The following is a 576,716-nucleotide window of genomic DNA, read 5'->3' on the forward strand; positions in this document are numbered from 1 at the left end:
TCCAGGTGGATGTGTAAGCTCCTTTCTGGGAGGTACCTACCGGTGGGCTGTGGCGAGGCTGAGGGGAAGTGCAAAGGTGTGGTCCCCCCACCCACGCGGGGCTCTGGATGTGTGGCAAATGGGCAGCCCGCTCCGCAGGCCGAAGCTCCTGCGCAAGAAAATAGGTCGCTTTCACAGGAAGACTGGGGGTGCCTTTCAGTCTGCTGTCCGCGCAGTGCCCCAGCGTGGGGGTGGGGGCGGGTGCCAAGAGCTGTCTCTCGGTTGCTGTAATCCCTCGGAACCCAAGACACAAGCTCCCCTGGCCTCCAGAACCGGGTGCCTAAAGAGCATCCCCGCGCAGCACCTGCCAAAGCCCGGGCACCAGACACGAGAGCAAGGGCAGCAGGTGGATGCGGAAGCTCCTCCCGGGGCCGCCGGCGACCGACCCGGTGGACCGCAGCCGGAGAAGACGGAGCCTGCTGGTTGGAATAAGCAGAGGGGAGTCTCCAGATGGCGCCTGCTGGGAAAAGGACAAAAAGGAAGGTGGAGGCGCCTGCCAGCCGGACCAGGGCGAAGGGGGAGCCTGTGAATGGCGCTGGCAGGGAAAAAGAGAAAAGAAAAGAAGATGCCCCAGCCAGCAGGCCTTTAGATGTGTGTTCAGTGAGGTCCCCGCCCCCCCACGGGAAGCCTGGGCGCCACATGGGCCTCAGGGGTGTGAGCACCATTGGTTTTGAAAGCCTGATGTTTTGGGGCCCATCTTTAAGGTGCAGCTCTTAGAAGCTGGGCCACCAGATGTGGGGCTTCGCCCTCAACTCCTCAGGGAGCAGCTCCAGGTTTTGAGCTCTCTCCCCGCCGCGGGCCGCCGCGTGGGGTGGAGTTTGCGGAGGGATTGTGGCTCAGCCTCTCCTGCCTGCTTCCACGCGGGCCACCCCCCTCGGCCAGATGCGCAGGGGTGGCTCAGACAGCCTCTAGGTTTGGTCCGGGGTAGCTGTTCCATATGCATCGGCGGGCTTGGGGGCGCCTGTGGGAGGAGGTGCGCCCGGGACGCCCCTGTCGCCACCTGGGAGGAGTGGATTTATAACCAGCGCAAATGATTTTCTGTTCATCTGTCCGTGCAATTCAAATACCTCGAAACTTAAATCCACTGTTCAAGAACTTTTTTCACAATGCAATCAAGGGAACTAGATTTGAAAGTTCAAAGATTATGAAAACATTTAGATAGGTATGTTATTGGGAGAATCATTTTATAGTGCGTTACAGGAATCTAAGGTGTTTTGGTGTCGGTCTCGGACATTTGGTGATTTACAGAGATGATTGCATTTTATCACTTTTGGAACCATTTTCTGCGGGCGAAGGTTGGAAGTGGAGAGGGAAAATTTGATCCTTGTTTCGCTTTTTTAATGGCCATCGTCACAGCACCCAAGCTTGTATTCAAGATAGGCACTCACACGGACATCTTTGTGGAGGACAGATTCTTGTATTGCCCTGAAAATTTATTCCATAGAGCAAATAACAACAATACTAGTTTTCTGAAAGCTTTCTTAAATCAATCCGTTCGTGTTCTCTAAAGCAATGCTTCACCGTTAGAGATGTCTGCAAACCGCTGGGGTCTTGAGGACATATGTTTTGAATGTCAACAAGAAGAGAGAGAACAAAAAGGAAAAAAATAGCTACTAATCTCTTGAGCAGTTTGCTTTCTGGGAAAAGTTAACAGCTGCGTAAGTTTTATGGTCCTTAAGTCTGCACGCTCAGGGGCCTCACATTCCCCCTGTTCACCTGAATTTGCATGCCCACAGCTCAGCGGAGCTATGGGATTTTGTCATTCACAGCAAACACGGAAAAGATTCTCCCACCCTCTTGGTGAAAGAGCTTTGGTATTTAGATCCATAAGGTATACAGACAATCATTTTTGAAAAGGATGCCTGTGTAACATGTTGATGGGGAAGCTAAAGGCAGAGCTGTCTACACAACACTCAAATGCAGAATTAAGGAGGGTGGCGCGGGCGAGCTCCGCCGTCTCCTGGTGGGCACTTTTCATTCATTTCACTACGGCACACGGTGCATTTGCCTTCTCTTTGTTAAGAATCCAGTGCCGAACATGGAGAACCAGTATTAGGGCCAGTGACAGGCCACATATGTGGAATGTGAGGACTTTTGCAGATTTTATAGATTTGGTGCAGTTCCACAGCAAACTATAAAATTATTATTGCAGCCCAGAAGGTTGTAAAAGTTAAAACACAAATATCAGAATTATGGCGCCTAGCAGGGCGTGCAGGCGGCGATTAAGTCAGCATGTACATCACCAGCACTTAGCATTCCCGTGGTTCGTCGGGGCAGGTATTTTTATCAGCTCTTTGCAATCGTAATTCCTTGAAATAGACTGATAATTTTATTTTATGAAAGAGAATGAGATCTGTACTTTTCAGATAAAGAACTTGGTATATCCTATGAGTTCTGCCTCATTGGTCATATTACTTCTTTTGGTTTTTTTTTTTTTTTTTGTTCTTCACTTTATTTTTGAACTTGGGATCTATATATATTGATAACAGTGAGTTAGAAACCAGTTTCTGCCATATGTCTATTTTTGTTCTAAACATTTTAAGAGTCTTTTAGTTGGTATGTTAAAATTTATAAATGTCATATCTTTATTAGCTTACCAATATAACATAATCCAACGCTCTTATAACGTAAAATGCTTTAAATACTATGGTGCCTAAAGTGATATTGCCAAATCTGCTTCCCTCCTGTGTAAGTTTGATTAGTTAAAATGTATCTGGCCCTTAATTCATTGCCTTCTATTTCTGCTTTCTGTATGTTTCCAGTAAGCAGCATCTTGTTGTGTTGTGTTGTTGTTGGATTCTTTTTTTTCCAGCAAAGAAAGAATTTATTTTTAGGAAATGGTCTACTGCCAGAGACAGGGGTGAACTAATGCTCAAAGACCTGGCTACCCTTTGGCTTCCAGGAGATGGGCTGTGTAGGAGATAAAGGATTTTGTTTTCATTCAACTTAAGATGCTGCAAACATAGAAAAATTCAGGCCTTTCCTGCCCAGTGCCAATTTATTTTAAGCTATTTAGACTCACAGTCCTCTGTTGTGTCTCCTCCAGGGTGACATTATGGATAGAGGCCTGGGGGCAGTGCTGAGAGATTTAGGAATGGAGCCAGAATATTTCCGAGCTGCACCTAGAGCCTTAATGGTGATTAGAAAGAGGCCAGGTCCTTCCTCGTTCTGTCTGCAAGGTTATCACACACACTTCAAGTTCTTGAAGGTTCACACTCTTATGCTTTTATACTCACTTCATACATTCACATCTCACATGCTCTCACATATTTAATATCTTCTAGTTCCATAGCATTTAAAACTTAGTGATTAAGGGTGACAGAGGCTTCCTGTGTAACCTGCTGAGCAATGTTAAGTGACTGCAGGCATTCAAACCCCTCAAGATGCCAGATTGGGAGAGAAGGTGGGTGTGATTGTGAGGCTTATTCTTTGTGAATGTCATGCGTACCTGGGTTGTCATTTTTTCAGTACAGGAGTTGGTGCACTAATGTGCCCAGAACAAGATGAGCACTTATTTTTTCCTCACTTATATCACCAGTAAGCCGGACTGCATCTTTATCATCTGTTCAATGGATAAAATGTTTTATTCCTGTGTTAGAAATCAAACTCTGTACATTTTAGGTTACACATTAAAAAATAATATTCATAAGGCTCAAGGAGGTACCTGTTCCTCTCAACTGTTGAAAATAATTTCAGCAACGATAGGAAGAACCATTGAATGTGCCACCCCAACCATGCCCTTGGGATACATTATCAGTAGTTCTTACAGTCTAGAACAGACATGATTTCTAGTTGATGATGAGGAAACTGAGGCTCAGGTAGCTAATGGACATCAGAGCACGTGTTTGGCTGAGTGTTTGGTTTGGAAGTCCTCAGTTGTTCGAAGAGGGTCCCCTTCAAGTGATGGATGAGGTCAGAGCATGGCATGGGCTAAGGCATCTTCCTTATTGGGGAAGGAAGCCTCTTACAAAGCCAGAGAGGAGAAAAGGCAAGGGCTCCCGCACTCCCATTTTCCCATGGAGACAATACTAGGGTTGAGGGGCTTGGCTGACCAGTAGCATGGATTTGTGTTCTCTGGGGCCCCCTGCCTTCCTAATAGGGCGAGCTTGAGAGGAATCTTGTAGATGGGGAGTGATCAGAACCCCTGAGCCCCAAGTAGTCTGGGTGTGGGTGTCAGCTGTTTATGAGACTTGCCTGGGAACAGTCAAATGCACGTGGAGATCTTGGGGCAGGTGGGATGTTCCTTTGGGGAAGGAGGGTCTTGGCCACTGTGGGAGACTGAGCCTCTCCTGCAGTGGGGACACCGAGGGGAGAGCAGTCTCAGCCATCACTCCCCTAGGTGGGTCAGAGACGCCTAGGGACACTTTGCTTAGTGCTTCACTCTCTTTTTACAATACCGCACTGTTGTCATGTTGTTTGGCAAGTTTGTTTTTAAATACCTCAGGAGGAGAATGTGCATTTTGTGGAAGAAATGACCAACTCGTATAAAGCCCTCCATTTGTAATAACATCCTTGCCAGATTGGAGTTAACAGGCCTCCAAGGAAAGGTTATTTAGAATAGAGCCAGACAAAGTGCTAAATAATATACTGTCCGGCATAACCTACTGCCCTCTAGGGAGGGAGCCGAAGGACTCAATGTGGGCTTTCCATCTTCAGGTTTAATAACCTGATGTCAGGATCAAACCACAGAGCACGCGCGCTGCCTCCGCATGCTCCCTGCAGTTGAGGGTCCTTTTCCGTGGTCCCCTTTGCTGCTGTGTTGCCAGTGCAAGGAGCTTAAAGAGTCCAGACACGAAAATCTTTCTAACGGTACTGTGCAATGAGGGGAAGAGGGCCGCTCCAACGGAGCGCGGTTGGATTTGGGCTGCAGAGATCAGGGATGAGCACCGTGGAAGGAGCTTCGGATGTTTGTTTAACTGGAATCTTTACATACACTTGTGATACATCATTTGGAGTATCAGTGTGGCTCTCTGTGGGGTGGGGAAAAGGAGTAGTAAAATGAGTGCTTTAGTGCAACATCCTAGGTACTTTCAAGATTTACTATATGGTGAATGTCTTCATGGTCCTTCCCTCTTTCCTGGAAGAGGTGCAATTTCAAGTGCACCAAGGCATTCAAAATTAGGCTGCAAACAGCATCGCCAGTGATTTCCTAGGAGGGAAAAGCTTGTATTTAGCTGAGGGGGAATTTCTGTAGGTCAGGGAGCTATGTTCTGGGGTGGAACTTGGGAGGAAATATATTGTCTTGCAGGTACTGGATATAAAACCAAACTGATCTTTGGCCTCAGTGAACAACTAGTTTCATTTATATGTATCTGTGAGTCTGATGCTCATATGAGTAGTTTGGGGCAGAGACAGAGGGAATTTTTCTGCAAGTGGCCCTAGCCAGCCTCACTCTGACAAGTTTAATAATTTATACCTTTTATTCTTTTTGTCTGTTATTTTAAGGAAATACTTGAATGTGCATTTTGAATCATCAGATACTGCAGTTAGTTAGGGGGTGTTCAGAAGCACATAGACTTCTCCAGGGCTCCAGCTTTTGGGAGGAAAAGTCACTGAATGATCTTCATTCATACCAGAAGGTCCATGTGACCCTTACTCAGTGGTATGAATGAAGGTCTTTTGCCCTTTGCCCTTTATTAGGGAAGTAGGAAATAAAAATTAGGCTCATTTTCTATGTGAAAGGAAAGATTTTTCCAGCTTATTCCGTTTTGGCTGCCTCATTCTGAGGCTCATTCTGATATTCCAATATGTACTTAAACACTGACACCTTTCTATGAGTTTTATAAATGGCTGCTGAATGAATGATAGTTCCAGCTGCCCCAGGGTCAACTACTGAGCAGATTTAAAATTAATCTTCTGGTCTCATCATCAGTTAGTAAAACCAAAGGCTCGTGAAGAAGTGCAATTACAGTGTGATCTATTTTTGCTTTCTCTATTGATGTTTTACATCGATTATTTTTTAGAACAGTTTTATATTTTATATTTACAGGAACATTGTGAACTTAGACTACAAAGTTTGCATATGCTTCTCACGAAGTCCCTTATCAATAACATCATACATTATTATATTAATTATTATGGTGCAAGTATTACAGTTAATGAACTAATATTGATGCATTATTATTAACACAAGTTCATATTTTATTTAAATTTACTTAGTTTTCACTGAGTGTTATTTTCCTGTTCCAGGATCTGATTCAGATGGTATATTACATTTAATGGTCATGTCTTCTTAGGCTTCTCCTGGTTGTGATAGTTTTTCAGGCTCTCTTTGCTATGGATGACCTTAACCTTGACCATTTCGAGGAATACCAATCAGGCATCGTGTAGGATGCCCCTCTCCTGTAATTTTTCTATTGTTTTTCTCATGATCGGACCGGAGTTATAGGCTTTGGGGAGGAGAACCGCAGAGGTAAAATGACATGGTCATCACATCACATCGAGAGTACAGTGCCTACTATCAACATGACTTGTCACTGTTGATGTTGACCTTGATAGTCTGGCTAAGGTAGCATTTGTCAGGTAAACTCAGTCTCTTTTTTTCCTTTCCATAGTGTACTCTTTGGAAGAAAGTCTCCTTGCACAGCCCAAACTTAAGGAGTAATGGGCTATGCCCTTCCTTCTTGAGGGTAGAGTATCCATATAAATTATTAGGAATTTTTTTTTTGCACAGAGAATCGGTCTCTTTCTCCATTTAATTATTTATTCAATCATTTATTTATATTAGCGTGGATTCATTATTTTATACTTTGGGTTATAATCCAATATTTGTTTTATTTATTTTTTTGCTCAAGTTACCCTAGCTTTGATGACTGGGCATTCTTATGTCCCTTTGACATACCCACATCAATTTTAATTTGAGCATTTCCTTAATCTCTTTGCCTATAAGATGATCATGGATCATGCCCCGGCCCTAAAATCAACCACTTCTCTAAGGAGCCCTGATTCCTTTTACTTGAGAATGTTATTAGGAATCTGAGGGCTAGATATACTTATGGCTATTGTGTTATCATTGCTTCTCGGCACTCTCAGCTGACAGAGCAAGGGGATGTATGTGTGTATACAAAACCAGTATAACCACAAACCTCTAAATATTTCTACATATGATCATATATGTCAATATTAAGCTAAACATGAGTTCATACTGATGCCTCCAACTCTAATCCATTACTATATGAATTCTTCTAGCCTCTTTCCAGGCCTGTCTATTCATTCCCACTCCAATAGAGAGAAACCCCTGGTTTCCACCATCCATGATTTAATTGTTCGATTGCATAGAGTGATTAAAATTGTTGACCTGCACCCCTGTGGGAAACAACCTTATTGACTAGAGTATGGTGCTAACGTGAAGTTCCATTTGCCTTTATTCTTGTAGAATCTACTTATTTCTCAAAATACGTAGGTGAGCACCTTTCCCCACCCTCATCCTTTTCAGTAAGGTTGTTCCATCCATCTGTCATACGCTTAGATTCTCTTATCACAGGCTGCCCTCTACTAAGGGATTTCCTAACCTGCTACATTATTTGAAACATTTACATATATTAAGGTTTGATCTTTGTTCTGTAAAGTCTTATGGGTTCTGACAAGTGCAAAATATCACGTATCTACCATTACAGTATCATACAGAATAGTTTCACTGAGCTAAAAGATTCTCTGTGATTCACCTGTTCAACCCTTCAAACCCCCTGGTAACCATTGATATTTTTACTGTTGCTATAGCTTTGCTTTTTTCATATCTGAGAAAAAGTATCTAAAATATACAGTGTCATATAATTGAAATCATATAGTATGTAGTCTTTTTCCATTTAGCAATATAGATTTAATGCTTGTATATATCTTTGATGGTGTTAACAGCTCATTTCTTTTTATTATGGAATAACATTTCCTTATGTTGTTATACCTTGTATAGATGAGTGTTTATTAATTCACATATTGAAGGACATCTTCATTTCTTCCAGGTTTTGGAAATTATGAATAAAGATGTCTTAACATTCACATGCAGATTTTTTTCTGAGGGCTTAATTTTTCAAACCAGTTGGGTAAATTCCTAGGAATGTGATAGCTGGATCACATGGTATGACTACATTTGACTTTGTAAGAAACTACCAAAGCTGTTTTCCAAAGTGGCTGTACCATTTTGCACTTCACGAGCAATGAATGAGTGAGGGTACTTGTTGCTGTGCATTCTTGCCAGCAACTGGTATTGTAAGTGTTTCAAAAACCTTTACCCATTATGATAGGTAGGCAGTTGTATTTTATTGCTGTTTTAATTTGCAATTTTCTAAGGACGAGCTATGTTAACCATCTTTTCATATTCATATTTGACATTTGTATACTTTTTCTGTGGGGGGGGAGAAGTGTCTGTTCAGATCTTTTTTACATTTTTAATTTTTAAAAACTATTAACACATCACTATTTTTTTTTTAAGATTTTATTTATTTTTTTAGAGAGGGGAAAGGAGGGAGAAGGAGAGGGAGAGAAACTTCAATGTGTGGTTGTGTCTTGCATGCCCCCTATAGGGACCTGGCCCACAACGCAGGCATGTGCTCTGACTGGGAATCGAACTGGCAACCCCTTTGTTTGCATGCTGCCACACAATGCACCGAGTCACATCAGCCACGGCTCTTTTTCACATTTTTTAACTGACTTGTTTATTTTACTATTGTTGAATTTTAAGCAGTCTTTGCATATTTTACATAAAAATCCTTTTCCAAATATGTTTTGAAAATATTTTCTCCCAGTTTGTGGCTTGTCTGTAATATTTTTTTTCAGTGTATTTTCATACTCTACTGGGACCCTTGGAGAGGAAAAGAAATTAATTATAAGAATTAATAGGGTCTCTACATGGGGACGCTCAATATCCTCTCTCTAGGAATTGTTTTTTCATTAGTTTTCCAAGAGCATTGTCCCCTGCCACCCCACCATAATGTGAGAAAGAAATTATGAGAAGCTATCAGGATGCAAATAAGTACAGAGAAAGTGCATTTTAGAAAGTTTGATTCTCTGATATAGATAAGGCAGGCATCGGCATTCACATTTTGCTATCCACTTTGATAGGAAAGTTCCCGGATGAGGAACCTGGAGCTCAGGAAAGCTACATGACTTGCCCAGGGCCACACAGTCAGCGAGGGATTTGACTAGACCCCTAACTTCCATCTCCTGATCCCAAATTCTCGTACCTGCTTCACACTAAAGTCACGTCTTGCTCCCCAGAAGACCGTTAATGTTTTTGTCTGAAGTTCGAACGCAGTGATAATCAATTCATTTAAGATTATTTGATGTATTTGAGCCCTGAGTCTATCAAATGGGATGAGTTAAGTTGTAGCATAAGCCTTTAACTCGGCCTTTGCTTCTTTGGTGTTTTGTAGCTACAGTGGATCCTTCATATTCTATCATCTGATTCTTCTAGAAGATCCTTTATTTTTTTAAAGATTTTATGTATTTATTTTTAGAGCGAGGGGAAGGGAAGAAGAAAGAGGAGAAGAGAAACATTGATGTGAGAGAGAAACATCGATCGGATGCCTCGCATATGTGCCCCACCAAAGACTGAACCTGCAACCCAGGTCTGTGCCCTGACTGGGGACAGAGAAGGGGATAGAACCTGTGACCGTTCACTTTGTGGGACGACGCCCAGCCAGCTGAGTCACACCAGTCAGGGCTAGGAGATCCTTTACTGTGCTCAACTTTTTAGTGGAGGTAGTCCTTGGAATTTGCTATTATTTTCTTTACGAGTTTTGGAGGAAGATATCTGTTATTGGACCAATTTGAAAGTTGAAATTTCCTTGAGTGAAGAATTTCAGAACCTTGGTGATGTTGAATTTGGTACCAATATTTCAGTGTTGTGGAGACTGTCCTATGCATTGTAGGATGTTTCGCCGCATTCCAGGGCTCTGCCCACTAGATGCCAGTAGCATCCTTCCCAGTTGTCACAATGAAAAATGTCTCCAGATATTGCTCAATGTCCCCTGGGGGGAGGGAACCCTTCTGTCAAAACCACTGCTCTAGCGTTTCAACTGTTTAATGACTAATGATTTAAGCAGCAGATCATATTAGGTTAACATCGAGTTAATATAAACTGTATAAGTAAATAGAATAGTTTTTCCGTAATTTCATCACCTTATTTGTATAGTAATTTGATACAGTGAAAGATACTTAAAATTTTATTTCCAAGTTGACAATAAAATGAAAAGAATAAGGCTAAACTAGGCAAGGGCTAGAAAAGATTAAATAGAGGTTGACTGCAGGTTAACCATATTTATTGGAAAAATGAAACAACTCTTTGATTCAAGAAAAAGTTCCTCACGGGAACATCATTTTTCTTTTGTCTTTCACTGTAGAATCATGAAATGCGATGGTCTTAACGCCATACAGATTCTGCAGGTAAAGTGCCAGGAGGGAAAGAACGGTGAAGCGTTACCGATGGAGGCATGTTGCCTTTTTACATGGTCTGTTAGCCTGAGTGCTGTAATATATATGGCTAATTATAGAAAATCTATAGTTAATTATAGCATAGAAATAATCTAGGCCTTACACATAATAACGCATGGCAACTGACTTGAAAAATTATCCTTCTGAACTAGGGAGTGATTCTAGGACCAAGGCTAGGAAAATTCATGATGAGCCTGGAGCATGTTTGTGGTCCCAGAAAGTAAGGGGAGAAAAAGCAATAGGACATGTTCAAAGAACACAGAAGCCCCCTTGTAAGAGCTCCCAATGGCCAAAGCTGGGACCACCCAAGCAATAAACGAAATAATAAATACGACTGCGTTACAACCCCCTAAAATAAAATACATTCTCATGAGTTCATATCGATATAAATAAACGATTGAATGAATGCTTACGTGGTGGAGAAGTAGCACGTCTTCCTTACAGACTTCCAAGTGGTAAATACAGGAGGAACGAGGACAATGGGAAAAGGCCGCTGGAGCACTAGTTACAACTGCCGCAGGTGGGATTCATGGGTGGATGTTAAAAGTAGCAGCTGAAATATTAAGGAGCAAGAGGATATTTGCTCAAATATTCATTAACTACTGTGGTGAATTGAACACGTGTCTATAAAGCCCCTGCCTGTGAGATGGGCTGGGTTTAGTGACGGGCTTGTGATGACTAGCAGACAGGGGAGGGGAAACAGTAACTTTACAGTGAAAAGCCCTGGTGTACGGAAACTAACCAAGTGACGAACTTGGCAACATCATGTGCCCCCGGTATGAGGCGATGAGAAGGGTAATTCATCTCTGCGGTGTCGTCCCCCCAAGTCCACTATGAGAAAGCATCAGCAAACTCAGACTGAGGAACATTCCACAAAATAGCTGACTGCTACTCCACCAAAGAGTCAAGGTCACGAGCAAAAAGGAAAGAGAGAGAAACTGTCACAGATTGGAAGAGACTAAGGAGACAGGCGACGAAATGCAATGTGGTATTCTGGACTGGACCTTGAACAGAGGAAGAGCATTGTTAGAAAGACTAAGGAAACCCAAATACAGCTAATAGCATTGTATCAGTGCTATTTTTCTCAGTTTTGATAAATGTACCATGATTATATAAAATGCTAACGTGAGTGAACTCTTTATGGCATCTTTACAAATTCCTGTAAATCTATTATTTCAATGATAAATAGAAATTTTAAAATCCATTTTTTTCTTCAGGTAGTTATTGGATGCTTACTATGTGTTCAGAGAACTTAAGAATCTAACTTACTTTGGTGAACAGAAAACATTAACCAGCAAAATGGAGCATGTACATTCCCCAGAACCCAGCAATTTCATCCTTTAAATACTTAACTCCCCCGCAACCCCACTGCCAAACTCTTATACACATTCACAGGAATACCTACAAAAATGTTCATAGCTACACTGTTTGTAATAGTAAAATCCTAGGGAAGAAAGAAACCTCTGTGTTCATTGACAATATGATGGATAAATTATTGTATTTTCACACAATAGAATAGTACAATGTAAAAGTGTAAACTAAAGAGTTATAGCTGCAAATACAAAAAAAATACAAAAAAATATGGATCTCAAATACCAATTTTAGATTGCAAAAAGTGGATAGAAAAATACCTAAAATTTGATTCAATTACTATAAATGTCCGGACCAAATTACATTGAATAATATATTGTATGGAAAATAAAAAAATTATAAAAATTGTTTTCTCTGGATGAGCAGAGTGGCGTACAAATTTTTCTAATTATGGGATGGTACCAAGAGGCTTATTTTAATGTTAATTCTTTAAAATATATACATATATATTAAATATACTTTAAATATATGAAATACTGAGTAATCATAAAGTAGCGTTTACTTGCATTTATTCTATTACCCTGTTCCCTCTTATCTTTTGACCTCCTCCCTGCTATTACTGTGCCCTTTGCTCCCTCAGTTACAGCCACCCTGGCCACCAGGCCCATCGATAAACCTAAAAGCCTTACCCTTTCCCACGGCCTTTGCTCTAGCTCTTCCATCTGGGTTCAAGTCTTTGCCTACCCCGAACACCATATATAATACTGCACACTACTCTGCCCTTCATTGTCTTTTCCCCGTTAGAACGTAAGTTTCATAGGACAAGGATTTTTGTGTCTTGTTCATTTTTGTTGATTTTGGTATCCTCCCCACCAGACGCGCTTCTGACACATATAATAGATTATTAATACATATTGAATAAATGAATGTGCAAGAGAGATATAGTTTAATAGGGAAATATGGTCTTTATGGTCACACAGACCTGGGTTTACATCCTGTTTCTGTTTCTTAATAGCTATGCAAGTTTGGCAGGTTATTTTCTCTTTGAGCCTAAGTTTTCTCTTCTGTAAAATCAAGACGTTGTGGAATGATTAAATGAGACATTATGGAAAGCACTTGGCATAATACCTCACATATAGTAGGCACTAAATGACTGTAAATTCCTGTCCTTATGATCAAAGTATTGATCTATGGGGCTACAAAAAATGAATCAGACATAAACTCTGGCCTTGTTGAGCTTACGGATTGGAAAAAGAATAAAAATGAACTGCATAAATAACAACAGTACAAGGTAGAAAACGTGTCCTGTAAAAAGTGCTGTGGTGTGTCAGGGAGGGGGATGAAACTCAGGGATGGCACGAAGCCGGCTTTCGAAATAGGTATGTTCATAGGAACAGACGGACCCCAGAGCCAGCAGACAGAAGGAAAGAAGGAAGGTCGGGGCAGAGATAAAGGAAAGAGGACAGAAAAGCCATGGAGAGAAATGAATCAAACCAAAAGCTGGTTTTTCAAAAAGATTAACAAAAGCAACAAACTTGTAGTTAGACTGATTAAGAACAACAGTGGGAAGACTCAAATTACTAAAATCTAAAATGAAAGTAGGGACATTACTATCTATTCTACAGAATTAAAAGGATTATAGAAGAGTATTATAAACAATTATATACCAACAAATTGATAACTTAGATAAAGTTGACAAATTCCTAGATACTCAAAACCTATAAATACAAGTCCCAAAGAAATAGAAAACTTCAATAGACCTAAAACTATTAAGGACTTTGAGTCAATAATCCAAAACCTCCTGACAAAGAAAAGTCCTGGATCTGATGGCTTCTTTGATGAATTCTAGAAAATATTTGAAGAATAATTAATACTAATCTTTTTTAATGTCCTCCAAAAAATTGAAGAGGAAAGAACACTTTTAAACTCATTCTCTGAGATCATCATTACCTGATACCAGAGCCAGATAAAGACACTACAATAAAACTACAGACCAATACTCCTGATGGATATTGATGCTCACAAGAGCTTAATGAAAGACTAGCAAACTGAATTCAGAAGCATATTAAAAGAAATATATATACATATACACATAATGGCCAAGTGTGATTTTATTTCTGAAATGCAAGGATAGTTCAATGTACTTCTCCATGATAAAAACTGTGAAGAAACCTGGAATAGAAGAAAAATGGGCCAGTATAATAACAGACATATATGAAAAACCCACAGCTAATACCCTGGTCAAATGTGAAAGATTGAAAGCTTTTCCTGTAAGATTAAGACTAAGAGAAGGATGTCCATGTTTAGCACTACTGTTCAATGTTTAATGGAAGCTCAAGTCAGAATAATGAGGCAAGAAAAAGAAATAAAAACCATCCAATTGAAAAAGAAGTAAAAATTTATCTCTGTTTGCAGATATGACCTTATATAAAGAAAAGCCTAACAATTACACAAAAACTGTTGAATTAATAAACAAATTCAGCAAAGTAATAAGATACAAAATAAACATGCAAAAATCAGTTGTATTTCTATACACTAACAATGAACAATTTGAAAAGTAAATCAAGAAAATAATTCCATTTACAATAGCATTAAAAAGAACAAAATACTTAGGAATTAACTTAATCATAGAAGTAAAAGACTTGTACACTACAAACTATAAAACATTGTTGAAAGAAATTAAACAAGACACAAATAAAATGGAAAGACATCTTGTATTCACTTATTGGAAGACAGTATTTTTAAAACGTCAGTATTACCTATAGTGGTCTACAAATTTAATGCCATTTCTATCAAAATCCCAATGAGTTTTTGCAGAAATAGAAAAATCTGATAAGAAATTAATATCTAGGGTATGTGGAGAGCTCCTAAAACAACAACAACAACACACAAACAACTCAATTCAAAAATAGGTGAAAGACTTGAATAGGCATTTCTCCAAAGAAGATGAGCAAATAGTAATAAATACATGAAAATACGCTCAATATCACTGATTATTAAGGGAATAAAAAATCAAAACCACAATGAAATACAACTTCACATCCTTTAAAATGCCTATTACCCAAAGATAATTGTTAGTGATAATACAGAGAAATTGGAACCCTTGTACACTGCTAGTGGGAATGTAAAATGGGGCAGCTGCCTTGGAAAACAGCATGGAGGTCCTTCAAAAAATTGATAATAGAATTACTATATCATCTTGCAATTTTGCTGCTGGGTATATTGGCAGTAGGTACTTGAAGAGATATCTGTACACTCATGTCCATAGCAGCATTCTTCTCAATAGCTAAAATGTGGAAGCAACCAAGTGTCTATAGATGGCTGAATGGATAAACAAAATATGATATATGCATACAGTGAAATACCATTCAGACTTTTTAAAATGGGAATAAAATTTTGATACATACTACAGCATGGGTGAAGCTTGAAGATGTGCTAAGGAAGCCAATCACAAAAGGACAGGAGTAAGGGCAGGAGGCGATCGTGAACAATAATAACAGTATTAAGCCAGTGGATTTGTGGTGGGTGGTGTTGGAAAGTTATTGGAGCAGGTATACTAGAGCAAGTGTGCTGGGAAGAACTACAGGGAGAGGGGGATGTTCAACTTAGTACCTTCGGGGTATTGTACCAATTGTTCTATGGCAAGGTCCAAGGCATGCCCATGAAAGGGGGCCTTCCCGTGTGGCAGAGCAAAGAGAGCTTCGAGTGAGGAGGGGAAGGATTTGAGAGTTCACTGCTGGGGGTGGGAGGATTTCCATGTGGAAGCTGAAGTCACAGAAAGTGGTAACAAGAGTTGGGGCAAAGGAAAAAGAGAACAAGGTGCTAAATTTCTTGGTGGATGAAGGAGAGAACATGGGAGGTCTGAAGAAGAAGACAGGTGGAAGAGCAGAGGGCACATGCTTCCAAGGAGCTGGGGCTCCTAAAGGAGAAGGAGGGAGAGACAGTTTGGATGCATCAGTGGGAGCAAGGATGGTAGCTATCCCAGTGGTAGGCTGTTACTTATTCGGTGTGTGGGAGGAAAACACCTGTTTCCATTGAGGAGGAAGCTGGGAAAGTAGTCTTTACTGATGGCAAAGAGGATTTAGGGAGGTGATAGAGAGTAGTACAGGGATGAGTTAAAAAACCTGCCAAGAGTTTTGAAAACCCAACTATTCGCAAGTAAACAGACTAATGCAGAGAGAGCACAAAACGGCTTTGGTAAGTGCGTCTGGTGGCACTCCCTCCCCAGTACCCATCTCCATCCAGCCTTTCTTAAACTCTGAGCTCCCACCCTCCTCAGTTTTCATCAGGCTGCTGGCTGCCCAGCCAGGGACTACACGTCCCAGCTGCCCTTACACAAGGGCGTCGCCATGTTTCCAAGCCCCCAGCAAGGCAATGCCCTTAAAGGAGATGTTTTGTGCCCACGTTTTCTCATTTCCTCATCCCACAGGATGGGATGCGGATGTTGGGAGACAGTTTTGACTGAGAATTCCCTCAGGGACATCTGAGCCTCTGAATGACGTCATGGAGCAGGCACTCTTGCCCACCTCCTGAAAGTGACGTGAAAGAGAAGTAAGTTCTCTCCTGTCTGGGTCCTAAATACTATGCTGTGGGACCAAATTGTGGTTCTGAACTTATGCTGTTTGCATGCCAGTCTTATCATGCTTCTTTCATAGGATCACCTAAATCACCATTTAGAAACCTGAAGTTTTCCTGGACCCAGTTAAGATATATTTTCAAAATGTGGACAGGGCTGTATAATTAAGTTCAGTTTTTTGGTGGAGTCGTTACTACCCGAGGGATTCGTCAACAATGAAGTTTAGCAATGAATCCACATTTGAATGGAAAAAAAAAGGAAAAAAAAAGAAGACTGAAAAGTATCACATCATTCTCTTCTCGTTTTCGAGGCACATGCCAGCTGCTGTTTGGGCCAGGTCACCTTCTGCTTCTCTTTGGGAGAAGGGCATTTCAGCATTTCCCTGACTTGGAGGTGAATCCCGCAGTTTCCATTTTGCTGCCAGCACATGGAGTGAACGGGACATCTAACATCACTGCTTCCTCTCCCTGGCAGGAGCTTGGATTCCCTTCACTCACCTGCAGGCTGAACAGGTCACCCTTCCCATCCTTCTGCCGCTTACATGAATCACAGGTCAAGTGCTGGGTCTCACTGTGGCAGTTTGGCAGTCTCTTTTTATTGAGTTGTGTGAACAGTGTGGACTTAGGACTGTAGAAAGCAATAATGCAAAGTGTCTCGGTTCTTTAATGGAATGGCATTAGTCATATTTCTGGCTTTGAAAATGCTGTTGGGGACGAAACATCTTCCTTTGTTTCAAATACAACACATTTTCTGCAATTCAATTAGCAACACCTCTTCCACAATTCCCATTTTTAGAAATACGTCCATTTGCTTTGTTGCTTTGAGAAGTGACATTATCTCTGTCTAGCAACGTCTGTGGTTCTTAGCAACGTTAATTATATAGCTTTGCTAACAAGTTAATGGTGAATGCATTCTATGAGCTTCTATTTTCTCCCTGCAGTGCAGTTTTTTTCCTTAACCATTTTTGTGCAGGCGGGGTTGACGTTTGAGCGCAGTGGCGTGCATGCACATTCAGGGGAGCAGTGGGTAGTATTGTGGGCACGCGGATCTGAGAGTTTCACCTTGTGAGGATTCTGCTTCTGGGCCACGGGCACATTGAAAAGCCTGGGCTGGATCTGAGAGGATGTGGAGTGTCCACTAAAGAGAGAGAGCAAATCTGCCCTTTTCACAGCTTTGTCCAGAGCAGGTGCCACCCACTCTGCCTGGAATTCTCTCCCTCCTCTCGACTTATATTACTTTTTAAAAAATGTTTTCCCCCTCCATTTCTTTTTGTAAAAACACAGCTTAGGGAGATATAATTGACACACAATACAATTCATCCATTTGAAGTGTATGCCTCAACAGATTTTAATGTTTGTACAGCTATGTGCAACCATGCCCATAATCTATTTTAGAATGTGTTAGTTACCTGGTGAAGAAACCCTGAACCCTGTAGCTGTCCTCCTCCATTCCCCGGACCCCAGAGCTGAGTGCCCACAGGTCGGCTTTGGTCTCCGTAGAGTTCTCTGTTCTGGACTTTGACATGAATGGAATCAGGTAGTCTGTGGCCTTTTGTGATTGGCTTCTTTAACTCAGCACAATGTTTCACCATCATGTAACATGTCCCAGCACTTCATTTTTTTTTAATGACTGAATAAGTTGCCATTATATAGCTAGGCCGTATTTTGTTTATCCATTCATCGGCTGGCGAACATCGGGGTTCCCTCCATCTTTTGGCTACGGGGAACAAGGTCTCTCTGAGCATGGATGTGCCAATGTCTCTGAGATTTCTGGCTTCAGTTCATTTGTATGCATGGATAATTAGGACATTTTTATTTTAAAATTTTAGTAGCCACATTTAAATATTCAAAAATTCAAAACAGAAACAGAATTTTATAATATATGAAAAATATTAATATTTCACACGTCACCAATTAAAAGTTTAAAGATATTTGCACTCTTTTTTTTCATCCTAAGTCTTTGATCTTAGTACAGGGTGTATTTTGTACTTCTAGCGCATCTCGGTTCGAACTAGCCCATTTCAAAGGGTCGAGGTACGTAAGTGGTTGGTGGCTGCCGTACCGGACAGCACAAGTCTAATCACTGAGGTGCCTGGGATTCAGGAAGAACTGACTGTATTGTGACACCTGCTTCTGAACTCCAGATTGTTCTCTCTCTCTCTCTCTCTCTCTCTTTCTTTCCTTTTTCTCTCTCCTTCCTTCCTTCCTTCCTTCCTTCCTTCCTTCCTTCCTTCCTTCCTTCCTTCCTCCCTTCCTTCTTCTCTTTCTCTCTCTCTTGCATTTCCTTGAGAAACACACACACACGCACGCACGCACGCACGCACGCAAGCACGCGCACATACACACACCCCGCCCCAGCAAAGCCTCCAACCTCCAGATCTATCTGACTTGATTCTGTAAGAAGGGCTTTGTGATCTGGTGCTTGATGTTACTATGAACGAAGTTCAACTTAGTTTTCTCCTAAGAAACTTTTGAATCTGAAATACAAAATGTGATCCAGTGAAATACTTTTGCATGCATATGGTCAGGCACTTTGCAAATCATGACAGTGAGTAACTGACACCTTGCTGTTGTAACTTTTGTTAGCTCTAATGGCTGTCTGATTTATAGCTGGTGACAATGCCTTTGTAGGATGGGCCCGGCCAGATGGGTGGGGGTTGATGTGAGAGGGTTATCATGACAATTCCAGCACATGTTTTAATGTGGCATGTTGTGCATTTAGAATGCCTGACACCGTATGACATTAGGGATATATAAGAAGAAAAGAGAGCTTCCAAGACAACTATTGCAATGTGATAGTTATTAATATAATGTTGTTCCTTTTAATTTGAATTATTTATTCAAACACATAGTTGATGGAGGATGTGGCCCTAACTGATGCTTTGATCTATGCCCATCCTGTGTCTACATCTTGATATGCGTCTTATGCTAAGTGAAGTCTTTTAGAAACAGTCTTCTAGAACAACAGATGATGATAAAACTCCTGGCTTTGCTACTGGCTTGGGCGAGTTTATTCAGACTCTCTGGGTCTCCACATTCTCATCTGCAACAAAAAGGGTTGAAATGAGGTTAAATGTCTATGAGAGTATCTAGCATGGTGGCAGACGCTCAGTAGGCTGTTTTTTGTTTTCTCAGAAGCCAAGGTGCTAGTGCACAGTCTCATCCATCTCTGTTTAGAGGTAGAGTTAGGGGGTCACTGCGAGGGTTTTTAGTACAGCAAGGAAAGTGCCGTGGAGATAGAGACATCTTTACATTCTTTTATACACCGTTGGGGTCCAGCTGGATTTGAAATTTACCGGGCAAAATTTTGTGAACTATCCTAATCATGTTAACAGCATACAAGCATGTGACCTTGTGCTTCTGATGTGGGCGTGGGCAGGCTTTGGACGCTGGGCCTCCCAGCTCATAGTTGTGCATCTGTGCCACTGCAGACTGGCTGTGACCCGTCACCACCTTCTGCTCCCACTGAAACCATTTTCAGTGACACTGGGGTGGGACAGGACAGCTTTGATTCTGAATCACTGCAAAAACAACTTTTATGTGTTGAGCTGCATGGAAATTTTATTTTATGGTTGAGAAACGGTAAATAACAAGGCAATTTAGCAGTGAAAAGAGACATATGAAAATGATAAATTTAGCTGTGTATCTCTCTGACCTAATATAATAACATTTCAGTTTCAGAAGCCTAATTATCCTCAGAGAAACTCTACTTTGCTTACACAACTCAGTTAAGACGAATTAAAACAGCCCCTTGGGTATACCCAAGAGAGAACAACATTATTAACCACCGTTTATTAATTGCTTTTTTAAGTTAAGAAAAATGGTAAAGGAAATTTAAGATTTTAAATACCAATTAAAATAGAATAGATTTTAACATTCACATACTAATTCACCTTTTTAAATTGTGGGACTTTTTTGTACATTAAGTAAGTTGTCTGGAGGTTTTAAAATATCTTTAAACAAGAGTTTTTTTTTCAAGTTTATTTTTCAAAGAAACTTTGCTGGCAGGTGAGAAATAAAGTTCATTTACTTGGGGGTATGTATGAATACTGAATGTTAAGTGTTTATTTTGGAAAGATAAAAATGGCATATTGCATGAACTGCTGTTCAGTTCAATATTTTAAACATGTTGTTAAAACATTCAAACGTACTGTGATTTTCAAAGTTATAACAAAATTATTTCATGCCCATATAACTTTCCTTATACAATATTGATATACACATTGTATATATTATAAGCTATGATATATATGATGTAGTATCTTATGTGTAACCAGAAACATTATTTTACAGGAACTGTTTTTCCAATCAGAATGCCATGTTTTGCTGAGATGTTATATAAACTCTACCTTTGACTAACATTTACCTTTAAGAAATTATACATTCCTTTGGACAAACACATGTGGACAGAATTATCCTTTTTTTCCCCACTGAGTTGAGTTAGTTGAAAGCATTTAGGTTTTTTTTTTCTTTCTTTCTTTCTTAAATGCAGATTGATTTTATTTTTTTAAATGTCAAAGTTAATTATAAAATATTTATCTTTTTAAATTTTATTTAAATTTATTTTTTCAAATACATTTGAAAGCATTTAGTTTTTTAAAGCAACATAGATATTTTAGCATTAATTTTATTTTGATTTCGACAAGTTTGGGTTTTGTCTGTTCTTTACTTTGAAGTTGGGATTAAGCCTCAGGAATGGCCCTGTCTAATTGGAAAAGTTGTCACAAGCAAATGTGTCAGCAAGAATGAAAAAAAGAACAACAGAGAGTATTTGGGGAGGATGCTTAGTCAACTGTGCATTGCAATCTAGGGAATATTTGAATAGTGTAACCATGGTAGACAAGAGCCTGGATCACATCTAGTTATACCTGACAATGAGCTGATAACCACAGTCAAAAAAAAAAAAAAAAAAAAAAAAGAGAAAGAAAGAGCCAAGTACATTAGAGAGTCATGTATCATATCTGCTCTACCTGCCTGGCTGGAACATGCTAATGTTTCAGTCACTGCAGTTTCAGGTAAATACCGTTAGAGGATGTTGTCCCAGGCTCTTTCCTTCCTGCTTTAATGGATGGAGCTGGCCTGCCCACTCACACTCTTGCAGTGACCTTGGAAGAGCTCACCCTGGGCACTCGGCTCTGTCTTGGGCATATTCCCCACGTTGTCTTCCCACTTGCCTTCATGGCCCAATGTCTCCCTTCCCTGAACCGTCTGCCACCTGGATTCCAGCATGGAGTTAAGCATACAGATTTAGGTCACTTTTAATATTTAGCATCAGCTATGTCCTGGGCACTGTGTGAGGCTCTGGATATACGAAAACACCCAGGCCCTGGGGCTCCTACTTTCATGGGGTTGGGGAGGCGAGAGGCATGTGAACAACTAGGTATAAACTAAAATGTTATGAGTTACGTATCAGACAAAGAGGAGGCAGCCGGAGTAGCAGAGAGCTCTCTCTGTCTGCAACACAGCAAGTTGTCAGGAGGAGATATTTGAAAGTTGGGTAAGTGTTCATTAGGTGGGCCAGGGGAAGGGACTTCTGGGAAGAGGCTTGTGTAGAAATAAGAGGTTGGAGAGCACCTGGCCTCTTTGGGAATCAGCAAGTGTTTTGTTTGTAAGGCTGGAAGCCAGGTGCGGGTGGGGGCCCTTTGGGATGCACTGGCGACATGTAGACACGGGCCGTGGGAATGAGGCCAAGGTTTCCAGATTTTATCCTGTGAGTACCAGCAACGATGCCGGTGATGTGATGAGGTCATAACAACCAACAAAGAACACAGTTTTGGAAAGTTCCCTTTGTTGAATAGCAAATCAAAGAAGGGAGAGACTAAAGTATCTATAAAAATTTTCTGTCTGAGAATTGTATGTGATTTTTTCAAGAGCGGTGTGAGTGGAGCAGGGAAGGCAAATCCAAGTCCTTGTGGGTTCAGCCGTGAGTTGGAAGGGAGGGGTAGAAACCATTACATGTAGACAAAATGGCCAGAAGTTTAGCTGTGAAGTTTAGTGAGTGATGGCTAAAGCAACGTCCCTCGGCCCCAGCCTGACCGCCATATTTGGCCATGTAATTCTTGTAGGGGCTGTCCTGTGCATTGTGGGATGTCTTGCAGCATCTCTGGCCTCTACTCACTGGATGCCAGCAACCAGTTGTTCCCCAGTTATGTCTCCAGGCATTGCGAAATGTCCTCTTGCAAGGCAGGGGGCTGGAGAGCAGTTACAAAATCAGCCTGTTTGAGAACCACTGGTAAATGGGGAGACACGGGGCTGAGAAAGCGTATTTTTCTTTTTGTAGTTTGGAGAGATATCATCATCCCTAAGAATGAAGAAGAAGAAGAAACAGTGGGATAGGATGAAAATAGAGGAAAGAGGTGGAGAACAGTGCATGTGGGGGTAGAGGCGAGGGAAGTTTGCATCTGGTGAAGGTCATGGGTCATGTTCTAATTTTGTGGTTCTTCCTCAACCCTCTGTGCACAGGGTATAGGTAGGTGTTAACTTTCACTCTGTGCGGTCAGAAGCCTCATTTTCAAAGTCTTCCCAGTCTAGCCAAGCCACCTTTGGTTACTGCTATGTCCTGGGCCCTGCCGCTGATCTGCAAACTCCTGCTTTATCTGCTCGGGCAGGGTGACAGTTGTACTAGACTGGGAATGGTGGTGGCTGGGGAATGGCTCCTGTGGGTAGGGGATCCCTCGGGGCAGGGGCGAGGGAAGGGGATGGAGAGATCGAGTGGGGAATAGCACCGTACAAAGCAGGGAAATGCTGAAAGGAGACTTGCCGCCGGAGGTTATGTTGGGTTATACTAGTTCGGGCTACAGTAAGCTCTCCAGTGAATGAACGTCTGTCCATTGCTTCCTGGTACATTGTGCTGTGCCAGCTGCTGGCAGAAACATTCTAATAGCTATAGCTGAGAACGGCTCTTAGAATCAAAATATAAAGTCCTCTGTTATCCTTATGCTTAGCAAGATTTTTGCCTGTATTTTTGTTTGTGCTTGAAATGGTAAGAGAGAAGAAGGGTTTCAGTGTGCTCTTGAGAAAAGATGAGACAGGGAGGATTAAGTTTTCCCATCCAGTATTTATATTCTCTTCCTATATAGAGTAAGTTAAAGTTTCTATTTGGACACTAATCATATTTAATGCCTATAGCATTTCATTGTGGTTAAGCTGGCCAGATTTATCTCTAATTGTCGCTTTGAAGCATTAGGTTTTAAAATAGCCAGTTTTTCTCTGTAAGTGACCTAAAATTGTTTTTTATTTATATTTTATAACATATTAAATTGTTAATAGAGGGCTTGTTAAAAAGGTTTGTTTGGCTGGAGAGATGTTTTCATTTTTTCCTTTAGTGTTTAAACGATGATCATGTATCTACAGTAGCTGAAGTTCCCACTGAGTTTTGGCTGGGTGTGGAGGCTATGTAACATTGCCATCCTAAGGGTTAATAAAAACACTAAACAACTTGCCTCTGGGAAATATCAGTTCAACAGACACTGGCTTATTCACTTTCCTGCTGGACATGGTAAGTTTCTATGCCACAGAATGAAAACAGATGAGCAACTCCGGCCCGGGGTACAGGCCTGGTGCGGACTGCGAGCAGCCCCCGTGAAGCCCGGAGGTTACGGGGTGGGGAGCAGGCCCTGCGGCCAGCAGGGGGCTGGCAAGCGGGGGAGAGCGTCCGCCACGGAACCATGGAGGCCTCAGCAAACAGCCAGAATTGAGGGGGGAAAACATTTTACGTGGTGAAAAATCTAACCAGCCAAATAATCGAAGAACATGTAAATTGTCTATAGAGAGAGATTTCCACAGGAGACCAATGCAACAAGTACTTTTTTTGGGGATACAATTTCATTGAAGCAGGAAGATCACTCATGATTTTTCCAACTCTCCTTATCTCTTTTAAGCACTGTCCTGTGAATTAAAGTGGTATAAATACAAAAGCCAGAATCCTATAGATTTCTATCCCTACTTATGTCCTTTGACTAAATATAAAATAACTCAAATTTTAAATTCCAGTCTGCTTTCTAAGTCATACTCTACTCCCTAATTTCTTTACTAATCTCTTACTTCATTAATATTTACCAACTTTTCTGAATTTAGGTATCTAAATTTGTGCTTCTGTGTATTTTTCTGAATTTCCTTCAGATCTTAATTTTCTTTGGTTCCCATGTAAAATATATGAACTATAATTTTTCTGTCCCCCCCCGCCCAAAGGCTCACATGTGCCTAAGCAGAAATAAAGTGGTTCTCAGCGCTCATTCCTTTTTAACTTGGCATTTCTGGTCAGAAATGGTCACGTGGAATTCATTCCCAGGCCCTTGTGTTTACCCTTCCCTTCCCCCTCTTCCCCCCTCCCCACTCTCTTCCCTTTCACAAACACTTATTGGGCACCTACAGCACACTCGAGGCAGAGTGTCTGGTGCTGATAAAGGGAGCTCTGAGCCCAGCTTTGTGGAGCTTGACGCTCTCTATTTAGTGGGGAATGAAAATGTCAGTAGGGCCCCGTAACATATGGCTAGTATTTCACTTAATGCTCTTTGGTTTCAAACATTTGAAAATAGCCCTGAAGGGAAGGGGAGTGTTTTGGAAAGATTGGTGATAGTGACAGGAGGGAGGCTCAGAGAATCATCCTGGGGCTGGAACACCAGCCTTGGAAATACAGAGTCTCAAAGGACCTCAGGAAGCAGGACCCATTCCATTTGTCTCTGAGCAGGAAGAGGCAGGTCAGCACCCTGTTCTTATGATTAACATTAGTAGCCCACGTTGTGTCCGTCCTTGTGTCACTGAGTCAGGAGTCCGAGCCGTGAGGGAGAGGACGTGCCCACCTCGGCGTGGTCACACGCCCGCCCGCCTGCGGGAGCTGGAAGAGAAACCTGTTTTGATTCTAGTGTAAGGCTGGTTTCTGGATTTATCTTCCAAGGAGCTAACCCAATAAATGAGGGAACTGAAATCAGGGCCCTTGTTCGGGAGAACAACAGGGACTACCCTCTCCCACCTCCAACAAAAACAATAGAGAGACAAATATGTGCTATGATTAGTATGAATTTGCAAGAGAAATAAGTCAATATATGATGACGATCTCAAACGATATCTTTATTTCAACTATATCTGCCTCGGAAAGGATTTCAGAGGCTTACGGCAGAAGATAGAAATAAAATAAAATCATTAAAATGGGAGAGTAGAAAGAATCAAATATTATTGCAGAGTTCTAAGAATTTTGTGCCTTGTTAATAGCTTTGTGGCAGCAGCTCTTGGAAATTGGCCTGAAATAGTAGGTGCTCAATAAATATTTACTGAGCAAATTGTGGTCGAGAAAATGGAGAACGGTGATTCCTTTATATAATTTCCTTCCATTATGCTTGGCTGCCTGGGAGGGAGCAGCTAAAGTGGTCCCAGGGAGACCCAGGGTTAGAGGCTGACAAGAATCAAGAATCAGGGATTTAAACGGCTGAGTTGGGCAGCACTGATAGTATTGATTTTCAACATGCAACACTTAGCGTCTGGATCCTGGGGGGAGTTTCAGAATGAGGTTCTGAGCCGGGAAGCCCTGGTGGGTGGCTCCTAACTTGCAAGTTAAACAAACTTCAGCAAGTTATTAACCTCTTTCTATCTCATTAAAACTGGGATACACTTAGCTCACAATGTGATTATTAAAGTCAAATGAGATAATGAATTTGAAAGCACTTTGAAGACATCAAGGTAAAAATATTGTTATTCATAAAATCACCCAAAGGGAACATCTGTATTTGCTTTAGAAGAATAATTTTAAATGTGGACCCCAATCACAAATTTAAGAGCTGCCCTTCTTATAGAAGAAAGAAAGTTTTATATTTTGTTTTAATCAGAATTAGCTTCAGGCAACCTTTCTTTCAAGCAGCTCTGTGGGGATAAAATTGGACACAAACATATTTCATATGAAAAAGGATTGGGTTGAATTAATTAGCACAAATTTGGTGAGTTTGTTGACAGAGTGTGGACCACAGCAAAGCTGATGAATTGATTTATGGCTTACATGAACACGTTCAATTTCTTATTAAAAATGTACAGGGGTGGCCAACAGTAGGTTTACAGTAATGAGTATGTGAAACACAGAGTTTATTCTTGTATTGTTATTTATTAATTCTTGTATTATTTTCCATACGAACAGCCGTAAACCTACTTTTACCCACCCTTGCATTCTATAGCCCAGTGAAAAAATACTGTTTCCTGTGATGTTTGTCAAACATCTTTTCTATGCTTTGTGGTTGTCATGGAGTCCTAGCACACGGGGCCTAGCCTCAGGCTTAAAGGTTATTTGATTGCTTTCCTGGAAGATGAAACAAGAACAAAAAGAAAAGGAAAAGAAACAAAACAGTAATAATAACAACAATTAAACATGCCACACATCTCTCCTTCTTGAATGAGAGCAAACATAGAGAAAAACTGTAATGGTAAGAAACAGTAGAGCATGTGCAGTTTTAAACCTAAAGCAATTCTTCTCTGGTTGATCTCTAACAGTTCATTGTCTTAAATTGCCAGAATAGAGTTTTCAACTTTCTCTCTTTTATCTTGGTGAGAAGGACTATGACCCACATGCCATTTGAATTTTTAAAGTAATTATGGTCAATACATACCTAATATAATGATTTCCTTTTTAGTTTTCCCATCAAGTAGTGTTGCAACATGTCATCTTCTTTTCATTTAACCCAAAACCTATTCAAATTATAGAGGCTTCTAATTCCAATGTCCCACTTGTCTGGTTCTTTCATACCTTTTATAGTGAAAGCTCTAGCACTACAGAAAACACTTTTAAATGCTTAGAGCCTAACATTGTTTAATAAATCTTTTTAATGCAATGTGGATTTAAATGGTGAAAGAAGAAAACTTTGTGGACTTACTCTTCTCATTTCTTTTAAACATCAATTTGCTATTTCTTTGGAGAGTAATTTTCCATCTTATTCAATTTAGTAATTAATATTAAGTCCCTCCAGGACAGAAAGGACTTTCAAGGCATTATAGAGGACAATAAATATGTTGGAGACACAGCTTTACTTTCCAGTAGCTTTTGGACTAATCAGTGAAAAGAAGTTTTATATTTGAAACAAGGGCTAGACTTGGTATAGACTGTAAGTCTATAGGAACTCATAGTAGGGAGTACATTTAAAGTCCTTGACAATGACCTTTGCCAAACTCGTTGACCCCATGCCAGAATTTTGTAAAGACTGTATTAATTGAAGAGATATATCAGATCAATGATAAATTTTTCCTTAGTAGATTGATACTTACAAGATATTTAAAATAAAATAGCCCTGGGTAGAATTTTTCAGATGGGAAGTTTCTTTGAGAACATGTAGTCTAATGCTTTAATTTGAAGATAAAAATGAAGGCACAAACAAGATTCATAACTACCCCAAGGTCACACAGTACATCAAAGGCATTAAAGCAAAGCTCTTTAGTTTCCCCTTTGTGTTCAGAAAGATGTTCAATTCCCAGTCAGGGCACATGCCTGGGTTTTGAGCCAGGTCCCCAGTTGGGGCATGCAAGAGGCAACCGATTAATGTTTCTCTACCTTTCTTTTTCTCTCCCTTCCCCTTGCTCTAGAATGAATAAAGAAAATCTTAAAAAAAGAAAGATGTTAGTGATATTTCTCTAGAAATAAATGAGAAAGGGGTGTTGGTGGGATTCTCTGCTCCCTGAGGCAACAGGAAAATCCCACAGCCTTTGTGAGGTTCCACTCTGGTGATACATTCAAGTTTTCTCATCAAATATCGTTGTAACATGTAGTTTCTTTTTATTTCATCCATGGCATACTGAAAATATTGAGATCTTTTCAGGATTAGGGGTATATATTATGGGATCCTACATATAATATGGATAACACAAATGTGTTGATGTCGAGTAGGTGGCAGGATGTAGAGACTCCTTCTGTGATGTATTTCTTCCGGCTTTTAGGTGACTTCACTGGTGTCCTTGAGAATGTGTCAGCTCAGCGGAACAAGCATTAATGGAGCATCAACTATCTGCAGTGCATGCGGCTGACCAGGGCCTCAGGGCGGTCAAGGACAGCTAAGGATTGTTCTGGGCTCTTAGTAGCTCACATTTGCCTTTCTTGGGAGCAGTGCCTGTTATCTTACCGTTGTTCTCAATCCAATGGGCTATTGCATTTGGTAGCAGAAGTGGATTGATAGCCACAAGTGGGGACAGTGTGCCAGACTTCTTTGACTCTCTCTCTTCTTCACCCACCTTTTGCATGTGTGATCTGCAAGCACTCCACAGCCTCTGCATGCCCTGGGCATCTCTGGTGCTAGGTTCCTGTGGGCACCTTCCTGGCACCTGCACATCCACACATCTGGAAGTACAAGGGCATGATCCATCTGTTAGAGCAGTGGTTCTCAACAACGACTAACATCAGAATTACTTGGAGATGATGGAAAAATATAGATTCCTGGGTCCCACATGAAGATATTTGGATTTAATTGCTCTGCTTTCTAGCCTGAATCTGAAGTTTAAAAAGCACCCCATGTGTTTCTGATACTTAGCCATGGGGGAGAATCATTGCACAGTTAGGGCTACTTGACCAATGGTGGACAGAACTGGTAGGTAAATACATCTCCCGGTGGAAAAGTTTCAGCACATTCTCCACAAACAGCTTGTAGGACAGAAACTCCTCAGTGTCCCAGCAGGATGGGGTGTTAACTACCCACAGGGGTGATCAGTTAATTTACACACATTCGACATGATTTTTTCCTTTACTGCCTATTTCATTCTTCCAAGACCCTCACTCCTATTCCCAGGGATTAATTAAAAAAAAAACAAACACAAAACTTCCATCCTGACTGGGTGGCTCTGCTGTTGCAGTATCATCCCATACACCCAAAACCTGTGGGTTCAATCCCCGATCAAGGCAGATACCTAGGTTGTGAGTTTGGTCCCCAGTCGGGCATGTCTGGGAGGCAACTGGTCTGTGTTTCTCTCTCACATCTATGATTCTCTCCTTCTCTCACCCTTCCTCTCTCTCTCAAATCACTAAATTTACCTTCAGGTGGGGATTAAAACATGGTAAAAATAAAGAAATAAACTTCCTGCACCCAGGCCCTCATCTCAGGCTCTAGTTTTGGGAAGGGACCCGGTGTCACACAGGCAGAAAAGCATAAAGCTTGCATCGGACCCCCATGTGCTGCCCCCGTGGGATCCCCTGCAGGAAGCAGGTGTCTGTCCTACACGGTAGCAGATGTGAAAGAGCCCTCCATGCCTCACCTCAGGATGCATTTCCTAACCTAGGTTTAAACTCCTCCAAGGCAGGTATTCTGCAGCAATTGATGAATAATGTCATCACTTCTAAATTTATGTTCTGTCGTTTCGAGTCTTAGTCCTTTCAGGTCATCTGTAGTGCTCTGTCCTAAGCATTTCCTTCACTGATGGACCCTTTTCAGTGTGTTTGTTGGCTCTAATGGGGATTGGAGACCACAGTCCTACTAATGTTCCTGGTTTTAAACTTGCCAATTCACACCCCTTCTTTCACTCTGTCACCCCCCGTTACACCTTCCCGCAGCCTTTCCTTCTGTTTTTCAGTCTATAAATTACTGGAATGACTGTCAGGCGCCCCCCGCGGTGGTGGCAGAACAGGGGGCTCCGTGTAGGCTCCCGGGAACTCTACGGGAAGAGCGCTGCCGTCGCCTTGGGGGCATCATGGACCCTTCTCCTCATGTAGCCTGGGGGAGCTACGACAAGTATATATACAATTATTTACATTTCAATACATTAATACATTTATGGTCGTGATGGAAAAAAAAGGTTAGAATTTCTACAGAGTGTGCTGTTGAAACAGTGTTTGTAAGAACTAAATACATTACAAGAGAGTTTATAAGTTATGCAGATTTCTGAAGATGCACGTGCTTAAAGTGCTTTTTTTATGTCAACTTTACTGAGGTGTGATTTACATCTATTCAAATACACCCATTTTAAAGGTATAGCTCAATGAGTTTTGACAGAGGCATATACCTGGGTAACCAGGACACAATCAACGTATAGAACATTTCCTGTCCCTCCAAAAGTTTCCCATATTCCTTTGGAACTAATCCCCTTTTCCCCGGCCCCAGGCAACCACTGACTTGTTTTATGTCAGTATCAACTGGTTTTGCTTATTCTAAACTTTAATATATTTGGACTTACACACTATGACTCTTTTGTGTTTGGCTTCTTTTGCTCAGCATACATAAGGTTTTGAGATTCATCCAAGCTATTTTATTTGATTGTTTCTTTTATTGCCGAGTAGCAGATGTACAACTCACCTGCTGGTGTACATTTGGGTTGTCTCCATTTACTAGCTGTTATGAATATAGCTGATCTGAACATTCTTGTACTGGTCTGTGAGTAGAGATGTTTTTAGTTTCTTGTGTAAATAAGTAAGAAATGGAGTTGTTGGATCGTATGGTATTTTTAACTTCACAAGGAACTATCAAACTGTTCTTCAAAGTACATTAGTTCTCCCATTTTGCTCTGTCATTTGTTCCACATCCTCTCTGAAACTTGATATTTTTAGTCTTTATAATTTCAAGTATTCTTATCAGTGTGAAGTTGCATCTCATCATGGTTTAAATATAAATTTCCCTGATGATTCATGATACAGAGAATCATTTATATGGTGATTGGCCTTTTGGATATCCGTTCTGGTGTAGTGTCTGTTCAAGTCTTTGGCCCAAGTTTTATTTATTGTCTGTAAGTAATTTGTACCACCTAAATTGTTGAATTTATTGTCATAAAGTAGTTCATACTATTCCCTTACTAACTCTTTAAATAGCATCAGTGACTATGTCCCACATTTTATTCCTGATTTGATCACTTGTGCTCTCCTTCTCTTTTTTTCTTGATTGATCTGACTAATGGTTTGCAATTTTATTTACCTTTTTAAAAAACCAGCTTTTGGTTTCATTGATTTTCTTTATTGTTTTGTTTTCTAGATTATTGTTTTATTTCCTTTATCTTTATTTTTCCTTTTTCTCACTTACTTTGGGTTTAATTTCTTTTTTTAAGTTTTTTTCTTAAAGATGGTAGCTTAGATAGTTGATTTTAGACCTTTCTTTTATAAGTATCTGAAAATATACATATTGTGTCAAGCATTGTTTTGTTACATTCCCCAAATTTTAGTATGTTGTGATTTCATTATCATTAGGTTATAATATTTTCTAGCTTTCTTATAATTTTTTTTCTGCCTCATGGATTGTTTAGAAATGTGTTGCTTTTTTCCAAATGTTTAGAAAATTTTAAATAATTAAAAAAAATTTTAATTTAATTCCAGTCAGAGAATTGACTGCATGATCCCAAATTCTTTTAAATTTATTGATATTTAAGTACCAGCATATGGTTCATCTTGGTGACTGTACCATGTGTAATTGAAAAAAAATGGGTATTGTGCTGACAATTGGTTGTTATTTTATAACATTATGAGTTTTCATTAGTATTCCTGATTTCAGTGTACTTCTATGAAAGAAGTATCAGAATCTCAATTTTTCCTTTCAATTCTATTAGTTTTTACTTCATGTGTTTTGAAGCTGTATTATTATATACATATTCAGGATTGTTAAATCTTTTTGCTGAATTGACCCTTTGTCATGAAATTTCCTTTTTTTTGCAACTGATATCTCTTATGCTAAAATCAATATAACATAATAATATAATTCCCATTTTATTGTTAGTGTTTATATTGTATATATTATTCATTCTATTTCATATTTAAAGTGACTTTTTTGAAGAGATCATATCATAGGATCTTGATTTTTATCTAATCTGATCATTTCTATTTTTAATTGGAGTGCTTAGCTCATTTACATTTAATATAATTATCAAGAAAGTTGGCTTTAAAGTCCACTATTTGCTATTTGTTTCCTATTTACTCATCTATCCTTGGTTGTTTTATTTCTCTTTTCTTCTTGAGTTGTTTGGTATTATATTTTATAGCAACTATTGGCTTATTAGTTGTAACTTTTTAAAGTGATTGTCCAAGGGTTTACAATGTGTATCTTTAACTTTTCATAGTTTATTATACCACCCTACAAATTTTGTAAAGTAATATTATGCCACTTCACAAATTATCTAAAAACCTAGAACAATATATAGGCAGTCCTTAATTTTTATGGTCCTGATATGCATGAATTTCAGTTATCATGGATTTGTCAGATAACACCATTTCCCCAACAACACAGTTCAAATTTCAGTTATCACAGTTGATTTACTCTGAGTAATTGTATAAAGTACAAACTTTGATGCAAATCTTTAGAACACAAATCAGTACATAATTAGCAGATGTGCATCCTGACTGTTTTTAGATGTGCACATTGTTGATTCACAGTCTGTTGGTGGTTAGTCACAGTGCATCTGTTATTTCTTTGATACTTAAGCAGCCAGTGTGTAGTGGTATCTACTCTTCGTCTCCCAGTGATAAGCCCATGTGATTTAAATTTTAAAGAAATACTGCTGTTGGCTAATGCTTCAAGTTGCCTTTATTCATTTGGAGACTTGCAAGAAAATATAATAACTTGCTTTTTACTAACATATACATAGTCTTTAATCCACCTAATGGACCAAGGAATCATTTGAACTTCTAAAGTCTACTATTTTAGATTGACTTTTCCACAGGCTGTGGATGCTACAACAGAGGATCATACAATTTCTTTTGTTGTGCATGGAAGAAATACTTTGTAAACAATGCAATTGAAAACATTCAGGCATTGTGGCAGGAAGAAACAATAACTAATAGCATGTCATGTGGCAGAAATTTTTATTGAATTGTGAAAATAATATGCAGAATTCAAATAGGATGTAAATGGAGTTATTGGAACAATAACTGACTATGGAAATGTTGACCACCATCATTTGGGAGAAAGTCAGTGGAAATGGATTTATTGTCAGAAATGAGGAAAGAGGTTGTTGCAAAAAGAATAAAGATGTGCCTAAAGAATTGATGTCAGCTAAAACTTTACATTAAAGGAAATCTTGAAGGCATTTCAAAATATTAAAAGTACAAAAATTGAAATGTTGGAAGCTGATGTAGACTTATTTTTATAAGTCTGACAATTTTCAAATGCATTGGAAAGATGCTTGCTTCATGTTGTAAGTTCTCCTTTGAGAAGAAGATGGCAAGCACTTTCAAACTACTGTTAAGTTTTCTTTACAAAGAAATACAACACTTCAATTCTTAATGTTTCTACCGTTTTAAATTATAGTGGACTAAATAAATGTTAGTTTTACTATTTTTTCATTTTTCTATATATTTATAGGAGGTCTGCCAAGAAGGTATCCAGCCATGTCATATGAAAAATAGAGGCATTTATTAAAGAAGATACAAGATACAAGAAACATGGTACACAGGACAATGACATCTCAGTCCCCTTCAAAGAAGGCACCTTAGGACCTCACAGAGTTCTCCCCATCGCCATCAGCTGTCCTGTTGTAGATTTCCTGAATCTCACCAGTAGTCTGAAGTATCTTCCCTTTCAAAGGTGATTTTGGTTTTGGGAAAAGCCAGAAGTTGCAGGGTGCCAGATCGGGGCTGTAGAGGGGCTGAGCCACTTGGGTGATTTGATGTTTTGCTAAAAAACTGCACAAGATACGATGAGTGAGCAGGAGCATTGTCATGATGAAGCTTCCAATCACCAGTTGCTCATCACTGTGTCCTTCTGAATCATCTGAATAGTTTCCATGGAGTAATGTTCAAGCTTGATGCAAAATTTGATGTAGATTTGTTGCTCTACTTCTCAGTCATTTTGAAAGTGACAACCACACAGTACTCACACTCACTCAATGGCATTTACCGCCCCCACTGACTAGTACCGTGAAGTCATCGTTGTTCACACCTGCACATTCCAGTCTGCTCTCATTGGCTGCCAGGTTATATTGATGCTGCACAAACCGTTCTTGTTATATTAACAATGGTTGAACTTTTTCCATACAGACCATGTGTAACCAACATTATGAGAGTTTTACATGTTTTGACAACATTTTTAAAGGTCACACAGCAATTGTAATCTTTCTCATTGATTGAAAGATCATTTTGCACACTTTAGCTCTCACAGTCATTTTAACCGTCTTGCAAGACCTTACAAAACGAGGACTTCCTGTGCTTCCAACTCTGTTGTTATTTCTTGTGCTTGTCTTTGCCTGTTTGTACTGCTATAACAAAATACCACAGACTAGACAGTTTATAAATAGCAGAAATTTATTGCTAGCTGTTCTGGTGTCCAAGGTTAGGGTACCGCCTTGGTTGGGCGAGGGCCCTGTTCTGGGTTGCAGACTTCTCATTGTATCCTCAGAGGCTGGAAGGGGTTAGGGAGAAATGTGGGCTCCCTTACAATCGTAAACCCATTCATGAGGGCTGGGCCCTCATGACTCAAATACTTCCCGAAAGCCCACTGCCTAATACCATCATTTTTGAGTTAGGATTTCAACATTTGAATTTTGGGAAAACACAAACAATTAGACCACAGCAGTCCTATTGTCCCAACATCTTACATCAATGTTTTATTTTCATAATAACTATTATTATTCTTGCCTAAAATAACCAATTATCTTTTGAAGAAATTAAAAAAATGAGAAAAATAATTTGATAATTATCTACATATTTACCATTTCTGAGGTTCTCTATTGTCTAGCATAGATTCAAGTTTCCATCTGGTATTTTCTTTCAACTTGAAGACATTCTTTAACATCTCTTCCAATGTGCATCTGTTAGTGATGAATTTCCTCAGCTTTTTAGTTGCCTGAAAAAACTTTATTGAACCTTCATTTTTGGATGCAAATTTTATTGTTTATAGAATTCTAATTTGACAGCTTTCTTTAGTGCAAGGTTTTCCTTTAAATATATTGTTTTATTTTCTTATCTTTCACTGTTTCTGATGATAGGTCTGTAGATCTATATCTGTCTACACCTATATCTATATATGACCACCTCAAAGAAACTACTGTCCTTGTTTCACACACCATTGATTAGCTTGGCCAGATTTTAAATTTTACTAACCTGAAATTATTTGCACATTTTACTTGTGGCTGGATTATTTTGCTCTATATTCCCTTGTGAGAGTTAATGTATTTTGCTGAATGTAAAAAATTTTTCATATTTATTACTGTAGTACAAATATCCTTATGCATATTTATCATTATATTGTTGATGGATTGTTCAGTTGCTTACATTTTTTTACTCACTTCAAATAATGTGGCCATTAACATTCTAGTTCATGACTTTGGGTATACATATATTAATTTCTATTGTGTATACTGTTAGAATGGAAATTGCTCAATCACAAGGTATGAAAAAGTTCAGTTTTAGTATCAACAAAAAGTATTCCAAAATGGTTGCACCAATTAGATTTTCACTAGCATTATATGAGTGTTCCAGTTATCCTACCTCCTTGAAAACACGGTCATTTTAAAGTATTTGTTATTTTCGTGGATGTATAGGGTTATCCTAGTGATTTTTTTTGTATTTCTCTGAAGACTAATGAGATTGAATCTAGTCTTCTGAGTGCATGCACTTTTCTTAACTTTAAACCCCTAGACCCCCTAGACCACATCTGGCCTCATTTTAGTAACCCTGGGTCACTCTGGTAATATTTTTGAAAGTTTAAACCAGATATTAATGTCTCCATCACTGTTCATAGTACTGAACTTTTTCTCTCTTCTTCCTTTCTATTTCTTGAAGGCTATATCTAAATTCTTATATGACTTCATATATTTTCCTGCCCAGGGACAGCAGGCAGGAGAGCAAGTGGGCAGTTGATGAAAATGGGTGAGGGCATCCTGGCAGACAAGGGAGGCAGGGCAGCTGTTTCATTTTCTTGCCACCAGTGACTCGGGGCTGCTGTCCACATGGGCTCCGGCCCCTGGAAATGCAGGGGGCAGCTCACTGGTCTCTGGTGGATGGCCTTCAGAGCGTCACACAGGCGAGCGCTCCAAGCTCCATCCCTCTCCCCAGGAACAGGCAGCTCTGTCTATACGCCCTCCATGAAAGTCCAGTGACCCTTGTTGAAGCCTGTTGATGAGTGGAAGTCAGCCACTTGTGTCTAGAGGTCTTCTGTGGCTGTTCAAAGCCCACTAATGACCCGAGAATCTCTGACACACCAACCTTTACTCTTTGGGACCCAGGTGTGACCCAAATTTTTTTGAGGGTGCTGGCCTTACCCTCCCCACCTCTCATACAATCACACAAATTAAAGAGAAGGTAAGAGGGCCCTTCTCCAGCTTTCTGAATGCTCTCTTTCTAACTCTCTGTCCCTTATTATAGCTTTTTGTGGTGGGTAAAAGTCTAAACCAATTCAGTCTGGCTCTGACATAGTGCGGAGAAGTCCGGCACTAGAAATATAGCTCTCTCTGAACGTGGCAGTTAAAAGATTATTTCTTTTGATCTGATCTATAAATCGTCTCCCTGATATTGCGCTACTCTAGCTCAGCCCCAAGACTGGGGAGTGAGGGGGGCCAGAGAGTGCTTTGCCCCCCGATGTGAACTTGGGCTCACTTTTGGGCTTTCAAAGCCTTTTTCCATCTCCAAATTTTTCCACTTCGACTTCTAGTGCCAAGTGCCTGATTTCTGTATGTTCCCAGTTTATATTGCCCAGGAATAGAATCCCACGGGTTCATCTTGTCCCCGTTTGTGCAAAACTTTTAATGTTAGCTCACCTCTCAGGCTGCTGGTGGCTCTGTGGATTGGCCTGTGTTCTATTCTGTTGCGCCTGAAGTGGGGGAAGGAGCCAGCTGGTAACCCATGAAGAAATGAGAACAGGCGAGTCCAGCTGCATTTCTGAGGCCTCGGAATCCTGCTATTGCTCTGACCTGCCATCTATCGCATGTGTCTTGTGTGTCGTATTTGCAGTCACAGTGATGGATGGGCACTGTCTTTTGCATTTTGTGACCAAGAGCATGAGAATGCAAAATCCTGGGGCTAGGAATGCAGTGTGTGAGACCAGGACTGGGTGTTCGTGTGAAACTAAGAAAAAGACAGCCAAGGAAACTGCACCTTGGTGCTTTTATTTTGTTTCAGTGTATGTTGGCCCAGATGATCCAAACAGATGGGAACGCGGCGTGGGGATGGGAGGAGGCAATATTTCTGCTCCTTGGCCTCCTGGAGATGTAAGCCTTCCATTGAGAGAGCTGACATCTCACGGTCCTCCTCCCTGTTTGCTCTCATGGTGAGGTCAGGCAGAGTTTACCAGACAGGTTCACGGGGATAATACCTATATTCTTGAATAAGCTTATATCCCAGTTGCTGGCAAATTATAACTTTCAAATTTAGCAGCTGTTGAAGAACTCTTTTATGGTCTTGCTAATGGTAAACTTTTCATAGCACTGTCAGGGATTTCTTGTATTGCTTTTTATCTTTTGATTATTGATGGGCATCCTAGGTATTTAGAACCATGTTATATGCTTTTTTCCCCCTAAAATTTCTCGATAAGAATTTTAAAGTTGACATTATTATGATCATAAGTATAAACAGGTATATAAAGAAGTTGCCATGAGTTATAGCAAGGCTGCTATTATTCATGATATGTAACCAAATGAGGATGCAATTAATACTCGCATAAAGAAGTGAAATACTGTCAGCCCAGAATCTACAAATTTTAGGAAGGTGTTTGGAGCAGTGAATTTCTGTGAGTGGAATGGTTAATCATTTTCTTTCATCTTGGGGGAAAGATCAGGCTCATTTTCAGCATGATCCTCCTCCAGCATTATCCTCCGAAGGTCTTCGTGATAAGGCAGCAGTGACAGTTGCTAATAGGCCTTATGTCTACTGAGTTGTTAGCATTTTATCTTCACGCGCTGATAAAATAAGCTCCTAGAATACTTAATAGCGTGCAAAAGCCTCCAGCTGCCAAGTGCTAGATTCAACTATTTATTAGGACCACCATGAGTGTTGGACTTTGTAGTGCAGCACATAAGCATATTAAAATTGAAATTAGGGATCCAGTCGGACTCCATACAGAGTGGAAGAATGCCAGTATTTGGGGAACCTTGGACATGGTGTGCTTCATTCAATTTTGTGAAAAAGAAATGAGACTCGGGGAAAGGGAAGGAGTCAGCTAAGGTTATTCAGCAGGGCTGAGGCAGAAACACAATGCAACCTCAGTTCTCCTGCTTCTCAGTGCCAGGATTTTTTCCATGATACTGGGTTATTTTGTTGCCAGTTCCTTTATTTTGCTTTCTATCCTATGTATTTTGGCATTGCAACCTTATTAAGATTCTGTCCTTCACCCCAGATGTTTAAATCTCTTACCATTATTGTCTCTATAAAGAAACAAATGCCAGTTGTTATTGCAAGAAACACGGCGCTGCTCCTCCTGTGTGTGTGTCTCCTGTGTGTGTTCTCACGTTGCTGTCACACCCACGACGATGCAGGCACCAGGTATGCAGGTTTCCTTTCCTCCCACACCGAGCAGCGTGGCGACACCAGCGGTGCATCCTCTAGTTTCACTCAATGCTAATGCTCTCTACCTGGCGTCAGGTCCCGCACATTAAGGTCTCAGTCCCGCAAGCCTGCCCGACCCCGGCCCTTTTAGATGCCAATCGCAAGTCTGAATTGTTGTTACCTGTGCTTCTGATCAGTCAGCTGCAAATGCCAGTCCCTTCAGGTGCCATTGTTTGCTAGAACAGCTCGTGGAACTCAGGGAACCACTTCCATTTACCCGTTTATGGTATAACACAGGATACGATAAACACGGATGAACAGCTAGATGAAGAGAGATGCAGGTCGGGTCTGGGGGGCAGCCTGAGCTCGAGAGCTTCTGCCCCATAGAGCTGGGGTGTGTCACCCTCTGGGTATGTGGGTGTGTTCACCAACCTGGAAGCTGTCCAAACCACAAACTATTGGGATTTTTGTGGAAGCTTCCTCACAGAGGAACGGCCAACTGTTAACTCCATGTCCAGCCCCTCTCCGTTATGAGGAGAATGGTGGGGTAGGGGTGGGGATGAAAATTCTAGTCTCTCCTCTAACCTTGGTTTGATCTTTCTGGTGACCAGCCCTGTCCAGGAGGCCACCAACAGTCATCTCATTAGAACAAAAGACACTGTCACCACCCAGGAAATTCTAAGGGACCAGAGAGCCCTGGGTCAGAGTTGGGGTCAAAGACAACACAGCAGAACAAAAGCTGCTCCCAGCGCTCTTATTGCTGAGGGAATGACAGAGCTGTTAGGAGCTCTACGCCAGGAACTGGGGGCAGAGGTTTATTTATTTTTATTACTTCACATTTATTATAAGCAATTATTCTATTGTTTTGCATAGCTTTTTAGTTTAGTATGAAGTAGTGACAAAAGTCATGGGCCTTGGGGTCATCATAGTTGCTCAGGTCTTTCAGGGCACACCAGAAGGAGGCTAAATGACAGCTATGTGGCGGGCGAACAGAAATGACTCTCTGATGGACTGTTGCGTGTCTGATATTATTGAACAGATCCATCAATCTTCTTTTGTTTTTCTTCTTGAAAGGGATGGATTTTAGGTCTTACCATATTTATATTTTAAATTTTATTTTGAAATAATTACAGATTCACAAAAACTTGCAATAAAAAAATGTGCAGGGAAGTCTTGTGTATTCCTGACTCATTTCCGGCCCATGGTGACAACTTACATGATCACAGTATAATATCAAAACCCAGAAAATGGCACTAGTACCATCCACAGAGCTTATTCAGATCTCAAGAGTTTTAAATGCTCTCATTTGCATGTGCATGTGTGTATATGTAGTATAGTTCTATATAATTTTATCACATGAGTACATTTGTGTCAATACCACCAAATCAAGGTCAAGAACTGTACCACCATCATGGAAGCCACACTTACTCCCTTCCCCTGTAGCTCTTACCCGTGGCTGTTGCTATCTCTTCTCCCCATCTCTCAAATTTTATTTCAAGAATTCAAATAATTTGAATCATGCAGTGTTTTATGTTCTTTAAAGAGAACGAACAGGTCACAGAGATTTTTGTTAGCTCTGCAAAATATTTTTAATAATCATTAGTTTTAAGTCCTGTCTTGAAAAATGTGCTTTGTTTTTTCCCCCATATTTTCTGGTATCAGGATAGAAAATCAGTAATATACAAAAAAAATTCTATTTTTTCCTCTTGAAACATTTGTTGTTCCATTTTTCTCTTCCTCCTTGTTTTTCATTACACAGAAAGTATCTTCATGCTCTTTACTTCTTCTAAGAGAGCTTAGTAATATAGTCTTTAATAAACACCTGGATGGTGCGGCTCAGTAGACTGAGTGCCGGCCTGCGAACCAAAGTCAGTTGCTGGTTTGATTCCCAGTCTAGGCATATGCCTGGGTCATGGGCCAGGTCCCCAGTAGAGGGCATGAGAGAGGCAACCACACATTAATATTTCTCTCCCTCTCTCCTTTCCTTTCTCTCTGTCTAAAAATAAATAAATAAAATCTTAAAAACAACTCCAATTAACTCCTTAAAAATAATTTGATGTTATGTGATATCTGTTCCTTTCTGGTCTTTATAATAGTTTCTCAAAATGGAAATCGATAGTTACATGTCAAAATACAAAATGAGCTTTCTCCACCAATGCATCATCCCAGAGAAAGTACCCCCTTTTCCAAGATTCTATGACTATTCTTTATATTGACTCCCTTTTTAATCAAATTCTGCATTTTTTTTACAAGTGTCTGTAATGAGGGTAATGAAATGTGACCCCAGGTGATTGTTTACCAATTGCAATTGATGCTAGTGATGGCTGCTGGGAAGTCACCTATGTAGCTACTGTGCTGTTGTTAGGGCCTTGCCAGCTTTGTTGAGTGACAAGGGATTGCCTAAGTACTAAATGTAAATTTATTGATGCATATAGGAAGCCATTTGTACTAATATAATTAAGAGACCCTACCTAACCCTGATGAAAAATTACTTGAAAGTAACAGAGGACAGAGTCCTTATTTTAAAGTAAATGAACTATTGGGAGTAATTACGATTAGTCCAACCATAATTGGATTTAATGAGACTGAATAGAAATCAATTAGACATAATTGAAAGTTAAGCAAAAGTCAATTAAATTCTTATAATCTTAACTTTATAAAAGTTATTGAATTAAATTACCAGGATTAATTAGCAAAGGAAATAAAGCCTTGAAGTATATTTCCAGGAAATTGTTTATTTATTTTTTTTTTTTAGAGGAAAGGTATTGCTTCACTTAAAGATTAGAGTTCAGTGAAACTCATTTTAATCAGTTTTGAAGACTTAGTAGTTTGATAATTTCAAGTGAAGTGATTATGCAAATTTATACCTTTTTCTACAAAGTGCTGAAGTCGTTTAAAGAATGAAGTAGAATATATTTGATAGAATAAAAGAGCATATTCATAAATCTCAGCGAATTCAGGTAACCTGGGATAACGATATGGTTGCTCTGATTGGATGTGCACTTCAGGGACTGGTTTTGTTGTAGAGAATTACAGTCAAACTGCGGTAGAAGTGGTGAGACTGAAGTTGAGTCACCACTTCGCTCCTTATAGACTCGCTCTGGGAGCCAGTCCACGATCCTACGGCACTGCCGTCACCCCCAGCCGCCCTCGCGCCAAAGGCTGGAGCCAGCTTTTATTCAGTAACATAAGTGGAGTTCCTTGAGGCTGGTCACCTAGGAACTCAATGCTGATAAACTGGTTACCAAAACAACCTCCTCACAATGTTGCCGAGGTCAACCAGAGTGTTGTGATTTCTGCTTCCTCTGTGATGGTTCAGTGACCTTCAAAGGCCCCTGAGCATGTACTGACTTCAAAATGTGATGGAATAAGATTGGAGTCTTGATTTAGTGCTGAATTGTAATTCTCTCATGTTGACCAAAATGTTAATTCTGCAATGACAGCCTTGGAGGAAAGAACCATAGTAGTGAAATGGGTGAGGAACTAAATCTATATGAGATGCAGAGATGCAACATAGCTTTATACACACGATCCTTTAAATATATTGTCTAAAATAGAACCAGTTCCATACACATTGCATAGTGCATTCTTTGCTGAAGCATATTTTCTCCAGTTATTTTTGGTAAGTGCTTATTTAATCAGGTTAAAGTCAATGGAATCATGACATTATCAGTGCAGTGGGTAACTCCACTAATGATGCGGTGAGATTTCTGTGCGAAGAAATGAACTGAGAGGTGTCAACCCAGACTTCAGAGAGTAAAGAACATACGATTTTAAGTAAGAACTATCTCCTACTTTCATCCTATACTTACCGGTCTAACAAGCCCAGCTGCACCCTGCCATGAATCCTACATAACATGCTGCCGTTTCTGACTAAATAGGCCTGTGGAGATCCTCTGCATCTCAGGAAAAGGAGGAGATTCCTCAGGTCCATGACAAGGGCTTCTACTGGTTCTGTGCTGGTGTGTGGATGAGTTTTTCTGTGTACCTATCAGTGCTTGGCTGAACGTGATGAATTTTTCAAGAACTGGTTCAAAGTCAAATGATTCAAATATCTATCCCTGAACTCCAGGCTTTTCAGGAATTCTGTTATCCCTTTGTGTCAGGGGATGCTTAAAGTTAGAGCCTTAATTAGATAATGTATCTACCATTCTAAAGCAATCCTACATTCTGTAGGCAATTTCTGCATGACCTGAAGTGACCAAAAGCCTCAGTAGAGCAAAAGAAGAGAAATTTTCCCATGGGTGGTTTATTTGATTCATTACTTCTCTTTATTTCTGTAGTTCAATCCATTCTTTCTTTTGCAGGAACTACTTCTCTTCCCTCAGTCCAACCATAAATCTCTAACCCTTGCTTTAAGGGTGGGCGCATGAGCTGACCTTGGACAAAGACAAAAATGCCACACCCCTGGCTACAGGATATGTCTGAGTGAGTAGGTGACTTAGTTGGACCAAACACAAGAAGCAGCAAATGAAGAGAACCACTTCCTCTCAGCTTAGAAAGATGCCAGCAGAGAGCCTCTGGATATATGTTTCCTGCTTTGGGCAAGAATTGGGCTTCAGGTGGGAGAGGATAAAGCCAATCCACTGAGGGAGTCGGAATGAAAGACCTAGAAATACAAAGTCCTAGCCCCCTTTCAGGCCCTGGCCCTGGCTGGAGGTCCAGCTTTGCCCCCGATCTTCTTGAAGTTTGGTTGGGGGAGCTGCTGATTCCTTTTTTGAGAGAGCTGATTTGACTTGGGTTTCTATTTATTCCCACCAAGTGTCCTGATTCCTTATCCTCTTCATCAAAAAAGTATTTTCTAAGTATATCATTACTCACTGATACAGTTTTGGTGCCAAACAAAGATATCATCGCTGTATTTTAGTATTTTAGTGGTTTACATTCTAAGAGTTGTGAATCTGGCCATCTTTCTCTAGAACTGCTAAACTCAATAAATCTTTAATATCTCACTTTTTAAGTATATAGCTAAAAATTCAGTTAATAAATGAAAGCCATCTATCTTTCCAGGAGATTCAGACCTATTCCAATTGCGTGCTAGGCTTTTGTGTGCAGACCTCTTGGTGTCAAGGTTAAATTGTTCCCTTCTCTAGCACACAGGAAAATGGATGCATAAAAACTTCCAGTGTAATATTTATCCTTCCAGGTCCCTGGGCATTAAAGATTTGGTTATCTTTTCACTCAACTGACAATTGATCCATTGTTTGCATTAGATAATCTGGCTTTGTTCAAGCACAATGCTGTTTGTGTTTTTAATTCCAAATCTTACCTCATTATGAAAAACTTTCTACCTTTTCCTCTGGGAAAATGGTAATACTGCTTGTTTATATAGAAAGTAAAGTTAAGGAGTCAGTGTGGGCATTTTGGCTTGCTTTCACAGCAAAAAAAAAAAAAAAAAAAAGAGTAGTATAGTACTATATTCATATGTTAAAGTTTCTTTTTTACTTTTCCTGTCTTAATGTTGTATTGTGCCTTTAGCAATAAGCTGATACTTCATCCAGGTTGCTTCATGCTTTGGCCATCAAGTACTGACAGTAATGTCTTTAATGAATGTTTTGTTTCTTTTGATTAATTTGTCTCTACTTCCCTTGTTTTAAAGCCCAGCCAGTAGTGAGCTGCCATATTTTAAGTGAATATTTGGAATAACAATGAAGTTTCCCACTGTGGTGTTTCCTTGGCTTAAATCAAGACTTGTCTAAAGTCCTACGGAATCTGGATAGACTGGTGGGATTTTGGCAGACCTGTCAATCACCCTTCAGTGATTGCAGGGGCTGAGTAGACTCACACTGTCCACTGAGACCTGATCAAGTGGCTACCTGACACTGTCACAGGTATTGCAACCAGATGACCACGAGCAGCCACAGATACTTAGCTGTTATTGTGTTCTAATGTGTTTCAATGAGCTGGAACTATTTCTTTGCTTCATAGAATTTTTTCTCTGAGTTGTATTGTTGACTTATGTTGTTGAATTTTATAGAAACGGTCCAGAGAAATTCACCTTTATGTATCTTGCAATGTTGATGAGGATGCTTTTTTACATTCCACAGTGACTTTTTGATAAGGAACTATGGACAAATTGCTTTCTGGACTGACTATAGAACATAAAACCAATTTTTTTACTCATCTCCTATAACTACAGGTTGGGGCAAAAGTAGTTTTACAGTTGTGAGTACCCAAACAGAGAGTTTATTCTTGTATTATTATTTATTAATTATTGTATTATTTTCCATATGAACAATTGTAAACCTACTTTTGCTCCTCTCTGTATAGCAGGTTAGTAGGCATGCATGATGTGATGAATCTTAAATTTGACTTTTTTCTTTCCTTTTCCCTTACACTTCCTCATTTTTCTTTGCTTAAAAAAGATTTTATCTTGTGATTTTTATACGAATTTTAATAAAACTTCTTTTACAAAATAAAAAAAGATATAAGTAAACTAGAATAGGCATTTCTTACAAAGTGGTGCCTAATCTAGCCCAAACGCATATGTTAGTACACCCTTCTATTAGATGTAGCCCAAAGCAGGAAGCACAAAGCCCTGCACACAGTCATAGCTGATGTCTCTAAGTGCCTGTGTTACTATCTCAGGCCAATGGCTTCTAGAGATTCCCTGAGCTCTTATTTCAAAGTCCAATCTTAGGTTACATACTATTTGAACAAGCTTTAATATATGATTTCTAAGATGATAGGAGATAGAATTTGAGAAAATTAGAAACAGAGAAAAATTCTGCTACATGGACCCACTAACAACAATGAAGGGGGAGAAAAACATGAAATAGGTAAAAAAGCTAAGCCATGCAGATAACCAAATGCTTAAACAGGTCTTTTTATATCTATTGTGTATACTTATGAGAGCTAATATATTTAATCTAATTTTATAATGATGACTGACTCAATTATCTAGCGTTTTTGGCTGTCTAGACTTCTCATATTCCAAAGACTTTAGGTAATTGAGTTTTATAATTATATAAATTATTACATTGCTTTTAAACCTCTAAGTTGTGTGAATTGTGATCCAAATCAAAGAGCCACACATGGAATATTCAATGTGTGAACCTCTCAATGATCAAATAGATTAGAAAATCTATGACTATAGGCTTAATACCTTCTAGTTTCCCTGGAAAAGTACCATACAATGGTATACGAGTGATTGAATAGATGTGTCTCCAGGGCCTACATAGCCCGCCTCTACCCCAGCATGCAACAACACTTCATTTAAAATTTACACTGTAGCTGTGTGTATTGTATTATCTATAATTGTGTTTCTACTTGGGTTAACGTTAGATTTTTTCAAGTTGCAAGAAGCGTATGCACATTGTAAAGTCAATTCATGTCGATTATGTATGCATAAATATTTACTGATAGGAAACATTAAATCCATTTTTTTCCATTGGGTTTTGTAACTGGTAAACTCCTGAACTTAATCTTGGAAAGCATCCAGTTAGCTTCTCAGGGGAGCACAGGGCTCTTCCTCTAATCTCTCGTCTCAGTATTGATCAAGGACAATCAAGTCTGTTTCCCCAAAACAAGGACTAGTGTTCCAGTTTTGTGATACGCCTGCACCCTCCTCTGGCTGCCTGGCAGCCTGGCCCTCAGCTACTGCTGGACGGGAGGAGGCCAGGGGTAGCCTTTTTTGGAGAAAAAGTATTCCAGTTCTCTCCTTGCTTTCTCTTTCTCTGGCCTGGGTGTTGCGTGTAACTAAGATTCGGATTTGCTGTCAAGAGCATGGCATCCATTCAGGCCTCTACACAAGGCTGACAACGTTCTCAAGATGGTTCCGCCTGTGGGGTTTGGAGTGAAAATCTCACTCAGCTAGTAAAAAATGTTGTTTTTCATTTTATTTAATTTTAATTTTTTTGCAATTGTTCCCTGTAGGTATATTTTTCTAGAGAACTTCTTAGGAAAAGATGGAGACTGGGCCAGAGAAAAGGATCTATTTGACCTATATAATCTTTATTTTTTTATTTCAAATTTTGATTTATTGTAGAAGGAAATTAGCGCACATGGTTTAATATTTAAAATTAACAAGTATACGTGGGAAGCTTTTCATCTTAACCTCACGTTTGCCCCCCACCTCGCTGCACTGGCCCATGTCACTAGGCTATTATTATTAGCACCTTGTGCAGCCTTCAAGTACTTGTGCATATCCTTCCATTCTCAGGTGTTATGTAAAAGAGAGTATATCAAATATGCTGTCTTAAACCTTGCTTTTTCTCTAAACAATATTCCATATCAATCAGTACATAGAGTTTATGCAGTCTTTTTCATGACCACCTAACATTCCATTGAATTGATACACTATGATTTACTTAAAAAGTTTCCTACTGAAACATAGCAAGGTGAATTTCCAATCCTTTGCCAACAATGCTTCAATGCATACAGTTAAACGTGCATTATTTTGTACACATTCAAGTACTTATATCTGTTGCATAAACCTAAAAGTGAAATTGCTTTTTCAAAGATTATATGTATTTGTAGCTTTGATAGATGCTCTTTGCCCTCCATGGAGATAGTAAAATTTTACATTCCACAGCCCCACAGTGTTGTATGTTATAAAAGTTTAAGTTTTCCCCAATGAAAAAGGCAGAAATGATATTTCAGGGTAATTTAATTTGCATTTTTTATTTCATAACTGAAGTTGACATCTGTCAAAGAATCATTTGAATTTTTCTGAGCACTATCTGTTTATATCTTTGGACCTTTTGTTTATTGTTGTTAATTTTCCCTTATTGATTTCTAAGAACTTCCTACATATGGAGAGATTAACCTTTAATCTGTGATATAATTACAAATGTAGTCTCCCAATTTCTCGTAAATCTTTTCATTTTTCTTATCATTTTTTTTGTCATATAGAATTTTTTGTCTTTTCATAGCAAGTTGCTAATGTGTCATGGATTCTGGGTTTTCAGAAATCATTAGAAAAGCTCTACTACTTCAGTTTTTAAAGATATTCCTCCACATTATTTTATGCTACTTTTATTTTTATTTATATTTACATTTTTTTCTCATTTGGAATTTTTTTTCTGGTATGCAGTGTGAAAAATGAATCTAACTTAGTTTTCTTAACATATTAACCTAGTAGTCAAAACCCCATTTATTGACATATCCCATCTTTTCCCCATGATCTGCCATGCCATATTAATCTCCTTCACTTGGAAGGCTGGTGACTGAGGCGGGAGATGCTGGCAATCTGCCTCCTCTGCGCTGACATCAGAGCTCCCATTTCCTTGGCCTCAATATGAGTAGATATTCTGCATTATTTGAGGAGAGAACGGGAGAAAGTTCTTGCTCCAATCACACAGACTCCTGCTGTTCTCATAGGCACTTAGGAGGTTTTCTTGAGTAAATGCTTATTGATTTGCTTTATGCCCTTAGGTTAATTTCCAGAGACTTTAAATGTTTGAGTTTTACAATTTCTACTAGTTAAATGGTTGTTGCCCTGGGAAGGGAAGTACGTGCACATTCCGCACACAGCTGTACTGGCTGGCGGTCTAATCACATTCTCTCTTGTGTCCTTCAGCAATGGTTGAATGATTTATTTATATATACGTTATATATATATATAACACTTGTTATATCACATTTACATTTATTGATATAACAGTTCTGCTTGGCCTTTCTTCTGTCTTCTGTTAGATTTTATGTGTTTATACATTTTTAGAAGTTTTTCACTATGCTCTGATTGGTTTGTGAACAATTTTTCTAGTAGCTATGTTTGGATAATCGCTCAGCATTTACCTGTTAAATGATAACTTTATATAATATTTTAAAATTATCCATTAGTTTACACAGTCTTTGATTACTTTCCTATTTTGCTCAGTGTTAAAATGAGCCTTTTTCTTCTTGCTCCTTCCCCCCTCTTTCTTACCACTGGAATTTGAGCGAGAACATCAATGTTTTAGTATTTAGTGTTTGCCATTTTATTGTTAATGCTTATACTTCTAAAATTTGGTTTATGGCTTTGAATGACATGGTCTGACTGGCACCTATTACAAATACGTTCAATGGGCTAGATTTCATCAGGACTGCTGCCTGTGTTGGAGCCCATCATGCCTGCACAGCTCTGCGCGCGGCTGCTCATGCCCGAGTCAGGCGACCAACCGCCTCACAGCTGTGAGTTGTACCGACTGCATCGCTCTACTGTCTTCATTGACTCTATGTGCCATGTTCTTCAAGTTTTTGTTAGTTTTGTTAGTTTAGTTTTGTTGACATTTATACCCATTTTATTTCCCTGATTGTTGTGTTTATTTTTGTGTAGTCACAGCTCTTTCTCCTACTTATCATTGCCATATTCATCTCTCAGCTGGCTGAAGTTCATTTCCTAGTAGTTTTCCCAAGAAGGAAAATAGGCTGTGAGTTACTGTACATTTAAAACTGCCTGAAGTCTATATGTGAAGACTAATTTGGCTGGGTATAAAAACTTTGGTTCTTAGTTTCTCTTTTAGAATATCTTATAACTGTTATTTCACTGTGTTTTGTCATGGAATATTGCTGTGGAGAAAATATGGGGCCAGCCAGGTACAGTCTCTTTTTCTGTGAGAGACTTAGTCCTTTTTCCTGATAGACTAAATGATTTTTGTTTTAATATTTCTTTGAAAGCTTTCTAGGATATGCTTACAGTTTCCCTTTTGAGGGATCTAATTTTATTTTTGAAAAGTTTTCTTGAATTAGTTCTTAAAATAATCATGCTCTTGCCATGCTTTCATTTTCTCCTTTCAATGCTCCCTTATGGGGGTTATATTTGAGGTTGTTAATGGGAAAAAATAAAGGGGATAAACATTGCAAAGAGAGTCACTTACAATAGAGTGAGAAGCTCTTAGGGAAGTGGGGCCTCTGCACACCTTGTGCCTCGGTTCTCACAGCCGCTGTCAAGGAACTAAACCCGTTGCCAAACTCAGCTCAACACTGAACCATAAACATACTGGGACAACTGTTACATGGACGCATAGACACTTGACCTCCTCCTCGTATTGATAGTTTTCTCCCCCTTATTTGCATATTGGCACTAACCAATCCCTGCTGACCTAGCCAGCAACACTTTATTTGTATGAAGAACTACATTTTGCAGTTTTTGCCTTCATGGACCCCAGAGCATAGACTGGGTTGCGACCTGCCTATCTGTGTCTCTGGGATGACAATCCTTTTGCTCAAATAGATGCGCCTGGTTCTTTATTACAGGCTGAACCTATTGTCTGGTAAACAAGATCGTTTTTGCTTATCCTCTTTTCCTATCATTTTCTCTATAATCATTTTTAACTCTTCCTTTATTTTAATTTTATTTTACTTTAAAAATTTCTATCTTCTATGTTTCTTAGTGTGTTTTCTACAGTGTCTTTTCATCTCTGTATTTCTTCCATGTTTACCTTCATTTCTGTGGTGGTTTTGGTTCTTCTTTCCAGTATTACGCCAGTATACATTTTTATTTTATTTTTCCTTCATCACTTCTCCCCTGAATCCTTGTATTTCTTCTTCATGGTCTTTTACTTTTGATGTGACAGTTGCACTAAGTTTTTTATGCCATGGCAAAATACTTGGATAAAATTTTCATCTTGTTTTTGGCAATGATTTTTGTTACGAACTTTCTAATCTGTAGGTAAGTTTTGTTTTGTTTTTCCTGTAATTTTTCCTTCCAATGTTTTTCTGTATATCAGTAATTATTCATTAGTTGAATTTTTTTGAATCAGTGGTTTGTGGGAAATTCCCATGGAGAACAGGGGAGGGGCTAAAGTTATTTTTCAGGCTTACCAGCCCAAAGCTCCTCTTCTCTGTTACTGTAGAAAGAGACCACTGCTGCAAATATGGCTAATTGGTGTGATTTTGGGTGTAGCCCCTCTTTCTCAGAATCAAACTGAGAACAGGAAGACTTGGTGACATTCTATTCATCTCAGTTCCTAAAGCCATCATTGCAAACAATATATAATTTTTGTACTTCAAAATGAGTCTTTGGTCTTCAGGAAGTATAATTTTTACCAGCACTTTCTGAAATCATCCACCATTGTGCATAGTTACCATTCTTTTTTCCCCTTTCCTTTCAGTTGAGTTGCTTATCTAGCTGTTTTGAGTCTCTACACAGATTTTTGGAGTCTATAGTTTCTCTGTTTTTTCCTAGTTTTGCTTAAAATGGAATTTATATTAAAAAAATTCTTTTCTGTGTTTTTAGTGTCATTTTCAGAAGGGATGTAAGAGATGCTGTTTAAGCAACTATGGTCATATTATTGGCATGTCACTTAATAGTACGCTAGTTACTTATCTCTAACAGAACTCAGACTTTTCTATGGCTTGGGAATAATTTAATATGTTTGTCAATGCTTACTACATTTTCTGCTTTTACATAGGTGGAGTCTGGGAACAGAGTTGTTAACAGGCATTATTTACACTCTCCAATGATAGCTGGGAAAAATCGGAACTACTAGAACCACAGGATTCGTGGATGCCCTGTGATTTCCTCATGCTCAATCTTCAGAAAAGAGTGGAGAGTACTCAGCTCCTCTCATTGAAAGTGGAGGTAATTTTGAGAAAAACTGGCCAGAGATTATTTATTTAATTGACCTTTAATATCATGTGCCATAACCATGGACTGATATAAATGAAAATACAAAAATGAAAAGTGGTAGGCAACATAAGGAGGAAAAAATTACTTCCTTTGTGAGGATATTAGGAAAGGTTCCCCAGAAGAGGTATTATTTGAAGGTTGCATAGTGTGTGTTGATTTCAAGGGAATCAGTGAGTTTTTCTTAAAGAAAGGTTATTTAAAGAGATAGCATGTTACCTGACCTTAATTGCCAAGTTCTTGAGTCTCAGTGTCAAAGAAATGAACCCTGAGCTCAGTACAATAGCAAGCAGATAGGATATATTGAAAAGAGCTTGTGCACAAGGGAGTTGAGTAGAAAAGAGAAGTTGAGGTCCCCAAGGGGTGCTTGCCGATGGCTGAGACAGTGGCCTTGGGGTGGGTGTAGGGCTTGGGAATGAGGATGAGGTCAGTTGTCCCATAACAGTCATCTGGTGGCGGTTGATCCTGGTGTAGTCACAAGATGTTTTCCATGGTCAGTAGGCCTGTAAGATAATACTTGCACAAACATTATGGTTACCATTTAATTGACAAAGAAACTTTTTTGCAGATGATGATGTTAAGAAAGATGTTATCATACATTCTTTTCTTTAAGGATGTGGTTAGGTTAATTTTAACTACAGGATTTTACTGAAAGCAAGGAGTCCAAGTCAGGCCTCTAAGATGGAGTTCTTTCCATCAAGATGGAGTCCAGATGTTACTCTGATACTGTCTCAAACAGGGCCCTTTAACAATATGCAGAACAGATAACATGCAGTCAATTATCCTATAGAATGTCACCCTCTGCACAGGGTGGGAAAGCATCAAGTAACATTCTAGCTTTAGCTTTTCTGTTTAATAGAAAATTATCAGAGTAGTATTTTCACTAGTTATCAGTATCTTAAGGTAAATATTCATGCATACTGCACCTTTTAAAAACCGGAATTAAAAAATAGATTTAATGATTGCCATTCAGCTAGAATGCCAATGTCAGAAAAAAAAGATGGAAATGAATAAGAGTTTACATTACCAAGAAAAGGCTTCAGGGTATAACCTGGTCACACTTTTAAATGACAGACAGACAGACAGACAGACAGACAGACACACACACACACACGGATATTTAAGTAGAGCAGACTCATGCATGATCCTTTATTTGGAGTAAATGAAATGAGTCTGGACTAATGATTTATGTGGTGATCACTCCATTTGTGTTGGGAGCCAATTAGAAAGAGTCTATTGGCATTTTCCTTGTGCCAACCAGCATTACAGCACAACGCAGGGAGCACAAAGGCTGAAAAGGTCACATCGTCATGTCTTGAAAGCTTGAGTGGTTACCAAGTCCGCAGGCCTCATGATGCGCAAAGATCCTTACTTGCTCTGTTCCTTGTTTTCAAAATCCTTAATCAGGTTCTCAGCAATAAGAATGCTTTTCCCTTTGGTTACCAAACAATGAGGCAGTTAAGTCACCTGACAATAGCATCGGCCAACATTAAGTTAAAAGTGGCATTGGGATGAGGGGAGAGTGGACAGAACTGCCGCTTCCTTTGACTGGCCTGTTATTTTTTCTTCTTCTTCCACATTCATTTCTAGACAGTCGCTCTTCATTGCTTGTGTGCTCATCTGTGTAGGTTTAAAATGCCTTAGTGGTAGCAGAGGATAATTAGCCCGGAAACTCAATCTTTAAATATTATTAATGAGCTGAGCTGAGTTCCCCTTTCTTTTTTAACTGACCCCAAGAGCATTAATGAAAAGTATCTAAATATGAATACAGGTGTAGTAATAAAGGAGCATCATCGGTCGCCCTTACCTTAATTGGTGTCACCTTAGCTTTTAGTCAGGTAATAGCATGGCACTGCCACCTGCAATCATTCAAGGCTACTTTACTCACTAATTAACTCACTCAAAAAATTAAATGACCTTTCAAAAGAGAGTGAAATAGAATCTGGAAAGAACCATTAAAATATACACACACACGTTTGTGAAATAACATTGGCAGAATATTTTGTCATAGAATATCAGAGTTTTGAGGGACTTCAGGGGTTCATTTTATGCAGCTTCTGCCCATGAACGCTTTGAAATGCCCTGTTGGTGCATAGACTTTTCTAAGACCCTACTAACAGGAGGTATTTCCCTTTGTCTGATATCCCGAGCTCTTCCACCTAGTATTATTAATTCTTAAATTCTCTATACGCAAAATACCCTGTGGAGCTAGTGTTATGACTAGGAAGGGTACTTCACTCTTTCAGATAAAGGTGACATTTATTCAACCAACATTTGTTGTGGGTACATTGAACTCTGTGATGATGCTTTTGTCATGCAGAGAAATATAAAACGTGATTCTGCTGCCCCTGAAGAGTTTGTATTCTGGGATTTAGGAAAAGACATGCAAAGAATAGCTTCATAAGAAAGTTGACTATTACATCATACATAAACACATTTGCTAGGAATGATCAGTGACCATACACAATCAACACAAGTAGATGTAAATTCAAGCCAGTGGGTTTCTCTTGTTCCTTAAGAAAATTTTCCACATTAAGGAAGGCTTCAAAATGACTATTACTTAGGAGACATGCAGGTCATTTTCATCTAGGAGACATTCAGAAGAGTTCACTGCCGTTATGGTATACGTTCATTGAAATGCTTTAACAATGTTTGTGATTTGGGGAGTTATTTGTCATATCAGAAATAGGTCCAAGCTAGCATTATTGGCTTTTCACTTTAATGAGCATGAAGCAAAATTTATTAGTATCAGCGCCTCCCCCAAGCAGTACTCCAAAGCACGTTTTCCAGTAGTGAATGTGGATCCTTCTCCTCTCCCCAAGTGTACATCTCCAAATGAGGAGAGAGTCTGTCTAGGGGCCCATGAAGGTAAGCTGATGGTGGGTGCAATTCAGTTTTCCTGAAACAGCTTGACTTGTGAGCATTTTTCTAACATATACTTGAGATTTCCATAACCATTTCACTAGAATTTATGGTACACATTATAACTGATATTTCCATGATTGTGTTTGACCACTTACTGGCTCACATCCTCCTGTCTCTCCATATAAACTCTCTACTATAGCAACTAATACCAATTATTATTATAATTGCTTATATTAGTTTATCTCTTATTATTTGTTAGGAGGAAGTGTGCTATGGATTTTATGTACCTTTGTTTCATTTTGTCGTTGCCACCACACTACAAATTTTATTCTTATTCCCATTCTACAGAACTATTTGAGGCAGAGAGGTAAGTTTCCTGATAGAAGGCAGAGGTGTGATTCGGACTCAAATCTGTTGGACTCCAGAGCCATGACTGACAGTGGCATTTGTTCAGGTGGAACATACTTAGTAATCTTCTATTTCTTTATTTACTTACGTAGGTTCCTCCATGCCAAATGCACTGTACTGCCCCCTGAACTTTGTATCCACACATACTGATTTGTGTGCCTATCCTACTTTGATGAGATCAATAGGAGATATTCCAGAGCTACAGAAGTAGACCTGCGCTATAGAGTATTAATAAATGTCTAAGTCTAGTCCCCTCTTTTTATGTTTAGTATAATCTTAAAACTTAAAATTTTGTATTGAAAGAGTGAAGGATTATACAGATGCTCTTTCCTTTCTGACTGATGAGCTTAATTTCACTGGGAGCACCTTGGGACTCCTTGGATGAAAGGAACCATAGCATCAAAAGCTACATGTATTGGGATTTGGAGTCAATATATTCAGGTTGTTATCAAAAGTGATTCATGGACATTGGTTAGGGAATAAGCACACATTTTTTTTACATTGAATAATTTTCCAGTTATAATTTGCTTCTGTAGGATTAATGCAAAAAAGAGTGCTGAGATCTATATTTACTTTAATCTAGAGTATTTTTGATCTGAAATTTATTGAGTATATATATTGATATGGGAATGGTCCTTCATATTCCACTTAGTATCAGAGAATATAAGTGCTTTTAAGAACGCGTTGCAGCTATTCTGTTAGTACTGATGTAGACTGTGTCAAGGATGAAGGCCATCTCTTACGTGACATTGTAGGGCACATCTGCCAGCAAATTCATGACCCAATAATTGACTTTATTAAAGTGCTGAGTTGGACTGGAAGTCAGGAGACCCACTTAAGCTCTTTCTCTGTTATCCATTAGTTAAAGGCCTCGGAGGGTGCTGCAGCCACCCTACTTTCTTCACCTATAAAAACAGCGTGCTGTGTGTGATGATTTTTAAGCCATTTTCCAGCAATTAAATTTTAGACTTGCATGAGGTATCTTGTTCTTCTGTTCACTAGATTATTTCTCTTTATAAAATGGATCTGGATGGCTTTTCTAATTTCCCATTGACCTGAAGGGGGTTAGAATGTGCCACCCTGCCCTGACGAGTGTGGCTCAGTTGATTGTGCATTGCCCCACAAAGTGAAAGGTTGTGTGTTCGGTTCCTGGTCAGGGCACATGCAAGAGGCAACTGAATCAATGTTTCTCTCTTGCATTGATGTTTCTTTCCCTCTCTTTCTCTATCTCTTCCTCTCTCTCAAAAAATACATTTTTTTTTTTAAAAAAAGAATGTGCTGCCCCAAAATATGTCACTTTGGCCTAGGGATTATTTGAAGGTGAAGGCAATGAAAGATCAACTGATATAGAGAGGAGCCTACCTAGGGCTTCCCTTATCTGATTAAATGGAAAAAATTCTGAGAAATGATGACTGTCATAAATCTCTTCTCTGGGGGGAATGAAGGTGGGTATTTTATGGCTATGAAGAAGATGCAAAGTTGGTACTAAGATATGCACAAATAAACCTTACTAAGATAACCCTGCTTTCTATTAGTTTTTCTGTATATTTTTCTTCCCACAATTTACTGCCCTTGGAAGCCTAAACCTCCTTTTTTTTTGTCTAGTCATTTCTCCACAGTTTATCATCCTTTGTTAAACTTAATATAGAAGCTGCAGAGTCTAACCATTTTTTTAGGTTTTTACTACTTTTCTGTGTAGTCTCTGTGCACGTAAAATGAAAAACATCAATTAAATCTGTGCCTTTTTCTTCTCTAAACTTGTCTTGTGTCAGTTTAATTCACAGGCCCCAAAGACTAGATGAAGGTAGGGAAAAGTTTTTTCCTACCCTACAGAATGCTGAGGGTGAAAATATTTGTTTGATTTACAAAAATGTTGATTTTGATTCTTTTTCTTCTTCTCTGCTCCTGCAATTTGAAGGCTCTGCAGTCCAAAGAACTCCCAAGTTTATAAGCGTCCTGACACGTCTAGTCCTGGCATGCAGCCAGCACTTTAGGATTTGAATACTTACATGCTACTCATACTATCATAAAGAAGGTAGGGTGGCAATTATATTGTCTCCTAGCATGGAGATTATATATACATATGGCATGACATGGCTCGTTGCTAGTTTCATATCACATCTCTCTTCTGGTTTAATGTTTGTACATGAGGTCACACAGTCAATTCTAGACACATTACAAACCAGCCTGTATCTATATTACTAAATGATTCATAAGGAGCCAGAATTCTTTTAAGTCACTTTGGGATACTACTTTAGGCTTCCTGAGGACACATAATTATTACTGTTACAGTGGAGAAACATTTGGCTAGGGATCAGAAAGTTTACATTTTAATTCAAGCTCTGGCACTAATTTGCGGTGTGACTTTAGGAGGATCACTTAACGTCTCTGAACCACAATGTCCTGAGCTCCAAAACCACAACTTGGAAGTAGATGTTTTCTTAGAGCTACCCTAAATATGAAGTTGGCTCTGTGCTCTAAGGCCATGATTTAGTTCATTCCTCTGGAACTAACATACTTTTAGGCAGTAATTTAGAATAAAATTCAATTTTTTATAATATCTTTAGGTAACTAGAGGAGAGAATTTTATTTCAGCATTGTTGTTCCTCACATTGAAATATATCTCAGGCCACATCATAAATCTTGAAGCATTTTAAAATATATTGAGCCTAAAGTAATACAATTAACCAATAATAAAGACAGTATTCCTGTCTCAGAATAGACTAGATATCTATTTCTAGAACCAAGTAGATAGATATTTGTAAGCATTTTTGCATTTGGACCAAGATACCTGTGAAGGTAGAAATTTAGTTTATGTAAAAACTGTTCACTTCTGTCTACAAATGTAGATACATATGAATTTTAGTTCATTTTTAATTTTAATTTTTTAAAAGATTTTTTAATGTATTTATTTTTAGAGAGAGGGGAAGGGAGGGAGAAAGCAAGGGAGAGAAACATCAATATGTGGTTGCCTCTTGCACGCTCCCCACTGGGGACTGGCTCACAACCCAGGCATGTGCCCTGACTGGGAATCAAACTGATGACCTTTTGGTTCACAGGCTGGTGCTCAATTCACTGAGTCACACCAGCCAGGGCTATGTTTAATTTTTTATTGTTCTATGACAGTTGTCCCCATTCCCTCCACTACTCCCCCCTGCCCTAACTACCACCTACCTCCCACATTCAATCCCCCTTTGTCTTTGTCCATGGGTCCTTTACACAAGTTCCTTGACTTGACCCTTCCCCTTCTTTCCCCCATTATCTGCTTCTCCCCTCTTCCCTCACCTCTTAATTTTAGTCTGTTTTTTTTTAGTATGTAAAATGCTCTGGGCTTATTCGTCCCTCCCTCTAGATTTAGAAAGAAGAGAAGCCTTATATATACTGAATATGAAGGAGCCTCAGGGAAGTCACATCTCATCTATCAGATTCCTGAGAGCTTTGTAATGCAAATCAAACTACTACTTTCTTCCCACCAACAACTTAATTTAAACCAGAATTGATTGACTAGAATGTTTGCTAATCAGTTTGAAATAAAACTAGGCTGGGGGCCAATGGAAGTTTGCCAGAACCTCCCTTCCAAAGACAAGGTTGACAGCTGGTCTCATTTGGGAAATGCTTTTGCCCATTATCTTATCATTTGGTCCATTTTATATGGTCCCTGTCTCAAATTTCAATAGCTATTTTGAAGTCACTCCAGAGAAAAGAAACTACACACAACTTATAGACACTGATAGAACAATACTTTGAAAATTAGGTTACCTGTTGTAAATTTAATCCCTTCCCACTCACCCCCTTCCCCTTCTTTTTATGAGTTGCTAGGTATATTGACAGTTATGAATTACTGCCAAGCTCTAGTTTTTGGATGTAGCTAATGTGACATTTGCTAGTGAAGCAGGGAAAACAACTTTGATTTGGCCATCAGAACATGTGGCTTCTTTGTGTCACTCTTCAAAGTCTTTGTGTCATTCTTAAAAATTTAAAAATAAAGGTAAATAAGTGTGCCCAAACCAAGATGTTATAAAGTCATCCAGGTAGCAAAATCATAGGATGCATTCATTGCAGAGGCTGAAATTTCAAAACTTGTAGAGACTAAGAGGGTCACATAAATGTGTGGTTTAGACAAAGATATAGGACAATATCTTAGGACAGGGAATGGTAGAGATCGTGGAAGACTAAAAGTGTATCCTTCTCCTAAAATTGTCAAGTTCAGATATGAAAAACAAATACATTTCCCATCAAATATTTATAACAAGAGCTCTGGTAAAAACAATCAGCTTTCAATAAATTAGCATTTAAAGAACTATATTAATTCTTGTTTCAGAGGTATCTCTGCATTCAGTGTTTTTTTTCCAAGATAGGCAGTAAGAACTGGAGGAGAGAGGGCTGACATTTATTGAGTGTCTAAGTATCAGGCATGCACTGGGCATTTAAACACACATGATTGCATAAGTCCTCACATTGACCATTTGCAGTGGGCAGTATTAGTCCCATTTCATTGATGACAAATTCCCATTTCAGAGAGTTTAGGTAACTTACAAAAGGTAAGTGGAAAAGAAGGATTTGATTACAAACCCCATGTTCTCTTTTCTAGTCTAACTCTATAACCTTGATCAAGCTATTTAACTTTGCTGTGACTCATGTTTAAAAAGAGCACACTAATATTTTCTTCACAGGAATAATTTAAGAATTTAAAAAGTTAATAGTTGTGAAGATGTCTCACAGAGTTATGATCTCTTAATATATTTGTTGAATATGAAAGTCTGACAATGACTCTGTTGAGCAGCCAGCAACATAGCAGCTGTTTGAATTGTTTGTGCTCTGCAGGTTTGAGCAAGGCACCTCAGTTTTTTTTATCCGGGTTCCATTGTGGGTTATAGCCAATTAAGCTGGCTAGAATTGGGGGTATAGCCTGTGGCCACGCACTGACTGAGGGATGCTAACACAAAATGATTATTGCAACAGTGAGAGTAATAACGATGAACTAAGGAATAACAGTATATTATTCAGAATTCTCCAGAAAAACAGGACCAACAGTGTGCATCTGTGTGTTTGTGTGTGTTTATTGTAAGAAATCAACTCACTTGACTATGGAGGTTGACAAGTCCCAGGATATAATGTCAGCAAGTTGAAGGTTCAAGAGAGTCCATGGTGTAGTGAAAGTTTGAGTCTGAGCACTTGAGATTTAGGAGAGCTGGTGGTGTAAGCTACAGTCCAAAGGCCGGCAGGCTTGAGACCCAAGAAGAGTCCATGTTTTAGTTTAAGTCCTAATAAAGGAAAGACTGATATTCCAGCTGAAGTAGTCAGGCAGGAGGACTTCCCTGTCACCAGCAAGAAAGTCAGCCTTTTTTGTTCTATTCAGGTCTTTAGCTGATTGGAAGAGGCTCATCCACATCAGGAAGTGCTTTGGTTCAAATATTTATCTCATCCAAAACCACTCTCACAGAACAGTCAGAATAATATTTAACCAAATATTTGGGCACCTCATGGCCCAGACAAATTGACACACAATATTACCTACCACACAGTAATTGGGATAAGTATTACAGAATTAGGGAGTGATCTGATGTTATAAAGAAAGCAAGTATGTTGAATGAGCATGTGAGCTTTTAAAGGAGTAAACATGTACATAGTGAAGAATGTTCTAAGCTGAAGAGGAATCAATAATAGGTTCATCCACAGTAACTTCCCCACAGGAAACCTTGGGAGCTACTCAGGGATTGGACTCTCTGGGAGCCTTCAACCACTGACTGATGGGAAGTCTGAATGTAATCCGCACTGATTGATAAAAATTTCAGGTATTTTTTTCAAAAAAACTAGTGAGCTAGCTCATACACTGCTGGATACATGCAAAGAGCCCTTGAAAATAGTCATCCTCTCAGGTAACATGTGACACAGTACATACTGAAGCCCTCACTTTGTACTCAGTTGGAGCAAGTTGGAGTCTGTTCACTAAAAATTGATCTTTAAATCATCAATTTCATATATTCTCACAATCCCATCTCTCTCTCACCTCATGATTCCTACCCCACCTAAGTTCAGCCCTTGTAACTCCAGATCTCCCTAGAGCTGAATGTGGCTGGGAAAAACCCATGATCAACCTGTGTGCCCTCCCTTTGAATTCATGACCACTAACCAGGGCTGGCTACGTGACCTGCAGGGTCCAGAGCAAAATTAAACTGTGGTGCCCCTTGTACAAAGCCAGGAAGAAGTGTCATTGCATATACTAAAATATAAAGCCCTTTCCCTTTAAAAATGTTTATTTGTTATAAACCATAATACAGGGTAACAGTGAGACATGAGTAATAACGTAAATTTACAAAATGCAAAAAAGTTAATATTTTTGGTGTCATAATTTAGTGTAATACATTAAATAATATTTAATTAATGTGATACCTTGATTGATCATAAGATTTTTCTGGCTTGCCTTTCTGCAGGGCCACCTATATTAGATAATGGAAATTTATTCTTTTATATACTTCATTTTCAATCAATATCATTAAAAGCAACTTCTGGAAAATGCAAGATTGCAAAAATTTTTGGTCAATTTTAATTTTGAGGAGGATCTTTTTGATGATGCACATGTTGCTGAACTTTTGAGTTTTTACAGTAGAGGCTGTGACAAGATTAGCATACTTTTTAAAACCTGTTATGGTTTTATTTTTGTTGACATGCTAATTAATAGAGAAAAGATGAAACATGACCTGCTGAGAATTGCTTCTCATATAACAAGAAGGAATTTCCTAGAAACAGTTTTTGAGAAATCTATTATATGGCTTGCAATCATCTTGAACAATCAAAACACTTCTTATCTACTATTGGAAATAAACAATAAGCCATATTTAGGTGCACATAGGTGCAGATACAAATGAAGAAGCAAGGAACCAAGGGTTTCCAGAAAAGCTTTCTAAAGCTCCCTGTACTTGATCATTGTCTTTGAGTCCCACTGTGGCAGCATCTCCCGATATGGTCCCGGGGGTCCCTGATTCCTAGTGCTCATAGCCTTGTATGATGAGTGTATTACGTTATCAATATATTATTTTAAAATATAACTCCTAGTACTTCTGAGCTGGTGATTCTTGCTGTGCTCCACGCAAACTCTTCTAAAAAGATTTAACTTCATAAAATCATTTTCAAGCAAGACTGAATTTCATTTAGATGTAAATTTATAGAATGGCATTTTACTATTTCCACTGATACTTCATGTAGCTTGTGGAGATTTTACAAGGAACTGGGAAGTGGCATTGTATCCCAATTTTGATATAATTCAAAATATGTGTGCATTCTCTTGCTGTATCTTCACTTATAAGAAATGCTGTTCTCTTTATTAATAATCAGTTCATCTGAAGCATCATATAAAAATAATATTCTTTTTTGCTGAGTGCGATGATTTTTAATTTAATTTCCGTTTTTAAGCCTGTGGCTATTTGCTTTGCAATGTTGCAGCAGCTTTTTTTTTTTTTTTTTGAAGATTTTATTTATTTATTTTTAGAGAAGGGAAGGGTGGGAAAAAGAGAGGGAGAGAAACATCAATGTGTGGTTGCATCTTGTGTGCCCCTTACTGGTAACCTGGCCTGCAACCCAGGCATGTGCCTTACACTGGGAATTGAACTGGCAACACTTGTTCTCAGGCTGGTGCTCAGTCCACTGATCCATACCAGCTAGGGCTGCAGCAGCTTTTAAAACTGGAGATTCTTATTTTTTTTTTTTAAAGAATTCTAGTAACTCCTTATAAAGGTTTGTGGCAATATCCACATGCATGTTTTTATTTTATAACAATTTATTGTCAAAGTTCGCTGCCTGAGGGCCAGCAGCTCCCATCCAGAGCTCAGGCCAGGGCTAACACTTGTGTAGAGGCTGCAGGGCAGGCTCTGGGGACAGACGGGCAAGAGGCTTCCCACTTTGGTTTTAGGAACTCTTTTCCTGTTCCCTCTGTGGCTGCAGTGGCCTGCCAGGCTTGAGACGTGTGACCGGCCAGCTGCCGTGTGACCGTGCTGCCCTCCTCTGCCCCCAGGCTCGATTCCGGGCTCGATTGCGAAGGCTGCAGCACCTCTGTGAGCAGCTGCCTGACGCATCTCCTTCGCCCGTGGAAGCGCTCCCTTGTCCCACCAGACTTCACTTAGAAAACATGACTTCAAAGATAAGATTATCAAGAATTTCAAGATGGAGACAGCAATGCATTAAGATCATCATGAGGCCCTCCTGAGTGCAGGGCCCTCTGTGTGGCAGTAGAGGCCACATGTCAATGACGATGGCCTGTCACTCACCCCTGCTGAGCTCTTAGTGCGCCTGACAGCCTGCTACGTTTCCTGGCTCATTCATGCTTGTCCAAGACTGTCTTGCATTCTCCTTCTTAAGCCTCCAGCATTTCCTCTCCCATCCTCCCTCCCAGTCGATGACGTTGGGCCATATTTCACTGAACAACAACAGAAGTCAGGAATGAATTGACAGCTTGTATAAACTGCTCCTTCCTCATCAATCCGCCTGTCTATTTCTGTGTGTACATGGCCTGCGTTCTCTCCTGTTACTCCATGTGTTCCATGTGAGCGCTAAATCCCAACATGTCTCTTTCATTCCAGCCGTGCTCCTGCCTGCCTCCTGCAGTGTTGAGTTTTCCCTCTGTACTACCGAGCTGCTACCAACATACTTCTTGGCATTTCTCCCATGTATGCATAACCTTTACCAGTCTTACATTACCCTCCAGCTAGTGCTGCATGTTTATTCTTCAGAGTGATGTTTTTTGAAAGAGTTTTTACCTTTTCTGTCTCCACTGTCTCCCTTTGCTTTCCTCCTCAGACCCACATTTTGCCTCCATCATTTCAAAGAAATTGCTCATCTCAAGAATACTAGCAACTCCCGTGTTGTTAAATCCAATGGTCAATTCTGAGTCCTCTGACTTAACCATTACAAGCACTTATGCAACTGGTCATTTTCCCTGAAACACTTTCTCACTCAGCTTTCTGACACTTTGCTCCTTCCTTGGTGGCTGCGCCTACTGTCTCTGCTTTGCTGGCCTCTTCTCTTCGTCTTGACCCCCGCTCACTGCAACACGTTAGAGTTCACTCCTCTGACACCTTCTCTATGTGCATGCACTCACTCAGGGCTCCACAGACTCATAGCTCTCAGCATCGTTCCTACACTAATGATTCCCAGCTTCAGATTTTTAGTCTAGACACTGTCCTTGAAATTCAGACCTGTGTGACCAACTCTGTTGGGGCCAGCCCTTGCTCTCCTCTTTCCTTTTCCCCCATGCCCTGCATTCAGTCTGTCGGCAAATTCTGTGGGGCCAGCTTCCAACCCGATCCATTTTCTGACCGTTTGTCACTGATGGTGGAAGGCCCCCCAAATGGCCAAGGAAGCCCCAGTCTGATTGAAGGGCCCAGGTCCTTGTCACCACAGAAAAAGGATCTGAGGTTGACACAGAAAGATTCAGTAAAGCACAGTGATTTTATTAAAGCAAAAGTACACACTCAAGAAGGGCGTGGTGGTAAACCCCAAGAACAAGACACCCCGGTGGGCTCTGGGTAGAAGGTTTTTGTTAAACATAGGCAAGGGGAGGGTATAAGGTGGTCCTCAGCTTCTGATGCTGGTAAGGTGACTGTTGACGCACTAGTCCTTGCCCCTCTTCTCAGGATAACGAGTTCTTTTTCGGTTCTCCTGGAACTGTCATGGTGACTTGTAGGGCAGGGGGTGGGAGGCAGAATGGTTCCAAAACTGCAATGCAAATTTATTATAATGACATTAAAATGGATCTATTGGTCACTCGTAGGCCAATAGGCCTGCCAAATCTGTTGAGACCAGTTTTTGTTTGCCTCAACTCCAGGAAATTGGGAGGGGGAAGTAGGGGGAACAGGTGGTCAGCACGAGTCACATCTGCATTGTCCCAGCCAGGAGAGAAAAGGGGCGGGGCAGAGTCTGAGGCCTTTGTTCCCTGTTCTAGCTTTCCTCCCTCCTCATGACTGCTACTCTCTGGTTGGTGCAAGTCCCTGTCATCTTGTACTTGGACTATTGCAATAGTCTCTTAACTGACCTTCTATTTGTACTTCTTGCAACATACTCCTTGCCGTCTATTTTTCATATCAGGGTCCTGTTCAAAGGTGGGTCTGGTAATGTCAGTCCTTTGTACAAAGCCTTCAATGGCTTCCCACCACACTCAGTCACAACCAAAGACCCTACAATACCATTTAAGGCCCACATCATCTTGTTGTTTCCCCATCCCCTTCCCCCTCCTTCACCACCTATATTCTTCCTTGTTCACCTCTCTATGTTCCTTGCTACTCTTCAACCTTGTTAGGTTATGCTCCTTCCTCTGGGCCTCTGCGTGGAAGATTATTTTCCCAGGCATCCTGTGGATTGCTCCCTGACTTCTTTATTTCTTGCTCAAATGGCTTCTTCCCACTGAGACCTTCCCGAATCGCTGTGTTTAAAATGACAAACTGGCACTTTCTCTCTCTGCACTGCTTTATTTTTCTTCATAAAGTCAGGCATTTTTGTTTATTTACTGCTTTATGCTTAGAACCTAGAAGTGCTTGACACATACTAGGCATTCAGTAGATTTGTTAATTGAGTGAATAAATAGCACTTGTGAATCCAAGTGAAACGAAATCTGTATCTCCAGGTCTTGGTGATGAACAAACCCCGTTAAAAAACATCAGACTTATGTGGGTCTTGGTAACTTGTTTTACCAAGGAGATCTCACATTGTAAAAGGTACTCGTTCAATCTGACAATGAACTGGGTAGCATGTCATGATATAACCAAATGGGACGGAAGAATAAAGACAGCTCTCATTGTGATGTCAATACTCAGGGTCCACCTAGGATAAGACTGCAGGAGCCAGCGGACCCTGGAGCACCTGGAATGCATATGGCCCTGAACAGAGCTTTTCTGTAGGACACTAGATCAACTCCCATAGAACTGAGATGCTGTCGTGGTGAAGAAATAGCTTATATGCTCCATGCAATGCTTGAAGGAATAACGAGGGCTTTAGGCTAGAAAACTATCCACTTGTTTCCAGCAGAGCATGAAATCACCCTATTAACTTTTACCAGGTTACTTACATAAAGGGGCCCATTAATAAAAATCATGCATCCTTGTTACTGCAAGGGAAAAACTGTCATTTTCCTGTTCCTGCCTACTTCTGCGGGGTCATTTCCTGGGGTGCTACATTGTATTCAGTGTGGGTTGGCCAGGAGGCTGAGATTGGATGGCTTTGAAGTGGGTATTCTCATACTGAGGCTTTCTTCTAAGTATGTATCATAGACTCTTTGTTCTCTGGCTAAGCTGTGTCTCACCTGGAGAAAAGGGAATGTGAATATTGTCATGTACATCACATTTGTCATGTGTTCATTTTGCGGAGTGATATCATACCTTGTTTTTTTTTGCTTTCCTGGGATAGGATTTGTTTTATTGATGTTTCATTTTTTCTATCAGGTTCTGCTTGCTTTTTGGCTGAGTTACACCCACTCAGTGATTTTATTCTAATTTTTGCCCTCCTGCTCAGTCAGTGAAAGCTTTCTGACACCCATTTTGGTACTAGAAAATGCGAATGTCCGTTTAACGTCTGACACTCAATTTTCAAACTGGGGATTTTGTCCAGGACTTCTAAAAAGCTGCTCATGTAGACATTAATTGCAATAAAAAAAAATTAGTGGTCAGCTAAGAAGGTTGCCTTGACATAATAACCCAAAATGGCCTCATGGATAAACAAAAATCCTAAAAATATCACAGTAATTTAAAAATGAGAAACCATTCCACAAACACTGGTGTTACCCAAACATTTGGGCCAAAATCCATATTTTTCATTTTTCTGTATTGTGCGACATAGACAACCCTCATATTTTTAAAACGTTGTACTTGAATTTTAGGACCTCAAATTTCAGTTAAGTAAGCATTTTTAGTTTCTGACTCAGAACATAAGAGGTTCATCACCATTGTTTGTAATACGAAATGAACTTAAATATTTAACGAAGCAAACAGTGAAGTAAAGTATGATACATTCATACAATGAAATATTATACAGCATTTAACACTATGTTGAAAGGGATTTTTAATAACATGTCAAATACTTATAATAGTAAGGGAAAGTAACAGGCCGGTAATTGTATTTCATACATGATCACAACTATATGATAGTTGTGACAATAAAAAATGCTGGCATAAAATAAATCCAAATGTTGAGGTCTGCCACTGTGTGGTAAGATTGACTGCTTTTTTTCCCCTTTCAGTATTTTTGTTGACACACAGAACATTCTTGCCATAGGTCAGAAGAGTTTTAAAGATTATCTCGGAGGAGAGGTCAATGTCTCCGAGGTGAGCCGGGAGGCGGCTCGCAGCGGTGAGTGGAACAGGTGCGACATGAGTCTCCCGGGGGAGCGAGGAGGCCTGCGGGAGGCGGCGGGCCCCCGGAACGGGCCGAGGCTCCTCAGCGCCAGCCAACTGTGGCGTTACAGGCCTTGGGTTACTTATCTTACTAGTTATTTTCAAATTTCAAGACAAACTGGAGATCCAGATTTTTACATTTATAAAATCTTTCTACATTTAACTGTTGGCAATCAATTCTTTTTCCTCCTCCTCCAGGGTCAGGTCCGAGCCAGGAGGTCCAGTCCAGTGGTTCTTAAGCTTCTTGGTTTTACAGCTGCTTTACATGCTTTAAAAATTATTGAGGACCCTAAAGAGCTTTTGTTTACATAGGGTATAAGTTTTAAAAAGACCATAAAAAAGAAATATATAGATAAATTTATTTATAAAGAAGTATATATATTTCTGTTATAATTTAAAATGCAGCATTTTAGAACTCTTAATTTGAAATAACAATAACCAACCTATGAAAACAAACACTTACTGAAAATTATTTTAATTAAAAACTTTAATTTATTTAAATAGAAATTATTTACTTTTAAAAGTTTATTTTATTTTATTCTCTATTTAAACATTATTTATTAAACATTTTTATTCTAAAACCAAAAAAATGAGAAAAGGATTGTTTTGCACTTTTGCAAACCTTAATGCCTGCCTTCCTCGCTGTCGGGAGCCTCCTGCTATTGCATTCCTTCTGCTGTGCTTCTCCTTGCCACCAAGCCTCTAGAAAACCCCACTACTTGCGAGAGAACAAGAGTTAAAATGGCAAATGACTTCGTAGTGTTATTATAGCAGTAGTTTTGACCTCCTATAATCCCTGTCAGGCTCTCAGGGTGTCCAGGTCTCCCTGGTCCGCAGGTGAAGAGCGGATGGCCTGGTCCCCTCTGAGCTAACTGTAAAGCTAGACCAGCTGCAACATGCGCTTGAGCATCTGCCCTCCCCAAACCCTCATCTCTTCCATTAGTCTGTCCCAAACAATTGATTCTTTTGAGTTAAGGCATTATTTTCTATCAAAGTGCAAATTCTAGTGGGAGAGATCATATATTAAGCTGTTAACAGCTATCAGTTCCTTCGGTGGAACAAATTTAATTCATTTCAACTTGAGAGCCCATGAAGACAGAATGAAAAAGGAGAAGGCCCAGCAGCAGGGTACGGAGAGACCCCCGTCTTCCATGGAGCATCGACTTTTTCTCTTGGCCAGCAGGGCCTGCCCTGGGAACAGCCAGGTTTCCGGGTAGCTCTTGGCTCACAGCTCTGGAAAGCTGCCATTTCCTAACCTGTTTTAATTGTTTATCCTCAAGAGCTATCCCTGTGGCTGCTAACATCCAGTTTGGCACTTACTGAGCTAAGAAATGCAAAGAGTTACAACGACTAATAAAAAGCCAAGCTAAACAAAACTCACTCATTTCTATGAAAAAGATAATCACACAGGAAGCTCTATTAATCTGTCTTTATCTTATTTTATCTTTCCAATCTCTTAAAACCTACAAATGCCTTATATTACCTAAACTCCTTGTATTTTTTCTTAAATAAGTTTTTTCTCTCATTAAGATTTACCTATCTTTAGGGACATGCACGGCCATTTCTTTATTCCTCAGAAACTAACCATTCCATTTGAGCATCTGGGCAGAGACATCCTTGGAAATTAAATTCTAGTCATTGTAAATAGGGCAAAGAGGACCTGTAGTTTCAGGTAAAACATGACAATTTGGCTTACCGGTTGTTTTTGCAGATGGAGTTACGCATAGTCATATACTTAATTAGTGGGGGAAAAAACCCAATAAACTTAAACAACTGAATAGTTGTGTCTTTGCATTGTAAGTGTTGATTTCTTCCCATGGAGGGGGAAGAGGTGATTCTCCTTTGCGGGGTGCATCTGAGGGGATTGCCGGGTCTTTGAATTGTGAGGGATCAGCTGAGATGAGGTTGATCAGGCTGAGATTGGGCTACTCTAGGGGCGAAATGAATTTTTAGTTTTGGTGAAATGCCTGAGTTTGATCAGGAGGAGTAATTCATGCCAGGGGGTGGGGGGTGGGGGGGGGAAGGGTAGGGGCAATGCAAGAGCTCAAGAATAGACTGAGAAGTTAGGAGTAGGAGCAGGGAAATTGGAGGCAAAATTACTTAGGGTGCAGGTTATGAATAAAGATGAGAGTGATGGTCAAGTGCAGAGTAGTGGGGCTGCTGGGAGTAAAGGTCTGGAGTGAGAGTAGCCAAGGAAGTTGGGCGCCAACAAACATGGCAGCCTCTGGTGCCTGGGAGAACCAGCTGTTGTGGGTGGTAAATTTGTTTTGAGTCAGGTACATAAAATCTTTTCCATATTATCATGTTCAAACAGATGTTTATTGGCTGATGACTGGACTATTCAATTTTTATTTTTCAGTTACAAAATAAAAATTTTGTAAAAATGCCCCTTGGCATGGAACATAAGCCGAAAATACATGGCATGTCAGGCAAAATGATACCAATGAAATTACTAGACTGGGGTCTGTTTTTGATTTTTAAGAAAAATCTACCAATGCTTTGTCAGTTGCTAACACTAGTTTATGGCTTAATCACTTGCGTATATAGTTTCTCCCCCAGCATTATAGGCTGGGCATTTCCTCCCAGCGTCATTTGCACAAGCCCCAATTTGCTTCAGCAGCCTCCGCCTTCCAAGCGCTGCTGCTTCGGAGGAGCCTCAGCTGCTGGGGGTCAGAGCAGCTGCTGTCGACGAGACCCTGGCCTGGGCAACCTGGGGCTGAGGACGTACTAGGTCTAATGGAGACTTTCCTTCTCATGTAATGAGTTGAGTAATCTTACTAAACAGAGAGTTGGTGAAGAAAATGCACAGCTGCCCAAACATTTTGGAACAAGCACTAATGAATTTTCTCTTTGCAAAACTCTCCGTAGACTGCTTCCTGTTAATAGGACATGAGTCCTTTTCTGTAAGGCAGTGCTTGCCTTCCATGAGCATGTATTTCTCTCTCTGTCTGGGCCCTCCAGCCTCATTTCTTCTCTTTTAGACAAGACTTGTCACCTCCTGCCAGAGGGCATGCCTATACTCTCCCCTCTGCCAGAAATTTCTACCCACGTGCTCAGTCTGGACCTCTCACTCACACATCCTTTTTTTCCAGAACCCTGCCCTGACCCTGTAAACTGTCCTGTAAACCCTTAAAGTCCTCTGTTCCTTTCCAACATAGCAAGGGGGGGGCTATATCACGTGACCTAGTTATCACGATTGTACGTGTCCTGCTTCTACCCGGCCAGGCTGAGGGCAGGGTCTGTTTTTGCTCAGCGCTCCATCCTCAGTGTCTGCTGTGGTGTCTGACACATAGTGGGTGTTCAGGACACACTAATGTATCAGTGATTGAATGAGAAACCAGCCTTTACTGAGTGCCTACTGGGTTCTAGACCAGTGGTTTTCAACCTTTCTCATCTCACAGCGCACATAAACTAATCACTAAAATTCTGCAGGACACCAAAAAATATACTTTTTGCCAATCTGACAAAAAAATAGGTATAATTTTGATTGATTTGCAAAATAGAATAATAGTAACTATCTACCTCTTTTACCCCAAAGTGACTTTTTAAAAAGTCAGATGCCTATGGTTGTATATAACGATGTCTGGTACCAAGAGTTAATGAATCAGATGCAACCTTATTATGAAACATGACCAATAAGATGCAACTCTATTATAGGACCTTATTTTATGATTCAAGCTAGGGCATTCACCCCAGAGGGCTATTGTGTTCTGTAGTCATTTTTTAATTTGATAATCTAAGGGAAAAGAGGTCAGTGCCACTGACTAAATAGTCAGGTATTGCATGTCTTAAAATTCTTGTGGCACATGGGCTAAAAATTGCTGTTATAAATACCGAGTGGTGAGAATACACCAATAAGATGTTTACCACCTTCAAAGAGCTAGACCTCACATGTAAGAAGATAAACTACTACACAGCACACATGGTCAGAACTGCTATAGAGATGTAAACACTAAAAATGAAGAAACCAACAAACACCGCTGTCAAACAATTGAACAGAAACAGTGTGGGAACACAGAGTATGGAGCAACTAATTCTGCTGGGGAATATTGGCAGAGGCAGGGCAAGAAGAGCCAGGCCTTGCTCTGGCGGTTCCGAGCTTGGATTCTAGTTCTGGTCCTTGCCGAGCCTCTCTGATTCTGCTGCCCGTCTCTAAAATAGGAGTAATAGTCCTAATACTTACTGGGCAGGGAATTATGAGACCTGCCTAAAACCTACCTAACCTTGTTGCCAGTTGCAGTTACTCTGCCCTTAAGTCCTGGCTGAGATGTGTGTCTTTCTCTGTTCTCTGCAAGTGCAAAGTCCAAAGTCCTTCCCCAAATATCTACAGGTTTGCATGGGCTATGTTCTCATGGTCATCTGACTTCTTCCTCCACTGAGTACTTGCTCTGCCAGCTCTTTGCTCTGTTCTTTCAGGGCTGACCTCTGCTCAGGTCCACTCAGATTTGGAACTCACCCCTTTCCTTGAATTCCACACAAAGGCACTGCTCTAGGCCTTTGGGTGGGCAGCAAACCTTGCCAGAGTTTTGATAAAAGAGAGGAGTTAAATAGTGGAACAACTCAAAGAAATTGTGGTGGCTTGTTAGGTAATCTAATCTTAAATCTTAGTACATTCTGTGATATTGTGGATATACCTCCTCTCATGCTTCTTAGCTCTGTCCTTTTAGGAGCAAAAACCAAACAAATACCCAACAGCACCACCAATGAAAAGTTTTCCTCTTCTTTCTTTCCACCTCTTCCCTATCCTGTCACTTATTTATAATCAACAGAATGCAGAGGAAGTGATGCTGAGTAACTGGGAGGCTAGATCAGGAAAGGCAACACAGTTTCTGCTTCACTTACTGAGCACTCTCTTTGGAAACCCTGAGCCACTGTGTAAAAAACCTGAATGTCCTGAGACCTCCATGCTATAGGGAAGCATGAGGACTCTCAACTCGAAAGCCCCCACTGAGATTCCAGCCAACAACCAGCATCAACCTTTGGACATGTACATAATGATATTTCAAGATATACTACTATCTCAGCCATTGAGTCACCTCCAGCCTTGAGTGTTTGTATCTGAGGGCCCAGAATGTTGGAGCAGAATCAGGCCATTCCTGCTTTTCCCTGTCCCAGTTCCTGACCAACAAAATCTGTGGTTGATTTAAGCTTTGGAGTTTGGGGGTTATTTGTTACGCAGCCATAGTGACTGTAACAATGGTTACGTAACATTTGACCTAGATCTTGAGAGATGGATAGAGTTTTTTGCCAGGAAAAGTTGTTTGGAAAAGGTTTACCTTTATAGAAGACTAAGGAAATCAGTGTGTAGGGGAGGGGAAGGTTGTGCAAGAGAATCAGGAAATGAGAAATGAGGCAATGAGAAAATGTGCTATATGGTTTCGTGAAAACCATAATGTATTTGGTCATTAACATAGGTAATTTTCTTCCAGACCATTGGCTTTGAAAATATATATATTTTAAATTGAAGAGCCTTATGCCACAGAATTTCTAGAGGCTTTCTGAGATTTCACTTGGACATAAAACATGACTTTTGAATGTTATAAATTTCTTGCAATTCTTCATAAGTGAGCATTATTCTGCAAACTCAGCTGAAATGGTACTTGTCATAAACAACAAGTTATGGTTTAACTGATGAGTAATTTTCATTTGATTGCTAGTTAAAAAAAAACAACTGTAATTCCTCATCAGTACTCACATCCAGTTTTATCGTGATTTTTTGGGGGTGGGGTATGGAGTGACAATATAATTGAGAAGTATTCTTATCAGAGTGTCCTGGATACTAAAAACACATTTTGTATATAATTTGACATGGAGGTATTGCTTTAATCAACTTTTGAGCTGTATCACTACATTTATTAAAGCAGAAGGCCCAAATATTCAATTTTTTTTTTGTTCATGAAAAACTGGCTGTAATGAATGAGGCAAAATATATTTGTTCTCTATTTACCTCAGCATGCAAAAAAGCAGTAGGTCATTAGCTTGGCTGGTGGTAAACAAGTGGTCATCTGACTCCTGTAGGGGGAGCCGAATCCTCCGAGCAAGTGGCCTGTGAAGATGGCATTTGGCTAGAAACGCCTGGCTGAGTGTGAAGCTGCAGTATCATTAAATGAATGCGTATGATGCATAGCGTAATTATACTAGCATGGTAGGAAAACATCACCCTTTTGTCAAACGGTGTGCCGACTACATCAGAATTCACGACATCATCTATCTCTGGGCTACTGTGTGAGTTTTATAATTCTGGAAGGGTTGCAAGTGAAGTTTTGATTAATTTTTGGTGGTTTTATTTGGTTATTGAAGTGTAGCTTGATTGGGTGTGTGTGTTTTCCCCTTTTTCTTTTAAGCTCTGACAATCTTGATTAAATTTCCCCTTGAGGAGTGGGAAGAAAACAGCAAAATAACTGTCACAACTTCTTTGAGATGAATGGCTTTCAGCAGTTTGCACACATCATCCCTGGTAACCACTCTGGAAGATTAGTGGAGGCAACAACACTGTGAGGATCATGGTCCCTGCTAGCTGTAGATTTTGAAAAAATTGATTGCAAGAGTTTTCTCCCAAGGCTCAGATGCAGGGTTTATTTCTGTCTCCCTCACATTGCTTCTCATCTCATAATGACACAACTGTCATGCTACCGACATAGTTGGATTCTGTGTTCAGTATTTAAATTGCATGGGGGAGGGGTTCAGTTTTCTGACGCTGCTCTACATTTCTGCTGTAAGAAACTAAAACCAATTCTGGATTAGATAAGGCTTTCTGTTGAACAAGCATGGAAAAGAGAGCTATTTATGGCCGATACCCACGTGGACCATGCGGAATAGATTTTTCACTACTATGGCTTGTACCCACGTTGCAGAATGTGAGAAATACAGTTTCACTCACAGTTGCCTAAGAGAAGTCTATGCGGTCTTCGAACGACCGATTTGCCCAGACATCTTTTGCAAATTACTTTTAATCCTATATGTTTACATTTGTGTTCTTTCTAATTATAAAGTCCAGCCTGGAGTTAGTCCTTAGGGGACATTTTCATGGATGAGCATTGATTCATTCCACAGTTTTCAGGATTTGTTTCCTAAGCACTTGTTGAGCGCCAAGTATGTCCAGGGTTAAGGACTCAAGGAAGCACAAGACTTGCTCCCAAGGGTTTCACAATCTAGTGCTGCAGAAAAATTAAAATCCGGGATCCAAGAGCAGGGAGGAAACAACAGTGTGAGGCCCCAGGGGTGACTCAGGACGTGACGTCCTCGTAGCTGAGAGCGTACTTACTGGAATACATACGTGAAAGTTCTTCATGGAGCAATACAATCTTCAGGATTGAAAGACATTTTTATTTTAGCCTATTAGCCATCTATCTTCTTTGTGCTTACAAACATGACTGACTGTGGAATATGAGTGGGAACATACAGGAAAAAATACAGAAGAGACCTTGCTATGTTATTTTAAAATGACCACACGACACACAGAAACACACAAGGTAAAGTTTAATTTTTAAGTTATATTTAAAATTTAAATGGCATAATTTCTACTAAACCAAGGGGTAGGAAGACCTTTTTCAGGAGGATATTTTTTATCTTTAGGTCAGAGAACAAGAATGTGAAGCAGTAAAGTTAAATTATACGGAATTGCGCTAATGAGACTACTAGTCTGACAGATACACGCCACACAAATAAACACACACACACGCACGTGCATGTATGCAAACAGGCACACATATAGTTTCCTAGGGCTGCACTAACAAAATACCATAAACTTGGTGGCTTAAAACAACAGAAGTTTATTCTCTTGCAGTTCTAAAAGCTAGAAGTCTGCAATGCAGGTGTTAGTGGGGCCCTTCTCAGTATGAAGCCTCTAGAGACAAATCTCTTCCAGCTGTTGGTGGCTTGGGCATTCTGGGTTTGTGATTGTATGACTTCAGTTTCTGCCTCCATCTAGCTTTTGGTCTTACAACAATGTTTCTTGCAATCTAGATTATTAGACATGGGTAAATAACCGTAGCATTTAATTTTATTAATTATTTATATTATATAACATACACCATATATTATTCTCATAATTATTTTAATTAATATATTAATTACACTATTATAATGGTGAAAGGACACACTATACAAGCAAATATTAAAGCCATTAAAATCATGGTTTGGAAGAATATTTAATGACACTAAAAATGTTCATCATATACGTTAACTTGAAATAAAAATGCAAAACTGAATGTGCAATATGATCTCAATTTTATAAAATGAATCTGTCTATATTTAAATATATATATTCAAAAACTAGAAACAAGCCATCAAAATTATTGCCAGAAATAACCTCAAGTGGTAGAATTATAGGTGATTTAAATTTTCTTTTATCATTTACTGACCCTTCCAAATTATTTTTATAATAAATAAGTTCTTAAAAAGCAAATGATTATTTGGTCATTTGATCCTATGGTGGGAAATGCGAACAGCTACCAATGACAATTTCATCTCTGAGTAAGTTACCTCCCTTAAGGATATTCTGCATTTGATATGATTGTGAGTGAGATCTGTCAGGAGTTTAAATACTAGAATCATGGATTTTTGCAGCTGGATAAGAGCACCAAGAGCTTTTGGTCCAACTTCATTCACAGACGAGGGAAATGATCCACAAAGGGACTGCCTTTCTTGACCAAAACAAATATCACAGCCCCTGAGATGCCTCTGTGTTGGCGTTCATGAAAACCTGACTATTTGTCATCTCTTGTTGTGTAACAATCACGACAACTTAGTTGCTTAAAACAACACATATTTCTCATCTCACAGTCTCTGTGGTCAGGAACCTGGCCACAGCTTGGCGGTAAGCCCTCTGCTTTGCTCTCTCAATAGGCTTCAGTCAAGGTGCTAACCAAGGCTGAGGTCTTATCTGAAGACTCTTTTGGGGAAAGGTATGCTGCCAACTGCATATGGTTTTTGGCAGGGCTCAGTTACGTCTGAGCTATTGGACTGAGGGCCTCACTTCTGAGCTGACTATTGGCTGGACTCTACTTTTAGCTCCTTACCCTGTGAGCCCCTCCAGTGTGGCTTCTGGCTTCCTTAAAGCCAGCGAGAGAGGAAGTTGACTGGTGAGGTAGAAGCCACAGTCTCAAGTAGCCTAATCACTGAAGTGACATCTCACCACCGTTGACATATTACATCAGAGAGACACAAGTCACTATGCCCACCGACAATCAAGGGAAGAGATTACACGAAGGTGTGGATACCAGGAGATAGATGGGGAACATCAGCGGCATCTTAAAGTCTGGCTACCACACTGGGTCTCTAACAACTTATAAAATTATGGGCAGCCCTGGCCAGGTGGTTTGTTTGGTTGGAGTGTCATCCCGTACACCAAAAAGTTGCAAGTTCCATCCCTGGTCAGGGCATGTATGGGAAGCAACTGATCGATGTTTCGCTCTCTCTCTCTCCGCCCCCCAAACCCTTCCTTACTCTCTAAAATCGATAAACATACCCTTAGGTGAGGATTAAAAAAAAAAGGCAAATTATAGGCAGACGCCATGTTTGTTAGTAACATATATATTAGGAAATGAAAGCATGTCAGCCAGAATCTTAGCCTCTCTGTGCATGGTCTGTGCTTAGTACATAGTATGTAATACCTCCAGATAGGCTTGCTTGCTCAATTTCTCATTCACTTAACACATATTTAGCTTGAAATAACTGGGTGTCAGGTACCTTTTTAGGTGGGAGGATATATCGATGAACAAAAAGTTCTTCCCTTCATGGAGGGAGGCAGTGTATTGCATTAACAAGTACATATACAGCCTATCTGATATGGAGAATAAACAGAGCAGAGAAAGGTGAACAAGAAATGGTATAAGGTGAGCGAAGGGGAGGAGGTTCCTATTTAGATGGAATGGTCAGTGAGGACCTCATGAAGGGGAAATCTGAGCAGAAACTAAAGGAAATACAGGAACCAGTCCTGAGAATGTCTAGAGAAAGAGAGAGAGCTTGTGAGGGCCATGGGGACGTGCGTCCCATAGCTTTGATGGCCTGTTAGGGGTGCAGGTGACCAATGGCCAGCTTCTGCTCTGAGGACCCAGGCTTACAGTATCCCAGGCAGAGGTCACAGAAGTGCAAGGGCCCTGAGGAGGTGGCCATTTTTGAGGAATGTCAAGGAGGAACGTGAAGTGAAGGAGGGGAAAAAGTGGTAAGAGATGAGGTAGAAACGCATCCAAAGTCCTTGCAGAAGAAAAGTGGTTGACTTGGTGAATATGAAATTGTTTTCAAAGAAAGGGATCAAAAGTGTTAAACAATGACATGTGTGTCCATTACAGAATGTAAGGGAAGGGCATTACAAACCCAGCATCTGATAATCTTCTCATTAGCAGCGTTCAGCATCTGTCTGGGTAGTAAATGTAAGTAGCCAAGTTCTGGGCCATTAAAATTTCGATGTAAACCATTAAGTCAACTTATGGGCCTTAGTTCAAAGGCGTTTGCCACTGTATCTGTGAGAGTAGCAGCGGTGGAGTGTATTTATGCAAATCTAATAGATTTGTAACAAATAATCCTGCTTAATAAGCTAGACCATTTGATCATTTACTTGAGAGTAATCATAAAATACCTTTTTCTAAAACTATTTTAGAATGCTAATCATTGAACCATAATAGCACTTCACATAAGCACACAGCAAGCACTACGTTTATTTTGTTATTAGTGATGAGGATCAAGAACATTGTTCTTGAAAGGTATCTGTCGGCCCTGGTCTGTGTGGCTCAATTGGTTGGGCATCGTTGGGCAAACGGAAGGGTCACAAGTACGATTCCCAATCGGGGTACATGCCTAGGTTGCGGGTTTGGTTCCTGGTCAGGGTGCATACACAAGGCAACCAATCAGTGTTTCTCTCTCACATCAATGTTTCTCTCCTTCTCTTTCTCCCTCTCTTCCCCTTTCTTTGAAGTCAATGTGCATGTCCTTGGGTGAGGATTGAAAAAAAAAAATGTGTCAATCAGCCACTCAAAGGAACTGCCAAATGATATTGAATATTTGAGATGAAGAGGCTGGAAACTTTCTTTTTGGAGGTTTGAAACTTAAATCCCTTTATCTTGAGGCTATAACCTTGACCTATCCTGGACTTCACAACACTTTCCGTGAGGCACTTATATATTATTACTTCCTGTCTTTTGCCTCCATAACCTGTGACAGGTCCTCTGCTTAGCTTCTGAGAAGCGAAAGACTGGAAAATCCTTTTAAACTTCAGAAACAAATTTCATTGGCATTTTCCTGTTTCACCAACGAACCATAGGACTTTCAAGGACTTCCACTCCCCACCCTCCTCACGTTAAAATTCTGAACAGAAACTCAGTTCACGCAAAAAATTAGATCCAATTACCGGATAGTCTGTAATAATTAAAAACTTGCTTGCATGGATCGTTGGTCTGCTCCGTGCTCCTCCTTCCTCTGCCACCTTGAGCAGAGAGCTATTTCTGGCTCCCGAGAGGTGGAAATATGAAGCTTGACAACACTCTGTTAGTGGCATCGCTGAGACTCAGACTGCAGTTGACCCTTGAGAAACATGTTTGAACAGCACAGGGGCACTTATACATGAATTTTTTTCCTATAAATGCTGCCCATGTATTTTCTCAGATGATTTCTTGAGGTCATTTTCTTTTCTCTAGCTTCCTTTATTCTGAGCATACAGTATACAATACATATAACACAAAAGATGTGTTAATTTGACTGTTCATGTTATCTCTAAGGCTTCCAGTCAACAGCAGGCTATCTGGAGTTAAATTTTGGTGCAGTCAAAAAGTTACATGGGGGTTTTCGAATTTGAGGGGGTTGGCGCCCCTCACTCCAGTCTTGCTCAAGGGCCGACTGTACATCTGTCTTAGAAACTCCACATGTTTGCTCTGTCCCAAGCCATGTTTCCCGGCTTTGCCCCATTTCAGAAGGATAAGAATGACATGGAAAAGATTTCAAGTTTGTGAACCTGGCGTGCGGACATATTAGGGAAGGGTGTAAGTTTTGTGGCCAAAGGAGAGATGCTGTCTGCTCTTCCACAGTAAGAATAAGCTGCCCAGACAGCAGTGAAATTCTTTTCTGGCTGGACAGTTGGCACATTCTAGATATTCTGCCTGGAATACTGTTTCTCCCTCTTTATCTTAATAGTTCCAATTCTTGCTTCAAATTGTATCTAACACACCCCTCCCCCGGAAGCCCTCCCTTCCCTCCGCCTGGCCCAGGGCTATGTGCCAGCCCTGGTCCTGCCAGCGGCCTCTCCCTCCCTGGGTGTATCAAGGTTGCGTGCTTCCTCCTGTTCACGTGAATATTTGACGAAGGTCTGCTCCCACCCCCACCTTTCACTGCTGCTTACACTGCATAGCTATTATAACGATTACCATTATAACTTACGCTCTGTAACTATGGCAGCACAGTGCTGAGGTCAGCCACTGAGTCTGGGTTTGCCCACCAGGATGGCTTCAGGAGTAACTTTTGTATATATATCCATTATGGCACAGTGGCCGACACAGAGAAGGGAGGAAGTGCTCGGTGAACATCTGGCGACCCAGGTGGTGCCGGAGGAGATGTTTTAGGAGGCCTGCTCTAGCCCTCGCTGCGTGGGAGACCAGCCTCGGGAGCAGCCCTAGGTTCCTCATAGTTCTGCTCTTCCATCTCTAAAGGACTCAGCGAGTGGGCTCATCATGCTCTGAAAATCATGCTTCCCGAAGAGTTAGGCGACATGTAATCTGTTCTTAGTTCTTTTGTTAAGGACCTTTCAGACTTTAGGCAAGTCACTTAATGTCTTTACGTCTCTTCCTATGTAAAATGGGATGGGCAATACCCGCTCTATTTACCTTACCAAAGTCTCCTTTTATACAAAGGATACTAAAGGTCCAGATCATATGAGTGTGATCCAGATATTAACGGGTAAAAAGGGGTCGGGAATGAGCAGTTCCTCATTCCCATACACAGTGGATTCCTGGAAACACATTTGAAAGTTGAAAAGTAGACCGTTATAAGGGTTACATTTCTAGAGAACTAAAAAGGTATTTTAACCCCGCTACTAATGGTGCAGTATATGCTGTCTGTCTTTGATCCAGATATCTCATGCAGGGGGTAAGACCTGCACATGTGTCCAGCACAGGAGGCCCCCGGCTCCTCCTGCTCCTTTGCCCCAGCTACCAAGCGTTTACTAACCCTTTGCAAGCTCTGGGTAGCTGGAAACGGGTGTGGGAAGAGTGGTTCTATTTTTTTCCACCTGTTGAAGATTGCAAAAATGACTGCAGAATTTGCCATGTAATTTTATAGAGCCCTCCCAGTTGGACTTTAGGTTTAGCCATGTGTAGTAGCCAAGGGTTTCCAGAGAAATATATGTGGGGGGGGAGAGAGAGAGAGAGAGAGAAAGAGAGAAAGAGAGAGAGAGAGAGAGGGAGAGAGAGAGAGAGTTTGGTCATAAGGAGTCAGATCACGTGACTCTAAAGGCAGCTAAGTCTCAAGATCTGCAGTCAGCAAGCTGAGGCCCAGGAGAGCTGGTGGCGTAGTCCTGGTCTGAATACCAGGTTTGACATCGGGAAGAGCTGAAGTTTCAGTTCAAGTCTGGAAGGCAGAGAAAAAACAAACAAACAAACAAACAAACAAGCAAAAAAACAAAAAAAACCCAATGTCCCAGCTGGAAGGCAATCAGGCAGGAGGACCTCCCCTTACTCATGGGAGGGCCAGCTAATTTATTTTATTTTATTTTATTTTATTTTAATTTTTTATTGTTGACACTATTACAGATGCCTCCCATTCCCCCCCCCCCCATCCTTGCCCCTTGTCCCTCTCCACCCACTCCGTTCCCCCTCCCCACCCCAGCCTTTACCACATTGTTGTCTGTACCCTTGGGCTAATCCTTTCCAGCCTCCCAGCATTTTTGTTCTCTTCAGGCCTTCAACTGATTGCATGAAGCCCATCCACGTCAGGGAGGGTCAGCTGCTTTACTCAGTCTTCCAATTTAAATGTTAATCTCATTCAGAAAACCTTCACAAACACACCCAGAATAATTTTGACCAAATATCTGGGTACCTTGTTCCTCAATCAAGTTGACACGTAGAACTAACCATCAGAACACGTGATTTGCTTTGAGCAGTGGGATGTTAGTGAATGGGATGCAAACAGTGCCTTGAAAGACCCTTGGCATTGTGGGCTAGGGTGCCTTTTGAGCCTTTGCTTTGCTGTGAGAACATTCCCAGTCTAGTGGGCTAGCTGACAAGAGACACACGCAGTAGGGCGAAGTCATTCCAGTCTGAGGCTGCCCTAGGGTCAGCTGGCAGCCAGCTGACCCCCGGGCCAGCCAAGATGAGTTGAGCCTCTTAGCACAGACCGACCACCCCCCCCACCCTGCCCCCAGCCTCAGCAAGGAAACATCGTGACATGCCACTGAGGTTCTGGGCTTGTTTATTACAGAGCATTTTTTGGCAATCAGTAACTGATACATTGTAAAAGCATGACCATGACATGCATGCATGGTCTTGACAAGACTCTCCAACTGACTGCCTGTTCAATGTGCCACCCGATTACAAACTCCCACGTCTGTGTTTAGCTTCCTACCCAACAGGGACACCGCCCCCTAACCACTCGCCACCACCGCAGTCTTAAAGGCTGCTGCCCATGCCTCCTTCACTCCTCCTGGCTGACCGCAGGGCTCTGCGTGCTGGGGTGGCCCCCTTTTCCTGGGAGCTGTAGGTAATCAACTCTTTTTTCAAAGACAGTTGTCTCTTCATTTGTCACCTTACCACATCTGATCAAAACAAAACCCAGGTACAAATCTTGAAACAGGGCATGCGACCTTGTCACATAATGAGAAGGAGGATGGAAGGTTTGCGGACCGCCCGACTGGCTAACACCCTTGGTTAGCACTGGGCTCCAGGCCCCTGTCTCATCTTGCCTCACGTTTGCTTCAACCTCTGACCTTAGTTTGCCACTCCTGGCATGACAAGGCTTATGGTTACACTGGGAGAAGTGGCCCCCTCTGCCATATTGCTATCTTGACTTTCTCTTGTAAACTGAAAGCACTATATTTATTAACTTTTCGTCTGGGAAGTGGGAAGGAGGCGTCATATGATTTCTCGGTCTCATGGCTATCTAATGCTACATAGGTCTACAGGCCTCATACTGGCATCTTCACAAAACCACAGGGCCAAGCACTTAACATTTCCTCTTAATACAAAAGAAGAACTATTCAGACTCCCAGTGTCCAATGACCAGAAGGCCATGGTTTTTTTCATATTGGTTGAGATAACACTGGTAAATACTGAATATAGATTGAAACACGAATTCATGATGCAAGAGTATGGCATTTCTCGAAGTTTAAAGCCAGGCTGAGAAATCTCCACAATTGATTTTGAGTTTGGGGGACACCAGGAAAAAAAAATCCTCACAGGCTTATTCCAGAACCCCCATCGCAGTAGAGATCTCTGCACCCTTCAGGACACACATTCCCAAAAGCAGAGCGGTGAACGCCCAGCTGCCTGCCCACAGAAGCGAGCGCTCTCAGATACTTGGCGGCCCTCCCTGTGTGTGCAGCAGCCCCTTCCAGCCTGGCGGGTTTTGCACGTTGCACGCACACGTGCATCCTCCTGTTACAAACTCCACTAGGGGCGAGTTGGGCCGTGCAATGCTTTCTCTTCCCGACTCTTGCAGTTTGGCTTCTGCCGTTCAAGAGTCCCCCACAGCCCCAGCATCTGGTTTCCTTCTGTGAGGCATCTGCCCTGCTGGAAGAACAGGAGGCCGGGGAATGAATAGACAGAATTGGATCCAGAGGGCCCTAATTCTTAGGGGAAAAGCAACGTGACCTTGGCCTGGTGGATCTGTTCATGAGAGGCTGAATGTAGGGACCCTGCTGCTTTCTGTAAGAAGTTTGGACAAACAGTGATGATGCTGTTGGAAGAAAAGCTTCTGAACACTGTGAAAATCCATACTGTAAACAAAAGAAGCCTTTTGTGTGCTTTGAATGCCCCCTACAAAGTGTACTCAATAAATAACTCCATGCTGTTCTGCTCACCAAAAAATGAAATGAGTGGAATTTTTAATACCGTTGCTGAGCGTTCCTATGAGAGTTGATGTATATTTTCTCCTACGTTCAAAGCCATTTTCCTCTAATTGTTTATAATTTTTTCCCTGTTGTTAGTATCTTTGAGACACGCACTGGCAGATTGCTTTCCCGAGAGGGAATAGAAAAGAACAAAATTTCATGATTTAATCTGTAAAAGGATAAGAAAAAGTCAAAACATCTTAATTCAGTGGTTGCTTTCTCTAGTTCATATGTATTAAATTAATATCTAAATAATGTCCAGAAGTATGGACATTTACAAATTTGGATTACAGATCGTAAACATATTTCAAAAAGTGTTGTTATTAATGCTCTTAGAAACACTTGATGTGAAATTTCTCGTCTTCTGTAGGGGAGAGTTCCCAAATTACCCAAGAAACCAAAAATAGTGCATAGCATGACTGATGAGGAATATATAAGGACTTTTTTTGTGTGTGTCAGAAGAACTTACCGTTTATTGAGTGATTTTAGGTTGGTTTGCATCCCTTCCCAAACTCATATGTCGAAGCCTTGCCCCTCACTGTGATGGCGTTTGGATGTGGGGGCTTTGGGAGGTAACCGAATCTAGAAGAAGCCTTGAGGATGCTGCCCTCATACTGGGCTTGATGCCTTTATGATATCTCATGAGAAAGACATGAGATATCCCTCCGCCCATACGCACAAAGAGGATCGTGTGAGCATACGGGCAGATGGCAGCTGTCCTCGGGCTGGAAGAGGTGCCTCAGCAAGAGCCAGATCTGCCAGCACCTTGATCTTGGACTTCCCAGCCTCCGGAACTGGGAGCAATACAAGTCTGTTGTTTAAGCCCCTGAGTTCATGGCATTTTGTTAGAGCAGCCTGAGCTGCCTAACAAGGTCCTCACCTGGAGATAGCGCCCCCTGGCTTCATTACAACCCTTCCTCTGTAAGGGAAGTGTCGGCTTAGCCTCAACCCTGCAGAAAAAAAGTCTAGTGGGATCTGAAACCTGGGCCATCTCCCTCAGCGTCCTACAATTTCCAAAGCAGTCATCTATTCTCTGGGCCTGTGTTAGATATTTGTTCTCTCTGATATATATTAAGAAACAGGTTTGTTGTTGTTGTTTTTTTTTAGATCACTTTTGATTTCACGAATGTAAAAGATAATATTTAAAGGAATAAAGTGAAAGGAAAAGTTCTTTATACAGATACTTTCCTCTGACGCCTCAAAAATTGTGGGATAATTAGATGGATTACGTTTTGATCTGCTTTTTGTACAAGTATCCTCAGCCTTGAAAGTAAGTTGGTTTCTAGAAAACCCTCATTTAACCCTAATGATAGAACCTCAGAGGGTACACACGCATCCGAAGGCCTGAGGGGAACCCCTGACGACAGCTGTCCGGCCCTCAGCACTCAGTGCTCAGCTGTGCTATTAGCCATGTGTTTCTGAGTTTGCATGAGAACCATGCACCTTCCCAAACAACGTTTGCCTTCCTGAGTTCGATCCAAGCTAACAGGCACTTGTCAAATCTTGTGGTTTGTTTCTGCTACGGAGTAGCCAGGATCCTCCCATACTTTGCGTACCCACTCACAGCTTTCCTCATTTCCAGTTTCCTTCTCAGCGGTCTGACTGCCTCCAAGGTGGCTTCTCTTCTTAAAAAACATCTGCTTCTAAATTTGTCCCGCTTCATCAGGGGACTATGGCAGCCTCTCAATGCTTCCTGCATCCAGACCCCAGTTCTGGTGTGCCAGGTGGCCTTGTTCCCTTTGTCCTCCTAGACTGCAGATCATGCATGACCTGTTCCTTAGATTCCTTTGTTTAAGGTGGGGCCGTGTGATGGTGGGACACGTATTGGCTTGGGAGGCAGGACAATTGGTTTCTAGTCTCAACTTGGAAAAATATCAGGGTGTATGGCTTGGGGAAAGTGACTGAAGCTCTGGGTTAGGGGCTATTTCTAGGAATTATCATGAAAAGATTTTAGATCAGTCAGCAAAAGTGATGCATTCTGAGCATGAATACTAAAGGAGAAGTGGAATCGTAGAGCCTCAAAGCTTCTCTCTCCCAGGATATTTTAGTGCCCTTTTAGGAAGGGAGTATTAGAGTCACATAGCCTCTGATCTGGCTGCCGGCGGCAGTGGTTGTCGGTGGTTGCCACGTGGATTCTCTATGCAATCCAGATATGACCGGGGATTTCCCTGTTCTATGATCTAGATTAGAGAGACGTAACACGCATGCCGCGTCCTGTAGGAGCTTAGTGTTTGGTTTGTGTCACTTTCTTATGGGTGCTAATGTAACAGAGTGGTCAGGCCACATCGCTGGAGAAGGCAGGGCATGGGCAGAAAGCCCTGAGGCAAAATTGAACCTTAAAAGCAGCTTGCCCTCCCTGTGAAGAGGGGGCCACCAGAGGAGAGAGATTGCCCCAGGAGGCAGCTTGGGACTCAGCAGAGGGGAGCTTGTACAGAGCACGTGAGAGCTGGGGGGGCTGAACGGACTCTCCACCCCCCACCCCTGGTGTGACTGGAGATTTTGCCCTCTTACCTGACATGGCAGCAGGGAAGAGGGACAAAGGCAAACAAGGCCAGCGTGGCCCTCCTTGGTTAAAAAGCTGGATACTTCCACTGGCTTCCGGTGCGCATGGGATTTTGGGAGAGGACTTTTGAACCGAGGTGGACAGAAGCCTCTCCCTTGCGTTGCCCTGCAGGGGCAGGGGTGGCAGATGCCCGGACTGCTTGGGGCTTAGGCCCTGCACGGTTGGATGTGGCTCCTGGAGGCCAGGTCCTGGCTGGGATGCCAGCCGTGTCTCTTCCTAAGAGCAGTGCGTGGCGGCCAAGAGCTGCACTCAGAGGCCCGAGCTGGGGAGTCCGTTGTGGGTAGAGTTTCCCTGGCGTGACTGTCTGAAGTGACCTGGCTGCGCACCCCAGGCCCTGAGAGAGAGAAGCGGCTATGAGGTGATGGTGACTAAAGTACCCGAGAGACAGGGAACCTGGAGCTAGAGAGACAGAGACCTGTTTGAGCAACAACCGTGGGCTGCAGATAAGCAATGATGGGGAGCTTCTGGACGTGGATTCGGACCTTTATCTTCCTAGGGGTGGCTGGTTTTCTGTGCTTTGCTGGAGAAGTTGGCTCAGTCAGCTTGAGGCAGGAATGCTTCCAGCCCCCTGAAGTCAGGAACCCTGATAATAAAAACCTACTTTCTTCCCCTCAAATTTTCGTGTTATGTGTATACATGGTGATAAGCAGCCAGACCCCATGCTGCTTGGTTATACTAACTCTGTTCCACATGTCACTAACCCAGATATAAAAGTCCACCTCTCCTTTGATTTCCACATAAAACCACATTCATCCAAGGCAAGATGTATGGAGATTTGCAGGAGACCTAAGGCGTGATTACATTGCAGAAATACAAACAGCTTCTAGGTGAATATTAGATGTTCTCGTCTTAAATGTTTCTTCCCCCGTAACCCTACCCCCGCAGGCTATATGCTCTCTCTCTGAGACAGAACTTGATAAAGGGGCTATTTTTCTCCATAAATGGAACTCATAAAATAGATGTTGAGATCTTTTAAAATACAATTTGAGAACCATTTCTTTTAGAAAACTCATTTGTTCATTTACTCTTTCATTCATTCATTTTAGGCTTCTTTAGCTTGGTGTCTACAGGAGGACTTATGAAAACAATTCAGTATTGCTACCTTCTACCCGTCCCCCACAAAACACACAAATGAAGGAATTCCCTAAATAACTGTGTGGGGTACTACTAATACCAGCATAATCCTCTGGAGACAGAAAGTGGTTGGTCCATGAGGAAGAGCCAGACCACACAAACCAAGTCCTACAGTTGTATAAAATTCCAACATCTTGTAAAACTTTGCATTTTCCAAAGTTTTTTCCAATAAACATTATTGAAACCTATAAACGAAGAAAAGGACATACAGAGGAGCCTCTAAAACCTGGGGAGAGAGCCTCTGTATCCAGTGAGGCATTTTCTAGGTAGAATCCTGGCACCTGGAATATTGCTTGCAATGTGATTTTTGGAACAGCCTAGACAAGTTAGTGACTAGACTATAAACTAGGACGCACACACAAATAACAGACCCCTTTTACCATTTACATGTTTGTCTGTTTATTTAGCAAACCCTTTGCAATTCTGGACACCACCTCTGATGCGTTCCCCCCTTCCCCACTCATCCAAGCAACATTCAGACACCAGCTGGGTGGTCTCCGATTCAACTGAACTCTGGCCCTGTCTATGGAGGGATAGCATCCAATCCCACGGGTTAACTGTCCTTCTCTCGCTCCTTGGTCTTCCCGGTCTGTGAAGAGCTCAGCCTCTCTTCTGTTCTGGCTGGTTCTTGTCGATGCTGTCTCCCTGTCCTCCACTCTGCCCCCGCCTAGGATTTCAGTGAAGAAATCTTCCCTCTGCAGCCCTGAGAGGACTTTCCTTGTGCTCTCTGCTACTCTCCATCAATCCTTCTTCTGTTTTCTACATAGCACTTTTGGCCCAGTTTTTACTTATTATTGATCTCTTCAATGCTCATTTTTTTCCCCCTTTTTGTTTTGTTTCTCTCATTAGAAAATAAGAAATAAGAGGGCAGGCTGACTCTGGTTTATTCACTAATGTCTCTCCGACATCCTGTCTGGTAGGCAATTAAAGAATATGAATAAAAATATTCAATGCTATGGATTACAAACCATTTAGTTGTTTCTTTATGTAGTTATGCCGTTTTATCACAGAACTGGCATAGGTTGTGTGTGTATGGGTGTGTCGTGTGCTCAGGTTATATTGCCTTTTCATGGCATTGTCCATGGGATGAATGCTTTGGTCAGTGTATTGCTCAGAGTTCTCCAGAGAAATGGAACCATGAGGGTGTTCTGAGAGATTCTGGTAGTTAAAGCAATAGGAGAGTGAGCACAGGTTGGCCGTGGAGCAGCAGATATTAAAGGCTGTGGAGCCCTGATCCTCTGCCTTTGCGCCCTCTGAAAAGTGAAGGCAAGCGGAGGCAGTAACAGCAAGGTTCTCAGCCGCTGTTCAGGGCCCTCTTCACTTGCTTTTCAACCTGCTCCGGTTATGCTCCGGTTGCTCCTGATGCTCCTGGATTCACCTGCTTTTGCAGTAACATCCCTCCCTTTGGACTTGGTGCTGGTCTTTGTTTTATTCCTTTGGCTTTGGTGCAGCCTTAGCTAACCAGACGTGACTTGGATGCAGCCACCCTGGCTTTGTCTACTCCCCTGCCCTAGTTCTAGCTCTCGGCTGGGCCTGCTCAGCATCCTCCGCGATGCAGTCTGGGACAGCTCCTCTTTGGGTGCCTGCCAGGGTGTGTGTCTCTACCGAACACTGTGCTCTGGAAGCTGAAAGGAAGGCTGAATGAGCTTCTCGTCTGAATACATGCTCTTCTGGGGTGAGCTGTTCTTTTTCCATGTTGTGCTTAACATAGAGAAGGGAAATGCCCATATTGTGCCAGGCACTGTGGTAAGTGCTTTCTACAGATCCCCTGAGCTGCCTTCCCTCTTCTGAGAGCAATATTGGATTTTCATACCTACAAAGCCATTACTCAGTATGATACTAAGCACCCAGAGAGGCAATATTTGGAGTCAGTGAGAAGAGCAGTTTTGCAATTGTCTTAGGAGATAAATTAGCTACAGTGCGAGAGATCAATTTGCATGTGCTTCATTCTCCTTCCTGTTACAGGCTTTCACTAGCTTGATTTCACAAAGGTGTTGAATTAAGGAAATAAGCCTAAGGCACAAATTGCTATTGAAAAGTTTTGTTTCACTGAACATAATATTCTCAAGGTCCGTAAAGGGTACAGGGGACTGAGTATATGGTGACGGGAGATGATTTGACTTTAGTTGGTGGGGACACAGTGAGCCATACAGGTCATGTATCATAGAAATGTGCACTTGAAACCTACATGATCCTATTACCCAATGTCACCCCAGTGAAGTTAATAAAAAAAATTTTTGTTCTGTTGAGTATTTTGGAGTTTGGATGCTTAACAAGAGTTTATAAAATTGTGTGAAATTTCTTTTTCATTTTGTTTACATTGCCTAGTTTTTTTTTTTTTTCCTTTTTCATTCGGTTTTATTTTCAACCCTGAAGTTCAGACCAGGCCAGCCAGCTCTGTCTTTAACTGGAGTTTCCAGGAACCAGTGACTCCGTGATGGAAGTCTGTCTGTCCTGCCCCGGAGACCCCACCATGCATAATGGAACCTCCTCAGGGTCCGGAACTCCCCTCTACCTCAGCCCTGGACCTTGTTCAGAGTAAAGGGAATAGAGCAGACAGCCAGAGAAAGTGGAGAAACTGCAGGTCTGGACCCACCCACACTGGAAACCGTCCGAGGGAGGTGGGTGGCCTTGGGAGGGAATGGAAAGGAAGAATCGGAAAGAGCCTCCTGGGAATGCTCGAGGCTCCAGGGATTGGAGCTGAGTCTGAGCCAGACTCCTTTGAGCTAATTATGTAAACAGAAATGTTTTCCTGGAGGAAAGGCCGGAGGACCAGTTTGGTTTTCTGCTTGTCAAGTGGATTTGGACCATTGCTGTTCCTTTCTATTGTAAACAGTTTTATTTTTTTCTTCAAATGCTGATACGGCACTTAGATTTTTAATTCTTGTGTCTATTTAGGAAAGAAAAGGATAAGTAAATCCATGTACTAAACATTCTACAAGGATTGCAATGTTTATTTCACTTAAGTTTTAACTCTTTTTTTTTTTAATGGGAATTGATCAGAAACTGAATTTCAGTGACAGCCCCTTCTTGAACCGTCCCTTGCTCTCTTCAGGGCCTGTGGTTTCCTGCCTTCAGTTCATACTGATCTGCCCAAAGTTTAACTCTTTGTTTCCCCTTTAAATGCCCCCACCCCACCTAACTTCTTTCAGTGATGCCACTCTTCTCTGATACCCAGATTCAAACATTCAAGCTACTTTTGATTCGTTTTTGCTGTATGTCTACCATGTCTGTGTGTTATCAAATCTTGTTAATTTATCCTTATGCCCCGCCTGTGGTTTCTATCTCACCAGTACTACTTGGTACCTCGCTTCTGGCTGATCATTGCCCCCCCTCCACCATAACTGCACGTGCTTTGGTGTTCTCTCACGTATTTTAGCAATGGTCCCACACAGCTTTCTTACACAATAAACAGCATTTTCCTCGCTTTACAGACCAGTAAACTGAGACACAAGGGATTTAATGGACTTGTTCAGATTCACACAGACGATAAGGATTGAAACTAGGACTAGTTCCCTGTGTTAAAAGCTAACTGAGGCATAATAAGATCTGTAAGAGTTTATTTTAGCAAAAATCAATTTGAATTGTGTGGCATGCAATCTAGCAGATAGAAAGGAGCTCCGAGATGCCGCACAAAATGAACGTTGTAGGCGGAAGGGAGCAGGAGCAAGGAAGTTACACTGGACAAAAAAGCTGTTATTGCAAGGTTGCTTTCTTTAGGGGCATGGTAAGGGTCTGTCACAGAGACGACCTAACTAGTGCTGATCTAGCAATTTCTTTTCACTGAATTGATTGGGATGACATTGGTTAATAAAGTTCCCTAGCTTTCAGGGGTACAGTTCTGTGATGCATCATCTGTATATTGTATTATATGTTCACCACCCCAAGTTAAGTCTCTTTCCATCACATTTATCCCCCTTTTCCCTCTACTACCTCCCTCCTCACCCCCTGATAATCACCACACTTTTGTCTATGAGGTTGTTTTTTGCTTGTTTTTTGTTTGCTATTTCTTTCCCTTGCTTAATCACTTCACCTTTCTCACCCAGTACCTCCCCGCTCTGACCGCTGTCAGTCTGTTCTCTGTATCCGTGAGTCTGTTTCTATTTTGTCTGTTAATTTATTTTGTTCATTATATTCCACATATAAGTGAAATCATATGGTATTTGTGTTTCTCTGACTGGCTTGTTTCACTTAGCATAATGCTCTCCAGGTCCATCCACGCTGTCACAAAAGGTAAGCTTTCCTTCTTTTTTATGACTAATATTTCATCGAGTAAATGTACCACAGCTTTTTCATCCACTCATTTACTGATGGGCACTTGGGCTTCTTCCAAATCTTGGCCCTTTTAAATAATGCTGCAATGAACATAAGGTTGCATATATTTTTTCAAATTAGTGTTTTAGGTTTCTTTGGAAATATTTCTGGAAGTGGAATCACTGGGTCATAAGGCAGATCCATTTTTAATTTTTTGAGGTAACTCCATACAGCTTTTCATAGTGACTGCACCGATTTGCACTCCCACCAATAATGCACAAGTGTTCCCTTTTCTCCATATTCTCGCCAGCACTTGTTTTTGATTTATTGCTACATAATTTCTGATTGACTGGATTAAGATTATATTTATGGGAGAACTGAAACTGTAATTAAGTCTTGATTTGGTGCTGTGGGGATTAGCACAAAGGACTCCATTTTGGAACTGTTGTCTTGTTTTTAATACCAATTCTTGTGAAAGTGGCCTGCTGGTTACTATGCATACCCTTCATAGTCTTCTCTGTACATAGCCAGGGACTATGAACAAATATTTTTGTCTTAGAGGGAAAAGTGAAAGCTCCTTAGTTGGCATTAAATATCCTCTTCAATCATTATAATTTACTTATATGTTCTTCTCTTTATTATTTCCTTGATATTCTGCTTTAGCCAGACCAGTCTAACCCTTTGACCTTGAATTGCCCTTCTTCCTCCTGCTCAATCCCACATTTCTCATGCAGCTTTCCTGTCTGCTCATTTGGACCATATGATGCTTTGTAACATGTATGGCAGAGCTTCACTGGATGCTAATTTGTTCCTTCTTCTTAGAAATGTGCAAAGACTCTGTTTTTCAGCCTCCTGATGGTTATGTAGAAAGCATATGACTATGTTCTGGCCAATGGTATGTAGGTGGAATTGATATATGCCACTTCCAGGGCTGACAATAAAATACCACTTTCTTTTCCTTCTGTGGTGACCTAGGAAATCCTGTGTTTCAAAGGACATTGTGATAACTTTGAAGTTTTAACTTCCAGAAGTTATAGCAGTTCCAGATAGCATAGCCATAACATGGAAGCAGCTTAGCTCTCTGAGCTACTACCTGGGAGAGAGCCACTGAAGAGACCATGACTTTGCAAAAAAGGACATGTACTGTCATTGTGTTAAGTCACTGAGATTTGCAGATTGTTCGTTACAGCAGCTTGTGAGCATTGACCTGACTTGCTATTGTGCTTTGGTTTTGACACTCACAATGCATCACTGCATTGCTTCCTTGCTAATTAGCACCTAATTCCCTGGTCTTGTTTTTCCACATGCCTGCTTTGATTGATATATGTATATCTTGCTATCCCCACCCAGATTTTAGAGTTGAGGCCAGGGATGCCATTTTACCCCCTTTTTCTGCACTTGCCATTTATTTTCTCCTTCCCTTGCCGCCCATTTAATCTTAATTGAGATTCTACCAGGAGGAAGATTTTGGTGATTACAGAAATTTAATAAAATCTGATTTGGGGTCTCAAGAAAGTAACTGTTCGGGAAGGCTCTTGAAGTCTAGTTGCTTACAATATGAACTTTTTACTTCCCAATAAAACATAACCCAGTTTTCTAGGCATAACAGATACTTAGTGACTAGTCATTGAATGCATGCAGCAACTTCGCAGTTTCTCAAGATTGGTCTCGAGTGACATTGTCGGGATGCTGAGTCAGGGACAAAATTTACTTTATGCTCCAACAGCCCCAGATGGTTACTGGTTGGGCAGAGTGGTTAAACTTCTACAGCCCTGCTGACTACCACACAGAGAAACGACGGGTCATCCCGATTAAAGGGTGAACACAAGGAGGATTGCACAGTATTTGCACAGCAAAGGACCATTCTGGGGCTCCTGGCTTTGTGATCTGGGAGCTCCCAGTTCTCTGGCTTGCAGCTGGTGTATATTCCCTTGTTTTTATCAACTGCCAGTTGTATTTTTCCACAGCAACATGTGATTCTGCACTAGGCAACTATTTTAGTTTGCAGACTTTAGCTCTGGACTGATTTTTTTATCATTGTGATGTCAGCCTCCATTTCTACACTGATGATACAGCTATATCTGCCTTTGATTTGGGGCATCTTTTGTCTTTCTTGGTCTGGCAGGCATTAAATCATTAATGTTTCAAAATCACATACAGCTGAAATTTTGTAAAACAAAATTGCTAGTGACGAGCTCCTTCAAATTACAGACACAGCCCACTTCTCTCTCTCTTTGGCCTTTGCTGACCTCCAAATTCACTTCAAACAGGTATCAAGGTGGTTACCTTTGATTGATCATTGTTTTTCCTGATCTCATACGTATGGAAACCTGTCTTGTATCATGGAAACCTTGCTAGAATGTAGGTATTTCTCCACATCACTGATGCAGGAAGCTTTTTCAGTCATGATTTATATCTTTCAGATTAAATTACTGGGACACATGGCCCTTTCTGAAGGCTGGCTATCTGCACAGCAAAAATAGTCCTGACTTTGCTACTTTGCTTCTGACACTCACCATACATCATTGCACGGCTGGCTTGCTAATTAGCAGCTGCGTCTTTGCTTTTCTTGTTCCACTGTGGGGACTCCTGCACAACTGTCTTTAAGTCAAGCCCCCGTCTTACCTTAGCGGGCACCCTAACTGCTGAAAGCAGCCTGTCTTTCGCTGAGGAGGCTGCTGAAAACCCCCCAGCCATATCAGAGTGGCTCCTTTATTGCATTTAGGAGGGTCTACCCCCCCAAAAAAAATATGAGCAAGAAGCAAACTATTATGATTTTCATTTATACTAGCTGACAGGCACAATGTTGTCCTTTAATTATCCCATGTAATTCTTACTGCAACGGTGTGAGCCAAAGTTAGATGGTTGCCAGTGAAAGTGGGTTCTTGCAGTATCATGATAAGGGAATTTCAAAGGGCACATGGGTGGGAGAAGTTTAAGCTTCGTGGCAAGATTTATTGAGGTGAAGGTATATAATACGCCCTCAGGGACCTAGAGGGCGGGAAGGCTCCAGGGGGAATTGCCCTGGGGTCCCTGATAAGCCTCCCTGTGTTTTCTTGGTTACTCGAAGGAGCAGGCTTCCTTTGGAACTACCCAACCTGATTCCTGGGGCTTCCCCGAGTCTCTGTGGCGCCCTCTCCCTAGCCAATCCCTGTCCTGAATCTTTCAGGGTCCCTATTCTTACCCACTCTTATTATTTTCCCAGGCTAGACTCCACCCCTTTGTGTCACCATTTTGGCTCCTGCTGCACAGGCCCCGAAGTTCTGCCGCATCCTCTGGTTTGGGGTGTGCGGGCCTCAAAGTCAAAGGAATTCCCCCTTTACTGGTTCTTCCTGTGCCCCCGCCCCCTGTCTGCAGGAAGGGACAGGTTGTTGCCTGGGGAGATTCTTTCTGCCCACTGGGGGATTAAGTCTGTTCCTTGAAGGATGCCGTGGTGACCCGGGGACACTGTAAATTCTATAGCTTCCTAGTAAATCAAGCCAAATGTCTGATTCGGCTCCTTAGTTTATTAAGCTTAGTGTCTGAATCCATTTGCTTCCTTCCTTAACTAACTAGCTGCCTATGCTAACAAGATGAGAAAACGGATTAACAAGTAAGAAATTAAATAACTTGTTCAAATCTATGCAGCAGATCAGGATAGAGACATGTCTGACTCGGAAATGTTGGCTTGGGTCACTATAAGAAAATTCTAATGGAAATACCGACGTGAATTCTAATACTAACACAATACTCATTGAAATGGCGGAGAGAATACTGGAAACAACTTATAACAAGGAAAATGCAGATGTAACTTACGATGTGATATCTAAGATTTGGGAAGCTCTTCCTGAGAGTATCTTATTTATGTTGGCTATAAGATTTGCATGAATATAAGTGTATTGTTACATTATTTATTGTTACACAGAGCATGATGCATAATGCAGTGGGTTTGGTCCTAATAAATCCGTGAGGCTATGCCAAGTCTGTGATTGGCAGTGGGTAGTCAGCAGTGTGAACACTGCGCTAAAAAGGGAGAAAGAATGAGAGAGTGAGACAGAGAGAGGGAGAGAGAGAAGGAGGGAGGCAGGGGAGAAAGGAGGGGGATGGGAGAGGAAGAAGGAGGGTGGGGGGGAAGTGGCCACTCTTTTTTTTGCCCTCTTACCTTGCTAGAGGGCATGCAGAATAGGGAAGTGGAAATGTCCTTGAGAGAACACCAAGAGTGGAAAAAACAGAGCCCCCACTGAGGATGGGTTTAAAAAGTATCACAGCTTAGTGCCAGCCACATGGCTTACTTGGTTGGAGTGTTGTTCTGTGTGCTAAAAGGCTGCTGGTTTGATTCTAGGTCACACATGCCTAGATTGTGGGTTCGGTTCCGGGTTGGGGCTTGGAGCGCATATAGGAGGTGCCAAAAGATGTTTCTCTCTCATATCAATGTCTCTCTTTTTCCCTTCTTTTCTCTCTTAAAAAAAATATGTCACAGTTCTGTACGGGAAATAACACTTCTGAATGGCTGTCCCTTAATGTTATCTACCATTTAAAAACTTTTGTGTCAGGATAATTGACACGATCCTTCCTAGTAACCACACTCACCAGCCTCCCAGATCAATTGCTAATTGGGAGCCCTTGGTTAAGTCATTCAAAGTCTTTATGTTTATGCGTTTCTCCCGTTTTATTGGAATACTATGTAAGGTATGATATATGTAAGGTGATTATATTGAGACACATACACACGTACAGTATTAAATATAAAAAGCCCCTAACTCCATAAGTGAAAAACACTTTAGTGGAATACAAAATTTCTCAGTTACAGAGTTTAGGTGTCTGTAACATGTGGGCTGAACATATTTTTCTGATTGCATCTTAAATCTCAATACTGATGCTTTTTCTTTCAACCATTTTTGATTGCCATTTTAAAAACTACACTACATTACATACTTTTCCATCTTAGTAAACAAGAGAATCCAAACTTTTCTTGATGTTTCAGGTCCACCATTTTCATTCATTCTCCTGTAGGTTCGAGGTGGATTTTTGGCTGTGCCTGCCTTAACGGCTCCATTAAATGACTATGGATTGATTTCATTTACCTCTTTCCCTTCAAATAGAATTTAGCATGAGCAGCTGTGTGGCTTCTTGGGCCTTTCAGTAGGACTTTTTTAGCCACCAAAGTAACTACGGACTCACAGGGTGAAACACGCTTACCTTGTCTCCTTGTGCTTCATTCTCTAGGGTTGCTCTCTTTATTCGTGTCCCTTGTTCCTGGGCAGCCTTCTCAGGCCCCTCTCATTTTGGTGACAGGGTCTTCGCAGTACTGTGTCACTTGCTGCATTTCCCTCTGACTTCTCTCTCGGCTATTTTTCTTCTTCTCTCTGTATTATTTAAACATGTTTTTGGGCCTCATTTTGTTTCTCACTTTGTCCTCAGGACTTCTCTCTTGAGCCCATATATATGCTTTTATTTTTATACTTTTATTTATGTTTGTCTTTGATAAAGCATGTCTTCTAGAGCTGCAATCAATATCATTGTCTTACACAGTGCATTCTCTTTCTTCATTTATGGATGAAATGCTAGCCCACTGGAATTTCCTTCAGTTCACAGGCTGCCTGCAGGACCTGGCTGAGTAGCAGCCCACGTGGAGGGTGGGAGGCGCAGGGTCTTTTTGATCTTCCCATGTCCTCACTGTCTTTATACAATAGAGAAGAATTTTTCTTGCACCAAGAGTTTGAGAGAGAACTAACTCTCCGTCTCTCTCTCTCTCTTTCTCTCTCTGTCTCTTCCTCTCCTTCTCAGCACACATACAGACATATATATGTAAAAGTGTAAGTACACATATAATATGTACGTATTTGTTTTTTTTACCTCTGGTCCCTTCACTCTTTTCCTGTTTCACTTTGGCTAGAACCCCCTTTCCTCATTGACCTGAACTGATGTGAACTGTGCTAGTGGCAATATGAGTGCATTGCCTTAGAAATTTCTGTTATGGGAGCTTGTGAAGTATCTATTTCTCAGAGGCAAAGATAGGCCATTTGCTATTATGGGAGCTTTTACAATTTAAATCGTAAATTGCTGTGCTCAGTTGGGGAGTAGTCGATTTAACCGTTAATAGAGGCATATCAATCTCACATTACAGTTTACATATTACATCTTTTAGAATCCGGACTAGATTACAAGGCAGGCTTTCAACAACTGGATTGAGTCACCTGTGGAGATGCTCAAGAATGTTTTTGAGGCTGCGACATCTATAATCTACTCACAGTCTCCCTGTGAATTGCCCTGAGAAAGCCTTTCTGTGTGTGACTTTATTCTCAGAGATGCTGACCACAAAGAGTACTTTTTCTGTTGAGTTAATTCCCCGTAGTGAGCCCTTGCAGGTCCTTCTGAGTCTGGAGAGAACTCTGTCTCTGTCCCGGATTTTTTTTTATGCTGATATTTTACAGAGGAAGCAGGTAGAGTCTTCTACTCCATTATTGAAGTGACCGTGAAAGAATGGACTACCACACCCTGGTACTGTTCTCGTTCACTCCGCCCTTCACTGAGGGTTTCTGGGCACAAACAAGAAGGAAGGGCGCCGGGACCGGCTGATGCAGCAGGCCCTCGCCTTGTGCGCGAGACTCTGATTGTTTCCTTGTGTTCTCTTTGCCTTGGGAAACATCTCTCAGGGCCCTGGTCTGTCTCCACCACCTGGCTTTCTCTGGAGTGACCCATATTGTTAGTGTAGAGATCATGCATTTTAAATCTTCACTTTTATTGCCAAGTCATTAAAAGTGTGTCTGTGCGTGTGTTGGGGGTTGGGGGCGTGCAGGGGACGGGGGAGAAGGGAGCCCAGGCACCAGACGCACAGAGCTGGCTGTTCATTTAGGACTCAAAGAACGTTTGGGGTAAGGAGATAGTTTTTTTCCCCCAAACAAATATTTGATTGCAGTTTTTTTTTAATACCCTCTCTTCTTCTCGTTGAAGCATCACATAAAGCTTCGGCAGTTCTGCTCAGCAAGGGAACATGAATCTAAGCAGCACGTCTTACAGCCACAGCTAGAGCTTGGAGGAAGAAAAAATAAAAATTAAGTTATGATAGAGGTTAGCTGGAGTGTGCTTCTAATTTATCAGTACTTAATCAAACTAAATATCAGATTAACAAATGAACAATGTTGAAGATATTTTAATATGTCACAAGAGCAATGGTGGCTAGAGGTACTGGTGGTATCTTGTAAGTGCCAGTCAGCCCTTCACGTTATTGGTTGGCCAGAGAATTGATTTTCATCGGTTTTATGGAACTAACACCAGTGCTGAGGTAGGAAGGCACCATACAGAGACTATCCCTATGCAGGACTGGACCAAATCTTCTGGTCTGTGCGACAGACCTCTTCCAGAGTGACCATATGCTCAGAACCTGATTCAGGTTTCTAAGGCAATCGTTGAGGCTGATTATTTCCTTTAACTTCCTCCGTCTGTCGTTTGGCTAAGTTGATACAGGGAAGCAGCGGTCCTTTGGCTCTTCTTCGGTTCAGACACTAAGGCTTATTCTTTTAAGGTCTGAGTTTTAATCTCTTTACCCATTAAACATGGGTATCCTTTTCATATTTAAAAATTAAAACTACAAGTGTGATTTACCCAATTATGTAAACATGGGAACCTCAATTGGTAATTAAATCCTTCAAATTTAGGAATTTCAGAACTGAAAGGGAACTTGAAGAGTTTCTCTAAGCTGCTTAGCTGCTTATTTTAAAGGTAAAAAAATATAGTTAACACACAGCACTAAATATTCTGTTGTCAGTGATTTACATACATATATTAACTTACTGATTTCTTTTAACTTAATGAGGTAGTTGTTTATCCCCATTTTACAGAGAGAAGCTTAGCCCTGAAGGGATCGTTTCACTTCCATGTTCAAAGAACTAGCCACTAACAGAACCCGAATGCAAACTCGGACAGTTTAGCTCCGGAGGTCACGTTCTGAATGTTCTCTGCTGCGTTGGAGGAAACCGAAACATAGGGAAAAGAAAAGGTTTGCCACAGTCACACCCTATTTGGTGGCAGCAATTGCATCATATACCAGAAATGTATCAAGAGCAAAATAACACACACACACACACACACACACACACACACACACACACACACACACACATGGATATACCGGTTCTTTTCTTTTCTTTTTTTTCTTAGGTAAAGACTTACCACATTTGATTCTTACTTCAGTAGGTATCTTGTACACAGATTCTATTGGAACAAACTCTCTCTCGGTAACTCTGCTGGTCTTTCTGGCTTCTGTTAGCAACAAAATAACAGGGATAAATGCTCTACTTCTGTTTTGAAAGGACAGAGGATAAGGAATCCAGAGGTCCAAGTTTGGTGGGCATCGTGAACCTCCGTGGTTGCTCTTCCCATCAGAAACGTGCGCTTTCTTTCCCTGAACTTCCTAAATCAGAAACACAGGGCGCATCCCGGGAGGAGCTGACCTGCACACTACTTACAGATGATTTACACAAAATTACTTTAAAGTCCTTCAGTAACCGCCTATTTTGCAGTTCTGTTACAAATTATTTTTTTTTCAGAGATCCTATATTCCTCCAGAACTTTAATTTTAAAGAAGACCTTCACTTTTATTGTGGATTATTAAATTAATGCCTGTTGAATTACAGAGGAGTTGGAAAATATAAAACGCAAGGGAAAACTGCATTACTATCTTTAACATTTTGGTCTATTTCTTCTAGAATGTTTTGTTTTGCATTTTTAAAAACAGAATTGGAATCATAATATACATACAACTTGTATTTTTTTACCTTAACATTGTATTGTGAAAAAGTTCATGTCATTAAATATGTATGCATCAAAACCATCATTTTAAATGACCACACAGTATTTCATCACTGGATGGGCTAAAATTGATAAACTCAATCTCCCATTTTTCTTGAACATCGGATCAAGTTGCTTTCAGTTTTTGCTATTTCGAAAGCTGTGTCTTGACCTGAGTTTGTTTAGGCTAGATTTTTAAAAGGAAGTATTTTGAGTCTGAGTCATACAGATTTTCAGTCTTGAAACCTATTACCAAGGCTTTTCATGGGGTGATTTTGCCAAGATACAGTGCTAGCGGCAGTCTGTGAGAATGAATACTTTTGCCAAATAGGTGGGAGGGAGGAACTCGTTTAAATACCCTCACACAGCTGCCAATCATCCCAGCTTGTTTCTTCCATGCTCTCCTTTTGTTCCTTATGCTGTTGTTAGTGTCTTCCTTGACAACTTGTACTTGGTGTACAAAAAAGATATTACCACACCAAGTTTATGACCAGTGGGGAAGAGAAAATTATTTGCATGTCATATGTAAATATTTTTATCTGTGTATATATCTCTATATATACAATTGTATATATGTAATACACATATAAATGTATAAAAATATAAATAGCTATCACACATACTATAAATATATATTTATCAATCTCAATATATTAATTTTTAATATAACAATATCATGTATTGACATGTTTTCTTATTACATTAATTATAAACTATGTAATAAAATGATAAAATATTAATAAAGGTAACAACTATTAAGAACAATAATAATTGTGTATATACATATATAAATGCATGCATTGTTCATGTAATATAAATATATATTTAGTAATCTCCACATTCCTTCCTATATTGCAGCACACATACATGCAGATACATGATAGCCCATGACATATGTTACATTTCAAAGGAAATAGAACAGACAGGTGCCACAGGGCAGGGGAGCACATTGAGGGCTGCAGGGAGGAGCAGTTTTAACCAAGCATGTGGACTTGATGCTGTGGAAGGAGAACGTCCCAGCAGTGGGTCCTCGGGGACGTCCCTCACCGAGAAGTTCAGCAAAGATGTTAGGAGTGCTTTTTTTCCTCAGCAAAAGCCTCTTCCCCATGGGTCATGTGGAGCAATGAACACAGCGTATCTAGAGACAGTAGGCTAGTTTGGAATAGAGGGCTGATGTGGGTCAATAGCGGCAAAATTTTGGAGATACTTGCATGTGATCTATAAAGTGCTGTACGTTCTGACGGGTTAAATAAATTTTGATCTTTGGCGGTAGAGAGCCATTGAAAGCTTGACTGAGGGAAACTGACCTGCACCAAGTATTTGCACGAATGAGTATTACATTAGAAAGAGTCAACTGAGCGAGGCGAGACTTGAGGAGGGGACGCGGAGTGCGCGGCTGCAGCCTTGGTCTGGCCGCTGGCCCGTCTGGCTGCAGCGAGACCGAGGTGTCAGGGGCGGTGGTGCGAAGCATCCCGCAGGAGGTGTGGGCAGCTGATGGGGCCCTGGGATTCAGGTCGGCGAAGGGTCAGAGATCACGCCACTTCAGATAACTCTGTAATTGGTAGAAATGGGACAGTGGAGAAGGAAAGTAGGTTTTGAGGAAAATGAATGCTCTGTGTTGTGTGAGCAACGGAAAGAAGCTGGTGAAAGCATATCACTGTGTTTTAAGTTGCTAATACCTCTTACAAAATCTGCCAGGGACAGGGATTTGAGATGGTAAGACACATTGTTATTACTGGATTTCAGGTCTCCGTGTTCCTCCTTTCCCTATTAATCCTGAAGTAAAGTCTCTGTTCAGATTTTCAGAGAAGGCTGCATTCTCTCAGGACATTATTTAGAATCTGCAGCGCTATTTCTGCACTTGGAGCAAAACGATTCCTTCTTACCTTGTCTTTCTTTTTCTTTCTTCTTCCTTTTTTAAAAAAAGCAGTACTGATTAACACAATACTGGTTAACTAATACCTACAATATTCCGCTTGGAATTCTCTTAATAGCGTAATATTAAAATCAGAATGTACTTTAAAGGAGCATGTGTTCTACTCTGGTCTCGAGGTCCTAAATGTTAATAATATTTGGATGTTAATACCTTTAGTCAAAATAAAAGGGTTTGAGCCATTTCAGTTTCTTTCTTTTTTTTCCTTTTCAAGCATTTATTTATTTATTTATTTTTTAAATACATTTGCCTCTGCCTCCCCCCCAATAGTTTTCCTCTTATCTGTGTTGGTGACATGGGTTGAGAAATTCTGGTCGTTACTAGATAAGCAATTTTTAACCATTGTGCCACAAGAATTTTTAAAACATGCAATACCTATTTAGTCAGGGGCACTGACCTCTTTTGCCTTAGACTGTTAAATAAAAAAATGACAGCAACCAACACAACAATAGCCATCTGGTGTGAGGGAACCAAACAAAATTATGCCTACTTTTTTTTTGTCAGAGAGGCAAAAAAATATATTTTCTGGGGTGCTGCAGAATTTTAGTAATCAGTTTGTGTGTGCCATGAAATGAAAAAGGATGAAAACCGCTGTTCTAGATTAAGATAACAGCCGCCTATAATTTGGGAGGAGACACCCAATGGAATTTGCATCAAAGTAAGCCTGTTGCTTCTAGAGAAGAACGATGCTTTCTGGAGGCTCCGTGTAATGTTAGAGAGACTCTGGCCAAGGTCTCAGCATTCGCTGTGGGTTATAGTTTCTTTGGTTCCTCCTGCCTGTGGCTGAATGCAGCTGGCTTAAATAACAAACCCATGCACCTGGTCTCACAGTTGATTATGAAGTTGTGTCTATAGATAGGATATTTGGGTTTTATTTGCTAGAATAAAACCTCCAGTGACAGAAGTGTAAAACGGATTTACTTTAATTGCTATAGCCCTCTTAAAAGAACAAGGAAATGATAAAGTAAAAAGAATATTTTAATTGCAGGTTATCGCTGTACAAAGTTGGAAATTCATGCTGCTGGAAATGCCAATGTCCGTGCCCTGAAAAACACAGAGCAGTGGCAGAAAATCAGCATTTGGGGCAATATTTTAGTTTAAATATTTTCCAACTTAAAAGCAGGATTACACAACACACTGTAATTTCTTAGTTTAGAGCTTATTGAGATATAATTTGTGTATGGTAAAAGTCACATTTCTGAAATGAGTAGGTTGATGAGTTTTGCTAAGTGTGTTGGTACTTTACCACCACCACCCCTCGTGCGATACGGCACGTTTTCATCACCTCCCAAATTTTCCCCGTGCGTCTTGGCAGTCAATCCACTGCCTTGATATGCAGCTGGGCAACCATAGATCTGCTTCCTGTTTTTTGTTTTTGTCTTGCTCTGGCTGGCGTGTAAGTGGAATCATACAGTGTGCAGACTTCTGTGCTTGTTTTCTTTCACGTAGCATGATATCTTTGATATTCATTTGTGTTGTTGGCTGTATTAGTAGATCATTCCCTTTTAGGCTGAGTAGAGCTCGATTGCATGAACATACCACAATTTTTCTATTCACCAGGTGCTGGGAATTTTTATCCACCCCCGGCTTGGCTACTTTGTATAAATCTGCTATAATATTTGTAAGCAAGTGTTTCTGTGTGCCTATGTTTTCAGTTCTCTTGGGTAAATACCATGAGTGTGATTGCTGGTCTTATGGTAACTATATTCTAAACTTTATAAGAAACTTACACAGTTTTCCAAAGTGGTCATACTATTTTGGTACTCCTACCAGCAATTTATGAGATTTCCAGTTGCTCCTCATTCTCATCAGCATTTGGTATTTTCAACATATTGCAAATGTAATTAATATTCTATTCCCTTTTCAGATACTATAAATAGTGCTGTAGGTCCTGTCCAGGTATAGGGAGGTGTTGTGGCCATTCCAAATCTTCTCTAGTTCAACCTTCATTTCAGTTTTGAAGGAGAGGCTAAGGTTATGCAAATGATAACTTGCTTCTGCTTAGAACTAAGACATTACCGTTACTATCAGAAATTTCTTCCTTTCTTTGGTTAAACCAGTATTTATTGATTGCCTGTTATGTGGCAAATACATACAATGCATGATCCCTACCTTCCAGGAATCTAAGGTCCCATGGGGGATATGGACCAATAAACAGAAAATTGCCCCATAATGTGGTCAATACTAAATCTCAGAGGAGAATGGCCAATCAGTGTAACATATAAACCTCTAGCTTTCGATAATATTTCCTGTATCTAAAGTTAACACCACCTTGGAATGGCAGGGGAATTGTTCAGGTTCATGTAGTTAAGAGGTTTCCCCCACTTCTCTGGTGTCTTTTCTGCAGCAATTCTCTGGTTCCAACTGGGAGTTGGACAATTCAGTTCAATTCTGACGCCAACCCCTATTGGTGACAGACCCCCAGAATAACAACTCAGTCCCCTAGGCTGCCTCCCTTTCAGGCCTGGCCGCAAATGGGGTGCTCAGGCTCCCCACATTTCTGGGCCACTGACTGCAAATACGAGGGTGCCCGTGACTTCTTCCCTGGTGTGGTAATTGGCTAGGACAACTTGGAGAATTCAGGAAAATGTGTTGTTTATTGTGGTTTATTAGAAAGGATAAAACTCTGGAACAGCCAAATGGAGGAGGTGGGGCAAGGTAAGGAGGGGGGTGTGCAGGGCTTGTACACCGTTCCAGGCATGCCCAGTTCCTAGGACCTCCATGTGTCCAACCAACCCACTTCTCCGAGCCCAGCCGCTTAGGGGAGTTTATGGAAATTGTATTTTGTAAGCATGATGGATTACATCCTTGGCCATTGGTGACTGAATTTAACCCTCAGCTCCTCTCCCCTCTCCAGAGATCAATACCTAGGGGCCCACCATGAGTTACTCCATAGCCACCTCACTATCCTAAACTCAGGTGTGGTTGAAGGGGGTCATTATGAATAACAAAAGACAGGCCCGTTATTCAGGAAATTTCAAGGGCTTCAGGAGCTCTGAGCCAAGAACTGGGAAGGAGCTAAAATATAGTTTTTAGTTGTATCACTGTGGTCCAGCTAATTTGATGCAAGACTTATAGGCATTGGACCAGAACCCATTTCACTGTAGGATGGTATATCTCTACTATAGTAAATGAGTGGGTTTCTAGCTTGACCGCCAATTCTCTAAGTTCACACACACACTGGTGGTGTTTATAAAGGATTTGCGTATGTGTTGTCTCATCTGACCATGGCGCAGACAGACAGCCTCTCTCTAGGCTTCCATATGCCCACTAACCTTCATTATAGTTCATGCTATAGTAATGTTACTGTAGTTATAGATCATTCTTCTGTTTACATGTTTTTATACTGAAATTTACATGTTTGTCTGAGGTATTTTCAGCCTGATACTGAATCACATTTATGTTTTTATACTTAACATTTAGTATCAGTCTCTACCTTAAAAATATATATTAAATGAAAGAACAAATGCACCAATTTTTCCAATCTCTAAAGCAGAACTCATGATTTATGCTTTATGTTACCACAGATTAAAATAGTTTAAATGATATGAAGGGCTTCAGTGCAGAGAGACAAAGTTTACATGACCATTGCAAAGCAAAAGTTTAAGAGGTTTGTTCAGATAATTTCCATTTGAACCATCTAAATTTTCCACTTCAGTTAGATGAGAAAACTAATTGAAAAGAAAGACAATGTTCATCAGGGACAATATTAAAAAAAGAAAATTAGGGAGAGTCATGGGTGTTTGTATTCTACATTACACAGCAATTTGTAATTTGAGGGCAAACCTCTTGGATCTATGGATACTCTCTGGAAGCTCTGTTCTCAGCATTACTATTTGGATACTTGTATTTATGTGTAACAGCCAGAAACAATACTCATCAGACTTATTGGCCAATGGGTATTAGGATAGTCTGTGATAATGTAGCAGTTCTACTCTATTTGATGCTGTGTAATTGATGGAGTTCACCTAGCGCACTCAGTGGGTTCATCATAGGCCAACCTGCTTCCCGACGTAGTTTTGAGTAGAATGCAGTGTGACTATTTACTATGGCATTTTACCTGCCCCGTCCCTTTATTTCCTGGCAACATGTGCTTTCAGATTTTGCCAGAGGTTTGTCAGGACTTATTTTCAGATTTTTTTAACTTTAAGAGCCTTTGTTTAGATGATTTATTTGCTTACCTGTGCTCTTGTTTGCTTGTGATTCGTACTTATTAAGAACTTAAATGGATTTTCAGGGATTTATTTTTCAAGCCCACTAACAATTAATTACCTTGGTGGTTTTCTTTCCTCTTCTTTAAATTTAGATAACATTTCCCCTTAGTGTTGGTTTATTTTGCACTCAATCATCCTATAGAGAAAAAATACTTGTTTGCCAAGTTAAATGTTTTCATTTTTTATTTTTCATTGATATGATGCTTTGCTTGCACTGCTTAAATTGAGGGTTGAAATTCAGGAAAGAAACTAAATTATTCCAGTTTAACAGGCAGAGTGATGGCTTTGCAACTACACATATGAGGCCACAGTTGAGAGAGCATGGGAAACATTTGAAGCATTAAAACTTAGACAACTGTAACACTTTATCACTTATGATATTTCAGTTGGTATTTACATGCTACTCCCAATGGGCCACTCATCTGTTTTGCCATATGGAAAGTTTATAAATGTTAGAGTATAGAACGAGAGCAAAATGGGAACAAGAAACAACTCTGGGGTGGTTCAGGTCCTCAAAAGCAGCCGGCTCTTTTGCTGAGAGAAACAGCTGTTGCTTTATGGGAAGGTAAACACAAATTATTTTTCTTCTTGTCCCTTTGGGATCTGGTAAAAATATGAGAGAATAAACATCCCTACCATCCATTTTATTTTTTGTCATTTTCTAAAGGTGACACAATTCCACGATAAAGAGTTAACTGACAGAATCGATTATGTCAAAGCATCTAAGTGGAAGATTTTTGTTTATTTCTTAGTTTAAAAAGAAGAGAAGAAGAAACTCAGGTATTCAAAACCAATTTCAGAACCCAAGTTTACATTTCTCCTCCATACATTGAAGCTGACATCGCACTGAAAACTATTTTAAAAGAAAATAAACTGAAGATGGAAATACATTTCTGAAACACAGAACAATGAATTTATATATGAATTTATTAGAAAGCTAAGTATCCAATTCAAACCCATCCAAAATGAATCAAAATATTGGGTTAAATGTGGGAAAAATATTTTATTTACAATTTAAAGGTGCTGAGATCGGATCAATAAGCAGCAACACTGACATAGCTTTCTTGAAAGGGACAAAGGTCCAAACATGACATAATATGTTTCACAGGAAAATACTTTCCTCTGTTAAGAAAGGTGATTTTCCAAAGCCTCTGGGAATTTTTAAAAAATACGAATTATATAAAGTGTCTGATGATCACCGAAATAAAGTGAAGAATTATACTTAACATTTAGAAGGATTGACATTTTTTTCTATCAACGGTGATCCTAGTTTCTTTAATAGGTTTTCTTTTAACCAATCCCACCCATTTTCATGGATTTATAATTTTTTTCAGACTCTGGCCCTGAGACTATTTCACCGCTGTTTACCAATGTTTATTTAACACATGCTTTTGATCATTGTGTCAAGCATGTGTTTGGAAGTGGGGATTTGTAGATCAGAGGGCTGGGTCACTATGGGACAGGGAGTTCGTTAGGAAGACGAGACGAAGTTCAGTTGCAGTTTTACTGTATTGGGCGTTACGAGGAATCTAAGTAGAGATCCCACTTGATTCCATTTCTCCCTAGAGATACAAAATCTTTACTTAGAACCAAACAAAAACTCAAACCTCCTTCCTAACCCAGAAAGACAAAGTTATTCATGATGTGAATGAAATTAAGCTCAGTGGGAAAATGCCGTTGGTGACTTATTTTTTTTTTTATTTTTATTTTTTACAAAACTTTTAGGTTCACAATAAAGTTGAAATGAAAGTATATTGATTTGCCATGTATCCTCTGCCTCGATCCTTGCAAAGCCTGCCCTGTTAAGCAACATCAGTCTATTTCTTAGTTTAAAAAGAAAGGAAGGATGGTACATGGTTATTTTTTGTTGTTGTTTGTTTGTTTTCACTAGGGATGAATCTACATTGACCCATTAGAATCACCCAGAGTCTGTAGTTTATCTTAGGATTCACTTTTGGTGTTGTTCATTCTGTGAATGTGGACGAATGAATAATGTCATCTATCCATCCTGATACACAGCGTGGTTTCACTGCCTGTGTTCTCTATTCATCTCCTTTCCCTCCTACTCCCCAGCAACCACTGGTCTTTTTATTGTCTCCATAGTTTGCCTTTTCTAGAATATTATACGGTTGGAATCCCATAGCATTTGCCTTCTTGATTGTCTTCTTTCAGTTTTTAATATTCATTTAAGCTTCCTCCACGTCTATTCATGGCTTGATAGCTCATTTCTTTTTAGTGCTGAATGATGTTCTATTGCATGGATGTACCACAGTTTATCCATTTGTCTACTGAAGGACATATTGGTTGCTTCCAAGTTTTGTCATTTTCAGTAAAGCTGCTATAAAGATCCATGCGCAGATATTGGTGTGGACAGAAGTGGCAGTTCCTGGATTGCACAGTAAAAATATGTCTAGTTTTGTAAGAAACTCACAAACTATCTTCCAAAATGTATCATTTTGCATTCCCACAGTAATGAATGAGAGTTCTTGTTGCTCCACATACTCACTAGTATTTGGTGTTGCCATTCTAATAGGTGTTTAATGGTGTCCTGCTTTAATCTGTGTTTCCAGATGACATTGATGTGAAGTATCTTTTATATACTTGTTGACCGTCTGTGTATCTTCTCTGATGAGGAGTCTGTTAAGTTCTTCCACCCAGTTTTTAATGGGTTGTTGTTTCCTTATTGTTGAGTTTTAAGTGTTCTTTGTATCTTTTAGGGAATAGTCATTTATCAGATTACTTTTTCGGTTTATTTATCAGAAAAATGCAATATGGTTAGTACCTTTTCCCACATATCTTTTTCTGACCTAATATTTTGTCTCCTGCTTCTCGAGACATTAAGAGCTGAATATAATGTTGAAAATCTTAGTAGAGTGACTTATATTCCTGCAAGGATTGTGGAAAAATTTTTCTATGAACCTGTTTAAGGGCAAACATCCATCCCCTGAGAGTTTCAAGGACCATGGTACAGTTCAGTGTTTTCTGTCTTCAAAGACATTTACAAAGGCTTACATTCCTCCATAAGTAAACTGATTTAAAGCCCCAAATGCAAATTAACATCTATTGCTTTGGTTTGGTCAGTCAATAAAAAAATACTTTTAATGTAGAAATACATTTTTTTGAACACGGGAGGAAGAGTTTCCTGTTATATTTATGTGAATAAAAGACACTAACACATGTGTGTGCGCATGCACATTTATACTATTGACTAGGATCGGAAGACCAAGTTCTTGTTATTTTTTTTTTTGGCCTCTGTTTACTTTTGATGGTTTTTGTTGCGATGAGGTATTGGATGACAGTTTTATATAATCTAGAAAAGATTTTCAATCCCTTTAATCTTCTAATCAACTGGGAACTTCACAAGGAAAAAGAAACAAGATTAAGTGCTATTTGATCTTCAACTCTAAGTCAGTTTTATGGAAATATTTACTTTAAAATTGTCATTTAAAATAGGGCTCTAATTCTTAGTGTATTTTTCAGCATATTTATACTTTTATTAATAGATAACGCCTACTGTCTGCTTTTGGCTCTTTGTACAAGTTCATGCAATGTTCGTTTTCTCAGTGCACGCTGGTAGAGCATTCAGGAGGTGATCGGTGTATGAGAGACCATCTTCAGGAGTCTGTCTACCACTAAACCCTCCGGCATTTTTCTTTACTAAAGTGGAGGGAATACCCCTCAGAAGGGGCACAGCGAACATAAAAGTTTTATTACACACCTGCCACCATTTGACCCTGGGGCAGGTCCAATTGACAAAGGAGCTGCTGGATATGAAACATTCTTATTACAATGTCATGGCAACATTACTGAAATTATTAACTATCCAAGTAGGATGATGGATGTTACAAGGTGGCGATGTCCTTGGCAGAACATATTGCTTAATTATCTCCTTTTAGTGCAAGTATATAGTCACGTTCCTATGATCAAGTACTCTTCCAAATGAATATGAAATGAATTCATAAGGCGAGAATATTTAAAGATCTTATCCAATAAAAGAGCTGATTAAATGTCAGATCTTCATTAGGGGTTCTTTAATCAAAGTTCCTTTTGTGGTTTTATGACAGATTATTCCATTTTGGCACTTGAAATGAAGACCCCTAGGTCTGAAAGGAACTGTTCTGTCACTTGAGCAAAAGGGTAATTTAATGATTTTTAAAAGTAGAATTTATGGTCTAGTGGGGAGGACTCATGAATAGAATCCGAAAAGCCTTTAATTTTCATGCTAGAATGAATGCCTCATTTTTGAGTCCCGGTGACTTAGTTCCCCCTATATGTTAGAAACAGAATTCCATAAAATAGTATGAATACTGATAATGTCATAGATAGTAACACGTGTCAGGTGCCCTCAAGATTCTTAATGGTGCGGAGGGACTTAAATAATTCCAAAAAAAGTACATGCCTTCAAGCAAGTCACTTAATGTAATTGTTGCGATTAGTTAATATTTGAGAAGTTTCTCAGATTGAATGGACAGGACAATAGAATCTTATTCGGGCCTGCAGCAAAACAGACTTCAGTAGAGGTTTCCTGTTTTTCCCAGATGAGAAGTATGTTACAGAGTAAAGAAAACCTCAGCCACAGGGAGCTGCCCTGGCATCTCCAAGCAGCGCGTCTAAATGCAGCACAGCTTTGCCACAGAGTGAGCTGACTCAGTAAAAGAACAAACCTAAATTCTTTTTGGTGATAGTGAAATTAAATATAATTTATTTTCTATTTGTTTTTTAAAGCTGGTTGTAGGAATGCTAGACTAAAGTTGGTTAATCAAATAAGTTGGTTATCAAAAACCAAATCATGTGTCAGTCAGTTCCATACTTTGGAAAATCATATGCTTCCAAAACTAAAGTCAAGTATTTGACTTATCTGAAAAGTTTTTGTGTGAGAGATTATAGCATTAAAACCATAATAGTGGGTTTGTATATGGGAGAAGTAGTCTCACAGAAAACTTTCTTTTTTGTCTATTGATCTGTGTTGTTAAAAATTGGTCAAAGAAGACGATTTAAGTGATACAACAAACTTCAATGCTTCATGAAGTGGACAGTCTTTAGAGAACGGAAAGAAATGGGGCAGAAGGCAAGAAGCTTTTATAGGAAAAAGAATAAAGACCAGGAAGAGAAAAATAAAAACTTTGTTTGTAAGGGCCACAGAGCCAACCTATTTTGGGGCGAGGAGACCCGGAGCTGCCCTGGTGTTTGGGAGCTGGCAGACCAGACACGCTGTGTTTCTGGGCTTGGGGAGCATTTCCAGGGACATGGACGTTATTTAAGATTCAGTTTGCTGCTGCGACGCCCTGGACAGGGGCGGCTTCATCTTGGGCCTAGAAATTTATTTCAACAATGTCAATGACAACTCTCTGTAGACGGCACGCCTATTGTGTGGACATCAGTGTTGCTATTGCCTATTACTTAAGACAGATGATAAGCAAACAATTACTTAAGACAGCATAATAAAATTCTGGATCATCAAGGCCAATGATTTGTGCTTAACTGAGTATGTTAATTAAATTTTAGTTCTTCTGAAACTGGTAGTCCATATATGATATATATTTATTAATGAAGATTTTTTTATTAATGGGGATATCCCAATTCTGGAAACTTATACAGATTTTGGTGCTTTCAAAGGTCCTCTGAAGTCAAATAAATTGTTAATCTTGAAGAGATTATAAAATATAAAAATTTTAAAGGACAAATGTTATATAAGAACCTAAAATGTAAAGTAGTGATCAACTGGACCTCATTTGAGTGTACACTAGTCATTAAACCATTTTTTAATGGGATACTGTTCCCATAGATTAAATATGGCCAATATTGCAAATGAGAACGTCTCATAGGTTTTCCTTGTAAACTAGGTGAAGAAATATGGACTAGCAAATAACACATTTTTAGGAGTTTGTGCCCATTTGAACAGTTGCATTCAGGATGTGTTGATGCATTGGTATCGGTCTTATGGAGCTGTCCAGTAGCATGGGAAAGGGATAAATCACCAGCCACATTCCACTCAATGTATTCATTTTTAGCAACGGTTTGACTATTGAAGATACTCAATACATATGTGTTGAAGCAATAAGTCATGATTTATATAAAATATAGAGGATATGCTTTTAGATAATAAGAATAAAAAAAGTAGATAATAGAATTCAGGATAATACTTTCAGGTTAGAATAAGAGGGTGAGATAAACCTGGTAAAACTTCATAGGGATAGAAGCAAAGTTGTTGTGACTATAGTTTAAAAAAATAATGCAAATGTTGGGTAGTAGCATGGCAGAAGTTCCTGTGAATCAGGCTGAGAGGATGAAGACAGCATGTGACTCAGCTCCTAAAGTTACTAACTTATAGGGACCAGGACTTACTTGTATTTTAATCGTTAGAAACTAAGCTGGTACCTAGGACATAAATGACACTCATCAGAGCTTGTTGAGCCCTGGCTGGTGTGGCTCAGTTGGTTGTTCTGCAAAGGAAGAGGTTGCTGGTTCGATTCCTGGTCAGGGCACATGCCTAGGTTGCAGGTTCGGTCCCTGAGAGGCAACTGATTGATGTTTCTCTTTCACAGCAATATTTCCTTCCCTCTCTTTATTTCTCCCTTCTCCTCTCATAAAATAAAATAAAATAGAATAGAATGGAATGAAATAAATAAAATAAGATAGAATAAATTTAAAAAAGTGAGTTGAATGTAGCAGACTGTTTTCCAAGGATGATCATGACAGTAACTTCCATCCCACCTGCTCTTCTGTAATGGGACCCCATCCCATCATGCTGTCAAGAAATGGGTCTCTCTCTCCACCCCCTTCAATATGAACAAGTTTGGTGACTAACAAAATAAATACATCCCATAAAATAAATAAGGCCAAATGGCCACTATGCCAGCTCTAGGCCTATCCTTTAAATACCTTCACAGTTTCAGCTTCCTACTTCTTTTTGGTTCACAGGCCAGCACTCAATCCACTGAGCCACATCAGCCAGGGCTAAATGCCTTGGTTTTTATTCTTTTTGACTCTATGTTCTATTTTTCATATCTGCAAGTGAAAGCCATTGCTGTTACCACTGTGTTACGATGAGGGTCAATATTTTAAAGCCTTTAGATTCTTTGAACCACTTAAGGTATTGGGACAGGTAGGAACTCATGCTCCATTAACCAAGGTGGAGAACCCAGATTGCTGAATTTTTTAGGAGGTGCTGTTAATGACACTTTAAAAAGTAATGGGTTCTAATGATTTTAGCATGAGCTATGTTAGTCAATGCTTTGTTTTTTTTCTCTAACCCTAAATGGCTTTCAAAGGCTACTTTGGTTTGCATTTAAAAGCATAGTTACATAAGTTGTTAACCAAATATTTTTGTAAGTGAATATTTTCTTGTTGTTGAAATAATCATCGTCACACACGCACAAACTGGCTTTTTTAGCTGACAGCGTTCCCTGTAACTTGTGTATAACTTTTGGAACTACATGTACTTTCATAGGTATGTATTAACATGCTCAAGGAATTATCTGAGACAAATTTTATAGCTAAGGTATAAAAAAGGTAATGTTTTTATGTGTAATATTGCTTTGACATTGATTCTCCATTCAATATTTTAAAGATTAAAAGATGATAATTCATGTTGCAAATTAAGAAAAGCTAAACAAATTTACATAACAATGTAATTTAAAATGACTTATTTCAGTAATAAAACAAGTTTAATATAGACTTTCTCTTCTATAATATAGCCTCATTTGAGAACTCATCTCTTCTGCATTACTACACTGGCTGGATGAACTACTGATGAAGATATTGGGAAAGGTCTTTTGAAATCCACCGGTAATTTTTTTTCAGTTTTATGTCAAGAGTCAACTTCCATTCCCTTCCAATAATTATATTCCACTTCAAAGGTCAGAACTATATAGATTCTTCTGTGAAAGGAGGACATATCTCAAGAATGGCTTTTGACTTTGATGTTTAAGTGGTTCCTCACCCCATCTGAGTGCCACCATTAGCTTAAATAGTGTTTGTTGGAGCCATGAATAGACTCAAATGGCTCTAATATCAATAAGATATAGAAAGTAATAATAAATATTAGCCCAAATAGCTTCAGGAAAATGAATAATTTTTTAAGAGATGAAAGATAAAAAGCCTGCAATGCTTCTCCAGTGGGTTCAGTTTTCCCAGACCGATTTGAAACTATAGATGTTTAGTATGTTGCCAAGTTAATACATGAATAATTAGTGCTCTATCAGTATCCATGAATGTTATTAGTATGCTCTCCTAGAATAACATGATTCATGGTTCTTCCAGTGTTTTAATATTCATAGGACTAATATTTAACATAATTTCTAAAAATATTATAAAACTCAAAAGGACAATTTTGTAAACTTTAATGTTTTTAGAAGAGAGTAGAATAAACTGAAAAGGACTCACCATTTTCCATTTAGTGCCAAGCACCTAGTATGTATCTTATCCTTTGATTTTTTTTTTGCCATCTTGTTGCATTCTTGCTAGAAGGTTGTGTCTTTAGCTCCTAGCATAATGCTTGTCCATCTAACCATGTAGATTGATAACATTTGTATATAGAATTAATGAGAAAAATAATTCACTGGCTATGCAATCCTGTTAGAATATCTACAATATATCTGAACTGAAGCAAGGAATTTTTCAAAAACTATAGGGCCTACATTTGGTATAAGTACAAAACTAGTGCTTTTTTGTTTTAAAGAAGCCCTTAGTCATCACAAACATTATATATTATAAAGGTGGAAATAAACAATGATAAGAAGATGGCAAACCAGCTGTCAGGAATATTGAAAGCCTCTTCCTGTGATCCTGTGATATAGCTCGAAGACTGTATTTTGTTCACATCTTCTGGAGTGATATTAGAAGCACAGATACAGAGCATTTCTGGCCAAACAACCATGACATACAATGTAGATTTGGAACGAACGCTATTAAGATAGCATGTTTTCCATTCTCTAGGGGCAGCTGACCATGTGTATCATCTCTTCTATTTTATCATCGAGAATGACTGGGTGTGATGGGACCAACAATGGGGATGAGCATTGATCTGTTTCAGCAATGAATTAGCTCAGAGTTGCGAGGCCTGAGAAATGACTTCAGACTTTTCCTTTTAAAAAGATATCTCATTTTCTCAGTTCAGAGATGAGGGGAAAAAGTGGGAACTGAGAGAAGCAAGGTATAATCGTGAGTAATCTGAATGAAGTCTAAGGGAGAATTTTTGTGTTTTCTCCTACTCTGCATCTAACAGGAGATGGCCCTATGTGAAAGTTTGTGTTTTCCGATGAGTGAGAATTAGGGCAAGAATATAATTTGGTCCTTTAGAAGATGACTAGAAAATTATCTCTGTCATTATATTTTTCCAATTGCCTTCTGCCCAACCCAATACAACTAAAGAGAATATTGCTGTCATAAAATACTAGAGTGAACACAGCCCTGGAATTCTAGTCTCATAACTATTTTCAGGTGGAGGTATAAAAATGATATTTCAAAATGTTAAAAATAATCAATGTGAGTAAAAATTGGACTTTGACTATTTGACTGCAGTGTTATTACTTCCTCTTGGTGGTGTGTTTCCAATTTGAAGGGCTGTGGGGGAAAGACAGACTGCCAATATTGACTCCATTTGTTTAGAAGATCTAATGGTTTTATTTTCAGGCTTAATGCCCTTGAGATTCCTTAATAATTTCAAATTCCATCAGAAATGCCCCTACCTACCTTCAAAACCATGTCTAATGGATTCATTTGTTTTGATTTGTAGAGTGGCAGAGTAAATAAAATTAATATTTATCACAAATATTGCAAAACACCTTCATTAGAGCAATTACTAAGAATGGTTTTAATGGATAGTTTGGGCAGTCATGGGCTCTATTTCCCCTCCGGCACTGTTCGAACCAGGGTGGCTGACGGCGCAAAGGCTCAGTTATGAGCCTTTTGTTATGGCTCAATTTTTAGCAAACCTATTCATGTAGCACGGGGCTATGAGTGCAGTGTAGGATGATGAATGATCAAAACGGATGACCAAAAGGATGTTTAAACATTAAAGATGTGGGGCAAGTATTATAAACACTGAAGGCTACTAAAAGCAGTGTATAATAAAAAATGTTCTGGAGACAGAGAAAAACACATTGAAAGGCAAATGAAGAGAACTAAAGTGACAAAATAGTGAGCAAACTAGCAAAACTTAAAACTTAGGCATGACTGTGTGTTAATAAATCTCTTCTCCATTTTGAAAAATAACTAAATGTCTATGTGCGTCACATTATATTAGATTAAAAGTTCTTAGAGGTTAGGGACTAGGTTTTTTAAAGCTATATACACTGATATATTTTATCATTCACTTACAGTGCAGAATATTATATTGATTATATCGTGTTACATACACATGTGTCATGAACATTATCATAGATCTGATTAAACTCTCCAATAAAATATTGTCTAATAAAAATGTTGCATTTCTTCCTTTTGAATTTCATTCAGGAAGAAAGTGTCAATACACCTGCTGAATAGACCAGCTTCTTAGAAGACCAAGATTTCCCTTGAAATAGTAAGTTTCAATTTTCCTTTTACAAGTTCCCTTTGTGTCTAGATCGCGGGGTGTTTTTCTTCCTTCATTATCATGGGTAGCAGCGCCTCAAGTCCGATGTCATAGACGTCTCTTTGAACCAGAGACACTTTATCAAGGTCACAAGGGCGTAACGCTGGATTTTCACTCAGTGCATTTTTTTTTTTCTGGATCATTTTACCTTTTTCATCCAGGCCCCCAACCCCTTCCCCTCTGATAGCTGTCAGTCACTTCTCTATCTATGACTCTGTTTCTATTTTTTTTTTTGTATTTGTTATGTTCTTGAATGTTGTACGATTGGCCAAAAAGTTTGTTCAGTTTATTTCCATAAAGTAAAAGACACATTTTTCATTTTTACTGATAACTTTATTGATTTGGGTATTTTGAATATGTCGGCTATTTCCTGCCTGGTATAACATTGATTATTCTCAGTGAATGTCTCAATTTGATCGCTATCAACTTCATCCGGTCTACCCAACCATGGAGAATTGTCCAGAGAGAAATCTCCAGTACAGAACTTCACAAACCACTTTTGACGCGTTCGATCAGTCACAGCACCTTCTCTATACACTGCACAAATCTTTTTTGGGTTTCAGTTGTGTTTTTACCTTTCTTGAAATAATAAAGCACGATATGCCAATAATGTGTACTTTCTTCCGTCTTCAATATTAAAATGGTTATACAAAAATTCACCAATTTTGATGTTTTTAAAAAAATATACGCTGATATGACAGCTGTCACAATACAATCTAACAAAATTGTTTGAAGTTAAAGGCACCTAAGCACCTACTAGAGCCATCATAAGGAAAAAACCAAAAGAACTTTTTGGCCAACCCAGTAAATGACAAGCTGAATCATCATCTAATTTCTTTCTTTCCTTTTCTTCCTTCCTTCCTTCCTTCCCTCCTTCCTTCCTTCCTTCTCTCCTTCCTTTCCTCCTTTCCATCTTTCTTTCCTTCTTTCTTCCTTCCTTCCTTCCTTCCTTCCTTCCTTCCTTCCTTCCTTCCTTCCTTCCTTCCTTCCTTTCTTTCTTTCTTTCTTTCTTTCTTTCTTTCTTTCTTTCTTTCTTTCTTTCTTTCTTTCTTTCTTTCTTTCCCTTCCTCCATTCCTTCCTTCCTTCCTTCCTTCCTTCCTTCCTTCCTTCCTTTCTTCCTTCCTTTCTTCCTTCCTTCCTTTCTTTCGTGCAAGTCAGGAAATGGCTCTGCAGAGATAAGTTGAGTCATCCATTAAAGGGTCACTGAAACCTGTCTCCTTTTATCTTTCAAAATGAAGCTCATCTTCATTACTGTGCTTTTTCTATGAGGTACATGAAATCATCAAATTGTTACAAGAGGATGCATGCCCCGGGCAACCCACGAAGCATCATCAGTGTGTAGCAGCAGCATTACCCGAAGAATAAATGTGATGGCTACCTCATAATACTGGGGAGAGAGCATCTAATTGGTGCACTCCCGAGCTGTTAGGAGATCTGTGGCTTCATGCACTGAGTTGTTCAAATAGACAGTAAACATACATTTGTTTTTCAACAGACACTTCAGCAACTCTTTTCCCAGATACAGTTGAAAAGGTTAGGCCGTATTTTGATGCCACAACGCTTTAAACTTTATAAGCTTCCTTTAGCATGCTGACTTTCCTTTGGGTGTAGGCTGACTGATTTCTCAGTGAATCTCCTGGTCAGACTGCGGGTTGTCAAACTGAATGCACTTTATGTGGCTTGCAGTGTTATCCACAGGAATCCACCAGTGATGCTTAGAGGTGTCATTTGAGCAGAGGGAAGGTAGCATATTGGCATTTATTCCCCCTAGAAACACCTTAGGAGAGAAGTTGTTAGTAATTTTGAAACATTGTTTGCATCTTCATGCATGATTTTTAACATATCCTTCCCGAAATGCCCCACAAAAACAATAGAGTAAAAAGAGGGAGACATCTATAGCTTCCATTATGAAGCTACAGTTGATTTCAGTTAACACTTTGTTCCTGCAGTAAAGGAAAACAGCAGTTGTCTAATCAGAGCATTCACAGTTAACTCACTATAGGGGGCCAGGGATAAAAGTGTGAGGTACTCTGCGCCAAGCTGCACTCTTCCAGACGGCCCTGCCTTCGGGGTTGAGAGCAGGGCAGCTTTCTTGACAATGGTTTGTCCTAAGTGGGTGCAGAAGTAAGGCCACACACAGCTCATGCTGGGCTGCACTGTCTTGAGGGGACAGATTCTCACCCTTTCAAAGTCCCTGCTTAGCACTAGCTGTTTGCCCTAACCTGCTCCCCACAAGCCATTTTTAGTCTTGGTAACTTACCGTAACTTTCTCCAGACACGGAATCCACGGTGGCTCCCTGGAGCAACCCAACTTGCTTGCCAAATATCCCCAGAAATAACCAGACTTTATCTGAGTCCTGGAGTACACTGGCATGATGCCAGGAGGTAGGCACTCCAGGGGCAAGGCTGGTGGTTTACAGTGTGCTCAGTTACAGACACAACTAGTGAGGTGGCCACTGTTTTCTTTAGTGCATGTAGAGACACCTACAGCATTTGAATTTTTTCCAAACCCAGAGCCTAAAGGAAACTGAGTTACTCAGAAGTTGGTAGTAGATAACAAAAAGCGATTTGTGAGCTAGTCATTAAACATTCAGAAGCTTCTGGAGACGATGAATGAGTTCCAGTGTGAACAGAGTTAGCTCTGATCACTGAAGATGGGTGTTCTATAGTGTAAGGACAACCCTCTTGACAAGGACAAATCAGCATCTTTTAGAGGAGAAGGAGGCGGGACGTCCCAATCCAGCAAAGCCCACTTCTTGTGTCCTTGGCTTGTTTCAGTTGACAGAGCCTTCATTGTGCTCAGCCCTAGCAGCAGTCTAAGCCCTCCACTGCCTTCTTCCCATTGAATGCCTTCTTCTTTTTGTAAGTTGGGTTTCTAAACTGCTGCACTCATTCTTTCCTCCCAGCGTTTTATTCCTTAGCTTGGGAGTTAACTATGTAATTATTGGCATTTATTCCCCCTAGAAACACCTTAGGAGAGAAGTTGTTAGTATTTCTGAAATATTGTTTGCCCAATAATTTGCCCTTAGACTCCTGGGAGGAGTGGTTCACTTGGGGTCCATGCCCCACTGATGGGTTCATGGATAGGGCTGTACTTTTAGGTAGTTAATTCTCTCTATATTTTTTAACACACTTATAAACATGGTTGTAAGAAAGATTCAATAAGCCTCCCTAGACCACCAAAGGTATTCATATTCATAGTCCAGAAAAGACCGGGTCCCCTTCCTCACCATGAGACTGCTGCTCCATGCTTCAGCAACTCCGTGTCCTCCCATCTGGCAACCAGTTTTCATTCCTCAGTTTCCTTATTGACATAGGCCTGTAGCCGAAATGCTAAATGCCCGTTCTTTGATTTTGTTTTTAACTGTGTTTATATTCCTGTTTACAGCAATAGTACCAAGTCCTTGCACACAGGGTCGTAGCTAATTCATCTTTATCTTCTGGTCATTGTTTGGCAGGGACTCAGTGCTCAGTCAAAATCTGATGGACATTTTAATGGTTCATCGTCTCATAGGACTACAAGAGCCAGCTCTTCCTTTCTTCCTGGGAGAGGATCTGCAGCCTTGGTGCTGCTGGCCCCACCTTGAGCCACATTGTGCTGCTGGGTGTCCCTGAGGGCTGCTGGAGAGCCTCAGCCAGGCTGACAAGATAGAGAAAGGAAAATGGCATAGAAGGAAAGAAAAAATTAAAAGAGAAATAGGAAAGAGGAGGGAAGCAAAAAAGAGGGAAATTGTGGAGTGGAGGAGTCCCGGCTTCCTGCCTTGGGGACATTAGATAAGTTGCCTCTATCAGTCACACACTGGTGGCTCCTATTTCAGAGACCTTCCCTCATTGTTCATGCCTGTGTTTCAATGTCACGTATTCTGTAAGAGCCTTAAAAAAAAAATCCTGTGGGCCTCTAGGGATTTCTACAGAATGCCAGCTGAAAAGATGAGGCATGTACTCTCCTGTATTTAGAAAACCTGCAACGTAAATGTTGTTAACAGTATGGTGTGGTTCATGCCATCTTCTCCCTCTCTGTGATGCCCCCTCATGCCAGTGTAGAGGGATTGTGAAATCCATTGTCAAGTACGTCTGGGATTGGTTTTACCTAGAGGCTGGATGACAATGACATAAGCTGGACATTGAAAAAAACTGGTCTTGCCCCCTTAATATTGGTAGTCTTCACTCCATTCTGATATTATGCCAATCATACTATATTATGATTGGTGATTCCTCTGGGTCTCTCAGAGTCATCTGCTAAATGCATAAATACAATTGCAAGACTTGAAGTGATAGCCTCCATTGGCTGCTCTTGCTGCACTCTCTAACACCTGAGGCTCCTCAGGCATGTCCTGTAGAATATTCAGCTTTTGTTAGGGGCCTGGTGGGGGGAGGCTGAGAGAATAGGAATGATGCAGATGAGAACAACTCAAAGCCTAATGTTGAAAAGCTCTCGGAAACCAAGTGGTACTCTGTGTCATTGTGAGAGATAAGGGATGAGGCATTGGAAAAGGAGAGAAAGCACTGGAGGAACATTTCCCTGATTTCTTGCATAAAATGTGGGTAGTGCTGAGCTCTATGGCTTTGAAAACTATACACATCTCTTTTTAAGCTAAATTAGAAGGGAGATAGAAGGCAGTTTGTTTTATATGACAGTAGGGGTTGTAGGTAATCATGGAATCCAAAGGGCCTTCTGATTTTTAAAAGGAAACGATTGCTTTTAATCTGGACAAGGTGTAACTGTAGACTCTGAACATGGAAAACAGAGGTCTGAATTTCAGCTTAGCTCAGTGCGTCCATGTTTCAACTGTGCGCGACAGGCTAGTGAGCGTAAGGTATTAGAAAAAGGAGGTGACATTTCCACAGTCCCGTCCCTTCGATTTGTAAAAGTCCCATTATTACCAGGAGTACTTCTCCATGTGGTCAGGTCTTCCTGCTCCATGAACCTCAACAGAAGATGATGAATTGTCCCTAAAGACTGTTCTACTTGGTCATTTATCAATGTTTTGCAATCCTGAGTTAGTGTTTTCCTTCCATTTCTCTATCCCAGGGTTTCTCAACCTTGGCTCTATTGACATTTTCCAGGCTGAAATGGTTGTGGGGAACTTTCCTGTATATTGTAAGATGTTTTAGAAGCAACCCTAACCTGGACCTTCTAGATGACAGTAGCATCCTCCCCAGTTGTGACAACCAAAATATCTCCAGACCTTGACAAAGACCTCATGCTGCGGGTGGTGGAGGGGGCACAGGCTCATTCTCAGTTGACACCCACTGCTCTACTCTTTTCATGGCAATTTATGCAAGTCTCTCTTCTGCTGTGTTTACTGATAAGGTACTTACTAGCTGTTCATTTATACATTTAAGATATAGTCATTGCATAGCTATTTTACACATTCAAGTCAATGAATACTAGTCCAGCTGTACGCTAGACTCTACAAAATATCCCACAATCTTTTTAGTTTTATCAGGCAATTCTCTCTGTAACAAAATTCTGGAAGAGTCCATGTTCCTTATTTGCTCTGAAATCTGATTTATTAGAATAGCTGTTAAAATAAGTGCAGTTATTGGTTAGGGCTGGACTTACAAAGGGCCCAGGTTTATCAGGGGTTGGAGAAAGCACGCACAAATCCATTGCATGGTCAATGAGGCTTACTGCCGCCTTGAGCCTCTGTGTCCAGATATCAAGAGACTGGAATGAAGACTCAAAATACTGCAAAGTGTCTGCCAGGACATTGTCTCCGAGTTGCTTGGAGATGAGCAAAATGATATTGCTTTTTGCTGGCACCACAGATGCTGGTACTCTGAGTCCATATGCAAAACGATTATGAATTTTTGTAATGAGCTAAGGCAGCTGAGACTTGGTGGGTGGATTGTTCAGAAGTGTGGCTGGATCCACTATCAGGGCGTTTCAAAAGACAAGGCCCTAGGACATGGCATTTAAAATCAGCAGGCCCAGCAAGTCAACCACACCTCTTAAACTGAAGCCTGCAGAGAGAAAATAAAAATGAGAATGAATTAGTCTTTTGGGGTCTAATCTCCAAGTTGAAACACATAGAAATTAGAGCAAGTTGCAACTTTCTAAATTATTTTCTTATGCATCATGCTGTGCTTTAGTCTATATTTTTAGTGCTTCCTCCTATTAACTTCATTCTCTCTCCTGCTATTTCTAATACCTCTCCAATGATGTATTTTCAACAAGAATTCAATTACCTGGAGAGGCAGATATGCTAAATGGCAATTTGAGAATTATTATTTTTTTCCCAAGTTGACTTTAAAGCTAACTCATGATTCTAGCTCAGGTGCTGCCAGGAGAGAATCACTGTCAACAAGCTGTTAAAAATGAACCCTAGTAATGAGGGAGAAGAGATGGAACATCGGTAAATCCCCTTGTTCTTACCGATTGCCTCATTTAATTGGCACTGTTTTATTGAATTTTTAATAGAATGAAATGAGATTTTAATGTAATCTCATTGAATTCAGACCTAATTCAATGTATTAATGTATTATGAATCTTTCCTCATTAATTCATTTTGTATAAAGTTATGCAGGGAAGTTTCTCAAAATTCCAGTTATTTGTAAACTTTTAAAATTCCTTTCTAAGGAGTTTTGTTATTTGTAATAATGCAAAAAGCAAAGTGAAATCATTTAATAGTATTTTGTTTATAGTTGCCCTAATTAAGGTGCTGTGAGTTGTAAGATAGTCTCTTTCTGTATTTGCTAAATTTTCATAAACTTGGAGATGGAGCTTTAATTATATTAACTTTTAAACTGATAGAACAATGGCAATAACTGTAGAGTCCTGTGATGTGCCTAATAAGGGAAAAAGTGAGGGACAGGTTTTTTTTAATGATGTTATCAGGAATGGGTCTTATTACAAAGCATATACTTAATCGGAGACACACAACATAACTTTTTTTAAGGAGAAAACTTTTTTTAAGGAAACTATAGGTTTCCCTGAAAAAATATGCTGAGGATGCTCTTTCTTTCTATTAACTGTTTTCTGATTATTTGATTCCAGTGTATTTAGGGAATCATTATCAGACTTCTCAAATAGAGCACGTAATTAACTTCTGTTGTGTAAGGTCCCCTCTATTTTAACAAGAGGATAATAAAAATAGAAAGACATTTTGAGCTGCCCAGAAGACAAATTACCAAAAAAATCTACTAATTTATTGACATCTGTGAATAGAAGAGCTTTTGGTAAAATTCAGAATGTTTCATGTGTCTATAATTTTATAAAGGGTTTATGCTTTTAAAATTATATAAGTAATATATATTTATTATTGAAATGTTATAAGCATAAAGAAATAAATAAAAATCACTTGTAATTTTAAACCCAGAGAATCACTGTTAATATTTTGTCATATAATAACACAGATATTTCTCTTTGTGTGTTTCATATTAGATGGGAGAAAATCTGTTCATAATATTTTGTAATGATTTTTTTATTCAACAATATATTACTTGTCAACAACAATATAACTAAAAACATCCTTTGTTGGTGGCTGCACAGAATGTAAAATGTATTTAATCAATCTGTGGTGATAGTTATTTAGTTTATTTTACATATCTTTGCTACTATTAATAATACTGTGAGGAACACTCTGCACATAAAATTTTGTGTACTTCTTCACTCTGATCTTATAATAAATTTCTAGAGTGAAAGTGAATTCGCATTTCTTAAAAATGACTTAGAGAGCTTCAGAATCTCACAGACAGCTCATTTCAACTCTTCCTGCTCTGTTCAGTCAATGGAATAGTATTTCAATAGGTACTTACTGGGTGGATGGCCAAAAGAAAAAAAAAAAAAAATAAATAAATAAAGGAGAAGAGAATGTATTATTCTTTTACTCCTGAATCCAGAGCAGAAGCCTCTCATAGGTCTTGACATTTCTCCTAGCATGGATGTTACCTATGGAGGGGCTGGTGTCACTGGTTGTCTGGGGTCTTGGCTAAGCTGCATTCTCTTTGTTATCCCTGTTTATGGAAGAGAAAGAAGAATACTGTTTGATCTTAGCACATCCTGGCGGCACTGTGGCCTTTGTACTCAGATTACTTATAGGGCTAACCCTGCTGTGTTAATTTCTCGTATGGCACACGTGACCACTAACTTGATGGTGTAAAACAAGGGCAAATTATTCTCTTCCAGTTCTGGAGGCCAGAAGCCTGTCTGATATCAAAGTGTTGGCAGGACCGTCCTTCCTCTAAAGGCTCCAGAGGAGAATTCGTCCGTGCCTCTTCCAGCTCCTGGGGGTTCCAGGCTTCCTTGGTTTCCTTGGTTTGTGGCTGCATCCCTCTCATCTCCACCTCTGTGGTCACATTGCTTCCTCCTCTTCTCTGTGAGTATCTTATAAGGATACTGTCATTGGATTTAGAACCACCCACATAATCCAGAATGATCTCTTCTCAAGATCCTTACCTTAATTACATCTTCAAAGATTTCCCCCCCTCCCCAACACTCCAAATAAGATCACATTCTCTCGCTTTGAGGATCAGGACATGGACATTTCTCTTGGGGGATGCCATGGTGTTGACTCCTGTCTCGCTATGACAGTTCTTGATGGCATTTTCTTCCAACATGAGGCTGTTTTATTTACATCGAGAATCTGTTGTCTAATCTTTCATTCATTATCTTAACTGGACCTCCTGGATAACTTGTTGTAGCTTCTACCTCAGCACTTGCTGCTTCACCTTGTGCTTTTATGTTGTGGAGACAGTCTCTGTCCTTAAACTTCACGAACCAACCTCTGCTAGCTTCAGACTTTTCTTCCGCAGCTTCCTTATCCCTCTCAGCCTTCATAGCATTGAAGAGCATTAGGGCTGTGCTCTGGGTTAGGCTTTCGCTTAAGGGAATGTTGTGGCTGGTTTGATCTTCTATCTAGACCACCAATGCTTTCTCCATATCAACAGCAAAGCTGTTTCACTTTCTTATTACTTAAGTGTTTGCTGGAGTAACACTTAATTTCCTTCAAGAACTTTTCCTTTGAATTCACAACTTGGCTAGCTGGTACCGGAGTCCTAGCTTTCAGCCTATTTGGGTTTTTGATGTGCTATCCTTACTAAGCTTACTCATTTCTAAGTTTTTATTTAAGGTGAGAGGCATGTGACTCTTCTTTTACTTGAGCATTTAGAGGCCATTGTAGAGTTATTAATTGGCCTATTTTCAATAGTGTTGTGTCTCAGAGAAGAGGTGAGCCCAAGGAACGGAAGGGAGAGAGCGCGAGGAACAGCTGGTTTGTGGAGCAGTCAGGGTACATTGATCGATTAAGTTCACCATCCTATATGTGCCTCCCCAAATTGCAATAGCAACATCAAAGATCACTGACCGAGATCACCATAACAAATATAACAATAATGGAAACATTTAAAATATTGTGAGAATTACCAAAATGTGACACAGAAACAGGAAGTGGGCAAATGCAGTTGGAAAAAATGGCACAAATAGGCTACTTTGACTCAGGGTTGCCACAAAACTGCCATTTATAACAAATGCTGTATCTGCAAAGTATGCTAAAGCAAAGAACAATAAGATGAAATATGCCTTTATATCACATTCTACCACCTCCTTAGAGTCACCCAATCAAAGAGCATCAGATGTAATAGGAAAGTATAGCTGGCTTTCTCAAGTGGACGCATCCACTCTTCAAAGACCCCACACAAAAAGTTTGCCTGTGGACCCTCCGATTCATGTGGAGGATTTGCATAATGGAAGTTTGCTAATTTTGTGTTTTAGGTTTTATTTTTATCCCTTGCTTAAATTCAGAAGAAATCTAAACTTTGAGTAGTGGTAAAAAGCTTGAAAAAAAATGCAGCAATGTGGTACTAACATGCAGTCTAGTGCATACCTTTTTTTAACATCAAAAGAATGTTGCAACTGTGTTTGAGAAGCTGCGGCAGTCAGGCAGCATCTGACTTCACGTAACAGAAACCCTACTGCGGGGAGTGGTAAACAATGAAAATGGATGGGCTACATAGCAAGAAAACAGGAGTAGGCAGGCGCTGGGGTGGCTAAATCAGTGATGCCCCGGGCCCCAGGCCTCGTCCATTGAGCTTATCTCCTCATCCCTTCAAGGTGACTGCGGTTGCATCAAGCACCCCGTCCTCACTCTGCAGCCTCCAAATAACTGGGAAGGAGGGCATACCCCTTCAGGGAGTGAATGAAACTTTGTAGAGACTGCTTGGCACATGTCCTTGGGTGGAAGGAGCTGTGTCACGAGCTGTTGCGAGCTTCCTCCTGAGCAGGTCAGCGGGGAGGGCATGCATCTGCCGTTGCCTGGACTGGTCAGGCGCAGCACCCTTCCCGGGGGAAGGTGGAAGCCTTCCCTTATGATCTAGGTCTGCTGATGGCTACCTCACGTCGTGGAGAAAACAACGTGTGTGTGCGCGCGTTCGCGTGCCGTGTCTGTGCATGTGCTCTGTGTGTGTGTTTACATGATGTGGGGGTGTTAGGCAATCAGTGCTGCTCTGTGTGGAGGTTGCCTTTCACATCAGCTGGAGAAACAGGGTGACTGTCTGGAAAACACGCCGCTGGTCATCCTGTGTCATTGGTGGCCCTTTGCTCATGATAGTTTCTTTGACCTGAGAAGTAAGAGGTCAGGAGTAGACCAGAAATAGAGCCCCCTAGGCCAGGTCACTCCTATCAGGAAGGGCTGCACCCACTGATGGGCTGAGAAATGTGTAACAATTAGCTCTCTGGAAATAAAGGCCCTACTTTTTAATATTTTACAATTTGTGTCATGTAAATACTCCAGCCATGACCCATTTCAAGTTATCAACGCGACGTCCTTGAAAGTGGAGAGGGGAAGACACATGCAGGCTTGGCTTCCATGAGCTGGTACGAGCCAGCATCAGCACACCACTGCTGCACCTGGACTTGGTGAGGACAGCTGGCTTTTCCTGGGGACGTGGCCGAGCACACCCTTGTTAACACTGTTAACACTTTGGGGACTGTCCTGTGCATTGTGAGATATTCAGGAGCCTCTCTGGTCCCCACCCGCTAGATGCTGATAGTAGGTTGTGACAGCTAAAATATCTTCAGACATTACCAAATGCCCCCTGTTGTCAAAATTGCCTCCAGATGAGAGCTGCTGGCCTAAAGCAAGGGGCAGCTGGCCCAGTAGGAAGGCTGTGCAGTTGTTCTAAAGGCCTCGCTCACATGTGAGGGCAAAGAGAGGGCCTGGTGTTTGCTATGAGTCTGACAAAAGTCCATCAAGCAATGGTTTATGCATTGCCACTGAGTTCACATTTTTCTGAAGATAGGTTTATACTTCTTTTCTAGTTGATATGTAACAGGTGGAGTTCCTGCATTCTGTTTACTCTCCGAGGCAGGATTTTAAATGGTAGTTGAAACATTTTAAACTATTGATTTTCCAGAACTGGGTTTGCTCTACTAGAAACTATGCATTGATCCGTCCTTTTCCAAGTACGTCAAACAATTGGCTGAATTAACTTACAAATGCAGGAAAGCCTTATGTTATTTTCTGGATGAGCACTAAACACTAAAATTAGAGAAAGGTTAGAAGAAAAATATTTTATAGATCTTGGTTAGGGGCCTTACATGTTGACCAAGATATAAACAGGGTGAATGCTTTGCTGCTCACTCTTTTTATGACTTGGTGGAATCGTATGGAAATGTTATGATGGGGAAAGAAAACACACACACACACACACACACACACACACACACACACACTCACTCACTCACTTTGCGGGAACATGGACTTCATAGTCCCAGCTAGAACAGAGACTTCTCCAGACAGAGTTGCTCGAACACTTGACTATCTTTACACTTGTGCCACTGGAGCCACCTTTAGGGGATTGAGTGTGGATGCGTGTGCCCTGGCCGAAGCACTGGGCGTGTCCTGGCTGTGCCATGTCACAGTCACCTGCCCCTGCTCCTCTCAGTCGTACATCTTTGGACAGGACCAGTGCTATTCAAAAAGTGGTCTGGGGGCTGTTACCAGGTAGTAAATCCAGAAACTGAACATTTAGAAACTTGTAAAGGGAGCGGGGGAGGGAGGAGAAGGAGGATAAGGCTATAAGGGGACTAAATGGTAATGGAAAATATACAATAAAAAATTTACTTGTAAATTTTACCATAAAAAGATACTTGTAAAGGCATCTGATGTTGCAGTAGTATATAAAGAGGCCGTCTGTTTTAGTAATTCATTTTTATTGTAGTTTATAAAGTGTTGGTCTACAAGTGGTTAGGAAAACAAAAAAAACACCAACCAATGGACTCTGAAATCTGGTTCTTTTCCACAGGATAATTTGAGACATTCAAGACTAGATTGCTTATCCTAAATATGGCCTATTTCCATATTTATATTATACCCTATTTTCAGTATGTAAAATATCTTTTCATACTTCTGGCTCATGTCACATGGAAGCTTCAGTGAGAGAGATGTTAAACTTCATGGTCCTTTTTTCCTTAATTTTAAATCTTCACCTGAGGGCATGATATGTTTATTGACGAGAGAGAGAGAGAGAGAGAGAGAAAACATCAATGTGAGAGGGGAACATGGGTTGGTTGCCTCCTGTACCCACCCCAATCAGGGACTGAACCTGCAATCTTCCGATGTATGGGACGAACACCCCAACCAACTGAACCAGATAGCCAGGGCAAACTTCATGGTTCTTCTGAGGGAGGTGATAAAAAAATCAGAGAAGGCTGAGTGGCCAGCAGGAGTGAGGCGAGGCTTCATACTGAAGCTTCACTGGCCTGGGAACCCTGCTGCCCAGCTGGAGGGCTGCATACTCAGGTTCCTTGTGTCCATCCTGGACCATCTGTGATTCCCACTGGAACTAGTGTGTAACGCACTCACCAGAGCCCACTGGAAAATACTTGGATTTTTAGTATCCCACTGTGGAACTTACTTCTCCTAGACTCCGAGACCTGTCCTACTGTAACATCTAGCTTAAGTGCTAAGAGGTACACTAAATACATTTCTATGGTTCTTGCTCTATTCGCAAGGCTCTGAGACTCTACTTACATTTCATAATGGTAAAGAAATGAAAAAGAAAGCATTTGTTCTTTTTAATGTAAAAAAAAAGCCCAAATTGAAATATGCCCACAAGTCCTGTACAAAGATGACATAGTTGTGAAGATCGTTTTTTCACAACTGAGTCTCATGAGGGAAAGTTTCTTCTGTACCTAGCTTCTCTTGCTATAGACTCAATGTGCATGCATGCCCCAAATTCATGTTTAAACCTAGTGCTTAATGTGAGGGTATTTGGAGGTGGTATAGCCTTTGGAATTTGGGGGCTTTGGGGAGATGAATGGGATTAGTGCCCTTATAAAAGAAATCCTACAGGGCTCCCTTGACCCTTCTGTCATGTGAAGACACAGTGAGAAGATGGCTGTCTATGAACTAGGAACTGGACCTTCACCAGACACCAAACCTGCCAGCACCCTGGTCTTGACCTTCCCAGCCTCCAGAAGTGTGAGAAAGACATTTCTGTTGTTTATGAGCCACTCATTCTGTGGTATTCTGTTATAGCAGCATGAACAGACTATGGCAAATGTCAATTCCACTGTCTGGAACTGTATCGGTGGAGGATAAGGATGTGAGAGACTTTGCTAGGCTGGATAGTGAGTGCAAAACCTGTTTCCCTTGTCGAGCAACTGAGATCACCATGGAGAGGTCAGAGTGAGTGTTAGGTTGGTTAGTGGGCAATTTCACATTCAACTTCCTCTTAATATCATTTCAGACATTCTGAGTACATAGTAGAAGGAATTATACCATTTTTGACTAGTTCTATTCCAGGGGCTTTCTTTTCTGTTAATTTAAAATAAATACGACATATTTGTTTTCGCCAAATGCACCTCTGATTGGAACTTTCTAGGAACTAATTGTAGAGAGGAAAAAGAGTGTCAATAATCCTAAAGTTTGTGTTATTCTGGGTGATAATGTCCATACATTTATTTAAACTACAAAATATGTTTGTGCAGTCTTGTTTCATCTGCAACAGAACAGATTCCTGGATCTTTTTTGAGTCCAGTCTCTCACTTTTTACTTTTCTTTATTTTTTTTTACCTCCAATTCTTCCTTTTTAAAGGACATCTTCACTCAGTTATCACTGAAGGAGAACTTTGTTTCCACATTGTCCTTTTCCCCAACTTTTTCAAGATTACTGGTACTGACACAAAATGCAAACTGTGACCATTTTTGTCTTATTTCTCTGCTTTGCCACTGATGGGTGGTTTGTCATCAAGTTCTATTGTTCCTTCTTATTTTCAGATATGTTTCTTTTTACCGATTCCTTATCCAGGTGTGTGGGAAATGAGGCAATAACTGAATTTCTGGCTCCTCTTCCTCAGTCTGTCCCTCACATAGCAACAAGGATCATTTTCTTCAGTTCTTCACCTGTGCTCCTCTCCATCACAAAACATTAATTCCCATTTGGATCAAATTAACCACACCTTATGAACTGCAAGGCCCACCATGATAATCATTGTCTCATTAGAGATGATCTAAATCAAGTACTTTTAATGAATAAACAAAAACATTTGAAATTCACTTTTTGTTATAAATACTATTTTGATTTAGACTCTATGACTTATACTCACGTGAATATCTTCCAATAAGTTTGACTTACTTGGGTGCAGTCAGAGCGTCGATGGATTGTTGTTGTTGTTGTTTGTGTGTGTGTTTCACAGCTCTGCAGTGGGCTCTGAGAGATTGTGTTGGTAATCTTACCTCACAGAGAAGTGGAGGCTGAACAATCAGTCACCTTTGGCAAGTGGCTGATGCTGAGCCCTGAGCCAGGTGGAGGATCTGGGGACTGAGCTCAAGCGCAGGAGTAGAGTCGGGCGGTCACATCTTGAGAGTGGAAATGAGGAATAGCCAACAATATGTGGTTAAAGGTGGGCCAGGGGTCAGGATCAAAGAAAAAGATAAAAATCAAGCATCGTATCTCATGAGGCCAGGTGCTGAAAAGGAAACTAATTTGAAGCAGTGAGAGTGTAATTAAAGATAGCTGGGTGGGGAGAGCAGGGTGGAGAGAGAAATAGAAAATGAAAACTGGAGATTTCCTGACATGCTAGGTCAGGACTAAGCAGGGATCTTTTTACAGTGTAACTGGATCTTGACAATGGGCAAGGAGAGAAAGGGCACCCCGCCAGTTCAGAGGACAGATGACCAGGAATTTTAGGACTTTTGTGGTAACACTAGTAGCTGACTTTTAATGAATATATATGTGCCAGGCCCTGGGCAGATGTTCATTAAAGGCCTTACTGATGCTGGGAGATACAATTAAGAAACCACTGACTTCTTTAATGTAAATTTAATGGGTTTTTAGTAGTAATTACAATGCTAACAGAAATATTAATATTTATTTAGCTTTCACTTTGTGCTAGCACATTCAGGCTCACATCCATTGCAGTAGACTGGGAAACATGACCATACCATTTGTCTGTTTTCCTTTCGAGATGTGTAATCTGTTTTCCCACCCCTTGGCTAACAGAATGTGGTAGAAGTGTTCAAGCTTCAAGAGGCCTTGCACGTTGCCTTCTCTTTCTGGGAACATGGCAGCCTCCCTGTGAGGAAGCCAGTCTATCCTGTCTGAGGAAGAAAGAACTACATGGAGAGAGAGGCAGAGTTGTCCCAGCTGAGCACAGCCCCAGCCAAGCCTCTAACTCAATTCTAACCCAGTGTGAGTCTACACACAGGGCCCACAAAAGAACCACTCAGCTCTGGCTGCCATGGCCCAGTGGGTTGAGAAAGAAATAGAGGCATCCCTCCTTTTCGTGTGCTTTGCTTTATTGAGATTTGCAGATACTATTTTTTTTCGAACAGACTGAGGGTTTGTGGCAACCTGTATGGAGCAAGTTTTTTTCAACAGGCTCAGAAGATGGTTAGCAATTTTTAGCAAAAGTATTTTTAAATAAAAGTGTGTACATTGGTTTTTAGACATAATGCTATTACACATTTAATAGATTATAGTGGAGTGTAAACATAACTTTTATATACATGGGGAACCAAAGAATTTATGACATGCTTTAGTGCAATATTTGCTCTCTTGTGGTGGTCTGGAACTGAACCCACAACTTCTCCAAGGTATGCCTACAGTACCTTTAATAAAAAATATATATGCATCAGAATAGGCAACACAATATTGAAGGAGAAGAACAAAGTTGGATGATAGACACTATGCAACCTAAAGACTTGCTATGAAGCTACAGTAATCAAAGCAGTATGTTACTTGTGAAAGAATAGACAAATAGATCCATGAAACAGAACAGAGTTTCCAGAAAGAGACTCATATACATACAGTCAATTGATCCTTGACAAAGGAGCAAAGGCAAAGGCAGCCTTTCCAACAAATGGTGCTGGAACAATTGGACATCCACACGAGAAGAGTGAACCTAGGCACAGATTTTACACCCTTCCTGAAAGTTAACTCAAAATGGAGTATAGACCTAAATGAAAAATAAGAAAATAGAAAACTCCTTGAAGATAACTCAGGAGACAAACTAGATGATATTGGGTATGGTGATGATTTTTTAGGTACAACACCAAAGACATGATTTATGAAAAACATAATTGATAAGCTGGACTTCATTAAAATTAAAAGCTTCTGCCCTATAAAAGTAAATCTCAAGAGAATGGGAAGACAAGACACAGGCTGGGAAAAATATCTGCAAACGCTGCATTTATAAAAGGGACATTTATCTAAAATGTACAAAGAACTCTTAAAACTCAAAAATAAGAAAAAAAAACACAATTAAAAAAATGTGCCAAAGACCTTAACAGATAGGTCACCAGAGAAAATATCCAGATGGCAAACAATCATACAAAAAGATGCTCCACACCTTAGGTTGTCAGGAAATGCAAACTAAAACAACAATGAGATATCATTACACAGTGTTCAAAAATTTGAACACTGACAACACCAAATGCTGACAAGGATGTGGACAAGTGGGAAATCTCATTCATCGCTGGTAGGAATGCCAAATTGTAGTCACTTTGGAAGACACCTTGGTGGTTGCTCATAGAACTAAACATACTCTTACCATGTGGTCCAGCCATTGTGCTCCTTGGTATTTTCCCAGAGCAGTCAAAGACTTATGTTCACACAAAAACATGTACATTGATGTTTATAGCAGCTTTTCTCGTAATTCCCCAAACTTGGAAGCAACCAAGATCTCCTTCAGTAGCTGAAAAAATAAACTGTGGCACATCCACACAATGGCATACTGTTTAGCACTTAAAAGAAATAAGCTATCAAGGCATGAAAAAATATGGGAGAACCTCACATGCATATTTCTAAGTGAAAGAAGTCAACCTGGAAGGCTACATAAAAAGACCAGCAGTTGCCAGAGGAGGTGGGAGGGAGTGGTCAATAGTCAGAGCACAGAGGTTTTTTAAGGGAGGTCAAAATACTCTGTATGATATTATAATGGTGGGTGTATATCATTATACATTTGTCTAAATCCATAGAATTTACTGTGCCAAGAGTAAACTCTAATGTTAACTATGGACTGTAGGTGACTATGATGTGTCAATGTAGGTTTAATAATTGTAACAAATGTACCACTTTGGTGGGGATGTTGAAAATGGGAGAGGCTACGCAGGAGTACATAGAATATCTCCATCCCGTCCTCTCAGTTCTGCTGTGGACCTGAAACCGGTCCAAAAAAACAAAATAAGAAAAACATATATTGTGCAAACACATTTGTTTTTGCACAATATATATTTTTATATCTCTGCCCACCATCATCTACAAAGCAGCTCAGGACTGTCTTTCTAAATGGGGTTGGGGAGGTGGGGGGAATGGAAACAATATGAAATCCAGAACATATTTATTCCAGAACGTAGCATTTGTGAGAATTGCAATGATGAATTGATTTGTTTTCTGGGGAGTCTTTCTTCTCACTGATGCTGGCAGACCTTATTCAGCCAGCCCTTCCATCCTCTCAGGCCCTGGATGAACAGTGCCGCCGCTGGGCTGGCCCCTTTTCTATGCATACTGTTCTGAGACTATCTCTTTTCTGTCCAGGGAATTTTTTTTGTAACCTCAGAGGCTGTATTTCTATGTTATTAAAAATAAAAAAGTTGATATAATATAATATGACCACCCCAACTTTATTCTGTATCTGTGCAGTACAACCTTTATCCATAATTGTTTCTCAATTCAGCACTCCTCAATGGCATTATTTATGACTTGAGTTGTCTGTAAATAATTAATCTCATTTATATGTTGAATTTATCTCTAGTCTATGCATTTCTTGTATGCCCTTTTACAGCAATTTGAAAGTGAGTGTTAAAATATAGAATCTTCTAGGTAATCTAAATTTACTAGCCACCTGGTTTCACTCTATCAGGTCACACTGTGTATTTATTTATTTTTTTACCCACAAACCCAGAGAAATTTGCCTGACCTGAGGTGGATAAGCGGTGGTGAAGGGTCAGCGCTTGTTGAAGGCTTTCATATGTGTTTCCATGAACTTTATATAAATTATTTTATGTAATCCTCACAGTATCCTGCAAGGAAGACATAAGTAGTCTCATTATACAAATGAAAAGAAGTAATTTACCCCCAAGTTACATTCTAGAACTGTGCTGATGGTTGCCCAATATTGTCAATGTACTCAGTGTTATGGAATTGTACACTTACTTATGGTTAATTTTACATTATATATATATTTACCATAATAAGAAATTTGGGTATTTGTATAATTTCATTTTTTACATTTAAATCTCTGACACATGTAGATTTTATTATTGTGCATGGTTTGAGGGGCTGATCTAATTGTACCCTTTTCTAAACATCTGTCCAGTTGCCCCAGTGCCATTTAGTAGAAAGATCATTTGTTCAAATGATATGAGTACCGCCATTAGAGTATACTAGGTTTTAGTAGTTGGGTCTATTTCTTGACTCTCTATTTATCCCGTTGTTTTTCTCATACACCAGTTTCACAATGAATTTAGAAGACTTATAGTATATTTTAGTATCAGCTAGATCAATTTGCCATTCTGATATCTTCTATATTCTTCCTGAGTTTAACCAACAAAATTCAATACAAATATACAAGATCTATTCATTTTTTGGGGTCTTTTCTGTTCTTGGTTTTGTATTGTAATCTTTTTTTTTTTAAATCCCCAAACATGAGTTTGAGGATATTTAATTCATTTTAGAGTTTTGTATTAGTTTTGTATATGTGTGTTTTTAATGGGAAGGCAGTTATCAGCAGAAATGGTTTAATTTACCTTTTGCATTTTTTTAATGGTGGTTTTATATGGATGTGGCTGTTTTTCTTTCATTCTTTTCTTTTTCTTTTTCTTTTTGCATTTAGAAGTTTTACTTCAATATGCTCTTTTGTGTCACTTCTGCCCTCTCCTGTGCAGCTTTCTTAATGAACAGTTTTGAGGGCACAGGGAGGGCTTGGTGTTCCTTCTTTCTCTTTTGTTTCTGCAGGATACTCAGTTTTCCTTTACATTCTTCCATCTTTCAACTGTCTCATTTCTAAAGTGAGCCACCTCTTCTCTATGCATCTGATTGTCCTCCTCAATGCCACGCTAGATTGCCACTTTTGGTCCTGCAAATTTGCAATCTCCTTTCCTGTCACTAATGCTGTGACGTATCTGTATTTTGGCACTTTATATTGGACTTCCTCCTTCTGAGGGTGACATTGTCTGTGCTTTCTCTAGGGCCAGCACTTTGTTCTTTTCTTTTGTCATGAAGGCTGTAGCATCGGGTGGGCAGTGGGGCCTCTGGGGGAATTAGATCGTAGTGATTGGTTCCTTGCTTAGGTCAAAGGCATCGGTTATGTATGGTTGTATTTGCTCTGTTTGTGGGTTTCGTGATTTTTTTTATGGGGGATGAAGGGGAAGGTTGTGTAGGAGATTGGTAATTAGGAAGCTGCCATTAAAAAAAAATCCAGACTTTCAATTTCCATTTATTTTTGATCTTGAGGTGACTTTATGGTAATGATAAGACATTGTTGAATGGGTATTGAGGGAAGAGTTAGGGAAACTTGTGAGCTATTATTGGGAAAATAATTCTTCTCCAACCTCTTCTTCCTGCTCCGAATCTCTACTCTCTGAGGCTTATTTGAATCCAATATTGAAGTTCCAGGCATGTACAGGTGTCTTAGCACTCAGAACCTACTGAATCTATCTCTACAATACGGCTTGAGGGTCCCATTCTCCTGATAAGGTTTCTAACTTATTTCCAAGAAAGGACGATAGTAACATGTTATTGATATTTTTTCATATTTTTACAACACTGGAGCAAGTCAGTCAAGCCTCAGTGGAAGGTCTACTGCTTATGCGCATATTCAAAGCACAGTTTTAAAGTCTTAACTCTTTTTTAGTCAGCTTATTTCCATAGGAACTTTTTTCAGATATGCTCTATAAATGTACAGGGTTTTTTTTGATCCTACGTTTTTCCTTACCTCTAACTTAATTAAGGCCTTTGGGTCTGTATTCTCCTTGATATTGGCATCTCCTTAGTTGCCATGAACATTTTCTATTCTGTGGTGACTGAGTTGGCATTTTAAATCCTGTTTGGCAGGAAGATGGTTTCATGTTTAGGTCCAAGATGAAAATGACTCTCTCTACAGTATTTCTTTCGTTTAAGAACTAAGGACGAGGATCCACTTCCTGGTCAATATTTTGGGGCTACATAAGTAGTACATGAAAACGCACACACACACACAAAACAAAAAAGTATAATATAATTGATTTTGATGACTGACTCTGGAGCCAGACTAATTGAGCTCCAATCTCAGCTTTAGCAGTAACTACCTCTTTGACCTTGGGCAACTTATTTAACCTCTCTGTGTCTTGCTGTCGACCATTGCAATAATGAAGACCATTATTACAATGATCTGATAAATTGTTAGAAAGAATTCGGTGAGTTAGTATTGGTAAAGTGCTTGAAACAGTGCCCTGCACATGTGAGCCCTGTGTAAGTGCTGGTTAAAAATAAACTATAATAAAACAATGAAGTGAAATTAAATATAATTAAAGATGTATAACCAGTTGGGTGGGTGGTAGTAGGAGAGTGAAGGCAAAGGTCAACGGTCAGAGACTCCTTCCATCTCCAGAGCTGTTTAGTGACATGACATGGTGGTGACTTGGATTGACTAACATATTTAAAGTTCCCACACTTGAGAAAAAATATACAAAAAGAAATCTGTTTCTACTCAAATTTCGCATAAAGAGAACCATGATGAGGAGGAATTACTTATCTTGGCTCATTAAAATATCACATTTTTATAATAATTTTTAAAAATATGGACATTAAATAGCTAATTTCTTAATGTTATACCAGCACAGAGACATTATTAAAACATAATTTAAGCTTTTATAGATAAACTTAAATACACGAATAGGTATGGAGTTTAACAATGAAGAAGATAGTGAGTCTATTTGCATTTGAAAGCGATGTGGACCTTTCTGCCATTGGGTGACTGGAGGGATCTCTGTCTGGGTCGCAGGTCATCTCTAGGGTCATGGGCCATAAGGAGTGTCTGTGTGCAAGTGCATTGTGGGAGGAGAAGGTCCATCAGATGATCAAGAGAGACTGTGTCCCAGCAAAGGTTAAGAATCACTGGTACAGAAATAGGTCATCTCAGTTGCATCTAAAAATGACCCATTTTGTATGAAAAAGGAAAAGAATCAGGAAAATTAAATACCTACTAATTATCCCTAAAATACTCTCTATTCTTTATTTGCTTTTGTTTATTTTCTATATTACTAGTATGGCATTACATTATTGTTTTTTAAATTTGGAAACCAGTTATATTCACTGCCATACTACCAATACTTGATTTTTAATTGATTTAAAGGGCAATAAATTTTTTAAAAAATTTAATGAATTATGTGTTCAGGTAGATTACATTATTTAAGGATTTCATTTCAGGGTAACAAATGGAGTATCAGATTTTTAAAAAAGGGGGCCTTGACCTAAGAGGACAGGGAACCACTGCTGCACTGTATGCAGACGATTTTAATTGGGGAAAAGCTAATACTTTGCAAACTCTCCCCAGAGACCTTACTGATTTTAGGGCAGGAAAAAATGTTCCATATAGACTCTATGTTTGCAGGAGGGGTTGCAGCTCAGTTTAGAGAAAAAACAAAGTTCTATAATAAAAGAAGAAAAAAATAGAATCTGGATCTTATGTTCTCTCCATCTCCGTCCCTTATCTTTCTATCGCCATCTTTTTTTTAAAGATTTCATTTATTTATTTTTTTAGAAAAGGGAAGGGAGAGGCAAAGAGATGGAGAGAAACATCATTGTGTGAGGGAGAAAGAGTTGTCTCTCATATGCCCCCAACTGGGGACCTGACCCGCAACCCAGGCATGGGCCCTGACTGGGAATTGAACCCGTGGCCTTTTGGTTCGCAGAGCAGCAGTCCACTGAGCCACACCAATCAGAACTCTATCTCCATCTTTATCTGTATGTGTGTGTTCTTGTCTTTCTTTATATCTTATAAAGAACAATGTTTGCACAGAGCAGGCATATAATAAATTTGTTCATTGATTCACATTCTGCACAATCACCAATTCTCTTGTCCTGTCCCCCTGATAACAGAGTTCAATAGGACTAACAATGGTAAGAATAATAAGTGAATCTAAGTTTAATCCCCTTTTGTTTAAACTTATATCTCTGTCTTTAATTAAGTGTCACTCATTCCATTCTTGCTAATGAATCAGGAGGTAATCTAAATGTATAGCTGTGCAGGTAGCCTCCTATTAAAGCATCAACTGAAAACCGAAGGGGAGAGCATGATCCAGCTTCCCGTTGGTCCCTTGATGACGCTTTGCCTAATGAGAAGGGTGTCTGAAATATAGAGACTGAACGAAGCCTTCTCCTTTCTGGGCATACCTCTTAACTCTGGATTGCTTCCTAGCTTTCTTCACACAGTTTATTTGTGTTTTTTTTGCAATTTCTTTTAAAATTATTTTTATTTTTTACATTTTATTGTATTTTTTCTATTCCCATTTACCCCCCCATCCCCTCTTCCCCCTTCACTGCCCCCTCCCCTCCACGGTCACCTCGCTGTTGTCCATGTCCATGGGTACTCTTTCTTTTTTGGTTGATTCCCTCCACTCACCCCCAACCACTACCCCTACCCCAAGCAGTTAGCCTGCTCTATATGTATGAGTCTGTCTTTATTTTGTTTGTTAGTTCAGTTTGTTTTTTATATTCCACATGTGAGTGAAATCCTATGGTAATTGTCTTTCTCCAACTGGCTTCTTTTACTTAGCATAATGTTCTCCAGGTCCATCCACGTTGTTGTAAAGGGTAAAAGTCTCTCCTTTTTTATGGCCAAGTAGCATTCCATTGTGTAAATGTACTATAGTTATTTTATCCACTCATCTGCTGATAATCCACATGTTCTAGGGGTAACATGTCTTAGAACAACGGATTACATTGAGGGATGGGTGGGGTGGCGGCTGGGGAAAGGACAGAGGGAAGAGGGTAAAATCACAAGGGAAGCTTTTACAAAACATTCATGGATCAACCCGCTGAACATCCCTCCTCATCCTCTTGAGATCTGGTTCAGCAAGGCAGGCTGGATCCGAGAGTGCTCGCTTTGAGAACCCCTCTCGGTGACTTCTATGCCACGGTAGACTTCCATCCCAGGACACATGCACACGCACACACACACACATTCATGTAGTAAGGACAACTTCCACACTGGTACAGGTAAGTCTTTTTTTTTTTTTTTTTGATAGGACCTTGCTTTTTTAAAAGAAGAGGTAACTTTTTATTCCTTTGAATTGCTTGGAACGTCCCCATTTAAAACTACTTCAAGTAAACAGAGAGCTTTGGAGTCATGATGCAAAACATTAAGTGTTAATATTTCACTTAATGTTGAAGGCTTCTGTGTGCCAGGAACCATGCGGGGCGATGGGGCACACAGAGATGGAGGACAGCTTCCTGCCTCGCAGAGACTCCTGGACCAGGTATGCAGAGACACCTGGATATCACAGAACCTGGGAATTGAATGTTGAATTAAACAGAAGTTTTGGCATGTGTTTGTCACATGTGTTGCTTCACTGAGACTTCCAAATGGTATTTTTAGTCCCCTCCGGAAGAATCTACATGTATTTCATGAAAACACTATCAGTCAAGCCCGACACCCTAACGCGTAACGTCCGTGCCCAGGGTGGCAAACCGACGCGCTGGAGTAAGCTCTAGTTCTGTCCCATTGCTCCAAGCACCACTGCAGATAGGAACGCTTAGCCACACTACTGATAACAATGCCTTTTTTAGAGATACACAATTACTGGTAGCCTCCAAGGGCAACACTTTTTTTCAGATATGTCGTTGAGTCTAGGGCTCAGAGACATTGAAGTATGGGGTAAAAACTACAAAGGTGATGTTTTGTGGTTATATGCATCCTGAATGAAATAATTGCCTATTTGGGCCCATTGTGATCGTTAATATGTATTTCCGCTCTAAAAACACTTATTAATTGCTCATGCTTTGCTGTCATTGGTGGAGTAATAAACCATAAAGTCCGGTGGAACAGTGGCTCGCATTGCCCCTGAGAGGAGCGGGCAAGGGGCAGCTGCTCTGGGCTGGTGCGGACCAGCCTGCCCTGTTGATGTCCCAGTGTAGGAGTTCAAGGCCTTTCGGTGCCTATTTTCAAATGAAAATATTTTACATGCTATTTTTTTCCTCGGCTTAATGATTTAAACCACTTTGAATATGTTAATATCCGCAAGCATAATCAATGAAGGCCAAAACGTGCCTGTGAAAAAGGTGTTGGTATTTGAGGCCTTCCTCAGCCAGAGCGGTCTGCTTGTTACCGTCAGGCCTGGTGAGGCCGATGCACGGAGAACAGCGGAGTCAGTCCGCGGTTTGGGCTTGTGCCGTGGAAGGACACAGAGGCACCAGATGGGCCACGTGGTTCTGTACCCACAGGGTTCTGGGCCAAACTGTCAGTTGGGTGAAATTAGTCAGACTTTTTCCACTGGCTGGGTCTTAGCCCGGTAGCTCTATGCAGTGCACATCCAAAGTGTCATTTTGACAGACAACGTAGCATACGTTTATAGTAAGAAACTGTCCCACTCTCGATCTGTCATTGGTTTCCTCGGTGATTTGGGAAAGCTACATATCTCTGGATATCAGTTTCAACTCCTGTGCAGTGTGGATATTAGGAAATCCTAAGGGATGCAGGTATGCTAGGTACCTAAACAAGTGATGCATGGCAACAAACAGCATCATCTTTTAATGCATTTCCTACAAATACCCAAAGCTTTTCCTGCTCCAGGGTCTTGGACTTTTCTCTAGGGCCTGGGATTCTGTCTCCTTATCAGACTATACAGCTGTGTGCATGGCTGACTCTTTCCTCTCATTCAGCTCTCATCTCAAGCGGCATCTGGTAGGAGAGGGTTTCTCAGCCACCCCTGGCTCAGTCTGCAGTCCCTACCATGTTACTTTTTGTATTTTCTCCTTCCACCACCTGAAATCATGATGATTATATATTTGCTTACTGTTGATTGTCTCTCTTCTCCTAGCAGAATATAAGGTGCTTGACGGACATAAGAATCTTGTCTGTTTTTCTCACTACCGTATGCCCAATCCTTAGAGAGGTACTGGGGAATAGGATGTACTCCATGAGTGTTTTTTGAATGAATGAATAAATGGATCTAACTGAGATTTTGATCTTAATAACCACTTTGAAATTTTTACATATTTCAAATTGTAATATTATTCTTTACTTTTCCCCCAGTTTCAGAAAAAAAAAATGCTACAGATAGTATGCCCAATTTAGAACACTTCGGGCAAGAATAATAAACATGCCCCACCTCTCTCTGTGGATGTTCCCTCAGTTTCAGCAGAAAAGATACAGCCAAGAACATAAAGGAGAAGAAACAAAAGAAAAAAATATCCATGTGTAGTTAATATTTACCAGTGTAGTAAATGTTTCCAACAGAAAAAGGAAAGACAAAGTTAGTTTAATTGGATCCATCTCTTTGAGTTCCCTTTCTCTATTTTTCTCTGAAGAAAAAAAGTGGGAGAGGGGACCTAGCCAAATGATGATTTAAATTTAGTCAAATATTTTTTGGGGTGCCAAGCCAAGAGGTTGCTGAAGTTTATTTCTCTTTCTTCACCGAGGTGAATTTCCAGCTCAGACACATGAACCGTAATGGTAGAGCAATCAGTTCTAAAGAAAAAAAAATACATTTGGTGTCTGCCTCTGTTAGCTGGAAAAATAATTGAAAGCATGAGTGTTTTGTAGTTTCTTTAAAACTTCAAAAGTGTACATAATCACAGAAAGGAGAAAGCCATCTGTTTGTTGTTAGGGTCATGTTCTATTTTCCTGCTCATACTCTCCATATAGTCAGCAAACTTAGCTTTTTATAAAAAATTAATTATTATTTATGCTAGGTTTAGATTAGTGACGGATTTATTCATTTCCCCCCTTTCCATTAGGAGTGGTAGAATGGCGTTAGATAATAGATTAAAACCATTTGGCAATTAATCACAGTCACTTACCCTTAGAAATTGCTCATTGGCCAAAATAATCAGGAGAAACACTACTCAGAAAGGAAAGAATCCATCTTCTGTATATCTAATAACATGTTGGCAGGTGCGTGATGTTTGGTAACAATTACTTTTGTTCTACAGTGAATAAGGGGTGCATTGTCAAGGGGAATTGATAGGCCGTTTGCTATCAGCACCCCTCTGCCTTAGCATCAGCTGAATCCCTGACGTTCAGTGGGAGAGGCATAGTGTGGACAATGCAGAAAATCGGAACTTGAACCATAGACCTCGGAAGTGTAGACATTTGCCCACGGTAACACAGCTACTTAGTGACAGAACTGGGCCTGGAATCCAGTCCTCCTGATTGTGGGGCAGCGCCCTGGAGCTTCAGTATCATTCTTTGCTAGAATACATGCAGCTCCTATTAACCCATGTGCAGCTTCACTTGCAAACTCCACAAACATGTACTTAGAGCAGACTAGGCTATTGTGTGAGCCCCATAGTTTCCATAGAGCATTTATTCCATAGGTTACTGGATTAGTTGCTTTATTGGGTTGGCCAAAAAATTCATTCAGGCTTTCTCTCATAAGATGGCTCTAGTAGCGCTTAGTTGTCTTTAACTTCATTGGAAAACAATTTGTTAGATTGTATTGTGACAACTGTCATATCAACATGCGTTTAAAAAAGATCAAAATTGGTAAATTTTTGTGTAATGATTTTAATAGTGAGGATGGAAGAAAATACACAACATTTTTGCCATATTATGCTTTATTATTTCAAGAAAGGTAAAAACTCAACTGAAACACACAAAAAGATTTGTGCAGTGACTGATTGAACATGTCAGAAGTAGTGTGCAGAGTTCCGTGCTTGAGATTTCTTGCTGGATGATGATGTTCTATAGTCACATAGACCAGTTGAAGTTGATAGTGATCAAGCCGAGACATTAATTGAGAACAATCAATGTTATACACGGCAGGAGACAGCTAACATACTCACAATGTCCAAATCAATAACGTTATTGGTGAAAATGAAGAAATGTTTTTTATTTTATGGAAAAAAAAAGACTTTTTGGCCAACCCAATACTATACGGAAGTTATATCAAGCTCAGTAGACTATTCTTCATCATTTGTGAACTTAAGCCAGCGTGTATCCATTGTTTGCCATGGGAGAATCCATAATTAGATACAAGGGATACAAAGGAAGGATAAGCTCCTGCATTTAAAGAACCTGCAGGCTTGTAATACAGGAAGAATGGACAGAATGATGCTGATTACAAAGCAACTTTTCTCTAGGGCATTGTTTGTTTGTTTTTTCCTCCTCCCACTTCATAGGCTGTTCTTTCTTAGTCTGCTTCTTCTCCTCCCTCTACTGGTTTCTTAAGGGTTGGGGTTCCTAAGTTCCCTGCTCTGTTCTCTCCCTAGATTGTCTCATCCAGTCCTGCTGCTTCTATTGTCATGCAGAGCAGGGCTTTACTAACCTAGGGCCCATGGGTAGGTGTCGGGGGCCAGTAACTCCCCTGAAATTATATGCAAAATTGCTATGTATGCCCACTGCTTTTTCAGATTTGCAAAGACGACCCAAGCTCAATGCCCTGTGATGTCGAGTCCTCCCGAGGTCTGTATCTTCCCTGAGCACCAAGCCTTGGAGATCTCACAGCTGCTTGAAGTTTAGAAGGTGTAATGCTTATCACAGTTTCTCACCCTCTCTCAATTCCTCCCCGCGCCTAGGTTTTGTTTCTCCTTGGTGTTTTCTGTCATCGTGAATGACATTATCATCCACCAGGTTGTCTGAGCCAGCTACCAAGGGCTTTCTGGATTCTTCCCTCTCCCACACTCCACACACCCCACCTACCTCCCGAGGGCCCTTTCTCCTGAACATCTCTCAGATCCTTCCCTTCCGCCCCGGCGCCTGCCACTGCCGCTCCCAGCTGTCCTCAGCCTTTATTTGGTTTCGCAGCTTCCTGCTGGGCCTTCCGCCAGTTTGCCTTCAATACATTCTCTATGTAGAGGCCAGAGTTGCATTTTAAAAATAAATAACAGGCTTAGATCTGTGAGTGGATCCATGAGAGCCGCAGGTCAGCACCGCAATGATTGCGTGGCCCCGTGTAAATCCTTCCACTCCCTCCAGGATCCTCGCTCACTCTGGTCACTCATCTCTTTGCCACGCACATCCTACACTTCCTCAAACTGGCCACGCTCTCTCTCACCTCCTCTCCTTGAAGTTTGCTTCTAATCCTCTTCTGCCAGCCTTCCCCCACCCTATTCCCCACTCCACCTATGCCCCACCCTGTCCCCCAACCTAGTCATTCACCAAGAGAACTGCCATTCATCCTTCAGTTCTTACTTTCTGGTGGAGGGCTGATTCACCCTTCTTGAATGGGTAGGCTCTCCCTGCTATGTGCTCCCACAGCATCTGCCCTTTCGAGATTTCCAGTGTTTACTATGCTGAGGGTATTGGTTTGCTCCTCCTCCAAGGACTGTGAGCCTAAGGGAGGGCAAGGCTCACATCTGTCAGGTTTACCGCTGTCCTTCTAGTGTCCAGGATAAGGCGCAGCGCTCAGCAGGTGCTCTGTACGCAGTGAATGGATGAAAATATGGTTTGTGTCGAAAAGACAGTGAAGCGCAGTTAGGGGTCTGGGAGGAAGCCTCACCACAGGTTACAACCATCACGCAGGATGCAGGGCTTGAACTTGGTCCTGAAAGAAACTGCAGAAAACACGGGATGAAAAAAAACAGTATTAAAATTTGGGGAAAGTGTTTGAGTTGACCAAGACATGGAAAGGCAAAGACGTGACCAGCGGCTGGAGGAGCGATCAGAGCGTGTGGCTCATGGCGGGGTTTATGTCTAGTGTTAGCGGGGGTGGGCGACATTGCAGACGGCAGGCAAGAGCAGGCGATGAACGGCTGTAACTCGCAGGGTGAAGAGGGAGCCCGCTGAAGGAGCTGGAGCCGGGGAGCGGCGTGGCCCACGTGGTACAGCATCGGGGAGTGGCCGTGCTTTTAAACCTCCAGTCATTAGGGAGTACCCTTGGGGTTATTTCCTCCCACACTTAAATACCAGTTTTACTACCTATTACTTCATATTTTTCCTTAAGTGACTTTTCTATTTAAACGGTCTATTTTATTTATTTTTTAAGAGTGCCTTTTATTTTTTTAATTATATTTTATTGATTATGCTATTACAGTTGTCCTGATATTTTGCCCGTTGTCCCCCTCCACCCAGCAGCCCCCACTCCCCGGGGCAATCCCCCCTCCTTCACTATTCAAACCCATGGGTCTTGGTTATAAGTGGTTGGGCTACTCCTGCGTGGTCTATTTTAAAAGGAAATTACATCACTGCTGCCCATGAAAAACAAATACCATTTGTCATTAGTTGAAATAAACACAAAAAAATTGAATACAATGAAAAAATGTCAAATTCTAGGTTGATACTCTTTTCTGCCCAAGTTTCTAAGTCTGAGGTCTGTTTGTTCTCTGTTATAAACACAGATAAACAAGTATTTGAAAAGCAATACAGATTCTTAACAAAACAAATCTTCTTCATGTAACCATAGCAATAGAAAGAATATTAAAAAGGGACTACATTTCTCACCATATGATTAGATATTATTTGGTTTCATATCTGGATGCCATATAACATCATCTCCTCTTCTATCAGTCAGTATTACTTGCCCTCTGTAGGTAATAGTAATAGGAAGCAGGGACCTGCAAACTTTCTCTGTAATGATTTTAAGCTTTGTGGACCATACAGACTCAGTCACAAATATTTAACTCTGTTGTAGCATGAAAGGCAAACAAAATCAAATAGGTGTGACTGTGTCCCCATAAAACTTCATTTCTGAAAATAGGCAGGAGATGTGTCCTGTGGGATGTAATTTGCTGACCCTTGGTCTCTATCGATGGTTCATAAGTTTATACTGTGATAAGGATTGCTTGTATTGCGCATTGAATTGTGTCACCCTCAGAAAAAAGATGCGTTGAAATCCTAGTGTCCAGTATCTCAGAATGCGACTTTATTTGGAAATAAGGTCTTTACAGAGGCAATCAAGTTAAGATGAGGTCCTTTGGGTGGGCCTTCGTATGACTGGCGTCCTTATAAAAAGGGGGAATTTGGGCACAGAGACACACGCGCCCAGAGGGAAGATGGTGTGAAGACACAGGAAGAAGACGATCATCTATGAGCCAAGGAATGTCTGCGGCTACCAGAGGCTGGGAAGGAGGACTGGACAGATCTTTCTCCAGTGTCTTTCAGAGGGATCACAGCTCTGCCAACACCTCGTCTCAGACTTCTGGTCTCCAGAGCGGTGGGACCGTAAATTTTGGTGGGTGAAGCTCTCCAGTTTGTGCTTCTTTATTGCAGCTGCCGTAGGAAACAGACACAACCTATGTGTGCACTTAATGTAAATTTGGAGACCTCACCCAAGACCTAATAAAGGAGAATATGTTTGGGGACCTGGAGTATGCTTTAAAATTAAAATAAACGTGTCACAAGTGCCACAGTGGATTCTGCCCACAGTTGCTTTGGAAACAACCCGTCTTCCTAGGGGAGCGGAGTGGGGCGAGGTTGGGCCCAGGCTGCCTCAGGGGAGGCAGCTACAATAATCCGCATGTGAGGTGGTGGGGATTGGGGCAGTTGCAACAGAGAGGAAGGGGCTTTGGTGTGATCCTGAGAGGCACTCAGTAATGCTATGTTTGGAGAATTGTCATTGGAGGTGAAACAGATGCACACATCCATCCCAGAGGAAGTTCACTGTGGGCAATGAAGCATGGGCGCGAGGTCTGGCTTAGGGACAGATGTTTTAAGATTATGCCCATATTTAACATGAACATCAACAAGAGCTCAGAGGGAAAAAGGACAGAGAGATGGCTGAAGATTGTGGCTGCATGCCGTAGTTAGATGGCGAAAGGAAGAGAGAGAGCTAGTGAAGCAGTCTGAGTAGGGATGGCCTTATAGGAGGGATGTGAAATCATTATTAGAGCAGAGTTTTATGAGTGAACATGCAATTAGAATCAACCTTAAAGAGAGATGGAAGGAAGGGAAGATAAGGAAGCACCTAGATTTGGGATTCATGATGCTTTGCTAGCTTTGAGAAGCCCCTTTCAGTAGCATGTGGGGCAAAGTCAGATTTGCAAACATTAAAAGTTTTCCTGTAAAAGGAAAGGGGAAATAAGAATGTTACCAAATAAACTTTTTTTCCTAATATGGGAGATCTGTGCCTGTTTAAAGGTACAGCCCTTAGGAGGAGGGGCTGGGAAGGAGTCTATGGTTCTTGTTGTTCCTCTGTTCCCAGTTTGTTTTCTCATGTAGATTAACAGCCCACCTTCCTTTCCTCCTTTCTTTCCCCTCTCCCTCGCTCCCTCCTTTCCTCCCTCCCTCCCTCCTTTCCGCTCTACCTCTCAGTAAGGTCTGTTTATTAAATACTGTTCTAGTGGTTGGGAGCCTGCCATTTCTTTAGAAAATCTTCTAATCTTGACTCTTACAGCCAAGGCAATAATAAGACAGGCTTGCATTTGTCTGAAAACATCTTCTACAGGCTCTGATGTACTTAAGAATTATAATTTAGTGAAAATGTTATTAGTATTAGTTTCTGTTTCTATCAGTTTATCTTTCTATATACCTATTAATATATATTTCATCTCTTTCTAAAGAATGATATGAGGTGGTTGTTATATAATTACAAATTGTGAGTGAATAGTTATGAACAATTATATATTTCTCAGAATAGTCTAAAAATGTAAAGTAGAGAATGAGAAATGAAGCACTTTGGTCATGAAAATGCACAGCAAGAGATTCCAGTATAAAACCATTTTTGACCAAGAGGAGAATGACTCAAAGGCTCTGCTCTGGACTGAGTGGATGAGAGCATCTAATTCTACCAGCTGAGGGTATGGCAGGGCCAGCTGGAGCTTAGACCAGAGGAGATGAGGGATGTAGGACAGGCCCGAGTGCTTGGTCCTGTCATTGACGACTGGCTCTAGACGTAGAATACATGCTATGGAAGGAAAAAGTCTTCGGTTAACTTTTTCAGCATCTACTCCAATTATTGACACAAAGCAAAAAAAAAAAAAAAAAAAAAAAAAAAGCTTGATGGCTAAAATAGTAGTACAAAATAGGTACGATCAAAGAGGACAGAGGATACAAAGAGCCTGAACACTAAGAATTCACCAGTGGCCTGCAGGGGAGCATGTGGAATTTAATGCCACTTGGGGGCAATAAAAATGATATGTCCCACCATCTTAAAGGTTGGGGACTTCTAATAGAATAAGCATTTGATTAATGAAACAGCATGTACTATAAAGAACAAGGGATCATAAAAAGCTGGGTTTTAACAGCCTAAGTATCTCTTGCAGCTTGAAGTCTTTTATCACCTTGTAAATCACCCCTGGGGAGAAATAACCAAAGTGAGACAAGGCAGATTTCCATTACCAGCCTGTCTATCTTGGGACCTTGCCTCGAGTTCCTCTTATTATCTTTGCTAACACTCCCTGGTACCTTGCCTTTGTTATGGGGAAGGGAGGGTGGGGTCAGTATGGCATCCTGCTTTTAGTAAATATCTGAGAACTGAGATGCCTTTCCCTTGATGTCTCTATTTTGCAATCAAGCATGCCTATGTTGGTAGAAATGAACAGACATGGGTATTAGCCAGCGAGGCCCCCCAAATCTATTGGCTTGTAGTGACAAACATTTATGTCTTCCAGGTTGGTGTATGGCTTGGTGGCAGAGGACTTCAGCTCTGTTCCATATGGTTTTTGTTTTTTTTTCAATTTCCGGAGCCCAGATAGAAAAGCAGTGCCAAGGAAAGGAGCACAGGAAGGTGAGTCTAAGCACAGTTGCACACTGGGAGCCTCTGAGTATCTGGTATACTTTCAGTCTGTTCAGGTGCCATTGGCCAGAGCAAGTCTCATGGTTAAGCTCTAAGTCAGTGGAGGGAGGAAGTGTGTTCACACACAGCAAATCCTGGCCAGGATGAGGAGGGATGGATGAATTGGGATCTAATCCTGCTATTGGTTATACTATGGATTATTCAGGTAGGTTGGTCACATGCACACCTAACTCGAGAGCCTGGATACTAATTGAGGATCTCTGAGATCAAAGTGGGTATTCTAGTCCGGGGAGATAGATGCTCTGTATATGGATATGGATATTTCACTCCAGTGTCAGGAAAGGACCCTCATTTTAGAACTTTAATCCAGATGTACAACTTTGGCCTCAATGAATTCTTGGCAACATAGTGATTGACACTAGGAACCATGCTAAGCAGATTTTACACACAAGTTCATTTAGTTCTCACAATAGTCATGCAAAGTTGTTGTTATTATCCCTGTTTTTGGTGTGAAGGAACTGAAGCTTAGATGCTAAGTTGAACAAAAGGTCTTCATGCTGGGAGATCCAGAGCTGGGGTTTGAACCAACGTCTGACTGCAAATTACTGTGCCATGTTGGGAGAAGGTCTCAGGCTTAAGCATAGTGAGAAACCGTAACACAAAATAAACTTGTAAATTTTTGTCTCATGCTCCTATCTTTTGTAGGAACAATTCCACTTCAAGAGATTTATCTTAAGGAAGATACATTAGATATAAAAAATATTCAAAGAGTGAACACTAATATAAACTATGGACTTTGAGTGATAACGATATGTGAATGTAGGTTCATGGATTGGACTGAATGTCTCACTGCAGTGTGGGATAGTGACAGCAGGGGGCGCTGTGCATGTGTGGGCTCCAAGAGCCTGCGGGACTGTACTTTCTGCTCAATATTGCTGTGAACCTAAAGGTGCTAAAAAAAAAAATAATGTTTATTAATTTAAAAGAGTAGGAGAATGTCATTGTTCACAGAAGAAAAGAAAAAGATATTTGCGTAAGGATGTTCATGGAAGTGTTATTTGTAATGGAGGAAAATTGGAAATAATCTAAAGAATTAGGCATAAGCTATTTGTTAGGTCATTTGACACGTGTAGGCAGCTATACCATTGCGATGTAGAAGAATGTTTAATGGCATTGAAAGTGTGCACAGTGAGAGGAGGGGCCTATAAAACAGTACATATAGCATGACCTCAAGTTTGTAGAAAGAATATTCAAATATGAAGAGCGAATAATTTTGGGTGATATGGCTTTAGGTGACTCACCTTCATACACCCACCAAATTTGTCAAATGAACATAATTTTTTTTGTAAGTAGGGACTGTCCCCTCTTACCAGCCCACACTTCCCCTAGTTGGCCTTGCCGCCCGACTCCGGCTGGGAGAACTACCTTTTCAAGATAACGGCCCTGTGGATGCTACAGGGCAGGTGGGCCCTCAGTGCCGCGGCCTTCTCTTGGCCCCAGGTTGGGGTACAGAGGTCATACATGAGGAAGAGGAAAATGGCCTTTCTGGAATCATCCTTGTGCTCGAATGGTGACCACATTGTGCTTTCTTCATAGATTAGACAGACTTTATTACTGTCATTTCTTATTGATGTAAAACACACATAATATACAACTTGCTCTCCTAGCCATTCAGTGCTATTGCGCATGTACATTCATATTTTTGTGCAACCATCACCAAACACACTTTATTTTAAAGCTTATTGTTTATACTGCTTAGAGAAGTAGTACATATCCCTAGTAGCAAATTTAGAAAACAGAAATTTTTAATGATAAAAATAATCAATAGTCCCATCTCTTAGACATATAATTTTTAAATTTGAATTTATATTCTGTGTGTATAGATATGTACATATACATAGCTATATATACACATACATATCTATGTATATGCATGCACACACATGATGTACATAGATTAAGTGTAGTGAGTGGATACTTTTATGGCACCTTCCACTCCCTTGCCCCCTGTTTTAGATGAAAACCTAGCCAAGGCAACAAGAACATAATTATACATTAGAATACTGTGGTACATAGCATAACACTTATAATTGCTTTTGGCTTCAAATTGAAAAACACTGGGTTTGGGATTATGTAGCCAGTCTGTATATCAAAAAATGTTAACAAAAAATAAAAAGCAAAAACAAAACAATAAGCACAACACCAAAATCCAAAACATGATGCCTCATTTATGTTTGTGGGAAAAGGAGATATTCTTCTCAGAAGTAAGTTCTTCTTAAGGCAGAATAGACAAGAAACAAGAACTATAACTATTGACTATTTGTCAGTTAAACATTTCTCCAGCAGAAAAACAGAGCCCCAGGCTCTGTAACAATAATTGTACTTGTGAGAGTTAACGTTTACTGAGTGTGCAATGTGGATATCAAGCATTTTCCTACCCCAGGCATGTGTGGGAGCCATTTTGCAACAACTAACTTCTGCGTTTTTTTAAATCTATTTTGTTCAAGTTGCTTGGAAATATTAGATTGTTCTACATCTGGTGTTTCTTTTTCTATTAAAACAGGATTGTAAAGCTTAATCTATTGGGTTTATTTTTAAAAACCCATGGTCTATTGGATGATCGTAAAGTCATTTAGTCTTTATTATTATAATTTTTCCTTCTGTAGAACAAGTAATGCTGAGTTTATTTTTACCTTGGGATTCAAATTACTTTCAACGAGCAATTTAGGGCACCATTAGAGTGAAGCAAGAATATATCTTAGAGGGAGTAGATAATAACTGATCTCCGGAATGCTTGCTAACAGCTATTAACTTTTTAATGCAATGCTAAAAGCTTCGCCAAACTAATAAGCCACTGAATTTATGTAAATATTCTAGGGACTGATCTATTACAAGTCTTGAGGATACAAAGCTATCACTTTATTTAAACCTTTAAAGTTTTGGGAAAATGTTGTCCTATTATCCAAATAGTTTAGCTCTATATACATAAACTACATATAGAAGAAAACAAATGAATTTGACAAAGATTTTAGAATTGGGGTTCTGAGAGACACATTTTATATGAATCAAAGTAGGAGCCATCAGATCCAAACAGATAATGCAATTTTGTTGGCTCTTTGCAAAAACGTTGAATACGATAAAAAAAATCATCATTTAAGGAATCATAAAATTTGAGAACAAGAATTGTCCTCAATTTACAGATGAGACACCAGAGTCTCAGAGAGATGAAGTGCTTTGTTGAAAGTCACACAATGGATTTTGTTCCATTGAATTTCGCACTTTAACACATTGCCTTTTGATATTCACTAAGAAGTCATTTGAAGGAGAGATTTTGAACTTTTGTGGAAAGCTCACTGCTTTTTAATACCCACCATTACTGAAAATACCTTTATATGGAGAATCTACATTAACTCTCATGGAAATGAAATTGCAAGTCTTTATAATGTTTCATTAAGGAGTTAATTGCTTCCTGTGCTCACCTTGCACAGGTAAGCTCTCTACAATTAATGAGGGGGTGGGTGGGGAGAGAAAAATATTAAGAACAAGCATTATTCTCAAGGGAAAGTGAGAGGATCTGTTGCTGTTATCTGAAGTAAAATGGATAGTAACTGTATTCACATATGAAGAATAGCATAGAAAGAAAATAGCTTCATTTGCTGATGGATAACGGCTCTTCCCTAACCTGTATGGTCCCAATTCTAACTGACTGCGTACCAAATAATCAATGTGCAGTATCATTAACCACCTCACTTTTTAAACTTAGAAGGAAGGTGAAAGCCATGACTTCAGCTCTCATCACATTTCTCCTCATTCTTCTTGTCTTCGATAATGAAAAAGTGTGCAGCTTCAGAAAAAGAAATGTCCAACTCCAGTAGTTGAAAATCACTGACTATTTTTCAGCTATCAGGTTTCATCTTCCCAATAGAGAACACATGAGTGATATGGATGTGACTCATACGTAATGCCCTCTTTTTTCCTGTTATGTAAACATTCCAAAAAGGGAAACAACATTAAAAATTGAACCCAGCGAAGATACATCATTATGAATTATGATTCAGCGGCAAAGTCACTGCAGGAGAAAGAGGACCTGTCTCTCTTACCTTGATGGCACTTGCGATAAAACACAAGAGGATGTGGCACCGCTCTCCTTGATAAATTGAGCACTAGAAAAGCCATGAATGTGAAATTATCTAGCACATGATAAATCTGCTGTAATAAATAAAAACCCAATAGTCAGAAGAAGCTGGAACAGTGCAAAATAAACTTTGCCTCAAACCCTGCCTCTCCAGCTTGGGGCAGGATCTGGGCTCTCTGAGGACTGCATGATTAGGTTCTTGAGTTCATGATTAGCACCACAAAACCCCTTGCCTGGGAATGGAAAGTCATGGACCACACATATTTCACCTTTGAAAATATGCCCAAAGGATTCATCCAGGTAAATGTAGAGTTAGTTGAAAATTTATTGTTACTTTCAGATTAACAGGGTGGTCTGGTCTTCCAGTTGACATTCTGAGAGTCTATTATATGCGGTAGGCACAGTGTGAGTCTTTCAGGCTTGCTTTCAACATGCTTCTGCCAAGCCTGCTTTGGTCTCCAGACAAAAATGGATATCATATTTTAAAATAATTGGCACAATTCTAGATATCATCAGAAAACTGTAATACCTTCCTTCATAAATGAGCTTATCTGCAAAGATATATTAAACCACCCCAAGATTAGCCATTTAATATATTTTTATGACATCAAATGCAGAATTTAAATTTATTTTTACTAATTTTGGGACAAACTCTAGGATTCAGAAGTGTATTTATAATATTTTATCATTGCTGAAAACGTAACTCTCCTGTAGACTGAGTCAAGCGAGAGTTAAATCAAGTGATCCTCCATTTGTTAAAGAAGGATTTCCAGTGCTCAGGAGGATGTTGAATAGACAGATCCATACCGAGTTGCCTCGCACTTACCTGTGGCTTCCCTAATATCGAGTCACTAAGAGTGGCAAAACCTGTAGGTAAAGCACGCCAGATATGAGAAAAGGGTCATAAAAGTTCAGCAAATAAGTGGAAGAAAGAAAGCACTGACATGATTTTATTTATTTATTTTTAAAGATTTTATTTATTTACTTTTAGAGAGGGCAAGGGAGGAGAAAGAGAGGGAGAGAAACATCAGTACGTGGTTGCCTCTTGAGCGCCCCCTATTGGGGACCTGGCCCACAACCCAGGCATGTGCCTTGACTGGGAATTCAACTGGCGACCCTTTAATTTGCAGGCTAGCGCTCAATCCGCTGAGCCACACCAGCCAGGGCAGCACTAGCATGATTTTAAAGATAAACTCTATTATTTGTTTAAAATCTTGCTCTGAATCATTAGAGTCAATATAGTTACAAAAAGGAAAGTGCTATTTTTTTCATAGCTTGATGAATTTCAAATGCCCTTCCCATGAGTGTCTTTTACTCCCTCCTCGTTTTCTATTGCCTTTAACCTTTGGTGATAAACCACAGCCGGAGAGAACACACTTAGTCATTTATTTCCATCCCTTCTCCTCCTCACCCCTGCTGTGTTTGGGTTTTGCTGAATATGAGGCTCTGGATAAGACAAGGCGAACATATAAGGAAGTTGGCCTCTTTTGGCTTTATTTCTAATTATCTATGGGGTTAGGGAACCAGGGAGGAATCCAGGAAGCAAATAGACAAAGGGGATTCCCTTTGTCTCTTCCCCAAGACTAGAAAAGTCTCATTGAATCGGGTAGAGTGGGCTACTGCTGGAACGGGAGAGGAGGCTTACTTTTTGTCTCCCACACATAGCTCTGGGTTGTCTGCAAAACCTAAGAACGCTTTGTGGGATTGAAGAACAGAAAGGACCTCCGTGTGGGGAGAGCCATGAAGAGGTGATGGAAAGGAGATGGTTGCAGAATGAGTCTGGGCAGACAAGCATTGACAGAGTCAGGAAGTTTCCCATGATATCCGTGGCGCAGAAATGCAGGATCAGATCCCAAGTCTCCATCTGTGACACAGAAGTAGTCAAAAGACCTATCCACCAGAAGGAGAAACATGGACAGAAATGTGTGGCCTGTGGTGACAAGCACATGTGGGCAGGGATGGAGTTCTCCACCATGATGACAAACATCTCATCTGATGCTGGGCTGGTCAGATGATATCCAGGACCACATGCTTCTCCACATGCATATCATGGCTCCCTGGAACTTAGATGTAATTTCTAGAAGAGAGAGGGAAGCAAATGGGCTAATACTAAATTTTCCCCAATCCAATGGAATTAGAAGCACACACAAAAAAAGAATTTAAAAATGAAAAATAACTTCTACATTAGTTTGCAGACTGAGTTTACATTTACTACATTTTTTGGACTTTAAATAAAAAGCATAATTCCTTAAGGATCTGTCAATCCATGTATCTGATTGCTTGTACTGGAGGCCGCATGGGACATTGGGAAGAGGTTAGATACAGGAAGCAAAAAAGAATATCTAGTCCCTCTTCTGTGACTGTACTCTTGGCCTCAGTTTTCTTAAGTGCGAAATGAAGGGCTTGGGTGGGATGATCTCCAAGGACCCCTCCAGCTCTGATGATGTGATGCTGTGTGTAGGCTCTCCTAGTAGCCAGGTTGTTGGTCAGTGCTACCAGATTCGATGTTGCGTATAAAACACTTGTCTTGTAGCTTGATATGTAGATGGTCAAGGAATATTAATTTCTGTCACTTCCCCTGCTCCATGCCATTTTCTAATGATCACTTTCAAATTCAAAAGTGAATTCCTAAGATCTAATTCACATAAAGGGCCATTATTTTCTCTAAGTTCCAAGTTCAGGTCCTGTTCTGGAAGAGCCACGCAGTGGGCTGATTTGTCAGCGTATTTGTTTCCAGGACTCCTCTTCTGCAGTTCTTCTGTCTGTGCTCTGAACAGGAGTGGTGGCCAAGGGCTTGGCTGGTGGCTGAGAAAGTCTGCCTTCTCCCTGGTGGTACATGAAGAGAAGGTTAATCATGGACTTGGCATGGTACTTGGGTGAATTCCTGGCCAGGCGGAGAGAGCTCTCCCATTGAGACCAACCCAGCTCTCCTGATATTGGGTTCCTCGTTCTGGCGCCCCGGCCGCTGCATCAGTGTACCACGTCAACAGGAGCTACGAAATAGCTGCCGCCGTATCTCCTGGGAGTTCACAGAGACATAGAGAAATGCAGAGTTGTCTTAGAATCTGAACATCTCTGTAAATCTGTGTTTGCAGGTGCTGTTGCATAGATCGTATATCAACAAGAGATGCGTGATTTTTCACTTTGGCTTTGAATTCAGCTATTTCCCCTCAGGCTGCCTCTGTCTGTGTATCTGAACCTTTCCCCCTTATAAGGCTTCCGCTGACCACTCCCCAAGGAGACACCGATTTAAATAGGCTGTACCTTTTTACAGCTAGCGGACGGGGGAGCAATTTTTTTTTTTTTAATGCCTGTCCCACTATCTAATCACTTCTTGTCTCACTGTTCTCCTTATCCCTGCATCTTCCACCTGGTTCTGAAGGCAAAGGACTGCTCATTAGCCCCTTTATCACCCTATTGATAACTCAGCTCTGCTCTTTTATCCATGTGCAGGGTTCTGTCCCTGTGCCTGAGTTAGAGTGGATATGAGCTCTCAGAGATAGTGTTTTGGTTTGGCTCTTCTTTCACTCAAAATTCCTTAGCTAGGATCCTCAGTTAATTTTTCTCCGTGTGGTCTGCAGATCACCTGCATCGTAATAAGCCTCAGGTGCCTGCTACCTACAAATTTGGAAGGTCCCACTCCAGATCTTGTGATTCAGGGTTTCTAGTGGAAGTCCCTAGAACCTGCACTTCTAACAAGCTCCCTAATGTGTATTTTGCACACAAAGTTGAAGAGGCACCACATATTCATCCCTTTCTGCTCTGAAATCTCCCTGCTGGGAGCCGCCTCAGCTTACTGGTGTTTCTCTTCATAGGAGAGCCTTTTATTTTTCACATGCCTCATGTCAGTAGGCACATATCAGCAAGGAAGCACGGATGCACATTTTTATGCTTTTAGCTAATGCACCCAACCACGACCATAGACTGGACACGTGAGAGCATGTAGTTTCTTCCAGTTCTCATCAAAGCACATCCATATGCTTCCATCCAAGAGTACTCTGTGCACCCGTAACATTCCCTGTGTCTTTTCACTTGTTACTTGCTAACAACTAACAGCCCTCATGAGGAAATGATTGTCAACAAGGACTGGGAGTACCACACACTTGAGCCTTTTTGGGAGGATGGACTGTTGTGTAGGCTGGGTCACTCTGCCATTTACTTGCTAAGTATTTTTTGCTGATGATCTGAGTCACTCCATCTTGTTCTGTTCTCTCTTTGCATTTCCTAGTCACGCCATGTTGCACTTGATGAATCCCAATGCCATTGTTGTTTATAGTTGCCCCCTCAACCCCCCATGTGACAATTACCTGAGTCTCCTGCTATTGTTTGTCCTGGATACATGTCCCAGCCAGTGAGGCATCTCTGGTTCTGAGCTGGTGGATTTAGAATTCTACAACGTTATCAGGAATAGCCTTTAGGTACCGCCAGGCCCATGGCACCTTGGGGGCAGTTGGGGAAATCCTCGTCTCAGAACATCATTTTAAAAATCACAAGCTAATGTATGTATGATTATAAAAGAAATGAATTATGTTCAATGTATTTATCATAGTCCTTTGAAGAATGTTGTGATACAGCAATGTGTGTGCACCTTTACTAAGGCATTAAATAACGAAATAGCTGTGAGTTCAATGATTCCTGTAAACTTGAAGAGCTGGCGACCATGAATATTTTGAGATACCTGTAATAATGGTACAGTAATATGAAAATATCTATAATTAATATTGAAAAAACCATAAGTATTGCTAATAGTACTATTGTTTACCATTTATGCTCATCATTGGAGGAAGTGCTATAAATTTTAGTTATTTTAGAGAAAACAAAGATGCCTTTCCTCATTTATGTTCATGGTTCCCCAAATGAATGTTAAAAACCCCTGGTCTAGTTCAATATCCCAATTTTACCAGGAAACAAAGGCTTGAGGTGTAAAATGAATTAGCAATATCACACAGTTAGCTCATGGTTGGCCATATGGGATTCAATCTTGGATCCTCTAAATCCATTTCTTTTTTTTCCATGCTCTAGTGCTTCTGTTTGCTGAACTGCAGGATGGCCTTTATTGGTGATTCTGCTTCATGATTCTCCTTTAGTTCTGTTTTCTCTGTGTTATATTTGATTCCAGCAATTCCATACAATTCTCCTTCTCAGAGGTGCTTTAATTTTTTCTGAATATTAGTGCTGTGTAAATGCCGTGCTGAGAGATTTTCTTCCCTAAGATACAATGGAAAATTGCCTAATATTTTTTCATTGTTATTAATCAAAGCGCATGCTCTAAGTTATGTAAAGGGAGTTAAACAGAATCGTGACCACTAGTTGGTGTGAAGATTGTTTTCCTTTTGAACAGCGTGGATTTAGAGTTTACTAGATTATACCTTACAGTTTGAACAAGATGTGACATTTAGAGAGAGACCGAGAGAGATTAACCAGATTAATAAGGCCATATGAGAAGAGGAATTGTTTCATCTTGTCTGAGTGAGTCATTGGGAGACTGGGAGAGAAGTAGAGTATACTTTGCATGACAGAAATGCTCACTTGGGAGAAATGTGGGCTGATATTTGAATTGTGCAAATAAGGATGAATGTGAGCAGACAATTTTTATCATTGTTTCTTGGACCAGATTTCCTTTTCTTTGATCCCTGGGACTTAAAAAATATTGACCATCAGCCCACTGTCTGCCTCAAAGACTGCAAAGCATCAACAAGACTACTGTAGGAAGGGACACTGTTGCTGCCCTACCATTCAATTATTATAGTAACATGGTTCAATAATTATTTGTTGGTTGATTAATATGATATTGACTCTTGAGAAGAAATAAGCAAATGTATTGACACATGAAATGGTAACTACGATACTAGGGCTGTGCTCCTGGCAGGCTTTAAGTTTTCACATTTATCTTGATTGTGAATTGATAATGGTCTTCTCTTGGGATTTTTTCAGTTTCAATATACTTGATTGCATTGGGGGGATAAACTAACTGTATTTCATGCATTCTGATCTACAAAATTTTTCTTATATTTTAGTTTTTCTGAAATTAAGATGCATCTTACAATTGATTATAGCTTAATATTAATTGTAGTGTTTTTTCTTAATTTTCCTCTGTGTTACCTACAATAATGATGTATCTGACTGTCTTTAGTATATCAGATTAGATGAAATGCAATGATATTCAACACTTTTGATGTGGCTTTGTGCTGGAGTCTATGACAGGCATGATCTTGAACTCTCCTTTTATCTTTGTTGTAAGCCCCTTACACAGATGGAGAAAATGGAGGTGGAGATAAGTGAAATAACTCACCTATTTTCATACATTTAGAAAATTGTGGAATCTAATTCTCTGATGGCAGATGCTACATATTAAATGGTTTCAGATGTCTGTGTTCTCCTGCCTCCCTGTATTTGAACCAGATCCCCTTTATGCCTCAAACATGTTTTAACCCTCCTTCTGCACCTCCCACTCCCCTTTGAAATTTGGATAGATGCCACCTCCTTCAGGAACCCATCTCTATATGCATATATTTGAAATGGGGGCCTATTCTAAATGTTTCCTCTGCACACTGGTCTAATCTCTAAATTGCATTTCAGTTTTTAATTTCTTTCCTATCTACTGCAAGTTGGACACTCCTGCATGCTTCAACAATTGACAGAGGGTTTGGTATGGATTCAACTTTCAATATATATTTGTTGACTGACTTAACGATTTAACAGTAGTTGACTGTTCTGGTTCACCCAATCCCCTGCTTTTTTCCAGTTTTTATTACTTTGGCTGAATTTCTAAGTATTTCATTCCCTGCTTCTATTAAGCCACTCTTTTGTTCAGTTCCTTATCACATTTCATGATCCCCACTAAATTTTGCTCCTCCATCCTCTAGCAATTTCCATGTAAACATCCCTTTATATCATTTCCACAAAAACATCCCTTTATGGCTACATTATACACAACTCCATTTTTCAAAAACTGTATTGGATTTTTTATATAATTAAAGACTACTGGACAGAATCAAGTCATATGTAACTACTTGGCCTCATATCTTGTTCTGTTTTTTTTTTTTTTCCTTTCGTATTCATTATCAGCTTCTCAGCAGAAAAGCAAAGCATTCTTTCAGGATATTACCAAAAGAGATCATTCAAAAGTGAACTTACATTTCCAAAAGAAGTATTTTATAAATAAGTTATATTTCTTAATTAAGAATAAAATGGAAAATATAGCCAGAGATAGGAACTGATTTTTTAGAGATTGTAGGTTATATAAGAGAGGTGGAAGACGGTATGGGTGAATAGATCACGTGCAGATAGTAGGTGATGAGGACAATGAAGACCAGGTGAGCCTTGGCTCTCTGGGGGCTTTGAATAAAATATAGATTCCAGTTTGTGGGTCCCAATACAAGGCTCATTGATTCAAGGCAAGAAGCTGTATGGAAAACTGCTTAATTCTTGAGACATGTAAACATTTCCACTTGTTCCGATTTTAAGAGTGGATCTCTAAAACATAATTCAACAAATACAACAGCTAGACTTGAATTGTATATCATACAGGGTGATGAAAAGAATGAAGGAGAAGAACAGATATGAAAAGAGCAAAAGAAATGGGAAGAAAGAGGAAAAAAAGGGGAAGAAAAGGAGAGAAGAGGAAGAAGTAAGGACCAATGAACAGAGAGATACAAAGATAGAAAAAGAGAAAAAGAAAGGTGCAGGAAGAATGATGAGAAATTGGTGCAAGAATTGACTGCATGGTCCATGTATAAAGCGTTAGAAAGTGGCCTCAGGTGTTGACTTGGCCCATGGCCTTCATTCCATTATGTATCTTACCACTATGCTTTAAAATGATTAATCTTTGGCCTGTATTCATAGATAATTCACTGCTCTCTAGTTTTTAACATTAAGAGATGTTGCACTGAATGGGATGTCATAAGAATTCCACAAAATATGAATTACTCATGGGCAGCAGTGTTAGTGATGAGAGCAATATTAATTTGAGGTCAACAGAAATCAAAGGCAGGGTTAGGTCTATTCATGTACTAAAGGTTTCTTATTTAGACTCTAGATTTGGAGTTCATTGATCATTTGGAAAAGAAGCCATCTATAAATCCAATACCTATCTGAAAAGCATAAGCGAAATAGCATTCCTACAGATTACTGCCAGTAAAATGCTGAATTAACATCGAGAGAATTAATGTTCCTTCAAAAGTGCACTGTTCATCCTTCACAGTCTTAAGGATTAGACCCAAATAGGTTATTTCAACTGTGTGACTGCTGGTCATGTAACTTGAATTATGGTTCATTGCTAAGTCACTGTCCCTGCAGAATATTCTGACAGCAGACTTTGGAGTGACAGGCTGACTTTAAGCCATCTATCATGCTATTGGGCCCAATTTTCCTTTCTGATTTTTTTGGCTTAAGGGAACTGTGTGGCACTTGCTGTCCCTGGGAGATTACTAGAGGTGGATAATCAATCTAGTTATCCCCGAGATCTGAGGGTCTGCCATTTATGTGTTTGAAATATTCTATTTTCTGGACTTCATGATTTGGTAGAGTAAGAATAAGGAACATGAATTAGATGTACACTAATAAGTAATAACTTTTTGTGCTGTTATGTTTATTTTATGAACATTAGATAAATAAATTCTAAATATATCTATATACACTTATATATATACTAAAATATATATTTATATATTCTCAACATATATTTATATATATTCTAAATACATATACTTCTTCTATGTATATTCTTATGTAATTTAAATGCTCTATTCTATACTCAGCTTCCAAGGAGAGGTAATGCGATGATAGGCTTTTGGAGTTGCCCAGATAAAAAAATGTAAGACAAGTGAACTGCTCACTAGGAAGCAGAGAACTGCAATTTGAACTGGGAGTATCTGGATTCAAAGCTGATATTCTAAAGCTCTTTACCATTCCACCTTTTTACTCATATACTTATCTACTTTGGAAACAGATACTGGAGGTTCTGCAGTCTATGGAAAAGATTAGAAATAATATATATGAAGGATTTAGAATTATGACTAGCACATAGGGGGCATTCAACATGCAGTAGTTTCCCTTGCAATAATTGTTACCTTATTTTTTCCCAGAATGTAGCTGGGGGCAAAAAAACTCCTGAATGATTAAGTATATCCCAGAAAATTGATGGCTGAAAGCTTATGAAGCTATTTTAGCTTCATTTATTCACAAGCCTAATACATTTTCTTATCTAGTTTCTAGGTCCACTGATGAGAAATAGCAAATGAGGGCAGAAAAGAGAGATTGTTATAGAAAAGGCTAGCGATAAATGAATGCAGGGACTGATAGGCGAAAGCCTGAAAATGATAAAAATTGTAAAATTAGGCACATAAATGAAAGCATAACAAACCAAAAAAAAGAAAATCAACTTCCTGGGGTCTTTTAGTTTAAGAGTAAAGTAATATTATTGATCCGATGGCCTGGAGGACCACTCTGTTATAACAGTGTGCGTTGCTCAGTCATCTATGACTTTCCTTGTATTGGGTTATGCTAGTAATAAATTATTTCTGCTTTTGTCTGTGTGCAAAACTGTATTTTACTTTAATTTCTAAAAGATATTTTCACTGGATAGAGAATCTTAGGTTGATTTTTTTTCTTTCAGTACTTTAAGGATTTTACTCCACTGTCCATTGCAGTTTCCAATGAGAGATCTGCTGTCACTTCTATCTTTGTTTCTTTGTACCTCGTAGATAGTTTTGTTATTTATTTTTTTGCCTGGTTTTCATGTTTAGTGACAGCTTTCACAATATCTAATTTTTTTAGGTTACAAATTGCAGTTTTCATTTCTGGAAGTTCATTTGGGGTCTTTTTAATATTTCATCTTTTAAACTCAGAAATCAATGATAACTGTGTTAATATTCTTTTCTGGTAATTCTACCATCTGTATAACTTCTGCGTCAGTTTCAATTGATTGATATTTCTGTGCATTATGAGCTGTATTTTTCTGCTTCTTTACACACTGGTAAATTTTGATCGAATAGCAGACATAATTTTGTCTTTGGGGGTACTGAATATTTTTGTATTTTCATGCTCTTAAGTTTTGTCTTGGGACATAGTTACATTATTTGGAAATAGTTACTACTTTGAGGTCTTGCTTTCAAGATTTGTTAGGTGAGAGGAGAGCAGCAGTTAGTCTGAAGCTAATTGACTCCTAATAATGAGGCAAGACCCTTTAAGTCCTTTACCTAACAATTCATGAATTATGAGTTTTCTATTCTGGCGGTAGGAAAAAGCAACGTTTTCATCCTTGTGGGATATTGTTCCTTGCAGTATATTGTTCCCTTTAATTCTTTTGTTTATTTTCTTACATGAATGCATGAATCAGTATTCTGCTAAATACTCTAGGGAAATGTGATTGTTAATTTTATGAACCCATTTGGCTGGACAAGGGGTGCCCAGACATTTGGATAAACATTATTCTGTGTGCATTTGTGAAGATGTTTCTGGATGAGATTAACATTTGACTCAGTAGAGTAAAGCAGATTGCCCACATGGCGGTGGGCCTTACCCAGTCAGTCGAAGTCCTAAATAGAACAAAAAGGCTGACCCTCCCTTGAGTAAGAGAGAATTCTTACCACCATCAGATTTTCCTGGGTCTTGAGCCTCCCAGCATTTGGACTGGAATTACCTGTTTTTCTGGTCCTCAGTCCTTTGACTTGCATTGAACTATAGCCTTGGCTCTCCTGGGTCTCTAGCTTGCTGAGTGTAGATCCTGGAACTTTCCAGCCTCTACAATCATGTGGAACAGTTTGTTATAATAAACCTATGTATGCTGTATGTATGAATCTCCTAATGGTTCTGTTTCTCCGGAGAGCACTGGTTAATACGGGGGAGTCGTCTCCCTTTGATTCTCTCTCCACCGTCACTTTAGACACCTTGTTCTCCCCGCACTCTCAGCTCAATGCCCTCAGCTCAGGGAGTCTGCTGAGCTGCATCTGAGTGTACCCTCCCTGCATCACACCCTGGAAACTCTCTCCTGTTAGTAATATGAGCAATTGAAGGGCTCACCTAATTTGTTTCTCATCCCGCAAAGTTTTTTATACTTGTTAGCTGATTCAGTGCCCTGAAAATGATTGTTTTATGTGTTTCTTCTGTGTTTTGATTGTTTCAGGTGGAAAAGTAAATCTGCTTTAACTTATCTAAAAGTATAAATCTTTTAGGGGTCATTAATGAAAGTCTAAAATACTTTCTATCAAATACAGTATTAAATATAAATATAAAATAGCATAGTACAATTTACAAAAGATTTTCATCCTTGAAGTCTTAGCACAGAAAATGGTAAAATCTCAAATATATGGAAATCTTTGCTGTATAGAATACCTTACTTATTCTGAAAGAGTTTTGGAGGCAGAGACTGACTATGGAGAAAACACAATTATGGTATTTGGGAAGTTACTATGTAGGTGCCTCTTGGGGAAATGCTTTCTGCTGAAAAACAACAACAAAACAAAACAAAACAAAATAATGACAAAACAGAATTCAATGGAATGGCTGGAGGCAAGGAAGTATGGCCAGAAAATGTGCTGCATGGGTGGGCCCAGCCTATGTCAATATGTGTGAATTGTCCTTCAGCCTTTAACTCTTAGGGCAGAAAACTCCTAGGACATTCATTTACAGGCATTTGCTTCTTGAAGTGTATATAGAGCTACCATGTAGCTTAGTATTTTTTATTTTTTACCTTTTAAAATGAAGCTTTAGAGATAACTGTTGTCGACTTGTACTCAGTGACTGTCACAGATTCCAGAATGGTTATATCTGTGCCCTTTCTTCCAAAGCTTGTATGGAGATCATTAGTACTCATGTAAGTATAACTAAAGTCAGACAATAGTCTCGTTATTTCTTGAATCTAGTTAATGGAGGAACCAGTATCCATAATCGGGTGGAAGAAGAGAAAATGATTGATAGCTCTAACAGTCATCTTCAGGTGTTACTGAGAAATACTTCCATGGTGTGTTGTGGGCATTGTGAGCCACGCTAGCTATGTCTACCTGACTTTATTACAGTCAACTAAATAGTGAACAATTCTGTTGTTTCTCATGATGTAAAGTATCTGATATTACCAGAATTTTAGATATAATTCCAATCCTTTTGTTTCTAGGATAATGGGTACAATGTTTCTGCTATTATATAAACAAATTAATGTTAAATTATGAATATATATTCATAAAGACTACTCTTGGGGAAGAGTTTTTATGTATTTAACATAAGAGACAATTAGTTTTTCCAATGGATTTGGAATTTTGTGTGGACAGGGACTGAATCTTTCTTCCTTTCTGTAATCCAGTGATTGAAAATAAATATATAGGTACAGTAGTTCCCTCCTTATCAATGGGGGATACCTTCCAAGACTTCCAGCAGATGCCTGAAGCCATGAATACACCCAAACCCTATATATGCTATGTTTTTTCCTATACATACATACCTATGATAAACTTTAATTCATAAATTAGGCGTAGTGGAAGATCAACAACAATAATAAAACAGAACAATTATAACAATATACTGTAGTAAATGTGAATGCAGTGTTTTTCTCCCTCTCTCAAAACGTCTGCTAATGGATCTGATAACCAAGGTGGCTACGCGGTGACTAACAGGCAGAGAGTGTACACAATGTGGGTGTGCGGGACAGAGGGGCGGTTCACGCCCGGGGCGAGATGGAGCTGGATGGTGTGAGATTTTCATCACGATATTAAAAACTGCGTGCAGTTTAAAACGTATGAATTGTTTCTTTCTAGAATTTTCCACTTAATATTTTTTGACTCAGTTGACAGTGGGTAACTGAAACTGAAAAATGAAACTGTTCCTAAAGGAGGACTACTGTGCAGTGAGCAAATATATTAATGGATTATAGGCACATCAAAGCAGTGTCTTAATGCTTGTACTGTTTGTTGTGAGAAAATCACACCTAATAATTATTAAGGAGCATGGCTAGGCACATAATTTGCAAGGCCCAGTGAAAACTGAAAATGTAGGTCATTTTGTTCAAAAATTATTTAGAATTTCAAGACAGTGAGGGTAGAGCATTAAACCAAATGCTGGGCTCAGTATGACCGTACCTATCACATGCCATGAAGCCAGCTCTGTTAAGGACAAGTGGAAATAAAGGCCAATTTCAGGTGCAAAGAACAAAAACAAAACAAACACCACCACACATGTTTGTAAGTTGTTCAGAATTGGAGAATCCAGTATTTCTTAAAAAAAAAATATTGGTTTGAAAAGAGTGATTACTATATCTTATATACCATTGGTCTGATAAAATTTTCTATACTCTATTCTATCATTATGAAAAGTTAGTAGTTGAAATCGTAGACTTCTAAGATCAAAAAACAGAAGTGCGTATTGTGATGACAAGTATTGAGCTTTCTATTTGGAAAAATGTTGAAGTAATATTTTACTGCTGATTAAATATGCCATGGATATTTGAGCATCTTGAATTGGTTGCATGACTTCTATATTTCCGTTTTGTGTACTATCAAAGTAAAGCAAAATGTAAAGCCTTAAGCTTAAATTAAATACCAAGGCTAAGACTACTGATTTGAACATATGAAACTAGGCTCCTTGAGCTAGCCCATGTGAAAGATATTTACTTTGGAGGAGCTGAATAATTTTCTGGGAACGCCTCTTTTCTCTGTTGGATATGTTTGGTTCAAAAACCACTCATATTATGGATTATTGTGCTGTGAAATAAAATCTCTTAAAACTAGAGTAAGACTATCTACAAAGTTGTCAAGATGCATTTCGGGCTAACCTCTGTCTTCCATTTTTTTCCTTCTCTTCAAAGATTTTACATGGGATCATAAAAATCACATTCAGACTGAAAGGCTATATGATAAGTTTGACGTGGGGTGCTTGTTAAAAAGTGCAATTTCTGAAGTTTCATCCAGATCTAATTCTTGAAACGCTGATGGTGGGGGCCTAGAATCTGCATTTTATGCTTTCCAGATGTTCCGTATGCACACTAGAGTTTGAAAACCACAACTTTCGAGTTTTAACCACCATTTAGAGGAACTTTGAATGGATACAGCCATAGTACCATAATATTATTAATAGAGTCTGCTTTTAATATCTAACCACTAAAATACATTGCTGTATGACCTGAGATATACAGATGAGTTACCTTGCCGACGAGAGAAGGAAAGCCCCACCTCTCACTGGGTCATGTTGGAAGTTCACCTGGGGAATGTGGTGACTTTCAGCCGAGCCTAAATGCCAGGCAAAATGTGCGTGTTCCCACCCCCTCTTTGCTGACACCATTTCACTGAGTTGAGGCTAATCTTTATGCAGGAACAACGTATCACTGCTCCCTGAATGTCTATAGAAAGACGTGGGTTACAGAGTCAAGAGCTGCAGGCTTCTCTAGGTTCCTCATCCAAACCATCAGTGACAGAGAGCCGCAGCAGGCAGAGCTCGCCACTGATTTAATTTGATCTTTCCAGAGAGGATTAAAAATATTGTTCTCGCCCCAGTTGGAATATTGCCGCTAAGTTTCAATATGTCAGCGGCCCTTTTTTCATTTTCTCAGTGCCAGTGCCGGCTAGGATGGTAAGTGACAACATTGCAGGATTTGCATTATCTTCCTTAGCTTGCACATTTGTCAACCGAGTCAGAGAAAAAGAAGTGATTTGAAGGAGAACTTCCAGAGACTATAAGAAGGGCTCCTGGCCCGTGGGCTGAGGGATTAAGAATGAGCTGGAAACACCCAAAGGGATGAGCAAAGCTTATGGTCTACCCGCACCTCACTTCAGCCTGGGGTTTGGTGTGCTATGGAGGGGTGCCACCGCTTTGCCTGGACGTTGGAGGCCCCAGTTAGGAGTTTCCTGTGTCCAAAAATAGGGCTTTACATAGCAGTCAGTGTTTGCCTAATTTAAAGATGATTTAATGCCGATCATATCATGTTGGTAAAAATACTTTGTGCATCTTGAAGTGTTTGCAGACATGTTATTTTATTTAATTCTTGCCAAAATCCCATTAAGTATGCAAAACAGATATGATTACCTCTCCTTTATGGATGAGGAAATAAGCTAATAATTAGTGAAGCCAGCACTGAGTTCCACATTTTTGAATTTTAAGATAAAAAAAAAATCTTATCTCTGGAAAGAAAACATTGTACAATATGCCTGGTTTCAAAAAAAGGTGATCTTTTTTTACGTCATTTTATATCACTCAGTGTGCTGTGAAGCTACGTGCAGCTCAGAGAAACAAGACGGCATCACCCCTTCCCAGTCTAGGGGCTAGGGGGTGATGTTTTTCCAGAAGTTACAATGTGTTTTGGTTATGAGTGTGTTCTGGGGTCCAACATTCATTGTTCTCATTTGTTACAGAATACGCGATCAGAATTCGAATAGCCCTTTTTGCTCTAAGATGCAAAATGATATGCTCTTCGAATTTGGAAAATTCAACCTGCTTGATTTGATTGGCTAGTGTCCCAGCCTTTTTCTGTGATAGCTCTGTGACATGCGGGGTTTGAGGATAGACCTGGGTCCTTTCCCTGTCCAGAGCATAAAAGGATGACAGTGTAGGATTCTGTGGTCAGACTACTCTGGCATTACCATTCTAATCCTTCATGCTTGTCACTGCAACGATAATAGGAGTTGAAAATGCTGCAGTGTGAATCTATTCTTATGACAAAGACGGTAATGAGAATGGGAAAAGCTGCAGAGTGAACCCATTCTCATTATGTTCTGAAGCTAAATTTTCTGCCTTCAGCATGAATTGTATTGCCTGGCCTCTTTAATCAAGACTGTTTCATTTAAAGGAATATCATAACTAGCAGAAAACAAAAATTCCCCTTCTGACAAACCGTTTCCTCATTCAGTTAACCAAATTGGAATAAAAAACCCCACTGTTTTAGAAGGTTCATTATAAATGGTGTCTCTGTGTATGTGTGGTGATTGTTGCTAATAGCATAAACAATAAAATAAAAAAAATTTAACTACTTCAGAATATTTGAAGCAAAAAAAAAAAAACAAAAAAACGTGCTCACATTGTCTTCCCCTTAGTGCTGTATTTACAAAGGGCCTGGACTATGTGCTCTTTGTCCAGCTTATTTTGCTATATGGTCATCATGCTTCCAGTTATGATTAGTAGGAAAGAATTTAATTAAATATTAAAACAAAAATATTTTATTAGCTCTGTTTTTGTTAAGACTGCTTTACGTATTTTAGATTTTTTTTTGTTTCTTCTTGAAATAATACTCCCAGCAATAGGAAAGCGTATTACCTTATTTATTTTACTCTCATTGTTATTTGAGAAAGTGGACTGGCCCAATGTGCTTGTAAATTAGTTGGTGCCCTTTTGAAACTACTGGCATGGCTATGTTTTTCCATTTTGAATGGGATAAAGTGTGATAAAGCAACTAATGAAACCCAATGTGCAAGGCCAGACCAAAGGTAATTCTGTCTGTCCCGCAACCTCAGAGGCTGGCTCCTTGCCATGCTTTTCTGGGCAGATAATGGAGTTCAGAGCAGAGAGGCCTTTGAAGTTCCTTCGGATATGATGATCACAAAGGATTGCAAGGTGAGATCACTGCTATTTCAGATACTGCAGATACCGATGTTATGAAAGGAATACTCAGTCCATGCATGGCTAAAAAAAGAAAACCTAAAGCTTAACTGGCAGGCTTGGAAATTCCATTCCCTGCCTTTTCGAACATGTTTTCCAAAATTGGAATATTTCTACTGACTAATTTCCATGGCTTTTTCTTCTCAAACTACCCTCCAATGAATGTGCACTCCTAGTGTATCCTTTCTGAACAGTTAACGTCTGGGTTGGTTCATGGCACGTTCAGCTGTCTGGGTAACAGCTTCAGTGTGAGTGTTCATTGAGGGTGCTAGGCATTGGGGGAGCTGAAGGCTGGAGCACAGACGGGCAGATTTAAGTCAGAGAGCACAAGGGAGAGGGGCAGGGCATTGAGCAGAGGATGAATAAGAAGCAAGTGTGTATTTAGAGACGTATGAGAGCTATGGGAGGAGAGGACTCTATTTGCATAAATTGCAGAGGAGCAGGGAGCTGATGGCAGAAGGTGGGAAGAGTGTGATATTTGGGTGAAAATTAACAACTTAGAATTGACTTATCTCCTATCTGCAGAGGAGGGTTCTCCTTTTGCCACAGTGATGAGAGTTCATTGGATACATGGTTCTTGAGCAAACCTGTTCACATGGTGGGATTTTGTGAGTTTTCCTGATTATTGATCTCTAAGGTTCTAAAAGCCAAAAGAGACAGCAGTCTCAGTGGAATCAATGTTTCTATTACAGATAAAAATCTCAGAAGGAGGGCCCGCATAGATTAATCTGTGTACAACCTAACCTAGACTTAAGGATCTTTTGGCGATAATACTGGGATTATGTCTCAAATTTATTTCTCTTTCTTTGTTCTATTTGGCTTTCTATTTACTCTCTCATATTTTATCCCTTCTTCAAATGAAATTGGAATAACCTACTAAATGAAATTAGTAAGTTATAAATTTAGAATCGAGAAATATTAAGAAATATTAAACTTTTCAACTGCTACAATTTAGAATGAAATTAAATTACCACATGATTAATTTGTCCACTCCTGAAAAAAATTGCTTTAAAACCTCCAAATCCTATAAATTATTATCAAATCCATATCCCGATTATTAACAGTTATCAATCCATCTCCTGTCCACTAAATCCTCTAGATATCTAGTTTTTATTCAATGGGGGCAAGATAAAGAGAAAAAAAGATTGTTAGGCAGAGAAGAAAGAAATGAAGGGAACAGTAATTACTCCAATAAATTCACATCTTTTCACTCTATATGTCACCTAAATTAGTAGGGAACTAGGAGTATACTAATATGACTGCAATAACATGGCATCCTGCACTTTAATCCAAACTTAAATTATACATGCTTTCCTACTGTCACTAATTTAAACTAGTTCAAGATAGAGAGGCTGGAGCTCAGCAACTTTCTGTGGTTTTTAAATCTTGGGAGCCCTTATTCCGATTTAATATAACAGCCTTAATTCATCTTCAGTGTTCTTACTCAACCAGTGGAAAACAAGTACTCATCTGGAAAGCTTAGAAAAGATAGAATTTGAGATATGCCTAGGCTTTTTTTTAATTGAAAAATTGGAGAAGTTATTGCTTACATTAATAAATTTATATTTAATTCATACTAATTCACATTAAATTAACAGAAGAGTAATAAATTGATCAATTTGTCCTAGTAGCATTAAAAAATCTTGCTACTCTATTTATTCAGTTTCCAGTCCCAGTTTGAAAGTAGACAAAGAGCATTTCCTTCCCCCCTTTTTAATATTTGGCTATAGTGACTTTCAAGGTTTTAAGTTTATTGGCATAATTTAATGGAAAAATTTATGCTTCAAAGCATTCATTTTTCTTCCCAAGCTTTGTGGTTTTCAATTTCTCAACTGCTGGGTGGCTTTTAGTTTACATGCAGAACATAATCTTCCCAACTTTTTGATTCCCTTAATAAAATATTCAATGGAAAATGAAGTCAAAGTTTGAGTGAACCAAGGATATGATCTCATCCTTATCCTTGTCTTTGTGGTTGTTGAAATGCAGCTGTTTTTGCAAGTATTTATCTAAGTAATAAGCTTAAGCATAAATTTTTTTTTAACTAACTTGTTTCAAAAGTTATTGAGCCCAAGTACAAATAAAATAATATTTAAAACAATAAAGGCTCCTGAACACAACAGCACTAATGCCATTGTAATTGGCATTACATACTTCTTCCCCCAACTCCTTCCCATCCCTCCACTCCCCATCCTGGAAAAGAAGTCTGGGAAAGTAGCTTAAATGCTGTTAACATATATCACCCAATAGGTTATTTCTGAATTGGCATGAAGGACTGTTAATGGATTTAAATGCAAAATTCTATATTCTGTTGGTGTGAAAAGTGTTGAGTATAGGATTAGAAAGCAATTTTGGAGTTAATCTCAAGGGACTGCACGAGGCCACAGTTTGGTTCCTGGAAGCTGTCCCCACAGAGCACCTGTTCTTTGGTCCGGGAAGAACCCAACACCTCAGAATCCTCCCTGAGAAACCGGGAGGCCCAGGACCACATGCACCCTAAGTGCCTCTCTCTTCTGTGAACGTCCTAGGCAGACCTGTTTAGATCTAGGTGCATCGGAGCCACCGCTCAAGCAAGTAATAATTCTTAGAAGCCCTGGAGTTTTCTTATTAATCAGGTAGTCATGACACTGGGCCAGGTATTCAGTAGCGTATTCAGTATGAAAATTAACCTAGAATTATTGTATACTCAGTGACACAGCTTGTTGCGTAAGGTGGCGTTTGTGACTGATAAAGTACAAGAGAGAATGTGGATTTGGGCAGGAGTCTGGTTGATGCAGCACCTGTATGTCTGTTGCATGACATGATATGCTGTCAAGCTGGAAGTATCCTTAAGTTTTCAGACTTTATCTTAAAGATGAGAAAGCTGAGGCCCAGGAATCATTAGGTGGCTGACACAGTTATTTCGTGGCAGAATCAGTATTAAAACCCAATTCAAGTTATCAAATGTCCTGCGTCAGATCAAAAGTTTTTTTGATAACTCAAACATTATGAAGACTCTAGTGGAAATGAAAATTAGGTTTCCACTTTGAAACTTGGACCACGTTAGCAGGGGATACTCTAAAGGAGTTTTCTATGCTGTCCTTTGCCTGTCAGCGTCACCTTAGATTTAACTGGATTGTGTCCCAAAATAGCTACATTTCTCCCAGAGGCTAATTTTGTCTGAAGCATAATGTAGGCCATGGTTCCATCCAGTTTGAGGCATGCTGGTTGTAAGTAGCTATATTTATGATATAGCAGCTGAAAGGAGAAGGTCATTAAAATAAAAGCATCCCCCAAGCAGAACACTATTTCATTTGATTTACAATTGTGGAAGCTGAAAACAAAAATAACTGAAAGCTTCCTCTAATCTTCCTTTTACAAAGCCCAAGAAAATAAAATTTTTTTTTCTTCCGTGATTTCTCAGTAATAACTCTGAATGCGGATGCAATTTTGGAACATCTCTAACTACTCCAAGTGTAATGTCCCTCTCTTTGGCCATCATCCTTCACGTCAGCCTTCTTTTACCCCCTGTCCTTTCCCCATTGAAGCGAGTGAGACAAGGATCTGTATATATTCCACGCTTGTACCAAGACACCTGTGCCTTTCAATTTTCTTTTTCCCCGACTGAATGTTGTTATGTACGAGCACGCAGAGAGAGGAAAGAAAAAAAAATTCCACCCTTGTTTTTTTGTTGCTGCTTCTGACTCTAGTGAGACGTGAAGTCATTCTCAAATTCTCCTCCTTGGAAGGACTGTCGGGGGCTGGTTAAGAACATTCCCTCGGGAGGGGCCCTGGGTGCTCGTGGCCAAGGCCCGGGCCGGGTGGGGGGGCTCTGAGAGTGCGCATGCCCTCGGAGGGGGGGACTGTTGCTGGAGGTGGTGGTGTGGCGCTCACGCCCCTCATCAGGGCGCTCTCAGGGACTGGGGGGTTCATATTTCTCCATTGGTTTCTTTCTGATGTTGAATCCTTGTTGTTGAATCTTCGAAGGCTGACTGGAAAAATGCAAATATATTGAGCATTCACATGTGAGAGGAGAGAGTCCTTGGCAACCAAGGAGGAGGTCCAGAATTCCAGTTTTTTCCTCTTGTTCTGGAAACTGCTGAGGATACACTATCGTTGCTCATGATGCCACAGGACATGCAGACAGGAAAAGAACACCCTTGTCCTCCCTTCCTTTTGCTCTTCAATCTTGTGCCTGGACTCAGGCAAAAGCCAGAAGTTTCTGAGCCAGCAGAGCCTGGGAAACGTAGCTGGCAGGAGTCACCTGCTGGAATACCGAGCAGAGCGAGGGAAGGGAGAGGCACAAATGGAATCTGAGGAAACGGGCCAGGACTTGGGGGGGTCATCTTGGCCTCGTAGAGAATCAGGGTGAGAAGATTGTCCAGGGTGAGTGTCAGGCAGGAAAGACAAACGCCAAGGGATCTGAAGGTTCATGGCCATTCAGAGTGCAGAGTTGGGGCACTGTTCTGGGGTCAGAGCTGACAACCCCCGGCCGCTTTCTATTGAGGGTTCATCCGGAGGAAAGGATCTTTTTCACAGGGTGGCCTTCTCATTTCACCTTGGAAGCCATACCGGCATTTTTAGTAGAAATACCTCAGCTGACTCATCGGAGAGTTAGTGCCTGAGCGCAGCCAGCCCTGTCCTCCGTTTCTGTCTGGGGTCTGTTTGGAATGCCTGCCCTCGCCAGGGCCAAGGTGATCGGCGTGCAGCAGAAAGCTGTGACGGGATCCTGTGGGAAAGTTAAAAAAATAAGCAACCAACAATTATATTAACTATGTAAGAATGAAAAATTAGAGCAGATGTTCCTTGGCGAATGTTTATTTTCTGTGGAGAAATAAACTCAGTTCATATTTTCAGACTGCCCTCTGGACAATAAGATAGTGAATTTGGAGTCAGGTAATGACTAAGGAATTTGGATTATTTATTTCAAAGCACAAAACTCTTTAAGGGCCAGAATGTAATGAAATTTGCGATGTGTGCATAAAACAAGCTACTGTATTTTGCCTTGTATAATGTGCTCCCATGTATAATGTGCACACACATTTTTGGCCAAAACTTTCAGGAAAAAAAAAAATCTTTCACTTCAATTTTTTAATTCAATTTTTTAAAATTTATATTCAGCTACTTGTTTTTTTGTATTAAAAGGACTTTTAGCATTTATTTTTGAATATACAGATATTGGTACTTCCTTCTAGAGTTACACTTTTAATGCATAAGCATTAATAAAAGAATTAAAAAGCATTTATATAGATATAGAATTAGTACTATCCATGTATAATGCGCACCCTTGTTTTGCCCTCAAAAATGTGGGCAAAAAAGTGTGCATTATACACGGTAAAATACAGGTATTCTGAAAGTCATGGTCTGCACACAACTCTGTAACTTCACACTGTGGAGAGTTGACTAAAGGGATTTGCACAATGCCTTCAACATGGACTTCAGGCTTCTCACCTGGTCTCCACTCAGCAGCCAATCTTGAGGCCCCAGCCCGAGGTGCCACAGACACCTGGTCACTCACCTGACCAGAAACGCTGAGGACTTCTGAGGTGGTAATGAAGAGCTGGCGCGCAAAACATTTTCTCACAGTGAGTTTGGTTTTGAGTCCATTTCTTGCTTAACAGGTTCTTGTGTTTCAGACAGATGTAACCTTTTCCTTTTGCTTCCTGACTGAGGATACTGTGAGGTGTTCCAGCTAACTTCTGTAGATCCGTCATTGGTATTTTCACTAGCTTTGTTTTTAAACATCTACATATTGCTGTCTCCATTCAATCCATCATTTGACACTGGAAAAGGTCAAGGTTCTCTCATCAGGAAACTTTGGAGAAATCCTTGGCTATGATTTATCTTATGTGATACGCTCTGATAGAGATTCTCAGGAAGCAAGGCCCATTAGTTCCTTGTAAGGTCATTCCCCCGATGACTAGTGCAAAATGAGTACCAATTGCACGTGCTTGAGTTTGAAGCATTTTCTTGGATGATTTAAAGGGAGTCAAGGGAATGATTGGTTTCTGTGCGGTGATTCATGTGGGTTTGACAGGTGATGTAAGGGAGAAAGTCTTCTTTCGTAGGTGCTAGGAAATCAATGATAGCACTTGAGTTCAAATCTGCTCCTCCAGTATTTGGTATAAAGATACTCATGCACCCAAATGTTTAATATTTTATTATCTTAGTATAATAATAACAACCTGTGGTTGTTTAAAAACCCTTGGGTGTATTATAAATGTTTTTTCTTTAAACTTCTTGGGAATATTAATTATTACTGACACTAAGAATTAAAGGAAGCCTATATATATGTTTTTTAACATTACAATATTTGAAAATAATATTCAGAGAATTTTAGAACAGTTTTGTCTACATTCTTCAACACTGGATTATATTTAGTAGATAGCCAGGAAGTTTGCAGGAGAAAGCAGTACTAAAAAATCAAATAATTTGTTTTCATATCTGGGAAAACATTTTGAAGGAGACCAGTTTTGGTTATTTGATTTCTCTATAAAAGAGACAAAGTTAGATATTATGCAAGAAGCACTTATGAGACCCATTCAATCGTAAAATTTTAATATTTTCCCATTTTATAATCTCAACTACCTAAAATGTCAAGTATATACTTTTTGTTCTCTCTAAATTTATCCTCACCCCAAATATTAATTTCAACTGAGGTCATTTGCTCAAGAAAAATGTATTTCATTTTTTCTATGTATAAGGTCTTATGTGGATTGCTGGGAATATAACGCTGAACAAAATAGCAAGTGCTACCCTCAGAGCTCCCAAGTGTAGTGAGTCTCCTGGCATTAATTTCTTCAACAGGATGGAAATACTTAGCTCCCGTAGAGAAGAAACTTGCTAAGGGGTAGAAGGTAATTGCATAAGATCAAGTTCAGGTATGTGTGGGAGACCTGAGATCATCCCTGCTCTGGCCCTGTGCCCTGAGTGGTTTTTCCAGTTGCATATATAGATTTGTCCTGTTTCCCACACAGTCTCTCCCCAAGGCCTGCTTTAAGCAAGGTGTGAGGTTGTTAGGCTGTTTTGCTCTTGACTCTTTATCTCTAGTCTATCAAAAGGTCACCAACAGAAGCCCTTAACCTAGAACCTGGGCCTTAGTCTCAGGGCCTATGCTGTCAGTGTTCACAGGATGCAGAGCTTACACTGAAGGCCAGGGGAAGAAATGGAAGGAAATCGGATTGCCGCTCGGCCTGATGAGGGCTAGTGACCGCGCGTGGCCCGTGTCTTTGGGATGCTCATGTGGTCCTCACTCATGCTTAGGAGCATGGTTGTCCCTCTTTACTATGGAAGGTGAGTCTAGACACCATTAGTTATTACCTTTTGTATTTACAGTATCTGGGTTAGTGTTTCTGTCTTTGCCATGACGATGACTGGAAAGAATAGTCAGGACCTGTTAACCAATAATGCTTGGAGGTCACATTTTCAAAATGTTTTAAAAAATTAACTAATAATAAGGATATGTTGCTATAAAGTATGTTAGAAATATGGTTTGGCTTATGAATTATAGGAGAGAAATGTATTCTTAATTTTTCCCAGATAATTACAATTTATGTTTTTATTTATGTTTGCTGAACTAAATATAAGGAAAGAAGTTTCATATTGTCTGATAATTTCAATAAATTGAATTAGATTTTGAAATAGCCTCAGTAGTACCACATTTGTTGGTTCATTGATAATTTTCTCCGAAACTAATCATTCTGACTACCTTCCTCTGAAGGAAGGAATTTGGCTCTTTTTTTCATTTCTCCTCTCTCTTGAAAGTAAAATGGTGTAGGGAATCAGGACAGAATAAGTGTTTGGAAGCTTGCATTTTGGTCTGGCCTCCAGTATTTACTCACAGAATATCTCCAAATCTCTTTGATTTAAATTTCCCCATTGACAAGACGGAGCTAATAATACAAACTCATGCACCTCAGAGTCTCGATTGGGAGAATTGACATAAACAGATTTTTAGAATCACAAAGTATGATATAAATATAAGGTATGATTTTTAGTCTGTGGCCTAATATAAAGTCATACATACTTGTGGGAAGATATCCATACGGTGCAAAAAGGTGCACCATGTCCGTCTTCTCTGTCTGCTATTTCCCAGTCTTCATCTCCTCTTGTCACTTCCCAGAAGCAACTGCTGTTCCTGGTGAGTATTGGATACCTTCTGTGGACACTGACATAGCAAGCGTGTTTACAAGGCCGAGAGCCTCCTTCCTAGGAGAATACTTGGTTATTTTTAGCGGGAGAGTTCTCAGTGTATGATACAGCTCAAGATCAAAGGAATGCAGCTTCATCATTTTTCTCGTTTCAAATAGAAAAAGAGTAGAAATCCATATGCCAAGCCAGTGTTTTTTCAGGTAGAAGTTGAAGTTCATGAAGCACCACCTGAAAGGATGGAAATGCTCCATGAGAATATGGCCTTTCAACAACAGACACGATTTCACACCACACAGTATTATTTCTTGTAAAAGCTTTGCTCCCTTTCTCATCTCTAGATCACTGGATGACAGGTCTGGCAGTAACAAATAGCAGGTGGGATGACATGTATTTGTGGATTTTAGGTTATAGTTTGGCTTTCACATATTGTCATGTCTCTTTTTCCAGACTTGCCTTTCTTTCGTAGGCCCAACACCTCTGCTTCACATAATGATTAGATTCAAGACCTGCAATTCAGCCAAGATGTGGGCCCAGGTCAGCCTACTCCTGTTATCACAGCTGGGCTGCAGTCCCAGGCCGCTGGTTCCAGAACAGCTCGCATATTCATCTCGGCCATGCCATCCTGGGCAACGTCCAACCCTCCTCACATTCTTTTCCAAGCAGCTGGTCTCTGATGTTTCTTTTCTTTTCTTTCTTTCTTTCTTTTATTAGTCCAGGGCCCATGAGGGGTGTATCATATGTCTTCCAGATCTCTTAACCTTTAATTTGTCTACATTTGCCTTTGAGGTCAGTTCTAAGTGGGGTGATACTAAAAGCTAAAAAAAATAGTCAAATATGAAGCGGCGAGGATGAGGGACATGGACAAGGGAGATCTGAAAGGGCAACTTCGCCAGCCTGTTTTCACCTGTCCTTAGGTAGAAGTAGGTCATATTCATCATTACTACTCATAAAATTCTACTTTGAAAAATGAACAAAGCATCTGTTTAAAATGTTCATGTCTCCCAAGGTTGATAGATACACTTGCTAAGGATTTGGGCCATTTTAAAATAGTTCAACCTAGGGGGAAAAAATTAAGTTTTATTGATAGGTAGTCAGAGAGAATGAGAATCAGATCCATTATTTCAACACAAATGATGAGGAATTAAAGACACTGTAGACCTCCAAGTGGACTTAGAATTCTTAGGTTTGCAGATATTGACTGAAGATACTGTTTTGCTAAAGTATTATGTCGCTTTTCTTGAGGGTTGCTCTGAAATAATCATATAGTAAGAGAATATAAATATAGTAAGGAATTAATAAACACAAAATAGCATTGAGAGACTAAGGTCTTGAGTGAAGCAAGTAATTTTTCTGTTTATAAAAATCAACAAAATAGCACCATGATTGCAAAAACATTTAACATATCTTAATTTAATGGGTACAGTATGGTTGACTTCCATTTATTAACAATCACCAGAGAATTTTTAGACTCTTTCTGTAGTTTCAAAAATTTGACAAATTAATTTTGCTTGTTATGTTCAGAGTCCATTTTTTCCCCTTCTCTGGTCAAATAGTCACATGTTCATTGACGTAGTGATTTCATAACTGTGAGATGATGACTCTTCTCCACTTGTCTGGTTCCATCTTGGTATCAAAAACAGAACAACTCAGACTGTCGAGACGAATAACATTGCTTCGGTTGAGTAGCAATTTCTCAACCCATTTTTCTAATAGACAAGGTTGTGTTGCTTTTGTCTACTGCCATGATTCAGGCTCTCTTGCACACAGATGCTGGTGTGCTTTTTTGAGGAAGAGGATTATTGTACTTAAGCACTTTTTATCCATTCTCAAAGCTATATTGCAAATACTTTTACTCGTGTTCATCCTAATCCATTCAATGCTACCTCTTTGTTCTTCCCAACTTCCATCAAGTTTTGGTCTTCAAATGATCTCAATCACAGTAACTAAAATTGTGCCCATATTTCAAATGATACTGTTGCAGATGCATGAAGTGTTTAGAAAAACATATTCAAGCTTATTAGAAAATTGTGGAAGACAAAGGAAAATAATGACAATGATAAAATATAACTTTTATTTAGGGCTTACCCTCTGTCAGGCATACAGTATCCCCTTTAATTATTTTCAGCTATCCAGTATGGTGGCTGACATGTTCATCTTGGTTTTAAAGAGGGAGTAGGTAACTTTTCAGGGTTGCACAGATAATAAGTGGGTAGCCAGGACCAAAGGACACCAAATTTAGCCACAGTGTTATGTTATACTCACTTGTAAATTGAGGGATATCAAATTGTGGATAAAAGATGGAGATATTATTTGTAAATAGCTGCTACCAACTGTGCTAGGTTGAATGTCCTTGCATTTAATAGTTCAGTAAGGTTACATAATGATTTAATTTGTTTAGAATTGTCTTATTTTGTTACTTAAAGTTCAATTCTAATTATTTTCTTATTAAAGTATAAAATACATGCAGGCAACTACGTTAAATGGCAGGTCATAGATTTTCACATATACACAAAATAAGTAACCACCATCTAGATTAAGATATAGAGCATTTTCAGCACCACTGTTAGATCGCTTCCCAGTCAATAGCTCTCCCTCTGAGGTAATTACTGTTCCGAATTCAATAATCATCAGTTACTTTTGCCAGATCTTGAACATGATGTAAACAGAATCACAGAGTGTATGTCCTGTAGAGCCTCGCTGCTTTTGTACTGCATAAATCCTGTGAATCATCTGTGCTGTGTGAAATAGTAGTTAGTTCTTTTATACGCTATCTTTTGAGGATACAATTACCGATTTATTCATTCTCCTGTCAACGGGCATTTCTGTTGGGCTGATTTTTGGCTATTATGAATAAAGCTGCTATAAGCATTTTTGTAGGTGGTGTTTTCTGGTAGATATATACATTCCTTTTTAATGGGTATGTATTCAGGAACGGAATTCCTGTGGGTCATGATGTAGTGTATGTTAACGTAGTATATGTTGCCAACAGTTTTCCAAAAGGGTCAAACCAAGTGTATACCCACAAGGAACTAATTAGGGTTTCAATTGTTTCACATTTGTAGCTATACTTTGTATTAAGAATCCTTCTCATTTTAGGTATTCTGGAGGGTGGTTAGTGATATCTCATTGAAGCTTTAATTTGCATTTCTCTTATGAGTGATGAAGATGACTTCTGTTTGTATACTTATTTATTATTCTAATATCAGATTTGCTCAAATAGATATTATATGCTTAAGTTTTCTGCACATTTAAAAATTGATTTGTTTGTTTAGCTTATTGATTTGTAAGGGTTCTTTATATGCCATAGATACGAGTTCTTTCTCAGGTGTGTGTATTGGGAATATTTTCTTCAAGTCTGTGGCTAGCCTTTTCTTTCTTTCAGTGTCTTATGTGATTAGAAGTTTCTAATTTTAATGCAGTTCATTTTATTAATTTTTTATGTGCAGTGTTTTTTTGTTCCTAATTAAAAAATTTTTTGTCCTACTCAAGGTCACAAATGTTATTTTCCCTATTATTTCCTCTAAAACGGAGATTCCCAAACTTTCTTGATCTATGAAACTTTTAAAATGTTTGCATTTTTTTCCCCAGAGAGTTGCTAAGCCAAAAGAAAGACCTAGCAATTCTGTTTATTAATTATGTAGGTCCAAACAATTTAATGTTTTATGAGTACAACTAGAATGGAAATGTTAGGTGTGTATTTATCTGAAAAAGCAGCTTAAACAGATGACTATTGATGCATGATTTTTGCTTTATTATACAAAAGAAAGCATATTAAGCCTTGGAAGTCTGAGATGATTGAACTTTAACCAAAAGTGATTTTCTCATTGGATGCTTTTAAGACCACCTACCTAAATAAAGACTAGCATTATGAGGTCAGCAGTAGACCAGGAATTCACTTTTATGTACCCGGAGTTACCTGTTTCTTTGATCTAGGAAATGAAATTAGAGGTAGCATTCGAAATAAATGGGAGGTAGGGGAAGACAGAAGAGGGATACTAAGTTTACTTGATTTAGCTTGTTATCTTCCAAAGTCAGGAGAAATTTCCAAAAAAAAAAAAAGTATATTTCTTTTGATTTGATTGTATTAAAACTTGCTGGGGGAATCTGGCAATATAAAAAAATTTCAGAGTACCTACCATTTTTATTAGATGTATCAGTAATTCTTCCCAGGTTGTTTAGTACTTTTAAAATATTTTGATTATTTATTTGTATCCAATTTTAATTTAGTGATTATGGCACAATAAGGTTGACATATACTTTATTCAATTGGAGAAACTCATCAAAATTTTTACTTTTTTTTTTAAATTTCATATACACTATAAAAATCTATAATTTTTTATTAGTCAATCTGACCAGAATATGGTTTAAACTATAATCAGTTGAAGGCTTCATTTTCTTTGTTAAGATGTTGGAAAGTATGAATCTATATTTATCTCAATGTATAATTAATTGGGTTTTGCTCTTTGATGCAAATATAGGCTGTGTTCTTTTCATATGATAAGGCCTACAAATTAATCGACACCTTTATTTTATCACATAGAGCAAGGTGGGCCATATCAAAATTTATAAGGTAAGTCAAACACTTTTTTTAGATACTAAACTAAAGTTGATGAAGAGTCTTTGCCTTGGAATCAGAGAGAAAAGTGCAAGTTACAATCAATGAAATTTTCTTTAAATTTTGTTGTTTTTTAATTTGATGATTTAAAGATAATGTTAACCTACACAGACTTTAGGCTTTTTTGTTTTCTAAATGGATCCCCTTAACTACATTTTAAATTATAGATAATATTTATCCATCTATGCTGCAGATTATTTGGGTCAGCATGGCACATAGCCATGATAATTAAAATAGTTGTGTATGAAGGCTTTCAAATGGGTACCCTCGCTTCAGCTTTTCAGTTAGAAAGTGCTTTAGCATTTCATATATGGGAGGCCCTTGCCACTTTTATGGAAGATTTTTAACTCCAAAGGACTAATTTAAATGACTTAATAAATTATGTGTAGAGAGGAATCATTACTTTTAATGACTAAATATAAGGAATTCAACTGAATAACTATTGAATGTAGAAATTAGAAGTTCGAATGCAAAACTGATGAATAAAACTTTGAGTTTACTTCCAAAATGAAAGACAGAATTTCATCCTATGCAGGCAGATTTGTGAATCCATGTGTGTTACTGGAATTATTTCTCCTTTTCCACTTAATCCCATGACTATAATTAAAACAATTTTTTCAGCTTCACTGAGATGTAATTGATACATAATGTATAAGTTTAAAGTATACAATGTGATTATTTCATATAATATCGATTGTGAAGTGATTGCTACAATATGGTTAGTGCATCAATCATCTCTCATAATGACCATTTTTTGGGTTAGAACTTCTAAACTCTACTCTTTTTGTAACTTTCAAATACACAATATAGTATAATTATTACATAGTTAACTGTAGTCAAACTGTGTATGAGGTCCCCAGAATTTACTCATCTTATAGCTGGAAATGTACACTGTTCCACCACCTACACTTACATCATCTGCCTTCCCACCTCGTGCAACCAACAATCTACTGTTTGTTTCTATGACTTTGATGTTTTTAGATTCCACATATAAGTGAAATTTTTAAAGTACTTGTTTTCCTATTTCTGACTTGTTTCACTTAGCATAAGGCCTCAAGTTTTATTTATGTTGTTGCTAATTGCAGGATTGCCTTACTTTTTATGGCTGAATAACATTTCTTTCAAAATCTATACCACTTTTTCTTTATTCATTTATCTGCTGATAGACATTTAGGTTGTTTCCATGTCTTGGCTATTATAATGATGCAATGAACATGGGTATGCAAATATTTCTTTATATAGTGCTTTTCATTTCATTCAGATACATATTCAGTACTGGAGCCACTAGATCACAAGGTAGTTCCATTTTTAATTTTTTGAAGAAACTTCCTACTGTTTTCCATAGCAGCTGTACCAATCTGCATTCCCACCAACAGTATACAAGAGTTTCCCTTTCTCCACATCCTTGATAGCATATGTGATCCCTTGTCTTTTTGATAATAGCTTTTCCAACAGGTGTGATTTGTATATTTCTTATGATTGGTGATGTTGAGCACTTTTTTCATGTATCTGTTAGCCATTTGTATATCTTCGAAGAAAAATGTCTATTCAGGTCCTTTGCCCACTTTTTAATTGATGTTTTTGAGTTTATTATTTCCTTGTATATTTTGAATATTAACTCTTTATCATATATGTGGTTTGTAAATATTTTCTCCTATCTAGTAGGTAGAATTTTCATTTTGTTGATTGTTTCTTTTGCTGTACAGAAAAGCTTTACCTTGATTAGGTTCCACTTTTTTATTTTTTATTTTGTTTTTGAATTTGCTATGTTTATATCTGAAAAAATCATTGTGAAAACTAATGTCAAGATGCTTTTTCCTTGTTTTCTTCTAGAATTCTTATGGTTTCAGATCTTACATTTAAGCCTCCAATTCATTTTGAGTTGATTTTTTTAGTGGTGTTAAGACAGGGTTCCAGTTTCATTCCTTGCATGTGAATATGCACTTTTCCCCAACACAATTTATTGAATAGACTATCTTTTCCTCACTGAGTAGTCTTGACTCTCTTGTCAAATGTTAGTTGATCATGTATATGTGGGTTTATTCCTGGGCTCTTGATTGGTTTGTTTTCCCTGTTTTTATGCCGGTACCATGCTGTTTTCCTTACTATTGTTTTGTAATATAGTTTGAAAGAAGAAAGTATGATGTCTCCAGCTTTCTTCTTTCTTAAGATTGGTTTGGTTATTTGGGGTCTTTCATCATTTCATATAAATTTCAGGATTGTTGGTTCTTTTTCTGTGAAAAGTGCTATTGGAACTTTGATAGAGATTTCATTGAATTTGTAGATGGCTCTGTGTGGATATTTTAACAATAGTAATTGTTTTGATTCATGAACATGGGATATCTTTCCATTTTTCTGTGTCTTCTTTAGTAATTTTCATCAATATCTTATAGTTTTCAATGAATATATCCTTTACCTCCTTGGTTAAATTTATTACAAAATATTTAATTGTTTCTGATGATATTGTATTTGAGATTGTTTTTTTGAATTTTCTTTTCAGACATTTCATTGTTAGTGTATATGAACACAACGGGTTTTTGTATGTTGATTTTGTGTGCTGCAACTTTACTGAATTCATTTATCAGTTGTAACAGTTTTGAGGGGGTTCTTTAACATTTTCTGTATATAAGATTGTGTCATCTGTAAACAAGGACAATTTTATTTTTCCTTTCTGATTTGGATGACTTTAATTTTGTTTTCTTGCCTGGTTGTTCTGGCTAGGACTTCCAGTGGTCTGTTGAACAGAAGTGGTAAGAGTGGGCACTTTTGTCTTGTTTCTGATCTTAGAAGAAAAGCTTTCAACCTTTTACCGTTGAACATAATTTTAGGAATGGGCGTGTAGAACATTGCTTTTATTTTGTTGAGATATGTTTATCTTATATCCTGGTTGTGAGAGTTTCTATTATGAATGGATGTAAATTTTGTAAAATGCTTTTCTGTATCTGTTGAGACAATCACATAATTTTTTTCTTTCTATTAATGTGCTATATTAAATGACTGATTTTCATATTCTTTTAAGTATTCTTTTTTTTCAGATTTTATTTATTTATTTTTAGAGAGAGAAGGAAAAGGAGGGAGAAAGACAGAGAGAAACATCAATGGGTGATTTCCTCTCATGTGCCCCCTGCTGGGGACCTGGCCCACAACCCAGGCTTTGCCCTGACTGAGAATTGAACCAGCGGCCCTTTGGTTTGCAGGCCTGTACTCAGTCCACTGAGCCATACCAGCCGGGGCGATTTTTATATATTTAACCATCATTGCATCCCAGAGATAAATCCCACTTGATCATGATATATAATCTTTTTAATGTGCTGTTGAATTCAGTTTTTTAGTATTTTTGTTGAGAATTTTTTCACCTATATTCATCAGGGAATATAGTTTCTATTTTCTTGTGGTGTCTTTGTCTGGCTTTGGTGTCAGAGTAATGCTGGCTTTATAACATGACTTTGGTTGTGTTCCTCATTGTTCGCCTTTTTTGAACATTTTGAGAAGGATTATTCATTAATTTTTTAAAAGATATTTGGTAGAATTCACCAGTGAAATGATTCAGTGCTAAATTTTCTTTGCTGGGAGGTTTTTGATTACTAATTCAATCTCCTTACTCATTGTTTGTTCCCATTTTCTGTTTTCATGATTAGGTCCTGTTAGAGTCTATGGTTCTAGGAATTTACCCATTTCTTCTAGGTTATCCACGTTGCTAGCACATAATTATTCATAGTAGTCTAATAAGATTCTTTGTATTTCTGTGGTATCACTTATAATATCTCCTCAGTCATTTATGATTTGATTTTTGAGTCTTCTCTTTTTTTTTCTTTCTTAGTCTACTTAAGGATTTGTCAAGTTTGTTTATATTTTCAAAGAAACAACTCTTAGTTTTGTTAATCTTTTTTTGTTTTCCTGTACTTTATTTTGTTCTGATCTTTATTATTACTTTCAATGTACAATTTTGAATATAGTTTCTTCTTCATTTCTTTGTACATGGAAGTGTAACATTAGATTGGTTTTTAAGATCTTTTATTCTTTTTATATATATACACACACACACGTATATATGCACAGCTATAAACTTTCCTCATAGAACTGCTTTTGTGACATTTCATAAGTTTTTGTATATTGTGTTTTCATTTTCATTTTTTTCAATATATGTTTTTGATTTCTTCCTTGATTCATTACTTATTCATGAGTGTGTCAATTTCCACATATGATAAATTTTCCATATTTCCTCCTGTAATTGATTTCTAGTTTCATACCATATTGTCAAAGAAGATACTTGATTAAGCTTAAGTATTTCTTCTAGCTTTTGATTTAAAGTGAGAGACAAGACACTCTTTTACCCGAACACTTAGAGGCCATTGTAACATTATCAGTTGACCTAATTTCAATATTGTGGCGTCCCAGAGAATAGGACAGTGGACCAGTCAGAGCACACACAATATTTAGCAATTAAGTTTGCACCTTTATGGGCATGGTTAATAGTGTCCCAAGCAATTACAGTAGTGACATCAAATATCACTGATCACAGATCACCATAACAAATATAACAAAAAATGTGAAATATTGGAGAATTGCCAAAATGTGACACACAGACAGGAAGTGGGTGAATGCTGTTGGGAAAACGGCGCCATCTCCAACTTGCTCAATGCAGGGTTGCCATACACCTTCGATTTGCAACAAATGCAGTATTGGAGGAGGGCAACAAAGGGCAGTGCAATAAAATGAGGTGCGGCTCTAATCCCCTGACATTTAGATGAGAACTGGTTGCTCCCCTTTATCTTCGCTTTTGTAAACTCACATCTATACTACCTTTCAAAGATCATTAGATAATTCTACTTGATTAGTAAAATTTTCCAAGCTGCACACACAACTTTCTAAAATGTATTTAATGTTAGGCTTTGAGAACAAAGATGTCCATATGTGGTTTACAGATTCCCTTGGAAAGCAAATCAAAGAGAAAGGAACCAGGAAAAATGAAAAATTTTCCTGCCCTGAGCCTGATGTTGATTATTTGGGCCCTTTACAACTTGGCATTTTGATTTTCCTAGGGATTAAATATTAGGATGTTTACCTACCTAGAGGTCATCTGGACCCACACCTTCAGAAAATGAAGTTAGGAACGAGGTGGACAGTGAAGAACCAGCTGACTGAAGTCCCAGTGCGCCTGCTAGGAAGAGCCAGCATTGAATGCTTGCACTGCGACATGTGTGTATCACAAGAAGTTGTGGTTTGAAGGAATTTCCAGTGCAGCCTAACTGTTCTGCTTTCCTTTCTCTCCCTCTTGTCCAGGTGACAGAGACTCAGGGGAAAGGGTCGGCAGAACTGGTTTGCTAGAACTCACATTGCGGAGACCCAACACATCCTTTAGGGCTGTGAGAACTTGTCAAATCAAATAATGATGGAGTTAGAAAGAACCTTAGAGTGCACTTATTCCAACCCTGCAATTTTAGATTTAAAGTCACCACCACCAACAAATAATTAAGGTCCAGAAATTTTCATTGGTTGATCCAAATCTCATAGCAAAATACTGTGGACACACCACTTACCCTCTCAAAGTCTCAGATTGCTCATTTGTTAAAAAGATACATAGGGCAATTGGAAAAAAATTTGTTTTAAAATACCTTGTTTAATATTTGATGTATATGAAGCTCCTAGTGAATGTGGGCTTGCATTATTCTTCTTAAAATTGTATTTTGGGGTTTAATGTTATTAATAGTAATCATGTTTATCATTGGTCCAGCTGAAAGCAGAACCCTGGTCTTCCAACTCTGGGTTCAGTTTTTTCCCACCCCTTTGCCCTTCCTGAACACCCTGCAGCCTCCTTTGAGATGTACATGTATGTTTGAAAGTAGGATCATGCTTGGCTGGAAAGGTGAATTCAAAGAGAAAGGGAAGTGTCGTTGGTACCAGCCTGAATGCTAACCGGAGCTTCAGAAATCCTGGATCCAGAGCCTTGTCACACGTGTGAGATCTAGGCTCATTTAAGTTATGATCAAAGTTCTGCCTGGTTCATGCTGAGAGATAGTTTTTTTTTCCCTCCCATGTGCCCCTTGCTTTTGCTTTGCTCAGCTTTAAAACATTTGTTCTATTTGCATGAATGTATTCAACAGGCAGATTGTTCCCCGCCTGAGAATTCTTCCCATGAATGCAAATAACATTGCTTAATCTCTCACAGCTGGTTCAAGAGGTATGCCTGATGAATCACCTAGAAGAGATTAAAAAAAAAAAGGATAAAGAGAAGAAAAACAAATGCAGAACATAGTACAACCCTTGAGCAGCCCATTAACTATTTAACTTATGCAAAATATGCACTGCATGAAGAACTGTTTGAGACAGAAGCCACAGGGCTTTGTCTTGGGCAACAGAGAGACAAGTCAGAGCTTTGATGCTTTGGAAATGCACGAAAGTTAGGATCAGTTGAGATTTCCATGCCAATCTTGTGAAACTAACGGGTCAAAAAAAAATCTTATTAAAACCATGAATGCTCTGGATAAATTTATACCCTTGCCCTGCTGGAGAGGGAAGGCATTTTTCTGTCTTTTCAAGATATAAGGACTTAAGTCTCTTTCTTTTGTTCCTCCCTAATTCTTCCTATGGAAATTTGGTACTTATAAAGACTACTAGCATGCCTCTATTTTCTTTACCAATAAAGACAGCTACTTGTGTGAGGTTTGTTGCTCTTTTCACTCTGAGAGGTGTTAGGAAATTGCCAGAGGCTGCAAGCATGGGAAAACAGGCACAGAAGGGTGGGTTCGACACTTCAGCTGAGTTTGCAGAGCTAGGTAATGTATTTGCACACAGAACTGAAGTGAAGAAGGTGCACATCTGTTCTCAGGGGACTTTCCTTCCAGCAGATAACTAACTATTCATCCAGGAGAGGAGACCAGCAGCGGAGAGGAAGCAAATTGCAGAACAGCTTTTTTATCATATGTGAAATGATCAAGCAGTTCTGTGTGTCTGTCTTTCAAAGGGTATCATGTCGGCATATGGTCCTCCTCTGCCAGGGAGTTCTGTATGTGGAAAGAAGTGAGTTTTATGGGAGAGAAAAGGGTTGGCTTTCACACCGTCTGAGCGATGGTGAAGATGGCAATGCTGAAAAGACGGAGTGGGACTCAGACAGGATGCGGAAGGCGCACACTCTCTGTGAAGCTGTGGGGTTGGGAGGTGCTGAATCCGCTCATTCATTCCTTCATCCATTTAGTGAATATTTATCCTAATCCCATTCCTCCCCTGATTAAAACCCCTCTGGTTTTGTTTGTTTGTTTGTTTGTTTTTAACCTAGAGTGTAAAACAAATTTCTCTTCTAGATTCTCATGGCTTCCATGATATGGCCCCAGCGTCCCCCCTCAACTTCATCTAATACCATCTCTCCTTTACTGCTACTGTGCAGGCACATTGTTTTCCTTTCTGAACCAACCCTTTTCCTCTGGTTGGAAATGCTCCATCCTCCCCCCTCCCCGCGCAATGGCTGATTACATCTCATCTTTCTGGTCTCAGCTTAAATCTCCGAGGCAGGGAACCCCCTCCCCCACCCCACTCTGTCTAAAGCATGAATATCCCCTGCCCCATTGTTTTCCTCTATTTCAGAGCTCCATTCATTCGCAGTTCTCATTATCACGTGTATCTGTTTCGTTTGTTGGTGTATTTGTTGTGTACTTCTACCTCTAGACCACAAAGTCCAGGAGAGCAGTCTGTCCACCTTGTTCCTCGAATCAGCTGCTCCTCTGACATGCCTGGCCCTGAATAAAGGCTCAGTAAGGAATGGTGCTGGAAGGTTGCAGCGCCGAGGGAGGTGAGTCACGGCGGAAGATGCTAATCAAGGAAATCCACTTATTCTTAGCAGCAACCTGTGGCTTTCATTTCTAAGCTTTTTCAGGGACAGAGCCCTCAGGAGGAGCAGCAGCCGGAGAGCATGAGGCCTGGAATCAGGAGAGCAGTAATACGCATACATCAGGGTCCCCAAACTCTAGGGGGAGGTTGCTCCTAGATCCCGATCTGTACGCCTTTGTGCTCATGAGAACGTTTTGCCAACACGTTCTAGTGCATGTGCAGCCTGTTAGGGTAAGGTGCTGGCAGATTATCCTCGTTGCGCCAGAAGAAAGCCAGAAAGTGCTGGTGCTGTTAGTCATGGAAGTACGTTGAAGTGTGAATGTTCTGGGTCCTGGACCCTGGCACCTCACTGAGCCGAGACTAGTGGCTGCGTCACCATCAACACCCCTCTGGCGGGCTGCCCTAGCAATGTTGCAGCGGAGCCACCGAGTGCCCTGCAGGGCGTGGGTCTTCCAGGAATCCTAGCTACGGTGCCCCCAGGGTGCACTAGGGAAGCAAGGGCGCTGATACCAGGCGGCTCCTCCCTCCCACCTGCCCGGTGGATGGAGCCTCTGCTGCTCAGTGGGGTTTCTCTCCATCCTTCAGCATTTCATGGCTGAGCCTAGGCCGTTCAGCTTGACAGTGTGCCACTCAGGCGGCTGAGGAACTTGGCAGTTCTTCCAGAGTTCAAGGAGAGAGATGCACATCAGTTTCTAAGAATCTTACGGTTTCCAAGGTAGGAATGCAAAGTAAACTCTGTGATTGTGTTCGCTTTGCCTTTTTTGTAGATGAGTGTGAATTTAGACAGGAGTTGGGGGTAGACCCCCATAGTCACTGCCCTCTGGGTTCCCCTTTTCTGTCTTCTAACCTCTTCCATTCCTGACATAGAGCTAGGACCCGAGCTGAGATTGGTAATCCCAAGGCCTCACTCTGAGTTCAGAAGCGAGGCGCTGGGTGAATGACATAGAATTCAGTGTCGCCGCAGTAAACCTACCGTGGGATAAAGAAAGAGTGTGGGTGCCTTGGGACGAGAGGGGCCTCTGCTCTTGGAGGCCTGTCCTGTGGGTTTGGGACTCAGCATCTTTGCCGAGAGGCCAGCTGGTGGCCGCGGGGGAGCGAGTTTCTCGAGGAGGCGTGAGAACGCCCTCCCCTGGGGGCGCTGCGAAGGTGTGCGGAGGGCCAGGGGCATATAAAGCGTTGGATTTAAAAGCGGAACCTTAACAAAAGTTCCTTTTCATGAAGAATTAACAGTGTTTCCCACCTGGTCGTTTCTCCCACGACAGGGAAAACTGGTGTTTGTTGGAAAAGGAGAGCCTGTAAGAGCCGAGCTCATCAAACACAGACACGGCACAGCGCCTGCGCGACAGTGAATGGAGCCCCAGGCTCTTCATAAAGCGTCTCAGGCTACTTTTACATCAGAGTAATTTCTGGAAAGTGCATCTCTAGTGGGTAGGGACTAATAAGCCTAAGGACATGAAATCATGTGCACTGTTTAAAGAGCTTTGTAAACAAACAGGTGTTCCACGGGGTTCTCAGTAACTTTTTTCTATCCACCTGTTAAAACAGTTGTTGATGGCGGAGTCTCCAGGTATGAAGCAATAAAGCAGAAATTCAGATGATAATTAGATATGGTGAACAGAAGCCCTGAAGGTTTAGCATTGCCTGATGTATAGTAAGTGCTTAGTAAATGTTAAGTAGTTGTTATTGGTGGTGGTGCTTTTACTGGAAGGTTTATTGGCGCTACAACCGAGGCCCTACCTTCTCTCTGAGAGTTGGGTTTCTTCCTGGCCGTTCTTCTTGAAAGAGGTGAAGTCCTTCTCCTTGGCGAAGCCTGTCACCGGCTGGGGCGCACTGTGTCCCTTTAGTGTGTCCTTTTCACAGAAACACTTTGCCGGGGGTGGGGGTGTCCCCTGGGAAGCCTTTCCTTCTTTTTCCTCAGTTCTTTAGAGTGGATGGCTTGTAGGCTTGTAGAGTAGAGCTATGTAGGCATCTTAAATGTCATTTAAACTAATTGCCTTTTTTATGAATTGTCTGGGGTAACAATGCCTGATATCTCCGGACTAATTAGGGAGAAAGTTCTATCAGTGTTTTATAAACTTAAACAGACAAAATGAATTAGATTAGTTTTGCTAACTAAATTAACCTTCAAGAATCAGTAGATTTATATTAATGTTCAGCTAATTCACCTTTGATCAGGACATGAACTTTGAAGAATGTCTCTGGGCAGCTGGATTTTATGAGATGAGGTGAAAAGTAGCACAAATTTTCCATTTCTGTAAAGATTCTTATAATTATTTTATAATTATATTTAGAAATGTCCAAAGTAATATAGAAATTGCTGATTATTATACCTCTTTTATCTGTTCAAAAGACTTTAGCTTACTAGGATGAACCAAACACAGGAATCCTCTATAGCTGAGGAATACCTTTTTAAAAATGGGTTTACATTTCCCTGAGTTGTTGATTGTAGCTGCTTTTTCCTTTACTTGGTAATTAAATACAAGGCAAAAGTAGAGCTGTAATGTGGTCATTCATTTTCTAATTTGTAGAAATTCAGTATTTTTCTTAACCATTTATATATAGATTGCTTTATAAGGTGACTGTACGGCCTGTTTCCTGGTGACAGTCCCGGCATACCTGGAGTATCCTGATGTATGCCTCTCATCCAGGTGAGCCATGCCTTGTACTTACTTCACTTTCGAAAGTGTCCTGGTTTGGACAGCAGCGTTTTTCATCACAGTATTTATCCGTCATTGGCAGATACAATTCTAAACATGTATCACACCAGCAATGACATCAAAAACAGTACTCATGGGGTAATGAGAAGAAAACTCTTTTGGACCATAAATAAAGATAGTATTAAGGTGAGTTGGGGGAGGCTCCTGGGAGACCAGTTTGTCTGCATTGGTGGTGTGAGTTATGAAGTGGAAGCAATTAGTTTGGATTACGAAGGTCTAGTCATGAACATGAAATAGTTGAAAATCACGGAGAGTCTAAATTGGTAGAGCAAGAAGTGAGGAGTTACTGAAGCTTTCTGAGCAGATATGTGGCAGATCGAACACCGTTGTGAGAAAGTTACTTTGGCAACACTATATGGAAAAGGTTGAAGTGGTCAATGATACCACTCCTAGACCAGAACCTCTAACAGTGGAGTCCATTAGGTACTCTAAAAGGAGGTCTTAGAGCAATAAGTAAGCAAATATCTGGTACATCTGCAAGGGAGTCATCATTATGAAAGGACTGGGAAGAGACAGATAATGGTTCCAAAAGCAGTAATACAGAACCTGAGTAAAAACGAGATTGGAACATGAGACCAGCGTAATCTGGTAATTCCTTGGTCCTACTAGCATATTACTTCAGTGGCCTTATTATTGCTCTCATGACTATAGATAAGCTTGTGCTTTGAACACTTAACTTAGAATCTAAATAAATGATTCCTTCTCATATCTTTATTGATGGATTATATAGGGCCATATTTGAGACATACTGGCACTTAAGTGTTAAAAGAGCTGTGAATGCTTTAAAGTGGAAATCACATTGACTTTCACTTCATAAAGGTGTTCAATTATCTTTGGAATTAAGAAAAAATAAATAAAATTATTAATTAGATCTCTGTGGAATTATTAAAGATTCACTTAATATGCTCGAGAGAAAACTTAATCTTTTGAGCACAACATCAAGGAACGCCACAGTGCGGTTCTTTCACAATTATACCGTGATGCCTTTGACAGAAGCTGTATACCCAGATCAACATTACTTTGATTTCTTACATTAAGAAATTATTTGCTACTTATGCATGATACCAAAACCAGGGACGATAAGGCTGATGCAACTACCCATATCAAATGGCAGTTTCCATGGCATTCCGCCACTTATTTTAAATTGGTAACTAGATCAATGTTCATAATTCACCAATGTGTTTATCACTTATTTTCTTTCTTCTTTAAGTACCTCGTCTTTTATCTTCACCACCTTAGAGCCAAATAGTAGTAAATCTTTTGGAAAGTGGAAATCAAAGATTATGTTGAAGGGGAGAGAAGGAAGTGCCAACTTTTGTGACTTATATAAACATCTAAAACTCCCAGCTGACATTTCAGGAACTTGATATATATATATACAGCAAAAGTGAGGGGCAAATACATCATAATTACTGCAGGGTAATATGTCTAATGTAGACAGAAAAATCTTATCTAATATATGGGTAATCAGTTATACAGTCATAAATGAATCCATTGTCTTATTTATCATGTGATGAAATAGTCTTGGTTTAGTATTCATCCAATATTTATTAATAGTAAATTCAAATTCCTTGCAATTAATAAAATTATATATAATTATGTGTCATTTTAATCAATGAAAATATGATATCCTTCAAACATAAATCTCATTTAAAATAGCTTAATAAATTACAAACTTTACTTTTTATCTCTCAGAAGATTCTATTTGTAAGCAGTTTACATGCATAATTATGGTGTCACGGTTGGTGAACTGAGAAATCTAAAGAAAAAATATTTAAGCGTTTATACCCAAAAGTAAACATATTAACTGCTGCAGAACTTTCAAAATGGCAAACTGAGGATCTCCATAAACCTGCCCCAATATAAAAGCAATGAAAATGGTGGCAAAAATTGTCAACATCAGCTTTTTCAGAAATTTGGACATTAACCTAAAGCTTGCAATGTGATGTGCTTTTACTCAGGAAACACTGTGGAAGTTTGGTGAGAATCCCATTTTTGTGGCATTGTAATCTGATCCTGTCCTCTTCTCCCCAGCTTTGCAGTCACCTTGAAAACCAGCAGCCTGGCAGGGAGCTGAAGGGTCACACTGGGTTTGGAGTTTCTCAAAAAGCTTCATTCCCAAAGGACTGTCACTATTTGACCTGTCTGGCATCTCCCTGCAAAGCTTCATTTGCTGGCTTCTCTCATTATTTGACCTGACTCCAAGCTCCCTCTGTGGGAAAAGACTTATCCGCAAGGCACTTGTGAAAAAACAATCAGCAAAATTGCTTAACTTGCAGCTGCAGAGTCTGTGATACCACTTGGCACAAACAAGAGCCTGGTCAAAATCTTAAAAAAATATCTGGGGACTGAGATGCCCACAGGGACATTTGTAAAGTTCTGTTATGTTCCCAGGGGAGTTGAAGGCCTTGGGCATGTACAGAACTGTGTGTATGTGTTTGAGACCTGAGAGGACCCAAATCTTTTGCCTCTGGCTGAACTTGAGGCCCTGTACAAGCAGAATGTTTAGACTAAGATATAGTTTTAAACCTTGTTGCATGCATGTTTCAGCACACGCATAGAGACTTCTGAAATGTCTGGGAGACTTAGTAGTTCAAGGATATCTCTGAAAAATAATGAGGTCATTCAGCAGAGACCTCAGGTGCCTCACATTACAGGAAATACGGACTATACAGAATTAGTCCTGGAAAGTCACTAAACAAACAGCAGCAGCAGTAAGAACAATAAAATAGCAGCAACAATAAACCTGGGCAGGGATCTCTGCTTTATATATTTTCCACATTATATTTGCCAAAATATCCAGTTTTCAACAACAAAACAACATAACTATCAGCCATTAAAAAAGGCCATAAACAGGGAAAAAAAGGCAATGAATAGAAACCGTCCCTGAAAAGTCATAATGTTGGACTTACAGGAAGAAGACTTTATATAGCTATTATAAATATGTTTAAAGAATTCAAGAAAACCTTGTCCAAAAGATTAAAAGTAAATATGATAAATAGGTGTCAACTAGGAAAGACTATAAAGAAATTATTTAAAAGAAATTTGAGTTGAAAAGCTAAATAATTGAAATTAAAAATGTATTAGAGTTGCTCAGTAGTTGATGTAAAATAGAAGAAGGAGGAAAAACTGGAAAATAACTGAAAATATCTGGTCTGAGGAAGAGAGAGAAAAAAGAAGAGAGAAAAATAAACAGAACTTCAGAGACCTATGGAACTTTATCAAGCATACGAAAATAGGCATAATGAATATTTCAGAAGAAGAGGAGGAAGAAAAAGGAACTGAAAGAATATTTAAAGAATTAAAAACCAGAAATGTACTAAATTTAATGAAAAATTAATCTGTATACTCAAATAGCTTAATGAGCCCTGAGTAGGACAAACTCAGGAAGTCCGTGCATAAACACATCATAGTTAAATTATAGAAAGCCAAAGATACAGAAAAAATTTAAAAACATCAGGAGCGATTCATTATGTGCAAGGATCTTTAATGAGAATAATACCTGACTTCTCATCAGAAACCATGGAGAATAGAAAACAATAGGATGGCATACTCAAAACGCTGAAAGGAAAAACAACTGCCAGCCAAGACTACTGTATTCAGCAAAACAACCCTGGAAAAATGAAAGCAAATTGCCCCGACCAGGTAGCTCAGTTGGTTAGAGCATCATTTTGATTCACCAAGTTTGTGGATTTGTTCCCTGGTGAGGGCACATACAAGGATCAACCAATGAGTGCATAAGTAAGTGGAATAGCAAATTGATCTCTCTCCCCTCCCTCTCCTTTCCTCTTCCCCGCTCTTTCTAAAATCAATAAATAGAAAAAAATGAAGGAGAATTTAAGACATTCTCAGGTAAACAAGCACTGAGAGAATCCACTGGAATCAGACTTGTCTGACAAGATATAATACAGATGTTATTTCAGACAAATGAAAAGAATCTAGATGGCTACTTGAATTCACACAAAGGAATACTGCCCAAGAAAAAAAAAAGAGAGAATCAACTTAATGAAATCAGAAGTGTAAGAGAAGATATGACCACCAACCTTACAGCCATATACGCGTTTATAAGGGAATACTCTGCCAACATATTATATAGCTTAGAAACAAATGAAAAAAAATTCCTAGAAAGATATAAACTGCTGAAACTAACTCAAAAAGAAATGAAAAATCTAAATAGATACATAACAAGTAAAGTGATTTAGTTAATAATTTAAAAACTTGTCCTGAAGAAACGCTCGGGTCCAGATGGCTTCAATAAAGTTTAGAAAACATTTAAAAAGAAAGGAAAAAGGACTCATGGGTATGGACAACAGGGTGGTGATCGCTGATGGGAGGGGGGTCTAAGGGGACTATATGGGAATGAAGAAAATACAATAAAGCTTAAATTAAAGAAAAAGAAAAAAGAATGAATACCCCAAACTTTACAAGCTCTTCCACAAAAAAGAAGAGGAGAGGAACATCCGAACTAACTCTATAAGGCCAGAATTTCCCTGATAGTAAAACTGACAAAATATCATGAGAAAAGAAAGCAAAGACCTCTTTTTCCTTTTTCTATCAACATTTCATTTTGAACATTTAAAGATATAAAGATAATTTAAAAATTATACAATGCATACCTATGTATCTACCAGCTAGAGTCTATAATTGTAAACATTTTGCTATATTTATTTGATCATCTATCTATCTCCAATTCAGTTTTATTTTTTCCGGCTTCTGAAATGACACATTGTGAAATGTCCCGAAGTCTTCAACTTGCTTTAAAACGTACTAAAATTAAGATAGTTAATGGTGGGTAGACCTTTTGAATTAAGGTGCAAAAACTTCAACAAACTGCTAGCAAACCAGCACCGTATCAAATGGATTTTACGCCGTGATCAAAGGCAATTTATCCCAGGAATTCTAGGCTGGCTTAATTTTAAAAAATCAGTTATAATACACCCTATTTATAGAAAAAAAATGACAAAAACTACATGATTATCCCAATAGATGAAAAAGGAACCTTTGACAAAAGCCAAAACCCTTTCATAATAAAAATACTCAACAGCTAGGAATAAAAAGAAGCTTTCCCAACCTGATAGAGGGCATTTATGAAAAACATGCCACTAACACCAAACATGCAGTGAAAGATTGGATGCTTTTACCCCAAGATCATGGCAAGATGAGAGTATCTGTTTTTGCCATTTCCTTTTAACATTTTATCAGAAATTTTAGAAACATTTAGTTCAGAACATTTAGAAAATACACAAATAAGCAATCGAGTCATCACATTAGAAAGGAAAAATTAAAACTATCGTTAATTATAAATGACAGAATCTTGTATATAGAAAACTCTAAGGAATCCACGAAAAAGTTATTAGACCTAGTATGAGTACAGTGATATTGCATGATAACATCACCGATAAAATAAACAAATTGAATTTTTATATGCTACTAATGAATTTCAAATTTCAACAATTTGAAAATGAAATAATGAAAATAAATTCATTTATATTAGCATTAAAAGGACAAAAATAATAATAAATTTAATAAAGAGGCACAGTGATTTTCTATTGAAAACTAAAAAGTTGTTATTAAAAAATGAAAGAAGTTCTAAGTAAATGGAAAGACATTCCAAATTCATGGATTGGAGAACAATTTTATTTAAATGAACATACTCCCCAAAGTATGTTCATTTCTGATTTAGGAATCAGAAAGCTGATCTTTAAATTCATGTGTATATGAAAGATGACTCAATGAAAACAATCTTAAAAAAATGACAAAAATTTTGATTACTCACATTTTCTGATTTTGAAACTCACTACAGTCTACATTATTTAGGATAGTATGGTGCTGGCATAAAGAAATAGCTGAAGAGAATAGAATAGAGAATACAGAAATGCTTCTTTATATTTGTGGTGGATTGATTTTTGACAAGGGTTTTAAGACAGTTGGAAAAGGGTAATCATTTTAATGAAGGATGTAGGAGCAACCAGATATCCACATGCAAACAGATAAAATTGGACCCTAACTTACACCATACAAAAAAGAAAAAAAAATCAGAGACCTGAACTTAAGAGCTAAATCTATGAAGTTTGCGGGAGAAAACAAAAGAGTACATTTTATTTGATTTTGAGTTAGGCAGTAGTTTCTTACCTATGACACCACAAGCACAAGAAAGAAATGAAAGGTGACATAAATTGGGCATTAGTTTGGCACTTGGGGATGTAGTAATTGAACAAATAATTCAATTAAAAATGAGAAAATATTCAGTAAATATTTTTCATAAGAAGGAACGCAAATCACAAATAAGTACATGTAAAGATGCTCAGTGTCATTAGTCATTAGTGAAAAGCAAATTAAAATTACAATCGGATATCACCTCATATCTAACAGGATGGTATGGCCAAAAACATACAATAGATATTGGTGAGGATTTGGAGAAACTGAAATCCTCATACATTGCTAATGGGAATGCAAAATGGTATAGCCACTCTGAAAAGCAGTTTAACAGTTTCTCAAAATGTTAAGCACAGTTAGCATATGTTCCAGCAATTCTACTCCTAGGGATAGACTGAAGAGTAATGAAAACATATATTCACATAAAGATTTGTATATGAATAGTCATAGCATCATTATTCATAATAGAAAGTGGCAGTAACTCAAATATCTATTAACTGATGAATGGATAAATGTGATCTATACATGCAGTGGAATATTGTTTGTCAGTATGAAAGAATAAAATATTGATATATGCTACGATATGTAGGAACCCTGAAAAGATTATACTAAGGGATAGAAACCAGATACAAAGTATGATTTCACTCGTATAAAATGTGCAGAATGAACAAATTTATGAAGACAGAAAGTAGATTAGAGGTTGCCTGGAGCCCTAGGTGGAGGGTGGAGAATTGGGGAAAATAGTGACCAAGGACAAATATGGCTTTCTTTTGGTGGGTGATGAAAATGTTCTAGAATGATTGTGGTGTTGATGGTTGTACAACTCTGTGAGTGTATTAAGAGCCACTGAATTGTATGTTTCTCTAGTGCTGCCAACTAGTGAGGTTCCAAACCCAGGGATAAGGACTTGGGGACATGAACCACTCACTTCTGGTGCCAAAGGAAATCTAGGCCATTCTCTCCTCAGTGAGATATAGCCAAGTTGAAATTGAACACTGGCCAGAGAAAAACCTGAACACCCCCTGCTCAGACATTGGGAATGAACACAGGCCATCAGTGTCAATTCTGCATGAAGCCAGCAAGGTTTTAAATGAGTTGTTTTTATGGCATGGGAAGGGTATCACGATAATTTTATTTAGAAAAGTTTACTGGCCTTTTGGTGTTCGAAGCTTCCTCTTGGTTTCTAATTGTGGGGCACTGCCGCTCTGCTTGAATACAGATCATTTGAAAGGCAGCAATGAAGTGGGTTTAGAGAAGACAGAAGATGTGAAATTAGGAGGTCCAGCATTCTCGATTCCCATATCATTGGAGCATAGAATAAAATGATTGTTTTTCCATAGTATTTTTCAACAACCTGGATTAAATCTGGCCCCCGCTCGTAACCCCCAGAACATATTCAAGTGTCTGTTCCCTTTCGCTCCTTGAAATAAAAGTTTAATCAAGGTCCATTTAGAGAGAGCATGAAGCTCATACTCACATACCAGGTAAACTCATCCCTCTTGCAACTAGGACTTTGAGCTCCCTGCAGCTTCTCCAGCTGTGCAGTATCAAGGCTGATGTCTCGCACTCCCATGCCTGCCCACTCCCTCAGTCTCCAGCCTTTCCTCCAAACTGAGAATGAGATTGCTGCTCTCCAAGGAGAACAGTGTGTAAAATCACCCCTGCCAGTTTCCTTTTGAAGTCTGCGGAGAGTCAAGGATAGGAAAGCCCGTTCTGCTGCTTCCTAGTTGGCACGGCCATCAGCCACTCCTCTGTAGAGTAGGGTGTTCATTAGAGTCTTAGTTTTATTTTTGGACTTTACCTGCATCTCCAAGAACCAGGAAAATTCCCACTCGGCTCCTTGTTTTGTAGGGTAGGCCTGTTTACAACAGTTTAGAATGTATGATGTTCATAATGCCGTCATGTGAAAGAAACCTTTGTAAACATCAGAGGCTGCTTACATAATTTCTTTGATTCTTCTTAGAAGAAAGAGAAAGGAGCAGTGCAAATACCAGTTTATCTTTCTGATGTTATCTGATGAAAGTTTTGATAGGGAAAAAGATAAAAAATTTTACTAAATTGAAAGTTGTGAGGGTTATCTCTCATTTCATTTATGCATTTTAGTTCCAGGTGAACCACCAAGTCTCATATTGTTGTATTATATTGTCAATATTTTTATGTTTTGCTTTCCCAACTATTTATGGGCTATTTGAAAGTCCATGTATTATGCTTCTGTGAAATTCCCATAATGCTGTGCACATAGTGGGTGCTCAGTATACAATTTTTCTTATTGTCTTTTTCTTCATACTTATGAAGTAAAGGTACGGTACCAAGTCCCTACTGTATGATTTTCAAAATGTTTTGTATTATTACAAAGAAATAATAATTCTTCAGACTATTAAAATACTAATATTAGAATACACAAGGTGTGTCCAGAAAGTATCCAGCCACACAACATGAAAAATAGAGACATTTATTGAAGAAGGTACAATAAACATTGTACATAGGACAGTGATGCCTCAGTCCCCTTCAAAGTTATGACTTTCTTGAGGAAATCTAGTCCATTGGTAGCTGTTTGATTCATGTCTTTAGCAACTGCAGTATGATGTTCCTTCTGCCCTGGTAGCAGATGCTGCAGAAAAAATTTTGCCACAACATGTTTCATGCTAAGATCCTGCATCAAAACCTTAGACAGTAGTTTTTGGAATCCCCAGATCAACTTCCAGTTCTCTCACTGTCAGTTGCGGATCTTTGTTGATTGCAGCCTGTACAAGTTCAACGTTCCCGGGTGTTCTGCTTGTTGCAGGCCTTCCAGAATGGAGATCACTTCCAAAAGGTTCTAGACCATCTTTGAAGCATTTGTGCCACACTTTATTTGCACTGACTCATTGCGCCGTCCCTGAAAGCCTTCTGAATCATCAGAAGAGTTTCTGCCAAGGAATGTTCAAGCTTAACACAAAATTCGATGCAGATTCACTGCTCTACTCAGTCATTTTGAATGTGACGTACACATGCTCACTCAATGGTGTCAATCACCCCCACTAACTAGTACAGTGAAGTTGTCATTGTTCACACATGCACATTCCAGTCCATTCTCCTTGGCTCTCAGGTTCCATCGATGTTACACAAACAGTTCTTGTTATGTTAATCATGGCTGGACATTTTCTGGACAGAACTTGTATAGCAGAGACTTCTTACAGCTGTAAAAGCTAAAATAAGCTCTTATGGCATCTGCCAACAATCCATTTTGGATTCAGTCTACTACCTGAACTTTCCTGTTCTCATTAGACACTTGAACTTGGTTTATGTGAATGAGATTAAATATATTAGCCAGTTGTATGGAATGTAGATACGGAGGAGCTTCCTTTGGCCCAAGCTTCCAGTTGCAATTCAACCTACACATTGTATGAGTAACAGAGTTGGGCAGGAGGATGATGAAAAATCACTAAGTCACCGTAAGTAATTTAATTATAAATAGAGTTTTTATGAGAGGTGTTAATGTGTGCTACCTCAGCGAACCTGGCAATAAAGGTTTCACAAGCTACAGTGACATCTGGAACCAAATCACATGTAGAAATTATGCAGCGGCAATAAAAGCCACTTAATTAGCATTGCAAATAATGTTCCAGCATTTATGAGATGCCTGCAAATTTGCATACAGATACATAATTACATAATTTGCAGCTGTGTGTTTGTTCTGTAAGACCTTGTCACTTTGTTAGCAGAATATGTAAATCAGGTATTAATTCTCTTTATCTTTCTCATTCTCAGCCTTCTAAAGATGTGTGGCGAGTCACTGTGATTTGGTGCAGCTCTTTATCTGGATTTCATCACCTTGTCTCAGCCTGGTTCTAGAGAAAAACATATCTCATGACTTATATAGCAAGAGAAATATTTTGAATGATTTGTAAATACCATTTGCTAATGAGTGAATATCATTTATTAGCTAACTTTGGCTTTCCCTATTCATCTTTGAAATTCTTTACTTGCTCTGTCACCCTAGAAATATGGCCTAATTCTGTCCTACTGGTTTAAAAAGGCTAATTATATATTTACTCTTATCTGTATCTTTCAGATAGTAGCAACTATTTTATATTCTAAATTAATACAGTTCACTGAAATGCAAGAATCTAATCAAAATGGAATAGTACCTAGTAAGAGTAATAGATACAGAAAGCTAAGCAGATCTGACAGCTAAACACAGAATTGAAAATAGGTGTACCCAACTTCATTTATTATCAATCCTTGTAAAGGAAAGGCTAGTTGAACTAATTTAATAACTTTCATTAGTGCAATTTCAGGCCGTAGGCTCATAAAATTTTTATATTTTGCATCTAGAAGTTTTGAAATGAAAATCTTATTATGGGTTTGTGATTTGCTACCAGCTTGTAATCAGATTAAAAAATGTAGTTGAGCGCGCTGTGATGGATTGAGATGGTCTGAGCTTAGGCATGATAAGTACAATATATCTCAGGGAAGTCCAGGGTATCTTCTAAGAGACAGGAGACTGTTTTACATCCTTGGTATTGGAGCAAGAATTATTTCAGGTCATCAGATTAAACATGGAAATAAATGGTCTTTAAGAAAAAGCGCTTGAATAGGATGGGATTTGAAAATATAAACTACATTGCTCATTCATCCAGTTATCTATTTATTTAACATTTGTTGAAATAGGTTCTAAAGAAGAGGAAGACCTGACTAGGTAATTAAACTGGGGACTGAGGATAAGGATGACAAGTATATTAAGTCTCATCTACAAACCTCACAAGTTAGTATTCTTAGTCACAGTCAAATATGTTTTCTGGATGCTCATCTTTAGGAAGCGATGGGTTGGCTGTAGTTCAATTTTAATAAAATAGACATTGTCTGATCTTTACAGGAGTTTTAATCAAAGGTAAAATCCTTGTGTAAAACATAGCTAAATTAAATATAAATATACAATGTGAAACTACAGGCATGTATATTGGAGGAGGACTTCATATTAAAACAGAGTTCAGGGAAGAAACATCTCCATATCCTTTGTTATTAGGTTTCCTGATAGGTTTCTTCTCTCTTCATGATAATAGCCACTGATTTAATGCCTTTGATCATTTAGGAGAGCAAATATCTTGCATGTGGTTGAACTGACGAAGAACCTAAGGGACTCTCTCTAGCTTATCTTTCTTCTCTCCTACTCAACCTTTTAGAGAAGATAATTTTACAGGGTGGGGCAAAAGTAGGCTTACAGTTGTTCCTATGGAAAATATACAATAATTGATAAATAATAATACAACAATAAACTGTGCTTCGTGAACTCATGACTGTAAACCTCCTTTTGCCCCACTTGGCATGGTAAGTTTCAAGAACCCCCTGTGTTCTAGATGCTGCCTCTATGCGTGTGAGCGATCCTGCTCAGGTCGGCTCTGCGCCTCCGCTTCACGAGGGATGGGGGCGGGTACCAGAGCGCCAGGCTTTGTGAACTTGGGGATAGAAATTACGTAATGTGAAAAGATGAACCATTGTTTACATATGACTTCTGTATAAAAAGTGATCTTGTAGAGGCATAGTTGTGGTTTGCTTTTTGAGTGGTAGCTGCTTGATTCTCTCTCCACAGGATATTTTTATTCTTTTACAAATTATTTTAGCCAAGATAGTGAGCATCTGGTTGTTAACTTTATTCTCTTTTAAAACTACCTTTGCAAGGAATATATAATTTGGTTGATAATGGAGTAAATAAAATAGAAAAGTTCCTGCCACAGCTTGCCTTAAATTTTTGATCATTAGACTCTTCAGTGAACCCCAAACTCAATAACATTTATCAGAAAAAAAAATCTCACTCTGGACACTTGATCTGGTTACACAGTGTACACTCTGAAGGTTGGTTCATTGATTCTAGTAGCGTTGCCATGGCAGCACTTTCATAGTGACTGTTCTTTGAAGTGAAAAAAGGTGACCACACACAGTGATGGTGAAATTTTTCCATTATGTGCTTGTGTGCTTAGCTCTTCTCCCCTTTTCCCCCCCCTGAATTTAGCTCATGATAGTTTTTAGAGATTTACAGATTATAATATTGCACACATGCCTTGGCCCAAGAAACCGGTGGTTCATTTTCTCAGTGTGGCCCTGAACATTTGCACGGAAGCAGCTGTGACAAGTTCAGGGCGTTACCCCCGTGGCAGGCGAGCATGCTGTTTTTCATTGGTTCCATCTCTAGAATCCCATGGATTCCACTCCAGAAATGAAATAAGAGTTATTCTAGTCGCTCCCCCATTCCCATTGTGCCACTTTGTTCTTTAAGTTTCTCTTACTATTTCATAGAAAAGCTGAATGATTAGTATAACTAGATCTGACAGTCACGCAAGCAGGAGCGTGAAATTGGGAGGCAGCTCAGAATTTTCCTCAGCTGCCCCTCCCAACATCCCCCCCGGGGTCCACTTTGGCAACAGCTAGTCTAGAGGCTGAAGACTTGCCCTCTGTTTCTGTTACGTGTGAGTGAGCCGCATCTTTCTCTGTGTGGAATGAGCTGCACTTGTTTGAATTGGGTAGAATGATTTATCTGGTCTGTCGCTTTAAAGATGCTTATGAAATAAAAAAATCACTGCCCTTTTTTCTTTAATATCAGAAATAGTGAGTGAGATAAACATTTTTTTTTCCTAATAGCAATGTGAGATAAATAAAGAAATGCTTAAAGGATAATTTGGAAATTTTCAGCTTAGGTAAAATAGACATAGACGTGAGTAAAATTGTACCTAAAATTACAAAGATCATAACAGTAACTAAGATTTTTCACTCTCGCCTTTATCAAGTGACTGGGCAGTTATCTCCTGACTCTGACACTTCTCCATAGAAAGAGGTAGAAAGTGTTCTTCTAAGTCAGAACAACAAATAACTTCTTTTTTCTCACCTATTACAAAAGAACCAGTTCTTGAATTTCATGTCTTCTATTATTAAGTTACACAATGAAGAAATCAGGTCCAAAATTTGTAGAAGTCGGGCTTATCCCAAGAAAATAAGTATATTATTAATTCATTTGATTTTGTGATGGCAAGAATAGCACATCAATACATTCTAATGATTTGTATAGTATTTCAGAGAGATCTTATTTCATGTTTCAGCTCTGGCACTTTCATTGGAGGCAGTAAAAAATATCTCTTGCTTATAGAAAATAGTCTTAAAAACATGCTATCACACTAAAAATGACCAGTTTTCATGTTAAGATATGTAGTATAAAGAAGAAAAATGTTAATCTGCCAGAACTGCCTGAAAAACAGAAATCACTCTATGTTTTTCCACACAGGATGTTATTTAATCAGGGAATTAAATGCCTGAAAACTTTATGAGGTGCTGAGAAAGTGAAGGACAGGCTACCCATGTGAACTATCAGGGGCATTGTAAGCTTTTGGAGAATCAGGGCTCAGAGGCGCAGCAAGGAGATGCCAACGACCGTATTTTCCTCCAGCACTTAGGAAGGTCGTTTTCAGGAGAACAGTTGCATCCACCACAAAAACCTCACGTGTGCCACATGCCCATGTCTGCCCGCCATGCCCAGAGGCACATTAATATGGCGTCTGCCCTTCCCCATTCCAAAGCCTTCATGAGAACCTCTCACAGGCAGCTCTGCTGGCTGCGGACGCTGGTGCAGGCAGTTCCCAGGCTTCCAAACTGGGCAGCTGCCCCGGGGCAGGGCAGTGCTGGGTGGAGAAGTCACCCACCCACTGGGGAGAAGTCACAAGGGGAGAAGTCACAGTGTGGTTTGTTATGAGTACTCTTGAGTCTTCTAATGAGGTCAAGTATCTCTCAGTCTGAAGGATCTGGCATTGCTTACAGAAGGAAATGGCATAATTAAAGAAAGCAATAACCTTACACCCTGCATGGTACCACACTCCTAGTGTAATTTAGTCCGAATGGGAAGGCCCACCTACCGTTGTCCCCAGGGTGGCTCTCATCTGCCTCTCGCGTCACCCGTAGAAGACCTCGTTCTGTACAACTGCCTTTCACGGGATCCTCCCCATTCTGATTCCGTTTCCCATCATACTCATTGCACTTACTATACAGGTGTACACTTTCGGTTCTGGTTCCTCATAATTTCTTCCTTCCTTTTTTCACTGCCACCTGCTGGTTTTCTTATTCGTATCACTTCTCACCATGGGAATGGGCTCAACAGCAGGGAGATAGTGAAGGTATTTGCATCTCAAAAAGGCCTGTGAAATCATATTTAATCCATTCCTGGATGGAGGCAGATTACTTTAATTGAACACTTGATGAGTTTAGCGCTTTTCCTTCTCAGTTGTAGGTTGTTCCTGTCTCAGCCAAGTGTAGGAAAGAGTGAGGGCTAACGGGGGATAAAACGTCTTCCGTTTTGCCTATCAATTTTCATTTCACACTGAGGTGTCACATGCAACATTTGTCTTACAGGTCTTTGAAGTCCTCTGCTTCTATAGTCTTCCTCTCTGCTCTATTGTCACCACTCATGCTTATGCTCTGGCCTTTGCTGTCACCGGGAATAGCCTACCGTATTTTGTCGTGTATAACGTGCACTTTTTGCCCCAGTGTTTGAGGGAAAAATGAAGATGCACCCTATACATGGAGAGTGCCTGAAACACTTTGTATCTGTTCTTGTGTTTTGTGATTATTTGTTACACAAAATTTCTTATACGATAATTGGTTAAAAAACAAATGCTAAACTTCCTTTATTAAACCAAAAACAAGTGTCTAAGTATAAAAAATTGAATTAAAGTCAAAGTTTCTTTTCCTCTGAAAGTTTAGGCCAAAAACATGGGTGCACATTATACATGGCAAACTATGGTAATATCTGAAATGTTTTCTGACGTTTTTTCCCCACTGATTTCTATTGCCTGTAGTCCCTTCCTCACCAAGTTGTGCTCTGATCTACTCTGGACCTTCAGTGGCCTCACCCCTCCCTGCCTTCTAATGTATTAATATTATTTACTTCCCTCTTGATTCTTCACAAATGCTGTTACACCTATGTCATGAATTATCTTAAAATTTAGTGACTGACAAGAGAAATTCAATTTCTAAATGAATAAATAAGACTCACTTCTTGTTTTCTCTACTTTTATTCCTGGGATGCTGGGGGAATAATCATATCACTTTACTGACTGACTAAATATAAATGATAACTTCTATCTTCAACCAGGCCCTTTGTGAGTTATTAATTCTTTTTTATTATCCCTAGTTGGATAGTGTCTGTGCCCAGTTTCCTATAAAATAGTGTATGAGGCCTACATTAGGGTCTACACTTCACTATGAATGCAATCACAGGAATGCAAAACATAGGGAAAAGGTGAGTGAGGCAGGGACAAAGGGACTAAAGATACACCGGCGTTGTTACTGAGCTGGCCACAGCCATATCTCACACAATAAATATCATCAGAAAAACCATCCGTCCAGAGAGCGGAAGGTACCCGAGTTTACCTGCTAGTAACTGTCTTCCATTGGTCAAGTCTCACCCCATGGGACATCATGTCCCTCACATTTTTGGGTTCCACATATAAGGACATTGAGAAAACCTTGTGGCATCTTGCACTTGAGCATCATCAAAAGCTCTGGTGAGGGAGGAAAGAGGTGCATGGCATTGGTACTATGTGGGTGCCAGCAGGGTTATCTCATGCGTGACATAGGGGACCTCGTGCCGCTCCCACAGTGGGCCCCTCAGGCCTGTATCAGCAGAAGCAACCTGGTTCTGGGGTTGAGGGGCCACACAAGCTCTTACCAGGGACTCTCTGGCCAGAACACAATAAAGTTCCCATTTCTGGGCTGGCACATGAATCAGTCTGTCACTTTTCTTTCCCACAGAAGTTGTCTCGAGTTATTACTATTATCAATTCAGAGGGAAGTCTAGTCCATGTTCTAGTATGAGTGGCGTATTTATAATGTTTTGATATTGTGATTTTTTTTTATTTTCAAGGGCAGAATATTTTATACTTATATTTTATGTTGTGCCTTCATGTAAATGTGAGTGTTATGTCAAAACAACCCAAACAATAGGTTTGGTCAATGTTATTATATTAATTTTGATATTGACACAGAAACTCAGAAAAGTTGAAAGTCTTATCAAAGGTCATGGAGCTAAAGTGTTTTGGTAAAAAGAACTTTTTATCGAGAATCAAAAGACTTGATTTTTAATTCAAGCACCATATCTTACTTTCATGTTATCTTTTTTTTTTTTTTAAACCCAAGGGCACCAATATGCAGGCCAATCTGGAGTGATGGACTCAGCAAACCTTTGACTTTTGCAGTGGGCTTATAATAAACATCCCACCAAGATTTTATGGAAGTCTGTGTGTCTGCACAGATAAGATTAGGAGAGAAAGGGAGTGAGAAAAATGTGAATTACTTGGCTTATGACTTTTATGAGTTAGAAGCAAAGGCAAGCCAGTTTTCTCTATTTATTTTGAAAATGTCCATTGGTTCAAATTAAAGAGAATCTGGTTCCCTTAAAACAAAGCAAAACAAAACATATAAAGAAAGTTCTTCTCTCATCTTCTCTCTTTCAATAGTGAAAATAATTTTAATTTTTAATTTGCAATAGTCCATGATATTGAAAATATTATTATATAAATAAATCTTAGTGAGTGATAACTTGGAGGTTAAAATGTATAAATTAAGGTTAAAGTCCAGGATTCTTTTTCCCTCAAGAATGTGGTCTTATGAAAAATTTCAAAACTAAACAGGCTTTCTTAGAGTTATAAAGAACTGTAATCAGAAATAGCAGAATCTGGTAAACCTATCCTGTGATTGTAAACACTGCTGGTCTTAATGATGTACAAATATAAAAAAATAAATAAACAGAGCACCATGAAAATGTTAGCCTCTTTCTCTCACCAGGAGATGATGTAGTTTTTATGTCTTAAAAATACACACATTGTTCCTTCCTCATGCAAATAGTCATTTAATAACAGAATTATCTCTGAATGTCCAAAATAGATTGGATTAGTTGTCATTGCTTAAATTGGATACTGCAAACCCTCTATCCTGTTTGTCCTTTGATTTCCTCATCAGTTCTCTGAATTGACATTACAACTTAACTGGTGGTGACCTTCCACAATCAAACATAAATGTTAGTTGCTTTAAGCATTTCTTAAAAATAATTTTCTGGAATACTTCTATTTTTCTACCCCTCCAAAAAACAGAAGCAGCACAAAATAGCCCACGCTTCTTGCCAACATCAAACATGGATGTAAATTAAACTGTTTAAGTTGGAAGCAGATTCAATATTTTTTTTCGTGATCAGGAAGAGATAATTAGCACATCTACAAAAAGCATGTAATTTTTATTATCTGTGAAGATTGGCACAATGAATACATCATTACCTGCACAAATAAGAAAGTAGAATGCTGCAATTCATTTTCTGAACTGCTATGAGTGGGGAAGAAAAGCCATTCAACCATATCTTTTTCTTTATAATTAGTATTGCTGAAGCAATTTTAAAGGCAGAACCAAAAGCAGATAAAAATGTAGACTGGTAACAAGCTGGGAAGAGTTTATTATAAAAAAAAGCCTGTAATTATTTAAAGAACATACTGAATGGAAGATGTGGGCTTTGGAAGCGTGGAACGCTGAGCAAAATAGCGAGCCCCAGAACAACTCATGCTGTAGTAATAAATAAGAGAAGGAATATAAAGCAAAGAATTAGGCTCCTTTAGAAAAACCAAGCTGCAGAAAAGGAATACATTTACAGCTTGACAATGAAATATGCAAAATGCGTCTTTACATTGTTGATAAAGTTTGCAAGGCTGAGCTTGATAATTGAGCAGAAATCAGGACCATTGGGATATAGTTTTTGATCTTGTGCCATTGTTTATATTCATATCGAGTCTTGGTTTTGTCGGACGTAAAATTAAAACACAGTCCGTGGCATTCTCTAGTTTGCCCGTGGGCCATGTTCCAAGATTGTCTGGATTCTAAAATCTAAATAAAATTAATTGCGTAGAGCTACTCCGGCTGTGTTCCGACCTGCAGTGCCAGGCACACCGAAGCGCCCCCTTCCTACGCAGCAAATGGTGCCCATGGCCAGAGGCAGGAGCGCCCGCAGCGTGTCCAGGGGAGCGGTGATGGAGGCTTCTGGAAGTTAGGAACTGAGCGTAGTGGGCAGATGGGATTTTCTTCCCATTAAAACTCTCAGGGCGTTTCTCTCAGTTCTGGGTCAACTCTGTGTTTTCCTCCCACTTCTCTAAAGGGCCACAGGCCTGGCTTGCCGGCTCCGCATTTAACCGCTGCCATCTTCAGCTTTCAGCCATGGCCCCTCTGCTCTGTGACCTGCTGGAGAAAGGACATTGTGAGCCTCCCATCCTTCTTCTGTTCCTGAAGAAGCCCAAGGCTCTTCTGAGGTTTTGTAGCAATTGTTACCCATAACAGCATTTATTCTTTGGTTGAGAGGTTTTTGAAGATATGTTATGTTCTAGGCATGTGATTAGACACTAGCAACATAAAGATTAAAAAGCATGATCTCTGTCTGGAAATTAGTGCCAGACAACAGGTGATTGAAATAATGTGACAGTCACCTCACATATATTAGGATGGCTGCTATCAAAAAAACACACAAAAATTAATTGTTGATAAGGATGTGGAAAAGCTGGAGCACTTGGGTGTTGCTGTTGGGAATGTAAAATGTGCATTCATTTATGTAATGGTTCATCAAAAAATTAAAAATGGAATTGTCACATTGGTGGTATGGACTCTTCTGGTCTGGAGATTTAGTTGATTTAGTTGTGGGGTTCCTGTATGTGGAGATAAAAGCATGTCTGACAGTATATTTATTTATTTCTCAAATATTTTTAAGTGCTTTCATGAAGCTTTTGTGTGATGAAGACAATGAACAGGTAAATAGACAGAGTGGGAATTTCGGATAGAAAGAAGTGCTAAGGAAAATTATAGCACAATAATGTGGGAGAGACTCATCGAGAGAGAAGGCTTTGAGGGATTTTTTAAGGAGGACACCTTAGAGCTGAGATGGGCACAAGTCAGTTTTGTAAAAAAAACACACAAAATCTTTGATGAAACATTTTAGGAAACAGTAATTGCAATTTACAGCTACAGAAACCTGCCCGTTGCCACGGACTAGGATATTGCATTACATAGTATTTCAAGAAAAACAGAAAAAAAAAATTGCTCATTTGTATGCAAGCCTAGAATCTGCCAGCATGTGACACGCTGGGCACATGCATCTGGGGCAAGATTTACAGTTTTATGAAGGAGGAATATTCTGTTTTAGAGGAATGATCCCTCACTTTTATATAGCACTTCAGAGATTATAAAGATAATTTACATTCACGAGGTTATGTTTTGGTAGATACTGGTTTTAGCCCAAAGATGATTATATTGCAAATGAAAGAAAATCCAACTCAAGTTAATAGAAATTTATGTAATTTTACAAGAATCTGAGAATTTCTAATTTCAGGGAGAGTGGATTCAGAGGCTAAATAATACCACCAAGAAATAGTTTCTCCCTCTCTCCCCCTCGCTCCCTCCTCCTGTCCTCTCTACTGTATTTCCTCTGCGTCGTAGCAAGCTTGGTTACCAGTACTTAGACTACCAGCCCTCCCCACTTTGTAATCCTAGCTTGGAGATGGAAAGGAAACACTTCTTCCCTGAGAGCTGCAGCAAAGGTCCAAGGTGTGACTCATTGGTCTCTGCAGCCAAGAGCACGATGAACTCCTGCTGGTGGGGAGTGAAAGTCAGCCCCATCCAACCCAACAGGAAAGAATGGGGTGCTGAGTGGGCTGCGCAGCAGGTGTCCCCATGAAATTCTAACTACCTTTTTCACATAGGAGGTTGAGAAGCCTGTCGATGTTACACAGAAACCCTGTTTCAGACTGTACAAACAAGGTGGTTTCCATTAGAATATTTCATATCTTCTATATGAAACAAAGGACAGATTCCCAAGAGAATTCAACTGAAGAGTGGAAAGAGCACGTGATGAATCGTATCATTAGTGAACATCCACTTTACCAAGGGTACTTCATTTTGGTGGAGTCAGAAAGCAACCCTGCACTTCCCGCCTGGCTTGCTGATGAGATGTCAGCAGCAATTCGACACAACCTTTTTTCACATAGGCTTGCTTTCGTCTTCCCTGACACATGGAGGGTGTTATTTTATTTTTGAGAGTGGGTGCTATTGACTGAGGAGTTCAGAGCCAGGACAACCATGTGCCACATGGAGGACTTGGACGCTATGGGCCAAAAATAGCCAAATCCTTTGTTTCTCGTAGAGACTGTCCACTCCATCAGATCCATCAGATTTTCTTCCTTTTAAAAGATAAATAATTTACACAACAAACTTTGAGTGAAATCTCAAGGTAAATTTAGGACTGAAGATGCAGCACCAACTATTTTGTGAAAATGGCACATGTGTGTATCAGAGCCCATATAGAAATGATTCCATTTGGAATATATTTGACCATCTATAGTTTTCAAGTCAGACCTTCATTAAGCAGAGAAAAATCCAAATGCAGTGTTGCATATGTGCAGGAGAAATGAGAACCAGTTATGCTTTCTCCATAACATTAAACTATTTTTCTAGGTGTTAAATATATTTTAGGGGCTATTAGAAAACAAACAAATAAAACGTACAACTCCAAAGGTTTTGTTTATTTCTACCACCTGTAGGTTATATCAGATTTTATTTTCCCTCTGAGTGGTTACCCTAAGTGATAAGGGTGCAGCAACCTTCCCTAAAATTTTCATTTCTTCTAGGAAATGCTAATCTGCTCTGATAGACTCAAATTTCTGAGCTAGGGAACTTATCTAATGGAAGTTCTCATTGTAGATAAAGAATTTCACAGATCTGAGGGTACCTCTTCTAGAAATTTCGGTAGGAGGAATTGATGTGTTCTGATTCAGGTAAATAAAAATAAGATTAAGGACAAATTTAGGCTTGCAAAACAACCTTGGTCTCTGCCTAAAGCTCTGCTGGATTCTGAAAAAAATTTCACATACTTGCATATCTATTCCAGAAGACTCGTCCACCTTTACATTTTTTTTTGTTTGTTTGTTTTTAAAGTCCTAAACTTTGTTTGGTAAGTGCTCCTCCTCCACCTTTGCAAACCTTCAGATCATTAGACTGAGTCAGGTGATCATGTTAAAACTTGTTGAGAACCGGGGTTTCCGCTTTGTTTGCCCTCTGGTCCCTAAGAGCCACCTTCATTGTATGAAGCTGCAATAGTTCTCCTCAACCCTACAGGGCTACTGGCAAATATCTTGTATTTGGATTGAAGTGCCCAGATCTAACATTTCCTGTTTGTTCATAGGCAGAATCGCATTCCTTGTCTGTTTTCTCAGGGCCAGCATCTCTGTACTGATCACTGATGGGCCTGTGCTTCTCTGTTCCAGGTACCCAGATGCAGACTCCAGAGCTTACCCAACTCCTTTCCTGATGTAATCTGTTAACCTGAATGCTGAGTGCCTGCTAATTTTTTCAGCTTCATTCCAAGCATTTCAAATGAGAAAGCCAGGCTTTGCAAAGGGCCTCTTTCTGTTCTTACCACTCACACTGTTCCCCATAGTTACCACATAGAAATACAAACTAATATAGATCAGAGAATGAGAGCCCGTATGTATCATTTCAGTGTTCGTAACCCTCTTGGAACGCAGAGACTCCTTGGGAAAGCCTTCTATGTGCCCGTCCTGCACATGGGTAAACTGGGGAAGATCTGTTTTGCAAACTGTTTCTCAGAATCAAGGCTGGAGATAGTCCCTGGTGCAGCTTGTTGTCAGTAAATCTATCTATCTATCTACCTATCTATCTTCTATCTGCCCTCTCCATTTGCCTATCATCTAGCCTTCTAAATAATCTGTCACTAACATCATGTCTGGATTTGGGGGCGTTATGCTTTTACAACCATAACCTATAGCTCAGAGTTCTTGCTGGTGCTATTGGGCATGAAACATCGGATTATTTTTTCAGGCAGGATACAGGACATTATTATGGTTTCCTAGCTTTTTAGGCTGAGGTATTTTTAATTTCTATCTTCCATCATTATTCGCTATTAAAAAATGTGGAAATTTCTACTTCAAAATTGAAGCTTCCAGGCACCTACTGAGTTTAATATGCTTGGGGAGAACTTTTCGGGTCAAAAGTGAATCATGAAATTTACCAAGTCATTAAAGAAATAAGGCGGTTAAATTAGTTTTGAAAGGACTGAGATCTATTGAACTGTTTAGTTGTTGGAATACATTCTTTTTGATGATGATTACATATTAGGCTTTAAAAATTTATTGTAATAATTTATGTTGTCAGAAAAAACATAGAAGGCTCAGCAGGTCTAGGAAGCAAATATTATGCATTTTAAAAGTACTCAAGTAAAGCAATTGCCTGATGGGCTTTGAGTCATATCTATATAAAAGAATATATATTTTAAAGCATCTCCAGGTATAATTTGCACTCCAGGTAGTAACGATGCTCCAGGGACATTGAGCATCTCTATTCTTAGGTTCACATCACCAGAAATAACTGTTTCTGAAACTGCTTAGAGTTCCCCAAATTAAGAACTCAGGTAAGAAATTTAAAAAGCCAAAGAAAGAAAGATTAAAAATTTTGCAGAAAGCAATGGAAGAGACCTATCCATTTTCAGATTTGAGGGCCTCAAATCCTCGGACTGAATTCGGCAAGGCCGGGCCGGGCGGGTGGTGGCTGTCCCGCCTCCTGTCTCGCAGGGTGCGCATTTTGGCTTGAATTCCAGGGTCCTGGTTCTCACCTGCTTGTTCTTTACTGTCTAGTTCAGAGCTGTGTCCTAAAGACAGAGGCCATGGTTCCCACTGATGTTCAGAAAAGCCCCTAGAACCTCATAGGATTCATGAAACCAGATCCAGTATTTCTTATGCTAATGCTCCCAGGCTTGTGGTATTTCTCACAAGCCAAGAAGGAATTTTTCCCTGAGGAAAGGGGTTCCTGGGCGGCCTCCCCGGTCAACCTGGTTTGCTAATCACTGCGCATGGCCACCCGGCTTTCCAGCCTGAGTCAGAGCGATAATCAGGCAGAAGTCAAACTTGGGCTAAGCCTCAACCAATCACTTTTTCCTATACTCTTAATTAATACCTGTCAAGAGTCTGGGAAGAATTTGCTCCTGAGCATAAGGAATTGTTTGAATGTAAATTTGTATTTAAAATTTTAATACATTTTCCCATGGAGAAAAATATGGAAGCTGGGCCTCAAATAAACGACAAGCCAAATCATCTACTTGATTGTTATAATTATCACTAATAAAGCAGTTTATTTTCTTTAAATTTGTGGGAGAGATTATATATGTATAATGATTTTAATATTTTTACAGATAAAATATGTTTTTATTTTCATAATAATAGTTAACACTTATATAATAAATACCTCATGTTACCAGGAATTGTCTTAGGACACTTATTTATTCCTATTACCAGGGATTATCTTAGAATTACCAGGAATTGTCTTATCTTAAAGTCCCCCATTCAGGCCACTCTTCAGGAAGAGTTGGGATTCAAACCCAGTTAGTCTATTGACAATCTAGCACATCATAATTAAAATAGTCTTAGTTACTTAATCATAATAGAAAACAGTTATTCGGGATTGCTCTGTAATAGACACTACCCAAAGTACTTATATTGAGGCATTTAATCCTCAAAGGGAATCTATAAGGTATCCATTTTTATTGTTGCTCTCATTTTACAGGCAAGAGAATGAGGCACAGAGAACCTTTCCCAAGGTTGCAGTTAGTAAAATAGATGATCCAGGATTTCAACCCAGGCAGAGTCTCTGTTCTTAACTGATGTTATACTGGCTTGTTGTTAACACGACCATTGAAGTAGTGCTGATACCTTAATTATTAAAATGGTAGCATTTAATGTGTTCATTAACTATATGTGCCAGGCTCTGAGTTCAGTTTTTAGCAAACTTTATCCCAACTAATTATTTTTAAAACCTTCAAATTAGGTATTTGAAACCCATCTTGGAGATGAAGAAGAAGAAATTAGGGAGCTTCAATCTTTCCCATGTCTCAAAGCTATTACATGAAAAAAATGGAATTCCTTTTGTTCTCTGGTTTTAGGCCTCTGTTGTTTTCCTACGTCCCACGTCGTCTCTTGAACTACTGTTTGTATGTGTCCTGTTACAGTGACAGCTACTGTGGGCTCTGTACGAAGAATACTGTATTGGCAATGTTAAATGCTCAGAAAAACATACGGTAGGTAGTCCACTAATCCACAAAGGGGCAAAACTAAACTAACACAGCTTTTCAGAAGGGAGATTACAAAGCACTAATTTCTGACTGCAGTATGGCATCGAGAGAAACAAAAATCAGCTAGATAACTAAGGTATTAAAAAGTAAACAAGAAACTAAATCACTAGAAGTTATAGTTGACACCACCAATTTTATGTTTGTTAAGCTATTTTCAAAATGAGCACACTTACGTATACTTATGTATGTCATATATATTATCTGTATACATACATTTTTGGTACACATTCAAAATTTGTCATTGATAAGTGGCTCCTTTAATTAATTTTCACTTTAAAAAATAGTAAGCAGACTCATATCTTGCTGGTTTAGAAGCTTACTTGTAACAGAATTATTTTGTGCTCTGTGGTAAAATAGACCTTCTTCGCTTAACGACATCCATAGGACATGAGTTTCTTTTTCGTTTTTCCCATGTGTTATGAGTTGCTCGCCTGTGCACGTGTGACTGTGCATACATATGAGACGGGGGGTAATGCCGCTTATCTCGAGGGATAACATGATCTTTACCGGTGGCTTAAATGGCATCACCACTTCATCAATCATCTTTTATTTTTCCAGCTGCCCTGTCCTGAAAGCCGCTGAGTCCAATATTTTCAAGTACTGTTGTTTTAAACTTGGCGGTCTTTTAAAAACAACTGAATTAATTTCTGATATGTAATAAATAGAAGACAGATAGCTCATGAGATGGTGAGGAAAATAAGAGAGTTTGGCCATCTTTTTTTTTAAATCGAGTCTCTTGATAAGGACTCAAAAATGATGCATATGGGATGATGACAACTTTCATTATATTATTTATTAATTTCAGTGGAGTTTGTGTCTAAGGTCATGTTCTCTTATCAGCACCTGCTGACCATTAGATTCCTGAGTTCAGAAGTGCATAAATCCTCAGACTTTGGTGGTTTTGTACATGCTCTTAGGAATAAAATGTAACCAGCTTATGTATGTTCATAAATATAATCTCTTTCAATATGTGACCTTAATTTATATTATTACTTTTATTTGAAACATTTAATAAGTGTGTCTAAGTTGCTTTAAGATACATATATTTAATATTTAAATATTTACTGATGTCTATGACTAAATCACTAACCTTTATTATTTCTATCACTTTCTCTGCTGTCATTGCTTCTTTGCCTCCCCAGTGTCTTCAAGGGAATAATAGACCATCTTGAGCACCACATTTTGCAATTAGAGTTTTTCTTAGGGTGATGTTTTCTAAAAGAACTTTCTCTCTTGAAATCAGTCTTTTGTGATCATTACTATTTAAAAACTGATGATCAAATGTAACTTGCCAAGATGATTGTCATTGTCAAGTAACTGTCAAAACAAAATTTTACTTCCAAATTGGAAAAATACAGTAATCATGGTTTGGTGAACATTTGCATTGTCCTGATATTTTTCATGTTTATGCAGGGATATTTCAAGGAAAGAAAGAAACCATTTCTCTCTGAAAACAAAAAAAAAAAGAAATTAAGATGACTAAGAGCACAACTTTAATTCTAAGTCTTACCAAAAAAAAAGTGTCCTGTTGCAATGTCTGCTTTTAATTCTCCACACACTGCCTTTCCAAATCACTATACTTTATAATTCAATGATACAACATTGATGAACTGTTAAGGTTCAATGACACAACTTTAGTGTATTATCTAGGCCTTGCATTAGACTTGGTGTCCTTAAATTTTGTCTCTTTCATGAAGCAGATCCTACACTGAGATCATTGAGGAATAGAGGGCAGCAGAAAGTAAAATAAGTTACTTTTATAATAATTTGCACTATTTCAAGATTAAATATCAAAGGTTTAATTAGGTAGGAGTAAAAGATAGTCTATCCCAGTTATCTATTGTAAACTACCCAAAACTTTGTGGCCAAAAACTATAATGATCATCTATATTGGTCATGAATTTGCAATATGAGCAGCGCTTGGTAGAGTCAGTTTCTCTTTGTTCTGCATGTCATCTCTAGGGACAGCTTGCCTGGGAACTAGAGATTCTCTTCCTAGATGGCTCACTGACATGGCGGGCAAGCTGGGATTTTTCTTACTCTATGGTGGCTGGGTTCAGAGAGAGTTTTCTTAGAAGCAGAAAGTAGAAGCTGAGCACTCTTTGTGGCCTGATTCATTATCAATTGCACACTGTTCTATGAATCAAGGGAATAGCTTGGATTCAAGGGGAATGAAGTGGGATGCATACCTTGAAAGGAGAGAGTCATCAAACAGAAAAATGCAGTCTGGGGCAAAGTAAGAAGAGGTACTAGTTTTGCATAATCTAGTTGAATTATGGAGCTCATTAGTCAGGATGAAATAGAAATTCGTGTAAGAAGGGTATAGTAACAGATATCATACCTATACACAAATTTGGATGTGATTGAAGGTATGTCTCCAAGCTTTTTAGAAAGATGCAATGTAGGAGACAAGTCTACATATTCCATTACATCCCTTAGTGACACTTCTCAGACAGGATATAAAATTTGCATGACCATGGACCTGAAGGCATTTCTACTAAGATTAATCCCATTCTTAGGTTTGGGGGACATTTTATTGTTCATAGAGTATTATGTGTTCTTTATTGTCATCATGGTTTTTACTCCTGCACCTTTTCTCTAAGCACTCAGGCTTTGGAATTCATAATCAGGTCCTCAATTGTCAAATTTGTTTTATATAATGAATTGCTTATACTACATGTTTGAATGTTGATATACAATTTAGTTTCTAAATTACAACATTCTGGGAAATCTCAAAAAAAAAAGGCACTAAATTTTAAAGCGTTCTGGCCTTCTGAAATCTTTTATGAGCTTTATTTCAGCAAAAAGAACCATTTAAACCTTGAACCCAGCACGTTTGTATTCTTTGAAAATGTTCCCAAAGTCTATATCAATATATTATGTGTACATTTGAAATGAGGTTACACACTTCATAAACCTATGTTCTGTATTAAACTTTATCTGGGGAAGTCTGTATCAGTTTTTTAGGGTGTAAAGTGATGGAAAAAATGAATCTTGTTTGAACTGATGTTAGCTTGCCTATGAAATGGCCTCTTGGGGCATGAAGGAGAGTGGCTGGAAATTTGTGTTTGCAAAGTAGGCTGGAATCTGTTTAAAATTACCTTCAGATAAGAGGAATGAGCTAGGTAATGAGATGATTTCAATAGTATGAAACATTTGTTTTTAATGTAGAAGTCGTTGGACATAAGAATTGTCTGCCTCTCATTTTTTTCCCCCTCCCTGACAAGGGATTTCCTGCCCTTACAATATCCTTTCTAAATTTTGATTGAATTGTTTGCCAACGCAACCCAGAAATCTTGTTAGTCTATGGCGAGAAAATTTGTATTAACTTTCCTAGTGCTAACATTCCCATTGTTGACCTAGGATTAAAAAACCAAGAAGGGTTCAGCCGTGGAAACAGACATGAAAATGACTGACACCCATGTTAAGAGGGTGAACTCATAGAATAAATGCTAGGAAATAAATTGCAGGTAGAGTTTGAATACATTACTTGATTATCATTATGAACATCATAGTTTTCTTTTTCTTTTCTTTTTATTTATTAATTTTGAGAGGAGGGGAGAGAGTGAGAGAGGGAGAGAGAGACATAGATTTTTTTTGACATATTTATGCACTCTTTGGTTGATTCTTATACATGCCCTGAGTGGGGATTGAATCCGCAACCTTGACATACAGGGACAATGTGCTAACCTCCTGAGCTACCCAGCCAAGCCTAGTTTTCTTTTACATTCTAGTTTTAAAAAGTTCTATATTGTAATTTCATTAAAAACAAATACAGGTAACACTGTTAGCCCACTGTAAGTGTACTTTTCTTTCCAGCATGTACATTAAGGGAATCACTAATCTCTGAAAGAAATTGGGGAGCTAGATGAAATAGGTGAAGAGAATAAGCAAAAACAAAACAAAACAAAACACAACAAAATATAGAGACAGGCAATATGTTGATTACCAGAGGGAGAGGGGGGTGGGACGAGGGAGAAGAGGGTATAGAAGAGAGACACGGTGACAGAAGGGGACTTGGCTTTGGATGGTGAACACACAATACAATATATAGACGATATATTATAGAATTGTACACATGAAACCTATAGAGATGTATATAATTTTATTAACCAGTGTTACCCCAATCAATTCAATAAAAATTTAAAAAAAAAACATTGATTTTAGGACCTGTAACTTTTTGTGTCTTTCTTGTATGCTATTTTTTGATGTCTCCCTGAAATATTATTTCTATTCCATTTAGAATCTGGGTAAATTAAACAGAAAAAACCCACATGCCTCTGTCACCACAGGCATATTTTAAAAATATTTTTTTAAGTATAATTGGCAGCTTCATTTGCAATCACTTTTCATTTTTCTTTTCTCTGAATAATAAATTCAGAAATTGGATAATAAATAAGATTTCTTCTTGAATACTATTTGCATATAATATTTCCTAATGTTCATGGTGATTTTATGTTGAAAAAATGTCACTAGCAAAGGAAAAATAGTCCAACTACCAATACTAGTCTTTGTAAATCCTCCAGTTGATAGCTTGTGAGCCTTCTGAGAAGAATCTGAGTGGCATGATCTGGTACTGTGGACACTACTCTCACCTTGAGCTAGCCCAGAAAGGAAACCTTTCATTCTGCTCTCCTGGGTTGGAGTGCTTTTATCCCAGGTACAACTCAAGCTCACCCTAAAGGATCTTGCCAGAATTGACAATTCTCAGTCAAAATCTTACCATTATCATGATCTTTCCATACCAATATGGATATTTCTGGTACTATTTTGTTTTCAGTACGGGAGAGAGGGAAAAGAAGAAAAAGAGAAGGAAGAGGAAGAGAAGGAGGAGAAGGAGAAGAATAAGAAAGAGTAAGAGAAGGAGAGGAAGGGGGAGAGGAGAAGGAAGACAGGATAGAAGAGGAAAAAGAAGAGAAGTGGACGAGGGAAGGATAGAAGGAAGAATATGTCTGAGTTGAAAAGAATACAAGAACAATTGCATTTTTTGATATTTTTTAAAAGGGCCCAGAAGTAAAAGAAACCATAGCCAAACGAAGGGGCATATAGAGCAATTTTACTTTAAATATTAAACTCTTTAAATTTGACATTACAAAGCTTACCTTTGCCAATGTGAATCTCTGGGACAGGGTGGATTTTTAGGCTGTATATTGCCAGCTTTCTTGGTACTCTGAGCACTCAAGGCAAAATACAGTTAGGATGTGGCATTCATTGTTTGGCTTGTATTGCTCCTTGGTGTTTCTTTAGGGGTCAGACCTCTAAGTTTTAAAAGATAGTTCCTTTTTAAGGAATTTAGGCTTTTAAGAGTTCCAAAGGAGATGGAATATATAATTGACATTGAAGGTCTCAGGACCTTTTTTTCTTCTTTGAATGTTCAGCTTTCTATAAAATGACGTGGGTGCTAAAGCTTTGTACGTACATCAATGTCTGATTAGTTGTGCCTTTATTTTGAAGTCTGTGTGAACTTTCTCCCCACTTCATCTTTTCTAGTTAATTCTAGCCTCTTTTCTCCATGCCTAAGGTATACGCCAAGGTCAAAGATGGAAACTTGAAAGATGTTTTAATGATAAGGACCTAATGTGGCAGGTCCTGGCTAAACTTTTCATAAAGCTACCATTCAGTACCCTTGATTTTTTCCTCCTTTTTTCTTTCCTAGCGCAGTATTATCATCTGCCAAGTATATTTTTACATACATATTTTCTCAAATGGATTCACTGGATTGGATTCTATTGATTGCCTTCCTAGCAATAAAAAAATGAAACCTTTTTGATTATCATAAATTGATTTTTCTCTTGCTTCTCAAGAAGGAGACTAATTTGGTTTAAATCATTCAAGGCTGCTGAAATTGTACTCATCTATCTACTCTTTTTGGCTTACATTTAAAAATTACAAGAATATTTTTGATAATCATAAATGTTTGGACAATATACCATCATATATCCTTTTTAAAGTCCCAGTGCTCAGCTTGGTTACTTCTTGGGTGTAAAAAATGCCACACATAATATGTTTTGTGTGTATTTTTTGAAAGTGGCTTTTACAGCCTGTCATCTCAGTGTATGATCATGTTGTTTAGCTAACTCACTTCAAAGTATATAAAAGGAATTCAAGAACATCCAAAGAGATACAATAAAAGTCATTATGGAAGAAATGATAATGACACATTTTGTAAAGGAAAAACTTGTCAGATTATATCTTAGCTTAAAAATATGAAAACATTATTTTTTTTTTATCAAACTCACAATCAGTAAGTTGAGAAAATACAATGAACATTTTTTTTCCATATAGGAGGCTACTTTTTCCTTAAGTATTTTGCAAGAGAATTTATTTTTCAAAAATATCTGCACAGATTAAATAGCTCAATTGCTGGCTTCCAGAGCAGGAAATCATTTAGAAAAATGTGGTAAGAGGACTAATGTTATCAAAGTTGGAAACAACGAAAAGATCAACACAAAGAAAATGGTTAAAGAAACGATGGTATAACCAAAAATATAGAAGCAAGGTAGCCATTAGAAATCCTATTTTCAAAAAACATAATGGCGATGGGAAATGCCACTGAAAAGGTCATGGCATTTTATTTTATTATTATTTTTTAATCCTCACCCACAGATGTTTTTATTGATTTTAGAGGGAGAAAGGCAGGTGGGGTGGGGGGAGATTGAGTGTCTCCCGTATGCACCCTGACAGGGGATTGAACCCAAAACCTCTTGGTGTACTTGATGATACTCCAGCCATATGCATAAGGAGTGAAAGAACAGGTACCACAATGTTTATAGTGATTGTATCTTTATAATGGTATTACTAGTGGGTTTTCTCTCTTCTGTTGAGCACTTTTCTTTGTTTTTCTAGTATAGGTGTATTTTTTCTCTTAATAATCAGGAAAATAATACGACCTGAAATAGGGAAAAATAGCAAGAGAAGAAGCCTGGCTCTCCCAATCTTTAGTTAGTTGGACAGCCTTCCATAATGGCTACTCAGTGATTTTGGGCTTTGGTTGGTGAGATTTCCTAGAAGGTGCCTGGAATAGGGGAGTAACTGTTCACACTTCACTTTGGAAATTGACTGTGCTACATCTGTCTCCTCCAAAGAGGGGTCCTCGTCTCTTGCCTTTGTGGGCCCCTTCCTCACATTTATTGAGTAAATGTCTAAAAGCTACATTTGCTTTGTGAAGTTATATGCTCAAGTATTGTTTTTCTCTACTGGTATTTTGTAGTCTATTTTGCTCTCTGTAGTTTGAGCAGGACAAAACAAGTGATTTTTATATATGACTTACAAATCTGACTGTATCTGCTACTAGAAACATATTTGCTAATTTCTTTATCTGTGGTAGAACATTTCCCATATTATAATTTTGTAACTATACTTGTTTTAGTAATTTGTAACTATGGAATTAATTTCATAGTACTTGTACTTCTATTAGTGGTATTTTTATCTTAAACCCTATTTTTTTTTACTGTGAAATCAAAAGTGTCATCTTTACTAAAAGTAATTGACATATTTAGCTAGCAGATAGGAAAGATACAGAGGTGAGGGAGAGAAAAAAGGTTGAGAGTTCTTTAATTTCTGATGTTACAACACGTTAACAGCTCTTAAGGTTATTGAACCTTATGTAAAATAAGCATATGAATTATTTCTACCATTGACTACTGAAAATATTTTACAGGTTTCAGAGATTTTCCTGTGACTATAAATATGGGTAAGAGTGTCTGTGTACTAATTGTTGAAGAGCATTTGCCACCATATGTAGTAACCTGTTGTATAATTAAAAAATATATACCTAGGGGTGCTATTCTTAATTATGATTGAAAGATTTTGATGTTATTTTCTTATTAATCAATAGTTTTATCAATTTCATAAATATCTACTTAGTATCTATTCTGTTGTAGGCACTATACTAATTCCTAAGAAACTGGTTATTTTGTCAATATTTTAGTAGCTGGCAAACTCTTTCCATCCCCATTCTTAGGACTCACTACTTATATTTGGAATACTGAACAGTTAGGAATATATAATGACATATTTGTTTGACCCTCACAACAAACCCTAAATAGAGAGATACCAGATCAGATAAGGTACCTGCACATGGAATGCTTTGCCCACGGAATAGATTTCAGAAACTTTTACTGAGTGCAGCCAAGGCTCCAATACTAAGTGACTTCTCTTACATGATATGTTGCTTAACTTTGATTAACAATCTACTGTCTGATGTTAATGACATCGGCAGCCTGAGGCAAACAAGGTCAGGTAGACCAGGCTTTGAGACAGTCCTTGTTTTGACATTTCCACTTGTAGCGATACTTCATTTATTCTTAGACACTCTTCTACCTTCACATTCTCATACACTGGAGGGGTCTGATGTGTCATGTGAGCGAACGCACTCTGCACAGATGTTTGAACCAATGGCTGGGGTCCTGGAGTCTGTTGCCTGTCACTGCCACAGAAGGAACCTGTGCAGATTCAGATCCCTGGAACAGACAGAGCTGGCATTCCAGGAGTCAGGCGTGACTTTACAGGTAACAGTCCAATGATGGATAGTTGGGTGAAATAGCTGCAGGACATAAAGCTTAGGCAGGGAGAGAGAGAGAGAGAGAAAGGTAGGGAGGGAGGAAGGAAGGAGGGAAGGAGGGAAGGAGGGAAGGAGGGAAGGAGGGAAGAGAAGAAAGAAGAAAGAAAAGGAAGGAAGGAAGAAAGATGTAATCGGTGGTAGCAGATGTAGTTAACACTACATAAGTCTTTTAGATAACTAACAATACTTTTATATAAAGCTTGCAAATATAAAAACAATAACAACATAAATACCACTCTTTACATTTAATGTTATATACAGCTTATAAATAGATCCATATAGCATTGTAATTTAATTCTTAAAATCTCTATAATGTATACGATAATAGACCTTATTTTGGTAGTGAGGAATCTGAGAGCTAGGAGATTAAGGAATCTCCTTAGGACCACACAGCTCGTGGCGACAGAGCCAAGACGTGGAGTTGGCTGCTCAGCCTTTCTTGCGTCACCAGCCCGGTGACACTGTGCATTCCTGAATGCATGCTGGCCCAGGGGAGGGCTGTGTGGAGGAAGGATGCCTCTGAAAAGGTGTACTTTAGCGAACACAACTTGCAAAAAAAAAGTTTCACAGGGGAGTTATCAACCAGCCTTGGTTTACTATATTAATAAAGAACTAATCAAGCCTTTTGATGAACTCCTAGTAAATAAAGAAAGGAAGAGTAAAGGAAAGCACCAAACTCACTGATGTGACTAATATCTACTGCACTATTTGGCTATCTATGTGTCTGAATGGTAATTTGAGAGCCTCTTCCATTTAGGAAATGATTTAGCACACAGTTCATTTAAATAGAATGGAGAATTTTAAATGTGTTTTGATTTTTACAGAACTATTCAGGAACAGACTAATTGGACAAAACAATAGACATCTGTAAACATTGGTAAGACAAAGTTGATTACATAGAAACAATGATCGGGCATTCTCAAGAGAACATATGCACAGATGTACCCTTTTTATTTCTGTACTCAAGGTTAGAAATTCATGTGCCTAGGTCTTATTTCACTCTAGTTATGGGTGAAATTTATTTGTACTTCAAGCCTTCTGCTTGGTCTGAGAATGAACGAGGCAGATTGCCTACTTCTGAATGAATCATAAATGAGTCCTGTACATTTTTCTTGGTGTGAAGAGCATCAGCTACCAAATATACTTAGTTTGGCTTGGAAGCAAGGAATAATGCAAAGGTACGCTGATAACGAAACATATTGATATTGTCCTGGATCTCAATATTGGGCCCAATCTGAAAAGATTTTCCCAATGAAAAGAATAAAAAGGCAAATCCCAATTAGCTATAGTGACATTCAGTGTCCCTAATGGGAGATGATGGTACAAGGTGGAAGCTTTGCTGGGATGGAGAGAGATGCAGCTGGTTTGCTCCTATCTCTAATCCCATTGAGACCCACATTTCAAAAGGGCAAAAATTATAGGCAACTTCTCTCAAAGAAGACAGAGTGCGAGGTTTTTTCACTTATGTAGTGATAAAGTATCTTCATCCTTTCTCTTTTCAACTTTAGTGGATAGTTGGGAAAGATTCAAACTTGTTCGTTTGCTCATGTCACCCACCAAGGAAATGCTATTTTCATGAATAAAGCACAATTTAAATATGATGGAGTCTTCCACTTTTAGCTATGATAGAGTAGCAAATAACACACCAATGGTCCTTCTGAGAACAGCTATAAAAGCTGAATAAATTATAAAAATCCATCTCTTTGAAGGCACCAGCGTGCCTCTGAGACAGCCAGACTTTGAGGAACAAGGATTCAGACAAAAGAGAGCTCTTTGAACCTGAAGGGCACATTCTGTGTGCTTCCTCTCCCCCTCAGGTCATTTGCTGACCAGAGCGGGAGGGGTGAGCTGAGAAGGGAGGGTGGGGAGGTAGGGAGGGTGACATGTCAGGAAGAGGGTTCCTGCTGAGAGGTAGAGAAGTCACTAAGGCATTAGGCAACCTCCTGGAAATGAATCGAAATGACATAAAAATTAAAGTCTGAGGCTGCCAAGACATTAGAAATACAGATACCAGGAACCCGGGGAGAAAAGATCCCAGCGAAGTTTGACACTTGTTTATTCCATTGAGGCACTTTTCTGAATTCTTGACATGTGTAGGGCAGGAAAATAACAAGCCAATAATAAAGCAGCTGAAGGTGGGACACAGTTTTTACAGTCTCAAGGTGGTGAGGAACCTAAAGTCTTAATTCAGAAACTTCCAAGGAAGAAGAACCATAGGTAGCACCCAGGTTCTCATTTGGGACTTCTAGCAGAGCCCTGTAAAAAGACTAAGACTCTATCCCAAGACAGCATGGCCTGTCTATGATGAAGTTGATGTATGGTCTCTTCTATGTATTTTATGTCCTATGATTCGGAATGTCCATAGATTATTATTATTTCTCTGTTTAGTCATATGTAAAATTAGAATAAATATTTTGCTTTGGATTTGATGAGGATATGAATATATACATATATTTTTTTTTCAAAATTGACCGAGATCTCCAACTTCTGAATTCTCCAAAAGCAGGAGGCCATCTGAGAGGTTAAGTATAGAAGAATTATCGCAGGTCAAATTTATTAGACAAAATGATAATGCTCATCATCTGTGTTCAATAATAGCTTAGGCTGATATTTTAAAAACAAAACTAAACACAATAAAACAAACCACTTTTATTATCATCAGAATAGGGGTGATCTATCAAGGACCTTTCAAATGCAGAGTTTGTTTCTCTTAGTCTTATTTCTTATGGTTTATGAGAAGGAAATAGCTACATCTCCTCTTCCTTGCACCTTCTTAAATGTGCCTGTTCTCTACAGTCTCTTCTCTAGGAACCTGTCCTGCACCCCGTTCCTTCTGTCTTGTCCGTTGTGTTTCCTACCCTTGGTTCCCTTGCAGGGGGTGAGCACTGGGATCAGCCAGCACCTGTGCCTGACGGGCTAGTTTGTAGCTGAGTGAGGACACACCGATCCTCTTCCAACAAATATGTGCCCTTTGTTATGTCTGTGTGGATCGTGGGCTGTAAGAGTAAATCATCTGCCTCTGCAGACCCTGCTTCCATTTTGGGAAGTTCAGTAAGATTGAATAAGTTGTGTTTTCATAAGGATGGATTAATCTGATTTGAATGTGTGGTCAGTTATAGAAACCACATGAAAAATAGCAAAATGCTTGGAGACAAAGTCCTCTGTGTTTGAAACAACCCAGGAACTATAATTAAACAAAGTAGAAAATAATGCCACCCCCACCCCAAGAAAATTGCTCATATTTCAAGGTTGACCAGAGCTGGCTTGAAATGATTCAGTAGGTTTAATAGAAGTTATGGGCTATTTCCTCTACTGAATTAGCTTATTTTTTCTCTATATAGAGAATCATTACTTATGGTCAGAGAGTGTTATCACAATGTCAAACAGTAAGTGTGGATGGACATGGGCTGTACGTCTTGGGTTTGCACACAAAGAGCTCTGATGTGTCACTGACTCCTTAGCCCTCGGAGGGTCTCACTCGGGGCTCTCATGTGATGCTTCTCAGAGGACAGTCCGTGTGGCATGGGATGGGATGTGTATTCCAGGGCTGTCTCCGGCCGCAGATAGAAGGAATAACATCAGCTTCTCTGTTCCACTGGGTCATGCTGAATGCTGTTAGAGAGTGTCCTGCCCACAGGGATGCAGGGCTCGTGGAGGTGTTTGAGAACCTTCAGAAACTTGTGGTGTATTCCAAATGGCATTCTTTTGCGTGTGGAGGGACTGGGTGCCCTTTAAGGGTGAAGCACGAACTCTGTCTTTCCATGAATCGGGTAATTGCATCTATTTGTGGCTGGTGTTCACTCTTAATGAGTGGAGTCTAGGCTCTGTTCAACATGGCTGCTCTCACAGCGCATACGTATGCTCTAATTCAGAAACCCTGTATTATTTTAGAGGGCCTATGTATTATTTTAAGTAGTTGATATACAAATATTTGGCTCTATTATTATTAGATATTTGTTTTCGTTAGTACATTTGCTTTCTTTACGATGAATAAATATTATTTTTTATTCCTTTTGCTCGCCATTTTACCTTAGTAATAATACATTTTTAATCTATTTTATTGGATATTTTAAATATCATAACATGCATTGTGACTATTTGCAATCTAATGCTAATTATTGCTTTTACCACCCCCTTGATAGTGATAGAAACTTAAAACTTATTTTCATATATCCATATCTTTTGCTTCTTAATTTTCTGTGTTAAACATCATAAGACATTGTTATCATTGTTTTGTGCAGTCAATATTCATTTGTATCCATTCACGTATTTACTCTTTCCATTCTTTTTTCTCCCTTCTTGAATTTCAATGTTTTTTGGGGGCTCATGTTCTTTTAGATTGAACTGCTCACTCAGTTTTTTATTATTGTTGTTGTGGTTGTTCAGGTTAACCACAGATGAATTCTTTCTAGAGGGGGGTATGTATATCATATATAGTCTGTCCAAAAGGTATCCAGCCATGTAATCATGTAATATGAAAAATAGAGACATTTATTGAAGAAGATACAAGATACAAGAAACATTGTTCGCAGGACAACCCCGTCTCAGTTCCCCTCAGAGTGGACACCTTGGGTCCTCACACAGGTCTCCCAATCACCATCAGCTGCCCTGTCATGTTTTCCTGAATCTCATCGATGGTCTGAAATCTTTTCCCTTTCAAAGGTGATTTTAGTTGTGGGGAAAGCCAGAAGTTGCAAAGCACCAAATCTGGGCAGTAGCGGGGCTGAGTCACCTGGGTGATTGGATGTTTCACCAAAAAACTAAGCTGGGGTGCATCAGTGGGCATGTTGTCATGAAGAAGTTGCCAGTCACCGGTAGCCTGTAGCTGCAGCCTTCTGAGTCATCTGAATTATTACTGTGGAGGAATGCTCAAGCTTCACAAAAAATTTGATTTAGATTTGTTGTTCTACTTGCTCAGTCATTTTGAATGTGATGGCCACACAGTACACATGCTCACTCAGCAGCATCTACCGCCCCCACTGATGAGTACCGGGAAGTCTTCGCTGTTCACGCATGCGCATTCCAGTCCACTCTTCTTGGCTGCCAGGTTACATGGATGTCGTGCAAACTGTGCTCGTTACATTAACAGTGGTTGGACTTTTTCCAGACAGACCTTGTTTATAGTCTGAAAGCATTTTTATTTCACTTTCATTGAATACTATTTAGGCAGGGATTTTTTACAAAGTATTTCAAAGATTCTCTTCTCTTCTGAATTCTATTAACTTCTGTTTGGGAGGCAGCTGCAATCTTAAGTTTCTCTCCATTTAGAGCAATACATCTTTTCTCTCTTGCTGTTTAAAATTCCCTCTCCCCTCTCTCTTTTTAGTCATTTTAGTGGGGACTGTCTAGGTGTTTCTTTTGAATTTATCCTGTTTCTTGTTGAATCTATGAGTTATCTTTCTTTCAGTTAAAAAAATTCTTGGCCAATATCTACTTAAATATTAACTTTTTTCTCATTCTCTTTCCTTCCTCTGACAATTTTTGAAGATTTTTATCTGCCTTTTATTCTTGATTTTATAATCTTTATTTCCTTTTTTTGTGTTTTAGATTAGGTTTTAATGACCTCTCTTCCAGTTTGATAATTCAGTCTTCTGTATCAAATGTACACATCCATTTATTAAGGTTTTAAAATTAGAGTGGGTTTCAATTCTAGAATTCATATTGTATTATTTGTGAACCACAGAGTCAGGAGAAATTCTTCACCTTTTTATTTATTTCCATCATTTTTCAGAAAATCCTGAACATAATCACAATTGTTTTAGATTTCTCATTTTCTAAGCTCAGTATCTTATGAATCTGTGGTTCTGTTTCTATTGTCTGTTTTTCTTTGATTGGATTTTGAGTTAGAAAAGCCCATTCCTTGCTTTTCCTAGTACTTTTTATATTGAATACCACTCACAGTGCATAGAATAATTACAGTGGATCCATGTGACACTGTCACCCTCCCGGGTCCATTTCTCTTTCCCCTACCAGGCAACGTGGGCTAAAGTAGAGGCAAGAAAAACAGATTCATTCAGATGCTTACTCGTCATAGAATCAGCAGGATTTGATGAGGGTCATGATGAGTTAGTGTCTGAGAGCAAGCGAATGTGAGGAGCCGAAGCTGATGGCCAGCGTTCTGGTTCAGGCAGCTCGGTAGTGTGCGGAGCTGTTGCCTGAGCTGGGGATCACTGAAGAAGACGCTTGTCTGAAAGGTGGTTTGAGCAAAAGTTCGCTCTTGCGCATGTGGATTGAAGGTGTCACTGCTCTCCAAGCAGAGGCAGCTTTCCATTTTCTGTGCAAGGCTGCCTCCAGTTGTACTCAGCTTTCCAAAGTCTCTTAATTACAATCTTGCTTTTGCGAAAGGGTAAAGAGTATACCAATTAAAAGTTACTGTGTTTTACGAAGTATGTTTTCTTCAGTTAGTGCAATCTGGCTTCATGCCCTCATTTTAACAATTATGGAGAAATCTGTTAATTGCGACCATCTGCACCATCAGCAGCGAAGCATGCTAACTGTTGTTTGATTTAAAATGGGGGTCTTATTGTCCACATCTACGTTCTTAGTTTGCAGTTCTTAATTTTGCCTTACCTGTTGTTGAAAGCTATGTCTGTGCGCAGCAGGTTTGGTACCGCTATCCATGGGTACAGCAAGCTTATGCTGGGGCATCCAGTTTCTTTGATGTACAAACTTGTATTACAATCATGAAATACACCCTTACGGCATCCAAGTAACTTGGAGGCTTTCTCTTAGTCATTTTTCTCTGCAGGAATAACAATTAAAACACTCCCTGGATTTCAGCAAACAACACATTTAATGCATAAATAACTCTCCACCTCATGCTGACTCCTATGTGTAGATAGACTATTGCTTATTGTTTTAGGCACTTTATTGAAGAAAATAGAGCTCAACTCATTAACAGCAGTAGTATTCTTCTGTCAACAGTGAAAAATAAAGTTTAAAAATATCAGTATTCTTAATACTGAACATGTTTCAAATGCTGAATTTCTCAGTGTTCAGCCTGATCCTGAACTATTTTCTTTATGGGCAGAACTTGGATTGAGGCCATTTATCCTTGGAAAATATACAATGGAGTTTTGTTTTTCTAAAAAAGCTAGTATTTCTATTTTTAAAAATTTCTTTTGCACTTTCCGTTTTCTTTCCCTCTTTTCCTCCTTCCATCCTTCATTTCCTTCCTTCTTTCTTTCCTCCTTCCTTCCTTCCTTCCTTCCTTCCTTCCTTCCTTCCTTCCTTCCTTCCTTCTTTCTTTCTTTCTCTTCTTTCTTTCATTTTTTGATCATGAGAGAAGAAATCCTGCCTGCTTCTCATTTTCAAGCTATCTCTTTTTTTCTATTTTTATCTCTAACTGTAAGACCTAATCTTGTCAGAATTTTTAAAAACCTTAAATATTATGTCCAAAATAAAAACAACAACAACAACAACAACAACACAACAGTTCTGGGCACACTGCATGAGAAAGCCAAATCTCTTTATTTACTGTTCTATCCCCAGCCCCTAGAAGTGCCTAGCACACAGTAGGCATTCAGTATTTGGATGAATGAGTAAATAGAGAAATGATTCTAGTAGCCCCTGCTTGCTTGTTAATGAGGAAGAATGGCGCATTCAGGTAGACCTGCAAGATCTGGGCCATCCAGCTCCACCAGCTCAAGTCCAGTCTATTTTTTCTTGAGTTGTTTTCAATAGACAGGAGATGAGTCTTTCTGTATGTTTAGGGCAAAAAGGTTGTGTAGCATAAAAAGAGTGACGCAGGAAGTTACAGGCTAGTTCACGGTAGCATTGTTCTGTTTCCTTTTTATTGCACATATTATCTACTCAAGGAAAAGAAACATGTGTGAGCCATTGTCTGCATGGAAAATATGCTTTTGAATCCCACTCTTGTCAGGTTACAGGCTTTCCTGGGATCAGCCAGAGTCTCTGGGGTAGAGAATCCGTTTTGGGCAGCTAGGGTGAACATTTTTCTGTCAACTTCATTTAATATGTATTAAATTTTCAGTGAGCTGTCAGCTGAGAAGTATTGCTTGGGATCACAAGGTGTGTGATAAAAAAAAAAATCTAAAATGTGGCCCAGTGCCCTTGACTGGGTTAATGGCCCAGACTCTCTCTTCCTTGTCAGGGAAGGCGCTCCCAGAGATCAGCAAAAACTCAAAGAGCAAACCTGACAAGGAACGGAGGGCACGGTCAGAGGGAACATGGAAATGCTTAGAGGAGAAATTACATTACTGTTAAGCAGAGCAATCTGGGCGCTGGGAAAGGCTAGGAAACAAATGCACTTTGAAAAATGGGGAGTTTTGATTTAGGCTGTATGCTATGGTTTGTAAATGATGCTTCCTTGATCACATTATTAAAGGAAATAATGACTAAGAACAAAAGTGTTCCAACATGATCAAGTTAGGTCCCACTGGACCTTAAACCCTTAACTGTTAGCAAGTTAGTTTACTTAATATTCCTTATTACAGACAACAGTAAATGATGGGCTCTATTCCATTTTAATCAAAATTGAATGAAGACAAAACAATGTTTTTCTCTTTTGTTCCTTCTCCAATTAAGCAGGAGGTATAGTAAATCTAATTCTAACATGTACTAACAATATTACTAATGCTTTATACTGAGGACTTTGTGTGTGACAGGCACTGTTCTCAGGCCATTACCTTCGTGACCTGAACCTCACTGTGACCCTTGAGGTAGGTACTACTATTCTGACCGTGTTACAGATGAGAAAACAGGGGCGGGGAGAACCAGTTATTTGTCTAAGGGCCTAGAGCTGTGCAAGGCAGAGTAGAGGTTCCAGCCGTCGCCCTCGCTGAGCAAGCTCTGCTCTGTGGCTGCCCTGTTACTTTTGGGGTGGGGGTTGGCTGTTGGCTTAAAACAATGATTGTGAGTCACCAATAAATACAAATACATTTGAGCAGCTTCCGGTCATCAGTCAAAAGACATGCTACTATCTTTGTAGGAAAAAAATGGCCTCCCAGCTGACACAGTATCAGTGAATAGCATAAAAAGCTTTAGAACGCTAAGATTTCTGCTTGTTTCTAGAACATGCACCTGTCAGATCTAAAGTCTATTGGTAACTAGGGTCTATAAAAAATTCATTAATTTTGCCACTGTTGATACTTCAGGGCTCAGCTTAAAGGATTATTTATTCAACTGCAGGCTCTTTATTACTAAGTCATTAATTGGAAATATTTATATGTTAATCTGTGTTTGTTCTTGAAGCTAATTATAATTGTTTGCTATCTTGACTCATTTTCTGAAGGATACAAATTTAGGCTTTAACAAAACAGTTTCTCTAAAAAATGTGTCCCTATACAACCCTAGAATTGCCTAGGCTGTTAGAACTCTTCTTGTGAGACACAATTTGCCAGCCTGACTCCTGTCTAGCCTTTTCTTCCCATCCCCCAGTCACACAAAGGCTTTGCAGCCAACCTTTGCTTGGGGCTGAAAATCAGAAGATTCTGGGCTTTGAATGGCTGAGGCTTTTCCCCATGGCCACGTTCCTTAGTGTTTTATGATTTCGGATTTGGTCCTGCCTCAATTCTACCACTTGTTGATAGTGCAAGGACAGCCTCTGCCTCTTTCCTTACCAGAGCCTCATCTCTGCAATAGAATACTTTGTTCCCAGCAGACCGGGTGGCATCCGTGAAGGCTGAGATGCAGACAGACAATCTCTGCGTGGCCCTGATGAGCAGGGTTGTGTGAGCTCGGAAGGAACGGTGCAATGATGTTCAAAGGATTGGAAACCACATGACTTCAGTAGTAGATGGTTCTATTGTTACAGGAATACATTGTAACAAAACTTCAATGTAGTCTTTCCTCAGTTAATAAATATTTATTACTAATTAGGCACTTTATTGCTGTGAAATGAACATATAAGGTTGATGGATAATTTCCAAACTAATATAGTCCAGAGTGTCTGGACCCCCATATTTGAACATTTTTAGACTGAAATATGTCTTACAATTATGGTGGACCTTTCATTTGGTACTTTATTTTTCCTTATCAAGTTGTTATCCGCAAATTCTAACCATTTGAAATTTGAAAGAGAAGGAGAAGGAGGATGAAGAAATTATGTAGAGATTCACACATCTCTATGAGCTGGTTAATCTGGACTGGTGGCCACATGAAGGAAGACACCCTAGCCGAGGGCCAGGCGTGCTTTCACCGTCCAGCAGTAGGGCTCCGACATCTCTGCCCTGCTTTGAATGAGTTGAGGGGGAAAAAAAGAGTGAACTCAGAGAGTTTCTTTTCTAGAGCCCAGATTATTATTCGCTCCAGCTTCTGTGGGAAAGATAGTAAGGCGTGGAGAGAGAAAAGCAATGTTTCTCCCACACTTTTCTCCACTGGGAGTGGGGCAGAAGGGTTCCCCCTTCTTGAGAAATATAAAGAAGTGGGAAATCATTATCTCTACTATTAGGCTTGAAGAAAAGTGGTAGAACATACAAAATATTGCCTGTCATGAAGCCAAATCAGAGTAAACAGAAAGGGAAAAATGATTTTCTAAAACACCTTCAAGCCAAAATGTAGAGTTTAGAAACATTGAAAGAGCCACAGGGTCTTCCTCCCATAGGTTAGGAAAAAATATCTAAACATTATATCTCTCTTTGCCAACTCATGTTGGCAGCCAATTCAATGCATTCAGGAATCAAGTAATTAACATTTTTAAATGTCCAAGCATATACTAAAACATGCTTAAAGGACACTTTGGGAAAAGAATAAAACTAGGACATATATTCAAAGCATATTGTATACTTAATGGATGGAACTTTCTGTGACAGCTTCCTCTAAAAGTCCACATCTAGGGTGTCAGGCATGGGTTACTGAAATTATTCTTGAAGCAGTGTGGCTATTCAGCCGAAGGGACAATCTAGGAATTCAAAGAGCCTGCAGTCTTGGCTACTTTTAGAAATGCAAATCCCCTAAAGCTTCTGAAAAGTTGGCTCCACATTTTCATTCCTATATTTTTATTCCAAGAATTGACCTCCTGAAGTTAAGTACCAGTAATATGGAGTTCCCAGAAAGAGAAGGGGGTTGAAGTCAAACACCCAGGGTGAGAATGATAGTTCACCCTTAATGCATGTCTTGCAAAGAGAACAAAATAATCTTAGATTTGATACCCACGTTCCATGTCTGTTGTTCATGTATTCATTTTTGTATTCAATAATTTTTATATTGGTGAGAAATATTCTTTTGATGACATAAATCCTTATAATAGGAAACAGGTTGACTTTTTGTTATTATGTAATAATGATGTTTAAAAATGACATTCTTTTTAGTCTATTGAGAAAATGTCTATAAGAATTTCCACAGAGAAAACACGAAAATTTAGAATGTCCTTTAGGGGTTGGTTTAGAGAATGAACTGGAATTGTGTTAAGCTAAATCTGTTTTTTGACTCTTTTTTTTTTTTTAACTAGATGTTGTTAAGAAACTTTAAACTTTCAGGGAACCACATATTCCCACCAAGGTTGATCACATTCAAAGTGGTACATTGAATGTTTTAAAAAATTAAGTAAACCCATATTACTACCCTAAGGCATAGTGCGCATCTTCAAGGAACTTACCCAAGTAAGGCAGTAAATTATACACATGAAGTTATGAGCTGTTTTCGTGACCTTGTTAAAAATACCTTCAACTTTCTCATCCTCCGACCTCTCCTCTGAGAAATGAGAGGGTTGGACTGCATGATATTCAATATTTGCTTTGGCTCTATATTTCAAATTTGAGAATAGTTTCTGAGCAAATGGGTAAAATAATGAAAAGACAAGATGTATATTTATAGGCTAAGACTATGAGGAATTGTGTTGATCTCAGTCTTGGAGACAAGGAAGAAGGGCTGTGATACCTTTTGGGTAAACAGGGTTACCTTCCAAATTGTTCTGTGACCAGTTGTCACAAGCAATACTCTAATCTTATGGGTATCAGTGCTGTAGTCTTTCCTATAAGTCAGCCTCCAGCATTTGTCATGGATTGGAGGTGCTGGGCCACCTATATGGCCACCAGCCCTACAGCCAACACTGGCACCCAGGAAAAACACTGAGTCAACTCAGGTAACTATGCAATTCACTCAGCTTTTATTAATGCAGTTTCAATCCAATAATAACAATAATAATCACTCAGAAACAATCAGTAATAACATCACATAAGAGAAAGGAGGAAAAACCATCCTGAGTCCCAAGAGTCCAGATCAGGCCTGGGTCTGGGAGGCAAGCCTGCCTTGGCTGTCGCAGCTCCTTTTAGCTGTTCCAGCTGTCTGTTTGAAGGCCTGTGCTTTCATACTCTTGTCTGATGCAGTGTTGTATCAGCCTCTGATAACACACATTATTTTGTGCCACCTTGATAAGCACATGTTGATTATGTCACTCTACTGCTCATGCCCTGAGAGGATGGTGTTACCCTTCAGATAGGCATATGCTGTTTGCCACATTGTACTGAGCAAACTCAAGGGGTGGAATCATCCCTCTGAGTCATTGCTGTACTTCGCATGCTCTAAACATGGCTTCCTAGTTGACAGGACTGACGCCATCTTAGTTCAGTCCTGCTCTCCTCCCCAGTTTCACCCATTAATCTGTTGCATCTCTGAGGATTTACACATTTTCTGAAACCCAAAGAGGCCACTGGCTCTCCATTATCTACAGTCTGAGTTTCAATTTTACAGAATGTCTACCACGCATGGATTCTGACCCAGAAACCTTGAATACTAAATATCTTGTGCTTCGTCAGCTCCAGGACCTGCTTACACATTACTTGCCATTTACTCTTTCTCCGCTGTTTCCTGTTTCTCTCTCCCTGTTCCTCTTCCTCACTATACCTTCTGCCCCTTGCCTATCTCAGCATTTATAGAAACAGTTCATGTTTTTAGGCACTTTTCCTTCATGATCCCAGATCAATGCCATCTCTAGTGTGTGTGTTAAGAGTTGAGGTGGAAAATGCTGGAAGAGGTCTTGAGTGACCATTTACTAGGGTTATTTTCAGAATGGGTCTCTTTGGACCTCTTCAGGGGTCATGGGTGTGTGTGTGTGTGTGTGTGTGTGTGTGTGTGTGTGTGTGTGGTGTGCAGGGGATCAATTACAAGTCCTAGAGGAGAATGTGGTACCCTACGCCCCTACCTTATTTTAATCAGTTCAGTTCACTAGACTCCTGTGTGTGATTTCAGTTGAAAAAAGGCTCAGCTGCTGTAAGAATTGTTTAAAAACTAGACAGCACACCACCCAAATTGACTAGAGTGACTGGAATTCTCTTGGCTTACAGACTACTTAAGATAAATATTTTAAACATAGTTTCTGATGAGTAACTCAGAGAACTATAAGCATTGTGTTCCTTCTTTAAGAACTATTGTCCTAAAATTAAAAAAAAAATTATGTTGAATCCCTTCCTTAGGAAGTTAATAGACAATCTACCCAACTTTCAATAGCATAAAATACAGCAAATCCAAAGTTCAGAAAGTGTTTTCCAAGGAAGGCAGTTAAGATGCCAGAGAGAAGCAGGAAAGGGGTGTTTTGTGTTGGCTACAAATCACAGTTCCGCTTTATCTTCCATACCTTAAATGCTCAAGCTATAAAATCAGGTTATGTCCTTGCTCGTTCCTTCAGCTTCCATAGATCAGAACTTATATTCACATATTTTCTTTGCATCCACGACCACTTCAAGGTTCTTCTCCCTTCCCGGGCTTCGTCCGGTGTCGTTTGGGCCCTGTTAGTAGAAAACCCATACCTTTCAGTGTATTATATTTACCACTTCTGTTTCTGTAACGTGGGAGTAATGGCCATCCTTCTAGATCTTGAATTCATAGCCTCATAAGAAATAAAAGTTGCCAAAACTTCAAGGTCAAATAAGTAATTACCTAGATGCCTTGAGAGAATTATAAGGCAAAGTACACAGAAAAGAGGCAGTGTTTAAATGTTGGATAGATTTAATTCAGAACAGATAAGATTTCAGAATGGATTTCTTGTATTACTTCAATAGGCTGAAAAGAAGATAAAAAGGATGGAGAGTAAATTACTTAAGGATTAGAAACAAGATGAAAATCAGCAAGCAGATATGAATATACATTATTCTCAGTAATAGCTGAACTTCCAAGTTCTATAGTATTTGCTTAATTTATGTTAATTTCAAGTCATTATAAGATAGGTTTGACAGCTTTATTTACCTTTAAATTTCCAGTTCAAATCCACTTGGGTTTGAGAAAACAAATTAAACATAGATTGCCGTCTCTGCCCTGGGATTTAAAGAAATGGCTTAAATAAGCACCTAACCAGTTAACTAAAGAGAATTATTTATGGAAGAATAAATTTTGAGAGATACTTGAAGATGTGTATTTTTAAACTTTATATCCCAATTCTACAGTAATCTATATCTTTAAATTAATACCCATATATGCATGTTTATACTAAATTTTAGCAAATTATAATAAGCAATGAATTCATAGTTTCAAACTATAGAGACCATTTTTTTCCCATCCCAGTTGTTGATGACTTAATAAATAAATAACAGAGCCTCAGTGAGAGTAGGGGTTTGAGTTGACACATTATAACCAACAAAAATAAAAGAAGAATTATGTAAAAGACAAACAATTTATACAATCTGAAGAGAAACCAGAGTATAAAAAATAAGAATTGTGAACACAATTTTTCAATGGCCTGGAAGACTGAGTTCAAGTTAGACTTTTGGTTGGAAACAAAAGGTAAACATAAGAAGAACTGGTTAAAATGGTACTCAATGTCCAACTTGCCTGGAAATTGAGTTTTAACTGTAGGTGGACACAACCAATTTTGCTACTTTCAAATTAGCCAGCATCAGGTGATGATTAGTAATTGAGCAAGAAAGGTCATTCCTATTTCTACCTTACCTTGTGATGCAATAATTTCCAAGCCATCTGTTCTTTGGTGTATTTATCTGAAAACAATGAAGAACTCTGAGATTTATGCTGAAGTCTTAAACTCCACCCAGAGCTCACCCAAAAGCCTTCAGAGTACATCAGACAATCATCAGCTACCCCAGGGCTAAAACAGACCGGAAACACCCAGGAAGGAATCACTTCGGGTGGTGGTACGCCTCCCATGCACGGCCGGCTTTGTTCTTCTGTATTTAATCCTTCACTATTTCCTCAACAGGAAATTCTTACCCATCATAAATTCCTGGCAGAAGCACACTATTCATGATAATGCCATTAGAATTTTAATCCTAAATAAAAATCAAACCAATTTAGAGACTATATACTCTGCTAAAATACTAAAGCATGATGAAGGATGAAGTTTCTTATTTTTCCCAAGGGCCAAAAAAAGAAAAAAAAACCCACAGGAAAAGGCAAGTTCAGACAACTGAAACTTCTCTCTGGAGCTAATTTTGTTCATTTTCTCATGTTTTACGGTCAGCAGTTCAGACTGGAGATTGACAAACACCACTTACCCCAAGGCCGTCGGCTGTTTCAGCTGGAGCAGAGGCTGCTGAGAGATCTCGGATTCGGTTGTACTTTGAATCCACATGTGAGCAATGTTAAGGTGCCAGGAGGGAGTGCAGCTGTGAGCAAGCCCAGTTGTGCTGGTGCATCCGGCAGACTCAACAAGCTGTGTTTTTATGATGGGGCCTGGGTTTAATTTTCTTAGTTTGACAAAATCAGACCGACTCCGGCAGAGCAATCTGTCCATTTGACACATTTGGGCTTGAGCAAGGGAATTGGCAGCTTTAGTTTCAGCAAGAAGAGATCTTATATCAAAATGTGTAGCATTAGGGGAAAAAGGACTTGCAGGTCCAGGCTGGATCAGAGAATGTACTTGTTTAAGGTCAGTTCTCAGCTCCCTCTTCTTCATCTGTTAGTGGGGAAAGGGCCTATTGGGAATACAGAAAAATGAGTTGGGGTGCGTCATAAGCTGCCCCAAATCTAGAAATTCTCTATTAACATCCATCATTTCTTCCCTCTGCGAATCTTGGAAGTCACACGGCCTTAAGAAGGAGTATTGTCAGCCTTTGGACAGGGATAATTACTTATATAAATTTATTTTATGAAGTGCTTTACCAGAAAGTGTACAGATATATAAAATACAAATTGTGGGTGGATGGTTTTTAATTTTGGAAATGAGTTTGAAGAGTCAACACTTCTGTTTATCCCGATTCATTTTCTCACTGTGCCGGGGCTCTGTCGGGCTACGCAGTGCAACTCATCAATGTTCTCACAATGAGCAGGAGAACAAATGCATCGCCCGAACAGGTGACGTCGCCCACAGGTGTTTACGAGCTTTGAGCGAGCATGACTGTGCTCACGTAGGGATGTTTAAAGGGAATGGTGCTCACCAGCCCCTCAAAACCTGGAATCTGGGAAATAAAAGAAACTGAAACCAAAACAAGAGCAACTCTGTTCTGTCACCCCTAATAAAAGTTTCTAGTTATTCTATATCCATAATATCAAGATATAAATTATTCACGGTTAATGTCCCTTTTCATATGATCCGCTTTTGCCTCTTTCAAAACCCCACATGTCACAGGTGAGGTGGTGTTTCGGAAAGCCGTAAAATGAGACAATAACAGTAGCCAGCTGACCTCACTGGAGGAGGTCCAGAGTACCAGAGGACCATGCACTTTGGTTAAACATCAAGGCGGCTCTTACACGGACGAGGATTGTCATGAGCGAGTAGGGCAAGTTGGATGGTGCCACCTTCTTGTGCCAGCCATGGACATAGGCTGCAGGGCCCCCAGAACTTCCTCACTCTCATTAGGCTGGTTTCAGCTTGTGTCTTCGCTGGTGTTTCAATCAGAGGATTTGAACACATAACATAATTTAAAGATCATTTCTGTTCTTAAAATGACTCAGGAAGCGGATCATGGTTAGGAGCTTTCAAGCACAGTATATAATCTTCCTCCCTCTTCTGGTTTTATTTGTTTGTCCTTGTTTTTAAGTCACTCCCTGGGTATTTTAAGAGGCACAGTGCTAGGAACTTGGGTCTTGATCAAAGACGTCTCTGGGAAGGTACTTTATGCTTTACTTGTCCTTTGTAAGCAATAATTTCCAAATGTTTAGTAACATATCAATAGGGTAGCCTCATAAAGCTCACAGCTAAGAGCAGATTAAAAACTGATTTCTCAGAAAGAACAAAAGAGCTGCCAAACCCGAGAGGCTTCATAAGAATCATGGGGATTAAGAGCTGAAATGGGCCTTGGAAATGATACGTCAGTTGATAAACCAGGGGCCGAAAGTGGTGCAATGAATGCCTGGGATCAAACAGATAAATCGCAGAAGCATCTTTTTATCCTAGCCTGGTACTCTTAACAAGTCTCTAGGCAAGTGGTGTGGGGCGGGGGGAGAAAAAGTGAAGTGAGCCAATTAAAGAAGCAGGAAAGAACGTTCGATACAGTGTCAGATGCCATCTCTTTTAACTTGTGCTTCTCTATGGAGTCATTTGCAAGTTTGATACACTGGTGTGTGTATGTGTATGTGTGTGTGTGTGTTCATACTACAGTATATTTCTCATGGCAGGTTCCTGGGAACTTCCTTTTAGGATGTTATCAATCAATTAATTACTTCCTTTTTTGAACCTGTCTCAGGTTTCTTAATCCTGTGCATATTATGTTATGGGAGACTCTGGAATATCATCCTGAGATGAGTCAGTTGTACCTTTCTTTGTGCATATTAAAATTGTATTGTCTCCTGAGATTATTATTTTTTTCCTATTTGAAACTGGCCTCTGATTCTTTGGTCCCCTTTTTAGCTATAGAACGCACTCAAATTGTCTTCAATTTTTTTTCTCGAACAACTCCTTGAAGTGCCCTGAAAGCCGCTCCCAGGTCTTACCAGCGTGGATCTGGGCACCCTGGCAGCGTGGATTCTGTGGGCTGGCCCACCGGGCGCAGCCAGGCAGACACCCCCATGGAGACTGGGAAGAAGCAGAGACAGCAGCCACAGTGGGGGAGGGCCGGCTCTTGCAGCCGCATGCTGCAGATGCTTGGATCTCCCAGGATGCTCTGGTGGAGGCTGAAGCGGCTGGCAATATCCCTGACTGGCAATCAAAATCGGTTTCCTTTTCCTTCCAGGGACCCTGTGAGCTACCTAGCACCCTATAACACCGCAATTTCAGCTTATATTAGTCTGCTTGCGTGGCCATTACAACACGCCAGAGACTGGGCGACTTAATCTACAGAAAGTTATTTTCTCACAGTTTTGGAGGCTGGGAAGTCCCAGATCAAGGTCTGGCAGGGTTGGTTCCTGGCGAGGTCTGTCTTTCTGGCTTGCAGGGAACCTTCCTTTTGCTGCCTCACATGGCAGAGAGAGAGAGAGAGGGCAAACTCTGGAGTCTCTTCTCCCACAGGCACTGAACCTACCAGATCAGGGCCTTTCTGACACGGCCTTAGTCACTTCTATAAAAGCCTCATCTCCAAACGCAGTCACACTGAAAGTTAGGGCTTCAACATTAGGATACTGGGGTCACACAACGAAGCCCATAGCACTGTTTAAACTATTAGAATGGAATTTGGTTTCGGCAGTGGAGAACCTTGACCCAAGAACTGGATGCTATTGTATAATCTCCTCACTAAATTGAACTTGATTCTTTTCTATCCATGTTAAGTCTACTCATAACCCTGAATAGTAAGATTAGAAACAAAATAAAAGTTGAGAATTTCTGTTTTCTCTCCTTTTTGAGTTTATATACAATTTAAAAGTTTTAATAAAGTGTATTGGGATACAATTTGCATACAATAAAATTAAAGCAATGCACTTATTTTAAACATATAGTGTAATAAGTTTGACCAATGAATATACCCCTATAACCACCATAAACACATTAGATATGGAACATTTTTATCATTCCAAAACATTTTCTCAATGATAAGTTAGTTTATAAACTTAAGTTATAGATTGGACCATACCCCACGCAGTCTACCCCTCATTTAATTTCTATCACTGTAGTACAGGTTTGTCTTTTCTAGTTGCTCTGTTGCTGCATCAGCACTTGCTATAGTCAGTCTTATGCTTTCAGCCATTCTAGTGGGCATGTGGTGATATCCTACTGTGGTTTAAATTTGCATTTTCTTGTTGGCTAATGATGTTGATGATCTTAAACACTGTTTATTTCATATGTTTCCTGTAGCTGCATATATAACCTAATATCTTCTTTTTTTTACTTTTATTTTTTATATTTATCCCCTCATCTGGCCTTAACATATATTTGGCGACACTCATAGTCTTCTTTCATATACGTTCTCATTCCTGTGTAAGTCTTGCACTTATTATTCATAACGTTTTCAATTTGAGCTTATTAGAAAGATTCTTGCTATGCCACACTGATTCCTGAAACTGCCTGTTCATTTTCTTCCTCACGCTGTCGTTTACAAGAGGAGGTAGAATTTCCCTTGAAATGATCTCCTTGCCTTGTAGAATCATCACAGAAGCTGTTACTTCTTTCTAATTTTTTGATATTTGCCTTGTAAGCTTATAAACTTAAGGTATAAGTTAAATGCTTATAAGTTTACATTTATTCAATTATTTACAACAAAAAAAAAGCTTTGCATTTATTCAGGACCAGGCATCATTCCAAACAAAGGCAATACTACAGTGTACAGACAAACACACTGTGTTGGGGGAATATGCTAGATGCTCTGTGACTTTCTACATAGTTTCTACTTTTTAAAAATTTAAAAAATTTTTTATTTTATATTTTTAAATTGCAATTTAATTAGCTTGTTTGATTTAACATTTATTGAGCACATGCCTGTGCAAGACAGAGCAGGGAAACAAAATGAATAAACAAATTTAATAAATGTGTAGTTTTTCTGTGGGGAGGTAGTTACTGGTAGAGTAAAAGTCACGTACCAGAACTGTCACTGGGTGCTGGAGACACCTTTGCCAGGAAACCAAGACATGGTCCTGGTCTTCAGGCAGTGCTGAAGTGAAGGTAGGCATTATTAAAACAATCAGATAGACATTGAAATTTCAATTTTAGAGTCTAAACTTGGGTTTAGACTTTGAGAAAGGGTACCATGAGGATGTGTAACAGGAAGATCCCATGCAAGGGGTGGCACATGGTGTTCAGGGAAGACCTGGAAGAGGAAGTAACATTTGAGATAATTAAACCTAAGAAGGAATTAACCCGATGAAGACAAGGGAGAGTAGGTTAAGGCCTTCATCCAGAGGGAACACAACATGTTTGCGAAGCTGGAGAAGGTCAGTGTGGCTGGAGCTGGAAATCAAAACACACGCCGACTTCCGTCCTGCTCTTCCATGCACGGTGGCGGTTGCACGTTTGCCTCCAGTTCTCTACTGAAATCATTCCTGCCAAGGTCAATGGTGACCCTCTCACTGTGAAATCCGTGGGTGCCTTCCATTCTTCTTACTACTTGGACTCTTTCTAATCCTAACCACTCCCCCCGTCATGAAACTTCTACCTTGATTTCCAGATGCCCCATTGATAGTTCTACTTCCCAGTCTACTCATCTTCTGTGGGACATGTGAGCCTCCCGGGCTTTGGCCACGGGCAGTCTTCAATCTTTTCAGTGCCCTGCCTGCCCTCCTGTGGTCATGGGTGATGTCCTCACACGTGATGTCCATCCAACAGGAACATGCTGTTCTTTGCTTCAGTTACTGCAGTGGTGGAAATGGGTCTTCTCAATTTTAGAGCTGGTCGTGTATCCATGTTTCAGTTAGGTCAATATGTGTTTCCTCCTATTTTATGTTTCTGACCTATGTAGACCTTGCTAATCGAAGCTTTATCGTTATTGTTTACTTATAATGTATCTAGGCACTGTACTAGGTGCTGTGGAACAAGACACTGAAGTTTTCTGCTGTAATTGTTCTTCTGGGTCCAGCTCACAGTTCTCTTTGTCCAGGAAACCTTTCCTGAACCAGGTGCAAGTCTTATGAGGCCTCAAAGTACGATGTGCTTTCTCCTTGCATATTTTATGCCATATTGTAAGCTTTAGTTTACCTTTTAATCTTCCTTTCCAGATTGTGAGCCTCCTCCCTTATAAGTCACCACTGCCTGATTCAGTGTCCGGCACTGGGCAGGTACCTAATACACATACTCACATGCACACACACGTTAGTCTATCATCTTTATTCATAGATTCCATATTTGCAAATTTGCCCAATCATTAAACTTTATTTGTGATATCCAAATCAATCATCATTGTACTTTTGCAGTCATTCACAGACACGTGCAGAGTGGCAAAAAATTTGAGTTGCCTGATATGCACACTCTCAGCTGAGGTTGACTAAGGAGATACACTGCCTCCTTCTTTTGGGTCTCACATTGTAAACACGTGTCCTTTTTACAGTTGTTGGAGGTAGGGGCTTCCATATAGGAATTTGTGGGGAACACAATTCAGTCCATAGCAGACACCAGTGTCATAAGGGACAGAAGGGAACAATTTGCAATACTCTGTTATTAGGTACTTGAAGTGGTAAAGTGCTATTTAAAGGTACATTTACACAATGGAATACTATGCAATAGTAAAAAAAGAAAGAACTCTTATCTTTTGTGACAGCATGGATGGACCTGGAGACTATTATGCTAAGTGAAATAATCCAGTCCGTGAAACACAAGTACCATCCGATCATCCTCATATGCAGAATCTAACCAACAAAATAAACTGATGAGCAAAATAGAATCAGAGACATAAACCATGGCACAGACTGACAGCTGTAAGAGGAGAGGGGAGAGGTGGGGACTGGCTGAAAGGGGTTAAAGGATCAGGCAAAGAACAAAAATGCGTGACCCATGGTCACGGACAATAGCATGGGGACTGACTGTGGAATTGGGGGGGCTGGGCGGAGGGGGGCACAAGGGGAAACTGGGACAACTGTAATAGCATACACAATAAAATATAATTTAAATAATGCATGAAAGGTGAAATGGCCTCAATTAAAATATATGTTACATATGCTAAGGAATCTATTAACATTTTAAAAAAGAAATGGCTTTTCATTTTGGACTTTAGTGTTCAAACAAATACAGTTTCGTTTAACTCTGTCTCCACATGTGACTAAATGTACTCTCGCTTGTATTTTTTTATCTTTTTAAATTAAACAATTGCATTTAATATTACTTTGATTAGTTTCAGGTATAAAGCATAGTGGTTAGATAATCATAAATTTTACACAGTGGAATTTACTAAAATTTTTAAGGATATAATTGATATGCTAGGAGAAGAGATAAAACATAATCATATATAAAGCTCAGTTTAAACAAGAGAAGGCTGAAAAAAAGAAAGGAAACAAAAGAAACAAGGAATAACATACCAGGAATAGAACATTTACAAACATGATAGATGTTAATCCAATTTCATCAATAATCACTTTAAATCTGAATGTCTTTTTGACTAATAAAGAAAGATTATCGTAGTGAATAAAAATATGATACAACTATATGTTGTCTACTTGGATCATATTTTAAATATAAAGACCCAAATAGGTTAAAAGTCAAAAAAAAAAAAAAGCCAGGAAAATGTACCATGCCAACACATGCTATTTCTACGGCAGGAGTAAGGAAGTGAAGTCAGATTTATATGCTGTTGGTTTTATAATGTGAAAATTCAAAGAGAATCAAGCATGCACCAACGCTGTAATGCCAAAAGGAATAGAATAACTGCCAGTTTTAGCATTAATTAACAGTTTGGGGGATAGCAACTTCTTAAGTGCAATTAAAAGCCAAACATCAAAATACATTAGATTAATTCTTCCGAGAGTTACTGACAATTCACATTCAGGGATAAACGGAAGAATAAAAAAAGACTAATGTGACAAGCAGAGAAAAAATAATCCTAAAGTTGACTGCTTAATTTGCTCCTTCTTTCACTCTTTTAAAGGTGGCTGCATTAGTTGGGAGGTCTTCCCCTTCAGAATTATTGACTACTTTTGGATGTGAAAAGTGGAATCACCCCATAGCATTAGCAATCACAAAGGCCTTCGTTCTGAGTCTCAGGGAAGCTGGTGAGCACTCTCGCACCTGGCACGCTGTTGTTCTTTCTGGCGACACTCTGCTGATTGGTACGTGAGAGTGCAACCCACAGATTACTCCTCTCTTTGTCTTGCCAAGATGCGATGTTAAAAATATGAGGTTGCTAAGTGCTTTTGTGGAACAAGGCAAAGCACGCTATTTTTAAAATTTTCCCTGAGAAAAAAACAAAAGAGCACGCCCTGTGCCATCTCTCCATTTATAATTTTACTAATGCATATTGTGCTAAAAATGCATACCTTGCTAAAGTATATTTTATTAAAATGACTCCTTTTAGAGGAAGCGACACACATGTTTTTCACCTTGTCTTTAATACATAATTCCCTTGAGGTGACATTTTAAAGAAGTGGAGAATGTGTTAAATGACAGACTACATTTGGGAAACGGTCTGGTTAGTCAGGCCACAGGAACATTGGGCCATGCACAGGGAGATCGAGTGTGTGGGACAGTTGACTCTTTTGACCTGTTTATACATGTTTAGTTGGACGTGACTTTATGTGTTGCATGAGAACATCAAGGAACACTTGAGATATACAACACACCTTGGTAATTTCTGTACATGTATTGTAATGCAAAAGGATTCAGAAGGCACTCTGAACCCTTGTGCTCTCTGAGTAAATAACTACAAGGGCATCAAGAAAGTTGGCCTCTTGCTACGGACTTCCTCATCCCTGGAGTGGGGAGAATCTGGCAGAAATATTTGGGCATAAGTTAAATATATACACACATGCACATACACACAAGTGTGTGTATGTTTTGAACATAGTGAAATGTCTTACATTATTGATGTTAGCCTTCTTGCTGCAGAATACCTGAATTCTGGTTTCTTTTTCTGTGTTGTTGACACACAGCGCTCGGTAAACACAGCCTGCACTCTAAACAACCAACAATAGCCAGAGAAGTTTCTCTTCACTCCGGTCTTCTAGGGAAAATGTAAGCAAACAGACACGCTGGCATCCTGCGTGGTGCCTTTTATTGCAAAAATGTGCCGGCAGACTTCTGCAGGCAGCCCTGTTTCACCCCGTGTCTGGGCGAGGGACCGATAGATAACATTTTCTAGGGTCTCAAGAGCCAAAACCATTATATGAAAACAATGTATTATTCAAAGGGTGATTTTACGTGAGAGCAGCATCTGTACATTTGCAAACACTGACAGAAGTTAAAAGCGAGTGAGAAGGGAGGAGGACGGAGTCTACCGGCAATTAGGATCGCGCATGCTCAGAACGGGCAAGCCCAACTGAGGTCCCGTCGGAGGTGAAGGTTGCTAAGTCCAGAATGAGAATCCAGTGTTACTGTCCTGCCTTGCACTTGAGGCGTGGGCATTCTGGTTGTCAGAGAAGCAGTTACTTATGTCACAGAACTCTTTAACCTCGCCGTTTGTTTAATCATTTCTTCATGAAACTGTGCTGGTTTTGCCCACTGAGAATCTCAAAGGCCACAATAGGAGAGTGTCCTTTATCATTCGACAGAAGCATGACAAAAGTTTGAGTATATTTTATATTTAATTTGCCTTTAAATATTAAACCACAAATACAAGATAAGCCTTGGCCATCTTGTAGTACCAGAAAGTAAAGAGGTTCTCAAGAGACAAAGCAAAACAAAACAAAACAAAACAAAACAGAACAAGAGAGTGAGTGCATGTCAAAGGGACACAAGAGCCAACTGAAAGGGCACCCAATGGCCAAGGCTGGAACAACCCGAGTGACAAAAGAGAGAGATGATGTACTATCTTTTGGATATAACCCAAAGCATAAAATGAAGAATCCTATGTCCATACTGACATAAGTAAATGATTAAGAATAAATAAATGGGGGAAAAGGTACAGAAGAATTCCAAATAATATTGGTAGTTATTTTTCTTCATAGAAGGCAAAGCTTCATTCTCCCCACTCCACCCCTTCCTCACATGGGTTAAACACTGTGACTTGATTCCACAGAACAGAGTAGTGAGAGGAGAACAATAGCAATGCTAGAGTGGGAGAACCGAGCAAAAACTACCTTAAACACGTGATGGACGTTAACATCCCCAGGGATGTCATTGTGGGTGTCGTGCACCCATTGCTTTATCAGGAGTCAGACTTACTATTTCTGTGAACAATGTGACTGCTATGCCCCTAAATATCCTACAGGTAAAAAGACACATTTCTAGAAAGGAAGTCTTTCCACTGGGAAGCACTAACATGGCGAACGCCAGGTGTGAAACAAATTTCACATATTGGACTTGAGGATGCCTCAGAGCGACGGTGCTGTTCCTGTGGTTTGTAGTTAAGGTGGGTGGTCTTATCTGGTGCTATTGGTGACACTTACACGAAGCATCTCTGACCTTCAGCCGAATATACATTTATACTATTTTGCTTCCCTAATGCTAAGCTGATCTTGTTGATAACCAGTCAGGATTTAACCACTGATCCAGATCATTTTGCTTTTCTTGTATTTTCCTTGTTGTAACTGAAAGTACATAAAGTTTGCAGGGAAACAATATACTTTGTAGAAGTTTATTTTAATTAAAAAATTGTGGAAGTGCTTATCATAATCCTTTACTACTGCTCAGCTCAAAGATGGACTATGTAGGCTTTATGAACCAGCCTGAGGAAGGTCCTGTGAAATTAGGATTTGTCTTAAAAGCATGTGAATGACTCAGGGCAGAATTTGAGGATTATCATAGTATTTGGTAAGGAAGTGGTGGGTGGCTTAAAGTATGGCTAGCAAGCAGTCCGTAGAGAATATCCATCATTCAATTTCTCTGTGAGTAAAACTTATGGAACTGTGGAAATAAAGAGGCCAGTTAAATACCTAGAAACAAGTGTGAAATACTCAAGGCAAAAAGAGAATCCATTTTTTGACAGCATATTTGTAACTATAAAGCACTACAGATAGCCTCACAGCTGCTTTAGAGGTATCATTGGTGCTTTATTGATTATGTGTGAAACCTCTGTGGGCTCATCATGTGCTCAGCTCTGCCTACTGCTTCGATTAGAACGAATTATGAAAGACTATATGGAAAATACAACATATTTTTTTGCTAGTGGAAAGACTTTGGTTACCTAAAGTAATCAATTTGTAGCTACTAAAAATGGCCAGAAATTGCTATGAGAATTTTTTTTATATGGGAAATTAAGACATTGAAGGCTATACATTTTTAGAGTAATAAATATACTTCTTTTTAACTTAAGTAATTATCAAGTGATGCTATCACTGGGGAAATGCAAATAAATATAATGCCGTGAGTCATGCTCATACTAATTTGCTTAGCTCATGAAACTTAAACCAAGTCTTTTTAAGGATGTCTCCTTAATTTATTATTTGTGATAATGTTAGCTTTTAAATCTATGGAACGCCTGGTTTTTCTATAGGTATTTTTAGCCAAAGCACCTTTATTTTCAAAGATGAAGCCTCTCTAATTCAGCTTTAAGGCAACAATCGGCTCTCGGGTTGAAAAGAAAACAACCACCAAAAAACTCACTATAAAGTGATTTAGGCTGATAGGAAAAAGATAAGTCATGCCTGTTATTTTAAGAGTACACCTTTGAAGTGTATATGCTGGACCCATGACCAAACAATGTTCTCCTGTGGAATATTATGAAACGAAATAAAACTTACTGGTGACCTTTCTCTTTTTATTTTCCCGCTCATAAGGCACACATTGTCCACCAGTGACATTTATCGTGTGCCCACTATTCTCCGAGTGCTTCTATCGAAACCTATGTTGGAATGACCTGAAAAGAGCATAGACAAGTTTTGCCTCCAAGGTATATAATTCTATTTTTTAATTTTTTTTTTTGCTATAGGTCCATTATTTATGTAATGCCCATTTCTCTATCTGCTTAATCTTTCTGAAAATTGAGAACAAACTTTCCTAACTTTAGTACTATTGACATTTTGGGCCAGATAATCCTTTGTTTCGGTAGACTGTCTTGCACATTGTAAGATGAGCCTGTGCGATGGTTAATTCTGTGTGTCACGTCAACTGGTCCATGGTGCCCAGATATTTGGTCAAATATTATCCTGGATGTTTCAATGAGTGTGTTTTATGGATGAGATTAACCTTAAATCAGTAGACTTTTAAGGAAAGCACATTGCTCTTCATAATGTGGACTGGCCTCAACCAATCAATTGAAGGCCTGAATAGAATAAAGAATGATCTCCCTTAAGCAAAAATATATATTTTTTTCATCAAATTGCCTTTGAGCTTGAAATGCAACTCTTCCCTGAGTCCCCAGAGTGCCAACCTACCCCATCAAATTTTAGACTTACCAAGCCCCTACAATTGTGAGAACCGATTTCTTAAAATAAACCTCTCTTACTCTCTATGTGTATACATACCCTGTTGGTTCTGCCTCTGTGGAGAACACTGAAAAATACAGAAGTTGGTACCAAGAACTGAAGTGGTGCTATAACAAATATCTAAAAATTTGGAAGTAGCTTTAAAAGTGAGTGATGCTTAGAGGCTAAAAACTTTTGAGATGCATGTTAGAAAACATAGATTGTATCTAAATGATTGTTGGTGGAGATATGGACACTGAAGGTGTTTCTGGTGAGACCTCAGATGGAAATGAGGAGCATAGCATTTGACATCGGAGGAGAGGTGATCCTTGTTATAAGCTGGCAAAGAGTCTGGCTGAACCGTGTCCTCATGTTTTGTGAAAGGTTGAATTTGTGACTGGAGAACTAAGATATGTAGCTGAGGCTATTTCTAAGTAAAGCATTGATAATATGATTTGATAATCCTGGAGCCTACGGTCTAACGGAATTTTCCCTGATAGATTTTAGACTTGATTGGGGACCCTGACCCCTGGCTTCTTTCTTATTTCTCCCTTTTGGAATGAGAATGTCTGTTCTATGCTTGCTTCAACAGTATCGTTTTGCAAGCACATTGCTTGTCTGATTTCATGGGATCATAGCTGGAGAGGAATTTCTGCCTCAGAGTGAATCATATTTTGAGTGTCACTCACACCTGATTTAGATGACATTTGCATGAGATTTGAGACTTAGAGCTGATGCTTTCTTGGGTTATGACTTTGGGGCTGTTGGAATAGGGGTGAATACACGTTAACTATGAGAAGGTCATGGATTCTTGGGCTCTAGAGGGTGAAGTGATATGGCCTGAATCATGTCCCCATCTAAATTCATGTTGAAGCCTGACCACAGAATGTGACTGCATTTGGAGATAAAGCCTTTAATGAGGTACTGGAAATTAGGTTAAAATGAGGTCATTTGGGTGGGCCCTCATCCTACCCGACTGGTATCCTTCTAAGAAAAGGAGGTTAGAACACACAGAAGGGAACTGGGGGTGTGCACTCCCAAGAGAATAGGCCCTGTGAGAACACAGCAAGAACGCCTCCATCTGCAAGCCAAGGAGAGAGGCTGCAGGAGGAGCCACACCCCGCTGGCCCTTTTATCTTCAACTGCCAGCCTCCAGAACTGTGAGAAAACAAATGTCTGTTCATTAAGCCACCCAGTGAGTGGTATTTTGTTACGGCAGCCCTAGCAAGTGAGAGCAGCCAACATCTCTGGCATCTCCCCCCTAGAGCCTGGTAGCGTCTCTCCCCCTGCACCCCATTCCACCTCCTGGTCATGACGAACAAAAAATGTCTTCAGATGTTGTGAAATATTGTTGGGGGCACAAGATCACCCTGGGTGGAGAACCGTTGCTTTAACCATACACAACAACAAAAAATGATAATATGATGCTTCCTTTCTGAAACTCTGTGTTTGGGCACAGGTGACGCTATCTTTTACATGTCTCTTCCAAACCCTCTAACTGTCCCTGGTAATGGTTAGATGCAGGCCTTCTCGAAGGGTCTTTCTGCTGCCTTCTTTTCTCTTTATATAATAGTTTTGTCCTTAATATTCTCATCCGTGTTTAAAGGGCTGCTCCCCCCAAAATTGCTGAAGTTCACATATAATTTCACTTGTCCTGGCCTCTTCCCTGATCCCCAAATCTGAATTCCCACTGGCCAATTTTCCAAATAGTTCTTCTTGAACTCCACCCCGAACATTCTACCGCTATGACAAACTCAATGTATCGAAAACTGGATACACGACTTTCTCCAAACTGTTCCTTGCATTCCCTATTCAGTTACACTGTGCACTTCACCTCAAGAACCACTTTTGGGTACCTCAAGATTTTGTCATTTAACATAAAGTCACTCAAACAGATTTGATGTAATATGATAAGCACAGTGACAAAAATATGCAGGTCCTCTATGAGATTTCAGAGGAGGAAACTTTCAAATAGCTTGGGATGTCAGGAAGGGTCTCCTGGAGGAGATGAAGCATGAGCTGAGTCTACAAGGGGAGGCTCTAGTGAGGTAAGGAGGAGACCATGCAAAGGTGTGTTAGGCTGGTAAAATATTACATATAGTAATAGATAGAGAGGAACAACAGAAAATACCTAATTTGATTTTTGCTAATTTATGTCAGGCAAAGGTGAACATGCCCTGAACATCCACAGTTTGGAACAATGTGCATTCATAATGCTTGGACATAAAGAAATTTTATCAGCATCAAACTCTACTGGTTACTTTAATGAAATTCAGCTCCAAGATGATTCAGTCTTCATGTTACAGGAGAAAGCAGAATTCCTGCTGCTTGTGGGCATTTTAGAAGGTTTATTTCCCTGCGACTCTCAAGGAAGCTGTAGGGTTTTTTTCTTTTTAAAATGGTCAGTAGATGTATGAAAAGAGTCTCAATGGCACTAATTATTGGAGAAATACAAATTGAACCACAATGAGGTATCACCTCACCTCTGTCAGAATGGCTATCATCAATAAATCAACAAACAACAAGTACTGGCGAGCACAGGGAAAAAAGAGAACACTAGTGCACTGTTGGTGGGAAGGCAGACAGGTGCAGCCACTGTGGAAAACAGTATAGAGGGTCCTCAAAAATAGAACTGTCTTATGACCAAAGAGTTCTACTTCTGGATATTTTGCTGAAGAAATCCAAAACACTAATCCCAAAAGATAGACGCACCCCTATGTTCATTGGAGCATTATTTACAATAGCCAAGATATGGAAGCAACCCAAGTGCCCAACAATAGAAGAGTGAATAAAAAAGTGGTGGTACATCCCTGGCTGGTGTGGCTCCATGGAATGAGTGCCAGTCTGTGAACCAAAGTGTCGCTGGTTTGATTCCCAGTCAAGCACAGGCCTGGGTTGCAGGCCAGGTCCCCAGTAAGGAGCATGCGAGAGGCAATCACACATTGACATTTTTCTCTTCCTCTTTTTCCTTCCCTTTCCCTCTGCCTAAAAATAAATAAATAAAAAAAATCTTAAAAAAACAAAACAAAACAAAACAAAACAACACAACAACAAAAAAGTGGTGGTAAGTATATACAATGGAATATCATTCAGCCCCAAAAAGAATAAAACCTTACCATTTCTGACAACATAGCTGGGCCCAGGGGGTATTATGCTAAGTAAAATAAGTCAGACAGAGAAATACACATACCGTACGATTTTACTTATATGTGGAATCTAAAGAACAAAATAAATGAAGAAACAAAACAGAAGGAGACTCACAGATACAGAGAAGAAACGGATGGTTGCCGGATGGAAGGGGGTTTGGGGACCTGTGTGAAAAAGGTGAAAGGATTGAGAAGTGCAGATTGGCAGGTACAAAACAGTCCAGGGGATGTAAAGTACAGCGTAGGGAATACAGTCAATGATATTGTGATAACTATGTTCGGTGCCAGGTGGGTACTGGAATTATTGGGTCACTTTGTAAATTATATAAACCTTTAACCGCTGTATTATACACAGGAAATGAATATAACATAATATTGAACATCAGCTGTAATTGGAAAATAAAATGAAATAAATAAACTTGAACATCACCTTAGACACTTGGAGGCAGAGGTCTCATTCTTTCCCATTTCTTCCTTCTGCAGGAGAAAAGGGAACTGAAGGTCAAATTTGCTACTGGGGTACGTGTAATATGAAGGCATGCGTGAAATACCTGAATTTTTGTTGCCTGTTTAGGTATTGGTGGTAGCTTGATTTTTTTTATAGGTATATCTGAAGTGCAGAACTTTATGTTAGTAAGAAAAAAGAATCTAAAGCAAGCATTTTCATAAATGCCATCTTTAATAACTTTTTTATTAATGTGCATTCCAATTGTTTTGAAGAATAGACATGAGCTCATAAGGGAAAGTACAAAGGGAAGAGTGGGTCAATTCTGAAGTCATGAATCGTGACAAGTGAAATTAGATGGAGAAAGGAAATCAATCCCGCCAAATGAAAAGGGCAAAGGAGGAGTTAAAGTAAATGAATCATTATCCACAAGAATTCAATTTCTCCACATTTGTGTGCTAAAATTTGAAAAAGTCCTCAATGCACTACTGGTAATGAAATATTATCAACAGATTTCTAACCAAGTTCAGAAATGAGCCGTTACTGCTTTGCTTTGCTTTGCTGGGAGAGAGGAACGGAAAGGTTCTGAGGGAGAATCTCTTCTAGAACTTAACTTTTTCTTGTCATTTACGGTCAAGGATCTCTGAAGTGGGGTGCAGTTCAGGTGGGTTTGTCAACTTTACTTAGGTGTCTCAAACACCAGGCTGTGCAGCGTAGGAGCACAGCTCGGATTTGAACGAAGAGACGGCACCGGAGTCTGCGCACGGGCTCTGAGGGGCGGCGCTGCCTTGGGGTCAGACACCCGTTCCTGGAGCCCCGTCCCCTTCCATGCACCGAGGCTGCCGATCAACTTAACTTTCTAGTTTGTTCTATTAAAATTCTAGGAGGTAGGAGATGACACTGTTAATTTCTCTATTGACTACATGGAAGAATACCCACATTTCCTTAAAACGTGTAATATTTCGGTTTTAAGATGTTACCTACCAGAAATTGGAGGAAACATTAAATAAAGGGGAGGGTCCAGGAACCTTACCAAAGCTGACTGCCAGGGTGAAGTTTACTCCAGCTTTTGGGAATCTGTTTAGGATTCAAAGATATTGGGGTTTGTGATAAAGTTCTATCTGTATTAACCAGGCTTCTCCAGAGAAACAAAACCAAAGGGATGTGTGTAGATGGGCTCATATGTCCTACGGTCTAGATGGCAAGTCAGCCAGCTGGAGACCCAGGAAGACCCGAGGTTCCAGTTACAGCCAGAACCAGAAAGCAGCTGACATCCTAGTTTGCAGGTCATTAGGGCTGAGAATCCTCCTTTACTCAGGCACTGGGCAGCCCTTAGTTCTCTTCCGGCCTTCAGCCTATTGGATGAATCCCACCCACATTGGGGGGTGGGGGGCAGTCTGCTTTACTCAGTCTACCAATTCAAGTGTTAATCTCATTCAGAAACACCCTCACAGAAACGCCCAGAATAATGTTAGGCCAAATATCTGGGCACCCCATGGCCCGTTAACTCAAAAAATTATTCATCACACTATCTAAAGAGTCAGAGCTGTCATGTTTTGTGTTTTCACTTATTTTATAGTGTATGTGGTTTAAATTTGACAGGGAGTTTAATGTGCTGGTTCTTAGATTCTTCTGGAACCCAGGATTGGCTACTTACCCTCTGAAATGCCTAATGCCATTACTCGTATGTGTTCTGAGATGAATAATGAAAACTCTCCAGATTATTTAACTGTGAAGAAAGAGTATAGCTGGTGGTTGGAAGGGAACAAGTGGTAGAGTGAGGATCTTTTATTAAATTGAAGTAATTAATTAATTAACTTTTTAAAAATGAAAGTGATTTCAGTGTGCTTAACACCAATGTATAAATATATATAGTTACAAGAATGGATTGATATAAAAGAGAGAAAAAATAATCCATAGTCTATAGCAGGAGTCAATAAATGTTTTCTGTGAATATTTCAAGCTTTGTAGGCTCTGCGGTCCCTGCGACAGTTATTAGCTCGGCCACTGCGGCTCTGAAGCAAGCTCAAATGACACAGAAATGAATGAACATGGCTATTTTTCAATAAAACATTTCTGTATAGACACAAATTGAACTCTTATGTTATTTCCACATGTTATGAAATACCATTTTTAAAAAATTTTTTCTAAACATGTAAAAATGTAAACACCATTATTAGTTCCGCACCATACAAAAGCAGGTGAGGACCTGTCCTCTGTTCTGGAAGATTCCTGAGGCAGTGGGTGGGGTTGGAATGTTCAAAAGAAAGGTGGGGTGCGTGAGTCTTAAATTTAGGAGAAATATTCAAATTCTGGCTTTACTATTTAGTAGCTCTTTGGGAAAGTCACTTAGCTATTCTGTTGTTTAATTTTAAATGTCTTTCTTTTTCTAATCAACTTAAATGATTGGATAATTTTTATAGCTAATCATTTCTTACACAGACTATCAATATATGACTGTAGGAAAAAAATTCCTAAAACAACCTAACTCTAATTATTTAATAAATGATGGTATTATAAATTTACTGGCAACAATTTATATAAATTCATTTAGTTCTTGTCTCCTTTTGCAACATTTGTCCTCCTTTTGTTTTCTCATTAATTCCCAGGCCAAGTGAGATAGAATATTACATGGTATCTTGGTTATTTTTTAAAAAATAATTTCTTCCAGAACAAATCTAATTGTTGGTTAATAAATGGTACTTTGGGATTTATATGCACAAATACTTTTTCTTTTATATGGAGCTATATGTATCATTAAAAAAACAAAAAGAAAATGTAAACTAGTTCAATAAATACAGAAGCATGTCTGGGAGACTGATGTTATAGCTTTAGTCATTCGTTTCGCATTGACATCACTCTGCACTTGTCATTATCTTTGGTTCTTTCATTTTCACTTCCTCTTGAAAATTCTGTTAAGTATGTATTTTTAGATTCTTTTATAAAGATAACATTTTGTGTGCAGTATCAGTGTTACTCCGCAATCATAGATATGTAGATAACATCATGGAGAAAGCAGTAACACTAATAACGGCCTTAGACTGCCCACAAACTTTTGGATTGTTACGTGAAAAATAAACTTCTATCTTACTAGAGTCATTTATTTGGAGTCTATTTATTATAGAGTTAACCTGTACTCTAACGCTCACTGTGCCAACCATACTTGCTATCCCATAAGTTTCCCTTTTCTTGGAAGACACAGGTCGCATCCATTTATTTACACATTATCAGCAGTCACGTGCCTCACAAAACTAAGTTATTTACTACTCGGCCTTTTTCAGAGGAAAAAACTCTCACCCCTGCTATAAGTCATCGTATCCCATTGTAGTCCTGAGCAGAAATAGGTAAGGCTTATATTTTAGCAACATCTTTCTGGCTGCTATGTGGACATAAACTAAAGGGGGAAAGACAGAAGCAGGCAGTGCACTAAAAAGCCTACAGTGAAAAGATGACTAAGAAGAATTGGCAGGGTTGTGGTCAAATGCAAGATATGTGTGTTTTGGAGGTGGAGTTCACTGGGTTTTAGATTGCTTAGATGTGAGAAAGTTCAGATATGGCTCCAAATATTTTTTGGCTTTAGCAACCGACAAAACCAATCAATAAATAGTTGTTGATTGAATTATTTTTAATGCAGATAGTAGGAGAAATAAATGGTTTTGGTGTACTGTATAGTTTCATTTTACATATTTTCTAATGATCAATATTCTAGTAATGAGTATATAAATGAATATTTCCATAGAAGTTCTGAGAAAAGCAACATTTTTTTTTTATTAGAGAAATACATTTTGTTGTTATTGTTGTTGAGTAGGCATTTGCTGGCACTGAATATTCATTTGTTGAAGCATTCACTGAAAATGGTCTAGTTGTGTATCCGGACAAGCTACCGTTAGGGCTTCTTGGCATGTCAGCACTCAGTCTATACGAAGTCCCTCTAGGTCTGGTGGCCTGTTGTCACGTTATTAGATGGGACGCCATGAGCAGTTTAGCTGGATGTCTTTCCTAGGAGTGATGTATCAGTTCTTTCCCTGGATAGCCATCCTGGACATGGCTGCTTAATCACAGTAATGAAATCTTCTCCTTTGTACCTGAATCATCTATCGTGTTCAGAAGGGCCCAGGAGAGGGGGAGAGTTTTCCAAAAGTAACTGCAAATGAAGCTCAGTAGGGAGATGCTCCCTGGGAACCTTGGAGATGGCGCACGTGAGCATCCCAGGAGAATGAAACCGGCAGGCTGCACGTACATCTGCAGCCCATGCAGTCCAGATATGGGAGAATTTAATACAGAAAAAGAAAACTCATGTAACAGACCACCATCTCCTACTGAAAAACACCTTTCTGAGGAATGTGTGCTTGTAGCTGTCACTTCCAAAGTGTGTGACCTGGCTGGCTCCTCTCAGGAAATGGGAACCTTCTCAATACCTAGAAACATTACTGTGATTAGTGACAACACTTTGCTTAGTTGAAGCAAAGTTCCCAGCAGACAGCTTCCTGGTCTTGCTTTGGAAAATCTGTTCACAAACTTTGTTCCAGCTGAATCCCACTAAAGCAACCAGGTACCATTGAGAGGCGCTCAGCTGGCACACTGCTCTCTAATAGAGCTCTGACTCCTCTGACACCAGGGCTGCATGAGAACTTTTAATTTAAAAAAAAAAAAATTAATTTTTTTTTTTTTGTCAAGGGCTTATTTGATCACCTTAGAGAGGAGCAGAGGTACAGACAAGAACTGGGCAGGCAGGGACCAAGTTTCCTGGGGACAATGGATAATGAGAAGTGCTTTGGGAGGACATAGGAGGCGGGAAGCACAGGCGGGCCAGCTGGAGAGCCTGGTCTCAGAGGGCTGGGCAGAGCTGGAGCCCTGTGGTTTTCATTACATGAATTGCTGTTGCCTTTGAAATTTTGTCACCAAAAATGTACAATAAGCACGGTTCAGTACAGTTTTTGGAATTAAATGAAAAAATGGACTTGCTGGTGTGTAACTGCAGCACAGTTGGTGAAATGAATAGCTCAGAGAGCTACATATTCTCCCGATGGCTGTATGGCTGCCCCAAACTGGTCCCCAGTGCGGGGAACAGGGGGGCTCCCGCCTCGAGAGTGCTGAAGGTAAGAGTCACCCCGAACCGCAGCCCTCACTGAGCACCAATATTGGATGCAGTGATTGAGCCTTGACAATTTTTCAAGCATGGGAACGGCTTCCCTTTGCAGCTGCATGGCAGGCTTTTGTATTTACGAGCACTTGGTGAGTGCGGCAGCAGGTTTATTATTTGTTGGTTTTCTCCAGCATTGCACAGTAAAAATTGCTTTCGGAGAGTATTTAAAAGTGGGGCTGGCTATTGTGTAGCAAACCAAACCTATCCGCTGGTATATTTCACTCTCTTGATTGAAAACTGGCTCCATGGTTTGGCACGGCAGAAAGACTGGAAAAAGCACAGGTCTCAGAGGTCACTCATCCTTCTGCTCCCTCTCTCTCCACTGGGTGGCTGCTTGTATCATTGTCCCTGTTTCTTACCATGGATCCAACAATTCCATGTTGGCCCCAAACATCGGTTCATCACCAGGTGCCCCTCCACTCGCCCAGGAACCCTTATCCTGATAGCTGCCTCCACGCAGGCACTGAAGAAGCCGCTTCCTCAATGCCCAGGGTGGGGACAGTCCCTTAGATCACAACTTTTGAAAAGGAAACTTCCTGCATAGGGAGAGTTCAGGAACCCCTTTCCTGCTAGAAGAAGACTAAGACACAAGAGGGTGTCAAGTGAGAAACGGGCATTCACCGGGACACCCCGTGCATCAGTTTTCAGGGCCATTTGATATAATTAGTCTTGATGTCCCACGTTTTGTGCTGTGAGTTAGGACAGAGGAGAGCCGTAACTGTTCATCTCTTTGACAGCGCTGAATAAACCTTCTTTGCTGTCACGCAGAGAAACTGTTATGTTTTACTGCTATAGAGGAGCTCGGAGTGTGCAGGATGAAATGTCAAGAGTCGTTAAACCAAATCAGCCCCCAAAGAAAGAGCAGTTAGTGATGATAGAACTGCTCTCTCCAGTGGCATCTCTAATTAATCAGAACTGAAACTTTGGGGGACTCGGCTTGCGGGTGTGTCTGAGGTGGATGTGTGGCCATCTCCTCAGAATCTTTTCCTACTTTGTCTTGTTTCAAAGAGACAACTCAAGCTTCAGATGGGTTCAAAATCCTTGGGTCTCCGATCCTGCGGAGGATTCAGGATTTAAAGCGTTCCTCTCACTTGCGAGGAACCTGGGAACATTTTTCTGCTGCTGGAAGTGTTAACTTTTGCAGAACATTTAAATTAAACACAAATATCCTCCCACCTGTCTCTATGGAATAAGCTCTCCAGACAACCTTTATTTTTCCCCAGAAACGTATTCCTTTTTTCAATGCAAGTGTAAGCACCCTATGCCCGTAACATTGCTTTCACTTCTGTTGAGTTCTACTTGGTAGCATTTGCACAAAACTAATTTCTTTTCTAGTGAATTGATTTGAAATCCACTTTTTGATAATGTAAACAGTCTTCCTTGTTAACGTTTTGGCCTTCCCTCCATGGTTTCATCTCAATTACTTTACCTTTTATACATTTATTCAAAATGAAACAAGATTATTGAGAAAATAGCAAAATGGTAAATAATACTTTCTTTGGTAATAGCAAATGCTTAGGAGAGATTTTTCCATGTTTTAGAGTCTAAATTTTAACTTAATTGTCTGTGACCTTAAATCGTAAGGTATGAGTGCATTATATTGTTTGCTTTTCATTTGGGCAATGCTATATACATTTCCTTGGTAAATTCTGTAATTTCTGTTATTATTTTAAAGTCCACTGTGATATCAGCATCTAATAGAGTTTTATCCAATCAATAATGAAGTTTTTTGTACCATTAACCCAAGTGGATGCAATATTCTTAAAGTCATGCAGCAGGGACTTTATTTTCTAGGCTGTTGAGTTAATTCTTAGCACCTTCTACACACTGTGGAATAACAGGCCTTCAATAAACATCATGATAAATTAACCAATTACAACCATTTGCCTGGAATGATTGTCTGTCTGTACATTTTATGACTTAATTTAGGTCCATTAAAATGCTGGTTTTTCACTTTTTTTTTTGTATTTTATACTAAAAGACTAAGAATATAGAAGGAAAATTGTTGTTGGCTTCGGTCTTATAATCTTATTTGATAACATAAAATTGCTGTAAGGATTCAGTTAATATATGTAAAGTATCTATTAGAGAACCAGGGATAAGATAGGGTTTAAAATAAATGGTAGCTCTTATTATTAAAAGGTTAAAAAACAAACAAACAAAAAAAACACTAAGAATATTCTCTTGCGGATCAGGGAAGCACTACATTTTATTTCACATGGCAGATTGAATGTACCCCTTTTCCCCCCTGGGCTATATTGCTGTACTTTTGTCTTAAGAAGCTCTAATAACATAATATAAAGCTTAGGACCTGAGAGTATATATCATAAGAAGCCAAAAATCCCTTTTTGTTCTGACAAATCTTAGCTCAGGGAAACCCTATGTGTCTTTGTTTACCAATTGTCTCCAACAGGATCCGAATCCTAACTCTTCTACTTAGGGTCGGGGGGATCTGGTCATTCTCAAACTCTTCTCTAACAGATCTCTTTACCCACATTTATAACAAATGAATAAACAAGAAAAACAAACCAACAAAAACTGATAGACACAGCCAACAGTATGATAGTTACCAGAGGGAGGGGGAGAAGCACAGTAGTGAAGGGTAAAGAAGGTCAAACACACGGTGACGGAAGACGATCTGCCTTTGGGGGGTGGGCACACAATGCAATATACAGATGATGTATCATAGAATTGTGCGTACACTTGAAACCTATATAATCTTATTAACCAATGTCACTACAATAAATTTAATAATAATAATTATAAAAAGTATTCTAGACTCTCTTTTTTTGGAAATAGGCTTCCTCTACCTTACAAGTTCCTCTAAAAATGAATCTTATCCTCTTATAGTTATGGTTCTTAAATTGTCTAATCATTTATATATGTACCTCCATTTCTTGCTTCCTCTTTCCCCCTTATCCAACATTAACATGACCTCCCCAATCACTCCACTAACTTGCTACCACTAATGTCTGTCACAGTATTAAATCTAAAGGCCTTTTTCTGTCTTTGTTTTAGTAGATCTCTCAGTATCATTCAATACAATTAACTGCTTCCTCCTTGAAACATTTTGTTCTCTCCACTTTCAGGACACACCACTTTTATTTACTTGTTTGTTTGTTTGTTTATTTGTTTATTTATTTTCTGCTAATTAGACCATCTCATTTGTGGTCCTTTGTAAGCTACTCTTTTTTTATTTCACTCCTAAATATTGGACAACTTTAGGACTTAACATTGGGATTTCTGCACACTTATGCTCACTGTGTAGAGATTAATTCTTCATACATGTTTAAAGATGCTTTCGGAGATAACATAGAATGTCCTCTTTTTTATCAAGAGTTTGGAAGTGAATTTAAACTCTTCTATCTCCAATACCTTAGCCAATTTGATATTCTGCTTCTGCTGTAATGATAATTTCCACAATGATAAAAATAGACTTGCTTTCAGGAGAATCTAATTGGAATATCTGGTTGGATCTAAATGTTTAGGCATAAATCTTCATTATCTTATATTCATGCATTTGATTTTTGTGATCCTGAATGTGAGACATCATATTTATTCATGTGATATTTTGTCATAGTACTTACAGTTCAGCATTCTAATGTATGGAGATTATTTTGAATCTGGAATGTGTCATTCAACATAGTCCTGTCTGTCTACATCTGGTGATGTGCACGTTTGAAAAGCATGATTTTGGCCTTGCTGGAATTAAGGAGAACTTGCTAATGGGGGAAGGCTGGGAGAGAGCACTTGGTGTTTTGCCAAAGGTCCTACATCGGTTGACATGAGATACTCAGCCCTCCCCAGAGAAGGTCATTCAGGATGATAAGTAAAAACAGGACTCTTGTTGCCATGTCTACTTATCACAGCCAGCAAACAATAAACATTTATAGGGTAGCTGTTACCTAACAGGTGTTTCTCTCAGTGAGTTTATATGTACTAAATCAATCCTCACCTATACATAGGTATCATAATTAATAATTATACCCATTTTATAGATAAAGAACCTAAAGCATAGAGATGTTAAGTAATTGGCTGAGTTGGGATTTGACCTCAGTTTGGCTCTAGACTTTGTATTTGTAACTAACATGGTCCATTGCATAGTTACCACAGACCATCTAGAAGTCATAGTTTTTCTTTTGAAAAATAAAGCCTAGATATTATTCTCCAGGAACAAATCACGTTGTTTATTCAACTGGGGTAATAAAGTCAGCTAATTTAAACTAAAAACTTTGTGGGGAAAAAATTTACTATTTGGAAGAAGGTATACCTTCAAAGGCCACCAAGCTCATTTATTTACCTGTATACATTTTTAGAGTGAAACTATTTTTTCAATGAGCAATTATGAAGTCTCTCTTAAATGTAAAGCTTCTCTTAAATTCGGTTTAATTTTGTTTTCTGACACATTATTTACCCTGGGTCTCAGTGGACAGGCCTTAGCTGCGCTCTGCACCAGCCAGGTGTTCTGCCTGGAGGGCAGGCGGTCTCGGGGGAAGAAGCAGCGGCAGGGCGCCTCTGAGGCATCTTCTAACAGGGACGGGGCACTGGAACGCTGCGGGTCCCAGGGCGCTTGCTCAGGGGTGAGGTTTTATAATCCCGCCATCTCCTGCTGATGTTACTTAGTGTGCTGGACTGTCCTGGAAGCTGTGTTAACTCTTTCAGAGACCGGGCGCTGTTCAGTGTTCTGAGACCGGAGGTTCCTAACAGGCGCGCTTGAAGCCTGAACTGATTTTTACTTCCAGATGTGCCCTATGGCTGAAAGGAGGTTTAGATCCCTAGAGGAGTGACTCAGTGACTGTTAATGGATGATGATGATGATGATGATGATGATGATGATGATGATGATGGTACCTGACTGTTGTCCTTCATAATTAATATAAATGACTTTTTCATTCCTGACTCCACTAAAATGTCTTAAATATTTGACTGACTCTGAACAAATATAAATGGTGTGTTTTTATTAATTTTAGTATATTCTAGTTTTCTTTGTCTTGGTTTTAAGTATTTATTAGTATGTGTGACATTAGTAAACTAGTTTTGATATTATAAACTGTGTTTTCAAAAATGTCTTCATATATGTATATACATAACTTGATTACATTTTAGCTACAAAAAACATTTTTTCTAAGGAAAACCAAGGATACATTTATAAAAAGTTTGAAAAACACAGATTAAAAAAAGAAAAAGGTGAAAATACCTCTCCCACACCATTTAAACCTACATACTGTTAACATTTTAGTATATATCCTTCTATGACTTATGTCAATTGTCTCTTATTTTTATATTTTACAAAACATGGGTCATATTAACTTTTGGTCACAGCATGTAAACTTTTTAACAGATCAAGAATCTCTGCATCACTCTACAGTACATATTATGCAACATTATTTTTAATTGATGTATATATGTTATTGCCATGATTTATTTAATTATTGCTTTATCAGCAGACATTTCAATCCTTTCAGTTTTTTTTTGAACTGTTATCACAATAAATAGGTTCATGGATAAATATCTTGGAATATACTTGGTTCTAAGAAGGAAAGTTGTTAGTTCAAACTTTTTGCTAAAGTTTGCCAAACTTTTTGCCAGATTGCCATATAGAAGAATTATTCAAGTTACACTTTTGTGTAATGTTTTGACTGAGTTTTACAATTTCTAGTACTCACCTAAAAAGATAGTAATGTACCTTAAGACATAACAGGAAGAACAGGAAATGGGGTTCCCTGGGTTTCCAGACACTTGTTATACTTTTGACAACCAGGCTTGTCATCATGCGTTTGTGGTATGTGCTAATGACAGACTCCAAAAGCCAGCAGGAAACAAACCTAAGAGAGGAACATTATTGCCTTCTTTTCAAAAAGACAATAAAAATACTTTCCCAATGATGAATAGACTTTACATAGCATTATTTTCCATTTTCTTATATTTGACATGCATTGATGAAAATATTACTACTAATAATAATACTTCTTGGTCATTTACTGTGTGTCAGGTACTACCCTAAATGCATTATATATTTCATCTCATACTCTGAAGGCTAATTTGATATAGATTTATTGAAACATCCAGTTCATGTTTTAAATTAACTAGACCACAGTAATAAAATGAAGTTTGTCTGGTTTGCTTATCAAAACACTGGCTCTTGTTTCCCTGAAATGCTAGTTCTGACTTTCGGAAAGTATGGAAGCTCCTTGACCATGAAGCAGAGATAACACTTTTACTCCTACGTTCAGTTTTCCATGGTTTGTTTCCTTGACTTACTTGGTTCTAAATGTTTTCAAATAATTACCATATAGATGTGACTTTGTGCCTCTTATTTAATAATTTAAAATCTAAACAGTTGAAGAGAGACTAAGTGTATATTTCATATTTTAGGTACAGCCTTGAAGTTTAATAATTCAGTAAAACTCAGCACATTGCGTTCAGTCAATTCTTTAAACTTAGTTTCTCAATTTTTAAAAATAAGTGAAGAAAACCATAATGCTTTAAAGATTAAAGAGAAAAAAAGCATTTGGATGCTTCTTATATAATAGTTAGTAAAATTCCACAATTCTTCCCAATGGAGAAAAACTCTTAATTACCTTTTATTTAATCAGGAAGAAGTTTCTTTCTTCATATGATAAAGGGTATCTATCAGTTTCTTGTAAACCTTCTTGGCTTCCTTTCTGAGCATATCCTGACCTTGGCTAAGCCCAGCTCTGTCTCCTCTATGTCCACCCTAGAGCAGCTGAACAAAGCTGAAGAAAATCAAGCAACTACGCCCACCAAACCTTTCCTCTTTTCACTGCAAATCTACCGGGCAACACATCTGTACCTATATTTACTCTCTTCTTCCAATTCCTACAGACGGAATCTCTGTTCTCTCACATAGGACAAACTCTGTGTTCCTTACCTCACCGCTGTTCCAAGGACTTCGCTCCTGCCATGACTAACCCTCACTCTTACACCATCCCTATGGCCTTAATTGTCATTTATTATATACGCAATAGCATCTTCCATCTTAGAGAGACAGCTTTGACCTCACTTTCCTTTCTAGCTACTACCCAATAGCTCCACTCCTCAGCATAGTGGAATTCCTCTATAGAGATCTTTATAGTTACTGTCTCCGCTTCCTCTCCTCACTTTTCCTTACCAACGCATTTCATTCATGACTCTAGTAGCATCCATATTGTGAAATCCAATGGTCACTTCTCATTTTAATCACCTCCTATTCATCCCGTTAACAGGAAGGGGTTCCCGTCCTAGGGTTATGGGAATGGCTGAACATCACACGCAGCGCCAGGTGGATGAGACTGTCAGCAGCTAATTCATCGTGTATATTCACGGCCAGGGGGAGGACGATGCTGTCGAGCCTATATCGCCACACAGTGGCTGTGCTGGGGAACGGAGTGACAAGCAGGGACAATGGGAGGCAGTCTTCGTAGGATCAAGGGGGTGAGGTGCCTCTGGTTCCCACAGGAGGATGTGATTGGCTTGCTGAAGAATTTCATGGGTTGGCAGGGAACTGAAACCTGCTACTCAGGGCTAAGCAGGAGCTGCCCCTCATTTTTCAGTCAAGAGGGCTAATGGCTGGGGGACACTGGCCACAGGGCCAGAGGCCGTTAGGCCAGTTGAGGCCCTCCCCATGTCACCAGATATCAAGGTAGCACATGATACTGGGCTCTTAGTTTTAGGCCTGAAACCACACTGCTCTTTACTGATTTTACTCAGTTTCTCAGATGCAATCCACACATGTGAGGGCCACTGTTTTCATATAACGCTTCTCATGTTGCTGTCCAAAGATCCTGGTTTTACTTTGCACTCAGTGGCTATGTCTTCTTCCAATCCTTTGCTGGGTTTTAGGATCCTAAGTGTTGGAGATCTTCAACACTGGAGTTTCCAAACTGCGTTTATTTACTAACTCTTCTTAGGGAATCACATTTAGTTGATGGCTTCACACAACGTCTATATAATGATGATGTCCCCAATTCTATTTCCAGCCCTGTTGTCACTTCAAAGTCCCCTACTTGTAACTCTAATCTTCTAACTTGGGTCTACAGTTGGAAGTCCTGAGGCATCTCATGTTTCCTGTGGACAAATATTTTTATATTTTTTCCCTCTGGTATTTTCCTCCGTAAGGCTTTCCCATCTCAGAAAATACCATTAAAACACAGCTAGTTGTTCAGATCGAAATCCTTTATTTTTTATTTTTATCTTTTATTTTTCACTTTTCTCCATCCATCTCCCAATCTCTCAGTAAGTCCTGTCAACTCTAATGTTAAAACATAACTGATACCTATTTATTTCTCTCTATCTGAACCACCACTATCCAAGTCTAAAGCCATGTAGACTTACTAACTAATCTCCTATCTTCTACTCTTATTCAACTATTTTTTGCTTAGATGATTTTTATAAAATATAAAATAATTAATACTATCCCTTTTTTCATCAACTCCTCCCAGCTCTTGGACTAAAGCCAAATCGTCTGAAAAAGCAATCACGCAGACCTGGACACTATATGCAGTCGATCTCACCAGGCAGCGCCCTCCTGTTCCCTTACTGTCCACGACAATGAGCTCCTCTGTTCCTCACAGTGATCAGCTTGTCTCTCCCTTGTCTTTTCACTAGACACTTTTATTGCCTGGAGCGTTAACGTCTCTGGTCTCTTCTGGATCTCTGCTTATACATCACCGTAACAGAGAAGCCGTTTCTGACTATCAGTCTGTAAAAACCACTGAGCCAAGTTGAATTTTCACTCTATTTTAATTATCTGAATAGCTTTTTCCACTTGCTGATATTTTCCATGCTTGTTTAATTTACTTAGTTATATTATCAATTAGTTTATTGTTACCCAAAATTCTTAAAATAATTTTATATTTTGAAATCAGAATGTCTTATAACTACTTTTGAAAAATAGTCTATGTAGCATTCTATTTTTTTAGCATGCTATAATAAATAATAGTAAATCTTAAAATTAATACATCTTTAATTCAATGATTACAATATTTATCTCATTGATTTATTTTGTAATTGCAACTTCGTAATTCCACAAGAGCAGGGATCTTGTTTGGCTGATTGTATCAGCAGAACCTAGAACAATGCTTGTACTGAAGTTTGTTTTGAGTGAATATGTGAAAGAAACCAACAGCAAACCATTAACATGGTCTATTTAAATTTAGTGGAGATAAGAATGCTGGCAAGCAGCATTATATATAACCATATTCAGAAGGTCCTAAGCAATATGATACAAAAATTTAATGATTAGGAAGAACAAATTGACATTATTTGCAGAAAAATGACTGCTTTTCTAAAAATGAGGAAAAAGAATATTAATACTTTACTTAATCGGAGGAATAATAGTTTATTGAGTATATAAAAAATGCACTCAAATAAATTTTTAAAAATGGAATGACATACATTGAAAAACTAAATGGTTGCAAAGTTATTGTGTAACAGCAATGGAAGTAGAAATCATAAGAAATTAACTGAACTAAAAAAGTATAGATTATATGAATAAACCCATAAAACCTTGTTGAGAGTAATATGACTTCACTAAATGGAACAAAAGAAAGTTCAGCAGAACTAAGAGATCTTTTTTTCCCCAAATTATTCAATAAGATAAATGCAATGTAATAAAAAAGGTGTGTTTTAAAAATGTAACTGATTCCTGCAGGAAAAAAATAAATGAAAAGTTTAGAGATAGGTCCGATATACAGGAAAAAATTAAATATTAGTTACCCCCTCCTTTTCTCCTTTTAATAGTTTTACTTGACCATTTAATTTGATTATATTTTTGCTTTTTAACATATCAATTACATTTTTCTAAAGAAATTTAGTGATTTCCCCAGTTACAAAATACATTTTAACTAATCTAAGTTCACCTTCAGAAAACACTATAGTACCTCACATGTAATGCCTGTGCCTTGTAACATTATTCTCATTTTTACCCCACCCCCATCTATTGAGACATTGTTGTCACTCCTTTCACTTTTCTATATATTGTAATCCAATACGCTGATATTATTATTGTTTTAAACAATTATATTTTAGATTAAGGATATGAAAACTAAAAGATTATATCTTATCTTCACTTATTCTTTGTTTGATGCTTTTCTTTCTTAATGAAGATTCAGATTTCTGACCTATATCATTTTTCCTTCTTCCTGAAAAACTCCTTTTAACAGTTCTTGCTGGCAACGAATACCTTTGGTTTTTATTTGCCTGACAGAGTCTTCGTTTTTCCTTCACTTTTCAAGAAAAGTACACCAGACATAGAATTTTAGGTTGATGGCATTTTTCTTTCAACATTTAAAATATTTAATTCCACTATATTCCTGCTTGCATGTTTTCTGGTGGGAAGTGTTTGTAATTATTGTCCTTGTTCCTCTACAGGTAAGGTGTTTTTTACCCTTATATCTTCTACCTTCTTTCAATATTTTCTCTTTTTCTTTACTTTTCTGCAGTTTGACTATGATTTTTCTTGATATAGATATTTTGAAATTTATCTGCTTGGTATTCTCTGAGTTACCCGATTCTACGGTTTGGTGTCTATCGTTAATTTTGGAGTAATCTGGGTTAATATTTTTTCTGTGTCATTCTCTCTCTTCTGAGATTACAGTTACACAGATGTTGCACTTTTGATATTGTCCTATAATTTTTGGATATCCTATTATGATTTCATCATTCTCTACTTTCCATTTCAGCTTGAGAAGTTCCTATTTACCAATCTTGAAGTTTACAAATTCCTTCCTTGGCCATTTTGAATCTACTAATAAGCCTATCAAAGGCATTCTTCATTTTTATTATTGTATTTTTTGATTTCTAGAATTTTATTTGATTCTTTTTTATAGTTGCCATCTCTGCTAACATTATCCATTTTTCATTTTTTTCTATTTTTTACTTTACAACCCTTAACATATTAATCTCAGTTAAATTAATTTCTCTAATCACTCCAAAATCTGTATCACATCTGAGTCCAGCTCTGCGTATTGCTTTATCTCTTCAGTATTTTTCTTTACATGCCTCACAATCTTTTTTTGTTATTGTTGTTGATAACCAGACATGTTGTGCCAGGTTAAATGGGCTTTTAGTGTAAGGGTATATGCTACCCTGGCTAAGCGTTGGACTATATGTTTGTTGTAGGTATATGTACAAGAGGCTTCAAACTTTTCTAGTACCCTTGCTGTTGTTCCCCTCTTGATTTTGGGTATATTTACTATGTACTTCTCACAGAAATTCCAGATCTTACACTCTTTCACCTTTAATCCACTGTTATCATACTGAAGCCCTCTTGATTGATGGGAGATATAGATGAATGGAATGTTCTATCATCTTTGGTCTTAAGTTGTGTGTTGTCCCTGACTTGTGACCTTCATCAGTGGGGTATCTTTTATTCCCTCTGCTCTCTACCCTACCCTCTGACTGCTTTTCCAATCATTTTTGTACAACTTTGACCTCCCTTGACTGTGGTTATGATTCTGTTTTTATTTTTGTTTGTTTTCTCTTAGATGAGATGGACTAGGTGGGGAAGGCTAGCATGGAGAATAATTTTTTTCTCCCCGTTGAGATAAGGTTTCAGAATTCAGCTATGGCAAAGGCCATTTGTCTGGAAAGTAAGCATCGTTATGGACAAGGCTGCGGCACCTTTTGTGATTTTCACTGTTTTTATCTATCAAAGCTCTGAGGAGATCTTTCTCACATCCTTGCCATGAGAATCAGTTAGGGTTCCTGAACAGAAAGTCTATGAATATCTGTGTAGGGCCCTAAGACTATGGCCTGAGGAGATTCTTTCTCTCATGATAATCCACACTCAGCCTCCAATAACGCATTAAAATCACCGTTCAAGTGTTCCTACCAGTTGAGGGCTCCAACAGTTCCGGCTCTAGGCGATCAGGTCTTGGTTGCTGTGTCTTTCTAATGTGCCTCTGTTCCCAGCTTATCGCGTGTTGGTTCGTCCTACAAATTCAGACCCCTTGATGGATCCAAGGAAGTCACTAATTTGCAATTTGCCTGGGTTTTTCTAGTTGTATAATGAGAGTGCCAACATACTAGTTGTTTAACACACTGAAGCTGAAACTATGGACATAAATTTTTGAATTTCATGAGAGAAGAGATGGTTTATGAAATTTGTGTTGTTAGGATAGTTATCTGAGGAAAAAAAATCTTTATATCCCTTTCTTACACATAATACCCAAACAAATTACAAATGAACTAGAGTATAGTATATAAAATTAGGTCATTAAGTACTAGAAATAAACTTAACATGATATAAACATTTTAAAATTACAATTGAGACAGGCATTTCTAAATGTGTCACCACATCCAGACACAGGCTGAAACTATATATGATTAGATTCACAGATTTCACTACACATACATAAAAAAAAGTTTCCCCTTCCATAGCGAACTAAAAACAAACAAGCAGGGGAAAAATTTCCACCTTAAACAATGTTAAAAGGCAAATACTGAGAAAAAAATATTTAAATCAATATATCAGTGGACATTTTACTATTCTTATCTGATAAAGGAAAACATTGTACAAATAAATGAGAAATTGATAACCACTTATTTGTGCAAAAATAGAATATGGGTAAAAATAAACATACAAATGGCTGATAACCATTTGAACACTCATTTAGAAAAAAATGAAATTAATAAAATTTTCATCTCTCTGTTTGGCATGAGTGAAAATGTTACCACCAACCTGGTCAAGGCTGGGCTAACGTGCCTCTAAACTGGTAAGAATTCATAGATGACAATCCGTCAATGTGTATCAAAACCCTTGAAGGATGCAAATCTTTTGAATTACCAATTATTTTAGAATTTTTCCGAATAAATAACTTGAAAAACATGCTATAAAATATTTGTCACCATCCAGTTTTTAACATCTAAACCGAAACAATTGAAAGTGGAATGGCTTGCTAACTTGTATGTATATAGTATAATGAGTAGAGTGTTAAGCTTTCATTAAAAGTGATTGTGTAGGGTTTTAATTCTTGACTGGAAAAGTGTTCATCATTTTTTTAAGTGTAAAAAATATACATATAGGAGGCCTGGCCAATGTGGCTCAGCTGGTTGAAGTGTTGTCCCATAAAATGAAAGGTCATAGGTTTGATTCCTGGTCAGGGCACATACCTATGTTGTGGGTTTGATCTGGTCAGGGCATGTGCAGGAGGCAACTGATCAGTGTTTCTCTCTCACATCTATGTTCCCCCCTCCCACTCTTTCTATTTCTCCCCCTCATTTCCTCTCTCTCTGAAATAAAAAAAAATACATCTAGGAAATATTAAACAAAAATGGGGAACTATGGTTATCTCTAAATAATACAATAATATAAAAGCATTGGATGCTTTTTGTGATAGAGATGCCTGTAATTATATCCCTGATGAAGAGATCTGTCTAATTCAAAGGCTTTGACGAATGGATGGGAGGTTCTTACAGGTGGTTATGAACCCATGGCCAGAGCCAGTTGGAAGAGGGCTGGACAAATGATTCCAGTGAAGTCAAATGGATTTTTTGTCTTTTGACAGATTATTTTAGAAGTTTTGAATTGGAATCAAGTAGAGTGATCAGATCATTTAGGTTTAAGGACTGAAGCTATTATATTGGGCTAGAATAATGAGCCACATAGCATTAGATGGGTGGGCCAAGGAATCACTATAATGATTAAAAATCATGGTGTATTAACTCAGACAGTATAAAAGATCACACCAGAAAGAGAAAGAGTAAGAATGAGAGCAAAAACAGGACACATTTTATGCCTGACTTTCAAGTCCTCAGTGCATTTCTTAGGAGACACAACTATATTTCTGCAATTAGAGTCTAACTGTATTTTTGTTAATAAATTTTCTTTCCTCTGGCATGATTTTGCCTGGATTTCTACACTTTGCAAACAAGTGATTATAGGACATTTGTAAAATAAGAATAAAAAATCACTTTCATAAATGCATTCTCTTTGACCTAACAATTCCACACATGAGAATTTATCCTAAGAATTACCTCCCCATCTGATGACAAAAAGACTAAAACATAAATCTGTTCTCATTAACACCTGTGTGAAGTATTTCAGGTATTGGCAAACTTTCTCTGTAAAGAATCGTATAGTAAATATTTTAGGTTTTATGGACCGTAAGGTCTCTGTCACAACTACTTGAAAGCAGCTAGACAGTTGTATATCAATGAATGTGTTTCTCTGTTCTAATAAAACTTTATTTTCAAAAACAGGTGGTGGACCAGATTTGACCACCACCCACATTTTCCTAGCCCTAGTCTAAAGAATAAAATCTTATTTTGATTGCATTTACTTTTCCATCTCATATTCTACACTTCCATCCCCAGTTCCTCCATTGTAGACTCTTAGACCCCCAGTTCATTTACACTGACTTATACTTCCATGGTTTGCAATGAAAAAGACAGTATTATCTTTCTTTCTTTGAAAGAGCTTTTTCCTTCTGACCCTTTGGCAAATACTTATTCACCCTTCAAAACTAAGATGTGGTGGCAATTGCTCTGAGAACAGTTTTCCTGCCCGCTCACATTCTCCTGTACCTCCCTACCGTATACAGACTCCTAGTTACTGTAGTGTTCACACTGCACTGCATTCCTCCCTCTTACATCCAGCTCTCTTCCTGGATTCTGAGATACTTAAACACAGGGTCCCGACAGTAAGCCCTTAATAAATCTTTAGAGAATTTAATAGAATTGCATATGAGAGTGGGCCTTTAGAAACTTTCTTAATGGATGTCGGTGGCTGAGTGGGATAGACTGAGGACCTCAGCAGAAGCAAAGGGCTTATTAAACAGTTCTCATGAGACCTCACCTGATAGATCTATAGGCAAAAGAGAGCTTTAAACTCAGGGTCACAGGGACCACAAATTAATATTCAGGGAAGGTGGTCACAAAAAGGAGTCTCTGCAGTCTCCAGGCATTCCGGCTAGGACTCTAAGAGAGCTTGCATGTTTTTATGTTAGAGTTCTTTTTGTTTTCATTTTGGGTTTAGGCAAGGAGGAGCTTGTGAAGAAATTAGAAGTATGAAGAAAAGAAATATGACTCTCTTTCCTTTATTGTTTTCTTTAATTGCTACTTGTTTCATTGTAATATATAGTATTTGAGGTCATCTTGCTGATAAGTTAATAAAGCAAAATAGTCTATGATGAATAATGGTAGCAATACTGAGTCATCAGTAGAGAGCTCTGCCAACTGTTACTCTTAGCAGAGACTGCCTCAAATTGCTAACACAGTATTTCTACTGTCTTTATATAAGAGAAAATAAGGGAATTTCTGCAGATAGGTTTATATGAGATAAGGTCATCTTAGCACACATCAAACATTTTTTTTTATAACTGGTGAAAGATGAACACACGCTGCTGTGAAAATGTCTAATCATCTGCTACATTTTCTGGTTTTTTACCTGCTTGCTGAGTATAAGATTCTCTTGTTTCCTTCTTCTCCAGTTTTCTGTGTTATTATCCACTTCTAGATAATCTCAGCTTCAAGGGGCTTTGGGATATGGCAATAGTAAAGGCACAAACCCAAACTGAAAGCCTGCTTTCACTGCCCATGTAACCATTTTCAATCCCCACTAGACTTTAACTCCATTTGGAGCATCTAAATTGAACAATGACAAGGTTTCTGAAATAGACACTTGAGTTGAAGAGACTGGAAAAGAAAGAACGAAAGAAATGGTAGAACAAGTTGTATGGAACCATCGATTTCTTTAGCCCCTGGGCAAAGATTGACACAATCTGTTTAATCGGGGTCTGCGAGAAAATGCTGTCATGGATTGATCTCTCCCTTTCCCTCTCTTACACACAGACACGCTCAAAACTTCGAACAACTTCTCTAAACTACAGCCTGCCACTGGGAAAATAGCAGGAGCCCAGTTAAAAGATAAAGCAGCTGACCTTAGGATTTTGTTTCCCCACGCCTAACATAGTGCCTGGGACATGGGAGGGAAATAATATATTGTTAAGCGAATGAATCCATTTTACATTTCTGTCACTTTCAACACCAGATTGAACTTTTGACTCAAACTGAGTGAATGAACCTGAGGCCCAGATCACCACAGAGTGATGACTTCATGAACGTTCCACTTGAACTGGCCGTTAAATAGCATTTAGACTTTTTTTTTTTTAAATAGAGGCCAGTACTGATTTTATCTTTTATACTGATAACAATTCCTTTCAAAGGAAGAGAATTTCACTCAGGTTTTATGCTGATTGGAGTGGGTTGAATTATGGTAAATGCTTGCCTTTGGTGACTTCATCAAAACAAGAAGTGCAAAGAAGGAGGACGGTATGGGATGCTGATTAGGACCAGCAATTTAATAAAGAAAAGGTCTTAGGAAGTCAGGAAGTGAGAATGTCGACGACATGTCTGTGAACTTGTTTTGAAGTAGAAGTTAAGTATCTTGTATCTGGTTATGCAATAAGGGTTTTGGATTACAGGCAATATGATCCTTTATAAATTGTATTGAGTGTAAGTCATTCATAATAGTTACTTGTTAAATATATATGTGATACATTTAAGTAATAAGCTTGTATTTCTTTAAACACACACACATTGTGGTTCTGAATAAGAAATCAAGAAAATGGTGATGCTTTCCACAGGCATGAGAAAGTTAAAGAAGGGAATTTGGGGTTTTCCTATCTTGACTAGAACAAACTTAATAGTTAGGTATAAAAAATAATGAGCCAAGAAGAATTTCACAATTTCGATGGGTCAGTTGAAAAGATAATAAAAATAACAACAACTAACATGAATGGAATAATTGTCAATGTTAATTGAGACTAAATATGTTCCAGGTAATATTTCAAGTGCTTTCCACAAATTATTTCATTCATTGATGAGTAAGGATAATGGAATGAGAGAATTAAGATAATAAGGATCATGATTTAAGAGACCAGTGGAAGGCTCTCACAAAAAGTCATCATTATTTCAAACTCCTTGTGTCTAAAACGCACCGTCTTCCCTCTAAACAATGCTTTCTTTTATATTCACTCAAGTTCGGTCCTGACTATCCATTTCCTCCCTCATTATCCACACCTGTGAGGGGTGTCCGACCCGTCTGTGGGCCACATGGGGCCCAGGATGGCTATGAACGTGGCCCAAAAAAGAATTGTAAATTCACTTAAAACCTTTTTTTTTTGCTCATTAGTGTTTGTTAGTGTTTGTGTTAGTGAATGTGTGGCCCAAGACAACTCTTCTTCTTCCCATGTGGCCCAGAGACGCAGAAATGCTGGACAGCCCTGCTAGAGTTGTTTTTGACCTCACTCTTTTGTTGTTCTTTTAGCATCTGATTAATTTACTCAGTCTGTTACTTTCACCTTTACAAAGTTCACCCTTGCAAATCACAGTGGAAATTTCCAGAAACTGTTTTATTTTTGAGAGAGGAGGGAGAAAATGTACAATGTTGACTTTCTGCCATAGGATAGTCATGCTCTAGGCTTTTATGCACTTTCTTCCTTGTAATGATCCTCCATAAGGGAGATTGTGTTTTTTTTTTCACTTCACTTTAAACATAAATGTATCTCTGCTCACATAGGTTATTAAACTGGCCAAGATCACACAGCTCTTAAATGACAGATCCAGGATTAACTCCAGGTTCTATGTAATTTCTACTGAATAATGCAGCCTTATCTATATTCTAGACTATCAAAATGATTGATTATACAGTTATGCAACTAAATTCATTGGCAAGTTTTGAATTACTAATTCAATAATGACACGAATCCATTTTCAAAACAAAATTACAAATGGTTTTAAAATTTACTGATCTGTGTTAGACTAGGGTTGCCAGATAAAACCCAGGACACCCTGTAATCTGGATTTCAGTTAAGCAATGGACATGCTTTTGGAATAAGTATGTCCCATGCAATATGTGGGATAGTCTAAAAAACTTATTACCGATTTATCTGAAATTCCATTACAGTCTGTCCCAAATATTGCATACTTGTACTAAAAATTCATTAGTTGTCTGTCTGAAATACAAATGTGATTGGGTGTCCTGCATTTTTAATTGCTGACTTTGGTCACTTTATACTAGGCACACATGTCTCATCGTGTGGGTATGGCTTCAACTGCAGGCAGAATTCAGTAGCCATCGCTACTCGATGTCATCAGCACCCACTCTCACACCCTTAGGGGGCTATTTTAGACATTTCATTTAATGCTTACCATTATCCTATGAGGTAGTTGCTGTTAGTACCTTTATAGGACTGATGAGGAAAGTGAGGAGAACTCATAATCATTGAAACAATTAAAACAAAGAATTTAGGATTTGATAGATCTTAAATCATACATGGATATTCAGGAGACAGACCCATGAAAAGCACGCCTTTGAAATATTGATCATGTATTTTTAAATGCTTTCATAAAGTATAAAACAGCTGGCACTGTGCAGCATGCGTGAAGGCATGAGAAGTTTTAATAGCCGAAAACTTAAGGGAGTCTATAGGTGAAAATTATTGCTATATATGTATCCAGAAGAGTTTTATTATTTTTCTTTGCACTGCAGAAGAAAGCTTCTTGTCATTAATATAAGCTACCTCTGAAGGCTATTTTTGACATCGCCAAGACATAGACACTTAGGGGTTGTAATTTATCATTTTGAATGAAACCTCTTCTTGTACTTTTCAAGTACCCTGTCCTTTGACTTTATACCTTTAATCTTGCAAGTTTTGATGATGTTTTATAGGATTTGGAAATATTCCAGTGTTGTTAGATGATAAACATATATATCTCTCTCTGGTTTCAAATTCCCCCAAATTTTCCTTTTAACTAGGTTTTACATTATTAATTATTTTAATTTTCACTTTATTTTTTGTACTTTGCAGGTTTTGGTTTCTACTTCTTTGGTGAAGTAAAATATAGTAGTTTTTTAATTTTGATCTTTTCATTCTTAAGTTGTTTCAGTTTCTCTAGCAGTAAAATTGTGCTTATTAGACATTTTAAAGGCTAAACTTCTATCGTGTTATTGTATTTTACTTATGTTTTTAAGAGTTGCTTGCAAAAATATTGTTTCTCCTTACCAAAAGTTATTTTAATGGTTAACACACTCCCTTAATTTTGTTTCATGGACATTTATTTTCCTGTAGATATGCATCATTGATTTTTTTTATGCATATACATAGAATAATAGGCTTAACAGACAGGCGTTGGAAAGCAACTTTTTAAGGGATGTATTTATCTGCGTATTAAATATGACTGAATAAGCACTTAGCTATTTTCAATACAGTTGACTTTCAAGGCCTCTTTTAGAAGGGCACCCACTCTTCAAATCCGTTCTTATCTCTGTGACTCTCATGTAGATTACAATGCAAGCGAAGTCTTTTTAGTGTATTTAGTAATGAAAACATTGACTAAAGAACTTTACCCTGCCACCCACTTGGCAAGTTGTTCTATTTGAAGCGTATGCCCAAGGTTCAGATGTTCATTTCATTCCAAGCCCACTCATTCCTCTAGTTTACCTTTGTTTAAAGAGCCAAGAGTGTCTTTTTCCTTCCTGCTTTACTGCCTCACATTGTTCAGTAACTTGGAGTAATTACTCCTGTGGAGTAAATAGAGCTTTTTGCCCTAGTGAAAATTGGAAGATTTCTTCTTTTTCTAGTGATACCATCTAGTAAATCGGAACAAAATGCTTTCATTCCTCCTGTAAGAGAGCAAAGTGTTTCCTTTAATAAATACTCTGGGATGAGAGGAAACTAAAATAATCATAGAGAAGAATAAATTTCAAATGAAAACTTGGTTTGATTATTTGAGGAGAAAAGTGAAACTGACATCTGGGAAATATCATTTGGTGAGAAATAAATGGGTCTGCACATAGATATGAATTTAGTGCCTACTCCAATGAACTAGGTAGAATGCTGGTTCAGTTCATCTCAAATTATATAAATGGTCACAATCTGAAACAGAGATCTTTAGAATGCTGAGTAGAGATGGTTAGGAAAATAACAATTTGTTAAAAGCAACATGATGTTATATAATGTGTGAGAAATCTCTTCCACAGTGGTTAAGATCTTGGGCTCTGGGATTAAACATTATTGAGTTACAATCTTGACTTCATTTCTTATCAGCCTGTGGCAAACTGCTTCAATTTTCTAAACCTCAGTTTTATTTAATGTATGAATGGTAACATATAACATATAGATCTAGTGCAAGAAAGAGTGCCCTTGGTAGAAATGTTGTAAAACATGTCTGGAATATAGAAAGCAGCAGGGATGGAATCAATATAAGAAAACAAAATAGTTTTGCAAAAAAAGAAAGAAAGAAAATACATGAGAATACTGTTTTACATGAATAAAAAGCAAGAGCATATCAAAAACTCATTAAATTTTGAGTGAAAAAATAAAGACTTGAAGAGAAAACTGGGAAATCAGGTAGATAAATTAAAGATGCCCTGGACTAGTGTGGACATGCAGACAGGCGCTCCCCTGCTTTGCGCTAACCTTTAAGGAGACTGCTGTGATGCTCTGCGGATTTAAAACCCTGTGCTGCCCTGGAAAACAAGGGAACTATGTGCTTAGAGAGAGCTCCTAAAGTAAGTTCAGGGAATAGTGAGAGAAGCAGAGCATACTGAATGGATGATAAGAGTCTTTGCTACCATTCTATCATATCGTTTGCAGAGAAGGATGGAAATAAAAAAAAATCAGAGCCTGATTATTGATCGGGAAAGAGTGAAGAGCTGGTGACGAGAATGCAAACATTTGGGAAGATCCAAATGAGTCAGCATAACCAGAATTCCTGAGCCTGACCATGCCTCTTTTATCTGCAGAAGACTTCTCTCCTGCTCTATCTGACAAAACTGTTGAATATCCCATGACAACCTGGCAGGAGGAAGCCACTCTGCAAGAAGAAGCAGTTTCTCCTATTTGCTATTCCCCCATACTTCATTGCCTCCAAATCCTAGCATGCCTTAAGGAGTCAATTATGTAGCAAACCTGGAAAACAGCTGGTATAACAGCAGGAAGGCAAAGATTTTGCTAATCTTTACTATCAAAATTCTGGGAAATATATGTGGGAATGTATCTTAGGATCTGCATCCTCCTTAGATCAGGCAAAGAGAAGCACAGCTTTTGTCTGGGCTGGACTTACCACAGGGCCGCCCTCAGCAGAGATTCTAGGTCCCATTCGGCTTCGCGGGCAGCCGGAAGGGCTGTGACCTGTGCAGACTGGATGCCAATGGATACCTAAGGCGAACGAAGGTGAGGTGATGTGCATGCCTTGGTATTATAGGATTTTGACAATGAAGAAATACAGCAATATTGAAGTGAGCTAATCACATGTGACCCCCTCATCAGCTCCTTCTCTGTGTCCCTAAGAGCAACCTTTAGTACAGCAGTGAATAGAGCACTGGTGTTGGAATGAGTGATAGACAGTGATAGGAATTCACTGTAGATCATGGTTCATCGTAGGTATGAAGACACAGACATGGATCAGTCCAGGAGAAGGGGAACAATTTTTAAACACTGAGTTTGAAGTTCAAGGCTCCTGTCGCTCCCTCTTTTCCTCTCTCATGTTCCAATCATCTTGTCAACCTGAAATTCTGTCCTCTGAAGCTAGAAGTCAAAAATGAAGCTTTCTACCGCCCTGAGCTCTCTAGTTTGGAGAATGCCAACATGACACAGATGTGCGAACCTCACCAGTGTAATTGTCTGGTAAGGGTAGCCTTATTTCTTGTTTTGGCCTTATTTTTTTGTTGGCAACCAGTTCCCTCAAATAGTTGTTTTTAAAAAAATATGGGGTACATAGGTTTTATGATGGTAATCTACAGGAAACTTATTCTAAGTGTTCTAGCTACTATTGTTATATTAAAAATTGACCCAAAATTTAGCAGTTTACAGAAGCAATTTTATTTGGCTCACAAAATGTGTCACATTCTTAGTGAAGAATGAAGACAAAGCATAGCAGTAATTAATGACTTGTCTCTGTACCATGACGACTGAGCCCTGGAAAAGGCTTGATTCCTGAGATTAATTTGATGACTGCAGCCTAGAATCATCCGGAAGCACTTTTACCCACAAGAATTGTGATTGATTCCTGCTGTTGTTTGGACCTCCGCCAGGGCTGTCGAGAGTAATACCTATGTGTGTCTCCTCCAATGTGGCCCTGGTCTTTCTAACAACAAGGTGGTGTTCTCAGAGTAATCAGACCTTATGTCTGATTTTAAACTGAGTTTTTTTTTTTAAACTGGAAGATGAATTCATTTTATGACCTAGACCAAGAAGTCACCAGTGACACTTCTATAACATTCTACTGCTGCCATGTTCTCCCTACTCTCAGGATTTTGTTTTTTTTTAAATAGATTTTAATGAGATATAATTGACACATGAGAAACTTTCCATACTTAAAGTATACAAGGTGATTTATTTTGACATATATGTATATGAATATAGGTAACAAATGATAAATCTAATATTAGTTACATTAAATGTAAACTGTAATTGAAAAAATAAAAAAATGTGAAATTATAAAAAGCAATAGGTGTAGGGCTATTCAGATATCTCATTCTTTCTTTTTTCTTTCCTGAGATAACCGACAAACTTGTGCACATTGAAGACATACAATGATGGTTTAGGCACATATATATCCTTCACCTCACATAATTACCATCTTTTGTTGTCATTATTGTGGCATGAGAAATTTCCTCTCTCAACAACTTTCAGATATGCAACGTAGTACTGTTAACTGTAGTCACCATACTGCGCACTAGATTCCCGGGACTAACTCATCTTAAACTGGACATTTGTATCTTTGACGAGCCCTCTTCACTGCCCTCATCCCCCAGCCCCTGATGATCACTTTTCTGCTCTCTGTTCCTATGAGCAGTGCTTTTTTATACCCACAGAACCCACATACGAGAGGTATATCCCATTTCCTCTATCCATCCATCTGTGAATAAACACTCAGGTTGTTTCCATGTCTTGGATATTGTGCATAATGCTGCACTAGACCTGGGTGTGCAGCTCTGTCTTTGAGATCCTATTTTCATTTCCTTTAGATACACACCCAGAAGTAGGGTTACTGGATCATATAGTATTACTATTTTCCATGTTTTGAGGACCCATCATACTGTTTTTATAGTGGCTGTACCAATTTATATTCCTATCAATAGCACATAAATCATCTCTTGTTCATTGCAAACTTGCTGGACTCATTGATTAGTTCTAACAGTTCTTAGTGGATTCCTTGGGATTTCCTATATAAAAAAATCATGCCGTCTGAAAATATAGAGTTCCTGTTTCCTCTACAATCAAGACACCTTTTATTTTCCCTGTCTAATGTCCTAGTGAGAAACGCTGAGAGTGTATAGACTGGAATAAAAGCAGTCAAAGTGGACATACTTGTCTTTTTCCTGATCTTCAGCTTAAAGCATCTGGTCTTTCACCATTAAGTATGACATTAGCTATGTGGATTACAATTTTAATATCTATTTCTCCAAATTCTATTATTTGTGCCAGAGTAAAATTTAAATGCCGCTTATTTTCTTCTTATTATGGGTGGTATGTGTTTGTTTCTTTTAATGTGTCCTAATTTTTGTTTGGATGCTAGACATTGTGAATGTTACCTTTTGGGGCACTGGATAATTTTTTTAAAAAATTGTCTTGAGCTTTGTTCTATGATAGTTCATTTTTACAGAAAGTATATGATCTTTTTAGGTCACATTTTGGCTCTACCTCTGTCAACTGATATAAACAGAATATAATAGAGAACTTTATTGACTTACATATTATTAAAGATTCTCAGATGGACACTGTTGTAGATTAATATAGACCCTAAGAACTACTTTTAATTCATTTAATTTCTTTAAAACAAAAATATGGTATGAATAATTAAATGCAAATATGATATTTATTTCTAATTATATATAGGTCTACAACATATAAAAAATATTTTCTGTAAATCACCCAAATTTTAAAATAAATATTTTTTTTAACTTTTAAGGCAAAATTTACTCTGTCATAAACTTGTAAGGATAACACCATATTATAAATGAAAAATAAGCAAACAAAAGCAATCTGAATATGTTCTCATTGGCCATTTCTTATCTATTTTGGAAAAATTTGAATTAGAAGTAACGAATTACTTCAAGATATAGGAAGGACTCATGGACAAAACCAAAGGGGAAGAGCTGAGGGAGGGAAGGAGGGAGGGGGCAAGGGAAAGTGGTGGGGGGTAGGCAGAGACAAATGTATTTGAAAAAATAAAATAAAATTAAAAAAAGAAAAAAAAAAGTGACCCTATGTTGTGCAAGATTTAGTCAGTATAAAACTTTTATTTTTCTGCTTTCTCACGTGTTACATTGGAATGTTAATAGTGACAAACAGTAGGAGGATGTGCTAATGACTTGTAAACCACTGTGTGAATACCAAACAACAAAAGTGATTCTCAATTTCATATTTTTGAGAAACATAAATTCTTCCACTCCCCTAATCAGGAGTTAACCAAATAGATGCATTACAAACAAACCCTTGTTTAATTGTGAGAGCAAGCCTACCTTTGAAAACAGATTTATTAGACATGTTCTGACAGATGATGAACTCATATTATACATATGAGATAAAGCCTTCTGTGTATCACAGCTAATGTTAAAGCAAAAAGAAAGCAATCTGAACTGTTCTTTTTGTAAAAAGAAGTACTATTCTTTATTTATTTTGTTTTTCTTTAAGTGACAAATGCCTATTTCCCACAAAAGAAACCCACTTTAACTTTTTTTTTCTTTAAAAATGTGACATAATATTCAGAAATACTTCAGTGTGATTTGGGCAAATGCATAAAGCGAGGAACATTTTGTTTCTCACCACTTACTCTGAATGCATGCGGGATGAGTTCCTTCTGTTTCTTATAAGCTGGGAAATAGCACTGCAGGGCTTGCTGTGAAGGATGTCAAGTGACTCACCGCAAGCCTGTTTGTACAAAATGATGGCTGTGGTCCCCCGTAGGAGTTGCTTAGCTGACAAGATGAAAATAGGCTCAAACATAGAAAGATGCTGGATCCTGGAGACCATAATGCAATACGCAGTGTAACTTGCATGCCTCCATTAGACTACTGGCTAATTTGTCTTTTATCCTGAACCTTGGAATCTTTATGATGGGAATTTGGGAGAGTATGTGAACAAGAAAGTGTTTTTTGTGCTGTGTGTGTGATTATGGTAATAATCTACTTTAAACTTGATCCATGTCTGTCTTCTAAAATATGCTGTCTATAGCTTACTCGTATAGCAGGAGATGTCTGTGAATGGAATGGTGTGTACGACTTGGTGATGTGGATTGCCTGATAATGCATAATTCAATGATAATGTGACTATCTGAGCACCCAGACCAAGCATTATCACACATATTCTAAGTAGTCAGTTGTCCTTATAACCATTCCAATGATTTCTCTGCATCTTATTTTTTTCTTCAGTTAGGTTACATCACAAAAGTTGGTTCTATAAAAGAAAGAATAACTGTAACATAGACATAAATCTATAACAAGAACAAAGAACACGTCTACGTACTTGTGGCTAATGAACCTAGCATTGGCAGACAGACCAACGTGATGCAGGGACATGAACATTAGTTGCCTTCTAAGTTTGTGTTTTCCCCACCAAGAAATAGGCAATTAGAGAAATGCCCAATTAACTTACGTAATGCTCCAACTCTTCTGATTAAACTTCCTCTTACTCCCTTTTAAAAATATTCCTACATGAAGAATTCTTTTCATGTTCTGGATTTAGCATTATTAACTTAGTGGGTAAATTTGTAGCCAAAAATGAAAAAGCACAAGAAAAATTATCTGTGTATTAGATCCTGAAGGTATCCAATTTTAATCCCAGGCTCCTAATAAAACCTGTAATAGAAAAACTGAGCTATACCATAAATTTCTTGTAGAATTCATCATCTAAATAAGATTTTTTTCTGCATTTGCTTCATTTCTGTGCTGAATGTTTTGGTTCAGAGAGAGATTGTGTCTACTGTAATAGATTTATAGCAGAGTAATATGAATTGATTCTCTAGTGATGTCTGTTATCTTTGACTTTAGATTTATGTGTTAGTTCCAATTTTTTGAAGTAATATTTTTCCTCCTATGAGACATATGATCATCGCTAAACCATCATTGACATCTAGAGACACCGACAATCTCTCATAGGAACAGTGAGGGGCTCCAGATTCCTGATGAAACACTCTTTTCTGTGAAGTAATAACCACACGCTAGAGCCAAATCTTTCTTTTTTCAGCCTAGATTTCTGCCACTGAGATAAAGTAGAAAGCATGGTGAATCTATTTCTAATAATTAAAGGGGGTAATGAGTCTGTTGCTAACCAGCATAGTTCTAGAATAAAGCAAGAGCCAAATAAAGCACCAACTGAAATTATAATTATGATGAAATCCCCCTCAAAAAGAAGATGGGCTGGATCATGTCCAGGCAATGTTTGGACACATGAAGGTTTTAAAAATGCCCAAATTCTACCACAGAGATTTGAACTCTTCAAACAGTCATGTTTGATTTGCAACTTGGCAGCTTTGAACCCAAAGGTATGTTACCTTTCAGGTGCAAGTTACAGATGAAAATTCCAGTTTCAGAAAGAAGATGTGCTTTTATAGTAAACAGATGCTTCTGCTCAATGGAGAATTGCTGGGGACTCTTTTATCACCATGCTGATGCTGTGACACATTAAGTAGAGCTTGTCTCCTTTCCATCTGGTCTGGACAACTGCTGGAGGCAGAGCCCATTTAGAAAGTGGCACATGCCACGCTGCTGCTCCTCAGTGTCTCATAAATAAAGCACCCAATCATGGCTTCCTTTGGCTTCACTAAACCCCCTGTCTGAGGATTGGGTTGTTGTTCTCCTAGGCAATTGCCCACAGAGTATGGCTTTTAAGGAACTTGTTTTTGGATATGAAGCTTTGAAGATGAACTTGGGGATCACAGGAAAATTGTGAAGAGCATACTGGGTTTGTATTTGTTTAATTATATTTTATCTCAGTGTCTATGCTTAATAAAAAGCCCTTCCTTGAGAAGTATAGTGCCTCGTTGTCTCAATAGAACTCTGCTGGCTTGCTTTCCTCTCCCCTCAGGCACATTTATCCTAGAGTTTTCATCTTTAAAATAAGCAATTTTGGTAGAATGATCTGTGCTCTGTGTATACCATTTAACTCATTTACTTATCGCTGTATTACTTTTGTGATTCACAGATAAAAGAGGAACATTAAAAGCAAGGTCCTATTTACTAGAGTTCTCTGTTTTCTCAGCAGGGAGTTTGATTCTCCATCAAATGAGATACTGGTGAAACAAACAAAAGAATATATCTTTTTTTATACATATCAAAGTATTTTGTTTAACTTCTAATAGTTTGCAAATCCTGACTTAGCGTTTTGCTCTGAATCAAATGTCTTGCTGTAATAAGTTTGGTGGATGGGGATTTTTCTTTTTTTTGGCCTGGACCTGGATTATGTTCAAATCATTGTATAGATTAAATGACATTTAGTACATGCAATTTGTCTGTGAAATCCTTAATGTCAAGAAATTCTGACTTTTCTTGGCAGAACATTCTCATCTGTCATGATGTCACTGGCTGATAAAACACATAAAACCACTAAGTTTAATCATGTCTGTGGTTTTCCAATATATTTGGTAGCAAAAAGATTCCAGTCCCTGTGCACTTTCAAAGCTCACAGTATGTAGCAGGCAAAGACAGTATATATATCCTTCATGGGGAAAACATTGAGAAACTCTTGAAGCGTGCTGGTGTCTAACTTGCTCAGAAATTATATAGTGTGTGCTATCTTGAGTAGCCTTAAAGGTCACTTATGATATTTTTTCCATCATTCCCACCATATATAACTGTCAAGATGCAAATATGGGTTTAGGAAAGAACCACATTTTAGTGTAGACAAGTGTTTGATTCTTTCCAGAAATTATAAGCCTATAAAATTTATTATCAAAAAATTAAACTAGTATATTTAAATCAATAAAGCAGAAAAAGTGTTTAACATTGTTATAGCCTTTGAATTCTGAATAGGACAAATAAACCATGTGTGTGAGATACTAGATATGAAAATGAAAAGGTCTTTGGGAGTTGTGGTGAACCCAGGTAGATGGAACTTCGAAGGACTGACATTTCATCATTTACTCTTTAACAACTGAGAGATCTAAGCATGTTTTTAATAGACTGCTTTTAGGAATGATGATCTTTGCTTCATTATTCTCTGAAGCACAGTTGATGAAATTGGCATTACATCCTACCTCCCAGAATTAGTTTCTTCCTATGTTTAATAGTTTCATCATGATTTAGTTTAAGTAAGATGCAAATCTCTGGAAGGTTTTTAAGACTTTAAATACTTCCATTAGTACAACTTCTGCATTTGTATTTCATAATAGTATAGCAGTTTTTGAGAAATTACTAAAAATTATACTTCTTGCTATTTTTTAATGTGTTTACATGATATTTACTTATCTCCTTTGACTATTCTTCTTACATTTTTAAAGTTTGAAATGATAGCTGAAGAACTTTGGGAAATAAGTAGAATTTTAATCTCTTTTCAAATTTAAGCATCTGCTAGAGATTCTAATTTAGCAACTATTACATTGATGTTGAATATCAAAATTTGTCTATTTGGGCATGAATTTTGATTTTTTATAAAATGATAGATTTGTGGCTAAAGATAGAGATACATTCTATTGAAGCGGAGGGGTCCTGTCCTGCAGAGTCGCTCTGGGTCAACACTTCTTGGTCTGCCAGGGAAAGAGGGTGGCAATTTCCTCTAGTGGAGAATGCCCCAAGCCCCTCTGCACAATGGCTTTTATTGAAAGGGTTACCAGAGGGGGCTAGGTAGTAGGAATGTACAGGTGATCTCATTACATCAGTATGTTAATGTTTACAGAGAATAGATGATGTTTGAAGAAGACAAAGGGCAAGAACACACCAATTTGCATGGGTCTGAGATGAGTAAACATAAGAGCGCCAATGGTTTAGGGTCAGGGTCTATGAATAATGTAAATTTCCTTCCAAGCTGTGAGTCGGTTATCATAGCCTTAGGAAAAACAAAGCATGCTTTAAGGAAAGTAACTTATTTCTAGGCCTGATTTCCCCTGGGAACTGGCCGATCCAGTTTAGGGCTGCCTCTAGTATTGTTTCAAGCTTGAACCAGGCAGGCGGAGCAGAGCAGACAAGAGATAAGGAGACTTTTTTCAGATAGAATGATGACTCTGGCCATATCAAAGCTGAGGGGTGAGGGTCTTTTGCCCCCCTCTGTGTCCCCCAAGTCCTTTGCTGATGGCCCCTATGTGACTGTGCCTGTCTTAGGTTGCCCCTGCCATTGAGGGGTCTTATCTGTCATTGACTAACCATCTTCTGGGGCCAAGCAGGGTGATGTGAGGGAGGCAGGGGCTGAACCCCTGCCAGGGAGACAGGTTTTGTTTCCTCAGTGACCTATTTTCCCAAGGCCTCCTTGCTTAGCTCCAGCCTTGGGGCCCTCTCACGTGTAGGCGAGGCTGCAGTTCCTGAAACCAGATGGGACAGTTCCCAACATTCTATTGTGAAGAATTGACTTCATAGCAACTTATGCCTGCTTTACAGGACAGAGAACAATTGGTAGGGCAGTGATTAGTAATTTTCAGGAGGAAACTTCCTTGAGTTTAGTTTCAGAATACACAAGGAAGCACTGAATCTTAAAAGGAAATGATCATGATATATTAGGTAACACTAATATGTGCTGAGATGAAAGTCATAATGATATGTCAGCAGAAAGACATGATCATTTTCAAAAGAATGTGATCTAAAGGGAACATGGGATGGCAGATAAAAATCCAAGTAGAACTACAATGGGCAGGTTCTGATGGAGAGACAGTGATGAGAGAAACTGAAGTTGTATTGTTGGGACATGATTCTAGATGTTGCCTAGCTAGGTGGAGAAGCTCAATTCTTTTCTAACATAGTTTACAAAACAGAGAGAATATTGTGCTGCTGACCACCTTCAGACATTCAGACCCTCCTGAAAATCTTATTGTGCTACAACTGAGCTCACAAGTAATGTTTGCCTTCCTTTGTGACAATTTTATTCCTTGGTTAGTGAAAACAATTAAGGACGCTCCTTTTCCATACTTAATTTATGCTAGTATAGCCTTTTCAGATTGGCTTCTTTCACTTAGAAATATATATTTCAGATGCCTCCATGTGTTTGCATGACTTGATAGCTCATTCCTTTCTAGTGCTGAATAATATTCCAATATTTGTATATACCGCAGTTTATTTATCCAATTACCTACTGAAGGGCGTCTTGTTTGCTTCCATGTTTTAGCAATTATGAATAAAGCTGCAATAAAGATTCATGTGCAGATTTTTATGCATACTTAAGCTTTCAACTCATTTAATTAAATAACAAGGAGCATCCTTGCTGGATTATAAGGTAAGAGTATGTTCAGTTTTTTTTTTATGAAACTGTCACATTGTTTTCCAAAGTCAGTGTACTGTTTTGCATTCCCAAGACTAATGAATTATAGTTCCTTCTTCTCTATGAACTCATCAGCACTTTGTGTTCTTAGTGTTCTGGATTTTGACCATTCTGCTTGTTGGAGGTGCTTGTATGTGGTTTTTGTACCCACTGGCAAAGTGGGAACGTAGGCCTCATTTTGAAGGTCATTTTCAAATTCAGGAGGTGTCCTCTCTTTTCCAGATCAGTGTTAGTTGGCTTTCCCCACCCTGGGATTTGTAGATTAAGACCGTAGTGTTCTTTTACTTGCCTCTTCTCCCACCACAAACAGTCTGATCTTACCCGCGTCGTGATACTGATGCTAAGTCAGTGACATCCACCAGTGCTCTGGGACTTTGGGGAGTTTCCTTCATCTATGTTGGAATCTCACTTGTGCTGTTTTGTGTTTGCTTGTTTTTATGTGCTCTGAAGCGTTTAAAATTTTTTTTGGTTTTAAGAAGTGTTTTGGAGATATTCAGAACCTTTATTATTGTCATGATGTTGCTAGAACTTCTGAAAGTGGCTGTTTAAATTATTTTATGAAATATTAAGGTGGTTCTTTTTGTCAAATGTTTTCTTTCAAGAGAAAGTGCTTCTGATCTATTTTTTTTTTTTTTGTGCTCTTCCAATGACAGGTCACTTAGGTATCTGGGTATGCTTAGCTAGCCTCAGGGATTCAGTCAATATTGTCACTCCAAATTGGTAATTTGGAAATTGTATTGTCATTTGTGTCTGAACTCTGTAAGCCAGATTTCTAAGTACTCTGTTTATAATGTTGAAATTTTCCATTTTAAACATTTTATAAAAAGTAGGAAAACATTTTAAATAGTAGACAAACTTTTAATGGGCTTTTATATTCCCTGGTAAAATTCTTTTTATAAAAAAAATTTGGCATGGTTCCAAGTTGTACTTGCTTTGGAGAATACAGATTTATTGTTATTCGTGAAAATTCCAGAGATAAATTAGAAAAGTCTTCCCAATGTGTTAGGATACTTACTGTTGTATTGCCAGGGCGCAACCTACATCACACATAACTGAAACAAGACAGACTGCCCTGTAAGGATTGTAGGGTAAAATTTTTTCTTCTAACTTTTATTTTAAATGTTTGTTTTCATTTTATTAAAATGTAGTTAACATGCAACATTATATTAGTTTCAGGTGTAGAACATAATGACTTGACATTTATTTACTTTATGAAGTGATCACTACTTATTGAATAAACTATCTTTAGCCCAGTGTATGTGCTTGCTTCCTTTGTTGAATATTAAGTGACTATAAAAGCATCATTTTATTTCTGAGTTCTCTATTCGGTTGCATTGATCTATGTGTCTGTTTTCATGCCAGTACCAGGCTGTTTTGATTACTATGGTGTTGCAGTATAGTTTGATATTAGGTAGTGTGATTCCTCCAACTTTGTTCTTCTTTCTCAGGATCACTGTTGCTATGTGGGGCCCTTTGTGAATCCATACAAATTTTTAAAATATTTGTTCTAGTTCCGTGAAATAAGTCATCGAAATATTGACAGGAATTGCATTGAATCTGAAAGTTTTACCCTTTGCAAGAGTATGCATGGATCTGGAGAACATTATGCTAAGTGAAATAAGCCAGTCAGAAAAAGACAAACACCATACAATTTCACTCACATGCGGAATCTAATGAACAAACTAAATTAATAAGCAAAATAGAGACAGACTCAGAGAGCAGGATGACAGCTAAGGGGGGTAGATAGGAAATGGAGGGATTGAGCAAAAAAGAAAAAGAAAATGGACAAAGACAACAGTGTGGTGATTGCTGGGGGGAGAGCAGTATAAGGGGACTAAATGGTAACAGAAAAAGCACAATAAAATTGTTAAAAATAAAAACATGTGGTGCAAAGACAATGTGAAGGGAGAATATTAAAATATCCCACTGGAGAGACTACCAGTTGAAAATAATTGAAATGTGTTAGGTTAAATAAAACATATTATTACAATTAATTTCACATAATCACTGTTTAATTTCTAATTTAGCTACTGAGAATTTTAAATAACACAAAGGATTCACTTTGTGTTTTTATTGGACAGTGCCAGTCTGGAGGGGCAAGAAGAGGCTTCTGAGATTTGCACCTAAACAAAAGGTTCCCTCATTGTTTCGGTTCCCTCAGTCTGGTTCACTGTGAGATCATAAAGGGTCATATACCAAGCAAATTATCCACAGGTATCTCCTTTCTATATTTATATTAAACCTGTGGCACTTTTAGAGTCGTTAGAAAATTATGCGATGTGGAATCCCAGCCAAATATAGACTCATCATGTTATCATAAATGCACAAAAAGACTAATGAGGATGTTATGAACTCTCTACTTAATGGACAGAAGTTGAAATAAGAATTGATCGATTTAGAGAGAGCCAACGCAGATCATAATATGCATAGTTAAATTTCAACTTTTATTCAGTGTCAGTCACTCTTTGACATTATTAAAGGCTCCATTATTAAGAACAAAGTCACTTTTTGTAACCATGGAAGTCTCGATGTGATCTCACTATTTGAATAGCAGAGCTTTCCAATCCAATGAATGGTGGTCGCATAGAACATGGATGTTCATGGTATTGCAAACCCAGAATTCTATTTATGCTCAGTTTGTAAAGTAACAACAGTCTCAGGGATATGAAGAAACATAAAAAACAACAGAAAACTAATTTCTCCTTCTCTTAAACCAGCAGAGTTCAATGTCTAAAGGTGAGAGAGTCTTTGCTGAATGGAAAGACAAATACAATGGGATCATGAATTATATTCAGTTAACTTGTCATTTATTCAGACCCTGGATTCGTGCATTACGCCTGAGGATCTAGCTTTTCTGAAAAACATTTTAGAACTCAATTTAGGTGAGACCTGATGCTTCCATGGAAAACAATGGTAGGGCCATTAATAAGAAACTTTTTACCAACTACTATTTACCAATAGTCCAGACATCTCCTACACTGAAAATCAGGCATGTTGCTTGAAGATGCTACATTTTGTTACAATGAACTAATAAACAGTGTTGAAATTCCTGTCTCTCCTTAGAGAGTTGTTATCAGTTGTGTTCAATAAACGTTAGAATTCCATTTAGGTTTTTGAGGTTTCTTGACTAATAGGGGAGCTTGCTTGAGATAACCGACGTGAAATTCCTTGCCTTCCTGCCAAATGATGGAAATATATGTTTACAAAAACATGACAAACTAGGCCTAGTAGTCTATGATCTGCTAGGTTTTAGGAAGAATTTAAACGGAAGGAAATATCCTAAAGGGACTTGGGCAAAATCGTGGCTTCAAGCGGTGCTCTTGAAACATTGCTTACTGCCCATCTCTGGTTTATTTAGAAATGTGCGTGGGGGAGGCGGGGTTGTTCAGGGTACAGCAATGACCGCAGAATGCTACTGATGCTCCGTGCGCGGAGGTTAGGGATACGGACGTCCTGCGACCGGGGGGTGAGGAAGGGAGGGGCGGCGAACAGGCCTCCGCCATAATTCCCGCAGTGCTCCCGCTGAGACACGCTGCGAATGAAGATGCCAACCCACGCGCTCGATGGGCTTTCGTGTTCTCTCCAAACTCCGCTCAATGGCTCTCAACAGCTCTGAGCTTGTTTCACCTACAGTTGCTCCTCCAATCAGCTTCATTAGTTCTTCTTTTGCAAACTCGAAATATGACACAATAGTAGAACCTTAATATTGCTTATGCCGAAATTATAACTGCCATATTTTGGGTCAAAGTGCAAAACTCTGGGGATTGCCAACAGGTTTTTAAGGTAAATGTTTTCACATGTATAATTTTAATCAAAATAAACTTTTTTCTTCCTCTCCCTCTCGTGCTTCTTTCTTTTTCTCTTGCCACCGTATGAGTCACTAAATGAGCCCACTTTTTAGTAACCTACACACAGAAGGACAATTTTCTGTGATTATAAATGTATCTTATAAATAAAAACCGCGGCCTAATTATCCATGTCTGATGTCTGCCTCAGCTTTCTAGAAGATGATGTCTTAGACTATGTGTTAGAAAATACACACCATATTGTAAGGACATGGTGCCTTCCCTTATATTTAAAGCAATACTAGTCCTGAGACCAAACAGGGTCTGCCCTATTCCTCACCTTTTCCTGGAAGGAGAGCAGGAATGGAAGGATGAGTGTGTTCTTTTCTTCGATTCTCATCTAAAATCCCGCTATAAATTGTTTCTACTGCTGGCTGCTAATATTCACATCTCTAAATTCTCCTAGAACTCCCTTGAGATATTAATTATATGTTCTTGGTTAACAAAAGTGTCCTAACTTTTCACACACTTAAATTTTTCCCCCAATTTAGAGAATATATTGGTTAGGATAAGAATAAAATGTAATTATGTATATCTGTTACAAACATCATGATATACTCTGTGAGTCATTTTAAAGCTTATTATGCCATTATAAAATTCATATTCTAGTCTTATGTTGGCTACCACTTCTTCCTTCTACCTTACATTAATTAGGCTACAAACAGAGATGAATAAGGCAGTTAGCGGATCAAGATTGCTAGCATTATGTAAAGTATAATAATACATCAAAAACTATCAGAATGAGTACAAATGTGTAAATAGCTCAAGTGGTTTGTTTCTATCTGGTTTATGTACAAATGAGAGTAAAATATTTACATTTCATAGGCAGCTTCATAAGGCCAACAGCAAAATCAATTGTTCTGGCAGGTGCTGGAAAAAAAAATCTATGGCATCATGGGGTTCAAAGCTGATATCAAATCATAGATACAGTAATCAAATCTAAAAGTGAAAATAGCTTGGAAAGAAGCTATAGCACACGTGAACTGAAATTAATTATTAATCTAATAGAGCTATTTATTTATTTACTATTCATTCACACAAGTAAGAAAGCAAAGGTACAGATATTTAGATATATTTTTACAAATTATCACACAGCCTTTCCTACTGTGATATCTAGCAGTATATTTTTTCACATACTTAGACTGGACTTTTTATCTTATGAGCTCACTATCACTCTTTTTAAAATTAAATCCTCAATAACTAATGGCTAAATTGCATTAGGATATCCCTTACTGGCATTTCACACAACCATGGCCATACTTTTTATTAGACTTCATTAAAAAAAGCATTGTTCTAGAGAAGCCTACATTTATACCACCTCTCCAAATGGCACAAACTTTGCGCCTGTCTGTGCAGATGAGTGCATCCTGTGACTGCTTGCCCACTTTCTTGGGTGCCTGCAACTGGCACAAGTTCAAGAAAAGTAACATCTGACAATGTTAAAAAGCTTGATTTTTATATGCCCATCAGGTAATAGAAGATGGATGTAGCTGTAGAGAAAATTTTCATTACAGGAAAAATGCATAGTGTTTGACAGACAATTTATGTGTTTCACACAGAGACTATATCCCAAGAGTTATATTTCAAAGTCATCAAAAATAGCAGATATACTTTATATTTTTAACTGAAAATAATAACAGTAATTAGCTCATCCTCGGGGAAATGTGATAAAGAATATTAATGACTATTAAAACTCATTAAAAGCACAAGATTTTCAATACTTTAAAATATAAATTATTCATGTGAATTAGTATACAAATATACATTTGATAAATCCAATTTAACATTAGAGTGCTTTGGTAAACCATTGAGACATACATATGTTGAAAGAATTACATATGGTAATTAAATTTAAGTTCTTTATAAAACAAATGTTGATTTTATGGAATAAAATTTTTCCATCATCATAAACAGTAATAATATATACACTTCAGAAGAGAAATCTTGTGAGTGCTGAGTATTTGATTTATAGGTCGTAATCAGAGATTACAAGGATTAATACCCCCTTAAATATTTTAGAGAAAATAGATGGAAATAACTCAAATTTCCCTTTGAAGACAGCATCAACAGTTCTATACAACAAACAAAAGACCAAACAAATATTAAAGAGATACTTTACAATGAAAATGGAATTTCTTAAGTGAAATTTCATAAAGGGGACATTTTCCCAAAAATCCTTTTGAATTGATTTAGAATCTCTTTCATTTACCCTGGTGAATGAACACTCCTCGGTAAAAAGAGAACAATTTGATTTTTAGAAAAAATATTAAGTAATTGACATGGGCGTAGTTGTTTCGATTTTCACACTTGCTGCTGCTTTTTGGCTTATTGAAATGCCCATAGATTATTTTACCATCCCCTTTCCTTAACAACTAGGCTAATTTCTAAACTCTAGGCCTGCATGTGTGCTCGTGTGTGCATGCACGAGCATGCGTGTGTGAGTCTGCTTGTCCTAGTGTATCAGCGTCATTCTTTCAGGTCAGGTTTTCTATGTATCTAAACAGAGAAAATGACACTTCCTGTGACAACTGTCCCTGTTGGCATTTGAGACATTTGGGAGAGGGTTTGAGAGTCTTGGCTTGGCTAACACCCTCTGAACGGCCGGTCAGTGGTTGGGGGCTGGCCCGCCGGGGCAGAGGTCCCCACCCCTGTATCCGACAGGGTTGCTAGAGGGGCAGGCTAGGCCTCAACGGCGAGCCAGAAATAAAGTAATAACATTATACTTTATGTAGTTGGCACATATCAATGTGGAGAATAACTTTATGTAACATATTTGTTACAAATTTTTCCACAAGTATGTCTTTTGCTTTTTATATGATGGTATAATGTGTAATGATTTTACATTTTACATAGTTTATCATAGATCTTTATATGGTTTCTCTTTAACATTAGAGAGACAACGGAGTGGGGAAGAATTGAATGTGGGAGGCGGGGGTGGGTAGAGCAGGGGAAAATAATGGGGGGAAATGGGGACAACGGTACCTGAACAATAAAAATATAATTTTAAGAAGTATCCTTTTTCTAGGTAAGAAAAAAATACCCACATCTAATTTTCTTTTCTTGTTTCATTTTTAATATTTTATTGACATACTGGAATTCATTTCAATGTAAGGTGTGAGACTGTGATTTAACTCTATCATTTAAAAAAAATTTTCTAATCATTACCATCTCCCAACACTATAATAGAACAATTGTTCAGGTTTTAGTGATTTGAAATGTCATCTTGCTTTAGAGTAAACTCTCTCAGCTAGGTCTGCGTCTTGCTTTCTATTCTCTTCCATTTACATGTTTATGCTTGTGCCATTTCAAGTTTGTTAAATACCTAATAGTCATAGTGATTTTTAATGTCTTACAGTTTTACTTTATTATTTCTTTTTGTATATTCCTTCACCACATGAATTTAGAAAAAGTTTCTCATGTCACAAAATACCCTTGTTGGATAATTTTAAAATTTAATCCAATTTAATTTTTTCCACTTTAGTTGAATTGAAACATACTTGCAAACTGACTTACAGCAAATTAGAGAGTTAATATAATTGAATTTCTTATCAATAATATAAATGTGCAAACTGTTTTATTCAAACTTCCTTTCATGATGTTTAGTAAAAATTAACATGCTTGGCTTCACTTTTATGTCCAATGCCTTTTCTTTTCAACTTCATTTTCTATGCCTCATTTATATTTTTATTGTTTTCCATATTTTCTTTTATTGATTGTGTTTCTGTCTCTTTTCTATTTAATGATTTGGAAACTATAAAGGCCATTGCAATTTAAATTTTAAAAAAATATTTTAAAAATTAGTAGACTTTTTTAGAGTAGTTTGTAGGTTCAGCTAAATTGAGTGCGACGTGCAGAGAGTTCCCACGTATCCTGTGTCTCCACCCCCCCCCGCTGCTCCGGCCACTCGTGTCCCACACGGCAGCGGTGCATTTTTTCCAATCGATGAACCTGCGTTAACACATCATCATAACCCCAACTCCTTGGGATTCATTCTTGGTGGTGTACATGTGTATGAGTTTCGACAAATGTTCAATGACAATGAAATACTAAGACGGAAACTATCCAGCCATGAAAAAAACAGAGAGAAAACTTAAATGCATGATACTAAATGAAAGAAGACAATCTGACAGAGTTACATACTGTGTGATTCCCATTATATGACATTCTCTGGAAAAGGCCCAACTATGGAGACAGTAGAAAGTTCGATGGCTGCCAGAGGTCAGGAAGGACGGAGGGGTGATGGGAAGACCAGAGAGGGTTTTAGGGCAGTCAATCTCTGGATGATACTACGATAGCAGGTACATGTCATTACACGTTTGCCAAAACCCATTATAATTTTCAATATTTTAAATTGTGTTTTGTCTTAAAACTACTTATCTGTACCTAGTGACTTTCCATCAGATGTGTTTGTACTCAACTATGGAGTGGTCTCATGCAGTAGCGCCAATGTGAGCTGAATAACTATTCTCCTAATAGCAGACAAACCTAATCTCTAAAGAGAATGTATCTGTTTTCAACAGTGAATCAGGGTACAAGGGCCTAATCATCACAAACAGGTCTTTCTTTTTCTATAAATGGCTCAGTTTTTAAAGCCTTTGTGAGTCAGTTGAGACTATATTAAAACTTAACATACGAAGTATTCTCCTGCTGCTTATTTCATGAAGAAGTTCCCAAAACTTAATTGTTCAAATTAAACCATATAATGGTCTGTATGACTTAATCATTATATAAAACATCAATTTTTAACTCTGCCTTTCTTTCTTCACTCTATCAATCAGATATTCGTCCTTGAATACCTTAAGGAGTATCATTTTTCAGCAGCTTATTACCCCTGCTATATCCTCTGCATGCATCTACCAGCTGGAGGTATGGAGGAAATACTCTTTGTACTGAGTGTTAAGGTCAAAATTCAACTTAAGGTGTAAATGGGAATTATAGCTTGGTTCAAAGGTCTCATATAAAGATCCACATGTATAACTCCAATTTCAATTAAAGACTCTTTTTTCGTTAAATATTTGGATATAAATGATTCACAGTTCAAACCTCTGATATCAGAGCTTATGTTATCAGGTTATCACCTTGTGTTGGGTTCTGAAACCACACATACCCTCTCCACCACAAGGTGAACATGACTGATGTTATCAGGTCTAGCAAGAATTTTGTCACTTTTTTCCTGGAGATTTAGGGGTTTCTGGGAGAGTCATATCCACCAGTTTCGCTTCATTCACACTGCAAATTCTTTCCTTTCCACCATTGCTGTTTTTTCTGTTACATGCAACTTCACATTGAATTTTCTCATCGTAACCTTATCCTTCAATTCTTGTTTTACACTGCAACCAGACTTCTTTTAAAAGCGGAAATTTGTTACTACTACTTCGTTTCTCATTTTTCAAAGACTTTTTACTCTCATGAGAGTGTTCAAATTCCTTACCTTTCACGATTTGGTTTCTTCTTGCTCTGGGCTCATTTCTTACCCAGGTCCACCTCTTTCCCTTTTATAGGATTCTGTAGCATATTATGTTTCCTTCGTTCTTCAAATGTTCTAAATTCTGGTCTTTCTTTCTCTCTGAAACATTTTTCTTATTTTTTTTTACCTGGCTACAGTCTTCTTATTTTGTTTATGCTTTGCTTAGCTATTTCTTTACCAAGAGAGAATTTTCAGATCACAGGAGGCTCAATTAAACACCGTTCCTATGTGATTCCTTTATACATCTCATTGTAGAACGTATTGCAATACTGTTATTAAATATTCAATTGCATGTACATGTTATTTTGCCTTGACTAGACCGTGAGCTCTCCAGAAGCAACGATTACCTCATGGTCCCCTCTGTATTCCCTTTGAGCCGCACCGTGATGAAGTCACAGTAAGTGCATTTTTATACCAGACTATCTAAGTTGTATACCATTCTTAAGTATATACATTATCAAAGTATATACAATTTCACTCCTTATTAGGAAAAATTTACTCAGTGTTCATATTAAAAGTAAACCAAACTTTAAAGACACATTCATCTCAATATTTATTTATTTTTCAAAGTAAGCTCAATTTTATTTTAAAATAGTTGATATTTGACCAGCAGCATTCAGGGACTTTTGGTGACATTTGCCTGAATGCCTCCTGGTGACCCAGGGTTCATATGGAGCAGGCTACATGAATAGAGAGAACAGTGCTGGTAACTAATTCCCTTACCTCATCCAAGAAAATGAACACTGGAGAATGAACATGTGCGTGTTTCCATGCGGGAAAGTGTGTGACTTTTCCCAGAGGCAAAAGCCTGCAGAAGAAGGCTCCTGTCAGCAAAGGGCAAGGATGACTCCAGTGCAGTCATTTCCTAAAAGGCCACGAAACAGCTCCTTGTTTTTCCCTACTGCCTGCCTTAGTTACTTCATATTTGAAAGGGTGAAATAAAAACTGACGTGTTTATGTGAGGGCCACGCGTGGTGCTTCTGGCCTGATGGCTGTCCCCACTTTACTGCCTTGTAAGCCATTTTCTCTAGTGCTGGCTCTAAACCTCCACGACGGCCTCTGTCCCAGAGACACCTAGAATGAACTGGGACCCTTTTTAAAGGAGGTAGTTTTTTACACCTTACTTCATTTTTATTTTTTCCAGACTTATTGAGGCATGCTTGCAACATAAAAATGGTATATATTTAACATGTACAATGTGATGTTTTGATATACATTGTGAAATGAGTGTCACAATCAAACTAATTGACACATTTAACATAGTGATTGATTTTGTAGTGAGAACGCTTTCGACGTGAACTGGGTCTCTCTTGTCACTCTTTCTCTTTGGGGACCTGCTTTTGAATGTTATTTAGCCCCATAAAGAGGAAGGGCGGGTGCTATGTGTATATTTGATCAGGACCACATTTTAGCAGGGAAAGAAAACATTAGTTGATTGGTTCTCATTACCAGCAGACCCAATGTGTCTCTCACAAAGACAAGAAGGACCTGAGACCACCTTTTTAAAGGGTCCTCATACATAATTTCCTGTGCTTCCAGAACTTATGAGAGTTTTCAGCTTTTGAGAACCTGGGGAAAAGCACAGGCTGAGAAGTGAGACAGTGAGTGTAGAAAAGTCTGCTCGCTCTTTCAGTAAAGGCATCTATAATGTGAGCTCCAGGATGACCAATCATTTGTGTTTGCCTTTTCTCACTGCTGCATCTGCAGCCCCTGGAGCATGGCCCAACACACAGTGGGTCCTCAACAGTTATTCTTGGAATGCATGAATAAAACTAAACCCAGATACACTTTGGCTAAGTAACAATGGAGGGGACATTTCTACACAGAGATATATAATGAGGCCAGTCCAGCTGTGCCCCCTTTGATAATTCTTTCATTTGAGGAAGAAACAAGTGGGTGGTTTTCTGGAGCAGGGGCATTGTGCACAGTCAGCTCCCTGCAGGGGCTGAATCACTCAGACCTCATGGGCCCAACTGGTTCAGGGTCTTAACCTTCCTTCTGGAAGTAAGTATGACTTTCCGTGGGCAATTGAGAGCTATGTGTATAATTGCTTAAAACAACAACAACAACAACCACCATTATTTAGCTTATGTTTTCCTTTTCTTCCTTTAGTCAAGAGAAATGACAGTGTACCCCTCCCCCAACCTTCACACACACAAACCTTACACCCAAGTGTAACTGTTTAAGATTGGGACCTTCTCCACAAAATAATGTATTTAGGGTTTGACTGTTTTCGTACACATAGCAGTTCTATTACTTCTGGATGAAAATTGCTGCTAGGTTCCAAATGTCCCATGCATCATTTTGGTTTAATGTGAGATCTCCTCAGATACTGTGATCAGGTCTAGCATCAAAAGGTGGTAAAGAAGAATTTCTGAATTGTCACTTAAAACAGAAACAGATGCTGGGTAAAGTATAAAGTGAAAGCTGTGCTTTTTGAAATTGTTCTCTTTTCTTTTAAAGATAAAGAAGTATACATCTATGTCTCGGGGTTATTAGTTTCAGAAATAAAGGTCATGAACTTCAGGAATAGCACAAAGGCTTACAAATGTAAAAGCCATGTTTCCTGGATTGCATAAGTAATCTGTATTAAAATTTGCAATGGTGATACTGAGTTAAACACAACTTACCTCCAATAGTAATAAACTGTGTGGATTACAAGATCGTCAAGCAAAAAAAAAACCATGCCATTCAATATTGTAGTGAAAATATTTACATTAATACTTTTATGTGAGTCTATACATAAATTACACAGGCAAACTACAAATAATAGAAAAACAGTTGTTTTGAATGTGTCTATTTTCTATATTTATACAATGTTTATTTCTATGATCTGGAAACTGCTGATTTTTAATTTATCATGATCCCAAATATGAGGAATAAGGCAAATGTATATAATTCATATTGGCATGATGAGTCTCGCCGCACCTTACGTAGACACCTGTTTAATTTATCATCTCTTCAACCACCCTAATGGTGCAAGCAAATCATGACAATTTTTTACTGCCAAACAGAAAATTTAAATAATGAAAATATTTATAGATCCCTTTTAACCCTAGACTTGACAAAGTTGATGCAAATCTAAATGAATGTTATAAAGAAAATAAAAATAAAATGAACAGAGAGTGTATTTATGATAGAAAGTTGGACTCTTGGACATTTTCAAATGATGCTTAGCTGAATGTTACAACTGATTTGTCTGCTTTATAGTTTCTAAATATCAATTTACATATACAGCATGTATTAATTTTATGCCAATTTTAGCATAAAATTCATTATCTTTGAAATTGATTTTCTCTATCAAAGACTTCATATTCAATGAGAAAGCCAGGCTTCTAGCCAATTAAGATTATAGTAATTTTGATAATATAATAATGATACTCATATTTTATTTGTATAAGTTTGAATATCTTAAAGAGCTATCACATGTACTTAACTTATTTCGCATATAATATTTTTATATAGAAAGGGCAAGTATCCATATTTTTAAGGAAATAAAGTTTCATACATTTTCTCAATATATGTATTAACAGAGAAATGGTATTTCATTTGATTAAGAAAAACGAACATGTATTAAGCACGTCCTATATGCTCTACCTTTCACTCAGACGCCCTGAAGATGGGAATGATTATCTAAGATTTCACCTGGTTGAGTGATGGAAATGGGATTTAAGTAACGATGTTTATATATGTTTTTTGCTGATATTCTTTTTACAAAACATTTTCTCTTCTTCTTGTTAAAGTTGTCATGGATGAACTTGGGTTAGAACTTGGGGCATTCTACCACGCAGCTGAATGTACTCTTGGGCTGTTCTTCGATTCCTGAGTTGGGCTGCAGTGTGTGAACTTTTGTCCAGATGCCCTGACAAAGCATAGCTTATGATACCAAAATGAATTTGGAGGTGGCCTTTGCTACTCTTTTGCATATATGGTACTCACATCAAAAACCGTTAACATTTCACAATTATTTTTTATTGAGTTCATTGGGATGAATTGATTTCCAAAGAATTTTTTTTTTCATCCCTGACTCTCATTCCATTTCTAGTTCTACCTTTTCACTGATCTTACAACTCCAAGTTTTACCACATCCTTACATCCTTCAGAGTCAGGAATGGGAAGGGCATGGTGATTCTGGGAAGGTTCAAGATGGTTTCAGTCAGCTTACCTTATGCTTACTGTTGTAGTCGGTGCTCATTTCAGAGTTGACAAACTTTGGCGTTGGAAAAAAATGCAGGTTTGCTTTTCTATAACTGAATTTGCTTTATAATGTGAGCTATTTCATTCTGGTGGCTAAAACTTAATCTCATGTAATTCTAATAAACCCCATCAATTCCACTTCTGGGGATTGCATTTAAGGTTGGAGAACATTATTAGAAATGCTAACATTTGGGGAAGTGGAGGCTTGCTTGTTTCAGCTGTCAGCTCTTCATATTGGCATGGGATATGATACACACTTTCCTAGTCTGGTCCTTGGTTTCTTTTGTTAACCAGTCTGACATACTCTACTCATTCTGAGTTCAATAACTCTCATAAGACAACCAACACTAGGGATGTAAGACTTCTGTCTAACCCTGTGGATTTATGAATTTTTCTCCATCCTTATTATAGAGAATCTTCATTCCCTTTGGGGCAGAAAAGTGACTTTCACTGCCTCATGTGTTCTTTCTAATCTATTATTTATAAGTGAACCTTATTTCTTGAGTCCCCCATGGCTCAAGTAGTTGGTCTTAAAAAGTCTTGAAACGTCTTGCCTCCCACATTTAACAACTTTGCAATGAGTTTCGAAAGATTATTTGGAAAAAAAAGCCAAGAATATCCTTGCTGTACTGCCCTTATCAGATGAAAATAATAAATGCTACCCACAAGTAGAAGCTGTAAAGAATAAAAAATAAATTATTTACAGAAAATAGACTGGTTAAAATATTTTATTGTTATGTTTAGTAAATAAAGGGAAATACTAAAAAAGTAATGATCTGTTTTAAGTTATAACATTTTTCTCATTATGAATTAAAGTGATTATGTTAGAAGGTATTTTAAAAATAGAAGGAGAATTTTAAAAGAAGAACTCAACTTTTCTTTCACATAAATTGATAAATTGTCTAAGCAGAAAATCAGCATAAATATAAAAAACTCCATCAACCAACAAGATATAATAAAAATTTAGAATGTACTATCTCACAATGACTTCCTTTCAAGGGCCCAGCAAATATATCCATAAATAGACCATGTCCTTGGCCATGAAGAAAACCTCAATAAACTGGGTTCAACTGTATGATGATGAATGGAAAGTAGACTGTTGGTTTGAGCACAATATAACACGTACAGATGTGAATTAATAATGTTACACAACTAAGACTTATATGAGGTGATAAAGTAATGTTACCTCAATAAAAAGAAATTAAAAATAAAATAAAATTAAAAACTGAAATTATATGTAGTATGTTCTCTGATCTTAAGTGAATAAAACTAGAAATCAATAAAGATAGAAAAATCGCCAACACTTGAAGCCTAAACAACACACTTCTAAGTAATTCATAAATCAAAAAAATATCACAAGAAAAAAAATATATTGAACTAATCAAAAATGAATGTACAATATATTAAAATTTGTGGACACAGCTAACACAGTGCTGAGAGGGAAATTTATAACATAGAGTGCATACAATAGAAAAAGGAAAGATCTCAAATCAATTACCTAAGCCCCCAACTCAGCAAACTGCAAAAGAAGAGCAAATACACCCTAAAAAGCAGAAAGAAGAAACTAATATAGATAAGAGCTTAAATCGAAGAAATTGAAAACAATGACATTATAAATAAATCACTAAAACCAAAGTTGATTCTTTGAAGAGATCAAAGAGCAGAATTTACAAAAGAAGAGGAAGAAGAAGAAGAAACAAATAACATATCGAAATGAAAATGGATATATCCCTAAATCTTTTTCATACTTTTAAAGGACAATAAGAATTGTTACTAACAAATCTACACAAATAAATTTGACCACTTAGATCAAATGGCCCAATTCCTCAACAATGTACAAATGAACAAAATTCATTTAATATGAAATACAAAATTAAAATAGCTCCCTAATTTTTAAAGAAATTAAAACCAGAATAAAAAACTTCTCCCCAAAGAAATCTCACATTCTAATGGTTTAATAAAGAAGTCTACCAAATATTTAAGGAAGAATTAACACCAATTCTACACATCTGTCTGAGAAAATAGAAAAATAAGAAACACTTCTGAACTTATTCTATGAAGAGAGTATTACCAAGACACCAAAATCAAGAATAAACCAAGAAACTAAAGACCATTATCCTTCATCACTATAGATGCACAAATTATTGATAATATAGTAATAAGTATAATTCAACAATATATAAAAATTATATACCATGACCAAGAAAGGTCCCCCTTCCCCAGGGATGCATGGCTGCATCAATATTCAAGTATCAATGAGTAGAACCCATCATAATAATAGAAAGCCTTGGAACCTAGGGCTTGGTGAAGAATTTGTGGACAGAACAAGAAAAAAAATGACTAATTAAAGTTTTTAATTTCAAAAAATTAAAAGTTTTCCAAATTAAAAACTTTTGTGAAATACTTTGTTAATAGGATAAAAAGACAAGCAATAGACTGAGAGAAAATATCTGTGAAATACGTATCTGACAAAGGACTCATATCTAGAGTTATATAGAGGACTCATGAAATAGCACTAAATTAAACAAACAACCTGATTAGACACAAAGGAACAGGTCATCAAAAAGAACATAATATATGGATGGCAAACATGCACATGAAAATATTCAAATCATAACCAGTAGGGACATGCAAATTCAAATTATACTTGCACACATCTGTTAGAATAGATAAAACTAAAAATAATGATGATTCCAAATGATGATGAGGATTCAGAGACACTGGATCTCTTGTACATTCCGAGGGAGGATATAACTATTATGCCCACTCTGGAAATCACTTTGGATGTTTCTGTTTTATGTAAGTTTATTACCACATGACCCAGCAAAAATCAATTGCACTCCTGGGCATTTATCCCAGAGAAAATAGGTTTGGCAGTACAATATTGTGATTTATAAGAATTGTATTTCTCAGATATATTTGGTCTTCATCCAGGGTTCCTGGCTCACAGCTCCCAAACCCCTTGGTATTTCCTAAGTGATGAGAGCAACAACGATGTCTCTTGTTATGTTAATGAGGTTACTTTTGAATCCCACCAGAGGATGGGGGCTGATTGCCAATGGGAACCACCCAACCGTGTGGTTAGAGGATTGGAATTTTCAGTCCCAACCCCAATTTCCTGGGAGGGGACAGGAACTTGAGGTTGAGTCAATCACCAATGACTTAGTCATGACTATGTAATGTGGCCACCATAAAAACTCCTTTTTTTTTTTTTGAGAGCATCCAGTTGGAGAATGCTTTCACTGACCCAAGCTCCGCAATGATAGAAGCTCCTTTGTCTAAGACCTCATCCTATATAACATTTCCTCTGGCTCTTTATTTTATTTCATATACTTTGTAACGCATCAGTAATCTTGCAAATAAACCATTTTTTTTGAGTTCTGTGAGCCATTCTAGTAAACTAATGAACCTAACGAGGGGGTCATTGGAACCTCCAACTTATGGCCTGTTGGTCAGAAGTAGAGGTAACAAGCTGGAAGTAAAGGCCAGTTTGGTGGGACTGGGTCCTTTACCTGTGGAATCTGGTACTATCTCAGATTAGGTAGTGTCAGAATTGAATCCTCGGACACCTTGCTGGCATCCTAGAATTGTTCGTTGCTGTGGGGAGCCACCACATAGACACACGTTGGGACGCTGAGCCTGGGGACAACAATTCCGGCAGTCCACAGGCAGTGGCTTCTGTAAGTCAGTTCCTTTGCTCGATGTAAGTTGGTGCACATCCTTCTCACGCAGGACACATTCATTGAAAAGTCTGAGGAATTGTAAGTAGGGATAAACTTTTAGTTTTTGGTTATGCCTCTGAAGCTGTGGTCAAGAATGTCAGGAAGTTGTCGCCACCTGAATGGCAAAAAACTTGAAGAAACCACGACCAGCTTCCCAGCTGGTCCGGGCTGCTGTGCTGCTGACTGGCTGGAGAATACAGAGTGCAGCCAGCACAGAGGATTCCTACCTCCTGCAGCCTGTCCACAGGCACTGTTGCTACTAAAAGAAAAATGGCTGCTCTCTCTTTTCCACAGTACAAAGTAGGGCTTAATGCATCTGAATGCTAGAACCTAAGTTGTATCTGGAACCCTGATGGCAAAGAGGCCTGAAAATTTACTTCTCACTTCTGGCCCCTGCAATTAAAGTTCTAACATAGAATGGGTTGGAACGAGGTGCAAAAATCACCAGAAGCTAACTACTCAATCCATCCCTTTACTAAGCATTTGCTCACTCTTTTTTATCAATATTTAACTTTGTAAACAATAAAAAAAAAAAAGCCTCATCATGATTCTGCTTTAAAAGGCAGCCATTCTATGTACAGGTTAAAATATATATTGTACGATCCCCCAAGAGGAGTCAGGTTTCAGATATTACACTCAGGGTGACACTTGTGTAGCGCTCTGCATTTAGATTTGGTGACCTATAAAATAAAAGGCAAAGCATTGATCATGGCCTACACCTAACACCAGGAGACCAGCAAGTGCAGAAAAAGACACTCCATTTGGAGAGAAAGACAGAACAGTAGACTCATGGCTGAACGAGGCCCAAAGCAGCTGTGGAATCCTGCAGGAAAGGAATTGTGAAGGTCTTCCCTGGCCTTGGGAGATGTCTCTCGATCAACTCTAGTTCTCCTTTATGGGAGGAAAATTCTTGTCTGTTCTACACGTTCCTGGTTTGCTGCCAGCGGCTTCTTCCTCGCCCACTGGTTTTTCCCAAAATATTTAATATGCACCTTGAGCCGGTGCGCTCCTCTTAAATCTACATACTTCTTCCTTTTGGTCCAAGATTGGTGGTCTAAGTTTGGGGGCTTGAGTATGATGTGAAGCTCATAAAGTCCTGGGCTTTCTTAGGCTATACCTGTGGTTTCTTTTGCAACACATTTTTTTCTCCTTAAACTCACTAGGCTCATAATGCGCTTGGTTTTAGTCCATAACGCTCGGGAGTAACCACACGAAGCACAGCAGATGCTGTCTGTGGCTGTGGTTTGGTCTCAGCACGGCGTGTCCCACCCTGTGCAAGCATCTGTGGTCCTTTGCTGGAGGACTTTCTCTTGGCCTTGTGCCTGGAACAGAGAAAAAATGCCAGTGAGTTAACGACCCCAGGAACAGATGGGACACAGCTTACATAACCCGGCTCCCGTCCTTCAGGTTGGATCACTCTGATGTGCGTTTATACCGCCTCCCACAGCTCCCCAGCGGACCGAGCCTACTGTCCGCAGCTCCAGCCTGCTTAATAACGCCCGTGTTGCTGACCTCTTTCCTTTTTCTCTTTCTCTCTTTCTTTCCCTCTCAAATCTCATAGTCTGTTCTGCAGGACCTATTTTAAGATACATATCTCTCAATCTTTTTATATCCTTTTGCTTCCCTGACTCAAACAAATCCCTTTGAGCTAAATAGACCCTGTGGCGAGGACACCAGAAACCATACACTTGGGTGGGAAGGCAGCAGCATATATAATCATTGCATAGAGTAGTCCTTCTGTTTGGCTAAGACTTAATGGCCTTTGTTCTTTAACCCTCTTCAGACTTAGCTCTTTTTAGGGATACAGAAGCCATTGGTTCATCTTCTAAGATATGGAGTCAATTTCTGAACTCTATTGCTCACCATTTCTGATTGCAAAAAGAGTTACATTTTGCAGGAATTCAATTATATCTTAAATCTTAAAAGCCTTAAAAATCCTTATATCTTAAAAGCAGTAGCTTGTATTTGCATCTACTATTAATATTCTTACCTTTTCTAACTAAAAATTCTAAAACTACAAGCTCTCTTGGAAGTAAACAGGATCCTTTCTAATTTAGCCATGGTAGCTGGTTTAGCAAAAGGTTTACCATGGCATAAAAAAGGTTACCGGGTTTTTACTGTTATTCACTTACCATCTGTTTCTTAACTGCTAAGCAAATGTCAAATATTTGGATTTTGGTAGCTCCAAACTTGTGTGTTTTATGTTAGTTGGGGAAGCTAAGCTTCTATAGCATGAGGACTAACAGTAATTTAGTGATTTAAACAAAATGAAAGTCTCATTTTTAATTTCCTCTGGCTGGGATTTCGGGGAAGCAGGAAACTGGCCATACCGGTGATTTGGCTCCCAAGGCCCTCTCTCTGCGGCCCAACTCATCCCTGTCCCGTGGGCAGCAATGAGTAAATGGATATGGAGGACCCAAGCCGGCTCCTCTCTGGCCGACCCCCGCCTCAGGTGGGCCACGTCAGTCACTTCCGTTCACACTCTGCTGGCTAAATTCGTCTTATGGCCTCACCTAACTGCAAGAAGAGAGACTGGGAAATGTGGTCCGTTGTGTGCTCACAAGGATGAGGATACATTTTGCTGAACAGCTATCAGTCTCTGATAGAGACATGGTCATCAAATCAAGATGGGAAAGGTACATAATAAACAACGTAAAGGGTAGATTAGGAAGAAACAATCTGGAGACCAAATTTTTATTTTAAAAAAAGCAGAATGTTGTCTCTATTTTTATTGTGTGATGGTTTTGCAATACCTGGGTTGTTCAGTTATCTTAAAGGTGCAAGACCAAGCACCAATATAGAGAATTTATAATTAAGAAGGTATTCTGAGAACAAAAATATATAAACGGTATCATTATCTTTGAATTCCATCACTGTAGCTTTTAATGGGAGAACAATATGCTGCCCCAACACACTAATATTCAATAAAGGAAATTTTAATATAAATACCAAATGGTTATAGATATTGCTACATGAGTCAGCTCAACAAACAATTGATTAATTGACAGAGTAAATTGGAGTACCTATTTCTTTCTAGCGCTGTTTCCTGGAATATCTTATCTCTAGGTGAAGGGACTATTTTGGTTATAGTTTTGGATTTTGTAATGTCAAAAGAAAGATTAATATGTATTCACACACACCAAAGTTCAATAAAATTATTTAAAGGATTATTTTTAATAATATTTTATAGTAATGTTAGATTTTAGAGATATTGATTACAGCTAAATTTCAAAAAATATTAATATTTATCAGAGTAATAAAGTCTTTAATTCTTAATTCTTTTCCAGTCATAGTTTCTTGACCAGCTATCTTTGCTATAAATAGTCAAATTGATATCTTTATTTTTATATGGTTTCAAAATTATTGATAAAAAGTGAAAAAAATAATTTTTTCCAGAGCTACTCTTTTTGCATTTATGTATGTGTGCACATTTATCTTATGTATGTTTACACATTTTTATGGTCACACGGTTCAATAAAAGCAATCTCTGAATAAATACAAGAGGGATTTAAGGCCATTAGTTAGAAGAACTTTGAGTAAACAAAACCAAACCAGAAAAAGAACCCATACATATGATTAGAGTGACTCATTAACAAAGAAAAACGGAATGCTTTTGCTTTGATAAAATTTATACAGCTATAACATGTGGAGTCACGTGGTACTGTAACTTTCCTCGCTGGAGAAGGCCATTATCTGTCTGCCTGCAGCGCTGAGGATGCTAATGGTGGGGATTCTGAATGATGCATCCGAATGCGACAAGGTCTATCGACAACCAAAGCTACGGTAAGGCCTCGTACAAGGAGACATCACTGTTTCAAACAATTTTAGAATTCCATTTAACTACTCAAAATTTGGCCTAGTTATGTTTAAATATCCTTTAGATAAACAATAAATCTTAATTGCAGAGCAAATGGAAACTTGAACAGGTACTGAGGAAGAGTCATTCTGGATGAAATATCTGTTTCACTTTAGTGCATCATAAAACTGTTTCTTCTCAGTATGCTTTCCTTGAGTGTTTGAGTTAAACAGTGCATGAAGGTGGAAAATATAGCAGAAAAATTTGAGTTGTAATTGTCTTCTTCATTACAGTATGGGATTCTTTAAGGATTTGCACATGTACTTGTTCTTAGACAGACTTGAGAATTTTAATTAACTGCAGTCCAATTTCTATGGAAAGATACAGGGTTCCTATATGAAAATCAGAGGTTCCTGCCCTTATGTGACATCATATAAGTAGTTTCCTAGAACTATTTTAAAAATCAGGGAAAACTCTCCTGACTTAGGGAGTCTCCTGGCTAATCTGGTGATTGTCCCTAAGGTACCTCCATTGTTTACAGCAGCTTCATTCTATGTTATATTTAAATAACGATATCATACACAGTCAGAATTTAGTAAAACTATTGGCTCAAAATAGCATAAATATAATTAAAATTCCAAGCAGAGTCTTGTGATTTTCATTTTGATAACCTATTACTTCAGTGGCTCTGATAATACTTATTTTTTAATTGAATTTATAATTTTTAGATCCTATTTTTGCCTCTTAACAGAAGAATTATTTTAGTTGCTAAAAAATGTTTTCTCCTTAAAAACATTTAGTTAAGGTTTCAGTACAGAGTTTCAATTATCTTCCTTTTACTTTGTTATCTAATTGATTTCCCTATTAGTTTATTACTATTTTTTTTTAAATTTTTTTTCTCTTTTTTTTTCCTACCCCCCACCGCTTTCCCTTGCACCCTCCCTCCTTCCCTCCCTCAGCTCTTCCCCTTTGGTTTTGTCCATGAGTCCTTGCTATATGTTCCTTGACTTTCCCCTTCCCTTCCTTTTCCCTGCCCCCGCTTCCCTCTTGTCTCTGTTGATTTCTTTTTGATAAAATCGTTTATTACTATTTGATATTGAGAAAAACATTTCCTTTTTAGATAACCAAGACATTCCTTCAAAGGGGGAGGAAAAAATGGTCAAATTTCTTAGCTTATCATTATATTTTTAAAACTCATTTAATGCAGGAACTCTGTTCTTTCTCAAGTTTTGGTGGTGACTTGTGCAGTATATTGCAGGTAGCCAGGTCCTAAAAATTGTAGAAATATTTTGTGAAGAACATTGGACAGGGATTTTTTAATCTGCGTAAAATACAGAGTCAGGAACTTCACCCATACTTATACACATAGCATGTTATTGAAGACAATAAGTTAACAAGAAAAATCTCTTTATAGCTTAGTGAAAACTATGATAATATTAAATTTTAAATTTCTAAAGAGCAAATATCAGGCTTCGATCATAGTCACATTCATAGAGAATATAGCATCGTATTCTAATGAAAATTGGTGTTTGACAATATTTTCTCTTAAATTAACAGGAAGAATAAAGAGTATTATAGACAAGTTGCCCTGTTTATTTTGTAGAATGATCCTTTTTTATTCAGGTGTATATTTAGGGTTTTATGTTGTTATAGCAAATCAACTCCAAAATGCCAGTGGTTTACGAATTGACCCTTCCTATTGCCCAGGTCATAGTCCGCTGTGGGTGTTCACACCCATGGGCAGTTACCCTGCTCCCAGTGATTATGGAACCTGGGGTCCTTCCTTTTTGAAGCTTTGGAACGTCCTAGGGCCTCCGCAATCTCTGCATCCTCCACCCAGCAGATTGGAGAGTTGGGGCAAGACCGACCACGTCTCAAATACCAAGATCCAGACAGGACGCCCCTCATTACTAGTGTTACTGCCTGGGACTATTCTGATGGCCGTTTCTAGATGCCAGGGGAGAGACAGAGAAGTGTGTATGGGGGTGGGAGGATTTTATGCAGAAGAATTAACATCAAAACAATAAGGCACAATCGTGGTAGGTTAAGCACGGAGATTGGCGGTGTCTTCACTATGACGTGACAGAAACTGTGTGATAAAGCCGGGAGTGGAAAACTAAAGTGGGAGAAATCTTGAAAAGAGGGGTGGAGAGATGTTTCTGGATCTAAATTTTTACAGAAAATATGTATTTGTAGCTCTGTGGAGGACTGGAATCATGAGTGTGGCTGAGGTTTAGGGGACTGGACAGTTCAGATGTAAACCTCCTGCACAGGGTGCAGTGGCCTCGCGTATATTTTTTTAAGGGGAGGAAGGAAGAGGAAGGCACGTTCTTGCATCTGAGAGCTGCTGGGCTTATTGGAGCATAAAAGCACCCTGCTGGGAGAACAGAGATATGGAAAGGGCGGGACCGTGACTGTGCCAAGCTAAATCTGGATGTTTTATTGCTATCAGTATCCAATCCAGGTCTTTGGAAAGCACACATGTAACATGGACTCTTGGGAAATACCTTTTTTTTTTCTTTCTTTTTTTTTTTTTTTTTTGCCTCACCCACCAGGTTTCCTTCTCCCTCACTTCCACTTTTATCTATTACAAATGATGTATTCCTATTACTTATTACAAATAATCTACAAAGCAACAACAGGCCTAGTTAAACATTTTCCCCTGATATATTTTACTTCCAGACTGAAACAAAGCTTAGTTACGTTATAATCTAAGTTGAGTTCACCTATAAACTAAAGCATCACTAGAATGTACTTTATTTATAAGTTAGAGAATTGATGACAAAGAAATGCAGTTATAACTATTAGTATGAAGCATTTATTACTCTTAGTATGGTTTCATCATTAAAAAGTTAATGTTGGTCATAAAGGCAATCTTTTATAGAGTCCTGGATCTCTTCAGGAGCAAGGTATAAAAATAGTGAGAATTACATTAGAATTAAATGTAATTCGACACCCAAGTACTATTGTTCTAAACACAACCTAAAATATAATGGTCCCGTTTCACAACAATATAACTAACATTTATTTTCTAGCATGACATAGTATTAAAAAACTGCCTTTACATTGTTGTTTCCATAATTGGATAATCAATATTAGTGATAGCAATAAGTGATTTGAGTTGATTTTTACTAATTTTGTGAGCAACAAAATGTAGTGGTAAAAAACAGCAGGAGCTGGCTCCCCGGCAGGCTGACAGGAGCAAAGTGCCACTTCTGAGCCGTTCCCTCCAGTGCAGTCGCCTGAGTATCCCTCTGGGGGAAAATGAATATTGAAATATTTTTCCTGTTTATTTTGGATTTTCATGGATGATAAAAGTGCCTTCAAGGAATGGACAGAAAAGCTACATAAACTGAATTATAATGAGAAAATAAAATAATAAATTTATCAGGAAATCTAGATAAAATTCCATTGTTTCATGAAAAGAAACAAATCATTATGTTTCTATACTTCTTGGTTAATGCAATGGATGGTATACTCAATGTCAAATCTTAGGAGACTGTCAATCAATTTAGAAGAGAATCAAACTTATTTATAGAAAATGAAAGATGCATTTATATACTCATTTTGGAACAATACAGCTCATAGGCAGCACACGCAACCACATTATGTGCAGCTGTAGAGTGGAAACAACTCAGTGCTCTTCAGTTCCAAGTGACATGGAAGGTTTGCTTCATAAGTTTTCCATTTGGAGAGCACAAAGGAAGGTTCAGCTCTCTTGCTGGCTGGCAAATGAGCCTACACTCTAATGCTGGTTATTGGTACTTTAAAAGTTGTTCTGCAAATTGAGTACACTAAAGAGCTATTTCTAAAATATGAAAAAAAAACAACACTTGAGCAATTTTTTTTTCATGTGACATTTTTTGTGACTATAAAATTGGGACATAAAATTAATGTCCATCAATATAAGGTGTATCACCAAAGGTAAGCACAGACAGACACACACATACACACTCAGGAAATGAAAAAGATTTCTATTGTAACAGTTCGATTGCTAGAATATATCTGTAAGTGATCGAAAATGGGGGTGAAGGATATAGTATACATTGTGTAAAAAAACTAGACATATACCTGGGTATGCTAAACAAGAAATTAATGAAAATGATGGGTAGGAACAGAGTAGGTGAGTTTGGAAGAAATCAGGACTTCTCTGAATATGCTTTTAAATAATGGTTTTGACCTTTGAATCATGCCAATGATTTTGCTTACATAATTTAATTAAAGCAACAAAAAACAACTCCAAAATGAAGGACATTAACAACAAAATCAGTACAACATTTGTAGAGACTAACGGAGAATGACCATGTTGAACATCAGAGGGATTTGTGGGATTATTAGCCATTATTTAGAATTTAGAACTTATCTCCACCATCATGATACTGAAACCCTCAATAGACATTCTGTCTTCACATAAAATTCCACTTAACAGATTTCCCTGGTACTGAGTTGGCAGGTTACAGTGTTGCCTTTTCTCCTATGTCCTTAAAGAAAAGTTTGGTCAGTTTAGTTTTTATTCTGAGATGGCTGTGAAAAGAGCCCACTCTGCCCTCTGATGTGTTCTTAAGCTGTGATGAGCCCAAGTGACTAAATTTATGTTCTGATTGCTTTATTCATAACGTGCAGAACTCACCAAAGAGATGATAGAGGAGAAGATAAATAGAAACTGATTACAGCACAAATCAGGTGTGCAAATAAACACCACGGTCTCGTTTTATCCTCCCAGAACTGTGGTTGGGTATCATTTTACCCATCACTTGTAGGCAGTTCCGCAATCCTCAGCCACCCCAGCAGAGTCGACCCCAGCTCTGCCCTGGGCAGATCACCCAGCAGCTCCTCTGCCCATGGAGGCTTTCATCGAGCCTCCTTCACGCTCTGAGCCCTATGCTTCTCTAACATCAAATTAAAAAATATCTGGACTGGCATCCCAAGTTATTGATGTTCTCAATTCCACATAGAATATGACCAACCTGGCTTCAAAGTCTAGCAAAAGGTAGCTTCTTGAAACTCAATAAAGATTTGAGTCTTCTAAGTTATATTTTTCCCACATGGAAAACAGCGTTTAATATGTCAGTGATGATTATAAACAACATGTATGCTTACCACATCCAGGTAGCATAATAAGTCATAGTTGTATTATGATTATTGACATATGTTATATTTACAGCGCTTTGCAAAATGGCTGGCTCAGCTTAGATTTCAACAAGTGCTTATTCAATGAATAAACGTAGCATCTCCTTTGCTTGCCAAACCTACTATGCTGGTCTGAGCTACTTCTCTAATGGCCTTAAAGACGTTGGACCCAATTCTTCCCTTCTCTATTTCTAACCCATTCTTTACACAGTAGCCAAAGTAACATTTTATAAGTGAAGACAGAACCATGTCATTCCTTCCAGTCAGTGTCATTCAATAACTTTTTTTATGTTTAGAGTAAAATTTTCATTTTCTGTCCCATGACCCGCGAGACAGAGTAACGGGCCACCGCGTATTTCTCCCAGTGGCCTGGCGCACTGCCTGCCTTGACTGTTACCCTCTGCCATGTCGTCTGCTTCCACGTCCTGGACCTTTCCCTCCTCAGGCCACAAGTTCTCTTCTTTTGCTTGAAATACTCTTCCGGCCACTGTGTGCCTAGCTTCTCCCTGTACTTCCTTCCATTCTTGTGTGAGAGCCATTTCCTCAAACAGACTTGTATTAATTTCCTACCCTTCCTCCCATGGTTCTTTCTCATACTCTTCTGCTGTTCTCCATCATAGAATTTAAGACCAAACACAAGGCTTCTCAAGCTCCACCCTTCACCTATCAAAACAGGTTTTCTCCTGAAAGGGCTCAGGCCTTGGTATTTCTAAAGAACCCTCACATGATGTGTTAAATACCCTTGCCCTGTATAGCAAAGTCCCAGCCCCCACTGATACAAAAGGCCTTTTGTTATTTGTTCCTCAATTATGTGGACAGTTTTTCCTCTTGTCATTTTATTTACTTATTTAATTTTGGGCACACATATGTTCCAGGCACAGAAACGCACTCCCAGCTACTCAGTATGTAACATTTTATCCACCCCTGCCAGCATTTTCACTATTATTTCAGACATTTTCCTCTAAAAAAACCCCTGCTTTGTTTCAAGCTCAGCTCAACCATTGGTATTTTGGTTCTCTCCTGATTTCCTAGAAAGGTAGGTCCTTTCTCACCTTCACATCAGTTTTAAACTTATCATTCTTCAGGGATGAAATCCAGATTTCATGGTGTCAGAAGCTTCTAGAGCATTGCGGCCTCTCTTTAGGATAAAGAATACAGGTCTTAGGAAGGGACCGTGAAAGTAAGAGGCCTGATGCCCTGATCGCCTTCACGGTAGGCGCATCCGGCTTCCATTACGGCGGTTCTCATAGAGGGTTGCCCTTTGCTTTATGTCAGCGTTCCTCACTAGACTGGTTTCTTGCTGGTAGGGTCGCTGTGTTACTCCGCTGGTAGCTCAAAGCTGGTAACAGAGCAGGGACGCAAAAATGTTTTCGTATGTCACTGAATGGCTTCCTAAACCCTCCTGCGATGCAGCTCTGCTGGTGAAAAAGAAAACAAATTCAAACTGAAGAAACAAGAAGTGTGCTTTGTTCTACCAAAAGTGTTCTTTTGTATAAAACGTCTACCTTGTTCACTTTCTCGTCTTTACTCTGCTGGTTCTTCCACCCTTCCACTGCCGTTGTAAACGTGATCAGCCTCCTTTATATTTGGCTCGCTGGTGGGGCAATAAGGATCTCAGTTTGATCTATTAATTTGTGCACAAAATCGCTTGGGCAACTGGTTAAAAAGGCAGATTAATAAGTCCCACATCAGATTTTCTAAATTAGGATCACTAAGGACAAAACCCAGGAATCTGTATTTTTAATAAGCCCCACTTATCACACACTCGAATATGAGAACCACTCTGCAAAGTCTTTTGGGCTCACATCTTACCTCTTGTTAGACTACTTACTGAATTTCTCTAGTCCACAGTGGTAATACCCTTTTGCTATTCCCTTTCCCAATGGTAGTTTGCACTGTTAATTAGAAGCATACAACTCAATAGAAATTTCCATGGGATAAGACTGTGTAAGTCTTATTCGCCAATCTAAACCTAGCACAATTCCTGGCTTGAAGTAGGTGCCCATCATGTTTGGATAAATGAATAAAGAAAAGAGAGTGGCCATTTTCTGGGGGCCAGAGGGATAGAAAACACCTTGTGAAAACTGCAAGTCAGTAAGGACATGGAGAAATGTGGAATAACCAAGACCTGCTGTGGAATATCAGCCTAGGAAAGAAAGAAGGGAAGTTTGAAAGGGAATTAATATTACTCCTGCTAAGGAAAGGCATGAAGACTGAAGAAAATGATAGGGAGGCGTGATTTTATGCTCTTTTCAGAAAGAGACTTAAAACGAAGAGTGCAGGAATACTGGGTTCCTGAGTCAAAAGATGGGTTCAGTTATGCCAATATGCTCATCAGATTTATAATGGCAAAAGGCAACTGGTCCTTAAACCTTTATATTTCTGCCCTATTTAAAACAACCCACACGTCAATAACATTAACCAGATAATCTTTGATCATCCAACAGATTTGGGTCATATCTGACTGAACCTAAACATTAGGTGGAAACTGAAAAACTAGTCAATACATTTTATTATACAGCATTCATAGTGGGTAAGGCTGAGTCAGGAGTGTGGGTTGAATCTAAAATACATTGTGTGTTAACCATGAAGCCCTGATAACTATTGTGACGAAGGTCTGCAGTTGGCTCTCACCAAGAACAGGAGCCGAGTTTCACATACTTCTCTTATGTACTGCTCCATACCCTGATTTCATGTTGTCAAGTGTTACTGTTGGTAAGAAAAACATGAATAAAATGTTTGAGGGAAATTTTAAAACATAGAAATATTAGAAGCAATGAAATCACCAAATTATTTAACTGGCTATAAAAGTCTAGGACAAGGAAATCATGTTCAAGTTATTTGCAGTACTAGATATGAATTATACAGGAGTTAAGTAAAAGTGATAGTTCACTCTTCGAATAGCAACCTTCAAATGCCCTCATATAATTTATTTTTATAAACTTGCTAGAGTATTTATTAAATCTTCATGAATCATTTCAGGGGAAGGGAAGAGATATACGGTAGTAGAATGGTATACGGTAGTAGAATGGTATAGAAAGAACTACAGGTATTAAATTCCTTCCAGGCAACAATGTTGTACAGCTTCTGTTCTTTAGCTTCGAGGACCAAACACCGTGGTGGAAGTAATGGCTAACACATGAACACAATCACAATGTAGTCTCCCTACCTATTATGAGATTAGGTTCTGCATAGTACGCACTGATGCATCCCTAGGGTCTACATTAGTACATGGCGCATGTGATAGTTAAATGCTCAATAAAATGTTTATTGATCTGAAGCCAACTTTTATAAGAGGGGCATGGATGATTTTGAGTCTGGGTTTGTTGGGAGGATTTTTTTTGAAAGTGCTTATTTTCTCTGTATAAAAATTATTTAAGTGTATATGAGAGGGATTCTTCAGTTCTGATACTACATATATATAACTTGGACTTGAAGCTGGTTTTTGTTCTTCCTGGAATCAGGAGACCTCCATCTGGCACATGAGTTTTACTGTAAAAAGTTGAATACACTAATTTTACCATTGCATGTTCACTAGTGCATTTAGTCAGTTCAGTTCAGTAAATATTTATTATGGGTATACTACATAATTGTCATATAAATTTCAAAGATGGAAAACATTATTGTAGACACAAAAAGCTCAGCAAGGAGTGGAAGGAATGTATGTATAGAGAAATAGTCTCACTATAACATTGATGGCCAGATATGAATGGAAGACATAAACAATGTGGCATTTTAGATAAGATATTAATTCTAATTTGCAGAAGCAAATTATATTAGTATTAAAATTATAGAACATAGAAAACAAAACACTATAACTTTAAATTCTAATATAAAAGCATTTGAAATATAAAAATATCTTTAATTGTTTAAAAGGAAAAACAAAGAGGATCATTTTCTGAGCGTTCTGAAGGGTAATTTAGGACACTTTTAACTGAGCGAGAATAGGACTGGTAATTTAAAGATCTATTTTTACTTTAAAGTTTAGATCCCCATTTTTCCCTTGGATGTCTCAAGGGAAAAATGATCCCAATTAGATTTTTCCATGCATAATTTAATTTATGATTATTTAAACTATATTTAAATGTTACCTGCTTTATTAGCCTCCATATCACTGCCCCTGCCTTTCACTTTTACCTTTAACCTTTGGAGTGCCAGTCATCACTTTCTAGCCACTTCAGTAATTCTTGGGACATACTTCTTAGCTATGCTCTAAGGTCAAAGATAGATCAATGCCTTATTGTTCTTTTTACCTCTTTCACAGCATCTGGCTGAGGACTTCAGTTTCAATCAGTATGAATGTAATGGCGTGCTTTAGGCTTGCTACTAACACCTTACACGGGTAAACTATGATAAAGGCTAAATGCTTCTAAGTGATATGAAGATAGAATGAGAGTGGCAGGTGTAAATGTTCTCAGATATCTAGTGCTGTATGAATAGATGATTATGAATATTTATCCCATCTGTTTTAAATAAGCAAAGAAGAAGAAACCTTGTGTTTTAAAACTACAGTAGTCCCCTACCCCTGTTCATGGTTTAACTTTCTGTATGGCCTCACCCTCAGCTGTGGTCTGAAAATATCAGATGAAAAGTTCCTGCAATAAACAATTCATAAGTTTTAAATTGTACAATATTCGGAGTAGTGGGATAAAATTTGGCCCATCCTGCCCTGTCCATCCTGGGACACGAATAAGTTCTTTGGCCAGTGTACCAACAGTGTATACACTATCTGTCCACTAGTCACTTAGTTGCTCTTTTGGTGATCAGATCGACTGTCTTGCAGAGCTTGTGTTCAAGTCACCATCATTTTACTTAATTATGGCCCCAAAATTCAAGAAGAGTGATACTGGCCATTCAGATGTGCTACAGAGAAGCTGCCAAGTGTTTAGGATTCAGTGGTACCTGTGGTTTCAGGCAGCCTGTGGGGATCTGGGGACGCATGCCCTGGGGACTATTGCACCAAATTCAAGTTTTCACGAGTGCCTCAAAATTACACTCATTTAATTTATTTTTTTAGTAAATAATGTTTCTCTCATTTTATTAACATTTTGTTCAAGCATGCTTTAACCAGATTCCATTTCAACTTCTATTTTTCAAGGTAAATTCATAATTTTGTGTACTCCTATATGGAAAACCACTTCATTCATTATAAATTTTTAATGCCAATCCCATTTAAGTATTTCATATAGAGAATGTAAAAAGCTAGTACTACCCTGATCCGCACTGGTTCTGAGTAACAACCAAGACCTATCTATTTTGACAAAACTGGAAAAATATAAACTTTTGGATAGGGTACACCAAATTATAGAGTATTTGTTATGATAAAGTTAGACTCATCCTCAGGATGGGAAGCAGGGCCTAATTTTGGTTTCATAAAGACATGCCACCTTTTGGATCTATGTACTCAGCTAGCAAACAAAAACCAAAGTAGTACATTCATCCAGCTGAGAAGCCTCAACAGCATGTTTTCAAGCCAATAGATCATGTTCACCTGCAGTACAATGGAGCTGGTGGGCCCTGATAACCACGGAAAACATCCATGCATTTTCTACGTACCAGACTAATCTTTGTCAAGGAGAAAATTGTGCACCCACTCTAACATTATTAGTAAGTTTCTTTTTTCTAATTTTTTATTGTATTTTTCCATTACCATATAGTTCCCTTATACTCCCCACCCCCCAGCAAACACCCGACTGTTGTCCATGTCCATGAGTGCTTTTCCCTTTTTGCTCAGTCCCTCCACGCCCAATCTCTGCCCTCTTAGCCATCATCCTGCTGAGTCTGTTTCTGTTTTGCTTGTTAGTTGAGTATGATCATTAGATTCCACATATGAGTGAAGTCCTGTGGTACTTGTCTTTCTGTGACTGGCTTATTTCACTTAGCATAATGTTCTCTCAGTCCATACATACTTTTTTTATGGCCAAGTAGAATTCCATTGTGTGAATGTTCCACAGATCTACTGATGGACACTGGGCTACTTCCATATTTTGGTGAGTGTAAATAATGCTACTAATAGTATAGTATTCAAACTATACTATTAGGCTACTGTAATCAAAACAGCCTGGTACTGAACTAAAAAGAGGCACATAGATCAATGGAACAGAATAGAGAGTTCAGTCTGATAAGTTTAAAAGGACAAATGCTTTTCAATTTTTCCATAATCATTGAAACTGACATTTTAATCTAAATAGTAACCATAACATCAAGGTGACATTACAGAACTACCCTCTCATGTCATAATGCCCCCACCACACATACTTTGGTAAAATGTCCTTGCACTTCTGTGCTAAAAAGAAAATGGCCAATTCAATATTTACATCAAAAGGTTTGCTCAATAATTGTCAGTGTAATAAATGTAAACAAGAAGAAAAAGTATTTGCATATCATATGTGTCTTCTAAAAGTCACTAGAAAAGAATATTTTAATGTCGATATTATGTCCATTGTCTTTGTTATGTAATATTTAATTTATTTTCACATAAATGGCCTAGGTGAATACAACTACTCCAGATCAAGTTTTATATTTTGAAAAAAAAATACAGAGAGTTCAAAACACCCAACTTTGACAGATTTATTGCAGCTACAGCAGCAAATATCTTCTGATACTTTTTTACAGAGACTCAATGGTCCAAGTGATGTGAAGTTTAGCGCAGGTACTTATCCTGAATATTTGATATTCAACTCCTCATACTAATCTTCACTTGCACCATGTATTATTCTTTATGGGGCTGCCCTATCCATTTCTCTTTGCTACAGAACTGTGACTATAATTTCTGAATCATTCCAACAGACCTTCTACTCAGGAATGTGTGCAGTATTACTCCTGCTAAAACTGTACCTCTTGGGACGTTATTTCTTCCAGCTAAAATAATAAGGAGTAGAGATGTGTTTAGGTATAAGAATTGAGAAAATATGTTTCACTTAGTAAAGACCTCAGCAGTCTAGTGGAAATCAGTGATTGCTTTTTGGTAAGAAGATATTTCTTAGGTAGAACTACTTGACCTATTGGATGTGGAGATGTTTTTCTCTCCTTACATTTTTGTTCAGGAAAGCAGCACCATTACTCCTTGCAGTTTTGTGGGGAATTAATAGTAGGAACTCTGCTCTCCTGCAATGACTCTATTGGGTGGGTAGGTTCAACATGTCAATCAATTTACGTCATTCCTTTGTTGTGGACACTTCAAGGATTCCCTTTGCCAGTAGAGTAAAATCCAAATTTCTGCTCATGGTTCAGAAAGAGGCTCTAGGTAATTCAACCTTTGTTTTCCTCACCAACATCATCTTGGTTATTCTTCTGCTGTCCACTCATCCAGCCAGGCTGTTTTTGTTTCCATTGTTCTCTGTCACGTTGGGGCTTTCAGTTGCTTTTTCCATGATTGAAGATGTCCTCCTAGATATTTAGAAAGCTGGTTTGTTTCCATTGTTTCCATTTTGATTCCAATGCTAGTTCCTGAAACAGGTCCTTATCCACAAAAATTACCTTCCAAACCATCCCTTTAGTCACTCTGTATCTCTTCATCGTTTAATTTTCTTCATAGCCTTTAACACTATCTGTAGTAATCTGTAGGTATTTTACTAATTTCTGTCTTCCTTAAACTCCAGAACATGAGCCCATCCATCAGAGTAGAGACTAGTATGTCTGTCATATGCATTTCTCTATTTCCAATGTCTAAAACAGGATTTGACTCCAGAATAGGTACCCAGAACATTTTGTTGAAAAAGATACCAAAAAAACCCACCCCAAAACAAAAAACAGAAACAACTTCTTGTAAATACTTTTCTTGAAGAAGAAAAAAAACTGAATCCATTTAAATAATTCAAGCTAACTTGAAAATTAGGACTGTAAATATTTTCCATCTTCTGAAACGCTTTTTGATGTGTGTTGGTGTCCCTGAATTCTTAAAAAACATTTTATGCATTTCCTTTAATAACATGATACATTTCTGTTGGAAAACTGGTTTAGACCATGGTTGCCAGTGTTGACTGATAATCACCTGCAGTGAATGGCTTGTTTGGCTTCCATTCAAGGAGCAGACAATAAAAGGAGCCAATTAAACTTTTAAAACTCTGTTCATGGAGAAAAGGAGTTGGAGAGAGAGCTATTCTCCCAGCTCTCTGTGCCAAGGCAGATGGTGAGAGAGAGAAGGAGATTACAGAGTGTTCGGTGAAGAAAGCCCTCTCACGGAGGCTCCAAGCCCTGCCCATTTCTGCTGGCCAGTTGGATTTTTTTCATATTTGTTTTCAATGGATATTGCCCTTTCTTGGATTAGTAGCACTGATGAGCTACTGTCTGCTCTTGGAGTGAGGATCTATCTGTGTATCTACTTAGAAACAAAATAGAAAATAAGTCATCATTGCGTAGTGCATATGGCATTTTAAAATTTGTAGGACTTACCTTTTTCCAAAGGACTTGGAAAGATAACCCCAAGATGTGGTACAATTAATGGTCCTCATGAAAAAAAAACCTAGAATAAATCAATTATAGCCCATTTCAATTCGATTGCTGATCTGATTGTCTAGCTAAAGAAAATAAGTTAGCACAAAGGCTTAAGTATAGACCTGAGGTTTTCTACGAGCATGTCTTGTATTTTCCACCAGCCAAAGGCAATTCATTATATTTGCAGTGTGCTTTGGCTTCTGTGAAATTTAATTCATTTCTTGTGTCACTATCCAGTCATGTTCTTTTTCCACCTACTCGCGTGCACTTCTTGGGATTCAGTTGTTGGCCCTACTTTATCTTCCTTGTTCTTCATCTCAGCACCTTGTCAACTTGTGTGGTTTCCAATCTCCTCTTAGAGTGTAACTCAGAGTCTTCTTCCCTGATCTCTCCGCTGCACTCCAATCTTGTCTTCTATGTATTTTTGCACCTTTTGATATTTATCATTTATATTGAAAATCATCTGCCTGTTCCTATTTATTTTTATAATGTCAAGTGCAGTGAACTCATTTTTATATGATATCAAGTCTCTAAGTTTGAGGCCATGTATGTATGAGGAGACTAGCCTAAGGTCCTTCACTTCTTATTCCCACCACCATGATAGGACTGACAATACCTAGTTTGCAAATTTATTGCTGATCTACCCATTTATTTATACCACTTCAGGAATTAGCAATGACTCTGTAATTGCTGGGTCAAATACAAAGACAACACCATTTCTATTGTGGGTGAATTTGCAGAAATGGTTTAATAACAAAATACCATTTCCATTTTTTAATGAAATTTAAACTCATTGCTGAAATGAAAATAAGAAATGTTCATTTTAAGCATAATGTTAAACATTTTCAAGTTTTATTAAGCACGTATCATTCACATAAACAAATGGATGCAGATACATATCTACGCCCATTTAAAAAAATATATATGTTCATTTCCCAAGTGAATTTCTCCAGAAGGTTTTCATTAAGTTCTTTCTTTCCTTCTTCCTTCCTCTCTTCCTCCCTTTCTTATTCCCTTCCTTTTTGCCTTTCCTTACTTTTCTTCTTTCCTTTGTTTATATATCTAAGAGGTTTGCTGACATCTCTGTTTACTTAACTATCCATTTTTAATCAGTGATTTCTTTAAGTGGCATTTGTCAAGTCACTTTAATATGACTGATTTGAGGATTCAGGCCCTAAATATTCTAAGCCCGAAAGAGTTGTTAATTTTTTCTTCAGTAAAATGTGTCTTGTATAGCATGAACTTCCAAGGTTTCAAGAACTTTATAAATCTATTTTTCTACTTCCACCTTTGAAAGATCTATGGATATCAATTAGAAAAATTATAAATAATATTTAATGAATGATTTTTTTATAAAAACCATACATCCATGAATTAGTCTAGTAAAAATTCTTGAATAACTTTGAAATGTCACCTTTTAAGCAGTGTTATATCCATGTTATTTCAATTTTATCTGAAGTCTGTTAGCTATTAGTTTGTAGGGAATTTCTAGTTTGGAATATGTCCCTTCCAAAAATTACTGGAATACATTAAAAAAAAGAGTATTTATCTTCTTGCTGGATAATACTTATCTTGCTGGATGATCTTGAACTACTCCTGTAGTCCAACATTAATTTAATATTTGGCAAACAAACTTGGCTAAAGTGCCTTTCCCAAGCTATTAAATTCCACCTGGAGAGTCTGTCACAGAACTTACAGTGATTAAATAGGTGGTCAGTCTTCTGATGTTATCTGATATCTTCTCATGAAACAGGCTCTGATGCTTCTGCTTTGGTTATCATTAATATATTACTTTTATCTATTTTAGCATCAATTAATTCCCAGATTTTTGATTTCACAGTTCAGTAAAATTTCTCAAAAAAAAAATTGAGATGCCAACACGAGGTTATCTGACTTTTAATTTCTAAAGTCAGATAATGAAATTAAATTAAACAAATGTCTCTCACCTAATGTCACAATGAACATCAATTATCTCTCTATCGACTCTGTATTTCTAACATTACTGTGAAGTGGAACACCATCGACATTCTTGGGAAGAGAAAAGTCTCTTTCCTTTCTTTTATGTTTGTAAATAAAAGAAATCTTTCTCACTAGCTGTGTCTTACATATTCTTCTAGCAAACAATGTCCCACTTCCTTCTTCCACGGAAAGCTTTTCTTTTCCACCAATTTGCAAAACTTCTCTCCACTGCGTTGCCTCTCACAGTTACAGTTAGACAGATTTCACAAATAAACAGTCTTCATTGGAACTAATTTATCACCAAGTGAGAAAATCTTGGTATTTCTGAAACCTACGGAGCAGCTAAAATTGTCATAAAATAGGTAACAGAGACGACCGATGGAATGCAAGGCTTCGGAAATGTTTATTTCTTTGAATTATATTGTAACTATCTATTCAAAAAATATATCCAGGTGGATAAAAATGAAGGCTTCAGTCATTCAAATTTTCTTCAGTCCATGTTTAAAAAGACCAGTGTGTATTCAGAAAATATACATATATATATATGTAAATTCAGGTAGTCAAGTTTTGAGAAACTTCAAACTTTTTCCAGTTGCATGGAAATAATTTCCATACTAGAGAAACATGGCTACCTTTCCTTCCTGTACTTTGCAATAATGGAGACATTAGAACAAGTTTTAATATTCTTCCATTGAGTATGGCAGTTACCAAGCTAATAATATAAACTCAGTAGTTACCTCTTTTCTGTCTTTATAGCTTATTAGTTGCCTCTTTACAGAATGATGCTGAATGATATAAATTTATTTGCATATACTTCTGCCTATTAAAGGGGACTCAGACACTTTGCCCAGTTTTATTCATGTGGCAACATTCATCCGAGTGTTTGCAAAGTGTTTACTGTGTGCCCTTCTCCCCCAAAGGTGGTACTGGATGATGGAAATAAAGTGGTAAATAAGATATTTCAAATAACTACATTGATACTGATCAAGCTTATATTTTAGAAAAGGAGATCTTCAGTAAAAAAGGAAGCAGGTAGAAGGAAGAAAATAGAATAGTTACTGCTTGTGGTGAGTTCTTTGAAACACATAATCAGGGAGCCCTAATTTCTGTTGGATGGCCGAGGACAGCCTCTCTGCTGTACTAATGCACAGGCTGAGATCTACTGCATGAGACGGAGCCGGACAGGCCGCCCCAGGCAGAGGGAACAGGAGGTACAGGGGTGCTGAGGGCAGACAGGGGTGAGAACTGCCCGAAGGCCAGTGTGACTGGAGCCTGTGGGTGCCGAGGAGAGGGGCCCGAAAGGAGACGGCGGTGGGCAGCGCAGGGCAGGAAGGCTCACCGAGCAGAGCCTCCAGGCCCAGAGGGCATGTCCCCTGAAGATGCTGGCCCATTTCACCGCCTATGACTGCAGAAACAGCTTCCAGAGCGCTGGGTGTACGGAATGTTTTTTTATGTTCACATACATGGAGTGATGAATGTACGGTAGAGGCTATTGAAAAAGTAAGAGGGGAGTTTTCATCCAGCAGCAAAGCCAGTTCAACGCTGTCCCCAAGGATCACAAATAAGCTTTAAACATGGACTGTTTCATGAGGTTTGGTTTACAAGAGCCCACAAACCACAGCTGAAGCCCTGTTTAACGATCAAGCACAACCCAGACATTTGAATCTTGGTTATGAAGCCCTCCTGGATTATTTAAAGAGCTCACACTGGTTTGTTTAACCACAAAACATGCAATTTTTTTCTAGAGTTTTACAATTTTAATTTCTTAAGCATGTTATTTAAAGAAAAAAACATAATCAATAGTGTTTGAACCCAAGAATTCTATGAAGGTAAAACAGGGACGTTGTCTGCCTTCCTCCCTCCCCACTTTCATAAAATGTACTTATTGGACATTTATACCTGATGAAAAAGCTTCAATATGTCAGCAAGTTGCCATCAAGCAGAAATTTGTGCAATACAGTTGTAGAGGAAAATCTCTCTTTATTTGAAAATCTATCACCACAATATAAGAAATGTAGGATGGGAGCCTCTCTGCCCTGCTTTTCTATTTCTCCACTACTGGTGCCTTAACCTGAACTTCAGTTGCTGCACCTGTGGTCATGACTCCTCTCCCCAGGGGCAGGGTTGTAAGTATGTATGTCTCGGTGGCTTCATTGTGGCCTTCTCAGGCCATAGCTTGGGCTGGATCTAACCAACTGGCGCTCATGTCCTCTCTGGGGCAGTGAGAAGCAACTGGTTCAGAGAAGGTGTGTGTATTGATATTGTCAAGAATCTGATTCAAAGCCTTATCATTGTAGGTCACCAGATAATGGACACTCTCAAGAATTTGGTTCTAAAATCATAATCATAAAAGAAAAGAATTCCTTTTGGAGTTTTGAATTTTAGTTTTGGAAGCTTATTAGAAACTTCTTTTAAGCTCTCAAACCAATATTCTCACTGAGAAGCTAGACATACCAGCAATTAGTTTTCAAATACCTTTTTATCTTGATCATATTTGCTAAAAAAAAGCTTTGAAAATATCCACCTGTTATTTTCCTCTATTTTCTCTGCCATTAAGTAATTTAAAAACATACTCTTGATTCAAAATATTTCTCATTTTACACCTCAAATATGACTAAACCAAAGATCCGCTATTTCATTTAGAGGCAAATATTTCCTCGGGTTCAGGTGCAGTTGTCCCAGGGAAAGCCTGTGCTATGAGGAAGGCATTAGCATTTAAATGTAACAAGGTAAAGACTGCAGAGGCAACCTGTGATCCAAAGGAGAGATCACTGAGGATGAATTATCATGGCGGCAAGAACAAACCCAAGATATTAGAACAAGGGTCCGCGTGTTTCAGTGAGATAGACGTTAGAAAAGGAAGGAATTCAGCTGAGTATAGAGGATCTAGGGTGTCTGGTTGTTAGGCCAGTAGGTTTTCTTTCTTTTTCTCCTCTCTCACCAATTGCCTTCAACACAGCTCTCACAAAACTGTTCAATATGATTGTCTCTCAAAATTCTAGGTCATCCATCAGGTAATGTTCTACTTCCCTGTTTCCAAAGTTCCACATTTTTTAGTAGAGCAGATTTAGGAAAATTTTTTTTTCTTTTTCCAATACCTAAATGCTCACTCATTTATTCATAAACCATTTTCCTACATTAACTGTTCTCCTGCTAGCCAACTCCTAAGGGCCCTTGTGTATTGTACTTTTTCTGAGCAATTATATATAGTTGTGATATTTTTTCACATTGCATTACACTTCTCTAAGTGTCTATGTCTCTTTCTATCGAGGTCATATGTGAAGAGCAAGGACTGTGTCAGGGAGTTTAACTGTTGTATCCATAATGTCTACATGGCACAGTGCCTGCCTGCCCTATAGAAGGTACAGGCCAACACTTGCTTAATTGAAATCTTAATGAATTGTAGAAAATTCAGAAGATGCAAAATAATGTAAAAGAAAATGAAGTAGAGTTTGCGGTCTCATCCTCTAAAAAACCTTAATTAAAAATCTTATGTACTTTATGTTTTCTATATGTGTATAGACAATGTGGTTCATTGTCATACTAATATTAACAAATGTGCTTTTTGATATTTCATAATGGAATGTTTTCAGAAAACATGGATAACCCAGTGAAACAATATTTCCCAAGATCACACATGGGTAAAAGAACCATTCAAAGTCCAAGATAGAACATTGTTTTTTTTTTTAATGTAACAGTATGAAAATTTATTGATATGATTTCAGATTCCATGACATCTCTATCCATTCATCTACTGATGGTCGCCTAGGTTGCTTCCACATCTTGGCTAGTGTAAATATGCTGCAGTGAACATAGGGGTACAGATATCTTTTTGAATTAATGTTTTGTTTTCTTTGGATAAATATCCAGAAGTGGGATTGTTCAGTTGTATGGTAGACCTATTTTTAGTTTTTTGAGGAATCTCTATACTGTGTTCCATAGAGGCTGTACCAGTATTCAGTACCACCAACAGTGCACATAGGTTCCCTTTCTCCACACCATCGCCAACACTTGCTATTTGTTGTCTTTTTGATGACAGGTGTGAGGTGATATCTCATTGTGGTTTACATTTGCGTTTCCCTGATGATTAGTGACATTGATCATCTTTTCCTATTTCTGTTGGCCATTTGTATGTCCTCTTTGGGGAAATGTCTCTTCATGTCCTACTATGAGTTCATATGACTTTCATGAAGAAGACTAGAATGTCACGCTTCAGATTTTTGGCTTAAAATTCTAGGCTCCCAAAATAAAAGAGAAAATTTTAACCAAAGTCTTTTTTTCTATATCTGGAGGATATTTGGACATATTTTGGCTGAAAGTAAACTAATGTGGAGGAAGGTGGGTCTAAAGATACAGAAGAAGAAGCATATCATTGACCAAAAAAAGCAAAATTTCCAGGTGACACATCAGAAAATGAAACTAAAGCATGTCACCAATTTGCATGGACACGCCACAGTTCAGGAACACGGCAAGACAGGTGCTGCAACTCACTTTCTTTTTAGATGGTCTTAAGGGAAATAAGTACGCAAGTGTCTGTTAAACATGCTCGTCAAAGAGAGTACGGGGGTACTGAACAATCCTCTAATTAGTACGGATTATACAATGTGTACGGTTTGGTACATACGAAAGGTAAACAGGGACTTATTGTTCAAAAATTGTTAAGAATTTTAAGATAGCAACAGCAGATTACAAGTGCAAGTCTTTTCTGAGGTCAAGTCCCCATTGTAGCTGCAGGGATTGCGTACCCATGAACATTTACTACCTCTAAAACCTACAAGTGTTTTCGTTGGGCACTTAGAAACGTGCCCAAATTTCTAAGGTACAGTGTACCCTACTCCCTGGAAAAATTCAGATACCTTCCTCCAGCAACATAGTATCATATCTCCTAAAACAATGTATCTCTGCTATATTTTCTTACTTTTAGGGGCTTTCCATAGAATTTAAAAATACTGGAGCTTCATTTGTGGAAATGAAATTGCCGTCTGTAAGGAAGGAGCGCATCTAAACCGGACTTGATGTGTTTTTAAGTTTGCTCATTGTTTTCTCAATTTCAATGCTAAACTTTTGACGTTTGGTTGTTTTGCATGTGTTTTATCAAAAATCAAACTGCACACTGAGTAAAACGAAGCAGAAGGATGAGTTTATTGCAAGGGTTTTGACCTGCAAAGCCAGGAAATTCAAGGCTACGGGAGCAATTAGTTCTGAATTGCTCATAGACCAAATTCGATGGGGTAAATGTGTAAGTGATTTGGCTTTTTCAGCTAATTGGTTGCCTGGTAATCTTTTTCCTTATTTACACCTGGGTAGCTGAGTTAGGGGAACAAGGAAGTTCACATACAGAGTGAACAGGCTTGGGGTTTTGTAATTAATTGGCGTCCTCTGCTGATTTCCGAGAAGAGCTGTAAATTCTTGCAACTTATATTAGGTAAGGTTAAGTTTTGTTTTTCTTTAATGAGCCTGCATTGTCTAACTCTATTTTGTCCCCAACATAAGTGACTTCGTTTTACTTTTGGTTCTACAGTTTTCCAATTAATAACATCAGAAATTGTATCTTCATATGTGTTTAATGGTCTAATGTCACTGAATTTTAGAAACATAACTTATGAGGAAATAAATGTAAAGACTTTCAGAAAATTAAAGCAATCATATAATAGGTGTTCAACAATAAACAGAAAAAGAAAAACAAGTACAATTTACAAAAAAATGGTATTTTAATCTTTACATTGTTCTTTCAACTTGGAAAATTTATTCTGTGCTTTCTTTTTCTTTTCCTTCAAAGAAGTGTTTGGAATCAAGTCATGTTGCCTCTGGTGGCTCAGTGACAACATTTCTTTATTGCTAAAGACACAAAATCAATTCCATAAAGTGATAAATGAAACAAGACTCTTAATGTTAATCTCATCTCTTTTTGGTACGCAGTGAACCACTTTAATCTAATGGCAGGTGTATCATTACTAGGTACATTTTGTTTAAGAGGGTTATAGTGTATTTTCTTCAGTTCAATAACCACATTTATCCAATCCAAAGATTTGCAATCCTATTAAGTCCGCTTTTTTCAACTTAATAATTCTTGTATATAAATAACATACAAAATTTTAATATACCAAGTAAATGGGTCAGTATCTAGAGGTTCTTTGAAATGACACGTGACATGTTGTATAACTATTTCACAATAGAAGCAAGTGTTGGGTTTTGGAGAGAAACTGTGTTCAATCACTGCTAAAATGTATATCTATATTTAAATTTTATCTCAGTTGAATCAATCTGAAAAATCGGTATTATGTTTTTCTAAGGACTCTGTGTAAAAGTGAATGATACATTTGTAAATTGGTTTTTGGTCTAAGTAGAGCAGATCTTTATTTATTTCATCATGTGTGCATTTAACTATTTTTAATTACAATTCTTGAGTTTAGGTTTGTAAAGCTCATATCACTAATCAAGCATGGATTAATTTTTCTAAAATTATGTTAATAAAGACTTCCATAGTGCTTACTGTGCCGTAGGCTCTTCTAAGCTTTTCATAAATATTAACTTACTTCATTCTCCTAACAACTCCAGCCAGAAGGTACTATTAAAACCCCCATTTCATAAATGTAGCAAAAAGAGGCTAAGAGGCAGGGTTCAGAGAAGCCCAACAGTAGCTACTCTGTTCTATTAAGAAGCCAGAAAAATGGTTTCCTTAGCAAGTGACTGGAATGACATTGTAAGAAGAGACTTGCTTGGGTGTTAATGTTATTCCTTTGGGGGTGTCGGTATTGGCTACCCAGGTTTGTTTACTCTGGGAAATATGCTGAGCTATACACTTAACGGCACTTTTCTCTATATGTTAGCACATATGTGTTATTATACATTATTCTTCAGTGAAATGTGAGGGCAAAAGAGGTGAGATGTGCTGCTCAGGGTCACACGGCATATAGAGGGCTGGGCCAGGACTTGAACACAGGCTCGTTTAGGCCTTTCAGCCCCATAATGGCGGGATACTTTTTGGAGTAGTAATTTTCATTTTGCTCTGAATATTCACTTCCTGGGCCTTCCCCACTTCTCCATCGAGATAACAAGGTCCCTAGGATTATTTTGTTTCGGGAGTCCTTGTGTACTTGAATCAAAATCTGAGGAAGACAGCAACTCTTTTCATTTCTGTTTCTTGTCTATAAAAGCTTAAGGACATTAAAGAAATACAACATGTAGGAGGGAGATAAAAGAGATTATCTCTGAGTATGACAAAAGAGTAGAGGTATTCTCAGATACTGAGGAGGAATGAAGTGAGTAGTTCGGATACATTTTAGGGACCTATTGCTCCCCATAGAGCAGTGTTCAGACCTACTATAGTGTTCGAGGCTCCAGTGGGGGGTGGCTACTGGTGAAGGGAAGGATGCTGAGTCCATGGCCCCCAGTATTTACAGCCTTTTCAGCGGTCCCTGCAGTCAAGGGAGAGCCGAGGGGCTCCCAGAGACGTGGTCAATGAGGGTACCACCCGTGATGTAGTTGGGTAGGTATGGAATGCCGGTTCTTTCCCTCTCTAGGCATTATTTAAATCTCTCGATTATTTGAATCAGTGGTACTGATTTTTTGTTGTTAGTTTACTCAAAATAATTGCTTTGAAAGAAAGTGAGTAAAAAAGGAAAAATGTTAAGTATAGATAGTTCTTGTAAAGATATATTAATAATCTAGGAGGAAGAGAGAGTTCACCTGGACCAATTTGTTGTTGTTGCTATTTTCCTAATATACGTGCCCTGTTTGGCATGACATAAATAAGAATTGTAAATGAATGGCCAGTCTATCTGGTTTTGAAGTTTTAAAAAAAGAAATTGCTGTTTGTATACTTGAAATAGGCCTTCTGCGTCGACCTGCTTGTTTTATCAGTTTTGTGAATGCAGTGGAACAGGATTCTTAATGTTAATCTCTCCCCGTTTTGGTCTGTAGTGAACCACTCTCATCTGATGGCAGGTACATCATTACTAGGTACATTTTGTTTAAGAAGGTTATAGTGTATTTTCTTCAGTTCTAAGGGTAAGTAAAGACATCTGCGGTTGAAATTGGTTTTAACTTTAGAAGACTTCTCAATTTCTGCCAGTCTTGATCACTTAATATTTTTAAGAGATCTCCTGATTCCAAGAATAGTAAAGAATCTACAACAAGAATGGACAAAATCAGGCTATTATGTAGTAAGGAAAAAAAGTGAGAGAGAGAGAGAGAGAGAGAACTGCGGAGCCCCTCCGGCTGCGCCTGGTTGCTAGGGTACTGCTGGGAAAATAGGAGGTACGAAACCATGCTAAGGGGCCCGCCATTCACGCACATTGCAAATATCAGGACACCCCAGGGCTTTTTCCAAGTTTGTGCACTCAGCGTTGGAATCAGGGTAATAGCTGCATTTTGTCATATGAAGCTAGCAGTCATGGTTTCTGGCTGAGTTTAAAATTAATTTGTGTGACCTAGCCCAGGTCCAGAGTCACTTGGCGTACTGTATTCTTATTTTTGCCCAGAAGCATAAAATCAAGGGAGTACAGGGTAGAAAGTGGTAGAAAGTCTCAAGATAGCTCTTGAGAGAACCCCCGCGAACTGGGCACACTTGGCTGCTGCCTGGTCCTGAGTTTCCAGCTCTCTGGGTGCTGGAGAGCTGTGAACACGTTGGAACTTGGGCTGTGAGAGGCATTTTTCATTCATTTGTTTGTATGTCTGCTTCGGTGAGTCAACCACAGTTATTGCCCCTAACAGACAACAACGTTGATTATTTATCTCCCAGGGTTACGTTCTCTGATCCCAAATTGCTCACTGAGCCACCTCCATCTCTCCCTGCCCAGCCTCTGACCCCTCAGACTTCCTCTGTATCTCTGAGGTTAGGAAACCTGCAAGACAAGAATTGAAATATCTTATTTTCTTCTGCAAGAAGCCCCTGGGATTCATGTTCCCTGGCAGAGTTTGAGGCCTTGATAACTCCACTTCTCCCTGTGTAAATTTGGAACACATGAGCAGCATTACAATGGATATGAAGCTTTTATTCATTTTTTTTTTTTTACCAAGAAAGTAAAATTAATGGGTTTTCTATATAGGGAAATAATTTTTTAGGTTATCATGTACAAGATTGAAATAATTCAGGAAATGTTTTATGAGGTGTAGCCCTAGGTACTAGAGTGGAAACCAAGATTAGTTGTTATGACATAATAGTAGAGGGATAGGAAAAAAACAAAATGCCTTAATACTACTGTTTAAAGGGAGAATAAGGGCAGCATTGAATGCTATTTTTATCTATATTCTGACAGTACCTCACTGGACTTATTTTCACTATGGTCTTTCTAGGAATCATATCTAATGGAATCTTGTTTTTCTTATTTATCTTTTTTCTTATACTTGCTTTCTCATTTTTCTTTTACTTGCTCTCTTGGAGTAATTGACAAAGTGGACCCTCTTTATCTTGAAATTCTTTTCTCTTTTCCTTCACATGCCCTCAATTTCTTTTGGTTCCCTTCTTATTCTCTGGCTGCTCCCTCCTATTGCTCTTCAGTAGATTTATTTCTCTCCACTCACATTTTAAATGATGCTATTTCCGAGGATCAAAGCCTGGGTGCTCTTTTTTGTGCATTTCAGTGCTTTACTCAGGCACTCTTGTTCACATCCATTCTTTCATCAACTAGTTTATAACGATGAACCCAAATGTATATTTCTATCCAGCACTTTTCACGCACTCTAGAATGATATATAAAACTACCTTTTAGACATTCCGTGCACTCTTTGGACTCCATTTTTACACGTGAAAGCACTGGCTTCCTCTCTCTCACCGAAATGCTTCTCTGATGTTTCTCCTCCCATCTTGTGGCACAGACATTGATGTGATAGGCCTGACAGTCAACTGTCTTCACATGCACTTTGCTGTATATCGTTAACACCCTTTAATGAAATATCCTCTTCGGTCCCACATTCACCTTCCCCATCCCCATCGCCACTGGTGGACTCCAGGCCTTCCTGGTTACTTCTGGGAACCACTGGCGATTCTGATCACTCTCTCCTTCCCGCCCTCTCCAATCTATCTCCCCTATGGCAACAAGGGTGAGCTTTCTAAAATGGTATTTTGAAATCTGTCCTTATGTCTCCTATCTCAACGGCTGCCACAGTTTATAAAATATGATTCTAATTTCTTACCAGGGCACACATGCATAGTTACAACCAGGCACAAAAATGGTCATATAATATGTTTACATGAAAGCAAATTTTGCTCTCTCACGTTGACTTAGAAGGTCCCTTCCTCAGGCTGTATGAGCAGTGGATTTGTCATAAATTTCTCTGCTAGACCGCTCATCACATTGTTTTCCTCTGGCTTGCCTGCATGCTGGCAAGTGACCTGCATTCAGGGACAAACTATATCATTCAGTTCCACTACTTACTGCACAGTCTGTATGCAAAAAAATGTAGAGTTAATAAAGGAATCAACACCATTTATTAAACACATAGTAAGTTTGTTGGTAAATATAAAGAGGTCTGTTTGTAAATGTTATTCAATATATGTTAAATTTGTTTAAAAAACGAGCTTTCAAGGATAGATTACATTTTTAAAATAGAAATAGAGAGAGGTTTTTCCAGAAAAAGTAGTATAGGCAATGGCACAGCATAGTTTGAGGACTAATGAATTATTTGATGGGAGGATATAAAGGAGAATTTAGGGAAGATTGTAAAGAAAACCATATCACAGAGGGCCTTACATTTGTCATGTTTCTGTAATTAAAAAAAAAGTTTAGCACAGACTGTCCTAAAGAAAGGTGTTTGTTTTAATCGACCCTCAGAGGCATTAGGGAATAGTTAAAATACCCCCAAGTCATTAGGAATACATACTCCAGGAGTGGTTATTTGGTGTTTGAAACATTCTGATGAGGATTCTACCCTTCAGAGAGAGAAGTTACAAGTAGCTCCATTATCTGTTACCATGATCAACACTACTCATTTCTTTGCAAGTAGTGTAAAGAATGTTAAAAATATCTTTTTCATTGGTGAAACATGCCTCTAATGTTTGAGATACATGGACAGGCTCAATTAAATATATGGCACCCCTATATCTGCATAGACAAGGCAAGAAAACTTAGGGAGCTCAGCAGCCTGTAATCCTTTGAGCACATTTTTGGCATAAGGCTCCATTGTACCCTACCTATTCTGCCACCTGATCCAACAAGAGGTGGCCACATGCCACCATTGCAATATTGTTCCATTTGCCTCAACTGAATCTCATATGGGAAGTCATAGTTTGGGGACTAAAAGAGAAGAAATACCTGAGAGATTATTGATCAAATAACAAAAGATCACATGATATTGGGTGTGTCAGGTTGCTGATACGTGTGTGGGGGTCAGAATTAAGTCTGAGACTTGATTTTGTGTCATCTGTTTGCAGGTATGGAGGAAGGGTACTTGTAGTTCTCAACTATATCTATCTGTTAGGGTCTGATAATCTCCCTTCCCCCAAATTAATAAGTGGAAAAGCCAAAGTGGTTTAGGTCACTCCATGGCACAGGTTAAAACATTTGTATTTAATTTGTTAAAAGGGGAATCATTGAAGTGTTTGAGCTGGTCAGTTACCTAGTTGATTAGTATGGGATGCTTTCTAGTTGATAAAAATCATTGCTGTCTGACAGGCAATGAGCTTCAACTCTTGCTAAATTTGGTAAACTTTTTCCGTATGTAAATGTAAATCTGGACTCTATCAGTTGGTGTCTTTGGATCATTCCAAATCTGTAACTATTGCTGCTGCTGCTGCTGCTGTTACTACTATTATTATAATTATTGTCACAATAAATGAATTCAGAATTACCATTGATTCCTTACCATTTAGATGCATTTATCATTGTAACACACTATGCAACCCATTGCTGAATAGTGTTTTTTTGTTTGTTTGTTTGTGATTTTAACATGTGGTTTATTTTAAAACATTCGTATTCGAACTGTTGTGATGACAAATTTTAGATGTTCTTGTATTATCCATCATGCATCTCCATATTAATTATTGGTGCCTTTGCTGCTTCCAGTGCACTTAATTGTGGAGTAAGGGCACCGGTAATGTCAAACTTGGTAGTTTTTTTGTTTTTGTTTCTGTTTTCGCTGGTCCTTGGAATACAGTGCCAGAAGCTCCAGCCCCCAAGATATTTTGCAGAAGCTCATCTGAGAGCAATTCTCTCATTTCACTGCTTTCCTGTAACAGAACAGGTGGATTGGACAGCCAAATAAATGGGAAATTATGGTGAACGAGAATAGCTCTTCCAACCATATTTCTTCCCTTCTGTGATTTCATTAAATTTGATTAATGCTAAATTTCCCTTTTGTGAAGTAACTAACATATAGGCATCAATATACCTTTGCAATGATTACAATTCAATTAAAGTTAAAATACAAACTTACTTTCTTAAAGTGACAACAAAATTTAAAACTTGTTTTACTACTTTTTATTAAGCTTCACATGCAGGAGGCATCGTTACACCTTTAAGAACACCAGGCTATGTTATATATTTGTCCTAAATGTATCAACCTGTTGGGAAGAAAAAGTGTCTAAAAAATATGTTAATTTTTCAGTCTCTGACAAGCTGTCTACCAAATGACTTTTCTGTGACAATAAATAGGTTTTGCTTGACATGTTGATTTACATACTATTTAATATGCCTTGCATTGAAAGGAGAAAAATAATAACCTGACTCAATGCCAGATTACTTTGCTCTGTGCAGATAAGAAGATAAATTCAAGACCTCCTATATAAAATGACACTAATATCTCACTAGTGAATGAGAACCAAACATTCTCCGTGCCTCACTTTTCTTCTGTTGTTCCTTTAAGGGGAATATTGTTGTTGTTTTCTCCCTTTGAAGTGAATGAAGTAATTAGATAAAGAGAGAACAACAAATGTGACTAAATTCTGAACTTCACTGCACAATAGCTTTTTTCCTCTTTCACAGATTTATAAATAATAAACTTATCAGAATATAATCATGGAAGATATTTTTCCCTTTTTTATATACCTTATTTTAGAAGAGTTATTCTAGGTTCATGATCTTTTATAATTCATCCTCCTTCTGTGGTTAAAAACCAGCATAAGTATCTTAAAGTGTACATTATTCTGTTGTATTTTTCATAAAATTGTATTCTTAGATACAAGATTGCTCTTATGCTTTAAAGCAAAATGATCCAAATAGATTTTTAAGTTTTCTGCTCTGAGAGGCTTACTAAAAATTCTCCCAAAATATGCACTTCAGCATATTAATGAGTTTCAAGTATAAACCCATGACACCATCAACAAAATCTATGCCATAAACATATCCATTACCACCTAAACTTCCACCCACCCTGTTTATTTATTTGTTTGTTTATTATGTGATAAGAACACAGCATGAGATCTAGTGTCTTAGCAAAATCTTTACAAAAGATTACAATAAACTTAGCAAAAGTTTACAATATAATGGTGTTTATTAGAGGTACGGTGCTGTACAGGAGATCTTGTACAACTGCAACTTCATAGACTGTTTAACTCGCGCCTCTTCATTTTCCCCTTCCGCCAGTCCCTGGCAACCACTATTTTATTCTCTGCTTCTATGAGTTTGACTATTTTAAATTCCTTATATAAGTGATATCATGCAGTATTTGTCCTTCTGCATCTTATTTTACTTGGTATAATGTCTTCCAAGTTCATCCATGTTGACCCAAAAGGGAGAATTTGCTTTTTTAAATACTGAATAATATGCCATTCCAGTGTGTGTTGCATTCTCTCTCTCTTTCTCTCTCTCTCTCTCTCTCTCTCACACACACACACACACACACACACACACACACACACACACACACCACATTTTCTTTAATCACTCATCTATCAGTGGACATTTAGGTTGTTTTCATATCACACCTATTGTGATTACTACTGCAATGAATATGGGAGTGTAAATACAATTTCAATACTGATTTCATTTCCTTTGGATATATACCCATAAGTGGGATTGCTAGAACATATGGTAGTTTTACTTTTAATTTTTTGAGAAACCTCTGCATTGTTTTCCACAGTAACTGTACCACTTAATTCCCATCAGTAGTACACAAGAGTTCCCTTTCTTCCGTGTCATTGCCAACACTTAATATCTTTAAAAAAATTGGTATCCTAACTGGTGTTTGGTGATATCTGGTTGTGATTTTGATTTTAATATTCCTGGAGATTAGTGATGTTTAGCACCTTTTTATATATCTGTTGGCCATTTGTGTGTATTCTTTGAAGAAATGTCCCTTCGCTCATTTTTAAATGTTTGTTTGTTTTAAATGTTTGTTGAGTTGTAAGAGTTCCTTGTATATTTTGGAAATTAACCCTATTTTATACATATGGTTTGCATATAGTTTCTCCCATTACATAAATTGCTGTTCAATCTGTTGATTGTTTATTTTACTGTGCTTTTTAATTTGATGGATTCACGCCTATTACATGTCAAAAAGATTTTTCTCTTTGTTTTCTTCTTGGGGTTTTATGATTTTCAGGTATAATTTTAAAGTTTTTAATTCATTTAAATCCAATTCACTCTTTTGCTTGTATATATATATATATGTCTAGTTTTCACATCACTTATGGAAGACACTATTATTTCCCCATCGTTTATTTTTGCCACCTTGTGGGAAGATTGGTTGACTGTAAGTGCGGTTTAAATTCTGGGCTCTGTGTTCTGTTCCATTGGTCTATGTTTGTTTTTATGTCAGTACCATAAAAACGTGGGCAAAAGTAGGTTTACAGTTATATGTGAAACATTTTATTCTTGTATTATTATTTATTACTGTATTATTTTCCATATCATCAACTGTAAACCTACTTTTGCCATCTTCTGTATTGTTTGGATTACTGTAGCTTATAAAATATATTACTAGATATTTTATTATTTTATTTGCTATGCAAAATGGGATTGTTTCATAATTTCCTTTTCAGGTAGTTCATTGTTAGTGTATACGAATGCAATTTATTTTTGTGTGTTGATTTTTATTCTCCAATTTTGCTAGATTTTTAAAAACTTTTTCAAGTTTAATAGCTCCAAGTATTTTGTGTGGAATCTTTAGGATTTTTAAAATAAATATATTTTTTAAAAAGGCATATAATATATAAGCAGAGCTGATTTTACTTCTTCCTTTCTGACCAGGATGTCTTTTATTTCTTTTTTTTTTTCCTAAATTGCTCTGGCTAGGATTTTAGTACCATGTTCAGTAGAAGTGACAAAAGTGAGCATCCTTAACTTTTTCCACATTACATAGGAGAAGCTTTCATTCCTTTGTTTATTTTAACCATTGAATATAATATTAGTTGTGGGCTTCTCATATAGGACCTTTATTATGTTGAGGTGCATTCCCTCTACCTTTTGTTAAGAGCTTTTTTCATAAATGGGTGTATTCTGTCAAATATTATTTCTGCCTCTACTGAGATGATCAAATGATTTTTATCCTTTGTTTTATTAATGTGGTGTATCATATATGTGAATGTATTATTAAATTTGGTTTGCTAATATTTTACTAAATACTTTTATATCTATCTATGTTCATCAATGATGTGGACTTGTAATTTTCTTTAATTGTAGTATTATTATCTGGCTTTAGTATCAGAGTAACAGTGTAATAACAATAGAACCAGTCACAAAAATATTAAATTAAAAAGTAAATATAATTGTTATTACCATTACCATTGTCATTCCTATTGATAATCCCTTGTTAATCTCTTTTTGAAGACAGTCACAAACTCATGGACAAGGGATAACATTAGCCTTGAAGCCATGTACATCACAAATCAAAGCCTCGGTGGAATATTCACTCTGTTCATGTATTTGGATACCTAATAAAGTTGTCTATTAAAAAAACACACCGGGTGAAACCATCAAAATTCTAAACAAATAAACTCCCTGGGTAATTTATTATTATTGGAAAGCACCATCATGGGAAGCTCATGCATTTTAATGGTACAATTGCACACTGATTGATAAGGTGCACTTAGTCTCTTATATTTCAACACCATTTTGGAGCTGCCAGTTGGCCTTTACTGTGTAGCCACTGCTGCAAAATGCTCTTCACCAAAATTAATATGATTATGATAATAGCATCCTTAAAGGCTCAACAACACCTTTATGCCCACTGAGCTAAATGAGATACGGAATTACAGGACTTTATGCAAATACCATAAAAAATGCTTCCTTAACTCTCTGAATACTGATCCCTGCATTTGTTTGGCAATGCATTATAGTGGCTGAATACATTAATTATCTGGGAAATGTTCTTACTTCAGTACCTTGTCACAGCAAATCTTAACATTACTGATTGTGTAAGTTAATGCCAAATGATATATCAATGAGGATGACTTTTAAGAGGATGAAGATACATTTCTAAATTTTTTTACAACAAAATATTTAAATTTTCAATTTGTGAAGTAAGATATAATATTGTTATTACAATGTATATATATTTCCTTTAACTCTGTCTCTAATGGAGTTTTGAGGGGGCCTGCATGAAGGGAACAGAAGGTAAAGAAAAGACATTACCTATTTGGAGTCATATGACTTTTGATGACCACCTTTTCTTCCATATATACTGTTTTTAATGAATATTAAATATTTATTGAATATTTATCACTATGTAAATAATTATATATATACGCGCATGTGTGTGTATTGAGAGAGAAAGGGAGAGATTGATATATCTATATTGAGAGTGACAGAGGAACCCAAAATGGTGGAGGGGATTCATGGAAAGCAGACTGTGAGTAATAATCTGCCAATCATTGACAGAACTCTGAGACCCAATTGTCCCACTATTTAAACATAGAATGATTTTAAATGATTTAAATTGTTTTAAGTGATTGTTGTGGATCACATCTACCTTTGTTTGGGACAAAGAGCTTGGTGAAAAGATAGTTTTAAGCCTTGTGCTAATACCTTGATAAATGACAGACACTCAAGATGGAAACCAATATATTTTTGAAAAATAAGAAAACATAAATGAACATATTTATGAACAAAATACCAACAAAATGCTGTGTCATCAGAAGCTATACCTTTCTTCATTGTGAATAAACTGTAGAAACCAAGAGGCTCAATGCATGGCCCAGGTTTGAGTTTGTGCACACCTTGATGACTCACCGGTGCTGAAAGTTAACCATTCTACTGAAGTGCTCTTTTACTAAGAGCTACCTAAGGGAGGCTCATGTTTATCACAATACATTTATAGATCAGTTGAATGATTAATTCATTTATCATTTATGTAGTGGCAGGCTCATTTAGTAAATAAACGGAGTAAGGTATTAAGATATGGAGCAATCAGCAAGGATTGATTAAATCACCATTCTTCTCATTTGAAGTGCATATCGCATATCACATGCCAGGCACCAGGACTATGAGTGAGAAGTTACACTCCCTTCCCTTCAAGCAGGTTGCAGTCTAAGAGAGGACTGAACCATTAGCATGTATTTGAACAGTTGAGGTAAGAACTACAGATAATATGTTTCTGCACAGTGCAGTGGGGGCCCAGTGGAAGGAAGACCTACATTTCTGTGTGGTTCAGAAGAGACTTTAAAAAGATCCAAGATGGCAGAGGAGTAAGTGGAAGCAGCACTACCCTCCTCCCAGGACCAATTTGAACTTACAACTAAATTGTAGAGAAATCACTCAGAATAACCAACTGAAACTAGCTGGAGAGAAGCCTGATAACCAAGAACAAAGAGAAGAAACCACTTCACCACAACAAGACTGGTAGGCAATACAGAGGAGGTGCGAAAGGGTTGGCTGGCTCCTGCAGGGGGGAGCTCAAGTTTCAGAGGGATACCTGAGAAAGAATTACAAAGATTGAGTAATATGCTACCTACTATCAAACGATACTGCAAGGCCTCAGTAATCAAAACAACCTAGTGCTGTCATAGAAACAGACAGACAGGACAATGGCACTGAATAGCAAGCCCAGAATTAAATCCATACCTTTATAGCCAATTAATATTTGACAGAAGAAATAAGCACATACAATGGGCTAAAGACAGTTTATTCAATAAATGGTGTTGTGAAAAATGGACAGATACATGCAGAAAAATGAAACTAGGCCATCTTCTTATACCACACACAAGAATAAATTCAGAATGATCAAAGACTTAAATATTAGACCCAAAACCACAAAAATCCTAGAAGAAAAGATAGGCTGCAAAATCTCAGACATTGCTTGTAGCAATATTTTATTGGATCTGTCTCCACAGGTCAGGAAAGAAAAGAAAAAATAAACAAATGGGACTGAATCAAACTAAAAAGTTTTTGCACAGCAAATGAAAACATCTACAAAATAAAGAGACAACCCACAGAATGAGAGAACATATTCACCAATACATCTGATAAAGGGTTAATATCCCAAATTTATGAAGAGCTTACAAAACTCAACACCAAAAAAACAAACATCCCAATTAAAAAATGTGCAAAGCACCTGAATAGACACTTCTCCAAAGAGGATATATAGGTGGCCAATAGACGTATGAAAAGGTGCTCGACATCACTAATCATCAAAGAAATGCAAATTAAAACCATAATGAGATACCATCTCCCACCTGTCTGAATGGCTACCATCAATAAATCCACAAACAACAAGTGCTGGCGAGGATGTGGAGAAAGAGGGACACTTTTGCACTGTTGGTGGGAATGCAGACTGATGCAGCCACTATGGAAAACAGTATGAAGATACCTGAAAAAATTAAAAATGCAACTGCCTTATGATCCAATGATTCCAGTTCCGGGAATATATCCAAAGGAACCCAAAACACTAATTTGAAAGAATACAAGCACCTCTATGTTCATTGCAGCGTTATTTACAATTGCTAAGATACAGAAGCAGCCCAAGTGTCCACCAGTAAATGAGTGGATAAAACAACTATGGGACATTTACACATTGGAAATACAAAAAAGATTAAATAAAAAAATAAAAAGATGACAAAACTGGCATATTTAGGTGGAAGGAAGGGTCTGGCACAGGCACAGAGACATTAAGAGAATGTTGCTGCAACTGAACAACCAGGAAAAGGAATTTCAGACGATAGCATGTAAAGTCATCAAAATAGCCAAATGAATATATTTACAGTACAGTACACTTTTTAATGAAGTTATCTTGGTTTTAATTAAAATTTGACATAATTGTCTGCTATTTAACCACTTAGAAGAATGTGAAAACTTTTTTTAAAAAAAATCACCATTCTCACCGAAGACTGTTAAAAAAAAGCGTACTGTTCACATAGTGCTTCGCAGTGCTTCTCTCTTCTCCTGAGTTGCAGATTCTTCAAAAGCAGAAATATACACAGCTGATTAATGGTTACTCTTTTCTTTTTCACAACAGATTTTTCCATTGCCTATCAGAGAAGGACCTTTGATTACTTGCAAGTATTTAATTAATGGCTAAGACCATAGATTAGCCCAGCTATACTCAACTATACTCTTAGGTATCTGACAAGAGATCTGACACCCGAATGAAGGAGACAGCCTCATCTACCACTCAGCAAAGTGGGGGAAACCAGTAAAAGGAACTCTTGTCACCTCCAGTCCCCAGAATGGCCTGGGTCTATGGCCTCATCATGTCAGATGTTGCCTTAACCAGAGGTAAAGCAAGGAAAAATAGTGAAAACAACTCTCAGCACATATTTCATGGAGATGAAGGTAGATTTAATGAAACAATGTTAGTAAAACATTTTAAGCTCCTCTGAAAGAAGACATTATATAAGTACAGGTTATTCGTCATTTTAATGGCCTGAGAATTTTTGCTGCTTGAGAAAGATACCCTGTTTGAATTATGCTAGTCTTGCATTGCAGTATATCCTTTGCTTTGAAACACAGCACAGGTACTTTGAACTTCTAACTTTCCATTATCTCTGAGTATAGGGGATGGATTTGTCTCAACCAGCTCTCTGTACTTAGAGTTCCAAAGGGAGAACTTGATAGCGAAGGGCTTTTGAATTCCATGGCTGTGGGGGGCTGTGGTGAGAGATGTATTATTTATTACTGCTAGTACAAAAGAAAATCACAGTGAAAAAAAAAAAGGCAAACGCTGAATAAGAGAATATAACCTCTTGGTCGAGTCGGTGGCTGCCTCAATCCCAGGACAAACATTCTTATTATAATAACTCAGCAGTCCCTCTTCCCTTGCTCTCTTAAGTAATAAAAGGCCAGCAAAATCATTACAGGTTCAACCAAAGAGCAAAGCTTCCGAGGATGACAATCTGCTGTTCATTTCCCATAACTGCCAGGAGTTATGTTGGAGCCCTGAATAGCAAGGCATGTTATAAATTTCTCAGAACTAGATTTTACCCCATCTGTTTCAAAGAGTGAAACTTTGGGTCCAAGTTCGTGTAAATATATCCAGAGGGGCACACATCACTTTTTCTCTGGCAAAATATAGGAATGTGGGTAATGCCGTTAGGGGAAGAAAAATGTTTCGTAGTAAGAAAATGTCTTATTTCAAGGACTGCAACATGCTGTTAGGCATTGTTAAAAGATTAGGCATTTTCTGCCAATTAGGAACACAATGACTTGTACAGGAACTGCTCCCATTTCTCCTCTGCCTTTAAGTTTGTCAGTGTTTCATTCATTCTCTTTTTATTGTCAGTGGTCACAATTTTGTGTCACTCAGCTCATGTTTTGGTTGATTTGTTTGTTTATTTTTTTTCCATTCCTTCTTCCCTCTTCCTTGTTCACTTCCAACATCAGATGGTTGTTGCCACCTTGACTAAACATTGCCTTGCCCTTCCTGAAGCAGGAATTTCATTCTTTTTCACTTAACCTTCTGCGGTGAGTGATCCCCAACCATGTCCCCACTCAAGCTACGCCCCACTCCTTATTATTTGACCCTATTTTCCTTTGATGGATTGAAACAAATTATACTAAAAGTTTTGTAACCTTTTTAGCTAAATCCAACATCTGCCCACTCAGGGTCAGTGTCTATTTTCTTTGGTTCTCCCTTCATTATGCCTGACAATTTCCTGGTCTTTTTATGTAGAGTATTTCTGTTTAAAAATTGAATATTGTAGAAAATACATTGTAGCAACTCTGGATTCTGAATTGTTCTTCTAAAGAGTGTTGGGTTCTTTGTTCGTTTGTTCATTTTGCTTTGCTTTAATAATCAATTAACTTGCTTAGACTCCAAATACAAATTAGTGTCCTCCTACTAATGTCTCTTTCAGGTTTTTTCTTTGTACTTTAAAAAATTCTGTCTAGTTTCCTGAGGTCTTCCACTTAGCTGTACTATTTCGTGATTGTGCAACTACTTATGCAGAAGTTACGTTGAAACCCCTCAAGCCAGAAAAGTGTCCCCTCTTTGCCACCTGAGCCTTGTTCAGGATGAAGAATGCACTGAGATGCAGCATAGTCACGGGCTTTTCCCGGGTTTAGGTTTCCACTCCGCTCTCTAGCATCTCCTACACACATGCATAGTTTAGAAGTTCTTCAATGATGTGTTTGTTGTCTCTCTCTTATATGTGTAACTATCTGAGTGACCCTTTCTCACTTCATCTACATCATCGTTAAATGCTTAGCTGCTTTGTTGGTTGCCCCAAACCCAATTCACTGCCTCCAGCTGGTAAATCTGTGGTTTTACATTGCTTTAGTTTTGTGGAGAATGGGACTACCGAGGTAAATCCCCTAAAACTGCCCATTTTATTTGATGCAGCACCAGCTTTTTAATGAGTAAACACTTCTAATGTTGATGTCATTTGGTAATTTCCCAATACCCTGAAATTATATAATTTACTATTTTTATCTGAATTAATATTTAGATTCTATAGATTAGAATTGCATGAATTCTTCATGCTGCATTTACAAAAAGCAGAGTTTTCATTACTATTTTAAAGTAAAGACATTTAATCTTCAGTTTTACTGAAAATTGTTTCTAAGGTACAGAAATGAATTGCCTTACAACTCCAAAATTCCTTCACATCTGAAAGTAACTTCCTTAATTTATTATGACAAGCAAAAATAGAAATTTTTGTATTTTAAGTATTAACGTATAAGCAAGATATTGTTAATTTTCTAAATTTTATATTTTATGTTGTACTTTTCTGTTTGAAGTGTGCATACAGTACTCATTTTTCTCCCAAGAGCTATGTTTATGGCTGCATGGATGTAAATTCATGGAGCAGCACCTAAATGGCCACTTCTAAGGAGTCGTCCTTTTCCCTTCTTTTAGATAACTGCATCTTACACGTCTGCCCCTGCTTTGTCAAAATGAGCCCCTTTGAACAACAGGCATGGAGTATTTTTGGTTCCAAACTGTAACAAGGTACCAAACAGAAATGACACTAAATGTATCGCTCTCCGGTGTCACTGTTCACATCATGGTGTAATGGACTTTATTTTTAATTATTTTACTGGTGTTGCTAATGCTCTACCTTTCCCAGAGCAAAGAGATTCCAAATAGCATGTCCCAGTTCTGGGACAGTGTGGTAAGAAACATGTGCCCCAATTTTTGGTTCAGAAAACATGGTCAGCTAATTATTGCTAAGTAGTAAAAAAAATCTTAAAACTCTGCTATTGAAGACTTTACAAGCTTAGAAACTCTCTAGTAGCATAACACTGAAGATCTACTTTCTCTTCTATTATTTTCCGTGTCTTGTTTTACTTATACCTAAATGAAGGATTTCTTATCTGATTAAATTGAGGTGATATGTGGTCTTGCCCGAGAAAGACTCCGGTGAACATGTTCATACATATTTCCAGAAGAAGAAATATGATAATGATTATCAACATCATATGTGATATTTTTGACATAAATCAGTTGATTTTTTTCATTCCTCAACTTGCTACCAACTCGTTATTACATATTTCTTTTGTACTATTCTTAGGAAAACAAAACGGAAGCCTTAGTGAAGCAGCAGTAAATTACTTTTATAAAAATGGCCTTTGGGATTTTGAGAACTCAGAGTGATAGTTGGGATGAGAGCTGATTTCTGAGGGGGGGTTACCTGGGCAGGTAGAGACTGGGTATGTGGGCCCGTGGCTGCCCCATTTCCTAGGGAGTGAGCATATTGCTGATTTGCATTGATGTAGGCCAGTCAGCCAGCCCCATCCCTGCCCACTTCACCACAATGAGGGCTGAAGATCCCTAGTGTTGTTGAAACCTTGGCAGCTTCTTGGGCTGCCTCTAGCATCATTTTCAAGCTAGGTTTCAGAGGACCCTACCAGTTTCTAGAGGACGCGGTGACAACTGCCATTCACTGAGCACACATTACAGCCAGCCCCACTGAGCAGGCTCTGTGAGCGATTTCATTAATCCTCATAACAGCCACATGGTGGGTGGTGTCCTTGGCTTACAGTGCCTCCGTCCCCAGCGGTCCTGTGAGCAGCCCTGGGAGCATCCCCGCAAGAAATTAAGAAGAAAAAAAAAATGGCCTTTGGGCAATTAATTTTTCCTTGTATAATGAAATCCAGGTACTAATACACAGGGAAATTCTTGTGTATTTCCTCCTTCAATATGAAAGCAATCTATGACGTCTTAGTCACCCTCTTCTGGCTAAATTATCTGCAAACATTTCCCTATTAGATCAATTGCAGTGACTTCTCTTAAAAGGATTCCGAATAAACAACAGTAAATCATGCAGTTACTTTTCCAATATTGCAAATCTGCATAGGAATAGCAGTACAGAGTGTATTGAGAACAGTTCTCTGAAGCTCTGGAGAGTAAAATCAATTCCGAAGACAGGCAATGATGAGCTTCACTTGCAGAGCTGAAATGAGGAAGGCTACTTTTGCTTGAGAACAATATTGGAAAGATTTTTAGATTTACTTTTTAATTTTTATTGTATTTTTTCCATTACCATTTTCCCCCTTACACGCCCCTCCTTCCCCGCAATCACCACCCTGCTGTCCACGTCCATGAGTCCTTTTTCCTTTTTGCTCAATCCCTGCACCCCCTAACTCCCCCCCCAACACTGTCATCCTGCTCTTTATCTGAGTCTGTCTTTATTTTGCTTGTTAGTTAAGTTTGTTCCACATATGAGTGAAATCATATCTCATGTGTCTTTCTCTGACTGACTTGTTTCGCTTAGCATAATGTTCTCTAGGTCCAACCATGCTGTTGCAAAGGGTAAAATTTTCTTCCTTTTTTACAGCAACATGGCTAAAAATTTCCTTTCAAAATATTAACAAAAATACCATTAAACATGTTTCACATCCAAATGTAGCAGAGAAAAATCAATGCAAATACATTTTGTCTCAACCTAGTTAGACAAGAAATCCTTCTTGTAGATATAAATAAAATGACAAAATTTGCATGTGTGTCTCTTGCCTCATACAAGTTTCTTTTAATAGTAATGATATTTAATTCCTGTTATTTTTTAAATAATTAATGTTAATACATTACTAGAAAGAGGAAAATTTTTGGTTTCTTATACATTAAGGACAATTAGTAAAAGACATTAATTAAAGATACTTCATTAATTCAGTCAGTTTTTAACCACTGCCTTTGCTCATGTCACACTCATGTTTTCCTTCTCGTGTTGTCCAAACAGAAAAAAAAAATTACATGTACAGGAGCTGAGCCTGGGTGGACGTGGGTGAAGGGGTACGGGAATGGGACATCTCTAATATTGTCCACAATAAAAATAAAGTTAAAAATATGCACATGTTAACATTTTTTTTCCAACAAAAATTGCCTCAGGTGGTTCCAAACAGAACACTTCAATTATTAAACTTTGTTTATCCATTTTCAGAGAGAGAGGGGAAGGGAGGGAGACAGAGAGGGAAACATTGATCAGTTACTTCTCCAACAGGGAGGGAACCTGCATCCCAGGTCTGTGCCCTGACCAGGAATCAAAACGGTGACCTTTTGCTTTGCAGGATGATGCCGAACCAATGGAGCCACACTGGTCAGGGCAAGAACGCTTCAGTTCTTAAGAAAGTTGCAAATGTTTAAAATTTTCCTAAAATAAAAGCAATTAATGTTAAAACAGACACCACAGTGGAGTGCCAATCCCTTTTCAAGTCAGATAAAAGTCTAAAACAATTCCAAAGCATAATAAATTCATAGCGAAGGCTTTATAATGTTATTAAAGCCATTAAGCAAGTTTAAATCAACTTTCAAAATGTAATTCCCAGTTTATTGCAGAGTTCTTGGTAATGTACAAAACAGTCTGGTTGATCAAGTGTATATGTAAGCTATCAACAGTGCAGTGATCTAGCAAGAAAATTTATTTTATTTGTTGTTAGCAACTCCCTACAATCTTTGTAGGCTTATTTATCCTGAGTAAACAATCTCACAACCATAACTATTCCATCATGCAGGGCTACAAATTATCACATATGCTTAGTAAATGGTGAGATTTCAGTGTGATGATATTCAGAGTATGTCTTGATTTATAATCTTTACTACATACTGCTGTTATTACAAAATTTCACTGTTTAAATAGAAGCTGGTGAGAAAACCCAGATGAGTTAAAAAAAAAAAAATCCAACCAAATGAATGGAGTATATTCTGAATGATCCACATTTGCTTGCTTTGTTTTGCTATCAACGTCTTCTCATCTTCTTAAAGGGGTAGCTATAAGAATTTATCATGAGTTAAACATTCTTCTTTTATCTCCTAGTCACTAGAAGTAAGTAGATAAATGGACAAATAAAAAGACTCCGAAATACAATTTAACAAATATACCCAAGAATTTCCATTGAAAAAAGTTTGTATCATAATCACCACAAAGTATAATCACCATTCCCTTTGTCCACAAGAGAATCTTTGTACATGTGTCATGCACTGTTTTACTGTGGACCCAGTGTTGTTCAGCATTGCTTTTGTTTTTCTTATGGTCTTACATCCATGACCACATTGTTGTCTGCATCTAATGTTTTATTTGTTAGAACATCATTTTGGGAAGTAGAGTAACGTGTTTTATTTTTTTTTATGAATAAAATGTTTACTGAAACATTGAAAACATCATTTTCTGCCATGATAATTTCCCTGGCCATACAGAGTCTAACAATAAACATTTGTTTTACTCCTGATCCCCACAACAGGAAGACCTGCCAAAATTGTGGTTGTAAAAAGTATTTTCTCAGGAAGGGATAAGGACATAACCATGGATTTGATTGTATGGTCTATAAAATATATCAGAATCACCAACCACCAGCTAAACTTTTCTTTCTCCTATTTTTTCTTGCTTTCTGCCTAATAAAAAATCATGGACTTTTGGGAGGTGCAGAAAGCAATTGAAGGCTTTATCATACAACTTTTGGTTATAAATTGTTACCATGAAGTGCCTTTCAAACCAGACATCAGTGTCAACATATATTTTGTTGTGATGAATGTGAAAAACAACGGAAAATTTTCACTAAAGTGTTCATAAGAGAGAGACCTGTGTTATCCTCTAAGTCTTTTCCTGCTAAAGAAAATGAATGAATGGCACCACCTCTAAAAATTGTGGACACTTTGAAGTACATGTCAGAGAATAAAAAAGTCCTTTTTCCCTCTGATAGAAAGTTTTAACTTAATAACCATAATACACTTGCCTGGATCCTTATAATTATTATATCCTTTCAGGCCCACTATTTCTAATCTTAATAGCCATACAGTAGAAAGCCAAGGTACCTGAAAGGTCAAATATTTATATCAGAGATAATCCTAGAACAATAGGATCAAAATAAAGATTAAAAAGAACTTCTAGATTAAAATTCCATCGATTTCTTAAATCTCCACTTGCACCTTTTTGCCCTATGTTGCTATTGCAAAAGTTGGAATATTTGCCATTTCCTCTACATCCTATTCCTGCTTTGACTATCTCATCTTTGAATATTATTTTATAAATTGAGCTGATATTGGTTAATGATGAAACTCCTTATTGGTCCCAATTCTGTTTCATGTGCTAATACAGTATATAAGTATAGTCCCGTTTCTATATGAACAAAACTACCAGATTCCTGGTCAAGTCCTCTGTCATCTATATACTTAAAGTTTGCCATTATTTCAACTTTGCCTCACTTAAAAAAAAAACCCCTCCATTTCTAGTTCTCTTTGGAACCTGGTCCAATGTACCATTTCAAATGTGGATCCCAGAATTAAATATAGTTCTACAGACTTAGGAAGGAATCTATTCTTTCTTTAAAAAAAAAAAGATTTTACTTACTTATTTTTAGAGAAAAGGGAAAGGAGGGAGTAAAAGAGGAAGAGAAACATCAATGTGTGATTGCCTCTCACATTCCCAGCCAGGGATCTGTTCTGCAACCCAGGCATATGCCCTACACTGGGAATTGAACTGGCAATCTTTTCATTCACAAGCTGGGGCTCAATCCACTTAGCTACACCAGCCAGGGCTAAAATCTACTCCTTGAAACATCTTTCCTATGATTAGGATTCCAATATTCTACCTGTTGTTTTGCAGGGGTGTCCAAACTTTTGACATCTCTGGGCCATATTGAAAGAATTGTCTGGGCTGCATGTGAAATACATTGTGACAAGTAATCACAAAAACATAACATTTTAAGTAAATTTACGGTTTTGTGTTGGGCCACATTCACAGCTATCCTGAGCTGCATGCAGCCCGCAGGCTGCAAACTGAACACCCCTGGCTTACAGTGTTATAGAAGTCTTTTAGTTCCATGTTGATTTTTTTTCTGTTGTTCCAGTTACTTTTTAAAGTAGAGTATTAAAGTCTCCAAATATTGTTAGTTAAACTGCATATTTTTCTTCTATTCTGACACTACTTAATACCATTACATTGGGGTTTAGGATATCAATATATAAGTTTCAATGAGATATAAACATTCATTTCATAACAGAAATCTGTGGAAACGTAACTAACATCAAAATTCATAGTGAAACTATGAATGCTTTCCCCCAAAGATTAGGAAAACTATGAATGCTTTCCCCCAAAGATTAGGAAATTGTACCTACTCCTACAATTTCTATTCAATACTGTACTATAGATTTTATGGGAAATATTAAGCAAAAAAAGGAAAAAAACATCAAAATTGGAATGGAAAATGTAAATTTCTGTCAGTTTGAAGGTGACATGATATTGTATATAGAAAATTCTAAGAACAACTCAAAATATTATTAGAGATTATACACAGATTCAAGATTATAGAACAGAAATTGATATATAAAAATCAATTGATATAGCTATATATCAATGAATAATCCAACAATAAAATTAGGAAAACAACTCCAATTACAATACCATAATAAAATGAATAAAAATAAATTCAAGAGAAAGAAGTTCAGTATACTGAACACTACAAAACACTGTTGAAAAAATTAAGATACTCTACAAAAAAATAAATCTGTTTTTAAGTATTGGAAAATTTAACATTATTAACATCAAACTTATCTCCAGATTCAAATATTCTATCTCCAAATCCTAGCTTTTTTGTTCCAGATATTTACAAGCTTATTCTAAAGTTGATGTGGAAATTCAAGGGACCCAGAATAGAAAATACAATCTTGAAAAGAATTAAAGTTGGAGGCTTCACATTTCTCAATTCAAAATTCAACACCAAAGTATCAAGACTTTTAAAAGTAATCAAGACCATGTGGTACTACCATACAAATAAGTATATAGGATAGAACTGAGAGTCCAGATATAAACCCACGCTTTAATGATCAATTGATTTTTAGCAGACGCCAAGGCATTTCAGTGGAAGAAAGAATAGTCTTTCTTGCAAAAATTTCCGGGTAAACTGGATTTCCACATGCAGAAAATGCAGTTGGAACACCACCTCGCATCATATAAAAAATTGACTTAAAATGGATCAAAGACTTCAATATATGTACCAAAGCTATAAAATTCTTGGGAGAAAAAACAAGGTGTACATTTTCATTGTCTTTGTTTAGGCATTGATTTCTTAGATAGTAATAAAGCACAAGTTACTCCAGAAAAGCAAATATATTGGACTTTATCATAATTAAAACTTTTGTGCTTCAAATAATACTATTGGGGAAGTAAAAAGACAACTGAAATAATGGGAGAAAATATTTGCACATCATACAGGGTCCAGGATGCACGAAGAGCAGTCATAAACCAAAATGACAAACGACCCAACTTAAAAATGGGCCAAGGAGTAACTGTTGTTGAAAAATAATAAAACACTCTAATTTTCTTGTAGGAATCAAGGGAAAAAAATGAAAGGTTTGACTGACGCCGGTCCTGGGGCGGTGGAGTTGTATTTGGCGCCTGATGGCGTAGATGGACAAGGGAAAGAAGGAGGAAGTGGTCTGTAGGAATTCACTCCAATTTTACCTGGTGAGTAGATAATTAAGAGGTTTCATTTGTTTGCCTTCTGAAACTAGGTACTTGGGTTAAGTCATGGGGCAAGGATTGAACTGCAGTTTGTTAACGGGTTATTACCTTGTCACCTCATTTACCACCAGAAACTTGATTTTATTTTTTAAAATTGTACTTACATATTTCATTTGTGTGAGTGGGTGCATCTTTGTAATATAGTGAAGGAAATACATGTTAAAAAATAAAGCAAAGGGCTTAAAAAGACGTATCTTTGAAGAAGCTATACAATTGGCCAAAAGCACAGGAAAACAGGAGAGTTGCTTAACATCACTCTCCTCTGGGGGAAAGCAAATCAAAACCACACAGAGATGGTAACTTCACTGCCGCTAGGATGGCTGTAATTAGGAAGACAGATAATACCCCATTTGGAGAAGATATAGAGAAACTGGAACACTCATACACTGCTAGTAGAAATGTAAAATTGTGCCGCTCCTTTGAAAAGCAGTCTCAAAGTTCCTCACGTGATTAAATACCCATAGAGTTAACATATGACTCAGAAATTCCACACGTAGGTATATATCCAAGAGAATAGAAAGCATGCTTATGCAAAACATGTACAAAAATGTATACACACATGTTCATAACAGCCTTATTCATAGGCACCCAAAATGGAAGCAACTCCAATGTTTAAAAGGTGAATAAATCAGCAAAATGTAGTATAACCGTAGTGTATAACGTTCAATCATGCAGAGAAATGTACTGATTCATGTTACAGTGTGAGTAATCCTCGAAAACAGCATTCTAAATTACACTCAGGACAAAAGGCCACATATTGTAATATTCTCCTTATTTGAAATATCAGGAAGATGCAAATGCAGAGATAGAAGGAAATGGAAAAATCAGTGCTTTCTGGGGCGGGGCAAATGGGGAGTGACCACTAGCAGGTGTGGGTTTTCTTTTGGGGTGATGAAAATGTTCTGGGATTAGATAGTGGTGGTTGGCTGAATACATGAAAAAGCACCGAATTATACACTTTAAAGGGTTGGTTTTTATGGCATGTGTGTGCCTTTAAGTATTCCTCCATGCCTTGACTCACAGAAACTATCTTGCCATTTATGGAGGCCTTTCTTCAGATACTCTTGCATTACAAACTGACGCAGGCAGCGACAGACTCGGTTGGAAATCGAAGTCCCGCCCCTCCTTTTTTGGTTTCTTGGCATTTCTATAGTTCCGTTCCAACTTAGGGAAATGTTGCTGGTTTCTAGCATGCTCTGAAAAAGGCTCTTTTTAAAATGTTTATAATGCCAAGAATTATATAACTCTCTTGTGGCGTGCCTTATCCTTATGGTCTTTCTGAGTTAGATGGACAAAGAGAAACACTTTATTACGGCTTTTAAAGGGAAGAGTTACTTCCTGACAAGGGCTCGAATTGAACAAGTAATCCTACATGTAGCATGCAGTTTTATCTGCAGTGCCACTATTTAAACACGGTATCAATTTTACTATTTTAACATTTTATATACAAAATCATGTAGGATACATTTTCCCTAATAGTATCAGTATAATGGAATGGAAAATGAACACCATCGTTACTTATTTAATATCTGTAATATAAAGTAAAAAACATAATAAGGTAGGTGGAAACCAGTTTTATCAATCCTATGCATGGCTGTGAATTTTAGTGATGAAATATCTAATATAAGAGCAATATATTAGCCAGAAAGAGCTGGACATGTTATAATCATTGTGATGATTTAATTTTTCTTACCTACCTATTATTGTTATGTTTCATTTTGATAATGATACATTTCAAAATGTTTGTATCTGAATATTCCTGCCAGACTCTGCTAACAGAAAATTACATAGTGTTCTGAGGTCCACCCCTTTAAATACTCTTGCATTCTTTTAAATTTATTGATTTTACAGAGAGAGAAAGAGAGGAAAGGCTGGGGGAGAGAGAGATGTTCCCCTTGTTGGTGCACTCACTGGTTGCTTCCTGCATGTGTCCTTGACTGAAGGTAGAACCCACAGCCTTGGCGTATTGAGACCCTACCCTAACCACCTGAGCAACCCAGCCAAGGCTAATATTCTTGCATTTAAATAGATACTTGGCATTTTTTATTAAATAATAATAATATACTTGACATGAAACTAGATTGTTGAAACCAAATGCATCGAGCAGCTGGAGTAATCCTTTTTCCCAAGAAATGGGATGTGTCTAGGGGCACACAAGAGCAGCTCCTGCTCCCTGAGATATTTCACACGCAGGCACACAAATATATCTGTCTGTGAATGTTAATATAGGGAAGATTCTAAAATGCCCTCAGTTACAAAGGCTCTTTGAGTTTCAGAAATTTACTTCACATGGATGTTTGTAAGCCACGGCTCTTGATTGTCGTAGGGTGACCCCTTAAGAACATAACAGCATCTCTGCCAGGCTGGGTGTACAGCCTTTTCAATACCATGTTGAAAACAGCGTGAGCAGGTATCAGGAAGGCCATGAGCCGACCCATCCAGAGCACTGTTAATGACCCTCATCTCCTAACGACTAGATTACTGAAAGTGCTTCCAAATATGATCAACAGCCTTTAGTCTAGTCCAGCTTTTTTTGTTCTGTGTACCCCTAATAAAATAATCTTCCTAAAATACTTCTTACATCCTGTCTACTTTATCTATTAGCCATAAGCATAGTAATCATAGCTGTTTTTAATTTCTGATCTGATAATTCCAACATTTCTGTCACCTCCTTTCCCTATTGTGTATTTTTGGTACCCTTGGCAAGACTAACTGGCCGTACATGCATGACAGTATCTTTGGCCTCTCTGGTTTGTTCCATTGGCCTATGTGTCTCTTTTTATGCCTGTAACAAATGGTGATTTGTTTTTTAGTTCTAACAGTTTTACAATGAAGTCTTTAATGTTTTCCATATATAATAAGAAGTAATCTACAGATAGTGACAGTTTTACTTCTTCCTTTCCAATTTACTTCTTCTTTCCTTCTTTACAGCCTCCCTCCCTCCCTCCCCAGTTACTTTGGCTAGAACTTCCAGTACTATGTAGAATGAAAGTGGAGAGAGTAGACATCCTTTTTCTGTTCCTGATCCTAGAAAACAATTTTCAGCTTTTCCCTGTTAATTAGTTTTCACTTTTTGTGCTGTTCTTAGGGGCTGACTATCTTTCTGAATACTCTTTGAGTGACCACAGCCAATGCAAGACACTACCTACCGAATGCATATGGTACAAATACTCAATTGTACTTGGACAACTTCTGTGTCCTATCTCACATATGTTTGCCTCGAGTCGTGCCCACGCTGTGCTGTGGCCACCAGAGGCACATGCTTGGCCTGATGACGCCGTGTCCCAGCTGTGCTGGGTACCTTTTGCTACTGATTGCCGTTGTGTGAGGCTGCTGTAGGACTCTGCTCCAGCATTCTGATTCATGCACGAACCCCAGGAGAGATGCAGTAACAACCCTTGGGGAAATCCTTGTCTAATGGGAAGGAGAATTTAGTGGGTATATGATTCCGTTCTTCCATATCATGGGCGGACAATCAGGAAGCGCACTTCAACGTCTCTTCAGAGTTTCTCCCAAGGAAATGAGTCCAGCTGCCCAGGTAACCAGGATTATCCAGCTCAACATACTCTCTTGCATTGCCTTTCCTCTTCCCCCATTTCACTCTCTCTTGTTTCCTCTCACCTGTCCCTGTGGCTCTCTTCCCACAGTCAATGACTGGTATTGCAAACCATTGTCTCTGGTCTTGTTTGGGGGCAGGTTGGGTGAGTCTGACCTGGTACATCTATGAATCGGATGGCCATACATTTCATATTTCAAATCTTTAAGAGTGAAGAGAGACACTAATTAATAATGAACTCTGAAAAACAAGTGTAAGCAAAGAGTCTGCTAGGCAAACCAAGACATCTCTGTGTCTGGAAAGGATAAATATCAGGTGTATAAAAATTACTAACATGTATAGAATTGGTATAGTGGGCATAAAATAATGAAAATAAGAGAGCCAATAAGTAAAATACTAATGTAATAAAACATTAACAACACTAATTTTTGAAGTGATATCATTCATGTACCAATGTCCACTTAAACTAATTTCTATATTCTCATAAAAGACACATGACTTGAAGCTCTCATACTCTGAAAGCATTCTGATTACCAGTAGGTTTCCTTCCTAGTGATAGGATATACAAAGTAAGAAATATTTAAACTGATGACTGAGTCAGTGGTGCCAAATATTGAATTAGAGGACTGACTTATTTTTTAAAAAGTCAGCCCTTGAGAAAAACTGCCCATTCACCCACTGTGTGATTTCTTTCTTTTAACCTCTAAGCTCTATGAAGGAAGGGATTAGACATTTAATTATTGTATGAAGGGAGAATTTCAGAAAGTGCAATGAACATTATCCTTTGCTAGGAGAGTTTAATACAGATTCTATTTTCATGAAGTTCTGATAAACTTCATGAAACACAAGATGGAATGTACTGGAGATGGTAACCAATATTTAGAATAAAAGTCTGTACAGTCTGAGGGGCAGTGGAGAAGTGGAGAAATGCTGGCCCTTCATTTCCAGGCAATGTTCTAGGAAGCAAAAAAAGATCTGAGGGGAAAATAAATTGAGATGTACCCTCTTTTACTGGTAATGTTGGTTGGGTTTCAAGCAATTTATTTCTATTAGTAGAGGGAGGTTCATTTCGCCCCTCCCCCAATGTGTAGGAAGATGTATAGAAGGAGACAGAACACTGCTAGCATTATAAGTATCACTTTTGGAGGTGGGTGCGATGCTGATGGTAAGTGAAAGGATGATGTAACCAAGTCACAACAGGAACCACAGCCACCAACTGGCGTGGCCACGCCAGCCTGATATATGGGAATCCCTTTAGGTTCTGGGGATATCGATATCCCAGGAAGATCAATATAGATGTAAAGAGGAGAACCATATGCTTCTTTAGAGAATATGTGTGACAACTCAGGGTTCTTCATTTGGGAAGTAGGAGACCTTACCTTCGAACTAGTGGAAACTCAGCCAGGGAACACAATCATATGTCTCTGGAAAATACATGCTAGTACCAGAAACTCTACGGAGAATTAGCACTGTGCAGTTCTTTGCCCACAGTATATGCTCATAAACAATTGCCAACAATGAGAGTATTGGGGTAAGTTTAGCTCAATTAGGAAATAAAGAACAAATAATATCACTTTCCAGGATATTTGCCAGGAACAGAAACATTGCTTAGGATACTGTTTACCCAGATTGTGCCAAAGAGGTATAGCAATAACTTAGAATACATGGATGATGAAGGAAAAAAACCTTTGGGAGCAGATGGAGAGATACTTTAGCATGATGACAGAAATAAGAAAACTGGAAATGGTCACCATAAACAGTTTCAGAATTCGTTTGAAGTTATAATTACCTCACTACCTATATCTGATATGCATGCTAAGGAAAATGTAAAATTACACAGTCACTAATCTAAACTCTACCAGTGCAGGGAACAGGGGACCAGGTCACTACCACTAGACAGATAGTCATGCCTCTCACACAACCTCCCGAGGGGGCACTAGAAATTCAAGTTATATTTGTAGCAGGGGCTGGAAGCAGACAAAACAACTATGGCCAAGTGTAGTAATTGAAATTGTTTTAATTACACAATAATAGATGCCCAGAAAATTGTTGATTGCCTGGCACACAATTGATTACTCACCAGCCAAGTAACAACTCCAGGCTTGTTGCCAAATTAGTAGCACAAGACTCGACCGATTCATTCCTCTCCACTAACCTGCAGACTTTTCTACCTCCATTTTTGACAGCTATTTGGTGAGGAATTGTTCATACGAATACACTTTATAAACCACTGTACAAATAAGCAATTCTGGGATTTTGTATAGCACCGGAATTAGCTTATCAGATTCAACAAAAATGCATGTTGAAAATATTAAACTGTTTGAACCTGATTTAGAATTACAATTACATGTTGTCCATTCCATTTTCTGTCTGAAACTTTTATATTAATACATCTAATCCCTAATGCAGAATGTTCTTTCTTCCATAATTATTTCTAATTATCCTTGCATATGTTCCATGTATGATAAATACTATTTGGTCTCCAGTTAACTTCTCGATTACACCTTTATTATGATTGGCTGAAAAGTTTTCTGAAAAAATTTGCACACGCCATTTTCTTTTCTTACTTGTTTATAAAGTAAAGAATCCTCAAACTATCTCATAATTAAGAAAGCAAAACTATTGTCAGCAGGCTGACCTTTTTTGATGTGAACTTCCCTATATTCTAAGGTATGTTTCCCTTGGAATGGTCCTAGTGCCTCCTAATTCTTGTAGGCCTATTGCCCCACTGCCGCCTCCAGCGCCAGGTGTTTATGGGAAAGTTCACACTTAAAAGGTTGGCTTGTCTGACAACCTCTTTATCCAGAGTTATTTTAAGTCAAGCAGAAAAGGAACTGCAGCTGAACACCTGGTGGCTATATTCTTCTTATTTACAACCATGACTAGAACCCACACTTATACTAAAATCTTCAGCTACCATGCTTTAGACCTTCCGAAGGGTCTACTGTTAGAAATGTTGTGTGGTGTGAACAGTGCGGCTTCCAGGCTCAGGCGGCCAGAGTTGGAGTCCTGGCTCTTCTATAGCTAGCTGATTGGCCTTGGGAAAGTTTCTTTATCTGTCTACAATGCATGTCCTGAAACTATAAAATGCAGATTAAAAAAGTACCAATCACATGAGGTAATTTTCAATTTAAATGGGGCAATCAATGTAAAGAAAGCATTAGCCTATTGACTGGCACATAGTATATGCTCAACAAATGTTAATATTACTTCATCCCTACCATTAAAAAAAAATGAAGCTACCACTATTTTACAGATATAAATCACATACTATAAAATTTGCCTTTTAAAACTATACATAATTCAGTGTTAAGTTTTTTTGTTTTTTGTTTTTTGGGTTTTTTTTTTTTTTTTTTTTGGTATTTACAAAGCTGTGCAACCACCTCCACTAAATCCAGAACATTTTCCTTGGCCCTGAAAGAATCCCTGTACACATTGGCCACCATTCTCCAGAGTCTCTTCCCCCCAAGTTCCTATTAACACTAATTTTCTATCTCTATAGATTTGCCTAGTCTGTGTATTTAATAGGAAAAGAATCATATAATATGTGGTCTTTGTCTGGTTTCTTTCACTTAAAATATTATATTCAAAGTTCATCTATGTTGTAGCATGAATGGTATGCCACCCTCTACTTGGACAAATAGTGTTCCATTGTATGGATGTACAGGGCCAGGGGCCTGGGAGACCCTCCTAAAGGGAAGTGGGGAGCTGAGCTACCGCCTGGTCCCAGATTCTCTTTCCTTCTTGGGAGAGACTTTTCCGCCATTCTGGGTTCACAACGAGCTTCCCTAGATGCTTACGTGCATGCTCATGTGGCGCCTGCTCCAGCAGGACAGGAATGGGTCTTCCTCTACTTTGGAGAAGGGTAGGCGCAGCCCCACTCACTGGGTGGGCTGCGGGGAGGAGCCACTCCCACGGGAGACCTAAGTACACCTCCGACACTGATCTCCTGTGTGCCCTCTCCTTTCTGTGAGTAAAGCATTGTTGTAGCTGGTGCCTCGTGTATGGAGTCCTCCCTGGCCACCCGGTGGGCCAGACCCGTGGGCTCCTACACCTGGTGAGTGGCAGTACTGTCATGTTGATTGTCTTCTGCTCAGTGGGAGTCCTTGCTCGGGGCGGGTCACTGGATCTTCCTGCTCCACGGTTTGCATATATGGATGTGCAGATGGCAAAGAAAATAGATGTAATGTTTTTCATACTTAATGTTTCCATTCTATAGTATATTAGTAACGTTAGTTAGTCATCCAGATGTTTTAAATGCGTTAGCATTCTACCAGAAATAGTAGCTTCAATTTTCATTTAAAATTCAGATACCCACATAAGTCTGGGGTGATGAGAAGATTACTGATAGTACCTGAAGTTCTTCCTGTCACATGGTATCAGTCAAGATTTCTGACAGTCATTAAGGCCCTGAAATCAAAAGTGTTTGTGCCATGTTCACTGGCTCATAAAATGAGCAGCATGCTTATCTGTCTGAGTTCAGTGGTCCAAAGCATAATTAACATCAAGCTGAAACCACGACTGCAACTTCAGTGGTCCCGTGGGAAAGGCCTAATTGGGTTGTGCGTGGAAGTGAATCCACCTCGCTCCAACCAGGCGGAGCTGAGATGCTGACAGAGGAATATGGCCCAGGTGATGTCTTAAAGGCTGGTGCTGCCCTCAATTCCAGTTCCATTCTTTAAGGGTGTCCATGGAATGAATGCCTTTACATTCAGTTAAAAAAAAAAATCTCAAGGTTTTTCTTCTTGGTTTTGTTCTTGTGTCAGAAAAGCCGTTAACAAATAGAATCACGTTCTGTGCTTGTTGGGAGTTTGTCCAGTTGGGTCAAGTGTAACTTGGTCTGGGGGCTGAGCCAACAAAGGCCAGCTGAGGGGAGGGACTCCCGAGACTCAAGGGTTTTGCGGTGGTCTGTGCTTTTTGCTGTGTCCCATGGACTGGAGGGGTGGGGAGGGCCTTCTCACCCTTCACGGCATCAGCAGTCACAGAGATGCACCAGGATTTTGTGCTACTGTTGTCACCTAAGCTCAGGGATTCTAGCTGGAGATGCAACCGGTGACACACTGCGGCAGCATTTCAGTCGGGGTGGGAGGGTTAGTCCTTCCTTGGTCTTCCGTGATTCACTGTGCGTATGAAGAGCAAAGGAGTCTTAAGATGGTTTCTTCTTTCCTGATCAATGGACACTGGAATGCACTTGGGTAGAAGTGGGGAAAAGAAGTAGTAAATAATGAATATTGAACATCTACCATTTGCTGGGTGGGCACTAAGCTCTGTATTTTAGCTAAATAATTTTGCTTAATCTGTATAATGAAATTGGGTACAATGATACTTATTTTGTAGGTGATCAAGCTGATAATACAAAAGGTGTGGTAACAAATCCAAGAGCATATAATTAATTATTGGCGGACCTGCGATTTAAACCCGTTCCTTGCTCTGAGATTTCTGTTTCCCTCTTAACAGTGTATAACAGAGACTTTAATTTATACTGCTTAGCATACTTAGCTGAACCCAAAACCACAGAATATTAAGGAACCATGTTCCCTCAAAGAATGTTCATTAATTCAATGATAGAGTGATATTATTCTCTCAATATCCTGAAGTTAAGAAAGCAAAGAAAAACAAGTGTGTGACGATGCCAGGAAACTAATATATATATTTTTTGAAATCTGTGACATTTCAGTGCCTCAAGGCTCACTGACTTGAAAACAACTTAGTGCTACTTCCAAAAATATTACACAGCTATCATTTACCCTGAAAGTAAAATAATAACTTTGCAACAATGGAGAAACATTTTCCACACATGAAACATTTTGCTCATTAATGAAGAACATTTGATTTATTGCACATCATAGACCTTTTGGCGTTTTGTGTTAGACAAATAAACAGGCTCAATTTGATGGAAGGAGAGTTACGTGTAGAGATGCTACTTATGATCAAGTGTGACTGGTGCCATAAGGAACAATAATTTGTCAGCCTCCGTAAGAATTAAGAACCCTGGACTATTAATTCTGACACATGACAGGACTTGTATTACATGTTGCTTGAAAATATGGTTAATCAACTATCAACTTGATGGGAAAGTATGATTCAAACAGCTACTAGTCCTTCATAGTTTTCATTTTGGTGCTCTGTAAATACTGTTTCTTCTTTGGAATATTCCACCCTGCTTCTGAAAGGTATAGCATACATTTTGCTATCTATGTATTGCTACATATTAATTAATTTAATGAATGTGTGTGGACCTCCTACTGTGGGTCTGTCTTTATGCTGATGCTGGAAGCATTGCATGGACCCCAACTGCGCTGGCAGTTCGATGTTCACATTGTTACAGTTTACAGCTCAGGGCAGATATTTCTAAAACAGGCGTCACTTCCTTTCTGTGTCTTATTGAACATATGCTCAAGGTAGTTCTGTTGCCAGATGATCTGAATTGAATTACCCACAATGAGTTGGTTTGCATGTTAATATTTAATAACTTTTTGAATATCATCACATTTGTATTGTAACGAAATTATATATTTAATGACTAATGTCATCATTTCTGAATTTTTGGGCTTTCTCATGCATGTTCTAATGTGAAAATAAATTCAAATATATTACACTTTCAAAACCTATAAAAATGCATTGAATAGAAAAAAATGTTCTACTTGACCCACTTTCTCTCTCCCAGTTAAAAATTGTAGTCCTTATTGGGTCAAGATTTCTCATAAGTGGCAGTCACATTTCCCTTTATATAATCGTGCATTCTGAACTCTGTTTTACCTGCATTAGCCCCAGGTCACGCACATAGTCCAGGCATGATGCTCAAATTCAATTGTTTTATTACATAGTACTGGAAACCAGGTGTGTATGTCTCATTGCTTTAGCAAATATGAATTTAACACTAGTTCAACAGAGCTTTTAATATTGCTATTTCAAATCATTTTGTTTCATTGATTAATTATATGGTAACGTGACTTTGGGGCTGTGTTTATATGAGGGATAAGTACAAATCTTCAATTTTAAATATTTCAGGATATGAGTACATCTTCTGTATTTTTAATTGGTAAATATAGACTGCACATTGACTTGAATTATTAGTATAGTAAACATAATTCTTATCTGTATTACCTTTGACTTATTTTCAAAACTTGAAGACAGCATTCTATAATTTTAGGCAATAGGTCAATAGGTTTCCATTGTTCTTCTCACTAGGAATAGATAAAAGGTTCTCTTATTAATTTTTTGTATCCAAGTGCCAGTCTGATTAAGAGTGTCCAAAAAAGCTCTGCATAATGTTAGAACAGGGCCTAGCAATTGATTAAACCTTATGGGTATAGTTCCCCAAATCTGCTCTCCACTTTTGAGTAAAATACAGTGCAAAGAGCATGGACAAAAATCTGGGTTCAAATCCCTACTTTTTACATATCAGTTGTCTGATCTTGATCAAGCTACTGAGTCAGTGTGATCCTCTGTTTCCTAATTAATTAAATAGGAGTGATAATTTCTATAAAATTCCTGCATGTTATAAATGCTGAAAAAAAATGTGTCTATTCTGATAGTGTCTACAGTACCTTATCTGTAAACTGGCACAAATTCATTGTCTGTCTCGAGTAATCTTGAGTAACTGAGAAGCAAATTTTGATTCAAGGAGAAAATTTGGAATAAGGAGATAATTCTTTCCTCTTTTGTTTCAAGAGGTTTCTGTACCACCATTGTAAAGTCAATATGGTAGAATGGTTTAGAACCTGGAGATTCCAAGATGAAATATGTGCTGAAGAGAATGAGTGTCGTAAAGAATTTAAGACACTCATCGCTATGAATGCAGTCTCATGGTCATAGTCTGACCCCTGACCCCCACCTGATGTCTCCATCCAGGAGCTCACTGCAGGTGAACAACAGCCATGAGCTATCCTCAACGTCTGCATGGAGTCAGGTGCTGCTACTGGTTTTGATTTAGTCTTTTGAAAACATAATTGGTAATCGATCTTTTTATCATATTTTTACAATACCACCTTGGTAGAAACATGATAATCAGTTGAGTATTTTGTGAGAAATGTAACTCATTTATAGTGTTTATGGAGAATAACTTTGTGTTTACCCCACTGACACATGGTGTGTGATTTATGAGCTCTGGGTGCACACCACTTGAATTTGAGACCATACATGTCTGTGAGCTCTGTGAGGGATGTTGGGAAAGGAGAGGGCATGGTGAGTATCGGGGAAGGATGTGTATCATGAAGACTCATTATGATCAGTTTAAGACAAGCAGTCATGGAAAGCTTTGTGGAGAGGAAAAAATTGACAGGCCACACTTTTATCAAAACAATTCTCAGAGAGAAGTTTCCTATTGTATGAAAGGTAATGAATGGCTCAGCAGTTCCATCCACTCAGTTTTTACCAAAACTATTCTTTGGTTCTAGGCCAAACTTCTTTGGAGATCAAAAGGGTCCTAAGGCAGGAAAGTAGGATTAAATACCCAGGTTAAGACCAAAAAATGTTGGCATTAACAAAGTGTAAATTGGTGTAGATAAAGTCCTGGCAGTTCTGCTCAATTCTAGCTGTAACTGAATCCTTCTTATCTGGAAATATGACTTGAGAGCATAAGAAAGAGTAATCTGGCCAGAGCCACTTTTTGGCATGGATATGTCAGAAATACCATAAGCTCAGCCGTTTGCACAAGATGGTATTTCATTGTTTGAACATCTGGCTGATTTGCTGAAAACATGCATTTGTGGGAAATATATGGGAACATTTCTTTTTGATAAATAAGGAAATACTTCAGTAGAGAAATGGTATCGGATTCTTACTTTGTGTTTGCTATTTTTTTCAGCAATAACGTTTCACTTTTTCTTTGCTGATGTTAGTGGAAAAAGAAGACTCCTGTTCATGGTACACTCGCAGTTGCTTTTACATTTTAATAAGCTGCTCTTAGAAAACAAACGAGAAAGCTAGAAAGCCATGTGCATGATTTTTACATTTCCAACTGTGGAGAAAATTAGTATTTTGAAACTTCAGTATATTACACATAAATAAACATACCTTATTCATCTCGCAGGTAGCACAAACGTCTCTTTAGATAAATGACTTGATCAGGCAGTGACGAAACAGACAAAGAGTTTGCCTCTGAAAGATTGCTCTGTTCTAAACTGCTATTTCTCTTTGCTAAGGTACTACTTTAACAAAATATTTCTAATGTAAATTCTGGAACATTCTCATTTTTCTTAAGTATCGGTTTGTTTCCCTAATCCAATCTGTGTCTATAGGTGGCAGCGATTCTTCACTGCTGCAGTGACATGGAGCTGACGTACCGGATTGTAAATGGAAGGTGAATTTATGAAATGAAAACAGACCTCAGGACTCTATTTTCAGAGAGGTTCTACTGGTTTCATAAAAGAACGCGCTTACATTGTTCAAAAAGCTGTTACGAATGAGAGTAAACTTCAGCTGCCAGCTCTGAGTGCAATGCAGCCTGTCTCGTTTTCTGATCTTGGGCCATGAGAGGTTTCCGAATGGGGAATTGATCATCATCTCTCCTTAGTATACCAAAAGCAAAATAACCAACCCATTGAGCAATGTGTTTCCCATACCCCTGCTCCAGGAGTGTGGAGTAAAAACTGTTTTGGACCTGGAGATTATTATGCTAAGTGAAATAAGCCAGTCAGAACAACGCAGCTGCCATATGACTTCACTTACGTGTGGAATCTAATGGACATAGGACCAGAGGCATGGATGCATGGCACAGACTGACAGCTGTCAGAGGGGAGGGGGTGGGGGGCTGGAGGAAAAAAGGCAAAGGGATTAAGCAAAAACAAAATGTATATAATACATAGACACAGACAACAGCGTGGTAATAACCAAAGAGAAAGAGGAGTGAGGGTCGGTGGGGGTAGGCAAAGGGGGACAAATGGGGACAGAAAGAGACTTTGCTTGGGGGTGATGGGCACAGTGACGCAGGGTGCAGATGAGGTTTTGTTGAATTGTGCACTTGAAGCCTGTATGGTTTTGTGAACCAAGATCACCCCAATATATTCAATTAAAAAACACTCTTTTGTTCTTCACATTGACATGTAGGGTATACTATTAGGGAAAGGCATAATAATTCTGTCTTTTATAAAATTCCCACTTTTGTGAGTGCCATAGTGATTCTCACTGGGGTTGATGCTCCACATACTTGTTTCCACAAAAACCCCGGTTTAATTTTCAACATAATAGAAGCCATTGGTTAGAGTGGTTTATTTGACATTTAGCTTGCCAAAGAACTTTCTCCATTGTTAGGGAGCCAAAAATACATAGGACTGGGGGAGTAACATTTCCCTAAACTAATTAACCAGCGGGAGCTCATGGATAAGTGTTAGATTAACTACAGGTAAATACCACTGACTACATCTGGTGTGTACTTAAAATGTATGAGCCGCTAGTCTAAGGTCTGTACATGGCTTGACTCATCTAAATCCTTTGCTGTTTTCTACCAATTCAGTGATGTATACTTTTTCATATGTTAATGCTTCTAAAATCAAGACAGGTGTTAAAATTAGTTGCATACAATTGCTATCCATGGAGGCAGCAGGTATGATGGTATTTATCACTTGAACAGGTGAGACTATCAAAATCAGCCTTAAAACATGCAGAGTAGGTGTCAGGAGCTGGGGAGGAAGTCCCTGGGACAGTAAAGCACTTTTTAACTCCTAAGAGCCACATCGTTGTTGGTTGGCAATAGGGGGAGCCGCACATTCAGCAACGATCCTGAAGCTGGAGTCAACAGTGGGCGGGCCCTGTAACTACAAAGCCTGACTGGGAGCCCAGTGCCAATGACATTTAGTTGGTTTTATGTGCCTCTATTAACAAATGCTGTACCATTTGCATTTTTGGTAGCACAGCGGATAACGCTATAAAGAAAAATTCAGACCTAGGTGAATCTAATTTATGATCTAATTCAAAAGAGTTCGAATCTGAATATGAAGTCATGGTAATATCTAAACCAATGTTATGTTGCTTGTATTTCCTTTCCATACATACTATTTAGAAACATCTATGTGTAATTAATTCTAAAAAAATTTTTCAATAGCACACAAAATAGGAATTCATAGCATTAAGAGAGCTTTGCATCATATTACCATTAGCTATGGCTTTCCTCCCTAACGTGTTTAAAATTTTGTCTTATTATTGAGAGCTTTTTAGATTTGAAAACAACCGTAATTGTTATATCTATTTTACATAGATGAGGAAATTGTGACAATAAGTAGCAGAGCTAGGATTGAGTGTCAGCCTGTGTAGACAGCATTACAACTTTATGTTATACTTTTCCTCTGGTGAAGTGATTACAGAAAAGTTCAAACATTTTTATTATATCATTTAGAATAAAATTGGTACAAGACATTTTCAAAATCCCTTTCTTTTTTTCCCCTTAGTTTCTATCTCAGGCCATGATAACTAGACATTCCTTTCCTGCTAAAGAAAAGCTAAGAGAGAAAAGTTCCCTCCTTTTTGCCACACCTCTGGGGTTCCTTCCTTCTCAGGCTGGCTGAAGCGAATTTAGTCAGAGAATCCAACACAGGATAGGAGTTGGAGGGTGCCCATTTTTGCTGGGCACCAAGTCGCACGCTTGTCTAGAATGTGTATCATTAAGGCAGGCGCTAGATTTTAATCCCCCCAGGCTCCTGTGCAGAAACACCACATATGTTTGCACTGGTTGTGTCTGTTCATAACTCATTCTGCTCCTCTATTGTTATTCAGTTCGGAATCTGCAGGGGAATGAGGCTGAAGGATTCATTCCTTCCAATCTCCAAACATATTTGCCTTCTTAAATCTTTGCCACAAAAACCACAGTATTTCATCTTATATTCATTACTAAATTGTATAAAGAGAAAGTAAAACATCTTTCATTTTATATTATTTTTATGAAATATGACTAACAGAAAATATGTTAAAATGAAAACTGTGCTTGGGGATCTTTATATCATGTATATGTCAAATATTGGAAATCAGGTCTTTTTTTAATTTTCAAAGCAGACATAAAACCAAGTTTTTTTTCTGTATGATATTTTTCATTTCAATGTAATGTGAAGGTCTGATCTCACACAGGTATACAGTCTGGAAAAAAGTATAGAAGCTGCATATTTTGTACCTATCAAATATGTTGTATTAGACTACTATGAAGTCCAACAATTTTCATTTTTCTGGAATAGTTTTACTCCAAATATTAGAAACAGAGGCTACAATCCATGATCTTTACTTTTGAATATCACCTTTTTCTTTTGTCTTTTACAAACAATTTGAAAATCATGATACCTTTTTTTTTTCCATTTTTACAAAACCAACTGTATTTTAACCCTAGAGCAATGGGGTAAAAAGTTTTGCAGAACTATTTGATATGAATTACAAATACATTTAAAAATTTATTAAAAAACAAAAATAAAAGGATGCGTATACATGGAAACATCAAGTTAGTGACCTGCGTCAGTACAATGCGAGGTGGGCAGAGGGGGCCTTGGCGCGGGCGGCTGGCAGGCCTGAGGTCTGGTAGCAGGTGCTCCTTCACGGCGCTTTCCCAGATTCTCACGTGTGGCTTGCAACTTGTTAATGGGGGGAACCTGGTTTTTTTCTTATTATGAATTCTGAATCTGCCATTTATTAATTCCTACTTATTAACAACAAATTCATAACTGATACATTTTTCTTTCATTATTTAGAAAATAAATTTCAGGAGTTGATATTGCCAATGCAGTCTTATTCATTTTATTTTATTTTATTCTTAAAGATCATTTAGCATGCATTTATGAAATTAATGTTAAACGGAATATCATTTGGGAAATGTAAGTGTAGGAAAATATTGTGTGGGTAAATTAAGTGGAAAACTACAAGGCAATCTATACATTTGATGAAATCTATAAAGCACTGAATACAAGTGAATTCTCAACAGCAAAGTCAAGGCCTTTCGTGAAGGGCTGCAAAGATGGGGCCATTTGATGAAAATAAACGGGTAGAGTTGTTTGATCAATGTTTATGTTTATGGGATGAAAAGAAGTTCCACAATTGCTCTGGTACTACTGTGCCTGTCTTGAATATTATACAAATTTTATAATTTAACTGAAATGTAAATGTAAATGGCATGTAAAGGAAAATTTGGTACTCTTCCTCCTAAAAAAAAGCCCCACCTTATTCATCAAAGACAGAAAGTGAGTTTATCATGAAAGGATGAAGTTTTTAAGAGCACAAAATCCTCTGATTTTTAAAAGAAAATTGCCATAATCTCATCATACCGACAAAACAGTTTAGGATTTAACCAGGATTCTACCTTCAATAGTCCTTCCTCTTATCTAGGGGTGCGACAGAGGGTCAGGACTCCTCAGGTCCCAGGTGTACCTGGCAGTCTTGTGACTTTTCAATTTGAGATGGACGTTGTGTATTGGTCTTTACATGGCTTCTAAAATATTTGACTCAGAGAAACGGCGAGATTGGATGTTTGGGTTTTGCTGCTCTGTAAAGACAGGTATCTCTTTGTGTTTTGGGTACAATGATGTTTTGTGTGATTTTTCAGCATGCACGTCTCTGATCTTTTCATCTTATTCCTCTTCTGTTTGCATGTTTGCACTTCTAGCAATGGTTCCATGATCTTAACTAGAGATGCATGTGTAGATCAGATGAAGAATTTGCATTTTTTTTTAACAAAATGATCAGGAGGATGTCTGTGGGTGGTGTGTGTTACTCTGCATATAAGAAAAAACTGGGCATTAATTATCTAGGGGTCCAAGTGCTAGTTTTATCACTCATCCTTATTTAGTACGTTGTATTGTGCTTCTGGGAATGTCTGGAGAATCGAATAGATCTTACTGAGAGAAAAGTATCATGTAGGAACATTAATAATCAACATTTTAATAGTACCATACATAAGTTCCTACCACCCATGAGTCTTCTTGGATGACTGTGAAGGTTGTGTACTCTTTCCAGGTGTGCCGTGCATCCTGGGAAGTTTATCTTAGGAGAATGGGCCCTGAGAAAGTGCTGTAATTGGTTGTTAGCTTGGCCAGAAAGCACTTTAGCCAAAGCCGCTCTAATGCTCATTTTGAAAATAAATAAGAGACAAGTAAATGTGAACCAAATGCTTCTGTCAGCAATCCTAATACTGTTTTGAATATTTATAATTTGTTATTCTAAGATGTTGAAATCAGGTCTTACTTGCACATGGTTTATGGTGGACGAATAACAAAGATTTCATTTGAATAAGAAAGCACATCTTTGTCTTGTGTCTCAATTTCCAACTCCCTTCTGTTAATAGCTAATAACAGGCCTCATGCATTTTGGTCCACTTATTGTTATTATCTATGCATTCTTTGGGAGTGTAAGAACAGGTAATACTGAAAGCAGTTTGAATTTTCTCATACAGACTTTGTTTCACATTAACTACCTGTAATTGTCATTCTATTCAGAATTGGTGTTTGGGAATAGTTGTAAAAGGTCAATGGAATTGTTTCAGAAATATATTGGATCTGGAAGTTTCTTTGAGTTGGGCACGACTAAGTCCCTCTCCCATTTGTTTATGAATATAATATTTTTTCCAAGATGCTGATAGTGGACTTTTCAAGAAATATATACAATACCATTTTTGTGAAATAGTTCAATATGTAGTATTTATCATCAGCTACAGAGTTTGTGTCTTCAACCATTTAAAGCTATATTTGAAATTCAGTATATTTTAATGATATGGTGAAATGATATGTCTTCTCTTCATTGAAGAGAATTCCTGGATTCTCAGAAAGTCAATCTCAACATACAAAATTTATTCTTAAAATCCATTACAGACTCTAAAATGAAGGTTCAGCACCGGAGAACAGCCTAATGTGTGGATCATATGAACCATCAGGTGCAGATTCTCATCAACTTAATACAAAATTTGAAGTTTTTCCCTTTGGGTTCTAGAAAGAATTGCAATTTATCTATTGATAGACTATGTGGCCAGACATGCCTTTGATTTATTAGATATATTTCTTTACCATTGACTGTGCATAGGTATACTTTTCATTGAAACCGAAGTATATTGATTTCTTCTGAAAGTGTCCTATTCATTATGAGCCATGATTTGTAGCTCATGTATTTTCCCCTCTACCACCCATAGGGGAATCAGTTGGAACAGACAGATACATCAATGTTTGCCATGGTTTAGAAGCAAAAGTTGAATGTGGTGTTACGTTTGTTCATTAAGATGCACTTGGGGAAAACCACTGCTTCAGTCTATACTGACAGTTTCTGGGGAAAATTCTACTGTGCACAAGAAAAGAGAAGGAGAAATATTTAAGTTGTGTAGACACTGGGACTATTTTTTCTCATTTAAGAATGTTTCTTATTTTAAATCTGTTTTGTTTCTTCTATCACACATCATTCAAATTCAGCAATCAGCCTCTTTTTGAGCTCTAATTTTTCTGAGATTTAAAAAAAAATTTCCTTCTGTTATGCTTTGGTCTTTTATATAGGATCTAAATTTTAATATACTGTTTCTCCTTAATTCCCCCAGAGATTCCTCATGTCCTTTAGAAGCAATTCTCTGTGCCTTTATGAAGTATGTCAGGTCTTCCACAAGAAGCTTGGGGTCTCTGATGACGTCCTGCCTCTGCAACCCACATGCTTGGACCGTTACTCCCCATTTTCTAGAACTGCACAGGGAGGGAGTCTGTTATGTTAGAAAGACTATGAACTTTGTGACAATGTCACCTACATCTTAATGAACCTTAGCCTTCCTCAGCATCTTCCTCTTTTCATCATAATTATGTGTATGTAAAAATGATCCACTTGAATGCAATCTCTTCCCCCAAATTTCACCCTCTTGACTTCATATGATTTCTGATTTCTGTCTACTCATTCATTAATTCATTCATTCAACAAGTTTATGCTGAGTACCTCTAAATGCCAGGCTTATTGTAGGACTTGAAGATATAGAAAAAAAATAAAAATAACAAAACCAAATCCTGCTTTTATGAAACTTCCTTTCTAGTCGGGGGAGAGACAATGAACACAGACATTACTAAAATACAGGAATAAAGTATAAAATAAAGCAGAAAGGGATCATAAAGAATGCTGACATAGGAGACTGGGTTGGCAGGACTTGGTCAACAAGGGTCTCAGTGAAAATGTGACATGTGAATCCTTTCAATAAAGGATTTATGTGACTATCTCGGAGAAAAACTTCATAGGTGGCAAGCAAGGGTATGACTGGCTAGTTGAAGGAATATAAAGGAGCCCAGAGAACACCAAGCTAATATGACTTTGTACTGCATTTCCATCCTTTGTTCAAATACATTTGTCTTCATTTACCTGCCACCACTTTCCACTGCATTTCTGTTCTTACCTTGATGACACCTCACCACTCAAGGAGAAAGAGCATGTCATAGATGTATGTATGTCCCCACAGTCACAGGAAAAATTATTTGTTTTAGGTCTAATGGTAGTGTCTTGGAGGACTTTGAGAATCTGTGTTCTGAACAGATATCTAGAATCCAGAAAAATTAGAAGGAAAGAAGGAAGCTCCTATGTGACAAAAGTCAGTATATACACTGAGTACCAGCTACCTTCCCAGCCTGCCTTATGTTACAAGCTATCTTGTCTAACTGTTACAAGGTCCTTAAATGGTTGAATATAGAGGTCAAGCAACAAATGTTCCACTGTTGGCAACGTGTGAACACCAACCACCAGGTATGGCCGAAACAGCAACCTTTCAATGGACAGTAGGTGAACTGAAGGATGTTTAGTGAACATTCAAATTGCAGTAAATTTCCAGAATCTTTTGAACAGAACCAGCTGGACAAAACAATCAACAAGATTCCAACTGCAGGAAATCAGTGGAAAGGTGTATGAAGACATTTTAAAAACTTCGTTAGCCTCTGTGGAGCTCTCACGTACTAGGATCTTTAGCTTTGAAGAGACTGGTACCACAAATAGGAAATATGAGGCCACACAGTTAACATCAGGGATTCTAGTAACTGAGAAACTAAAGTACCAAATACAGAGCAGGCTGGGTATAGGTATAAAACAGAATTGATCTTCAGGATATTGTGTATGTTACAGTCTGGGCCAAAGTTTGCCTCACACTTTGGAGGGAAGAAGACACTACAGGTGATTTATGTGAACTCAGAGATAAGAAGCCAAGTTGTCCGTTACTGGAAACATGGATTACTGAGGATTACTTATAAAGAAGAAGGGCAGTATCAGCACCAACCCTTGGGAAGCAAAGAATCTACAGAAGGAAAATAATCACTTGTGGTTATTTAAAGTGAGTGAAATATATGAGAAGCAGAGCATTGACTCATAAATTGTTTGGCAGAATTGGGTTGTATCCATTTGGATAAACTGAATCTGTTGATGTTGGAACCTCTTTTTTGCTATTTTAAGAAATAACTTCACATAGTTAAGGAGAATGGCTGTATGTATGCATTTGGCATGGTCATTAAAATGACTGTAATGGGATAACTGTGGCATAACCTTCAATAAATAAATATAGCTGCTGGAATAGGCTTAATGTGGTGATCTTATTCAGTTTTTTGATAAGTCCTCAAAATTTTCTTGCTATAAGTTTAGTGTATAGGGTGAGTCAATTCATAGTTGCCTAAACTATGTTTCCTAATTTATTTTATAATCACAAGTATTTTGCGATGTCATCTTATTCTTTTTCCCTGTTTCTAGATGAGAAAATAGAATCAGTTTCTGGCATTTATTCAATTATACTTATTAAGCACTACTATATGCAAATTAGCTTGCCATATATTGGAAATAAAGGGTACATAAATTAATCCTTGCCTTTTCAAAGTCACAATCTAGTCAGAGAATTGGCTTAGTCTGCTCAGGTTACTATAGCAAAAAATATTATGGACTGGGTGGCTTACATTAAACATTTATTTCTCACAGTTCTACAGGCTGGGAAGTCCAAGGTCAAGGTATAGACAGATTCATTGTCTGATAAGTGCCCACTTCCTGGTCATAGACGGCCACCTTCCAGCTGTGTCCTCACATGGTGGAAGGGGCACAGGATCTCTCTGAGGTCTCTTAAAAGGGCACGAATCCCATTCATAAGGGCACTGCCCTCATTACTTCAGTAAAGACCCTGCCTCCAGGTATATCACGATGAGGAATAGGTTTCAACATACAAATTTTAAGGGCACAAACATTCAATCTGTAACAGCAAGGTAGACATGAAATTGATGCACGTGGTAGTGATTTCTGCAGTAATAGAGGTAACTTCCAAATGTCTTAGAGAGATAGGGGAGAGGTGTTGAAATACGCAAACATATAGTCAAGGTTGATACAGAAAAATGCCTAGCAACAAGCATGCATTAATTCCAGATGTGACCATATTTTAAGAGCCTGAATATCAACCTTGCAAATAAATAAGGAGAGATGTTCTACATGAACACAAGAGGAAACTAATTTAAAAGTAAGTGATCATTGATCATAAAGAGATAATTTTCTATTATTTAATCTTCTCATGTCCCAGTTCCTCATCTGTAAAATAGGAATAACCTAGCCACTCCCTCATAAGGCTATTGTTAAGATTAATTTAGTTTATATACTGAGAATGTTTAGAACATAGTAAATACAGAAAATGTAAGCTCATATGGTTATCTTTTTTTTGCCATAGTTGTTATGTATCTTATTTGCATTTCAGAGGTTTATACATCTTAAAAATTGTATATCAAGGTAAATGTAAATACTGAAGTAATTCACCCTGACGTTAGTCTTGATGTTGAGGAACTTGACATGGGTGGCTAACTTTAAGATTCATTTCCCAAAATCAGGTATGTGAAAATATGTACTGTTAGAGTAAGCCCTTTAGGTGAAAAGATTTTTCTCTCAGGGACATTGAACACCACTTGCCACTTGCCACTGAATTCCTCTGGTACTGAGATATGATGTTTGGTAAGACACACCAGGACTTAGGGTGAGCAAAGCTCCAACGTGCATCCCTGTGCCCACACCAGTGCAGGACTGTGAATGAGATCAGGAGCAGCCTGTGCAAGTCAGAGGAATCTACATAATAACAGCACCTCCCCTTTGTAATTATCATGCATTCTTTGTGCCCCAATACTAGCTAATGGTATTTCTGGCCCCACTTCCAAGCCATGGAAAAATGTACTGTGTGTTTGATTTTTACCACTTTCATTCCATTCAAGAAATGGGTGTTGTCCTGGTAGATCTGGGATAAAGAATGCGTCTCTCTTCAGCCTCAAAAAAGCATCATAAATTTTGGGACTTCATTTTCTTATGCCCCAAATAGTAACAATTGTATTTCCCTTTGGCATTCAAAATATTTGAATATTTGGATGTGTGATTTTAAAAAATCTGTGGAACACGTGGACTGCCTTGAGGTTGGACTGCTAATAAAGTAATAACACCTTGAGTTTCTGGATTTTGTCCAGTAGATGAAAGTCAGTTGGTATTTGTCACAGTTACAAACTCCAAGCCTGTGTCTAGAGACGGCCCCAGTTGATGGCAGTAATGAACACCGTGTGGTAAGAAACACGCCAGGAAGACCTGTGAGGCAAACCATGGGATACTTCGATGTTGTTTTTTCCAAACATCTAAAACATGTTTTTATGAAAACTAAATGTCTTTTCAATGTTGATGTGATTGAACATGAGTATTACATCATGCTTTTTCTTTCATGGACTTTATGGACATGAAGCAGAAGCTGTTATTTCAAAAATAAATGTTACAATCCAAAGCACAAGGCCACATTGAAAATCAGTGTTGTCATTGGCTGTATCTTTGACATTTTTTTACTTACACCAGAAACCCAGCTTCAATTTGACTACCTTTAGAAGACTTTGTAGGATCTAATTATGTGATAGTTCATCTAGCACTTTGAATAATGTGCCTTGCATTATTTTTGAAATAATGTCTTTGAAATGTGTAAACTGAGTAAGTAGAGGCTATTTTAGCTGAAAAGTGACTGACTTATAGGTACGTAAAATAATAAAATAACAGGTACAAAACTTTTTAATGGGTTTATTAAGGCATTTTTTTCTTATTTAAATAAAGCAACTAAACATTTTGGCTAAACACAGCCTTTTTTAAATTAAATGATGTTACATGTGAGGTAGAAAAATACAGATGAAAAATAGAGAGAATGGAAGCAAGTTAGTGACTGAAAGAGGAGAGATTTGTGACATATTACATGGCCTCCTTTGCACCTAATACTTGCCATGGCACTGCTGGCTGCCCGAAGGTGTACTTGACCAGACAAATGAAGATTCCCCTTCATTCTAGCTCACTGCTTGCTCCACTATGTACGGGTCATTTCCTATGAGCCAAGTTTTGAGTGATCAGGTTTCTCCAGTTCTCCTTGACCTTGGCCATGGAAACACTGCATTGTGACTGCATTTAAATGGGTCTAAGAGCAATATAGAAAGCAGTTCCTGACACATACCTGCGTCATCCTCAATAATAGTTTAGGAGAGCTAATTATCAGAAACCTGAAAATTCTTGTTGACTTGTGGATGTAGGAAAGCTGAGACTGCAGGGGTAGTTCCTCCGTGCGCCAGTGTTATAACACATATTTAAATATGTATGTGATAAAAATTATAAAATAGGGAATAAGAATCTTGATCATATTCCTAATACCCTAGGTATTTGACTTACAGCATTATAAAAATCCAAATAATATACCAGTAAGCAAAGATAAATTTTTGTTTCCCTCATCATTTCTACTATCATTAATATTTTTAATTATTACAGCTCACCTTTAAAAATCACATCAGAAACTATGCAGATAAGTCTGACTAGATCATAGGAGACTTCTCAAACTTTAGCGCGCTCAAAGTGTTCGAAGTAAAGTTTATTGAACATTGAGATTTCTAAACTCCATTTACTGAGTTTCTGATTACAAAGCCTAGGAGAGCATCCAGGAATTGTCCGTCTTAGTAAGTACCCAGAATATTCCAATGCAGGTGTCCCATTGGGAGTGCTCAGAGAGATATTGCTTTAGAATATTTGAAAATATTATTAAAGTTTCTCTTTCTCAGAACTTAGCAGGCCCACCCGTGAGTGACAGTAGGCACCTACAGAAGGCGGACTGTGCCCCAGGCACCTTCGTGTTCTGCCTGTGTCCACGTCTTTCACCCTCACAGCCTACGAGGGGAATACTGTTATTATCACCATCACCTTGCAATGGGACGCTGATTCAAATCCAGTTCTGCCACTTAAAGCTGTGGATCTTTGAGGAGAAAATAATCCCAAACTCTTTTAACTAAGGGGCACCACAGAACCACTGGGAGAGTTAATGAGAAAGCACCCCGGGCCTAGTCCCACATGGGAAAGATAAATGAAGTAATCAACAAACATAAAATTCTCCAGGGAACTTCAGACACCCAGAACAGTCAGTAGAAGCTATAATGCATTTATTTTCCTTCCTGCTGGATGAAAAGCTCAACCTCAGTGTCTGTGTTGCACACTACCAGTGGAAAACCAAGGAGAGAGGAAATCAAATGTTGATAGCTGCAAATTACCACTTTCTTTTTACTTGCTTTGTAAGTGATACTAATTAAAAAACAAACATCTAAAACAGGACAATCATGTTTCGAACCAGATTACAACAAATAACTGAGATTATTTTTCTAAAGAGAAAAAGAAACATGTGGTATGAATTTACCTTCAAAATAAATAAAAAATATAGTTGGGGTATTTGGGGAATGTTCAGAGCTGCTGCCTCTCAATAAGCAAAGTGGTGATAGTGGAAATACACATCAGCTTCACTCATGAGACTTGAAGGGGTCTAATAAAAGAAATCAGCAGGAAGGCAGTGGTTAGAGTTAAGACAACCAAGATGGAAAGGAAAAAGTAATGTCTTGAAGAACCAATTAAGTTTAATGTTTTGAATAAATGGACAATCTCAAAAAGATTAGCTTGACTTGAATCGTTCATTGAAATGTTTCTACCCTGTGGTCTAAAACCTTAACAAATGAAACAATAACCCGGACTTTCGTTTGCAAATGTAATGCTTATATTGATTTTCTTGTCTCATAAAGTGCCTGCCATTGAATACTATAATGTGCCTCATGATTACGACGTATTCCTTTATGGGCTCCCACTACCCTTCAATTTAGCCGCTTGTCTTCTTTTACTGAAGAAGGGCATCAGCATTGCTTTGCCTAGTTCCACATCTGCCCGTGTATTACACATTTATTATCCATCTGCATTTGTTTCTTTGTCTGTCTTTAAAAATGACAATTTATTTTTGAACCTCTTGTACCAGTATTTAACCACTCAACCTTCTCATGACTTCCACTGCCAACAAGCAGAGCGCATTCAGGGTTGCGGGGGAAGCCTGGTGTCTGAACACTGAATTTAAATGGCAAATGGCTGCGCCGTTCCCATTAAATATCCTGCCAGATTTATAGCGCTATAAGGAAACCCAAGGCCAGTGTTTACGGCAATTAAGGGCGCCTAGTCTGCGTATAATGAATAAGAGAATGTCATTGACACATTCAGTTAGAGGCAGGAATAGGAGTTGACAAGGAAAGCTTCCTCTCTTGCAACGAACGATTTCAATCAAATGGGTTTTTTCTAATGGGTGCATTCAAGAACTGCAGCAGATGCGACAGGTTTCCGTGTTTGTAGGATGAATATTCAGCACACACCATTCTTCCAGTTCTAATGAATGAGGTGACAGTTGTTTAGCATGCCTTATTCATTTTAGAAACAACAGTTCATCTTTATTCTATGAACAAACAGTAGTCCTCAAAAATAATGTTTTGCCATTTATTTAGCACCTAATATATGCACCACACTGTCCTTGAACTTTATGTATGCATAATTTATCCCATTAATTTGAAAAATATCTTTCAATATTCCCTTAGCTGAGGTCACTGATAAAAATTGTTACAGCATACATGAGAGAGTTGGGATGTTGAAAAATTCAGTGGCTAAACAAAGTTCACACTAGCTAAGTTCCAAGAATGGTATTTGATTAGACAATTTTAGTTCCAACATAGTGGTGAAGGGTGATAGGGGAATTTTTAGAATTTTTTTCTACCTCTTTGGCCTAATTGATTTTTCAATAATATATTTTATCATTTTATAATTGATAATGTTTCACATAAAAACAGAATGTACAAAACGTGTAAGGAAGGAAAGTTCCCCATCAATCTATTATCTAATAACTTCTATTAATATTTCTCTGTAATTCATTCAATTTTTTCCTTTAAATATGTATAAATGATAGATTAAACAACTAGGATTTGGTAGGACACAATTATAAAGCACCTAATTTATATTTCAATATTTTACATGAAAATTGTTCTCCTGAATACTTATTCCCCTACTCTCGGCAGAAATCGCAAGTAGTTCTCCTACTCTTTGTGGTGACTTCTAACTAAACACAAGTCTGATAATGTAACCCCATCATTCCAAATTCAGGATTTCTGTCATTGCCTGATTAGGCCCCTGGTTGAAGGGATTGTGGGTAACTGGCGTAGGGACACTAAAGTAGTAACCTGGCTTGTTCAGGTGTATTCTGATATTGGATAGTTATTTGTTCTTTCTCTCTTGGGGTAACGTTTCTCTCAAATACCCATTCCATGGTTAGCTGTACTGTCTTTGATATTGGCAACATCTCATCAGCAGCTGGCTTACCTGCCACTCTCCCAGAGCCTATGGGTGTTCCGCTTCCATCCCTTCCACTGAGATCTCTTTTCTCTTATGGCCCCTGTGGGAAGGTTCCCTCTTCCACCATTGGTGAAAGGGCAGCTCTTTTTTCTTTGTTAACTAAGCCGGCATATCACAGGTCCCATGCCAGTTTCTGAGTGATGTCATTAAAGTCCATCTCATTGGCCTGCGTAGGGAGAAACATGCCCTGCCCTCAGAATGTCAGGATGCAAAGAACGATGATGACTCTTGCCAATGTATATTATCATTTTTCTACTCGCAAAGTAGATATTGCACTAATGTGGAACAAACGAGTTTTACGATCTGTAGGCATGTCCTGTGTAATATTAGGGATAGAAATTTAGGATGTGCTGAGTATTTGACTTGCATTTTCCTTGGCCTCAGCTGATTTTGAAACAGAAAGGACCTCATGTTAAATGTTACATGCAGTCTGGCTTACATACTAATCAGTTTCTGCTTTTTTCATTTAATGTTGCTTTGTGTATTTTTCTATATTGTTAGAGGAAGGTATGAGTTTATTTTATGACTGTGTGATGATGCATTGTAAGAAAATTTCACATTTTAAACTATTCCCAGAATATCATTTTTTCAATGTTAAATATATCTTTAATAATCATTTTAGAATGTAAATTCTTAGCTATTTAAAAAATTATTTTTAGAATTTATTTTTTAAGTTCAAATTCTTTTTTAAATAAATTTTATTTTTGATTTTAGAGAGGGGGGGATGGGAGGGAGAAAAAAGGGGAGAGAAACATTGATGTGAGAGAAACATCCATTGACTACCTTCCATAGACACCCTGACTGGAAAACAAACCTGCAACCCAGGCACTTTCCCTGACCAGGAATTGAACCAGAGACACTTTAATTTGCAGGCTGATGCTCAACCAACTGAGCCACACTGGCCAAGGCAGGATGGATTCTTTGCAACAGAATCACTGGATCAAGGGACATGGCCATTTTAAGACTTGATATAATCAGTACAAGTTTTTAAAATTTTTGAAATGAATTTACATTGTATTCAGCTCAGTGTGATGATACTCAATTCACCACACCCTGACAAATAGTGGATGTTATTTCTTTATGTTCATTTAATAACCAACTTACTAAACTTTGTTATCAATATTACTACTTTTACATGTTTATGTGTATTTTTTAAATTGAACTATCAGTTACAAAATGATCACCTTTGTTCTTTAAACAAATAATTACTATAACTTTTCCTATTTCCTGTCTTATTCAATTGGACAGATATCAAGTGACAGTGTTAAGTGATCCAAGGGCAATAGAATGAACTTGGATGCCAAGTGATAATGCTGGCAATTAATGCTGTACTTTAGAACTGAGTATCTGCCTGGCTCAGAGAACTATCATCTGGTGAGGCCCATTAGGTCTTGTTGAGATGTGCCATCCAGCAAAGTCAGAATAATCCACCCACACAATCCTGACTCCCGAATCAATAATGAAGGGTTTAAGTTTTGGAGAAGTGGTGACCACAAAGAAAGGCTGTTCTCTCTCTTTAGCTCATTTTGGCTTTGAATAAAAAAAGGGTCAACTGAAAGATTTGGGGATTATGTGTACTTTTTAGATCCTACCTCTTTTTTGTATCATGGTGATCAATAATTGAATTTTGTTCTGCCATTAAATTGGGCAAATGCACAGTGTTACTCAAATGTGGAAAATGGGGTAGAAGAGAGAGAAGACAGAGCTAGGAAAGACTTGCTGGTGGGCAACGCATTCAGTGGAAAAATAAGGTTATTGGAGCCTGAGGCGCTCTGCTGACCACATAGCAAAAAGCTTGCCGGTGGATCACCTGTGCAGAAAGGGAGAGAGAAAATGGTGAACCTCAGAGTAGGTATCCTATGTCAAGAGGTAGATTCCCATAGCATCCTCTGAAATGTTTAACAAACGTGGCAAACAGAAGAACTGCTCAATGTTAGCAGAACAGAAATGACAACTGCCAGTGAAATGTTGTGTACCAGTCCCAGGAGACCTCGCCTTGCTCCCCTCTGAATACTGCAATGACTGTGCTAGAAAACATGAATCTCTCCCAGATATATGTGCATAAAACAAGACATACGTTTCATACTTAGGGTGGATGAAAAGGGGAAAAGAGGAATTTTTAATTCAAGGAATCTGCAGTCTTAAAATGAATAGGACCGAGGCTTAAAGAATCATACCGCCCACCTAATTATAGTCTGACAGCAAGAGAAGGGGTCGGGAAGAGAGAGATCAATTGTTAACATTTTTTTTGGAATATGAAAACAGTTTTATTTTTATATATATAAATATATATTCCCCAGTTATATATGTTCTTGATTTATACTGAGCATACTTAAGTGTTTTATGTTTGAAAAATAAGGTAAATATTTTTTACCTGTCAAAGATGTATTCTGTCTCTCTCCTCCTGGTGCTACTTCTCACTATTTCCATTTACTCATTTCTACCCCCTAAAATCTAACTTCATCCTCAACGTGTCACCAAAATAGCTTTTACTAAATTCAACAACTACCTAGACATTATGTGTGTTAAGTTCTTTTGTCATTTGACCTCTCCTCAACGGTTTCTGTTGAAGAACTGTTGACCGTTCTCTTTCCTTCACTTGGGAGGTTTCTCAGTTTCTCACGTTAACCTTGACCTTTCCAGCTCCTCTTTTTCTATCTGCTTTGGAGTTCATCATCTTTTAGATCAGTACATTTTTGAATTTTAGAAGTTTCGGTTTGAGACCTCTTCTTTCTCTTTTGTCAATCTCTTATTGGCCATGATTTCCATTATCACCCATGGGTGGATGATTTTAAAATGTGTTTCTCCTGTCCAAACTTCTTTAAATTCCGGATTGGGTATAATTTTGTTAATGGTTTCCATTTACATCTTTCTTATGAGATGGAACTGGAATTCCTGGACTTTACCTTCCAATTCTTTCATTGGATTTTTATTTGTGTAACTCTTACAACTTTTTAAAAAAAATTATTCCCATGTTATACTATTATGCACTTATTTTATAAATATCTATTTGATTTTATTCTAAATATAATATTTAAAATTTTGTGAGGTTTTATTCTACTTTCAGAATTATATTTTCTTCACCTGATTTGGTATTTTTTCTTTTATTTTGGGTTGGCCAAGATGTTCATTTTCCATAAGATGGCTCTAGTAATGCTTAGTTGTCTTTAATTTCATTTGAAAGAATTTTGTTAGGTTGTATTGCGACAGCTGTCATATCAGCATGCAGTTTTTTAAAAATCAAAGTTGGTGAGTTTTTTGTGTAGCCATTTTAATATTGAAGATGGAAGAAAATAAGCAACTCTTTCAGCATATTATGCTTCATTATTTCCAGAAGGGTAAACATGCAACTGAAAAGCCAAAACAAACAAACAAACAAACAAAATTTGTGCAGTGTATGGAGAAAGTCCTGTGACTGATCGAACAAATCAAAAGTGGTTTGCGAAGTTTCATGCTGGAGATTTCTTGCTGGATGATGCTCTCTGGTCGGGGGATTCCAGCTGAAGTTGGCAGAGATCAAATGGAGACAACTGAGAGCAATCGACATTACACCACATGGGAGAGAGCCAACATATGCACAATATCCATCTCAATAGGGTTCATGGTGAAAATGAAAAATATGTCTTTTATTTTAAGGAAAAAACTAACGGGGCTTTTTTTTGCCAACCAAAATTTAGCTTTTAGATTTGGGTGTTTTTTTGCAGGGGTGGGCTTACATCTTTTGCTAGCTCTGTGTTAGAATGGAAAACACATAAACTAGCTGTCTGTGTTTTGGTTTATTGGCAGGGAGGAGGCAAAAATGCTTAAGAATACTAACTTTCAGCATTTGGTGGTTTTCGCTCTGGGGCCACGCTATTAACCAGCTGCTGGAAAACCTGTGTGTATTCATTCCATCCTCCATATTATTTTTTGAAGGGCCCATTTTTTTTTTGTCTTCTTTATAATTTTGCAACTATAGAGCAGTTGTTTATTAATGCATTTTTTCTTTTGTTCCGTAAAGCTCTTACAATGAAACTTCGCTCCTGTGTCTGTACAGTCCTATTTTCTCCTCATATTTAAGGATTATTTTTATAGTCCTGAGCTAGTGTTACTTTTTACTCATATGTGGGCTTGGTGTTCGCTGAGAGCAGGGTGTTCCATTTCCTTTTAGTCCACCCTGCTGTTGATTAGGTAGTAATGGTTTTCACAGAATTCAGGTGGGGGAAGGCTGATGTTAATATTTCCTATGTGAAATTATGATATTATATGCTATTTGTGGGTAATTTTGAAAAGTAGTTTTTGAGTTGCAGAAGGATTTCCTCCAGATCAGCCATCTAGTGTTTCTTAAATAAGGAGCACAAATTATTCCCGGATTATTTCAATATTCCCATAGTGCATTTCTCTCTGATGGCTTCCTCATATCCAGGATACAATTTTCCATAATCTTTTACCTTCCACTCTTGGGTATGTTTTACTTATCAGTTTATATAAAATATTTATTTTCCAAAGCCATTAATCCATGGTTATGGTACAAAAATTTTAAAAGCTATACACACTAAAAGTCAAAATATATGAAAGAGAGAAATTTATTTTTTAATTGCATTATGTAGTTCAGCCTCTGTAGACTTTGTGAAAATTTAAGAGTTCTATTTTTTAATCATCGTTAGGGAATACATTATGCACCTTACTATTGGCCAATCACTTCTCTTTTAATTATTTCACCAAAACATCATTCTGTATGTTTTAGGTTCCCAACTCTCAAAAGCCTGCTTTTTCAAAAACATAAGACATAATGTGGTGCGATATGTATGTAGAGAACCGTATTTTAAAAAATCAAACAATAGAAGTTTTTTTATGGGGCAATATAAATGTTTTCCTGCATGTATATTTCACAGAACACAGAATTTTCCTCACATTTAATATTCTGTGCCACATGACTGTGTGGATCTAGACATAGGAAGCCACCGAAGTTCCTATTTGTGAAGCCTTTAGAGACCATATGGGACTATGGCAGTGGAAATTCTCCCATGTACCTTCGGGCCACCAATGTAGGTCCTCCCTACTATCAATTCTTTTCTCAGTGAGGTGTATATAAGCACAGAAGACATCTCAAGAAAAATCAATTAACTCATATTCAATTCACAGATAATGTAATATGAACATAAAAGACATTAACAAATACATATAGAACATATATTTTATATAAGCATGTTTATATGTGCACGGATATTAAATATATAATTGGAAAGTTTTTTGTTCATAGATTAGTAGATGGAGAGAGTGATAGAAAATTTGGTAACTTCCAGTGAATTCTCATTAGGAGTACATTTTTGAGCAACTCAATAGTAACCTGGATTGAGCTTACTACCATTCACATAAAACTACCAAGCTATTTACAGGGTAGAGATTCTATCCTCAGTTTTTGTTAATTATTGCTTTTTTCTTATAATAATGATCTCCAGCCATTTTTTATGAATTGTGGATGTTTCAATTTGTATTTTTCCATTGTAGAAAATACTGTACACTGTGGGGTATTTGCTAGGCCTGTGCCTCAGTTTGAACAAATATTCCTCCCAGCCTACAACGCCTTCCAGAGGAGCGGGCCCAGGCACGGCAGAATGTGCTCTTTAACCTCACCTCCCAGGCCTCAGCTGCTGGGACCTGTACTGGATTCTCATCTCAAAGCAAATTAATCCATGGGCTGGGCTATTAAAATTTTCTCTCTGGTGAATTTGAGTAAAAAGACTCAGAGAACGTCATCAGATAATAGAGGGTGTGAAACTAGATAGAGTTGGCACCAAAGCAACTCAAAGCTACATGGAAACAAAATGATAAAGCGGAAGAAAAGCAGTGTTAACTAGAAGGAGCCACTGAGTGAAACAGAGTGAAGGGCACAGGGGACCCTGGTCACCTCCATCGGGCGGCCTGGCCTGGCCCCAGGGGCCAGGCGCGAGGCTTGTTGCTCTTGTGCGCGGTTGGCTGCTTTGCTGCACTGTTTCTGCATGTTTCTAGTTGGAGTTTCTTCTTTGTTTTATAGGACTAGGATTTCTCTCATTACACACATATTTCTAAATTCCTAGCTTTCTAACTCTGTGCAGTTTATGTTAATATGTTCTACTGACATAAGTAATAAGATTGAGTACCTACAAGGCAAGCAAGAATTTAAAAACAAAATACATTTCTATGTAGAATATGTTTATGTCAAAAAACTGACATGCATTAATGAATGTACTATTGTGCAGTTTTGCTCTTGAACTACAGATGAAGTGTTGGGAGACATTGTGTAAGTTGCAGGTTCATTATTTGAACATGTAATTTCATATAGTTTAATATTTTAAAACTTTAAATAAAACATTTTTTATTCAGAAGTGTTTTAATGAAGAATAGTTACCATCACTGCCGCAAGCATAAGAAGTCCTAGGTATAAAAATTGTGTCATGAGCTGACACGATTTGTCTCAATATTATTGGACTTTCAGTGACATTTTTGTAGTTTAAGGCCAAGGCCAGCATATTTAATAGGATTATTAATTGGCTTTGAGCATAACTAGAAAATTCTGATTAAGTTACATTTGTCTCAGTAACTGAGTTTAGTGCTATTAATTTACTTTTCCACATTAAGATAAAACTAACATCATTTTCATAACCAAATTTCATACCAGACAGCCTCTCATTATAACTGTATCTATATAGGCCCTTTTTTGATCTCCAATAGTATTTCTTCCTTCATCCTTCACTTCTTCCTCCTCCTTGCTCCCAAGCTTTCAAAAAACAAAACAAAACAAAACAAAAACAAAACCTCAGAATGCTTTTTAAGGTTCATTTATACTATTGTAATAATGCCGAATTACTAGAAACTTCAATTTTGCACGAGAAATAATTTCAACAATTTGAGGAAATACCAACTGTGTTCAGTTTGTGATGGAGGGACAGTTCAGGGGGCGACACATGCAGAAGACACGCTGCGTAAACAACTGGGCGTTAAAGTTGGTGTGTGCGCGCTGCGAGGGCCCTTCCAGCGGTGCCCGCAGCTGTGCCCACCAGCCCTGGGAGCCCGGAAACTGTCGCAGAGGAAGCCCTCGGGTCAGAAGGGAAAATGGGGGTACTGATGGCCCCTGGAAATGAAAGGGAAAGGAAGCCCAGGAGAACTGGTAAAGCCAGGACAGGTATGACCTCATATAAAATAGCAGCAGGCAAGGTACGTCGTGCTCTTATTTTAAAGAAAAAGGTTGAGAATCAAGGTTCTCGTTTTCTCACTGTTAAAATTATTTGACATATGCCACGGTTGATTTCAGAAATAATTAATACTTCACGTTCAGGGAAATGGAAAGTGAATCATTTGCATATTTTTATGCCCTAGATTTTAGCTGCAGGACGATGACATGAATTAAAAGATTCTGTAAATTAATTTTGTCCTTGCAGTTTTTTGCGATCATTTCTATTCAAAACCAAAGTAATTCCAATGGGGAAATGAGCTTTAATAGCAAATCTTTTTGGTTATGCTACATATTACTTCTTATATTTACCAAAAAATGAATATTTCAGGCGTTGGAATAGTTGAGTAGAAAACATAATATCATTTGTGATGGATCACTGTAACATCATATTAAAAATTAATTGAAATTTTTCGATAAATTTTCAACTATGGCTCATTTGCAGTTTATGAAACAGTGAAGTTTTTAAGGACATTATAAATGAAATATTGAAAACTATGACAGAAGCAAATATTATGATTACTGTTACACATAAATATAATATTGGCATTTTCAGGGTTTTGTAGCCCTGCAATTAATATCTATGGATAGAAGAGATTACAAATATGAATTGTCAGAAGGCAATAGATAGGCTTATTTTTCTTGTTCAATATTCTGTCTATAAACATTAGAATGAATGTTAAAAGCAATCTTTAACAGCAGAATGAAGAGTAAATATGTATGTTTACTTAATAGGAATTGTTTTAGTCTCCAAATTGGGCCTCCATGGTTGCTAATTAAAATAGAATAGCTACCCATGTGCCCACACCGCCTACTATCTGGAACGATCAAAATGCTCTCAGTATTAAGTACAAATGGGTAGTTATAGAATAGCCGTGGCGATGTAAAGTACAGTATGGGAAATGGAGTAGCCAAGGAACTTCTATGCATGATCCATGGACATGAACTATGGTGTGGGGATTGCCTGAGGGAGTGGGGGGTGCTGGGTGGAGGGGAGCAAAAGGAGAAAATTGGGACAGCTGCAATCACATAATCAGTAAAATATAATTTAAAAAAATAAAATGAAATAGAATAGCTAAAGTTGGTATCTTTTTTTCCCTCTCTGGTGATTAATTTGGCTTACTTTTTCAGTATGGAAATCTCATTTTAGCATGACATACTTCAGGAATATCAAATGTATTCCTATGAGCATAAATACAAGAGACCAATAGTATAAAATTGCACTATTATTGTAACTACGTTTCAGGATGTTGCAAGTTTGAGAACACTTGGTTTTTTTTTTTTCTGTGCCCTGATAAAACAGTGTTCAAGGAATCCATGTTTTAATGTCCTGTGAAGAGCGGTAATTGGTGCCTTGTCACTTAACTCATCTGCAGGGACATATTAGAATCATTATCTTACTTTAATATTTCTGTTACAGTGATGCCTTTCTTGCGTTTATTAACCAAATGGAAAATTTGTTAGCTGTGATGAAATGCATTCACCCTTCGCACAAACAAGCCCCTTGCAGCTCAAAGGCTTTCATGTTTGGAAGCTTTGTGCTGAAAATTTCTTTTGTTTTCTTAACAATCCAGTCAGACTCTAAAGCAGAGGTTATCCAGGAGTTAAAAAAAAAAAGTATTTTGACAATAATCAGACAGAATGTGATCACCTTTTAAACTCTAGAACTAGGAACAATAAAATTACCATCTCCTGTATGAATAAATTTATGTCTGAAGGGTATTTTTTGTGTATGAGGGTTAAGGGGTTAACTAATCATGCAGGAAAAATTGACTAGAAGTACATACAAGGAAATTAAGAAAAGATAGATTGAATTAAAGAAAGCCTTATAAAGATTTTTATGTTAAAAATGGCCAGTTGACTTAGTAAAAGAAATTATGAGGGAGTACTTTAAAACACTCTTCAAAATTATAGAAAGTAGACTTTTAAGGATATTAAAAGGGGGAAAAGAAGAGTATTAACTGGAATTTAAACTTCTGAACAGCATAGTCATGTTTATTTTGTCAGCCCAAATCAGTTGTAATGGAAATTCCAAAAAAGATTTTCCCAAATATATTAAAAATCCCTTTTCTTGCTTCTTATAACATGTAACCAAGCAAATGAGTAATATCAGTGTTTTTTGTTTGTTAAGGTCTGACACTGCACAGGATAGTGTACAAACCCTTTACTTCCCTACAGATTTACATGAGTTTTTTTGGTGGTGGTTGTTTTGTTTTACTCAGAAATCATGCGCAGGGATAGTAAAGGCTTCCAGTCTCACTAGCAAAGATTAAAGAACTGTGGTATGGTTTGTCTTCATGAAAATGTCTGTTTAGTTTTATTTTTCTTTTACCCCCCCCCTTTTTTTGTGGTGGTGGTTATATCTCACACTAGTCAAAAAGGAGAGAAAGCAATAAAAGTTTCATGAGTTCATTAAAGTTTTACAGACACTGCAGTTCCTGGAAAACTAGTTGTTGCTCTAATCCCCTACAGTAGTTCTGGTTGGGAGGCATCTTAGTCATAAAGAGTGAGGGATTAGGGATGAGGAATGAAAAGGGGAAAGGAGATGCCAGAGCCAAGTGCTGATATGTTATTTGGACTATATTCAAGGTTCTCATAGCTTTCTGTGCGGTCAACTGTAAGTTAGCTACCACTATCTCGGGAGAAAATAGAGTTGTGGGAATTTAAGCCTTGGCGGCTCATAGGGGATCATTCAGTGGCAAATGCTTCAGTTTGAAGCATAGTGTTCAATGCATATGGAACTCCTGGGTGACAATTTTGTGTAGGGTTTTTCTGATTTCAGGGAGAGAATTTAATGAACTGAATGCTCAGCTGTTCTGGAAATAGAAAGGATTCTTAAATTATTTTTACAAAAAAAGTAATTTGAAGTTTAATAAAGGAAAAAGAGATGTAACATTGGCTAGGGCTTGATCGATGGGCTTGACTCTTGATTCTTGACTGAGTCGAAATGTTAATGCATGTAAGTGTTCGACTTCTCACCAGTGGTCAACTAAGATTTAGTGACTTAATATTTTATTATATTTTTCCACTTTAAATAATTATATGGAATATATAGAAAGGCTTAATTTCAGTCATTATGTAGTTGGATAAAATAAATCTTGACAGTCTCTGCCTTTTGATTATTTTTAATATAGTTATTGATGTGGTTGGATTTACATCTGCCTTTTTACTATTTTGCTATTTGTAGAATGCAATTAACTCCATTTTCACTATGAAAATATCCCTTCTACCTATTCTCCTTCTTCTAACCCCCACATACTGTTTACTCTTCCATTCTTAATTGGTTTTATTGTCCCCATAGTACTGGTAGAATCTAAGTGTTTGTAAAAGTGTTCTAACTGACAGTAGTCACCCAACTAATTTAATGGAGTATGTTTGCTCTTGATAAACCTCTTGAAGAGAGTTTCAGCAGTTTCTATATTTTAATTGGAATTAAAATGAGACCAAGAGTGGCAGAGGGCATCTCCTAAATGTTTGTGCATGTGTGTATATCTACCTACATATGCATGGGCACATGTGCACATGAACATCCACATCCACATATGGAACTCATCCCATGTGCTTTTCTTACAATATGAATGACATCTCCTTCCCGCCATGAAGAGGTGAGGTCTATCTTCTTTCTCCTTGAATAGAGTGAGGCTTGTGACTATCTGGCCAATAGAGTGTGGCAGAACTGATATTATGTATTCTGAATTTTCCTGATGATATGCCTTGTCGTGAAAATCTATTATGATTCATTATGGCTAGGGGTCTTCAACCTGAGACCCACAGCCTGCATGCAGCCCAGGATAGCCATGAATGGAGCCCAACACAAAATTGTAAATTTACGTAAAACCCTTTTCTTGCTCATTAGTTTTTGTTAGTGTTTGTGTATTAAATGTGTGGCCCAAGACAATTCTTCCAGTGTGGCCCAGAGATGCTAAAATTTTAGACAACTTTGTCAGCTAGACTCTTTCCATTTGGAAGCACTTGTCCAACAACTCCAACATATCCAACTGCAGGTGTTGGATATTTTCCTGATTATTTCTTTGATAATTTCTTCTTCAATCCCCTCCCCAGTTCTGTGATCTATTTTTTTCCTATAATTTTTTTATTTGGATTTAGGAACTTTGATCTGTCTGTCCAATTTTTCATATTTTCTGTACTGTTTTCTCTGTCTTTGTATTTTTTTTCTATTTCCTGAGTCTTTCATTTTTTTTCATTAGCAGTATTAAGACTGCCTCTAATCTCATATCCAAACTAATAATATGCATTATGAGGCCCTAATTTTTGCCTTTATATGACTATAAAATGATATATTCTTGTTATTTTAATGTGTCTATATCTAATTATTTATGTGTTTGAAAACCTCTTAGTATAACTGGCCTTTGAAATATTTTCCCTTGTAAAATGTCTATTCCACTTTCCCTTCACCTTTTTTCTTTTGGGATCCTTTTTTTGATCATGCTGCTCATGAATTTCAGGTGTTTTTTTTTTATATATATATTTAGGCAGTCTTGTTGATTTTAGACACTGCTTATAATTTATTGTAATATTTTCCTTAGTTAATTTATCTATAATTTCCTTTAAAAAACATAATTTTACATAATTAAATGTATCAATTTAGTTTTTCCATGGGCTTTTCAAGTTTACTCAAGAATCAGAGTGTGTCTCAAGGATAGTCTCCTATAGAATCAACTATTGTTTAGTATGCTGATCACAGTGTGCCAAGATATTTTCCTATTTTATGGACTATTAGTTTCATAGATTTTTCTTTCCCATCTGGAGTTCACCTTGGTATTTTGTTTAGTTAAGGATCTGGCCTTTTTTTCTTCCTTGATATAGTGATGTAAGTTTTCCAACCACATTTGCCAAAACAGTATATTATTTCCTCATTGACTTGTAATAACATCATTATATGCATTTTGTGTTCATGTGTACATAGATAGATTTATTTATTTTCTTTTTTGGCCATTGTTCCATTTTTTAAGCCTACACAATATTCCTTTTGTAATTATGACTTTATAATATAGTAACAGTCCCTTTAATAATCAACAGGAAAATAACTATTTAATTGAAAAAATCTGTTTTTGACATTAAACGTTTGAGAGTATTACCTAAGAACATTTTAAAGGAATAATACTTTATAAGATGATTAATTTTACATATGTTTAAGAAAGAGAACAAATTAAACTTCAGTCACTTAAAAGTAATATTCTATGACTTGCCTTAGTTAAAGCATGTCCTCATTTTCGAAACTCTCTTCCAGCCTTGGTTTGCTTTTAGACACAGCACGACCCTGCTAATTCTGACTGCTCATTTCTTGCTCACATATCAGCAACTTATAGTGCCCTGTTACAATGTTTGCCATTGGAGTGTCTTTTTGGTATACTTGCATTATATTCTATATTTATATTTCATATCTAGATGTAAATTATATGAACTAGTCAAAACCAACTAATCAAGAAGTTCCACATTGATTCCTTTTCTCCTACCTTATTTTCTGTAGTTCATCTCCCCGCTCCAGCAAAAGCAAGAGACTTAGCACTCCACAAAGACATATTTGTCTTTCTTCTGTCTAAAATGCCCATCTCTATCACCCCTCCCTCAGTCTCAGTCTCCTTAGATTACAACCACCTTCTAAATTCACCCTAAGCATTTTCATTTCTTGGAAGATTCTCTTGAGCACGCTTAGTATAACTCTATGATACTTCTTATAACTTCTCATATGACATTTCCCTTGCTAGTTTTATGTGATTCACACTTCATGCCTCTCTCAGACCATGTAGGCAATGAAAAGAAGAAAAGTGTTTGTCTAATCCCACTTCTTTGTGGTCTATAAAGGAATAAGCCTCTGCGTTGTATGGGAAACTGGAGATAAACCTAGACAATTTAAATTATTCTTACTCACAGCTGTGATGAAGTTCAGGTTGCTACAGCCAAGTTTTAGAACTAAAACAGGGGCTGCATAGTCATGAAGGGTCCACATGCAAAGTTGTTTTCAGAAACCAGATGATGTAGCCAAAAAGCGATGTATCAGTTAAGTCAGCGTTCATGTTGACCACATGGAGTGAACTTAAAGTCTCGGCATTCCATTGCAGAAGGGAATATCCAAAATAAATTCAAACATACCGAGGTTATATAGATGGTATGGGTAACAGAGTTGGAGAAGAAAAACTTCTAAATTTGGCCAGGAGAAAATACAAAGCAGAGGTGAGACAAGTCGTAGATATGTACTTTGTCCCAGAAAACAAACAAGAGAAGCAGAAGAGATTTGCCCTTTCCAATTCTTTTATCTCCAGAATTCTAACATAGGGTTTGTCTGAGGTTATTTGGCTGAAATGTGCAGTGCCTCACCGCCTACACACTACATGTGTTCATGGTGGTATCGATGTTTTGAATGGGTTGATCAGTATTATACATTCATAAACCAAATGGCTATTCTTGAGGCCATTCTGAGACATCTGTCCATTCATAGTGTACCACCTCTTTGAACACACACATACATGGATGCACACCCAAAAACACACACCTGCATGTGCAGGTGACCAGCTTTTTGGACATTGTTGCTCCCTAAACTGAAGGAGAAGATGCACCGAGAAGGAAGAGGCATCCAAATCCTTCATTCCACCCCATTCCCCAGTGCTCTAGCTCTTCTTGTGACCTCAAGGCAATCATACTAACACATCTGGAATGTCCTTTCTAACACTGTGGGTAGAGGTGAAATCAATAGTTTATACACTAATATGACCGTGCCACTTTAGAAGTCTCACTTGGCTGTGGGCTTCACTTTTTTCTGTTCCCATCACGCTATATGATCAACTTCATCTGTGTACTTGACTGAGACAGCTTGCCATGTGGAGTTTCTCTGGCTGAGCTGACAGAGAGGATTTCCAAGTGCCTTGCTCTGGCCTCAGTGCATTGCAACCCAAAGTCTGTTCTCTTTGCTAAACTTTTAGGGTCACCTCTTGAAATCAATGCCACCTCAAAATCAATGTTCAGATACTAGAAGTCTCACTTTTATTTTACTATAGTCTGTAATATTCTCTAGCTCTTTTAATTTTTATATCATATGCTATTTGGTGGTATATATTTGATTAACATTTGCTAAGACATTTTGTATAATAATCCCATAATGTAGCTGATATTTTGTAATATTGAAGAACTATTCTGAAAAATTAGCAGCTCTCCCTACATTCTTGTATCTTTATCTTAGCTGTTAATGACACCTAACAAGGCATCTATTTTCTCACGTTAACACAAAGCTTCTATGTGACTTATAATCATAGCTGACTTGACACCTGTGCCCCCTCGGGCCCTGGTCTCCCATTTCTATTTATTCAATAAGATTTAAAGGCTTTATGTTTATAAGTATTTTTTAGTTTGATAATTTCTGCAAATTCTAAACACTTCATTTAAAAAGAAACATAAAATGAGTAAAGAGATAAATAATGTGTGGGCTTACAAACAAGCCATAGCCACATTGTGGGGAATGTTTGTTCTGTGTGTTATGAGTGGGTGTGTGTATGTGTGCATTTCATAGAGAGGGTTTGCTCAGGGGAGAGGACACAGGTCTGTATATTCTGTCTATGACTGAAATGTTTTTACCTTTGCCAGCTGTGCCGTGGTTGCTGTCAGGTGTCCAGGTCCCTTTGTGCTTGTTGCACAGATTGCCAAGGTTGACAGTTATGGAGCTGTGTACTCGGTCTTCCAATTACCCCCTTTCCCATCTTGGGGGACATGGGCAAGAGCCTTGGTTTACTGTGAGAATGGGCTTCTGGAGGCTGCTCGATCTCTTGCAAAACGGGGTGGCCCACTTAGTTACCATGTCAATTAGGTTTTCAAAAGTAAAGAAAGAAATCAAAACTAAATTCAACTTAAAATGCTTTTTCTCAGTCTGAAACCTAAGCAATTTAGTACAGAGACTAGGCTGCCCAAGTTCAACAACAAACAGTCCAGTTCCCGCATGGTAAGATGCAGGACTGCGACCCTGAGGGCAAGCGGGTCAGGGGTGAAAGTGTGACGTGAGACACCGCGCAAATGGCGGAGGGGCCTGGATGGACTCTGAAGCCACAGAATGACCTGATCCCTGCTAGCACAGCTCGATGCTGGCATTCCGAAGGGGCTAAAAGACACTTTTGTAGTTTACCGTCCTCAGTACTTATCCCTGGACCCCCAATGTGGCTTGTTCATACAGGCTGAATCGCAAATCAACTGCAACACGTAAGGCAGCTGACTTTGATTATGCAGGTACCCGCTCCACTTGGATTTCTTCCATTCGTACCTGAGTTTGAGCAAAATCATCATGCAACAAGTGCGCTTTCCACAGATGTTGCTGATTGGGGTATGTTCCTGAAGAGCAATAGTAAGGAGGGAACTTGTGCTTAGGTCTGGTGTCTCCTAAGCAATCACTCCCTTAAATAAAACTCCTTCAATTTTAATATCATAGGAATTTTAACCTTTAGCTATGACCCACTTATTCACCAAAATGTTTTTTAACAGATTTCTAGTACAAGCAATTTTAGGATTCCATTGTGCTAGTTTCAAAAAGAGACTTTCTTCACTGGGGCATTTTGTAAAACAACAACAATGAAATTTAAAAAAAAAAGATTGTATACTCTAACTTTTCTTAATTGTTAGCTTTTGTACTTGGAAGTGGGTTCCCCACCCCTCAGCTTCTTTTCTTTCTCATCCTAATTTCTTCTTTCGCTGGTGATGGAGCATCTCAGTGCGCATTCGGGGGCCCCTGTGGCACATTGTCTCAGCTATATCACAGCGCAAAGAGTGTAAATTACCTTCTCTTCCTCAATCTCGGGGGCACTGCTGTGTCCTGCAGCATCAGTCTCCCTGCACCGGCCGGTAGTGGACAATTTCACAGCACTTCCATCACCCTTGGGTGCTGATCAGATTCACTTCCCTCTCCCCTTTATCCTGTGTGTTCTATGTAATTATTAAGGGCTGTTCTTTTCCTACTGAGTAACCATTTACAGTTAGACTGAGTGTGTTTTCTGGATAAATTTTTGAAGTATTTAGCTTTTTCAAAAAAAAATGCCATTGATGAGATTCTTTTAACTTAGAACATTCCAACTTTGGGATGCACAGTTCCTATCTGTGTTTGGGGTCAAGCAATATTTTACTCTAGCATAGCTCCTGAAAGAAAGGAGAGCTTACGTTCCCAATGAGAATCTGTGGCTTATTGCCAGATATAAAATGCCAAGTAGAAATATGGAGGAGAAAATTGGTACCAAGAATATTAAGTTAAAAATGTGGTTAACATAGGAAACCCCTCCCTCTTTTTGCTGCTAGTCGCTGAGCATCTTTTATTAATGCAACCGACTGAGAACATTCTTGGTATAATCATGTTAGAAGTTTTTTCCAGATCTCTAACTCTTCTAAGAAGTATGAATTTATTTCACCGTGAAGGCATTAAATGTTTTATTCTTATAATTCGCATGTAGCAAATGCGGAACTTTTCAAAGTCCCTGTGACCTTGAAATAAGATTAGTAGTAGTGATGATCTTTGAGATGCATCTCAATCTTTCAATCATTTTTACTTTGCCTTATTTTTGTGAATTTTTTTCATTGTTGTGAACCCAGCAATAGTCTGGCACAGAGGATGTGAGAAAGAAACACTTGGATTAAAAATCTGTTTTTAAGATTCAGTACCTGAGTAGGTAACTGAGTAGTTTAGGGCAAGTCAGTGGGGTTCCTGAAATCTGTTTCCTTTTGTCTAAAAATGGGATATAATACTTCCTCCTCTATATTTGAAAGACTCAAAATAGAGTATATACTGACTTCATATACAAACACACTAATTTTATATAACTTATTACCAAGTTCTGTTTAAGCCAACTATATCGTATGGTATTGAACTGAGGAAACAGTAATTATTTTTTTCCAAGCACTGGAAGAAATGTGCTATATCAACTAATTGAGGTTTAGCATGCCAGTCTCCAATGGAAATTTTCCCTAATGGATCCTCATTGTCCTGGTTTTCAAAAAATTATTTGTACTTTATGCTCTCATTGCGTGCATTCCACTTTGGAACCTAACCACTGTACACTATTGAACATTAACAGTGGTGTACTAGGCTAGGAGTTAAACTACACTAAGTGATATGAAGTTTCGTGTTCATAGGAAACTGGCATAAGAGAATCTGAGAATGCAAAAGAGCAATAACCACCTGGGCAACTCTGATCGACCTCCCGATGCAGGGGGCGCGGGGAAAGTGCCTTGATGGACATGTAAGACTTACAGTACAGACGGGACAAGAAAGGCACTGGGAACAGAAGGAATAGCTCACGGAAATACAGGATAGTCTGAATGGGCTGGTTTTATTCGGTGGCTGGTAAATGACTTGTTGTAGCTGAAGTCTACCCATGTGAAAGATTGGGAAAAGTAAATCTGGGAATTTGGGACAAAACAATGATTAACTTTTTTATGCTTAAGGAGTTTCAAATTTATACTGTGGGGGGAAATTGGATAATTTGAAGATATATTAGAAACATGTTTGTAAGGAATATTTTCATGAAAAGAGAATAAAAAACATTAAGAATTAGAAGTCTTAGAAATGGTGTATGCTAAAGTGAGAAATGGACTGAACTAAAGCAGAGGCCATGAGATGAGAAGGGAGTGGATGTATATTTTGTTCAAAAGAAAATACACCCCTATGTCATGAGTGGGGAGTTCAGAGGCACTTGGTATAATGAGAGCTGTTAGTAATAGGAATGCTTTGTGTGTATGAAAACATGTGGACTCAGAGAAAGAAAGAGAGATGAGACACTTAAAAAGATATTACTGTGGTATGAGGGGAGTATGGGAGAGAATAAAGCCAAGAACATCTTCGATGACAAGATGGAAGAAAATACTAGGGCAACACAGGAAGGTTTGAGAGAAAGGAGCTCTTGCTAGAAGTGCTCCAATGAGAACTTTTGCTTGTGCCTTAATCTTCCACAAACGTACATGTTGGAAATTTGAACAGTGAATGAGAGTGCTGATAAATCTGAAGGCTGAATAAGAAATACGATGGGAGGAAGCTATAGTAGCTGGCTTCTCAGTGCCTTTCATTCATTCAATTTAATGTATAACATGAGAGTAATGAAGATACAATTGTATATAATTAATTAACAGCAATATTTATAAGTTAAATGAGGTTAAGTCTAATTGCAGAAAAGGTGCACAGAGCTCACTTACCTTTTTTTAAAAACTCAGTATGGTTATTTACTTTGAGCTTCATGAAGAAAAGAATAGTAAATCCAATATCAGAGAATACCATCTATCCAAGATCTTAAATGTGAGTCATGCACACATGAGTTTGCTAGGTCATTAGGCATTGTCATGCAGGGTAAGGCTTACTAAGAGAGTATTAGATTCTCCTGTCTCTGTATAAAATCCTAGCATGAATGTAAATCAGCCTAAAGAATTTTCTATCCAGGTAGCACCAGAGAGAAAAGAGAAAAATAGCAGATAGTGTTTTGCCCTCAGCTCTGTATTCTGGAGAAATGAAAATATTTCTAATTTGGGATGTATGAGCTCCTTGCAAGCACCTCTGTCTCTTTCATTAGTATTTGTGAGTGTGTTAAACTATGACTATTGACTTTCATTACAGAAAACTAGGCAGATTTGCATGCAGTCCTCACAATGCAAATCTGTGATTTGAGAGTGTAATACCAAGAGACAATTGACACCAGAATAGGGAAAAGTCAGAGGATAGACAACGAACAAATGTTAGCACTAAAACTCTCCTGTGTTGCTGATGGCCGTATTAAATGGTACATTTTGGAGAACTATTCAACAATGTCTTACATAATTAAACATATATCTATTTTATGGTACAATAAATCCACAACTACATATCTATACAAGAGAAATGAAAACATGTATCCACAAAAAAATTGCACAAAAAATTTCATAGAATGTTAATTTACAACAGTCAAAAACTAAAACAAGCCAAAATTCCATCAGTAGGAGAATGGATAAATGAATATTATTCAACAATAAAAAAAAGAAACAGCCACTGGCATGTATAACAACAAGGGGCAATTTCAAAAATGTTAAGTAAATGAAGCTAGACTAAAATTACTACATTGCCTTTTATACTCTTTATATAAAGTTTTTTTAAGAAAGGCAAAACCAATCTATAAGGATAGAAATCAAAACAGTAATTTTTTTTTTAATGGAGAGGCAAGAAAGGGGTGCAAAGGGAATTCCTGGTGATATGGAAATGTCTGTATCTTGTTTAGGGATCTAATTCTTTGTTTGTATAAATTATCAGCATATATTGAATTGTATGCTTAAGTCCTTTGAATTTTACCTAAAAAAAAAAAAAAAAGAAAATGATATGGTATCAGCCTCCAAGGCAGGAGTCAAAATAAACTCAAAACCATGAACACATACAAACATTTAGAGAGATTTCATTATATATTTCTGGTATTAACCAGAAATTTTTTAAAATTTAAAATTTCTTTAAATTTGTAGGCAGATATAATTGGTTAATAGGAAAGAGTAATTAATAGGTCCTCAGGCTTTGAATAGTGAAATAAAATGTACCTCAATATCTATGAATGAAAGTCACACCTTGAATGTTACCCATGATGAAGTTTGAACAAGGGTATCTCCAGGTTAGGGAGAAGTGTTCCAAATACAGTGATAGCCTGGAGGGAAGTTACTGATGAGTCAAGACTCAAGTTCAGAGGTGTATCAGGCAGGAAGGAGGCCCGAATGAAATAGCGCAGAAACCTCTTGTATCCTTACAGAGCATGCATGACCTCCTCTGTCAGTTCCTCTGTCCAGGTAGACTTTTACATAAAAATGATACTATATAATCAGATTATGAAGAGCGGAAATCTCAGAATATGAAGTGGAATAGTTTTTGGCAAAATTAGGCAGTTTTTTGTAACACATCCTACCCACCTGGTCCCATGTCCCCAGCAGCTAGGCGGCAGCCCTTACACGGTGCATCGTCACCTAGCTCTTTTCTTTGCCATCCTTCTCCTTATCCCATCTTCACACCTCCTCATCCACCTAGAAGTGTCAAACTGGGATATGATTCCAAGCAAACATAAAAAGGAACGAGAAATCTGATGGCAGATGGGCGCTATTTCTCTCATCAATCACAGTAAACCGGTAGCCATGTGTAGTGTCACGTGTAGTGTCACAAAAGGACCTGAAGTCTTACCTGGGCTTGAAGAGAAAGCCTGTCATGACGGATCAGCAATAATTGATTGGCAATATCTACAAAGGGGATGGAGAAGGCACTGAAAGTTGAGGATCCTAGAAGAGAGGACATCTCGGGGTGGAGCTGGGCGTTTTTAGCATGTTTCCAGAGCAATGCCTTTTGCCAAGGACCTCGCCCCTGCCTGTGTCAATGTGGGACGCTGTTCGCCAGATGGGCTTTTCCACATCCAGCAACGTTCTGCAAATCACTCTACTGTTTACAATAGCTCCAAACAAACTGCTGGCCTCAACCTATGAGTGCATCATGAAATCCATTTAGCAGGGTGTGGCTACCATATTGTAAGGAATAGATTATAACAATATAGAAGGAATAGGCACAAATTAAATCTCTAATTGCTTATACACATATATACATATGTATGCATGTATATGTGTGTATGTGTGTATATATATATATGATTTGAGATAAAATCATAAAATGTATTTCTAAGGAGAAGTGTTTAGAATGGTTGAAATTAGCTTATTTGTGGGCTCATTCCTGATACAGTGGATTTTAGAAAAACTGATATATTTTTTAATTTTTTGAAGTGTCAGTGACATGAAATTGGTCACTCTAGTTGCTCAGAGAGCTGAATGAAGTACAGGATAAATCATGTGTGTGACAATTGATACATATGTGATACTAGTAATGAGGCTTTTTGATTCTAGGAGAACAGTATGCCACATCACCCTTTTAATGCTAAATAACTATCAAAGGCTACGCTAGTTCTTGCTGTGTCCTGAGTTTGCAGTTATTATTAGATCTGCAGTACAATTTACACATTACAATTTACACATTTGGATGATCAAGGGTGGAAGCGAAGCCCGGGCCACCTTGGCAAACAGAACCCCTGGGGTAGCTCCTGAGGGAGCCCCGCGCTCACCTGACTTCCGACCTAAGCATCATTTTAATGGGGGGACGCTAACCTAGCTGTGTGTCAAAGTGATACATCAGTTCTAGAAAGAGTACCTCAGCTGCAGGGCTCACACCAAAGCACATAGCTTTGGGGCCTTTCTAGTCAACATGCAGCCGGCAGGTTAGCCACTGACCTCTGCATGTTCTCAGAGCTCTGGGGGTCTCCGGGGACAGCTCCACGCTGAGCGTGACATGGAGGGAAGGGAGCCCCTGGGAGTCCAGCCTCGTGGGGACGTCTCGATATTGCTGTTTCTTGGCTAAAGAGCAACCCGCAGCCCTTCCCCAGGGACCGCACTCACCAATCATTTCCACCCCTAAGGAAGCTTTTGTAGCTGTGCTGGGGACGTAGAAGGAAGCTGTGAGGCTGCTTTCCAATTTCCACCTTAGAATAACAACCGGAGAAAGTCCAACCCGTGAAACACCCTTATTCCAGCTCAGTCTGCTCCCGTACCATTTCACAGGGTCTGTGACGTGCGTGCACTGAGACACGGGCTCTGTCACTATCCGAAAGCGGAGGGCTGCTGTGAAGCTTTCATAAGCCAAAATGACATAGAGGGAAGATCCCATTACCATTCATTTATATGGAAACGTTTTCGAGCATTTCGAGGCCCAAAAAGAACCTGCCAAATAACACACAAAACCTAAAATAACGCCTTATTTTCTGATACCACTTAAGACACATTTTGCTAATGGAAGCACAAAATAAATTGAGATAAAGCACAGACGCTCACGGACCTGGGGCTGGGGGATGCTGGTGGCTGGGTGCTGGGGTGCGGAGCGGGGCTCCCTGGGAGACGCTTAGGGGGCACTTTCCCTGCCTCTATCATGGCTGCTGCGAAGCCAATGCCAAATGCTATTTTCACTTTTTTTTTTTGTAAAAGTGAAAATCTCTTTACATTTCTTTCATTAAGCAAAAACAGATACTAATATAGGTCTTTACTAAAAGCGAAGTGATGTACAGTGAACTTCAAAAAGTAGGGGACACTGGCAATGCTCTGGTCCCTGTGTCCTTGCCGTTTGGGAATGGGCACAGTGGGACTCAGCCACTGACTGTGAGGCTCAGCAAAGCAAGGAGCAGTTACGGGAACAAACAATGCAGCCGTATAGTGCTATATAGACAGGAAAGGAAGAAATATTTGCCATAAAACCTCAGACTTCTTTTTTCCAGCTATGTCATAGGAGAAGGTAAGTTATGAATGTCTATCCCAAAATGAAAGAAACAGGGACGGTTTTGTGTGTGGCGTGCAGGGCTGGAACATGGAGTTGTTGCCGATGCACAGATTTGTGAAACCTGTGCCAACTGTCCACTGAAAGGTCCGGGCTCAGCCCGTGCCCATGCCTCCCCTCACCTTCTGCCACGCAGCCTCTGGAGCTCTTGTGATGTAACATTTATTGCCCTAGTGGAGCTGCACTGGGTCGGAGTTGCCCTACCGTTGCTGGAATAAGTCCGAGGCAATGCTACAAAGCCAGGCTTTACACAGCCTGCTCCATCGTTACTCCCTCCACACACAGGCTCTGTCTTGTCCCAGACCCTGGACCAATTCTGCATGGCAGCAGGGAACATTTTAGCAGTTTCATATCGAGGACATTCCTTATGATGTTGGCTTAAGACATGGCAGTGCCCCCATGTCTACCATTGTGTGTCTTTGTGGTGCTTTCAATCACATATTTCAGACCTCACCTGGCCCTCATGGTTCCAGTGACAGCTTTTGAATTATATACCATTCTTCAAGTGGACTCTCATGTTGTTATTTCCCTGACTCAGTGATTCTATTCTGGTTCTCAGTCTCTGATGCTTAAGCATCTTCAGCATGCTAACCCCAGACTAACAATGCCAAGACGGCTAATGTCTAGAGGATCTTTGAGCAAATCAGAAAACCAAGCACCTTCTGGTGGGCTGTGTCCTGTGCACGTGCCAAGTGACTTGAAGTTGAAACCACATAATGTGTAGTTTATTAACGTTGCCTTATGCTCTGGGGAGATGTAACCCCAGACAGCTTGGAAAGCCGGGTAGGTGCTGACTTTCAGCAATGCTCACCTCTCAGCTATGTGTTTGTGGGCACTGGACAAGCTATCCAAGTAGACCAACAGCTTAGGTCCACTCTATAAATTCATCGTATGTGGGTTGTCTAGTCCAGAAATTGCTCCAGGGCCTCCCCTTACACTTACCTGGCCCTCACTGTTGCATGGAAGCAGCTAGCATCTAGAGGCAGAAATTCTGGGTGTCGACCGCTGCTAAAGGATGGAATTCTGACACCCGCTGGATTTAGTAAATGATACATTCCTAATAGTCAAATACTTATTTGTAGCAGTGTTTTCATAGAGGCATCTTTATCAGAACCAAACCTAATGCTTAGAATGTTTAGAAAGAATATAGGGGGTAAAATTAAAAAAGTGGGTGAAACAGATGAGGCGTCACATCTCCCTGCCATTGGCACCTTCCTGCTGACCAAGCACCGGATTCAGACCTCTACTCACATGGCCATATCTTGCTACCAGGCAAATCAACCTACTTGGCCAACAGATCCCAAAATACAACAGTGAGGGTTAAAAATTACATTAAAATTGATACTGAAATGAAAATGCCAATTGAAGACCTGAATACATGAAAACAAGTAATATAATGCGTGTTGAAGGGAATGCCCTGTTGAATGGTTCAGGGTGCAGTTGATAAATTATTTTACCAGAACAGTAAAGATGTCATAGACATCTGCAGATATCACAGTATACTATATTTATTCATTAGATTGTTAAGAAAAGTGCAGTTGGTCCTGGGAAAATTTGCACTGATAGTATGTAGCTTGACATCCATTTCTCCTTCATGCTTTATACTTGTAACTTGTTTAGCATTTTATAATCCCTTGTAATTAAGTTGTTGCATCCCTTTCTCCCCATTTCTTTTTTTGTGGGCAGATATTTTTAATCTTTCTCATTGTAATGCAGACGGTGTGTGTGCATTGTATGAACACAGTACTGTGAGAGATATTTTCTTCTCAAACCTAAGCGATGGTGCAATAAAGAGGACCGTCGACAAGCATTAATGGCCATTTCTATGTAACAGAAACACTCAATTGCTCCAGCAACTTGGAGATGCTCCAGAAATGAAACAACTGTTTTTTTTTCCCCCTCCAATGTGTCATTTTGTGTTAGCAGAAGCTGGGCAGTTTGAGAATTTTTGCTTGTATATGTGGAATTAAATTGCTAACACTTTGAATGCTCATCATTTACAGCGGTGCCATGTGTTCTGAAGGTTAGCCAGTAATCACACTTTCCTCCACAATGAGTACAAATTGGGGGAAGTCCTTTCTTTCCTTATTGAATAAAATGAGCCATCATCCATTGCTCAGAGAACAAAGAAATCCAGAAAGGAAAAAATTTTTTTTTCATTTTTATCTCAAATGGACAGTGATAAGCATGCTTGCTGAAAACTGCGTGGCCAAAGAAAGCACTAAAATAAACAGTAGACTTAAATGCTATGATGTCTTTCTGAAATGGACCATGTGGAAGTTAGATATGTAAAATTCCATTCAAGTGGGCAGTGAAATTATGTTGCATAGAACATATATGAAATAGTTCCTCAATCACTTGCCTTCAATCATACCATTTAGGTGAAATTTGTTACATGTATTTCCAAAGAAGGAGGGAGGCTCTCAAAAAAATATCAACAGTGGTATTAGAACGCAGAAAGAAATTAAAGCAGAAGAGAAACTGAGTCTTGTAAGAAAGTAAAATAATAAATAATGCTGTAAATCTACAATTGCAGCAACATGACAAACACAGACATTTGAGTTGGGCCTTAAGAACAAATAGGATTTGGGAAGTAAAAGTGAAGAGAGCAGGTCAGGCCTTGAAGCAGCGTACATGCAGGTGGGTGCGGGGGGAGACAGGGCTTTGAGGGTGTGGAGTTCCCCGTGTGGACAGGGTTTGCGAGTTCGGGCCCTGCAGCGCGCACCTGGGGCCCTGCCTGCATGAGGAGGGCAGCGAAGGCTGCACTAGCTGCAGAGCGTGGGCCCAAAGAGCAGCAAATGGGAAAGACTCCTGCTGAGGCCTGCTGTTTCCGAAGACAGGTCCAGTTTGTCAAAAGAAGAGGCAGAGATGGATTTTCCTGTGGTATTTCCTGCTTTTATTGTGTTTTGTTTTGTTAGAAGACAATAGTCTACTGCCAACTGCAGGTCAACCCACAACTCTACGTCCAGAACATGCCTGGTGTACCTGCACTTAGGTGGTTGTACCCTACACAAAGCACTGCACACCTCGCTGCTGACCTTTGACCCAACCCACCCAGCAGAGGACACTGCAGATGCCCTTCCTTGGCCTCCTCCAAGAGTCTTCCCACTGACTGCATATTGGTGTTAGCACCAATATGGGGCCCTTGTTTGCAGAAATGTTGGTATCATTTGGGCCCAGTTCTTTTTTATTTTTTTAAGTCTTTATTGCTGATATACCATAAATATCAACAACTGTAAATGTACATGATGATGAGTTTTTGACAGAAGAACAGTCATATAATCACTACCACGTCTCACAATGTTCCTTCCAATGCTTGAAAATAATTTTAAAAGACAGGTTGATCCTGAGGAATATTTTTGTAAGGTCTCAGCATAAGCCTTCTCCATGAGACATGATTCAAAATTGAACTTTGGAGAACGTGACTAGAGAAAAGAAATGAGCTATTCCTCAGGGGCACACTCTTGAAAATAAAATAACAAGCTTTGTTAATGTCTATCATATGGTATTGTGGGGGTCAATTGCATATAATTGGGGAAATTTTCAACCTTATTGCTTATGGTAGAAACTGAAGAATTCCCTGCACCTATATAAATGAAAATAATGAAAAAATGTTGTGTGACTCTGTAAAAATAATGCTATTTATTTAGGACTGATTGATATTTCTTATCATTTATACAAGATTACCATTTAGCAAAATAGATATTATATATACCATTGATATAGTGTATATTCTGGCATAAATGTTATTTCATTGTTACATTAAGGACATTCTTCAATGCCAACACATGAAAGGATGGCTCATGTTGTATGATCTTAAGCAGATTTAGCACACTGAAAGGGTTTAATGGGGCAAAATAAAATTCCTGTGAGTTAAGACTTAAAGTTATTTTTCCTGAGACAATGTAAAGACTCTCCATGCCTGCAGATAACAATGACTGTTCTGTAAGATAGAAATACAACCTCAAATACCTCCAGCCATGACATTCGTTCGATGACTTAAAAACTAGTGATAGCACATTTCTTAGGTCCTTGATCCCTACCAGGCATCGGATATATAAATAAGAACCATTTCCTTCTCCGTTAAGCTTTAAAACTTAATGGAGAAAACTGATTTTTATCAAATAATGCTGCAAAAATATAGTTTAATCAAAAAGTGTAAAGAAGAGAGAGAGTGTATGCTGAGGAATCCTAGTAGATTCTAGGAATAGTCTGAAAAGTTGCCTTGCGAACACAGCATTTGAATTGAAATCTCAAGTTCAGGGCCGTGGACGGAGGGTTGGAGGCTAGAGAAGAGCTTCTTCCAGGGCCTACGTTGCAAGGTGTCAATGTAAGGTGTTTGGGGGAAAAGGAGCGATGTCGTGCTGTGCATGGAGTGAGGCGGGTACACTTGAGAAGGCAGGCCGAGCAGAGGTTCAGTCATGAGGAATTCGGAAGCCGTGGCATGGGTTTCGGCCTTTGTCGCCTCAGCGACGGCAAGTTGGGAGGTCTGAAGCGGAAGGGTGGCACGATCAAACTTTGAAAAGGTCATGCAGGCAGCCGCGTGCAGAGCTGCTCAGGGGAGGGCAAGAGTCGGGGCAAGATGCCGCTCTCAAAGCAGTTCCCAAGGAAGAGTCAGTGACGGGGATGGCTGTCATCATTCCCACGGTCAGTAAGGGGTGACCGAGGACTCGGCGTGTCCCAGGCGTGGCTCAGGGCTGCAGAAGGAGTGGCAGCAAACGTTACAACCGCCCTGCTTTTAGCTGAGAAGTACCAAACAAATATCCTATGTTGGGTATTGTTAAGGGCTAAGGAGAAAAATAATAAAGGACAGTGGGGCAGAGATAAGACAGGAGAACAAAAGCACAGATACAAAAGAGGGTCTACAGATTTACACAGGTGAAAGCCGAAAGGTCTGGGGGAAGCCTACTCTGCACCAGGGTCGTACAATTCGTTAGCAAATTAGAATTGGGGGTCGGGGGTTGGGGGAGAGAGAGAGTTACTAAAAGACAGGACGGTTACTAGAGTCCTTGCTTCCGGGTGGGGTGTCCGCCGTGATGGGACCTCCATCTGCAGCTCTGTTGGCATCTCTGCATGAAACGCTGGCTCTAAATCTAGCCTACAGATTCACCAGTGTGAAGTTCGGTCAACACGGAGTGTCTGACAGTGTTCACTCACCATATTTGCTAAAGCATTCATTAGATAAAATTAACACCTATTATTCAAACTGTGCCATACACAATAAATTTAAACTTTGGGTATACAATGCTGGTTAGGTGAAGTATTAGAGTTAATGCAAAATAAATAATGCCTACCTGAATTGATATTTGAGAAATTAAAAGCAGAATAAGCACCCACCCACACGTAGTGACAAGTGTTCTAATATTTTGTGAATTCTCTTTTAATGGAATGCTTTCAGAAAAAGTAATGACATTATTTGTAGCTAGTACCAGTAGTACTTAATTTTATAATATTTGATAGAGCTTTCACAACTACTCAGAAAAGTTACTCAGTAACTAAGTTACTCAGAAAAGATATAGGATTAATATTTCTCCTAAGATAAAACTATTTTAATTCTAAAGTCTTTCTTTTTTTTCTTGATGTTTACATTTCTTCACTTTTCATTATGTGCTCCATAGCACATAAGCACTTAGCACTTAGATTTACCACTTCATAAAAGCCAATTTTCCAAATAAAATTTCTCAAGTTAATTAAGTATGTTTTATTTGGAATAGAGATTTAAGACATTTTAGTTTTTAATTTATATATTTGATAACTGAAGTGCTAAGGAGATAGGTCATGCATGAAGGCAGAAAGAATAGGACACTCTATGAAATAGAATAAAATGAGGGAAGAAGTTGTCAATTAATTGATGACCAAGGAAACCTTTTTGTTTTTCAGTTTATCCTATATAGTTGCTTAAATGACTAAATTATGTAAAGAGTTGCCAAATACCTTGTGCTGATGTTTCCACAGCCATGATATCATAGTACAGTTTTAACTTTCAAACCTTCACAGCCGTAGGTGATCCAACTTCAGGACCCAGGTGCACACATTGAATTTGGCTTTAGCTCAAAAAGACTGATTCAGCAACAGTCCATTATTAACCAGTTATCCCACAATAAACCAATTTCATGTGTAGATGATTCTAATAGAAATATTAGGATATTAAATGTGAGTAAATCGTTTTCTAGGTCTAGACTCAAAAATTTAAAAAAAATATATTGTAGAGATTTATGATAATAATATGTCATAGCTGAATAGGTAATATGGAAATAAGAGAACCACTTCAACAATGCCCTAGCACTTGGATCTGCTTATTTTCCATAGGTAATAATAATTTAAAAAAGGATTAAATAGATGCTTGTTCATTTTTTAAACATCTCAAGAAAATAATAAGCATCAGAGATTTTCTTTAAAACTATATATATGTATATATAGTGTGTATATTATATACTATATGTACACATACATATACACAAACTGACAAACACATGCAAACAGAACACATATACATAGTAACATGCACAACAAATAAAAACATAGTTTTATTTTTTCTTGTTTAATTTATTTTCTTTATTTTTTCAAATACATTTGTCTCTGCCTTACTCACACCACCTTCCCCTGCCCCCGCACCCCTCCCTCCCTCCCTCAATCCTTTCCCTTTGGTTTTGTCCATGAGACCTTGCTACACGTTCCCCAACCCTCCCATTCCCTTCCTTTTCCCCCATCCCTGCCTCCCTCCATCCCTCTTGTCTCTGTTCGTTTCTTTTCCTTTCAGTGTTGCTGGTCTTATTTGCCTTGCATCTTTGTATGGTTGGTTAGGTTCCGATTATAGGTGAGATCATATGGTATTTGTCTTTCGCCCCCTGGCTTATTTCGCTTAGCATAATGCTCTCCAGTTCCATCCATGCTGTCACGAAGTTTAGTAGTTCTTTTTTTCTTTCTGCTGCGTAGTATTCCATTGTGTATATGTACCATAATTTTTTGATCCAGTCATCTACTGATGGGCATTTAGGTTGCTTCCAACACTTGGCTATTGTAAATTGTGCTGCTATGAACATTGGGGTGCATAGGTTCTTTTGTATTGGCGTTTTGGTATCCTTAGGGTATAGTCCCAGCAGGGGAATCGCTGGATCAAAAGGCAGTTCCATTTTCAGCTTTTTGAGGAAGTTCCACACTGCTTTCCACAATGGCTGCACCAGTCTGCATTCCCACCAACAGTGTACTAGTGTTCCCTTTTCTCCACAACCTCGCCAGCACCTGTTGTTTGTTGATCTGTTTATGATGGCCATTCTGACTGGTGTGAGATGGACCTCATGGAGGTTTTGATCTGCATTTCTCTGGTGGCTAGTGATGCTGAGCATCCTTTCAAATGCCTCTGGGCCCTCTGTATCTCCTCCTTGGAAAAGCATCTGCCCAGGTCCTTTGCCCATTTTTTGATTGGATCATTTGTCTTCTTGGAGTGGAGTCGAGTGAGTTCTTTATATATTTTGGAGATCAAACCTCTGTCTGATATATTGTTAGCAAATATATTTTCCCATACGGTTGTCTCCCTTTTCATTTTGCTGATGTTTTCTTTCGCCGTGCAGAAGCTTCTTATTTTGATGAGGTCCCACTTGCTTATTCTTTCCTTTATGTCCCTTGATTTAGGAGACATATCGGTGAAAAAATTGCTGTGTGGAGTATCTGAGAGTTTCCTGCCAATGTTCTCCTCTAGGACTTTTATGGTGTTGCGACTTATATTTAAGTCTTTTATCCATCTTGAGTTTATTTTTGTGTATGGTGTCAGCTGATGATCCAATTTCAATTTTTTGCATGTAGCCATCCAGCTCTCCCAACACCATTTGTTGAAGAGGCTATTATTACTCCATTTTATGTTTCTGACCCCTTTGTCAAATATTGGTTGCCCATATAGACCTGGGCTTATTTTGGGGCTTTCTATTCTGTTCCTCTGGTCTATGGGTCTGTTCTTGTGCCAGTACCAGACCGTTTTAAGTATAGTGGCTTTGTAGTATAGTTTGATGTCTGGTATTGTGATCCCTCCTACTTTGTTTTTCTTTCTCAAAATTGCTGTGGCTATTCGGGGTTGTTTATCATTCCATATAAATTTTTGAAATGTCTGTTCTATTTCTGTGAAATACATCATTGGTATCTTAATAGGGATTGCATTGAATCTATAAATTGCTTTGGGTAGTATGGACATTTTGATGATATTAATTCTTCCAATCCATGAGCACAGTATATGCTTCCATTTATTTGTGTCTTCCTTAATTTCTTTCTTCAATGTTGTATAGTTTTCTGTATACAGGTCTTTTACCTCCTTGGTTAAATTTATTCCTAGGTACTTTATTTTTCTTCTTGCTATATCGAATGGTATTTTTTTTTCTGATTTCTTCTTCTTCTCTTTCATTGCTGGTGTACAAAAATGCCTTTGATTTCTGAATATTGACTTTGTATCCTGCTGTTTTGCCAAATTCACTTATTAAGTTGAGTAGTTTTTTGGTGGAGTCTACAGGGTTTTCTATGTATACTATCATGTCATCTGCAAACAATGATAGTTTTACTTCCTGCTTTCCTATTTGGATGCCTTTTATTTCTTTTTGTTGTCTGACCGCTGTGGCTAGGCCTTCAATACAATGTTGGAAAGAAGTGGTGAAAGCGGACATCCTTGTTGTGTTCCCGATCTTAGTGGGAAAGCTTTTATTTTTTGCCCATTGAGTATGATGTTGGCTGTAGGTTTTTCATATATGGTCTTTATTATGTTGAGGAATGCCCTATTTATTCCCATTTTGCTGAGTGTTTTGATCATAAATGGGTGCTGTATCTTATTGAATGCTTTTTCTGCATCTATCGCAGGTTCTATATATGTCAGTTAAGTCTATTTGATTCAGTGCATCATTCAGCTCCACAATATCCTTATTGATGTTTTGTTGGAAGATCTGTCCATTTTTGATAGTGGGGTGTTGCAATCCCTTACTATCAGTGTGTTGCTGTCTATATCTTTTTTGAAGTCATCCAAGATTTTCCTTATAAACTTGGGAGCCCCTATGTTGGGTGCATATAAGTTTATAATGTAAAAACATACTTTTAAAAAGCCCTTTCACATCTGGTATCTTTGTTATGACCATTATTTTACATCATCTCAAAGGTCAACTTATTTATTTATTTTATTTTACAAGATAGCCAAGTAAGGTACACACAGTTTCAAGGATTTAGTTGTGATCCACTGTTCTAGAAGTAGATCTAAAATTATACCAAAGTTTTTTGGTACAATTTTGAGCACATTTTACTCTACTGCCCTGCTGATATACTTCTTAGGGTAGCAAATTATAGTTTCCTGTGGACTCACTCTCCAAATTATATCCGTTAGATAGATTATTTGTCCCTTTGATATCACTGCCCCTTTCTTTGCTCTGTATCTGACTTGAGGCACATGTGCCAGTCTGGTAGCAAGGTGCTGTCCCTGTGTCTAAGTCCTGGCCAGTGACGGATGAACCCTATGCTGTGTCAAACCTCTCTGAGGGCGACTTAAGTCTTGACTCAGGGGAGACGTGAGGCATTCTGTGTTTTGTTTGTCTTCCTTTTTGCTGCCTGGAAAGCAAGAGCAGAGAGATCTTAATCTGAGGAAAAAGGCAATAATGAGGAATTTCAGGAGTTGGTGCATCATCCAAAAAAAGGTGATCAATGAGGAAAAAAAATGCAAGATGAGGATTGAGAACACTCAATGGTAATGAGGCATATCTGAGCACATCCTCACTCTGCCGCGTACTCATAAACTAACCCTGTGGCAAACACTTAACCTTCCTCAACCTTGGTAGTTCGTTGGTAATTATGACCTCTAGTGAAAATTCTCTCCTCACATCTTTTGAAGACTTGTGAGAACTTGGTCTTACAAAGCATACTACATTGTTAGGCATTTTCTCCTGACCCTGGAAACAGGAACGGTAAAGAGGGAAAAGTCCTGAATAGACAAAAGAGACAGTAAACATTTCTTAGGAAATAAAATATGCATTTATGTGTAGAGCTTCTATTTTTTAATAAACATCATTGCATAGTCAATTTTCACATATTTCCAGTTCACTGCCTTTCCCAATTCATTGAATTTGTCAATGTAAATGAAAAAGAAAAGTTGTTTTCTTTAACTGAAATGTAGTTAATGAGATATACCATGCAAGGAAAAGGACATAAAAAATCACTGTAATAGGAGTTTTAAAAATCTGAAAATTACATATTGTCCTTTGGTTCTTATAAAAACTTTTTTTTTTTTAAAAAAAGCCTGTTTCTTCACATTTGCAGTTGTTTCTAATGAAGCAGTGGCTCACTTCAACAATCAAGTAATTATCCGCATGCTGGAAAAAATGACAATACTATAAAGTATATATCAGGCAGACGTTAACAGCACTTCATTTCATGGTCCTTTGACACAAATCCTCATTAAGCAGATCGTGGGGCTGGTGGGAAGTGGGGCTCCAACAACTGAAATGCCAAATGTGTCAGAAAACACATCTAGGACAATAACACAGCTATTCAAAAATGGGTGGCACAGATTCAAAGGTTTTATATTTTGATTAAAAATCCCCCAAATGGACTGATTCTACACTAAAACCAAATCAAGCTTATTTGAGAGAGGAACTCTTTAAATGTGAGGAAAATAGCAGATTTATGGAGATTCACTCTCTCAAAATCATATACTCTTCAGCAGAGGCTCTGAGCACCCACCGTCTGTCTGAGGTGCACTTCCTTTTTAAATTGAATTAAAAACTAATAAAAATAAAAAGTGAAAATATTTAAAAATAACCACATTAATGGAAGTTGTAATCATTTGTGAAATACAGCACACTGGGTAGATTTTTGTTTTATTTTGTTTGTTTTATTTTTGTTTTTGCTAGTAGCTGGCTTCCATGAAGGTGCAACTGAGTTATATAATATAGCAAAAAAGAAAATCTGAAAGTTTAAATGTGAAAAACTTCTATTATGAAACCTGAAGACATTATTAGAATTCTGAAAACAATGACTCATCTTAGTAAATCAAACTCACAGAAAATATTTTCTTATGCTTATTTTTTCCATGATTTTTCTCAAGGCACATTGCCTGATTATAACATTGAGAATCGAAGCACATTTCCAGAAGTACTTCAGTAACACTAGCTAGCAGAGTCTGAAAGGCAGGCAAACTTGTTTTCTATCATTTCTTAGATTACCCTCGCTTCAAGTCCAGCAGGTTCTGGAAAGGTGCTGAGTTCAGTTAGGCATGAGGGACCCATGATGTGGATTTTCAGGTGGTAATGGGTTTTTTCAGCTTTTAGAGATCATCTGTTTACTAGAACGATTCTAGAATGAACCTGATGTTAAAATTAGAAGAAATACTGTTGATTCTGTCATCTGTAATGAAATATATATACAATGCAAGGTCAGTGCATTCTACTGAAGGAGGAGGACTAAAATAAATGAACAGAAACAACTAGTAAATATGGGGAAATAAATTCCATTCTTTTTTGTCATTGTTTTAAGACACTGCTAGAATTTAATAATTGAATGTACTACTAGCCTATATAGGAGAAAAATAACATTTTGCTTTTGCTAAGTTCTGTTGTATTATAGACACTTAACCAGATTTAGCAGATAAAATACTAATGATTGGCACAGATGAGTGGACAACAAAACAAATAGACACTAAACAAAAACTCTGAAAATTTCCAGATTATTAACTGCCACATTTTGAGGAACGCAGTTTATAAGATAAACAAATTTGATAAAAATTGACTTTTTTATGTGACAACACATATTTGATAACATCAAAACATTACATATGCTTTGGATTACCTGTGTTTGTTGATTTTTAAATGTATTGAGCATTTCATAGGAAGCAAAAAGTGGTACTAAATTCTTAACAAATATTGACTCATTTAATGGTAAGAGTTCTGTGGGACAGGTATTGTTATTGTTAACCTCATTTAATTTATAAAAAACTGAGACTTAGGGAAGTTATTTAAAGTTATGGAATAATATCTCATTATTTGAGCATTAAAATACTACTTTTACCCATAATTGAAATAAGATGCTTATGTTAAACAGCTATTTTATTATGAAGTTGTTGTAAAATCGAATTCCATCTTTCTCTAGTATAGAATGTTTTAGGCATAGATGAAAATACATCTATTTGTATAAGAAGTTAAAATCAATGTGATAAAACTGTTTTCTAACATATTGTTAGAGGGCTTAATGTTTTAAACTTATGTTGTATTTCATGGCAAATTGGGATGCATCCTCAGTCAGATTACTGAGTCATGAAGAAGGATCTCCCTAAAATGCCCCAATGAGATTGTTAGGTAATGCTGGGCTAGGGATGACATAATTTAGACCCCCCCCCCAAAAAAAGCAAAAAGTGACCAGAGAGTAGTTCCAGAAGAAAGAATTTTGTACACAGGTTTGCAAAAGCTCATCTGTCTCAATGATGGAAATGAGAATAGTGAAATATACTAGCAAGTTGACAAGGATTTGGAGCAAGTGGAACTCCCATGCACTACTGTTGGGAGAATATGATGTACAGCCACTTAGGAACTTATAAAGTTAAATATACATCTACCGTTTGACATAACAATTCCTCTTCTAGGTATTTACCTAAGAACTATGAAAACATAGACACAAAAATATGTGTAGTCAAGGGGTGACAGAGCATTATTCATAATAGCCAAGCACTGCAAACAATGCAAATATCAGTCAATAGAGTGCATTTTCAGCCTGACCAGACTGGCTCATTGGTTGAAGGTCATCCTGCAAAGTGAAAGGTCCTTGGTTCAGTTCCCAGTCAGGGCACATGCCTGGGTTGTGGTTTTGGTCCCCGGTTGTGGTATGTAGAAAGATGCTTCTCCCTTGCGTCTATGTTTCTCTCCCTCCCTTTATCCCTTCCTTTCTCCCTCTCTAAAAGTAAATAAAATTTAAAAAATAGCTGAGCAGATTTAAAAATATGTAATATATTCACATAATGGAATACCACCCCTCAATGACTAGAAACAGACATCTGACATACACAATCACAGGGATGAATCTCAAAATTGTTTTTTTCGTAAATGAAAGAAACAAGACACAAAATAATGTATATTGTATGACTGTATTTATATAAAATTCTAGAACAGTCAGGATGATAGTAATGGAGCAAACAGGTTCTCTGGGGAATGAGGGAGGGAGTAACATGAGAAATGCTATTTATTTTTACTGGAATTGGAGAGGATTATGCAAGTATATGTTTTGTGAAACTCATTGAACTGAATTCTCAAAGTGAGCATATTTGTGTATAAAATATATCTTTAAAAAGAAAAAATCTGCTAATATTGTATTTCATCTTTAACCACTTTTCAGTAAGAATAAGATGTTAGAGAAAACTAAAATGATGAAAAGAACCTGAATAAGCAAAAACCAAATCAAGAGTTCAAACTTTAACTTTATCATAGTTGAGAACTAATATAGTACAATTCTTATAAAATGTTCTGGGTTCTATGCTATATCTGTAGGTTTTATTACATAATCACATATTTAGAAGTTTAAAATATGATTTTTATTTTTTAAACATAAAAGATGAATGTGAAAATACCCTGAGTCTCTTGTAATTTTCATAACAAATTAAAGGTTAAACCAACTCTTTCTGGAAGGCCACACCAAAGTCACATAAATAATTACTAAATCACGATGATAAAAAGTAAAGTGAAATACTTTTACCAATTTGAGACTACTTTTGTGAGTACACGAATGGCTGTTAGATGCCACTGACTTAGCTCTGACTCCTGCTGACCCTGTAAACGAGTGACGCCCACACTGTCCTGCCCTCGTGTCCTTAACGGCCCTGCTCACCTCCCGTGGACTCATGCCTGTGGCTTCTTTTAGAGAATCCAACTCAAAGTTGGTCTTCCTCTTTCTTCTCTGCCTTTTATTTTTCCCAGAATTATTGTCTAACCCCCAAAACCCCGCCTTCTCATGATGTGCCCAAAATAAGACATCAGTTTTATTTTAGGCTTAATTTGCTCTAGGACCCATTAGTACATCTCTCTTTTGGTCCAGAGTATCTATCAAACTCTCCTCCCACACTACCTTTCAAGTGAATCATTTTCCTTCTATCACTGTCCACCTTTCATACCTGTACAAGGTAATTGGGAATATGATGGTGTGGATGGCCTTAGCCTTGGTCTCTAATGACACATCTTTGCTCTTGATGAACTTTTCTGTAAACTAAAGAAAAAAAATTAATATTGGGATCAATATTGTTGTAGGAAACATATTAGGGCATTGATGGTAGTTATGTTTTGCTCTAATGTTTTGTTTAGTCTTCTGTATTAAAGCTGGTATTGGTAGCATAATGGGAAGAGTAGAAATTCGTACTTGTTTCTAATGAAAATAGGTTTAACGTCACTTTTCTTATTACAATCTGTATATCAACAAAAACACTGTTTTCCAGTGAGTGCAAGCAAGTAAAGAACCCTATTCTGAAGAGCTACTAAAAAACTCCATATGTTACAACTAAAACAATGTAAATGGCCTTGTATTATAATGACATTTTTGAGAAAAGAAGCCTTCTGTCCACTTTATTCACCAACGTATTCTTTCAAATATAGAAATGTATAATAAAAAAAATTCTTAACAAGGAAAACTTCATGATCTCCACTTGTTAAAAGAACAACCTTTTTACACATAGCAGTCAATGAAATAGAAAGGAACAGTCAAAGTCAATGTTCCAGTAGACAGCTTGTGACACTATTACTGACTAACATGTCAATGTTTTCTTACATCTATTTTACCAAATAAATCTATATCACACCTTTCCAATGAAAAGGGAGTTTTAGTAAAAGCAAATATGCATTAAAATAGCTGAAAACTCACCAAATATTCCCACATAATACGGAAATACAGTTCTTCTGTAAAAAGTGTTTGCTTTCTTCTCTACGTGTCCCCATTGAGGTTAGACTGTGGGGAAAATATGATATAATAAAAATGTTTAGCCTGAGGCAGATGAGCTAACAGCACTGATGCTGATGAAGGATGTTTGCTAGCCGTGCCGCAGTGCTAGGTTAACGGTACAGATGGGAAGCTATTAAAACACTTGCATGCACAATACAGCAGCGAATGAGATATTTAAACGGTTGCTACACATGTACTCACGGCAATTTTTCCTCTTCTGACGGAGCCTCGGTTAATCAGTCAATCAGTCCTAGCTTTTTATCTGATGTATGCAGGCATTTCACTAGAAATAGAAAAGGAATTATCACTGCCTATAGAAAGTTTAAAATTAAATGGAGAAATGGAAGAAAATAAACAGAATCGCATTAAAACAAACATGTACGCAGATTTCTTTATCCCACAAATGAATTCTCCTTTATAGACATGAGAATAAACTACTCGGTAGAGCATTTGCATTCTCATGGTCTGTACTATTTATCACAATCATGATCCATTTCCTTTGATTGGAGCTGGTATTGGTTTAATGAGTGTAAACTATTTTAAAAGTTAGTTTAAATAAGGACAAGACTAAGTCATGTTGTTAAAAGAAAGAAATGTAATTACATAGTGAGATTTAATTAATGTAAAGATGATGTTGTACTTATTCTCTATTACCATGTGAACCAAGTTATCTGTATGCCAACGGTCATGAATACCACATTCAGAATATGTGGCCCAGTTATAACTATGAGGTAAATGCAGCAGATTGAGATCTCCAAGCTTTCTTCTCTTCCTTTACTCTGGACCTGTTTTCCATTTACAATCATTAATTCTAAGTATTCTCTGAGATTTCTGATTTTCTGTATTTAGGATGACCATATAAATGATGATGCAAACTGTGACACTTTTGAGAAAGAAAGGGGATAATAGAACAATACATAATAAACCTATAGAGTCATAAGTAAATCATTCTGTACGGTTATCCTATCTGAATTCCTTGTTTAGGTGTTTTAAACATTCCCATTGTTTCTTTGAAAAAATAGCTCCTAAATGTGTATATTGTATCAAGCTCAACTATTTCTAACCTGCTTGCCTACTCAGTAGCTTACGAAGGTTACCCATTGCCATCTTATACCACTCAGGCCTTTGTTACATAACCCCAACCATATTTCCAAAGGCAAATGTGTTCTCTTATATTTCCTAAGATGAACCCTAGAATCCATCCTATCAAAGCAGGTTTACTCACCATTTCATAATTTAATTTTTTAATGCCTATAATTATATCTTTTCCTCCACTGGAATTCACTCTTTAATATTTCTTTCTATTTTTATTCACATGAAAATAATTATTCTTTCTTGATTTGACTTGTGTGGAAGTAAATAAGAATAGGTTCACTACCTCTCTTGAATTTTGTTTACAATTTTTATATTGCTACCTCATCTATGTTGAATTTTACTAATACTTTATAATACAAATATATAATTAGCTTTTAAACAACATAACCTCTTTGTGGACTATAGATTTAATCTTCTGTACCACACATCTTACATAGTATCTTGTTTTGTTAGGCACGTAGTAGATACTTAGTAAAAATATATTAATCAATTAAAATAGCCACAATATTAAATAATGAGTACATGGTAGGAGTGCATCATTTTATAAGTGTTAATAATAATCATATATAACAATTTTTTTTGTGATTTTTCTCTCTCTTATAAAGGAACTGATCACTGTGTCATGGGGATGACTTTGGAAATTTGAAAACCATATTTAAAATGATCGATGGTCAGATCTAGACAAACATCCACCTCCTATCTTTCAACACTAGGCATTTAATGATTCTAAAATTCTGAGAAAAATATATTCACTCATGTAGATAATAGTTTTGTGAGTATGACTGAAGTTTAAGTTTTAATATTTCTTTAGAGTTAGACCGATGTTTCATATGAGTCAGTAAATGGCTTAAATTAGAAAAATTAAATTTTACTTAAATTATATAGGCTTTTCAATGTACAAAAATAACTTTTATTCATCAACATATAGAATAAAATACTGGCTACAAAACATGTATTTCTAAAAATTTCTCATTTTTTATCTAAGAACATATATTTTTTAATTTGTAAGGGTTTTGAGTTCATTTTGTGATGTTATATCATGTTTTGTTTCATCTCTTAGAGGTGGAAAGTGGAGTCATATTAAACTTTAAAGTTTTCAACTTCAGTTTATATAGCCCCTCATATAGTAATTAATACAAAGGTGAAATCCATAAATGCTTGTTGCATAATTCAAATTTTGCTTTTACATTAAAATTCTTTCCCAGGGAATAAAATGCTATTGCCTGATGCTAGAATTAGAAATTTGTGAATATTTAATATTGCATTTCTGCCTATCACGGCTTATTGAGCATATTTTTTTGAGTGTTTTCAAAATTATGCAGTAATCTCAAAGACCTATGATGTTCTTTCTAGAGAGTAAAGTTTCTCATGAAATTCCTACAGGTTAAGGAGGAAATACAGACTATGCATATCATGACCACAGAGTTCCAAACTTTCCTAGTAGTAGAATTTAACAATAAATTCTATTCCACTAACAGATTCCTATTTATTTGAATAAATATTCTTTGGCATATGGAGTTTATCAGTTTGTCACACAGGTAAGAATTAGGGTACAGTCTCACCTTTCCCATTAACTGGCCGTACAGCATCTCTTACGGACACTTGTGTCCTGCCCCTCACCCACGCTAAATTCATATGTTGAAGTCCTAACCCTCGGTACCTCAGAATGCAGCTATGTTTAGAGATAAGGTAGTTAAAGAGGCAGTAAAGCTAGAAGGAGTTCTTCAGGGTGACTCTAATCCAGCCTAACTACTACCCTTTTAAGAAGAGAACATTTAGGCAGCAGGCATGCATTCACACAGATGAAAGACCATGTAAAGAAAGAGAGGCCTCAGAATAAACCAACGCTGCTGACACCTTGATCTTGGACTTCTGGCCTCCAGAACTGCTGTCTGTGGTACTTCTTTCGGCAGCCTAAACAGACTAATGCAGCATCTAAATCTCTATTCCTCTTGCCTAGCTACACTGGCTGGACCTCCTGCAGACTCTGCTTGTCTAGACTTCCTCATAAATTCCCTCAGATTTGGTGTGGAAAGACTGTAACCTCGCTGCCATAGATATTGCCTGAATATATAGCCCTGAAACCTATCTAGCTCAAGACGCATACTAAGGAGTCTTCCTCTATGCATGGACTTATTTTTCTTAACAGTAATAATATGGAAGACTGGCTTTCCATGGTAACTTGTTACAGGAGAGAAATTTAAAATAGAGAAAATGATACTTATTTGATGCTGCTTTTATCCTCACTGGGAGTGGAATGAGTTCTTTCAAGGACTGTTTTTGGGAGCTAATTAGAATGATTATGAAGTGCTGCTCTCCATGTGCTAACGTGTAATTTGCCAGCATGGTTCCGTAGCAGGATAGCAAAGAGTCCAGCCAGAAGGGTCATCCTGTCTCCACCTCACGGTCATCATGGCTAGGCTGCTGGGCTGTCACTGTGAGGAGAGAGACAAGAAGCAGTGGGCTTCTGTGAGGTACCAATGATCCACTAACGTGGACAGCCCAGTTGTAACGGTTTCCACTGTCATCTTCATGCATTGTGGCTCATGAGAGCAAGCATCTGCGCCAGCCTCCATCTTTGAAATCCCTCCTGAACACTCATGAGAATATTCTGCACAAAGAACAGACTTCAAAGCCCAGCTATATGTTCACTTTATGCTCTGTGCATAGTAGGTATTGAGCCAACACCTATCGGAGCCCTGTCTGTATTGTTCTCTATTATTTTATCTAGGTATAGATGCATAACTGTATTCATGTATATTTTTCATTTTTCATGTGCTTTTTAAAAGTCTACTGTTATTCATTCAACATTTATTGAAGGCCCAAAGTATACTTTTACTGTTACATTTTAGTTATTTTTTTGATACTATGGTTCATTCAGCTATTAATCAAAACTGCATATTGACCTTAGGGATCTTACAGTCTAATACAGGAATAATTCATGTATAGAAATAACAATATCAGGAACTTAAGACTTCTAGGGGTTTGCTCTGGACAGGGGTAAAATACATTTCCATTTTCGTCTTTCTATAGTCAGAAACTGGCAGGAGGGCCTAAAATTTGATACTCATTAGTAAGAAAATATCCTTTCTCAGTTCCCATTTTCTTCCAGTGCATTTTACTGCAAAGGTGTGCAATCCAGGGGTAGATAGCTATTTATATAATGGGGAACCCTAATGAGTTTTCTCCTGTTTAAATGATGTGCGTGGGCCCAATTTGGAGTAAGTAGTAGAAAATCAATTACTTGGCATAAAAAGGTTTAAGGAAAAATGGAGGTTGAGGACTGATATCTAGAAAAAGAAGAAGGGTCTCAGAAAAAGAAAATCTCCAAATGGTGATAATCTAAGGCTTTAATCCCAGGTAGGGACTGAGAGAATTTATCTCTTGCAGGTTAATGGCCCATGGATTCTTAGGATGGCAATATTTGAATTTCAGTTGTTGGTAGTTGATTGACATTCTGCAAATCACTCTTATTAATCAAAATTTTAGAAAAAATCTTTTCTTAGTACTCCATGCTTGAGGTAGTGGACCTGTTGGGTAAGCAAAGAATTTGAGATCTGGTATGTTGGGACATAGTACACAGCAGTCATCAGAAATGGGTGAATAATGTAGTGAGTAGAAAAATGTGATGGAAGGAAGTAACTTACCAGGAAAAGTGTAATTTATAGCACAATATTCTAATTGCAGAACAAGGGTTTCTCAAGGCACTGTACCCTAGTTCTAAAGGTAAATGACAATCAAGAAAGACTTAAGGGAAATGTGAGACATGAGAATAAATAACTAGATTACAGTATTGAGTGACTTCAAAAAATTTGAACAGAAGTTGAAGTATATTTTGGCGATAGTAACAGTCTGAAGTAATCCCTTAATGGAGAGCATGCTCAGTTCTTATTGGCTCTGGCCCTTTCTCTCCAGGACATTCCCTGGAAAACTTCCTTTTCAGAAATATTATCTTCTGATCTATTGTTAAGTCTCATTTTACCAGTTAAGGAATTTTTTTTCTCTGACTTTGGTGTAAATTAGTACAATTTAACCAATCTCCTATCTATGCAAAATCTATGCTATTTTATAGACAAGTGGACAAATTATTTTGTCCCTAATCAACAAATCCAGCTATCAATTTTTTATTGTTGTTCAATTATAATTGTCCCACCTTTTTCCTCATTGCTCTCCTCTGCCCCATCCTCCTCCCTCCATTTTCCTCCCTCCCTCAATCTCCCCCAATTTTCCATGTCCATGTGCCCTCTATTCATGTTCCAGATATCAGTTTTGTAAATTTGATGTTATTTACATACCGTAGGCAGCACGGTGAGTGTACATTTGGATGCATATGTTATTAATTTCTCCATTTTAGATTTTTACCCAGTCTGCATGCTCATATAACTCAGAACTATGGAAAGAACCAAAACCATTGATTGAAATATTTAGCACAGTGGAATATATAGGGCCAATTATTATGAATATAAATATATAAAAACAAAAACAGTGCTTGTTAGGGTTCTTTAGGGGAAGGGGGGCTCTGTAAAATCATGGTAGCAGCAAATATTGTCTTCCCATTTTTATAGGTCCTTGTAAATACTTTTTCATATAAGGATCCTTAAGGAAAAATCAATATTAATTATGTGTTTAAGTCCTTTAATAATTTCATAATAATGAGACAGCCTTGCCACAGTCAGGCACGCTTTCATTGTACCCTTTCTTGTGACGAGCACCTCTCCTCAGAATGGCCAGCAATATTCCTGCTACGAGTGTTCCTTACTCAGAAGTCTCTCTGGCTGCTGGAGGGCATGTGACTGCCCTAAGCCCTGTCGTTCAACTGTGTCTGGTTTTTTTCTGTGCGTAATAATTTCAGCATTAGTTCATTAACCATAGCTCCTCAAATGGATAGGTTTTTGTCACACTGCTGCTCTGTACTCCTTTACTCAAATCATCCCAAAGAAGGTAAAGTGACAGACAGATCTGTTTGAAAAATGTGGAAAAAGGATGCCTTCGCCGTTCCTCCCTTCCATCTTTCTGAGGGAGTGAATTGCGGCTGGAGGTGGTTTCTCTGGTTCTTCAGAGACTGCGTTCCTGGGGAGGCGGGGCTGCAGGGCTGGGGTGCACAACAAGCAGGTCGAGCTGACCTGCAGGCTCCAGCCCTGTCCCCCAGCATGGCCTCCTTCAGTCTGGAGGCTTTTTGTTGGGAAACCCACAGCCATTTACTTGATATAATTTTCTCCAAAAGGGAACAGACAACTGAGGAGTGAGTGTCTGGAATATTATTACCTAGTAAAACAATTAAAATTTGCATATATATGTATATATACACATATTTAAGTACACACACACACACACGCATATGTATGTGTGTGTATGCATAGGTAGATAGTCTTAAAGAACAGGAGTCAAACTCTTATGTGTTTCTCTGATGTCTAATGCTGCAATACCTTAAATTTTCTCTTTCTTGCCCCATCTCACTGGCTGTACTCTAACCCAGGAATTTTCAACCTTTTTTATCTTCTGGTACATATAAACTAATTACTGAAATTCTGTGGCATCCCCCCAAATATTATATTTTTTGCCAATCTGACAAAAATATCTATCATTTTGATTCTTTCACACTAGATGGCTATTGTTCTGTTGTCTGCTGTCATTTTTTTTTATCTGACAATCGAAGGGGAAGAGGTCAGTGCCCCTGACTAAATAGTCAGGAATTGCATGGTTTAAAGATTCTTGTGGCACACCAACTGAAAATCGCTGCTCTCACCACATGATGTGTGAGATCACTTGGAAATAGAGAAATTATTAGGTACAGTAACTAGAGGAAAATATTACTTAGATAAATGTAATCATTTTATTTTATTTTTTTTGTCACATGTATTTGGCATTTGACTCGTGATACTAACTTTTCCCAAAAGAGAAACCTACCTCTAGAGCTAGTCAGCTTTCAACCTCAGGGCGTTCATTTACATTTTAGTATCAATACTCTCACTCTGTTATAAAGTTTATAACTCATATCTTTTTAGTGGAATCATATAGAACCAAGGCAACAATTGTAGAAGGGGCCATCAAGTCGGCCGGCAAGGGGGAAAATGCATAGGAATGTGTCTAGCTTACACTCCGTGTGGCGAGTGAAGGACTCCGTGCTGTAAGGCCAGGAGAACATGGCACTTCGCCTGCTTCCCTTAGGCTTGCGCCACTCAGGTAAGGCGACTGCTTTTAGCCAGCACTTAGGAAATGTATGTATCTGTACATAGCAGCCATGTAGCCACACTGCAGATGTATTCCAACCTGGAGAGGCAAGTGAGGAACATTTAATTCACCACTGATTTATATGTTAGTTATTATCTGCAACAGCTGTACTCCTAACACAAGTTGATTTAATTTGCTCTGATTTCCTGGTAACCATAAACATCAGCTTGGAAAAGATGTAGTACTTTTTTTTTTTCTTCTGAGAAGGAGAACAACCACCCAATCCCTCCATTCGAATTGAATACATTTTTACCTATGGCAGCCTTTGAGAGTAGCTTGCTAGAGTTGAAAAGGTTAAGACACCTTTCTTTGGCATTCTTGAGGAAAATAGAATTCCAGCATACTTGCTTTTTGAGTTTGTTTACTAGAAATGAAACACAAGGCTAAGCAAAGATAAAGCCCTATATGCAGTGTGGTTGTGTGAAAATAGAAGGTGTTTAATCACTGAAAAGACCAACCATGTCATTTCCTCTTTTTCTCCACAAATACAGGGTTATTCCCTCTGGCATTTTTTTTCACTGTCCAGTCCAGACTTAAATGATACCAGATGTTGGCTGTCCAGCAATATTTTTCTCATTTCTCAGCTGAAAAACCTGCTTTTGCTTTTTCTCACTTTGTGAAATCTCTTCATTTCTTCCTAAAAGCAAAGATGAAACAAAATACAACAAATTATTGTTGATATAGCAAACTATAAACTGATGTTAATTACATTCTATATCTATTATTAAAGAAATATTTATTAATATTAATATTTATTAAATGGTCACTCTGAACAGGACACTACACTGGACTCAATTTGATCTTGACATATTAATATAAAAATTTAAAAGACTTCCAGAATTAATAACTCTATATAAAGAAAAATCATCATATATGTGAATATATATATATATATTTTGTTATTTTATACAACCTTTATTTTCTGTAAGTCAGACTGACAAAATGTTTGACCTAAATGTTTCCCTATAAAGCAGTTGTTACTACATGGTGAGCCCACATGCAGCACTTCTCTCTCATCAATCAGTAATACGGTACTTGAGCTGAGGATAGGAGTCTCGAAGCAAAGCGGGGAGTCTCCACAAACTGTAAATTGGGTCCCAGGTTTACAAAAGTATCAGTCATCAGTAGGATTCTACACTTAATTATTCATTAAATCCGAGTGCTCTGTCTTAAGAACACAATACATAATATACACCCTTGTGTTAGGCGAGTGATATGACAGTATAACTTGGCAGGAAACAGTGTAAGGCGACGTTTAAGAGCAGAAGTTTTCGAGGGAACGAGAACTTCCCAAGAAGCTCGGGGAAGTCTATGAGATTCCGATTCAGACGAGCGGAGGTTATGAACAGGATGAGGGAAAGAGATGGTAAGCACAGGGCAAGGCCAGTATTGTCCACTAGGGCTACCGTAGTGAAGTACCACAGGCCGGGTGGCTTAAACAGGAGAAGTTTTTATTCTCACTGTTCTGGAGGCTAGAAATCTGAGATCAAGGTGTTGGCAGGCTTGATTTCTCCGGAGGCCTCTGCCCATGGCTAGCAGCTGGCTGGCTTATTAGTGTATCCTCGTAGTCCTTGCTCTGTGGCCGCACATTCCTGATGTCTCTTTTTGTATCTAAGTTTCCTCTACTTATAAGGTCACCAGCCACATTGGATTGGGGCCTGCCTAAACAGACTTATTTTAACTTAATTACCTTTTTAAAGGCTTTGTCTCCAAATACAGTCACACTCTGAGGGGCCAGGAGTCAGGACTTCAACATGTGTCTTCAGGGGCTCTTAATTGGGCCCATAACGGAGGCCATGAATGTGCCTGGACATCAGGCATCAGAGTGGATGCCGCCATGGGAGGGGATAACCAGGGAGAGACAGAGCCTCCTCCCGACCAGCCGTGCCTTGTAGCTCCATGAACCAGCAGCAACCATGAGAATGTGGGCAGGGTGAAAATGTAAATACACTAAAAAAACACTAAATGACTAAGATAACCCTGAATCAACTAAGATTGCTTTCTACCATCTGAAAAGCATAACCATTTAGTGCCGCTATAGGAAAAGAAAAAGGGGCTCTTCTCTGGCTTGTGGCTGTGACTGGGATCACCGTACTTCCTAGCTATACTGGGTTGCAATAATGAAGAGATTTAGGCTAATTAAATAAAAGCAATTCATTGAAAACTGCTAGTGAGCTCACAGAATTCATGGAAGACAGAAGACTGGCCCACAACAGATAGAGGAAAGTCAAGAACCAAGAAGTTCCAGAAAGTCAAGTGGCAGAAAGGCAGGATGCTGAGAACACGACCCCATGGCTGCCGCTGCCGATATGAGTGACTTGTGGCCATTCTACTAGTCCTTGCATCACTCGTTCCACATACAGACATGTCTGCTTATTTTCTGCGGGGTCCCGGAATTAGGAAAGAAAGTTCTGGCCCCTTGGCTTAGTACTGAAAGACAGTCTCTTGGAATTTTCCTCAATTTAAGGCTATACCCAACAGGCCACGGCCATTGCTCCATGGGAAATAGAGATGCTATCTGAGAGGAAAAGAAGGAGCTAGGAAACTGAAATATGACATCACCCACCATACTGGCACCTGAAAGGCACCCAGTGTAGCAGCTGAGGTTGTTTCTCTAATAATTATTATTACATGCTACCAGTACCAAAAATTCCCAGGGAAATAGGGAAACAAGTTCAGCTTAGAGTTGCTGGATAGAGTTTAATGGAGGATATTAGCGGAGGGCAGATCTTGAAGGCATAGGAGTTGAATGAGCAGGAAATGAGCTACAGCATACTCTGGAGAGGGCTACAGGAGCACAGGTAGATCGGGGGAGAGGAGCATGATCGATGTTGGGTGTGAAGGCAGTTTCCTGAACTGACTGAGGGTTCCTTCTGGCCAGTTGTGACGGACCAGCTTGGATACTTCCAGTGGGAGATGCGTATCGAAACTCGTTTCCGCAAGGAAATGTTGATTTATTGGTGAAAAGGAAGTCATCATCGGTACTTGAGCCGCGATTTCCCAGTGGTCCAACATCTCCTCTGTTTGAAGTTTAAGGGCAGAAAAGCAGACATCGTTCAGGGACCTGGGAACCTCATCTGTCATCTCTTTTCCTTTGAGCTACTGTTGAGTGGTTCTTTTATATCTAATGTTTCTTTTTCTTTGGAAATTTTGTTAGTGTTCTTCTTTCTTCGTATTTTTTTTCCTTCCAGTTTAAACAAAAAATATGTATCTGCTATTTATTTTTGTTTTTAGAACAATTTGAAAAATTTTGTATTCCATCATAGCATGGAAAACAGACTTTTCTGAAAAATTTTCTTGCAGCAAACTAGTTTTGATTTAGACCAGGGAAGTGCTTTTGATACTAAATAGAAATAAAAGCAAAAGCAAGGTAGCTGGAAAAAATTCTGGAACTCCAAGGTTTGCATAAAACATTGATTTTTGAAATCCATGTTGATGTAAATGTATTTCAGTGCAGATTTCCAGTTTTAGCTTACAACAAGCATTTATTTTTTCCATATGCCTTACTTCATGGAATATATTTCAGAATTTATTTTTCCCAAAAGTCTTTGATAAATTTAACTGACTTTTTTTTTTTCCTACATGAAGGTCAACACAGATCTGTGAACTTTTTTTTTTGAAAAAAAATAAAAATAAGAGAGAGAGATTGGGATTTAAAATAACAACAAAAATAACACTCCAGTTACTGCCATGACTCCTGTCTTCTGCCTCTGGTTTCTCCTGCCTTTGATTCTGACGCGCATCTTTAGTGGGGTACTGAACAGGGATACTGCGAAGCTGGGAAGAGGCAGGACAGGAACCACTGGCACAGAAAACAAGGAAAGGTTTGGGATGAAGCAGGCCTCCAATGGAGAAAAAAAGTATCACTGTGTCCACGTTCCTTTGCAACGTGATGTTGCTGTTCCTACCACAAGGAGGTGGGGGCTCTTTCTTCAACTCCTTCATACGAGGCTGGCCTTTTGATTACCTTTGATCAGTAGAATGTGGGGGAGAATGTAGAGGAGACTGAGATGCCTCAAACAACAGACACTACAGATTGCCCGTCAAGAGAATGGAGCCATAATGTGCCTCCTGGCCCTTTCAAGCCATCAGACGACCACAGCTACCTGAGTGAACCCGTTAGATGAGTGGAGGGCTGCCCAGATTGCCAATGCACAGAACTATGGGAAATAATAAACCATTGCTGTTATATGCTACTGTTTTGGAGGAACTTTGTAACAGGAGCAATAAACCGATGAATGTGCTTTTTCTTTAAGGAAAAAAATCGTTTTCTATTATCTTAATTCCTAGTTAAGGTTGCTTATGTATGAAATGTCATGTATGAGTCACTTTAATTATTTACTAGATATCATAGTTAAGAGCTTGTCAAAGATAAAGCTGCTATCTCTACGGGCAGTCGTGTTGCTCAGGTACCTATGTAGGGTGACCAGGAACCAGTGCCTTGGCCCCCCTCTTGTACATCAGGCTTACTGAACCGATTCAGACCTTTCACTCTGTCTGACAAAAGACTGACTGCTCAGAATGCCAATTTCTTAAAATAATACTGCAAAATAGTTAACATTATTCATCCCATTTGAGGAAAAAAACTTCTGATCTCTGCATGGGAAACTGAATGAAAAACCAAAATAATAAATAATTCAATAAGTACAGATGAGCATTTTGGATGGCATTGTACTCTTCCAGAGTCCTGATGCCCCTTTGCTGTTATGAATGAGGGGACCCAATAGCTCTTGGAAGATAGGGTCTCCCACTCCGGATAGTGCTGGAGATAATACAAGACTCTAGTTCCTTTAGTCTACTTGCTTTTTTTTTGTTGTTCAAATACATTTGTCTCCATTTTCCTGCCACTACTTTCCCCTGCCCTGCCCTCCCTGACCTCCCTCCCTCAATCCTTCCCCACTTTGGCTTTGTCGGGCCCTTTATACATGTTCCTTGATTCGACCCTTCCTTTAGTCTACTTTTGAAGACTCCACATGGGCCTTGATCCCAGCATCACATAACCTTGACATCACTGCATTATGATCCCAGTTTTCCTTGCTGTGCCCTCTTAACAGACTTAATAGAGACTTGAAAAAACTCACTGATCAACTTAATAGACTTAATGGAGACTTGGAAAACTCACTAGTAGCACATGTATTAACACTCATATTCTTGCTTAAGTTATCCCCAATCTCATCCCCAAATTCTGTAGAATGTCACTATACTCATCTGATGTCCTGAGAAACTACCCACAAGTCTCTGAGCCATGTTTACACAGTTGGCACATCTTTAAAGTTGATATAATCATTGACCTTTTTTTCTGAACACTTGTGAACCAAGACCTTATTTATTATGTTAGGTGCTCAAATTCTTTAATAGTAATATTTTAGCACATTATTTTCATATAATAATGAGCTAAGGTACATTTTAAAAGAGATATGGCTGAGAAAGATTCAGCTCTACTGATTTTATAGCTCTCTTGTGCAATGCATAATTACTGGATATCTTTACCCTACTGGGGAAATGATATTTAAGATACTGAATGAAGCATTTTTCCTCAAAATTAATGTCTTTGCTTATTTTTGAACATTCTCATTTTTTACACTTCTCTCTTTCATAGTTCTATCAATAAAATCATTCCACCAAATCTTCTCTCACCTCCACATCAAAACAAAAAATAAATGAAGTAATCAGTTGAAATGAGGAAGGCATGAAGGTAGTTTATCAAAATTTTTATCACCCAGTGTAGTAGTAAATTTCTTCAATAGTGTGCAAGATTTCTTAAAAACCTCAATTGCAGTTTATACAAGCAGTATGAAAAAATAAAGGTTTCCTTTCACTTTTGTATTTTAAAAGGAATATCTCTAAGTATCTAAATCATGACAATGAGAAATTTAGGGGTAAAAGTTAAAGTTCTATGCCACTATATTTTCAGCATCCTAGTTGTAATGTTTAATTTTTAATCCTTTATGATATATGAAATGACTAAGGGAAATGCCCCATTTAAAGGTTGAAAACATTATTTTATATCATTTGAGAGCAATTGTCAACCAAGATGTTTTCCTGGCACTTGTAAGGACAGGTGGACCTTTGGGTCCCTGGTCATTTCCTCCATATACTTATTTGGGTCAGGATGTGCTCAAGTGTCTGACAGCCATGAAGCCTTCCCCCTTCTGCCTCAAACCCAACATGACCTGTCAATAATGTTTCCTGCCATTATCCCATCCTCAAGTGTCCTTCCTATTCACTGAATGGATAGATCCCTTCCTGCCGCAATTCAAACTAGGCTCTGGTTCAGCTGACACTCATGGAGTCGATTAATGTCCATCAGCCCAGAACAAAGCATTTCAGTCATAGTCACTGTCAGGCCTGGCCAAAGTTGTCTTGTTGGCAGCCATTGTTACCATCCCCAGAAAGTTAGGGACAATAGTTACAATGATGGCAGGTTTTAATTTTTTTGTGTCAACAAAGAGACAAAGGACAGCCAACCAGACAAATTTAATAACTGTCTGAATTTTAAATGCTATAAAGAAAACCAGAGTTGGTAAGTTTTTTCTGATATATTTCTGACAATATTTCTGATATATTATTCAGTTGCTTTGGTCCCTGTATATCTTTAATTAGACATTAACTTTTAGATTTGATTGATTGTGGCTTTTAAACATTGTTATTTATATTGAAACCTCTCTACCTTGGACATAGTTGTTTGAATCTTTTTTTAACCTTTGGGTTGAGAAATGTGTCCAATACTCATTATGGAAACTGAAGTAGAACACACTATGTTTTTTCTTTCTCTTTGATCTTTTTCTGAACAGAATTTCATGCTAATTCTATTTTTTTTTTGAGAGAGAGAGAGAGAAATGGATATATAAAAATAACATCTTTATCATGGATTACCTGGCTTTCATTTGTAATTATTAAACATAATGTCTGGCACAATTACTTTTTTTAACTTGCCTGTGTATCTGAATGTACTAACTAGTCTATGAGCTACTTGGAAGTAGAAACTTTTAAAATATTCATTATAACTACAAGAATATCAGTAATTGCTATTAATAAGAGTAATAATAGCAATACATTAATAGCTCCTGTTCTGAGTTTTTACTTTGTTTCAGGCATGATGCTAAACATTGTCCATATATGTCCCTTTTAATCTTTAAAACCATTCCATGAGGAACTATTATCCTTGATGGAACAGATGATGGAACAAAAGTTTATATAAGTAAGTTGTTCAAAGTCATGTTTGTTAAAGAAAATTTCTATTAATTCATATATAGTAATAGTACCAGTAGCTGTCTACTTTCCCTCCTCTGCATTAGGTTCTAGGCGTTCTAAGGTTCTCTTGCTTGTATTTTGACCGGAGAACCCATGCAGCACCCATGCGTCATTAATACAATGCTGGGGAGTGAACACAGCGGGTTAGCATGGTCTCTGGCTTGAGCCTCACTTCTAGAGGATCCATCTGTGTACATCCATTGGGAGCTTTCTACATATGGAAAACCACTAAGGGTGGCCGTATCATGAAGAGGTTTTGTTACGTGTACCTTGCAAGAATTTACAGTATTTTCTCAAATGCATATACTACATGGAAGCACAATTACACAGGTAATAAACCCTACATCTGAGAATACAGAATACATAACATCCAGCCTTTTCAGGCACACTTGGTTTCCACTGATTTATTAAAAATTTCCTTATGATGAAGTGATTTTTCTTATAATGCATTGTTTTATATCTCACTGCGGCATGACATTAGCCAAGCAGTTGCTAGTGTAAAATTCTCTCATGATATTTCCAAATTTTACATTTGCTAACATGTAGCAATACAGTAGCTATCTGTTTTATAGCCCACAATACAGTTAAGCAATAGGGAAGAAAGATGAAAGCAGAAACATAATAAAAGGACATTGAAAAGCTGATTAACAAGTAAAAATGTAGGGATACCAGTACCAACTTATTGTTTTCTCTTGCAGCTAGTTGTAAGCACATGGTGGCATTTTCTAGAGCAGAAAACAACACTTCTACAAAACTGTTCTCAACATTATATCAGCACCATACTAATCTGAACATAAAAGTTCTTCAAGTGACAGGTGACAAATTATAACACAACCTTAAAAACATTTTTAATGTTATTTAAAATACAACTGACTAAAGAAAAAAGTCACTGGCATTCTCAGTTTATAAGCTAAATTGTTTATCTTTGTAGTTTAATTGCATAAAGTTGTTTTCACCAATCACTGTGAATAAGTTCTCCTCTTCGTTTGACATTAAATCTGTTTTTAATTGTGTTTGTTTTTAGAAGCTTCTACACTGAGACAAAGTAAGAAATGTTGGAGGTTCTAAGTAACAGACTGTGCTAACATATGACATTGAATAAATTATAAGTGCTGATTTATTTTCACTGTTAAATAATTTGATTTGATAGTCCTCTTTAATTACTGAAGGAGGTGAGATAGCTAGATATGTATTTAATAATAAGCATTATGGCAAAACTAAAAGTGAATCTGTTATTATTAGTGCCTGATAAAAACAGATATAACTTTTAAAGATTTTAGTTTTGTGATTTCCTATGGTTCATTAAGCTGTGTTTGTGAATGGAAAAACTAGTATTTGTCATTTACAAAAATCAAATGCTTACAATTTGTTGACTCCCTTTAACTTATGTATATTACTCCTAATTCTCAAAAGAAGATTCTAAGGAGTAAATATTCTTCTTCTTCTTCCAGATATGTAGAAATGGAAGGCCAGAATTGTTCCATGAATTTCCCAAAATGTCAGTAAATAAATACTGTAACTAGAATTTCACCTCTAGTGTGTCTGGGCTAAAGTATACTCCCTTTCTAATATATCATTCTACTTCCTGATTTAGAGTAAATTGAAGAAACCAAGTCTGTTTCTTTCAAGTTTTATTTAATGTATGATTGTTTTCCTCAATAAATTCTAAACAATTAGCCATTATCCATTAATAATCAGTTTGTAGAGTTGAAACTACAAAAAGACTTTTATTTCATTGCAAATGCCCACAAGGATATATGCTAGGTCAACAAAATGTGTAACTAATTTCTCAAAACTACAGATATTTCAGAATATCTTATGACATATACAGCTGAACCCTTCTATTTCAGAGCTTACAATATGTACTCTTTATTTCTGGTCACAAAGAAAGGATTGTTTGGTCATCTCAAAGTTCAAAGTCAACACTTTAAATATTACTTGTACTGGAATATAATATGTGGTTAATACTCTCCAGCAAAACAAAGCTTAAGTATGCCAGGCTAACATATGAAAATGGAATTTTCTCCTGGCATTCTTTACAGAAAATTCAAAGTCAGGAAAAACTAGCACTAGACAAGAGAAGTAATATTTTCTAGGCAATCATATTTCAATGTTCAGTTATATACAATAATCTCTCTTTGTGAAATAATTGAGAAAAGACATTTTATGTAGTCAGTAAATGTCTCAGTAACATAGTCTTGGAATGAGGTGCTGTTCTTTAAACATTCTCTCTGCTTTTGATACAGACATGCATAATAGTGAAAAACAGACTCATTTCTGAGAATTAAAATTTCCTTAGTGTTCAAATTTCATGACACAGTGCCCAGTCCTAAAGATGAGAGGACATTCATTATGTCGAACGGAGACCACCTTTTTCTTCGAGAGTAATAGGTCTAGCAAGCAGATTTATCAGACTTTTTCCAAGCCCATACTCTTATATTTTTATTATTCCAATAGTAAAAGCTGATTTGTTCATGGAGAGACTGTAGGGAAACATTTATGCTCTTGTTCACTCGGTAGGGATCAGGGAAAGAAGCAAGGAGTGAGCCCTTGGCTGGAGTCTGGAGATCTGTCTTACCCCTGCGTCAGCCACTAACAAAATAATAGCCGTGGATGAATGCTTTGGATTCTTTGATTCTTAGGACTTCTTTCTAATCTGAGGAGTTAGAAAAGTGACACTGGGCAAGTAAAGAAAAGCAAGCAATTAATTGGTATAGCTTTGTGAATATCTGGATGGTGGTATTAATAGATAGCTGTAGCCAAATGATAACATTCAGTAGCTGTAAAGATTACGCAGAAGCTGTCTGCCTTGAAGGGATGTCGTGCATCTGAGATTTCTTCCTCTTTCTGACACTAGCTATCCCTCTTTGGAACTAATATGCTTCCTGTGTAGAGCAGTTTGAAGTAGGTGGCAGCAAGGGTTATTTCTTTTATTATTATCATCATCATCATCATCATCATCATTGTTATTCTTTAAAACACTTGTACTTCCTGAGAGATTTGGAGCTCAAGTTTTTAAGAAATGGAAGCAAGGATGACACTAAAAATATCCTGGATTAAAATTATAGTACAGTGATTGAAACCCTCCAGAGAAAAGCTGTTTCTTTTTTTCATCCATTTAAAATCTTTTCTCTTATTATAGCTCTTGGCATCAAGTTAGCAGGTCTTTCTAGTTCAGAGAGAGGAGGTCATAGCTTTCTGTTGAGAATCTTGTCAGGTAAGTTTTTGCAAACTCTTTAAGTTGAGAATGAGTATGCTTTAACTTATAGTTTAGTAGATTTGTTTAGTAACATTGGTATAGGAAAAAAAAACTTTTACCAAAAAAAAAAGTTTTAAAAAGTGGTTTAGTGGTTTATTAGATACAGAATAACAACCTCTTATGTCTTAAACAGTGAAGGAGGTTTACTGGCTCACAAATGACAAAGTCCAAGGACAGATGGAACTTAGTCCAAGTGTGAGCTGAGCTCTGTCTTCAGATTCTTGATTTCTTTGTGTCTCCATCTCGTGCCTGTTATCTTAGCCCTTAAGGTGCCATCTTTGTGGTCTTGCAATGGCTGTCAGCTTTTTCCTTTGCACATCTAGTGTGAGAAAATGACCGCTGTCCTCAATTGATGAACATATGTCCTAGGTTTGCTCTCACAGGTCCATGTAAAGGTGCTCAGCTTTGAATCAATGTGTTTGGACACAGCACTGCCTTTTATTTGTTTAGGACTGAGTTAGAAGATTAATGGCAGAAAATGATGGAACAATCTTCATGGTCAAAAGTAGTGGGAAACTAGGAAGTATTATACCTTAGATCTGGGGATAAAATAAATCCTGCCCAAACTTCCTGGCTGTTATACAAATTTAGGAAAAGGTGGTAGCATAAAGTGGAGTACCCACTGCCAAATTCCTCCATTTTAATAAATACTATCGAAAGTTGTTAAGTTTCCCCACAGGAAACTTGAAGACCAAATATGGACTCAGTGCCTTCATAGAACTAGAGTGGTAGAAGGAAACTTAAAGACAACTGAATCTAATCCACAGAAATTGCAGATGGAGAAACTGAGGCTTGAAAGTTAGAGAATTTGCGCAAGAGAATATAGCAGAACTGGAGGTAGACGTCACATCATGGACACTAGTCCAATACACCGTCTCACATGCATTACTGATTCATTCATTTATTCAGTATGCAGTGGCCATGCCATCTCCAGAGCTGTCCATGGAGAAGTACATGGCTTCCCAGCTTGCTTTATGTGCCACCTCCACCAAGAAGCACTGTTTTAGTTTCCTGGCCAAAGATTCCTTCTTCATATTATGCATTTTCATAGCATTTTTAACTTTCTCCATCACCTTTTACTTCTTTTTATTTCATTTATTAATTTTAGAGAGAGAGAGAGAGGAACGGAGAGAGAAGGAAAAAAAGGAGAGAGAGAAACATGGATTTGTTCTTTCACCTATTTATGAATTCACTGGTTGAGTCTTGTATGTGCCCTGACCTGGGATCAAACCTGCAACCTTGGCGTATCAGGATGATGCTCTAACCAACTGAGCAACCTGGCCAAGGTGATATTTTACTTCTTATTATAATCTTTTTTTTTGGCTTTATCTCTCCTGGATTGTGAATTTCTTGAGAAAAATCACAATGTTCTGTTTATTTTTATATTTTTCAGGGTGACACCCACAATTTCAGGTATATTCCATATGTGAACATTTGAATATATTGATAAATGTGTAAATAAATAAATAATTTTGGTCTATGTTTGGGTTCAGAAAATAGTGATTAGAGAATGTTTTAGTAGACAATCTGTACCCTTCATGAGTCATCAGAATCACATTTATTGTCCCTTAGTAGTAGTTGGGCTTGGAACCAGACTTGCCTTTGGTGACCCAATATTTGGACTCAGGCAAAATGTTGACGTGAGTGAGGTTTGCCTTCTTGCCTTCTACACAGAAGCTCATGGGTGCACAGACAGCGGCACCACAGGTAGCTTCTCCCAACCTCGATTGTAAATTGTTCTATTTTATTCCAGCAGACTCTTCAAGGAATCGTTTGACATAAGTTTATTTTAACTTCATGTTCCTAACACTCTCAGTGGTATTGGGTTTTTAGAGGCACCCTCGAGGTAAAAGTTCCAAGAAATATAAATTAAATTTTGAGTTAGAAATAGCGTGCTAAATTAGTGCTATGACCTTTAAGCCCAAGATGATCTTCTTTTTCTTCTCTACTTAATTTCTATTTGTACTTGCCCATTCTTCGACCAGGCCAGCCTTACCATGTCATGGTTCATTTCACAATATCCCTTGAAATTATGTCATAATAGAAAAAGGAGCAGGGATTAAGAGAACATGGCAAACTTCTCTTCAATGAAACGTACTGAATTTGACCCACTGGGGCTCCAGTCTTCCTTGACAAATGTGACATCGATGACGTGTTTGTTAAGGGAGAAGTTGAAATAACTCCAACAAGGTGTCACTGCCACAAAGCCATAACTGAAGCACTGCAGACACTGTTACATGAGAAAGAATCTATGTTTATTAAGAGACCACACATTGATAATTTTAGGGGACTGAATCTGTCCAGTGAGAGATATAGTGAGACATACTGAGATAGGCCTCTTCTTTCTGTCAATATTCCATTATGATGGATTTCAATAGGATAGTAAATTTTGAATTGCAAATGAGATAGCTAAAATTAGCAGTTTATCTTTGCTGTCACGATACCACAAAGAGTACCAATCAGATTAAATGAAAATGGTCTCTAAAAGCAATTTTACTGCATCATTAGAATTTGTATGTATGAAGTAGGAGTAAATTAATTCATGGAGACAATCTACTCAATAGGAAAAATGATTTTTTATTCTCCACCTCTCCCTTAGATCATATTTTTACTTTCCTTTATTTTTCATAAATTTTGCTAGGAAAAAGTATGGATTGACTTCTTAATATATGTCTAAACAATATAGGTTAGATATAACAATAAGACCAGGAAATCAAATGGGTGTTAGAAGTAGTGATTATAGCGGCAAGCACAATAAAAATGTGTGGATTCAGTTACCTTTTATAATCCCATGTTTTCAGTCCTTTGGACATTCATAACCCATTCAACTTTTCCTCACTTCATCTAAGTGATACGGTTATTTCTTTTGGGAAGCTATAAGAAAAATAATCCTTTCAGCTATTTTTGAATTATGAAGAAATAGGTATCCAATAACTAAGATGACTGAACACAACCATTTCAAATCTGCTATTTGGCTAAGCCTCGAAAGAAATAGCAGCATTTAAAGGAAAGAATACAAAGAGGTACACAAAATGGAATGGCTTCTTCTAAGTGCCTAGTTCACATTTACTGAAGTTTGATTCAAGGTTAAAGAAGACATTGGCATGGCTTATGTGAGATGTAACTTACTGCTGAACAAAGATTCTAAGGACATATGAGTCTTATGGAATGGCTACTTGGGTTTTAAAGAAATGTGGAATCACTGATACTTTTTTTTATATCAATCAAATTTACACTTCAGATGACAAAGGATGCTTGAAACAAAATGGAATTCAACCTAATTACTCCCAGAATCCCCATTCTGTCTTCTTCCTTTCTCTTCCTGCGCTCTGAATATGGGAGAACCATATTCATTTTATCCTGATGGAAATAAAAATAAAGCAACTCATATCATTGTTCCATTCAAGCTTTCTGTGGAGTAAACCTAACCAACACACAGTGACACATTGACATCTCATTTATCCTTTGCTGTCAGAGATGTTTTTTAACAGAAGTAAAATTTTAAGAAAACTAAAATCTATCCATTGAAGTGTTGAAACATTTTGTTTAAAAAATTTTAACGCTAAAATGTCTTACAAATTTATTTCTTATCCTTCTCAAAAAAAATCCGATATCTATAACCTATTAAAACTTTATTGTATCTCATAATCATTTATTGTAATTCTTAGCTAATCTAATCTACTAAAAGTTATATCGTGAGAACATATATAGAAAGTTATTTGACCTTACAATAAAATATTAGATATCTACTGTTCTATTTCAGTAGCTCTTGAGTAATTTAAAACTATTTTCCCCTATAGTAAATGATTTGAATATTTGTGTTGTTTTGTTTGTTTTTATCTAGTTATATGATTTTTTCTTCTTGTCTTCATTTTTAAACTGCCATTTTTGGGGCTTGTTAAATAGGGTTGTTCTAGTGGTCATTTACTCTGTCTAAAGCAGTGGTTCTAATTTTCTTTGATCTGATAAACAGAGTAAGTCAGTGTTTTTAAAAAAGTATAAACCCTTTTAAAATACGAATCTGCTTGTTACTTTTCTGCTCAAAATCGGCAGTAATTTCCCACGCCATGCACTGACGAAGCCATTCCTTACGATACCTCCAGGACCCGTCCCGGGCGTTCACAGCCCCGGCTCCTTCCCTCGGCTCTTGCTCACCCTGCTGGGCGATCAGCGTCCGGGAACCCAACAGGCACGCTCTTCCAGCTTCGGGCTTTCTTATTCCTGTTTCCTCTTCCTCTCCTCTCAGGTACCCATCTGCCTAAGTTGCTTACATCCTTAAAAACTTTGCTTCAGTTTCACCTTCACAATGTTTTCTAACCTGATCCACTTCTGTGTTTAAAATTTCAGCCTCTACTCTCCAGCCTGTCATGTCCCGTTACTCTGTCTTATTTTTTCCGGAGTATTCATCCCCTTTCAGATAAAATAGTAGAACTACATGTAGGCATCAAACAATATATTTTGAATGAAATACATTTCAAATTGATTCCAATGTTTTCAAAGTCAATCGTATTTGAAAGTGTTAGTGGCAATCATTATTTATATCATAATTAAAATTATTTTATCATTCATTGTGACTGCTCAGATTCCTTCTGTATTAACTTAAGTATTCTTTAATTGGAATCAATTAGATTTCAAGATATCTTCTCTTTGGGTAGAAAATATGTTGCTATTAATAGAAAGTGAAGCTGTTTGATCCAAGATAGGCTATAATCCTATGTGGTAATTCTAAATTTTAGATAAAGAACAATAATTAAAGTATGATTAGTATTCATTTATTCTTTGTTATCTTTATGATTTTTCCTAATTATTAAGGTAAAATAGTCAAAAATTTTAGAAATAAACAAAATGTATAATTTTTTAAGGTGACCACTTCCTAATTTCCTTACTAAAATAACCCCCTTATAATATTTCAGTCATTATAGATGTCTTGTCATTTATCCTGATATTCTCATCAATCTGTTATAAGTTGATTTTAAATACCTAGGGAAACAAATTTCCTCTATGAAATCTAAACCACATTAAAAGATGAGGCGACATAGGTGAGTTGTCTCATTTCTGACAAATATGTGGATAGAGGAATATCCCTACAATTTTAAAACAAAAGTCTGCAATGTTAGCCCAGGGAAAATGTCTAAGCCTAATTAACACAACTAGAAAGCTAAACCAATAAAAGATGTGTGCCTTAATTTAAATTTTTTTCCACAACGTAATTTACTGGGCTATAATACAAACTATGTTTCTGATGGAAGGAGCTGATCCTAATGAGTTGAGACTTAGAAAAAGTCAATGAGAAAAGTGAAGACTATTATAGAATAAAAAAAGATATTTTTTTCTTGTTTGAGTTCAGCACACAGCAGCATTCAATGTGATAGAACTAAAAAAATAATTTGCAATGTCTAGGACTAAGCTTTGTGAGATGGCATGCTAATAAAGTAACTATTATATTCGTTCAATTCAAATTATTAATATTTAGCTGAAATTGCATTTTGACAGTAATTGTTCATGAACTAATCATTTTTATCATGGAGATTATTATCTTCATAATTAGTTAGGAGAAAGGCTCAGCTGTTGTAAGTAACCAACCTCCAAGCAAAGTGGATTAAATAATATATTTTTATTTCCCAGTCATTGTAGGCCATGATGACAATGGAGCTCCTCCAAGTCATGAAGGGCCCGGGTTCCCTGCACATTTTTGCTCTACTCTGCATGCCTTTGAAAGATTGACACTTGGTTACTGCACATGCTCATTCCAATCAGGAGGACAGAGGGTGGACAGGGAGGTCATGGCCAAGGGAAGCAGTTCGATTCAGAATTAGATTAGACTTTTTATAAATCACTTTCACTTACATCTAATAAGCCTACCTCTCGTCATATTGGCACATTTGTTCCAAGAGAAATGGGAGATGAGCAGTATCTGCGTGACCATATACACAAGACAAAGAAAAGAATTCAGTTTGGAGGTACAACACATTTATAACCCTGCTCTAGGCTTCTCACACCTATGTTTTTCTGTGGTAGTAGTGGAACGTAACCAACTTATATTTGAAGATTTTTTCCTCAGGTTGATCTTGCATATTAGTAGGAGGGATAGTGGTAAACTTTACGTGTTTCCTTAATTCACATTGAAGTGATTCCATCTAGTCCAAATTTGACCTCAGTATGGTAGAAACCAAGTTCTCATCCTATTTCACATTTCTTTGAATTGATTATTTCAGTTTGTTAATAATTTCTATAGCCTTAAGTACCCAACTTTGTTATTTTTTTCTGTTTCTATAATGACCAGATTCCCACTTGTGGACTCCAAGGTTCAGAGTATAGATCTTCATGTCGCTCTGAGGCTGAGGTCCTGGCTTTCCTGGTTTCTGCCAGGTGTAGACTGAGCAATGACTCCTGAGTCACGCACTCTGCGTCTTGGCATTGATTCACACCCTTCCTATCCTTTTACTCCTGTGGCCTGAATTAGACCCTCCACTCTGTAATTTCTATTGCTAAAGTAAATATACTCTTGCCTTGCTCCACTTAAAAATCTCTGGGTCTAAGCCTAACCAATTAGATATGTCTGGAATTCAGTTCTGGTTTCCTCTGCTCAGGATTTTCCTAATGCCACTTGAGTTCTGATTATATAATTTTTCTGAACTGTTGTTTTATAAAATATCCCATCAGAATAATTACAGAGTAGAAATAAACTAATGTAACTTACATATAAGGAAATATACCACTTTTATCCTGCCCATGATAAAATAAACATTTATGCTATCCCTTGGTGACATGTAAATAAATACAACTATGAATCAAAAATAATACTATCTGAAATATTTAAAAATCAATGGTCATGTACTCTATAAATAAACGATACTTGTTTACAAATTTTCTTACAAGTGGAATCAGTAACTGCTCATTGTGGATTGTGCTTTGTGTCCGACTTAGTGTTCCTTTTGCATAGACAATCCACAAAGTCCTGTTCTCCGGTTCACAAACTTTACAAACTTATTATTACACACTCTGTACTCCCTGGTAGGACCCTTTCCAAGTATGTAAGCTGCTCCTTCTATTGTAGGTTTCAGGCTGTAATGCTTGTTTTCAGTATTCCACACTAAAATGTATCATGGTGTCCAAAGGACATTTATGGATAATTTATGATTGCAGCAAGACACGATGGAAAGTATTGAGAAGTTATGTTCTGCCCATTTGCTTCTGGTTCTTGATGGGTTAGCCATGCAGATATGTCAATAAATTCTCTGCTGACCCCCTACTGAAGCAGAGACTCCTGAGCTTAAAAGCTCACTTTCACTTCGTCTGTCTCTCTTTTGGAGAATGCTTGAACTACATGCTTGTCTGACTATGTCAAACTGCATGAAATCTCCAAGTTCCATGGGGGCAAACCTGGCCCTCTAAAGAAATGTGAGCCCTTCTTAGTATAGTTACTAAGAATATGCAAAATATTTTTCAAGCCTCATGACAAGGATTTCCACAGATGCTAGGTATTGTTATGCTGACATAACGCATGTTAAAATATTACACAGAAAGGTCTTGCTTGGTATTATTTGAAAGTGCAAATCAATCCATGTTTTTTAACATGAATGTTCTGGGAGTTCAGGTTGCTTTCTCCCACCTGAAATTGGACGATGAAACAGGACAGGAAATACGGAGTGATTTTGGTGGTACCTGTGCAGCTGTTGAGGTTTCAGGTTCACTAGGATTTGAATTATTGCTCAACTAGGACACTTATATCTGTTCCCCTGGCTGCCTGTCATGCAGCCTGAGCCCCAAACTGCCCTGAGTAGGGCAAATGGTATGACAATGAGATTGCCTAACAGGGGTGCCCAGGTGTCCTCACCAAGGCCGGACACCCAGGCATACATTTATTATGTGTTCTCCAGTGAGTGCCAGGCCTCTGTGGTTACCCAAGAAAATCCTGCCTGCTTGAGAAAATGTAATTTCTATTGGGAAAAAATGGTTTTTATCCATGAGGAAATAAATTCTAAGCCTTGATTTACCCTGAGATCACAGAGTGTTTACTGAATGCCCTGATATTATTTGAAATGCCTTCGATGTATGTGGTATTGGCTTTGTGTTCCTGTGCCTTGTCGGGTGTAAACGCAGGTAATAATCTCCGTCTCCTCCCCGTGAAGGGCTTTCTCTAATCCATTAACAGAATGTTTTATCTTGATTATGGTCTGTGACTTCCAGGAGCAGATTATCAGAGGGGCAACCAGCAGTGTTTAATTTGCTTCTCATTTTATTCTTTCTCAGATAAAAGAATAAAACACATTTGCTACAGCAGACCAATACTTGGGGCCCCAAACAGTCTTCTTTCTTGCGAAGGGGATTTTTAGGAGCTCACAAATTAGGCAGTAACTGACTTTGGAGTGATAATTAATGTAATGAAGTAAATTCAATATTCTTATCTTGTGTTCATGATTCATTCATTATGAATCATGAGTGCAAGATAGCAATCAATGTCAGAGAGATGCTGTCGTTCACTGAATGTTCAATGAATGACGGCATCTCTCTGACATTGCAGAAGACCAAATGTTTTTAGGTCTGGCCATCTTTCAGACAAAGTCTCCTCCAAGGTGCTTTCAGATGTTTTACTCTCTTGGCTTCTACTGAAACAATTTTAAAAAATTGTTAACCATACAGTTTCAAGAGAGTTCAGCCTTTGTAGTACAGATTACATTGAAAGAAATAAAAAAAAAAATCTTGGCTAGAAATATGCCCTTTAAATGATCTGGACAGATCATTAGAGTGTGAAAGCTGTATTCACATGAAGTCTGTGTCCTTCTCATCAAATCTTCCTTAATGGCTTCCCCTTCTTGTCCTCTCAGTAGCAGATCTCTTTGAGACTACAAATCTCACAGTGGACTGAAGGGTAATAGAGGAGAGAGTTATGGGTTACAACTAAAGCCACTGGAGGAATATATTAACTAAGAAGGAAGAAGAACTAAGTAAATAATAACTAAGTGATCATATCACATTGTATGCATCTGTTTGCTTTCTCAGAAATTTTGTACTTTGCAATCAGGTACTTGCCCTATAACTTTATTTGACAATAATCAGAAAACTGGCACATTGGGTGGCATCTTCTTTCCCCTTGTTCACTCTAATTTTCACTATAGTTATTTGAATAATTCATTTCTAATCTGGAACTTCAGTTGAATGGTAAGAAGTATGATTGTAATGGATAATTTTTGAGAAATTATGTTATTAATTGATTTAAATCATGCAATATATTCTCGTATTCTGCCAACAAAATATACAAATAAATTAGCAAAGCCTCATAATATAAAATTTTATGTGCTAGGGCACCTTTACAATTAAATTAAGACATATAATCAAATTAAATTTCTTCTTTCATTGCTTTCTTTCTCCCTCCTACTCTCCCTTACTCCATCTGTTTCTATCCTCTCTCTTTTCTTTGTTTTTTTCTCTTTTCTATCTCCAGTTATCTGTCTCAACTAAGTTTTCCTGTAATTTCTCATCCTATTTTTGTTACTGCTGTTGTTGATTTTGTTCAACTGAATATTGTTTCCTTTGAATTGAATTACTTTATTCAAGTCATATGTAGATATTGTGTTCTTTTAATTGACCAAACTATCTTTATTTTTTTTGTTATGATAAAAGCTGAAGTGTCAAATAAACCACTTATATGTGTTGCAATGTTTTTAGTGCATACTCTAGAGGAATACAACTTTGTCATCACTGAAAATAACAATGTGATTAACAATGTTCTTAAGCTCTGTGTACATTCACTGATAATTTTAATAAATCTATTTAATTTCAAGCTTATTCACTGTCTTCCGCTTGATAGGACATGTTTAGAATTTATGTCACGGGGAGTGGTGAGTTGAGGGTAAAGATAATTATTGAGAAAAAGTGGAGGAAGAACAAATCCTCATTTAGCAACTTGAAAAACCACTAGACTGTTTATATGTCAACTTTGATTTTAGATAGAACTCAATTAAATAGCTACCATTTGCACAATACTAAACTGCCATTATATTACTCATTATATCACTTACAAACTGTTGGGGTAGAAACTGAAACTCAAATTATCTTTAAATATCTATATTTGATGGAACTTTCCATTAACTATCAACAGTTCTGCTGTAGAAGAAAATATATATGCTTGGGAGAGTTGACATTTTTAAAAGAAAGGAGGAGCAAAAAGTTGTCCCTAAGTTCTCTGAATGAGATGTATCTAGAAGATAAGATCTGACAGGTAACATGGTCTTAGGCCTTCCTTAAGAGAGCTCTGGGGACTATAAGAAGCTGGTAGAAGTGGAAGATCTACTTTCCAGATGAAGCCCCATCTTCCGATACAGATACATATTAACTGACTTTTCATGACAGTAGATAGAACACATTGTGTGTTTATTGCTCAACATCTCTTCCTTCCCTCCAGGCTTACAAATTCCAATTTTTCACTTCCCCAGCCTCACAAAGTGGCACATGGTTCTCAGTCCATGGACACATTCTTTTGGGTAAAGACAATGATTGTAATTCCAGTCCTTTTGCCAGTGACTCCAATAAGGGTGGACATACAATGCACTAACTCACCTCTGGCCAGTGAACTTTGAGAACAAATTTAAGGAAGGCAGGAGTGGTGGCTTCTGGAAAAGGTTTCCTCAGTCATCAGAATAAGATACTTTAAAAGGTGGCCCTTGATATTTAATGTCTGGATGGGATTCTGGGAGTCACTTCAACCAGCTTGCTATATCCGAATGAAAATGAGAAGAGATGGGAGAAGACATAGCTAAGAGAATCACAGGGAGGGAAGAACATTCTAACAATGCCTCTGGGGATGTTATTGTGTGAGCTAACCCATTATAACTACACTATTTAAGTTAATTTGAATTGGTTTTCCTATTACTTGTAGTCAAGTATTTTCTATCTGGGCAAACTTTCTTTTTAATTAAATCACCAGGCTTGTTCATGGATTTTCTGTTTAATAAGCTTCAGTTTTATATAAACATTGTTAGTTTTCATTACTTTAAATCAACTATATAAGGCTAAGAAGATGTTTCTCATTTAGTCTGGCATATTTTTGATCTTTCTTCACTGCCATCCACCTCCCTCACCACACCAACGTGACTTTCAGAAGCCTGATGATAACGCTCCTGCCTAAAAGCAATCCAGTTGTGTTCTACCATGTAAATGGTGGCAGAAAACTCCTTAGTACATCTGCTAACACATGCTCTTTCAAGCATTATTTCTTCTGTGATCTCATCAGCTTTAATCAAGACATTTGAGTTAGATTAGGTGATCCACCAAACCCTGTCAAAGCCCTCCTTTCCCAAAACTCTAGTTGCATGGACTACTGGGAGTTTGTCTATGGAAATATTCAGAATAATGGTGAATCAATCTACTAATCTAAAGATGTAGTTATCGACAACGTCACATACGACCAATCTATCAGTCTGATAACAGGCATATCTTACATTTAAATTCAATTTCCTGTGTAAGAAGGCGTTATTTTCCTTCCTCATAACTTTTAAAGTTGGCATCTTGACATTCCAAACGCATCGGACAAGGAGAAGGCTTCAGGTCTTTTCAGAGTGGTCTTCACACTGTAATGACATGGCTTTAACATTGTTAGCAGCTTTTATAATAATAGCCACTGCTTATTTATTGCTTATCATGAGCAAGGCACCTAACACACTCTGACACACACAGGCACATACAGAGACACCTGAAATAGCATGTACAGATGTGCTGAAAATTCACCAGGAAGGTAAATCACAAGACTCTGTTGGTCTCTGTCTTGTACCATCATTTGCTATTGCAGTAACTGTCAGAACAACACCAGATTACTTAGTGTTTCCAAAAGAAATGTATAATTTTATGCCTCTCTAAAACTTTAGTATAAATGCATAATTTGGATACTTCTAGAGTATATAACCCAGAGAGTTTTGAAGGTGGTTATTATTTTGAATAACATGAAGGCTCGTTGGCATTATTGTCTTTTTTGTGTGCATTTTCTCCCTGTATCAACTCAATTAAGGATGAGTGGGTAGTAGAATAATTTTTTGTTCTGAAACTTTCTCCATGTGTTGTAGATGTTCTTATTTTTGTTTCCAGTGGAAATCCACTCTACTTAGAATCAGGGAACGATGGCTGGCATTAACTTTCTTGTAACTCCTTGAAGGTGTCAGAGGAAAAAGTTTAAGAACAGAAAGGATGCTGTGGTCATTTCCCAGGGAGAAGGGTCACTCACATATCCAGTTATCCTTGAACCGCAGCAAAAGACAAGTGGTGGTTCTGGCTGTGTTCTCTTTATATCAGAGATTTAAACTTGCTTAAATATATATGCACCTTACACATTTGCAGGTTTATGTGAATGTTTTCCCGTTCTACTTTGTATCGCTGCACACAAAGCAGCCACCTACACCTGGAAGGAGCAGTTTGTCCGAATTCAACAGGGATAATGGGTAAGGTAGACCTCTGCCATCAAAGTCTGGACAGATGGGTCCAAGGTCATAAGCCACAGGTGTCCAGAAAGACAAAGAACAGAAAACAAGGATCAACAGATTTATGCTGGGATCCATGGTAACTCTGTGTGGTCCTTGATTCAGTGAAATCTGAGACTATCTGAGGCATTGGTTTGCTACTTGAAAAGTATAAAAGTAGCTAATTGTCTTTCCCTTCACAAAAGGACTCTGTGGATCTAAAAGGATTCTGACCAATAATATAACACATTTGTTGCTTGGAAGAGGAACACCTCGGAACACTAATAGATCATACAGGGAAGAGGGGAGGATTTCTTTGCATTATTGGGGGAACTCTGGTTCAAATAAGATAAACAAGACTTCTGCAGGCCTTGATCTTTTAATAGATTTCTGAAACATACCAAATCATGAAAACTTTCTCAATTAAATGTATGGTGAATCTAGTGTTCTGCAGAAAATTCTCTAAGCATACCTAACAAAGGAGTATCTTGGTCTCTCTAAGGAAAGAATTCTGCAACATCAGCACATGGTTTTTAAATTCCTTGCTTAGGAATTGGTTGTCTAAACTCCGGTGTGTGATTGTGGTTTAAACAGTTCTTTTGTGAATTAAAAAAAAAAAAAATCCCTAGAAATTTTAATTTCTTTGTTTTCATGTTACCTCACCCTAGAAAAAGCCATTTAATCTCACAATGCTAACTTCTACTCCTATTTTAATTCTTCTCACTTCTATATCTCCAACTGAACTACATATCTGAACTACAGTCATATATCCCTAGCAGCCTGTTTGACTATTCAGTAACATGGATATATCTTAAATCACACTTAAATTTCCTTCTTAATGGGTCATCTAGCTGGTCTCCCAAAACACAGCAATAACAATTACCACAACAGTAGTAACAGCATTTATGTCCTAAGATTTGTTAAGACATCATGTGCCAAACACTTTACGTGACAGACTATCTTTGTTAATAAACAATAAAATCCACAAAAACCTAACAGGTAGGTGCTCAGTGTTCCACAAAAGTGAAAAGTTGAGAAAAGCTGTGAACCAAATACTTTTTTTCATCAGAGCCCATATATTAAATTGCTGTTATTTCATTTGTTAATAGTTGCCTTTTCTCTCTACAATGGTAGTTTTCCTAAAAATATAGGTTTCACAAATATTTCTGAATTCTCAACTCCAAATTTAAACTTCATTCAGTCATTTAGCATGGTTATCCTCCTTAATTATATTTCTCATATTGGGCCATGCTTTTTATTCCTATGACAGACCCTGTTTGCTTCCTCAGTAGGTTGTGGTAAAAATACATTACTGATCTCTCAGGTGCTAGTCTCTTCTATTCAGACACAATTTGTATACAACAACCAGATTATCTGCAAACATCACTCTCACAGTGTCTGCTGTTACTCAAATATCTCTTATGTCCTTCCTTCTTAAAGATTACTCCCATAACTCATAATGGTATTACAGAACTTTTAAAATATAATTTTCATTTTTCTTATGAACTGAACCTTCATTGCAACAGAGAGACCTGCCTCGGGCCTTCATGTGCAAGTCTGCCCTCGGGGGGGCGGACTGCCCCTCTCTCTTTGCTACCTCAGCTCTGCCTGTGTGTCACAGATGCATGAGGGTTCTTTTCTACATCACTACAGGAAAACAAGTCAAGGTTATTTGGTAAGATACGATTATGAGAAATCATTCAAATTCCCTCTTTAGTCCTGCTTTATCCTTCAATACACTTTGCTAACAATGCAGTTTAGTCAGCGTCCTTTAAGAATATTGGTCCTGTGGTGCAGGTTCTCTTGTCTAATTAATAAATGTATATCTGGCCAATAATATTTTTCTTGCTCTATTTGGATTCAGGTCTTTGAGATCAACCATTTTGTTGATTATGGAGGACTCCTTAAACACCCATTTATTATTTGTCTGATGCACAGAAATCCTAGGAATAAACTGACTTCTTCTGCTCTCTCTTTAAAATTAGAGCTTATCTACTTTAAAAAATGTGGAAAATAAATTCACCATCTATATGTTCAATGAAAACTTTCACTAAAAATGGAAGGCAGAAATAATTTGAGAATATTTTAAATGTCCTGTATCTTAGATATAATCTACCTTAGAAACAGCTTCACACTTGGCACTAGGTTAATTTAAGGCCTTAGAGCAAAATTGGCCTTAATAATTTTAACATATCAATATGTTTCTGGCATTTCTTGATATAATCCACACCCTCAACTTATCTAAGGATATTCAAGTTGATTTTTTCAAACTTAAAGCCATGTATATAATGTTTTCTCCTTTATGAATACAGTGATAGAATTTTTCCACAGTCCTTTCAGACATTGTCTGCGTCTACGGCCATAGTGGGGTTTGGGGAGTTGGAAACATTATAGTAATTAATTTGATTAATGACCTCATTATGGCCTAAGTTTTCTATCTCCAGTTGTGAGTGGAGCATAGCCAACATATAAGTTTTATGAAATATTCCAGGTATCAAATTACTTGTAGATTATTTTTTAAGGAAACTTTAAAAATCTTGCGAATTATATCACCTAATAAAGTCAAGTGCATCCATGGGAAAAAAAATGATGACTATTCATTTAAAATCAGTTTGCACCTCTAAATCAATCCTAAAATATTTTATATTCTACTGAATCAAAAGGCCAAAAGCCTTTTATTTTGTCCTATGTGAACAAATGTACGCTGAGAATCTCCATTCACTGAGAGTTCACAATTCAGGGTAACACAGACTTTAAAATGATCTGCAGTTGTATTCTTCAATTTGTAAGTGTCAGACTCATGAATTGGAGATGAAGGAAAATACTGAGCAGGGGTTGCAAAGTCTGGATGTAAAACAGCAGACAATTTGTATATGGACGTAGTTACCTGCTTCTATTACATTGCATAAACTCTTGAGAGATTTTAGCCTAAAATGAAAGAAAATACTCCAATCTTTTTTTAGCTATCAACTTGTAGACCTTTTGCTCTAGCATGATATATTGCAATCCCCATATGCAGTTAGCCGCCAATCTACTTTGAGCTGAGAAATATTGCCAAGTCTATAATAGGTTCTGTTTTCAAACTGAAGCGCTGTCGCGAGAGGAACCACAGGTTTCAGGTCGGGAGGCTTCACTCACTCAGCACCCAACGCCCTTTCCCTCTCTCCCTTGTTTCTTCTTTGACATTGAATCACATCAAATCTAAAATACCCATTTCTTGATGGAACTTTACAGGAAGGTAAAATCATGATGATAGAATACATTTGTAATAACTACCCTGCACAGCTCCAGTTTCAAATAATATGAATAATCCATCCAACTAGTTCAGGGGACATGAGGAGGTGACATCCTCCCATCCTTTCCTTGCATTGATTCCGATGACCCAGCGGCTGATGGCAACGCCAACTGAAGTTCATTCATGTGACATGTCTTGCAATATAAAGATGGGAATTTAAAATCGAGAAGCGCATATTTAAGTCTGTAAAACAAAACCATCTCCGATTTAAACACATGAAGCAGACAAACAAAAAAGAAAGTGTCCATGTCATCCAACTGAAATAGAAAATTGGGGGATTCCAAGCAAACAAAAACATTTTTGCTTCATTTTAAGTTTTGTGTTAATTAGCAAATTAATTACTGTAATTTGAATTGGAATTTATGTATGTACCTGGCAGTTTGTCAAGATCGTGTTCCCAATTTCCATAATAGACCTAGCCCTGTTAAAAATGAGGCTATGTAATTAAACTTTAGACAGAAACCGTGTGTCTGAATTCTGCTGGGGAAAAAAAATTGAAATTATCATAAACTTGCATGTACACATTCCTATGGCTGTCTTATAATAAATTCCATATATTCAAAATTAGCTTTCTTACTCTACAAAGACAGCATGTCTTATAATTTGCCTAATTATTCATCATTCCTATTTTAACTTCTTCCTGGGCAAATAGCCAGATTAGTTCCCAGCCTCCCTTGGCTAAGAGAGAGGAGCATGTTCCTGATTTCTGATAAATGGAATGTGGGCAGAACACTTTACAGCACTTCCAACCCTGTATGTTATCTTGGCTTCTGAAACCCTGAGGAGACTTCTCCCTGAGCATGTCTCTCAGAGATCTCGGTGAGGGCAGAAACCACAAAACAGCCATGACTGAAAATTTTTTATGCCTAGCCTATACATGCTCTGTGCTGGGGGAAAAAAGGTGTGTTGGGTTGTTTAAAAAGTATATTTAATGATGAATTATACATAGGGTCACCATATGCTATAGCTCGTCCTGAATTTACAAAGTTTACACAGTTCGCCCTGACATAATTATTGATACTGCCCCCTTTCACTCTCAAAAGTGTCCCGGTTTATACCAGTCAGGCTCTCATCCTGCCTTTCTGGTATAAGCCTCTCCTCCAGATGGAAGCGTGCAACACGTACAAACCTTTCCTGCAAACATAACAAACTCATAATCAATAAAGCACAAGTAATTAAACAGCGATGTCCAGGAAGTACAGGGAACAAAGGACATGATAAATGATATCACTGAAAAAACTTTTGTGAAATCCAGTTGGTGGAAAATTCTATGAGACAAAATAAAAGAAAAATCAGTCTTTCACAAACAAAGCATGAGGAGAAAAAATAATGAATATGGAAACTTAGAGATGAGAGGCATATGGGTCTTAATCTAGAACCTGATTCAAATAAATAAATTAAATAGGTGATAAAGAAAAGATGCCTGGTTATTTCATTAAATAATTACTCTTATTTTTAGTTACATGCTGAATTATTTACAGAACAATAATGATATATGTTGGGAATAGGTTTCCTAACAATCCAGAGAGAGTGAGAAAGTAGAGGTGCTGTTGATAGCATAAGATTGACGATAGTTTGATAACTGCTGGAGCTGGTGATAGGTACAACAGTTTTATTATATTATTTTCTCTATTTTGTGCATGTTTTTGTTTTTCTTTTCCAAAATGGATTTTTTAAAAAATGGAGTATGTGTGTGTGTGTGTGTGTGTGTGTGGGTTTGCACACACACATACTGGGCCTCTACTCTCCTGCCTTTTCAGGAGACACTTTCTTATTATCAATTGTTGTTTCCCTCTACTGTCCCGTGTTTGGAGGAATCAGAGAGAGAGCTCTTCCGGGACTTCATTTCTACTGTTTTGGTTTCAGTGTCAGACACCTGCCAGGCCTTCAAATCTGCTTAGTGAAGACGCTAGAGTGAGGGATCATTCTTTGTGAAAGTCAGTGAGTATAAATTATAAATGAGTGAATAACTGGCGTGGAGTAGAAAAAACTCAAAGTGGATAAACATAGCTGTGGATGTAAACCTTTAGTTGAAGAAATAAGCAAAATGCAATAGACTCAAAGTAAGAGTCAGAATACATGTGATATCTTCATCATATAAACCATCAAGTGTCTCAAAACCCAAATCCCACATTAAATAGGTACGTGGCATTTGACAAGTCTTTGAACAACTTCTGAGTCTTATTCTATTTATTTGTAAATTAAGAAATTAGACCTCTTATGTCATAAACTTTTCATTAAATAATGTGTTGTATGTCAAAGTACCTGGCACAGGGTAAAAGAGATTGTTTTGAACTTTATGGGCTACCCAGTACAGTACAATAAGATTTCATTAATATGAGCTAAAGGGAAAACATTCATAAAAAATCACATATATAAATTAAGAATACATACACTCAGTTATTCTACCAAATATTTCTCAGGTATCTATCATGAACTAGGCATTTTTCTTAGTGCTGAAAAAGCAATGAACAAAACAGAAAAGTGTCCACCTTCATAAAAGTAACATTCTGGCAAAAATCGTCTATGAAATTCGTGGTTGGAATATTTTTCAGTATATAGTTTTAAAATTAAATGGTTAATTTAAAATATGCCTTAAAACTTAAGCTATCATCTGAGTAGTTCCCCTGACTGCCACCCCTGCCCCCCACCCACACACACATAATATGCTAAAAAGGAAACTTCATGCAGGTCTTTCTCCTGAGTAGAGACTGGTAGTGCAATTCCGCTTCCTTTAAGAACCATTGCACTCAGCAGTAGTCTGTGAGGGTAAGGGTAGTGGTTGATCTGTTTTCTAAGAACTTGGCAACACACTTTCAGCACTTCCAGCTGAGAGCAGGTGGCTGCAACCTGCAGCAGTTTTACTTAACTACTTTTCTCCATTTTGCAAGCCTTGCTTTCTCAAGTTCAATGACACTGCACCTTTCACCTCATCAGTATGCGAAGACATGGGCACCTGCCCACGGTACACATAACTCCCTCTTCAAAAAAAAAGTAAGAACACCACCAGATGGCACTTTGTAGAATTCGCCTCATCATTTCAAGGGTTGTGTTTTTCTGGAGGTAAAAGCTTGTTTTGTTTTTAAATTTGCCATTGATCCAAATGGTGAAGATGCACCGATGTGAGGGTTTAAATGACAGTGATTGACCTGTCTACTCACAACGAATTCTAACTAGAAAATGAAGGCTGTTGCTGGTGTTTGCCAGCTTGATTGCTGGGTCCAACTACAATCCATGATGTCTGAGATGCTCCACATGCTGAGGGAGGGCCTCCCTATTTTAATCTGAAACCTGGGAAATCTTATTATACCAACGACTAAAAATAGCATACCCAGACCAAATGATTTATTTTAATTGTTTGAACAATGACTCGGTAGGCAGGTTCCACTCAGTCCCAGTCAACAGGATTCACGTAGCATTCATGTTCTGCAGTACCTTGGCATTGCTTTCTGGGCAGTGAAAAAACAACGTTCAGTAAAGCTAGTGTTCCCCACAATTGCTGGATTACAGTGTTTTTCTAACTATGAGTCATTTACCTCAATCTAAAACACTTAATATTTCATAAGAGGGCTTGGGATTTGTAGTTTCACAGTTTTTGATGAGGCAGGTGAAACATCAACATGGAGGATATATGACTGAAGATCACTAACAAACTGTACATATATGTGAACATATCCTGTGGGGAATCAGAACCGACCAAACCCTGAGAAGTGCTGCATTATGATGCTGAAAGCAAATGGCGTTTCTGACTTCAAAGTGCTTACAGACAAGTACAATGGGTGGGACGGGGCATAGTAGGGGTAGTCTTCTGTTAGAAAATTCCAGGGAACATTTGGGAAAGGGCTGGAGAAGAAGTTGAGTGAGATAAACCCTAGCTGACAAGAAAATGGTTGAGGTTATTACACATTGGGTCTCAATGTTCATGATCTGGTATTTTATGCCTGTCTTCTCATTTTGAGGAAGAAAATATAAAAAATGACTTATTGCAGGCAGGATAACACAATGTTATATATAGAGTAATTGTATCTGAGCTCATAGCTAAGTAATCTTTCCAAACATAATTCTATCATCAAAAGCAGTGACTTACAATTTGGAAGCCCCAGAAGAATTATATAAATAAAATTATTTGAAATTCCAATATAGAATGTGCACATAGCAGGTTTCATCGTCACGTAATCCTGTCATATTTTCCATTTATAAGTTTCTCCATGTCTTTCTGTGATAGTGACCTCTTTATCTAACCAAGTGGGGATATATATATACACACATATATATTTAATAATTAAAATAATTATTTTTAAAAATCTCACCTTTGTTCTCTAAATATTTTATTTTTCCAGGTGAAAGCTCTTTCTCAAGAATTAACATTCATAAATAAATGATTTATAAAAGATTAAAAATGCTATTTTCAGTGAATGACAGATAGTCAAGGAAATATAGGCATTTGTATATTCTTATTTAAATCATAGCTGCTTGTTAAAAACTAATAACTTCTGCATATCCTTCTCATACTCAAGGTACTTGCATTTTACAAGAACTGCGTTTGAATTTACACATGTGATTCATTTCTGAAAGGGAAGGCTTTTTGAAATCAATATTTATGGATTTTTACAGTATTTACCAGTGTTACTAAATGCAGCTTAGCTCAGTATATTCATAGAATTTCCTATAGTTTTTTAAAATAAAAACATTTCACATAAAACCAGTCAGTAGTATGACATCTTTGCATTCACAAGCACAAGGAAAGAAAAATCCATAATGAGGAGATTTCAGAAGTAGAGAGGTTTGAGGGTTTTTTCCAGGTTTCCTGAGACATACTTGACATATAACATTGTGTAAGTTTAAGGTGTACGATGTGGTGATTTGCTATATTTACATATTGCAAAGTGATTATCATCACAGCTACCTAACGCTAGCATCACACCACGTAATTACCATTTCTTTCTTTATGGACAGAACATTTAAGATTTACCCTCTTGACAACTTTTAAGGATGTAACAATATTAGTAGCTATGATCACCATACTATGTGTTAGATACTCTATACCCTTAAGTTACATTTAGGAAAATTGGTTTAGGAAAAACTCATTATTCAAGCTCAAAACAATTCTGTGTCCAGACATGTGGGTTCTTTCCTATACCAACTGATTCTCCTATACCAACTGGGTGTCCTACAATTCAATTCAATTCTCCACTCACCAGAGTGAGCTCCAATCCCACAGGTTAAGTGCTCAGTCCCGCAGTCTGGCCCACATCCGATGCCAATCACGAGCAATAGGTCCCCAGGTTCCCCACAACTTTGGTCTGACTTGGCTACAAGTCAGGGGATCCCATAGCCCCCTGCTTGGGTTTGAAAATTTGCTAGAGTATTGAACAGACCCAGGAAAACAGTTTACTTACTATTGTTAATTCATTACAAAGGGTGTTTTAGAAGGTGTAATAGAGCTGTAAAATGAAGAAACATTAGGATAAGTTCTGGAAGGGTCTTCTGTCTCTGTGGGCTGGGGTGGGGCATGCTCCCGGCCTGTGGGTGTTGTGGGCATCAAGCCAGGAGCTCTCCAATCTCTGTACTCTGGGGAATTTCGCAGAGGTGGCATCACATGATCGATTATTAACTCCATTACTAGTTCTTCGCCTCTCTCCAGAGAGCGGGGGGTGGGGCCTAATGTTCTGCCTAATCATGATTGGTTTTTCTGGAGACAAGCCCCCACAAGGCGTTGCCACAGTAGAAGAAAAGATGTTGCTATCATCCAGGAAATGCCATGGGATTTAAGAGCTGTGTAGCAGCAACTGGAGTCAAACACCAAATATTAGAACAAATGACTCTCTGGGCACCCCTATTTACACAGGTTTTAGGAGCGCCATATACAATTTGTGTTATTGCACATAAATTATTTAAAAAATACTTAAATGTGGTGTCATCCAGACTACATTTCCATCAGAGTGGCGTAACACATTCTGAAATATGCTTCTGCTCTCCAACACACCTATTCTGGATCAATAACAGCCGTAAAAATTTAAATGCATTGCTGAGTCCACAAGGACTGGGGCTGGTAGCAGCCAGTGGAGCACAAGGGGCTCTTCTGTCATGAGGAAGCTCTTGGTGGCCTGTCCTGGTGTACAGGAACTCTTCCGTCACATTTGAACACAAAAATATATCATTCAACAGAACCAGCCTTCTATTCAAACTGTTGTACAATATGATGTACTATGTCCTAATATGAAAACCATCTTTGAGCTATCTATATCCTAGGTTAAGTATGAAACCTAAAATTTAACTCAGGGAATGGATCTTTTTATTTGATTGGCCCAAACTACTCTATGTATTTCATTTATTCTATTCTCCGTATTATCAGAAAGTTCTATTTTTCAGGCTATTACACTTGATTGGAAATGTAAAAGGCACTCCCAAACTTCCAGGCTTTGTTGAAGCTAGTAATATGTTAAAAGGGATACTCTGACTTCAAACTACCTCATTACCAACCAATCCATGCCTTGGATCAGCCATGCTCGTTGACCGAAAACCAGGGAAACTGCCTAGCTGTGCACTGAAAAAAAAAAATACATATATATTCAAACAGTTAAAGTTTTCAGAAGGCCATACTTGGAGTGGGATTGGAACTGTGCCATGATAGTGGAGAATACAAAACACAAACACCATAATCTTAAAGTCAAACTAAGCCAGGATTTATTTGCATTTTTTAATGGGTGTGCAGAAGGAGGCAGGTGATGTTACTGCGTTTACACCAAACCACATGAGCTGAATGGGCTAAAAGAACAGTGGGATTACCCATGTGTCAGCATTCTAATCCCATCACCCTCGTCAGCACTATAATTTTCAACATATCACTTAGGTTAAAATACAGTAGGGGAGAGCTGAAATGTTTGTTTTCTTCTGATGAGCCATATGACTCAGAGCAAAGAAAACACTTAGAAATAGAATACTTCAGAAAACAAGGGAGTGTTGCAAATTATAGTGGTTTTGTTCACAGCTGTATAAATTTATTTTTTCTGTGAAACAGGTACACATTGAGCCATAATTCCTGTGGCTCAAAAATCCTGAAGTAGTAATTTTCCACTCTTCTCTGGTTACCTGAAACCAACCAGCTCCCAAGTTTGCACACCACCAATGAAATGGATTTGGAAATGAGAAAATCTGGTTTAACCTCTTTTTGAATCAAACTTTCAAATACAACAAAATTAATCTCCACAACTTAGACCAGAGTCTAATTTGATCATCATATGTGTGCCCTTGTGGAGTCCTTAGGAAATCATTTCCGAAAATACTAATGCCACAAAGTCCAGACTTTCATTTTCATCAGAATGACAGAGTAGGTGTTCTGAAGTGCCTTTCTGGCACAAAGCAGATGCTGGAGAAATCACAACCATAAACTTTTAAAGGCGTTACTGAGTTTATGAGAAGGTTATGGAGACCCCCAAGGGCCTTTGGACCCTGCTTTCCCCACAAAAGCGTAAGGTGATCGCAGAGCTGTGAATAAAGATGGGAACTGTGGCTGCCTGCGTTCAGTGCAAAGGTCTTCGGCAGGACAGAGAGTGCGGACACAAATAGGGCACTAAAACTTAGCCCTGGAAGAGGGGAGAATCTCAATCTCACAAGGCTACAGAAATACACCTCCAAGTGCCGTAGCCTCGGTATACGTTTTAGGTTGAGAATTGTCCTCTTTGGAATAAACAGAATCAATCCAGAAGACAGTTTATTTTTGTAGGCTCCCGGTGAAAGGAAAAAGAAAATAAGATGATACTAATTTTTTCCATGACGATTGCTCAGCCTTTTCTCATGAGGGTCTGTGGTTTGAATTTACATTCCCTGCACCATCAGGGAAATCTTGTCTATAAAAATTAACTTAAGGTGCTCACAGGTAGGGAGCACCCACATGTTTCTTTTAGGAACAAAGGAATATCTTTTTAGTAAATACCCTCCATAAATCCAGAATCATTAAGAAAATTAACTTTATTATTCACTGTAACCATTTCTACTTTTTACATGATATATCCAGTGTACTTTAGTGAATGTAGTAATTGCTATATGTTAGTTTAAGTCTAGCATCTTGTTTTCTACTTTTCTTGCCTCTGCTCTTTGTTCTCCCCCCACTTTCCTGCTTTATTTTGGATGAATAAGGCATTTTTTAGTGCTTCTTTTTAATTAATTTGCTGTGTTTTAGGTAAACTTCTTCATGTGTGTGCTTCTCTATGTCTGTGCTGAGTTTTCTAAAGTTTACAATGTACGTATTACAACAATATTTCAAAAATGTATCATCATCATAACAACACATATTAAGTAAAAAATTAGGCAAGTTACAAAATAATACATACCATTTTTTCCAATTTTATAGAGAAATAATTGACATGTATTACTGTAAGTTTAGGTGTACATTTGATGGTTTAACTTAACACATATTGTGATATGTAATTTTATCTTTCTTATCACACATATTCAGGCAGAAACTATTTATAACATTTTAGTACATGCTGCATATTACTCAGTATATGTACATACATATATGACAGGATAAAGTTTTCAAATTTAAAAAACTATAAAAATTTTTACTTTTTAACAGCCTATTTCAACCCCTTATTGTATCTTCAATATTCACTTATTTTCAAGTTTTTAAATTCTGTGTTAAGTATATGAGGCTTATAACATGTTCTATATATTTTGTAAATCTTAAAGCATGTCACAACTGAAACTTAGGTAAAACTCCCTGTAAAAGTATAAACCTGTAAATACTGACCCTGTGCAAGCTCAGCAGGACTGATATGTCTCTTTTGAGTGATACCTTGAGCAATTGTGACAATATCAGGTATTAGGTGATGAGTACTCTGTGTATAATTTTGTTGAGGTTCTTCACTAACAAAAGCCATCAATATTATACATAAACATATGTTTGTGCCCAATTCAAATCAACTTTAAAATTAATCTCATGAGCAAAAACCCACATTTAACAAGGATACTTTAGTTGAGTTTTATATCAATAAGTGATTCATGATCAGATTCTTTTAATTCACAATCTTTCCTAATGTATTTTACTTATGAATAATTTACCAGAAAATAAGAGAAAGAACTGTGTAAGAATTTGTTTATGGTATCAAGTGAAACATGCCTGTTGTTGAAAGTATAACATGAAAATACTTTTAATTATTTAATTCCCCTGTTTTAAAATCTTATTATAACTATGATTTACAAGAATTGTTACTCTAAGATCTTTATTTGAACAATGTTTTTAAAGTTTATGGTTCTTTAAAGTTTAGTGTATTTTTAAGAAGATTTTATTTATTTATTTTCTGAGAGAAGGCGAGGGCGGAAGAAAGAGAGGGAGAGAAACATCAATATGTGAGAGAGAGATCAGTCAGTTGCCTCTTGCATGCCCCAACCAGGGGCCTGGCCTGCAACCCAGGCATGTGTCCTTACTGGGAGCTGAACTGGTGACCTTTCGGTTCACAGGCCAGCACTCAATCCACAGAGCCACACCAGCCAGGGCTAAATGTTAATGTATTTTAACACTCACTGCTATTATTATTGGTCATACATTATCTTATACATAATGAAATGTTTATCTATAACCTGATATTTTTGCTCACTTACCACATTCTATCAGCCTAAAACCATAGGCAAACAATAATTTATCAATTAAATATTAAAAGTTACATTTGCTAGTTATAAGAAAATGGCAGTAAGCCAATGGCACATACTAATATAAAAGGAAACTAATGGTATTTATACCAATGAAAAGAATCTGCTGTTTTCTAATATTGTAGAACATATTCATATGTAAACCTTCAAAACACCTGTACTAGACAGATGCATGCATTCAAAGCCACACATATTAATTATAAAAACATTCTCATGTATTCATAACTTTGTGTGGCAGGTGCCACCTTCCTGAGAGGTCATTTTTATTTGGAAAAGTGCCGTGAGATAGATAGATATACAACTGATACGTGGGGTAATGTGTAAATAATAAGGATGACCAAAGTAGATAAAACCTTTCAGTTTTGGATAATATTTAACACACTGAAACTTAATTTTTACCAAATTAACCAGTAGAATATGAAAGACAAAGAGATCTCCCGATCATACCATCATACTCCATAGAGACAACAAGAGAAGCTCCCAATATGGAGCCTCACTATCAAAATCAAATAATTTTCATCATGCTGCATCTCATTCATCATATTTTATAATTTATGAAGAGAGCTTAAAAAAACTAATGAAGGGTCTTGTCTAGCTTTCATTCTGTTAAGTCAGAATGGTCTAATTTTCCACCTTCTCTAAAAGATTCATTTTAATTATATAACTAATTACTTTGAAATTTTAATTTTCTTTTTAGCTAAGCTAACTTTCCATTCTTCCACTGCATACACTTGGTTATCAGCACTAAAAGTCACAAACATGGTCTCAGATTTTGTCTTCTAGTCTCTGTAAACAGAATTTGGGAAGGTTTGGTTGGAATCTTCTTTATCCCATGTTCCAAATTTAGAATCTCTAATCTTTGTATCATATGCACCATTAGCCTACACTAAAACAAATAATTACTTTGGTGAGAAGTCTCATAATAATAATGTCTTCTTCAGCGCTATGGTGTTTTCTCAGAGAAGCCATCCCTCTGGATGAGTAGCTCTTCTGCACAATCCAGGTGTTCAGCCCTCAAGCAGAGAAGTGGGTCCAGGTAGCTGAGCAAGAGAACAGCTTCCTGCCTCATGGCATTGTTGCCTGCAGTTGAGAAAAGGGGAGGAGGAACGGACTCAAGATGGAAAAAATCTCCTTTTATAGACAGGTAGCATTGTACTTAGCAGTGCAGCCCAATTGAAGATTTCTCTAAAGGCAGAGTGACAAGAAGATGCTTCGCCTTGCAACAATCTGTGAGTATGGCCAACCAAACAAAGTTATTACACTGGTAGGATGAGAACATGTCAAATGGAAAGCATCCACCCACTAAACATGCAACAGACAGTCTTCCTTCACTGGCTCTTTACAATTTCTATCAGCAAATCATCTGCAAAAATAACAGACATTAGGGGTAGCTTTCAGCACTCCAAGACATCATAATTGATGCGGTCATATTCTTCGGATCAATCTATGCATTAATCTGCAAATATAGTTAGTTCAACATTGTAAAATAATTTTGAAAATAAAGGGATTTGTATATATCCTTTATATACCATATTCCCTAATTCCTCCGTGTGAATATCTCATGCATCCAGAATCCCTGGTGTTAAGCAAACTCGGAGAGGGGTGCTAGATGCCTCTCTCCCCAACAGCAATGCAGGCTTCTTAAGTAGAAGTTGGAGGAAATAAAACTCATCCTTTGACTGGACACAAAATGTGTGAGCCTAAATATTCAGAAAAGTCCAGTCATTGTGTAGGTTTCCTGAACTGCTTTGTAGAACCCAAAGGAGTGCCTGGGAAGAGGGCAAATTTGAGGGACCATTGAACACAGAGTACTTTTCCAATTACAGGAACACCTGCACTGTACGGCTTTATGCTGATCTGTTGTGAGCATTTTATAGAGTGTTTAATAGTGCTTCAAAGTCCTCATTTAGCAATCCAAAATGGGCTGGGGGAGTATCGCTGGCATGCTAAGAACTATAGGAGACTTCTCCCTGAGGTTAATTTGATACCCTACCCACGATGGAGAATATTTGGCCTGGTAGCCTCTCCAGTGCCACCCATAGACACTAATTAACAGCCTCCATGCATTGGCTTCTGGAAAGAAAAAAAAATGTATTGTTTTCTTTCAGTTAGAAAGGATTGTTGGAAAAACCAATGACTCAGCTCTTCAGCAGTGAAACTATTTACACGGGCAGCAATCGGCGGCTGCAGGCTTATATAAAAATCTTGCCACAGATTTGTTTTTCCTTTTTCCTTATGAAATGGTGGTTCAGGTAGAGTCATGCATTTTCAAACATCTTTTGAACATCTATTGCTTAACATAAACATGTGCTTTGCTGCCAACGGACCCGAACGATAATTACCTTAATTATTTCTGTTTATCCTTGGAGAGATGCCGCATCAAAACTGCAACATGGGAGTTGTTGGGCTTTTAAACACCCCCTCTCTGTGTAGTTAGTAAACAGTAAGGGATGAATATAAAGTTTATCTGTATTTATGTGGTGGTTTTCAAAAACCACACATTTAAAGTGCAGCTCCAGCACATTTTAAATCCTGCCAAATGCATTTTGAAAATCTCCTTTGGAGTGAAGCATTAATGAAGTAGTTTGTTTTTCTAAGGCAAAACTACACCAGGAGCTTTTCCAGCATTACTATTGCTGTTATTTAAATTTTCTAACTCTGAATAGCCTGTTAGTAAGGAGACACAATTCAAAACTAATGACAGAGACCATTGCTTTTTATGTCACCAGGAAAAGACACATAAACTAACTGTTCTCATATTTTGTTGGGCAAGGTGAGTACCAAGCATCATGCCTTAATGTCTTTGAATTGCACAGTAAAGAAATTGGTGCCTTCTTCTTTAAACTTTGACTCTTGTCTAACTTTGCTCTAACTTCAGTTATATACTTGCCATCAGCAATACTTCAATTCACTGAAAATAGCTACATTTAATAACCTATCTGCAGGAATTGTTTATAAAAGATCACAGAGCAGAAAAGAACATCTGTTGTCACACCAATAAACCACCAGTGTTGAGGCCGTGGAATACAAAGTTTACTAGCAATCAAAAAATTTGTCCAGGAATGACGATGTACATTTACCATAAAGGTTATTGGGTGCTACCTTTAAGAGTCAAATTCACTAACAAGCCTCATACTAGCATTGATTCTATGCATCTAAGGATAAAATTCCTTCTTGTGTCTCCGTTCCTCATCTACAATGGAGAAATAAAAATACCTGCCCCCCCATGGTAAGGGAAGGCTGTACCTTGACTCTTTCCACCTTGAGTCAGATTCCGGTTATACATCAGTGCATTCTGAATGCAAAATAGACTCTTGGGTAATGCTGTTAACTCTTACAGGCCATTTCAGTGAATATATTTACATGGCAATATATTTGTTGGCCTTTCAGCTGTGGATGGTGGGGGGAGTCTAAACTCTTTTCAGGTTATAGGAACAACTTTAAAGCTTAACTGATGCCTAACATTAATTGCAAATAGTGTTCAATTCACTACTAAGCAATGTCAGATCTGTAAAAGTTAGAGTGACTCCGCCAATTTGTATAAACCTTCAAGATTATATTTTGTAAAAAGTGTTAAATTACCAAAGCTTTTTCACTCGCTCTCAGTCCTTTTTCCCAAAAACATAGAAAGAGGTCAAGTAAGAATTGTTATACCTAAACCAGTGGGAGTAAGATTGTAAATCAAATCTAAAGGCACCTTTGTGATGTTAGTAGAATTCTTTAGATTATATCCATCATTTAATCTGAAGCAGCTTTCTTTCTCTGTATTTTATTTCTTTTTTCTTAAGCAATTAAATCTGCCTTGGTTCCTAATTTAGCTCATTCTTCAATGGAATATAATAAGGTTAAATCTGTATTCTTTACAGTAACTTCATAGAAAGCATCTTGTATAAAAAACATTATTTTAAATAATATTTGTTAATGAGCTTTCTCTGATTTTTGTTCATTTGACAATGAAATTAAACCTTCACTCGGAAAGGGGAAAAAAACCACTCATGCTGCATTGTCAGACAGCAAAATGAGGACACTCAGAAATCTATGCAGGGATGTAGTATCTCTCTGCCCTGAGAACTGAAGCTAAAATGTTTGTTCCTTCCGGGGACATCATCAGTCAACGAGGCTTTGTTTTGGAAATGGCTGCAGGTGGAAACAGCTGATGGCAAGCTAAGGTCAGGTTGCCTACCCGCTCAGCACTCAGGAAATCTTTGTTGATTACAGTGACTAACAGGAGGGACTGTCACTCAAAGCACATTTTAAGTGATTTCTGAGGATCTGCTGGCCAAATCAGTACCAACGAATTATAGTATAACAATACTCCCACCTGTAAACTGGCCTTAAAATCAACACAGTCCGTTTGCCTCCAAGCCAATCACAAAAATTACCTAGCTTTCTTTTATAAAGGCTTTTTAAAAATATATGGTTAAAGCAATGCAGCTATTTGAATGCCACTTTTTAAGAAAAGCCTTATATGGGCTCTGTAGCTGACTGAAACTCCCTTTAGTTGAAGCAAGTACTGAGTTTTTCCAGAACAACCTTTTAATAGGACTCCATTTGTAAAGGCGCCACAGGAAGCTGGGCTGGCTCCAGAAAAATCTCTGGTCCTCAGCACCCTGAATGGTAGATGAAAGCAGGTGTCCTTGCTATTATAGCCAAAGTACAAGGTTTTATTAAACTTGGGACCGTTCCCATTTGAATGTTTCTTGGTCAGATTGGCATCCGCAGGGCCCAGGCATAAATTGGGTGGCGAACTAAGGCTCTGTGTTGGGGGAATCTCTTTAAGGAGATCCTGGTTTGGACAGAATGGGCACTGGGATTGTGCTCTATTGGTCTCAGTCCTATTTGTTTACAGTGTGTGATTCTATCATATTGCAGATGCTGGATCACCATGGAAGTGGGTTGAAGAAATCCTGACTTCCGATGGAAGCCCTGCTACAGTATCATCCTAACCTATGCCACCACTGCCCAAGGAGGAGACAATGGCAAAGAGGATCCTTTAATGATGACAATAATGAAAGTCATCCAGGGAAACATCATGATTATAGACAGGTGAGTCTCTAGAAATGTATTTAAAATATCTTTCTTTTTATAAGAATGATTTTGAGAGACAGAGATCCAGGGAAGACAAACGAGAGTCATTCTGAGGAGAAAATGCAGCATAAAGCAAAGCCAGAGTTGTGAGATTAAATCTATGCTTTGAGAAATGACATTTTCATTCTACAGTACTATACTACCTCTTGATAACATTTGCACTTAAACAGTACATTTAATGATATGAATGAATTTGAAAACACAAATACGGCCTCTAAATACAAATTCTAAACTAGAAATTCACCAGTAGATTAGAAACCCTTGAGTTCACAGGAAATGTGGGGTCAGCTACACTTACTTCTTCAGCTCCAAGACAACTGGACATTCTTTCAGATTTGATCTAAGTGGGTTAACAACGTAGACTAGGAATATTGCTGACATGCACACACCATATGCGGGCCTGGCCTGCACTTGTGAACTTGGTATAAAGTAGACTAACAGAAGTGATTTTAGAAGAAGCCCTTTGAGAGTTTCCAATTTTGAAGCTTTTATCTCTATACTGCAAGAAGTAACACAACTGAAAATTGGAAACTGGATGGCATAACAGAGTGTTTCTCAGAAATACTGTACAGTTTTTGGGCTAGGTCCTAAGAGGACGGGCTAGAAAAAGAAATTATTTTTTATATGCAATATACAATAGTTAATGGGAGCCCTGGGATCCAATGATAGGCTTATGATGAATAGATACTTGGGGACAACTCAGAGGTCCCTAGCCTTTAAATTTCTTTGATACTGTACTTAACCTTTAGAACTTTCCCAAAGCACAATGCACACCAGTCGCTCATTTGAAAATTCCCATGTGAAAATAAAGTCTAGAATTACAGTGAAAGTTATGACCCAGGGCTCATGTCCAAAACATATATATACATGTGGGCTTTGAAGAAGGGAGCAGCTCCTGGGAAAGGAGTGCTGACTGAAAGCAGAGGTGGCGAGGTGTGGGCTGCCCTTGAAAATATATTTTCTTCCAAATTGGAGGATCTGCCCTGTCACATTGAGGCGTAGTGATGAGACTTTCCCTTTTCTCATCATTGCCTCATATTTTCGAAATGCAAATTTCCATTGTAGAAATTCTCTTTGTTTTAGAATTTTATTTTGCCAAATCAAAATTTGTTCCCCAAGAGATGTTAGATGAGCTTCAGCACTTGTGAAAAACGTGGTCAACCTCAACTCACATACACTTTGAACACGATGAATGACCAATGGCAATTCATGAAGTGAGAGAACTAAAAGGAGCCTTTAGTCCAACATCCTGTTTTATATGTGAGAAAAGTACAGGAGCGTAGACACTTATTGTAACCCCTTCAGCTTGAGAATTCACAGAGCTTCCCCCACTCCCACTTAGTTTCATCACTAGGAAGCCTATTTATGGCTCATTGGATTTCTTTGTTATTATTTAACTAGGCAAATATGTAAATCAAATTATTATTGATGATGTATCCTAAAGATAGTATGATTTTCTTTGCTTTTTTCCAAATCTTAAATTAAAGCCTACATTTGATAATTAAAACTGTTACTGAACGTCTGTAAATTATAGAAATCACAATTCCCCTTCACCTACAGATTATCCAATGTGAGATTCCAAATTTGGGGATATGAAATTATTGGTGAAATTTTGTGTTTCAGAAGCTTTTCAAGCATCAGCAGAGGCACAAGGAATGTATATAATCTTTAAAAAACAAATAATAGTAAGCAGCCCAAGTGTCCATCAAGGGATGAATCGATGAACAAAATAGAATATGTGTAATGCAAGGAAATATTTACCCTTGAAAGGAAGAAAATTCTGATATTATAGAAGAATGCATGAGCCTTGATGACATTATTCTAAGTGAAATGATGAAGTCACAGAAAGACAAATATTATGTGATTTCACTTATATAATGTACATAAGATAGTCAGGTGCACAGAGACAGGAAGTAGAAGGGTGGTTACCAGGGTCTAGAGGGTTTTACCACTGAACTGTACACATAAAAATGGTTAAGGTGGTAAATTTTATGTTATGTGTACTTTACCATGATTTAAAAGTTTTTAAAAATAAACATAAAAAATAAAAAACAAAAATATAAAAAATAAACAACATAATCACAAAGGAAGAATCGAGCCTGATTGTGAGAGCAAATGAACAACAAGTTTCTTTTATTTTGCTCAATGTGATTTTCAAAGAGAAGATAGTGAGCAAAGCTGCTGTTTGGGAAAAAAATAGTAGAGAAACCAGCACTAATGGCACAGTGATATTTATTTATGTGCTTAGTTATGTTTGTACATATGTACATATATATATGTGTGTGTATTATGTATAGTTGAGAAATAATTACAGTTTGAATGTATGAAGAGTCAGCACAACACACCAGTTACCACCCGTGCCTGTCTGTATTTAAATCCTAGCTCAGCTGCTGTTTTCTTAAACATGTTACCTAACCTCACACTACTTATGTGTGCTCATATTAACATGAGGATTATCATACTACTTATCCCAGAGACTTGTTGCAAAGACTTAAAAAAATTTAAACATTTACTGCCCATCGAAGCACTGAAAAGTTGAACCAATAAACATCATATTTCATTTGTTAAATTATAAAATCTAAAATAAATAAAAATATAAAAGTAAGTTACCAGTTTATTTCTTTATAGAACCTAAGCTATGTTGTGAATTATTAGTAAAAATACTAATTATTCAAATGATGCTTTTCTTTAATGGCAAAACTGTGTCATATTTTTTCCAAGATGACTTGACTCCATGTTTTCATCTAAGATCTCTCTCCAAGTGTATAACCTTAACAAAGATCCAGAATGTGTTTGCATTTTCTTCTTTTTTTTTTTTACTGAACACTATTTAGTAGTGACAGAAAAAGCAGGAAGACCTAGGGAATTTACATGTATTATCAGGGTTTCTGGGCTGAGGAAGACCAGTTCCATTTCTATTGTTAGGTACTAAATGCTGGAAACACAGTGATGATTGAATGATTCATTGCGTTAGTTGTACTCAGATTTTTTTTATGCTTTAGAATCAAATACCCATAAGTGGCTTAGATTTAATGCTGATTATACTCTGTACATAATAATCCATTAAACTGATTCAAGTGATGTGAATAGGAAGAGCTCATGTTATATTTAAAATGACATCACTGTTAGAGTTTGGCAATAGATCACAGATCTGTCTTCAGCAATAATTAGAAAAATAGACACAATTATTAGTTAAATTTAATTGGGTCACTTTTAAAATAATCAATATTAGTACAAAGAAGATACAATAGCAAGAAAAACAAAAATGCCCTAAAATTATGTGTGAAACATCATCACTCACAAAATAAGAAATAAATTTTGTGGAAGCCAAAGAAAAATCCTTGAGGTAAAGTCCAATCGGAATAAATAAATAAATAAATAAATAAATAACAAAAGTTTGAAAAAATCTTTCAGTGGAGTTTATCATTATATTGTTATAATCACATATATGTTGAGGCTATTATTACTTTCACAATTAATGTTAAAATGTTAATTGATTAACCATTCCAAATTGCAATGTTACACATTGGACTTGCGCACCAAAAATAGTGCAGATCACTGACCTCATCATCTACTATCTCCAATTATTAACCCAAACACAACAAGAAAGCCCGCAAGCAACAATAAAAAGCCAACTTAAGTGAAGATTGCTCTAAAATTTTATTCTGTAATGTAAAATACCTTAAATATATTAAATTCTAATTGTCAAAGAGCCTATGAAACCTGATCTCTCTGAACTAAAGGTCCACTCTACGTCATGTTCATCACTTGTACCCATAAAAAAAAGAAAGACAGAATATATTTCCAAACCTATTAAAGCACTCTGAGACTGGAATAGAAAGTGATCAGAGAGTCACCAAATAGGTGCTTAATGAAATGTAAAGACTTCAGTCGTGAATGGAACATCATTGTGTAACACTATTTACATTTTCACCTTAATTCTAAAGAAGTAGGGGTAGCTTTGAAATCTACTCTAGCTCTAACTATTCCTTCAACATGGACATTTTCCTCTTCTTTTTTAAAAGATTTAGAATTAGAAACTTACAAATTAAGTAACTATGTGGCATACACAACTTGTTCGTTATATAGTTAAATCAGTCCTGGCCAACTAACCAAAATAACTGACCTCCTAAAAAGTGGATAGATAGAGAGAGAGATGTACAGTCAGTATATGAAAATATATTTGAAAAACATAATTCAAATTTCTTCAAAATATATGTTTCTTCAAAATATGTTGATAAGAAATAATTTATTTACAGAATTTCCTTCAGTTCCAGGAAATATAGTATTAAGAAAAGTAAAAATGGAATTGATGATACACAAATATTTAAAAAGCTATTTTCAACCAAGCACACTAAGAATCCGTGACAGTAATTAGTCACCTAAATATGCCCAATTATGTGGTATTTATGCCAAATGTTTAAATAATCATGTAACCAAACCTCTCTTTAATTTCCATATTTTCAAACGTCACTGACTACATAATTTATTATTAAGAATTAAGTTTTCATGAATTATATCTTTTTAAAACCATTTTGTGCTATTCTCAATAGAAATAAAAACAAATGTTGGCTGTGTATAGTTATGGAAAACTAACTACCATATAACAAACAGTGCACAAAATACATGATGGGCCCATATGGAATGCGATGGGATGGAATGGGATGGGCTGAAGTGGAGTGTAATGGAAACGAATGGAGTGGAATGGGTGGAATGGAAAGGAATGGAGTGGAGAGGAATGGAGTGAAATGGAATGGAGTGGAGTGGAGTGGAGTGGAGTGGAATGGAATGGAGTGGAATGGAATGGAATGGAGTGGAGTGGAGTGGAGTGGAATGGAATGGAGTGGAGTGGAGTGGAGTGGAATGGAATGGAGTGGAATGGAATGGAATGGATTGAAATAGATGGAGTGGAGTGGAATGGACTGAAATGGAGTGGGGTGAAGTGGAGTAGAGTGGAGTGAGGTCAAGTGGAATGGAATGGAATGGAAATGAATAGAACAGAACTTCTGTGACAATATAAGTTAATTTCTTATTCATGTGCCAATAGTAGGTAGGTAGATACATCAGTGGGATGATCTATGACCTGTACATCATTAGGGTCATGGACTAAAAGAACTTTATTACCCTCTTTATGTGATTTATGAAATCAACTTAGAGATTATCTTTTGTTCCAGCCCGCCATAGGAGTGAAGAACATGACAAAAACACAAAAGAATTTTAAACAGTAGGCTCAAGTATCACATATTATTTCCTATCACATTATATTGCTTTCAACTCAGTTTCATGACATTTAACTCAAAGGCAAGCTTGGAAATAAAGTGAAGTTGAGTCCCTACTAGGATGAGGGACCAAATTTTGGAGAGCAGTTAACAGCATCCAAGACACTATGTAACACTGCTCACTGAGTCTATGAACTCTTAGGGGGCTAGAATCTTCTTAAAATTATGGACAAACTAATTGAGAGAAGTATAGTGGCTTTAATTGTTCGTCATTCATTACTGATACATATAATTACTTGTAGTTTGAAAGCCAAGTGGAATGAATTTGATAAACTCATAAAGCGACTTGCTTCTAATTAATACATAGTGGAAAGCAATATTCTTCGAGAACATAGAAAGAAATGAACATTGGGCCTTATACTCACTCTAGAAAAGAACGAGTTAGAGTACAAAGTCTTCTTATAAATCAAGGTTAAGTTCAAAGAAAAACAACATGGAATTGCCAAACTCCATTCTTAGACAAACATTTAGTTTTGGGGGTGTGGCTTATTCATAGTTAGATGAGTTGTGAACACATGAAATAGCTTTGGGGAAAGCTTTGTAATCTGACATCTGCTATCAAGAGGAGATCAGGTTGCTAGGCCGTGCTGGATGAGATAGGGAGCTCTCACACTATCGCGGGAGATCTAAAGGGAGCTTTTGACTTGTTCCAAAATTGTGTATGACAGGGAATGCTAAATAATGAGGTTGGGAAACTAGCCCAATCTTCTGACTCTAATATGCCCTGCACATTGCTGCAAGGCCAGCCTGGAAACCCTACTTCACTCATGCCACTCTCTTGCTAAAGGAATTCAGTAATTCCTCATTTATAAAAGATTCATTCATTGGGCAGTGTGCTTGAGGTTCCTTATCATGTGAACTAAACTATTTAATATACTTATTTTCTACTATCCAACTATTAAAAGCTTTTACTTCAGCTAATCATTTACCAGCCCTCAAATATGATTTATACATTCTCTGTGCTTATATACCTTTTAGATAGTGTGAATTTTTGGCCCATTTTTCTTTGACTGTAAAATACCTTAATTATCTTTCAAAATGCATCAAGTCTGAATTTCTCCATGAGAAACAGAACCCAGAGTGAGTGGTATCCTATTCTCAAATCCTGGAACCGCTAGCATTAATTTTTCACTTGACTTATTTGCCCCTGAACTGTTAGCAATATGTTTGATTTTTCTATGGTCTTTCATCATTTCAGCAACTTAAAAGAAATCTAAGGGAAAGAGATTTTTTTGTCTCTATTTTTGGCCTGCATGTAGTCCCTGTTACAATGTGTTTTCTAATTGGGTGCTTAATAAGTATGTGCTGATTGGTCTACAGATATGCCTAAACCCACAAAGGATAACACTGAATGATGCCTAAACCCACAAAGGATAACACTGAGTGAGGCACAAGAGGTTTATAGGGAAGGAGAAAAAGAATGATAAATATGAACCAACTCTCCCCCTAACAACCAAAGATGTGGAAAGACTGGTAGCCATGCTAGATGACCTACAAATGGACTTGAAACACTTAGGGTACCAGTAGTGCAGAAGTAGCCATTACAAAAACTAGGCACTTTGTGAAGGAATGGCTCTACCCCCAATACAAAGCACATTGAAACAGCCACTGTGAAGAAAATCTAAACTTGGATGGCTTCTTTCTTTTTTTTCTTCTTTTGTTTAAGAAGTGTTTAATTGCTGACACAAAATCCAAGGCAATGATTAGGCAAGTGATTGAAATTAAAAGAATAATTGAGAATGGTTGATTAAAATTTTAAGATTTAAAATTCATTTCTTTTTTAACATTATTTTTTTTATTTTTAAATCTTTATTACATTTTTTTCATTACCATTTAGTCCTACTATACCCGTTCTTCCCGGCAATCACCACACTGTTGTCCATATCCACGAGGCTTCTTTATTATTTTATATTTTCACATTAATTTTACTTTGCATCACAATGGCAGCAGGAATGTGAGGGAGGGATACCTATCACTGAGCATCTTAAATTTATAACTTGACCCTGAGTCCTAGACAAGTGAGAATAGACTTTTATGGCCGTTTCCTACATTCAATGTTATTTTTATGACATGAGTATTAATAGAAGCAGTATGTGCATTCCTTTTTAGTTTATGTCCAAGTGGAGGGAACAGTGATGTCCTACTAAATTATGAACTTGGCAGTCGACTGTGCTTTCTTGGTGTTATATTGGTTTGGCAGCAATATATTTTGTCTAAAAAGTCCCTTGACCTTTTTGGAAGTCACTTTGACCTTTTATTCCTCTGATAGGAAGGAGTAAGGGAAGAAGAAAGGAAGAGAGGGATCAAAAAAGGAAAGAAAGACAGGAAGGGAGACAGGAAGGAGAGAGGGAAGGAAGGAAGGAAGGAGGGAAAGAAGGAAGGGAGGAAGGAAGAAGGAAGAAAGGAAGGGAGGAAGGGAGGGAGGTAGGGAGGAACAAATCTTAAAACATATTTTTCTTTATTTCAATATGGAACAAACTAATCATGTTTAAATCCATGTTCAAAATTTATTGCTACATTTATAGAAGTTGGGAACTACATTATAAGAAGATACAATAAATGGAAAGATATAAAGTTTAGAAAATAAATGTTATTACTAATACTTCCTATGTGCCCTTTGAGTGTTCATAGTTATATGGTAAAGTTTGTATAAAGATGTTTAAAAAAATTCTGTAAATGACAAATGGATACTCCATGGAGATTTTTTCAATTACTGTTTGTCAACTTTGGGGATAGGTGTGGAGAAATACGACCTTGTGTTCTGTGGTCATTTCCGTCCTCTGGGCAGACAATTCAATGGCAAGTAGAATAGAGTTGCAGATTTTCTTTAGGTTCCCAAAATATTCAATAGGGTAATTTCTGAAAATTGTAAAACTTAATGCTCTTCTTAATAAGAACACTGGGAGGTAGCTAAAGATATTCAATTTGTAGGGGGAAGGGAAGGGATAATTTAAGGTTTCAAGGTTAGTGTGCCAAAACCTGGGTAGAATTTCTGAGTTGACACGTAGGAAACATTGCAAGAGTCAGTCTGAAGAATTCAACAGCTATGCAGGATAACTCACCTCCCCCAATGCCTTACCCCGAAATCACCTAGTATGCAAATTGCTGTGCTGGCAGAGACTAGAGGCTCTGCTACATTTTCCTTTACTTAGGTAACTCTTAGTGAATCACATCACATGGTGGGGTAAAAGTAGGTTTACAGTTAAGGTTATGATTATTACGATAGCTTTATTAACTCTGTGTTCAGGTTTTCATGACTAAACCTACTTTCGCCCCACCCTGTATATTTTTGGAAGCTAAGTGTTTGCAAATGGTCCCCAGATGGGATATACTTGCATTGTCATAGGTAAACCATTGAAAATAGTCAGCATGGAACAAATATTTTTGTGAGATTGCCTCCACCATCTACTCAGGACTGGGTGTCTCTTTCATCTGTTATTCCTGGATTCGGAGAGAGCTAATCTGGTGTCCCAAGGCAGCCTGAGGTAACCTTTCCTATTCATAACATTAGCAATTAATTCTAGTCTTAAACAATAAAAGGCTTAGTCTCAGCCTGGATGGTACTAACCGCTATTTAGATGCTTAGACTTTTTACCTGCTGCCAGAACTGAAGAGGGTGTATGACTGAGGGCAATGGGAAAACACATATAGAGTAAAATGTAATTCAGATTTTAATTTGCATAGTGTAGTCTGAAGCATGGCCTCTGTAGGTCTAGGGGCCAGTCTGCATTGATAAGTTTATGAAATGAAACACTGCTCTTCATTATCTTTTTATTGTGGATTAATTTCATTCTTCCCAGGAAGAAGGCACAGCCCCCATTCTACACATAAACTGAAGTGCACATCAATGAACCATATCAAATGCTCTGGGAGAGGGAAAGCCTTTGAACTCTTTGCGTTAATGGCATTTATTTAGTTGATGACAAATCTGGGGAAAATATTTTTAAGGTTGAGTGATGCATAACTATGTAGCCAATCAACAAAAATTTGTTTACTAAGCTAATTTAGATAATATTGGAAAAGTAAAAGCACACACTTAGGAATAATTAGGTTATATATTGTCTTATATATTTGCCGTCTAGGCTCTTAGAAATATAAAATTTCGTAAGTGTGAAATAGAATTATAATGAAATATATTTCAGTCAAAGGGCATGTCTTTCTCCATATTCAATTACATTGCACAATGCAATGCTTTTTTCTGAGAAAATTTTAATATACTAATTAAATGTGGAAGAATATTGTTTTCTAAAATGAGAACACTGCTCAGTATGTTTATTATTTGAATCAGGACACTTAAAGTAAATAGATCTGGAGGTTGTATCAAGCTATTTCAATCATTCATTCAATATGTAATTTTAATTCTCTTACCTTCAGTAAAACAGTTATATGTAGTGCTTATGTGCTTAATGCAACATAGGTAAAATTCAGGCATTCCCAGTAATTTATTGTGTACAATGAAACTTTTTATGAAAATGTTTTCCATCATGCTATTTAACGTGATATCTAAAAGTAGGGCATTTTTTAAATTAATTTGAACAAAATATGCAAATAGTGTGTGCAGTGGTTATGGAAATAGTATATATAGCTATTTGAAATAATAAAATCTCTTAAAATAATTTAAAATATAATCATAGTTCTTAAATTTAATATGGTCCACTTTTGAATAACTCACTATAGTAAGTTGTACACTTACATAACTGTAATAACTTTTACATGCAAAATTGTATGTAAGCTAAGATCTGGAAATTTTGTTCTATCATCTATTAGTGCAGCCTACGAATGACTAATACATGTTGGTCAGTGACAGCTATAGCTGGATTTATAAAAATGTTATGGTATTACATTGTACTTTTATAATTATATAGAAATTAATAAAATGTTGTTGCTGGTAAAAAGGGAAAGTGTTACAAATTTCATAAAATGGAGGAGTTGTCAATCAGTAGATATGCTGAGAACAGAGAACATTTAGCCTAAATGAGTTGCTTATTGGACTTACGTCAAATGAGTCTACATTCAATCAGGAGAGAAAAGAGCAAAATGAAAACCTCTTGATGAAAGCTTAGTAGTAAACTATCTAGGCTATGTCTAAAGCTTAGTTTATAATATTAAGTTGGTAATAAGGGATTTGGTAATATGTACCTCTCCAGAAAGTTAACCCTTTCACATATTTTAATTTACTTTATCATTCTGAAATACATATTTTAAGTTAAAATTTTATTGAAAATTGACATCAGGAAAAGTTAGCAAATCATAAGTGCATAGATGGATAGATAATTTTGCAATGGACACATCTGTGTAATCCCCACCCAAGACAAGAAATAGAACATGACCGACACTCCCAAAACCTCCTTTATTTCTCCTCACCTCCTTCCTCCCCAGGAGCATCTACTAGCATAGACTAGTTTTGCCTATTTTGAATTTTATATATGTGGAATCATACAGTATGTATCTTCCACTTTTTTCCTTTGTTAAGTTGACTTATTTTATCCAATATCATGTTTGTGCAATTTCTCTATATCATAGCATGTTATAGAAGTTTATTCATTTTACTGTTGTATAGTATTATGTTATATCAATGTACTATAATTTGGGGCTCATATGTACACATTTGATGTAGGACATACATGTGGGGGTAGAATTTTAGGGCATTAGGGTATGCATATTTTGTTCGGGGTTTGTTTTCAGGGTATGCCTATTTTGAAATTTCACTGATGATAATATCCTAGACATTTTCTAAAGTAGATTTATGTATTTTTATTCTTATCCTTGCTTCTTATTTCTACCAACACTTGGTTTGGATGCTTTTTAATTCTGGTCATTCTGGCGGTTATATAGAAGTACCTATCTTGGTTTTAATGTGCATTTCTGTTATTGATGATCATTTTGTTATATGTATATTGCCCTTTCTGATATCTTCACTGAGGAAAACCTATTCAGATCTATTCATATATTTTTTCAGTATTGTTTCTCTTACTGAGTTATAGGAGGTTTAGCTGTTGTTGTTTCTAAATACAAGGCTTCTGCAAGTTATATGTGTTGAAATGTTTTTTCTAAGTCTGCGGCTGGCCTTTTCTTCTTCTCAGGCTTGTAAACAATGCTATGTTTAAGTGATCAGACCATTGTTGCTTTTCTCAGGGTTATTTTCAACAAAATAGGTGCTTTTGGTATTTAGAGGCCCTTAAGTTTAATGAAGTTCAAGTTACAATTCTTTATGTTTATGGATAATATTGATGTATTTTTAATAAGAAAAATTTTCCTACCTCAACTTCATAAAGACACTTTTCTACATTATTCTTTTAGAATTATTTTTTCCTATTTCTGTGAAAAATACCATTGCAATATTGATAGAGATTACATAAATCTGTAGATCACCCTGGATAGTATGGACATTTTAACAGTAATAATTCTTTCAATTCATGAAATGTTTTTGTCCCATACCACTCAAATCTACAATCTGCGGACTTGATTTTTCTACATGTTATAAAGGAGGAGTTATTTCCTGTTTTATTTTTCAATAAGTTTGTCCATCTGACATAGAATCTTTTATTGAAATAATTTTCCCATTCCCACCACTCTGCAATTTCACTTTTATCATGCATCGATGTTTACTTACATCTAGATTTGTTTCTCAATTCACTATTCTAATCCATTAGTGTACTTGCCTCTCCACAGCATTTTAACATGGTAGCTTTATCACAAATTTTGATGTTGGGTAAGCTAAATCCTTTCTCTTTATTCTTCAAGTTCCTCTGTCTAGTCTTCATTTTCTAAATGATTTCAATTGTTCTTTCCTTATTCTTGTGTTTATTTGTCTCTGACTCAAATACCAATGCCTGTCCTCTCTCCCAAAACTTTCTACTGGTCTCTCTGGAATCCTCAATCTCTTTATTGAATGTTTCCCCCACCTCTTTGCTTTGGGGGCAGAATGCACGTGACTCACTCTGCCACTGCTCACCTAATTCATTACTAGGATATGCATATGTGTTCTTCAGCCACTTCCAGACCACTCTTTCTCCATATCCTTTGAAATACCTTTTTGAGAGTACTTCCTTGTTACTTGCTCTCGTTCACTGAAGAATTTCTTTCTTGTATCATATTCTTTCTCTCTGATCTACGATTTTCTGGTTGCTAGTAGTCATAAACTACACTGAAAACTCATTTAATATTAATCTCCCTGTTCTTTTGCCTCCCAAACTCCAATGTTCTTGGAACATATTTTATTTTGCCATTGGTTTTACTATGATATTTTCTCCCAAATCATTAGCTATTTCCCCTATTCATTTCTTTCTTTAGCAAACGTACACTTTGTTAAGTTACTTCAACCAGTATCCTCAAACTTTTTCATCAGATTATCCTATAAATTTGACTAAAATACCTTCATACTTGGTTTAATCTACTGTTTCTATCACTCTCATCCTCCCTATTGTTGTGTCACTGAAAATGCCCAGGTGAACTTACTTGACTCCATGAACACATAGGTTTGGTCCCCACCTTTCTATTAGTTCTTAGTAAAATTACAAGTATCTGCATTCCACTGAGCATGCCCGCTAAATAATTTACAATAAAAAGGAGTTGCTGAAAAGCATTTCACCGTGATAATTATTGGTCCCATGGTAAATTACAATACCCAGTATCAAACACATCTTCACAGTACTGTGACAAGTTTTTATATTTCTGTAATTAGTTTTTTTCCCTTTATCCACAATAGCTATGTCCAATCCTTTTCATCCTCTTAAAATGTTCTATACCACAACCAGACTCTTCACTCTTAGCAGATATCCTTGACTTATACTTAGATTTTTTTTTAAAAGCCACTGAACGTGAACTTCTGGAGATCTGTTTATAGTTAGGATATAATAAACTGCAAGATAATGTCTTCCCCACCATAACAATGAGAGAAACTGGATACTCTGTAAAACCAGAATTTTCTATTAAGGACATCGCATAGCAAATTTCACAAGATAACCAGCTAACCTGAATTCCAAAGAGCAACAGGCTCATTCAAAAGGAGTTAGAAACTGAACTGTTGCATTTGGCAGATGCTGGGAGGAAGAGGCAGCCACCATCAAAACAGATAAGAGGGGGAAAGTTTATATTTTCATAAATTCTTAAAGAATGAGGTTGAATACCTATCTGAAGAAACAAAGACTTTTTTTGTCAGAAACTATACATGACAGAAGACTGCTGTGAAATGTGTAAAGTACTGAAAGAAAAATACATACAACTCAGAGCTCTTTACCAATGAGAAGGTCTTTCAAAAATGAAACTGAAGTGAGACGTTTTCAGACAAACGAAAGCTAAGGTAATTCATTGTCTGCAGTTTGGACTACAAGAACCATTAAAGTAAAAACTTCAGACAGAAAGCATATAATATACAATGAAAATTTACACTAACACAAAGAAATAAAATTCAGAAGAAATAAAAAAATGAGAATAAATATAAAAAGATAATTGACTGGTTGTAGTAGAAATAAAAACAAGGTTTTGGAACATATTTTGAGTAAAATGTATGACAAAAAGAGCACCGAGAATGAGGTGGTGGAAATTGAAACCCATGGCTGTAAGACTTGTATAATATTCTTGGAAGATGAAATGTGATAAATCAAAGATGTATATTGTAAACACCAGAGCAACAGTAAAAATATGTTTTAAAAGAAAAAAACTAATAAGCAAAGAATGAGATAAAATAGAAAATAAAAATGCTCAAACTCAAGGAAGAGCAAAGTAGAGAACAAGAACAAAGAACACATGCAGTAGTTAGAAACTAATGAAATTTAAAAATGCAACAATATCAACAATTGCCATAAGTATAAATAGTCTAAACACAACTATAGAATATCAGTAATTGTCAGACTGAATTAAAATATAAGACCTAAGTATATGTTGTCTTTTAAAAACTTATTTTAATATGAAGACATACATGCATAAAAACTAAAGGATAGAAAAAATAATGCAAACTTCAGATGTATAAATGTTGTAATGTTATATTTATGTGAGCAAAGATGATCTTAGAAAAAATGATTTTCAAGAAGAAAGATGGGTATTTTTTAGCTAAAAAGAAATAATCAGAACTTAATAATCTTAAATATTTATGTACCTAATAACAAGGCTTCAAACATACAACTTTAAAAAACCTAAAATAACTGAAAAAAGAAATAAGCAAATCCTCCTCTTGATTATTAATAGAATAAATAGGAAAACAAATCAATCAATAAAAAGAAGATTAAAACAATTTTATCAACTAACTCAACCAGGAGCAGAATGCATATTATTTTTAGGCATACATAGATTGTTCCCCCAAATAGACCATATGCAGTTACCTATGCAATGTTTTAATAAAATTAAAATAATAAAATATCATGCAAAGTGTGATCTTAGACCTAATGGAACTAAACTAGAAATCAATAGCAAAGATATCTGAAATATAGCAAATATCTGGAATTAATTTACTTCTAAATAACCCACTGGTCAAAAAGAAATTAGAAAGAGAATTAGAAAATATTTGGATTTGAACAGAACTATAACATATCAAATATGTGGGACTCAGCTAAAACACTTCTTGGTGAGAAATTTATGGCATGAAATAGGTATGTTAGAAAAGAGGAAAGGGCCCAAACCAAATGAATTTCTTTCATTTAAGGAATCAGAAAGAAAACAAAAAACAAAATAAACCTGAAACAAGTAGCAGTAAATAAATAAATAATAGCAGAAATCAATAAAATTTAAAATAGAAAAATAATAATAACATGGAGAATATTAACATAATTAAAACTCATCATTAAAAAATATCAGTAAAATTATAAACTTCCCACTAGATGGATCATGAATGAAACAGAGAAAACTTATATTAGAAATGGGAGAGAACACATCACTGTAGATCAGAGACATAAAAGACAGTAAAAATACTAGGAAAATTCCTGATGTTATTAAATGTAATAACTTAGATGAAAATAGCTTTGGTTATTTGCAAGGTGACATAAACTGCCAAAAACTAATAGATAACCCAAATTATCCTAAATATGTTGAGAAAATTAAGTTTTTAGTTCAAAATGTCCCCACACAGAAATTTCTAGGCTCAGACTTTTCAGGAAAGTTTTTAATAAATAGTGATTTTGCATAATCTCTTTCAGAAAATAGAAGATATAGGAACACTTAGTAAGGCTCTCTAAAAATGAGTATTACTCTCTTACAAAACTAGAAAAGAAAATACTATAAAAAAAGAGAACCACAGATTAATATCCAGCCAGAACATAGGCAGAAAAACCCTTAGTGTTAACAAATTGAATCCAGGAATATATAAGAAGGGTGATACATCATCACCCAGTGGGGTTTATACCAGAAATGCAAGTTCATTTAACATTCCAAAGTCAACGTCAATTACCATGACAACGCACATATCAACACACGATTGTTTCGCTAGATACTGAAAAAACATTTGAGTAAAATTTAACACCCTTTCACAATAAAGCCCCTGGGGATAGATGGGGATGGCTAAAGGACAGGCATTGGAGGTCCTAGACTGAATGCCTTCTCCTTAAGAGCAAAAACAGGGCCAGGATGTCTCCTCTTACCACTTCTGGTAACACTGGAGTGAAGGTCCTAGAAGGTGCAGCGCGGGAAAATACGGAATCCCCCACCTTCTCAGCGAAAGATCGCAGATTCGCGCGTTTTCCCCTCTCTCTTTTCCCATGTTGTCATAGTGGAAAGAGGCACAGTGTTGGTTTTATTTCGTTTTGCGTCACCAACAATCAAGTATAATGCTTAACAAGAGGTGGGCACAGTTGAATTTTATAAAAAAACAATAAATAGTCAGCTACTTTTGCCATTTATCTTTTCTTGGTAGGATATGTTTTGAGAAAAGCTTTTTAACCTAAAACATGCTGCTAATTTACTTAGCTGATTTGACTTGTTTACCTGCATATTTCTCTTCTATTTCCTTAGATTTATTTTCTTAACAAATGAATTGTCACTTGATTTTCAAAGTAATAAGAAAATACTTTGCATTTCATTTTTCAACTATTACAAAACCAGTTTTCTAAATAAAATTTTCCATGTTCAATTACTACTAATGTGGGAAGCATATATGCTTCACAGTTGTGTCCATATATATTAGAGTTTTAGAAAACATAAGTAATTATATTAATTTCTATGAAGTCAGCTCACCAAAAACTATGAACCCTCCTATCATGAAAACTATGTTATTAAACTATGTTTTTATATATTCATGTCATACAAAAATGGACACATTTTATAAAACTATTAACAAAACATGAAAACATTTCATTGAACACAGTAATAACTCACAACCCTGAGGTATATATCACTAAACTGCTGTATTTTGTTATTTTTAAAACTCAATTTTTATAGCATTTTCCAGTGCCTAATCAATACATGATATATTTAGGGAATTTAAGAATTTTTTTTAAAAATGTCATTCTGCTTTCCTACATGTCATCTATTCAGTCGTGTTTTTAATTTTTTTTATTTTCACTCTTGCTTTCATTAGTTTTTTAATTATCCTGAAGAAGCATGGTTTTCTAGGAAAATGCTAGACAGGATGTCTGAACACCTGGTTTCTACTCCAAGTTCATGACTTCCTAAAGGTCAGAGATCTTTATTTTTATATTTTAAAGAACACATTCTATATTTTTCTGTAGCATCCGTTATGAATAATAGTTAACTCCTAAACTTGAATATTGCTTACTATTTAAAAATGCATTTTATATCATATTATTACATAAGAGAGTCCCACACTTATTGAGTACTGGGAAGGTGGACAATAACAATATTACCTTTCCTTAGGTGAGCAGAATATCAAGATATCAGGTAAATGGCTAAAGTATGAATTGGAAGTTCAGTGAAAACGCCCCACTCCACTTACTTCCACCAAATGCAGGAAGCAATAAATGTCTATTAAGTAAACTGAGCAATTCAGAAAACGAATATTAACACATGGGTGAGAGAGAAACATTTTCTGAGTGGTACCATTGAGTACTAACCAAAATCTCGCTTAGGTTTTCCAAACCTGTGAGTTTCCTTCCACTGTGCTGATAAATCTCTTCCTATCTGTAGGTGTAAAGGACCCCATGCTCCTGGTTTTGATGACCAAGCTGACCATCAGATTTTCCTGTTAAGAATCTCAAATTGGGTCTGAGAGGCACTCAGTCCTTAGAATGAGTGCACACAAACTGAAATAAGCTGAGTTACACGCAAGGCAGAATACTTAGAATTAAGATCCATTAACTCTTAGTATAGGTGTCCCAGGAGACAGCTGGTTTCCTACCACTCTGAGTACTTTTATTTTCTTTATTTAAGTAATTGAGGTATAATTTGATAAATAGAATCGACAGATATTTAGAGTGTAGGATGTGATAATGCACACACTTTTTTTAAGGGATTTCCCCCCATTGAGTTAATACATCCATTACCTACAGATTTACATTATTTTCTGGAGGGGTGCATATTTAAGTTTTACTCTCTTAGGAAATTTCAACTATGCAATGTATTATCAACCACAGTCACCACATTCTATATTATCCTCAGAACTTACTAGTCTTAAAACTGAAAGTTTGTATCAGTTGCATGAATTCCACTATTTTTTTTTAAAGATTCAACATATAAGCGATACCATATGGTATTTGTCTTCATCCGACTTATTTCACTTAACCTAATACTCTCAAAGTCCATCCATGTTGTTGCAAATTACAGGCTTTTAAAAAAATTTTTTGAAGTCTCAATTTTATATATATGATATTTTCTTCATGCATTCATCTGTCTACAAACACTTAGATTGTCTGAATACTTTTACATATTTATTGAACTACATGAGATGTGGATCTTTATAACTTCTCCGTTCTCAGTTCCCTCATTCTGTTCACAAGTTATATTTGAGAAAGATCAAATGATTTCATGTTCTTTGATACCATAAAATTCCTGTAAATTAGATGATTATTTTTTGGTAAATAATAAAACTGTGAAGCTCAGAGAAATTAAATAGGTTGTCAAAAATCCCACCGCTAGGAAGAGGCATAGTCCAAACACGAGATAAAAGAATGCAGCCATAAAGGGATTCATCACTTTTCAAAAGAAAAAAGGATTAATAACAATGATATTCATTGAAAATAATGGGTTTTTAAAAATTTAACTTCCATAGTAGTGGAGAGGGAAAAATGATCCCATTTTAGCTCACAAAATATATACCAATTGAAGCTCAACAGCGAAGATAAATTGCTCTTTTTCTCAAGCCATGGCAGGTGCACATGCTGCTCTTCGTTGTCTGTGTTCCCAAGTCCCCATCTCCAAGAGGCAGGCGTTGCCAAGATTCACTTCCTCACCTCAAAGTGAAGCAAATTCCCTCGAATGGCAGAGATAAGCAACCTATGCGGATAGGATTTTGAAGCAGAAAAACATCCTTCTAAGCAGGATTTCTTTCAGTTGATCTTTGGAAGCCACTTCCAGTACTGATTTATATTGCTACATGTTATCACTAATTTAATTATGCTTCTGGAATGGATTATGTTTTAATTTTAGAATTCCTAGGGATTGGTTACAATTTTATGACTACCTAAAGCCTTTCTCAAGGGCGTAATTTGTATAAAGCAATCAAGAGCAGACATTAGGTAGGGCCAGGGATCATTCATCCCCCCCTCTCCCTCTTGCAGCAGGGCTTTTATAGAGCTCCCAAAGCTGGAGGGAGTACGTGAAGCCATATCCTTTTACTGCCGGTCTTGCTTCTCCTATCAGACTGTTCATTTATTATGCCAATTACATTTGAACAGCACTAGCAGGTGCAAAGGGTAAAATATGAATCAGTGTATGATTTTAGTGCTGGATTTTGGTCTAGAATTTTAGGTCCCTTTAGGGTTATTTCTACGGAAAAACAAAGTATCCATAAAAATTATCTACCTTATTATTTTTATTTCTAACTACATATATTGAATACCTCAAAAGTGCCACGCATGCAGAGCTTACCAGACTTTTATATTCAAAACATGGATATGCCTTAGAATAAGATAAACTTAGGTGTACATGTTGAGCCTGGTAAGGAAAACAACTGATACCCATCCACTGATCATAAAAAACAGGACATTATGAGAACCTGAAGGCCCCTCCTGCCTCTGTCCAGTCATATTCCTCCGCCATCACCCGTAGATAGTCAGCGTACCCTGAATTAGGTATCTATCATTCCTTTGCCTTTATAACTCATCCATTTGATGTATATTTTAACAAAATATTGGCTCACTTTTACATATGTTTGAGTTGTGTAACTATAGAATATATATTTATATATTATATATTTTATAAATATATTTATAAAGTATATATAATTTTATTATATATTTTATATAAATATATATATAAAATTTTAAGGCTTTTATGCTCAAAATGACCTGAGATTTATCCATTTTGAGTCATGTGTCATACTGTGGATTTACTCTATGAACCATTCATACCATTTATTCTTACTACTCTACAGTATCAGATTATTTGATTATTAAATAATTCATTTACTCTGTTGATAGACATTCATTTGGGTTGTGAGAAATTTCTTGCAAGGACAAGTGATGCTGCGGGAATGTTCTCCTATCAATCTCCTATTGCTGCGTGCAAGAGTTTCTCTAGGGAAAGGATTCTCCACATTCTCCGTGTAACAAAGCACAAGTACTCATGTATCATATGGCTCCCAATAGTTGGATCTGGCCCAGGAGGAGGTGACGAGCCCATGGGTTCTGGCTGCTGTGGGCCCCGCCTTCCTCTGAGGGCTGAAGTAGAGCTGGTCTCAGCACACCCATAACCCATTCATGGCATCATCACGGCCGGGTGATGCTGGGGAGTGAATTGTGAAGCCTTAGGGACTAAACATCTTCGTTTTTCTGAATAATGCCAAATAGTTTTTGAAAACAGTTGTATTAAGGTAGCAGCAAGAAACATGTTACAATTAACATAGCGCATCAGCTCTAAGAGAGAGCAATCTGACAGCATGAGCGGTCTTAAGTAGAGAGAGACAAAAGAAGGGCCATAATGGGAGTCAACCAAACTTGACACCTACCCAGAAGGGAGCCAGGGAAATAAAAACTCTCATTCAGCCTCCTTCACACCTTTTGATCTGCTGGTTTTACCCCATTGATTAAACCCAACCAGAGCCAGAAGCAAGGAATACCTTCAATGCACATGGAATGTGGAATTCAGAGAAGGATGGAGAAAAATAGAGAGTATAAAAATTTTTAAATAAATAAAAAATGCAATAAAGAATACTATAGTTGATGTTTCATAGGGTAGTTAGTTTTTATATTATTGGAAACCTATCGTTTACTGCCATGTTTTATTCTGCTTATTTGTCGGGAAAACTTTTACATGTTTATCAATAACTTAACTTTATGTAGTATTTACTGGTTACAAATCACTTTATATCCATTACTTATCTCATTTTTAAACCAGCCTATAAGTTAGGAAATACAAATTTTGGATTTCTGAAACTATGGACTAAGAGGCTATTCAATTCTCTGATTTCACAGATAAGGAAATTTTCACAGATTTGCTCATGGGCAGGGAGCTGGTTTGTGGGCATATTAGCATTATTTTAGGTTTTAATAAGGGAGGCTTGAAGAAGTTACAACCTTAGCAAAAGCAAAATTACCATGGCAGAGGGCAGACAGACATTCCAAACCAAGCCTTCTAATTTTGGCATCCTATATTCTTTGCCATCTTCTCATGGTATTTTATACTTAGTCTATTTTTTAAGTTGGTTTTAAATTTCTAATAACAAGTTTTTGATTTATTTAAAGAATTTAATCTGACTCCTCTGTAATAGATTATAATGTACAATATTTCCTCAATTTGATATATTTTTAAAATTTCATATATCAAGTAGAAAATTTAATATATTTTGCTATTTTTGCAAACTGTTGTTGACCTCAGTGTTGGTATGAGCATACATAGGAAATGGGGTTAGGAACGTGTGGACTGAAAATCCCAAATCCTGACCCTTGGCTTGAACTGACCTTAATAAGTACACAGGAAATTTCTTAGAAGATTTATTTCCAATTGAACCAAATTGCTTTTACAGAAAGGGTGCAATCAAAACTGTGTCCATGAATTCAGAATGTATCATAAAATCACCCTTGCTTTTTTTTTAAATTTCTTAGTTTCCCATTAAATATCTCCAGAAGCATTTATTTATTTTATTAAAATAACCTGATAATAAATCTAAGTGAATTACCATCACTTTTGTACTTTTGAATATCAGCACCTCAATTTCACCTCAGAAACCCAGTTCATATTATGTTTTGTGTTCATATTTTTACCTCACCAGTGGCTTTGGGGAAAAAAAGTCCCTTAGTTTTTCAAAAATATATTACTTTCCACATATGGAGAAATAGATCATGTACTTCAGAATACAAATATAAATAAAAATAATAAAGTCCTAGTAAGAAAGAACAAGACAAGGAAGGAAAGTAAATCACAAAGAATTGGAGGGAATAGTTTGAGTTGGCTGCGCAAACTCAAGTCTATTAAGAGGTAACTCCTTACATGAGGTCTCAGGGGAACCCGTAGCTGAGTGTGCATATTGCCAAGATGTTTCTGCTCGTCTACCTTTGGAAAGGGCACAGTTAGCATAGAAAATGCCCACATGACTCCTGTGTTAGTTTAGGTGAACTTAGTGGTAAAACGGAACAATTAATAAAAACATTTACTAAAAGTGGGCTGGCGATGCTTCTTTATAGTCATGAATCCATCTCATCTTCACAACCCAAATGTAGACACGATTACTGATATGTACATATGAGTGAACCGACTCTCCCTACTTGGCGGCAAGCCAACTCTGTCGGGTAGATTAGCATACAGGAATTAAGGAATGGACTTAGGGTCAGTGACTGTGTTGAAGGGACAGCAGCAGACTCGGGCAGGCAGAGGAATTGAGCGGTAGGACAGGCCTCAGCTGACGATGGGGCCTGCCAAAGCCGAATGGCCATTCAGGGACAGTGTGAGTTGAGACAAAGAGTCTTGGTCCTTATCTCATTGCAGTGACCAGTCATGGATGTTGGCTGCCCTTGGAAGAAGTGATATGACCTGAGTAGATCAAGAGACTCTCTACAGCTAACAGTCATTCCTGGAGAGAGCTGACAGCTGCCGTCTCTCAGTTGGCAACCTCCCCAGGAGCTAGGGAAGGCCATCTTTCAGCCTTAAAAGGGATCCCAGTGTAGCAAAACAGCATCCCTTGCATTGCTAGGATTCACTTGCTTCCTGCAAATTCTGTAATTTCCTCCTTCAGGGTTCTGCTGGGTTTCTTTTCCTGGTAGGAAAGGATGAGAGAATGGTTAACGATACAAACCTCTGGGAATGAAACAGCCTCTGCTGCTGTAGCTGTTTATAAGGCAGCAACTGAGAATCATCTTCTCCCTCTGCTACTGTTCATTCTGGACTCTGCTCTCCCTTGGCCGCAACCTGTGTTGGTCTAGGCAGCTGATCTCATAAGGTTACTCAGAGAACCTCACTTCATCCCTGAGGAGTCTCAATTTTTGTTTATCACGGCTTTTTCAGGCTATAGCATCTGCATTTGTTTATTTACCTTCCGAACTGGACGAGTGGATCTTAATGATGCCCAAGTGGATCACATGGGTTCTGAAGACCCCCTCCCTACCCACAGTATACAATAGGGTCAGAGCCATTACCCTCCCCACCCTCACCGCAGGGAGATGGTTCTTCTTATTTGCTCCTTCAGCAGGCAGAGCGTTAACTCTCTCGCTTCCAGCTGCGGTTTTATGTCTGATATTATTTCTATGACCTACCCTGTGACAGCATCCCTTCTTTGGGAACCAGGACCTCTACAACCCACAAGGCCACTTCTTCTACTCCTGGAATCCCAGGCATATATATTAATGGAGGAACCAGAACCATGCAATGGTCCCTAATTTAATGAGTCTACTTAGCCTGGAGAATGATGTCCCTTGTGCTCTGGCTGCACCTTCAAGGCTGTTTTGTCTCTCTGTGAGGTCGGCAGCTGCTGGGTGGTGCAATGTGTGTTAGGGAGCACATATCCCATTCCTTGACCACAGCCTCATGTCCTTTGTTCCAAAGTGGGTCTTTTGGTATGATGTCATATGGGTTTACGATTGGTGAATGAGAACTCTTTAAGGCCTTATATAACGGTGCCCCTAAAGCCCTGCTGGTGTGAAAGGCGAACCAATGTTTTGAATATGACATCGCTGTGAAGATAAATTGCTGTCTCGGGCGAAATACCGAGAATCTGGTTCTTTGTCTTAAGGGATGGTGCTCTCTGGGAAGCTCAGCTGGAGTTAATCTCTTGCTGGCAGTAGATAGTGACGATCAGGCTTGGTGAGCAGGAGTACCTTCCGTGAGGCCCAGGAATAGGCACAGGCTCTGCCTTTGTCCCTTGGGCTGCTCCAATCATGTGCCTCCATGTCAGCTCTGGGATGTCTCATGACAGGCTGGCACACAGCTTCCGTCCCAGTAATCCTCTCTAGGTAATTTAATAATGCTTCATCACTGGATGCTCTCTGATGGACATTTCCATGAAATAACGGTAATAGTCATACCTTGTTCCCGTTCCCATAGGTCCATCAGCCCACTTTTCCTGAGAATCCCATCCTGTCCCTCCCTGATCAATGGTCCTAGCTTCTCACCACTGCACTTGAATCAACATATATTCTAATCAAAGGACACTTTTCTGTCTGCATAAAACAAATAGCTGATGCACCGGGCACAGGTCTGCTGATGAGGATCCCCTTCATCATATCCATAGTCAGGGCTTATCTGAGCCAATGCATCTGGGAACCAAACTTCAGTTTCTTCCTTTGTTAGTTGGGGAGCCATATTTTCCTGGAGATGCCGTGGCCTTGCTCCAGAATCTCAGGAGTTGGCATTGTGATTTTCCCATTGAGGCTTTCCAGAAAAAACACACAGCACCCTTTCCATTAGTAATAGATCTAGTAACACAGGCCATCTGATCCAAGGGACAGGGCCACTTGCCCCTTCGCCTGCACTTTGATCTCTCATTCTCGCCCAGTGTTGAGAAGATTTGTATCGTCTTGTGTGAGGGTCATATTACTATTCCCTCATATGAAATATGTCAGTTTCAGAGCCCAAAGGGACCCGCCAGACATTTTGGTTTTCTTTTCTACCGTGGACTGGATCTGGGGAAGAGAGTGGCCTTGTAAAAAGCAGCTCTCTTTAGATGAGAATAAATCTAGGAAAGGGCTAGCAATTTAGATCTGTTGTGGGACAAACTTCTGAGTTGCTGGGAGAAAAAAAGAAATACTTCAATCCCAAAATAAAGACCTGGGTGGTTGAGCACAGGATTCATACATTGAGGGTAAGTGTACATATCTTGCCCATAGTCATAGTGCCAGACAGACAGTTAAAACAGTTTTTTGTTTTGCTCCAAAGTCCACTAAGCCACAGTGAATTAACTTTCCTGTTGATACAGAATTTGTGTTCAACTGCCATCATTGCACATCTATTTCTTTTGCTGTTCATATATTTATTTAATGTCTATCATAGCTAAGCAACATTTTAACCATTTAAAGTCATACAAATAAACACTATTAATTGCATGCATGAATCTCTAGATGAGCCTACTTATTTTGGTATTTTTGTGAATAGGCACTTCCTCTCCTTTGCGCATATTCAATGGATTCATTTCAACCAATAAATGAACAAGGTTAAGTCTGGTAAACATTACTCTACCTCAATTTTGGCATTTCAAACATGAATTATAGCTAAGGATAATAGTGCTTGTAAAAGCACAGGCAAGTGAATACAGTGATCTCCCAGAGCAGGCGTTTTAAATCATTTAGCTTTTTGAAATATAGGCAATGAAATGGTGACTTGCTTCATTTTTTTCCTCATAAGAAAGATAATGATTTCCCTGTAGGAGCTCATAATGTGGCAAATGTCTGAAGAAAATGGTATAATGGAAAATGAATGCATTATAGTGCTTCTTTGTCTCATTGCTAGAAAAAATAACATTGTGATAAATTGTGCTCAATTCACAATTTATCCAGACATTCTGGCAAGGATAGAGTAATTATTTCCATTAATGTCAAATATCTTTCAAAGACAGATATAAGTCAATTCAGCTTAATTTTATATTTTATTTAAAAACCTTGACAAAAAAGGGAAAGTTAAATTAATATAAGAAATATCTTCATCCTCTGGACTTCATGAGTAATTAAAACTGAAAAATGAGATTTTGAGTAATACATTTGGTACTCCTCTCAGCTGGTGTATTCCTGTCAGGCAACGAGGGACAAGATTTGACATGCACATAATTTAATTGTCAATTCAGTTTGCCATTTACAATGCAGTATAGGAAAACAGGTTTTCAAAAATATATTCTACTGAGAAGAATTAGCTTGCATAACAGAATAATCTCTTACATATGTCAATCAAATGACCCCTGAACCTATGACTCATTTTATATATAACAAACTGCAGTGGACAAAAATTAGATAATTTGGACACGGGAAGCAGGAGAAAAACACCTTAATAAGAATCAGCGTGATTCCCTTCTGAGGGAGTACTCTTTTTTCCTCCAGCAACAGCAATAATAAGCACGTTGTTTTTTTTTATTTTTTGTTTATTGTTTTGAAAATGGAGGTAACGCTTCACTATGTTTTCCAGATTTCAAGAAACAGTTGTAATTGATTCCTTACATTGCTTTCCCCAGGTAAAAAGAAGGTATCATGCACACAGCAGCAATAGCTGAACAACAAACAGATAACTAACCTCACAGAAGTGTAGATAGGATCTTCAGAGCTGACACAGATGAACGTTTGGAAAGTATGTTGATGACCAAAAGTGAGTGCCCATTGATATAAAGCACCCAGTCCGTTGTTAACGTGGAATTAAGAAGCATGTATCAAATATATTTTAACTTAACTTCACTATTTCAAAAATGTCAATACTCATGGTCTTTAGCTAGTCAAAATTATTTTTACCATCATGACAAAATAACCAAACAATCAGGTATCTTTCCAACCTTAAAATCCTATGAAGCACTATTTTAATGCTATTTTAAGACGTCTGAAAACTTTTATTTAATTCAACTAAGTCTTTATTTTAAAATAAATCACCCATCACTCTACAAAGTTTATTCCTTGTTGGAATACCATGTCTCTGCACGCTCCCCATTGGTTGATTTCTTGTGTATCACAAAAAAAAAAAAAACTTGAATTTTAAATAGTTAGGATTATTTATTAGATCTTGCCCATATTATTAGTGAATATTGTGAATAAACTGCTGAATATTGTGAATAAATTACAAATATTAAAAAGCTTTGAATTTTAACAAGTGAATAGTTCAGTTAAATATATTTTATTTCCTGTTTTGGTCAGAGAAATTTCTGTAAGTGCAGCTTTTTCACATTGTGATAAAATAGTTATTTGAATTATTTTGCTGCATGACTACCAAATACACTTTAGAGAGTCAACAACGGAAAATGTAACCTTCTATGTCTCCTGGTTTTAGGACAGGGAGTGGGAAGACTAATACTACTTGAAATCCTATTCAAAGTGACAATATACATTACCATTATATGCTAAAGTTCCTTTTGCCCTTGTTAAGAAAATTCTATTCCTTGCATTGAAATTATAACTCCTTCTCAAGAAACACTATTTTTACCACTTTCAGAATCTTACATTTTCCTCTTTAGGCATTACTACCCTCTAGTATTTTCCAAGTCAGCTCAGTTTATTTTGTAATGTCAGTGAATTAATATGGATTTTCTGTTCTACTTTTGAGGAAGGAGAACAGGGAAATAGTAGACATATACCATATATAATGGCTTCTTTAGCTCCCAGCTTAATAATAGCTTCCCTGAACTACCTCTGTCCCTCAAGATGAGCCCTATACCAGCAAAAACTTTATAACAATGGTTTAACATATCCTCCCCATAGGGCAGAAGAGTCCCAGTAAAATGGTTAAGAACATGATGAAGTATAGTTGTGCTGAAAATTGTTGTTTCTCTACTTCAGACTTCATGAGTATTATCCTACTCTATTTGGAGATGAGTAGCCAAAGTATCAAAAAGTTTACAGTTGTGTTAACGATTCCACTCTCTATTGCTTTCTCTGATTCCTGGTGTTACGCTGGCAGCCTGTGCTTAATGTAAATGCAAAATATATGATGTCAGTTAAATGTCTTCAGTTCCAATATTGAAAAACTATCTTAGACTTAAAATAATGTAACAAGAAGTTATAGGTCAGGTGGCTCAAAAATCCAGGTGAGACTGAAATGCATCTAAGACTTGGGTGCTCCTCTTGCTAATGCAGAGAACGAAAAAAATAATAATGGCTAAAGATAAAGTTGCAGAGTAAAATACGGGATGTCTAACTAAATATCAACTTTAAGAAAATAACAGTATTTTTAGTATAAGAATGACCTAAATATTCGATGGGACATACATGTTCTAAACAATATTTATTTAATATGAAATTCAAATTTACCAGGGCATTCTATATTTTTATTTGCTAAATGTGGCAATCCTTGTTAAATAGAAGTTTTAAATCAGTAGGTTGTTTTCAAAAATGGTGTTAAAATAGTTGATAAACAATGTAAGAAAAAAGTGTAACTTTTAATGTTACACTATACACAAGAACAAATTTCATATGGATTACTAAATTAAATGTAACAAAAAAAACTGTAGTTAGAACTATATATGAGAAAATATATCTGATCTTGTGCAGGGAAGAGCTTCACAAGAATCAACAAGACATAAAATGCTTAAAAATTATAATAAAGAAGTTAAAACAAAAGCTCAATGTAACAACCAAGTTACTTCCTATATTAGTATAGGTCTACAGTCATAATCTGTTTTCTTTGGATCCAGGGATACCTTTGAAAGGTACAGCTTCTCTTTACAAACAGAAACATATCAATCTTAAATTTCTTTTTGTCAACCTTAATACCGTTCTACAACGCAAGGTTTGGTTTTAATTTTATAGTTAATTTGTATTATTTTGTAAATAAACTATTTGTATTTATTTTATTAGAAATAGTTCCAATCGAAGGATTAAGGGCATTTACTTTAGTGGGTTTTACTTTCAAGAGTTACTGAGTCAGAATGCATATTTGTCATACATAAAGCACATCTCATTATAAATATATAGGGAATGACACAGATATGTTTTAAAAGATTTTATTTATTTATTTTTAGAGAGGGGAAGAGACAGAGAAAGAGAAGGAGAGAAATTTCAATGTGTGGTTGCCTCTTGTGCACCACCTACCAAGGACCTAACCTGCAACCCAGACGTGTGCCCTAGACTGGGAATCAACCCATGACCCTTTGATTTGCAGGCTGACACTCAATCCACTGAACCGCACCAGCCAGGGTACATATAAATATAGACTGAGTAAGAAATGGGGATGGACTATCTGGTAGTCAATGCTTCGCATTACATAGCAAAATTCCCTGGTTCTTAAAAAGGAACTAATTTGGAATTTGTTTTGATGTTATTAAGCTGAGCTTCAATAATACTATGTTAAAAGGATCACTGTTAGGCATTCTCTTGGGGAAAGCTTTGGCGAGGGGACAAAAAATCTTTCTGGGTACATATGCTTGGCAATGGAAAGTAAGAATATTTCAAAAACGAGTGGCAAAGCTATTTTGCCTAAGAAAAATGAAAATAAGTTATGTTTATTCTGTATTCACCAAACTCTCTTTTCTATAAATGCTATAAATTTAATGAAAGCCCCTTAAGGCTTCTCAAAGTCACTTTTGACAATAGCTTGTATTACACAGTGTAAGGGCAGGCAGCAGTTGGGACAATATTATACCAGAAATTAAATGTCAGTAAACACTAGCATTACAACATCAAAGCTGTAAGCCAAACAAAATCGATGTTTTGCATACCAAGAATGTGTATTTGCATCTTCTTTATGTTGTAAATATTTATCTTCAATGCAACCAAAGATAAAGTATTCTCTATGGAAAGGACAAAATATTCATTTTTAATGTTCCATAAGCATTATTTATTTAAAATTCTGAGCTGTACATGTTTTGGTTCCCCTAAGGCTTTATTATTTAATTTCCATGTTGTTTCATATAATCCAAGGACAGGTGTTTCTGAAGTAGGGAACTTCCATCAAAATGATAGATACTTGAGTATTTATTACACATGCACATAAAATGTAAGGCAAGTTAGCTATAGGAACCCCATGTTCTCAATTGATCTAACCATCCCTTACAAGAAAGAAAGAAAGTAGGGAGGAAGGAAGGAAGGAAGGAAATAGGTTGATTGCTTAATATGGATTAGTTGCTGTCTAGACATTTGTACTTCTCCTACTTTTTCTCTATGCTGTATACTATCTTGCAAATTATATAGCAATAACTTAATTTATTAAAAGAGGAAAAATCATTTTGCATACTCAAGTAACTTTCCCAAGCTCAAATGAAATGAGCGAAATTTGATCAAGACAGAAGGGAAATAATGAGGAAGAAAGGGAAGAGACAGGAGGAACCCTAAGGGTAAGAAAGATGTCATCAGTAGCCACGTAGTCTGCTTCTACATCAGTGCAGTCAACATATAAATGGAAGTATCAGCTGTAAAACGGGACGAGAGGGGCTCAATCAGGGGCCTGTAACCATGGCGCTGTAGCACAGAATTGTGAAGATTTGAAAAAATACACATGCTTGGGTTTCATCACAGATTCACTGAATTTGAATTTCTGAGAGTAGCCAATAGACATACACACTTTGAAAACAGATTACTATTACCACAATGTGGGATTCCTATGTATAGCTCCTGATGGATATCACTGAATTCCATGATCTCTGTGGTGCAGGTTCTCTCTAAAATGTATGTGAAATCTTGATATCCCCCGATTTCACCACCTGTTGTGGGCAGATTTCCTAAGCAGAACCTCCGGTGGTGGTTTGTTTGAGTGGCATGACCTTGGGGGAATAGGATGAAGCTTGATGCAGAGCGAGAGAGAAAAATCAGAAGGAGTTTTAGGGGTTTGTTTTACTCACAGCTCCCTGGAGAGACCTCAGCCAACATGTGTGCCACTCAGGGGAAAAACCTGGGTGGGTCATGAGGCAGAAGAAGAGGGAGCTGGGGACAGAGCCTTCACTGTGGCTTCTAGGGGAAGGAGAGGGCAAGGCAAGGGGAGCGCTTTCAGGACTGGCTAGTTCGAAAATTCTCAGGATCTGGGGCACAGGGACAGCAATCCCTGGTGGTCTGGTACCTGGCCCTGGGGCAGTTAGGGCGGGTGTCCTGTGGTCCGGATGGTAAGACAAGATAAAGGAGGAGGGTGCGCTGTGGACTTCATCAGCTGTTCAAGAAGGGGGCCTGACTGGCCTCTAGTCAAGTCCCCATCTTTAATACGTCAAGACATCATTTATAAAACAAACCCTGTATGACAGGATTTACAAGTGAGTGGAGTTTTGAAGGAGAAGGGATCTGAAAGAAATAGGATAGCTCACACCTAACTTTAACTTGGACCCCCTAAGAAACAAGCACAGACTGAAGCAAGAGAGCTGGCCTTTCATACCCCTTGGCAATCAGTTATTGATCAAGGTTATCCTTGCAGGGTGGGAGCCGGGTGTGTGTGGGGGGGAGGCAGTAGCTGGGGAGATGGGCCCCTTTGGTAAGGTGGTGATTTTCTGGAGTGGATAGCTGTAGGTGATCAGCTCACACTAACAGCAGGTGGCAGTGAAGAGCTTGGCCTGGTGCCAAAAGCATCCCCGATCCAACCCTATTCAGATGAAATTAGACTACAGGGTCTCCCAAATTTCGAATTGCCATATTAGTAGGAAGCAGAGTCTATTTGACTCTGCCTCTTTCCCTGTGTTAAGACGTCCCAGCTTCAGGTAACTGTCCATGGTGCATGAATGTCAGAAACTTGAGATGATACACCCTCCCAGTCATCCATCAGTCTTCTAAATTAGACCTTCTAGGGAGTAGCTTCTCCAACTCTTATCAAAATCCCCTCCCAGCCCCCCTCCCCCAGGGGCCAGGTACCTGAATCGGTGGCCTTCAGCGCTTTTATCTTTAGTACTTTTATCTCATGGCTCATTCCAAGTGCAGAGCTTTCCCGATTCCTTCCAATGCGTTTTTATTTTATTTTATTTTTATTGATCAAAGCATTTGTCTCCATTTTCCCACCACCACTTTCCCCTGCCCCCCACCCACCCACCCTCAATCCTTCCCCACGTTGGCTTTGTCTATGGGTCCTTTATACGTGTTCCTTGATTTGACCCTTCTTCTTTTCCCCATTACCCCACTCCCTTCTTCCCTCTTGTTACTGTCTGTTTCTTTTTTCTTTCAATATTGCTGGTTATATTTTCCTTGCTTGTTTGGTTTGTTGATTAGGTTCCACTTATAGGTGAGATCATATGGTAAGTGTCTTTCACCCCTTGCCTTATTTCACTTAGCATAATGCATGTGCTTTTAAAATACATTTGGCTGCACAGTCTTAGGAACATTTGATAATGCGTGTGCATACCTACCCACCTTCACGCACAGATAATACCTCTTGCTGACTAAAGACTCTCTCTCCTGTCTCCCCTTTAGTCTCAGTCTCCCCACATTTACTCTTATACTCTTTTCTGGAAAATTAGGTGGGTGTCCAACGTATATGTAAACGGTCAATAGGAGACAGGCAATTTCTTTTTCAAAAACTAAGGGACACTGCAAAATGTTAATTGCCAACCCAAATCTGGAGACTAAAAAATTAATGGCTTAATTTTTAAATGATAGTTTCTTAGTTCCTAAAATAGATATATGGTAGATAAATATAGATAGATAAAAAGATACATGGATGATAAATAGATCTTTCTAAGGGGTATCTCAGTATAGGCAGGTTATGTAGTGATAAAGTAAAAGATACTGTATTTCCCTTCAGAATAATAACTGGAAAAAAAGTCACTATTATCCAAAACATTTCTATATTCATCTTTTAGAAATGCTTTCAGATTTAATTCATAAACCATGCAAAAAGGGACTATATTAATATATAAACATAAATATTATTTCTTTTAATTATACAAGAGAACATAAAATGTAAATGAATAGACATCTTATCTCCTCCATTATTACATTTTCTTGGTATACATCATATGTATCACCACTGTATGATTTTAATTAGTGAAGAGTCTACATTTAATCTTACATAAAGCAAAAACTAACAAAACTTGTCATCACAATGGCGAATTTGTCATACTCTCTTGTAAGACATATATATATATGTGTGTGTGTATATATATATATATATATATATATATATATATATGTCATGAAGAAATAAATTAAGCAGAGAAATATTAGTAAAGGTCCAGAAAACTGAAATTACAATTTACAGGCATGATCTCCTTGATAGCTATCAACTCTCAAGCCAAAAGAAGAGAATGTTTTTTCCTTCCCTGAAAACATGAAACATATACAAAAAATTGAGCAGGTATTTGATCATAGCAGAAGTGCCAACACATTTAATAGAATTGCTGTAACACAGATCTCATTCTCTGATCTAAATGCAATTTCATGAAAAAATCAGAAATTTTATTAAGAAATATAGAATAAGTTATATAATAAGAAATAACTACACGTGTACATTTTAGAAACTAAAAATTAAAATACATTCAAATGATTTGCATAAAGAAAATGTCGAAATTGAAATTGCATGAGTAGTAACTGTAGTGCAATCTTAATCCTACAAAATGACATGTGTGGATGCAAAGCTATACTTAAAGGTTATCTAATTTTTTTAAATAAGGGATTAAATAGTCATCTCAAGATATTTTTTAAAAAAGCACAACAGAGTACATTAAAAAATATTGGAAGAATATCATAGGACTAAGACATTTAAATATAAAAAAGAAGTAAGCTTTGAATCTTTAAAATTGCTTTAAAAATAGACAAACTTATAGAAAGATTGATCCAAAAAAAGGAAAAAAACAATGTTTTTAGGATAAATGCCATAAACAATAGATATTTTTTAAAATATAGGAAAATGTGAAAGTGCCAATAAACTTGAAAACTTTTGTTAACAAGAGCATATTTTAGAAAACATCAATTTCTCTAATTGACTAAGTAAGAAAAAAAATCCTATTAAGATTATTTAATGATTAAACATAACAAAAAATAAAGAATAGAACATATTAAAGAGTGGAACTTATGAGACAAAAACAGAGTCTCTATTTAACCAGGAAAAATAATTTAATAAAAATTCACAGGTCTTATTTCAGAACTAAAATAATAAAATCACAAACTGTTAGCAATTATAAATCAAAAATGTATTAGACATGTTTAGGTCAAACAGATTATATCTCAGGAACATAAGAGCCATTCAACACAGAAACAATTATCAAAAAAATACTACATAATAGAAAGCTTAATGAGGAGGAAAACAGCATCCGATCATTTAAAAAAATGAAAATATATTTAGCTAAGTAGGAAATAAAGGAAACTTCTAGAGAAGCTTTCCTATTTAATTCAGAAAAGAACTACAATCTACTCAACATTATAAACGCAGTACTAGCCAATGAAATATGAGGAGGGAAAGAATAACAATTGGGAAGAGACAGATAATACTTTATTCGCAGATATGACTTTTTCTATACACAATCAAAGACAATTTTCTATATAAAAAAATAAATAATCAAATAATTCTATACAAAATAATAAAATACAGAACAATCAAATCAAATAGACAAGCTATCAGAAATCATAAGAATGGCCCTGGCGGATGTGGTTCAGTAGATTGAATGCCAGCCTGTGAATCAAAAGGTCACCTGTATGATTCCCAATCAGGGCACATGTCTGGGTTGCAGACCAGTCCCCAGTAGGGGGTGTGCAAGAGGCAAACACACATTGATGTTTCTCTCCTTCTCTTTCTCCCTCCCTCCCCCTCTCTCTAAAAATTAATAAATAAAATCTTAAAAAAAAGAAATCATGAGAATGTACTGATAGATACAAGATTAATATATGACAATTAGTAACTTTTCAATATATTGTTAGAATATGCTTAGAAAATATGTTTTTTAAAAAATATCCTAGTCATCATAAAAGCAAATATTACAATATGTATAGGCATAAATCCAACACAAATGGGCAAAATCTTTATGGAGACATTTAAAGCATTATTGAGTATAATGAATAGGATGTGAATAAGGGTACAGATAAACCACACTAGAGGATATAAGGACTAAGATTGTAAATATGTCAGTCTAGACAATGTAATATAAAATTATACACACACATTCACACACACCAAGTTGGTCTTAAAAACATTTGGAGGGTAGAAGATAAAACATAATTAAGGCAGTTTTGAATTAATAGATTTATTTTCCTACTTTAGTACAAATTAAATTAAAATGCAATGGTAATTATTTCAGGTGGTATGAGGGCAAAGATTAGCAAATGACCAATGGAACAGAAAGAGCATTTATAGAAACATGACACAATAGAGATGATATTAGAAACTGAAGGCAATTACTTTGGTATATTTAGTTATACAAAGAAGAATAAAGTAAAACCAGATCCTTACTTTACTCTAAAAGGCAAACCAATTTCAGGTGGATAAAAGATCCAAATGTGACAAAAAGTACAGAAAAAAAACCGGGATGATACCATTGTGATCTTGGGAAAAAACCAAACAAACAAACAAACAAACAAAAACTTTCAAAAAGATTCAGAAGCTAAAAATCAAGAGTAAAAGATAAAAGTTAGTATTTTTATTATTAAAAGGAAAAAGGATACCATCCTAAGGTTAAAGCAAGGTTATTTCTCAGAAGATATTTACAACTTTTACAAAAGGCAAGTAATAGTACCCAGATAGAAAATCTACAGAAACAGACATCTGAAATGACATTTTACTTCATACCCATCAAGTTGGCAAATATTGGTAATAACAAGCAATGGCAAAACTACGAAGAAATAAAAAATCTCAAACTTTTTACAGGAGAATAAATTGGTGTAAAATCTTTAGGGAACAATGGGCAATTTCTAATAAAGAGTTCATAATCTATAACCCAGTAGTTCTGCAACAATTGTATTTCCAGATGTATTCCCTAGAGGAACTCTTTGTATCAAAAAAAATTAAAAGTACAGACTGATTACAGGAATGTTTTAAGAACAAAGTGAAACAACAAAAAATATATAGTTGAATATTGCCACAGGCATTCTTATTATATAGATGTTAATCAGGTACAGAATTTCTAGACTTTGTTTATGGATGCAAACATATACATTTAAAAAATAAGACTATGCGTGGGGAAGATGAACAACCAACCTCAGGTTAGTGGTTACTTAGGAGACAGAAGGGAAGGTCATGTCCCTCCCATTTGTTATATAGCAATCACATAAAATTATATACAAAGTAGATATAATCCCACTCATTCAGTTATAAAAAGAATAAAGATATATCTACTTCGGTGTAAAATTAATTAAGCTTTCTGGTCAGTAATAAGATTGATTTTTAGAGACGTGGTGGGTGGTGAAGGTTTTGGTTGAGACAGGAAGGCCCAGCCTTCTGTAGAGAAAATGTGTCTTCTTTAAGAAGACAGAGTAAAGCTTTCATTCTCTGGTGCTTTCATAAGAATTTTTAAAAAATTATCTCTGTGACACTTACTAGAGGAATCAAAGACATTTACTTAGAACCTAATAGCAAAATTCAAGTCACTGTAAAATTACATGAAAACTTTTTGAAGAAAGTCGTAAATTATATTCATCCCTTTACTCACTCTTTTAGTAAGTCCGTAGGTTTTTTTCATCTATTATTGTTTATTAGCTTCAAAATGAACAGTAATATGCCTTCTTGTATTTTCTTAATTCATTTACTAAACCAGTCTTTTACCTCTGTGATCAAACTTCTAAGAAACGGAGACAACGAGTAAGTGTGCTATGCATCATTACCAATTCAATTTTTACTTTGTCAGGAACAAGCATTTTGCAAAGTCCTAGAAAGTGCATATAAGCTTTTATAAAGATCGACAGAATGATCGTGTTGTAAATCACTGGAGTGTAAAAGTACCCTTCAGTGAGGAAGAAAAATATTAAATTGTCCTTACTAGAGATTCTAAAAGCTATACATAGTAAATCAAATGTCCATAAGACTGAAAGTACAAAATTTAACTTTCCGGTTGATTTTTACAGAAGAAAGAAAAGCATTGAATACCATTTGAATGTATAATTAATGTTGCCCATCATGTAATCCAAATGTATAGAGGAAATATACAATTCAAGAATATTTTATGTTTTATACGTTAGTAAACTGCTCCTAATGTTCAAACTTCAGGGAATAACCCAGTGAAATCTAATACAGAACTTGGAAGAAAAAAAAAAAGCAAAGTAGTTGTAATATCCTGTTTTAAGGAATGAGAGATTCAGGGTAATTTGGTAATTTGTTATATCAAATTTCACTTCAAATGTCAGTTTGTCAGAGACTTCACCTCAGTGTCGACTCTCCGGGGAAGGCTTTCCCGCGGTGGTCCCTGGAAGCGGGCCACACTTGCCTTTTCCCCGGAGCACTTACCCCAATAGCCTCTTTGCTCCATGTTGGCTCTGGCAGCGTCTGCATTTGCTCACCGTGGAGGCTCCATTCATTGCCTTCCACAGCGCTTGAAATATGCCAGAGACTTTCTAAGCACATTGCAAACACTGACTCATTTCATCACCACAGTTCTGTCACATAAGCAACATTATCTGTCCCCTTTTACAAATGAAGAAACAGAGGTAAAAAATTAAAAAAAAGAAAAGGTTGAATAATTTGTCCCAGGTCATAACATACGTAAGGGGCAAAGTTTCGGATTAAATCTAGGAACTAGGAGGTGAGCAACTCTTGCAGCTGGAGGAAGAGCCAAGAGCTCCAAGAGTTGCTCACCCTTAGGAAGAAATAAACAAAACCCCCAGAGAATTTGACAAAATACATAAAACAACAGCTGAGACCTTGGATAGTGAGCGGTTCATCCCTAATGAAAGGAAAGCAAACAAGGTGATCCCCATTATCAACCAAGCTTTTTTGCCTAAAAGCTATTTTCAGGAAGTGTCAGCCCAAAAAGAGCTGAGCAGTTTTGCTAAATTAAAGAGACAGTGATTAGGACTTAGGGATCCTAAGTGGCTAAAAAGTATGGGGCTTGCTGCCAGAAATAAAACGAAAGTTAAGGAGAGAAAGAGCTCTAGTTCTCTGTGTGAATGTCTTCTCCAGTCATTGGCTGGCTCTCAGAATACCAACCTGTACAGGCACAGAATAAAACTATAGAGTTTGAAAAGAAGTTACAGCAAGAGAAAATATAATTGCCAGGAAGCTGAAATTGAACCACAGCAATAACTCACATGAGACTGGGAATCATTTAATGTTTTTATCTGCGGGGATAGAGCTGCCTTGATAATACCTCAAGCATTAAATGGTGATGGAAGAGGCACCATGTTTTAGCTCTGAGGCTGAACTAGCTCTACAGTAAAGGCTACTCCTTCAGATAAAAAAAAATGCTTAGGATGTATCTTCAAGAGTGAAAAATCATATATTTTTACATAACAAAAGAAATGCAATTCTCAGATGAAAGAGAAAATATGGAAATGAAATGAAGAAAACTTGATTCATACTACTTCCATACAAAATGAAAGAGCTCTCCACATTAAATATGAAAAAGATAAATGAAATGGCAGGTTGCCAAAACTATCATAATGATTGAAAAAAAGAAAGAGTATAATTAAATAAAGAAGAAAAATCTATTCTAGAAAAAAAAAAAACCAAGAAGAAAGGGGGAAAATATGTTCCCTTGAGTGTTTTTTAGTTTAGATGAGATACAGGAAGATCTAAATTTAGCAGAAAAGGCTTTTGATGACATTACGGCAACACAAGAGAGGGGATATGGGGAGAGTATATTGCTGAGAACTGAGGAAGAGCACACTATTGCAAAAATAAGAAATACATAAAAAAGAAATACATATTTTTACAAAGAAAAATAAAAGAATGGTTTGAGACAACCACAGTAAATTTAGAGGATAAGAATCGAGGTGGATAATAAGAGCATAGATAATGATGACAAAATAAAGTTTATTATAAAACAAATTAAAAGTTGGTTTTAGAAAACAAATACACATGCAGTTAAAAACAGACTTCATAAAAATGCATTTTAAGTGTGTCATTTTAGAAGGAATAGGGATCAAAGGCAATTCAGTGATCAATGAATGCGACTGGGGTTATTGACTATCCATTTGGGGCAAAAAATGGAACTAGAACTCTACTTCATTTTTACATGAATTAAATTATAGATAATTTTCTTTAACTTAAACAACTGAAGGTATAAGACAAATATGGTTAATTTCCCTTACTTAAATAAACATATACCAAAATTGAAAAACATTAATAGAAATACCAGAAATAAGTAGTTCTTAGGTAAGGTAAATAACATTTTTGTATACCATGTTAGCACCAGCATTTGCAAGTATGTAAAGAAACATCCATGATCATAAATTCTGTGTGTATATTATTTGGTATAACTCCTTAGAGAACATTTAGCAACCTCCCTCCAAATTTAGTGTGTAGATTCCCAGTAACCCAAGAACTTATACTAAAACATGCCTAAATTTAAAATTTAGGTTCAGCAGTGTTTAAGAGCTTTCAATAGCAAGAAAAAGAATCAAAGTTGTGAACAGTAAGAGGATCCAGTTAAATTATGATACATTCCTGTAATGGATTCAGTCATTACTTTCTAGTGTAATGATAGCTTTCAGTGTCCGCATCAGAAAGAACAGGATGATGGGCCATGCTCCGAATAGAGCTTGCACTTTGCTATTATCAGTGACCCCAGAGCTACCTGGCTCTGGGAGGTCAGGGGAGTGAGCAACAATGTTTCCAAGATTAAATCCCTGACACAGAAATGGCCTTGATGCAGTACTAGGGGTCATTGCACAGAGAATTTCTGTCGTTAGTGGCCTGTGATGTTTGCAGCCGTGGTACTCACTTCCAATTAAGGACAGTTCTGCAGACTAGTTCTGAACACTGCTACTCGAAGCAGAGCCTCCAGTCTGCTTCTCAAGTCCTCCCCCTGACTCTGGAGCCAGCTAAAATTCTTTACTGAATTACTGTTTGGCTGAAAGCAATAAAAGTGAATTATGTTATCTGAAACAAAGAACCTTGTCTGATACAGATGAGTCTCTTGGTGTTGGAAGTATGTTTCATTTTGTTTTCTACTTTAAATTTTTATATGTTTTAAACATCTGCATATGTTATATTAACATTCAGTAGAACCCCAAATTCAAAGCAAATGGAGCATGAAGTTGTACAAAGTGCTTAGAAAGAAAGTTTCCCAAAAGCAAATCCTGGCGAGTAGGTTGAGTCAAAGAACTAAGAGATTCAAAATAAATTTGAAATCCTTGAGATTCACATTGTACAAATAGATGGGGACAATGTACCAGACATAGCATGTTATCTATTAGAGTGGTACAGTCTAAGAATCGCAATGTAATAGATAGGTTGATTCTGAACATCATCCGAGAGTTCGTCTACTCTTTTAGCTAGATATCTTCGAACAAATTCTGTTAGAAAATGGTAAATCTGATTAAGAGAAGAACAACCAAATTTAAAACTCCAGACATCTCCTAATTCATGAATTTGTTACATGGTATTGAATGTTTCATGTTTTATACTATAAATACGAGACATCCATGTTTTTGTTCTAATAATTAGCATTATATAATTGTAGATTATTTTGTTACATAAAAGCTTTCCAAAAATTCAATGGGATATGTCAAAATTTTACTAGTTTAACTATGTTTTAGTTTTTTAACTAGTTTTTTTTAAGTAGTACAATGTTTTATTAGTTAAACATATGTTTAACTATGCTTAATGTTCTGGGATGCAAAATGAGTAGTTCTATTTCCTATAAAAAAAGTAACTTAAACTAGTTGGGATTTATAACTTTATAATCGATAAAGTCTTAAAGATACATAAATGAAAAGTATTTTAAGAGCTATACAATACATATTTCAATTTCTGCTATGATAGTAAGACCTCAATATTTCATCATAATTTGGTGAGCTAGCATCAATGATCCATAAATAGTTTAATCTGGTACCTCTGCATTTATTTATTGTTACAGCTGTTTATATTGACTTGCATTTCAGTGGCACTTTAGGTCAAACGTCACATAAGTAGATGCTTGAAAATGTTATCTGAGATCTACTATTTAACTTCTGCATTACAGATTCAACTAAATCAAAACATAGATATTGAACATTCAGGACAATATGTCTATTAATAGAGATTATAAACAGGTCTTCAAACATATATCAACAAATATTGAGAGCTCAATTTATTATTTGGATTAAAAGTAATAAGATTTAATACAGTATGAATTTATGGCAAAACCAAGGAATCAATCTGTCCTGGGAATAATTAGAACACATTGTGAGAGACATCGAGGGACTATCATAAAGTATTTCTCCAATTTATAGCCTTTCTCTCTGACATGGGTAAAAGACATGGCATAGATTTTAACTGTATTTTTTAATGCATTTTGAAATAAAGTCTCTTAACATCAAGATGTCTGTTATTTGCTCACTAGGTAATTACACCAAATTTCAACTTAAGATAACCTTAGATATTTTTAATTAAATAGTAAATTTGTTATACAATAATTACATTTTGCCTGTGTCTATATTACTTTGATGTATTGCTTTCTTACCCTAAGCAAACAGGGCAAATCAAGGCAAGGGCTGCATGAATCTGCCTTTGTCACGCAATGTGCCTTAAGCACTGTGCCTTCTGCCCCTGTTGGGTCCTCCCTGCCTTGGAGAGGGCTTGGCATTTTAATCTGCCGCTTTGGCACCCACTCTGCCGCCGCTGTCTTTTGCTTCTGACGGGGCGGGTCGGGGGGCGGGGGTGCGGCGCGGGTTTCCCTGGACCTAAGGTCTCCTTTGTTTTCCAGGGACCTCTGATCTGATCCACCTTGTTACAGTGGGATAGAAAAAGAGATAAACCGTTGACTACATAGGCCATTGGTATAAATGTGGCATTTTAAATGAGTGTGCGAATAATGAATGAACCAATAAATAGTTCTGGACAAATGTCTTTATATTGCCCAATTAGCCAATATAATTCCAGATGGTTTTGAAAGTTAAATATAAAAGCAAAACAATAAAATTGAAAAAAAAGCATAAATGAACATTTATTTGACCTTAAATTGGAAAGGATTTCCCCTAAGCAGAAAAACAAAAGGAACAATCAAATAAATACTGATGAATTTTGTAAACATAGATAAGAAAAATCACAATTCAAGTAATATTAAAGGCACACAGTTTATTGGGAAAAAATTACAATGCATATTTCAGGACTTCGATGAGCTTATAAAAATAAAAATACTTCAAAGAAAAATGTCCAAAAGATATGAACAAATAATTCACACAAATAATCCTAAATTGTGAAAAAACGTTTAAAAAAAGTTCGATCTCTAAAAATATTAATGATTATACAAATTTAAAGTTTATTGTTATTTATGAAATTGGCAAAGATTTAAAACAAAACATTCAGAGTTAGCAGCATGTGAAATGACAGGCATTTTTATACAGTTGTAAAGGAGTGTAATTTTTTTCAGTCTTTATAAGGGTAATCTGACAATTAATGTCAAGACTCTTCATATTACATGCACATACCTTGTAACCCACTATTTCTACTTTCCCAATTGTATTAGGAAGAAATAGTCATAGACACAAAGAGTTCTTTACAAAGATGGTGCAGCAACAAGTTAGTAAAAATGAGATTGCTTGAACTAAGTAAGTGTGCTTTGCATCTATTCAATATCAAGTTCTCAAAATTTAGGTTGAATTCAGAAATTGCTCAAGGTGCATTCCTGGGTGGAATAAGCAAGACAACTCCAAGTTTATAATTCAATGTATACATATATAAAGGCATGAAAGTAGTTACTTTATATCTCTTTTTGGGCTGCTTAAGGAGGGTTTTATTTTATTCTTTTTTTGATTATTTATCTAATAGTTTACAATAACTATGCAATAGTTTCAAAATCATAAAAATTCTCAAAAATAAACAAATTGACTGTATGTAAGATTTCAAGTGGGAATAGGGCTTCAATGCCCTTGTCTATAAAATAATAACCTGCCTCCTGATTCTCATGAAATTATTGTGAGAAACAAGAGGGAGAGAAAATATTTTGAGAGTGTATAAAGAGGTTCAGAGAGGTTTTATGCATTCTTTTAGGATACTAAGTCGCCACTTAGGCATTTATCAGTTGTTTTAAACCTTTCACATGGGCACCGTTAGTGTACCAGTTAGAGTCGGGGACGTTAAGAAATTAAATCACTTTCATAAGTAGTTTTCCCCCTGGAGAAACTGGCTCTCAGTAGAGCATTGGCACTGTTTTAGCAGCGCACGGCAGCAAGACCACGTGTTTTCCTAAGGATTCAATAAGCCGGGCTTGGCGAGCCCAGTGTATACGTTTTAGTGAAAGGTTAAGAAAGGTTCTGATCTCCTTACTGAACTCAAGAGATACAAAAACACTAGTGTGTGGAATCATGGTCCACCAGGCAAGAAAGTGTTTCCCAGACCCTCGGGGCCGCGGGTGGGGTCGTGCTCGCTGCAGGGAAGGAAGCCGGGCCTGTGGAGTTGGAGCATTTTCACAGCTGGGATGGTTTACTGCAGTTAGACCCAGTACAGCCCTGTGGACCTGCTATTGGTGGGCAGACAAGTTGTAGAACAGAGATTTAGTTATTAAATCAAAAACGGTTTGGTTATTAAAACACTTGCGAAGTATGGCTTCTAGTGCCTGGCCACTTTCCAACAGGAACTTGTGACATTTCTCATTACTCTAGAGTTTCGGGTTGTTTAAAAATAGGCTCTGTCCTGAACTGGGCTGTACTGTTCAGGTGAAGTGTGCAAGAGTTGCTGTATTTTCTTCATAAATAGAAGAATTTGAGGACTGTTTCGTATGTTTCGTTATGCTCAGTCTGCAAATTAGCTGGAGAACTGTACTGTGTGTCCTGGAGGTTTCAGCAGGAAACAGAGCCAGGAGTTACTATCCATCCCTTCTATTGCAGCCAATAACCTATTTGTTTACGGATCCCCGGCTGGGACCTGCTTTCTTTTCAAGAAAATGTGCATAACAAAGACCATGGCATGATAAAAAGGGAAGTGAAATACGGGAGTTCGCTGTAAGAAAAACCAATACGGAAAATCAATTAAGAAAAAACTGTATTCTATTTCATATACAAAATTTTCAAGAGTTATGTTTTATTTCTGAGTTCCTTAAAAAAAATAAATGACCTATGTAATTAAGCGCTCAATTTTTTTAGAGTTTCTGCTCATTCATTCCTTCATTCTGCTAACATTTATGTCTCCATATTACACCTTTATTTTTCAGACATTGTTCACTGAAAGAGATATAAAAATGATTGGTATGCAATCTCCATCCACAAAGAATTTGAGGGAACAAACATATAAACAGATCATTTCACCATGAAATAAGTGCTAATAAAAATACGTTGAAAATGCTACACTTATTTTAAGATATAATGAAATATACAAAGGTGATAATGTCCTATTTTACTTTATACATAGTGCTACATTGTATTAAATAACATGTCATTCCAGGCAGTAAATTGCTGTTTTACTTTTTTACTGAAGGAACAGTCTGGCATAGAATAATGAAAATAGGCTTTGAATGTGAAGGGTTTAATTCACATAATGAATGAACTTTAATTTCTCTGAGTCTTGGGTTTTGTGTTTTAAAATAGGTATAATTTTATTTACTTCACAAGGTATTTTTCCCCTAACAATCTTAAAACAAAGAAAGAAAATAAAAGGAACAAAAAATAAAGTATATATACTTTAAGAAGCCACACGTATTTCTATCATTATTTTAATAGTAACAGTTTCCTAAGAATCCAGAAAAATGAATACAACTTTCAAATTTAGTGGATGTACTAGATTTTGAGAACCTAAAAACATATCAACTCAATAATATATTTTCTTCTTGTTGAAAAATGTTGTGACTTTTAGGAGTCCCGTAATCCTAATACAATGGAGACCATGTGAAATACTTGCTATTCTAATGTAGTTTCTATTTCTGCAGCTATTTCTACTGTGGCAGCTATTTCTACCATGACCACCATTAGTGCAAGTAGTTTACCTATTTCCAGGTGCTCTTTTGAATTGCTGACTATCAGCTCTACAGAAGGCTATCAGAAAACGTGGATACAGAAAAGTTAAGCTCATTAGACTTGTAGTAAAATAGACCACCGCTTGACATAGCCTTAGCAAGTGTCTCAAAAGGAGACGGTCAGAACATACTTGTATTATCTTAAGATCTGTGAGTTTTCTGGTGACTTCCCAAGGACTTGAATCTTGTTGGAACTGGACAGAAACTGTGATACAAAAGCTTCAGACCGGTGGGCCCAGCACGAGCGGCATCCTGAGATGGGTCTTGAAGCTGCCATCAGTGTTGATAACAAGCTACTTAGAAAGGTTCAATATTGTCTCTCAAGAGCAAATCGTTCTTGGAACAAGTAGTCAATTTTGTTTGTTTTCAGTAAATTTTAACACAGGGCCAGGGAAATATGTTGGTGTGATATTCACAGCCTTGCACTTGAGGAAACGTTTCAGAATTAGGCTATCGATTCAAATTTTTGAGAAATTAAAGATGAGAAAAGAAAGTATTGGGAAAGTAAATGTAATAGGAATCAATATGTTTCTTGCAACGCCCCCAACCAAGTCAAATTGATATATGTATAGATACATATTATGATCATATCAAGCAAAGTTATGAATGTTTACAGGTTGTGAATACCATATATTTAAAATAGAAGTTAATGGCTCAAAAAGAGTTTATAATGAGATATGTTAGATATTTTTCCATTTCACAAATTTGATTCCAAGGGAATATATTATCTGTTTAAAATTTCAAAGATGAAGTCACAGACGAGCTGCCTGGATTAGTGGTAATGTTTTGTAAGTCATTTGTTAGCCTATATCTTTGTTTTTTCATAAGTGTCTTTGAGTTATAATTTAGGAAACCAAGTTTGGATATTATTTCTATTTACTACTTATCCCTATGCAGCAGAGAAACCATTATAAAAACTTTGAAGGATAAATAACAATATTTCTTTTTAAACATCTACATGATTTTCCTCTACCCCTGTCATTTTTTTTCCTCTTTATCCTATTATTCATTTTTGTTTATTGTTCCTTATTGCACTACTTTTTTTCTTCTGTGGTATGACTGACATACAAAAGAGCTGTACATGTTTAATGTATACCTCTTGATGAGTTCGAAGATAGTATGTACCCGTGAGGCTGTTACCATAAACAATGTCACAAACATAACCATCATTTTAAATCATGCCTTTTTGAGAATCAATATTGCTACTTTGAGATAGATATCATTAATAAAACTTGTCTGAAAGTAGCATTTTGTTTAGAAGTTTCAAAAAGTCATTCTAAGGGCACGGGGCTCAGAATCAGATAAACCTGGTTTTGACTCCCAGATCTGGCACTTGCCACTTGTGTGACTCTGGATAATTTACTTAACCTATTGACGTCCCTGTTTCCTCCACTCTAAAGTGGGAATAATGGCACCTCTCATGAAGTTGGCGTGGGGATTCAACGAAGTAATGAAAGGCAAGTACGTAACCTGTAATAAAGATTGTAGTTGAATTGAGTCCTCACAAATTCATATGTTAAAGTTCTAATCCACAATACCTCAGCCTGTGATTTTATTAGGAAACAGGGTCATTGCAGATGTAATAGATAATTTCAGATGATATCATTAGAGTGGGCCCTAATCCAATACGACTGGGGTCTTAAAATGGGGCCAATTTCTACACAGAGAACACACACAGAGAGGACACTATGTGAAGAAGGTATGTGAAGATCAGAGTGTTACTTTTACAAGCCAAGGGATGCCAAAGATTGCCAGTAAGCCACCTGAAGCTCTTTCACAGCCCCCAGAAGGAGCCAACCCTGGTGATACCTTGGCCTTGGACTTCCAGCCTCCAAAACTGTGAGACGGTAAAGTTGTATTGTTTAAACCACCCAGTTTAAGGTATATTGTCACAGTGGTCTTAGCAAACTATACAGGGAAATATCAGTTAACCTTTACCTCTAACAGTAATTTTATTACTGATTAGATGATTTGAATCTTGGAGTTTCATAAAATATTATAGAAAATTACTTAAATATTATTTTATGAAATCATAAGATAATTTGTTAATGAACAATAAAATTTCTAGTTCTTCCATGTGTCAACATTCATATATCATTACATCATTGATATTTTATTCACAGAGAGGAGGAGATGTTCTTAACATTGAATTTATGTAAAATGGCAAAGCTTTATTATTATGTTCTAATAGAAACTGAAATGATATTCTGTATTTTAATAACTCATTAATTTATATGAATATTTATAACCAAAGTTAATTGAATTTCTTTAATACATGTCTTCTAAAACATAGATTTAAATATAAGCATTTTAAAAGTGATTATGGAGTAATTTCAAGACATATTTTTTTGTTTTTTTTACCTACTGTCTTTGGAAAAGTGTAGTGAAAACGGGTACGTGCGGTAGCGCACTCTATTTCTTTTGCTAACTTTGAGACTATGAAAAGGGACTCCCATTTAAATTGCAAGAACATGAAAAGCTGAGGCTGTGGGGCTAGTGAAAGAAAGATCCCAACAAACATTTGGAAGAACTCAAGTACTTAATGGCTACGGCAGCTGGGAAGGTTTCTTAACTGAATGGTGTTAGCCTGTTTAGAAAGTAGCAGCAACATTCTGTTACATGTACAAAAGTCAACATCTCTTCCTTCAAGAGGGAAACATAAAAGGGATTTTTTTTTTATTATATAGTTTCCTACAAGATGTTTTGAAGTGGCTGTAACATAGCATTTCTATGACCTGAAGGAAGGGTAGAATGATAATTTTCTAGAGGACTCCTCATTGGAAATGACTTTTAAGAAAAGCTGTGGTACATTTACATAATGAAATACTACATGGCCATAAGAAAGTAGAAAACCTTACCTGTTGGAACAGCATGGATAGACCTGGAGAGCATTGTGCTAAGTGAAATCAGACAGTCAGAGAAGGACAAGTACCGTATGATTTAACTCATACATGGAATCTAATGCACAAAATAAAGTGACAAGCAAAGTAGAGACAGCCTCAGAGGTAGAGAGCAGACTGACAGCTGTCAGAGGGAGCCGTATTGCAGGGCTGGGTGAAAAAGGTGAAGGGACCAAATGGAAAAAAACCTCATAGATGCAGAGAGCAGTGTGGTGATTACCAGAGAGAAAGGGAGATGGGGAGGGAGAAAAGAATATGGGGGGATAAATGGCCACAGAAAGAGACTTGGCTTGGGGTGGTGAACACATAATGCAATACACAGATGGTGTAGTGCAGAACTGTACCCCTGGACCCTATACAATTTTATTAACCCATGTCATCCCAGTAATTAAGTAAAAAAGAAAAAAAAGACAGAACCAAAGCATTTTCTGCCATTATCATTAATAACATGAAAGACAAAGAAAGAAAATAAAAACACATGGTCCATTTCCCTCAGAAGCTTACAACTAGCAAGAAATCCTCTTGGGCTTCATTTGAGTCAATGATACTTGATTGATCAGAAAAAATATTTGTCAGGATTTTTCATTGCGTTGGGGGTGACAGGAAGAACAGTAAGATAAGAAGCCCTCAGGGATGTAGTGATTTATAATAAGAAACACATATATTTGGTCTTCCCCTCCATTTCTGACACAGAGCGACTAAATTAAAATCCTTGGAATTTCCTAAGTGATGAGCGTGGTAATGATGTCATTTATCATATTAATTAGATGACTTGCAGAATACCCCTAGATTACCTAAAGATGAAGGAACCTGATGTATCTCCAGGTTAATAGTGTCAGAATTGAGTTAAATTCTCTGACAACCTGCTGGTGTCCCAGAATTGCCTGGTGCTATGATGGAAAGCCCCCTGCCCCCCACATATTATAATTCACTGCAGAGACTCAAAAGGACCCTCTCTCCTTTTAAAAAATAGATACAAGACAACAGAGACCCAATAATCATTCATTCATTCAACAATATATCCTGAGATCCCTCAGATGAAACACAAGTAGCTATGTGCAGAGTACATGGTTATGAATAAATCAAAGTGTGTCCCTTCAGAAAATGTATCATCTACTATGAGAGAAAAGTAATTGAAAAAACATTTATGTAAACTACAAATTCTGTGTAGGAAACAAATCAGGTGCTTTAATAGAGAATACCAGGGCCCCAAAGGAAGGGAAAGAGTTGTTTTGATTCTTGGTCAAGACTCTCAAAGAAAAGTAATTGAGGTTGAGACCTGACAGATGAAGGGAGACAAGATTTGCAAACAACATGTGAAGAGCATTCTAAATCACTAATGAACCTGTGCACAGAAGGCACTTGTTGAATGTTCTGGAAAGAGGGCCATAGGTTGATGCTAGAGATAGAGCAGGGGACAGATTGCAGAAGGCATTGTGGATCATAGTGAGAAGACACAAATTTTAAAAAGTACTAGAATGGTATTAATGTTTTACAGCAGGGGGATTTTTAAGCCTATTGTTTGCTTTGCTTTGTTTGTTTGTTTTTTATTTGGTTTTCTGTTTGGAGATAACTTTAATAGACAACTCAGGATTCAAGGGAAGAGTGGTGAGTGGACCCCCACAGAAAGGACAGGTGCTAATGGTTTGAACCAGGATGGCAAGGTAAAAATAGAGGAAATGGTATCCATTTAAGGTGTTCTGGGGAGAGGAATCCACAGAGCTTGATTTGGGCTTGTTTGGAGGTGCTGAGCACACCCCAGAATTATAGCTACTAGATTGATGCAAAGAGTGGTGAAAACATTCACGTGGCTGGAAAAAATCAGGAAGGAATATGAGCCAATATGAATGTTTCACCTTACAAGTATTTGTTTCTTAATTTTTTAAATAATACATGTTTAAAGTGCTAAGGTGTTTCAGGTGGTATCTGAGTTGTGGAAGCCCTTCAGAGAATTAAAGTGTTTAAACCATTCCATTTGCTAAGCAGCCACTGGTGCTTAGAGCGAACACTTAAAGTTTTCATCTCTTCTGATTTTTATTCCAGTTCCTTACCTGAGTTAAAAACCAAACAAAACAAAACTGAACTTATCTGGTACAAAAGTAAAGTTGTGATAATTACCAATAGTCTTGACAATTTAAAACTGCTTGTTAAAATTGTTGATTGCACTGCTAATGTGTACAAATACATCTTTTAAATGCATTTAGTTATACAACAAATTTACCATTGTGTGTTTGGAGAGCTTTCGCTGAATTGTGAATGAAGGTTCAGTGGTTGAGTACCTATGGTTTTTATCACTGATGAAAAAGTCATATAAGTTTCTTGTATATTTATAATGCAATTTAAAATATTTGGAAACTTAAGTAAAACAATCAAACCTAATAAGATCAAAACAAAACAAAATGGCTATTGACAACCTTAAGTCCTGTTTTTCTGTATTTAACCCAGAGTTGTGCTATTTTGGCTGGTTAAGACCACCTGGACTTCATTATTGTTAAAATAACCCAATCCCCTTTGAAAACGTATATTTTTACCGATAATACGTATGTTTGTTGGTACTATCAATGATTTCCCTTTTTATGGTCAGTTTACCAAAAAATGATGTCTGCTTCTTGCAACTAAAATCCTGCTTAATGCTTTCATCCTTTTTCACATTCGGGCACTCATGGACGATGATGCAATGTGTTCATTATTCTGGGAGATATAAATATAGCCGGTCATATCTCTTTCTAACCTCACAGTGCTTTATGTGGGCATCCCATGGCCTAAGATACGCCAAATCTCCCTCTCCTATAATCCACAGTGTAATAGTACAGATGTATAAGAAGTTCTGCCCCGACTAATAGATTGTTTCTTATACTACTTCAACATCAAATTCTTTATTAAATCTTTTAAATACTAGTGAATACAACATGGAACTAATGTCCTAAGTAAGACCATTGGCAAATACTGGAATAAGGATTATGGGAAATAGCACCATGTACCTGACACAGTAGCTTCTCTCAAGGAACATATGAGGTCTGTCCAGAAGGTATCCAGCCATGTAATATGAAAAATAGAGACATTTATTGAAGACGACACAAGACACAAGAAACATTGTACATAGGATGCCTCTGTCCCCTTCAAAGTAGGCACCTTGGGACCTCACACAGTTCTCCCAATTGCCATCAGCTTCCTCATCGTATTTTTTTAAATCTCATCAATGGTATAAAGTCTTTTCTCTTTCAAAGGTGATTTTAGTTTCAGGAAAAGCCAGAAGTCACAGGGCACCAAATCTGGGCTGTGGTGGGGCCGAGTCACTTGCGTGATTTGCTATTTTGCAAAAAAACTCTGTACAAGGTGTGATGCATGAGTGGGCATGTTGTGGTGATGAAGCTTCCAATCCCCAGTTGCCCATAGCTGCGGCCTTGTGGATCATCCGAATACTTTCCGTGGAGGAATGCTCAAGCTTAACGCAATGTTTGATGCAGATATATTGTTCTACTCGTTCATTCAGTTTTGAACGTGACAGCCACACAGTGCACATGCTCATTCAACGGTGTCCACCGCCTGGACTGACTAGTCCAGCGAAGTGGTCATTTTTTATACACGCATTCCAGTCCAGTCTCCTTAGCTGTCAGGTTACACTGATGTCACACAAACTGTTGCCATTATATTAACAATGGCTGGACTTTTACCAGACACACGTCATACCATTGTCACTGTCCTCTTTGTTTTGCTTGGATTCAGACAAACTTTGACCATTATTTATAATGAATATACACAAAATATGCAAAGTAAATTTAAAATTTAGGATGCCTAATATGATGGCCTACTTTGTTAAGAATGTAGGGGAAAACAAAGATGGTACTTTATCATTTGTGTTCTCACATTGATTTTCTCATGACCTGGCTTTTGAAATTATTCTCTTCAACCAGTGTCTAGGATATTTTTACTTTTGATCTTGTTTTCTATTTTTAAAAATGACTATCATTCACAAAATTGCTCCTATAAAACTTCATAGATATTTTAGATGAAAAGTGAACTTTTGTGTTGATTATTACTTGGCAAAGGCTTTGCTTCCCATTTCATGAACCAGTAGTTGTTAGGATACTGATGAGCTTAGAGTGAAAATATTTGACCTTCATCAGATATTTACCAAGAGCCTATTTGATTTCAAAGTGGCACAGGATTTGTGTGGGATTCAGTCTCTGGCATGGACTCCAGGTGTAGTGAGTAAAGATCTCTAGCTTAGAATTATTGTGACAATCGCATAACACAATATGTGTTGGGAGCTTATTTAATACTGTGCCTGGCTCTTCATGATCCTTCAACAAAGCCTAACATAAAAATTAAAGTTATTATATGCCTTTCTGGTTGTCACAAAGATTAAAAATCATAATCCTTTTGGTGACAAGGTCAAAAATAAATCGAAGGGGAGGAAAGAGTCTAGGCTGAGAGATAATCACGTTCTAACTTAAGAAATTTTTGTGGAATTCGGAGGTAGAATCTACAGGAGGTTTTAAATGATTGTGTTGTATGAGAGGAAGGCACAGGGCACAAAACGAGAGGTCCCAGAGCCTGTCCAGAGTAACTTGGTGGGTAGGTCTGCCTTTTCTGTGGTGAGTCAGAAATAGAAGCTTTAATAAAGCTGTAGAAAACCATGAAATGTAGATAAGTTTTCATGGCAGTTTTCATTCCTCACTGCTTTTCTTCTGAAGACCCAAAATAACTATGAGCAGCCATCTACGAACACCTGTCATGTACCTGCCTTTGCAGAAGCTCAGGTCCTACAAACTATAACAGCTTTTCGTTTCCTATCTTTTTTGTTTTGTTCATCTTTATATATTGATCTGCTTGCAGTAAGTATTGTAACATTAAACGACCATATGAAGGTTGTGATAATGATCTGTGTTTGGAGGATTAGAAAAACAATCTGTGATTTTACAGGGGTAGGGGGAGAAGAAGAGAGAAGACAGAGAGACATTTACTGACTATCTTATAAACTTGAAGCAGTTTCCTCCTCACTAAGTAAAACAATTCAATCATGCAATCTTTGTGTTTAAAATATCATAATATGGAAGGAAAGCTGAATTTTACCTAGAGCTACTTTTTTAGCAAAAGCTGGTGTTTGTAGATATGGTAGTACAAGTTGAAGGCTTATTAGTCAGGAGTAATTTGATTTTCATAAATATGTTTTCTTATTGTTTCTAGATGATATAAATAAATTTTCTTCTTTGAAATTATTTTTATATGACTAAGTAGCTGGTAAGATTTACAGTTTAGTTTCTACTTAGAAATTAGCATAGGAGTGTTTATTTAAAACATGCCTACTCTTTCTGTTAGTTCTAAGTCAGTATTTCCTCTCTATCTCTGTCCATCTCTTTTTCCCTGCCTCTGTCTTTCCCTCTCAATGTAAATATTGGGCCAAAGTTCACATACAACAACTTAAATGCAAGAAAATACAGCTCCTTTAATGAAAGATGTCCAGACCACATACATAATTCTATTTCTCTCTGGTATTTAGACTTCCTTGTAACAATTTTCCACTTAGAAAGGCATGTGCATTACTTCGGGATACTGAAGTAGCAATTATGCATCCTAATAACACCTTAAATAGTGCTGCAGAATAGTATACCAAATAATAATCATAAAAGGTAATACAATGTGTTTCGTTTATTCCATTTCATGCACTATTCGGAGAACATGTTTTTTGCTTTTTTGTCAGTCAGAGCTTCTTTTTTTTAACATTTATTTTTATTTTTATTTTTGAGAATCCAATCCACTCTGGCACGGTTAAGAAGAAATGGCTTTATTATAGGTATAAATGGATTGCAGAATCACTAGGAGGACTAAAAACACAGACATTAAGTTTTGCTTTGGGGAAGTCTCCAAACTCAGCCCAGATGGGTGTCTCCATGGGACCTGCTTCTCCACCCATCCTCAGAAGCCTGCTGTTGGACTTAGAAGCTTCTGTTTTGGTTGGTAGCAGCTCTACCATCACGCTGCTTCTGACAAAATTTGTACCTGCAAAATGTCTAATCTTTAACCTGCTTCTTTTCCCACATAGCTAGGGCTCATATTCAAGCCCCGCTAGAGTCAGTCTTGCAATGTAAGAAGCCTCCCTGAGATGGCACCGCAATTGACAAGAGAACAAACAACTCCTCAGCCTCTGATCCGTGCTTCTAAAATCATTTAATTACCAGAACCACCCTAAGAGAGAGATGCTAGGGGTGTCCCCATTTTCCAGAAGAGACAGCGAGGCCCGGCAGGTTCACATGCTTATACAGGGACTCACTACTAAAAGGAAGCAAGAGAATTTGAACCCAGACATACTGGCTCCTGAATCTTGTCTCTGATCATCTTACTTTGCTGCCACTCTGAGAGCTCACAGGGACGTGTACCCTGTGGAAAATTACTGCAATATCCAATTGGGTTTTTATCTTTTGAAAGCCATTTCTAGGTTGTTTATTTTCCATGCTTGTTGGCTATAGCCATAGACAGCATATGGTAATGGACAGAAAAATGACAGGGAGTCTGGAAAGCTGGATTGCAGTGCTGGATATTTTTTCTGGCTATGACCTGTGTTAAGTTAAATAAAATGTCTTGGCCTTACTTTCTTTTTTAGGCAGTTGGGATAGAACAACATATTCTAAAGTGTTTTCTGTGCAATACTATTTCCAAAGACACCCCTCAGAAATGGGTTCTGTGATCATATATGGTTACAGAAGCTCCACAATATACTGTGTTCCTACAGACTCAGAATGCATGTTGCATTTTAAAAGCTCTGAGGGTACAGCCAAAAATGAGTTGATGGCATGCATTTAGGGTGAAAATCAAGGATGCAGCAGAGCCCCAGGAATAAAACAAACCCGGGCAGTAGAATAAGAACGAGAGCCTGTCTTCTCTGAGTTCATCTGCCTCCCTAGACTGGCATTGTCTTTTCTTGTCATCCACATGTTTCCTGGCTCCAATGTGACCAACTTTAGTCAAGGACTCATCGCTGGGCGTATTGCCTGTTTCCAGATAAATACGTTCATCTTACAACAACATAACAGCTCCCATTGTAACATGTTACTGGAGCAAGGAGATTTTTAACAAGGTGATTCCCAGAAATGGGGGAGTGAATTGGGCACAGAAAACAATAGTTCTAAATATTTGGTGAATACAGGACTTTATTTTAGTCATTGGAAGACTCCGTTAAGCGAATTCTGATCCAAGTTCATTCTCAGGCCCAAGGATTTTTATATTTATGATAAAGTTTAAATACATAGTCTTGGAGACATTTCCTGTGAACAAGGGAAATCATGACTGGTCCATTTCAAAGGGTTGTATAGCTTCTCTGATCCAAAACCAGACTGGGCGTGATAGAATGTTTGAGAAGTGCTTAACCCCAAAGATAATTGGTTTTCCCCTCATGTTCTAGTTTAAGACTGTGGAACTCTTGCTCTAAATTTTAAGTCAATTTCTCAAGGCAATGGCAAAAACTAATGGATGTTTTCTGAGTCTGTTGAAGACCAGTCAATGCTGAAGCCCCACCCTATTTTATTGTTGACTTATTGGCAGCTTGGCGATCACTGAGAAAAACAAGATTAGCTTAGCTCCTTCTTAAGGGCAAGAATTTAATATGCTAGGCCAGGGCTGGTACAAGGTGAATTTCATATCAGGAAAAAATTTTCTCTAAAACTCAATTTGGTGACATTCATTTTACTAAGTGCACTTAATTAATTTCAGATAGTAGCTAAATTTATCACATTACTAAAATAGATAATGTGATCACATTACACACATATTGTGTTTCTGGGAAAGACACTGAAGGCCATTCTAGAGATTTATTTTTACTATCATAATGTATCCACTGGGTTTTTCCACAGATAGTTTACATAACTAAACTCGGCTTTTAAAACATGTCGTAGCAAAGTACATGCATTTGTAAATCAGAACATCAATATCTCATGCTCTCATTTTTTTAATCAATATTCAGTGGTAAATTAAAACAAATGGAAGATAATGTGTTTGGGATACCGTATATTGTCATTTGAACCAATTTTCAATGCCTCTTTGAAAGGCATCAGACTTAATTCAGTACTTTCAAGCTGTCTTTCAGCAATTTTTAAAATACATATATGTCATATTGCAATTTTTTATCCATATATGTCATTTGCACTTAGGGAGTCCCTATAAACACTGTTTAAGAATTAAGTATAAATAATAATTCATATATCTGGAAGGAACTGGTATGAATGCTTCAGCCTTACATAATTCACGAAGGAAATTTTACTTGGTAATGCACATAAGCCATAAGAAACAGAGACTATATCCATTATTACCCAAAACAAACATGCTCACTAGAGAGCAGGAATGGTGTCTTTGTTAGCTTTCTACTTTGTATATGGAGCATCAGGAATAAATGGTACATATTAATGAATTTGAATTGTGTAGGGGGAAAAAATGGTTTAATACTCTATTATTGCCACTTGTGATTAGACAACAGATACCAGAATACCTAAGCACGTTCCCCCAAACCCCAAACGTGTTCTTGTCCTCAGTTACATTGGCTGACTCTGAAGATGAGGAATGTGAAAGAAGTTACCCATAATTACACAGTAACTAAATGAACTAAATGCCATTTTGTTTCAGTGCATATGCAGTGTTTTTTCTGCTGTCTCCTTTTAAGTCAAAAAGTGTTATGTGCTATCCATAAACAGCCTATGCTGTTGGTTTGCCATTTTAGAGTACTGTAAGAATTTTGTTTCCCAAGAAGATTCTAAGTTCCTGGAGAGACATCGCTGCCTTCTCATTTCAGAATATTCCCCTTAATACCTAGCACAATCTTGAAAAATAAAATAGCAGAAAATAGACATTGATAATTGGAACATTTTATTCGTTTACTTACAAATATTTATTCAGCGCTCACCATGTGCTAGCATGGTTTCAGGCACTAGGGATGCGGCAGAGAATAAAAGCTTCTCTTGCGGAGCCTATGAATGATCAGTTCATTCATTCATTCAAAGACACTATTGAACACTGATCAGATACCAGAAACGTACTATCACTGGGAATATGAGTGAAATTTAGTCCATTTCCTACATTAAGGAGATTTTAGTTTAGCTGGAGAAATAAATAAATAGACCATTTTCCTAAATGATAGGTTAGAGACAAACACAGGGGTTTGGAAGACAATGCAATAAGCCCATAATTCACAGTTGGGCAGAGAAAGCAATAAAAAAAAATCTTCCTGGAGGGTACGATGCATCCGCTGGAATAGAAAGTACTGGGTTGCTTGGCAGATGGGGACATTGAAGGGAGAAGAGGCGGGAGCTGGGGGCGGAGGGTAAGTCCAAGATGATCCAATGGTAAAGTATGTGCAAAGAGTACTAAGACATAGAGTGACCCATTACTAGATGTGAAAGATGTGCAATATGGCTGGATAAGAGGAAAATAAAACCCTAGCGGGAGTGAGTGAAGATGCAGAGAGGAAGGCCGAAGCCTGATCACATGGAGCTTTGTCCACCTGTGAAACAGAGTGGTCGTTTTTTAGAGGCCAATGGGGACCCATTATGATGAGTGCAGATGAAACTTCAGCAAAGTGTGTCTGAAACAACTAAAAGTGTAAGTTATATTGAATTTTATAAATGCATTTTGATCAACCCTTGTGTTTCAGGCATTTTGCTAGACCTGTAGGGAAGAGGCAAATAACGTATCATAAATCCTGTTCTCCGAAATTGGCAATTTCTTAGAGGGCATGAACTAAGTACACAAATAAGTACATAAATGATGGGATGCAGCAATGTACCAGGAAAAAGACAAGTTCTGAGGACAAGAAGAATTATATTACTTTGATAAAAAGAGAAAACTTCAGGGTTGAATTTGAGCCAGAACTTGAAGGATGGGTTTGATTCCAGCAAAGAGGATTAGAGTAGAGCAACCAACAGGAACAGTGGCAGTAATGGGGAAACTGCACAGGCCAGCGAATGAATCAGCCAGAAGTCGAGTTGTGGTTTGAGGGCGTGAAGTGTGTTGACGCTGGTTAGCCTTGGGGATGCTGCTTTTGCCAATCTTTGGTCAGAAAGGCTCTGGACTCAGACCTTCTTCCTGCTGTCTTTGTCTTAATTCAAGTATTTGCTCTAGAGAGAGGCTCTCCTGGGTTACCGATCTCAAATGGAAACCTCTCTCCGCATTCATCTTCTGCCCCATCATCTGTTTTATTTGTTTATTTTTTGGTTACTTTTTTTACATCAACCTCCATTTTTACAATGTACGTGGAAGGAAAGTAGGAACCTCGTCCATACTTTGATGCTATAACCTGAGCGCGTGCAGTGAGCTTACAGGCCAGGCAGAGATGGCTCCTGAAACCGTGCCCATGAAGGGCCCTTTGCTGAGGGGACCACCTGGCTGGAGTTCTCTTCCTGGGCACTCGGAGGCCATAGAGAGATTGGATTCAAGACTGGAAAGATCGGAGGGAAGGAAACCATGCAGGGGTGTCTGCGGTAGCTCTGATGAAAGAGCACAAGCTTCCAGGGAGGGCAGTGGCAGGACAGGAAGAAGGCAACACGGGGCAGCTAAAAGGGCAACAATTTGTAACCAACTCAACATGCAGAGCCAGGAAGAGCGAGACAAGAGTCTGGGCTTCCGGAGTGAATAAACGAGAACACAGGGATTCCAAGGCTAGTTTGAGTTTACAAGGCTGGCCAAACATTCAGAAGATAATATCCCTTTGGAAAATCAGCTATTAAGTCCAGGAGAGGAACAGGGCGGCCGACCCACGTCTGACAACTGATTGATGGAGGTGTGTCTGGGCGTCCCATCCAGAGCTGCCCTTCCAGGCTGAGGTCTCTCAGGAGTGGCCAAGAGTTACTGCACTTGTTACCATCTTCCCTCTGTCATTCTTTTCAGCTGACAGAAGCACTTAAGCTACTTAAGCCCAAGATGCATAAGCGGATATCACACTTTATAATTCCCTTTCCCCCGCATGTCATCTTCCCCTAATGCTCAGGCACGCTCAGCCCGGTCCCTCGCTGGGCAGTCAGTTTCTCTCACATCTGTCCCTGGCACCGACGCATTTTGGTTTTCAGTGGTACTTACCCGAGACTTTAATATGACTTCTTGCTGGAGACGTTCAGTCTGCCCTCACCATTCAGCTTTTTCCCCGTCTTGCTCACCATTCTAACCAAATTCACTTCCTTTTTCCAGAAATATTTTGTTTATTTATTTATATCTCTGGTCCAGCCATGTACTGGATTTATTTTTTTAAAAAAGGAAGTCGTGTGCGATTTTGACCAAAAAGACTGGTGTGGGAAGCTGCGTGCCCTTAATGATCCAGGTGGCCGGCAGCACCAGGAACTGAAGTGACTGGGTGGGGCTGTCCTCAGGCAGCAGGTAGGGTGCCATTTCAGAGCTGTTGAAGAGGACTTAGAATAATGCCTGCCTGTTTGTAATGAGAATTAATCATTTCATCCTTTGGAATGAATGACATTTCTGTGAGACTCGCGTGAAAAATGAGCAAGGCCGTGATGAGAACTGGGGGAGTTCATAAATTCGGTGACCCAGATAGGAAAGGCGGCAGCACAGAGAGGAATAGGACCCAAAGAGAATGGTGTCAGTGGATGAGGATAATAATAAAAACTAATATTTATTGTCCTTTACCATGGAGCTGGCATAGATCTAACTACTTCATGGATATTATCCTGCTTAAGACTCACAAGTATCCCCTGATTTTCATGTCCATTGGATAATGGGAAGATTCAAGAGAGAGGTGAAGTAGCTTGTTCAAGGTCACATAGCTCAGATGTAGATATGACTGTTAGTCAGTGGCCTAAAGCAAAGGTAAAAAAGACAAAGAAAAGAAAAGCATTTCAAGAAGGAATGACAAGCAACTGTTTCAAATGCTGCAGATAATTAATGAAAATAATAACAGGAGGAAAAGCCACTAGTTTTGAGAACTGAAATATCATTATTAATCCATGCAAGAGCAATATTTTATAGCCTATAAAATAAAATTGTTTTTTTATAAAGAGGAGGTTTTTTAAAAAGCTAAAAACAAATAAAACCCAAACATTTATTCAACTCTCTATTGATTTTTTATTTCAAATTTTCATTCATACATGCCATACTCAAAAAGTACACATTAATAAAACTATAGTTCATGAAAATCTTTTAAAGTACTTTGTTCTAAGAAAGAGAGAGAATGATTATATGAACTATCTAATTTAACCTGCATACTAACAGGCCAGTGTTCTATGTAGAACAAATTTAAAAAGAATAAAAAGGATTTCTTTAAAAATATAAGTTAACATTGTGGAGACAGTCCACCATTTATCTTCATTTCTGAGGTCAGAAGCTAAGTTCAATTGTAATTCTAGATTTGGCAACTGAAAGACCTTTAAGGTGAGCTGTTCCAGGCTCCGACATGTCCTCGTATGTTTCTTAGCATAAATGTTAACGTTTTAAGTAATAAGACCTTGTCTTTTTCTGTTAGACTTTTGTTAAAATTCAGAAAAACATATATTGGTTTATTTTGGACATGAGTAACTTAAAAAGTAATATCTGTGTTTGACTTTATGTTTTTATAGCACACACAGTAAGCTTAAATGTCACTGGACACATATTTACATAAAATTCAATCTTATTTCTTTGGAGAAATGTGAGAGATTCATTGGGTCTTGAATTTGCAAAGGATGCTGGTTCCCCAAGACAATAGTAATGGCAGGTAAATTGGGTTTTCTATTCTGGAACTCCCTACAGGCTCCTGCTATATAATACACAGAGTGGAATGGCTGCCTTGGAAAACTTTCTTGCTAAAACGCTTATTTCCACATATCACATGTATCACATTTTACCATGAATAATGGAATATAGAAAATAAAAAAAAAAAACCCTAACCTGTAACTTTATATTTGGAAGATTTCACAATACATTAATAAATATAGAATGAGAAAATTGTTTTATTTGAGAATTAGAGTTACTGAAAATATGGGTATGTGCTTGGAATATTCCCAAGAAAATTTACTTTTTGGTGGCAATAAATAAGTTATTTAACTTGTATGAAACCTTGAAGAACTAATGTGAATACCTTTAAAACTACCCAGGACTCAGTGGAATCAGGGATAGAAGTATGAACAACAATTGTTTATTTCTTCGCTATCGATTGGGAGGCCTGAAGAGAGACAACACAACCAGTTTCAGATAAATATGGGCTTATATAACATTCTAATCCATGGTACTGATAAATAGCAAATTAAACTTTAAAATTTACTCAGCTGTGGCTCAATGCCAAATTCTTGAAAATGCGGTAGTCCCCACCCTTATTCACAGCGTTGCTTTCTGTGGTTTTAGTATACAGTGGCCAATCGTGGTCAAAAAATATTTAATGGAAAATTCAAGTAAGTGTTTTAATTGGTGGGCCATTCTGAGGCTGGTGAGGAAATCTTCTGCCTTCCGGCGCCCCCGCCCCGCCCGGCGACTCCACCCTGAGCGGCTCCCCGCCCGTCAGCCACTTGGAGCCCTTTGGGTGATCAGATCCACTGTCACGGCATCGCCATCGCGGTCAATGCCTGTATTCAAGCAACGCTTATTCTACGTAATAATGGCCCCAAAGCACAAGAGCAGTGATACTGGCAATTTGCATATGCTGAAGAGAAGCTGCACACTTTATCATAGGTAAGCATGCATAGGCAAAAAAAAAAAATAGAGAGAGAGAGAGAGAGAGAGAGAGAGAGACGGTGTGGTGCTACCCATGCATTCAGGCATCCACTGGGGGTCTTTGAACATGTCCCCCCTGCCTAAGGAGGGCGTACTCTCATCAGTACCTCCAACAGTCAGGAAGTTGGATCACTGAAAATAATTAAATAATTATTGTAAAATATTCATGTTCCGTTCCCATGTATTAACACCCGTAGGTCGCTTAGCTCGTTGCTACGTACAGGATCAGCCTCAAAACGAGAGGTGTGTCTTTAAATTATTCTCCTCTTTTAATAAAGGAAAACACATTTATGGTAATGGTAGTCTAATGGATTCTTACCTGAGTGTAGCTTTTAAGAATTATTGCCCTATTTATTTTTTAGGCATTTAACTCTTTGTGTTGTTTCTTCCTCCTCACTTCCTCCATACTACATATTTCCTTGCATTAATGTAGTCTCCTGCTTGTCTAGTACAAGTAAACAGCTCCCTCGTTATACCAATTACCCATGGAACCACAAACAGGATATTTATCATTCAGTAGGTGTATGTTGAGAAGTCATTTTATCATTAACATGCATCAAGTTCTGTACTTGATTTATGTTCTCTAAATATTTTTACATCAAAACTTCAGGTAATGTCAAAAGGTTTTACAGTATCAGGATATTTCAATCGTCTTGAGTTACAGTTTTCCAAGTATTTCCAATAAATACCAAAAGCTTATCTTTAACTGTCAATCTGGGCATTGTGATTTCAGTTTATACCCCATAAGTCAACAGACTTCACTGTTTCTTCGGCTCCTTTATATTTTAGGCATAACATTGGTGCTCAGAAAAACTGCATTTTTCTAAATTTTTTGCAGGCTAAACAAACACATTATTTCTAAAGCCATGGCACATTTGCCAACTGTTCACTCTGTGCTTTCAATACCCCAGTTCTGCTTAAACTACTTTCCTCTCAAAAATTCTGCTATGTACTGTGATGGTAGTAATTTGGCTTTTCAGGAACGCTAGCGCCGCTTGTGCTTGTGTGGCTTAGCCAAAATTAATTCTGAAAGACTCATTCCCTAAATGTCCTTTCCTAAATACTCTGGTCTTTGTTGCAGACATTGGAAGGGACAGGTAGTCAAGCCAAAGAAAATTGTCACTTGAATCAACACCTGAGCTTTGGTCTAAAACATTTCTCTGTCGAGAGATACTTGTGGCTCTGTTCTGCATATACAAACTACGGCACCGTGGACTCAGAATACACATCACATTTGACACTTTGAACATACTTATCAGCCCTTAATTAGTTTCATCTTATATCCATGTACTAGCCAAGGAACCCGGTGCAGCCCCTTTTGGGAAGGAAGGACTCATTTTCAAAGTAGCAGAATGAGATGATTTGGAGAAAGAAGACAAGAGGAGCTGATATTTTGTGAAACTCTATCTGGAATCTGGTATTTTAAGCTTTGTCTCTACATGAAAACACCTTCCTTGTTGGTTGGACATTATTAGGACAACACCGGGGTCCGGAGGAGAAAACTGAAAGTTGCCAGGGAGATGAAGTGAGGGCGGGCTCAGGCGCATAGTATGCGACAGTAGTGGCAGTAGCAGATCTCTCCACAAGATGGCGTTCATGGTTTAATAGTTGGTTTTAATTAGCACGTTCAAAATTTACCATGTTGACACTACCAAACACAGATGCATGAATGTTGCATATATAAAATATGATTTAATTTTCTACAATGTTTCATAATCTAATGTATTTCCAATAGGCACATACCTTTCTTTACCTCTATGACATTGAAACCTTAAGTTACAATATTTAGGGAGTATATCATGCATGCTATCTCATATATATACACATATACACATATATACATATATACACATATATATACATATACACATATATATACATATATATATATACATATATATACTCTGCAGTTTCTTCTTTTTGGCTCCACATTGTGTTTGGCATGAACCACCAGAGAGATAAGATAAATAGAAAATGGATCATCAACTCTAATCTTGAACATGGAAAGAGAAAGAAGAGAGACAAGGTCGGCTAGCAATCAGGATATGAATCAAAGAACACCTAGGCAAGAGCCAGGCCCTTTGAACAGTGGCTGGTGTTTTATGGGGGTGGCTAACAGTCGATAAGCTCTCTCCTGAGCCCTGATTCCTAGCACGGATTATTAGTGAATAAGACTTGGAAGACAAGACAGACAGTTGTTCGGGCCTTGTCCTCAGAACTTATGTCTTGAATCTTGGTTTACTCCAAGTGGTTCTCCCTCAGACCAACGAGGCTGACTCAGGTACAGAGGTGACCTGTGCCTGCCAGTGGACAGGAATCCTCAATTGGGTTGCCGACTAAAGAAATTAACAAGGGCTGACAGTAAATTTGAATGTAATTGATTAAAATCCTCAATAAAAAATAAATATAGACCTAAATTATGTTCTATTGTGATAAATTAAGATGAATACCATGAAATTTTGTCTCTGAAGATGACAAAGTTTGGATATTTTTATACACGTTATTTTTTGAACTGTTATAGTTTTTCTTTTAAATAAAATAGTGTGATTATATTAAATGAGAGTTTTCTTGGAGCTTAAAATTCTCATTTTTATGTAGAAAAAATGATGTTTTAATGAATTTTCTGTAAGTTAGAGAATAACATTCTAAAGAATAATGTTTCACAAGGTGATAGTGTAGATATTAATAATCTACATCAAATTTACTCGTAGTACCAATCTCTAAAAAGAATTTGTTTTAATAAGTGTATCAAATGTATATGTATATAAAATGTAACCTTCACAGCACCTTAAAACTGTGAAAACGCATTACTTTAAATTTGGAAAGTTCCTCAAGAGAATAACAAATTAATTCTTCTTAATTCTTCTGTACTCATAACCTGGCAAAGTCTATACCTAATTTATCTATGAGATAACAGGATATTTTCTCTAACCAAATCTCAACTTTAAGGATTGCTCAAATTTTAACAACCAAATCTCTTATCCTATCTTTCTTAATGTTATTCGGAGAAACTTTCATACTGAACAAAACATACATCTATTATGCTGAAATTTAAGGCTACTTCTAAACATTTCATTCTAAAACTGAGAACTACTGATTGTTCTCTTTTCAATTCAGTGTTGACTGAGTTCAGAACTTCCGGCAGGATTTTATCTTTATTATAGCTGAATAGCACCAACCTTTCTAGTCTAGTTATTTATTGTGTTTAATACTTCTCTGAGTCTCCTTACATTAGTATTTTTAATATATGGTCATATGCATATTAATAAAGCTCTGACCAAAGCCAAGGGCAATAAAAGTAGTCTATCATTAGTTTTTAATTAAGCAAGATACATATAAATTGCTTTTTATATGAATACCTTAAACTAAATTCTTCCCCCATAAACAGTTCTCCTTCCCATCAAGTCCAGAATCATGAAAAGAAGATGATCATTCACCAAAAAAAATGCCTTAACTTCCCTCTCACCAACTCCCAGATATTTGATTGTAATACTTTTTCATGCTATTTATATTTTTTTGGTGTGTTTAAAGTTATTCATCTCTTTTCCTATTCTCACTATTGCCACCTTAATCAAGTCCTTCAACATCCCTTTTTGAATTTTTATGGACATTTGCAAGTTTTGTGCTTAATTTAGGACCGATCAACTCCATTTTCTACACAGATGCCGGAGCGTACATTCCAAAATAGAAATATGATCATATTATATTACAGTTCTTCAATAAAACCCCACTTACTTCTAATGTAAACTCCAAATTCTTTAGTACAGAGGAGAAGGCAATTCAATCATTTTAGAGCTGAATCTATCAACATTCATGTACCTTATGAGAGAAATGTCTGAAGTGCATCAGCAATTCTGCACCTACAACCCTTTATACTATAGGTGGTCCGAGTTTTCATTGCCTGTTTCTCTGTCTAACCAGTAATCTAAATAAGTGTTTACTAAACATCATTGATACTCATGGCATCTTAACAATAGTTTCATTTTATATGAGTAACATCTACATTCTTATTTATTTAATACTCTTGTTTGACTATATTCAGTCTCTTAAATATGGATTTACTTTAAAAATAACACCCTGAAACTATGGTTTAAAACAAAACAGAAGCTTCTGCTGATCATGCTGGAGAAACTGGTACGGCACTGGACTCATCTTTCCACCACAAGCAACTGCAAAACTATGCAAACTATGGGACCAAGGTGACTCCAACAACAAGCTGGCAAGACTGACCCCAGAGAGGGAAAAATCACACAAGGCAAGTCATGCAATCACTTCCAGTTTCTGCCTAGCTACACCCTTTAGGCCATGGTGCAAGGAGGACAGCCTCAAGCAAAGGAGAGCCTTCCCGCTGCATTAAAAAGATGAGGAAGCTGACTCAGCTGCAATTTATAGGAAAGCGTTGAGAAAAAGAAAACCTAAGCTGTCCAATTCCCAGAGTTCAAATTGTGCCTCAGACTTATTTCTGACAAGCCATTTGGAGAAAACCCAGTCAGACACCCAATGCATGCACATGCCTTAGTAATGTGTTTAAACCCAGAGAAAGGCAAATCACAATGGACTATAAAATAATTTAAAAATTATCCTCAGATGTCCAAACTGATCTTCAAGTTGCTTAACCAAGGGTCCAAACAGGATTCAAAACTATTTAAAGAATACGAAACACAGACATTCAATGATGTAGCTTTTATGATATCCAGAATCCAATTTTTTTAAGTGACTGAATAGTCAAAGAAGCAGCACATTGTCACATGGAACTGATGAAAGAAGAAAGAAAGAAAGAAAGAAAGAAAGAAAGAAAGAAAGAAAGAAAGAAAGAAAGAAAGAAAGAAAGAAAGAAAGGAAGGAAGGAAGGAAGGAAGGAAGGAAGGAAGGAAGGAAGGAAGGAAGGAAGGAAGAAAGAAAGGAAGAAAGAAAGAGAAGGAAGGAAGGAAGGAAGGAAATCACTAAAAAAACATCATGCAATTTTAGAGATGATGGAGTTAGCAGCAAGGACTTGAAAATAATTATCAACCATAGACTCAGAAACTCCCCTCTTGCAATGTATAGAGAAGGGAATTATCTTGAATTAACCACTCATTAGCTTCTGCCTCAGTACCATTTCTGGAGCAAACTGATCCATTCCTCTTGCATCTGTCTTTGGAGACTAAGTGAAGACAGTTCCTTCATAGACAATAGCCAGGTAATGCAGCAGAGTAAGGGGTAAAAGAGGTTCTGAGAAGAGAATAAAAGTGGAAAATTAATCAGAACTTTATGGGGACACTGCCAAAAATATATATTCTTGCAGTGTGCATTTCAATTTTTCTAACTCAAAATTTCATTTTTAATATAAAATATTAATTTTAAGCACATAGTAAACTGGCATTATATTATAAGGTGAACCCTACGCTTATTAGAACTTCTCTTTTGCCTGGGCTTCTAGTTACTGAACTACCAGAGATATTTAAGGTCTAATCCAATACTTTAGACACTTATTTTTATATCAAAATTGCCCTGAAAGTATATATACCTATCAAGTAGGAGACATAAGGAGTAGATTCTTAGAGACCAAAACAGTAGCTGAGAATTCTGAGAAGCAAAATACTTCTGCTTTAGGTAAGACAGTTATGATCATGAAGATAGTAAGGGTGTGTTAAATGTTAAAGACATCGTATAGTAACCAACACTGTAAAGATGCCCACGTTTTGTTTCAGTGAACAAAAGCATCTATTTTAAAAGACCTGCTGAGTTTTTAGTATCATTTTTGAAAAAATGACCCAATCAAATTGAAAGGAACCATAAAAGCTTTAATAAAAATAATGTATATTTGAAAAACATGCACTTAAGACAAGTACATAAAATAAATAGTTGCATGTTCACTACCTTGATTGTGGTGGTGATTTTATGGGTGTATAAATAGATTCAAACTTATCTCATTGTATATTTTAAATGTGTGGTTTATTTTATGTTAGTTATATCTCAATGAAGGTATTACAAAATACAAAAGCACACTGGAGTGTCACTCTAATATGAAACTGTCCTGAGGTCTTGCCCTTTGAACAGACCCTTTGGTGACTTTCAAAATATGACAAACATCTGGCCACTCATCCAGTTATAAAGAACTCTTGCCCTGACCAGTGCAGCTCAGTTGGTTGGACATCGTCAGGCAGAGCAAAAGGTCACCAGGTCAATTCTCAGTCAGGGCACATGCCTGGGTTGCAGTTTCAGTCCCTCTTTGGGGTCGAGTGTGTAGAAGAAGCAACCAATTAATGTTTCTCTCTCATATTGATATTTTTCCCCTCTCTTTCTCCTTCCCTGTCCCTCCTCCTAAAAATACATACATAAAATCTTTAAAAATAGAGCTCTTGACCATCTATATTCAGAACTATACATTATAATAAGTAGCTTTGTAATTAGGTTGTAATGTATGAATAACTACTCATGGTATTTATAGTATATTGTTACCCAATGTAATTGTCTCCTGGGTAAGCCAAGAATTTTAAAGAATTTATAACAAGTTCATGCTCATTAAAATAATTTATAACCAGCTGAATAATACAGTCAGATTAGTAATGTACAAACTGACAACAGCAAAACAGTACCAGTATTTCATTTGTGAAAATAATTTAAATTATTAAAAGCTAGTGAAAAGGATTATTAAAATTTCTCTATTGATGGGAATCAAACAGCAAAAGATGGCATATTATGTCTGTTTCAACTTGAGAATACTCCTTGAGCAGACCAATTAACATTGGACTACACGCAACTCTTGATTAGTTTTCCCAGTTTTGTGAAGGAAGAATAAAGAACAGGGCTCCACGGACCTTGTTAGTTCTTAAGAAACAATTAGACTTACACAGAGTATGTCTTATGTGAGCTGGAGATAAAGAGAATATGAAAAAACATGGTCTCAAAAACATAACTGTGCTTTACAGGTTGTAGATTCAAGAACTGATAACTCTTACCTTAAAATAATACATGCAATTTGTGCCTTATATAAATGTAAAACAATAATTCCTGAGAGATTTTGTTAATAAGGATGATACTTAAGTAATTAAACTGAACTAAGTATTAGGTTTAACTTAATGAAGTTGCCACTTTATTACATCAAAAAGGGTTGTATCTTGCTCATTTCATAGAGCCCCTTGTGGTATTTGAGGGTACTGTTTGAGCCACTGAGCTTAATGATGTAATATGTCCCAACAGAGAATCAATAATGGAACAGCAGATTTAAACATCCTGGAGACCAAATGGGCCTAACAGACAAGTTCAAAACTTTCCACACACAGCAGCAGATTATACATTTTTCTCAGGTGTACACGGAACTTTCTCCAGAACAGATCACAAAACTGAATGCTTGTGTCTCTATAAATTCACATGTTGAAACATAATTGATAAGAGATGGTATTTAGAGGTGGGGTCTTTGGGAGGTGATTAAGACCTGACGGTGGAGCTGTCATAAGTAGAATTAGTGCCCTTAATGAAAAAGACCCCAGAGATCCCTCAGCCTCTCCACCATGTGAGAACACAGCAAAAAAGACGGCAACCTGTGAACCAGGAAGTGGGCCTTTACCAGAATCTGCTAGCACCTCAACCTTAAAGTTTCCATCCTCCAGAAGTGTAAGTAATAAATGTTTGTCTTTTAAGCTACTCTGTCTATGGCCTTTTTTGTTATGGCAGGCCAAACTAATTAAGATAAGTTCTGGCAAGGATGTGGAGACAAGGGAACACTTGTGTTCTCTTGGTAGGAATGGAATTGATATAGCCACAATGGCAGTTCCTCAAGATGTTAAAACTTGAGCCACCATATGATACAGCAATTCAATTTCTGGATACATATCTTACGGAACTGAAATAAGAATCTCAAAGTGATAATCTTCACTTCCATGTTTATTGCTGCATTATTCACAATAGTCAAGACACGGTAACAATCTAAAGTCCATTGGTGGACAAATGAATGAAGAAAATGTGCTATTGATATAAAAGGAATATTATTTATTCTTAAAAAAGAAGAGAATCCTGATATTTGTGACAACTTACATGAACCTGGAGCACATTATGCTAAGTGAAGTAAGTCACACACAGAAGGGCAAATGGTACATGATATGACTTACATGAGAAATCTAAGAGTCAAACTCATAGAAACAGAGAGTAGAATGGTGATTAACGGGGCCTTGGAGAAGAGGAAAACAGAGGTATTAGTCAAAGGGAACTGAGTTTCAGTTTTGAAATATGAGTAAGTCCTAGAGGTCTGTTGCATAGGATAGTCCTATTGTTAACAATACTGCATTCCATACTTAAAAACTTACTCAGTGGGTAGCACTTATGTTAAGTGTTATCATAAAAGAAACAAATAATAAAGATGGCAAAAAAAAGACTTTTGGGGGGTGATGAATATGTTGATGGCATACATTAAATATGTACAGCTGTTTTGTATATCAATCATACATTAAAGTGGTTTTAAAAATGACATTGTCCTGAATGTGAGTAATGAATGTTGTGAAATCTTCCATTCGTCTCAAATTAACATAAATAAAATACACACCCTCCCCAACACAACTTATAGATGATTTTAAAGGTGTTATAAAATGGTTCTGAGGTGAATTCACAAAGGCAAACAGGCATGAATAACTAGAAATTTATTTGAAAAACATAGAGCAATGAGGGAGACATGATAGCAGTTATATATAAAAACTCAAAAAACAGTATGAGGTTACTCCAAATGAGATAAACAATTAGCAAAACAGAACAGATATCCCTGAAATAGTCTTACTATGTAAAAATTATGTGTGCTGAAATGAAGAAGCACTATAAATCAGTGGGGATACTCAACCATTATATTTGGGAAATAACTAATTGATTTAAAGGTTTTTTTTAGGGGATCATTTACCTACCCTATAAAATAGAATTACTTATTATTTTTATTTAGAAAAAAATCTAGTAAGACATAAAAATGTAATATTTGTCTAGTGATAGATTACTACTTCTGCATTCCTAAATAACCATCAGAAATATAGAGACAGAAATATAGTAAATAGATATTTACTAGAGTAAGTAAGGGAGTGATTATGCTATGAAAACAATTAAAAAGTAATTTTCATTAATCATGAAAAATAGTCATTAATACTTATAGAACATAATTATCTTGGTAGCTAACCTGAACACTCCTTCTTATACTTTTAGAATTTCATAATTTATATCAGTAAACACACATTAATGTCAAATCCAGTCTTATAAGTGGGCCTCATAAAGTAAGGTGTTTTCTGTTGGAGGATTTTAATTAGAAATACGGACTACTTTACCTCTCCTTATTCCCTGATAGAAATTCGAGAACTACAGTTTGTTAGGTTTCCTTTAATCTCTAGAGATTTTTAATATGAGTTTTTTCAAAAGTTTGTAATTTATTAAAGTTTAAAGCATGCCAAATAAATGAATTTAAGTCATCTCAGATGATCATCTCACTGAGAACTGAAAGCAACACTTTCAAAATTGTAGAAATCAAAATGCGTTTCGCTCTTTTCCTCCCTTATTATGAGAAACAGTGGGTAGCTGACTTAAAATAGCAACTTTTGTTGTTACTGAAGATTATTAGTCTAGATAAGCAGCACATATTATCACACTGCTGACCTAATTACAGGGTACATTCAATTTTCCCACATCACTAATAACAACCTCTCATGGCATGGGTCAGTTCTGAAAAGTATAAAAGATTTTCTCTCTCTGCTTTCAAAATTGTCAAATACATACACACAAAAAAATACCAAATTGTCAAAAAGAAATTATATTTTTTCTTTATACTTTCTTCTTTCCCTTGCTCCCCCGCCAAAACACTGAGAACACAAAGTCGTTGCAGCTGTAAAGAATTTCTCAGGAAACTGGAAATAGAATTTCTTAAACTTAACCCTCCATTGATACTGAAGGAGTGTGGTTTCATCTGTTTCAGAAAAAATTTTCTTTTCCGATTTCAGATGATAATTTGGATGATTTCCTTCTTGAAAAGGTAATCAGTCTGATGGATTGAGAACAACAGTGATTTGTCTTGAAAGTAAAATAGTAGATTTTTCAAGTTTAGTTTGAAATTGGCTCTGGTGGGGAGATCAGTGAGAAAAGCCTTGATCTGAAAGCGGGAACCGTACGCATTAGCCTGCATTTGCCCTGAGCCTTTTTTCTCATTATTATTGTAAAATGAAATAGAATAACTCAAGCACACAGCTTATGAGTTTGGGTGGATTTGCTCTAGTAGCAAACTTGGTTCTCTTCATTTCCTTTGGTTTCATATGTTACATTAGCTCTAAGGACTACTGGAAACTACCATCAGCCTCGTTTTAATGTATTCTTCATAAATAATCAAATCAGTGTGGCTTATATACTCTAACTGCAAGGGATCTCATTTTAGGGACCTTTGGGAACTAGCAAAAGATTTCCTTGCCCTAAGAGAATTAGGAGACTTTCTTACAACTGACTTAGAATCTGGGCTTGCTGTGACCCAGACCCACCCTGAGCTGGATCTTAGGCCCTAAAGAAAATCAAGATTCAGTAACCTGAGCCACCGTGTCACTTATAATGAGAAGAATTAAGATACTTGGCTTAGAAATCCTATGTCAGTAATACCAGCGCGATAAACGAGCTAAGAAGATGGTAATTTGTCATTCTCCTTCATTCTTACTCATACTAAAGTGTTAAAATTAGCTTTTATGTTTTATTCAATAAAAAGTAGTGTTAGTTTCTTATTAAAGAAAACCATAGTCATAATAGATGAGAATATTTAATATTTGTGAGTATAATTCACTAGATTAACTAGTAACAGAAATTAGAGTTACCATTACTTCAAACTCAACACATCTAAATCCATTCTCAGTTGCATGAGAAGAATGAACAATATAATGCAGGGTAGTCATATTAAATCCTTTCAGACAAGGTGGAATACTCATAAATATATTAATCACAGTAAGCAAAATAGCTAAGAACTAGTTTATAAATAACTTTTATTACTATACTTTTTCCTTTAATTCATACAATCTACCTTTTTCCTTTATAACATTTGTTGGATTGAGAGCAAACAATGTGCTAAAAAGAATGCAGGACTATCTGTTTAACCATCAGATGAAACAATCAAGTGGTATTTTTTTCAAAGAAATGTGAGTCACTGTTCAAGCGACTAAGAAAATATAGGAGCAGATGCTGAAATAATAAACATCTTGCATTATATCATTTAGCGGAAGTCATATAAATACTATCATAAAATAAAGAACTTGATGCACTCTGAGAAATATGTCATCATCAAACAAATGCCTTTTTTATTGCTAGCAGGAAGAACACAGATGGCTCAGTCTGCTCATTTTGGTATTTATTAAAATAAATTTCCTGAAGATCAGGTAGGTGCCTCATTATTTTCAAGATACATTCAATGTTGTAGAAATACACCGAGAGCTCTTTCAGAAAGGCCGTTCAGGACCCATATGACATGTCAGCTATTACAAAGATGTTTAATGGAAAACTTATTTTTTCTTCAAGTAATGCTAATGATCAGCATGGTGAAAATATTTTGACATTTTCAAATGACACCAAGGTAAGAAGTAATAGAAGAAATTTAAGGGATAAGTCACCTCGCACATTCCTTTTCTATCACAAAAAAAGGACAGGCATATGTATCTTACAATTTTCATCCCCACATTTTACTTTTAAACTGAGTTCCACAATGAAAGAGAACGGCTTTCAGGTTTTCCAAGGAAACCAACTCTGTGGGGCAAAAGATACTTCCCATGCCTTTCTGGCTTGTCATTGTTTCAGGACCGCTGTGACTAGCTGTTTTGATTAAAAATATGACAATCTCTCCTTTATTTCCTGCATATTTTACCCATCTCTTTCTCTCAACATTACTTTATGATCTTATCTTTGATTGCTAATAATTTATGATAATACATCTGAACAATTTTTATCATGTTTATTTTTAACAACAAAAATGCAATGACACTTGAAAGTAAATGTGCGAAAAAAACCTAGAAGCTGGATTGCTTCAAAGTTTTAATTCCTAAAATTATTCATGTCTATTCTGGAAAAAATACAGCTATAGTTTATAAAATACACTGTTGAATATAAATAGTTGGGTAAATAAATCATCAATGTATTTTGGCTTGAAGTTTTTAGATAACTGCCTCTCTTCCCTATTTCCCAGAAGTGAATGTACATAGTCAAAAACAGATGCTGCGTTCAATGCTCATGGGATTTGGAATGCAGTTGTCACTAAGGAAAAAAAAAATATTTCAAGGACTTATTAGTGAACATTTGCAATACAAATAATTCTGTGTAATTAATTATCATTGCTTTAGTGGTTATTTTCTCAAGCCAAGAATTATATTTAGCCACTTGTCTATTAATACCTACATCTGATGAGTTGTAAATTTAGTTTCTTGTGGTCAGTTTTAAGTCATTCTTAACCATCATTATGAATATATGCAGTTATTCTCTTCTATATACACATGCACGCACATATATGCAAAGAGAGAGAGACAGAGAGAAGGAGAGCAATAGCACAATTTTGAAAGATTGCTATGACACAAAGTGGTACTTATAATTATTTTTAAAAAATAAAGAATTTTATCCCTTGCCTCAAGGTTTTCACTTCCAAGATCAGTGCTTGTCCCTATTGCTAACACTACTTACTAGATATATATTTGATGAATAACCCGTAATATTTTTCCAATGGTGGAACACAGCTTTTGATGATGGAGTATATATTTAAAAAAACCTGTTCTGAGGTAGAAGTTACATTTTACTAAGCAGACCTTTAATCCATTGTTAATTCAGAAACTCCCTATATAGCCTCTAGGTTTAGCAATGCCTAGCTAAGTTCGTTAAAAAAATAATAATGTAACTTTGATAACTGCCTGCCCTGGCTCTTAATGTAGTTTAAGCTCCAATTGTATAATCTATATAATATAGTAATATAAAAATATTTGTTTTATGCAATGTTAAACATCATTTATTAGAGTTGAAATTATAGGTGCATTAAATTTCCCTTTTCTTAATTTTAAGTTTGAAAATGTAAGGCCATTCTCTGGAGGACAAGGGTGGTTTCATTAAATAGATAATTAAATAGATAACTAAATGGTATTTTCTTTAAATTTTTTATAAGAGTTAGGATAATTATTTATAGAACAAAGCACATTACTAAATTTATTTAACCAATAAATTAGCTCATAACCAGGAGCACTTACTAGTTAATAACAAAGAGGACCTACTAGTTTCAATATGTTGCCCAAATCATTTAATTGAAATACAGGTAGAATGGGAAATTTTACTCAAATTGAAGTGTGTGGAATATTTTTAAAATAAATTTTAAAATGTAAACAATTATAAAATGAATTATAAAGCATTAAATAAAAATTGAGAAAATGAAGACAAATATGATCATCCAAGTCCTATTTCCCTAAATGCCAAATAATGTAATTAGGACTCTATAAATTTGCACTATCAACTGTAAATTACATTTTTGACAATAAATGTTTATTAACACTTAAAACCATTTTTTTAAGAACTATAATACTTAATGGTATAAAAATAATCTTATCACTTATATTTTTATTTATTTAGTGACAACTATAAGTATGAGGCACTGAGGTTATGTAAATTAAAAACAACCATTTTTTTAAGAACTATAATACTTAATGGTATAAAAATAATCTTATCACTTATATTTTTATTTATTTAGTGACAACTATAAGTATGAGGCACTGAGGTTATGTAAATTAAAAACTTATTTTTATGAAACTTTGTATGTCCTTTGCTCAAACTTAATTATCTTAATAAAATTTTCTGTAAATATTTTTATTTCACTTTTTAGAAGTAATTCTTTATTTTGACATAATTATACATTCCCATGGGGTTGTAAAAACTAATATAAAAATCAATTACACCCTATACCCAGTACTCTCCAAGGATAACATTCTGCAAAACAAGGATACAGACATCAATACACTTTTTATGTTTTACTTCCTTTGGTTGCCTTTCTAATTTAGTTTACATTTTCACTGGTCTTATTTCTTTCTTAGTATTTGCATTTCAGAATTCTCGATATTAATTATTTTGAATATTATACTTTTTTACTAATTGCTTCAAAACCATTGTGGAACAAAGAAAGTACAGATAAAACAAAATTTTCAAAATATTGTTTAATGTATATTTTCATGTCATAAACAAGTTATAATAGTTCATTAAAATTTTAAAGTTTTATTGAAACTGATTAGAGTGAAATAAAAGAAGCATGAAATGCAGAAAAAAATTAAAAGTAAACCAAATTTTCCAGTATATTTAAGAAATTTTATTATTTGATACATATAAAATATGTTTTATATATTATTATAACTTTGATAGCATATCTTAAATTAATACTTAAATATGTAAATTAAGTTCAATGGCATTTTTTTGTGGTATACATTTGTTGGCTTAATTGTCTATTTATTTCTTAAATCTCAAAGTTAGTATTTTAGTTTTGGGTCAAATACCCCATTCATAATATTAAGTTACTCACCTGTGTAAAGTACTAGTTTTATGTAACTTTAAGTAAATAAATAGGAATAGATGTAAATCAGTAATGAAATATCAAAGTTATGTTATTGAAAATGTAATTCCCTCAAAGAAATGATAATAATATCACCTATCTGAATTGAATCTGTGGCCTCTAGAAATATATAAAATTGCTTTATAACATCTTTTTCCCAAATAAATATTTTTAAATGGAGGAAATAACATATCGATCACCATTTTATCACTTTAACATTATATATTTTAAAATATCAGTCTTTTTAAAAATAAATTAATAATGTTAAATCAAATTGACCAAGTTTTCACACAAACTTTCATTTATCAATTATTAGCTAAAGGATTTGTCTCCAGCTGGGTGGACTTTTCAAGATTAGCCAAAGTGTTTCTTTCTCACAGAGCAAAGAGCAGAAACAAATTCGTCGATAAATTTACAGAAGAGGAGATTTAAAAGATAGAGAGGGAGAACTAAGAGGTGGTTTCCCTCTATAGGAACCATTGAAAACTTCGTAAACTAACTTCCTAAACATATGCATAAAATATGACTGAAGGTGAGGGCTAACATAGGGTATGTTACCTTTACTCTAGACTCATAGTCTAAGAATTTGGTCTTCAGTCAGATCTTTCTTGCAACACTAACTTGTTCAAATTAAAATCATTTCATATTTTTGTACATTATTATTGTAAGGCTATTAATGTTACTTAAAGAAAAAACAATTAAAAAAAGAGAACCATCAATTTTACTGTTATATGCAACAAAGACAGTAAATTTTAGTCATGAAGTTTAGGTTATGACAAAGGACAGACTCTATTAATGAACTTACTGAATGACAAATTTGTTCTTGAAAACATGACACTGTTAACACTTTCTTGCATACATGTGATGTAAAACTGCATTAACAGATTTGTCTCTATTTGAAATTGAGAAATTATGCTTTATTAAACAAAGTATTTTTAACAGTATATTGTTGATTTTGTTATAAATGAGGACTTTAGCTAAGAATAAATACAAAATCTAAAATCATTTTATTGTGAATTTATAATTTAGAAAAAATGTTAATAAAAAAATAAACATCAACTATAAACTAACACTTGTTAAAGTACTTGTAATGAACAAATAATGACCTCAGAAACCAAGTTTCATACGACATTAATATGAATTGAGTGAACTTAAAAAATAGAAAATGTTTCTGCCAATTTCCCTGAAACTATATTTTAAATAAGCCATGCCATCATGAAAACCAGAGTGAGTATTTCAAACAATATTAGTACTGATGAACTAAATATTTAGCCTGCTATTTACATTCTAAACCTTTCCCTGGGAAATAGCTCCAAAGTAAGTTAGTTTTCATGCTAACCTGAAATTAGCAGGCCCCCTTACTGTTAAATCACAGTTGACAAGGAAGCAAAATCCGAGATTCAATGATAACACACTTGACTATATTTAAAGTTTCACACACATCAGTCAAAAAATAGTTCCTATACTTTGGATACTAAAGTATTGTAATATTAGCCTGGCCAGTGTGGTTCAGTTGGTTGGACCTTGACCTGCAAACCAAAAGACAGAAGGTTGATTCCTGGTCAAGGCATATGCCTGGGTTGCAGGTTCAGTCCCCAGTAGAGGCACGTGTAGGAGGCAATCATTCATCACGTGCCCCTCTTTTTCCCTCCCTTCCCCTCTCTCCTTCTCCCTCCCTTCCCCTCTCTCTGGAATCAATAAAAAAGAAAGATTCTTTAAAAGTGCTGTAGTATGAGTCATATTTAATAGTCAAAATTATTTTTTGGTCTTGTAAGCAAAAATAGTAATTAAGATAATATCTTTAAAAAACCAAAAAGAGAGTTATCTAATTATCTTTTTGGAGAGAATCAGTATATCTATTGCTTGGATTTGTTGTCTGAGATACCCAGAATAGCTTCCCAAATGCTCTGCTTCTACAAGCTCAGTTCTGTCCAATGCATAGTCCAACTTCTATGCAACTGGAACACAGAACAATAGAGGTGGGAAGGCCTCCGTTGAAGACAAACCTTCTAACAGCTGAGGATGAGGGAGGAGGAGAAAATTCCTTCACCAGTCCCAACACAGTGTCTTTCTTGAGCTTTATATAAGCCTTTAGAATCTGGCTAGTTGCTGAACTGGTGGCCAATGTGGTTCTTTGTGTTGATATGTGTGGGGGTGGGGTGGGATTGGAGAACAGGGATGGTTCTGGTCAGGGACTCTTGAGGGCACGAGTAAAGTACATGTTAACATGGTGATGCATGTTGCTCTGCATGTCCTAATATACTAACTTCAAGAAGAATTAGGACTGCATATTACTGAACCGTTTTCCTAAGGGCCACTTGGAGAACTGGACACAAAGAAGGCTGCACATTTGTCTCATTGTTTTACAGACCACGGTGCCTTGGGCATGGGCACCATCTTTAGCTCAGACAGCAGAACAGCGTTTTTACATGATGGATTAACATGTTGTCTTTACAGAGAAGCATGAGTAGCCCTAAATAATGGGGGATGCTTTAAGGTAACGTAAAGTTTACCCATCATAAATGTAAGTGCCAAGAAAAATTGTCGTAATGTGACCTCACTTACACTGACACTGGTGAAGATTAAGGACATTCAAATTGCCCTTGTCTGAATGGCAACTCCTAATGGAACTAGAAACGAGCATAAAAAACTGTCTTGTCTTTTCAGATTTTCCATTCACGACATTTTGGGCTTCAGACATTCAACACTAAGGATCTTTCTCTCCAGAATGGCACCTCCTACTCTTCCTATATTCATGTAAACATCAACTCCAGTTTCCGAGTTGTTCAGACAAAACAAAATCGTAGTCATCCTTGACTCCATACTTCAAACTCTATATCTAATGCATTCTGTTGGATGTAAGTTCTAAACACATTGAGTATGATAACTTCTCAATATGCCAAAGTCGTCCACTGAGAATAAAAACATGCTATATAATTTAAAATTTGATAGTAGCCCCATTAAAAAGGAAAAATAAAGAGGTGAAATTTTTATAACATATTTAACTCAAAGTATCTATATAAAATATCATTTTAACATGCAATCAATTTTTTAAAATATTAATGAGGTACTTACTATGTTTCCTTTTCATATCAAGTGTTTGAAATCTGGCTTGTATTTTGCACCCAGAGTTCATCTTGCATTAGACTTGCCACGTTTTATATATCCAGTAGCAACACGTAGCTAACAAGCACAGCTCCAAACAACAGTTTTCTAAGATCTTTGCCTCTTTTCTTTCTTTGATGGTGTGCTTGAATGTTTGCATTTTTCCCTTTTAATTTTTTTATTTTTTAATAGCTCATTTATTATTGTATCTTGTTTCCATTTTTTACCATCTATCCACCCATACCCTCTTCCTCCTCCACCCACCCTCATCTCCCTGGCAGTCACCACCCTGTTTTCTAGGCCTGTGAGTTCTTTCTTTCTCACTCGATCCTTCTTACAATTCATTCACAACACCCTAGCCAGAATCCTAAGAAAGCATATAAACCAGATTTCTATGAAATATACACATACAAAATGATCACATTCTGTGTATATGATGCTTATTTCTTTAAATATACGATTTTGCATTTATTATAAGTGATGGGGTTCAGGACATGCCACCCCAAAATATGTTGCCTTGGCATATATACAATCATAACCTGAAGAAATGTGAGAAAACTGCAGAAACAAGAAGGTCAATTTGACCCTCCCCCCTCACCTCACTCTTCCCTGAAAGCAGGAAGTAAATTTTCCACTTGAAAGGTATCCTCTCTACACTAAGAGGAAGGAATACATTTCTATCATTTGGGATGTTAAACCAACCTCATCTTCCTCGTTACTTCTTTAACATTTACTACCATTAGCTTAAACTTCTTGTCTTGTTAATTCTTCACAAATTTATTGTTTCATTGTCTACAAGGTATAAAATCTTCCTGTTCTGGTCAGTCCTTCACTTTTTCCTATTTTCATTCTCTTGTGAAAGCTCCCAGATACATGTAAAAAATTCACTAAACTTTGTATGCTTTTCTCGTGTTAATTTGTCTTCATCAGTTTAATTTTCAGACCCTTTTATTTTTTGTTTAAAAACCCCTTTTAGACAAAAAGGGTTTTTCCTCCTAGACATAAATCACTAGTGGTCATTAATAAATACAGCCATCTTAACTTTTCTCAAATTTGTCTGATTTCACAATTTGCTTTGTGTTTATTGGCAGTATAGGTCATCCTTTTCAAGTAGAAAAACTCTGACCAACAGAGTATGAAACAGAATTCCATTGTTTCAAAGTAATTTAAATGAAGTATAAATTAATTGACAATTCTTTTAACTTTCCTGCCCCTCTCTGCCAGCAGCAAGGCACTATCCATTTCACTACAGCTACATACTTGTGTGGACTCACCTTTTATAAAGTAGAGAGATTTTTACCATATGAACGAAAAGCTTCCCAAAGGAGATTTGTATGCTTTGTGGGATGAAAGAAATACTCATAAATGTGTTTAAATGAAAATAAAGTCAAGGTAAGATAAAAACACAAATTTTTCTTTAGATGTTGGCTCCAGAAAAAGAATAAAAAGACAGAGGAGAATATTACTTTTTGATGAATCATTTTTAAATAAAATAATAGTAAATAATATAGGAAAAGGCTACAAAATGTATAAACACTTCTTAGTACCAGTTATTAAAAAGGAAACTCAAAATTAAATTAAATGAGCACTAAAAAAAATACTCAGGGCAGTATAATTTTTAAATCATATATCTTTAAATTTTGACCTATCAAATTAGGAAGTATTGGTGAAACATACCAAATGGTAATTGTAGAACAATTTGCTTTCTGGTTAGGTGTATGTAGATGTAAAGCTTAGTCCTATCAAAATAAATGTTCAGATATTCCTAAATTAATGGTTTACTTAAGTCAGTAGATCTCATACAAATAATATATAAATTATTATAATTAAGGAAAATCATATCACAGTTACATTCATTATCCAAACATTCAGGGAAAAAAATCTATTTATTAGTCCTCCCAATGGATAACTGTTGTCTTCCTGTTGTTGTCCCAAAAATATCTTTTCAACTATTAAGAGTAAAGATGAATCAGTAGGATAAAATTAACAGAATGTAATAGATAGAAGAAGTTTATTTTTATGTCCTTGATAACCAGGACCTACATGATGGAGCAAAGTATTTTGGCAAGGCATGAATTTGGCATCTGGTTTACAACCATATGTTCTATCCTTATTAGCAAAGAGTTGACCAGATGAAAAATTTCATGATATGATTTTCTGTGAAAGTCAGCTTTATCACTGAGCAGTGATTCAGGAGGAAAAAGAAAATGTGTTGGCTCTCACATAAATGGAAAAATGAGTCAGAATCTATTCCTTCATTTAAACCCATTCACCATCCTGAGTTTTAACGTAATTCATAAATTCTAGGAATGTAATTTAAATGGTTTTGAATATTAAATGCAGGATAACTCCATCTAAATTATATGCCTATGACACTAAATGTCAGTATAAATATCATCTATTAACTTTTTGAGAATTTGTCTCTTTTTAATTCTGTCTCCCAACTTCTTCCCACACCTCAATATTGTTAAATCATTTTTTCATTACATCAATTAATATTATCTGTAATATTATTTATGTAGACCACCATTTTATTTTTCCTTGGAAGTTATTATTTTTTAATTTTTTTTTATTGCTTTTGTTTTCTATGTACTGTCACTATTCATCTTGGAACTACTTTTACATCAACCTACTCTGGATTTTTTATTTCCATATCACAAATCTATTCATTTATTTTTTATTTCCTGGAGACTTACTCCCTATATCCTGTGCTCCAATCTAGACTATTTACTGTTCTAGTCTTCAGGCATGTTTCTCTGTTGGATTTTCTCTTTCCTGTAGCCTCGTTCTCTTCACCATTCAGAAGAACAGTCTATAATGGCATAGAGTTATATGTATTTTAGCCCGAGGGTATTTGAAAATATTGTTATTCTATCATCAGATTTAAATAATAGTATGGGTATGGGATTTCACCTTAAAAATCCCTTTTTTTCCCTTGGGAAATTGAATCTTGCTTTTGCCATTTTCTAGATTCTAATTATGCTGCATAGAATTCTGATGTCTCTCTGTATCCCATTCTTTCAATGGGCTCCCCACCCACCCACACTTTGCAAGCTTATTGGATCTTACATTTATCTTAAGTGTTTAGAAATTTCATGGTTTGTTCAGGAGGTAGTCCTTTACTTTTATTGTCCTGGAGGCTCTTTTGACCCTTTCGATCTGGAGACTTTCTCTTCTGCCAAAGAGGGAACCATTTTCCTTTCTGTTTTCCACATTCCGCTGTCGTACTGAAATGACTTCGCTATTGTCATCTCTCACATTTAGCTCAAAACAGAATCAAGGTTTTTAAAGGCTGATGTCTTAGATGGCTGACCTTACCCCTTCGGCTTCAGCTTGAGGTAGGCTCCAACATGTTTTGGTGACTGCGCGTTATGTAAAGACCTGTTTCTCACCACGCATGGAATGACAAAGCAAACTCAAGGACACATAGTTTTATAACACTGCTGGTGGCCGATGTCCCCAGGAAGGGTAGCAAATTATCTGTGGGTGCACTTTCACACTGAGCGGGATGAAGCACTATGCTAGGAGCACTGAAGAACTGCAGTGTAGCTACTGCTTGAACTGGTGGCTCTCAAAGGTGGCTGCACACTGGAATCACCGGGCTCTTTAAAATGGCCCCTGTCACCCACTCCCAGACATTCTGATATTTTTGGTATAGGACGTGACCCAGGCCTTAAGAATTTTAGAAGCTCTCCAGATAATTCCAATGTATAACAGAGGTTGGGGACAGCTGGCTTAAGCCATTATTAACCTGTGAATTCTCAGCATTTCCTCTTTCTCATTCATTGGTAAGTGGATTACTAACAAAATATCTGCCTTGTAGAGTTGTTAGAATAATTAAACAGAGATACAATATAAAAGCATTTTGGAAAGGGTTAAAGTGAGGTTTACAGGTAAAGAATGAGTAGTTTATGGGGGTCTGAAAGTTATTGAAATTTTCTAGATAAGTTTCTTACTCTGGTGATGGTCAAATATTGATAGCATTAGCTTTCTTAAAATTTAGAGTTCTAACTGTGCTACAAAATGCGTTTCTCTTTACAGTGAGCTCATATGCTGGCGTTGAGTCATTAGTACCTCATGACTCACACAGCAAGGTGCACAGGACACATGCAGGTTTGCAGTCAGAAGTTGGTCCAGTTCTCTTTGAATCACTCTGACTTCTTAGGCAAGTCATTTAACATTTCTGTGCTCCATTCATCCATAAAATACAGAGAATAAAATGTTCCCGAACTATTTCCCAAGTGTATGGGTAGAGAAACAAATATGCTAATAAATGAAATTCCTTAGAGAAGTAAACTTACCATTAACCTTTCACAAAAATAAAAATCAGCAATAATTCCAAGATGAGATGTAGACAGTAGGATGTTGTAAATAGAATATTGACTTGGAAAATCAGTATTCTTTCTCTTTCTCTATTCTTTTCTTCTTAATGATAGAGATCTGAAACAAATATGACAAAATCATCACATCTGTTAAATACCTCCAGCAATGTATATATGAGTATAGCTGGTTTTTACATTATTTCTTAAACTGTTACATGTTTAAAGTAGTTAATAATTAAAATTTTGAACATTAAATTAAAAAATAAAATATGGCCTCCAAAATTGTAATTGCTTGATTTTAGACAAGTTGCATAACCTTTCTGGTCCTTTGCTTGTCCTCTTATGAACAGATGGACTTTGCTGTCCCTTATAAACTATAAAATTCAGAGATAAGTGACAAGTTGATAATCTGATGTAAAATAGAGATTATTAAATATTTATGTTGATTGTAATAGATATATTTACATATTTTGAAAAAAGAAAATGGAGTTTTATAATGCAAGCCAACTGAGAAATGAATTCAGAGACATGGTCACCCAAGAAGAAATAGCCACACAAAGTATTGACTCCTTCACAATAAATACATAAGATTCTAGAGGTAATGACAGGAGACATTGAATTTGGACAAATGTGATATATATAAGATGAAGCAAATATCTCTGGGGATCCAAAGGCTTAGTTGACAACCTAAGTCCGACAAAGATCCTAGGAACACACAGAAGGCCATCAGTTATTGCCAGATTCAGAGGACTTCTAGTTTTCTGTGTATGGAGGTGAGTAAAATTAAAGGTAAAATATGCCTATGGAAATAAGCATCAGTATGTGCCTGGTGTATAATGTGGTTGGCAAGATCGCTGACATACTCAGCCCCATTCTATTCCGCAGCCTTGCACATTTACGGCCTCAGTCTAAAGCCAAGTCTCCTCACACATGTCTAATGTCAATGCGAAGCTTAGCTTGGTTTAGTAATCTTTCTTCTAGGTTCAATCTATAGATTTTATCTTTTAGGAAGATACCATTGCCTCTGTTTGATATCGATATAGCGACGGTCAAATTCTTCAACTAAAGATATCTGATTTCATGTGCTATTTTAATTAATACTTTAAGTAATTTTTTTTTCAACTACTAACCAGGCCCAACCCTGCTTAACTCTCAGAATCAGATAAGATTGGGCAAGTTCAGGGTGGTATGGCCTGGCATAGACTTTTCTTTGTGTGTGTGTTGGCGGGGAGGTGGGGGGAGCAGAAAGACAGCTAATTTATTATAGTTTCTCCTTTTCTTGTAAGTGCACAGAAAGCCTGACAGCTAAGTGTTCATGTATGTGTACACACACACTTATATACTCATACCCTAAACCTTACTGTAATGTAGCTGTTGTCCTCAAATTGGTTTTACTATGCTTTGTTATTGATATCGCATGCTAAAATGGATGGCTACTACTTCTGCATATATTAGTGACTTAAGATAGCAAGCATTTAATTCTCATAATTTTGTGAGCAGGAATTGGCAAAGCGTTTCTTCTTTGTCACAGGGTTGACAGAGGTGGCCTGGTGGTATCTGGCCAGGACATATCGCTTTCTGGAGGGTCCAGTACAGCTTTGCTCATTGTCAGAAGCCTGGGCAGGGGAGTTGGAGGATTTAACTCAGTTGGACTATTAGCCAGGACATATGACCTTTCCTAATGGGATTCCAGTAGCTGCACTTTGTACATGGAAGGTCAGCAATCCCAGGAAGAAGGATTCTGTAAGTTTTGTTTTTATGTGTGTTTTGTTTTTGCTTTTGTGTTCTAGCAATACACTGTGAAGTTTTCCTGTTACTTTTGTGATCAAGTATTTTTAATTTTGATTTTCTTTGCATCTGGCCTTAAGCCTTAGATTTAATTTTTCCAGGTCATTTCAATGATAGTTTTTCTTGACTTCCTGCCTCTTTTCTTTGATACAGGGTAGGGCAAAAGTAGATTTACGCTTGTGAGTATATAAAACACAGAGTTTATTCTTGTATTATTTATTATTCATTAATTATTACATTATTTCCCAAACAACTGTAAACCTACTTTTGTCCCATTCTGCATAAGCCAAAGACAAATATTTTCTAAATAACTGTGGTTGTTCCTGAAACTTTCACTTACAGAAATATTTTGTAAAATGTCTTTAAGCAAATATGTCCTTTTATAATTGCCCTATCTGCATTCTGTGCCAAAGGTAGGTCTTTATTCAGCAAGTATTTTTAAGCTTAACCATATGACCATATGCATAAGTGATTGTACATTTAGGAGAATTTGAAAGAGATGGATGAAATGGTCCCTATATTTTGCTATTTATAATCTATTGCAAAAAGTCAGACATATATGGAAAAGTAATTGAGAAAATTTCCTGTAACAGGAAAATGTATAATCCATATATAAACCCAATGATTCGTTTGTGTAGCAAGAAAGGAGGCAGGAGTTTGTCTTGAGGTGGAGCACCCTGAGCCAGTTACTCAAGTGAGGCTGGCTGTGATTTGTCAGAGAGGAGGGTGTATACAACATTCTGCAAGGACTTGAAGGGAAGTGGGGAGTCTGGGTTATAGCCAGATACAGCATAAAAAAATCATGATAAAAATAATGTGTCTAAAGGTGATAAGAAAGACTAGCAGGAGGTTAAGGGACTTGCATGATAAAATAAAAATCATGTTTGCCTCATTTTCATGTAAAATTAAGTCATTTATACTCATTTTCCATCTTCAGAGAATAAAACCGCATCCATCCATCCATCCATCCATCCATCCATCCACCCACCACTTCATCTATGACCTTAAAGTTCACCTTTGCTGTCCCTGAGTTAATATCATTAGACCCTGGTTAATTTTCTGGTTTGACAATGGAGTTTGATATGAAAGGTGTTGTTGTAACTTGGAGAACCTGGATAAAAGGTACTTGGGTACCACTATATTCCTGCAACATAGTGTGGGTCTTAAGCTACTTGGAAATAAGTTATACTTAAAGATATTCTTAAGGTTTGCCATTTTCTTGAGTATGGATTTAGGTAACCAAAATATATTGGAAAGAAAATAAGAATAAAGATCATTCACTTAAATAATAGGTCATAACTGAGGAGAATTTAGTAAAAAAAGGGCTATGTTTTTTAAGTAAAAGTTTATAATTTGTAAATATATCACCATTCCAGCTAGATAAAAGACTTTCTAAATAATTCTTTGAAAATCTGGAAGTCTTAAAAAAGCAATCCAGCTTTATGCAGAAGAGAAATTTAGGTCAAAGCAACATTTTAGTAACATAATAAAAACATAACGCAGTATTTTTACCCATCATTATAATTATTACATTCTTTTTTCTAGCATTTAATATAGAATCAGTATCTCTTATGTAATTTGGTACCTAAAAGTTATTATGAAATATTTGGGAAATGGAATGTGTTTCAGGGTCTTGTTTTTATGATTCTATAACAGCACTTTGTGTTTTTATGAAACATGCTTATTTCTGCTTTCTTTGGCAGTTTTTGTGTACTTCCTTACAGAGTAACCAACCTTACTACATTTTAAATTTAGGAAGCAGAATTTGATTTTTAGCAAATGTGACATGTTTATGACTTGCTTATTTGTTTTCTACCCAACTTGGCATTTTTCAAAGTCCTAAAATAATCACTAGGACTTTAAGAACTAAATCAACGCACTTCTTTAAGCACCTCTTAGAATTAAACCTCCCTTTCGAATGGCTATTAAATGGAGTGTTCCCCTAAAATTTTTATTACTTTTGCATCTCACAGCAACTTTTATCTGGAAATCTGCTAGTGTTTTAGAAATCATTATTTCATTATTCCCCACCCTCAAAACTCTTCCGAAGTGCTAGACAAATATTTCTCTCTGAAATCTTTCTTCATTTTCCAAGTGAAAAAGTGAAGGCACAATAATAAAAAGTGACTTTCCTGTAGTAATTCTCATTTTCTACAGGAGCAGGTCACTGTGAGAGCATGATGGCCCTGCTAATGTATTCACGAGACATAAAAGGTGCATGATTTGTGTGTGTTTTCTAGCCAGAGATGGCAATTGTGCAAGAGTATTTCAGGGGAAGAGTGTTCTGGAGGTGATCTAAGTAAATTTAATGTCTAGAAGCAATGAGTGCCTTTTATGTAAGCCATAGAGCGCAAGCATGTTCTAGCAGGCCCTTAACAAATTTAATGAATGAATATTTATTGGAGCTAGGCCCTGTTTTTGACCCTTGAGCTCTCTACCCATTGTAGTTCTTGAGTAATATAACTCTACTATAATATCCATGTATGATGAAATATACTATTGATAGTTGATCCTTTTTTTTTTTTTTTGAGAAAGAGAGAGAGACATTGATTTGTTGTTCTACTTATTTATGCATTCATTGGCTGATTCTTGTATATGCCCTGACTCGGGATTGAATTCACAACTTTGGTGCATCAGGACGATGATCTAAGCAACTGAGCTACCCAGCCAGGGCTTTATATTCTTTGTGCAACATTTAGAGAGTGCATACTGTGAACTAAACATGTGTATCACAAATACAACATATATTTTCTTTTCATGCATCAGTTCTGAAGTTAAATGTTGCTTCAAGGTTTTCAACATATGTTTACCCTTCTTTACTATTGTGTTTAAAAAAAAAAATCAACCAATCCTTGCTCTGCGATGTGCAGTAAAATCTCTTTTATAGCCTGAACTTTGATTTATCTCTGACTACCAATGGTTGAAAACAGGGTAGAACTTTTGGATAAAAGTATGACTGAAATGTATTTTAAAATATAAATTAAAATTATCTGGAAAATGTGATAGTAAGTTAACATCTGGTCTTAGTAAATTGGGAAAACTACCTATTTTTATTTTTCAGAGTCCAGACTCCACTTTCAAGTTTCCTATACGATAACCAAGCAAAGACTTGATTATGAGGTTTATTTCTTTCTCGTGGAGTTGGAGACTACCCCAGACCCATAACTCTACCCATCAGAGGTAGTCAAACTTAATTATTACAATATATGTTAGAGTAAGATTCAAATTTCTTTTCCAAAATACTCCTTAGATGGGAAATTCACCAAAACTCTTTTACTCAACTCAAAATGTACAAATAAACAAACTATTCTCCACATGTAGTGGACAAGATATTAAAAAAATACAACAGAAATAATTCTACCAAATAACCTTATCATTTAAATTCTAAAGTTTGTTTCCTAGTTAGTGAAATTTAACTATAGGACAGATTGTTTTCAAAGAGAGCCATTTGAATGCAGTTTTAGATATACAAACATTAAATAAAAAACCTTTTAAAACACTAGAGAATTATGACTCTTAACAGCTCTAAAAAAATATTAAAAAGGAAAGAAGAAAGATGACAGGAGACCAAATGTGTCTTAACTGTAAGGGAGACAGATGACGACAAGTCCCCGATCTGGGCATCCATGTATGATGGACGAGGGCAAAAAGTCGATAGAAGTCTTTTCATGCAATAGGAGGTGCATTTTGAGACTGAGTGAAGAGTGATGTATAGGTAACACTTTTCATGAGAACTTGTGAGACTCTTGGGATGAGATGAGCTACTTTGGGGCCCAGCCACTTACTATCTGACCCCAAATTGGACATATAGAGGTGCCCCTTGGCATTCCAGAAAGGACTTCACATCCTGAGTGAGCTTCCTGCTACAAGCCTCATGGTCAATGGCAGCATCAACGGAAAGACTGAAACTAAGGTAGGAAAATAAAGTTCACGCAAACAGAAACCGTCACCCAAACAGGGAAAAGGGTCAAGGTCCTCGGTCTTTTGATCCACTGCTATTTTGCTGGGAACAATCCTTCCAGGACTGGCGAGCTCTGCGAGTGCGGCATGGGCCACGGCTCAATCCAGACTCACCCCTTTCCCGAGTCCCCCCCACACAGCCCTTCCAGACAATCCCCTTTCACACCGTCACCGCCGCTCACCTCCAAGCCGGGCTGGTCTTCTTTCTCTCCAATCATTGCAGGTTAATCCAAGGGTTTCTTTGCCTTTTCCTTCCACAGCGAGAAGACAGGACCACCGTGGTCAGGTCCCAGGGGAGATCTCATATTTCTGCCCAGGCACGTGGCTGGGGGCTCCACGGGAAGATTCCTTATACCAACGGGTTTACCTCTACCCAACAGCTCTGCATCACTCATTAGATATGCTGTCTCTTAAGCGCTTGGGAAAATGCCGTTAACACTCTTTCTCTAGAGTACTTTGTCTTCTATTTAGCATAACTAAGAGGAACATTGTATTTCAGATACAATGTGAAAGCAGACCAACACCAACAAGACCCCAAAATGCCACATGCATTGGTGCTCCTCAGGTGAAGCTGGATTACCTGGAAACCAAATAAACAAAATTTTATTAGTTCTATATAACGACCGGTGACTCAGTCCTGGTGACACATATAAGATAGCAGTTTTATATATATAGCAAAATTTAGTAACGTATTCCAAAATGGTTAAAGTAAATTTGTTTTATCCATGTTCCCGCCTTTCTTTAGGTGGATGGGCGTTATGAATGAAATAACATCTGTAACATCCCTGGTGACCAAACAAAGTTTTGAGGCGACTTTGAAGAGGAGAGAAAAATTTATTGCAGAAATCCATTTGTGAAAATCAAGCATTGGAGAGGCTACTCTCCCCAAGAAGTGGCCCGAGGCACGTCAAAATTGTCCTGAAAAATTATCCTATTACCAGAAATTCCCTAATTTGTAAAAATTAGTGATTTCAAAAAAAAATCAACAACATAAAATGTGAAGGGGAAAAAATCAATATAAAATGCTGGAGTGTTTGCTTCTTAAATTGTTCATTAAGACTACTTAATTAAAATATACCAGCTCATTTTCGAAGTTATTTAAGATGCTATATTAGTAATGATTTGCAGCCAATGTTTCATCCAATAAATTCTAAGTAATTGTGAAAACATTTAGTGAAGTGCCTATTGGATATTTAAGTGCTCTGTGGGTTGTTTGAGTTTGCAATTCATATTATTCTTATTTCAAAACAGTGTTCAGTTCTCTCTACAGGTAAATGTAATGCATTAATAATTGTCTATATGTAATTCCAATTAGTTGCAGAAGCAAAGGCAAATTCACTAAAAATACGCTAAAACTCAGCATGTATATTGAACCAGAAATTAAAAATGAGATAAAATGTATTTTGGAGAGATCCTTTGCTCTATGAGAATTCTACATTGTTGGTTCTCAAAAAAGAATTACACATAAATTTTTCCAAAAATGAATTTAAAACAACCCATTTTCTCTAGCAAAAGATCAAGAAATCATCAATAAATACTAAAATTTGATTAATTTTATATATTTAAGTATAAATATATAAGCATATAGAATATTCTTCAATTTCTTGTATAAAGATGGAATTAATTACTAAGATCCTCCATTTGGCAGAAATTAGAGATATTTCTTTCCTTCAATATTTAATGTTTCATAGGTTAAATATTTAATCTTTTCTTTTCTAACATTCTCCCTTATGATCGCAGTGATTGCTAGAGGACAGGCCAGGTGAATGAGCCTATTCTATAGTTTTCATGAGTAGACTAGGATGTAGAGAAAATCCTGTTCTCCACTGAAGGGGAATAAATGAGGACAAACTCATAGTTTGGGTCCACGGCCAGGTTTTGCAGGTCACCTCAATACCTATGGAACTAAAGTGACCTCCGTGTTTCACATGTGTATTCAAACTTTAGTCCTCGAGACGGTCAGACCCTCTCTTTCTGAAGAAGTGGTAGCACGTCCTCTTTTGAGCCTGATGATTTTTGTTCACAAAGTTCAGCCCTGTGCAATCCAAAGGTATTGATGTCTTATGAGTTGTAAAGTGGAAGGATTTTGCTGCTTATTATTTAGAGAAAGCATAACAAGATTTTCATCCATATCAGGCTGATTTTGAGGCCTAAAATGCAACTTCTGGATCCTGCTTTGATGTCTTTCTGCCCTCAGTTTATTTTTAATACTTCAGGTTTAATCTAGCTCTTGTTTTATTTTATTAGACTTTTGGATGTCTTTGACTGCAGACTTGAAATGAAACTTTAGTTTGGGCATAAATAAATATCTTATGCTCAACTACCTTGTTTACTGTGACTGATAAACAACATCTCCAACTCAGTGAAAAAAAAAATCAAGTTCTAGATTTATTCATAAGTGTAATATAAGTACATCATTTCTTATAAAATATTCTACATCTGGACTATGTCTAAAATTGTAACAAAAATTAATGTTTTTTTTTCCTATTAGAAACCAGTGTGGAATTTCACTTTTACTTAGATAATGTGATATAATCTACTTTGTTTCCTTGTTGTGTTAGGTAATGTACAAAATCAGTTAATAAAGAGACTCTTCATTCTAACAGCAAACATCCAACTTAAATGCAGTTATTTGGCAAAAGAACATATATAAAGTATAACTGATCAGAAAAACAGTGATTATTCACTTTTAATAGATACAAAACCACAAGGATATAGCTTTTGCTCTATAATTTAATAGCCCGTCATGTCTAAGATCATTTATAATTTGTACGGAAGCATACATTCATGCAGAGTTTAAAAATGTATTTACACTAGTATATTTTATTCCTCTAGGACATTCTCTCCCTAAAGACACAAAGAGAACTTTTTTATTCTCTGTGGACTGATAGCCTCTTGTTTGGGGTCTGTTAACCTTAGTGCTATTGAAATTTTGGACGAGATAATTCTTTGGTAGGAGGGGCTGTCCTGTGCATTGTAGGGTGTCCAACATTATCCGTATCCTCTACCCACTAGATTCCAGTGACATCCCTCCCAAGTTGTAACAACCAAAAATGTCTACAGACATCCACATATGTACTCAAGTGAGAAAGGGGAACAAAGTAGTCCCAGATGAGAATCACTCTAAATTTATAGTTTTATGCATAATCCCTTGAATATTTGTGTTAAGATATCCCCAGCTATCTCTTTATCATTGAATAGATATATCTCACTCTTCCCCCCTCCACCCATTTTAACTCTATCAATTGTTGACTAAAGAAAGTTCAGAGTCATCAGCCATGTCTGTAAAAATTTAAGGTATTTTGCTGAATTTATACCACGTGTCTTAACAAGTTAGAACCTTAACCATAAACATTCTTCTGTTTCTATTTATTTATTCATGTATTTATATACCTACATAAATGTTGGAATATTATATAGAGTAATAAAGTTAATCTTTTATGGCTTATAAAACTCATTAATTTCTAGTTATATAGCCATGCTATTTAATTATAGAACTGTTTTTTCTGGCAATATTTTATTTATTCAGGAAACTTGTATTGAACACCTACTTTATGTGAAATACCAGGTGATTTTTTGGGAAATGGATGGATAAGACATGTTCCCTGCCCTTATGGAATTCACTAAGTCATGTTGGATACAGAAATAATATCTTTATAGGTTTGTAATAGATTCCATTAGTACCGTATTTGTGAGATGTTAATACTTAACATGCCAAGTAAAGAAAATACCCTCAAATTTTAACAATCTATCTTTAGGATCAATAATGATTTCCAAATACTTATGCTGAGAAATTCAAGCATAATTTTGCTTCTTTATCCAGAACTATTATATTTGTGCTGCCCAGTAATCCTCTAAAGAACCTGGGTGTAAAGAAAGAAAAACAGATCTGCTATTATGAAGCTCTTGGAAAAAAGTCTTGATTGCACCAATGATAGTTCTGGGAGAAATGCTCATTAAAGCACAGCAGGTTAAGTAAGAGTTGATGCATAAAAATTTTAAACTATACTTTCTAAATAAGGATTTAAAAGATGTATTTCTGTTTCCAGAGCCCTCCTTTCATGGCTTTACTTACCATTTTAAAGTATATTGGAAAGGAATCATTTAAAGTATAAGAGAAAGGAGTTATTGAATTGATGGCGAAGTTCATAGCATTAGACATAAATGATAGTTCATCCATTCCTTATGATGTTGTAATAAACAATTTATATTACCTGGATGATCTCACTCATTACTGTATCATCATAGGAAATCATAAAAAGAACACTAAGCAAGACCCTGTGGTCCTCCCCTGTCTCCCATCCCCTTGTCCCCAGGCTGTTCATGACCTGAGGCTGAGCATTTATGTGGCTGAAATGCTGGCCACACACCAAACCTGCTGATTAAGTCACCCTTTTCCTTTTTGTCTTCACCCCTCATGTTATACCACCTCCAACAGACACAGTAAGATGTACAGTATATCTATGTTACTTGCAATAATATAGATTTTATTTTTAAGTTACTGCCCTAAGTTTCAAAAATATTTCATTTTATTATTTAATAATGTGTAACTATAATTCCACTTCAAGTCTTGATGTAGATGTCATTTCAAAAGTATGACATCATTTGTTAATTAAATGAATCTTAAAAAGAAGAAATGATGAAAAAAATCTGTAAAGCACAATCAAATAAGTTATGTATAAAGAGTCTACAATGTAAGTTACTTTATGCTAATTGTACATTATATTTTCCTCAAACCACACCTAACCTTCCATCCCTGAAGGCTTCGTGCTTCTTTACTTTAATGGGTTTTTTTTTGTTTTTTGTCGTGGGTTTTTTTTTTTTTTTTGTCTTTTAACACACTTGGCTGTTTTATGTGGCTCTGAACTATAACTCCCTTGTTTCTCTAAGTTTGAGAATATATTATTGCTTTTCTTCAGCACTCCTATACTATCAAGAAAAATATTTCTATTTATTTTTTATGAGAAGAAGACAGTAGTTTCTTAGGATATAATGATAAAAAGCCAAAAGTTATACTTAGGAGCTCTTTGATTTTTACTAATGTTTATATCATACGGATGCTAACTAAATAAAATAGATGCTCAAACACTATTTGTGTATACATTACAAAAGAAACACTAACTTCCTTTCTTGTTTTCTCCCTAGTTACCTCCCCAATCACACACTCCAAATATCAAGGCATCTGAAAATTCTGCGTTTCAAGTAAAAATAGAAGGGCTCTCCACAGAGCAACCTAAAACATCAGCAAAGAGTGAGAAAGGCAGGGATTCCCAGGCCTGAGGTGGTGACAGAAATGAACAAGGAAGAGAAAGCAAGGAAAATAATCCAAATGGGTGCGTGGCAGTAGACTAAGCGGTTAGAATTTCAATTACTTATTTCACCAGAAACACTCTGAAATTCTTTCCATCCTAAATCCTTCATGGGGATATTGTAAGAAACCACTGACTCTAGATTCTATCCCAGTTTGCTTCGCTTGTCTACAGACTCTAGGTTTTTTCCTGACGATTCAGGGCATGTTTTCCTGACACCTCCCAGCTTGTCTCTCCAACAACAGCCCCTGTCTTGAATAGCGACTAACAACACATGATGCTTTTCAGGCACTGGGTTTAACACATTCAGGCATTGGCAATGACTATCCAAGTACTGGCCTGACAGGAGATGTCCCGCCTCCTGAATTTGAAACTACATTGTTTGTTAATTTCAAGCCTAAAGCTAAGATGGAAGTAGATACTTGGTGAGTGTGTTTTATCTGTGTGTATTAACCCATCGGCCTTAGTTCTCACTGTGCATTAATCAAGGGTCTGCTTTGGTTTCTTGAATTAAGGAGAGTTAGTCTCTCTGAGGTTGACAGTGGTGGACACTGGGAGAAACCAAGGGGGAGGCACTTTTGCCCCTTATGACCTTGCTGGAAAAATGTCTTAAACTCATATTAAAGAATATATATTATATATATGTGTGTGTGTGCGTGCACGCGCGTGTGCATGTGTGTGTATAATATCTTCAAGTATAGAAAAGAATGAGTTCTTTTCCACAAAGATAATATGCTGTCACCTTCCGCAAGGGGACAACCTGAGGAAGAACAGAACTGTGTCTCTGTGAATTGCCTGATTACAATGGCAAAATCATTCCCCAGGACAAATAATAATTATCTCTGCATTTCTCACAGGGGTGATTGTCTTATTGCTTTAAAAACAAAACAAAACAACAAGTCCTAGTGTTAATATTATCTTTTCAAAAACATTTTTATAATCCTTGAAAATTTTCCCCCAAATGTAATTTTTATGAAGCTGTCATTTGGTTGAGTTTTATGTCTTTATATCTCCCAGAGCCAATAACTAGCAATTTTCTTCACTTGTGCTTTATCTATTTTCAATACTTATATTTTTGAATATCCTGCTCGAGGACAGGCCCAGACATAGAAAACCATAATAAACAATCAGAGTTGTATTCTGAAAACATCATTCACTCAACAGGCAATTATTTAACCTCGTTTCGTATGTACAAAATTCTAAGTTTAAAACGTACTTCTGGTGAAAATTGTGATACTTCTGTAGAAAAGAATCTATTTGTAAAGCTAATAATTTGGGTCTTGAAAGATAAAATTTCTATACATTGTGTTTAAGTGCTATTGTAAAGTAATTTTAGATGGGAAAAATTAAGAGTATAGATAAAGGCTGGTCACAAGGTTATCTTGAAGTCTGTTACTAATTACGAGTTGCTGTGACTTTTAGGCATTAAATGCTTGAGATTTCGCTCTAATTGGGAAGATCCGAAGGGCTCTTGCCTGGATGCAGTGAGTGATTGAAGCGTCCATATGGAAGCCAGCCCTGCTGTCAGGCTGCCTCAGGGAGTGTGTGAAGGAACAGCAGGACCCTGGCAAGGAGCAGGAAGATACAAATTAAAAGCATAGAAGTATGTTAGGGAATTGAAACTTGATGTTCTTGAGGCAGAGGTTAGGCAAACACTCATTGGCAAAGTTACAATAAGAGTTAAACACAAAAACATATTCTACAAATCTTAGTAATCAGAACCAGATCTGAACCTCTGCCATTTATTTGACCCCCAGCCCACCATACCTATAATTGAGCCTGTTTAAACTAGATATTGAAAGCTGCTAATTTATCCAAGGAATTTGATCTAAATGATGTTAATCTTATTGGCAGGACTATGTGGTTTCTAACCAAATGGAGTATGTATTTGTTGTTGTTTTATTTCTGCAACTTTAAGTTGAACAATTTTTTTCAGTGTTTTTTTTTTAATGCAAATATATAAAGGAATGATGATTTCTCAACTCTCATTCCTGGGATTCAAAGGAAAGATATTTCCAGTCACTTGCGTGAGTTTGAATCCTTCTTATAGCTGCTTGACTGTTTGCTCGTCTCCGCCCACGAGAACAATAATTCTAAAACGTGAACTGAAAGACAAGGGTCTGTGGATGCCAAACTGACACACTGCCTGAGATGTGGACTAAATTTTTTGAATGGCATTGCCCTCTGAAGTGGTTTATAAATCTTTCTTTAGCACCACGGTGTATCCTAGAGTCTGGGGGCCGTAAGTCAGGCTTTTGAAACTTAGATTTTGAATCTTCCTTAACTCGAATAATGATGGAAAGGTGTCAACTGAAGGAAGCGTTACCTATTTTTACCTGTGGATGGCCCTCAAAGGCCTTCTAGGATCTGTAAGTAGAATTAACTCCATGAGCCTAAGTGGAAGGTGCTATCAGTGGAGGAGGACTGGCTACACAAGCCTTGAAGACACAGATTCCGAGAATGCTGCGCTCAGTGAAGCTAAAATTCAACCTGCACAGAAATCCCTGCTTCCCGTTTAGTTCAGGAACCATTTGCAATTTCATTGCTTCCTCGTATCCTACACTCACCAGCTGAGAAGTGGCATCTCAGCCTGTTCGATGCAGCAAAATGTCATAGACTGAGTGGTTCAAACAACAGACGTTTTTTTTCTCACAATCCTGGCGACTGGGAGATCCAAGGTCGAGGTGCTTTCAGAGTTGGTTCCTGGAGAGGGCTCTCTTCCTGGCTTGCAGATGGCCACTTTTCCCTGTGTCTTCACCTGGCAGAGAGAGGGTAAGCACACTTTCTGGTGTCTCTTTATAAAAGGCCATGAATTCCATCAAGAGGGCCCCACCCTCATGACCTCTTCTAGCTTTAATTACCTCCTGAAGATTACATGTCCAATGTCATTATATTGGGAATTTGGGTTTAGACAAAAGTATTTTGAAGTGACACGATTCGGTCCATGGCAAGAAGGCCTCCCAGATTTTAAAATCACGATGTCTAATTTACACAACAATTTACTTACCAAATAGTCCAACACAGAGATAAAGAAGGATGTATGAACAGTTATATCAGGAAGAGTCCCACATATAGTTCATACTAGGGCATAATTTTAAATAAAAGTCACGTGATGTTTAATTTGACAACAACTAATTTCAACAAAGTGCCAAAATGAATCAATACTGGGCCCACTGTGACTCATTCTGACCTAGCCTGTGTATAGAAGAGCCCAGTATATGTTCCATCAAGATGGTGCTTTAAAATCAAATGCTTTGTGCTTGTCACCAGCTCCCTTTAGGAGAGAAAAAGTGAAGCTGTTTTACATCAGAGCCCACCTCCCTCCAGAATGAGCATCTAAAATTTTAGAAGAATTTTTTTTTCCACAAAGAGTCAGAAATTTATTTGGAGGATTTAATATATATATTTTTTTAGCTCTCTGTGAGCCCCACAGGAAATGGGGGAATTTTCAACCTATATAACCAGACTAAACAACCAAGAAAACTTTTATTAGTGTAGACACTGCCCAGAATGCATGTTGTGGGAGCTGCAAAGGTGAGTAAGATGCAGACCCTGCCCTGGGCTTCCTCCCTAGAGGGGGAAGAAAGAGTGAGAGAGAGAAGGGCCCGTCTAGGAGCAGGAGGCGCTGGGCACGGCCGTGCTTGCGCACTGCGTCTGAAAACAGCCAGCAGGTCCCCTGGTTGGGGCAGCTCCCTTTCCTGGACTAGTGGACAAAATGTAAAAGATGAAGAGATCAATAATGTTTTTCAAACTTTTTATTTTATGTTTTTTAAATATAGAATCTGTATTCTATTTTGTCCATTACCATTACGTCCCCTTATACCCCCTCCCCCCAGCAATCACCACACTGTTGTCCACGTCCATGAGTCCTTTTTCCTTTTTGCTCATAAGTCCAAATAATCCTTAAGAGGAAACTATCCCTGATAGAGTGTATTTAATTAAAGAAAGACACTTAAAATACACATATTTTTCTTTCAGATAATCAGAGCAAACACAGCAGAGAACCACCTACTTCAGGACTGAGAGATTATATGTTGTCATTCAAAACAATAAATAAGAGATAGGATATTTAAAGGAAGAGCTTCATCTGGGTCTCATAAGAAGACTATCGGGCTATTTTTTTCTTTTTCTTTTCAACTATCACTGCTTTGTTAGCTCTGAAATGTTGAAACAGTTTTAGAAATACTGGAAGTGAAATGCCTAGCATGGTATGGAGCACATAGATATTCGGTTATTTTGATTGTCTTCCATTGTTGGGACCAGTGTGAGGAGGGAACAGGAAGGGAGACAAAGGAGGTCAGGATTCCTTATTACTGCAAATTACTTCCCAGCTGACCCTTGCCTTGGAGTCAGGAGCTGACTCACAGCTCTTACTCATCAGCTGTAGCAGCCACTTCACTTACAGAATTGATACTCTCGAGAGTCAGATCTTTCTAAATAAAAAGCTTGAAACACAGCCATTGCTTTTCTAGCACAAAGAAGCACCGCGGTAGACATTGTTTTGGCCTGTTGAGTTAACTACAGTACTGTGATCTCTCTTGCCTAGTTATATCTGGGTGTTCAGCAGAATAAATGCATATATTCTTAATCACTTTATTTTTCAGGGAGCTGTACATCAGATGTAAGCATTTCCTGTAAAAACTTCTTTTAGGTGTAGGTGCATGTATATGTGAACAGATGTACTTGTACAAGTTATGAAAAGAACTGTACGGAATTTTTTCCCACTAGTATAGAGACGAAAGCACCATGGATTTAACAGAGCCTCACCTTTATCCTGAAAAAAAAAAAAAAAAGAACTGTTGAAATAAAAATATGGACCCAGTAGACCTCAAATGCAAAATTTGCTTTTAAAAATAGGTTCCATTTCTTTACTATTAAAGTTTAATAACTAAAGCTAATATGCTCCCTTCTAAAGGCCTAAATATTTTAGCACCAAGGTTACATTCCAAGTGAAAGGGTCCACCCAGCTTGCAGATGGACCAGGCCATTTGTGAAACAAGGTCTGCACTTCCCTTAAGGAAACATGTATCGTTTAAAAAGATGTCTCTGTTTATCAGACATTATAGGATGTGATTCGGTTCAAGCTGTGCTGCAAGTCTGGAGATTCAGTTAAAATCAACATGCAAGTTTGTAAAGCAATTTGTGGTCTGCAGTAAAAAGTGCTGGGTTGATGTCTAAATAAGCGGAGATGTGGCCCCTCAGGGCAAGAAGGACAGATAGGGCACAGATAAAGTTCTGAGTTCTTTACATTTCCCAGTGGGTGCATGTTTCAGTAAATTAACCAAGCACTGGTACTATTCAGTCACAGGTATTGCAGAACTTGTATTTCTAATTCTCATTCACCAACTCATAGCTTTCTTAGCCCTGTTTTTCCAACACATGTATATTTAGGCCAAGATACCATTATTTGCTTTAGTTTTCCAAAACATGTATGGGTTAATCCATTCTTACAAGATGGAAGAATTGTTCTCCCTTAATTAGTCTCCTAGTTTTGCCAGCACACTTCCTGATTAGCATGTGTAAGCCTCAGAAAGGGCTCAGTCACTGAGTTGTCATAGCAAATGCTTCTTTACAATCACTCCTGACTTTGTGAATAACAATCTTTTTAAAAGTAGTTATTTACTTTCCATATATAATGCTGGCTTGTGCTACTATATATTTTCTTTCATCTTTTCTTCCTTTATTCACAAGGCTATCTATCATCTAAAATAACACTAATCAAACAAAGACTTGTTGTAAGAGCGAGTATCTCTGCATATGGTTAAGATGTGATAGCTGGCAAGCTAGCTGACTAAATTTTCCCAGAGGCATGCGTATCTCACTCTAATTCTAAAAACTTGTTTTAACTACATAATTGTGAGTTTAAAGAGAAAAAGAAAGGCTTACTCATTGATACTTCAAATCTACATTCCTTTATGTGGAGTACTCTTGTTAGACAAATAAGATGCTCCTTGCCATTTTTACAGAAAATAAGGGATGCCATAACACAACTTGTTCTTTTAATATTTATGTTTGTGAAGCTTTAATCAATTGCTGAAAAGTGATGCTAGGACTTCAGTCTCATGACCATGTTCATAGCATGGGAACACCAGCTTTTCCTGGGTCCTGATTAATTTCACCAGCAGAATTTGAGAAATCCTGGTTTAACTAATTTTGACCCTAATTTTCTACTGAATGAATCTGGCAGAGCAGTTTCTACTTCTCCAAGTTCTACTTTACTGGGTCCTGATTAATTTCACCAGCAGAATTTGAGAAATCCTGGTTTAAGTAATTTTGACCCTAATTTTCTACTGAATGAATCTGGCAGAGCAGTTTCTACTTCTCCAAGTTCTACTTTAATGTCCGTTGGTGAACGGCCCTCTCTTGTAGCTGTGTCACTTGGAACATAAAAGTGGTTCAATTATCCTTTTTTGCTGACGTGTTATTACAGCATTTGACATAAGTCTCAAGCATCGCATGTCTTGTAGTGCACCCACTCAGGAGCAGCATAGCATCCTCTACAAAAATGATGTCATGGACGATGTGTGTACATAGATAACATACTATTTGTACCCTGAGGACTTGTACCTCAGTGTGCCTTAGTCACTGACATGTAACAAATACAACTAAAAGACACTGCTCCTATCCAGCATGTGTCTTTGTTTTCCAGCTCCACACTGCTTCTTTGCGAGCCCACCAGGAGCATTCTTACCCCTTGGAGGATTTGTTGTTTTTACTGAAGGTACAGCAAAAAGTATTCAGCTTATCCCAGCAAGTCTGACATTGGTCTAGCTACCTAGGACGGATGCTGTCATCTTAGGAAATATCACAATATAATACGGTGGGTAAAAGTAGAGATTTTGGAATGAGATTTGGATACCAGATTTGAATCCTTTATATACTTTATTAATGCTTAATGATAAGCCCATTACTTAACCTCTCTGAGCCTTAGTTTCTTTTAGCTGTGAAATGGAGCTAAGATTGTTGCCTAAGTCAAAGAACTATTGAAGATATTAAGTAAAATGATGTAAATAAGATGCTCAAATCAGTGCTTGTCACAGAGAAAACAGTCAGTAAATGATAGGTGCTATTGTTGCTATGTATAATACTGTTGATTATCATTTATTATTGTTAAGGGTGAAGTAACTTTCATTTCACAAATCCATGCAGTTTCATTTAAGTATCTCTATGTGCATGCTCACACCCAAATCACACATTCACAAAAGAAATTAAAATTCTGATTTTAGCATTTATTTTTGTGGTTGTATTCTCAGCCTTACAATAGCTCCTATCTGTTCCAATTTTATTATTTCTGACATATTTCCAAGGATGAGACGGTCAGGGTTGAAGCATGTTCTTGGCTCAGTCCAAGGCAAACCTTCTACTCTGAGGGGCAGCCAAATGCTGCAGCTCGAGTCTCAGATCCTAGATACTTGGCCCCCTCCCTCTTCATGTGATCTTAAAAAACCAGCATCTCACATGGACCAAATTTTGCAAAGAGTCCATAAAGCAGTGCAGCCCAGTCAGCAAAAATATTTTTGAAGAGACATTCCAGTCCTTAAATTGTGCTCCTAAGAAAAGGTCAATAGGACTCTAAGTCAAAATCCACAATGTTTCTCGGAGTATTTTTTTTTCTCTTTATTCTTTCCCATCTTGAGTCTCCTACAGTTCACTTTCCAGTTCCTTTATAATGTGGATTGACATGGGTGCTCTGGCTAAGGAGCCAGGTTGGTAAACACAATTTCTTCTGCTTATGTGTCCTTGTGTGTCTGTGTGTGTCCTGGTGTGCCTGCGTGTGTGGTTTGGGAGTACAGAAGATAAGAGAAGAGGCATAAGATGCTCGCATGTTAATGAATATCGTCTTAAAATAAACTCAGGCCACCATTAAATATAAAATATAAAACCAGGAATCTTAGCAATTGTCCATATCCATAAAACTGCTATTTGGAAACATAAGAAAGATTCTGTTATTCAGAGGGCCTTGAGCATTTATTTGCTATGTGCGAGAAATCAGGAAGATTCAGTGCCTGTTTTTCAACTATGTCATAATGTCATGGGGGAAACACACAAGTACCGCAACATGACTTTGACGATGGAATTATGCTAGTGTGATGTGAACATGTGAGCCCAATGAATGCAGTTGAGAGATATCTGCTTAGTTTAAGCAGAATGGCAGACGAGGAAGGAAAAGCTTCCTTGATGAGGTGATTTGTAAAGTAACCATCTTTGTAATCTTTATTTCAGGCTCCTATTACCTTGTCTTCTTAGATATTCTACCATTCCTATTTGTTTAATTTGTTGTTCTGTTTCAGTCTTTTTCTTTTTTTCTTTCTTTCTTTCTTTCTTTCTTTCTTTCTTTCTTTCTTTCTTTCTTTCTTTTCTTTCTTTCTTTCTTTCTTTTGCCATTTAACTCTGTCATAGGATGTCAATTGCTCATGTGTTATTTTCATTTTTAATGAACTTATCTGAAAGGAGCATCTTTCCTTAATATTGTCCGGATCGATGATGCTCTAGTACAATATTATCCTAAAAGTCACACGATAGATTAAATAGGCTTCTCTGGGTTGACATATAGAGAGCCATCACGTATGGCATTGCTTCAAAAGGAATTTAAAACATCCAACTTAGCATGGAGTGGGAGGGACCCTAATTTAGATTTTTTTCTTCTGGTCATGTTCTCTTGGCATAATGGTAATTACTCTATATAAGAAGTCTGTGTTTGCTTTACTTTCTGTTAAGTTTCTAACCCGCTAGTTTTATCCATAGTAGACAGTTGCATATCATCTTATATTTTCTATTTAATGCACTGAAATAACAAATTGTATGTTATTTGCTGCTGGTTATCACTTAGTTAGATGCTGGATTTATTTTGCTCTCTAAGCCCTAAGCTGTCTCGTCTTCTGGTTTTAAGTTTGTTGGCCTGCCCTGAACTGTGGATGGCGAGAAAGCTGCCTCGGTGCAGGTGAATCTAATCACAGATAATACACCTGCTGCTGATAAAGGGGCCAAATAAGCCTCAAGCAAAACAGGAATCCATCCCCAGCAAAAATGAAACTCTATAACATGCTGACATTAATAGGAGAGAGTGATAACAATTTATTCAAAAAGTATAGCAAAGAAAACACTAAATGTTTTCTAGAAAAGTTGAGAGAGGGAGAAGCAAATTCTTCAATCAAGTTTTATGATGTGATTCTTTTTCAAAAGTCAATAACTGAGCTTTCAAAGCATGCCTGGTAGTTTATAAAATTCATGTAATTTTTGTACTTTGTCAAATTTATTAAAATAAATAAGTAATTAAATATACAATTTCAAAGTGGGATTGTTAACACAGAAAATTTTGAAAGATTAAAATAGGTATAAAGAAAATGCCACCTCCTCTAAAATTCTTCCCTGACCAACCAAATTAAAGCTTAATTTTTCGTTATGATCTCTCATCTCAATCTTCCTCTTTTTTTGTAATATGTTTAGCACTTATATGTATATATTTTCCTGTTTGTTTACTTTAGGGGGTGTCACTAAAATGTGAACTTCGGTAGAATAAAAACTAGGTCTATTTCATTTAGTTTTAATGTCCCCACTAGAAAATGCCTGGTACACACTGGTGAATCAATCAAAATTTACTGAATAAATGAAAGTTGATTCACTGGACACTGGTGGCAGTTTAAAGACTGCATATAGTGATACACAGGATAAAATGTGAACATACTAGGTTCGGATTCTGAAGGGTTGAATAGGAGATGTTGAATAGGAAGGAAAAAGGATCCAGATTTTGTGATACAGAGATAGAGGAGATAGGGAACATCGTGTTAGAAGACAAAGCATCAAAGAAGCCGTCGAAAAACATAATTTGCAGATGAAACTAGTGCATCCATGGACACTAGTTTAGTATCACTGAGTAGCTGATGAGTCTACTCAGAGCAGAAAGGGAATTTATTTGTATTAGGCATATATTAGAAAATTGATAGCTTGTTTTTAGGGATGACAACATAACTGTCCTCACTATGTCAGAAATTCCACAACAGAAGAAGTATAAATTCAACACCCAAAGTACTGATAAAAATTGTAATTTTTCCAAAGTTTTTACAATGAAAGAAAAAAAATCAAACCACAAAACATCCCAAACATTCCTGTTAGCCTTTTGTCTTATTTATAAAATTCCCTTACATTTTTAAACTCCCACAAATGTTTCTATCTTCTCTTCTGTATAAAAATGCATTTCTTCTTTCACCCTCATTCTAATCCTCTTATACTCTTACTCTACCTCAAATTTCTCCTGTGAGACCTAACTTATTCCTTCTTTTCTTCAGGTGGAAAAAATCAGCCATCTTTCACTACTCCACGTTTTATCTGCACCCAGCACCTCACCTAGAAAAATGGTTTTCTTCGGAATTCATCTTCCTTAAAATGCATGAGGAAAGGAAGGTGTTATTATATAAATGGCTAGCAAAACAATTTGAACATTTGCCACCACATTAGAAATCTACATGTATCACAGATGGGGTCCTAGAGGTGAGCGTGCGCACCTTGGAATCTCTGGATGCTTGAAGTTCTGCTGTGGGAAGTAGGACACCAAGGCTTTTTACATGAGGACCTCTCAGTCGGCTTGGAGACTTTACAAAGAGGACTTTTGGAATAGTGGATATGTGTCTAAGGTAAGGAGGCTAAGATATTAAAAAATTTTTAAAAATTTAAAAAAGCTGTCCCACCTTTTTGGAGGAAAGAAATGCTTTGGTTAGGATAATTATGGTTCATTATTAGTTGGTTATGAAAAAAAGAAACCATTTTCATTGTGATGCTGAGTGGAGACAAATGAGATAAAGAGGAACTGAATAGGCTGCACATTCTTGAGACAATTGGTTTAAATACTAGAATGGCCATAATGCTCTGCAAGACCTCAATGAAGAGTTGCGTTTGTGGTACAGCTGCTGTGGAAAACACCATGGGTGTTCCTCAAAATTTTGTGAATAGAGTTATCATGTGACCCAGGAGCCCCAAAGTAGGATCCCAGGGTTGCTGGGTCATATGGTAAAATTCAAAAAATTTTAAAACATTTGAAAATATTTCTGTGCAAAGAATTGTCTTC

Source organism: Pteronotus mesoamericanus, unplaced genomic scaffold (assembly GCF_021234165.1).
Source record: "Pteronotus mesoamericanus isolate MK-2021 breed Mesoamerican mustached bat unplaced genomic scaffold, CSHL_Meso_final contig_169, whole genome shotgun sequence".
Taxonomy (NCBI): domain Eukaryota; kingdom Metazoa; phylum Chordata; class Mammalia; order Chiroptera; family Mormoopidae; genus Pteronotus; species Pteronotus mesoamericanus.